Source organism: Ciona robusta, chromosome 13, assembly GCF_009617815.1.
Source record: "Ciona robusta chromosome 13, ASM961781v2".
Classification (NCBI taxonomy): domain Eukaryota; kingdom Metazoa; phylum Chordata; class Ascidiacea; order Phlebobranchia; family Cionidae; genus Ciona; species Ciona robusta.
The window spans coordinates 1228790-1694681 of NC_143247.1; the positions used below are offsets into that span (position 1 = coordinate 1228790).

General features: G+C 34.7%; 35 protein-coding genes, 13 long non-coding RNA genes and 2 other non-coding genes across 88 annotated transcripts; 30 read left to right on the forward strand and 20 right to left on the reverse strand.

Annotated features, from left to right (window-relative positions):
• Positions 1 to 2979: 2979 nt before the first annotated feature.
• Positions 2980 to 4759, forward strand: LOC149725648 (uncharacterized). Its single transcript, XM_089891602.1, has 2 exons — positions 2980 to 3424; positions 4366 to 4759. Exons 1-2 carry the CDS (start codon positions 3203 to 3205, stop codon positions 4567 to 4569), a joined length of 426 nt encoding a protein of 141 aa, XP_089747728.1. The 5' UTR covers positions 2980 to 3202; the 3' UTR covers positions 4570 to 4759.
• A 1369-nt stretch (positions 4760 to 6128) lies between these two features.
• Positions 6129 to 12232, forward strand: LOC149725649 (uncharacterized). The gene is made up of 10 exons (XM_089891139.1): positions 6129 to 6282; positions 6706 to 6806; positions 7563 to 7652; positions 7934 to 8048; positions 8635 to 8754; positions 9530 to 9622; positions 10190 to 10295; positions 10820 to 10968; positions 11475 to 11593; positions 12070 to 12232. Exons 1-10 carry the CDS (start codon positions 6225 to 6227, stop codon positions 12154 to 12156), a joined length of 1038 nt encoding a protein of 345 aa, XP_089747265.1. The 5' UTR covers positions 6129 to 6224; the 3' UTR covers positions 12157 to 12232.
• Positions 12225 to 14531, reverse strand: LOC149725650 (asialoglycoprotein receptor 2-like). The gene is made up of 4 exons (XM_089891140.1): positions 14346 to 14531; positions 14008 to 14286; positions 13478 to 13628; positions 12225 to 13102 (listed from the first exon to the last, which is right to left on the reverse strand). Exons 1-4 carry the CDS (start codon positions 14395 to 14397, stop codon positions 12835 to 12837), a joined length of 750 nt encoding a protein of 249 aa, XP_089747266.1. The 5' UTR covers positions 14398 to 14531; the 3' UTR covers positions 12225 to 12834.
• A 4337-nt stretch (positions 14532 to 18868) lies between these two features.
• On the forward strand, positions 18869 to 20152 carry LOC149725651 (uncharacterized). Its single transcript, XM_089891643.1, has 3 exons — positions 18869 to 19027; positions 19258 to 19405; positions 20034 to 20152. Exons 2-3 carry the CDS (start codon positions 19258 to 19260, stop codon positions 20078 to 20080), a joined length of 195 nt encoding a protein of 64 aa, XP_089747769.1. The 5' UTR covers positions 18869 to 19027; the 3' UTR covers positions 20081 to 20152.
• A 1116-nt stretch (positions 20153 to 21268) lies between these two features.
• Positions 21269 to 38545, forward strand: LOC149725652 (cubilin-like). 5 transcript variants are annotated; one of them, XR_016386433.1, is made up of 18 exons: positions 21269 to 21363; positions 24207 to 24385; positions 25917 to 26058; positions 26792 to 27009; positions 27942 to 28083; positions 28436 to 28656; positions 29329 to 29470; positions 30259 to 30461; positions 30876 to 31017; positions 31486 to 31733; positions 32019 to 32160; positions 33361 to 33551; positions 34202 to 34343; positions 35258 to 35290; positions 35356 to 35466; positions 36092 to 36235; positions 36586 to 36779; positions 38405 to 38534. XR_016386433.1 is itself a non-coding variant. In XM_089891637.1 (18 exons), exons 1-17 carry the CDS (start codon positions 21291 to 21293, stop codon positions 36723 to 36725), a joined length of 2613 nt encoding a protein of 870 aa, XP_089747763.1. In that variant the 5' UTR covers positions 21269 to 21290; the 3' UTR covers positions 36726 to 36752; positions 38405 to 38545. The 5 variants fall into 5 exon arrangements, 4 of the variants coding, with proteins under 4 accessions (XP_089747763.1, XP_089747762.1, XP_089747765.1 ...); XM_089891637.1 differs by having other exon boundaries at positions 36586 to 36752; positions 38405 to 38545; XM_089891636.1 differs by lacking the exon at positions 38405 to 38534 and having other exon boundaries at positions 36586 to 36854.
• Positions 38432 to 42518, forward strand: LOC149725653 (matrilin-3-like). Its single transcript, XM_089891642.1, has 5 exons — positions 38432 to 38582; positions 40031 to 40103; positions 40532 to 40677; positions 41015 to 41120; positions 41832 to 42518. Exons 1-5 carry the CDS (start codon positions 38554 to 38556, stop codon positions 41937 to 41939), a joined length of 462 nt encoding a protein of 153 aa, XP_089747768.1. The 5' UTR covers positions 38432 to 38553; the 3' UTR covers positions 41940 to 42518.
• Positions 42519 to 43434: 916 nt separating this feature from the next.
• LOC149725654 (embryonic protein UVS.2-like) lies at positions 43435 to 47963 on the reverse strand. The gene is made up of 6 exons (XM_089891641.1): positions 47810 to 47963; positions 45877 to 46073; positions 45680 to 45821; positions 44949 to 45163; positions 44751 to 44892; positions 43435 to 44185 (listed from the first exon to the last, which is right to left on the reverse strand). Exons 1-6 carry the CDS (start codon positions 47874 to 47876, stop codon positions 44178 to 44180), a joined length of 771 nt encoding a protein of 256 aa, XP_089747767.1. The 5' UTR covers positions 47877 to 47963; the 3' UTR covers positions 43435 to 44177.
• Positions 47964 to 49520: 1557 nt separating this feature from the next.
• On the forward strand, positions 49521 to 49593 carry Trnar-ccu (transfer RNA arginine (anticodon CCU)). The gene has a single exon. It is a non-coding gene; the product is annotated as a tRNA-Arg (tRNA).
• An 845-nt stretch (positions 49594 to 50438) lies between these two features.
• Trnar-ccu (transfer RNA arginine (anticodon CCU)) lies at positions 50439 to 50511 on the forward strand. The gene has a single exon. It is a non-coding gene; the product is annotated as a tRNA-Arg (tRNA).
• Positions 50512 to 51944: 1433 nt separating this feature from the next.
• On the forward strand, positions 51945 to 75687 carry LOC149725657 (cubilin-like). Of its 4 annotated transcripts, XM_089891632.1 has the most exons (51): positions 51945 to 52084; positions 55451 to 55629; positions 56541 to 56685; positions 58029 to 58267; positions 58343 to 58484; positions 58746 to 58960; positions 59024 to 59165; positions 59238 to 59458; positions 59517 to 59658; positions 59729 to 59934; positions 59996 to 60137; positions 60228 to 60463; positions 60525 to 60666; positions 60737 to 60942; positions 61004 to 61145; positions 61217 to 61422; positions 61484 to 61625; positions 61712 to 61947; positions 62004 to 62145; positions 62232 to 62467; positions 62529 to 62670; positions 62741 to 62946; positions 63008 to 63149; positions 63221 to 63426; positions 63488 to 63629; positions 63716 to 63951; positions 64008 to 64149; positions 64227 to 64441; positions 64498 to 64639; positions 65066 to 65298; positions 65355 to 65496; positions 65933 to 66171; positions 66232 to 66373; positions 66817 to 67055; positions 67117 to 67258; positions 67698 to 67936; positions 67998 to 68139; positions 68576 to 68814; positions 68875 to 69016; positions 69443 to 69675; positions 69732 to 69873; positions 70310 to 70548; positions 70609 to 70750; positions 71178 to 71410; positions 71469 to 71610; positions 72046 to 72129; positions 72584 to 72752; positions 73445 to 73517; positions 73967 to 74112; positions 74467 to 74572; positions 75069 to 75687. In XM_089891632.1, the coding sequence occupies exons 1-51, from the start codon at positions 52015 to 52017 to the stop codon at positions 75174 to 75176; spliced, it is 8820 nt and encodes a 2939-aa protein (XP_089747758.1). In that variant the 5' UTR covers positions 51945 to 52014; the 3' UTR covers positions 75177 to 75687. The 4 variants fall into 4 exon arrangements, with proteins under 4 accessions (XP_089747758.1, XP_089747760.1, XP_089747759.1 ...); XM_089891634.1 differs by lacking the exons at positions 69443 to 69675; positions 69732 to 69873; XM_089891633.1 differs by lacking the exons at positions 65066 to 65298; positions 65355 to 65496.
• LOC149725658 (uncharacterized) lies at positions 72045 to 75203 on the reverse strand. 2 transcript variants are annotated; one of them, XR_016386435.1, is made up of 3 exons: positions 75077 to 75203; positions 74009 to 74515; positions 72045 to 72741 (listed from the first exon to the last, which is right to left on the reverse strand). It is a non-coding gene; the product is annotated as an uncharacterized LOC149725658 (long non-coding RNA). The 2 variants fall into 2 exon arrangements; XR_016386434.1 differs by having other exon boundaries at positions 72045 to 74515.
• A 5551-nt stretch (positions 75688 to 81238) lies between the features above and the next one.
• On the forward strand, positions 81239 to 98956 carry LOC149725659 (uromodulin-like). Its single transcript, XM_089891751.1, has 11 exons — positions 81239 to 81401; positions 83373 to 83458; positions 84686 to 84747; positions 85600 to 85725; positions 86423 to 86628; positions 88519 to 88685; positions 91467 to 91599; positions 93106 to 93224; positions 94909 to 95077; positions 97362 to 97536; positions 98118 to 98956. The coding sequence occupies exons 3-11, from the start codon at positions 84687 to 84689 to the stop codon at positions 98297 to 98299; spliced, it is 1338 nt and encodes a 445-aa protein (XP_089747877.1). The 5' UTR covers positions 81239 to 81401; positions 83373 to 83458; position 84686; the 3' UTR covers positions 98300 to 98956.
• A 5157-nt stretch (positions 98957 to 104113) lies between these two features.
• LOC149725660 (uncharacterized) lies at positions 104114 to 107204 on the forward strand. Its single transcript, XM_089891272.1, has 4 exons — positions 104114 to 104342; positions 104758 to 104893; positions 105848 to 105963; positions 107063 to 107204. The coding sequence occupies exons 1-3, from the start codon at positions 104157 to 104159 to the stop codon at positions 105886 to 105888; spliced, it is 363 nt and encodes a 120-aa protein (XP_089747398.1). The 5' UTR covers positions 104114 to 104156; the 3' UTR covers positions 105889 to 105963; positions 107063 to 107204.
• LOC149725661 (zinc transporter ZIP4-like) lies at positions 105935 to 116694 on the forward strand. Its single transcript, XM_089891556.1, has 11 exons — positions 105935 to 105967; positions 107063 to 107249; positions 108286 to 108422; positions 109020 to 109197; positions 110544 to 110713; positions 111844 to 111990; positions 112746 to 112910; positions 113021 to 113087; positions 113908 to 114060; positions 114521 to 114708; positions 115484 to 116694. The coding sequence occupies exons 1-11, from the start codon at positions 105935 to 105937 to the stop codon at positions 115622 to 115624; spliced, it is 1566 nt and encodes a 521-aa protein (XP_089747682.1). The 3' UTR covers positions 115625 to 116694.
• Positions 116695 to 118402: 1708 nt separating this feature from the next.
• On the forward strand, positions 118403 to 207722 carry LOC149725662 (uncharacterized). Its single transcript, XM_089891242.1, has 46 exons — positions 118403 to 118566; positions 121163 to 121316; positions 122897 to 123056; positions 123670 to 123744; positions 125695 to 125827; positions 126215 to 126312; positions 127050 to 127194; positions 127675 to 127906; positions 128936 to 129079; positions 129517 to 129730; positions 130369 to 130578; positions 131607 to 131697; positions 131993 to 132157; positions 132632 to 132757; positions 133185 to 133299; positions 134624 to 134762; positions 136278 to 136429; positions 137687 to 137798; positions 138490 to 138619; positions 139704 to 139909; positions 140568 to 140675; positions 141344 to 141486; positions 142107 to 142246; positions 142625 to 142770; positions 143033 to 144615; positions 144937 to 145219; positions 146229 to 146357; positions 147113 to 147422; positions 147854 to 147960; positions 148443 to 148626; positions 149289 to 149442; positions 150509 to 150636; positions 151446 to 151611; positions 152407 to 152603; positions 153444 to 153638; positions 154197 to 154429; positions 155008 to 155203; positions 155511 to 155671; positions 156548 to 156704; positions 157448 to 157612; positions 158065 to 158198; positions 159020 to 159106; positions 160091 to 160214; positions 161743 to 161893; positions 162932 to 164214; positions 207053 to 207722. Exons 1-45 carry the CDS (start codon positions 118491 to 118493, stop codon positions 163104 to 163106), a joined length of 8433 nt encoding a protein of 2810 aa, XP_089747368.1. The 5' UTR covers positions 118403 to 118490; the 3' UTR covers positions 163107 to 164214; positions 207053 to 207722.
• On the reverse strand, positions 164471 to 182193 carry LOC149725663 (proton-coupled zinc antiporter SLC30A1-like). Of its 2 annotated transcripts, none has more exons than XM_089891259.1 (12): positions 182036 to 182193; positions 181748 to 181812; positions 180836 to 180943; positions 176058 to 176277; positions 175448 to 175626; positions 174214 to 174301; positions 170619 to 170734; positions 170278 to 170397; positions 169189 to 169400; positions 167890 to 168019; positions 167098 to 167250; positions 164471 to 165249 (listed from the first exon to the last, which is right to left on the reverse strand). In XM_089891259.1, exons 4-12 carry the CDS (start codon positions 176221 to 176223, stop codon positions 165145 to 165147), a joined length of 1269 nt encoding a protein of 422 aa, XP_089747385.1. In that variant the 5' UTR covers positions 176224 to 176277; positions 180836 to 180943; positions 181748 to 181812; positions 182036 to 182193; the 3' UTR covers positions 164471 to 165144. The 2 variants fall into 2 exon arrangements, with proteins under 2 accessions (XP_089747385.1, XP_089747383.1); XM_089891257.1 differs by having other exon boundaries at positions 174172 to 174301.
• On the forward strand, positions 184387 to 207722 carry LOC149725664 (calcium-activated chloride channel regulator 1-like). 8 transcript variants are annotated; one of them, XM_089891243.1, is made up of 31 exons: positions 184388 to 184626; positions 185114 to 185251; positions 185569 to 185716; positions 186092 to 186206; positions 187135 to 187309; positions 188266 to 188517; positions 188883 to 189104; positions 189600 to 189713; positions 190949 to 191125; positions 191756 to 191873; positions 192624 to 192763; positions 192899 to 193057; positions 193629 to 193737; positions 194254 to 194333; positions 195130 to 195217; positions 195593 to 195698; positions 196487 to 196638; positions 197170 to 197335; positions 197706 to 197803; positions 198303 to 198515; positions 199093 to 199305; positions 199894 to 200106; positions 200683 to 200895; positions 201450 to 201662; positions 202243 to 202455; positions 203037 to 203249; positions 203831 to 204043; positions 204918 to 204953; positions 205259 to 205344; positions 205603 to 205698; positions 205959 to 207722. In XM_089891243.1, exons 1-31 carry the CDS (start codon positions 184465 to 184467, stop codon positions 206058 to 206060), a joined length of 4743 nt encoding a protein of 1580 aa, XP_089747369.1. In that variant the 5' UTR covers positions 184388 to 184464; the 3' UTR covers positions 206061 to 207722. The 8 variants fall into 8 exon arrangements, with proteins under 8 accessions (XP_089747372.1, XP_089747375.1, XP_089747377.1 ...); XM_089891246.1 differs by lacking the exon at positions 198303 to 198515 and having other exon boundaries at positions 184387 to 184626; XM_089891247.1 differs by lacking the exon at positions 203831 to 204043.
• Positions 207073 to 225934, reverse strand: LOC149725665 (UDP-glucose 4-epimerase-like). 2 transcript variants are annotated; one of them, XM_089891260.1, is made up of 8 exons: positions 225713 to 225934; positions 215632 to 215784; positions 214835 to 215033; positions 214343 to 214420; positions 213805 to 214040; positions 213330 to 213482; positions 212790 to 212898; positions 207073 to 210475 (listed from the first exon to the last, which is right to left on the reverse strand). In XM_089891260.1, exons 1-8 carry the CDS (start codon positions 225827 to 225829, stop codon positions 210324 to 210326), a joined length of 1197 nt encoding a protein of 398 aa, XP_089747386.1. In that variant the 5' UTR covers positions 225830 to 225934; the 3' UTR covers positions 207073 to 210323. The 2 variants fall into 2 exon arrangements, with proteins under 2 accessions (XP_089747386.1, XP_089747387.1); XM_089891261.1 differs by lacking the exon at positions 225713 to 225934 and adding an exon at positions 217136 to 217399.
• On the forward strand, positions 208120 to 211681 carry LOC149725666 (putative methyltransferase DDB_G0268948). The gene has a single exon (XM_089891266.1). The coding sequence runs from the start codon at positions 208120 to 208122 to the stop codon at positions 208999 to 209001; it is 882 nt and encodes a 293-aa protein (XP_089747392.1). The 3' UTR covers positions 209002 to 211681.
• LOC149725667 (sugar transporter SWEET1-like) lies at positions 218076 to 223320 on the forward strand. The gene is made up of 6 exons (XM_089891270.1): positions 218076 to 218218; positions 218900 to 218977; positions 219560 to 219683; positions 220203 to 220364; positions 220556 to 220675; positions 221076 to 223320. The coding sequence occupies exons 1-6, from the start codon at positions 218145 to 218147 to the stop codon at positions 221184 to 221186; spliced, it is 669 nt and encodes a 222-aa protein (XP_089747396.1). The 5' UTR covers positions 218076 to 218144; the 3' UTR covers positions 221187 to 223320.
• A 2817-nt stretch (positions 225935 to 228751) lies between the features above and the next one.
• On the reverse strand, positions 228752 to 235674 carry LOC149725668 (deoxynucleotidyltransferase terminal-interacting protein 2-like). The gene is made up of 8 exons (XM_089891265.1): positions 235539 to 235674; positions 234974 to 235191; positions 234187 to 234322; positions 232947 to 233046; positions 231918 to 232039; positions 231046 to 231178; positions 230099 to 230223; positions 228752 to 229049 (listed from the first exon to the last, which is right to left on the reverse strand). Exons 2-8 carry the CDS (start codon positions 235170 to 235172, stop codon positions 228959 to 228961), a joined length of 906 nt encoding a protein of 301 aa, XP_089747391.1. The 5' UTR covers positions 235173 to 235191; positions 235539 to 235674; the 3' UTR covers positions 228752 to 228958.
• Positions 235675 to 236462: 788 nt separating this feature from the next.
• LOC149725669 (kelch-like protein 12) lies at positions 236463 to 244105 on the reverse strand. The gene is made up of 12 exons (XM_089891254.1): positions 243860 to 244105; positions 243113 to 243266; positions 242839 to 243056; positions 242228 to 242368; positions 241053 to 241125; positions 240579 to 240641; positions 239950 to 240038; positions 239171 to 239375; positions 238800 to 238943; positions 238590 to 238736; positions 237810 to 237954; positions 236463 to 237659 (listed from the first exon to the last, which is right to left on the reverse strand). Exons 1-12 carry the CDS (start codon positions 244079 to 244081, stop codon positions 237539 to 237541), a joined length of 1722 nt encoding a protein of 573 aa, XP_089747380.1. The 5' UTR covers positions 244082 to 244105; the 3' UTR covers positions 236463 to 237538.
• Positions 244106 to 246272: 2167 nt separating this feature from the next.
• LOC149725670 (uncharacterized) lies at positions 246273 to 247235 on the reverse strand. Its single transcript, XR_016386363.1, has 3 exons — positions 246958 to 247235; positions 246759 to 246903; positions 246273 to 246373 (listed from the first exon to the last, which is right to left on the reverse strand). It is a non-coding gene; the product is annotated as an uncharacterized LOC149725670 (long non-coding RNA).
• A 2226-nt stretch (positions 247236 to 249461) lies between these two features.
• LOC149725671 (uncharacterized) lies at positions 249462 to 250492 on the forward strand. Its single transcript, XR_016386364.1, has 3 exons — positions 249462 to 249615; positions 249670 to 249811; positions 250395 to 250492. It is a non-coding gene; the product is annotated as an uncharacterized LOC149725671 (long non-coding RNA).
• A 1193-nt stretch (positions 250493 to 251685) lies between these two features.
• Positions 251686 to 275704, reverse strand: LOC149725672 (cleavage and polyadenylation specificity factor subunit 1-like). Of its 2 annotated transcripts, none has more exons than XM_089891252.1 (35): positions 275490 to 275704; positions 274375 to 274402; positions 273703 to 273836; positions 273154 to 273234; positions 272237 to 272409; positions 271807 to 271947; positions 271231 to 271370; positions 270299 to 270409; positions 269609 to 269702; positions 269232 to 269319; positions 268571 to 268678; positions 267994 to 268048; positions 267398 to 267480; positions 266668 to 266742; positions 265691 to 265858; positions 264768 to 264836; positions 263956 to 264133; positions 263004 to 263149; positions 262490 to 262659; positions 261798 to 261978; positions 261328 to 261427; positions 260682 to 260788; positions 260063 to 260161; positions 259584 to 259697; positions 258843 to 258995; positions 257920 to 258036; positions 257220 to 257398; positions 256749 to 256890; positions 256120 to 256272; positions 255459 to 255605; positions 254582 to 254729; positions 254084 to 254239; positions 253268 to 253397; positions 252584 to 252722; positions 251686 to 251804 (listed from the first exon to the last, which is right to left on the reverse strand). In XM_089891252.1, the coding sequence occupies exons 1-35, from the start codon at positions 275631 to 275633 to the stop codon at positions 251757 to 251759; spliced, it is 4299 nt and encodes a 1432-aa protein (XP_089747378.1). In that variant the 5' UTR covers positions 275634 to 275704; the 3' UTR covers positions 251686 to 251756. The 2 variants fall into 2 exon arrangements, with proteins under 2 accessions (XP_089747378.1, XP_089747379.1); XM_089891253.1 differs by having other exon boundaries at positions 263004 to 263145; positions 263952 to 264133.
• A 2010-nt stretch (positions 275705 to 277714) lies between these two features.
• On the forward strand, positions 277715 to 283227 carry LOC149725673 (proteasome activator complex subunit 3-like). Of its 2 annotated transcripts, none has more exons than XM_089891267.1 (7): positions 277715 to 278169; positions 279171 to 279266; positions 279855 to 280029; positions 280940 to 281121; positions 281525 to 281607; positions 282265 to 282391; positions 282807 to 283227. In XM_089891267.1, the coding sequence occupies exons 1-7, from the start codon at positions 278125 to 278127 to the stop codon at positions 282885 to 282887; spliced, it is 789 nt and encodes a 262-aa protein (XP_089747393.1). In that variant the 5' UTR covers positions 277715 to 278124; the 3' UTR covers positions 282888 to 283227. The 2 variants fall into 2 exon arrangements, with proteins under 2 accessions (XP_089747393.1, XP_089747394.1); XM_089891268.1 differs by lacking the exon at positions 277715 to 278169 and adding an exon at positions 278181 to 278338.
• A 130-nt stretch (positions 283228 to 283357) lies between these two features.
• LOC149725674 (chymotrypsin B-like) lies at positions 283358 to 290861 on the forward strand. The gene is made up of 10 exons (XM_089891256.1): positions 283358 to 284097; positions 284323 to 284532; positions 285117 to 285254; positions 286066 to 286260; positions 286818 to 286969; positions 287348 to 287445; positions 288052 to 288191; positions 289001 to 289129; positions 289893 to 290038; positions 290582 to 290861. The coding sequence occupies exons 1-10, from the start codon at positions 284022 to 284024 to the stop codon at positions 290744 to 290746; spliced, it is 1449 nt and encodes a 482-aa protein (XP_089747382.1). The 5' UTR covers positions 283358 to 284021; the 3' UTR covers positions 290747 to 290861.
• On the reverse strand, positions 290780 to 294851 carry LOC149725675 (uncharacterized). The gene is made up of 5 exons (XM_089891269.1): positions 294738 to 294851; positions 294093 to 294178; positions 293381 to 293514; positions 292025 to 292196; positions 290780 to 291854 (listed from the first exon to the last, which is right to left on the reverse strand). The coding sequence occupies exons 1-5, from the start codon at positions 294847 to 294849 to the stop codon at positions 291513 to 291515; spliced, it is 846 nt and encodes a 281-aa protein (XP_089747395.1). The 5' UTR covers positions 294850 to 294851; the 3' UTR covers positions 290780 to 291512.
• Positions 294852 to 296749: 1898 nt separating this feature from the next.
• Positions 296750 to 299384, reverse strand: LOC149725676 (uncharacterized). Its single transcript, XM_089891146.1, has 3 exons — positions 299230 to 299384; positions 297873 to 298044; positions 296750 to 297700 (listed from the first exon to the last, which is right to left on the reverse strand). The coding sequence occupies exons 1-3, from the start codon at positions 299358 to 299360 to the stop codon at positions 297359 to 297361; spliced, it is 645 nt and encodes a 214-aa protein (XP_089747272.1). The 5' UTR covers positions 299361 to 299384; the 3' UTR covers positions 296750 to 297358.
• Positions 299385 to 302495: 3111 nt separating this feature from the next.
• LOC149725677 (uncharacterized) lies at positions 302496 to 306876 on the reverse strand. The gene is made up of 6 exons (XM_089891262.1): positions 306743 to 306876; positions 306209 to 306655; positions 305341 to 305426; positions 304872 to 305005; positions 303727 to 303898; positions 302496 to 303541 (listed from the first exon to the last, which is right to left on the reverse strand). Exons 2-6 carry the CDS (start codon positions 306633 to 306635, stop codon positions 303200 to 303202), a joined length of 1161 nt encoding a protein of 386 aa, XP_089747388.1. The 5' UTR covers positions 306636 to 306655; positions 306743 to 306876; the 3' UTR covers positions 302496 to 303199.
• Positions 306877 to 307682: 806 nt separating this feature from the next.
• On the forward strand, positions 307683 to 314380 carry LOC149725678 (peroxisomal sarcosine oxidase-like). The gene is made up of 8 exons (XM_089891264.1): positions 307683 to 307948; positions 308330 to 308478; positions 309157 to 309361; positions 310183 to 310371; positions 311089 to 311226; positions 311861 to 312031; positions 312879 to 312954; positions 313816 to 314380. The coding sequence occupies exons 1-8, from the start codon at positions 307844 to 307846 to the stop codon at positions 313935 to 313937; spliced, it is 1155 nt and encodes a 384-aa protein (XP_089747390.1). The 5' UTR covers positions 307683 to 307843; the 3' UTR covers positions 313938 to 314380.
• Positions 314381 to 315139: 759 nt separating this feature from the next.
• On the forward strand, positions 315140 to 317234 carry LOC149725679 (uncharacterized). Its single transcript, XM_089891255.1, has one exon. It carries the CDS (start codon positions 315317 to 315319, stop codon positions 316772 to 316774), a length of 1458 nt encoding a protein of 485 aa, XP_089747381.1. The 5' UTR covers positions 315140 to 315316; the 3' UTR covers positions 316775 to 317234.
• A 4266-nt stretch (positions 317235 to 321500) lies between these two features.
• On the reverse strand, positions 321501 to 324365 carry LOC149725680 (uncharacterized). Its single transcript, XM_089891135.1, has 5 exons — positions 324197 to 324365; positions 323882 to 323930; positions 323259 to 323348; positions 322723 to 322874; positions 321501 to 322340 (listed from the first exon to the last, which is right to left on the reverse strand). Exons 1-5 carry the CDS (start codon positions 324257 to 324259, stop codon positions 322188 to 322190), a joined length of 507 nt encoding a protein of 168 aa, XP_089747261.1. The 5' UTR covers positions 324260 to 324365; the 3' UTR covers positions 321501 to 322187.
• Positions 324366 to 325940: 1575 nt separating this feature from the next.
• Positions 325941 to 328576, reverse strand: LOC149725681 (uncharacterized). The gene is made up of 5 exons (XM_089891136.1): positions 328447 to 328576; positions 328023 to 328071; positions 327322 to 327411; positions 326901 to 327052; positions 325941 to 326204 (listed from the first exon to the last, which is right to left on the reverse strand). The coding sequence occupies exons 1-5, from the start codon at positions 328510 to 328512 to the stop codon at positions 326061 to 326063; spliced, it is 501 nt and encodes a 166-aa protein (XP_089747262.1). The 5' UTR covers positions 328513 to 328576; the 3' UTR covers positions 325941 to 326060.
• Positions 328577 to 330247: 1671 nt separating this feature from the next.
• LOC149725682 (uncharacterized) lies at positions 330248 to 333371 on the forward strand. The gene is made up of 4 exons (XR_016386346.1): positions 330248 to 331013; positions 331065 to 331124; positions 331573 to 331610; positions 331941 to 333371. It is a non-coding gene; the product is annotated as an uncharacterized LOC149725682 (long non-coding RNA).
• Positions 333372 to 335555: 2184 nt separating this feature from the next.
• LOC149725683 (uncharacterized) lies at positions 335556 to 336556 on the reverse strand. Its single transcript, XR_016386441.1, has 3 exons — positions 336450 to 336556; positions 335997 to 336162; positions 335556 to 335653 (listed from the first exon to the last, which is right to left on the reverse strand). It is a non-coding gene; the product is annotated as an uncharacterized LOC149725683 (long non-coding RNA).
• A 2031-nt stretch (positions 336557 to 338587) lies between these two features.
• LOC149725684 (uncharacterized) lies at positions 338588 to 339618 on the forward strand. Its single transcript, XR_016386431.1, has 3 exons — positions 338588 to 338713; positions 339000 to 339165; positions 339509 to 339618. It is a non-coding gene; the product is annotated as an uncharacterized LOC149725684 (long non-coding RNA).
• Positions 339619 to 341443: 1825 nt separating this feature from the next.
• Positions 341444 to 342455, reverse strand: LOC149725685 (uncharacterized). Its single transcript, XR_016386350.1, has 3 exons — positions 342346 to 342455; positions 341897 to 342062; positions 341444 to 341552 (listed from the first exon to the last, which is right to left on the reverse strand). It is a non-coding gene; the product is annotated as an uncharacterized LOC149725685 (long non-coding RNA).
• A 1816-nt stretch (positions 342456 to 344271) lies between these two features.
• LOC149725686 (uncharacterized) lies at positions 344272 to 345489 on the forward strand. The gene is made up of 3 exons (XR_016386351.1): positions 344272 to 344601; positions 344871 to 345036; positions 345380 to 345489. It is a non-coding gene; the product is annotated as an uncharacterized LOC149725686 (long non-coding RNA).
• Positions 345490 to 347144: 1655 nt separating this feature from the next.
• Positions 347145 to 351139, reverse strand: LOC149725687 (uncharacterized). Of its 2 annotated transcripts, none has more exons than XM_089891141.1 (3): positions 350918 to 351139; positions 350240 to 350411; positions 347145 to 347209 (listed from the first exon to the last, which is right to left on the reverse strand). In XM_089891141.1, exons 1-3 carry the CDS (start codon positions 351122 to 351124, stop codon positions 347163 to 347165), a joined length of 426 nt encoding a protein of 141 aa, XP_089747267.1. In that variant the 5' UTR covers positions 351125 to 351139; the 3' UTR covers positions 347145 to 347162. The 2 variants fall into 2 exon arrangements, with proteins under 2 accessions (XP_089747267.1, XP_089747268.1); XM_089891142.1 differs by lacking the exon at positions 347145 to 347209 and adding an exon at positions 349776 to 349886.
• A 3232-nt stretch (positions 351140 to 354371) lies between these two features.
• LOC149725688 (uncharacterized) lies at positions 354372 to 374884 on the forward strand. 2 transcript variants are annotated; one of them, XR_016386398.1, is made up of 5 exons: positions 354372 to 354803; positions 355102 to 355391; positions 359635 to 373818; positions 374326 to 374369; positions 374679 to 374884. It is a non-coding gene; the product is annotated as an uncharacterized LOC149725688 (long non-coding RNA). The 2 variants fall into 2 exon arrangements; XR_016386397.1 differs by lacking the exons at positions 354372 to 354803; positions 355102 to 355391 and having other exon boundaries at positions 373643 to 373818.
• LOC149725689 (uncharacterized) lies at positions 356666 to 357858 on the reverse strand. Its single transcript, XR_016386399.1, has 3 exons — positions 357341 to 357858; positions 357152 to 357287; positions 356666 to 356773 (listed from the first exon to the last, which is right to left on the reverse strand). It is a non-coding gene; the product is annotated as an uncharacterized LOC149725689 (long non-coding RNA).
• LOC149725690 (uncharacterized) lies at positions 359993 to 368629 on the reverse strand. 10 transcript variants are annotated; one of them, XR_016386394.1, is made up of 7 exons: positions 368489 to 368629; positions 367970 to 368093; positions 365653 to 367481; positions 365476 to 365599; positions 363160 to 364987; positions 362983 to 363106; positions 359993 to 360104 (listed from the first exon to the last, which is right to left on the reverse strand). It is a non-coding gene; the product is annotated as an uncharacterized LOC149725690 (long non-coding RNA). The 10 variants fall into 10 exon arrangements; XR_016386390.1 differs by lacking the exon at positions 359993 to 360104 and adding an exon at positions 362412 to 362523 and having other exon boundaries at positions 363160 to 364981; XR_016386392.1 differs by lacking the exon at positions 359993 to 360104 and adding an exon at positions 362412 to 362517.
• A 2001-nt stretch (positions 374885 to 376885) lies between the features above and the next one.
• On the forward strand, positions 376886 to 378298 carry LOC149725691 (uncharacterized). Its single transcript, XR_016386400.1, has 3 exons — positions 376886 to 377051; positions 377696 to 377739; positions 378217 to 378298. It is a non-coding gene; the product is annotated as an uncharacterized LOC149725691 (long non-coding RNA).
• A 7064-nt stretch (positions 378299 to 385362) lies between these two features.
• LOC149725692 (uncharacterized) lies at positions 385363 to 398614 on the forward strand. The gene is made up of 12 exons (XM_089891381.1): positions 385363 to 386780; positions 387633 to 387738; positions 389420 to 391161; positions 391383 to 391544; positions 391918 to 392079; positions 392376 to 393365; positions 393439 to 393579; positions 393941 to 394063; positions 394447 to 394544; positions 395186 to 395353; positions 395918 to 396147; positions 397575 to 398614. Exons 1-12 carry the CDS (start codon positions 386778 to 386780, stop codon positions 397676 to 397678), a joined length of 4029 nt encoding a protein of 1342 aa, XP_089747507.1. The 5' UTR covers positions 385363 to 386777; the 3' UTR covers positions 397679 to 398614.
• Positions 393396 to 395267, reverse strand: LOC149725693 (uncharacterized). The gene is made up of 3 exons (XR_016386401.1): positions 395131 to 395267; positions 393929 to 394081; positions 393396 to 393525 (listed from the first exon to the last, which is right to left on the reverse strand). It is a non-coding gene; the product is annotated as an uncharacterized LOC149725693 (long non-coding RNA).
• A 2781-nt stretch (positions 398615 to 401395) lies between the features above and the next one.
• On the forward strand, positions 401396 to 437122 carry LOC149725694 (FH1/FH2 domain-containing protein 3-like). 5 transcript variants are annotated; one of them, XM_089891376.1, is made up of 30 exons: positions 401396 to 401733; positions 402241 to 402344; positions 404170 to 404228; positions 406098 to 406165; positions 417893 to 417998; positions 418653 to 418747; positions 419409 to 419520; positions 420148 to 420326; positions 420632 to 420691; positions 421376 to 421440; positions 421888 to 422064; positions 422620 to 422685; positions 423218 to 423283; positions 423816 to 423923; positions 424412 to 424480; positions 426752 to 426822; positions 427009 to 427095; positions 427508 to 428121; positions 428533 to 428796; positions 429482 to 429589; positions 430101 to 430256; positions 430894 to 431076; positions 431620 to 431739; positions 432565 to 432726; positions 432966 to 433156; positions 434501 to 434693; positions 435263 to 435319; positions 435912 to 436023; positions 436375 to 436542; positions 436794 to 437122. In XM_089891376.1, the coding sequence occupies exons 1-30, from the start codon at positions 401530 to 401532 to the stop codon at positions 436856 to 436858; spliced, it is 4089 nt and encodes a 1362-aa protein (XP_089747502.1). In that variant the 5' UTR covers positions 401396 to 401529; the 3' UTR covers positions 436859 to 437122. The 5 variants fall into 5 exon arrangements, with proteins under 5 accessions (XP_089747502.1, XP_089747503.1, XP_089747505.1 ...); XM_089891377.1 differs by lacking the exon at positions 435263 to 435319; XM_089891379.1 differs by lacking the exon at positions 424412 to 424480.
• A 335-nt stretch (positions 437123 to 437457) lies between these two features.
• On the forward strand, positions 437458 to 440794 carry LOC149725695 (aspartyl aminopeptidase-like). Its single transcript, XM_089891389.1, has one exon. It carries the CDS (start codon positions 438255 to 438257, stop codon positions 439602 to 439604), a length of 1350 nt encoding a protein of 449 aa, XP_089747515.1. The 5' UTR covers positions 437458 to 438254; the 3' UTR covers positions 439605 to 440794.
• A 3-nt stretch (positions 440795 to 440797) lies between these two features.
• On the forward strand, positions 440798 to 448548 carry LOC149725696 (pleckstrin homology domain-containing family A member 8-like). Its single transcript, XM_089891383.1, has 11 exons — positions 440798 to 440938; positions 441634 to 441750; positions 442181 to 442336; positions 442755 to 442879; positions 443417 to 443614; positions 444100 to 444458; positions 444738 to 444882; positions 445512 to 445713; positions 446133 to 446194; positions 446657 to 446736; positions 447415 to 448548. Exons 1-11 carry the CDS (start codon positions 440881 to 440883, stop codon positions 447530 to 447532), a joined length of 1620 nt encoding a protein of 539 aa, XP_089747509.1. The 5' UTR covers positions 440798 to 440880; the 3' UTR covers positions 447533 to 448548.
• Positions 448549 to 450708: 2160 nt separating this feature from the next.
• LOC149725697 (voltage-dependent L-type calcium channel subunit beta-2-like) lies at positions 450709 to 464428 on the forward strand. 5 transcript variants are annotated; one of them, XM_089891385.1, is made up of 12 exons: positions 450709 to 450844; positions 451905 to 451988; positions 456189 to 456308; positions 456641 to 456763; positions 457382 to 457592; positions 458352 to 458433; positions 458800 to 458959; positions 459609 to 459777; positions 460688 to 460839; positions 462027 to 462122; positions 462482 to 462652; positions 463676 to 464428. In XM_089891385.1, exons 1-11 carry the CDS (start codon positions 450776 to 450778, stop codon positions 462650 to 462652), a joined length of 1437 nt encoding a protein of 478 aa, XP_089747511.1. In that variant the 5' UTR covers positions 450709 to 450775; the 3' UTR covers positions 463676 to 464428. The 5 variants fall into 5 exon arrangements, with proteins under 5 accessions (XP_089747511.1, XP_089747510.1, XP_089747512.1 ...); XM_089891384.1 differs by having other exon boundaries at positions 462482 to 462643; XM_089891386.1 differs by lacking the exons at positions 450709 to 450844; positions 451905 to 451988 and adding an exon at positions 453612 to 453680 and having other exon boundaries at positions 462482 to 462643.
• Positions 464429 to 465892: the final 1464 nt, after the last annotated feature.

Consider the following 465892-nt stretch of genomic DNA (forward strand, 5'->3'; position numbering starts at 1 on the left):
ACACCTTTAGCACATAACATCCTGATCATGTTTTAAACAATTAACAACGGTCTATGGGAGTCGTGAGGATACGGTTTGATTATTTTTTGTATACTCTTTGTTTACGACAAAATGGGATACGAAAATAGAATATAAAGGTGTCCCCTCGCCCCCACCCTACTATATGTCAAAAAATACAACGTATTACATGTATGACGTAAAGGTAACGGCTACAATGTATTACGTCATATTCAATTTCTAATTTAATGAAAGGATGCATGACCGGTCAAATGGAAAAAACGCAGTTGAAACTTTACGGCGAATTACAGTTTGTCCTTTTTGTCACATTAAAATAATTGCTATTTCAGTTGCGTGAACACAACGGTTGGAGCAGTACCACAGGTTACTAATATAGTGGGGTGGGGGAAGATGGGACACCTTTAGCACAAAATATATAAATATCCTGATCGTGTTTTAAACAATTCACAACGGTCTATGAAAGTCGCGAGGGCTCGGTTTTATAATTGTTTGAATGTTCTTTGTTTACTACCAAAGTGTACGGGAAAATAGAATGAAAAGTTGTCCCATCCTCCCCTATCCTACTATATAATATAATAATAACTTTTATTTGTTGCTTCGATTACGGTAGCGAAGATTTAGAAATATTTTAAATGAAAAGACAGGATATAGCGACAAAACAACGGTTGTTAAAACAAGCTTACAGTTAAAAACATATTTAAATTTAGTTGGAAGAAAATAAGCGTGGTCGCTACACCTAACGGAAAAACGAGCCATTTTTTAATTAAGTAACGGTTTACTTTATTATTTGTAACGGAAGTGTTTACTACTATAGTGTATTAATTGACAACAATATAAACGATTATAGTAGGCTTGGGGAATACGAGACACCTTTAGAACATCATAACCAAGAATTCTGATCGGAATGTTCTTTGTTTACTATTTGATGCGACCGGAAAATAGATTGAAAAGGTGTCCCATCTTCTCCCACCCTACTATACAATAAAACAAACGAAGAGTTATTGGGCGATTTGCGCAACAGGTGTAATTTACTAGTTCAAAAACACACAGGGTAAGACGGGACAGTTTAAAATCAATGTTAATTTTGATTAATGAGTCAATTTGTTATTAGAAATACACGTAAACAAAACAAAATAATATAAAACGATTCTGAAATCTTAAATGCAAACCTCTTTTTACAGTGGGGGAAGACGGGACTCCTTTAGCACATAATATTCAAATTATCCTGATCGTGTTTTAAACAATTAACAACGGTCGTGAGGATACGGTTTTATAATTCCTTGAATTTTCTTTATTTACTACCAAATGGGACGAGAAAACAGAACGAAAAGGTGTCCCATCTTTCCCCCACTTTTAGTATATTAAACGATGCATTACAAAAGTTTTTCCCGGTGTATTAAAACAAAATATATTAATTGTTTTTAAATACACCGCGAAAAATAGCTTAGTCGAAATAATGCAGTACGAAAGAAAGAGATATTTGGCCATTTCAGCACCATTGGTATTTTATTTAAGTTCGTTTAATTGCCAAGTTATTTTATTAACAATACAATAACTTGACGCAGATTACGGTAGGGTTTCTGTCATATATGATCATTATGAAGTGCATTTGGTTTATGTTGCTTGTGGGGGTTATAAGCGTTGTTGATTCACGTAAGTTGTTTATTTAAGTTTAACCTGTTTAGATCTATAATTTAGTCCAACGGCTCGTCGTTGCTACCATTATGGGCGTATATGCGTCTTTGGGCAGGGTACTTTTAACGGCAATTGCTCTAACCCAGTGGTCACTCATGGTGGAACTAACAGCCACACATAAAAAAAAAATAATCACCCACAAAGTAACATACTTGGTAACTTATAAGCTGACATGCGGTGTATGAAACAAAACACCCGTGGAATAACGACTGTGGTTTTCCTGCCGTCTGAGGACATAATAAAAGGCACAGAATGAATGTAACTTACTTTAACCTCGCGTGGCCGGAAAACGACAGTCGTCATCACTCGTGTTTAACACCTCGTGCCAGCTTACGGGTTACCATGTATGTTATTTGTGGGTGATTATTTTTTTTATACTTTTTTATTTTCTTTTTTTAGTGACCACTGGGTTGACAACCCATTAGTGACCACTGGGTTGAAGAAGTTACACTTATAAAACAACATTTTTTAACAGGCAAACCACTAACTAACAGGGGGAGTTATGAACTCTCTTCGTGTGCCTCAACTGCAATAACAAAAGCACAAGTAGGGTATATGATGTGCTTGCCCAAAGTTCCTGATTACGTTCACGCAACAGCAAGACCGAGCAACCCGTCTTTGCCCCACAAGTTCAACGTGACCATTCTTGAAATTAAGAGAGGAAGCTGTTTGATTCAATTGGAGCGAGTTGATCAAGCTACAGGGTGGGATACGGTATTAACTGTGAATTGGCTCTTGTATATAGGTATAATAAAAACTTAATTTGATTTTATATTATGGTATAGCCAAACTTTAGAAATATTTTAAACGAAAAGACAGGATATAGCGACAAAACAACAGTTGTTAAAACACGCTTACAGTTTAAAACATATTTTCATTTAATTGGAAGAAAATAAGCGTGGTCGCTACACCTAGCAGACAAACAGGCCATTTGCTGTGTTTAATTTATTTCAAGTGTCTAAAGACACGACCCGTAAAAGAACGTTCGTTAACCGTTTTCATGATCACCATTGATATAAAATAACTTGGCTTGTTATTTAATTAGTAAAATAAAACATGTATTATGGAAGAAGACGGGACACCTTTAGCACAAAATATCCAAGTATCCCGATCATATTTTAAACAACTAACAACGATTTATAAGTTTCGTTAGAATACTGTTTTATATTTTTGTAGGTTTTTTTTGTTTACTATCAAATGAGTCAAGAAAATAGAATGAAAAAGTGTCCCAACCTTCCCTATACTACTATAAGGGAAATAATATATAGTAGGGTGGGGGAAAGTGAAACACCTTTTTATTCTAATTCATCGTCTTATTTTGAAGTTAACAAAGAAAAACCAAAGAATAACAAAACGTATCCTCACAACTCCCATAGACCGTTGTTAATTGTTTAATACACGATCAGGGTATTTGAATATTATGTGCTAAAAGTGTCCCATATACCACACTTCAGTCTTTATAGATTCGTTTTTTTTTACAGGTAACGGAATGATTTATCAGAATCTGATCCTTTGGTTCCCGGATGCTTCGTATGCACGAAACATCAATTTAAATACAGCATCAAAATACTGCACTGACAATGGCGGTCAATTGGTGGATATTGCAGATAAAGCTATGTACGACGTAGTTTATAACTACTGTCGTAAAACCATCGTGTTTCCATCACAGAATTGGGTGTACACTTGGTTAGCTTCAAGTTACAGCACAACGGTAAGGCGAAAATGTAATATACACCAAACGTATTTATTTATAGTAAGGTGGGGGAAGATGACACACCTTTTCATACTAGTTTCACAAACCATTTGGTAGTAAACAAAGAACATTCATAGAATTATAAAACCGTATCCTTACGACTCCCATAGACTGTTGTTAATTGTTTAAAACACGATCAGGATGTTTGGAAAAAGTCTGCCTCTAATCCAGAGGTAATGGGTTCAAGGCTCGACGCTGCTAACATTGTGGGCGTATGTGTCCTTGGGTAAGACACTTAACGACAATTGCTCCAACCCAGTGGTTACTAATGGGTTGTCCAAATTATCAGCCATACATAAAAACGATTATCTACAAATTTGCATACACGTGGTAACTCGGGCACGAGGTATACATTAAATGAAACATACGTGTTATAATAAATGGATTTTTCCAGCCACGCGAGGATAAAGCAAGTTACACTCATTCGTGTATGGTGTATTGATAAACATAAAATTTATGGCTTCAATTAAAATCTTTATTTTAAAAGACAACATGCAATAAGACCTAATAGTGTTTTAACCAACCTCGCGAGGATAAAACAAGTTAGGTTCATTCATTCATTATCTTTGCGTGCCGGAAAACTACATTCGGTATAACACAGGTGTTCTGTTTCATATACCTCATGCCAGCTTATGAGTTACCATGTATATAGTAGGTTGGGGGAAGATGGGACACGTTTTCATTCTATTTTCTCGCCCAATTTGGTAGTAAACAAAGAAAATGCAATAATTATAACAGCGTATCCTCGCGACTCCCCTAGACCGTTGTTAATTGTTTAAAATACAATCAAGACATTTAGATATTATGTGCTAAAGGTGTCCCATCTTCTCCCACCCTACTGTATGTTACTTTGTGGGTGTGGGTGATAATGCTTTTTATTTACTTTTTTTTATCAAAAGACAGAAAAAGTGACGCAGAGCAACGGACAACCCGGTTACAAAGGCGATTGGTTCCCCAGCTTTCCGAAAAAAAGCAGAACCAACAACCACATGATACTTCGTGTTGAATCGCCGACCACAACCAGCCCAAACCACGGATTGATGAATCGACCACCAGCGTCGGATCTACCAGTTATACCACTGTGTTCAACTAATTTGATGTAACTTAGCACAAATATTGGCGTGGTGAACAAATAAGTATCCTATGTTTATAAATGTATTTACTTTGGCGCCGTCGCATAGTGGTTAGCGCGCCTGCCTGTAACCCAGATGTAATGGGTTAAAGGCTCGACGCTGCTACCATTGTGGGCGTATGTGTGCTTGGGCAAGACACTTAGGGACAATTGCTCCAACCCAGTGGTCTAATGGGTTGTCCAAATTATCTAATTGGGTTGTCCAAATTATCAGCCATATATAAAAAAAAAAAATAATAATTACCCACAAAGTAACATACATGGTAACTCGTAAGCTGGCACGAGGTGTATGAAACAGAACACCTATGTTATAACGACTGTCGTTTTCCGGCCACGCGAGGATAAAGTAAGTTACATTCATTCATTCATTCATTTATACTTTATTCTCGTGGCCGGAAAACGACAGTCGTTATAACACAGGTATTCTGTGCCAACTTATCGAGTATATATGCTACTTAATTGAGGGTATTTATTTTTTTGGTATTTTTTCAATTTTTTATGTAATACTGATAAATTTGACAATCGATTAGTAACCACTGGGAATATTTTGACGACATACACGCCCGATGGTAGTAGCTATGAAAGAAATAACGGTGATAGATTTAACACGCATGGTGTTTTCTAAAGTTATCCCATAGGTAACTTTATGCGTCATTGTTTAACTATATATTAATGATGATTTTTACATATAGTAGGGTGGGGAAAATGGGACACTATTTCATTATATTTCTTGTCCCATTTGGTAGTAAATAAAAAACTTTCAAGGACTTTCAAAACCGTATCCCCACGGCTCCCATTGACCACTGTTAACGATTTAAAAAATGATCAGAATATTTGGATATTATGTGCTAAAAGTGTCCGGTCTTCCCCTACAGTACAATATAAATATTTACATATTTTGCCTGAACGACTAATTTTTAAGCTATAAACGCTTGTTTCCTTTTAAAAATTTATTGAATAGTTTATTTAAAATCGATGGAGACTCTTAATTTAATCAGTTTTCATGCCTTTTTTTTAAACTGTAGCATATAGTTTAAATAAAAATAATAACTTTATTTGTGTTTTGATTACGGTCGCGAAGACTTGGAAATATTTTAAACGAAAAGACAGAATATATAACGACAAAGCAACAGTTGTTAAAACACGATTACAGTTAAAAACATATTCACATTAAATTGAAAAAATAAACGTGGTCGCTACACGCAGACAAACGAGCCATTTATGTCGAAGTTTTGTCTATTCAAACCTTTAATAGAAACAAACGCGTGCGTTAGGACGCGACCCGTACAATATTCGGCTTTTAAAAGAATTGGCCTTTTCAATCATATAATTGCATACAGAGGCAGTATGCGCAGTTTAATGCAGCAATACAGCAGCAGTAAATGCACCGGCGTATTTACATATTGCTTTTTGCAGCGTTAGAATCTTGCAACGTACCTCATCCATCATTGAATTAAAATATTCCAATTCACTACGCAAATAAGCGGCGGTTGACGGGTTGCATAATTAAGCTAATTTATCATTCAAAGCGGATTCTTTATTTGAATTCAATACAATATATAAGCGCAACAAATCAGAACAGCAACCATCAACGTTTTGATACAACATATCAACAACTGTACCAAGATGACAACCTTTTTGCAGATTTCGGTTTTGGCAATTTTTGCTATATCTTTGGTAGCAGGTAAGTTCCTTTATACTATTTCTATTTTAACGTCCATTTTCTTTTTTAACGTTTAATTTCTAAAATCAGTAATGCACAGGAATTTAGTCGACCGACATCTAGAAAATACTCGAAATTAATTTGAGTCGGCTGGCTAAAATACAGTTCGTGTATTTTCTAGGGTTTTTTCTGTTTTTATCTACCTTTTTAGGCGTATATATGTGTCCTTGGGCAAGACACTTAATGGCAATTGCTCCAATTCATTGGTCACTAATGAGTTGTCCAAATTGTCAGCCATACATAAAACAGGATTACCTAATTTGGCACGAGGTGTTTGAAACAACACCCGTGTTATAACGACTGTCGTTTACCGGCCACGCGACGATAAAGCAAGTTACATTCATTTTCTCATTCATTCATTCATTCATTCATTCATTCTCTCAGGACAAGGTGGGCTTCGGAAATGCTGGTTTTGTGAAAACGCTAGAAATTTTCTGGATTGTTTAGATCGAGGAAGACAAATAACCTGCAAACAACCTATTGATGTAAGTAGATGTATAGTAGGGTGGGGAAAATGGGACACCTTTAGCACATAATTTTTAAATATCCTGACAGTGTTTTAAGCAATTACTAACGGTATATGGGAGTCGTGAGGATACGGTTTTAAAGTGTTTATATTTTCTATGTTTACTACCAAATGGGACGAGAAAATAAAATAAAAGGGTGTCCTATCTTTCCCACTCTAATGTATATAGTAGCATAAGGTGGGAAAATATGGGAAATGCTAGAGTAGGGAAAATGGGACACTTTAGCACATAATATCTAAATGTCCGGATCGTGTTTTTAACAATTACCAACGGTCTATGTCTTTATGAGAGTCGTAGGAATACGGCTTAATAATTCCTTAAGTTATCGCTGTTTGCTAACAAATGGGATGAGAAAATAGATTGAAATAGTGTCCCATCTTCCCCAATCGACAATATTAAGTTTGCTGTAGTGGAACATATTGTATTAACCCAAAAGTTACTGCTTGCCGCTACTATTGTGTGCGTGTATGTTCTTGACAACAATACTTAACAGCATTTGCTTCAACCCAGTGGTCACTATTGGGTTGTTAAAATTTTGCCATTGAGAAAAAAACAATCACCTAAAAAGTTATACATCGTAGTAACTCGAAAACGGGCACGAGGTGTATGAAATTGAAAATACAAAATTAATTTCTTGAAGATGTGCCTTAGAAACGAAAGTTTTATCAAAATTTTATTTTATATACATTTTACATTGATTACAATTTTTATAAGGTTTGTTACGCCGAATTTCAATCCACAACTTTAACTATGGGATGCAAGGAAAATAGTAGGACTCAGTCATGCACTGTACAAGTTGGACAAGTAAGTGTCAGTAACATAACGGAAATAACTCCAAATGTTTCACTTAATTTTTTTTTTTCTTTTAAAACATTTTTTTTTCAATAAATACTATTTTGGCCAATAAGTATTTTTAACATAATAGAAAGAACTCTAAATTAACCTAATTAATTTAAATTTTGTTCTTTAAAATAAAATAAGTTAAAAATTTTTTTTTTAGTTTTTTTTTAAACTTTTTTTAGGCCAAGTAAATATCATAATAACATGACGGAAAAATTTAAATATTTTCACTTAATTTTGTTTAGAACCCAACCCAATGCCGAGTCCCATTCAGAACAACTGCGTCTCATACTCCTAACAGGTGTACTTGCTGTTGTGATGAGGACTATTGTAACCAGGCATTTGATAATCCTTGTATGGGTAAGTTCGAAGTTGTTTTGACGTGGAAAAGTGGTAAGCGCGCTTGACTGTAACCCAGAGGTAATGGGTTCAAGGCTCGCTGCTATCGTTGTTGTGCGTATGCTGTGTATGTTTGGCGTCGTAGCACAGTTGGTTAGCGCGCTTTCATTTAACCCAGAGGTATTGGGTTCAAGGCTCTTTCCTGCCATCATTGTGGGCCTATATGTGAAAACACTTAACGACAATTGCCTTCAGTGGTCACTAATGGGTTGTCTAAATTATCAGCCATACATCGAAAAAGTGATCACCCACAAATAAAATCGAAAAAGTGATTACCCACAAAGTTACATACGTGGTAACTCGTAAGCAGGCACGAGGTGTATGAAACAGAACACCCGTGTTATAACGACCACCGTTTTTCAGCCGCGCGAAAATAAATCAAGATACATACATTAATTCAATATTAGACAGTAGATTCCTGTTGATTCACATAAACCGTTTTAAAACCAAACTTTGAGCATGAGGTGTATACACACACATATGGTTTATAAACAGATACTTTTATATTTATAACACAGCATATCAAACCTTTTAAAATGACTTTCAGAAATCACTGAGCTACCTGAGTGCACACCTGTTCCAGCTCCAGGAAACGGGACAAAGAGTTGCACCAATCCTGATGACAATCTAATACCAGGCACTGAATGTTGGTTCGAATGCAATTCAGGTAAGATTTTCAATGTATAGTAAGACGGGGGATGGGACACCTTTTCATTCTTTTTTCTCGTCCCATTTGGTAGTAAACGAAAAACATTCAACGAATTGTAAAACCCTATCCTCACGACTACCATAAACAGTTGGTAAACTGTTGAAATGCGACCAGGATATTTAAATGTTATGTGCTAAAGGTGTCCCGCCTTCCCCAGTCCTACTATATATACATTTTAGGCGCATGTGAAACAGCTCAAAATATAGATTAATGCTACAAGCAGTATAGTAGGGTGGGGAAAGTTGGAACAACATTTTATTATATTTTCTCGTCCCATTTGATAAGAAACAAAGAACATTTAAAGAATTATAAAACCGTATCTTCACGACTCCCATATACCGTTGTTAATTGTTTAAAAAACATGGTCAGGATATTTAGATATTATGTGATAAAGTTGTCCCATCTTCCCCGTCCCATTCAATGAAAAGGGTTTTTCGCATTCGGGCATAAATTTAGACTTTAATTCATTTGAATAACTCCCACAGAATAAAAGGTTGTCGAACCTAAATATCATTATATAATACAGTGGGGGAAGGCGGGACTTTTAGCACATAATATCCAAATATCCTGACCGTGTTTTAAACAAATAACAACCGTCCATGGGAGTCGTGACGATACTGTTTTATAACTCCTTGAATGTTCTTTATTTACGACTAAATTTGGCGAAAAAATTAAACAAAAATGTGTCCCATTTTGCCCCATTCTACTATATCATTATTTTTATCTCATCCAGGTTTTTATGCCGAGGGTCCCACACACACCACATGCGAACTTAACTCTGCCAGAACTGGTGCCTCATTTACCAACCGAGGACCACGTTGTATACGTAAGCATATAATATAACACTTTAAGCTTGTGTTAGTTATATAATAATATAAAATTTTTAGTATTTTATTGTCTTCGATTACGGTAGCGAAGATTTAGAATAATTTTTAACGAAAAGCCAGGATATAGCGACAAAACAACAGTTGTTAAAACACGCTTACAGTTAAAAACATATTTACATTTAATTGGAAGAAAATACGTTTTAACTAAAATCATACCATATAACTTTTCCTTTAAAATATTTAAGTCTTCACTAATGTAACCAAAGTACCAAATAAAAGATATTAATAATAATATTTTAGTCATTAGAATTAACCAGCAGATCGCCTTTTTATGTCTGCCTTTTAATATATTTAAAGATACAGTAGGGTGGGGGAAGATGGGACACTTTTCAAACATAATAACCAAATATCCTGATCGTGTTTTAAACAATTAACAACGGTCTGTGGGAGCCGTAAGGATAAAGTTTTTTAAAATTTTTTTAATGTTTGTTTACTACCAAATTGGAGAAGAAAATAGATTAAAAAGGTGTCCCATCTTCCCCCACCCTACTATATATCATTTCCAGCTCTTTGTCCACAAAATGCTGTTCTTGATGTGGTTTTCGCTATCGAAATCAGCACTAGTGCGTCTTCTGTGCAGACACTGAAAGAAATAACTGCCGCCGTGATCAGGTAATTTAGTACTTAATGTTTATAAAACAGTAGGGCCGAAACACACCGGCAATTTACGACTCTATGTACGTTATGCAAAAAAATGCTGTTTTTGTAGTTTGCCTGCCATAAAACAATATCTATCCCACTTTACGTTTTGAGTTTACGCACAGTTTTGTTTCTATTGAAGGTTTAACTTGGTAATAATCAAACATAAACGGCTCGTTTGCCTGCCATATGATAAATTCTTAAAAAGCCTTGCTTCTTTTTTAGTGGTTATAATTCGCTGGCCTCTATAACCTAGAGGTGATGGGTTCAAGGCTCGTCTCTGCTACCATTGTGGGCTTATATGTAATGGGTTCTCTAATTTATCAGCCAGACAAAAAACGCAATAATATAATCACCCACAAAGTTACATACATGGTAACTCGTAAGCTGGCACAAGGTGTATGAAACAAAACACCCGTGTTGAACGACTATCATTTTCGTCCTCCCGAGAATAAAGCAAGTTACATTCATTTTTTACCTTGGTCATATTCTTGCAGAAAGTTTAGCATTGGAAGTACAGATACTAAAATCGGCGTGGTCGGCTTCCGTGGTAATAGAGTCAATCCAATGGTATCAAATTTAAAGGACAGAAAAACACAACCTGGCCTCATCACCTTCGTTAACAATCTTTCGTTCTCCCCACCAGGTATTGATAATTATATAGACGCCAAAAACTATATATTACAGTGGGGCAAGATGGGACATCTTTTTCCTATTTTCTCGTCCCATTTGGTAGTAAACAAAAAATATTTAAAGAATTATAAAACCGTATCTTCACGACTCTCATAGGCCGTTGTTAATTGTTTAAAACACGATCAGGATATTTAGATATTATGTGCTAAAGGTGTCCCATCTTCCCCCAACCTAGTTTAGGTAATTTGTTTATTACCAAATGAGACAAAAACATAGAATGAAAAGGTGTCCCATTTTTTTCCCACCCTGTTATAGAGTGTACACATCAGAAAATTTACACAAAATAGACAGAACACGCATACAATTTAGCAACTGCTGTTAAACAGATACAAAACACGTATAAAACAACGATTTAATGACCACACATGCATTTTTAGCAGATTTAAACCTTTTCAAAAAAAGGAACCTACAAAACAAAACACAAATAGCAATAAAACATAAAACAAATTCTGTGTTCAGGTGTCGGAGCTACACCCACTCTGATGTCTTACATTAATACCAACATGTTCGTTGCAACGCAAGGCGATAGACCTAATGCCGGTAATGTCATTGTGACCATGCAGTCGTCAAGTATTTCAGTAAGTTTAACATTTATTTTAAAAAACATTTAAAAAATTTAATTTTATTTTAAAAAACGTTTAAAAATTTTGACATTAAGAATAGGAATATTTTGGTAAGACATATTTTTTCTGTTTAAATTTGAATTTAAAAGTTAAATAACAACTTTAACAGCTAATCAACTTTATTTACGCACACTTTTGTTTCTATTAGAAGTTTAACTTGATAATAGTTAAACATAAATGGCTCGTTTGTCTGCTAGGTGTAGCGACCACGCTTATTTTTTTCCAATTAAATGTAAATAGGTTTTCAACTGTAAGTGTGTTTTAACAACTGTTGTTTTGTCGCTATGTCCTGTCCTTTCGTTCAAAATATACCATCAGCTGGCACAAGGTATATGAAACTAAACACCCGAGTTATAACGGCTGTCGTTTTCCGGCCACGCGAGAATAAAGCACATTACATTCATTCATTTATTACTAAACTAATTTTACAGGTCACCAAAGGCGGGGAAAATACCATGATCCCTGTAAGTTCTGTGTATAATACCTTTAGGCTCGTCGAAGCTGCGATTCGTAAGTAGTGCTGAACAATGATCGGTCGGACCCTTGTTCTAATTCTTGTACCCGGAAAATAAATAAAAACTAAAAAGCAAACAATTTGTTCACTGCATGATTTAATGTTAATATAGCTGTAGTTTTAATATACTATACAGAGTATGAACAGTCAGGGTATTACAGTTTTACATTCGATTGATAAGTCTTGAAAACGAATAAAAGCGATCACCCCCAAATAACATATATATAGTAGGGTGGGGGAGGATACGACACATTTAGCGCATAATATCCAAATATCGTGATCGTGTTTTAAACAATTAACAACGGTCTATGGGAGTCGTGAGGATACGGTTTTATAATTCTTTGAATGTTCTTCGTTTACCACTAAATTGGACGAGAAAATAGAATGAAAAGTCCCATCTAACTGGTCAATTTATACGGTAACGAGGTGGGCTTATCAAATCTATGTAGATTTAAATTACAGAAACACTATGTATGGTACTCTGGGGTAAGATCGGACACCTTTAGCACATAATATCCAAATATCTTGATCGTGTTTTAAACAACAGTCTATGGGAGTCGTGAGGATACGTTTTATAATTCTTTAAATGTTTTTTGTTTACTAACAAATAATAGGACGAAAAAATAAAATGAAAAGTTGTCCCATTTTCCCCCACCCTACTATATATTGAAATATAACACAATTATTTTGGTCTTTCGCATAAAACGGCTTGCAGAGTATTGCAGTTAACATCTGCCCAATGAGTCGAAATTTCGCTTGTTAGAGAATATCCGCCAAGGACACAAAATTCGTCAGCAGAATGTAAGTTATTTGGCTCAAATGTTGCCCAGCGTGTATTTTCTCCAAGTGGAGTTCCATCTCCCCACAGCCAGTCCTGATCTCCGTCTCTTCTAGTCAAACCGAGCCAATACCTTAACTTAATTGCAGTCACGAGTTCGTTGTGCATTTGCCTGTAAAACCATCGTTACTAAAATATGAATGAATGTAACTTGCTTTATCCTCGCGTGGCCGGAAAACGACAGTCGTTAAACATACGTGTTCTGTTTCATACACCTCGTGCCAGCTTTCGAGTTACCATGTATGTTACTTTGTGAGTGATTATTTTTTTGCGGATTTTTTTGCATGTGTGGCCGATAGTTTAGAGTCTTCAGACAACTTATTAGTGATCTCTTTTTTGGACCAATTGCCGATAAGCGTCTTGCCCAAACACACATACGCCCACAATGGTAGCAGCGACAAACCTTGAACCTATTACCTCTGGGTTAACCACTTTGCCACGGCCACCGTGAAACTTATATATTTTAACGTTATAATAAGTTACTCACGTAAGTACAGTTTCATTAGTGGAAGCATGTACGACCACCCAAGCTCCAACCTTTTTGCACTCAGTTTTTGCCTTTTCATAGTTCATACGAATTGGAATATACTTGTATAATAAACCATTGCTGGCTTCAAACCAATCCGAACCGGCGTTTTCTAAAATGATTAAGTACACGAAAGTTAGTTCAGTATAATAAAAATTGAATGAGTGTAATTTGCTTTATCCTCGCGTGGCCGCAAAGCGACAGTCGTTATCACACGGGTGTTCTGTTTCACACACCTCGGGCCAGCTTACGAGTTACCACGTGTGTAACTTTGTAGGTAAAAATATTAGCTATACATAAAAATAAAATAAAAAACAGAAAAATAATCACCTACAAAGTAACATACATTGTAAATCGCGAGCTGGCACGAGGTGTATGAAACAGAACACCTGTGTTATAACGACTGTATTTTTCCGGCCACGCGAGGATAAAGCAAGTTACGTTCATTCATGTATTATATTTAGTACAAAATTTTACTCACAAAAACTTACCTAAATAAACAACCCATTCAATTTTAAGTTCGATCCACTCCCAAGAAGAATGTACGTCAACTCTTTCTAATTCTATAATTAAGCTGTCGGAAAATATCTGCAAAACTTTTGCTTTGAATCTGTGCTGCAACGATGCATCAGTCGGCCTGACCAAAGTGACGGCAGCATTTTTTGGTGGCGAACTAAAACATGTCATTAGACCAACGGTCAGTTTAGCCTTTGAAGAAGTTAAGGAATAAGAAAAATCTTCCGTTGTGCCTCTTTGGAATTTAAGTTTTTCTGCAATTTCGGGTGAAAACATCAGTAAAATGAAACTAAAATTAGCTGAATACACTTACCAGCAAAGGCATTGTTAAGCAACAATAATAGCATAACACTAATAAACATCATACTTATTTTTTTGCAAAGTTTACAAATTGCTAAAACCTTGATTAGTTACAATGTATTAACACTACTGAAACAAAAACTGCTTTAAATTTAATCATTTTACCTAGTGGTGTATTTACTATAAAACCTAATGTTGTTGCAGTTAGTAATAATTCGACGGAAGCTGTTTACAAAAAAAAACACGGGTGTGACGTCATAACAATATATTTAGACAGAACTAATACGTATTTAAGAGGATATAAGTGACAGCAACGTAAGCACAAAAAGTGTGAAAAACAATACGCACAACGTATATTATGGAATACTTAGTAAATCTGGCTGTAAAAGCATTGTAATCAATTTATTTTCGAATGTTAAAATTAGAGTAACTTATTATTTTTTTGGATTTTTTCATGTATGTCTGATAATTTGAACAACCCGTCAGTGACCACTGGGTTGAAGTAATTGCCGTTAAGTGTCTTACCCAAGAACACATACGCCTACAATAGTAGCAGCAACAAGCCTTGAACCCGTTACCTCTGAATTACAGGCAGAAGACGCTTTAACCAGAAAGCGGAAAAAGGGCAAGTTTTCTTACACCACTGTGCCGCGACGTCAGGCAGCAGTATTAAAACAACGACAACAAGCAGAATACCTTCCGTTCATTTACTTTGACTGTTTAAATATAAAAGGGTGGGGTAATATGGGACAAATTTCGATTATATTTTCTCGTTCCATTTTGGTAGTATACTAAGAACATTTGTAGAATTATAAAACCGTATCCTCACGACTTTTATGGACCGTTAGTAAATTTTAAAACAAGATCAGGATATTTGGATTTTATGTGCTAAATGTGTCCCATATTTCCCCACCCTATAACATAGTTTTTATACCGTGAAGTTTTGTTAAAATCTGTGACAGACTCTATTTCTAATTCGGTGGTTATTCAATGATTGTTCGTTTGTTTCAATTACTAAAGTTTTTGAAAAAATGTGTTTAATTTATCAGATTCGGTCCTGGCTTGAATTTCCGACCAGTACACATATATATAGTAGGTTGGGGAGAGATGGGACACTTTTTTACTTCTATTTTTACGTCTCATTTTATGTTTGAAACAGCACATTCAAATAATTATAAAACGGTTTCCTTACGACTCCCATAGACCGTTGTTAATTATTTAAAACACCATCAGGATATTTGTATATTATATGTTAAACGTGTCTAATCTTCCCCCACCCTACTGTATATATATATATATATATATATATGTACGGAACAAAGTTTTGTGAATTTGTATCCTAAATTTGCCTTATTTGACAAGTTTGTTATAATGTTTGTTTAGATGCCGATGTTATGATATTATTTAAGTTGAATTTAACCAGTAGGTGTCATATAGCAAACGTTTGAGCTATAATAAAAAAAACGTAATTTGTCTCTTCGATTACGGTAGCGAAGATTTAGAAATATTTTAAACGAAAAATCAGGATATAGCGACAAAACAACAGTTGTTAAAACACGCTTACGGTTAAAAACATATTTACATTTAATTGGAAGAAAATAAGCGTGGTCGCTACACCTAGAGACAAACGAGCCATTTATGTTTAAAATCATTATCATGTTAAACTTCTAATAGAAACGAAAGTGTGCTTAAACAGTTACATCTACTCAAAGAGTTTCCATGCCATCATAATGTAGCGCCATTTAAACAAAACATCAGGTCTTTCTTTTTGTTTTAATAACTTCCGTAACGGTTTCGTGTTACAACAGCACAACACAGCTTTAATTTATTTGTATGGTCTGGTAATTTTCCATTGTGTCTGCCTTTAGTGCGCGAAATACGAGACTGGTATACAAGTGATAATTATCTGAATAATTCTATTCAACATTTGAAGTTTTTTAGGCATTTGGTTAGGTATATAGTAGGGTGGGGGAATATGGGACACTTCTATAGCTCATAATAACCAAATATCTTGATGGAGTTTTAAACAATTAACAACGGTCTATAGGAGTCGTGAGGATACAGTTTTATAGTTCTTTAAATATTTTTTTGTTTACTGTTAAATGGGACAAGAAAAAAAAAAGAATAAGTGTCCCATTTTCCCCAACCCTACTATACTGAAAACTGTTTGTTACTTTTTTCCCTGCTGAAGGCAACAAGAACGAAAACACGAATTAAATATGAACAAACAACAAATTTTATGATACCTGCGTATAAAATTGGAGCTGTATAACACAAAACCGTTATCAGATAGTCGTTATAACACGGTTGTTCTGTTTCATACACCCTGTGTCAGATTACGAGTTACCATGTATGTTACTTTGTGGGTCATTATTGATTTTCATTTGTTGGTTATTTTTTGTGTTGTTGATAACTTTAGTTGCATCATGATCCGCTAACTACTTTGCCAGACTGCTTAATAAACAAATCTAACAACTTTTACTGGTTGGGTTTATATAACACATGAATTATACAGTTGTGGAGATTCGTTTTTTGTTTAACCGTCTCGTATTTCGCGCACTAATATAGATGGGTGGGTGAAGATGGGACACCTTTTATTTCTATTTTCTTGTCCCATTTGGTAGTACACGAAGTACATTCAAAGAATTATAAAACCGTGTTCTCACGATCCCCATAGACCGTTGTTAATTGTTTAAAACAACATTAGGACAATTATAATTTTATGTGCCCAAGGTGTCCCATCTTTCCCCACACTACTATATGATAAAGTCTGCACAGTGGAAAATTACCAGACCATGCAAATAAATTAAAGCTGCGTCGTGCTGCTGTAACACGAAACTGTTGCGGAAATTATTAAATCATATTAAACAATCTGCTGTTTTGTAAAGTGATGCACAATATGGCAGGGCGAAAATATATCAACTCGCGAAATTTTCCAAGACGCGTTGATCAATTAATTAAAATAAAGCTTTAAATTAATGTAAACGTCACCCGTTTCGTCTATAAGTTAACCAAGATGCAAGTCAGTTAAAATTTGTAATTGTTTCATTCTATTGGTGCTTTTTGTGGTATAGTAGGGTGGGGGAGATGGGACACTTTTAGCACATAATATCCAAACGTCCTGATCATATTTTAAACAATTAACAACGTTCTATGGGGGTTATGAGGATACAGATTTATAAATATTTGAATTTTTCACCGTATTTGGTAGCAAGCAAAGAACATTTAAAACACGTCTTCCCACGACTCCCATAGACCGTTTTTAATTGTTTAAATCACGATCAGAATACTCGGGTATCATGTGCTAAAGGTGCCTTATCTTTCCCCACCGTAGCATATAGCAGGGTAGGGGAAGATGGGACACCTTTTCCTTCTATTTTCTCGTCACATGTGGTAGCAAACAAAGAAAATTTAAGTAATCATAGAACTGTATCCCCCCGACTCCAACATACCGTTTTCAATTGTTTAAAACACGATCATAATACTCGGGTATGAATGAATGAATGTAACTTACTTTATCCTTGCGTGGCCGGAAAACGACAGTCGTTATAACACGGGTGTGCACCTCGCGCCAGCTTACGAGTTACCAAGTATGTTACTTTGTGGGTGATTATTTTTTGGGGGATTTTTTTTTTCATTTTTATGTATGGCTGTTATTTGGACAACCCATTAGTGACCACTGGGTTGGAGCAATAGTCATTAAGTGTCTTGCTCAAGGACACATACGCCCACAATGGTAGCAGCGACGAGCCTTGAACCCATTACCCCTGGGTTAGAGGCAGGCGCGCTAACCACTACGCCACGGCGCTGGTATCATGTGCTAAAGGTGTCTTATCTTCCCCCACCGTACTATATATAAAAACACTACCTTTCTAGGTTGTTGATTTGCACATTGTATTCCTCACTGTATTGGTAGCATCATACACATTAGGTCCTAATTTTCAGTTTCACAAAAATCTTACTTTTAAATTACCCTTATTAACTAAATTTTTTTGTTGAATTTTTTGTTTGTTTTTTGTTGTCTTTTAAATTACCCTTTTAACTTAAAAAGTTTGTTGAAGTTGTGACAAAATACGAATAAACAGCTTTACATTTGAACATGTTTAATTTTTGGTTACGAAGTGGTGCTCTTATATGCGGTTTTGTGTAAATACCTAAAGAATTGCAATTTTGGCAACTTAACTGCACACTTGTTCAATTAAATTGCAAATTCTTTTAACGTTTTACTTGCTTAACTTAAAGGTTATTATATTACATTTGCATTTTAGCTAAAACATAAAAAGTGTTCTTTAGAAGTATTTTTGGTACTTTGAAAATAAAAACTGTTTTTTGAAGGTACTTTGTCTTTTGGGTCAATTTAATAACGTAATAATACCTAAATTCGCCTTTTCGCTTGCGGTAGCGAAGATTTTAGAAATATATTTAAACGAAAATACAAAACATAGCGACAAAACAACAGTTGTTAAAACACGCTTCCAGTTAAAACATATTTAAATTCAATTTAGAAAAAAGTTTCAAAGGCTTTTCATCATGTTTGCAAGAAATTGAGCCAGTGCAGAATCTTAGAAACGAACTAGATTTTCTAAGAAATATCGTTAGATATTAAAAACAAACAAAGGATTAATAACTAGCGCGATCGATATAAAAAGCGTTGAGTTTTTCATCTTATCATCACTTCTCTCAGAAGACAACAACGTAAGTCATTCTGTTGTTTAATAATAGTGGTAACTTTATTTTTTTCTTCGATTACAGTAGCGAAGATTTGGAAAAATGTTAAACAAAAGGACAGAAAATAGCGACAAAACAACAGTTGTTAAAAAGCTTACAATTCAAAAAATATTTTCATTTAATTGGAAGAAAATAAGCGTGGTCGCTACACCTAGCAGACAAACGAGCCATTTATGTTTAATTGTTATAAATTTCAGATGAACAAGTCAGCGCTTCTCTTGCTACTTCTCGTCGGGCTTTTGGTTCTCACTGAAACCCAAGGGTACTGGTCGGACAGACGTCGTCGTCGTCGCGATCGCCGCCGCAGATGGTTACTTGCTGACTCTTTTAGTCAAATGGAAAAAGGTAAGCTATTACAAATACTATTATTTGTTTCATAGTTTTTCATTCTATTTTAGTAAACAAAAAACATTCAAAGAACTTTTAAACCGTATGGTCACGACTCCCATAGACCGTTCTTAATTGTTTAAAACGCGATCAGGATATTTGCATATTATGTGCTAAAGGTGTCCCATCTTCCCCCACCGTACTATATACCGGTTTTAAGTATTATTTATATTAAAATCACCCCGATATGATATAATATGTCAGTTTTACTGGATATAGGCTTAACTGGTTATAAGGTTTACAAGACATATTTTTACTGAATAAAAGTTTTTATAAAATTTACTGGTGATAGGTAGTTTTTTACGTATTGAATACATACATAAAAGTTTTTTCGTAATGTGTACAATTTTTTTTTCCAAAACAAAACTAATTTATCCCAAATAGAACACCTTTAGCTCATATTATCCAATAAAATGCTTTAAAAGGTTAACAACGGCTTATAGGAGTCCTGATACGGTTTTATAACTATTTAAATGTTCTCTGTTTACTACCAAATGGGACGAGAAAATAGAATGAAAATATGTCCCACCTTACCCCAGCCTAAAATATGTCCCATCTTACCCCTCCCCTAAATATTTATTTTCAGCTGCAGCCATGGACGACGAATTCCCGGAATTTGTTTTGCGTGAATAGACAACTGAAGCCATCAGACCAGCCAATGTGTAAATTACCACGCTGGTGTTACAATAAAACAGCATGAATATACTTAAGTCTTATTTTACCGTGTAATACAAGATATATTAGTAGGGTGGGGAGACGGGACACATAATAATCAATAGACAGGACACATAACATTCGGTAGGGTGGGGAAGACGGGTCACAATATCCTGATCATGTTTTAAAGAGTTAAAAACGGTTTATGAAAGTTATGAAATTATAACACAGTAGATATAGTAGGGTGGGAGAATACGGGTCAACTTTAGCACATAATATCCAAATATCCTGATCGTGTTTTAAACAAATAACGACTCTATGTGAGCCACGAGGAAAAGGTTTAATAACTCTTTTAATGTTCTTTATTTTTGGGACAAGAAAAAGGAGGAAAAGGTGTTCCATCTTTCCAACCCTAAAATGCATTAAGAACTGTAAGAAAATATGAAAACTTACAAAATTTAGATTTTGGAAATTTGGCTTTGAGCATAATGGATATTGTATATAGGTAGTAATTAGGGTCTAGCCTTAGAAAATATTCGGAGTAAAGATTAAATTTACCATTTAAAGTATGAAGGTACTCGACTATCATAGGTTTTAATAAATTTAAACGGGTTTACATTGGAGCAATCGTATTTTTATTTTAATTATTAATACATAAAGTTTGCAGTTACAAATTAAAATCAAAAACATAAAAAAAAATTTTGAAGATAAAGACAAAAATAAGAGGCTCTAATTTACAAAGAGGAAAGCTCACAGCGAAGCGTTATCGCGTTATTTTGCGTATAACCATAGAATAACGATGTTCATGCTTGATGCCGAACCAATGTGGGTGCCCCAAAGGCCACTAATGGGTTGTCCAAATTATCAGCCATACATAAAAAAATAAAGAAAATCCTAAAAAATACCCACATAAAAAATCATGGTAACTCGTAAACAGGCACGAGGTGTATGAAACAGAACACCAGTGTTTAACGACTGTCGTTTCCTGGCCACGTGAGGATAAAGCAAGTTACATTCATTCATTCATTAAGATGAAACGCTTTGTCCCTTTTACATTAAACGTTCTTCGGTGCAGTCACGACTCTTATAAGTTCAGTAATTAATCATTTAAAATTCCGTGTACTATATAGTCAACCGAATACTTGACGTACAGTCATTCAAGCCGGTAGTTTAAAAGTGCTGGACCAACATGGATTTGAAGATTATATTTGTAGCTACGATTTTTCTCTACACCGTCCAAGTGAAAGCACAAGACAGTCAAGGTATTCCTATAATTAATCACATAATTAAAAACCATCGTACTAGGGGGTAAGATGGGACACTTTTAGCGCATAATATCTAAATGTCCTGATCGTGTTTTAAACAACGGTCTATTAAAGCCGTGAGATACAGTTTCATTTGAATGTTCTTTGTTTATCACCAAATAGAACGACAAAATAGAATGAATGGGTGTCCCATCTTCTCCCATGGTATATAATTTTGAAATTTTTCTTTTTTTCTCTATTTAGAAGTGTTATTTTATTTAAACGTTTATTAGGAAAGGAGAAGATGGGACACCGTTTCATTTTATTTTCTCGTCCGATTAATTAGTACACGAAGAACATTCAAAGAAATTTAAATTTCTATCCTCACGACCCCCATATACCGTTGTTAATTGTTTAAAACACGGTAAGGATGTTATGTGTTAAAAGTGTCCTATCTTCTCCCATCCTACTATATTATTTAATTTATTAAATATAACTTATTATTAATCGTGGTCTTGAAACGACGTTAATATAACACGAAAGTTTTGTTTCATATACCCCGTATGCCGGCTTACGAGTTACCATGTGTGCAACTTTGTAAGTAGGTGATTTTTTATGTCCGACAATGAAACAATTAAAAATAAGTGACCACTGTTCGGAGAAATTGTCGTTATAGGTGTCTTGGTCAAGGACACATGCGCCCACAATGGTTGCAGTGACAAGCTATTCTCTGAAACGGTCACGTTAATTATTTAGGTAGTAGGGTGGGGTAAGATGGGACACCCTTTTGTTCGATTTTCTCGCCCGATTTGGTAGTAAACTAAGATCCTTCAAAGAATTATAAGGCCGTATTCTCACGGCTCCCATAGACCGTTGTTAATTGTTTAAAACACGATCAGGATATTTAGATATTATGTGCTAAAGCGGTCCCATCTCCCCCCCTCCACTATAAATATAACGGACTGATAAATAAAAATACGACAACGCGGTTTATCTTCGATATGACAGTTCAGTTTTCTTTTAAAATCGGTTTCGCAATCGAAAAATATTTTTTTGAATAAATGAATAAATGTAACTTACTTTATCCTCGCGTGGCCGGAAAACAACAGTCGTTATCACACTGGTTTAATACTTCGTGCCAGCTTACGAGTTACCATGTATGTTACTTTGTGGGTGATTTTTTGGGGGGAGGATTTTTTTTATGTATAGCTGATAATTTGGACAACCCATTAATGACCACGGGGTTGAAGTTATTGCCGTTAAGTGTCTTGCCCAAGGACACATATGCCCGCAATGGTAGTAGCGTCGAGCCTCAAAACTATTGCCTTTGGGTTATAAGCAGTCGCGCTAACCACTATGCCACGGCGCCGGATTTTTGTTTCGAAATCGAAAGAGATTTTGTTTTGTTGTTATGCACGTTCGCCCACGAAGTTCCGGTTTGAAAGTCGTGAAAGTCAACTGTCAATCTTTATGCAAACCAGCGCCAACTTATTCCAGACACCATTACTCTGTCACGTTTTCTGTTTGTCCTGAGTGCAAATTAAACCGAAACACTGCAGGGAAGAAAAAATGTCACGTTCTTGAAAACCTGTTCTGCCAAGTTTTTGAACTGGATTGAAAACGTGTTGGAACTTGAATAATTTCATTGTCTCTGCCATACATCGTGTTTAAAATGCGAAGATTGGTTTCCACTCATTATTGCGCCTATACATTTCTAGACTAGAGCAATAATAGCATTTGAATGACATTGCGCAGTACGGTTGAATGAAGAAATGAACGAATGTAACTTACTTTATCCTCGCGTGGCCGGAAAACGACAGTCGTTATAACACGGGTTTAACACCTCGTGCCAGCTTACGAGTTACCATGTATGTTACTTTGTGGGTGATTATTTTTTGGGGGGTTTTTTGTATTTTTTAAGTATGGCTGATAATTTAGGCAACCCACTAGTGACCACTGGGTTGGAGCAATTGCCGTTAAGTGTCTTTCCCAAAGACACATACGCCAACAATGGTAGCAGCGTCGAGCCTTGAACCCATTACCTCTGGGTTACAGGCAGGCGCGCTAATCACTAAACCACGGCGGTTAAAGCTGACTGCACAAATATAGCGTTTAGCGGCAAAAACGCTACGTTTTCTGAAGGACTTGTTGCGTTTCGACATTGCACACACACGCAACGCGAAGCAAAATCTCGTTCAATAGTGTTTTGTGACGAGTTAACTATTTTTTTCGGATAACTTTTCCGCATAACGTAAAGGCTGAGAACAACTGTTGGCTATCAACTGGATAAAGTCTTTGACAAGAAATTGTTTATTTTTATGTTAAAATAGATGTTTATTAACCCTAGCAAACTATAAGATATTGTAATTGTAGTTTTATTGCAATTGGAAAAGAATCTATTTTGGTTTGGACTGGAATTTTTCGTTTAGAATGTTTCGTTTCAATTTTTCTAGTGAAATTTTTTATTTCATTTCATACTAATAATTCATTTTTTGAGTAAACGCTGCAACTGACCGCGTGAACATCGGTTTGTTTAACAGTCAAACGCAAACGTCTAGTTTTTTCGCTCTGTTTTGTGCCATTGGAAACCCAACCCACCAAATATTTTTCGTACATTTTAATTTAAGATAATTTAAGATACTAACTTTCGGGATGCACATCACAAAATAATTAGGTATTCTTTGATATTCCTAAAATACTTTTTACAACAACTGTTGTTTTCCAGCCACGGGAGGATAAAGTAAGTTACATTCTTTCATTTATTAGGTTTTTAAAAGCTGGTTTACAGCTTAAATACATGATTAATGTAATGAATAATTGGAAAAAAATATTTTAAAATGATTATATATTCTATTTGACAGAAACATGTGGATTCAATGCTGTTGCCACGACAACCAGTCAGCCAATCACATCACCCAATTATCCCAACAATTACACAAACAATTTAGATTGTACTTGGACGATAACTGCTCCTCCTGGAATGAGATTACGCTTAGAATTTCATAGCTTTTCTACGGAAAGAGAATATGACACTTTGTCTGTGAGTTGATTGTCCCCTATAACCACTAACCCCTAACCCCTAAAACCACTAACCCCTATAACCACTAACCGCTAAAACCACTAACCCCCTAACCACTAACCCCTATAACCAATAACCCTTATAACCACTAACCCCCCTAACCACTAACCCCTATAACCACTAACCCCTATAACCACTAACCCCTATAACCACTAACCCCTATAACCACTAACCCCTATAACCACTAACCCTATAACCACTAACCCCTAAAACCACTAACCCCTATAACCACTAACCCCTATACCCACTAACCCCTATAACCACTAACCCCTATAACCACTAACCCCTATAACCACTAACCCCTATAACCACCAACCCTATAACCACTAACCCTATAACCACTAACCCCTATAACCACTAACCCCTATAACCACTAACCCCTATAACCACTAACCCCTATAACCACTAACCCCTATAACCACTAACCCCTATAACCACTAACCCCTATAACCACTAACCCCTATAACCACTAACCCTATAACCACTAACCCCTATAACCACTAACCCCTATAACCACTAACCCCTATGACCACTAACCCATAACCACTAACCCCTATGACCACTAACCCCTATAACCACTAACCCCTATAACCACTAACCCCTATAACCGCTAACCCCTATAACTACTAACCCCTATAACCAGCAACCCCCTAACCACTAACCCCTATAACCACTAACCCTATAACCACTAACCCCTATAACCACTAACCCCTATATCACCTAACCACTAAACCCAGACTGCAGAGTATGGCAGGTGCACCCGCGATTTTTTTTAAAAGACTTTTGGTGATGCACGCCACAATTTGTCCCACGGACGCCAATAGATAACCAAGAAAAAAATACGTATTAAATTAAGTAAGATTGCCTAATGTTGCTTAAAAATGTACATGCCTTGCACGCAGATTTTTAATGATAGCACGCGCGCACGCGAAAAATAACCGTCTTGCACGGGTGAGATCTTGTCAGGAACTGCAATACTCTGCGGGCTGGCACAAAACCTCTAACACTTTCCACCAGCCTATTCTGATATCGCTATGCATGGAGGATTCTTCACTAGTGCCTCTATTTTATTTATTTATGTGCTTTTTATTTTACTTGTGAAACAAACTTTTTATGTTTATGTAAATGTGTTTTTAATTTCTTCTCTAATTTAATTTCTTTTTAGATTATTATGAATGTATGAACGTAACTTGCTTTATTTTTAATGGCCAGAAAGCGACAGTTTTTATAACATAGGTGTTCTGTTTTATACACCTCGTGCAAGCTTACAAGTTACCATGTATAGCTTTGTGAGTAATTTTTTTTTGAATGACGAATAATTCCGAAAACCCATTAGTGACCACTGGGTTGGAGCAATTGCCGTTAGGTGTCTTGCTCAAAAACACATACACCCACAAATGGTATCAGCAACGAGCCTTGAACCCATTACCTCTGGTTTTCAAGCAGACACGCTAACTTTGCCCAACGCTAAAAATATCTCTTTTTTTCTCAGATTTACAAAGGAAATCGTAGATTGAGGCAATACAGTGGATCAGTTGAAAGACTAGTGTATAGAACTACCGAAAACAATATCACACTGAGGTTCGTTACAGACGGGTCCGTGACACGACCTGGTTTTAACGGAAGTTTTTCCAGTAAGTTAACCAGAATTATTTTTATTCTAACTAACTTAAAATAAGCTGTTATTTTGCTGTTTGTTTTTTAAATGCTTCCAGATACTTAATGTATTTTACTTGGATCAGTGGATAAACTAAAGCTACATTCTCAATGATTTGGTGAATTCTAGGTTTTGTTTTTGATTCTCAATGCAACTGTCGTGTTTTTATTCTTCACACTTTTGTTTCTATTCCAAGTTCAACTTGATACAAATTAAACATAAATGGCTTGTTTGTCTGCTAGGTGTAGCGACCACACTTATTTTCATTCAACTAAATGTAAATATGTTTTTAACTTTAAGCGTGTTTTAACAACTGGTATTTTGTCGCTATATTCTGTCTTTTCGCTTAAAATATAAATCTTCGCTACCGTAATCGAAGACAAATAAAGCCATTGATTTTATATAGCAAAACACTTAACAGTTTACAGTCATGGCCCTAATACAGTAGACACTATTATGTTTTTAAAGTTTTTAGTAACTTAGGAAAACAATAACCACTTTCAATCCAATAAATAGGCAAACACTTTACAAAAAATTAAAATAATTTAAACCAAAATAAAAACAAAAATTAAAAAAAAAATTAAATTAAAAATCTTGTTTTGTGACTTTGTCAGTATATATATCCTTTTTTTTCAGTTAAAATATTTTTAAAACTTTGCTACCAGAATCGAAGAGACAAATGACGTTAAAATTACTTTTTAAATTTTTAGCATGGATGGTGACCACTACCACAGCTGTGACTCGTACTAGGACCTGTGATTTTAACTATGTTGCCACGACAACCAGTCAGCCAATCACATCGCGTAATTATCCCAACAATTATCCAAACAATGAAAATTGTTTTTGGTTGATAACTGCCTCTGATGGAATGAGGGTTCAACTCAATTTGATCACATTTGAAACAGAACTTAACGCTGATTTCTTAACTGTAAGGTTCAACACCACAACACATAATATAAATTTTATTTAATCTTTTAACAAAAAAATATTTATAGTAGGGTGGGGGATTAGGGGGAAGATGGACACCTTTAGTACATAATATCTAAATATCTTGATCGTGTTTAAACAATTAACAACGGTCTTTGGGGGCCGTGAGGGTATGGTTTTATAATTCTTTGAATGTTCTTTGTTTCTACCAAATGAGATTCAAAAATTGAATGAAAAGGTGTCCCATCTTTCCCATCACTACTATATTATATTTTAATTAAAAAAACTTTTAAAATATATGACAAATTTATAATAAGTATGATACAACATGTCTTGTGCCGTGGCAAAGTAGTTAGCACTCATGTCTATAACCCAGAGGTAATGGGTTCAAGGCTCGTCTACCATTGTGAGCGTTTGTGTCCTTAGACAAGCCACTTAATGGCAATTGCTCCAACCCAATGGTCACTAATGGGTTGTCCAATTTATCAGCCATACATAAAAAAAATTAAAAAATCCCACAAAAAATAATCACCAACAAAGTAACATACATGAATGAATGAATGTAACTTACTTTATCCTCGCGTGGCCGGAAAACGACAGTCGTTATCACACGGGTTTAACACCTCGTGCCAGCTTACGAGTTACCATGTATGTTACTTTGTGGGTGATCATTTTTAGGAATTTTTCATTGTTTATGTGTGCCTGATAATTTGGACAACCCATTAGTGGCCACTGGGTTGGAGCAACTGCCGTTAAATGTCTTGCCCAAGGACACATACGCCCACAATGGTAGCAGCGTCGAGCCTTGTACCCATTACCTCTGGGTTACAGGCGGGCGCGCTAACCACTACACCCAGGGCCGGACAACATAATACATAATAAATCTTAACATGTACAAACTAATTTATATTTTTAATTGCTTTTATATTTTAGGTTTCAAATGGAGACACAAACTTGGCAAAACTAAGTGGGTCTTATTCCAATAAAATATTAAGATCAGACAACAATAGTCTCATTCTAAGATTTACGTCAGATAACTCTTTAACGAAATCCGGCTTCAATGCAACATTTGTGGGTAAGTAGTATTATAATATTGTGCATAAAGTTTAATTGCGTTTTTTAACAACTGTTGTTTTTTCGCTATATCCTGACTTTTTGTTTAAAATATTTCTAAATCTTCGCTACCGTAATCGAAGAGACAAATAAAGTTATTATTATTATTATTATTTGTTAATTATGTTTTTTGTACTGTCATTTTTTCTGCCATATTTAGTCTTTCCCCTGTCTGTAAATGTAAAAAAAAATAACTTTTATTTCTATCTTTGATTACGGCAGCATAGATTTAAAAAATATATATATTTTTAAATTTTATAGGGACAAGCAATTGCTGTAGCCTACACTGTTAAATTTCATTTCTTTTTTTTAAGAATATGATCCAACGACCATTGAAGCAGCAGTAGGCAGTCATTCAACATGTGGAAATAACCTTGTTGCCACAAGAACCAGTCAGCCAATCACATCACCTAATTACCCTAAAAAGTATCCAAACAATGCCGATTGTACTTGGACGATAACTGCCTCTGGTGAAAAGAAAATTCAGCTCACTGTAGAAATTTTATTATCAGAAAAATACTTTGATTTTTTAACTGTAAGTTTATCTATTTTTTTGACAACTATTTTTTCCTGTATACTTATTGTAAAAAATGTTATACTGTGTATGGTTTTCATTCTAATTATGACACAGTTAAATGTATGTGAATGCATGTAACTTACTTTATCCTTGCGTGGCCGGAAACGACAGTCGTTATCTCACACGGGTTTAACACCTCGTGCCAGCTTATGAGTTACCATGTATGTTACTTTGTGAGTGATTATTTTTTGAACGGCGCGTTAACCACCATGCCACGGTGCCGGACATTGTCTAAAATGGCTGTATTATTTCCCAGCTGTGTATATATTTATTATTGTGGCTTAATGCACATTGAATAAATGTAACTTACTTTATCCTCGCGGGCTTCAGGACCATTAGTGACCACTGGGTTGGAGCAATTGTTGTTAAGTCTCTCCAATGTAGTAGTAAATCCAGTGGTCACTAATGGGTTGTCCAAACTCTCAGCCATGCATAAAAAATAAAAAAATACATATAATCGCCCAAAATGTAACATACATGGTAACTCGTAAGCTGGCATGAGGTGTATAAATCAGAACAATGAAAAACGACTGTATTTTTCCAGTCACACAAAGATAAAGTAAGTTACATTAATTCATTCACATTCATTTTTATACCCATTCATTCACAGTGTCTTATTATTCTTAATAGATTTTAAGCGGCGATACACAGTTGGCAAAGTTGAGTGGAATTCAGACAAACAGAGTTTTTACTTCATTTGGAAATATTCTCACAGTAAAATTCACATCTGACCAATCCATCACTCAATATGGTTTTAGAGCTACGTTTATTGGTAAGTAAAAAAAGTAAATCAATTGGTGAAATTTCTTTTGTGGGGTTTTACCCAATTATCTGGTTAATGTTGCCGTGGCAAAGTGGTTAGCACGCCTGCCTGTAACCCAGCAGTAATGGGTTCAAGGCTCGTCGGTGCTACCATTTTATGGACGTATGTGTCCTTGGGCAAGACACTTAACGGCAGTTGCTCCAACCCAGTGGTCACTAATGGGTTGTCCAAATTATCAGGCACACATAAAAAAATGAAGAATTCCTCAAAATAATCAACCACAAAGTAACATACATAGTAACTCGTAAGCTGGCACGAGGTGTATGAAACAGAACACCCGTGTTATAACGACTGTCGTTTTCCAGACACGCGAGGATAAAGTAAGATTCATTTATTTATTAATCCCCTTTAAAGCCGACTCTCCCCATTGTACGGGTTGTGTCTTTATGCACACTTTTGTTTCTATTACGATTTTAACTTGATAATAATTAAACCTAAATAGATCGTTTGTCTGTTAGGTGTAGCGACCACGCTTATTTTCATCCAAATAAATATATATGTTTTTACTGTAAGCGTATTTTAACAACTGTTGTTTTGTCGCTATATCCCGTCTTTTCGTTTAAAATATTTCTAAAGTTTCGCTACCGTAATCGAAGAGACAAATAAAGTTATTATTATTATCTGTTTGAGTGATAAACCAACTCTGTCCAAATTTCATATCCTCTAAATGACTTAATATAAAACCGTACTCATATAGAATAGAAAATGATCAAAATGTTTGAAAATATTTTTTCCAGAACACACACCTCAAGCTAAAGAAAATGATTGTCACTTTAACCATGTTGCCACGACAACCAGTCAGCCAATCACATCGCCTAATTATCCCAACAATTATCCAAACAATGCCAATTGTTCTTGGAGGATAACTGCACCAGAAGGAATGAGAGTTCAAATCAATTTTGCAAGCTTTGATACAGAAAGTGATTATGATATTTTGACAGTGAGTATAACAATAATAATAATAATTTTATTTGTCTTTTCGATTTTGGTAGCGAAACTTTAGAAATATTTTAAACGAAAAGACAGGATATAGCGACAAAACAACAGTTGTTAAAACACGCTTACAGTTAAAAACATATTTACATTTAATTGGAAGAAAATAAGCGTGGTCGCTATACCCAGCAGACAAACGATCCATTTAGGGTATAGCTACAAAACAACAGTTGTTAAAACACACTTACAGTTAAAAACATATTTACACTTAATTAGAAGAAAATAAGCGTACTCGCTACACCTAGCAGACAAACAAACAAACAAGCCATTTATGTTTATTATTATTAAGTTAAACTAAATAGAAAAAAAAAGTGTATGTAAAGATTTTATGCACAATTTTAATTCTTTTTTTTTCCTTTAGCTTTTCAATGGAAACAGGCTGATGAGACGTTTAAGCGGAAATATAATAAACAGAGTTTACACATCAAGAGGCAATGTTCTATTTCTAACATTCATTTCAGATAGTTCTTATGTAAGACCTGGTTTTACAGGGACTTATCAAAGTAAGATTTTAACTGTTTCTAACTCGTAGGTCTAAATTAAGTATATATAATTGAATTTTTGTATAAATATAAATATGTTTTTAATTGTAAGCGTGTTTTAACAACTGTTGTTTTGTTGCTATATCCTGTCTTTTCATTTAAAACATTTCTAAAGTAACATACTTGGTAACTCGTAAGCTGGCACGAGGTGCACACCCGTGTTATAACGACTGTCGTTTTCCGGCCACGCGAGGATAAAGTAAGTTACATTCATTCATTCATTCAATTCTTAGCTACTATGTTTACAGTTAAAAACATATTTACATTTAATTGGAAGAAAATAAGTGTGGTCGCTACACCTAGCAGACAAACAAGCCATTTATGTTTAATTATTATCAAGTTAAATTTCCAATAGAAACAAAAGTGTGTATAAAAAAAATATGTATTAGTCAGACAAATGGATAATATTTTCACTTTATTAATTTTTAGTTTTTGTCAGAACTACAACAACTACGGTCACAACTACAACCTCTACAACCAGTACTACACGTCTCCCCGAGACTTGTGGATTTAATGCTGTTGCCACTTCAACCAGACGACTAATCACATCACCTAATTATCCCAACAATTATCCAAACAATGTCGATTGTACTTGGACGATAACTGCATTAGAAGGAATGAGTGTCCAACTCAATTTAATAACTTTTTTATCAGAAAGAAATTACGATTTTTTAACAGTAAGTAAGTTTTTTAGTTGATATTTAAATAGTTTTAAAGTTTTTCTGTATAACTACCGACCATGCTTATTTCATTCCAATTAAATATTAATATGTTTTTTATTGTAAGGGTGTTTTAACAACTGTTGTTTTGTCGCTATTTTCTGTCTTTTCATTTAAAATATTTCTAAATCTTCGCTACCGTAATCGAAGAGACAAACAAAGTTATTAATGGTATTATTTTTATACTCACTGTCCAAACATTATTTTCGCTTTCCAAATTAAAACGTGCAAAATTAACTTTAGATTTCAAGCAATGGTAAACAGTTGGCCAGGTTAAGTGGTTATCATCCTAACAGAAAATACAAATCAGAAGGTGAAATTCTCGTTTTAAGATTTACTTCAGATCCGTCACGTGCCACAGGAAATTTCAGAGCAACCTTTTCTGGTAAGTTGATATTACGTGTATAATTTTTTACAAATTTAGTTTAATGCTCAATGATGAATGAATAAATAAACCTTACTTTATCCTTGCTTGGCTGGAAAACGGCAGTCGTTATTACACAGATGTTCATACACCTCGTACCAGCTTACGAGTTACCATGTATGTTACTTTGTGGGTGATTTTTTTATGTATGGCTGATAATTTGGACAACCGATTAGTGACCACTGGGTTGGAGCAATTGCCGTTAAGTGTCTTGCCCAAGAACACATATGCCCACAAGGGTAGCAGCGACGAGCCCTGAATCTATTACCTCTGGGTTATAGGCAAGCACGCTAACCACAATGCAACGGCGCCGGCTAAATGATGCTACCATTGAGGGTGTTTTTTTTAGGCAAAATAGTTTCTCCTAATTGTTTCGTACCAGTAGTCACTATTAGATTGTTAAAATAATGAATCTGTGTGGTGAATATAACTTGCTTTATCCTTGTGCGTTCAGAAAACAGCTGTTATGACACGGGTGTTCTGTTTCATACACCTCGTGCCAGCTTACGAGTTACCTTACCATGTATGTGACTTGTAGGTGATTATTTTTTTTGGATTTTTTATGTGTGGCTGATAATTTGGACAACCCATTAGTGACCACTGTGTTGCAGCAATTGCCGTTTTTCGAAGACACATTCGCCCACAATGGTAGCAGCGTCCAGCCTTGAACCCATTACTTCTGGGTTGGAAGCAGGCGCGCTAGCCAATTTTAATACATACACTTCAATTTTAATGATAAATATTAGTCTTACCTATACTGCATATGACTAATATTAAAATATCATTATAAATAACCTAAAACAGAAAAGCAATTCCCGCATTAAAAGTAATAGAAACATTAAAAAAAACAATGTTTTATTTTTATATGTTTTCATTAACTCATGAATTTAAATTATTATAGTAGGGTGGGGGAAGTTGGGACACATTTTAACTCTATTTTCTTGTCCAATGTGGTAGTAAACAAGAAACTTTCCAAGAATTATAAAACTATATGCTCAAGACTCCCATAGACCATTATTAACTGTTTAAAACACGATCAGGTTATTTGGATATTATGCGCCGGTGTCCCATCTTACCCCATTCTACTACACAATGCAAATGTATTTTGAGATGCTAATGTTATACTAATGCTAATTTACTTGTTTTATAAAAAAAATATAGCAATTCCATCTCAAAAATGTGGATTTAATGCTGTTGCCACTTCAACCAGTCAGCCGATCATTTCACCTAATTACCCTAATAAATACCCAAATGAAGCCGATTGTACTTGGACGATAACTGCCTCCGTTGGAATGAGGGTTCAAATTAATCTGCATAGTTTAAATACCGAAAAAGTGTTCGATTATTTCATAGTAAGTATATGAAACATACATTTGAAGAGATATTGCTCCAACCCTGTGGTCACTAATGGGTTGTCCAAATTATCAGCTGCACATAAAAGTATGAAAATATCCAAAAGTAACAAACATGGTAACTTGTAAGCTGGTACAAGGTGTATGTAACATAAAACTGTGTTATAACTACTGTCAATTTCCAGCACGTGAGGGTAAAGTAAGTTACATTCATTCTTTATTTATTCAATATCAATTAAAGAGAACAAAAAAGCTCTGATCTTAATGCTTCAAAACTCCACATTACATGAGGTTTTTTGAATTGAATGTAACTTGCTTTGTTCTCGCATGGCTGAAAAACAACAGTTGTTATAACACTGGTGTTCTGTTTCATGCACCTCTTGCCAGCTTACAAGTTACCACATATGTTACTTGTGGGTGATTATTTTTTTTTATTTTTTATGTATGGCTGATAATTTGAACAACCCATTAGTAACCACTGGGTTGGAGCAATTGCTGTTAAGTGTCTTGCCCAAAAACACATACGCCTACAATGGTAGCAGCTACGAGCCTTAAACCCATTACCTCTGGGTTACAGGCAGTCGTGTTGGCCAGACATTTTCACCTGAAAGTAACCAGTTTTATACAAATATGTTTATACTTATTTTCAGATTTTAGAAGGAGAAAGACAGATTGTAAGATTAAGTGGTGTTGAATCAAACAGAGTAATCACGTCTTCTGGAAATAATATAACTGTCAATTTCACTTCGGATAGAAGAGTTAATGGAACTGGGTTTAATGCTTCATTTATTGGTATATTATTATATAAAGATGCAAAATAAGCCATGAATAAAAAAATGAAAAATCTAAAAAAAATAATCACTCACAAAGTAACATACATGGTAACTCAGTAGCTGGCATGAGGTGTTAAACCTGTGTTTTTTTATGTCACATTATTAGCTTTTTTGGGAAATTGATTGATCATAGCACTATCACTACTGTATAGTGTTTATTTAAATACATGTTCGTAAAATATTAAATTGTTATGCATTATACTTGGTACTCATGGATACTCTGATTTATTTTCAATCTATATACTAGGGCTGTGGATTTTCCCACTTTTTGGTTGACGGTTAACCGTTCAGTTTTAACCGATTAACCGATACATGTGTAAAACCTCTTGTTTTTTGCTTTTCTTTCGCCAATTTAAAGGCAACTTTACAATGAACTATGCTTGCAATACACGCGGAAACGTTCTCAAAGTCAAAGTATTGCTTTCCTATTTGTATTCAAACCTGTTTTAAAGCATCTGCCCTCTAAATAATGAACGTGTGAATTGCAATTATGAAGCAAATAAACTACGTGTGAACTGTTAACTGTTCCACAGCCCTAGTATATACGCATGCCTTGTATAGGTATGTTAGGCGGCTATGAATGAAAACGAATGTAACTTATTTTTACCTTATGTTGAAACATTTAAAGTCATAATAACATGGGTGTTCTGTTTCATACACATTGTCTTCCTTGCTAGTAATTACTTTTAGAAATGCTTTAGTTTTTTTTAAATCAAAGGTTTTGTAATTACTGTCATAGTATCACTGCTTTCTACGCTTTTTCCATTTATACAATTTTGTTTTACCAAGATATCTATTTTATTTTCTTATTATTTTTCATTTTATTTAGTAATAACTAAAAATAATCATTTTATTTAAATATTTTTATTTCAGAGGTTAGTCCAGAATCAGCTATTGCAAACGAAGGTAATTTATTTTGAAATTCCATTTCTATTTTACAATTTTTTTATCTTTTCATAAAAACTTTTTAGATATGATTACTTGCCAATCTGGACAGTCTTTTTTTGTATTTGGATCTCGAGATACAAAAACCGAAACTTGTTTTTATCCAGCAGTTTGTGCAACAACTGTCACGTTAGAAAGTAAGTTTTATCATTTTATGTATATATTATGTGCAGGAAAAAATAGTGGTTAGCCTGCCTGCCTGTAACCCAGAGGTAATGGGTTCAAGGCTCGACGCTGCTACCATGGTGGGCGTATGTGTCCTTGGGCAAGACACTCAACGGCAATTGCTCCTACCCAGTGGTCACTAATCCCAAAAATAATAATCACCCATAAAGTAATATACATGGTTACCTGTAAGCTGGCACGAGATGTTAAACCCATGTTATAACGGCTGTTCGTTTACGTGCCATTGTATGGGTTGTGTCTTCTCGCACACTTTTGTTTGTATTAGAAGTTTAACTTGATAATAATTAAACATAAATGTCTCATTTGTCTGCTAGGTGTAGCGACCACGCTTTATTTCTTCCAGTTAAACATAAAAATGTTTTTAACAGAAAGCGTGTTATAAAAACTGTTGTTTTTTCGCTATATACTGTCTTTTCTTTTAAAATATTTCTAAATCTGCTTTAAATATACAAAAAATATTAGCTTAATTTTTTTAAACTTTTGTTTTTCTAGTTTTAATTTGTCAATTTTAGCTTTTGGTTTGTTATGACACTCGCAATATTCCAAGTCATTTTACCTACATTTATCTTTTTTCAGTAGTTTTGAAAGTTACGACCCAATACTGCACAAATCTTCCATGTGAGACACTTTGTTTTGCCCAAAAGTTGCGAAAAATAAGTTGCAAATCTTTTTGCTGCGACACTGAAGACATGTGCAATCACAGACATTTAAATAGGACAGGTATTTACTATTTTTACTCAAATACTGCATATGTTTGTTTGTAATTTCCCTTTCCTTATTTCTGTATGTTGTTTTTAATATTAGACATTTATTTATTAGGTGTTTCTGTTTCGTTTTCATATAATATAACAAGTTGTTTTGTTTAATGTTTTAGAACGCTGGCCTGTTTGTCTGCTAGGTGTAGCGACTACGCTTATTTTCTTCCAATTAAATGTAAATTTGTTTTTAACTGTAGGCGTGTTTTAACAACTGTTGTTTGGTCGCTATATTCTGTCTTTTTACTTAAAATATTTCTAAATCTTTGCCACCATAATCGAAAAGACAAATAAACGGTATTGTTTTACTATAAGCAACAACAACTATGCAACCACCAACAACAACAGAAACAACAATATCAACAACAACATCAACCATATCATCAACCGAACAACCAACAACTCCTGAAACAACTGCCACATATCAACAAGGAGGGATAAGAAAATTCTTTTAATTAAATCTCTGGTGCCGTGGCAAAGTGGTTAGCACGCCTACCTATAACCCAGAGGTAATGGGTTCAAGGCTTGTTGCTGCTACCATTGTGAGCGTATGTGTCCTTGGTGAAGACAATTAAAGGCAATTGCTTCAACCCAGTGGTCACTAATAGGTTGTCTAAATTATCAGCCATACATAAAAAAATGAAAAAATTGCTCAAAAAATAATCACCTACAAAGTAACATACATGGTAACTCGTAAGCTGGAACGAGATGTAAGAAACAAAACACTCGTGTTATAACGACTGTCGTTTTTTGACCACGCAAGGATAAAGCAAATTCCATTCATTCATTCATTGATTCAATTTTAATTCAAATCAACAGTTTTGCTGGTCCAAGCAAATTGACGCATATTTTCACAGTTGACTTTAAATGAAAAAATATCTGAATAATTTTTAAATAAACATATGAAAATTTTAAATGTATAGATGAGTTATAGCTTCTAAAGCTGCCTTGCCCTTTGTCGCCTGACTTCAAGAAAGCGACAGGCTCCAAAAACTGGTAAGGTCCATGCGGTAGCACCTTAGGTGTTGGGTGTCCTAACAGAGCACAGCTAATACTTAGTCAAAAGCATAACTTTGGCTGATAATTTAGACATTTAAAATTTCTGTGGAAATATGTGCCAATTTGCTTGGACCACCAAAACTGTTGATTAAATAAAATTCTTCTATTTAACATAAAAGACGCTGTAACCTAAAACAAAGTGAGAGACGTAAAATCAGACATTAATGCAAACACAGTATACTGGTTAAACTAACAGTGACTCTATAGAGCCAGCGAGCAAGATATATAACAGAAAACCGGCTTCGGCGTCGCACAGGGAAGTAATAATAAGAAGTGCCAGAGTTTCCAATAGGTAACATAGAAATACGGGATTAACTTAAATGAATGAATGAATGTAACTCACTTTATCCTCGCGTGGCCGGAAAAGGACAGTCGTTATCACACGGGTTTAAAACCTCGTGCCAGCTTACGAGTTACCATGTATGTTACTTTGTAGGTAATTATTTTTTTGGGATTTTTTCATTTTTTTATGTATGGCTGATAATTTGGACAACCCATTAGTGACCACTGGGTTGGAGCAATTGTTGTTAAGTGTCTTGCCCAAGGACACATACGCCCACAATGGTAGCAGCGACGACCCTTGAACCCATTACCTAATGGTTACAGGCAGGCACTCTAACCACTACGCCACGGCGCCGGACCTAAACTTAAAACGCAGTGATCAAAAAGGGGCGATTTAAATTCATTACATTGGGGTAATGGGTCAATCCTGGCCTAAATGCTTGAGCCCATGGCGTGCCTCGTTACAGGACTTCACCCTCGTAGAATAGAATACGTTGCAACTTAAGGATAAACTGTACCCAACAGAAATTTAAAGACTGATATTCTGCTTTCTTTTTGTGATTGTTTACTATGAGTGGATTTCAATAAATGAATGTAACTTGTTTTATCCTTGCCTGGCGGGGCAACAACAGTTGTTATAACAAGGGTGTTCATACACCTCGTGCCAGCTTACGAGTTGCCATGTATGTAACTTTGTGGGTGGTTTTTTTAAGAACTTTGTTAGTGAATTCATTTTTTAATATTTTTATTTTTGTTCTTTGTATTCGTGATCAAAAAGTGAATCATTTTTCAGATTTTTTACCATGTCAACACACTTACAAAGATTTGATGTTCTTACTGGACAGCTCTGGTTCAGTTCGCCCAAGGGATTTTTAATTTGCCTTAAGATTTGTCAAAGATGTTATAACTGGTGTTGACCTTGCTTCAGTGAATGTTGGAGTGATGCAATACTCTCATTACTTTGCTGGCATGTAGGTTGTGAAAGATTGGTATTATGAATGGATGTAACTTACTTTATCTTCGCATGGCCGGAAAACGACAGTTGTTATCACACAGGTTTAACACCTCGTGTCAGCTTCTAGTTACCATGTATGTTACTTTGTAGGTGATTTTTGGGAGGATTTTTTCATTTTTTTATGTATGGCTGATAATTTGGACAACCCATTAGTGATCACTGGGTTGGAGCTATTGTCACACGCCGTCAATGGTAGCAGCGTCGAGCCTTGATCCAATTACCTCTGGGTTAGAGGCAGGCGCACTAACCACTATGTCGCCCTGCCGGAATATTAGCATACATGGTAACTCGTAAGCTGGCACGAGGTGTACGAAACAGAACACTCGAGTTATAACGACTGTTGTTTTCTGCTTACATGAGGATAAAGTAAGTTAGATTTATTTAGTCTGCTTCCGTAGCACAGTTGGTTAGCGCGCCTGCCTCTAACCCAGAGGTAATGGGTTCAAGGCTTGTCGCTGCTACCATAGTGGGCGTATGTGTCCTTGGGGAAGGAGCTTAACAACAGTTGCTCCAACCCAGTGGTCACTAATGGGTTGTCCAAATTATCAGGCCTAAAAAAAATATTAAAAAAATCCCCAAAAAATAATTAAACCCAAAGTGATACACATGCTAACTCGAAAGCGGGCACAAGGTCAATGAAATAGAACACTCATGTTATAACAACTGTTGCCCAACTGTGAAAATAAATAAGATACATTTTTTCAATTACTTACAAATACATTACTTGTTTATTCAGGAGTGTTTAACGCCTTATTCCCACAATTTGCAACAAAAAAAAGTAAATCATCAAAAACAGCTTTTATATAGGAACCTTAATAGGAATTTTTTAACTTGTTTTAAACCCCAAAAAAGATCAGATTCTTACATTAGTGTTTTAATATGCGTCTGAATGAATATAACTAACTTTTGCCTTGCGTGGCCTGAAAACGACAGTCGTTATCAGTTATCACACGGGTTTAACACCTCGTGCCAGCTTACAAGTTGCCATGTATTTTACTTTGTGGGTGAATTTTTTTTGGATTTTTTATGTATGGCTGATAATTTGGACAACCCATAAATGACCACTGGGTTGGAGCAATTGCCGTTTAGTGTCTTGCCCAAGGACACAAATGCCCACAATGGTAGCAGCGACGAGCCTTTAAACCATTACCCCTGAGTTATAGGCAAGGGGTTCTGGGTTTCCAGGTCCTTAACAAGGACCTCACCCACAAAGAATAAAAATAAGAATAGTGTTTAAACATAAAGCACAAAAACAAAATTTTAGCAAAAAAAGTTAAAAATTTTTACTTAAGTGAGAATTTGGTTACTCATATTTTTCTATACACTAATAACTAATATATTTAGCATGACTTTAACTATATATATATATATATATGTTTTAATCACTTTTTGAAATTCTCACAGGGAATTACATGACCAACCCTATCTAAGTACTGAAATATCTCTTGGACAATTTAACAATACACAACTGTTAAAGGTACAAAATATTCCATTTTTTTGTTGTTGAAAAATGTAAAACTGATAAGTTTTAGTTTTATATTGTTATTATATTTTATATGTGGGAAATCAAAAATATATGTTTAATTAAATGTTACTTATTTTTTACATTGTATTGTCTGTAGGGTGTAACAAACGGCCATTTTATCCAAAACATTATTTCTTTCTTTTTTATCAATAAGCGTGTTTTAACAACTGTTGTTTTACTACCCGTCTTTTCGCTTTTGTAAACTCTCTCGTTCTTCGTTATCGTAAAAAGACAAATTAAATTTTATTTATTTATTTTAAAATAATTAACAATACAAATGGCGTTTCCCTAAAAAACAACAGTCTATTTCCATTTATAATAATAACACGTGCACACTAGTTGAAGAGCACTGAATTAAATGATTCTGATATTTTTTCCAGACAGCAATAGACAACATACAACCACACGGGTACACCACTTACACTGCTCATGCTGTTCTTAAAGCAATCAGAGTTGATTTTCCAAGATCCACCCGTTTCAATAACTCATGCACTTCTAAAATAATTGTCCTTATTACTGATGGAAGGTAACAACTATTTATTATTTAACATTATTTTATTTAAAGGGTTTAAGGCTCGTCGCTGCTACCACTGTGGGCGTATGTGTCCTTGGGCAGGACACAGCAATTGCTCCAACCCAGTGGTCACTAATGGGTTGTCCAAATTATCAGTCACACATAGAAAAAATAAAAAATTCTCCAAAAAATAATCACCCACAAAGTAACACACATGGTAACTCGTAAGCTAGCACAAAGTGTATGAAACAGAACACCAGTGTTATAACGGCTGTCGTTTTCCGACCACGCCAGGATAAAGCAAATTCTATTCATTCATTAATTTATTCAAATTTAATGTATCTAATAGGGCTAGTGACTCTTCAAGGCTTCGGTCTATTTCCTTGATGGCCAAGAATGAAGGAGTTAAGATTCTTGCCATTGGAGTTGGCAATGCCAATCAACGAGAACTTGTAGTAAGACCCTAATAATAATAGCTTTATTTGGTTCTTTGATTCCCTTAAGATTTAGAAATATTTTAAACAAAAAGGACATATAGCCACAAATATTTTAAAATAAGAATTAGGTTATTTATCTATTCGATTTCGGTAGCAAAGGTTTAGAAATATTTTAATCCAAAAGGCAGAAAATAGCGAAAAAACAACAATTGTTAAAACATGCTTACATTTTAAACTGGTTTAATTCAATAATAATTAAACATAAATGGCTCGTTTGTCTGCTAGGTGTAGCGACCACGCTTATTTTCTTCCAATTAAATGTAAATATGTTTTTAACTGTAAGCACGTTTTAACAACTGTTGTTTTGTCGATATTTTCTGTCATTTGAATAAAAATATTTCTAAATCTTTGCTACCAAAATTGAAGAGATAAATAGCGACAAAACAACAGTTGTTAAAACGTGCTTACAGTTAAAACATATTTACATTTAATTGGAAGAAAATAAGCGGGGTCGTTACACCTAGCAGACAAACGAGCCATTTATGTTTAAATAAACTGTTGTTTTGTCACTGTATCCTGTCATTTTACTAGTTCTGAAAATATAAAAATACAGTAATTAAAGAGACAAATACCGTTATTATTATTTAAAAAATATTTTTACAGTTTAAGGAAACATGGTTTTACACAAAATACAATTTTCTTTTTTTAATTTCAATATTTTAAATAAAGGTTCTAACCCGACCAGAGATTGGGACGAGCGACAGAGTGTATTCTATCAATGAGTACGATGCGCTACAGAATCTTGTTCAAACAATGAGATCAAATATACTGGCCTAAAATTGAGTTCATTTTTGTCATTACATTTAGCATTTCATGTTTAACAATTGCTTTACTTTAAATTGATCTGTAAAATTCATCACTTAAATTTATTATATCACCTATTTATGTGTATAACCCAGAGGTAATGGGTTCAAGGCTTGTCGTTGCTACCATTGAGGGTGTATGTGTTCTTGGGCAAGACACCTAATAGCAATTGCTCCAACCCAGTGGTCACTAATGGGTTGTCCAAATTATTAGCTCTATATAATAAAATCAAAAATTAAAAAATTAATCACATAAAAACTAAAGTTATAGCATACATAGTAACTTGTAGGCTGGCACGAGGTGTATGAAACAGAACACCCATGTTATAACGACTGTTGTTTTCTGGCCACACGGTCATAAAGCAAGTTACATTCATTCATTCAAATATTGTGTCCTAACAGAATTATAATGCAGTAAATAAATATTTTTTTGTTGTTTTTAATTACAGTGTCAATATATTTGTCATAAAATATATATTATAATGTCTGAGAATTTTTCGTTATAAATGAAATTTTTTCATTATAAATGAAAAATAAAATCATTATCACTATCCATGGTTGTCTTTTTTCAGCAAAATTTTGGTCTGAATAAAAATAATAGAAGTGACTTTATGAACCTAACACCTGTATAATAATAATAACTTTTATTTGTCTCTTCATTCGATTACGGTAGCGAAGATTTAGAAATATTTTAAACGAAGAGACAGGATATAGCGACAAAACAACAGTTGTTAAAACACGCTTAGAGTTAAAAACGTGTTTACATTTAGTTAGAAGAAATAAGCGTGGTCGCTATACATGTATGACTATTAAAACAGTTAAATTATGAAACCATATAGGGGTATCAAGCTATTTAACATTAAATTTGATTGTAATATTGGTTGGTCTGATCTTCTGCAAGTGTAACGTTTTAGAGCATGTTGCAATTACATTTTATTGTTTTAACTTTTCCATTAACAAAAGTGCCCGGCGCCGTGGCATAGTGGTTAGCGCGCCTGTCTGTAACCCGGAGGTATTGGGTTAAAGGCTCGACGCTGCTACCATTGTGGGCGTATGTGTCCTTGGGCAAGACACTTAACGGCAATTGCTCCAACCCAGTGGTCACTAATGGGTTGTCCAAATTATCAGCCATACATAAAAAAGTAAAAAAATCTAATAAAAAATAGTAATTACCCACAATGTGATAACGTACATGGTAACTCGTAAGCTGGCACGAGGTGTTAAACCCATGTGATAAAGACTGTCGTTTTTCGACCACGTGAGGATAAAGTCAGTTACATTCATTCATTCATTCAAAGTGATAACGTACATGGTAACTCGTAAGCTGGCACGAGGTGTAAAACCTATGTGATAATGACTGTCGTTTTTCGACCACGTGAGGATAAAGTAAGTTACATTCATTCATTATACCTAGGCCCTAAATATTGATTAAAAATAAAAAGAATGTTCAAGTTTCTAGATATGTCTGAATAAACGTGTAATTTGAAAATAATATTATAATTTTATTAATACAGTTTTGATAAAAACAATATTGTTTATTACATTTTAAAATTGCAGACAAATATTAAACAGTCCTAAATTGCGTAAAAATTTTAAACAATCCTTTTAAAATTCGCTGTTTAAACGATAGGCGTACATTTCTAAAATAAATTTAAATGATTAAGTCGATTAGGTTAATTGTTTAGTAACTGCTGAAATATCATTACAGATACATTTATTGATAAAAAAAGATTATTAAAATATGGTAAAGTTATATGGCATGAAATAGATTGGCTGAGATCAGATGGCAAATTAAATTAGATTTTAGAACAGAGAAAAACATCATGACATAAAGGAGGTATAGAAAATACAGAATATATTAGCATATGAGTAATGGCTTGTATTGGAAGAGAAAAAAGCCAGCTCTGTATTTTTTAAAAAAGGCAAAACATATTTCAGAAAAAGAGATTTAGTTTAGTATTCTAGAAAAAAAAGGAAAATATATTTCAAAAAAGAGATTGGTTTAACTTAGATATTAAAATACATATTTTAGAAAGAGACTAATTTAGTATTATAGAAAAAAACAAAATTTATTTGAAATCTATAGTTTAGCTTAGAAGTTAAAAATCACATGAAAGAATTTTAAAATGAAATTGTTAAACAATGGATAAAAGACATTGGCCCACTTCAGAACGTTGGAAATATCTTGTTTTTGCGGCCCCTATCTGGTCCATTAGACAACTGTAAAATAAAGGTAAATATTTATGAATAAGCAATATAACTAAATTTATGTTGAATTTTTCTGTAAAATATTATTAAATTTGTATAACCATACTCCTTGGAAGCTTGACCAGATTAATCAACGTTTTGCAACTAATAATTTTCAAATATATTTATATAGTACTGTGGGGGAAGATGGGACACATTTAGAACCTAATATTCGAATATCCTGATCAAGATTTAAACAATAAACAACGATTTATGGAAGTCGTGGGGATATGGTTTGATAATTTTTCGAATATTCTTTGTTTACTACCAAACGGAACGAGAAAATAGAATGAAAAGGTGTCCCATCTTACCCCACCCTACTGTACATAATTTACATTTTCTGAAAAAATAAAAAAGTTAAAAAAAAATAGGGCAGTGCTAAAGAAATATACCCACCCAAAAGGTAACATACATGGTAACTCGTAAGCTGGCATGAAGTGTTAAACCCGTGTTATAACGACTGTCGTTTTCCGGCCACGCGAGGATAAAGTAAGTTACATTCATTCATTTATTCAAATGATGATAAATAGAAACTCACCAACAAAAGTTGCATTAAATCCCGACCTGGTGACAGACCTATCTGAAGTGAATCTTAAAGTGAGAGTATTGCCAATTGATGTATATGTTCTGTTTGAATAAATTCCGCTGTTTCTTGCCAACTGTGTACCATTACTTGAAATCTTAACAAATAAATCACATGAATAAAAAATAATAGTTTCTTCAAACAAACACTTACAGTTAAATAATCATAACTTCTTTCGGTTGAAAATCTTATCAAATTGAGTTGAACCCTCATTCCATCAGAGGCAGTTATCGTCCAAGTACAATCGGCATTGTTTGGATAATTGTTGGGGTAATTAGGTGATGTGATTGGCTGACTGGTTGAAGTGGCAACAGCATTGAATCCGCATAGCAAGGTAGAAGTTGGGGTTGTTGTAATGTACTGGTACTCTAAAACAAAGTTTAACTTTTCGTATTAAGGTATAGTAGGGTGGGGAAAGATGGGACACCATTTCATTCTATTTTCTCGTCCCATTTGGAAGTAAACAAAGAAAAACCAAAGAATTATAAAACCGTATCCTTACGACTCCAATAGACCGTTGTTAATTGTTTAAAACACGATTAGAATATTATGTGCTAAAGGTGTCCTATCTTACCCCATAAAACTATATAGTGGGTGGGGGAAGATGGGACACAGTTAGCACAAAAAATATAAATTTCCTGATTGTGTTTTAAACAAATAACAACGGTCTATGAAAGTCGCGAGGACAAGGTTTTATAATTTTTTGAAAATTCTTTGTTTACAACCAAAATGTACGAGGAAATAGAATAAAAAGGTGTCCCATCTTTCCCCATCCTACTATATGTAAATTGCGTTTCATACAGTGTTGCTTTTTAAGTATGTCTTCGAATCAGGTTAGACAGTGACTGTTCCACAAGTACTATTTTTTTGCATAATAAACTTACCGTTAAAAGTTGCGTTAAAGCCGGACATGGTAAATATACTGTCTGAAGTGAATCTAAGGGTTAGAGTCTTGCCATTTGTTATATACATTCTGTTCGAATGCGATCCACTTAACTTTGCCAACTGTGTAACGCCGCTTAAAATCTAAAACAAAAATTGAGTATAAATAAGCAGGAAAATGTTATATTAAAATACTTACAGTTAAATAATCATAATTTCTTTCGGTTGAAAATCTTATCAAATTAAGTTGAACCCTCATTCCATCAGAGGCAGTTATCGTCCAAGTACAATCGACATTGTTGGGATAATTGTTTGGATAATTAGGTGATGTGATTGGCTGACTGGTTGAAGTGGCAACAGCATTGAATCCACATGAAGATGCCTGTGCTGTTGTTGCTGTTAAAGTATTTAAATTTACTTAGCTTGTCCAGGAAACATATTCAATGTTAGTGACACATACACCGCAGATGTAGTAAGGTAAGGGAAGACGGGACACCTTTAGCACATAATATCCAAATATCCTGATTGTGTTTTAAATAATTAACAACGGTTTATGGGAGTCGTGAGCATACGATGTTATAATTCCTTGAATGTTCTTTGTTTACTACTAAATGAGCAGAGAAAATAAAATAAAAATATGTCACATCTTCCCCCACCCTGCTATATATTTCTATTGGAAGTTTAACTTGATAATAATTAAACCTAAATGGCTTGTTTGTCTGCTCGGTGTAGCGACCACGCTTATTTTCTTCCAATTAAATGTAAATATGTTTTAAACTGTAATGGCAGTTTAAACGTTTGTTCTTTTGTCGCTATATGCTAGCTTTTCGTTTAAAACATTTCTAAATTTTCGCCACCGATCACAAAACATAATCACCCAAAAATACCATACTTCGTAACTTGTAAGTTGGCACGAGGTGTATGAAACAGAACACCCATGTTTAATAACCGTCGTTTTCCGACCACGCGAGGATAAAGTAAGTTACATTCATTCATTCATACAAACTACCGGTCGTGCCCGGACCGTTTTTACCAAAGGCTTATATTGTATTTGCATATAACAAAAAGTCGTGCTAACCTAAGTAAATTCTAAGATTTAACCGGACGTCGCTTACCAGACGACCTTTAATTTTTATCACGTTTTGAAAACCTTTATGTAAATTTTTACTGACTAGACACGTTTTCTTGTTATAACATTTCCTAAAAAATGATTTTTGGCAAAATATCGTATAGTCGGGTGGAGGAAGATGGGACACCTTTTCGTTCTATTTTCTCGACCCATTTGGTAGTAAACAAAGAACATTCAAAGAATTATAAAACTATATCCTTACGACTCTCATAGACCATTGTTAATTGTTTAAAACAAGATCAGGATATTTGGATATTATGTGCTGAAGGTGGCCCATCTTCTCCCATCCTACCATAATAAAGTTTTTAACATTTAAATACTGCCCAAATAATGGCACAATGCGTTCATAAACACGTTTTTGCTTTTAGCGACTGCTTTAATTCTAGAGAATACGGCTTCAAGTTTTGCCACGTATGTGATAGGGCTTAATGTTATTTACAATCCCGTCTCTGAGAAAATACGAATGTAAAATATACGAGAAAAAGCAAATTACGCCGGTTCGCAAAATTACTTATTAAAAAATACTTGAAAATTTAAAATTGATTGTTAATTCCAAGTCTAAAATAGTATAATATTTATGCCTATTTTATAAGGACACTAGTAAAAAAAAAAACTATCCCACTTTTTTCCGTGTTCCACTTTACCCCACTTGACAACGCGTGTCAATAATTCAGTAAAATTGATATAGCAAACTATACGTGCACTAGTTGTTTATAAATAAGTCAACCTGGCTTTCAAACAAATAAAACACATTTTATTTAACAAGAGGTTGTCTTTTTTTCATTTATTACAAACTAATTTGAATTATAGTAGGGTGGGGGAAGATGGGACACCTATTCATTCTATTTTCTCGTCTCATTTAGTAGTAAACAAAGAACATTCAAAGAATTATAAAACTGTATCCTCACAACTCCCATAGACTGTTGTTAATTGTTTAAAAAGGTCAGGATATTTGGATATTATGTGCTAAAGTGGTGCCGTCTTACCCCATAGTAAAACAAACCTTCAATGCTTTGTCTTTGAGCGCCACACAAAAGAACTGAAATCGCCAAAAGAATCTTGAAATACATAATCGTCCTTGTTCTAACTGTTCTGCAAGAAATGATTAGAATTCGTGCAATCAAGAAGCATTTATAACATTATGTACGGGTCGTATCTTTACGCAGACTTTTGTTTCTATTAGAAGTTTAATTTGATAATATGGTAGGGTGGGGGAAGATGGGACACCTTTTACACATAATAACCAAATATCCTGATCGTGTTTTACACAATTAACAACGATCTATGGTAGTCGTGAGGATAAAGTTTTATAAAAAATCGTTGAATGTTTGTTTACTACCAAATTGGAGGAGAAAATAGATTGAAAAGGTGCCCCATCTACCCCCACCCTACTATATTTAAAGATACATGCCTCGTTTGTCTGCTAGGTGTAGCGACTACGTCTATTTTCTTCCATTTAAATGTAAATAGGTTTTTAACTGTAAGCGTGTTTAAACAACTGTTGTTTTGTCGCTATATCCTGTCTTTTCATTTAAAATATTTCTAAATCTTCGCTACCGTAATTAGAGAGACAAATAAAGTTATTATTATTATTATTATTATTATTATTATTAATTGTCTTTAATATTCTTTATAGCAAATTACTAGACTACTTTTGAAGCTTGATTATAAAAGCAGTATTATATCTATATCATACAGCATTACATCAAATGTTTAAAGCATTTTTTACGAAATGCCCCAAAATACGAAAAATTTTAATCTGTTCAGCGAATTTTACAACGAAAAAACGTGTCTAGTCAGTAAAAATTTACATAAAGTTTCCAAAACGTGATAAAAATTAAAGAACTCGATTTCTTTTATTAAATTCGTTTAGTTGTCTGGTAAACGACGTCCGTTTAAATGTGAGAGATCAATTAAGTTAGCACGAATTTATGTTATATGCACATACCAAACAACCCTTTGGTAAAAACGGTCCGGTCACGACCGGTAGTTTAAATGAATAATGTGACTTACTTTATCCTCGCGTTGTCGGAAAACCACAGTTGTTAAACACTGGTGTTCTGTTTCATACACCTCGTGCCAGCTTACGAGTTACCATGTATGTTATTTGTGGGTGATTTTGGGCCAATGCCTTATCCATTAGGCCACCGAGGCACTGCGTGGCACAGATATAATGCTGCTTATAATTAAGCTTCATAATTAATCTAATCATTTGCCACGTTAACATAATTATCAAAAACAATAACTTTTTTGTAACATACTTGGTAACTCGTAAGCTAGCATGAGGTGTATGAAACAGAACACCCTTGTTATAGCAACTGTCGTTTTCCGGCCACGCAAGGATAATTAGTATAGCACAGTAACGCCACGCATGCGCAGAAAGTCTGACCATAAACAACCCAAACTAAATTTAATTAATGCAAAAAATATTAACTTTTTTGGTAACATACATGGTAACTCGTAAGCTTATATAAAACAGAACACCGCGTGTTTAACGACTGATGTCGTTTTCCGGTTACGCGAGGATTAAGCAAGTTACAATTCATTCAATCAGATGTAACGTCCAAATTTGTTTTCCAATTAAATGTGAATATATTTTTAACTGTAAGCGTGTTTTAACAACTGTTGTTTTGTCGCTACACGCAGAAAGTCTGTCTACACCCTCTCTTTTTGTTATATTGTATTAAACTAAAAAGTTATTCGTATGAAAAAGAGCCTCGGTGGCCTAATGGATAAGGCATTGGCCTCCTAAGCCAAGGATTGTGGGTTCGAGTCCCATCCGGGGTGAAACTTTTTTTCCCAATGCTCGTCCACGGCGGTTACCCGCGTTCGTATAAGATCTTTCATCTATAATCTTAATGGCTTAAGTAATACACTTTATTAACAAAATATGTTGGTTTAGACTAAAGCATATATGTAAAGCCGTACGCAATGGTCAATCGTGCTATATTTAGACAGAGCGCTATTGCGCATGCACAGTAACGCCACTACGCATGCGCAGAAGTTCTGACCAAAAACAATGACAACCCGAACGAATTTATGCAACGCTGTGTCGAAAATGAATTGAATACGACTTTTGCACATTAAAAACTGATTTTTTGGTTTAAAGGCAATAGATAAAATAAGTATATGGTATAATTAGCTTGGAATAAAATCTGCTTTAAGAAATAAAACAATACTTATACAGTAGGGTGGGGGAAGATGGGACACCATTTAACTTTTTTTCCTCGTCTCTTTTAGTAGTAAACAAAGAAAGTTGAAATAATTATAAAACTATATCCTCACGAATCCCATATACCGTTGGTAGTTGTTTAAAACCTGATCAGGATATTTGAATATTACGTGCTAAAGGTGTCCCATCTTCCCCACCCTACTACATGCTAGGTGTAGCGACCACAATAATTTTCTTCCAATTAAATGTAAATATGTTTTTAAGTGTAAGCGTGTTTTAACAACTGTTGTTTTGTCGCTATATCCTGTCTTTTCGTTTAAAATATTTCTAAATCTTCGCTACTTTAATCAAAGGAACAAAAAAGTTAATATTTTTAATTATCCTGGTGTTTCTTTATAGCAAATAATTAGACTACTTCAAAAACTTGATTATAAGCAGCAGTCTATTTATACTAAACAGTGCCTCGGTGGCCTAATGGATAAGGCATTGGCCTCCTAAGCCAAGGATTGTGGGTTCGAGTCCCACCCGAGGTGTCTCTGTTTTTACCGTTTTTTTTAACCTGGAACGCGTTTTATTTGGTCACACCTTCTGCGCATGCGCATTATCGGCTTAAATTTATCGGTCAGAACAAATATCACGACACCAGATCGCACTAATACCATTGTAGCATTGCATAACTGAACGGGTTCCCTAAAAATGGCCAATGGTATAGTAGGGTGGGGGAAGATGGGACACCTTTTCATTCTATTTTCTCGTCACATTTGGTAGTAAACAAAGAACATTTAAAGAATTATTGAACCGTATGCTCATGACTCCGAAAGACCGTTGTTAGTTGTTTAAAACACGATCTTTGAATATTATGTGCTAAAGGTGTCCCATCTTCCCCCACTCTACTATTTAAAAGTTATAATACTCAACAATCACTATAGGGTAGCTTGTAGAAATTGTCGGCCATACATACGGCTGAAAATATTAAGTTTCAAATATTAACTTAATAGAAGATATTGAATGAATGAGTTCAACATTTTTTGCTGTAATATAATATAATAATAATAATAACTTTATTGTCTCTTCGATTACAGTAGCGAAGATTTAGAAATATTTTAAACGAAAAGGCAGAATATATATAGCGACAAAACAATAGTTTTAAAACACGCTTACAGTTAAAAACATGTTTACATTTAATTGGAGAAATTATACGGGGTCACTAGAACTAAACAGTAAGCATTGAATTAAACTGTCTCATGGCGTATTGGGGGTAAAAAGCTACATATGGTAGGGTGGGGTAAGATGGGACGCATTTTAATCCTGTTTTCTTGTTCATTTTGGTAGTAAACAAAAACATTCAAAAATTATTAAACCGTATTTTCACGACTATCATAGACCGTTGTTAATTGAATGTATGTAACTTACTTTATCCTCGCGTGGCCGGAAAACGACAGTCGTTATCACACGGGTTAACACCTCGTGCCAGCTTACGAGTTACCATGTATGTTACTTTGTGGGTAATTATTATTTTTTATGTATGGCTGATAATTTAGACAACCCATTAGTGACCACTGGGTTGGAGCAATTGCCGTTAAGTGTCTTGCCCAAGGACACATACGCCCACAATGGTAGCAGCGTCGAGCCTTGTACCCCTGGGTTACAGGCAGGCGCTAACCACTACACCATGGCGCCGGACTAATTGATATTAACACAATCAGGAAATTTGGATTTCTGTGCTAAAGGTGTCAAGTCTTTCCCCACAACAATATACAGGTTATAGAAAAGTTTTCCCGCCATGCGAGGTTAAACACGAAGGCCTATCAATCATGCAGTCACTATGCAATGCATAAGCATGACGAATTATTGGTATTTTAAACTGCCCAACTCTGCCAGGTACAATTTACTTACATATAACGATTTCTGACTTCATTTCTTTTAAAAATATCTCGGCAATTTATCAACAACTGGCGCCGGTATTTTGATATAAATGTATGTAGCTTGCACGATTTGAAATCATTCACGGCACAAGAGTTAGATTGAAGACCAATATGGATTTGAAGATTCTTTTGGCGATTTTTTCGATTTTTCTCGGTGGCGTTCTTGGACAAAGCGAACAAAGTATGTTGACTATAGCAATGTATTAGTAAGACGGGACAGCTTAAGTATATATATAGTAGGATGGGGGAAGATGGGACATCTTTAGCACATACTATCCAAATATCCTGATCGTGTTTTAAACAATTAACAACGGTCTATGGGAGTCGTGAAGATACGGTTTCATAATTCTTTGAATGTTCTTTGTTTACTACTAAATAGGACGAGAAAATAGAATGAAAAGGTGTCCCATCTTCTCCCAACCTACTATATCCAAATATCCTGACTTTGTTTTAAACAATTAACAATAGTATACAAGATCGTGAGAATACGGTTTTATAAATTTTAAACGTTCTTTGTTTACTACCAAAGTGGAGAAGAAAACAGAGTAAAAAATTGTCCTATCTTACCCCACCCTACTATATATAAAATTAAAAAAGTATATTTATATTAAAAGTTAAATGTGTTTGCCTTTAGCCATTTTCCAAGTTGGAACTGATAAAGGATTTTCATAGGCTCAAGAAAAAGTTTGATCTTTTTATGTTTCTAAAAATGTTTTACAGCAATGTTATTTATCAATAAGAGTAGAACCATATTTTTACAATAACACGTTAATAAATCGCACCGGCAAAATTGTCATTTTTCTCACACTATTATAGTAATAATAATAATAACTTTTTTGTCGAATCCGGTAGCGAAGATTTGGAAATATTTTAAACGAAAAAAAAACAGAATATAGCGACAAAACAACAGTTGTAAAACCACGCTTACAGTTAAAAACATATTTACATTTATTTGGAAGAAAATAAGCGTGGTCGCTACACTTGATTTTTACACGCTATAAGAATAAAAATACTAATACTTCGTATTAGTTTTAAAAGACTTTTTAACTGATACGTATTTTAAACGGGCTATAGTTGGGTGGGGAAGATGGGACATTTTTTCATATATTTTCTCGTCCCATTTGATACTTAACAAAGAATTATAAAACCGTATTCTGACAACTCCCATAGACCGTTGTTAATTGTTTAAAACACGATCAGGATATTTTGGTATTATGTGCTAAAGCTGTTCCATCTCCCCCCCCCCCTATAATATGTTACTGGTATTATGTGCTAAAGCTGTTCCATCTCCCCCCCCCCCTATAATATGTTACTCGCCGAATTGATGAACTCGAAGTTTTTTGGCGAACTGAACTTTCCAATCCTACGTGCTGTATCATCAATTACAGTTAAAGCGCATGACGTATTACAGAAAATGTAAGCCTGTAGCAATCGACAAGACATACGTATAAAATGTGTCTGCACGTAATATTATACAAACTCTTTGTCAAACTCTGTCCTTTTTCTGATGCCGACTTTGCTTTGATTTTTACTGATATAGGTAAAGCAATTTTGCTGTATTATGTGTTTTAAAGTATAAGACCAGAAATAAAACATTTCTATAGTAAAAGGGTGGGGAAATATGGGACACCTTTCCATTCTTTTTACTCGTCCCATTTAGTAGTAAACAAAGAACGGTAAAAGAATTATGAAACCGTATCCTCGCCACTCTAAAAAGGCGTTGTTAGTTGTTTATAATACGATCTGCATATTTGGGTATTATGTGCTAAAGGTGGACCGTCTTCCCCTACCCTACTAAATTCGAATGAACGAATTTTATGCGTTCTGGTTTGGAAAGACATGGTAGCTGGTATAATACCGATAACACGCGTTATATTATCATAAATTCATACACGAATACAAAAAGCCAAGTTTTAAAAAAAGAAAAGGTTGTTTTCGTTTATTTTATTCGTGATCTTCCTTTACAAATGCACTTCTGAACCAGCCAACAGACATAATTACGTCATATGTGCAATTAGCTTTTGCTATGCTGCACAAAATTGCGCAATAAAGTAGTTATTCTTCAACGGGTTACGAAACGAAAAAGCGTGCCCAGACAAACCGGTGGAAAGTTTTCGGTCTTAGAAACGTGACGAGTCTTATGTTCAAACGTGTGGTAAACTGCGCCCGGTTATGTGTTCAAAATCAATTAGGCGAGCACGATTTCCTGTTTATTCTTTACTGCAAATGTTGCTAAAAGATAAATTGCAGCTAAACCTCTAACACGTTAAATGTAAATATTCTATTAACTTTTGACGTGTTTTAGCAACTGCTTTTTGTCGTTTAAACTATAATAATAATTACTTTTTTTTGTCTCTTCGATTACGGTAGCGAAAATTAAAAAATATTTTAAGCGAAAAGACAGGGTATAGCGACAAAACAACAGTTGTTAAAACACGCTTACAGTTAAAAACATATTTACATTTAGTTGGAAGAAAATAAGCGTGGTCGCTTATCACCTAACGCACAAACTAGCCATTTATTTTAACTATTTCTAAATCTTTGCTACCGTCACCGAAGACACAATACGTTAATGTTATTATTATGAATCATATACGGATATGCTTTGGTCTATACAAACGTGAACAAATTAAACGCAGTATGGTCGTCATAACTAATTCAAAGTTACAATACGATAAGTAAGTTGAGACACGTTTAAAAATATGTTTTTTTTTTGCGGGTCCCCATTTTATGATACAAAAAACACGGTGATTGCTATATTGTTAATTATAGTAGGGTGGGGGGAAATGGGACACCTATACATTCTGTTTTCTCGTCCCATTTGGTAGTAACCGAAAAACATTCAAGGAATTATAAAACTGTATTCTCACGACTCCCATAAACCGTTGTTAATTGTTTAAAACTCGATCAGAATATTTGGATATTATGTGATAAGTGTGTCCCATCTTCCCCCACTCTATTTTATCAAAAATTAGATGTTAGAAAATATGACACTTTGAAACACCAAGAAAATTGTAATAATAGAATTCTCATTTTGAATGCTCACTGAATCAAATTAAAACTGACGAAATTTTGTAATCTGCGAGTTTAAATCGTCAATTTAGTATTGTAGTAATAAAATGGTTGATATATTACATATATTTGTTTTTGCAGAATACAACATTTTTAACGAGCAAAAAAGCATCACTCTCAACGAACGATAGAGCATAATATTAAAAAGCTTATTTTAAATGCTCGCTGATTATATTAAAACTGCCGAAATTTGTAGTTTGCTGAATCGTCAACTTAGTATAGTAGGGTGGGGTAGATGGGACATCTTTAGCACATAATATCTAAATATCCTGATCGTGTTTTGAACAATTACTAACTAAACGGGGCGAGAAAATAGAGTTAAAAGGTGTCCCGTCTTCCCCCACCCTATTGTATATTCTAATATTTTTCAATGACAAAAAAGCATGATATCAAGCTTTTGAATTCTCGTTAAATCATATCAAACTATAAAATAAGATGATACATTTCATACAGTTTAAAACCGTTTTATCTGTAGACACATGTTTTTTCAACCTAACCGCGACCAGCGCGACGCAGAATTTGACTTCCCCTGGTTGGCCGTCCAACTACCCACACAATGCGTTTTGTATGTGGAGGATAACCGCGCCCAACGGAAGCCAAATTTTGATCACAATTGAAGAAATACGGATTCAACCAATCCTTGATTACATTACGGTATTTATGCAATATTAAATTGTTATGAAGACACGCACTGTTGTGTATTAAATAAAGATCAGGTGCAAAAAACATTTATGTCGACCGGCGTGAAAAAGTGGTTAGCGCGCCTGCCTCTTGCCAAGAGGGAATTGGTTCAAGGCTTGTCGCTGCTACCATTGTTGGGGTATGTGTCTTTATACAAGACACTTATAACGGTAACTAATGGGTTCAAAATTATCGCCCGCACATAAAGAAAAAATAAACACAATACCTTACTTATAAGCTGGCACGAGGTCTACGAAACAGAACACCCGTGTTATTTTTTTTATTCTCCATTGGTGAGGTCCCTGTCAAGGACCTGGGATTTAAGCCCGATGTGGCCCATAACCCCAACACCCGGAAATAAAGCTCATATTTAAGTCATTCGTACGGCCGGTGCTATAAGACACCGTATCGCAGTCAGACGCGTATTTTTCGCATCACTTTTTATCCCCGTGTGCTTACAATTTACCACACTTTTCAACTTTGTGCTTAATTTTTGTTTTTGAAATGGCTCATAATTGGGACAACCCATTGGTGATCGCTGGGTTGGAGCAATGTCAGTTAAGTGTCTTGCCCAAAGACACATACACCGATCAGTATTAGTGTTGTCGTCAAGCATCGACCCCGTGTTATAATGAGTGTCATTTCCCGACTACACGAGCATAAGCATGCTACATTCTACGTATTTGCATAGTCTATTGTTTATAAATCACAATTCGACGGAATCTTGGGTTATAAGTTCTTTTAATTCGATCTGAGTAATTTGCGTATACTTTTGATTTAGTTGTGTGTTTTTATAGCTTTTTTTGCTACAGTTTGGTTCTTGAATTCAGCAGTCTCCAGTCGCTTATTAAATTTTTCTTCAAATTTACAATATTTGTTTTCAGATTGTTAGTGGTGGGGTCATTTTGGCACCAATTCTTGGTCACATTGAAGATGGACAGGAAGTGGTGTCTATAGACAACCAAGTTATGATCGCGTTTACAACTGACGGTACTGTTAATGCTAAAGGATTTCGAATTTCTTACTCACGTAAGTCTCGTGTTTTAGTTTCAATTTTGCTCGCTATATGATATGTTTTAAACACTTTGTGTGGTCGCCTATACCCCGAATTAAAGTTATAGTACTGTGGAGTAAGATGGGAGACTTTTAGCACATAATATCCAAATACCCTGATCGTGTTTAAAACAACGGTCTATAGGAGTCGTGAGAATACGGTTTTAGAATTCTTTTAATGTTCTTTGTTTACTACCAAATGGGACCAGAAAATAAAACGAATGAGTGTCTCATCTACCCCATCCAACTAACACTGTTAAGTTTTTTTTGTAGCGTCTCTCGTTACGTCACTGATTACGCGCGAGGTATCTCTTTCGCGCGTCTTTACATCGTTAATTTACAATCATTAGTCTCGTTTCCAGCCGTATTGTCGTTTCGTATTGCCTGTAGTAAATCTGCTGTTATAGAGTTATTCATCCACAAAAATTAATCACCAACAAAGTAACATAGATGGTACCTCGTAAGCTGGCATGAGGTGTATGAAACAGAACACTCGTGTTATAATGACCGGCGTTTTCCGACAACGCGAGGATAAATGCAAGTTAGATTCAATTAAAATATATAAAAAAACAATTGAGCCGATTGTAACCGTGAGTCCATTTTACGATGGGTTTAAACTACATGCAACCGTTTAATAGCGTCCGGCGCCGTGGCATAGTGGTTAGCGCGCCTGCCTCTAACCCAGAGGTAATGGGTTCAAGGCTCGTCGCTGCTACCATTGTGGGCGTATGTGTCCTTGAGCAAGACACTTAACGGCAATTGCTCCAACCCAGTGGTCACTAATGGGTTGTCCAAATTATCAGCCATACATAAAAATAAAAAAAAATCCCCCAAAAAAATGATCACCCACAAAGTAACATAGGCTACATGGTAACTCGTAAGCTGGCGCGAGGTGAACACCCGTGTTATAACGACTGTCGTTTTCCGGCGACGCAAGGATAAAGTAAGTTACATTCATTCATTCAATAGAAGCGTATTAGGCTACTAGGTCAGTATTCTTGAAGTCAAAGTGTCATCTGTAACATTTTCATTTATGTTTCAATTATTTTCATTATTTGAAACAGAAACTACATTGCACATTACTATATTAAACATCAAGTACCAAAGAACTTATAAAACAGTTATTCATTTTATAACAAAAGTCTTTAATTAGAAACATCAGTTTTAAACATGTGTTGTGATTTATTTGTTTACACTGTAAAGAAAAAAAATGTATGTGCAAATTAAACTATTTAGTTTGGTAACTTTAAAATATTAAGTATAGCCTACCCAATTTTATAAAATGTAAGTATGTATATCTAAAGGGTTGTATATTTTAGTGGCAGGGGCAGTGACAACTCCAACAACAACAACAACAACAACAACAAATAATAATTTGGCTTCATGTGGATTCAATGCTGTGGCCACTTCAACAAGTCAGCCAATCACATCACCTAACTATCCAAACGATTATCCAAACAATGTCGATTGTACTTGGACGATAACTGCCTCTGATGGAATGAGGGTTCAACTCAATTTGATAATACTTGTAACAGAAAGAAACTATGATTATTTAACTGTAAGAGATTGTTTTATTAACTGTGAGACCCTGCAATATGTCTCTTAATATTTGGACATGTGTTTTGTATTTTAGATTTCAAGTGATGGATCACAGTTGGTAAGACTAAGTGGATCTCATTCAAATAAAATATACAGATCAACTGGTAGTACTCTAACTCTGGCATTCACTTCAGATGGGTCAGTTTCCAGGTCTGGGTTTAATGCAACATTTGTTGGTGAGTTTTCAGAATAACAGTTTTCATTGTTTGTACAAGTATACAATAAATGTAACTTGCTTTACCATAGCATAGCAGAAAAACAACATTCGTTAAATACTGGTGTTATGTTTTATACAACTCATGCCAGCATACTATTAACAAGTAGGGCCTATATATGTTAATTTTCTAAGTGATTATAATTTTGATTTTATACACCCACAATGGTAGCAGAGAAGAGCTTTATACACTAATGTTAAAAGTAATAAACCAATACTTTAGAATACCAGCATGTTGCAACGACTACAACAGCAGCTTTAACATGTGGATTCAATGCTGTTGCCACTTCAACCAGTCAGCCGATCATTTCACCTAATTATCCCAACAATTATCCAAACAATGCCAATTGTACTTGGACGATAACTGCCTCTGATGGAATGAGAATTCAGTTGAATTTGCACAGATTTAAAACAGAAAGAAATTATGATTATTTAACTGTAAGAGATTGATTCTTATGCAAATTAAATTAAATTCAAGAACCAATCCAAATTTCAATTTAGTTTTTCAGCAATGGTAGGCAGTTGACAAGAATAAGTGGATCTTACTCAAATAAAACATATATTGCAAGCGAAAATTCTGTTATTATACGATTCACTTCAGATAGGTCTGTCACCAGGTCTGGATTTAATTTAACATTTGTTGGTGAGTCTTTTACTACTTTTTTTGTATTAATAAAAATTTCTTATAATTTGTAAGACACAAAATCAATTTCAGAGTATATGCCAGTTGTAACAACAGAATCAACAACACGAGCATTTTCATGTGGATTTAATGCTGTTGCCACTTCAACCAGTCAGCCAATCACATCACCTAATTTTCCCAACAATTATCTAAACAATGTCGATTGTACTTGGACGATAACTGCCTCTGATGGAATGAGGGTTCAACTCAATTTGATAAGATTTTCAACAGAAACAAGTTATGATTATTTAACTGTAAGTGAATATTTTATGATTTTTTTTATTGTTTTGTTCATCTAACTTGTATTTTTAGATTTCAAGTGATGGTACACAGTTGGCAAGAATTAGCGGAATTTATTCAAACAGAATATATACATCCGTTGACAATACACTCACTTTAAGATTCACTTCAGATAGGTCTGTCACCAGGTCTGGGTTTAACGCAACATTTGTGGGTAAATCTATTACTACATTTTTTGTTGATAAAAACTTGGTATAATTATTAAGACACAAAATGATTTTCAGAATATATGCCAGTTGTAACAACAGCATCATCTTGTGGTTTCAATGCTGTTGCCACTTCAACGAGTCAGCCAATCACATCACCTAATTATCCCAACAATTATCCAAACAATGTCGATTGTACTTGGACGATAACTGCCTCTGATGGAATGAGGGTTCAACTCAATTTGATAAGATTTTCAACCGAAAGAAGTTATGATTATTTAACTGTAAGTGAATATATTATGAGAAAATCTTTTAATGTTTTGTTCATGTAACTTTTATTTTTAGATTTCAAGTGATGGTACACAGTTGGCAAGAAACAGCGGAATTTATTCAAACAGAATATATACATCAATTGGCAATATTCTCACTTTAAGATTCACTTCAGATAGGTCTGTCACCAGGACTGGATTTAATGCAACTTTTGTTGGTGAGCTTCTAATTATCACTTTTTTGTTACTAAAACTAAGATGTAAATTGAATATATAGGCCATATAATCATTATGAAAATTTATTGCAGAAGTCAGTTCTACAACAACACCAGAAACAACAACGCCAGAATCAACAACACAAGCATCTTCATGTGGTTTCAATGCTGTTGCCACTTCAACCAGTCAGCCAATCACATCACCTAATTTTCCCAACAATTATCTAAACAATGTCGATTGTACTTGGACGATAACTGCCTCTGATGGAATGAGGGTTCAGCTCAATTTGATAAGATTTTCAACCGAAAGAAGTTATGATTATTTAACTGTAAGTGAATATTTTATGAGAAACTCTTTTAATGTTTTGTTCATGTAACTCGTATTTTAAGATTTCAAGTGATGGTAGACAGTTAGCAAGGATTAGCGGAACTTATTCAAACATAATATATACATCCATTGGCAAAACTCTCACTTTAAGATTCACTTCAGATGGGTCTGTCACCAGGTCTGGGTTTAACGCAACATTTGTGGGTAAGTCTATTACTATATTTTTTATTTATAAAAACTTGTTATAATTATTAAGACTCAAAATGATTTTCAGAATATATGCCAGTTGTAACAACAGCATCATCTTGTGGTTTCAATGCTGTTGCCACTTCAACCAATCAGCCGATCATTTCACCTAATTATCCCAACAATTATCCCAACAATGCCGATTGTACTTGGACGATAACTGCCTCTGATGGAATGAGAATTCAACTCAATTTGATAAGTTTTTCAACTGAAAGAAGTTATGATTATTTAACTGTAAGTGAATATTTTATGAGAAAATCTTTTAATGTTTTGTTCATGTAACTTTTATTTTTAGATTTCAAGTGATGGTACACAGTTGGCAAGAATTAGCGGAATTTATTCAAACCGAATGTATACATCCGTTGGCAATACTCTCACTTTAAGATTTACTTCAGATAGGTCTGTCACCAGGTCTGGATTTAACGCAACATTTGTGGGTAAGTCTATTACTACATATTTTGATTAATAAAAACTTGTTACAATTATTAAGACACAAAATGTATTTCAGAATATATGCCAGTTGTAACAACAGCATCATCTTGTGGTTTCAATGCTGTTGCCACTTCAACCAGTCAGCCAATCACATCACCTAATTATCCAAGAAATTATCCAAATAATGTCGATTGTACTTGGATGATAACTGCCTCTGATGGAATGAGGGTTCAACTCAATTTGATAAGATTTTCAACGGAAAGAAGTTATGATTATTTAACTGTAAGTGTTTATTTTTTGAAAAAATCTTTCAGCGTTTTGTTCATAAAATTTGTATTTATAGATTTCAAGTGATGGTACACAGTTGGCAAGAAACAGCGGGATTTATTCAAATAAAATATACACATCTATTGGCAATACTCTCACATTAAGATTTACTTCAGACAGCTCTGTCACCAGGACTGGATTTAATGCAACTTTTGTTGGTGAGTTTCTAATTATCACTTATTTGTTACTAAAACCAAGATGTAAATTGAATAGGTCATATAATCATTATGAAAATTTACTGCAGAAGTCCATTCTACAACAACACCAGAAACAACAATGCCAGAATCAACAACACAAGCATCTCCATGTGGTTTCAATGCTGTTGCCACTTCAACCAGTCAGCCAATCACATCACCTAATTATCCAGGAAATTATCCAAACAATGTCGATTGTACTTGGACGATAACTGCCTCTGATGGAATGAGGGTTCAACTCAATTTGATAAGATTTTCAACCGAAAGAAGTTATGATTATTTAACTGTGAGTGTTTGTTTAAAGAAACTATTATTTTTTATTTATGTGATTTATGTATTAAGATTTCAAGTGATGGTACACAGTTGGCAAGAAACAGCGGAATTTATTCAAACAGAATATATACATCAATTGGCAATACTCTCACTTTAAGATTCACTTCAGATAGGTCTGTTACCAGGCCTGGATTTAATGCAACTTTTGTTGGTGAGTTTCTAATTATCACTTTTTTGTTACTAAAACTAAGATGTAAATTGAATAGGCCATATAATCATTATGAAAATTTATTGCAGAAGTCAATTCTACAACAACACCAGAAACAACAACGCCAGAATCAACAACACAAGCATCTTCATGTGGTTTCAATGCTGTTGCCACTTCAACCAGTCAGCCAATCACATCACCTAATTATCCAGGAAATTATCCAAACAATGTCGATTGTACTTGGACGATAACTGCCTCTGATGGAATGAGGGTTCAGCTCAATTTGATAAGATTTTCAACCGAAAGAAGTTATGATTATTTAACTGTAAGTGAATATTTTATGAGAAACTCTTTTAATGTTTTGTTCATGTAACTCGTATTTTAAGATTTCAAGTGATGGTAGACAGTTAGCAAGGATTAGCGGAACTTATTCAAACATAATGTATACATCCATTGGCAAAACTCTCACTTTAAGATTCACTTCAGATGGGTCTGTCACCAGGTCTGGGTTTAACGCAACATTTGTGGGTAAGTCTATTACTATATTTTTTATTTATAAAAACTTGTTATAATTATTAAGACTCAAAATGATTTTCAGAATATATGCCAGTTGTAACAACAGCATCATCTTGTGGTTTCAATGCTGTTGCCACTTCAACCAGTCAGCCAATCACATCACCTAATTATCCCAACAATTATCCCAACAATGCCGATTGTACTTGGACGATAACTGCCTCTGATGGAATGAGAATTCAACTCAATTTGATAAGTTTTTCAACTGAAAGAAGTTATGATTATTTAACTGTAAGTGAATATTTTATGAGAAAATCTTTTAATGTTTTGTTCATGTAACTTTTATTTTTAGATTTCAAGTGATGGTACACAGTTGGCAAGAATTAGCGGAATTTATTCAAACCGAATGTATACATCCGTTGGCAATACTCTCACTTTAAGATTTACTTCAGATAGGTCTGTCACCAGGTCTGGATTTAACGCAACATTTGTGGGTAAGTCTATTACTACATATTTTGATTAATAAAAACTTGTTACAATTATTAAGACACAAAATGTATTTCAGAATATATGCCAGTTGTAACAACAGCATCATCTTGTGGTTTCAATGCTGTTGCCACTTCAACCAGTCAGCCAATCACATCACCTAATTATCCAAGAAATTATCCAAATAATGTCGATTGTACTTGGATGATAACTGCCTCTGATGGAATGAGGGTTCAACTCAATTTGATAAGATTTTCAACGGAAAGAAGTTATGATTATTTAACTGTAAGTGTTTATTTTTTGAAAAAATCTTTCAGCGTTTTGTTCATAAAATTTGTATTTATAGATTTCAAGTGATGGTACACAGTTGGCAAGAAACAGCGGAATTTATTCAAATAAAATATACACATCTATTGGCAATACTCTCACATTAAGATTTACTTCAGACAGCTCTGTCACCAGGACTGGATTTAATGCAACTTTTGTTGGTGAGTTTCTAATTATCACTTTTTTGTTACTAAAACCAAGATGTAAATTGAATAGGTCATATAATCATTATGAAAATTTACTGCAGAAGTCCATTCTACAACAACACCAGAAACAACAATGCCAGAATCAACAACACAAGCATCTCCATGTGGTTTCAATGCTGTTGCCACTTCAACCAGTCAGCTGATCACATCACCTAATTATCCCAACAATTATCCAAACAACGTCGATTGTACTTGGACGATAACTGCCTCTGATGGAATGAGGGTTCAACTCAATTTGATAAGACTTTCATCCGAAAGAAATTATGATTATTTAACTGTGAGTGTTTTTTTAAAGAAACTATTATTTTTTATTCATGTTTATAATGTATTAAGATTTCAAGTGATGGTACACAGTTGGCAAGAATTAGCGGAATTTATTCAAACAGAATATATACATCCGTTGGCAATACTCTCACTTTAAGATTCACTTCAGACAGATCTGTCACCAGGTCTGGATTTAAGGCAACTTTTGTTGGTAAGTATTGCGATCAATAGTTTTCATTGTTTCTAGATATATACACCAATGTTAAAAGTAATAAACCAATACTTTAGAATACCAGCACGTTGCAACGACTACAACAGCAGCTTTAACATGTGGATTCAATGCTGTTGCCACTTCAACCAGTCAGCCAATCATTTCACCTAATTATCCCAACAATTATCCAAACAATGCCAATTGTACTTGGACGATAACTGCCTCTGATGGAATGAGAATTCAACTCAATTTGATAAGATTTTCAACCGAAAGAAGTTATGATTATTTAACTGTGAGTGTTTGTTTAAAGAAACTGTTATTTTTTATTCATGTATATTATGTATTAAGATTTCAAGTGATGGTACACAGTTGGCAAGAAACAGCGGAACTTATTCAAACAGAACATATACATCCATTGGCAATACTCTCACTTTAAGATTTACTTCAGATAGGTCTGTTACCAGGCCTGGATTTAATGCAACATTTGTTGGTGAGTTTCTAATAAACGGTATTTTATTACCATAACTACTATATAAATTTTATTAATTCCGTAGCCCAATGCTTTTGAATACCGCTGTGTGAATGGAGAAATTAGGTTCAAACACAGATTAGCTAAATTAGTTCTGATTTTGTTATTGAGCATAGCACTATTGTATACTTGCTTTAATAAAGTGGCCCTATTACTTGCTTGTTGTCCCTAAAATTGGACGAGCATGCTTTTACATCTGTATATTTATCATTATGGATTGTTGTGAATAAAAATCTAATAACAATGGTTGTTCCAACCCTATTGTCTAACTATACATGAGGTATATGAAGGCTTCGTACTTGTTTTAAAATATGACAACCATGCAAACTTAATTTGTTCAAATATGCCAAGATAAATAGATGATCATCATTTGATTATGTGTTGCAGAAGTCTATCCTACAACAACAGAAACAACAATGCCAGAATCAACAACACGAGCATCTGCATGTGGATTCAATGCTGTTGCCACTTCAACCAGTCAGCTAATCACATCACCTAATTATCCAAGAATTTATCCAAACAATGCCGATTGTACTTGGTTGATAACTGCCTCTGATGGAATGAGGGTTCAACTAAATTTGATAAGATTTTCAACCGAAAGCAATTGGGATTATTTAACTGTGAGTGTTTGTTTAAAGAAACTATTATTTTTTATTTATGTGGTTTATGTATTAAGATTTCAAGTGATGGTACACGGTTGGCAAGAATGAGCGGAATTTATTCCAACAGAACATATACATCAATTGGCAATACTCTCACTTTAAGATTCACTTCAGATAGCTCTCTCACCAGGACTGGATTTAATGCAACTTTTGTTGGTGAGTTTCTAATAATCAGTATTTTGTTAGCATAACTACTATGTAAATTTTATCAATTCCATAGCCCAATCATTACGAATACCACTCTGTAAGTTGGGAAATTAGGTTCAAACACAGTTTAGCTAAATTAGTTCTGATTTTATTATTGAGCATAGCACTATTGTATACTTGCTTTAATAAAGTGGCCCTATTACTTGCTTGTTGTCCCTAAAATTGGAAGAGCATGCTTTAATTGCCTTTACATTTGTATTTTTATTATTATGGATTGTTGTGAAGAAAAAACTAATAACAATGGTTTTTCCAAACCTTTTGTCTAATTATACATGAGGTATATGAAGGCGTCGTATTTGTTTTACAATATGACAAACATGCAAACTTAATTTGTTCAAATATGCCAAGATAAATAGATGATCATCATTTTAATTATGTGTTGCAGAAGTCTATCCTACAACAACAACAACAGAAACAACAATGCCAGAATCAACAACACGAGCATTTTCATGTGGATTTAATGCTGTTGCCACTTCAACCAGTCAGCTGATCACATCACCTAATTATCCCAACAATTATCCAAACAATGTCGATTGTACTTGGACGATAACTGCCTCTGATGGAATGAGGATTCAACTAAATTTAATCAGATTTGTAACAGAAAGTAGATATGATTATTTAACTGTAAGTGTTTATTTTAAAGAAAATGTCTTAATGTTTTGTCCTTATAAATTGTATTTTTAGATTTCAAGTGATGGTACACAGTTGGCAAGTATCGCCGGAACTTATTTAAACAGAATATATACATCCATTGGCAATACTCTCACTTTAAGATTCACTTCAGATAGGTCTGTCACCAGGTCTGGGTTTAACGCAACTTTTGTTGGTGAGTTTCTAATAAACAGTATTTTGTTAGCATAACTACTATGTAAATTTTATTAATCCTGTAGCCCAATGCTTACGAATACCGCTGTGTAAATGGGAAATTTAGGTTCAAACGCAGTTTAGCTAAATTAGTTCTGATTTTATTGTTTAGCATAGCACTATTATTGTATACTTGATTTAATACAGTTGCCCTATTACTTGCTTAATTGTTGTTCCTAAAATTGGAAGAGCATGCTTTAATTGCCTTTACATTTGTATTTTTATCATTATGGATTGTTGTGAAGAAAAAACTAATAACAATGGTTTTTCCAAACCTTTTGTCTACTTATACATGAGGTATATGAAGGCGTCGTATTTGTTTTACAATATAACAACCATGCAAACTTAATTTGTTCAAATATGCCAAGATAAATAGATGATCATAATTTTGATTATGTGTTGCAGAAGTCTATCCTACAACAACAACAACAGAAACAACAATGCCAAAATCAACAACACAAGCATTTTCATGTGGATTTAATGCTGTTGCCACTTCAACCAGTCAGCTAATCACATCACCTAATTATCCCAACAATTATCCAAACAATGTCGATTGTACTTGGACGATAACTGCCTCTGATGGAATGAGGGTTCAACTTAATTTGATAAGATTTTCAACAGAAACAAGTTATGATTATTTAACAGTAAGGGTTTATTTTATGAAAAAATCTTTTAATGTTTTGTTTATGTAACTCATATTTTAAGATTTCAAGTGATGGTACACAGTTGGCAAGAAACAGCGGAAATTATTCAAACAGAATATATACATCTATTGGCAATACTCTCACTTTAAGATTCACTTCAGATAGGTCTGTTACCAGGTCTGGGTTTAACGCAACTTTTGTTGGTGAGTTTCTAATAAACAGTATTTTGTTAGCATAACTACTATGTAAATTTTATTAATGCTGTAGCCCAATGCTTACGAATACCGCTGTGTAAATGGGAAATTTAGGTTCAAACACAGTTTAGCTAAATTAGTTCTGATTTTATTGTTTAGCATAGCACTATTATTGTATACTTGCTTTAATACAGTTGCCCTATTACTTGCTTGTTGTCCCTAAAATTGGAAGAGCATGCTTTAATTGCTTTTACATTTGTATTTTTATCATTATGGATTGTTGTGAAGAAAAAACTAATAACAATGGTTTTTCCAAACCTTTTGTCTACTTATACATGAGGTATATGAAGGCGTCATATTTGTTTTACAATATGACAACCATGCAAACTTAATTTGTTCAAATATGCCAAGATAAATAGATGATCATAATTTTGATTATGTGTTGTAGAAGTCTATCCTACAACGACAACAACAGAAACAACAACGCCAAAATCAACAACACAAGCATCTCCATGTGGTTTCAATGCTGTTGCCACTTCAACCAGTCAGCCAATCACATCACCTAATTATCCCAACAATTATCCAAACAATGTCGATTGTACTTGGACGATAACTGCCTCTGATGGAATGAGGGTTCAACTCACTTTGATAAGATTTATAACAGAAAGAAATTATGATTATTTAACAGTAAGGGTTTATTTTATGAAAAACTCTTTTAATGTTTTGTTTATAAAACTCGTATTTTAAGATTTCAAGTGATGGTACACAGTTGGCAAGAAACAGCGGAAATTATTCAAACAGAATATATACATCTATTGGCAATACTCTCACTTTAAGATTCACTTCAGATAGGTCTGTTACCAGGTCTGGGTTTAACTCAACTTTTGTTGGTGAGTTTCTAATAAACAGTATTTTGTTAGCATAACTACTATGTAAATTTTATCAATTCCATAGCCCAATCATTACGAATACCACTCTGTAAGTTGGGAAATTAGGTTCAAACACAGTTTAGCTAAATTAGTTCTGATTTTATTATTTAGCATAGCACTATTGTATACTTGCTTTAATAAAGTGGCCCTATTACTTGCTTGTTGTCCCTAAAATTGGAAGAGCACGCTTTAATTGCCTTTACATTTGTATTTTTATCATTATGGATTGTTGTGAAGAAAAAACTAATAACAATGGTTTTTCCAAACCTTTTGTCTAATTATACATGAGGTATATGAAGGCGTCGTATTTGTTTTACAATATGACAACCATGCAAACTTAATTTGTTCAAATATGCCAAGATAAAAAGATGATCATCATTTTAATTATGTGTTGCAGAAGTCTATCCTACAACAACAACAACAGAAACAACAATGCCAGAATCAACAACACAAGCATTTTCATGTGGATTTAATGCTGTTGCCACTTCAACCAGTCAGCTGATCACATCACCTAATTATCCAAACAATTATCCCAACAATGTCGATTGTACTTGGACGATAACTGCCTCTGATGGAATGAGGATTCAACTAAATTTAATCAGATTTGTAACAGAAAGTAGATATGATTATTTAACTGTAAGTGTTTATTTTAAAGAAAATGTCTTAATGTTTTGTCCATATAAATTGTATTTTTAGATTTCAAGTGATGGTACACAGTTGGCAAGTATCGGCGGAACTTATTCAAACAGAATATACACATCCATTGGCAATACTCTCACTTTAAGATTTACTTCAGATAGGTCTGTTACCAGGCCTGGATTTAACGCAACTTTTGTTGGTGAGTTTCTAATACTCAGTATTTTATTACCATAACTACTATGTAAATTTTTCTGATTCCGCAGCACAATGTTTATGAATACCGCGGTGTGAATGGGAAAATTCTGTTCAAACACAAATTAGCTAAATTAGTTCTGATTTTATTATTGAGCATAGCACTATTGTATACTTGCTTTAATAAAGTGGCCTTATTACTTGCTTGTTGTCCCTAAAATTGGACGAGCATGCTTTTACATCTGTATATTTATCATTATGGATTGTTGTGAATAAAAATCTAATAACAATGGTTGTTCCAACCCTATTGTCTAACTATACATGAGGTATATGAAGGCTTCGTACTTGTTTTAAAATATGACAACCATGCAAACTTAATTTGTTCAAATATGCCAAGATAAATAGATGATCATCATTTGATTATGTGTTGCAGAAGTCTATCCTACAACAACAGAAACAACAATGCCAGAATCAACAACACGAGCATCTGCATGTGGATTCAATGCTGTTGCCACTTCAACCAGTCAGCTAATCACATCACCTAATTATCCAAGAATTTATCCAAACAATGCCGATTGTACTTGGTTGATAACTGCCTCTGATGGAATGAGGGTTCAACTAAATTTGATAAGATTTTCAACCGAAAGCAATTGGGATTATTTAACTGTGAGTGTTTGTTTATAGAAGCTAATATTTTTTATTTATGGGATTTATGTATTAAGATTTCAAGTGATGGTACACGGTTGGCAAGAATGAGCGGAATTTATTCAAACAGAACATATACATCAATTGGCAATACTCTCACTTTAAGATTCACTTCAGATAGCTCTCTCACCAGGACTGGATTTAACGCAACTTTTGTTGGTGAGTTTCTAATAAACAGTATTTTGTTAGCATAACTACTATGCAAATTTTATCAATTCCATAGCCCAATCATTACGAATATCACTCTGTAAGTTGGAAAATTAGGTTCAAACACAGTTTAGCTAAATTAGTTCTGATTTTATTATTTAGCATAGCACTATTGTATACTTGCTTTAATAAAGTGGCCCTATTACTTGCTTGTTGTCCCTAAAATTGGAAGAGCATGCTTTTATTGCCTTTACATTTGTATTTTTATCATTATGGATTGTTGTGAAGAAAAAACTAATAACAATGGTTTTTCCAAACCTTTTGTCTAATTATACATGAGGTATATGAAGGCGTCGTATTTGTTTTACAGTATGACAAACATGCAAACTTAATTTGTTCAAATATGCCAAGATAAATAGATGATCATCATTTTAATTATGTGTTGCAGAAGTCTATCCTACAACAACAACAACAGAAACAACAATGCCAGAATCAACAACACAAGCATCTTCATGTGGTTTCAATGCTGTTGCCACTTCAACCAGTCAGCCAATCACATCACCTAATTATCCCAACAATTATCCAAACAATGTCGATTGTACTTGGACGATAACTGCCTCTGATGGAATGAGGATTCAACTAAATTTAATCAGATTTGTAACAGAAAGTAGATATGATTATTTAACTGTAAGTGTTTATTTTAAAGAAAATGTCTTAATGTTTTGTCCTTATAAATTGTATTTTTAGATTTCAAGTGATGGTACACAGTTGGCAAGTATCGCCGGAACTTATTCAAACAGAATATATACATCCATTGGCAATACTCTCACTTTAAGATTCACTTCAGATAGGTCTGTCACCAGGACTGGATTTAACGCAACTTTTGTTGGTGAGTTTCTAATACTCAGTATTTTATTACCATAACTACTATGTAAATTTTACTGATTCCGCAGCACAATGTTTATGAATACCGCGGTGTGAATGGGAAAATTCTGTTCAAACACAAATTAGCTAAATTAGTTCTGATTTTATTATTGAGCATAGCACTATTGTATACTTGCTTTAATAAAGTGGCCCTATTACTTGCTTGTTGTCCCTAAAATTGGAAGAGCATTCTTTTACTTTTGTATATTTATCATTATGGATTGTTGTGAAGAAAAAACTAATAACAATAGTTGTTCCAACCCTATTGTCTAACTATACATGAGGTATATGAAGGCTTCGTATTTGTTTTACAATATGACAAACATGCAAACTTAATTTGTTCAAATATGCCAAGATAAATAGATGATCATCATTTTAATTATGTGTTGCAGAAATCTATCCTACAACAACAGAAATAACAATGCCAGAGTCAACAACACAAGCATTTTCATGTGGATTTAATGCTGTTGCCACTTCAACCAGTCAGCTGATCACATCACCTAATTATCCAAACAATTATCCAAACAATGTCGATTGTACTTGGACGATAACTGCCTCTGATGGAATGAGGGTTCAACTCAATTTGATAAGATTTTCAACGGAAAGAAGTTATGATTATTTAACTGTGAGTGTTTTTAAAAAAAAAACTCCTATTTTTTTATTTATGCTTATTATTTATAAAGATTTCAAGTGATGGTACACAGTTGGCAAGAAACAGCGGAAATTATTCAAACAGAATATATACATCCATTGGCAATACTCTCACTTTAAGATTCACTTCAGATAGGTCTGTTACCAAGCCTGGATTTAATGCAACTTTTGTTGGTGAGTTTCTAATAATCAGTATTTTGTTGGCATAACTAATATGTAAATTTTACTGATTCCATAGCCAAATGTTGAAAATTCCCTCTGTGTAAATAAAGAAGATAATTTCAAACACAATTTTGTACAGTTTTGGGGTTTTTCTTTGTTCATTACACTAATCTGCTATGACTTTAATCCATTGGCCATTAATAGTTGTATAAATTTAACCCCACAAAGTAACCCTCGGTTTTATATTTCTTTGATTGTTCATTGTTTACCACCAGCTTGGACAGGAAAATAGAATGTAACAGAGACCTATTTTCCTCATCCTACTATGTATATATAAATATATATATATATATATATATATATGTATGTTTCATCTTAGTATGCATTTTTCCAAAAACTGACAAGTTATTTACTTCAACCCTATTTTCCCCTCTTTTTGTTGATAAGCTGTACCAGGTGTTGAAGTGACAACAGAACCAACACCAGTTGAAATTACACAGGCAATATTTCAAGACCAAACAACAGCCAAAGGTGGAGTGTTTATTGGTTTTTGCTTTTGTTGCTACAGTTAATATTAAATATTGACCTACCGGCAAATAACACACTTGGTTAGCGCTTGCCTATATCCCAGAGGTAATAGGTTCAAGGCTCTTCACTGCTACCATTTTGGGTGCATGTGTCCTTGGGCAAGACACTTAATGAAAATTGCTCCAACCCAGTTGTCACTAATGGGTTGTTAAAATTATCATCATACATAAAAAATCCCCCAAAAATAATCACCCACAAAGTAACATACATGGTAACTCGTAAGCTGGCTAGAGGTGTTAAACCCGTGTCATAACGACTGTTGTTTTCCGGTCACGTGAGGATAAAGTAAGTTACATTCATTTATTCATTCATTCACATAAAAAATAAGAAAAATGAATTGCCCACAAAGTAATAAAAAATAGGTAATTTGAATTTGACAAAAGAAATATATTTTCAGTATGTCAGAACAGTCACACAGATTTGATGTTTTTGCTGGATAGTTCTGGATCTGTAACTTCAAGTGATTTTCAATTGGCTGCAAATTTTGTCAAGGATTTTATTACTGGTATAGATCTTACTTCTTTCCAAGTCGGTGTAATGCAGTACTCTCACTATCTATTAAACAGGTGGGGTATTTAGTGTAATGTTTGCTGCTTTTACTACTTGAAGTGAAGGCTTGTAAAAAATGTCACTAATTATTCATTGCTGTGGATAGAGGGCTTGCCTCTTAGCCAGAAGTAATGGGTTCAAGGCTCGTCGCTGCTACCAATGTGGGCGTATGTGTCCTTGGGCAAGACACTTAATGGCAATTGCTTCAATCCAGTGGTCACTAATTGGTTGTCAAAATTATCAGCCACTTATAAAAATATGACAAAAATAATTGCCTGAAAAGTTGCATACGTGGTAGCTCGTAAGCTGGCACAAGGTGTATGAAGCAGAAACCCCGTGTAATAATAACTGTTTTTTTTCGGTCATACGAGGTTAAAGTAAGTTACATTCATTCATTCAAATAATTGTTTTATTTTTATTAATAACTTAGACAACCCATTAGTGACTACTGGGCTTGGGCAATTACCGTTAATTGTCTTGCCCAAGGACACATACGCCCACAATGGTAGCAGCGACGAGCCTTAAGCCCATAACCTGTGGGTTCTTGGGTAACCACTGTACCATGGCGCAAACACGGAATCCTGACAGTTGCCTTATTGCAGAACCTTGCCCTTGTTAAACAGAAAAATCGAATAGAAAAAGTGTTTTGTTGTTTTTTTAACTAAAAAAAATTTTTTTGATTTTTGTTTTAATGCATATTTTTTTGTAGAGAACTTGATGACCAACCATACATAACAACTGAAATAAACATTGGAGAATACACCGAAGCGGACCCATTCAAGGTAATGATATTTTGCTAAGCCATTTATGTGAAAAAATCGGTAGCACCTCCAACCCAGAGGTAATAGGTTCAAGGCTCGTCGCTGCTACCATTGTGGGCAGATGTTTTCATGAGCAAGACACTTAATGGCAATTGTTTTAACCTGGTGGTCACTAATTAGTATCTAAATTGTCATACAATATGAAAAATAGTCACTTACAAAGTAACATACACGGTAACTCGTAAGTGGGCGTGAGGTGTATGAAACAAAACACCCGTGTTATAACGACTGTCGATGCCATGCCTTAATAATACAAATATGTTACATTCTTTCAAGCACAAAGTTACATATTCAGTAAAGTGCATAAGCGGACATGAGGTGTATAAAACAGAACACCCATGTTATAAGGACTCTTATTTTCTGACTATACGAGTATAAAGTAAGTTACATTCATTTATCTTATATTTTAGACGGCAATGGACACCATACAACCCCACGGGTACACCACTTACACTGCTCATGCTGTTCTTAAAGCAATCAGAGTTGATTTTCCAAGATCCACCCGTTTCAATAACTCATGCACTTCTAAAATAATCGTCCTTATTACTGATGGAAGGTAACAACTATTTATTATTTAACATTATTTGTGCAGTATGCTTGGTTTTAGTCGTGCGGTCGTGCCGATTCATTAATAATAACTGTATTTGGCTTTTCGATTACGGTAGCGAAAATTTAGAAGTATTTTGAACGAAAAGAAGATACAGCGACAAAACAACGGTTGTTAAAACACACTTACAGTTAAAAACTTATTTACATTTAATTTGAAGAGAATAAGCGTGGTCGCTACACCTAGCAGACAAACGTGCCATTTATGTTTAATTATTATCAAGTTAAACTTCCAATAGAAACAAAAGTGTGCGTAAAGTGTGGTTAGTGCCTATTTAATTTAATATCTTTATTTTGTCTTCAGCTCTTCAGATTCTAGTATGCTTCGGGATGCTGCATTAGAAGCCAAGAACCTTGGAGTAGATATATATGCCATTGGGGTTGGAGATGCTAATACACAAGAGCTAGTGGTATGTTTTAAATAAAGTTATAGTAGGGTGGGAGAAGATGGTACACCTTTAGCACATAACATCCAAATATCCTGTTCGTTTTAAACCAATTGAAACAATCTATAGGAGTAGGGATATGATTTTATAATTGATTGAGTTTTCTTTGTTTACAATAAAATGGAACAAGATAATAGAATGAAAGGTTGTCGCATTTGCCCTACCTTAGGGGGCATACGTGTCTTTCGGGCTTCGGCAAGACACTTAACAGCAATTGCTCCAACCCAGCGGTCACTAATGAGTTGTTTAAATTATAAGCCATATTCCAAAAATTAAAAAATTCTCAAAAATATTTACCTACAAAGTAACAAATGATAGCTTGTAAGCTGGCACAAGGTGTATGAAACAGAACACCCGTGTTTATTGAATATCGTTCTTATAGGTTGCCCAAACAAGAAAAACAACTATTTACAAAGTTACATATATGGCAAATTGTAAGCAGGCGCTATATTTTTTACAGGTACTCACAAGACCAGAAAGTGGCACCAAAGACAAAATATTTCAAATTGACCAATACTCTTCTCTTCCTTCCATTCTTCAGGGGCTTCGAACCAAAATTCTCTCATAATTTTGCCTTCCTCAGATTGTTCTAAAATTCTCTCATAATTTTGCCTTCTTCAGATTGTACCAAAATTGTCTTATAATTTTGCCTTCTTCAGGCTACACCAAAATTCTCTCATAATATGCTTTCTTCAGATTGTACCAAAATTCTCTCATTATTTTGCCTTCTTTAGGTTACACCAAAATTCTCTCATAATTTGCTTTCTTCACACTGCTGTACCAAGATTCTCTCTTATTTTGCCTTCTGTTTTTAATCACTCTCTCTCGTGCAATGTATTTTGCCTTCTAGATCTAAGATTGTGCAATAACTTTATTTCTTTAAACTATATTTCAGCAGATTATTTAAAAACCAAAACAAAATTATAAAAAATCATTCAAACTTTCATCTCGATAATATCAATAAAATTAAATAACAAGTAGCATGGGCCTGTATTTTTTTAATTTGCATTTATTTTTAAAGTTGGTCAGTTCGTTTTTGTTGTTTATATTATATAATAAACCATTTCATTGTCATTACAGCGTAGTATTAATTACTCTAAAGTTACATGACAATTCTTTAAATGAATGGAACTTTTTCGTCTGTTCGGTCCCGATAACGAAGAACGTCACGTCAGGAAAAGGCGCTTGCGTGTCTGCTATTACGGAGCCCACATATAGACCGACGGCGTTACATATTGTACGACGCCGTGGCATAGTGATTAGCGCGCCTGCCTGTGACACAGAGGTATTGGGATCAAGGCTCGTCGCTGCTAGCGGGCGTATGTGGCCTTGGGCAGACATTTATAAAACGACAATTGCTCCAACCAACTGGGAAATAATAGGTTGTCGAAATTATGAGTCTAACAAATTAACAAGTTGCACATGTGACACCTCGCTGCCCAGGAGAGGATAAACAATTTGCGAAAGTGCGCCCAATGTGACGCTGTTAGCATTAGTGTAGTCCCCGAATAATATTTCGCGAAGCATGAGAACGACTTAGCAGATGAACTCTTTGGTGACAACACCTCACTCGGTCGAGGCGCTTGAGTCGGAACAACAATAAGAGACTTCACTACCTTGAGCACGTCACTTTTTGACGCACGAAGGTGTTGGGGTAATCAATCCAGATAGAGCCTAAATCACAGGGCCCTATTGGTTCTCACCCATACTGAATAAAAGGCAAAATAAAAACAAAAAACTTTTTAACCGAATAATGTTGTTACCTTCAAGCGATCAGAAACTTGTACGGGTACATTAACAACGAAAAAAGTCAGAGTATAAATCAAGAGGAAACTGGTTTTAACCGGTTTACAGTGGTTTATATGACATATAGGGCGTCCATCGCCACAACTACAATTTTAGGGTAGTAAACGTTTTCAAACGCCAAATAAAGTTATAAATTTTGCAGCTATGTAACAGCAATTGTTTTATGTTGATAAACCCATGCACAATGCATTGCGCAACTGGAATATTTTGTATTTATGCTAACAAACTTTTGAACCAACGTTCTTTAAAGATATATGTAAAAAATTGAGAGACAATAGTGCGATATCATGATGCTTTAGCGAATCTCAACTACATTAAACGGCCACACAGAATCAGTGCTGGTGCACGAAATACACTCAAACTTATATTATAACAACAGAATGAAGCTAAAATTAAATACGAATGCAAATACACAGATTACAATTATATAGTAGGGTGGAGGAAGATGGGACACCTGCTCATTCGATTTTCTTGACCCAAATGGTAGTAAACAAAGAATATTCAAAGAATTATAAAATCGTATGCTAACGACTTTCATAGACCGACTTCCGAAGACTGCTGTTAATTGTTTAACTTTAAATTACGATTAGGATATTTGGATATTACGTGCTAAAGGTGTCCCGTCTTTCCCCCATCCCACTATATTGATTTTGTTAAAAAAAACAAAATTCTATTCAATAAACCGTTATGAACAATAGATTATAATAAGCATTGTTCGTGTAAATATAGGCCTCTTATTTCCTGAGCAGTTTATATTTATTTCTGTGCCGTATCAGACATACAGTAGGGTGGGGGAAGATGGGACACCTTATCATTCTATTTACTAGTCACATTTGATAGTAAACAAAGAAAATTCAAATAAACATAAATCGGTATCCTTAGGACTCCCATAGTCCGTTGCTAATCGTTTAAAACACGAACAGGATATTTGGATATTTTGCGCTAAATGTGTCCCGTTTTCCCCCACCCTACTACATATACAATAAAGTTTTCCACTATGCCGGTTTTTCAACTTGTAAACAAAACAATTTATAACGGAATAAATTTATTTACATTAGACACGGGTACGCCCTGACATAACTGGTTTTTGTTGTAAATATTGAAAATTGACTTCGACATTTTCTTTTAAATTTATGGGTTAACCATTTTTATCTTTAAAAATTATTACTAAAATTTCTCAAACAAATAGCCCAAAGATAGAAATAGTAGGACTTGAATCCGTTGGCCATTCCTCGTTTCAACAAATACAATATTATAACCTTTTTGTTTGTGCCTGGATTTAAATGGATTTAGCCACAATTTTCCTTTAATTGCTATTTTCCCTTAGTAACTGTGATAAATTCGCGAATCTGACCCTGATCTGGTGCCCATAGAGAACGATTCTTGTGTAAAGAAATACAGTATCTGGTGCTACGAAAATGTAACAGACAATAAGAATCAAGTCTAACCAATTGTTTAATAAAATATTTTGCCTAAATGGCATCATCAGTCCTTTATTAAAATTGAGTATTTCTAAATATAAATATGTAGTAGGGTGGGGGAAGATGGACACCTTTAGCACATAATATCTAAATATACTGATCGTGTTTTAAACAATTAGCAACGGTCAATAGGAGTCATAGGCATATAGTTTTATAATTTCTTGAAAGTTCTACCATCTTCCCCCACCCTACTGTATATGTATATAGATAGGACACATTTTTTATACTATTTTCTCGTCCCAATTGGTAGTAAACAAAGAATATTCAAATAATTATAAAACGGTATCCTTTCTCATAGACCGTTGTTAATTGTTTAAAACAGGATCAGGATATTATGTAATAAAGGTGTTCCGTCTCACCCCACAAAACTATATGTGTAATATTCCCAGACTGGATGTTTTCCGTTCTGATCATGACCCTGTTATTGACACGCGTCATGCTGTACAAATAACTTGTTAAACCGGTTTTGCTTTCAGCAATGTAAAGTTGTATTGGCGGCTGAGACCAACCATAAGAAATTTGAACATTTTGAGACGTTCGGTGTTATGCTAGGCGAAATTACGTTCTATAAGATTAGGTATTCGATTTTTTTTAAATTGAAATATAATGCAGTTTTGTATATATGTTTATATTGATGTTTAAAAGGCTAAATATATATAGTAGGGTGGGGGAAGATGGGACACCTTTGACACATAATAACTAAATATCCTGATTGTGTTTTAAACAATAAACAACGGTCTATGGGAGCCGTGAGGATAAAGTTTTATAAAAAATCGCTAAATGTTTGTTTACTACCAAATTGGAAAAGAAAATAGATTAAAAAGCTGTCCCATCTTCCCCCACCCTACTATATATATTAACGTTGAATATATATTTTTTATAAGAGTTACTAGTTCTAGTTCGAAGTTTTTTGTAGAACGCTAAGTTTAGGTCATTAATCCAAAAAGTTAAAATATTTCATTTCTTTACGATGTGTGTTTCTGTGTTTTACTAATTAAAAACTTTAAAATATCTCAACTGCAGAAAAAAAAAACGATTTTTTTAAATCGATGAACATTTAGGCCATATATAAACGGTCTTAACGTAACTAAAATATACATGTTTCAATTTTATTATAATAATAAAACTTATTTTATTGAGGCAAACAACAAATTAACGATTAAATGTTTAGAAACAGAACTTTAATTCAGAATAATAGTAGGATGGGGAAAGATGGGACACCTTTTTATTCTATTTTCTCGTACATTTTGGTAGTAAACAAAGAACATTCAAGGAATTATAAAACCTTGTCCTCGCGACTTTCATAGACCATTGTTAATTGTTTAAAACACGATCAGGATATTTATATATTTTTTGCTAAAGGTGTCCCATCTTCCCCCACCCCACTATACCTAAAATTTATTCTTTTTTTGTGTTTGGACATATAAAAACCGCTAAAAAAGTATCAAATAAAGTGTTTATGAAAATTAGTACGAAATATTTTCTTCCAATAAGTTCAAGGACTTTTAAAAATAGTAATAAAAAAATCAATAACTAAAAAGTAAACATTTTTGTTTTATTTTGCGTCGTTTTAAACAGTTTTCTAAAGATCTTTCGGACTATATTCTAAATTCGCTTGTCAAATATTAGAAATCGTAACGACTGGTCTGGAATTCGTTATTATGCATTTGAACGTTAAATAAAAGCAATAAAATTTTAACGTAATAGCTTCTTCGAAACCTTAACGTGGTACGAGCACTTAGGTAGCAACACAAGACCTCTAACGTCTCAATAACAGTGTATTGGCATGTTCTTTAATCACCGAATTTAAAATACGTAGGTAATGACCCTGAATACGCATTGTTGCGTCATAAAGCGAACTAGATTGTGACGTATCGGCGCATTTCTCCTGCTGGCCCGAGGCGTTTGGTAATTTTTGAAGCGCTTCGAGAGGCAAGACTAAGAAACCAGACACGAAAGTTACAGACCAGGGAAACAACTCTGTAAAATGAACTGTTTTCGTATATAGGGTATCAAATGTAAGCGTGTAGTACAGTAGCAGGCTTAAATTGATAAGTTACGTAAGCGATAGCAGTAATAATGTATGCTAGTAACCTATTTTAAAGACGCGTTGTTAAGACATTGTATTACATTGTAGTTTAAGTGTATGATATGTGAGTATTAGAAACCTACGGAGTTTTTCTTGTTTAGACAGTGGTAAAGCGAAGACATTAAAATGCCTGAAGCATAAGCCATATAGGTGAAAGGTTTATTCCAAAACATGTAAAAATTAAACAAGTAAAGTTAAATTAAACTGAATAAATTAAAGAATAAAATTTCCAATGCAGCCGATGAATGTACAGTAAATGCAGTTGCGTGTTTGAATATTTTAACTTGTTTTAAGATATAGTAGGGTGGGGGAAGACGGGACACATTTTGCACATAATATCCAAATGTCTTAATTGTGCTTTAAACAATTAACAACGGTCTAGGGGAGTCGCAAGGATACCGGTTTAAATTTCTTTTAATATTTTTCGTTGACTACCAAATGGGAGGAGAAAATAAAATAAAAAGGTGTCCTATTTTTCCCACACTACCATATATATGTTGTATGATCACATACTAAGACCAATCTTAAAACGTGTTTAATGCTAAGTTTTGAGTTTTACCATAGCATGTACTAATTATGTCGTCATACACGTTGCACAACGTGCATTTTTACGTCATAATCACGCAGTATCGCTGTATTAGTGGGTATAGAAGTCGCGCGTGTCTGAAATACCAAATTAAAAGTGGTCTACGTCGCTAATTAATTAACCGTATCTATAAGCTTACAGAATGAAATTGGCATTTTTAGTCGCTTAGTCTGCGAAAAGGCATTATTAGTGTTATTGTACAACTTTTTGTGAGAATTTAAGCTGTTAATCTGGTAGTTATTTTTATTTTTAAATTATGATCCAAAAAGTTTACTTATTTGGTTTTTGTACTTTCGAAAATGTAATGTTTAAATCTTTGCACTTGTATAGTAGGGTGGGGGAAGATGGGACAAATTTTCATTTCATTTCTCGTCCCATTTAGTAGCAAACAAAGAACATTTAAAGAAATATAAAACTGTATCCTCACGATTTCCACATAGACCGTTGTTAATTGTTTAAAACACGATCAGGACATTGAATAACATATGCTAAAGTTGTCGTGAGAGTAAGAATTCATAATTCTTTAAATGTTCTTTAATTACAACCAAATGAGTCGGCAAAACAGAATGAAAAGATGTCCCATCTCCCCACCTTACTATAGGGCTATTAAGGCAACCAAAGTAATGGACGTTTCATTCTTTACATACAAATCCTATACTCTGCTTTTCAGACGTGTTTAGCGATTAAACGTGTTTAGAGACGGGTGGAACCGGGTACGTGTTGTGGGTGCGCCGTTTCAGAGTATGAAGTACGGCCCACACACGTTCGGACACAGTAGTAAAAAGAAAAAGTTTACAAGAAAGGCAAACACACAAATTTAAAACCCTAGAGGTGGGATATAATTTATACAAATTTATAATAAATATTCTTATGCTTGTAAATTAAGTGCATTTGACTCGCCTTTGTCTATAACAGTTTTACGCACACTTTTGTTTCTATTAGAAGTTTAACTTTATAATAATCAGACATAAATGGCTTGTTTGTCTGCTAGGTGTAGCGACCACGCTTATTTTCTTATAATCAAATGTAAATATGTTTTTAACTGTAAGCGTGTTTTAACAACTGTTGTTTTCGTTGTTACCTTTTTTTCGTTTAAATTATTTCTAAATCTTTGCCACCGTAATTGAAAAGACAAATTAAATTATTATTGTTAATATATTAATTGTTCTGTGTCTTTTTGTTCATAGTTTTCGACATTTAGCGACGAATCCATATTATTTACCTTTTATTCTCCTAATACGAGTGTATATTTATAACTCAATTACCTGGACCTCACCCATATAAGTCGATTAGGTATATACGTAACCTTTCAAGTTTCGTCTGTAATGACAACTTACTCGCTGCTGACTAACTTAGACGTGTCTGTTCTTTGATGACGTCATAGCGTAGTGACGTATCGAGCATGGCCTGAGTAATCATTAAGTATTTTTGGATGACCAAGAAACAATTTAAATCTAAATAGATTAAAAAATTATTCAATATTGCAACAGCGAACGAAAATAATTAAGTCTTATATAGTAGGATGGGGGAAGATGGGACACCTTCGGCGCATAATATCCGAATATCCTGATCGTGTTTTAAACAGTTAACAACGGTCAATGGAAGTCTTGGGCATATAGTTTTATATTTCTTTGAAAGTTCCTTGTTTACTACCACATTGGCCGAGAAAATAGAGTTCAAATGTGTCCCAACTTCCCCCACCCTACTATATACAACGCACGAGTATTATATACGCGAGTATTATATACGCGAATATAATACGCGTTACTTTTAGGCCTATATTCGCGTATAATAGATTAAAAGATCACCAATTTATACAATAACGAACGATAATACTTTAGGCCTAAATACGTAGGCGTATAGGAATATACTGTAGGGTGGGGTAAGATGGGACATGTTTGAATTTTATTTTCTCGTCCCATTTGGTAGTAAACAAAGAACATTCAAAGAATTATAAAACCGTATCCTTACGACTCTCATAGACCGTTCGTAATTGTTTAAAACACGATCAGGTATTTGGATATTTTGTGTTAAAACCATCCTATCTTCCCCACCCTACTATATCTTGTTAAACTGAATGTATATATAAAAACATTGAGTAAGTTCACAATTTTAGCACTAGCTGTACTTGCTAGTTAATACAGCGTGGGAAAAAACGTTATCAGATAATTGAACTTGTCCACAAAACCAAGCAAAAAACAAAATGGTCAAACCAAATTTACGCAAACCGTTTCTGGCAAATTTTATATAAACACAAAAGCGATGTATTTGTTTGTCTTTGCGTTTAAGTTGAATAGGTGACTTTTCGTTTGTGTTCTTTTAGCTTGTGCGTTTTTAAGGTCCCGCAAAGATAAAAGGATATTTTTGTCCGTGTATTTTTTTCTATTCTTTTTAACTATACTCAATTGAATTTGGGACTTTTAGCTTGGCATACTATAACCAAATATCCTAATCGTGTTCTAAACAATTAACAACGGCCTATGGGGGTCGTAAGGATACAGTTTTATAATTTTTAAAATATTTTTTTTTTACAAAAATAGAAATAAAAAGCATTCCAAATGGATCAAAAAATAGAATGGTGTCCCATCTTAGTAAACAAAAACAATCAAACAATTATGAAATCGTTTCCTCACGACTTCCATAGTCCCTTGTTACTACCAAATGGGACGAGAAAACCGCCAAACCGCACTCTACTATACATTTTAACAATAGAAAATAGATGAACAATTAATAGCTATATATTGGTATTTTTAGTTAACATAACACTAAGTAATGCACATTAAGCTATGTATTGTGTTTCAGGAGAACTAAAACAGAACAAGACAGCGCGCTCGCCGGCGCCAGGCGCGCTGTGTAATAACCCGCTACACCTTTTGTTAATATTTAAGGTAAGTTTTTTCCTGTTTTAGCCGAATCTTTACAATAACGGTATTGGTTTGACAATTTCTGTTATTTAGTTTACTTTAAATTAAAATTTGTTATTATAGTAAGATAGTGGTATATAGACGAACCACCTTTCCCACATAATATCCAAATATCCTGATCCTGTTTTAAACAGTTAAAATCGGTCTATGAGAGTTTTGAGGATACGGTTTCATAATTCTTTGAATATTTTTTATTTACTACCAAATGGGACGACAAAAATATTGTTTTAAACACAATCAGGATATTTTGATATTATGTGCTAAAGATATCCCACCTTATTACACTGTATTACTGTACTTAAAAAATATGGCTTCGTGCTATTCGCGCGATGACCCGCAAGCAGTCTCTTTTGACACGCGTTAAGATAATCAGAAAAGCTGAACGAACTGGTTTATTTTCATTGCCCAAGGCCACGTTTCGTGCTCCGCTATTTGGGAGTGTTTTAACAATTGGTCAAAATCGTTCGCGAGTTTTCGTTGGGCGTCAAATATTTAACAATTATGTTCTTACTGTACATTACTATTACATATAAAATTCGTTATTTTTTTCGTTGGGTGTTAAGTGCTTAACGAATATTTTCCTACTGTACAATACTACTACTGAGGTATAAAAGTCGTTTTTATAGCATTTGACCTTTTTCTATAATTGTTTGCTGATCGTTTAGCAGAAATTTGGGCTTTTACAATACAAGTACAGTCCAACCTATTTTAAATTATTTTTTAACGTTAATTGTTTATAGCGACTGTATTTTAAGGCCCAGCGGTATAATTGCCAATTTACTAAGATTTTACTTTTGAACAGAACCAAAAACTGACTAATTACTAACTAATGTAGGCTAAGTATTTGAATTATTTGATAAAACAACTACAATAAAGCAGAAAATGCTCAGAAATCGGCACAAAAATGTAACTGTTCTAGTTGCATAGCACAGATTTATCCGCGGTTGCGGCAATTCTGGTTACAGGAATTAGCATACAATGTGATTAACAGCAGCTTTGGGGCGTCTAATAACGCAATAAACTAATTAAAAAGTACTGCTGTTGGCTGCGTGGTCTAAAGTATAGGTATTAGTACGCCAGACTTTATAACTAAAAAATTGTTGATTTATACAATAACTTGTTATCTGAAAACAACTTATGTAACTTTGTATTAGACTATGACGTAACAATTGAAACTGTTTTTTATTCCAGAATGCAATTTCGACATGCTTCATTAACCCTTCTCTTTTTTCTTGCTTTTGATTTAATTTTTGGTAAGTTTGTATGGAAAATCTTTTTTTTTATTTTGTATTTGGTTAGAATACACGTCTTTATTTATTTAGCGGCGTAAACTTTATGTATTAAGGTGTTTAACTTAATGCAATTTCTTAAGAAAATGGTAGTAGGCAATTTAAGAATAAATAATTGAACTAATGTATAAATGATTTATCGTCGCGTGTCGGAAAACGACAGTCGTTATAACACGGGTGTTATGTTTCATACACCTTGTGTCAGCTTACATGTTACCACGTATGTAACTTTGTGAACCAATGAATGTAACTAGCTTTATCCTCGCGTGTCCGAAAAACGACAATCGTTATAAAAGGGTGTTTTGTTTCATACACCTCTTGTCAGCTTACAAGTTACCACGTATGTAACTCTGTGAATAAATGAATTTGACTTGCTTTATCCTAGCGTGTCCGAAAACCCACAGTCGTTATAACACGGCTGTTCTGTTTCATACACTTTATTTTGGAAAATCTTCTAAGTTACCACGTATGTAACTTTGTGAATAAATGAACGTAACTCTCTTTATCCTCGCGTGTCCGATTAGCAACAGTCGTTAAAACACGGGTGTTTTGTTTCATACACCTCGTGCCAGCTTACAAGTTACCACGTTTATGACTTTTTGAACGAATCAATGTGACTTGCTTTATCCTCGCGTGTCCGGAAAACAACAGTCGTTATAACTCGGGTGTTCTGTTTCATACACCTCGTGCCAGCTTACGAGTTGTCATGTATGTTACTTTGTAGTTAATTATTTTTTTTATTTTTAAGTTACGACCGCTATTTGCGCTATAAATTTCCTAAACAAAATATAATATGCTTGATTTGTACATTTTCAGCCCAAGACGACGCGTGTGCTGGTGTGACTTGCAATAATAAAGGAACCTGTGACGCAAACGCGGCTTACACGAGAGGGTACTGGTGTGAGTGTGACGACGGATGGGCGGGCCAGGATTGCAACCATCGTAAGTTTAAACGGCTCGTGTGTCTGCTAGGTCTAGCGACCACGCTTATTTTTGCCTAATTGTGCCTTTGAAATTATACAGCGTGTTTACTATTCAGATAAACAGACACAAATGGTTTAAATTATAAAATTATCTATAATCTTAATAAAGCCGACTCCCCTTCTTATACGGTCGTATCTTTACGCTCACTTACGTTTCTATTAGAAGTTTAACCTGAAAATAATTAAACAAAAAAATGGCTCGTATGTCTGTTATAGGCGTAGCGACCACGCTTATTTTCTTCTAGTTAAATGTAAATATGATTTTATCAACTGTTGTTTTGTCGCTACATCCTGTCTTTTTGTTTAAAATATTTCTAAATCTTCGCTAACGAATTGAAGAGACAAGTTAAAATTATATATATAAATTTACCAGAACTTTTTACTGTTATGTAAGACTTATTTCCAGGTGATTTATTTTTTTTTTTCGGTTTTGTCCTTTGGTCAGAATACGATTGTAAATTGTACCAGCTTTACAAGCAAATTACGTTGGCGCCGATTTTACACCGCACACTCACGCAATAATCGCCGTGATTCTGACGTCATAATGGCCCATAACCTCCGCGCGGAGGTCGACGCGTTTAACATTCTTATCCATCCAAGAAAACACGTTCTGTAATGAGAGCTTCTGCTGGGTAACTGAATCGTTTTTATCACAGCTGAGCCCACCGTTCGTTGCGGAGACGATCGAATTGATGTAGTAATCGACAAAGGACTTGTGCAAGAATTGCAGGTCGACGACGACGCGCGTTTCGTTTATTTTGGAAAATCTTCTGCTGGACAGCAATGTCGAGCAAGCGAAGACGGCAATTTGTACAGACTCAGTATTCTACCCCCGTTTTCAAACTGCGGAACACAAGTCATTGTAAGTATAGTCTTATATGTAGTGGGGTGGGGTAAGATGGGACATATTTATGGGTGGGGAAAATGGGATAATTTATAATTGGGGAAAACGGGATACATTTTTAGTGTTAAAGATGGGACACGTTCATTCTTTTTATTTGCCCCATCTGACGATAAACAAAAAACATTCAAAAAATTACATAACCGCATCCTCACGACTCCCTGATACCTTAAAATATACAAGTATATGTAGTAAAATTACTACTATATGAGCCGCGATTGGCCGCCAAAACGGTATAGACGTTATTCACACACAAAAAGTTTATGGTCAATTTATTGTTTATAAAGGGCATACGTTACACCAAACAGATAGTAAATTCATAATGTGTCGTATCAAATTAATTAAAAACATAAATTATATACTTATTTTTATACAAAATTAAAAAATAAAGCAATCATATAATAATAACTTTTATTGGTCTCTTCGATTACGATAGCGAAAATTAAGAAATATTTTAAACGAAAAGACAGGATATAGGGATGAAACAACAGTTGTTAAAACACGCTTACGGTTAAAAACATATTTACATTTATTTGGAAGAAAATAAGCGTGGTCGCTACACCTAGCAGACAAACGAGCCATTTATGTTTAATTATTATCAAGTTAAACTTCTAATAGAAACAAAAGTGTGCGTGAGACATTACCGTTCAATAGGGGGAGTCGGCTTTTTTACAATATAATAGAGTTACATTCTTTGCGTCTGTTTATTTGAACCGTAAACACGATGTATAAGTTCAAAGGCGCAATTAGACACGCCGAGAATAAACAGATAGTTTTGGGAAATTAAAGCTTATTACTGTTTCTCAATTACGGTGTAAAAGACACGTAGACGTTCTGCCTTTCAAAGACGGTTTAAAAGTGCCAATTATCCGTGAGAATCTATTCGTAATAACATGCCTCACGTAATACCTGTAAGACCACTTAAATTGCTTGTCTGAATTAGCATTAGACGTGCTGTCCATTCACCTTAAGCATTCTACGGCTTACATAAAGTTTACGGACTCTTGACAGAAAATAGAAATATACCGCTAGAAAATTATTTGTAAGTCAAAACCTATGCCATAGCACGGATTTTAAAAGGGAGTTTCCATACACGTGGAAATTTGCAAACTGTAGCGTTTTTCTTACATGCTAAACCTTAATGAAGTAACATATACATAACTCGTTACTGAAGTATAAGATCACAGTAATTTTTCTCAAATTTAAATTACATACGGTGGGGTAAGATAGGACGCATTTTTATTCTATTTTCTTGTTCCATTTGGTAGTAAACAAAAAACATTCAAAGAATTATATAGCCGTATTCTCACGACTCCTATAGACCGTTGTTAATTGTTTAAAACACGATCAGGATATTTGGATATTATATGCTAAAGGTGTTTTATCTTCCCCCACAGTATTCAAAAACTAAATCAAAATAACTAATTATATATTTTACAAAAAAAATTAAAACATGATTGAATCTTAAACTGTACAGATCAGACCGTTTTAACTAAATGGTTTTTAACCGTAAGCGTGTTTTAACAACTGCTGTTTTGTCACTATATCTTGTCTTTTCGTTTAAAATATTTTTAAATCTTTGCTACCGTAATCGAAGAGACAAATAAAGTTATTATAGTAGGGTGGGGAAAGATGGGACGCCTTTAACACATAATTTCCAAATAACCTGATCGTGTTTTAAAGAATTAACAACGGTCTGTGGAATTCGTAAGGATACGGTTTCATAATTCTTTGAATGTTCTTTGTTTACTACCAAATGGAAGGAGAAAACAAAATGAAAAGGTGTCCCATCTTCCCCCACCCTACTATATTATGACAATTTTAAACTGGTCTAATTTATCAAAATTTCAGCAACGTGGTCCCGGCGACGACTACACGTTTAGTAACACGGTTGTATGGAACAGAGAAGTCAACAATACACAAAACATTATCGACCGAGAAATGATCCTGTTAGATTTTAAATGTATTTACGAGGACACCTACACTGTTTCTGGACCTTCACTCTTGCCAACTCTTAAGTAAGTTGAAATTCGTATCTAATGAATCGGCGCAGTGGCATATAGTGGTTCGCGGGCCTGCATGTAACCTACATAAATGGGTTCAAGGCTCGACGCTGCTATTATGGTGGGCGTATGTGTCCTTGGGCAAGACACTTAACGACAATTGCTCCAACCCAGTGGTCACTAATAGGTTGTTCAAATTATCAGCCGTACATAAAAAAATATAAAATAATAATAAGCAATTACCCACAGAGTAACACACAGTGAATGAATGTAACTTACTTTATCCTCGCGTGGCCAGAAAACGACAATCGTTATAAACACGGGTGTTCTGTTTCATACACCTCGTGCCTGCTTACGAGTTACCATGTCATGTGGGTTATTCTTTTTATTTATTTTTCATTTTTTATGTATGGCTGATAATTTGGACAATCCATTAACGACCACTAGGCTGACTATATATAAAGCCACAGATTATTGCAGCTTTCAACTATTTAAAAACTTGTTTTCAATAGAAACAGCAGTTTTTCAAAGAATAAAAAGAGTAGAATAAGGTTCCAATTCAAAACGCTTGACGAATGAGTGTAACTTACTTTATCCTCGCGTGGCCGGAAAACGATAATCGTTAAACACGGGTGTTCTGGTTCATACGCCTCTATTATTAAAATATTACTAGTATTTTTTATTATAGAAAAAACTAATTTACTAATAAACAATTTTTTTCTGTTTTTTTGTTAAGATTTGATAAGTCTGTTTAATCCTAAAATAGTACAACGTCTGGAAAACAGTTAATCTCACTTTGATTTAAATGTATAGCCGGTTAAATAAAATATGCGTGTTTCAAAAATTCTTTTTTCTAATAAAATTTAAATGTGGTTTGTTAGTAATAAACTTTTATTAGTTTTTGTGATATTAGTTTTAAAATGCCTGCAGCGTGTACCTTTTAAATCAGAGATAAGACAGTACCACGGAATCTATTCAAAACCGTGTAGGCGTTATTGCAGTATTTCTGTTAAGAAACTCGGCCAGAAAGGTGAACTTGCCTCTGAGGTTTATTTAAGCTGAAAGCTGCCTTAGTAAAGGCAGAGTGCGGTTAAAAGCAATAATACAACTTTTTTTAATTCGACCTGTCCGGTATTTGACAGCTATAGGCTTAACAACTCTATAATTTTTATACAAACATTGCATTTATTTAGTACACTATGGAGAATTTTTCATTAAAAAATGATCAAATATAAATGTATACCGTGATTAAATATTCGTTTAAAAAATATCGTTTAACATTTTTTTCATTTTTTATTAAAAAATGTTCAAATATAATTATATACTGTGATTAAATATTCGTTTAAAAAAATATCGTTTAAAAAATATCGTTTAAAAAATCGTTAAAAATTGTTTAAAAAATCGTTTAAAATGAGTTAAAAAACTAAGGATATATTTTTATTAAAAAAGGGGTTCGAACTAAATTATTGTGGCAAGTAAAAGGCGTTTATTTTAAGTATATGCGATTTATGTATGTTGTATCTGTTTTAACGGACGTTTGATTTTTCATCGATAAAACATATCAATTTTAGTTCTAAAATTTAAGTTATGATTTGAATATAGTGGGATGGGGGAAGTTGGAACACTTTTAACTCTATTTTCTCGTCACATGTGACAGTAAACAAGAAACTTTCAAAGAAAGGTGTCCCATATTCCCCCATCCTACTAAATTAAACCCTGCTTTTAGGTATGTTTTGTGCAAGAGCCTGTTAAAGTCTGTAACTTCTTATAAAAAAAATTAAATACTTTTTGATAAGTGGTTTTTAAAAAAAATCTAAATTTAAAAATTTTCCCGGAAAAAAATCTCAATTGGCCGAACTGAAAAGTTAGAAAACCGGTACTGGTACAGTAATTACAGTTTAGAAAAAAACAAATCGTAACCACTTGTCCAAAAAATTACCGGTGCGGTAAATGGCTACACCTTTTACTCAGAAGAATGCATGCTTTGCAGAGCATAAATCAACCATCTGTTTTACGCAAATTTAATATTAAAAACCTACACAATAATTAAGCATATACAATTAAACTACGTTTTTATGGTTATTTACCGTTCCTAATAACACATCGTATAAACAAATAATCTAAAACGTAATGAATCTAAAATATTGCAAAATTTATAGAGTAATTTGAATTTTTTTTATTTATATTAAAAAAAAAAATAAAACGTAAAACTTATCCATTTAAAAAAATGTTTTTAAGTGTAAAGGTGGCTGTACACAGTATCCGGAATTCGTCTGTTTTGTCCGGATTTCGCTGCCGCATGCGGAACTCGGTAATGGGTTTGCATACGACTTCGCAAGCGAATTCGCATGCTGGATACTGTGTACAGCCACATTTAGTGTGTTTTAACAACTGTTGTTTTGTCGCTATATTCTGTCTTTTCGTTTAAAATATTTCTAAATCTTCGCTACCGTAATCGAAGAGACAAATCAAAATTATTATTAGGTCTTAGAGTTAAAACGTCTTTGTTTTGAACCTAACCTGACGCATATAACATTTGTTCAAAGATTGTAAAAAAAATAACCAGAATTTAAATAGAAATATAGAATAATATAACTGTATCATATTTCATCGTTTAGTTAAAACGCCAGGACTGTACGTTTTGAGATTCAATCATGTTTTGCAGTTTTTTTTGTAAAGCGTTCTCTTAGTAAATTTATATCTTGCAAAATAATTTACAAAAAAAAATTTACAAAAAAGTTTTTTTTTTTTTACAAAATGTTTGCTAAATAAAGAAAATTACTATTTTTATTGCAGTGTTTTGAAATTCCAAACTGGGCAAGGGCGATTTGAAGTGAGAATGGGTTTATTTGACGATAACAGTTACTCTGGAAGTCACGAGTACACACAACAACCGACTATATCTATTGGAACATACGTTTATGTTCAGGTAAGTCCGTTGGTCACTTAATTCGTGTCAATGCCAATCGCTGCTACCATTGTCGGCGTATGTGTCCTTGAGCGAGATACTTAACCGCAATTTTTTCAATCCAGTGGTCACTAATGGGTTGTCCAAATTATCAGCCATACATAAAAAATCCTCCAAAAATATCACCCACAAACAAAGTAACATACATGGTAAATCGTAAGCTGGCACGAGGTGTATGGGACAGAACACCTGTGTTATAACGACTGTCGTTTTTGGACACGCGAGATTAAATGATTACATTCATTCATAAATGTTATAATTCGTCCTTACTAGAATGTTGTATTGCCCTCTATTTCTGGTCGATACATTTACTCATGTCCACTTGCAGAAAACCAAGTAATAAATCTTACGTAAAGGAAAAAAGTTTTTAACATATAGTAGGGTGGGGAAAAATGGGACACCTTTACCACTTAATATCAAAAATAAGGATGGGGAAATACGGGATACATTTTAATCTATTTTCTCGTTCCATATAGTAGTAAACAAAAAACATTTAAAGAAATATAAAACCGTATAAAAATGACTCTCACAGACCGTTGTTAATTGTATAAAACACGATCGGGATATTTGGATATTATGTGCTAAAGGTATCCCATCTTACCGCATTGTGTTATAATCAATCTATGATCAATCGTTTCAATAAGAAAATGGGCCAAACCGTGCACTCTATGTCGAATCTATTTGTTATTAATAACAACAGACCCTTGACCAGGAAAAGAAGATTATCTTAATTTTGTCTTTTTTTTCTCCTGTTTTTGATTAATATGGAGCGCTTCACGATTTTGCGTGTTTAATCCTTAAAACTATCATAAAACCATGCGCCAAAAGCGTGATCACAAATTTTTCTCAAGTGGACACGCGTAGCAGGTATGGTACCGCATGTTCTTTCTTGTAAAACAGGTTTTCTGTACAACGCGGCACCATTACTTTCACATACCATTTAATTATTGGGCTACCGTAATTTTTTAAAGTAGGTAATTGAGAATTACAATTTGGACAAAAATATTTATTAGCATTTGTTAAGGTAACACGTTTAAGTAAAAATGTTTAATGTAAAAAGGTTTTTTTGAACGTTGCTTTTAAATCAAATACATTTTAAACCTTAGTATTAATAATAGTTCGTAATTGGAACGAAAAGTAATTTCCTATTTTCTTTAAAACAGCAATTCACGTGTTTGACATATATCTGTTTTGTGATCTTTAGTTTTTATAGTGTATAGTTGGGTGGGGTAAAATGGGACATGTTTGTATTAGGGGGTGGGGGAAATGGGACATTACTATTTTCTCGTCCCATTTGGTAGTAAACAAAGAACATTCGAAGAATTATAAAACCGTATCCTCACGACGCCAATAGACCGTTATTAATTGTTTAAAACGCAATCAGGATATTTAGATATTATGTGCTTAAGGTGCCCCGTCTTCCCTCACCCTACTAAATTTTTGAAAGTAGTGTTAATTTTTTTTCAGGTTGAGCTTGCTCATGTATCGGACCCCCATCTCGTAGTTACAATGGAAAGGTGCTTCGCATCTCAATCTCGTGACCCCGCTGACCCAGTTTCCACCAAACACATGCTTATTGTAAACAGGTAAATCACTTCTTGTGTTTATGTAATAACTTTATTTTATTAATAGCTTCGATTACGGTAGCGAAGATTGAGAAAAATTTTAAATAAAAAGAGAGAATATAGCGACAAAAAAACAGTTGTTAAAACCCGCTTACAGTTAAAAACATATTTTAATTTAATTGAAAGAAAATAAGCGTGGTCCTAGCAGACAAACGAGCCATTTATGTTTAATTATTATCAAGTTAAACTTCTAATAGAAACAAACGTGTGTGAAGATGTGTTTAATGTTGCTTGCTTTATCCTTGCGTGGTCTACACGGTTATTAGATTATCACACGGGTGTCAGATTTCATACACCTTGTGCCAGCTTACGAGTTACCACGAATGTAACTTTGAAGGTGATTATTTTTTAAGATATTTTATGTATGACTAGTAATTTGGACAACCCATTAGTGATCACTGAGTTGGAGCAATTGCCGTTAAGTGTCTTGCCCAAGAACACATACGCCTACAGTGGTATAGGAGCAACCAGCAGCCTTTTTATGGTTGCAAAATTGCTATACTTTATTTGTTCGTCAGTTTTTCAATGAAAATAATCATAGTAGGGTGGGGGAGACTGGACACCTTTAGCTCATAATATCCAAACATCCTGATCGTGTTTTAAACAATTAACAACGGTCTATGGTAGTCGTGAGGCCACGGTTTTCAAATTCTTTAAACGCTCTTTGTTTACTACCAAATGGAACGATAAAATTGAATGAAAAAGTGTCTCATATTCCCACACTCTACTATATATTATTATATATGGGAAACATATTACAAAGGTGTGGCAAACGCGTAAGTTTAATCATATGTTACAGTAACTATATTCCACAATCTCGACATTATCTGTATTCTGAATCAGAAACCAACCACAAAATTGTTGCCCAGGGGCCTTTTTATGACATAGTGCAGCTCCGTACCAGGATTTATTATAAAGCTAATACCAATACTAACTTCTAGATACAAATATATATTGTTTTGCAAGACCCTAAATAAGTGGTACTTTTTTGTATGCTTTACCGTTTTAAAAAAAGCTACTTATTAGATTTACCCCCCAAAATATGGCTCTAATTTATTAAAAAGCGAATATAACTAATTACGTCAGTTATATTTAAAGCAACGAATGCGCTTGCTTTTTTGCAACGAGTTTAATGTCTGGTAAAGTACTGCAATTGGCACAGTTTTTCTGTCCCGTCAACTGATGTGAATTTTGATTGGCAGCTCATTTACCCTCCAAATACAAGGAATTTACCCTTAGGGGTAAATTTACCCCAGTTTAAGAAGTGCTGCCCTAAATGCTAAACGAAAATTGCTTCAACCCAGCGGTCACTAATGGGTCGTCCAAATTTTAAACCATATCATAGAAAAAATTATACACGAAGTTAAAAAGTGTAGTAACTTTTTATAAAACCGAATACTCATTTTTCCTCACCCCACTATATAAGTATACAGTAGGGTGGGGAAAGATGGGACACATTTTCATTCTATTTTCTCGTTCCATTTGGTAGCAAACAAATAACATTCAAAGAATTATAAAACCGTATCCTCACGACTTCCATAGACCGCTGTTAATTGTTTAAAACACGATCAGGATATTTGGATATTATGCGCTAAAGGTGTCCTATTTTCGCCATGGTACAATTTTAATACTTATTATTTTTTAGATGCGCCAGTCTGAACGACTCTACTGTACAAGTACGATACAACGGTGAAAATGCCAGAAGTCAGTTTAAATTCCAGATGTTTAAATGGCGATGGAGCGCAGATGACGTATATTTGCATTGCGAAGTTGATATCTGTAACAGAACATCGGAAATCTGCACTGGGAACGGGGTATGTATATTATTGAATGTAATGAATGAGTGAATGAATGAATGAATGAATGAATGAATGAGTGAATGAGTGAATGAGTGAATGAGTGAATGAGTGAATGAGTGAATGAATGAATGAGTGAATGAGTGAATGAGTGAATGAGTGAATGAGTGAATGAGTGAATGAGTGAATGAGTGAATGAGTGAATGAGTGAATGAGTGAATGAGTGAATGAGTGAATGAGTGAATGAGTGAATGAGTGAATGAGTGAATGAGTGAATGAGTGAATGAGTGAATGAATGAATGAGTGAATGAATGAATGAATGAATGAATGAATATAACTTTTTACAGCGTATATAATTCTGTGTACGTGATGATAATACACACTTTGCGTATTTACATAACTTATATACTGACTGTCGAAAAATACATTAGTAATTTTTTGTATACAAGGCCTTCATGTTATTGCCATACATCTCAGGTTCACAGTCAACAAAATAATAAAAAGATTAAGAATATAATGCTTTAATCCTATTATAAAATCGTGTACTACACTTTACAAAGCCATATGCGGCAATTTAGTCAATTTGACCAAGTAACCTTTAATTCTTTCACGTTTTGGCATTTTTTACCTTGATATTGAAGTCAATAGTTCTGTCTTCTAAACTGAAGGCATTTGTGTAGTGGTTTAAATAAAGTTATAATTCGTAGCAAAGTAGTTAGCGCCTGCCTGTAACCAATAGGTTATTGGTTCAAGGCTCGTCGCTGCTACCATTGTGCGCGTTCGTGCCCTTGGGAAAGACACTTAACGTCAGTTGCTTCGACCCAGAGGTCACTAATGGGTTGTCTAAATTATCAGGCATACATAAAAAACCCAACCACAAAGTAACATACATGGTAACTCGTAAGCCGACACGATGTGTATGAAACAGAACACCCGTGTTATAACGACTGTCGTTTTCCGGCTACACGAGGATAAAGCAAGTTACATTTATATATTCAATTCATCAAGCTTTGAATAGAAACAACTTTTATGATGATATTAAGTAGGTTGGGGAAGATGGGACACCTTTTATTTATTTTCTCATCCCGTTTGGTAGTAAACAAACATTCAACAAACTATGAAACCGTATCCTCATGACTCCCATAGACCGTTGTTAATTGTTTAAAACACGATTAGGTTTTTTTGAATATTATGTGCTAAATGTCTTTCCCCACTCTACTATAATTAAAACCTAAGAAATAAATATGAAATTTATTTCTAATTTACCGGTAGTTACCTTTCTTTAAAAAATGTCACTGATGGGTTGTCCAAATTTTAAACCATATCATAGCAGAAACTCTACAGAAAGTTAAAGTAACTTTTTGTAAAATCGTAATCCTCATTTTTTTCTACCCCACTATACAAATATATAGTAGGGTGGGCATATTTACCGGTAGTTATACCTTTCTTTGAAAAATGGTAAAAAAAATTTTTAAATTTAACAAATTTGGTATTGGAAAATATTTCCCATATTTTTTATCAAATAAGTCAGTTAAGTGCGAACTTGGTATACGTTAGTTGCAAAACAGGTTTATTAAAAGTTTTGTTTATGCTATCCGTAGCTACGGGCATATTATTTAGCACCGTTATTTCGCAAGAGATATGCTTGCCCTAAAATCGTGACGTCCTGAACTTATTTTAGATCGAAACTGAGTTAACAAAAAATTTATTAGTATCTTAACTGTAAGCGTGTTTTAACAACTGTTGTTTTGTCGCCATATCCTGTCTTTTCGTTTGAAATATTTCTAAATCTTCACTACCGTAATCGAAGAGACAAATAAAGTTATTTTTATGATTATATCGCTGTAATTAAAACGCGTTGATTTGGACTATAATATATTGGTTATATTATATTATGAATGTAAACCTAAACGATAATAATAATGAAGAATATAGTAACAAAACGTATTAAAAGCACTAATAGGAAATAAAATAAAATACAGTAGAACCGTAAAATTTCTTTTCATTCTATTTTCTCGTCCCATTTGATAGTAAACAAAAACATTCAAAGAATTATAAAACCGTATCCTCACGACTTCCATAGACCGTTGTTAATTATTAAAAACACGATCAGGATATTTGTCAATTCTGCACTAAAGATGTCCCATCTTTCCCCACAGTACTATATAATACCCCTTTAAAAAAATGTTTTACTTTTTTACACTTTTTTTTAATATATGTGTTTACTTTTTTAGATTGAAAAAAAAAATGTGTTACTTTTTCACACTTTTTGAAATTTTAATATATGTTTTTATTTTTTTAGATTGATTGTCGCGGATTGGGGGAGTTTCGTCGCAAGCGTGAAGCTCTTTCAAGAGAAGGCGAATACAATCCCGACTCTGCACCACCAGTGGGACATTTTGTGAGCCAAGGTCCCATACATGTAGAATGGGTAAAACAATCCCTATCCGACTTGAAAAATAACGGAGACAATCAAGGTAGTATTTTGTTAAGTTTCTTTAAGCGGCATACCCACGAAAAATGATTTTTTTTGTAGTAAGAGAAATTCTCAAATGTGGTAATAAAGCGTATTTTGATTTTTTATACATTCACAAAGAAGAAGCATTTATTGTACCAAAACCGAAATAAAATTTGATTTTTTTCAGTGGTTTAAAACTAGAAACAGTAAAAGGTTGTTAATGGTTTATTAAAAATAACAATGACGTCAAAAAAACTGTCTACAAATTAGTGATAACTTCCGGCGCCATTGCAAAGCGGTCAGAGCGCCTGCCTTTAACCCAGAGGTAATAGGTTCAAGGCCCGTCGCTGCTACCATTGTAGGCGTATGTGTCCTTGGGCAAGACAATTAACGGCAATTGCTCCAACCCAGTGGTCACTAATGGATTGGCCAAATTATCAGCCATACATAGAAATGAAATCCCCAAAACGTAATTACCTATAAAGTAACATACATGGTAACTTTAAGCTGGCTCGAGGTGTATGAAACAAAACACCCATGTTATAACGACTGTCATTTTCCGTCCACGCAAAGTCGAGTAACATTCATTCAATTTTACAGTTGACACAACTATGGTCATTCTCGGTTCAATCCTCGGCTTGGTCCTCGTAATTTTGGGCGTCATAGTCGGTGCAATTATCCGACGAAAGCAGCGTCAAAAAAAGAGTAAAGAGCGACAAGAGGCATCCGAAGCGACCACACGTCAATTCACTTCTTTACATTTCACAACCGAAGCTTTTTAAGATTTTATATGTTTTTGAGCCAAAAGTGCCAAATTTTGAAAACCAAAAATATAATTTTCAAATAAAAAACGTATTTTTAAAGACCATTTAATCTTACCTCCAGTTTTTATATGCATAACATTTATCGTATTACAGTCAAAATAGTTTTATTACCAGTATTTTAAAATTCGGCTTTTGAGCAATTTACTTAAAAAAAAATTAGTTTGTAATTTATGACTTAATTTTAAAAAAAAACAGGAATTGTTTTTTTCCAGTAATTCCACCAAAATTGTAGCTGTATTTATCCTTTTGAAACCAGAAACATATTTTTCGGACATATTTTATCAAAAATCTTGAAAAACTGGGATATTTTTTGATGATACCATTTTGAAAGTTTAAAATTCAATTAAAAATTTAAATATTAAATTTAAAACATATTTAGATTTTTAAATTTGATATAAAAAATGTGTGAGAAAACTGACATTTTCTCAGTTATTTTATTATGTGTTTAGCATATATATGTTGCCTCGGCAGATCGAGACGGATCGCTTTTTGTGTTTAGTGTTATCGAGTGACACTTTAGCTCAAAAACTGTTGCAATTCAATTATTTCGCGTGCTCTGTTTCATTATTGTGAATATATGTTAGCTTAAGTAACAAATAAATGTTGGAAAAAATATGTGTTTTTATTGATTTATTTAACGTATAGTAGGGTGGGGGGAGATGGGACACCTTCGGCACATAATATCAAAATATCCTGATCGTTTTTTAAACAATTAACAACGGTTTATGAAAGTTGTGAGGATACGGTTTAATAATTCTTTGAATGTTCCTTGTTTACTACCAATTGGGACGAAAAAACAGAATGAAAAGGTGTCCCATCTTCCCCCACCCTACTAAATATAAATGCAGATAATTCTATTTGAATGAGAGACTGGCGATGCCATTTAGGCGAAATATATTTCTCTATTACCATTAGTGGTTGGACTTGATTTTTGTTGGTTCATTTTCGTAACACCAGATCACTACTGTATTTTACTTACTATACAAGAATGGTTCAACTATATGAACATCAGATCAGGGTCAGATTCGCGGAACTTATTATAAGATTTCGCGGAATTTATTACTTTACCCACACTTTTGTTTCTATTAGAATTTTAACTTAATTAAAATAAATGGCTCGTATGTCCGCTATAGGCGTAGCGACCACGCTTATTTTCAAATAAATGTAAATATGTTTTTAACCGTAAGCGTGTTTTAACAACTGTTGTCTTGTCGCTATACCCTGTCTTTTCGTTTAAAATATTTTTAAATCTTCGCTACCGTAATCGAAGAGACAAATAAAAGTTATTATTATGTTATTAAATGCAACTAACGTTTATAATATAGTTAAAATGCCCTACAAAATAATGTTGGTTTCCGTATAGAAAAACACATTTATAGATTTTATTTAGATGCTAAATTAATATTAATAATAATTTTATTTGTCTCTTCGATTACGGTAGCGAAAATTTGGAAATATTTTAAACGAAAAGACAGGATATAGCGACAAAACAAGTTGTTTGAATAATGTAACAGTTATATTTGTTAGTTTAATCTAACTTTAATGAAACATATTGATGGTAAATTTATGAACAGATTTTGAAGAAGAAAACGTGCGACACGATAAAACAAAGCAAATTTAATTTAAATAAAAAAGAATTGCTTTTATTTAGTTATGAGATGTGATAGTACGACGCCGTGGCACAGTTGGTTAGCGCAACTGCATGTATTCCAGAGGTAATGGGTTCAAGGCGCGCGGTAACAAAGCAAATTTACGTCAAGGTGTATGAACGCCCGTCTTTAACGACTGCCGTTGCCGCGAGGATAAATTAAGTTACATTTATTCAATCATTCATTTAATTATAATAAGGGACTTGCTTTAATGCTTGATATTTATATTTAATGTGAATGAATGTAACTTGCTTTATTCTCGCGTGGCCGGAAAACGACAGTCTTATAACACGGGTGTTTTGTTTAACACACCTTGTGCCAGCTTATAAGTTTCCATGTATGTTACTTTGTAGGTGATTTGAATTAGAAGCTCAAAAACTAGGAAAAAGAAAAGTAACTCTATTATACGGAAAAATTAACCTTACAATGGTTCTAAAAATTCTAAACGAAACGGATTTTCTTTTAAATCCGAATTATAAAGCAACCTTTAAGTATTTTGCCCAAGGTCGCATGGTGGCAGCATCGAGTCACAAACAAGTATCTTATGCTAAAAATCTTTGTTGTAAAACCCTACAAATCGACTAACAGTGTAATACAATAATTTTATTAACTTTTACTGTAAATTTAGAAGAATATTAGGCAAAAATATTTTTATTTTTATAATGTAAGATTCTAAATGTTGCGTTTAAAAAATGATATATAGTAGGGTGGGAAAAGATGGGGCACCTTTTAATTTTATTTTAGCGTCCCGTTTGGTAGTAAACAAGAACATTCAAAGAATTATAAAACTGTATCCTTATGATTTTCATAGACCGTTGTTAAATATTAAAATCACGATCCGGATTTTTAGATGTTATTTGCTAAAGGTGTCCCGTATTACCCCACCCTACTATATGCAATTTAACCAGAAGAATACATGGTCTCTTAACTATAAACATATTATATCATATACGGTATATATATATTTGTATTTAAGTATGAATTAAATTTAAATCCTAGGAAAGGTTAAAAATTAAGTTTTGTGTGTGTGTGGTGATATAGTGGCCTGGGAAAGACGGTACACCTATATCACATAATATCTAAATATCCTGACCGTGTTCTAAAGAATTAACAACGGTCTATGGGAGTCGTGAGGATACGGTTTTATAATTCTTTAAATGTTTTTTGCATACTGCTAAAAGGGACGAAAAAATAGAACGAAAATATATTCAATCTCCCCCCACCCTACTATACATATTTTAATTTCAAATTTAAATGCGATTTCTATTAAATACAACAAGCCATAAAAGATCAGCAGATCGCCCTTTAAATAATTAAAATAGGGTACTTAAACACAATAAAAGAATACAATATTTAAGCATTGAATAGAGTAGCATTTATTCTGCATCGTATAGATTTCGTAAAGTAGCGTTTTTTAAACTGGGGTAAATTTACCCCTTGAGGTAAATTCCTTCTATTTAGAGGGTAAATCAGCTGCCAGTCAAAATCCACATCAGTTGACGAGACAGAAAAATTGTACGAAATATAGTACTTTACCAGACATTGAACAACTTGTTGCCAAACAGCTAGCGGATTCGTTGCTTTAAATATAACTGCTGTGATTAGCTGTTTTTGCTTTTAATAACTGAGCGCCATATTACATATTGGGGGTAAAACTGATAAGCATTTTTGTTGTAAGGGTAAAGTATACAAACAAGTTTAAGAACCGCTGTGTAAAGTTGCAAAATATAGACATACACATTTGCTACAACATAATATATGTACAGTAGGGTGGGGGAAGATGGGACACCTTTTCGTTTCATTTTCTCGTCTCTTTTGGTAGTAAACAAAGAACATTCAAAGAATTATGAAACCGTTTCCTCACGACGCCCATAGACTGTTATTAAATGTTTAAAACACGATCAGGATATTTAGATATTACGTGCTAAAGGTGTCCCGTCTTCCCCCACAGTACTACATATTACAGAACTAACTGTCATAAATGCGATAATAAACATAACGTATTGCGTGGCAGAAATACGGTTATACAGCTGGAAAATTATGCGGTACAGTTAAAAAGAACGATGGAAAAAGTTTTAGTATCTGCTTTAACAAGCTGCTGTCAAATAATGAATTACCCTAAATGACGATTCGTTACTATGTTATTGTTATTGCTTGTTTTAAATGCATTATCTGGTCTGTTATCATACTGTATGGTCATCGCCTAAGGCGAAGAGCATTTTCCTTTTCGGAGCAGCATGCACTTCGGGCAGTTTGATGTGTCTTCTGCCATAGATAAAGATCGTTAAAGCATATTTAGATCTATTTGAAAGAAACAAGTTTATAATTATCAAAACAAACTTTTTTTGTCTCTTCGATTACGGTAGCGAAGATTTAGAAATATTTTCAACGAAATATATAGACAGGATATAGCGACAAAACAACAATTGTTAAACTTTGGAATAACTTAATACCGCTTTAGTGCTTATAATAAGGAATAGAAAAGTTGTAAGTAGCTTTAATGCTTTACAAAAAAAGTTTTAATCGAAATTGTTACTCGTTTGTTGTATAATTAGGGTATTGTTTTATAGAATATTTTATTTTAGGGTGGGGAAAGACGGTACACCTTTAGCACATAATATTAAAATGCCTTGATTGTGTTTTAAATAATTAACAGCGGACTATGATGGAAGTCGTTTTTAGACGGTTTTATAATTCTTTGTATGTTTTTTTGTTTACTACCAACTGGGACGAGAAAATAGAATGAAACGATGTCCCATCTTCCCCATCTTACTATATAAAAAAGATTGAAGATTAAAAAAAAATATTCCTGTTTTAAATATCTCTGAAAAAAATATGTTTACTCCAAACAGATAATTGAATATAAGTTGTCGCGGGAAAACGACAGTGGGTATAATATCCTTTAGTTCTGTTTCAATACAGCTCATGTCCGCTTACGAGTTACCACAAAGTAACTTTATGGGTGATTGTTCTTTTATGATTTACGACAACTGTGTTGGAGCAATTACCGTTAAGTGTTTCACATAAACACCCACAATGGTAGAAATGACGGGCCTTGAATCTACTACCTCTGAGCTTGAGGCGGGAGCGCTGACTTTTTTCCCACGTTCGGCGCATACGCTTAACAATTAAATAAACAACTTTAAAATCTAACATTCATTATCGCTATATTTTCCACGTATGTTTGTAAATCCACCACGTAAGTCTGGACTTACTGTCCAGCCCCGTGGCAAAGTGGATAGCGCGTTTATTCAAATCTAACCCTTAGGTAATGGATTCAAGCCTCGTCGCTGCTACCATCGTAAGCTTATGTGTTCTTGGGCAAGACACTTAACGGCAGTTGCTCCAACCCAGTGGTCACTAATGGGTTGTTCAAATTATCAGCCACACATAAAAAAATTAAAAATAATCACCCACAAAGTAACATACATGGTAATTCGTAAGCTGGCACGAGGTGTATGGAACAGGACACTCATGTTATAACGACTGTCGTTTTCCGACTGCGCAAGGATAAAGTAAGTTACATTCATCCATGCTAAAGCTATTGTTGTGATTGTTAATTTCAGAGAATGACAATGAGACATTTTTCAAATAACGAAAAAGATTAAACGAATATAGCACGGATAAAGTAAACAATTCGGTTTTAGTAGTAAAATCCTATGACACGTATTACTATAATCTGTAGCGCGATTTAATCTTGTGTACAACCATAATCCATACGCGATCTGCTGTTCAAACGTATTTATCTTGATACAGAAATGATGTTCTGCTGTTCAAACATATTTATCTTGATACAGAAATGATGTTCTGCTGTTCAAACGTATTTATCTTGATACAGAAATTATAGAACGAAATCTGACCTATATTATTTAGCACTTAATATCCAAATACCCTATTCGCGTTTTAAACAATTAACAACGGTTTATATGGGGGTAGTGAGAATACAGTTTTATAATTCTTTGAATGTTCTTTGTTTACTACCAAATGTAACGAAAAATAGAATAAAATATGTCCCGTCTTACCCCACCCTAATATATTACATGTATAGCCTACAACGAATGAATTTCTTTAGACAAACTTATTATAGTAGGGTGGGAGGAGATGGGACACATTTTGACTTTATTTTCCCGTCCTAACACATTTTTTTACATTTTTCAGATATTAGAATGAAGATATTGTTGTTGTTTATTGTTTTATCCATTCATGGTGTCCTTGTTTTCTGCAAAGAGGACAGAAATGGCGTTTTTGAAACGGATCATATTTTTGAAAGCATTTTAGAAGCGACTGGGGCCAATGGAACAAAAATGAATATAAACGCTACAAGAAATTTGTTACAGCACTTTAATGGAACGGTACGAATATACGATATACATATATAGTAGGGTGGGGAAATTGGGACACTTTTTTTCTTATATTGTCCGTCCCATTTGGTACCAAACAAAGAACATTCGAAGAATTATAAAACCGTATCCTCATGACTGCCATTTTTTATTGTTTAAAACACAATCAGGATATTTGGATATTATGGGATCTCCCCCCACCATGTGTCCCATCTTCTCCCACCCCGCGTCCCATCTCCCCCACCCTGTGTCCCATCTTCCCTCACCCTATGTCCCATCTTCCCCCACCCTATGGCCTATCTTTTCCCACCCTGTGTCCCATCTACCCCCACCCTATAGACCGTTGTTAATTGTTTAAAACCCGATCAGATTATTTGGACATTATGTGCTAAAGGTCTAACCCCACTACTCTAACGTATCTTTTCAGTGCGTTTCCGCGGAAAACGTATTCACAATGGCTGGAAAAGATCCTGGGAGCAGTCTCAATGAAACGGAGTTTATAGCAATTGCACCAGTTCTGGTCTATCATCTGTTACAACGCAATAGTTCGTGTAATGGCGCAGGTAAAGCTGATATAGTAATAAAGTAATAATATAATAATATATTAGGATGGGGGAAGATGGGACACCTTTGACACATAATAACTAAATATCCTGATCGTGTTTTTAAACAATTAACAACGGTCTATGGGGGCCGTGAGGATAAATAAGTTTTATAAAAAATCGTTAAAGGTTTGTTTACTGCCAAATTGGAAAAGAAAATAGATTGAAAAGGTGTCCCATCTTCCCCCACCCTACTATAACTTTATTTGTCTCTTCGATTACGGTAGCGAAGATTTAGAAATATTTTAAACGAAAAAATAGGATATAGGGATACAGGTCTGTTTTATATATATTTTTATAAGCATGGCAGATAAAATAAAATTTTAATAGGGAACACTAGATTAAAAAAATTGCAGTCTAAGGTCTTGTCCGAATATTCATATACGCGCCCGCAGTGGGGCAGCGTCAAGCTTCGAACCCGGAATTCTAGTTTCTATCCATAAACGCTATAACAACTGTGCTATGGGACCGGATTGTGCCAAGACTTTTTTTTAATTTTTTTCTATATAGTAGGGTGGGAAAAGATGGGGCGCCTTTAACACAATAATATCCAAATGTCCAGATCGTGTTTTAAACAAGTAACAACGTTCTATGGGAGCCGTGAGTATACGGATTAATAATTGTTTGAAAAGATTTTTTACTACCAAATGGGACAAGAAAATAAAATGAAAATGTGTCCCATCTTCTCCCCGCCCCCCTATATATATATAGTAAGGTGGAAAGACGTGACAACTTTAGCACATAATATCCAAATATCCTGTTCGTGTTGTAAACAGTTAACAACGGTCCATCGGGGTCATGAGAATACGGTTTTATAATTCTTTGAATTTTCTTTGTTTACTACCAAAATGGGACGAGATAATGAAATGAAAGTGTGTCCCATCTTCCCCACCCTACTATACATTATTTCAACAGATTGGAATCTCAAAATAAATGAAACGTGGAAACAAAATTAACTTTGCTATGAGAAGTTATCGTCTATAATAAGTTCCCTAACACAAGATGAAGAATACAAAGAAAAATGCTCAAAAGTTGGTACAGTATAGACTAGACTAGAGTGTATTTAAATTGGAACGGCAAACGGGCACGTGGGGCAAGATGGATCATTTTTAAAATATTTTCTTTTAAAGTTCACCATTTGATTTTAAGTTAGACAACCTAGCTGCGTTACTGTATTTTCCGAACAAACTGTCAATCAACGAAATTATTTCATCATAGTCCGGCGCCGTGGCATAGTGGTTAGCGCGCCTGCCTTTAACCCAGGGGTAATGGGTTCAGGGCTCGACGCTGCTATCATTGTGGGCGTATGTGTCCTTGGGCAAGACACTTAACGGCAATTGCTCCGACCAGTGGTCACTAATGGGTTGTCCAAATTATCAGCCATACATAAAAAATCCCTAAAAAATAATCACCCACAAAGTAACATATACATGGTAACTCGTAAGCTGGCACGAGGTGTTAAACCCGTGTTATAACGACTGTCGCTTTCCGGCCACGCAAGGATAAAGTAAGTTACATTCACATTCATAAAATCACATCATATTTTAGTTTTATGTCCATTACTTGTGCTCGCTTTTGTGTGCACTGTTTTAAAGTAGCAAATAGTGAACCTATAGTCCTATAGCATAGGCTCATAAGCTACGTATATTTATCTTTCCCTAGCCTACTGTATATTAATTTTTGACACTAGTGAAGAATCCTCCGGTACATAGTATAATTGGCCGGTGGAAAGTGTTAGAGGTTGGTGGTTACTGGTTAGGGGGTTAGTGGTTGAATGAATGTAACTTACTTTATCCTCGCGTGGCCGGAAAACGACAGTCGTTATCACATGGGTTTAACACCTCGTGCCAGCTTACGAGTTACCATGTATGTTACTTTGTGGGTGATTATTATTTTTTTATGTATGGCTGATAACTTAGACAACCCACTAGTGACCACTGGGTTGGAGCAATTTCCGTTAAGTGTCTTGCCCAAGGACACATACGCCCACAATGGTAGCAACGTCGAGCCTTGAACCAATTACCTCTGAGTTTTGGGGCCTACATTCAGGCACGCTAACCACTATACCACGTAGGTATCACCCATCAAAAAATTTTAAACCTAAACCTTAACCCAAAATTTGAATTTCAGAATTTTGGAGCTGGAACAATACTTAAAAGGCCTTGTGTATCTGATAGACTTGAAGTCGGATATGCTTTTTCAAGTGTTCTCAATTCTGTTGTCAAAAAGGAATGCCCATTACCATCTGTCAATCAATTTAAAACACAAATTCTGTCAATCTTCAACAAGACAGAAAATGATTCTTTTTCTGAGTCAGGTAATTTGATTTCATGTTATAATATTACTAATAAATTTATTTGTCTCTTCGATTGGGGAAGCGAAAATTTAGAAATACGAAAAGACAGGATATAGCGACAAAACAACAGTTGTTAAAACACGCTTACAGTTAAAAACATATTTGCGTTTAATTGGAAGAAAATAAGCGGGTCGCTACACTTATACTAGTTTAAAATATGACTCTATAAACTCATATTAAAGGCAGGATTGTATTTGATTTGTTGACTTTACATTAAGTAAGCCACTTGAAGCAAAAAAAATAAATGAATGAATGAAATTTATTTGGTCTCTTTGGTCACGATAACGAAGAACAAGCAAGTTTACAAAAGCAAAAAGGCGGGTAGTAACAGTAAAACAACAGTTGTTTTAAAACACGCTTATTGATAAAAAAAAGAATGTTTTGAATAAAAGGCGTGACCGTTACACCCTACAGGTGTTAAAAACTTATATTTTTAGATGAAATGCCTTTTTAAACAGTGATTTCTGTACATCACATATGCTGCATAAAATATTAGCACCGTTATAAGGCATAATACAGACTGTTGTATCTTGCTTAATTGAAAGGCATTAATTAACACATTAGCTATTAGGCTAATGCTTATTAATTGCTTTTTTAAACTGTTGTTAGTCTATATTAAATATTGTACAGAACAAATTGTAAATATATTGTAAAGAAATGGCGGACACACAGTGTGATTGCCTATCACTGATTGGGTACAGTCATTCCCAAAAAAACAAAATTTGGAATTAATTTGTCAAATTTGATTACTAAACACACCCCCTAAAAAAATTACCCACAAAGTAACATAATTGGTAACTCGTAAGCTGGCACGAGGTGTATGAAACAGAACACCTGTGTTTAAAGACTGTTATATGAGGATAAAGTAAGTTACATTCATTCATTTATTCATTTATTATTTCTGTACAATGCATATTTCGTAACAATTTTTATAAAACAATCTTATTTTATAAATAAACAAAACTAATATATTAACTCTTCTGATATTTTATTTCAGAATTTGATATTTTGTTGAAAAAATTAAAGATTGGTGAAGAAGTTCATGATGAAAATGGAGACCATAGTGGGCATGACCATGAAGAAGAAGGAAGTTTAAAGAGGCGGAAGAAACGAAGCGCAAACACACCAGAAAAGGTAAGAATTTTAGGCATTGTCACCTAATAATAATAACTTTATTTGTCTCTTCGATTACGGTAGCGAAGATTTAGAAATATTTTGATTATGAATGAATGAATGTAACTTACTTTATCTCGCATGGCCAGAAAACGACAGCGGTTATAACACAAGTGTTGTGTTTCATACACCTTATGTCAGCTTACGAGTTATCAAGTATGTTACTTTGTGGGTGAATGTTTTTTATGTATGGCTGATATTTGGACAACCCATTCGTGACCATTAGTTTAAAAAACAGGATACAGCGACAAAACAACAGTTGTTAAAACACGCTTACGGTTAAAACATATTTACATTTAATTGGAAGAAAATAAGCGGGGTCTACACCTAGCAGACAAACAAGCCATTTATGTTTAATTATTATCAACTTATCAAGTTAAACTTTCAATAAAAAAAAATTTTTTTAACTGTAAGCGTGTTTCAACAACTGTTTTTTTGTCGCTATATCCTGTCCTTTCGTTCAAAATATTTCCAAATCTTCGCTACCGTAATTGAAGAGACGAATAAAGTTATTATAGTATTCCTTTTTATCCCAACACTTATGCTTTAACTTTACAGAAATGTTATTCCGCTCTCGATATTATGTCAATTGTTGGAAATAGAAGAAACTTAACTTTACCAAAACTCCTTGAAACGTGCCCTGTTTTACTTCAACAAGTATTAACTGATTCGTGCAGCTCAGAAGAGACAGCTAAAACAACAAAAGCAACCGCTTCAGAATACACTACTGCCATGAGTAAGTTAGGTATTTTTTTATGTATTGTTGCATTAAAAAAATGTATACTAGAGTCAGTGGCGCAGCCAGAAAAAAATAAGAGGGGGGGGGGGTTTAATCAAAGAAAATTCAAAAAAAATTTTTTTTTTTTTAATTTTTTGTTTTGTTTCAAAGGTGGGGGACGCGACCCTCTAATCCCCCCCTGGCTACGCCACTGAGTAGAGTGCTATATAATTGCAAGTGATATTTGTCATACAAATAATACTGAAAGTTATAAAAATGGAGCTCAATCAAATATTTAACACATAGTGTAATAAAATAAAGAATTTCTATATATATATCATAGGGTAGGAAAGATGGGATGCCTGTTTATTCTATTTTCTCGTCCCATTTGGTGGTAAACAAAGAATATTTACTGAATTATAAAACTGTATTCTCAGGACTTCTATAGATCGTTGTTAATTGTTTAAAATACGATCAGCAAAACAACAGTTGTTAAAACACACTAAAGGTGGCTGTACACAGTATCCGGCATGCGCATTCGCTTGCGAAATCGTATGCAAACCCATTACCGAGTTCCACATGCGGCAGCGAAATCCGGACAAAACAGACGAATTCCAGATACTGTGTACAGCCACCTTTACAGTTAAAAACACGTTTAGATTTAATTTGAGAAAGTAAGCGTGCTTGATAGAAATGGTTTCTAATCCACCTAAAATTGAGGAACTCTCAAATCCATTTTTTCACTTCCAAAATGTAAAGCAATAATAAAGCAGAATTATCCTTCACATTCAGTATACTAGAAAATCATGACCCAAATCCATTCTATGGGTCGTGTCTTTGCGCACACTTTTGTTTTTATTAGAAGTTTAACTTGATAATAATTAAACATGAATGGCTCGTTTGTCTGCTAGGTGTAGCGACCACGCTTATTTTCTTCCAATAAATGTAAATATGTTTTTTAACTGTAAGCGTGTTTAAACAACTGTTTTTGTTTTGTCGCTATATCCTGTCTTTTCGTTTAAAATATTTCTAAATCTTCGCTACCAGAATCGAAGAGACAAATAAAGTTAATATTATATAAATAAGCTGAACAATAAATTTGTATTTATTTACCAATTCTTGATGTAGTACTGTGGGGTAAGATGGGACACCTTTAGCACATAATATTCAAATATCTTGATTTGAATAGTTTTAAACAATGGTCTATGGCAGTCGTGAGGATACGGTTTTATAATTCTTCGAACGCTCTTTGTTTACTACCAAATGGAACGAGAAAATAGAATGAAAAGGTGTCCCATCTTCCCCCACCCCACTGTATCACATATGTAGAAAAGAATGTAATCTGTTCAAAAATGTCTTTGCAGAATATGGTTACGGAACCGCAGCAGTTGCTGTTATAAGTCTGTTAGCTTTGGGTGGTCTGCTGTTTTTTCCTGGTATTGGATCTAGTGGATACAAACTTACAATGCAGTTCTTTATAGCCCTTGGCGTTGGTTCACTTTCTGGAGACGCCGTGTTACATTTAATACCAGAGGTTAGTATTTATATTGGTAGGAATGAAAAGAAATGTTAAATTGAATGAATGTAACTTGCTTTATCCTTGCATTGCTGGAAAATGCAGTCGTTATAACATGGATGTTCTGTTTCATACACCTCGTGCCAGCTTATGAGTTACTATGTATGTTACTTTGTGGGTGATTAGTTTTTTGAAGGATTTTTTCCTTTTTTGTATGGTTGATAATTTGGACAATCCATTAGTGACTACATGATCAGTAAATTTTGATATCATGTGCTAAAGGTGTCCTGTCTTCCCCCATCGTACTATATATTTGTTTTGTCCGGCGCCGTGGCAAAGTGATTAGCCCACGTGCCTGTAACCCAGAGGTAATGGGTTCAAGGCTCGACGCTGCTACCATTATCGGCATATATGTTTTTAAGCAAAACATTTAACGGCAATCGCTCCAACCCAGTGGTAACTGATGGGGTGTCTAAATTATCAGCCATACATAAAAATAAAAAAAAAACAATCGCCCACAAAGTAACATACATGGTAACTTGTAAGCTGGCACGGGGTGTTAAACCCGTGTGATAACGACTTTCATTTTCCGGCCACGCGAGGATAAAGTAAGTTACATTCTCATTACACAATCATTATTTTAGGAATATTTGCAATATATATATATATATCGTTTTTTGCCCTGTTGGTGTCTGCCACTTGTGCCACAATTACCTTCTATATACAGTAGGGTGGGGGAAGACGGGACACCTTTTACCAATATTTTCTCGCCCCGTTTAGTAGTAAACAAAGAACATTCAAGAAATTATAAAACTATATGCCCGTTATTCCCATTGACCGTTAGTAATTGTTTAAAACATGATCAGGATATTTAGATATTATGTGCTAAAGGTGTCCCATCTTCCCCCACCCTACTATATATGGTAATGTTATAACTTTACTCTACTTGCCAAAACTTAAAAAAAATAAAAAATGGCAAAATTTTATAAAAACTTCAAATTAAAAAAAAACAAATTAAAATTTTTTTCTTTAAAATAAATAACTGCCTATAACATCATCTTATCGCGTGTGTTTTACGAAAGTGCGAATATTTTTTGGAGGTTCGCCACAAATACCATTCATATATAATTTTTTTAACAAATTTTTAGGTCGTTGGATTGCATGGGCATGACGAAGGCGATTCTAAAAGTGGGGAGTCAAAAGCCTACATCTGGCGTTTATTAGTAGTAGTTGTGGGAATCTATGCTTTCTATTTCTTCGAGAATGTTTTGCGTTTGTGGAACCAACTTCGTGGCGTGAGATTGTGTTTTACTTTTAATAACATATCCGGCACCGTAGCATAGTTGTTAGCGCGCCTGCCTGTAACCCAGAGGTAATGGGTTCAAGGCTCGACGTTGCTACCATTGTGGGCATATGTGTCCTTGGGCAAGACAATTAACGACAATTGCTCCAACCCAGTGGTCACTTATGAGTTGTCAAAATTATCAGCCATACATAAAAAAATAAAAAATCCAAAAAAAATAAACACCCACAAAGTAACATACATGGTAACTCGTAAGCTGGCACAAGGTGTTAAACCCGTGTGTTACCGACTGTCGTTTTCCAGCCACGCGAGGATAAAGTAAGTTACATTCATTCGTTCATGTTATAATAATAAATAAATGAATGTAACTTACTTTATTCTTAAATGGCCAGAAAAACGACAATCGTTATAACTATATATATATATACACTGCTTTGAGTATTTAACCTTTAAGAACAACAAAGCTTCAAACACAGGTGTGCTTGTAGCCTATAATAAATGCTTGTGGAAACTTGGATTTGAAAATGTAAACTAATCGTTTACTGTGCAAGCTAAGACCTAAAACGTTGTAAAAACCTATAAAAATAACTTTATTTCTCTCTTCGATTACGGTAAGGAAGATTTAGAAATATTTTAAACGAAAAGACACGATATATCGACAAAACAACAGTTGTTAAAACACGCTTACAGTTAAAACATATTTACATTTAATTGGAAAAAAACCTACCATCACAAATTTTTTCACAGAGCAATATTTCATTTCACCAACATGATCATGGACCTGATCACGAACATTCGCATCACGTGGAGTCAGGCTCTGACCCCAACAGCAATCACGTGATAAGCAATGTGCTTGAAACATCACAAAGTCAAAAACATAATGGAAAAGATGAAACAGATCCAAATAACCAGGTAAATTTAATTTTTTTGTTTACTACCAAATGGGACAATAAAATAGAACGATAAGGTGTCCCATCTTCCCCCAACTGATATAAATAATCATTTTACATGCAATTTGACAGAGAACAAAAGATCTGTCGTCTCGTGAACAACTGACACAACCTGAAGAAAAGAAAACTCTTTGTTTTGGTAAGTAGGTTTTCAGGCTAAAGCTATGAAACGCCCAACAGGAGGTAATTTCATTTTTCCAGCTGTCTTTAATTTTAATTTGTATTGTGTCCGACTTGAATGAATAAATGAATGAATGTAACTTGCTTTATCCTCGTGTGGTCAGAAAACGACAGTCGTTATAACACGGGTGTTCTGTTTCATACACCTCATGCCAGCTTACTAGTTACCATGTCATGTATGTTACTTTGTGAATGAATGTAACTTATTTATCCTCGCGTGGCCGGAAAACTACAGTCGTTATCACATGGGTTTAACACCTCGTGCCAGCTTACGAGTTACCATGTATGTTACTTTGTAGGTGATTATTTTTTTTGGATTTTTTTTCTTTTTTTTATGTATTTCTGATAATTTAGACAACCTATTAGTAACCACTTGGTTGGAGCAATTGCCGTTAAGTGTCTTGCCCAAGGACACTTACGCCCCCAAATGGTAGCAGCATCGAGCCTTGAACCCATTACCTCTGGGTTACAGGCAGGCGTGCTAACCACTATACCACGGCGCCGTACGTTACATTTTTGTAGCACCAGATCCTTACTATTATAACAGACTTACCAAAGCAAAAAATACCAAACTTGTTAAAAACAAAAATTAATTGTTAACTATTTTTATCAAATAATCACCCACAAAGTAACATACATGGTAACTTGTAAGCTGGCACGAGATGTATGAATGAAACAAAACACTCATGTTATAACGACTGTCGTTTTCCGACCACAGAGGATAAAAATTTACATACATTCATCCAAAAAATATTTTTTAATAATCAAATCTAATATAGGTTTAACACCAGTTGGAATGATGGTTTTAATTGGAGATATTTTGCATAACTTTGGAGATGGTTTGGCACTTGGTGTAGCTTATAGCAGCAGTTGGATTGGTGGTGTGGGGGCTTCTCTGGCTATTTTCTGTCATGAGTTGCCCCATGAGTTTGGTAAGTTACGTTTTTGGTCAAATGTTAATTTTGTGTTCCTTGGTATTCTCTATTCCATTACTTTGCTATATTTTTATACGCTTCTTTTGCAGAGACTGACGATGCCCTTTAGGCGAAATATATTTCTCTATTACTACTAGTGGTTGGACTTGATTTTTGTTGGTTACGTTTTCACAGCACCAGATCATCATGTTAATTTAAAGTTACATGTTTTTCTGGTGCTGTGGCATAGTGGTTAGCGCGCCTGCCTTTAACCCAGAGGTAATGGGTTCAAGGCTCGTCGCTGCTACCATTGTGGGCGTATGTGTCAATTTAAAGTTACATGTTTTTCTGGGGCTGTGGCAAAGTGGTTAGCGCCTGCCTCTAACCCAGAGGTAATGGGTTCAAGGCTTGTCGCTGCTAGTCTGCTACCATTGTTTACGTTTATATATTCTTAACCTAAACTTTGACTTTTTCCCAGGTGATTTTGCAATCTATATCAAAAATGGTTTATCAAAATGGCGGGCACTGTTTCTCAATTTTGTCGCAGCGTGTTTTGGGTTCATTGGTCTTTACATTGGGCTTAGTGTGGCCACTAACTCAGCAGCAAGACAATGGATGTTAGCTGCAATTGCTGGAATGTTCTTATATATTTCACTAGTTGATGTGGTAAGTTAATATTATAATAATAACTTTATTTGTCTCTTCGATTATGGTAGCGAAGATTTTGTAAAATTTTAAACAAAAAGACAGGATATAGCGACAAGACAAACAAAAAAATGAAAAAATCTGGTCAAAATTTATCACAGACAAAGAAACATACATGGTAACTTGTAATCTGGCACGAGGTGTATGAACACCAGTGTTATAACGACTGTTATTTTACATTCATTCCTTCATTTTAGCAACAGTTGTTAAAACACGCTTACAGTTAAAAACATATTTATGTTTAATTTTATCAAGTTAAACTTCTAATAGAAACAAAAGTGTGCGTAAAGGGGGCAGTCGCTTTAAAGAGAATGGACCAAAGCATTCACTGTTAAATGTGAAATAGAAAAAAAAAAAGAAAAAAAACCCCATTGTACAGGTTGCGTCCTTTTGCACACTTTTCTCTCGATTAGAAGTTTAATATGTTTAATTAAATGTTATTTATTTAATTTTAATTGTATTGTCTGTAGGGTGTAACGGTCAAGCATTTTATCTAAAATTATTTCTTTCGTTTTTATCAATAAGCGTGTTTTAACAACTGTTGTTTTACCGTTACTACCCCTCTTTTCGCTTTTGTAAACTCTCTTGTTCTTCGTTATCCTGACCGAAAAGACAAAATAAATTTCATTCATTCAATCAAAAAAACTCGTCCATTCAGAATAGAAATGCCTAAAAGTGGTATTTACATCAAGCAACCAAAAAATATAAAAATCCCATCAATTTTTACTTTTTTTAGATGCACGAAATGACAGAAGAAACCAGCACACGTCCTGTTCTGCAATTTTTTCTGCAAAATTTGGGCATGATAATGGGTTGGACAATTCTATTACTACTCGCACTATTCGAAGATGATATCAAAAATGCTTTAAGTGGCTGATACTAAACTATTTTTTTACATGCGACAGTCACAACTGTTTTTTTCCACAACCTATATAATATTTTTTATTTAAGCTTGATTGACTGAATGTAGTTTTATCCTCGCGTGGCTGGAAAACAACAGTCGTTATGCCACGGGTGCTCTATTTTATACACTCCGTGCCAGCTTACAAGTTACCATGTATGTTACTTTGTGGGTGAATACTTTTTTGGAACTTTTTTCATGCATGGCTAATATTTGGGCAACCCATTAGTGACCACTGGGTTGGAGCAATTGCTGTAAAGTGTCTTGCCCAATGACACGTACGCCCACAATAATAGCAGCAACGAGACTTAAACCCATTATCTCGTTAGCGGGCGCTCTTTACCACGACGCCGAACAAAACTGGTATTTAGGCATTAAAAATGTTTACACACAAATTTGCATACCTGGTAACCTATACTTACGCAGGTTATATGTAAAGCAAGATATCCGTGTTATAACAACTGAGTTGTCCCGCCTTGCGAGGAAATATAGTACTTTAGGGGGAGTATAGAACACCTTTAGCACATAATATCTAAATATCCTGATCGTGTTTTAAACAATTAACAAAGGTCTATGGGAGTCGTGAGGATACGGTTTCATAATTGTTTAAATGTTCTTTGTTTACTACCAAATGGCATGAGAAAATAGAATAAAAAGGTGTCCCATCTTCCCCCACCCTACTATATGAAAAAGTGTCCTATCTTTCCCAACCTACTATAAGCAGTTTCATTGATCTAAAACTCTAAAACAACCATTCTAACTTTTCTGTAGCAATTTCATCTTTCTTTAACTTCTATTTAAAGTGCTTTTTTTTATCGCCTTGCTTTTGTTTGTTTACAACATAAGCGACCTAAATAGAACGTGTGAAAAAACACAAAAATTGACTATCAGTTTTAGAATTGCATTATGACGCAAAGCAATTTACGTTTTTTTGTTGTAGTTGTTTAATTTAATATCTTAACAAGGTATTTATATTTTGTTAGTATTTGTGAATGAATTACGTTTATAATGTTTAATCAAATACAAGTTTAATGTACGTTCTCGAATATTAATTGTTTTATATAGAAGAATGTAACTTACTTTATCCTCGCGTGGCCGGAAAACGACAGTCGTTATCACACGGGTTTAAGACCTCGTGCCAGCTTATGAGTTACCATGTATGTTACTTTGTGGGTGATTATTTTTTTTGGATTTTGTCATTTTTTATGTATGGCTGATAATTTGGACAACCCATTAGTGACCACTGGGTTGGAGCAATTGTCGTTAAGTGTCTTGCCCAAGGACACATACGCCCACAATGGTAGCAGCGTCGAGCCTTGAACCCATTATCTATTGGTTACAGGCAGGCGCGCTAACCACTATGCCACGGCGCCGGAAAGTAAAGCCAACGGGCGCTATTATGAATGAATGAATGTAACTTACTTTATCCTCGCGTGGCCGGAAAACGACAGTCGTTATCACACGGGTTTAACACCTCGTGCCAGCTTACGAGTTACCATGTATGTTACTTTGTGGGTGATTATTTTTTGGGGAATTTTTTCATTTTTTTTATGTATGGCTGATAATTTGGACAACCCATTAGTGACCACTGGGTTGGAGCAATTGTCGTTAAGTGTCTTGCCCAAGGACACATACGCACATACGCCCACAATGGTAGCAGCGACGAGCCTTGAACCAATTACCTAATGGTTACAGGCAGGCGCGCTAACCACTACGCCACGGCGCCGGACATATTAAGATTAATAATGTAACGTCTCTATAGAAGCTTGGTGCGGATATCAAAAACTATTAATCCACTTTGCCGTATTGTTAATATAGGCGCCGGCGGAAGCGACGTTCGCATATACAATGTCAAATTGAAAAATATAACGAAAACGAACACAATGACACGCGGTTATGCTATAACGAAAGACAAACGCCCATTATACTATATGAATGCTGTTTCCGAAAATCTGGCTATTTCCTTGCGGAAATTAATTCCAAACGAGACGTATTTATCACTTTTCGGAAGACGCCCATTTCCTCCTAAAACATCATAAAAGGCAAATGTTGATGCAAAAATTTACTAGTTTCGTGTCTTACTTTTTAAAGTCATGTCTGTAAAATTGAGTTTTACTCTGTTTTGTCTGATATTTTATCAAGCGGCGGTGCTGAATGCTTTGCAAGTAATAGACTGCTATATTTAAGTGTCGTTACGCATATACTTGTTTCTATTATATACTTTTAACTTGATAATAATTAAACATAAATGGCTCGTTTGTCTGCTAGGTGTAGCGACCACGCTTATTTTCTTTCAATTAAATTGTTTTAGCGCATTAAACCTATAAAGTAGGTTGGGGGGAAATGGGACATTTTTTAATTCTATTTTCTCGTCATATTTGGTAGTAAACAAAAAACATTCGAAGAATTATAAAACTGTATCCTTACGACTCCCATGGGCCATTGGTATTTTTTTTAAAGCATCGGAATATTTAGATATTATGTGCTAAAGTCGTCCCATCTTACCCCTACAGTACTATTTATAGTAAGATGGGACACCTTTACCACATAATATCCAAATATCCTGATCGTGTTTTATACAATTAACAACGGTCTACCGGAGTCGTAAGAATACGGTTTTATAATTCTTTTAATGTTCTTTGTTTACTACCAAATGGGTCGACAAAATCGAATGAAAGGGTCTCCCATCTTCCCCCAACCTACTATATATTTTTGACGCGCTATAGCCACAGCGGTATTTTTATAACAGTAGCTCTTAATATAGGTTACAACTACAACTTGAAAAATAAAAAAAAAACATAGATTTGACAACAATTAATAAATAGTCGATTTTAGGATTTCAATGTATTATAGCTATATTTTTCATGTTATAACATATATTATTTTCAGGCCTACAAGCGGTTCTCCTCAAAATCAAGGTATGTTGTCTATTATATATAGTAGGGTTGGGGAAAGATGGGACACTTTTTTGTTCCATTTTTGTCCTATTTGGTAGTAAGCAAAGAACATTCAAAGAATTATAAAACTATATCCCCACGATTCCCATAGATCGTTGTTAATTGTTTAAAACACGATTAGAATATTTGGATATTATGTGCTAAAAGTGTCCCATACTTTCCCACAGTACTATTTATACTTATTGTAAGATGGGGAAGATGGGACACCTTTAGCACACAAATCCAAATATTCTGATCGTGTTTTAAGCAATAAACAACGGTCTATGGGAATCGTGGGGATGCAGTTTTATATTTCTTTGAATGTTCCTTGTTTACTACCAAATATGACGAGAACATAGAATTGAAAGATGTCCTATTTTCCCCCTCCCTACTATAAGTTTAATGCTTTAATACAATTATGGCAGTTGTTGTTTATAGCGAATATTTAAAGGCTATAACATGCCAGATTTACTACGTTAATGCAAGACGTTATTTGGTAGGGTGGGGAAAGACGGGACATGGGGTAAAACGGGACTATTTCTAAAAAAATCCTATTTTACGGCTACCCATATTTAATGATAGACGAAAAAAACTGTTCCAGTTGTCTTACTTAATTACTAGTTTAATAATATACGCATTAATGGACTGCATCTGCTAACGCACATAACGTTATATACACAGTCCGGTACCATGGCAAAATTGTTAGCGCACATGGCTCTAACCCAGAGGTAATGGGTTCAAGACTCGTCGGTGCTACCATTGTGAGCGTATGTGTCCGTGGGTAAGACACTTGACGACAATTGCTCAAACCCAGTGGTCACTAATGGGTCGTCTAAATTATCAGCCATTCTTGGAAAAAATGACACAAAATAACTACAAATTAAAATGCTTGGTAACTCGTAAGCGGGCACGAGGTGTTTGAAACAGGACGCCTTTGTTATAACAACTGTGTTTTCCGGCCACGCAAAGATATAGCAAGTTACGTACTATTCACAAAGCGCAGAATACATATAGTAGGGTGGGGAAAGATGGGACACATTTTTATTCTTTTTTTCTCGTCCCACTTGGTATATAGTAAAAAAAAGAACACTTAAAGAATTATAAAACCGTATCATTACGACTCCCATAGACCGTTGTTAATTGTTTAAAACACGATCAGGATATTTAGATATGATGTCCTAAAGCTGTCCCCCCCCCATAGTACTATATACAACGTAATTGCAAGGTACAGATGCTTTCGCATGAAATTACTATAATACAGTGAACATTGCAGCACGATAAGACTAACACAAAAAAGAAGAACACGCGGTAACAACGAATGCTTAAAGCGCGGAAAGCGCGATAAGTCTACAGTAATCAGTCAATGATTGAATGAAGTATATTTCGTTTTTTTTGGTCACGATAACGAAAAGCGGGAGACTTTACAAAAGCGAAAAGACGGGTAGTAACGGTAAAACAACAGTTGTTAAAACTCGCTTGTTTTAATAAGAAAGAAAGAAATAATGTTTTAAATAAAACGCGTGACCATCTTAGAGACGATGCAATGTAAATAAAGGAAATAACATTTAATTAGACATATTTAACTTGTAACTGCAAGAAAGAGAATTATTTGACAGCAGCCTTACGGCCAATAAAGTGCCCGACAAAGACGATTACTGTTAAGTATTAAAGTCAGTATTTAAATATATATGCAAGAAAAGCTGTATTGCAAAATAAAACATGTTTAGAAACGACAGTATAGTAGGCCGGGGGAAGACGGGACACCTTTAAAACATATTTTTCTGAGCATGTTTTGAAATAATAACAATTGTCTATGGAAGTCGTGTAGGGTACGGTTTTATAATTCTTCGAATGTTCTTTGTTTCCTACCAAATGGCACGTAAAAATGAAATGAAAAGGTGTCCTATCTTCCCCCATCCCAGTATATAGGTAATACGGTGGGGGGAGATGGGACACACTTTTTATTCTATTTTCTCGTCCCATTTTGTAGTAAACAAAGAACATTCAAAGAATTACAAAACCGTATTCTCACGACTTCCATAAACTGTTGTTAATTGTTTAAAACACAATCGGGATATTTATATACAGTAGGGTGGGGAAGACGGGACACCTTTAGCACATAATATCCAAATATCCTGATCGTGTTTTAAACAATTAAAAACGGTCCCATGAGAGTCGCAGGGATACGGTTTTATAATATTTTGAGTATGTGACGAGAAAATGAAATGAAATGGTGTCCCATCTTCCCCCACTGTAATATTTAATGTGGCAAAGGTGTCCCGTCTTCCCAAACCCTACTATATAACTTGTTCTAGATCAGTGTCCCTGAAACACATTACAGTTAATTTGTGTTTATGTGTTTAAAAACATAAATGGCTCGTTTGTCTGTTAGGTGTAGCGACCACGCTTATTTTCTTCCAATTAAATATATATATATTTTAACTGTAAGCGCGTTTTAACAACTGTTGTTTTGTCGCTATATCCTGTCTTTTTGTTAAAAATTATTCTTAATCTTCGCTACCATTATCGAAAAGACAAATAAAGTTAAAATTATTATAGACATTTTCTTGTATTTTAGAAACTGCCCTACATTGTAGTACATTTGGACAAACTAACTATCGGACTTTTGATGGAAAATTGTACGATTTTGATGGCGGTTGCTCGTATAACCTGGTTACTGGTAAAGAAGCGGGAAGCAATCTGTTTCAGATTTATGTCAAGAACAGACAAAGGTATTATAGGAATATAAATTTACCCTAACATATTGAAACTTATTAAAAAGAAAATTGAAATTTTGCGTTTTCTGTTTTTTAATACCAAATTTTGACATGAATGAATGAATGAATGAATGTAACTTACTTTATCCTCGCGTGGCCGGAAAACGACATTTAATATAACACGGATGTGCACCTCGCGCCAGCTTACGAGTTGTTACTTTGTGGGTGATTATTTTTTTTTGGATTTTTTTTTCTATTTTTATGTATGGCTGATAATTTGGACAACCCATTAGTGACCACTAGGTTGGAGCAATTGCCGTTAAGTGTCTTGCTCAAGGACACATACGCCCACAATGGTAGCAGCGACGAGCCTGAACCCATTACCTCAGGGGTAGAGACAGGCGCGCTAACCACTACGCCACGGCGCCAGACACATATTGCCCAATATTTCTAAAATCAAAACACATGACGGTTTTTGGGTGATACCACGAATTAGTGGCGCTAGTGAAGAATCTCCCCCCCCCACTTTATTTGCCAACCACTAACCCTTAACCCCTAGGTTTGGTGTTAGGTGTCGATGGTTAGGGGTTAGTAGTTATAGGGGTTAGTGGTTAGCAAATTGGGTGGGGGAAGAAGACTCTTCACTAGCACCGAGTTAGTCTTATCATTCCTTTGTTAATTGACAACAATTCCAAAATATATAATAAAGCACATGAGGAGTTATTTAGCGCTTCGCACAACCGGTGTAATTTTACAAATTCAAAAACACACGACCATTTTCTACTGGTAATACATAATGTAGTAATTGTAAAATAAACATTCTTTCTTTGCTTGGTGGGATTTCTTGTTGCGAGTTAACTTTTCATCATGACCCAATCTCTAGGTCAATTCTTTTTAGAATCGACTCCCTTTTTGGGGTCGTGTCTTTGCGCACAATTTTGTTTCTATTAGAAGTTTAACTTGATAATTGTTAATCATAAATGGCTCGTTTGTCTGCTAGGTGTAGCGACCACGACTATTTTCTTCCAAATAAATGTAAATATGTTTTTAACTGTAAGGGTGTTTTAACAACAGTTGTTTTGTTGCTATATCCTGTCTTTTCGTTTAAAATATTTCTAAATTTTCGCTACCGTAATCGAAAAACAAACAAAATTAATATTAACTTATTAACATTTTATAGAATCCAATTTTAAAATTTTGAAATATTTTTTGTCGGCGTATGTGTCCTTGGGCAAGACACTTAACGCAATTGCTTCAATCCAGTGGTCACTAATGGGTTGTCCAAATTATTAGCAGCCATACATAAAAAGTCCCATTAAAGAATGTTCACCCACAAAGTAACATACATGGTAACTCGTAAGCTGGCTTGAGGTGTATGAAACAGAACACCCATGTTATAACGACTGTCGTTTCCCGGCCATGCGGGGATAAAGTAAGTTACATTCATTCACAAAGTAACATACATGGTAACAGGTAAGCTGGCACAAGGTGTATGAAACAGAACACCCATGTTATAACGACTGTCTTTTTCGGCCACGTGATGATAAAGTAAGTTACATTCTTCATACATTTAAACATTTTTGACCCTTTTTTAGATGTGTGAATAGAATCTGCCGACGTGGTTTAGTGATTTATCTCGGCCACTCACAGCACAAGATTGTTTTGGAAACAAATGAGAATGGAACAGTTTCTGCAACAACTGATACTCAAAGTTTAGACTTACCAACTACAATTTATTCGCACGGAATTGAAAAGGTATATACCTAATATTATTTTAATGTAAATTTGTTTTTAACTGTAAGCGTGTTTTAACAACTGTTGTTTTGTTGCTAAATCCTGTCTTTTCGTTTAAAATATTTCTAAATCTTTGCTACCGTAATTAAAGAGAAATAAAAGTTATTATTATTAATAATTTGTGGATATTGAACATAACTAATGAGTGGACCATTGCAAAGCTAAATAAGAATAATAATTTTATTTGTCTTTTTGATTATGGTAGCGAAGACATCATTGTGGGCATATGTGTCCTTGGGCAAGACACTTAACAGCAATTGCTCCAACCCAGTGGTCACTAATGGGTTGTCCAAATTATCAGCCATTCAATAAAAAAATGGAAAAATCCCGTCAAAAATAATCACCCACAAAGTAACATACATGTTAACTTGCAAGCTGGCATGAGGTGTATGAAACAGAACACCTGTGTTATAGCGACTGTCGATTCCCGATTAGGCGAAGATAAAGAAAGTTACATTCATTTACAAGACTGTCCTTGCCATCCGAGGATAAACAAGTTACATTCATTCATTGAAAACTACAATTACTTTGCTTAGACATTGCACTGTTAAAAGTAATTTAAATTTGTTTTTAGATTTCCGGTAATGTAATTGTGAAAGGGCCTTACTTTGTTTTGGTATGGAATACCAAAGAAACTATAGATATTGAGGTAAAATAATTATATTATTCAGGTATTAAATTACCTAAAAATACTTATATCACACACAAAGTAACATACATGGTAGATGGTAAGCTGGCACGAGGTGTATGAAACAGAACACCCATGGTATAACGACTGTCGTTTTCTGGCCATGCGGGGATAAAGTAAGTTACATTCATTCACAAAGTAACATACATGGTAACTGGTAAGCTGGCACGAGGTGTATGAAACAGAACACCCATGTTATAATGACTGTCATTTCCCGGCCATGCGGGGATAAAGTAAGTTACATTCATTCACAAAGTAACATACATGGTAACTGGTAAGCTGGCACGAGGTGTATGAAACAAAACACCCATGGTATAACGACTGTCGTTTTCTGGCCATGCGGGGATAAAGTAAGTTACATTCATTCACAAAGTAACATACATGGTAACTGGTAAGCTGGCACGAGGTGTATGAAACAGAACACCCATGTTATAATGACTGTCATTTCCCGGCCATGCGGGGATAAAGTAAGTTACATTCATTCACAAAGTAACATACATGGTAACTGGTAAGCTGGCACGAGGTGTATGAAACAAAACACCCATGGTATAACGACTGTCGTTTTCTGGCCATGCGGGGATAAAGTAAGTTACATTCATTCACAAAGTAACATACATGGTAACTCGTAAGCTGGCACGAGGTGTATGAAACAGAACACCCATGGTATAACGACTGTCGTTTTCTGGCCATGCGGGGATAAAGTAAGTTACATTCATTCACAAAGTAACATACATGGTAACTGGTAAGCTGGCACGAGGTGTATGAAACAGAACACCCATGTTATAACGACTGTCATTTCCCGGCCATGCGGGGATAAAGTAAGTTACATTCATTCACAAAGTAACATACATGGTAACTGGTAAGCTGGCACGAGGTGTATGAAACAAAACACCCATGGTATAACGACTGTCGTTTCCCGGCCATGCGGGGATAAAGTAAGTTACATTCATTCACAAAGTAACATACATGGTAACTGGTAAGCTGGCACGAGGTGTATGAAACAGAACACCCATGTTATAACGACTGTCGTTTCCCGGCCATGCGGGGATAAAGTAAGTTACATTCATTCACAAAGTAACATATATGGTAACTGGTAAGCTGGCACGATGTGTATGAAACAGAACACCCATGTTATAACGACTGTCGTTTCCCGGCCATGCGGGGATAAAGTAAGTTACATTCATTCATATTTTAATATGTATGTTCTAAAAGTTATTTATATGTTTTAACCTATATGCAATTTAGTGCCAGGAAGTAGTTACCATGTCTGCGACTTTTATTATTTGACACACAACTTTTTAACTTTTTATATCCAAGATTTAACGATATTATATTTGTGGTTTTTGTTTGTTCGTTTTGATGTTAAAAATCTATCTAGTGTTCAGTTCAAATTTTTGTTTAGTTTTTAGATTATTTTAGTAGCAAAGTTGTTGGCTTTAAATATCAAGACTGATGTTTTTGTGTTTCTTTAAATGCTTTAGTTATAGAAAAGTACATTACGAAAAATATTCTTTTTATATTAAAACTATACATATATACCCGCAGACTAATACATGTGGTAACTCAAAAACGGTCACCGGATGTATGAAACAGAACACTCATGTTATAACGACTGTCATTGCCCACCATGCAAGGATAAGCACATTACATTCATTCATTTATTTATAGTTTAAATTATTAAAATACTTATATATATATATGTACAGTAGAGTGGCGGAAGATGGGACACCTTTTAACTATATTTTCTCGTCCCATTTAGTAGTAAACAAAGAACATTCGAAGAATTATAAAACCGTATCCTCACAACTCCCATAGACCGTTGTTAATTGTTTAAAACACGATTTGGATTTTCAGATATAATGTGCTAAAGGTATCCTGACTTTCCCCACCCTACTATATATATTTTTACAGATTGGTCCAGAATGGAAAAACAAAACAATAGGCCTGTGTGGAAATTGTAACGGCGACCAAACTGATGAATTTACAAATGAATTTGAGACTCTGCCTTCTGCACAAGCATTTGGGAACAGTATCGCTGCAGTTGGTAAGACTTAGTAATAATAACTTTAAATTGGTAAGATTTGAAAGTGTTGATAATTTTCCCACTCTTTTGTTTCTATTAGAAGTTTAACTTGATAATAATTAAACATAAATGGCTCGTTTGTCTGCTAGGTGTAGCGACCACGCTTATTTTCTTCCAATTAAATGCAAATATCTTTTTAACTGTAAGGTGTTTTACCAACTATGTTTTAAAGTTGGTAAGACTTAATAATAACTTTATTTGTCTCTTTAATTTTATGATAGCGAACATTTAGAAATATTTTAAACGAAAAGACAGGATATAGCAATAAAACAACAGTTGTTAAAACAGCCTTACAGTTAAAAACATTTATATTTATTTAAACAAAATACACAAACTTTCTATTAATAGGTTGTGACAGTACACCGCCTAAGGCAAAATGCCAACCTTCTACGACCGACAAACTGATATGTAACCTCATTACCAAGATAACCCTTAATTGTGCTAAGGTACGAACAAATTTCATTTTTTAATTAATATGTATGAATAAATGAATGTAACTTGCTTTATCCTCGCGTGGCTGGAAAACGACAGTTGTTATAACACAAGTGTTCTGTTTTATACATCTCATGCCAGCTTAAGAGTTACCATGTATGTTACTTTGTAGGTAATTTTTTTTCAAAGAATGTTTTTTTCTTTTTTTATGTTTGACTGTTAATTTAGACAACCCATAAGTGACCACTGAGTTGGAGCAATTGACATTAAGTTTATTGCCCAAGGACACATACGCCCACAATGGTAGCAACGACAAGTCTTAAACTCTGGGAAAAATTTTCCTAACTAAACTGGGCAGATATCTGGCGCTGTGGCATAGTGGTTAGCGCGCCTGCCTGTAACACAGAGGTAGTGGGTTCAAGCCTTGATGCTGCTACCATTGTGGGCGTATGTGTCCTTGGGCGAGACACTAAACGGAAATTGCTCCAACCCAGTGGTTACTAATGGGTTGTCCAAATTATCAGCCATGCATAAAAAATTAAAAAAAAAATCAATTACAAAGTAACATACATGGTAACTCGTAAGCTGGCACAAGGTGTATAAAACAGAACACCCGTGTAATAACGACTGTTGTTTTCCGGCCACACGAGGATAAAGTAAGTTACATTCATTCATTCATACATTTACATATTGAATAATATAACCTAATACCATAATTTCAAACCAAAAAAAATTTAAATTATATTTCCAGGCTTTCGATACAACTTTATACATAGCACAATGTTTAGAGAATCTTTGCAAATGTGAGAAACCAATAGACTGTTTTTGCAATATTGCGGAAGCTTTACTCAGAGAATGTGGTGGCATAGACAACCCTGTTTTTTCGGAGAAATGCCGTAAGTTTTTATATTTGTCTATTATTTATGTTTTTCTCCTAAACCATATAAAGTTTTAGCACTTCCTTCAAATGCGAACTATAAATAGTAGTTTCATACTCCTGATGACTGTTTAGGAATTACAATTAATATAATAATAATAACTTTATTTGTCTCTTCGATTACGGTAGCGAAGGTTTAGAAATATTTTAAACGAAAAAACAGGGTATAGCGACAAAACTACAGTTGTTAAAACACGCTTACAGTTAAAAACATATTTACATTTAAATGGAAAAATTAAGCGTTGTCGCTACACCTAGCAGACAACCGAGCCATTTATGTTTAATTATTATTAAGTTTAACTGTAAGCTTGTTTTAACAACTGTTGTTTTGTCGCTATACCCTGTTTTTTCATTTAATATATTTCTAAATCTTTGCTATTGTAATTGAAAAGACAAATAAAATTATTATGTTTATAATCTTTTTTCTGATATGTTACAGCTAAGAAGTGCCCTGGCAATCAAGTCTACAGTTCTTGCATAAGTGCTTGCCCTGCTACTTGTACAGCTACAGAGCAGTTGTGTCCTTACACAGGCTGCATTTCTGGCTGTAGGTGCCCAGAAAATAAAGTGTTGCACAACGGTTTATGTATTAATAGAGAATCATGCCCGTGTAGTCACCAAGGGAAACACTACCCTTCTGGTCAAAGCATAAAACAGGACTGTAATACTTGGTGAGTATTGAATAAATGAATGAATGTAACTTACTTTATCCTCGCGTGGTCGGAAAACGACAGTCGTTTTCACACGGGTTTAACACCTCGTGCCAGCTTACGAGTTACCATGTATGTTACTTTGTGGGTGATTATTTTTTTTGGATATTTTCATTTTTTTTAAGTATGGCTGATGTTTTGGACAACCCATTAGTGGCCACTGGGTTGGAGCAATTGTCGTTAAGTGTCTTGCCCAAAGACACATACGCTCACAATGGTAGCAGCGTTGAGGCTTGAACCCATTACCTAATGGATACAGGCAGGCGCGCTAACCACTACGCCACGGTGCCGGACATTGAATAAAACTTGTTTGTCTTCAAGGGGTGGGAAAATGTCAGTCGTTATAACACGGGTGTTCTGTTTCATACACCTCGTGCCAGCTTACGAGTTACCATGTGTGTTACTTTGTGAGTGATAATTTTTTAGGTTTTTTTGGAAGTGATTGTTTTTTTATGACTAACAACTTGTATAACTGCTCAGCGTGTTTCTTAAGGACACACCTACTAATGTATTTTTTTATAATGTCTGGAGCCGTGACAAAGTGAAGAGGTATTTGTTCCTGGGCAAGAAACTTAGCGACAATTGCTCCAACCCAGTGGACACTAATGCGTTGTAGAAATTATCAGCCATATATAAAAAAATCTCCCACAAAGTAACATACATGGTTAATCGTAAGCTGACACAAGGTGTATGAAACATAACACCTGTGTTATAACGACTGTCGTTTTCCAGCTACGCGAGTATAAAGTAAGTTACATTCATTCATGTGAGTGTTCAAATGCTTACTTTCTTCCAAATAAATGTAAATATGTTTTTAACTGCAAAAATGTTCTAACAACTGTTGTTTCATCCCTATATCCTGTCTTTTCATTTAAAAAAATTTCCAAATCTTCGCTACCGTAATCGAAGAGACAAATAAAGTTATTATTATTATCATTATAACCACTGAGCCAGAAAAGCCAATTTAAAAATTCTGTTTTTGAATTACAGTTTCTGCACTGGTGGGAAATGGGCATGCACAAGAAAATTATGCAACGCTGTTTGTAAGGTTTTAGGTGATAGGTACTACACTACATTTGACAAATTGGAATACCAAGTTAAAGCTGTATGCGCTGTTACACTGCTAACCAACTAGTAAGTTTTACTTGTTTAGTAAATTGTTTTACACTAAGCAACAATAACCCATTTCGAAAACACATTTATTAGAGTCTATTATGTTTTTTGTATAAGTACAAATGGAAGATGGGTCTCCTTTTCATTCATTTTTCTCGTCCCATTTGGTAGTAAACAAAGAACATTCATATAATTATAAAACCGTATCCTCACGACTTCCATAGACCATTGTTAATTGTTTAAAACACAATCAGGACATTTGGATGTTATGTGCTAAAGGTGTCCCATCTCCCCCCACCCTATATATATAAAAAGAGTTTTTTTTACGAAAAAAAAAAATATATTTTTTTTTTTAATATTTTTTTTTATTTTTTTTTTAAATTTTATTAATGAATTCTTTTTAAGCAATCAAAGTAAAAAAAATGTTTTTGTTTTATTATAATACCGAAATTTTTTAGCAACCAAAATGAAGTTCCTTTTACCATTGAATCTGGACTAGTAGACACCGGTACGCAAAACAAAAACTTTGGCAGAAAAATCGATATTAAATACAAAGGTGTCATGTTATCACTTGGTATCAATTTTCAAGTTCATTTAGATTCAAATCAAATGGCATTACCTTTCTCTTCAAGTGGTATTTTGGTGAAAAAACTTTCATCTCAAATGTTAAAGGTAAATATACGAACTAAAACTTTATTTTGAAATTTTGGGTGTATGAGAAAACGTGTTGTGTTATAGTCCCCATTGGGCAAGACACTTAACGACAATTGCTTTGACCCAGTGGTCACTAATGGGTTGTCAAAATTATCAGTCATACATAAAAATATTAACCCACAAAGTAACATACAGGGTAACTTGTAAGCTGGCACGAGGTGTATGAAACAAAACACCCGTGTTACAACGACTGTCGTTTTCCGGCCACGCGAGGATAAAGCAAGTTACCTTTATTTATTTATTTAAAAAATGGCTATATACAGTTCCAGCTTTCACAATAAAAAAAAAAACAAGTAAAAACAGAAACATTGGTAAATACAAAAAATAATTACCCACAAAGTAACATACGTGGTAACTCTTAAGCTGGCACGAGGTGTATGAAACAAAACACCCATGTTATAATTACTGTTGAAAATCCTTTGTTACCTAGCTATATATATTGTCTGTCATACAATACTACAAACCGCAAAATGTAATGCATTCAAATAAAAGGACTTTGGTAACATTAAAAACTTTACCAAACTTTGCAACACAGTTGTTGCCCCGCCACGCGAGGATAATAAGTTGTCCTAATTTAATTGTTATTTTTTTAACAGGTTCAACTAGACAATGGCATAATGATCCTACGTGATTCATTGAAGCGCGTTTACATTTATGTGCCCCCTAGTTTTAAGTTTAAAACGAAAGGAATGTGTGGCACATTCAACAACAACCAAAATGATGATTTTTTCACTGGAGAGGGAGACATTGAATCGAACCCAGTCAGTTTTGCTGCAAAGTGGAAAGTTTCTAGAACTTGCGAAGAGGTTTGATTTATATTACGTTTAAAATAAATATAATCGCACACCCCCAAAAAATAATCACCCACAAAGTGACATATATGCTTACTGGCGCCGTGGCATAGTGGTTAGCGCGCCTGCCTCTAACCCAAAGGTAATGGATTTTAGTCTCATCCCCGCTACCACTGTGAGCGTATGTGTTCTTGGCCAAGACACTTAACGGCAATTGCTTCAACCCAGTGGTCACTAATGAGTTGACCAAATTATCAGCCACACATAAAAAAAATCCCCCAAAGTAATAATCAGCCACAAAGTAACATACTTGGTAACTCGTAAGCTGGCACGAGGTGTATGAAACAGAACACTCGTGTTATACCGACTGTCGTTTTTCGGCCATGCGAGGATAAAGCAAGTTACGTTTAGTTATTCTTTTTGTTTCCAATTGTTTACACTTCTGTTTCTATTAGAAGTTTAACTTGATAATAATTTAACATAAACGGCTCGTTTGTCTGCTGGGTGTAGGGACCACGCTTATTTTCTTCCAATTAAATGTAAATATGTTATTAACCGTAAGTGTGTTTCAACAACAGTTGTTTTGTCGCTATATCCTGTCTTTTCGTTTAAAATATTTCTAAATCTTCGCTACCATATTCGAAGAAACAAATAACGCTAAAATATTATTATGTTTACAATTTCATGCCAAAAATTTAAATGTAAATTATTTATAGTCTAAATATTACAGCTGTTAATTTAAAAACAACATTATTTAAAAAATATATATATAAAACTTAAAAAAATTGAAATTTGTGAGTAAAATAAAAAGAACTGCTTACTCTATTTTTGATTTTAAATGCTTAGTAAATTTCAATCAAATATCTTGTAACTATTTTTTACTTAAAAATGATTGTACATTACAGTCAAAAAAAGCATATTTCTAATTTGGATAAAATAAGCATGGTCGCTACACCTTTTTTAAGTGTGTGTTTGAAACCTCTGGCTGTGCTAAAGCATATGTTATTGTAATGTTTAAAATGTTATGTTTAATATATCTATAGCCTCCACCTATAACTGATCCATGCAACAACCAAGATATGTTAGCTTCTGCTCAATCAGCATGCAGTGTTTTTAACATGTCACCTTTTACAGGTAAAATGTTTAAAGTTAAGCTCAAGAGTTTTTTATGTTATAATTTGGCAGTAAGCATGAGGTGTATTAAAAGACACCTGTGTTATAACGCAACCGTGAGCATGAGGTGTATGAATACACCATGTGTGTCTGGTGTATAAGAAGACACCCATGTTATAACTCAACAGTGAGCATGAGGTGTATGAATACACCATGTGTGACTGGTGTATAAGAAGACACCCATGTTATAACTTGACAGTGAGCATGAGGTGTATGAATACACATACATTTTCATACCACTATTTTTGATCTACAGACTGTCATACAAAAGTAAATGTTGTCCCATACCACCAACACTGTATGTACGATATGTGCGTATCAGGCAATAATGCATCTATATGCGTAATGGTTGAGGACTATGTAAAAGCATGCGCTGAGCAAGGTGTTTACTTAAACTGGGCAACTAATGACCATATTTGTGGTAAGTCAATTTTTCCATATTATTTAATATTGTTAAATACCTTTTATACAGTAATAAAAATACAATTAATATTTATAAAAAGTCGTTTGTGTACATTTTTAAATAAATGAGATGTTTTTTATATGTTTTTGTTTTTTTATAAGGAGTCATTTTTTTATATATTTTTTATATATTTTTTTTTTTTTTATTTTGTGAAATTATATTGTTTTTGTAATATATTATACGCTTTTTTTGGTATAAAATTTTTAGGCCCATAGTGTTTTAGGGTGTTATTTATTTTGCTGATTAAAACTTTATATATATATAACTATTTTTGATTAAAAAAAATGTTTGTTGTGTTTTTTAGAACGTTTTCAATAGAGTTTAAAAGTTTGCCTAAAACATTCCGAAAACTGATACAAAAAAGTTTGCCTAAAACATTTAGAAAATTTATACAGCAAGTAATATGAAATGTAATGGGATTTTCCATTTCAGATCCACAATGTACAAACTTTATGCAGTACAAGACTTGTGTATCTGCATGTTCTGGTTCATGTTATTCGGAAACGGCCACGAATATGTGCGAAAATGTTTGTGTTCAAGGCTGTAGCTGTCCAGAAGGTAATTTTGTTTGTTTGTTTAATTAGAATTGTTGTGTTTCGACAGCGAGCATGAGGTGTATGAATTCACCATGTGCGTCTGGTTTATAGAAAAACACCTATGTTATAACTTGACAGTGAGCATGAGGTGTATGAATACACCATGTGTGTCTGGTGTATAAGAAAACACCCATGTTATAACTTGACAGTGAGCATGAGGTGTATGAATACACCATGTGTGTCTGGTGTATAAGAAAACACCCATGTTATAACTTGACAGTGAGCATGAGGTGTATGAATACACCATGTGTGTCTGGTGTATAAGAAGACACCCATGTTATAACTCGACAGTGAGCATGAGGTGTATGAATTCACCATGTGTTTGGTGCATAAGAAGACACCCATGTTATAACATGTAACTCAAATTTATCACACTATATTTATTACAGGCTTTCTGCTCAATAATGACATGAAAACATGTGTATATCCTTCTGAATGCAAATGTCGGCATAACGGGAAATTGGTTCCTGCTGGTACAGTGGAAACAAGTGGCTGCCAAACGTGGTATGTATAAAAAAATCTTTTAACGGTTCACCTGGTATTAAAAACTTAGTGTATTTCCGACGTTAAATGAATGAAATTTATTTGTTCTCTTCGGTCACGATAACGAAGAACGGGAAAGTTTACAAAAGCGAAAAGGGGGGTAGTAACGGTAAATCAACAGTTGTTAAAACACGGTTATTGATAAAAAAAGAAGTATTGTTTTAGATAAAATGGATGTCCGTTAAACCCTACAGACAATACAATGTAAATTAAGTAAATAACATTTAATTAAACATATTAAACTTCTAATTGGAAGAAAATGTTTTGTGTCATATTTTGTCAAAAATATACTTCGTTTTTTATATTGAAAATTTATTTTTAAGAAATATGAATATGCCTGGTGTAGCGACCACGCTTATTTCCTTCCAATTAAATGTAAATACGTTTTTAACTGTAAACCTGTTTTATAAACTGTTGTTTTGTCGTTATAGCCACACAGAAAAAATTCCCCCCAAAAAATGCTCCCACAAAGTAACATACATGGTAACTCATCAGCTGGCACAAGGTGTATGAAACAGAACACCCGTGTTATAACGACTGTTGTTTTCCGACCAAGCGAGGATAAAGCAAGTTACATTCATTTTAGTCTATTATATTATTAATTTGTTACTTAATTTTACCGGTGCCGTGGCGTAGTGGTTAGTGCGCCTGCCTCCAACCCAGAAGTAATGGGTTCAAGGCGCGTCGCTGCTACCATTGTGGGCGTATGTGTCCTTGGACAAGACACTTAACTACAATTGCCCCAATCCAGTGGTCACTAATGGGTTGTCCAAATTATCAGACACACATAAAAAATCCCCAAAAAATAATCACCCACAAAGTAACATACATAGTAACTCGTAAGCTGGCACGAGGTGTTAAACCCGTGTTATAACAACTGTTGTTTTCTGGCCACGCGAGGATGAAGCAAGTTACATTCATTTTAGTCTATTATATTACTAAATTGTCACTTAATATTACTGGTGTCGTGGCATAGTGGTTAATGCGCCTGCCTGTAACCCAGAAGTAATGGGTTCAAGGCTCGACGCTGCTACCATTGTGGACGTATGTTTCCTTGGGCAAGACACTTAACGGCAATTGCTTTAACCCAGTGGTCACTAATGGGTTGTCCAAATTATCAGCCAAACAAAAAACATTGAAAAAATTCCCCCCAAAAATTACCACCAAAGTAACATACTTGGTAACTCGTAAGCTGGCACGAGGTGTTAAACCCGTGTTATAAGACTGTCGTTTTCCGGCCACGCGAGGATAAAGTAAGATACATTCATTCATTCATTCATTACAGTACTTGTCGAAAGGGGGTTATGAACTGTACAGTTTCTAAATACTGTCCTACTAACGGGCCATGTTATATCAATGAACATTTACCTGCCGACTACACACAAGTGTGTGAGAAGACATGCGATATGTATGAGGACAACCAGGTATTTATTACTTCTGCTACCAGGCATAATGCAAATCAACGGTTTCCAAACTATGTCCACCACCTGGGGTCTGTACAGTAGTCTTATAGGGTCCCCAACGTACAGAAATGATTTTGATTCAATAATAAAGCTTTTATTGGTGTGGTTTAAGCATTTTTCCAATAGCATTTTTTGACTTTTATACTCCCGTGAAATATCAAAATATTTGAAAAGGGTATACCAAGCAAAATTTTTAGAAAAGTTTGGGAACCGCTGATGTAAATAATTTTTCATCTAGTACAAAAAAAGAGTGTATTTTCCACAAAAAAAATTTTTGTCGGAAACGCACTATGTTTTTCATTCTAGATGAGCCACTTAAAAATTATTTACAGGTATTATTGTGTGTACTTGTCATTTTGTGAACAGAAGGTGTATAAACAGAAAAAGCCCACTTAAGTGTCAATAGTCAGTAAAACTTCAGTATTATGCTCAACAGTGAGCATGAGGTGTATGAATACACCATGTGTGTCTGGTGTATATAAGAAGACACCCATGTTATAACTTAACAGTGAGCATGAGGTGTATGAATACACCATGTGTGTCTGGTGTATAAGAAGACACCCACGTTATAACTTAACAGTGAGCATGAGATGTATGAATACACCATGTGTGTCTGGTGTATAAGAAGACACCCATGTTATAACTTAACAGTGAGCATGAGGTGTATGAATACACCATGTGTGTCTGGTGTATAAGAAGACACCCATGTTATAACTTAACAGTGAGCATGAGGTGTATGAACACACCATGTGTGTCTGGTGTATAAGAAGACACCCATGTTATAACTCAACAGTGAGCATAAGGTATATGAATACACCATGTGTGTCTGGTATATAAGAAGACACTCATGTTATGACTCAACAGTGAGCATGAGATGTATGAATACATCATGTGTGTCTGGTGTATAAGAAGACATCCGTGTTATAACTTAACAGTGAGCATGAGGTGTATTAACACATCATGTGTGTCTTGTTTATAAGAAATAACTGATATTACAACTTGACAGTGAGCATTGTATTAATAATGTAATAAATAAGTTTGGTGTAAAACAAGACACTAATTTTGTAAATTTACAGTACGCATGAGTTTACAAGTGCATTATATATCTTTGGTTTATATAGTAGGGTGGGGGAAGATGGGACACCTTTTCATTCTATTTTTCCGTCCCATTTAAAAGTAAAAAAAAACATTCGAAGAATTATATACAGTATTATTACAACTCATATAGACCGTTGTTAATTGTTTAAAACACGATCAGGATATTTGAATATTATGTGTTAAAAGTGTCCCATCTTCCCCGACTCTACTATCCCATGCTAATTAGTTTAAAACGTGCTCATTCATTAGATCTGTGATCTCTTGTTGTTTAAAACACGATCAGGATATTTGGATAATATGTGCTAAAGGTGTCCCATCTTACCCCACAGTATTATAAATATAACTATTCATTACCTAATTAGTTTTCTTTTCCAACAGTGTACCACCCTGACTGGCAATTATGGTTGTGTATGTAATAACAACACATTCCGGTTTGCCAAAAGCTGTGTTACAGCTGATAAATGCCCGTGCCATCATGGGGGAAAAGCTTTTAAGCCAGGGACAAAACTAAATATGGGACCTGAAACTTGGTAAGTCAGTTTTGGGCTTAATTAGTTTATAATTAATATTGTGTTAACTGTTATCAGATTTGTGTCAAGAACAGAAAAAGTATTATATGACTATACGGGTCTTGTTTTTGCACACTTTTGTTTTTATTAGAAGTTTAACTTGATAATAATTAAACATAAATGGCTTATTTGTCTGCTAGGTGTAGCGACCACGCTTATTTTCTTCCAATTAAATGTAAATATGTTTTTAACTGTAAGCGTGTTTTAACAAGTATTGTTTTGTCGCTATATCCTGTCTTTTTGTTTAAATTATAAAAAGACACCCATTTATAACTCGACAGTGAGCATGAGGTGTATGAATACACCATGTGTGTCTGGTGTATAAGAAAACACCCATGTTATAACTTGACAGTGAGCATGAGGTGTATGAATACACCATGTGTGTCTGGTGTATAAGAAGACACCCATTTTATAACTCGACAGTGAGCATGAGGTGTATGAATACACCATGTGTGTCTGGTGTATAAGAAGACACCCATGTTATAACTTGACAGTGAGCATGAGGTGTATGAATACACCTTGTGTGTCTGGTGTATAAGGAGACACCCATGTTATAACTCAACAGTGAGCATGAGGTGTATGAATACACCATGTGTGTCTGGTGTATAAGACACCCATGTTATAACTTAACAGTGAGCATGAGGTGTATGAATACACCTTGTGTGTCTGGTGTATAAGAAGACACCCATGTTATAACTTGACAGTGAGCATGAGGTGTATGAATACACCATGTGTGTCTGGTGTATAAGAAGACACTTCAGCTATAACTTGACAGTGAGCATGAGGTGTATGAATACACCATGTGTGTCTGGTGTATAAGAAGACACCCATGTTATAACTCAACAGTGAGCATGAGGTGTATGAATACACCATGTGTGTCTGGTGTATAAGAAGACACCCATGTTATAACTCGACAGTGAGCATGAGGTGTATGAATACACCATGTGTGTCTGGTGTATAAGAAGACACTTCAGCTATAACTTGACAGTGAGCATAAGGTGTACAAATTTATCTCAAAAGTATTCAACACAACAACAAATATTATAACCTCTATACTTATTTTGTTCGAAAATGTAATATGTTTTAGAAATGTAATTTTTTTGAAATATGTTTTGAAAATGTAATAAATGTTACATTATGTTATCTGTTTTAATAATGTAACATGTTTCGAAAATAGATATGTTTCAAAATGGAATATTTTTTTGCTTTTTTCTTCAGCACATGTAAAAACAGACAGTGGCATTGTGTAACCAATCCACCAATTGGTGAGTGTACGGTTTTTGGCGCATCTCATTATATAACATTTGATGGGAAACTTTATGATTTTCAGGTATTTCAAAAACAATTAAACCTAAAATATCTAAATGAACTAATGTAACTTACTTTATCCTAGCGAGGTTGGAAAATGACAGTCGTTATAACACGGGTGTTCTGTTTCATACACCACATTTCATTTTAAATTTTTTTATACTGTATAGCTGATAATTTGGACAACCCATTAGTAACCACTGGGTTGGAGCAATTTTCGTTAAGTGTTTTTCCCAAGGACACATCAACACAATGGTAGCAACATAAAGCCTTGAACCCATAACTTCTGGGTTAGAAGCAGGCACGCTAACTAACTGTGCTATGAAACCTGTCTATATAATATGGTAATGAAATAAAAGTATAATTTATCCACGCGTGGCAGGGCAAAGACAATCGTTATATCACACGTGTTCTGTTTTATACACCTTGCAGCTAAAATTAACTTTTTACAGTTATATAGTAGGGTGGGGGAAGATGGGACACTTTTTAGCTCTATTTTCTCGTCCCATTTAGTAGTAAGTGAAGAACATTCAAAGAATTATAAAACTATATCCTCACGACTCCCATAGACCATTGTTAATTGTTTAAAACACGATCAGGATACTTTGATATTATGTGCTAAAGGTGTCCCATCTTCCCCCACCCTACTATATATATATATATTTTTAAAAACACATTTTTTATTTATCATTATTTAAATAATATTTTTTTAGGGGGACTGTTCATATGTTCTGGTAAAGTCCGCTTCCAACAGCCCTCATAAGTTTAAAGTGATTCTGTCCAATAGTAACTGCGACAAAGGCGGAGAACGATGCAATAAAACAATCACTTTTTTTGCTCCAGGTTTGTTACTGTTGTTTGATTTCAATATATTTTGTTATCCTTCAATGTGAAAGCTGAAACTGTATAGCCATAAATGTAACTTACTTTATCTTCTAATGGCTGAAAAAGGACAGTTTTTATTAGAGATCGATCGATATCAATTTTTTCCACCGATTCCGATACCGATATTTTTAGCTTTACCGATACCGATATTTTACCGATATTTGACACTATAGCGAAACATATAAAATGATCAGTATTGATTAAAATGAATACCTGTATTCAAGATATTGCAAGTTATTATAGAGAAAAAATGGTTGGTCATCACTTAGTCTACATATGTTTTTTAGAACGTAAATATTGGCTGATAATATCGGTGAAGCGATATTTCGGTCGACCTCTAGTTTTTATAACACAGGTGTTTTAAATTGTTTCATACACCTGGTGCTAGCTTATAAGTTACCATGTATGTTACTTTGCGGGTGATTGTTTTTTGGGAAACTTTTTACTTTTTTTTATGTATGGCTGATAATTTGGACAACCCATTAGTGACCACTGGGTTGGAGCAATTGTTGTTAAGTGTCTTTCCCAAAAACACATACGCCCACAATGGCAGCAGCAATCAATGCTAAACACTTTGCTACAGCGCTGGACTTAAATTCTAAATGAATGTAACTTGCTTTATCTTCAACTGACCAGAAAACTATTGCTTTGCAAGTTACCATGTGTATTACTTTGTGGGTGACTAGTTTTTAGAAGATGGAATTTTTATTTAGAGTTTTTAAAACCAGAAAATTTTAGCTTCAGACTTTTAATTACAAGACCATTTTATTGAATATTATATGTGGATTTTAAGTTTATTTTTCTGTATGGTTGAATTTATGGTACTGGTATATATTATTCAATGTATGTCTAGTTTATGGTGTCTGTGTTCTTGGACAATTGCTTCAACCCAGTGGTCGCTAATGGATCGTCAAAATTATCAGCCATACATAAATAAATTCCAAAAAAATAATCACCCACAAAGTAACAACTTAAAAATGTGGATTTTAAGATTTTAAAGGTATTTTTTTAAATTTTAACGACTGATTTATAATTTTTTTAGATTCTTTCGGAGTTTTAAAGAAGGTGGTTCTTTCTCGGAGGACAACCATACCTTCTCTTATCCAGACTCTGAAATCAGGATCCAACTTCCTCTTCTGGAGAGCAGGAGTTTGGTTTTTCTTGCGACATCCATCCTCAGGGGTTGAGATTAAATGGGATCAGGTTCTGAGGATTTCTGTAACCGTAGATGCCTCAAATAGGGGAAAGGTATTTAAAAATATGTTTGTAAATTACTTCTGATATAGGCTGGGAAATGACAGTCGTTATAACATGGTGTTCTGTTTTAGACACGCTGTGTTAGATTACCATCTATGCAACTTTGTGAATGAATGAATGTAACTTGCTTTAACCTCGCATGGCCGGAAAACAACAGTCGTTATAACACGGGTGTTCTGTTTCATGCACCTCGTGCCAGCTTATGCGTTACCATGTATGTTGCTTATTCCAATTAAGTGTAAATATGTTTTTAACTGTAAGTGTGTTTTAACAACTGTTGTTTTGTCGCTATATCCCGTTTTTTCGTTTAAAATATTTCTAAATCTTCGCTACCGTAATCGAAGAGATAAATAAAGTTATTATTATTAATATAAATGTACGCATGAAATTTATTTCATCTCTTCGATTAGATAACGAACAATAGGAAAGTTTACAAAAGCGAAAAGACGGGTAGTAACGGTAAAACAACCACTGTTAAAACACGCTTATTGATAAAAAAAGAAATAATGTTGTAGATAAAATGCGTGACCGTTACACCCTATAAACGATACAACGTAATATTATAACCTGTGTCAATTTAAAATATTAACTTAAGAAAAGCTATGCTGTTTATTATACAGTTGGTTTGTAACTTCTTAATTAAATACAGGTTGAAGGCTTATGCGGTAACTATAATGACGACGCATCTGATGACTTTGTTAAGAACTCTGGTGGACCAGCAGAAACGTTAGCAACAGAATTTGCATACAGTTGGCAGGTTAGTGATTTTTCTGTGTGGTTTATTTGAAATAAGGGTTCTAGTTTATATTATTCAATGTATGTTTAGGGACTTTTTTGAATATATTTTTATTTTGTTATCTTTTTTATGTATGGCTGATAATTTTGTCAACTCATTAGTGACCACTGGGTTGGAGCAATTGTCGTTAAGTGTCTTTCCCATAGACACATATGCCAAAAATGGTAGCAGCGACCAGTCTTGAACCCATTACCTCTGGGTTACAGGCAGGCCAGCTAACCACTTTGCCACCAAAAAAAGGAATGTTTTTTGGGCAAGACACTTAACAGCAATTGCTTCAACCCAGTGGTTACTAATTGATTGTCAAAATTATTAGCCATACATAAAAAATTTCCTAAAAAATAATTACCAACTAAGTAACATACATGGTAACTGGTAAGCTGGCATGAGGTGTATGAAACAGAACACTCGTGTTATAACGACTGTCATTTTCCAGCCACGCGAGGATAAAGTAAGTTACATTCATTCATTTTTGACCAAAATCACCAAATATATTGGTATTTAACAACTCGTAAGCTGGCACAAGGTGTATGAAACAGAACACCCGTGTTATAACGACTGTCGTTTTCCAGCCATGCGAGGATAAAGTAAGTTACAATCAATCATATATTTTTCGAAATATTTTCCAGTACTCTCCATGCACTAAACCGCAATCATTACCCGATGCATGTAATGTGAACCCTGACCGCGAAATATGGTCCATGACAACTTGTGAAGCAATAAAGTCTCCTCTATTTTCAGCGTGCCATGCTCTTATTGAACCTCAAGCTTGGTAAGATTTTACGTAGTTGTTTTTCTCTTTTAAACGGAGTGGCAAAGCGGTTAGCGCCTGCCTCTAACCCAGAGGTAATGGGTTTAAGGCTCGTCGCTGCTACCATTTTGGGCGTATGTGTCCTTGGGCAAGACACTTAACAACAATTGCTTCAACCCAGTGGTCGCTAATGGGTTGTCCAAATTATCAGCAATATACATAAAAAATGTAAAAAAAGCCAAAAATGAGTAATTACTTACAAAGTAACATACATGGTAACTCAAGCAAGCACGAGGTGTATAAACAAAACACCCATGTCATAACGACTGTCGTTTTCCGGCCACGCAAGAATAAAGCAAGGTACATTCACTTTCTAATGATCACTTTTAGTATTAATTTTGTTTGTCAAAATTAATATTTACAAAAGTAGAAAAAACCTTAATCTAACTGTATTAATTCTGCGAATCTGACACTGATCTGGTGCTCATAAAGTTGAACGATTCTTGTGTAAAGAAATACAGTAAGGATCTGGTCCTGCCAAAACGTAACAGACAAAAATCAAGTCTAACCAATTGTTTAATAAAACTTATACAAATTTAAAAAAAAATAAATAATTTTATTGTAACATAATTTTTTTTCAGGTACGAAAAATGTGTTTTTGATGGCTGTAGTTGTAGTGGGGGTGGAGATTGTATTTGTGTGTGCGCTGTGATCGCCACTTATGCACATGAATGCGCGAAAGTGAACGCACCGATAAAATGGAGATCAAATACGCTCTGCCGTAAGTATTTAATTATCTAACAAAAAAATTATATATATATATTTAGTTTTTTGAATTTTTTTTTATTTTTTTTAACTCAAGTTTGGGCTTTTAGCAATTTAAATACTAAAGCAAAATACTATGCCGTTAAGTGTCTTACACAAGGACACATACGCCCACAATGGTAGCAACGACAAGCCTAGAACCCATTACCTCTGATAAGATAAATAAGTGACATTTTTAACTAAATAGGTGTTTTAACAACTGTTGTTTTTTCACTATATCCTGTCTTTTCGTTAAAAATATTTCTAAATCTTCGCCACCGTAATCAAAGAGACAAATAAATATATTAGTATTATTATTATTATTTAGTGTTTAATTATCACATGTACACAACAGCAATACAATGTGGAGACTGCCCTATGAAATATGAATCTTGTTCTACCTCGTGCCCACCTACATGCAGAAACCATCATATTTATGATGTCATACAAAGGAATTGTTCCTCAATTTGCATAGAAGGATGTACATGCCCAGCAAATACGGTTTGTTGCTTTTAATTTATTTTTTTATCTTAATAGTCTGTTTTAAATAGATTTATTCTTTTTTTTAAAAAAAAAGAGATTTTTAGATGTTACATGAGACTACTGACTTTTTAATGTTTTTTTATTATATTTTTTCTAAAAAATGATGTATTTAAAAACTTGTTTATTAAAAAATGTTCATTGTTAAAAGCACAACATATTAAAATAAAATATTATATTAAACTATGTGAGAGAAAGAAAAAAAGACAATGTATATTTTTAGGTGATGGATTATACTGAGACTACATGTGTTCCTGTTGAAAACTGTGGGGAAACAACAACAACACCACAATCAACAACACAACAATCAACAACACTACAATCAACAACACCACAATCAACAACGCCACAATCAACAACGCCACAATCAACAACGCCACAATCAACAACACCACAATCAACAACACCACAATCAACAACACCACAATCAACAACACCACAATCAACAACAACACAATCAACAACACCACAATCAACAACGCCACAATCAACAACGCCACAATCAACAACGCCACAATCAACAACGCCACAATCAACAACGCCACAATCAACAACGCCACAATCAACAACGCCACAATCAACAACGCCACAATCAACAACGCCACAATCAACAACAACACAATCAACAACACCACAATCAACAACACCACAGTCAACAACGCCACAGTCAACAACACCACAATCAACCACACCCCAATCAACCACACCCCAATCAACCACACCCCAATCAACAACACCCCAATCAACAACACCCCAATCAACGACACCCCAATCAACGACACCCCAATCAACGACACCCCAATCAACGACACCCCAATCAACGACACCCCAATCAACGACACCCCAATCAACGACACCCCAATCAACAACGCCCCAATCAACAACGCCACATTCAACAACGCCACATTTAACGACGCCACATTCAACGACACCCCAATCAACGACACCCCAATCAACGACACCCCAATCAACGACACCACAATCAACAACACCCCAATCAACGACACCCCAATCAACGACACCACAAAAAGCAACAACACCACAATCAACGACACCACAAAAAGCAACAACACCACAAATAACAACGCCCCAATCAACAACGCCCCAATCAACAACGCCCCAATCAACAACGCCACATTCAACAACGCCACATTCAACAACACAACAATCAACGACACCACAATCAACAACGCCACAATCAACAACGCCACAATCAACAACGCCACAATCAACGACACCCCAATCAACGACTCCCCAATCAACGACACCCCAATCAACGACACCCCAATCAACGACACCCCAATCAACGACGCCCCAATCAACGACGCCCCAATCAACGACACCCCAATCAACGACACCCCAATCAACGACACCCCAATCAACGACACCCCAATCAACGACACCCCAATCAACGACACCACAATCAACAACACCCCAATCAACAACACCCCAATCAACGACACCACAAAAAGCAACAACACCCCAATCAACGACACCACAAAAAGCAACAACACCACAAATAACAACACCACAAAAAGCAACAACACCACAAATAACAACACCACAAAAAGCAACAACCTCACAATCAACAACAACACATTCAACAACGCCACAATCAACAACGCCACAAACAACAACAACAGGCATACAAAACCCGTGTATATGGTATACCGGGTACCACAGTTTAAAACAAAATGTTTATGGTTATGATAATGAATCTATAACTCTGCACCAGGAACTGTTTTCTTGCAAATTGCCACAGTCTATTCAATGTAGAACTGTTATAGGAAAAGTCGAACTTAATAGGTAAGTTGTTTTGATAATTATTCCAGCGCCAGGGGAAAGTTGTTACCATGTCTGCTTCTAACCCAGAGGTAATGGGTTCAAGGCTCCACGCTGCTAAAAATGTGTGCGTATTTGTCATTGGGAAAGACACTTAACAACAATTGATAATTTGGACAACCCATTAGTGACCACTGGGTTGGAGCAATTGTTGTTAAGTGTCTTGCCCAAGGACACATACGCCCACAATGGTAGCAGCGTCGAGCCTTGAACCCATTACCTCTGGGTTAGAGGCAGGCCCGCTAACCAATTGTGCAAGACACCACTAATTCTGTATTTTTTTAGGAACAACGCCCAAGGAATTTATTGCAACTTAGACATTGGTCTATTGTGTACAAATTCCAGTTTTAAATGCCCAGATTTTGAAATACAATTGAAATGTTTTAATGAATCATGCTATACAACTGTACCAGAAACAACAACTGCACAAAAAACAACAACTGTACAAGGAACAACAACTGTACAAAAAACAACAACTGTACCAGAAAAAACAACTGTACCAGAAACAACAACAACTGTACAAGGAACAACAACAACTGTACAAGGAACAACAACAACAGAAAGTACTGTAAGTCGCTCGCCTCTAACCTACAGGTAATGAGTTCAAGGCTCGTTGCTGCTACCATTGTGGGCGTATGTGTCATTGGGCAAGACACTTAATGACTATTGCTCCAACCCAGTGGTCACTAATTCTTTGTCCAAATTATCAGCCACAAATAAAAAATGAAAAAATCCACAAAAAATAATCACTCACAAAGTAACATACATGGTAACTCGTAAGCTGGCACGAGGTGTATGAAACAGAACACCTGTGTTTAACAACTGTCGTTTTCCAGCCATGCGAGGATAAAGTAAGTTACATTCATTTATTCAGGTCTATATAAAAGTTTGAGCAAACTCTGGCAAAAAGTTAGTACGTGATTGTATCAACACTGTTTTGTGAGGCCTATATCAATTATTCAGATTTAGTAACAGTTTTTAAAGACTCGTATGTTTATTTATTAAAATAGCTGTAAAAAATTCGGCAAATCTGACCCTGATCTGGTGCTCCTGTTGTGTAAAGAAATACAGTAAGGATCTGGTCCCACGAAAACGTAACAGACAATTACAAATGTTTTATTCATGAAATAAAAGACTGACGATGCTACTTAGGCGAAATATATATATATTTTATTAAACAATTAATTTTTGTTACGCTTTCGTATCACCGGACCCATATGATATAATAGGATGGGGGAAGACGGGACACCTTTAGCACATAATATCTAAATATCCTGATCGTGTTTTAAACAATTAACAACGGTCTATACGAGTTGTGAGGATACGGTTTTATAATTCTTTGAACACTCTTTGTTTACTACCAAATGGGACGAGAAAATAGAATGATAAGGTGTCCCATTTTCTCCCGACGTACTATATTTAAGATAATGCTTTTTATTCTATTATTATTATGTGAATATTGCTAAAAAGTGGTCTAAAACGTATTTCCTTTTTATTAAATAAAAATTTTGTGCTGATTGATCCAAATTTACTCATTACGTACTCATTCATTAGAGCCCTACTCTCTTGTTTTACAGATTTTAGCATGCAAAGGCATGCCACCTGAAACATCATGCTTAAGTTGTGAGAAAGAACAATATTGTTTCAATGGTTCCTGTATTCCTGAAGAGCTCTGTCCATGTGCATATGAGGGCACATACTACCAGGTTAGTTTTCTGTTGGCATTGTATCACTTCTGTTTCTATTAGAAGTTTAACTTGATAAAAATTAAACATAAATGGCTGTTTGTCTGCTAGGTGTAGTGACCACGCTTATTTTCTTCCAATTAAATGTAAATATGTTTTTAACTGTAATTGTGTTCTAACAACTGTTTTTTGTAGCTATATCCTGTCTTTTCGTTTTAAATATTTCTAAATCTTCGCTACCGTAATCGAAGAGACAAAACAACAGTTGTTAAAACACGCTTACAGTTAAAAACATGTTTACATTTATTTGGAAAAAAATAAGCGTGGTCGCTACACCTAGCAGACAAACGAGCCATTTATGTTTAATTATTATCAAGTTAAACTTGAATGGAAACACAAATTTTGAAACAAATACCACAAATAAATCTTTAATTCAGCGCTATGGCACAGTTGTTTAGCGCGCCTGCCTCTAACCCAGAGGTAATGGGTTCAAGGCTCGTCGGTACTACCATTGTGGGCGTATGTGTCCTTTGCCAAGACACTTTACAGCAATCGCTCAAACCCAGTGGTCACTAATGGGTTGTACAAATTATCAGCCACACATAAAAAATCCCCCAAAAAAATTCACCCACAAAGTAACATACATGGTAACTCATAAGCTGGCACGAGGTGTATGAAACCTAACACCCGTGTTTAACAACTTTCGTTTTCTAGCCACGCAAGGATAAAGTAAGTTACATTCATTCAATTCTCTTTTTATTTTACTACTTTCACAGAATGAGACGTGGACAACTGGTAAACCTGGAAATTGCACGGAATGTAACTGCTCATATGGCAATACCCTTTGCAACAAGCCAAATTGTGAAATTAAACCTGAAAACTGTGACAAAAAAAACCAAAAGTATGTGAAATTCAATCCAAAAACTTGCTGTGGCTCTTGTCAATGCAGTTGCCCATCTGGTAGCAGTTTATGCAGTTCTAATCCTTGTAAATGTTTGAGTAGTAACAAATGGTGTGACGGAATTAATGATTGTAATGGTTACGATGAAATAAATTGCAATGTTACAACAGCAGTGACCACAACAGGTACGTATGCATACGTTAATGTTTCATTTGCAAAAATAGTAAGCGTTTTGCCTCTAGACCAGAGGTAACGGGTTCAAGGCTTGACGTTGCTACCATTGTGGGCGTATGTGTCCTTGGGCAAGACATTTAACAGCAATTGCTCTAACCCAGTGGTCACTAATGGGTTGTCCAAATTATCAGCCATACATAAAAAGACACAAATAAAAAAAACTTTTTATTCTATTTTCTCGTCCCAATTGCTAGTAAACAAAGAACATTCAAAGAATTATAAAACCGTATCCTCACGACTCCCATAGACCGTTGTTAATTGTTTAAAACATGATCAGGAAAATTGTATATTATGTGCTAAATGTGTTCTATCTTCCCTCACCCTACTATATATAAAAATCACTAAAGAAGCGTTTTTTACCGTAAAATGCCCATTTTTTCAGGCTACGTATCATCAACTACACAAGAAACAACAACAACAACTGGGCCAACAGTTTGTACGTACAAAGGAAAAATTTACCAAGTTAATGAAGAAATAACAGACTCAGATGTAAGTATAAAATTTTTCTCAATATGTGGCGGGCAACGGGAGTCTTTACAACAGGGGTGTTCTGTTTCATACACCTCGTGCCAGCCTACGAGTTACCATGTATTTAACACATTAATACTGAATTTACCCTACTGTTAAGTGTCCACACACTCAAAAAAAAGTTTTGGGGTTAAGGCTTGTCGCTGCAAGACACTTAACGACAATTGGTCCAACCCAGTGGTCACTAATGGGTTGTCCAAATTATCAGCCACACATAAAAATGAAAAATCCCTAAAAATAATCACCCACAAAGTAACATACATGGTAACTCGGAAGCTGGCACAAGGTGTATGAAAAAGAACACCCATGTTATAACGACTGTCGTTTCCCGCCATGCAAGGATAAAGTAAGTTACATTCATTTATTCAAATAATTTTACTGTCCAAAAATAGTTACCGAAAATTAAAAAAAAAATTTTTTTTTTGATTTTTTTTTTTTGACAGGGATGCACAACTTGTGTCTGTCAAGAAGATGGTTCTATGTTCTGCCATTCTGATAAATGTCACCCAGAATGTATAATGTTTACTGGTAATGGGTTTAAAACCTATGATGGATATTTTTATAACCAATCCATTTGCGACCATGTATTAACAAAAGATTGCGACGGCGGTACATTCGAAGTAATTGGTAAGTTTGTTTTTTGTATTTGTGCTTATTTTATGACAGTTGTAATAACACTGGTGTTCCGTTTCATACATCTCGTGTTTGCTTACGCGATGGTTTTTCTGCTAATTTAACAACAGTTATTATTTCACTGGTGTTCTGTTTCATACACCTTGTGCCAGCTTACGAGATGGTTTTTGTGCTAATTTAACAACAGTTATTATTACACTGGTGTTCTGTTTCATACACCTTGTCCCAGTTTACGAGTTAGTTTTTGTGCTAATTTATCAACAGTTGTTATTACACTGGTGTTCTGTTTTATACACCTTGTGCTTGCTTACAAGTTACTACGTATGTAACTTTGTGGGTGACTATTTTTAACTAAGTGGAATTTCTTGGGATAATAGGTTTGAATAAATAAATGTAACTTGCTTTATCCTCGCATGGTCGAAAAAGGATAGTCGTTATAACACAGGTGTTCTGTTTCATACACCTCATGCTCGCATATAAGTTACCACGTATGTAACTTTGTTTTTTGTTGAAATTTTAACTTTTTTGTAAATATATATATATATATATTTAATAAAAAAAGTATTTTTAAATTATTAAACAATAATAAAAAAAAATTTTTTTTACGGCAAAATTTTTAGGTTTATTTTTTTTTAACATATGTTTTGTTTTTTTAGTTTCAGAAGATTGTTCGCTTAACAATTGCACTCGAAGTGTTACAGTAACCAGTAAAAGCACAATTAAACTGCAAAATTCCTTTTCTGTTATAATAAATGGATTCCGTTTTGATTCTAAATCGTATAAACAATTTTCGTATCAAGCACGTACAATGTAAGTATACTGTATTTAGTTTTTGGGTAAAGGGTTAACTACTGCCCAAAATCTGGATCCTCAGCCATGCGAAACCCATACAGAAGAAAAATAGATACAGTTAGCACATATTATTTTATTTTTTTATCTTTTAATGCCACATCTGGTATGTAAAAATAAAAATAGTCAAATTTGACTAAATATGGATATTTTTTATTTTTTCTAAATTTTAGAGAAAACATGTTTATCTTTCCGAAAAAAAAAAAAACAGTTAAATTTGACTTTTTGAGTTCAGTTTGACTAAATATAAATATTTTTTTTACTATTTTACTCAATTTTTGGAAAAACAGTTTAGTTCTTAGCTAACAAACTGTTAAATTTGACTAAATATGAATATTTTTTACTATTTTTCTCAATTTTAGTGAAGAAATTTTAATCTTAAATAAAAATAGTAAAACTTAAATAAATATGAATATTTTTTTTACTATTTTACTCAATTTTTTGAAAAACAGTTTAGTTCTTAACTAAAAAACAGTTAAATTTGACTAAATATGGATATTTTTTATTTTTTCTAAATTTTAGAGAAAACATTTTAATCTTTCCGAAAAAAAAAAAAAACAGTTAAATTTGACTTTTTGAGTTCAGTTTGACTAAATATAAATATTTTTTTTACTATTTTACTCAATTTTTTGAAAAACAGTTTAGTTCTTAACTAAAAAACAGTTAAATTTAACTAAATATGGAGATTCTTTTACTTTTTCTAAATTTTAGGAAAAACATTTTAATCTTAACGAATTTTTTAATTTTTTTTTACAATTTTAGGGAAAACAGCCTAATTCTTACTTAACTAAAAAAAGTTTTACTAAACATAAATGACTAAACAAAAACTAAACATAAATGAAATTTATTTTGCCTCTTTGGTCACGATAACGAAGAACAAGAGAGTTGACAAAAGCGAAAAGACAGGTAGTAACGGAAAAACAACAGTTGTTAAAACACGCTTATTGATAAAAAAGAAAGAAAGTTTTGGATAAAAGGCATGACCGTTACACCTATATATATTTTACTTTTTTTTTCTTAATTTTAGGTTTCTGAAACATGGTTTTCATATTTACTCTGTTGGAAATGAAATTGTTGTAAAAGGAGCAAAATTTACTGTTTTTTGGGAACCGAGATCGCAACAAGTTCGTGTGGAAGTTAAACAAAGTACTGCAGGTAAGTTTTATGGACCTTATGCTCACTGTCGAGTGCGTCAAGCAGTAGCATGGTGTATTCATACACCTCATGCTCACTGTCGAGTTATAACATGGGTGTCTTCTTATACACCAGACACACATGGTGTATTCATACACCCCATGCTCACTGTCGAGTTATAACATGGGTGTCTTCTTATACACCAGGCACACATGGTGTATTCATACACCTCATGCTCACTGTCGAGTTATAACATGGGTGTCTTCTTATACACCAGGCACACATGGTGTATTCATACACCTCATGCTCACTGTTGAGTTATAACATGGGTGTCTTCTTATACACCAGACACACATGGTGTATTCATACACCCCATGCTCACTGTCGAGTTATAACATGGGTGTCTTCTTATACACCAGACACACATGGTGTATTCATACACCCCATGCTCACTGTCGAGTTATAACATGGGTGTCTTCTTATACACCAGGCACACATGGTGTATTCATACACCTCATGCTCACTGTTGAGTTATAACATGGGTGTTTCTTATAAACCAGACACACAAGGTGTATTCATACACCTCATGCTCACTGTCAAGGTATAACATGGGTGTCTTCTTAAACATCAGACACACATGGTGTATTCATACACCTTATGCTCACTGTTGAGTTTTCACATGGGTGTCTTCTTATACACCAGACACACATGGTGTATTCATACACCTCATGCTCACTGTCGAGTTATAACATGTGTGTCTTCTTATACACCAGACACACATGGTGTATTCATACACCTCATGCTCGCTGTTACTAACCTAAACTTTTCAGGAAAATTGTGTGGTTTATGTGGAGACAACAACAACAATGCAAACAACGAACTGACGAAACGTGACAAAAATATCACTAACAGCATTAAAGAGTTTGTTGACTCTTGGGCATTGTCGAAATGTAACAATTCAAAATGCGAAAACTTGGATTATTGTCCAGACATGGAGTGAGTGTTTGAATGAATGAATGTAACTTACTTTATCCTCGCGTGGTTGAAAACAAGAGTCGTTATAACACGGGTGTTCTGTTTCATACACCTCGTGCTTGCTTTTAGGTTTTAAATGAATGAATGTAACTTACTTTATCCTCGCGTGGTTGAAAACAAGAGTCGTTATAACACAGGTGTTCTGTTTTATACACCTCCTGCTTGCTTTTAGGTTTTAAATAAATGAATGTAACTTACTTTATCTTCACGTGGCCGGAAAACGAGAGTCTTTATAACATGGGTGTTCTGTTTCATACACCTCTTGCTTGCTTTTAGGTTTTGAATAAATGAATGTAACTTACTTTATCTTCGCGTGGCTGAAAACGAGAGTCGTTATAACATAGGTGTTCCGTTTTATACACCTCGTGCTTGCTTTTAGGTTTTAAATGAATGAATGTAACTTACTTTATCCTCGCGTGGTTGAAAACAAGAGTCGTTATAACACGGGTGTTCTGTTTTATACACCTCGTGCTTGCTTTTAGGTTTTAAATAAATGAATGTAACTTACTTTATCTTCGCGTGGCTGAAAATGTGAGTCGTTATAACACGGGTGTTCTGTTTCATACACCTTGTGCTTGCTTTTAGGTTATGGATGAATGAATGTAACTTACTTTATCCTCGCATGGCTAAAAGCGACAGCCGTTAAAAATTTCAAGGTGTATGAAACAGAACACCTGTGTTATAACAACTGTTGTTGCCCTATCTTGTGAGAATTATTACTACAAAAAACTGAATTCTAAAATTTTGTTCCGTCAGGTCATATTTTCCGAAATGCCGAAATTTTTTTTCGGCCGAAAATTATTCGGCTACTTGTAAAGATGCCATATGTAAATGCGCTCAGAATACTACATTACGAGACTGTGAGTGTTTGGCTATGGCAGAATACGTGTCTACTTGCCACAGGCTAGCCGGTAAAGCTCTTTACGAAAACTGGAGATCTATTCAAGGGTGTGGTAAGTAACAGTATTCAAAGTTTTTCTAGAAAATAAATTATTAAAAAAATGCGTATTGTTTTTTTTATGGTTTGGTAAGATTTAATATTTCTATTTTTAAAAATTTGAATAACCTTTAATTTAAAAAAATATGCATTTTTTATTTAAAAAATTGTAACATTTTTTATTAGGCTGTGGTAAAATATAATATTTCTATTTTTTTACAAATTTTTAATAACTTTTTATTTAAAAATTATATTTATTTTTTTGTTTAAAATAAATTGTAACGTTTTTATTAAGTTTAATATTTTTTATTAAAAAAAAGATTGTAATGTTTTTTTATCAAGGCTGTGATAAGATATAACATTTTCGGTTTCACATATTTTATATTTATTTTAATATGTAACATTATTTGTGAAAAAAACTCCCAAAAATAATCACCCACAAGCCACAAAGTAACATACATGGTAACTCGTAAGCTGACACGAGGTGTATGAAACATAACACCTGTGTTATAACGACTGTTGTTTCTGGCGACGCGAGAATAAAATAAGTTACATTACATTTATTTACCCAACAACGAATTTTTTTTATCTTTTACTGAATTAATATGAATAAATGTAACTTACTTTATCCTCGCGTGACCGAAAAACGACAGTTGTTATAGCACGGGTGTTTATACATCTCGTGCCAGCTTACAGGTTACCAAGTATGTTACTTTGTGGGTGATTATTTTTTGGTATTTCTTCATATATTTATACGTATCTGATAATTTGGACAACCTAATAATAAATGTAACTTACTTTATCCTCGCATGCCCAAAAAACTACAGTCGTTATAATGAAGAAACTTCTTTTACAGGTTGCAACTGCAAAGCACCGAAAATTTGCAAAGAATGCGGAAGTGGTTGCCCAGTAACTTGCTCTAATATCATGGAATATTCTAACACACAAGACAGAGAGAAAAACTGCAATAGTTCTTGCATAAGCGGCTGTTTTTGTCCGGATAATATGGTTTTAGATGGGTTGGAATGTGTGAAACAAGAAAAATGTCCATGTAAGAACTGAATTAGTTGAATAATGCAGAAAGTTGTGAATTTGTGACGCTTTTTTATATACCAAACACACATGGTGTATTCATACACCTCATGCTCACTGTTGAGTTATACACGGGTATCTTTTTATACACCAGACAGTCAGACACACATGGTGTATTCATACTCCTCATGCTCACTGTCAAGTTATAACATAGGTGTCTTCTTATACACCAGACACACATGGTGTATTCATACACCTCATGCTCACTGTTGAGTTATAACATGGGTGTCTTTTTATACACCAGACACACATGGTGTATTCATACGCCTCATGCTCACTGTCAAGTTATAACATGGGTGTCTTCTTATACACCAGACACACATGGTGTATTCATACACCTCATGCTCAATGTCGAGTAATAACATGGGTGTCTTCTTATACACCAGACGCACATGGTGTATTCATACACCTCATGCTCACTGTTGAGTTATAACATGGGTGTCTTCTTATACACCAGGCACACATGTTGTATTCATACACCTCAAGCTAAATTTTCTAACAATAATTTTTTTCACAGGTGTTTGCAAGGGTAATGGTGCTAAACACATTACAAAATTTGACAAACAATTTTACACTTTTGAGGGTAATTGTACATATATACTGTCTCGTTCCAAGCCAAACACATATCCAAAGTATGAAATTTTTGGCAACATATCAAACTGCGATTTCCAACCACCAACAAAATGCTTAAATTCCATTATTTTGAGATTTAATTCAACTGAAGAAATTATACTCATGAAAAATTTGAAGGTAAATTTTTTATATTTTTTTCTAAAGAAAGTGTTGTTTTTATTTGATAATAATTAAACATAAAGGGCTCGTTTGTCTGCTAGGTGTAGCGACCGCGCTTATTTTCTTCCAATTAAATGTAAATATGTTTTTAACTGTAAGCGTGTTTTAACAACTGTTGTTTTGTCGCTAAATCGTGTCTTTTCGTTTAAAATATTTCTAAATCTTACTTACCGTAATCGAAGAGACAAATGAACTTATTATTATTATATTAATATAAGTCCTTTTATTTTGTAAGAGTAAATTTTATATAAAATAACATAACAATGTTTTGTTATTTTATGAAAAATGTTACTTTTTTTAGACAATTTTTTTTTTTTTTTTTTTTTTAGCCAAATTAAAATCCTGATTTTGCAGAATTCCACTAAATTGGCACCGGTTTATAGTAGAAAAAAATCTTTTAAATTTGACAATTTTTTTATTACATGGATATTTTTTTTAACATAAATATTAAAAAGTTACAAAATACTCAAATTAGTCCTGAAACAGCATAAAATACATAAAACATATAAAATAAATTCAAAACTTTATTTTTTTAGGTTTCTGTTAATGGCCTTGTAACTAGTGCTCCGGTTAACATAACAAGTGACATACAAGTGACAGTTAAAAGTCAAGAGACGCTAGAACTGGTCATAAAAAGTGTCCAAATTATTATAACATATAAACACTTGGAAAACGGTTTTACAATTAAAGTTCCAATTACACGATATCATAATAAAACCGAAGGGCTGTGCGGTAAGTTTTTTTTATATTTAATTGTTTATCCTTGCTTTTCTGCAAAAGTTATATTATCTTTACGCACACTTTTGTTTCTATTAGAAGTTTAACTTGATAATAATTAAACATAAATGGCTTGTTTGTCTGCTAGGTGTAGCGACCACGCCAAAAAGATGTCCTTTCTTCCCCCACCCTACTATATGTAATAAGGACAGAAAAAATATTATTAGTCTTAGTAAAAAAAAACAAATTAAAACATTTTTTTTTTTTAATTTTAATTTTAATTTTTACGTGTAAGTAAAAATTTTTTTTTTTTTTTTAATAGGTAACTGCAATGTACAGCCAACCACAAACAACACACATGGTTTTTGGAATAATTGGAAAATAAATGACTCCAGTTGTGTGACCCCTCCCGAACCCCCCACCCCCCCTCCATGCAAAAACGAGACTAAAAAAACGTGCGACAAAATCGAAAACCTGTTTAAAGTAAGTTTTTTATTTTATATTGCATATGCTTGCAAAGTGGTTAGCCCGTCTGTCTGTAACCCAGAGGTAATGGGTTCAAGGCTCTTCGTTTCTACCATTGTGGGCGTATGTGTCCTTGGGCAAGACACTTAACGACAATAGCTTTAATAACCCAGTGGTCACTAATGGGTTGTCCAAATTATCAGGCACACATAAAATATCTCAAAAAACATTTACTCACAAAGTAACATACTTGGGAATTCGTAAGTTGGCACGAGGTGTATGAAACAGAACACCCGTGTTATATCGACTGTCGTTTTACAGCCACGCGAGGATACAGCAAGTTACAGTTATTTAAATGAATGAATGAATGAAACTTTTTTATCTACACGTTTTTTTTATTAATGGCTGATAATTTCAACTCAATAGTGACCACAAACAGAACACCCGTGTTATAACGACTGTAGTTTTTCTGGCCAGGCGAGCATAAAGCAAGTTACAGTTATTTAAATGAATGAATGAATGAATGAAACTTTTTTATCTACATGTTTTTTTTATGTATGGCTGATAATTTGGACAACCCATTAGTGACCACTTGGTTGAAGCAATTGTCGTTAAGTGTCCTGCCCAAGGACACATACGCCCACAATGGTAGCAACGACGAACCTTGAACCCATTACCTCTGGGTTAAAGGGCAGGGACGCTAACCAACTCTGCTATAATGTAGCGGGTGCAGAATGTTGTATTGTGAGCGGTAAACTAAGAGGGCGATTGAACACGAGACTGGGTATTTATACGGAAGATAATGTGAGAAAAAGACACTCGTGTACGCGTCTGCGCACACACACGTAGTGGGCCGCCACAATAGCGCCGTTTTTTTAAACATATTTTTCACAGAAATGCAACATAGTCATAGACCCTGCACCATACATTTCCTCATGTAAATACGATGTTTGTGATAACATGGGACCATGCTATGCTATAAAAGCATATTCAGAAGACTGCAAACAAGCAGGAGTGTGCACTAAATGGCAAAATAACATGCAAGAATGTGGTAAGTATATCTTCAGCTGTTTTTTTAAATGCAAAATTTTATATCTTTAGCTGTTTTTTTAAATGCAAAATTTTTTCTTTTTAAAAAAAAAAAATTTTTTTACGGTTTTTATTGCTTAATAATAAAATGTTTTATGTTGGAGTAGGGTGGGGTAAGATGAGATACTTTTCGTTCAATTTTCTTGTCCCATTTTTTAGTAAACATAGAAAATTTAAAGGATTACGAAACCGTATCCTTGAAACTTCCATACTGTTGTTAATTGTTTGTTTAAAACTGTTTAAAACACGATCAGGATATTTGGATATTATGTGCTAAAGGTGTCCCGTCTTTCCCCACTCTACTATATAAATTTTTGAATGGAAAACCTTAAAAAACAGATTTTTTTTTCTGTTGTTAATTTTTTTCTAGTACAAATTTTATATATTTCGCTATATCCTGTCTTTTCGTTTAAACAAAATTTCTAAATTTTTGCTACAGCTATGGAAGAGACAAATTAAGTTATTATTATTACTATAATAGGGTGGGGTAAAATGGGACACATTTTCTTTTTATTTTCTTGTCCCATTTGGTAGTAAACAAAAAAAAATAAAAAAACACATCCTCAGGAATCACATAAACCGTTGTTAATTATTTAAAACACAATCAGGGTATTTAGATATTTTGTGCCAAAGGTGTCCTATCTTCCCCCACCCTACTATATATGTTTGTTTCTTCTAACAATTTTGAACAATTTTTCCCCACAGCTTACAAATGCAATGCGCCAATGGTTTATGAAGAATGCGGAACTGTCTGCAATAATTCTTGTCCCTTGGAGCAAAATACAGACACCTGTTCTGAAAATGGCGGCTGCAAATGCCCAGACAGTTACATTTCACACCAAGGAACCTGCAAAAAAATAACTAATTGCAGTAAGTGTTTTATGTACTTTTGGCGCCTGGCAAAGTGGTTAGCAAAAATCTAGAGGTAATGGGTTCAAGGCTCGTCGCTGCTATCATTGTGGGCGTATGTGTCCTTGGGCAAGACATTTAACCGCAATTGCTTCAACCCAGTGGTCACTAATGGGTTGTCCAAATTATCAGCCATATATAAAAAAAACATAGTAATCACCCACAAAGTAGCATACATGGTAACTCGTAAGCTAGCACGAGGTGTATGAAACAGAAAACCCGTGTTATAAAGACTCTCGTTTCCCGACCAAGCCAGGATAAAGTAAGTTACATTCATTCACTTAAAACCTAAAAGCAAGCACGTGGTGTATGAAACAGAACACCCGTGTTATAACAACCGTCGTTTCCCATCCACGCAGGATAAAGTAAGTTACATTCATTCAACAAAGTTTTAAAATTTTATTTTTTCACAGCCTGTGTGGCATGCCCTCCCAAACCCCCAACAATATGTCCAAGTCCTCATCAGAAACTAATACCAAATAATGACTGTTGTAATACAAGCGATTGCGTGTGTCAGTCATGCCCGGAACTACCACCTTGCCCAGCGGTAAGTTTTTATTTCCAGAAATTTTTAAAGTATGCCCAAATTATCGGCAACATAAATGAAAAAAAATTTCTGCAAAAATATTCACCCAAAAAGTTACATACATTGTAACTCGTAAGCTGGCACGAGGTGTATAAAACAAAACACGCGTGTTATAACGACTGTCGTTTTTCAACCACGCGAGGATAAAGCAAGTTACATTCATTCGTTCACAAAGTAACATACATGGTAACTGGTAAGCTGGCACAAGGTGTATGAAACAGAACACCCGTGTTATAACGACTGTCTTTTTTCGACACGCGAGGATAAAGCAAGTTACATTCATTTGTTCACAAAGTAACATACATGGTAACTGGTAAGCTGGCACGAGGTGTATGAAACAGAACACGTTTTCCGGCCAAACGAGGTAAAGCAAGTTACATTTATATTCTTATAATAATATTTATTCCATCAATTTTCTTTTTTGTCATTGAAACTTTATTACTAAAGTAAATAAAACAATTGCAGAGTAACAGCAAAACAGTAACCAATATTTAGAAATATTTAACGAAAAGACAGGATATAGCGATAAAACAACAGTTGTTAAAACACGATTACAGTTAAAAACATATTTTAATTTAATTGGAAGAAAATAAGCGTGGTCTACACCTAGCAGACAAACAAGCCATTTATGTTTAATTATTATCAAGTTAAATTTCAGAAACAAAAGTGTGCGTAAAGTTAAAAAAGATATTTTTGGCAATTTTTAGGGATCATATCAATAAAAATTTATTTATAATTTTTAACATTATATTTCAGTTTGTTTTAATTTTTTTTTATTTTAGGGCCAAACTGCTCAAGATACAATTGACCCTATTTGTGGTTGTATGATTAGAAATTGCACACAAAAATTTTGCCCTAACGGAAAACCAGTAAGTATCAAAACCTGTATTCTGTTACGTCTACTTTTATTTTTATTCTTTATGGGTGAGGTCAAGGACCTGGGATTTAGGCCAAATTTGGCCCATTACCCAACACCTGAAAAGCCCATTTAAGTCTTTCTTGCGAGCGGTGCCGCGACACCGCATCGCAGTCAGACGCGTATTATATTGGCACCATTTTTTATCCTCGTGTGTTTGAGTTACCACACTTCCCAACTTTGTGTATGGTTTCTATTTGATATGGCTTACAATTTGGACAACCCATTAGTGACCACCGGGTTGGAGCAATGTCAGTTAAGTGTCTTGTCCAAGGACACATACGCTGATCAGTATTAGTACCGCTGCGGAGCATCGAACCGGGGACACTTTGGTTTCGATGCAGGCGCCGAAACCACTGAGCCATGGCGCTGGAACTTCTGCTTAGTCTGGCGCAGTGATTCAGTGGTTTAGCCGCCTGCTTTGAAACCAAAGTGTCCCCGGTTCAAAACTCCGCAGCGGTACTAAAACTGATCGGCGTATGTGTCCTTGGGCAAGACACTTAACGGCAATTGCTCCAACCCAGCGGTCACTAATGGGTTGTCCAAATTAAAAGTCATAACAAAAAAAATCATACACAAAGTTGAAAAAGTATGGTAACTCGTAAGCAGACGAAGATAAATTTATTATTTTACCCGAATAAAGCTCTAACAAAGTCAATAATGTTATATTCAAATTAATTTCGTACCAAAAAAAATATTATTTTTACTGAAGTTACATATGTGGTAACTTGTAAGCTATCACGAGGTGTATGAAACGAAACACCCATGTTATAACGACTGTCGTTTTTTGGCCATGCAAGGATAAAGCAAGTTACATTCATTCTTTTATAACCTAAAAGCAAGCATGAGGTGTATGAAACAGAACACCCATGTAATAACGACTGTCGTTTTTCAGCCACCCGGGGATAAAGTAAGTTACGTTCATTTATATTTTTAGGTTGGTTCAACATGGAAAAGAAACAACTGCAGTACTTGTGAATGTAAAGCTGTTGATTTTATGTCCTGCCGGGAAAAAACATGTTCTCATTTTGATCAAAAATGTCCATTGAAATACATTGAATGTAAGTTATATACGCTAGGATAGATTTTTAAAAGCTAAAATTAATAACAATTTTTTGTTTCTTCGATTTTGGTAGCGAAGATTTCGAAATATTTTAAACGAAAAGACAGGATATACTGATAAAACAATAAGTCATAAAATCTTGTCTTTAATAAGAGGTACTGGGTTCAAGGCTTACTGCTGCTAGTATTGTGTGTGTGTCCTTGGGCAACAGTTTTAATGTTAATTACCAAATAGGCGAATAACCTTTAGAAGTGAAAATTTTAAAAGATAAAAATTTAAGCGTGAACATTTTTTGTTGTCACATTATTAGCTTTCGGGGGAAAATAGGCTGATCATAGCACTATCACTATTGTACAGTGTTTATTTTAATACATGTTTGTAAAATTAAATTGTTATGCATTTATATATTTAATTAATACCAGTGTTTTGTATCGTGTAAAGCAGTTTTATGTATAGTAGGGTGGGGTAAGATAGGACACCTTTAGCACATAATATCCAAATATCCTGATCCTGTTTTAAACAATTAACAACGGTTAATGGTAGTCGTGAGGATACGGTTTTATAATTCTTCGAATGTTCTTTGTTTACTACCAAATGGGACGAGATATTAGACCGAAATGTGTCCCATCTTCCCCCACCCTAGTATACATAAAAAAAGATTTGGACAATTTCTATTTTAGTTAAGTTAATTTCCCTTAATGCTTAGCGCTATTAATTAATTTAAATTATTGTTTTAAGTTTATGAATGTAAATTTTAGTTTTTTTTTATGAAATTATGAGTATTTATAAATATGATTGCTGGGTTAAAAGTATTTGTTTAACTTAAAAAAAATTGTCACTTAAAAAATAAAAAAAATAAAAAATAGCCCTTTACTTTTTAATTTAAATTATTGTTTTAAGTTTAAGAATGTAAATTTTAGTTTTTTTTATGAAATTATGATTGTGGGGTAATTATTTGTTTAACTTTTAAAAAAATGTCACTTAAAACATAAAAAAATGAAAAAAATAGCCCTTTACTTTTTAATATAAATTATTGTTTTAAGTTTATGAATGTAAATTTTAGTTTTTTTTTATGAAATTATGAGTATTTATAAATATGATTGCTGGGTTAAAAGTATTTGTTTAACTTAAAAAAATTGTCACTTAAAAAATAAAAAAAATAAAAAATAGCCCTTTACTTTTTAATATAAATTATTGTTTTAAGTTTATGAATGTAAATTTTATTTTTTTTTATGAAATTATGATTGTGGGGTAATTATTTGTTTAACTTTAAAAAAAATGTCACTTAAAACATGAAAAAATGAAAAAAATAGCCCTTTACTTTTTAATATAAATTATTGTTTTAAGTTTATGAATGTAAATTTTAGGTTTTTTTGAGAAAGTTTTTTTTTAAGTATTTTTTTACTTTAAAATAAGAAAAACTGTAACTTAAAAATAAAATTTAAAAAAATTAATAAGCCATGACTCACTATTAAAAAAAAATCTAAAATTTTGGCGAAAAAATATTGAAATATCTTTTTTAACAGGGGACTCCGATCACTGCTGTAAAAAATGTAATCAGCCAGTAAACAACTGCGCTGTCGAAAACTACACTGATATTATAACTGTTGGAAATTGTAGAAGTGTAACACCTGTTGATATAGCCAACTGTACTGGACAATGTACTTCTACTTCAAGGTAATTTATTTCAATAAAAACAACTTTGTTTGTTTCTTCAATTACGGTAGCGAAGATTTAGAAATTTTTTTTAGAAAAGACAAGATATAGCAGCAAAACAAAAGTTGGTAAACACGCTTACAGTTAAATTTTTTTACATTTAGTTGGAAAAATAAGCGTGGTCGCTACACCTAGCAGACAAACGAATCATTTATGTTTATTATCTTTTTTGACTCCAAACTTATTGCATCCAAACTTTCTGCTGTTTCTATTGTATTGTTTGTCGGCAAGATATTCCATTGCTCCAACCCAGTGGTCGCTATAATAGGTTGTTCAAATTATCAGCCAAAAAAGGGATAACAATAACCACCAACAAAATCTTATAGGCTGGCACGAGGTGCATGAAACAGAACACCGGTGTTATAACGACTGTCGTTTTCCAGCCATACGAGGATAAAGCAAGTTACATTCGTTCATTTTTGACCAAAATCACCAAATATATTGGTATTTAACAACTCGTAAGCTGGCACAAGGTGTATGAAACAGAACACCGGTGTTATAACGACTGTCGTTTTCTAGCCACGCGAGGATAAAGCAAGTTACATTCGTTCAATGAGTTACCTTAAATGTCACCCAAACAGAAAAAAATTCACTTTCAAATTTTATTAATAAATTGTCAGCTGGCATGAGATGTATGGAACGGAACACTTGTCTTATAATGACTGTTGTTGCCTATTCACTCAAAATTGAATAAATGTAACTTACCTTATCCTCGCGTGGCTGGAAAATGACGGTCGTTATAACATGGTTGTTCTGTTTTATACACCTCGTGCCAGCTTACAAGTTACCATGTATGTTACTTTGTAACAGATTTTTTTTCTATATGGCTGATAATTTGGACAACCCATCAGCGACCACTGGGTTGGAGCAATTGTCATTAAGTCTCTTGTCCAAGGACACATACGCCCACAATGGTAGCAGCGACGAGCCTTGAACCCATTACATCTAGCTTAAAAGGCAGGCGCGCTAACCGGACTAAAATTTGTATTTCCGTAACAGATACGTCAAAAACATACTACATACCGACTGCCGATGCTGTGTACCAAATGTACCAAAAGAACCAAATGAAACCGTGGTACTAGATGTCCAAATGTTATGCACAAATGGGACAACATACACACACAAGCTCACAAAAATTACGTCATGCAGCTGTTCAAGCAAAACGTGTCTCTAGCTATGTAATACGACAGACACTAAAATTAAAAAAAAATGTAAAAAAAAAATCTTTTAAAATGGAAAGAGTCTAAAAAAATTGTCAGAAAAATTGGAAGATGGGACACCTTTACCACGAAATATATAAATATTCTGATCGTGTTTTAAACAATTAACAATGGTATATGAAAGTCGCGAGGACAAGGTTTTATAATTCCTTGATTTTTTTTGTTTGCTACCAAAATGTACGAGAAAATAGAATGAAAAGGTGTCCCATCTTCCCCCACCCTACTATATTTAATTTTAATAAATTGTCAGAAATTAATATTTAAAAAATGATAAATTTTTTTATTGAGTAAAATTTTTTTTTAAATTAAAAGAGTTAAAATACAATGTGTCAGACACAAAAACTTTAAAAAAGTGTTTAATTTTTTATTGGGTTTAAAATTGTTTTAAAATAAACAGACATTTTTTGTTCAAAATTGATGTACACGTACTGTTTTAATGTATCTGCTACTTCATCTTATACAAAAATTCTTTTTTTTTAATTGGGTTAAAGAAATTTTTCAAAATTAAATAAGATTTTTGTTCATATTATATATATTTTATTTATAAATAGAATACAGTATGTGTTGTTTTAATGTATCTGTTACTTCATCTTCTACAAAAATTCTTTTTTTTTTAATTGGGTTAAAGAAATTTTTCAAAATTAAATGAGATTCTTTGTTCATATTATATATATATATATTATTTTTACATAGAATACAGTTAAATAATTGGGTTTATTTTTTGTTTAAATTTTATGTACACAAACTACACATGCATTGTTTTAAACAAGCATACAGTTAGTTACGAATTTTATTATACAGCTTTTTCTAAATATTTTTAAAGAATTTTGCATTCTTTGCTATTAAGTGTAATTAGAATTAATAAATGGATAAATGTAACTTGCTTTGTCCTGTCTTGGCTAGCAAACGACGGTCGTTATAACACAAGTGTTTTGTTTTATACACCTTAGTCAATTTTTGTGTGATTGTGATGAATGTAACTTACTTTATCCTCGCGTGACTGGAAAACGACAGTCGTTATAACACGGGTTTAACACCCTGTGCCAGCTTACGAGTTACCATGTATGTTACTTTGTGGGTGATTATTTTTTTTAGATTTTTTCATTTTTTATGTATGGCTGATAATTTGGACAACCCATTAGTGACCACTGAGTTGGAGCAATTGCCGTTAAGGGTCTTGTCCAAAAACACATAACGTCCACAACGGTAGCAGCAACAAGCCTTGAACCCATTACCTCTGGGATAGAGGCAGGCCTTCTAACCATTGTTTCACATAGCTTGATGTAATCATATAACACCTCCAATAAAAACCAGCAAACTGCTTTTAATTTTTAATTGCCTAGCGCATTAAAACAAACGTACACCACCACGTTAAAGGAAAACGAGAAAAGAAATAGTAAAGTACATAATACATCAAATTAAAGTTAAAAACTTTTTCACATAAATGCTGTAGGCACTAAAACATTGCCGGCGTTTAGGAGCCAGTCAGTGCATTTTAATTAAAAATTTCATTTACAAAATATTTAAAAATTACATTCAAAAAAACCTGAAATTTCATTTTAAGTAAAACCAAAAAAATTTACTTAAAAATACAATTTAAAATAAAACCAGAGATTTTAATTCAAAAATACAGAAATTTCAATTAAAAATTTTCATTTAATAAAAATCTAAAAATTTCATTAAAAAATTACCTAATAAAATTTCATAAACTTCAATTAAAAAGATCCAGAATTTCAAAAAAATCTGAAAATTTCATTAAAAAATTAACCAAAAATTTCATTTAAAATAAATCCAAAATTCCAAAAAATTCCAAAAAAATTAATTTTAAACATTAAAAAATTTTAATAAAAAAACAAAGAAAAAATATCCAAAACTGTTGCATGTTTCACCGCTTGAACAAAACATACGCGACATTTTAAGATAAACGAATAACTGCATGTTCTCTCAACTGCACTGCGTTAGGGTACTCAAGGTCGTAGAGGTCACTTCAGGTCAAGTAAGTACATTAGTAGACTGAGATTGAGATCGCGGAAATGAATTAAATTTAGTTTCGTCAACTTTGGTTACAGAATGTGGTATTGGTTTTGACGAGTTTTTCTGGTGAAAAAAATAGAAATTATTCTAACAGACTGGTTATATTTATATATACGAGTTTTTCTGGTGAAAAAATAGAAGTTATTTTAACAGACTGGTTATATTTATATATATTTATGGCAGTTTTATATATAGTAGGGTGGGGGATGACAGGACACTTTAGCACATCGTGTTTCAAACAATTAACAACGGTCTATGGAAATGGTGAGAATACGGTTTTAAAATTCTTTGAATGTTCTTTGTTTACTACCAAATGGAAATAGAAAGGGTGTCCCATCTTCCCCCACCCCACTATATATCAAAATGCCCCCCCCCCCGAAAAAATAGTAATAATTAGAACACCCGTGTTTGACTGTAAGCGTGTTTTAACAACTGTTGTTTTTTCGCTATATCCTGTCTTTTTGTTTAAAATATTTCTAAATCTTCGCTACCGTAATCGAAGAGACAAATAAAGTTATTATTATATTCTGTTTAGTTTTAACATAACTATAGTATCCAGGGCATGACTTATTTTGCATTGTTTGCATTGAATAACTAGAATATAGTATTGCAGTGTAAAATGTGAATTAATGGTTATGAATGGATTTAAAAAAAAGGCAAAATTCTGCTAATTCAATATTATTTCTGCGTACTTAGTGTTTTAACAGGACTGTTTAGTCTATTTTCCGAAAATAATAACTTTATTTGTCTTTTTGATTACGGTAGCGAAAATTCAGAAATATTTTAAACGAAAAGACAGGATATAGCGACAAAACAACAGTTGTTAAAACACGCTTACAGTTAAAAACATATTTAATTGGAAGAAAATAAGCGTGGTCGCTACACCTAGCAGACAAACAAGCCATTTATGTTTCATTGTTTTCAAGTTAGTAAACTGCACTGTGTTGAAAGCCTATTGACTTTGCAATATTTACTTTGTTATATAAATAGTATATTGCACAACAGATAAGAAAACCCTTAGCTAGTAAAGCATATAATATGGTGGGGAAATATGGGACACCTTATTATCCCATTTTCTCTTCCTAATTGGTGGTAAACAAAGAACATTAAAAGAATTATAAAACCGTATCCTCACAACTTCCATAGACCGTTGTTAATTGTTTAAAACACGATTAGGATATTTGGATATTATGTGATAAAAGTGTCCCATCTTACCCCACATTTCTACATATTAAAAACAAAACATATGTCATGTACTATGTACATAGAACAAAGTTTGCATTATATGTTTGTAGTTTACCTATTAATATAATAAAACAAACACTTTAAAACCAATTAAACATAATTAATCGACAGTCCTGTTTACTTCATAATAAAGCAATTAGTTGTGTTGCTAAATCAGCAGGTTTTTTTTAGGTGTTGTATTTTATTTTTTAAGAATTTTAGTAGAAAAACAATAAAAAAATTTAAAAAAAAATTGTTATGTATAATTTGATATGGAACAAAAATTTTCTTTTGTATTTATTGTGTTTTTTTTTTAATTTTTATATATGTATATTTTTTTGGATGGTAATTTATTTTGTTGTTATTTTTTTTCACTATACAAGTAAAAATGATATAAACTTTTGCGGCGCCGTGGCAAAGTTGAACCCAGAGGTATTGGGTTCAAGGCTTGTCGCTGCTACCATTGTGGGCGTATGTAGCCTTGGGCAAGACACTTAACGAAAATTGCTCCAACCCAGTGGTCACTAATGGGCTGTCCAAATTATCAACCACACATAAAAAATCACCCACAAAGTAACATACATGGTAACTCGTAAGCTGGCACGAGGTGTATGAAACAGAACACCCATGTTATAACGACCGTCATTTTCCGGCCACGCGAGGATAAAGCAAGTAACATTTACTTACAGAAATTGCATGAATGTCATTTCTACTGCAGCCATTTTTGCTCTCACGTGTGTCAGTATTTGACACCACCATACAATAAGGCTTAGGACTTCTGTAGAATTCTGGTTGTATGGTCGTTGAGTGAATCCCTGCGTCGTTTAATCTCTGTTTTATCTGTAAGTATAAACTGGCATTAAAAAATAATACATTTTCATTTTCCGCACCCTACTATATCACAAAATGGTATTTTAAATGGAATTTTTAAATGGAAGACAGGACATTTTTAGCACATATTATCCAAATATCCTGATCGTGTTTTAAACAATTAACAAAGCCTATGGGAGTGGTGAGGATACGGTTTTAAAATTCTTTGAATGTTAAAAACAATATATATATAAAATTACATAAAAATATCAGATATTTAGTTGCAAGAAAAAATAATATGTCAGATTTAAACAGTATTTCATAAAAGTTTAATAAATTTAGCATTTTTAGATGATATATTACAGTGGGGAAAGATGGTACACATTTTATTCTATTTTCTCGTTCCATTTGGTAGCAAAGGCATATTTTTACAAAGCGAGATCATATTAATGTAATATAATTACTTTATTTGTCTCTTCGATTACGGTAGCGAAGATTTAGAAATATTTTAAACGAAAAGACAGGATATAGCGTCAAAACAACAGCGTTAAAACACGCTTACAGTAAAAGCATATTTACATTTAATTGGAAGAAAATAAGCGTGGTCGCTACACCTAGCAGACAAACAAGCCATTTATTTTAATTAAGTTAAAGTATATTTTTAAATACCTCTTCCACGATCCTCAGGAAAGATATGGCATCGTTACACCAAACATGTACAGTCGCCACTAACTTTTCACCGGTCAATTGCCATAAATGGAAGTTCTGAATCTCCTGGACCCCCTCAATGGTTTTAATTCTAAAAATTAAACGAGTTTACACATACAGAAAAAATAACAACATATATATACCCTTTTTGCATGGTAAAAAGTTTTGAAAACAGCGATTTTTATTTTTTATTGTTATTTTACATGGTTTTTATTTCTAAAAATTAAAGGAGTTTACACATACAGAAAAAATAACAACATATATATACCCTTTTTGCATGGTAAAAAGTTTTGAAAACAGTGATTTTTATGAAGTTAAAATTTGGTGATTCGCTAACGGCGTTATTTTACATGGTTTTTAAGTCTAAAAAATTAAGGAGTTTACACATACAGAAAAAATAACAACGTATATATACCCTTTTTGCGTGGTAAAAAGTTTTGCAAACAGCGATTTTTATTTTTTATTATTTTTTATTGTTATTTTACATGGTTTTTAATTCTAAAAATTAAAGGAGTTTACACATACAGAAAAAATAACAACGTATGAAGTCATTATTTGGTAATTCGCTAACGGCGTTATTTTACATGGTTTATGTACATATGAACATTGAGTTAAAAACATTTTTTTAGCGCAATGTTGTTAAACCTTTTGTAGAAGATAATTTCTGATACTTATTATGATATTAAACTTTTTGTATAAAGAGTTTTGTAGTTTAAAATGCTTAGCTACAGTTTAATTCTAAAAATTAGAGCCATAAAAACTTATCCAGAAAGAAAAAAAGGGAAAAGTCTGATGTATAGGACCTTATCCAAAGAGAAAAAAAGTGTCTTTACGCAAAATTTTGTTTCTATTAGAAGTTTAACTTGATAATAATTAAACATAAATGGCCGTCTGTCTGCTAGGTGTAGCGACCGGGCTTATTTTCTTCCAATTAAATGTAAATAGGTTTTTACCTGTAAGTGTGTTTTAACAACTGTTGTTTTGTCTTAACAACTGTTGTTGTGTTTTAAATGAAAAGACAGGATACGGCTACAAAACAACAGTTGTTAAAACACACCTACAGTTAAACACATATATTTGCATTTAATTGGAAAAAAATATTGTTATGCAAGTGAAGAATTTTCTTGCAAGCAATCAAGCGAGTACTTATCATACAAAATTTTTCAATTTAAAAATTCAATTATTTCTAAGAAAAAAAAAAAAAGTTAGAAAAAAAGTTATCATTATTAAGAGTCTTAGTTCAGGATATGCTATGCTTACTTTTCTTTTAAGTGTTGCAGTTTAATATGCTTCGGTACAGTCTGCAAAAGAACGAGACTTGACTCTTTAAACAACGGATACGTTGTGAAAATCATGATCAAAACAAGGACAATGCTCATAGCAGGGTCTATATACATAATCCACTCGTTTACGTTAATGACGACATTAACTGCCGTAGCGTTTCCGGCAGAAACCGTGACATTTTCTTCATACTGTAACAGAAATATTTTTTGAGATTAGTATTTTTACTTTTTTTTATTGTAATAAATTTTCGAATCTGACCCTGATTCATTGCTCCTAAAGTTGAACGATTTTTGTGTGAAGAAATACAGTAAGGATCTGGTGCTAGGAAAAGGTAACAGACAAAAAGTTCCACCAATAAAAGATATGCATTTTGCCTAAATGGCATCGTCACTCTATTTTTTAAATAAAATTCGTTTCTTTATACAATTGGTTAGACTTGATTTTTGTCTGATACGTTTTCGCGGGACCAGATCCGTATTTCTTTACACAAGAATCGTTTAACTCTATGAGCACCAGATTTGGGTCAGATTCGCAGAATTTATTACAATAAATATATAAAAGTAAAGAAGCCATTTAAGCAAAATATAAATAAATTATCCGCATCGTTGCAAAGTGGTCACACGCCTGCCTTTAACCCAGAGGTAATGGGTTTAAGCCACGTGTTTGCTTCCATTGTGGGCGTATGTGTCCTTGGGCAAGACATTTAACGGCAATTGCTCCATTCCAGTGGTCACTAATGAGTTGTCCAAATTATCAGCCATACATTAAAAAAATAATCACCCACAAAGTAACATACATGGTAACTCTTAAGCTGGCACGTGGTGTATGAAACAAAACACCCCTGTTATTACGACTGTTTTTCAGCTACGCAAGGATAAAGTAAGTTACATTCATTCATTCACAAAGTAACATACATGGTAACTTGTAAGCTGACTTGAGGTGTATGAAACAGAACACCCGTGTTATAAAGACTGTTTTTTCCAACCACACGGGGATAAAGTAAGTTACATTCATTCATTCATTCATTACAGTTCAAAACACGATATCGTGTGGTTTAAATCTTACCGGAACGAGATAAATGATTGTAGCGCTGATCATAACTATTACTGAGCCCAGAGCGTCGCCCAAAACATGCAGAAACACAGCTTTCATATTCATATGTTGTTCTGTAGACCCATTGTTGTTCTGATTAATAAAACACCATTATTTAGTAGAGTGGGGCAAAATGGGACAACTTTTTATTCAATTTTCCCGTCCCTATACAATATAATGAAAATTGTTGGCCTAAAAAATAAATTTCCCACTAAAAAAACAATAATTTAATTAAAGCAACCACTTTTTTAACACTTTATGTCAATTTCCCTCTTAATACAAAATGATAATAAATAAGAAAACATACAACTTACTTGTAAATGGTTATGATGATTGTCATGACCGTGATCATGACCGTGACTATGATTGTGACCTGCGTGGGCGTGACCACCAAACAAAACTAGCCCAATCACATTGATCAATAAACCGCCTGTAAGTTAAACAAAATTTTAACGATTTATTCTATTCTAGATGTGAGAAAAAAACAATTTCGGTATGGATTTATTAGGCTGTAACGAATGTTTAATAACTAACCAAAAAATGATTTAAGTGTAAACACGAGCGAAATATGTACACAGAACAAATGCATTAACACAACGAAGTAGACGCACAAGACCAGCGACTGACGTGACAATTGACTCGTTCTATAGTCTTCCAAGCATGAACGGTTGCGTAACAATGGACAACATAAATATACATATATAATGAACAGAGACGTATTTGACCGACTGTAAACACAAAGTCATGTATATTGTACATGGTTGAGGTCCTGCAGCGTGGCAAGCCTGGGTCCTAGGCAGGGGCGCAACCAGGGGGGCTGTTTTGCTGTCATGACAGCCCCCTTTTCCGCAGACACGCACGCAGCCAGAAAGTGCTAAGACGCACACACACGCGCGTTGCATTTAATATTACATTCGTTCGCTTAAAATTGGAATAACTTTTCGTTCAATTGTTACGTCACTTGTCCTATTGTAACGTAACTATTAATTATGACGTTTCATAATATAACAATCTGGAGGAATGTGCTAACTGCACAACCAACCACGAGATCGAAACATCGTGTATAAGCGTCACATTTTTACGCTCTGCGCCGGCGTAGGAAATAAAGGAAGACGCATGTGGTAGCATACATTCAACACTTAACAAACGAAGCAATCGTTGTGAATTTATTCTCGTGAAAAGTGACGTAATAAAACTCTGGTTCTCGTGCGGTGTTATCAAACGATGTTTTTTGGCCTTTGTCCAAGCTCTGCCGGGGCGATACTTTATAATAATATATTACAATTTGTGTTGGTTCCAATTTACTGATAGCGTCGCTCCTCGCACTTATATTTGCACCAATTAAAATGCATAATAATCGCGGTTTATCAGCATTTAAATCAGTGGTTACCAAACTTTATCTACTTGCGTACCACTTTTTGGTTCAAGCAGCGTTCTCAAACCACCTACATACTAAACTACCAAAGCCTCGAGAACAACTCATTTTAAATAGTGAAATTAAAAACCGCACGCACACCTATTTTTTTCCGCGGGCATGAACTTGGCACTGCCTTTCTCAAAGTTGAAAATAAAAGTAATTTGCCTATTAAACAGGGCAACAGGCGCGGTAATAAACAACCTAAATATGTTCCACAAGTAGCACTGCTGTATATTTACGATGTTTTCCTCAGCCAAGCAGCATAATTATTACGAAACAGTAGGGATTCACACGTGGATTCATCGCATTGTTTAGCGATTGTTTGACCTGGGAATTGATTACGTCATAATAGCAGTTCACACGTTGATTATTTGCGTCATATTAGCGATTGTCCCCTTGATTATTTAGCCTACAGGTGCTTGAAAACAGGTTGAATATTTGCCTTTTCATGCGCATAAGTAAAGATAGGCTTGCAAAAATATTCTGTACACGCGTAAAACAACGCCTAGGTTTAAAAAGTTAGGAACAGCGGTGCAGGGAATATAGCATGGAATGTCACGCTCTACGTAATTTATGTGGATTAAAATAATGCTCACGACAATCACTAAAAGATCATTTGCGATCGTTTGGTGTGAACTTAATAAGGTGCTCGCGTACCACCTGGGAGGCCTTCGCATACCATAGTTTGGGAAGCACTGATTTAAACTAATCATCAGAAACAGAAATCATACAAAAACTACAGATCGTATGGGAGCAAATAAAACACGATTGTTTACCAACAATCTCGTTTGTGATGGAACAATCGTAATGGTTTATCAAAGGTATTCTGACGTAAATAATCGTTACATTAACATGCGTAAATCTGCAACAATGTTTCCTCTGTTTATATTATTTAGATACGTCTTTTTAATAATGTAGTGTTAGTTTTAATTTACCGCGTAAAATAGGATATATATTCGTGTGCACAACCAATAAAGGGAGTGTTTTATCGCGTCAGAGATAAACGTGGACTAGACGTAAATATGACAGCCCCCTTTTGAACGCGCTGGTTGCGCCACTGGTCCTAGGATTAAGGCCAGGCCTGGCCCGTGACCCCAACACCCAGGGTGCTACCATATGGATTTATTCTATTCTATATGGGTAAGTTCCCGCAGTGTGGCAAGCCATGGGTCCTAGGATTTAGGCCAGGATTGGCCCATTAACCATTAAAAAAATAAAATAAAACTCGTGAAGTAGTTTACGATTTTAATTTTATATACCTGTTATTTTTGCAACAGTAATTTAGAATTTGGGGGCAACTTGCATTTGCAATGCAATACAGTGTGTATGTATATTAGGATGGGGGAAAATGGGACACCTTTAGCACATAATATCCAAATATCCTGATCGTGTTTTAAACAATTAAAAACGGTCTGCGGGAGATGTGAAGATAAGAATGTTTTTTGTTTACTACCAAATGGGTCGAGAAAATAGTGTTAAAAGGTGTCCCATTTTCCCCACCCTACTATTATGCTTTACTAGCTAAGGGTTTTCTTATCTCAGTTGTGCAATATACTATTTATATAACAAAGTAAATACTGCAAAGTCCATAGGCTTTCAACACAGTGCAGTTTACTAACTTGATAATAATTAAACATAAAATGCACATCCCAAAAGGTGACCATCTTACCCCACCCTGCTATAATATGTATGTATATTTAATGAGACATTTATAATTACAACTAGTGATAACAATTTTTTAAATTTTAATAATTCTGAAAAAAAAGATTCTTGTGTTTGTGGGACTTTTGAGAGAAAACATTTCGCAGCGTTTTTTTAAAGGTTGCTTTACGTTTCTGCTTGGCCGTTTTGGCTTTATACGTTTTTTCTTATAAATACAAAAAGATTCGAAATAAAGTATTCTAGGATATCCTAAAACACGTAATTATTCTGTAATGTGCATCCCTATATACCAGTCTGCAAAGTATGGCAGGTGCACAAGCGACTTTTTTACAAATTTTGGTTATGCACGCCATAATTTGTCCCACGCACGCCAATTAATTAAAACAATGAAAAAAATATGTATTTAATTAAGTAGGATTTCCTACTGTGGCTTGGAAATGTACGTGGTTTGCACGCCGATTTTTGATGATAGCACGCGTGCACGCGAAAAATAACCGTCTTGCATGCGCAAGATCTCGTCAGGAACTGCCATACTGTGCAGACTAGCCCATATTATGTATAGTAGGGTGGGGGAAGATCGGACACCTTTTTATTCTATTTTCTCGACCTATTTGGTAGTAAACAAAGAACATTTAAACAATTATAAAGCTGTATCCTCACGACTCTCATAGACCATTGATAATTGTTTAAAACACGATCAGGATATTTGGATATTATGTGGTAAAGATGTCCCATCTTCCCCCACCCTACTCTATGTATTTAATGAGACATTTATAATTACAACATACATCCACCAACAGCAAGTACCAGCTCTGGTTGAGAAATAAGACCTGGGTCGTAGAACTTCTCAATTGCTTCCATGGTTATTGAAATGCACAGTGCAAATAAAAACGTAGAATTTATAAGGGCGCCTACAACCTGAAAATATACATTTTAAGTTTTAAAAATGTGATTTTAATTTAAACTAACTAAGCTTAACAGGAATTAAATTTGGTCATATTTTATTGGTCATATATAAAAAGTTATATATATATATATATATTTTTTTTTTTAACAGTATTTGTAAGATTTATGCATTGCAAAATTTTATATAGTAGGGTGGGGGAAGATGGGACACCTTTTGATTATATTTTCTCGTCCCATTTGGTAGTAAACAAAGAACATTAAAAGAATTATAAAACTGTATCCTCACGGCTCCCATAGACCGTTGTTAATTGTTTAAAACATGATCAAGATATTTGGATATTATGTGCTAAAGGTGTCCCATCTTCCCCCACCCTACTATATAAAAAAAATTTATCAGTATTTGTAAAATTGATTCATTGCAAAATTTTATATAGTAGGGTGGGGGAAGATGGGACACCTTTTGATTCTATTTTCTCGTCCCATTTGGTAGTAAACAAAGAACATTAAAAGAATTATAAAACTGTATCTTCACGGCTTCCATAGACCGTTGTTAATTGTTTAAAACATGATCAGGATACTTGGATATTATGTGCAAAAAGTTTCCCGTCTTCCCCCACCCTATTATATATAATAGCAAAATTGGGACAATAAGCGACATTGCCTAATGCACCCAAAAGCTAATTCGCAGACAGGAAATAACATAGGAGCATTTAAAATGAATGCATTCATTCATTGCAATAAATTTAATATAAAAATCATTGTATCTTATGCATTCATTAATTGCAAAAAAATTTAATGTAAAAAAATGATTTTATCAAAGCAATGCAAAAAATTAACAGAAAAAATGATTTAACACCATGCATTTATTTATTACAATAAATTTACTAATTTAGTGTCAAAAATATGGTTTTAACTTAACAGCAATTGCTCCAACCCAGTGGTCACTAATAGGTTGTCCAAATTATCAGCCATACATAAAAAATCCACAAAAGTAATCACGTACAAGTAACATATATGGTAACTCGTAAGCTGGCACGTGGTGTATGAAACAGAACACCGATGTTCTAACGACTGTCGTTTTTCGCCGCATAAAAATAAAATAGTTTAATTCATTCAATTTTTTTTAAACTCATTAAATTTTTATTAAGTTTAAATTACCTCAAACCGGACCCAACCAAACGTGTTAAAGTATGCTTGTTTTGAGGGCCACGGTGTTATAGAATGCTGCGCACCTCGTTTGCTAAGACGCACAGCAACAAGAGCAACTACTAATGATAAAGCATCAGATAACATGTGAAAAGAATCCGCAATTAGCGTCAAACTGCTTGTCAGGTGACCTGTAAAATTATTTGTAATTTGTTACAGTATAGAAAGCATAGGCAATGAAAAATTTGACTTTAAAATTACAGTATTATGAAAAGAATTATTTCTTTTTTGCAAATTTTTGTTTCGATTAGAAGTTTAACTTGATAATAATTAAACATAAATGGCTCGTTTGTCTGCTAGGTGTAGCGACCACGCTTATTTTCTTTCAAATAAATGTAAATATGTTTTTAACTGTAAGCGTGTTCTAACAACTGTTGTTTTGTCGCTATGTCCTGTCTTTTCTTTTAAAATATTTCTAAATCTTCGCTACCGTAATCAAAGACACAAATAAAGTTATGATATTATATGGCTAAAATGCTATTGGACCCACTGTGGCCTGAATCTCAGGTCCCATAGGACCTTAACTATGTAGATTAGAATGCAATGCATTACTGTCACTTACCTACAACTGCTTCTGCCAAAAAATACACAATAATGAGACCGAGCATTGAGGAAAGGCGTGATGTTTTCGTGATGACTATTTTGCCACAAAAGCCATGATTTTCTTGACTATTTTCCATTAAGGCTTCTTGCTCTTTCAGTTTCTCTTCAGATTTAGCTAAATCCATATTGAAAAAAGAGCTCCAAAAATGAATACAAAAAAATTTGCCCTAAAGCTACACCTGTAAAATTTATACAAAATAAATTAGTTTCACAAAAATGACTGCAAAAAATTTTACACCTGCAAAATCAGTAACAAAAAAAATAATAATAAATAAAACTTTTGCAGCTACAGAATGAAATAGCTTAAAAATGACTGAAATTTTGCCATTAAGGTATAGTTACACCTGCAGAATCGTTAAAAATTTAAGTACATTCAACTTTAGTTAAACCATTTGTCTATTCAGAATGAATTAGCTCCAAAAAAGACCGATAAGTTTTGCCCTAAAGGTATAATACCTACTGAATTAGTAAAAAAAATAAATACCTCCAATAATAAGTAAACTTTTTTGTATACAGAATAAAATAGCTTAAAAAATGACCGAAATTTTGCCCTAAAGGTATAAATACACCTACAGAATCGTTAAAAATTTAAGTACATTCAACATTAGTTAAACCATTTTTTTATACAGAATGAATTAGCTTCAGAAATGACTGAAATTTTGTCATATAGATATAGTTACACCTGCAGAATCGGTAAAAATATATTATAGTAGGGTGGGGGAAGTTGGGACACATGTTAACTCTATTTTCTCGTCCAATGTGGTAGTAAACAAGGAACTTTTAAAGAATTATAAAACTATATCCTCAAGACTCCTATAGACCGTATTTTGCCCTACAGTTGCAGCTGCTGAATCAGTAAAAAATTATAATTACCTCCAATTATAACTAAAGTTTTTGTTTGTACAGAGCAAACTGACTGTGTCTGAACTTTGGTCATAAGACATGTTTCTATTGAGTGTGTTGACTGTGTCCTTCAATAGGTCATAATTCATTTTGGGATTTAGTTACGCAAGAATGATATATAGTAGGGTGGGGGGGAGGATGGGACACCTTAAGCACATAATATCTAAATATCTTGATCGTGTTTTAAACAATTAACAACGGTCTATAGGAGTCTTGAGGGTACGGTTCTATAATTCTTTGAATGTTTTTTGTTTACTACCAAATGGGATGAGAAAATATAGCGAAAAAGTGTCCCATCTTGCCCCACCTTACTATACAACCATATTATCAGCATTCCAAGTTCTTCTGTGTTTTTGCAATTTTGCAAGTTATTTTATCTAAATACAGTGAAAGTTATTTTCTCCATACACTTTATGAGGTATAGTAGCAAGGTCGTTTAGAGCCGGCAATAAAATTTAAAAGAACAAATATCTGGTATTTGATCAGCAGTTTTGAGTCTTGACGTTCAAAAGGGCATCTTAAAAGCCAATAGCCTAAACTATAGCTAAAATCAGCATCATATTGTTAGCAGCATTCATTTGCAAAAGTTTGAAATGACAAAATATATATGATATTTGATTATCAGTTTCAATTTTTGACGTTTAAAAGCACACACCTCGAAAACAAACAATAAACCGTTGCGAAAATCAGCAATATTTTCCATTTGATTTGCCGCGCTGGTTGTGTAAATATAACCTTTGATAGCCAAGTAGGCACAAAGAGTTATCTGTCTAAATCTATTGTAAATCAATTGAAATGAAACATAATTGCGCTTCCTTTCAGTAGCAGACAGTAATAGGCATATAAAGGACATTATTCCCAAATAATCACCCACAAAGTAACATACTTGGTAACTTGTAAGCTGACAATAGGTGTATGAAGTATGAACACCTGTGTTATAACGACTGCCCTTTTCCGGCCACGCGAGGATAAAGCAAGTTACATTCATTCATTCATTAATAGAACAAAGAGAACAAGCGTCAGACACGACTATTGTGAAATACATAACAAAGCAATTGCCTACAGCTCTGCATTGATTTAGCTTTATATACATACATGTCAATTTGCATTGAATGTTTTGCACACAACTGTTGTGGTACAGTGTGCAAACTATTGACAGGAAATAAGAGGCAATTTCATCATTATGTAGAGTACTGTGGGGGAAGATAGGACACCTTTCGCACATAATATCCTAATTGTGTTTTAAACAATTAACAACGGTCTATGAGAGTCGTAAGGATACAGTTTTATAAATATAATATGAATGTTCTTTGTTTACTATCCAATTTAATGTGAAAATAGAATAAAAGGGTGTCCCATATTCCCCACCCTACTATTTTATATATATGTATAAAATGGAACAACAATTTTGCTCATACAGTAGCGTAGCCTTTAAAATAAATATCTTATGTTCACATTCATACAAAATATAAACGCCTGAATCAGCAAAGTAAATAGAAGTGTCCCACTTTTGCTAAAAGGCTAAAAAGTGTGTGACTAGCTCTTCCCATGCTGCTTTAAGCCAGTTCAAACCAGTTTAAACTGGTAACTTGGTAAGAACAAAATATGTATTAGAAATTAATGGGAAACAAGAGCCTGTTTTAAATTATTTCTTTCATATTGTTCTGTCTACCCCAACATACTATATATATATATATATTATATAAATAAATAAATATGCTTAATATGGTCCTAAGGTACTCCACTGGTTTAAAAAATAAATAAAATAGCCCGAAACTAAAGATGGGACACTTTTTCATCCTATTATCTTGTCGCATTTGGTAGTTAACAATGAAAATTTAAAGAATTATAAATTGGTATCCTCACGACTTCAATAAACCGTTGTTAATTGTTTAAAAGACAATTAGGATATTTGGATATTATGTGCTAAAGGCATAGGCGCCGAGTACGCGTAGGCGCGGAGGCGGCGCCTACGTAGGAAATAATAGCACGGAGGCGGCCTCCGTACACGAATTAACAAAAAATATCTATTTTTACTAAATTTATTAATATTTTCGTATTGTTCTCATAAAAATATACCATTGCGGTAAAGAAAATCAAAATTAACGACGTGACAATAAGAGAACGGATATTTAGGCATGCGTTGACCGCATGTGCAGAATCTGTTATATAGCTGTTACGTATGCGTAATTGTCTTATTTACGTCACAATCGTCACTTTGAACATGCGGTAATCATGCTTGGAACAGGTTAGTAACGTTAGTTTAAACCACTTTGGTTTAAACCAGGTTCAAACAAACGTTGTTGATCTATCGTTGTTAAATTATAAAGGTAGTTAGATTAATATTCATTGTAGATGAAAGTATTCATTGTAGATGGAACAATTCTTTACTTGATCGCAAACGTTCAACTTCAAACCTGTTTTCAAGCTCCCGCTGGCTAAATAATCAAGGGGACAATCGTTATTATGACGCACACAATCAACGTGTGAATTGCTATTATCTCGTAATTAATTACCAGGTCAAACAATCGCTATTATGAGGCAATGAATCCACGTGTGAATCCCTACTATTTCGTAATAATTATGCTGCTTGGCTGAGGAAAACATCGTAAATATACAGCAGTGCTACTTGTGGAACATATTTAGGTTGTTTATTACCGCCTACATTGTTTAGAAACTTTAGAGTAGACTAATATCGTCTGTTTAGCCCGTTGGTTGTTCTTCATTTTCTAAGTAGCTGACATTGAATGTGTTGCTTTGCCTTTGTACGACGACGCGCGAAAAGGCTAAACTACGACGCACGTGGACGTTAAACTACGACGTACGTGGACGTTAAACTACGACGCACATGGACGTTAAACTATGACGCACGTAAAGGTCAAGTAGAAAGCACGTCGCTTCGAACGAACGATTTATATATCGGTCAATCTTGCAAATACGCACGGGGAAAGGATCAACGCGTAACACTGACGTCCAGCGTTGAGCAAGCGTAAAATAACGTCAATGAAACGCCGAAGTGTTATGACGTCACGATTGTGTTACGTCATAATAGGCTCGCCTCTGCACTACATTTCAAAACTCGACGCCTATGGCTAAAGGTGTCCCATTTTCACTCACTCTACTATATAAATGAATGAGTAAAATTCATTTCGTCTCTTAGGTCAGGATAACGAAGAACAAGAGAGTTGACAAAAGCGAAAATACTGGTAGTAACGTAAAACAACAGTTGTTAAAACACGCTTATTGATAAAAAAGAAAGAAATAATGTTTTAGATAAAACGCTTGACCGTTCCACCCTACAATCAAAATTAAGTTAACAACATTAGTTAAACATATTAAAGTTCTAATTGGAAGAAAAGTGTGTGTATAAGGACACAACCCGTACAATGGGGGAAACGACCTTAAAAAAGAGAACAGGTACAGACAGTAGCGCAGCCAGAAAAAAAATAAGGAGGGGGGGGTTTAATTAAAAAAATTTTTTTTTTGGTTTAAACGGGGGTCACGACCCCCGAAACTCCCCCTGGCTGCACCACTGGTGCAGAGCATAATTATAAATAAACCTTTTTGAATGACAGTTATCTAAATCTATACAATTAAAGTATAAAATAATTTCTAAATTATTAATAAAATATTTCATTTTTTTTATATAAAATAAAACATAGCTACTAACTAATATCTGCCAGCAAATAAAACAATTACAAATATGCTAAACCATTTTGCTAGCCTTACTACCAGACAAAAGTTCCTTTTGAAACTTTTTTCAGGTACCTATATCATACTGCAAAAGTTTCCAAATAGCCTAATGCCTCAGGGCCTGCTGTAAAAAGAACTCACCACTTTTATGAGGTTTCTCAGCAAAGTTGCAATGCATGCAAAAAAACAGGATTGCAAACAACCATAGATTGCTGCTCCAATGTCAAAATAAAGTTCTGTCTCTGGTGTCTGTATAAAAATAATAATAATAATAATATTACCTTTATTTGTCTTTTCAATTACGGTAGCGAAGATTTAGAAATATTTTAATGGAAAAGACATGATGTAGCGACAAAACAACAGTTGTTAAAAAATGATAAAAGTTAAAAACATCCAGCCTGCAGAGTATGGCAGTTCCTGACGAGATCTCGCGCGTGCAAAACGTCTATTTTTCGCGAGCGCGTGTGATATCATCAAAAATTGGCGTGCAAACCACGTACGTTTCCAAGCCACAGTAGGAAATCCTACTTAATTAAATACGTATTTTTCCATTGTTTTAATTAATTGGCGTGCGTGGGACAAATTATGGCGTGCATCACCAAAAGTTTGTAAAAAAATCGTTCGTGCACCTGCCATACTTTGCAGACTGGAAAAACATATTAACATTTAATTGGAAGAAAATAAGCGTTGTTACTACGACACTACACCTAGCAGACAAATGAGCCATTTATGTTTAATTATTATCAAGTTAAATTCCTAATAGAAACAAATGTGTGCGTAATGACACGACTCATACAATTTTTTACCAATGTGTGGCTAATAATTTGGACAACCCATTAATGACCATTGGGTTGAAGCGATTGACGTTAGGTTTTTTGGGCAAGAAAACATATACACCCACCAAGGTAGCAGCAACAAGCCTTGAACCCATTACCTCTGAGTTATAGGCAGGAGTGCTAACCACTATGCCATGGTACAGATTGCTTATTATTCATATAATAAGCAATTTAGCAAAAACAAAACACAGATATAAAACATTGAAAATTTTCTTACCAACAAGTTTCTGACATCGTGACATGCACCATAAACTGTTGCAATGTTCTAGCCTGGTTCCAAAGCTGTGAAAAGAAAAAGTTATCTAAAAACATTTAAATGTGATAAAATCTGACCAAGAATTGCACAAATGGGCGTCTTGTTTGTTGATAAGAGTACACTACGTATAACATTACGTAATAACAACAACTTTATTTGTCGCTTCAATTACCGTAGCGAAGAATTAGAAATATTTTAAACAAAAAACAGAATATAGCTATAAAACAACATTTGTTAAAACACACTTACAGTTAAAAACATCTTTTAAATTCATTTCTAATCGCGACTTTAAAGTGATTGCCGATTAAAATGGCTGGCATAGCGCTGCAAAAAGAGCGGCGTTTACGGTCTAGTGAGTTCTGTAATGTGACACCACAGTTACCGTTTGTTGGTAGATGTTTGTTCGCTTTAGTTTTAATCGCGCCGTGTCAGCTTTAGGCGCTTGTGGTTGCTTGAGTTAGCTTCTTTACACGCGTTCTTTCTTTCCTAAAACTTTAGTGTGGATGAAAGTAACTTACTTTATCCCGCGTGGCCGGAAAAATACGGCCGTTAAACACGGGTGTTCTGTTTCATAAACCTCGTGGCAGCTTACGAGTTACCATGTGTTTCTTTGCGGGTATTTTTTTGGGGGTTTCTTTTTTATATGTGGTTCGTAACTTGCACACACGCGCAGAATGGTAGCAGCGACAAACCTTGAAATCATTGCCTCTAAGGTGGAAAAAGGCGCCCTTTAACCACTTTGCTACGACGCCAAACATTTTGGCGTGACGTTTTTTAACTGCATAACAAGTGTGTATGTTTTGTAAACGTTACGTAGTTTGTTTTGTATGTATTTACCGGTGTCTGTCCTTTACGTTATAATACCTTAGTCGGCATTTCATTCTAAATAAAGTAGTCGCCGCCAAAAATCAATTTTGTTTTTTAGCCGCCGGTTAAAATTTATTCGGAAATTTAATCGGACGACTAAGCGAGAAAAATACACAGAACAAATTTTAGTCGGCCGTTAAAAAAAACGTGGTAACCAATAGTAACCGTGAACGACTGACTTTTTTTAGTCGGTGGACGAAAAAATATATACCATTCCTTTTTTATAACAACTATAGAGAAGTAGTTAAAAAAATTATATTTTTTGCGTTAATATAGCATATATATAATAACAATAATTTTTTTCCAGCCTAATCTGTGGGTCAATCCTCTTTAAAGCCGACTGCCCCCTATGGTACGGGTCTTGTCTTTTTTGTCCGCTAGGTGTAGCGACCACGCTTATTTTCTTCCAAATAAATTTAAATATGTTTTTCAATGTAAGCGTGTTTTAACAACTGTTGTTTTGTCGCTATATCCTGTCTTTTCGTTTAAAATAATTGTCACTTCGACTGCGGTAGTGGTAATAAATTTATACGAAAATACATGACAGAGCGACCAGTGTCCGTATATAAACATTATATTTGTTTATATACAGACTCTGATAGCAGATTGTAAACGGTTATTTACTTGGAAAATCATACGCAAATTTTAATTTTACCAATGCATGCACATTCACTGATGCTAAATAAACTATAAGAGCATTTCTTTTATGAGAAAACAATTATTTTAATGTTATAGGTTTGTAGGGTAGGGGGAAGATGGGACGCCTTTCATTCCACTTTCCCCTCGTCTTTCCCGTCCCATTTTGTAGTAAACAAAAAGCATTCAAAGAAATATGAAACCGTAACTCTACGATTTCTATAGACCTGTTGTTTAAAATACGATTAGAATATTTGGATACTACGTTTCAAAGATGTTCCATCTTACCCCACAGAACTATATATATTTTTGCCAGCTGTCATACACATTGTGAATTGCGGAAAACGCAAAAGTGACAGAAAGCGACGTCTGTGTACAAAATATTCAGAAAATCTGACTAATCCTTTTAATTGCCTGCAGGCTAATTTTGTCAAAACCACCTAAACGAAGAGATATATTTTATTATTCAAGAAAAGTTGGGAAGCGAGAGCAACTTAGTGGTAACGTGTTCAGCAAACACATTTATCTACAGACACATCAGTATTGGGTTCCAGACTTTTGACCAAAACCTTTTAAATATTCAATATAAATTTTGACAGTCAAAATCTTCTTGGATAGGCTGCTAGATATACTGATTTGGGAGAGCAGATTTTTCACTAAAAGCAATTTGATTTATGTTTTGACAGTCGAGTCAGTGTAGCGACCACGCTTATTTTCTTACAAATAAATGTAAATTAATATGTTTTTAATGTTAGCGTGTTTTAACAACTGTTTTTTGTTGCTTCATTATTTCTTTTTGTCTGCTAGGTGTAGCGACCACGATTGTTTTCTTCCAATTAAATATAAATATGTTTTTTAACTGTAGGCGTGTTTTAACAACTGTTTTTTGTTGCTACATCATTTCTTTTTGTCTGCTAGGTGTAGCGACCACGATTGTTTTCTTCCAATTCAATGTAAATATGTTTTTAAATGTAAGCGTGTTTTAACAACTGTTGTTTTGTCGCTATATCCTGTCTTTTCGTATTTTTAAATTATTTTTAAATCTTCGCTACCGTATTCGAAGAGACAAATAAAGTCATTATTATTAATACATTAGATTAAAAAATCTTCCAACCTTTTTAGTATTTGCAGTAACTGGAAAGAAAAACACCACAAAACATTTCCAGTTCCGCAAAATGTTGTTTGGTTTTTTTCACATATTGTGCGCTGTGTGTTTTTTTGTTACCGTGAACGGCGATTTTGCGTCGGTCAAATTGCAGTCTAATGGATACGATGGCGTTTTGGTTGCAATTAATCCAGCAGTGCCAGAAAATGAAACTTTGATCAGAAATATACGGGCAAGTATATAGATTTAATAGGCGCTACATGTATAGTAGGATGGGGTAAGATGGGACACCTTTAGCACATATTATCAAAATATTCTGATCGAGTTTTAAACAATTATTAACTATCTATGGAAGTCGTAGGAATGTGGTTTTATAATTTCTTGAATGTCCTTTGTTTACTACCAAATGGGACGAGAAAATAGGGTTAAAAAGTGTTCAATCTTTTCCCAACCTACTGTAATCTTTTTATTCCCATTTATTTACACTTTTGTTTCTATTACAAGTTATAACTTGATAATATTTAAACATAAACGACCTGTTTGTCTGCTAGGTGTAGCGACCACGCTTATTATTTTCCAATTAAATGTAAATATGTTTTTAACTGTAAGCGTGTTTTAACAAATGTTGTTTTGTCGCTATATCCTGTCTTTTCGTATAAAATATTTCTAAATCTTCGCTTCCCTTACCGAAGAGACAAATAACGGAACTAATTTTACAGGATTTTTTCACTCGAGCATCGCACAGTTTGTTCACATTAACAAAGAAACGGGCCTACTTTCGTAACATTAATATACTTGTACCAAAAACGTGGACTGGCGCGAGGTATGATACAGCAATTGGACTGTCTTACAGAAAGGTAAAAATCAAAGATGTCTGTTTTTAATTTTTTATAAACTATGAAAGGCTCTTCACTGCTGCTATTGTGGGCGTGTGTGTTTCATTGTCATTCGGCAAGACACTTAACGGCAATTGCTCCAACCCAGTGGGCACTAATGGGTCGTTCAAATTATTATTATAGAAAATAAAAAAAAAACTGACATAATCACCCACAAAGTATAACATACATGGTAACTTGTAAGCTGGCACGAGGTGTATCAACACCCGTGTTATAACGACTGTCGTTTTCCGGGTACGCGGGAATAAAGTAAGTTACATTCATTCATTCTATTGTAGGCAGATGTGATAGTCGCACCAGCTAACTCAGTAAAGGGAGACAATCCATATACTCGCCAAACAGGCGGGTGCGGCGACCCAGGGACGTACATTCACATTACACCTGAGTATGTCTACAATCCGCAAGAACATCTATATGGACCACGAGGTAAGGTTTTGCATATAAGCGTAACTCTGGGACTGTGGAATATTTGGTGCGCTTGCTCTGAATAAATGAATGTAACTTTATCCTCGCGTGGCCGGAAAACGACAGTCGTTATCACACGGTTTAGCACCTCGTGCCAGCTTACGAGTTACCATGTATGTTACTCTAACCTAGAGGTTAGGGGTTCAAGGCTCGTCGTTGGTACTATTGTGGGCGTATGTGTCCTTGGGAAAGGCACCTAAATTTCTCCAACCCAGTGGTCACTAATTGGTTGTCCAAATTGTCAGTCATACAGAAAATCCTTCCAAAAAAGCAACGAAAACCCACAAAAGTTACAATTATTCATACATCTTAAAAAGAAAAACGTTGGTTTTTTAGAGAAGGCAATTGTGCACGAATGGTCTCATTTACGGTGGGGCGTGTTTGACGAATACGCGACCGGGAACCATAAACGACATTACTTAGATTCGAACAACATTCTCCAAGCAACCAGGTAAAAACAACAGTTACTATACTAACACAATAATTTGGTATATGTTTAACAAAAGTACATATAGTAGGGTGGGGCAAGATGGGACGAATTTGCATTATGTTTTTTCGTTCCATTTGGTAGTAAACAAATAACTTTTTATAAAAATTATTAAACCCTATTCTCACGATTTCCATAGACTGTTGTTAAATGTATAAAAGACGATCGGGAACTTTAGATATTCTGTGCTAAAGGTGTATACGCTCTTCCCCCACTGTACTATATACACGAATTACAGCCAAAGACCAAGGAATAGTGTTGAGTAAGATGGGACAGCTTTAACACTTAATATCCAAATATCTTGATCGTGTTTTAAACAATTGCCAACGGTCTATGGGATTCGTGAGAATACAGTTTTATAATTGTTTGAATGTTCGTTGTTTACTACCAAATGGGACGAGAAAATAGAATGAGAAGGTGTCCCATCTTCCCCACCCTATGCTATAGTAGGTTAAGATACCTTTTCCAGTATCCTCGCAACTCACATAGACCGTTGTTAATTGTTTAAAACATGATCACGATATTTGGATATTATGAGATAAAGGTGTCCCGTCTTTCCCCACCCTACTATATACACAGATTGCAGGCGAAGACCAAGTAATGCAATACTGTTAGGTAAGATGGGACACTTTTAGCACATAATACCCAAATATTCTGATCGTGTTCTAAACAATTAACAACGGTCCATGGGAGTCGTAAGAATACAGTTTTATAATTGTTTAAATATGTTTTGTTTACTACCGTACGGAAAAAAATTCCATTCACCATTGTTAATTGTTTAAAACGATCATGACGTCTGGATATTATGTGCTAAAGGTGTATTACCGTACTCTATTCTATACAAAAATTGCCGACGAAGACCAATATATATTATTAATTCCAATTTGCACAGATGCCCGTTGAGTTTGAGGGGAATGAATATCGAATACGCTCCACCATATAATACAAGGTGTGCTGTCAACCGTAGCAGTCTGCTTCCACTAACAGAAAACTGCTATTTTTTTCCTGCAAGTCGCCAGCCGAGGGGGCTGAACTCTTCAATGATGTCATTTAGCTATTTACATTCGGTATAATAAGAATTTCAAATAAATATTTAGAAAATTTACTACAATATTATATATATATATATATAATATAATATAGTAGGGTGGGGGAAGATGGGACAGCTTTAGCACAGAATATCTAAATATCCTGATTGTGTTTTAACCAATTAATAACGGTCTATGGGAGTCGTGAAGATACGGTTTCATAATTCTTTGAATTTTCTTTGTTTACTACTAAATAGGACGAGAAAATAGAATGAAAAGGTGTCCCATCTTCCCCCACCCTACTATATTTCTTTACAAAGTTACATGCGTGAACAGCGTGGTAAGCTGACACGAGGTTTATGAAACAGAACACCCGTGTTTAACGACCGTATTTTTCGGCCACGCGAGAATTAAGTAAGTTATACGTTTATAGTTATTGGATATAAAGTTATACGCTGTAATATCGGCCATATATATATACAGTATGGTGTGGGGGAAGATGGGACGCCTTTTAACTCGATTTTTGACGCATTTAGTAGTAAACAAAGAACATTCAAATAAGTACGAAACTATATCCTCACGACTCCGATAGACCGTTGTTAATTGTTTAAAACACGATCAGGATATTTTGATATTATGTGCTAAAAGTGTCCCATCTTCCCCCACCCTAATATATACATAAAAATGACAAAAAAATATTTGCCTACAAAGTAGCATACATGGTAACCCGTAAGCTGGCACGAGGTGTATGAAACAGAACACCGGTGTTATAACGACTGTCGTTTTCTGGCTACACAAGGATGAAGTAAGTTACATTCGTTCATTCATTTATTCAAACTGATTAAAAAAATAAATATAAATTATAAAAAAACACAATATATTTGGCAAAAAAGGTGTATGAACAACCGTTTTATAACGACTGCAGTTTTCCGTCCACGCAAGGATAAAACAAGTTTCATTTATTTATTTTATTTAACATTATATTACATATATAGGTTGAAGCATTTTGTCATAACGATCCCAACGAACCAATCAACTTTCACAACAGCGAGGCGGACAATGAACAAAACGCTAAATGCAATTTGAAAAGCTTATGGGAAGTTATAGGTGCTTCTCCTGACTTCCGTGAAGGGGCTAACCCACCGAACCCAAACTTGAGAAGTCTTACCCCAACTTTTCGTGTTGTAAAACCCCCTCAAAACAGACGTTTTGTTGTCGTTCTAGACGTTTCTGGCAGCATGCGTGGAGTAAGTACGCATTTTAATTTCTGGTATTTTTTACCTTTATTTTGTTTCGGTGACATGAAAAAGTGTTTAGCGTGTCTGCATCTCCCCTAGAGGTAATAGCTTCAAGGCTCGTCGCTGCTACCATTGTGGGCGTATGTGTCCTTGGGCAAGACATTTAACTGCAATTGCTCCAACCCAGTGGTCACTAACGAGTTGTCCAAATTAACAAATACAACTACTCAAAAAGTAACGTACGTGGTAACTCGTAGGCTGGCACGAGGTGTATGGGACAGAGCACCCGGGTTATAACGACTGTCGTTTCCCGACCACGCTAGAATAAAGTAAGTTATTCATTCATTCATTCATTCATTTATTTGTTGTAATAGAAACGATTGCTTATGATGAGACAAAGCACTTCAGAGTTTATAAGCTCTTTACTTTCGGATGGAGACAAAATTGGAATCGTACAGTTTCATTCTTTCGCTCAGACCCTTTTACCAATCAGACACGTAAACTCTCAAACAGATCGCTTTGATATCTGCTCACGTTTTCCGAACAGAACTGGCGGCTCAACTTGTATTGGATGTGGCATACAAGCCGCCATGCAAGTAAGCAGATTGGATTCAATAAGATAAAAAATGGGTTTAATTTCTTTAGTAAACGTGTGTGGGTGTATAGTAGGGTGGGGGATGGGACAGCTTTAGCACATGATATCCGAATACCCTGATCGTGTTTTAAACAATTAACACCGGTCTATGGGAGTCTTATGGATATGGTTTTATAGTTCTTGAAATGTTCTCTGTTTATGGAACGAGAAAATAGAATGAAAAGGTGTTTTATCTTTCACAAACCTACTAAATATGAACCATTTTTCGGTAAATTGTCTGTCCACAAAACAGCTATCTAAACATAGACACTTTTTTCCATTTGGTAGTAAACAAAAAAAACATTTAAAGAATTATAAAACTGTATCCTTACGACTCCCAATAGACCGTTGTTAATTGTTTAAAACAGGATAAGGTTAATATGAAAATGCGTCCCGTTTTCTCCTATACCATATAATGTATCTCTATTGGGCTGATGTTTATAAACCCTTGATTAAGGAAATGGAACGTGATGGCCCAACTGAACCATGTGGACACATTGTAGTGCTGACAGACGGTATGGAGAATAGGTCGCCTTATACAGTTGATGTCTCTTCACGAGCGGTGAACAGGGTAAGTCAATATAAGTATGAATGATTGCAACTTACTTTGAATGAATGAATGTAACTTACTTTATCCTCGTGTGGCTGGAAAACGACAGTCGTTATCACACGGGTTTAACACCTCGTGCCAGCTTACGAATTACCATGTATGTTACTTTGTGGGTGATTATTTTTTTTTGATTTTTTCTTTTTTTTATGTATGGCTGATAATTTAGACAACCCATTAGTGACCACTGGATTGGAGCAATTGCCGTTAAGTGTCTTGCCCAAGGACACAGGTAGCAGCGACGAGCCTTGAACCCATTACCTCTGGGTTACAGGCGGGCGCACTAACCACTTGGCCACAGCGCCGGACTTTACCATAAATGGCTGGAAAACGACAGTCGTTATAACATAAGCATTCTGTTTCATACACCTCGTGCCAACAACGCGTTACCAAGTATATAAATATTTGGCGTTATGTTTTCCCATAATGACAGAAACTTTGGGTCAATCGTCCGGCGCCGTGGCGTAGTGGTTAGCGCGCCTGCCTGTAACCATTAGGTAATGGGTTCAAGGCTCGTCGCTGCTACCATTGTGGGCGTATGTGTCCTTGGGCAAGACAAGATCACTCACAAAGTAACATACATGGCAACTCGTAAGCTGGCACGAGGTGTTAAACCCGTGTGATAACGACTGTCGTTTTCCGGCCACGCGAGGATAAAGTAAGTTACATTCATTCATTCATTCATTCATTCATTCAATCCTCTAAAAGCCGACACCCCCTGTACGGGTCGTGTCTTTACGCACACTTTTGTTTCTATTAGAAGTTTAACTTGAACATATCTAAACATAAATGGTTCGTTTGTCTGCTAGGTGTAGCGACCACGCTTTATCGTCCAATTAAATGTATATATATTTTTAACTCTAATTGTGTTTTAACAACTGTTCTTTTGCCGCTATATTCTGTTTTCGTTTAAACTTTATTTAAATGAATAAATGAATTTAACTTACTTTATCTTCGCGTGGCCTGAAAACGACAGTAGTTATAACATAAACAACTGTAAGCTTTTTTTAACAACTGTTATTTTTGTCGCTATATCCTGTATTTTCGTTTAAAATTTTCAAAACCTTCGCTACCGTAATCGAAAATACAAATAAAATATTAATAATAATATAATAATAACTTTCATTGGTCTCTTCGATTACGGTAGCGAAGATTTAAACATATTTTAAAATAATAATAAAGGTTATTCTATTTTAAAGGGTTGCACAATAGATGCCATTTTCCTTACAACAACACAAAATACTGCGTTGGTTCAGCTGGTTAACCGCACCAGCGGTCGATGGTTTTTTGCACAAGATAGAGACCTGAGACGACTGACAGGCGCATTTGCAGTAATTGCTGATGAAGATGGCGATATCAGAAACCTAGTATCAACGGTAAACTTAGCATATAGTAGGTTGGGAAAGATAGGAGTCGTTTTTGGTCGATTTTTTCGTTCCATTTTGGTAGTAAACAAAGAACATTCAAAGAACTATAAAACCGTATCCTCATGACTCCCATAGAACGTTGTTTAAAACACGATCAGGTTATTTGGATATTATATGCTAAAGTGTCCCATCTTTCCCCACACTACTATATAATAATAATAGTAGTAAGATATGGGACATCGTGTTGTTTTATTTCTAGTCCCATTTGATAGTAAGCAAAGAACATTCAAAGAGTTATAAAACCGTATCCTCACGACTCCCACAGACCGTTGTTAATTGTTTAAAACACGATCAGAATATCTAGATAGTATGTGCCAAAGTGTCCCATCTTTCCCCACACCCCAAAATAATAATAATAATAATAATATGGGACACCCTTTTGTTCTATTTCTCGTTCCATTTGTTATAAAACAAAGAACATTCAAAGAATTATAAAACTGTATCCTCATGGCTCCCATAGACTGTTGTTAATTGTTTAAAACATGATCAGGTTATTTGGAAATTATGTGCTAAAGTGTCCCATCTTACCCTACAATACTATATATCTTAATTTAAATTTTGATGACAAATATATTACAGATCTTATACAGGCAACACAACTTATCCGCTGAACAAAACGCCAATGGAACGGTCGAAATTGACAAAAGTGTAGGGCTCAATACTACTTTTAGATTTTCCTATCAAATTAAACCACCATGTAAGGTTACACTTATGTGTATAGTAGGTTGGGGGAAGATGGGACAACTTTTAACCCCATTTTCTCGTCCCATTTAGTACTAAACAAAGAAAATTCAAAGAATTATAAAACTATATGCCCAAGACTCCCATAGACCGTTGTTAATTGTTTAAAACACGATCAGGATGTTTGTATATTTTGTGCTAAAGGTATCCCATCTTCCCCCACCCTACTATACTATGTGTCTAGTTGTCCATAAACAAAAGTGGGGCAAAGTGGCACACGGGGCAAATTAGGAAATTAAAAAAAAAACGAATTATAAACAAAACCTGTTAGGGGTTTAACAGTAAAATACAGTATAAAAAGCAGGCGTCAAAAAAGACTAATGTTAATAGAAATCGGTGTTAAACGCAAAAATTATTGTCAATGTTTAGGTAATAAAATATGACCGTACCAAATCGTGGTATTAAATCGTTAACTATTTTGATTTTTGTAATAAGAGTTAATATGTGCTTAAGTGTCCCACATTCCCCCACTTCATTATATATAGTAGGTTGGGGTAATATGGGAAGCATTTTCATTCTCATTTATCGTCAAATTTTGTAGTAAACAAAGAACATTCGAATAATTATAAAAACCGTGGCCTCACGACTACCATAGACCGTTGTTAATTGTTTAAAACACAATCATGATATTTGAATATTATGTGCTAAAGGTGTCCCGTCTCCCCCACCATACTATAAGGTATTGAATAGCAAACTACCTTTTCAGCAATACAATTAACGGATGCGAGGGGCTGTATCTACTCATCTCTGCCTATTGCTGTTTCTGGTACATGTGACGGTCATCCACTTGCTCAAACAGACCAATCGTTAAAATTTATTCAATTTGTTATTCCTGGAAAAGCAACGGTAAGCACAATTTAGTTTAGTTTACTGAGTAGATTTAGCATATAGGTCTAGTCTGGTTTTGTAGGCATATTTGTTTTATTTCTTCATTCATTCATTTATTCGTTCATTTCATTTATCCATTCATTCACGTTTTAGGTTGGAACTTGGAAATACGCCATCAATTCTAAATACAAGGATACCGTCAGTTTGTCAGTTACGTCAAGAACTCTAGAAAATGTCCAGCCAATTGTAGTTCGAACCTCAACACGCTCGACTTCAACACGAATAGCTGGACCTATTGTTATTGAAGCTACGGTTAGACACTTTTATTTATAGTAGGTTGGGGAAACACACATTTAGAACGTAATATCCAAATATCCTGATCATGTTTTAAACAATTAACAACGGTCTATAAGAGTCGTGAGAATATGGTTTTATAATTCTGTAAATGTTTTATTTGTTTACTGCCAAATGGGACGAGAAATAGAATGAAAAGGTGTCCCACATTTTCCACGCTACTATATATAGTGGGGTGGGGGAAAATGGGACACCTTTAGCACAAAATATATAAATAGCCTGGTCGTGTTTTAAACAATTAACAATGGGCTATGAAAGTCGCGAGGACAAGGTTTTAGGATTCTTTGAATGTTCTTTGTTTACTGCCAAATGGGACGAGAAATAGAATGAAAATGTGTCCCATCTTTTCCACGCTACTACATATGTAAGAACTCGTCAGTGCGCATAAAGTGTATGAATCACAACAACTATATTAAAACGACTATCGTACTCTCAATAAGAAATACTATACATAGTTCATTTATTGCTTAAATGTTATTAAAATTTCAATTGTTTTGATCTGAATTGATAATGGTTTAATTCAAAACAGGTAACACATGGGGACCCGGGACCTCCTTTACTTTATTTGTCTGTGGTTGCTGTCATTGAAAAACCAGACTACACTGAAGAGCGACTTATCTTATTGGATAACGGTGCAGGTAAGAATTTGCCTTTAGCCCGTAATGGGTTCAATGCTTGTCGCTGCTACCATTGTGAGCGTATAAGTCTTTGGGCGAGACATTTAACGGCAATTGCTCCAACCCAGTGGTGACTGAAGGGTCGTCCAAATTATCAGCCATACATAAAAAAGACTAAATAAAATAATAATCATCCACAATCCACAAAGTTACATATACTGGGTAACACGAAGCGTATGAAACAGAACACCCGTGTTATAACGACTGTCATTTTTGGCCACGAGAGGATAAAGCAAGTTACATTCATTCATTCATTCATCCATTCACCCATTCACCCATTCACCCATTCACCCATTCACCCATTCACCCATTCACCCATTCACCCATTCACCCATTCACCCATTCACCCATTCACCCATTCACCCATTCAGTCACAAGGTGTATGAAACAGAACACGTATTATAACGACTGGCATTTTTCGAACATACGAGGATAAAGCAAGTTACATTCATTCATTCCTTTATTTAATTTCCAAAGGAGCAGATAACACGATAAATGATGGCGTATATTCAAGGACCTTTATTGGCTTTCGAGAAAGAGGACGCTACAGTATACAGGTAGCTACTTATTACTTAAAATATACAGTGTAACCGTCATTTTCTGTTAATATTAACCCATTGTACGGGACGTGTCTTTACGCAGACTTCTGTTTCTATTTGAAGTTTAAACTTAATAATATTTAAACATAAATGGCTCTTGTCTGCTAGGTGTAGCGACCACGCTTATTTTCTTTAAACTGGAAGTAAATATGTTTTCAACTGTAATTGTGTTTTAACAACTGTTGTTTTGTCGCTATATCCTGTATTTTTGTTTAAAATATTTCTAAATCTTCGCTACCGCAATTAAAGAGACAAATAAAGTTATTATAATATATAGTAGGATGGGGGAAGATGGGACATATTTTCATTCCATTTCTCGTACATTTTGGTAGTAAACAAAAAAACATTTAAAGAGTTATAAAACCTTGTCCTCGCGACTTTCATAGACCATTGTTGTTTGTTTAAAACACGACCAGGATATTTATATATTTTGTGCTAAAGGTGTCCCATCTTCCCCCATCCCACTATATAGTACTATACCATTGTGGGCATATGTGTTCTTGGGCGTCATTTAACGGCGATTGCTCCAACCCAGTGGTCACTAATGGGTTGTCCAAATTATCAGTCACACGTAAAAAAAATAATAAAAATCCCCCCAAAATAATGACCTACAAAGTAACATACATGGTAACCCGTAAGCTGGCACGAGCTGTTAAACCCGTGTTATAACGACTGTCGTTTTCCGGCCACGCGAGGATAAAGTAAGTTACATTCATTAAATTACATTACAGTAATATTATTTTTGTATGAATAGGTCGAAGTAAACGGTTCAATGATTTCGACCGGTTCAAAAACGTTTGGGTCTCCAGTTGCATTAATATTTGGGATACTACAAAACAACGGTAAGTATTCTAGCGTTACTATCTTTATATTATGTTTTAGAAATATTGTATAGTACTGTGGGGTGAGATGGGATACCTTCAGCACATAATATCCAAATATCCAGATCGTGTTTTAAACAATTAACAACGGTCTATAGGAGTCGTGAGGACACGGTTTATAATTCTTTTGAATGTTCTTTGTACTACCAAATGGGACGAAAAAATTGAATTAAGTTTTCCGTATAGTAATCATATAATTTATAATATAATATAAGCATATAATATAACATGAAGCATATGAAATTTTGAATGTTCTATGTTTACGACTTTATGGGACAAAAAATATATTGAAAAGTGTCCCGTCTCACCCCGCTTTACTATATACTTGGTTCGCAGGCACTGTAACTGGTAACCGTGAGGCTGGGGAATCTTTATCAAACGAATCAAATGAACGTGGGGTTTTCACTAGAGTTCAAACGGGCACTGGAATCGAATTTATCGGGTATAATATAATAATATTATTAAATTTATTTGTCTCTTCAATTACGGTAGCGAAGATTTGGGAATATTTTTAACAAGAAGACAAAATATAGCGACAAACAACAGTTGTTAAAACACGCTTACAGTTAAAAACATATTTACATTTAATTGGAAGAAAACAAGCGTAGTCGCTACACCTAGCAGACAAGCGAGTCATATAAGTTTTGTAAATAAAAACAAACTATTTTCCTTGATAAAGTCTACACTACATTTTCCAGTTACACTATGTTTTTTTATCAGATAACTGTTCAAACATTGTTTATTTTGCCCGGTAACACAAATGGGACATCTTTATCAGATAATATCCTGGGAAGATGGGACACCTTTTTAGCACATAATATCCTGATTGTGTTTTAAACAATTAACAACGGTCTATATGTAAGTCTTGAGGATACGGTTTTATAATTCTTTTAATGTTCTGTGTTTACTACTAATGGTACAAAAAATAGTATGAAAAGGTGTCTCATTTGCCCCCACCCTACTATAGACTCATTCATTCATTCATTCATTCATTCATTCACTCATTCACTCATTCATTCATTCATTCATTCATTCACTCATTCACTCATTCATTCATTCATTCATTCATTCATACATTCATACATTCATTCACTCATTCACTCATTCATTCATTCATTCATTTATTCATTCATTCATTCATTCATTCACTCATTCACTCATTCACTCATCCATTCATTCATTCATTCACTCATTCATACTTGCAGTTTATTTAATTTTTGTGTATGATAGACCAGTAACTACTGCCCCATCTGTTCGTCCTGATGATTTGGCACCAAATCGTATCAATGACCTCACAGCGGTTCATGTGGACCCTAATGACCAAAACAGTGGAATCAGATTGTCTTTCACAGCACCAGGCGACGATGCAGATTCAGGAACAGGTAAAAATATTATTGTAATGTAATATGGCTTTTTATTCTATTTTCTCCTCCGGTTTGGTAGTAAACAAAGAACATTCAAAGAATTATAAAACCGTATCCTCACGACTCCCATGGACCGTTGTTAATTGTTTGAAATACGATCGGGATATTTGGATAATAAAGTAAATTGGGAAAAATTGGACACTTTTTTTTTTTGTTTAATTAGATAGTACTAGTAAACAAAGAACATTAAAAGAATTATAAAACTGTATCCTTACGACTCCCATAGACCGTTGTTTATTTTGTAAAACATGATCAGGATATTTGGATATTATAGTACTGTTGGGGAATATGGGACACCTTTAACACATAATATATAAATACCTTAATCGTGTTTTAAACAATTAACAACCGTCTATGGGAGTCCCGAAGATACGGTTTTATAATTCTTTGAATTTACTTTGCATACTACAAAAAGGGATGAGAAAACAGAATAAATGGTGTCCCATCTTCCCCTACTACATTATACCATGTCACATTTTATTATTACAGCCACATCGTACAACGTATGTTATACTTTGGGGAATCCAAACAACCTTTCAACGAATTTTGAGGAAAACATTTGCCCAGTAATTTCAATTCAACCGCAAATAGCAAATACCAGAGAAACCTTTACTATTCCTTCACCAAACATAACGGGCATGACAGGTTCTATAAGGTAATGAATGAATGAATGAATGTAACTTGCTTTGTCCTCGCGTGGCCGGAAAACGATAGTCGTTATAACACGGGTGTTCTGTTTCATACACCTCGTGCCAGCTTACGAGTTGCCAAGTATGTTACTTTGTGGGTGATTATTTTTAAGGGATTTTTTATGTATGGCAGATAATTTGGACAACCCATTATTGATCACTGTTTTGGAGTAATTTTCGTTAAGTGTTTTGCCCAAGGACACGTGCGCCCATATAGGTAGCAGCGAAGTGCCTCGAACCCATTACCTCTAAGTTAGAGGCAGGCTAACCTTGTGAAAGGGCGCCGTTCTGTACAAGTTAAGATTCGTATCTTGTAATCAATTCCTTTTCATGCAGAATTGCCATAGCAATAATAGCGAGCGACGAGGTACCAAACAATTCTTCGGTGTCCAACATTGTTATACTACGTTTTTTCATACAACCTCCGATACCAAGTCAGTAAAGTTCATATAGTAGGGTGGGGGAAGATGGGACACCTTTTTAATCTATTTTTTCCTCTAATTTGGTAGTAAAGAAACATTCAACGATTTTTTATAAAACTTTATCCTCACGGCTCCCATAGATCGTTGTTAATTGTTTAAAACACGATCAGGATATTTGGTTATTATGTGTGAAAGGTGTCCCATCTTCCCCCACCCTACTATACATTATTTCAATATAGTAGGGTGGGAGAAGATGGGACACCCTTTTATTCTATTTTCACATCAAATTAGATAGTAAACAAAGTACATTCAAAGAATTATAAAACCGTATCCTCACGACTCCCATATAGACCGTTGTTAATTGTTTAAAATACGATAAGAATATTTGGATAAAAGGGCAAAAGGTGGCCTAATCCCCGCACCCTACCATATATCGTTTTTATTCGATAGCTTTACCAGTAAAAACATAAAATACTTACTTTTATTAAAATACTAAATCATTGTATTACAGAGTGTCCTGATCCACCAACCCAATCAGCAAACAGTAATCGTCCAACAATTAGCAGCACACGTATTGTAGTTGCCGGTAGCAGCTATTACAACAATGGTACAACAGCCACATATAGGTGTAAACCCGGATATGTTATGGCCCAAGGATCTCAAAGTACTTTAATCTGCAACTTTGGGCGTTGGTCACCAAGTACTCCACCTGTTTGCATTTCGGGTATAAAGACGTTTTTGTTTATTTTAAATTGATCATTCTGTAATATAGTAGAGTAGGAGAAAATGGGACACCTATACCACATAATGTCCAAATATACTGATTGTGTTTTAAACAACATTTCGTAGTCCCATTTGGTAGTAAACAAAGAACATTTAAATAATTTTAAAACAGTATTCTCACGACTCCCATAAATCGTTGTTAATTGTTTAAAACGCAATCAGGATATTTGGATCTTATGTGCTAAAGGTGTCCCATTCCCCCACCCTATACCATACCGTTTATCTTCGATAGCTTTACCAGTAAAAACATAAGATACTTACGCACACTTTTGTTTTATTTAGAAGTTTAACTTGATAATAATTAAACATAAATGGCTTGTTCGTCTGCTAGGTGTAGCGACCACGCTTATTTTCTTCCAATTAAATGTAAATATGTTTTTAACTGTAAGCGTGTTTTACCAACTGTTGTTTTGTCGCTATATCCTGTCATTTCGTTTAAAATATTTCTAAATCTTCGCTACCGTAATCAAGGAGACAAATACAGGTATTCTTTAAGATACAAAACCATTGTATTACAGAATGTCCGGATCCACCAACTCAATCAGCAAACAGTAATCGTCCAACGTTTAGCAGCACACGTGTTGTAGTTGCCGGTAGCAGCTATTACAACAATGGTACAACAGCAACGTATAGATGTAAACCGGGATATGTTATGGCCCAAGGATCTCAAAGCACTTTAATCTGCAACTTTGGGCGTTGGTCACCAAGTACTCCACCTGTTTGCATTTCGGGTAAAAAGATATGTTTTCGTTTATTTTAAATTGATCATTCTGTAATATAGTGGAGTGGGATAAAATGGGACACCTTTAGCATATAATGTCCAAATATACTGATGGTGTTTTAAACAACATTTCGTAGTCCCATTTGGTAGTAAACAAAGAACATTTAAATAATTTTAAAACAGTATTCTCACGACTCCCATAAATCGTTGTTAATTGTTTAAAACGCGATCAGGATATTTGGATCTTATGTGCTAAAGGTGTCCCATTCCCCCACCCTATGCTATACCGTTTATCTTCGATAGCTTTACCAGTAAAAACATAAGATACTTACGCACACTTTTGTTTTATTTAGAAGTTTAACTTGATAAGAATTAAACATAAATGGCTTCTTCGTCTGCTAGGTGTAGCGACCACGCTTATTTTCTTCCAATTAAATGTAAATATGTTTTTAACTGTAAGCGTGTATTACCAACTGTTGTTTTGTCGCTATATCCTGTCTTTTCGTTTAAATTTTTTTTTTTTTAATTCTTTGCTACCGTAATCAAAGAGACAAATACAGGTACTCATTTACAAAGATACAAAATTATTGTATTACAGAATGTCCTGATCCACCAACTCAATCCGAAAACAGTAATCGTCCAACGTTTAGCAGCACACGTATTGTAGTTGCCGGTAGCAGCTATTACAACAATGGTACAAGAGCAACGTATAGATGTAAACCCGGATATGTTATGGCCCAAGGATCTCAAAGTACTTTAATCTGCAACTTTGGGCGTTGGTCACCAAGTACTCCACCTGTTTGCATTTCGGGTATAATGTCGTTTTTGTTTATTTTAAATTGATCATTCTGTAATATAGCAGAGTAGGAGAAAATGGGACACCTATACCGCATAATGTCAAAATATACTGATTGTGTTTTAAACAATATTTCGTAGTCCCATTTGGTAGTAAACAAAGAACATTTAAATAATTTTAAAACCGAATTCTCACGACTCCCATAGATCGTTGTTAATTGTTTAAAACACGATAAGGATATTTGGATATTATGTGCTAAAGGTGTCCCATTCCCACCACCCTACTTGATCGTTTGTATTCGATAGCTTTACCAGTAAAAACATAAGATACTTACGCACACTTTTGTTTTATTGGAAGTTTAACTTGATAATAATTAAACATAATTGGCTCGTTTGTCTGCTAGGTGTAGCGACCACGCTTATTTTCTTCCAATTAAATGTAAATATGTTTTTAACTGTAAGTGTGTTTTAACAACTGTTGTTTTGTCGCTATATCCCGTCCTTTTCGTTTAAAATATTTCTAAATCTTCGCTACCGTCATCAAGGAGACAAATACAGGTATTCTTTAAGATACAAAACCATTGTATTACAGAATGTCCGGATCCACCAAATCAATCAACAAACAGTAATCGTCCAACGTTTAGCAGCACACGTGTTGTAGTTGCCGGTAGCAGCTATTACAACAATGGTACAACAGCAACGTATAGATGTAAACCCGGATATGTTATGGCCCAAGGATCTCAAAGTACTTTAATCTGCAACTTTGGGCGTTGGTCACCAAGTACTCCACCTGTTTGCATTTCGGGTATAAAAAGACGTTTTCGTTTGTTTTAAATTGATCATTCTGTAATATAGTAGGGTAAGAGAAAATCGGACACCTATACCACATAATATAAAAATATCCTGATCCTGTTTTAAACAATATTTGGTGGTCCCATTTGGTAGTAAACAAAGAACATTCAAAGAATTATAAAACCGTATACTCACGACTCTCATAGATCGTTGTTAATTGTTTAAAACACGATAAGGTTTCCCATTCCCCCCACCCTACTTTATCGTTTGTATTCGATAGCTTTACCAGTAAAAACATAAAATACTTACGCACACTTTTGTTTTATTTAGAAGTTTAACTTGATAATAATTAAACATAAATGGCTCGTTTGTCTGCTAGGTGTAGCGACCACGCTTATTTTCTTCCAATTAAATGTAAATGTATTTTTAACTTCAAGTGTGTTTTAACAACTGTTGTTTTGTCGCTATATCCTGTCCTTTTCGTTTAAAATATTTCTAAATCTTCGCTACCGTAATCAAGGAGACAAATACAGGTATTCTTTAAGATACAAAACCACTGTATTACAGAATGTCCGGATCCACCAACCCAATCAGCAAACAGTAATCGTCCAACAATTAGCAGCACACGTGTTGTAGTTGCCGGTAGCAGCTATTACAACAATGGTACAACAGCAACATATAGATGTAAACCCGGATATGTTATGGCCCAAGGATCTCAAAGTACTTTAATCTGCAACTTTGGGCGTTGGTCACCAAGTACTCCACCTATTTGCATTTCGGGTATAAAAAGACTTTTTCGTTCGTTTTAAATTTATCATTCTGTAATATAGTAGGGTAAGAGAAAATGGGACACCTATACCACATAATATAAAAATATACTGATTGTGTTTTAAACAACATTTCGTAGTCCCATTTGGTAGTAAACAAAGAACATTTAAATAATTTTAAAACCGTATTCTCACGACTCCCATAGATCGTTGTTAATTGTTTAAAACGCGATTAAGGTATTTGGATCTTATGTGCTAAAGGTGTCCCATTCCCCCACCCTATGCTATACCGTTTATCTTCGATAGCTTTACCAGTAAAAACATAAGATACTTACGCACACTTTTGTTTTATTTAGAAGTTTAACTTGATAAGAATTAAACATAAATGGCTTCTTCGTCTGCTAGGTGTAGCGACCACGCTTATTTTCTTCCAATTAAATGTAAATGTATTTTTAACTGTAAGTGTGTTTTAACAACTGTTGTTTTGTCGCTATATCCTGTCCTTTTCGTTTAAAATATTTCTAAATCTTCGCTACCGTAATCAAGGAGACAAATACAGGTATTCTTTAAGATACAAAACCATTGTATTACAGAATGTCCGGATCCACCAACTCAATCAGAAAACAGTAATCGTCCAACGTTTAGCAGCACACGTGTTGTAGTTGCCGGTAGCAGCTTTTACAACAATGGTACAACAGCAACGTATAGATGTAAACCCGGATATGTTATGGCCCAAGGATCTCAAAGCACTTTAATCTGCAACTTTGGGCGTTGGTCACCAAGTACTCCACCTGTTTGCATTTCGGGTATAAAGACGTTTTTGTTTATTTTAAATGATCACTCTGTAATATAGTAGAGTAAGAGAAAATGGGACACCTATACCACATAATGTCAAAATATACTGATCCTGTTTTAAACAACATTTGGTGGTCCCATTTGGTAGTAAACAAAGAACATTTAAATAATTATAAAACCGTGTCCTCACGACTCCCGTAGATCGTTGTTAATTGTTTTAAACACGATCAGGATATATGGATATTATGTGCTAAGGTGTCCCATTCCCCCAACCCTATACTACACGTTTTGTATTCGATAGCTTTACCAGTAAAAACATAAAATACTTACGCACATTTTTGTTTCCATTGGAAGTTTAACTTGATAAGAATTAAACATAAATGGCTCGTTTGTCTGCTAGGTGTAGCGACCACGCTTATTTTCTTTCAATTAAATGTAAATATGTTTGTAACTATAAGCGTGTTTTACCAACTGTTGTTTTGTTGCTATATCCTGTCTTTTTGTTTATTTTTTTTTTGAATCTTTGCTACCGTAATCAAAGAGACAGATACAGGTATTTTTTTTTTCAAAATACAAAATCATTGTATTACAGAGTGTCCGGATCCACCAACTCAATCAGAAAACAGTAATCGTCCAACAATTAGCAGCACACGTGTTGTAGTTGCCGGTAGCAGCTATTACAACAATGGTACAACAGCAACGTATAGATGTAAACCCGGATATGTTATGGCCCAAGGATCTCAAAGTACTTTAATCTGCAACTTTGGGCGTTGGTCACCAAGTACTCCACCTATTTGCATTTCGGGTATAAAAAGACTTTTTCGTTCGTTTTAAATTTATCATTCTGTAATATAGTAGGGTAAGAGAAAATGGGACACCTATACCACATAATATAAAAATATACTGATTGTGTTTTAAACAACATTTCGTAGTCCCATTTGGTAGTAAACAAAGAACATTTAAATAATTTTAAAACCGTATTCTCACGACTCCCATAGATCGTTGTTAATTGTTTAAAACGCGATTAAGGTATTTGGATCTTATGTGCTAAAGGTGTCCCATTCCCACCACCCTACTTGATCGTTTGTATTCGATAGCTTTACCAGTAAAAACATAAGATACTAACGCACACTTTTGTTTTATTGGAAGTTTAACTTGATAATAATTAAACATAAATGACTCATTTGTCTTCTAGGTGTAGCGACCACGCTTATTTTGTTTAAATTAATTGTAAATGTGTTTTTAACTGTAAGCGTGTTTTAACAACTGTTGTTTTGTCGCTAAACCCTGTCTTTTCGTTTAATTTTTTTTTGAATCTTTGCTACCGTAATCAAAGAGACAAATACAGGTACTCTTTTACAAAGATACAAAATCATTGTCTTACAGAATGTCCGGATCCACCAACTCAATCAGCAAACAGTAATCGTCCAACGTTTAGCAGCACACGTATTGTAGTTGCTGGTAGCAGCTATTACAACAATGGTACAACAGCAACATATAGATGTAAACCCGGATATGTTATGACCCAAAGATCTCAAAGCACTTTAATCTGCAACTTTGGGCGTTGGTCACCAAGTACTTCACCTGTTTGCATTTCGGGTATAAAAAGACTTTTTCGTTCGTTTTAAATTTATCATTCTGTAATATAGTAGGGTAAGAGAAAATCGGACACCTATACCACATAATATAAAAATATCCTGATCCTGTTTTAAACAATATTTGGTGGTCCCATTTGGTAGTAAACAAAGAACATTTAAATAATTTTAAAACCGTTTTCTCACGACTCCCATAGATCGGTATTAATTGTTTAAAAACGATCAATATATATGGATATTATGTGATATAGGTCTTCCCCCATCCTACTATATATATAGTAGGGTGGGGGAAGATAGGGCACCTTTAGCACATAACAACAAAATATCCTGATCGTGTTTTAAACAATTAACAACGGTCTATGGGAGTCGTGAGGATACAGTTTTATATTTCTTTGAATGTTCTTTGTTTACTAACACATAAGACGAGAAAATAGAATGTAAAGGTGTCCCATCTTCCCCCACCCTACTATATATTAGGGTAGGAGAAAATGGAACACCTTTAGCACATAATATCCAAATCTGATCGTGTTTTAAACAATAAACAACGGTCTATGGGAGTGAGGATAGGGTTTTATAATTATTTAAATGTATTTTGTTTACTACCAAATGGGACGAGATAATAGAATGAAAAGGTGTCCCTTCTCCCCCCACCCTACTATATAGGAGGGTAGGAGAAAATGGAACACCTTTAGCACATAATATCCAAATCTGATCGTGTTTTAAACAATAAACAACGGTCTATGGGAGTGAGGATAGGGTTTTATAATTATTTAATTGTATTTTGTTTACTACCAAATGGGACGAGATAATAGAATGAAAATGAGCCCCATCTCTCCCACCCTATATATAACAGTTTTTCATATACTTACACTTTTTAGATTGCAATGGCATGGACAGATCTTCTAGATCACAAGGTAAGTATATGTGATTATTGTTGTGATATATAGTAACTTTATTTCATACAGTGATATTAATAACTTTATTTGTCTCTTCGATTACGGTAGCGAAGATTTAGAAATATTTTTAACGAAAAAAGGATATAGCGACAAAACAACAGTTGTTAAAACACGCTTACAAGTAAAAAGATATTTACATTTGTTTGGAAGAAAATAAGCGTGGTCGCTACACCTAGCAGACAAACAAGCCATTTATGTTTAGTTATTTTTAAGTTAAAATTGTAATAGACACAAATGTGTGTAAAAGACAATTGAATTTGCAGGAACAGTAATGTGCAAACGATGCAACGGTAGAAGAAGTTTGTCGGAATGTAACCGCTTCTCTACCTTACAACGCTGTCAACCGCATGTAAGTTTTTGTTTACTATTTCACTCTTCTGGCGGTCCCGTGGCAAAGTGGTTAGCGCGCGTGCCCAACTCAGAAGTAATGGGTTCAAGGCATGTCGCTGCTATCATTGTGGGCGTGTGTTTCCTCAGGCAACACACTTAACGACAATTGCTCCAACCCGGTGGCCACAATTTGGTTCTTACAAAAATCAGTCGTACATGAGAAATCTCTATACATTTTAGACTTTAAACTCTATAAATCTTTTTTGCTATACCCCAGGAAATTTGTGGCATGGAAATCCGTGTGCAAAACTCTCGGCGAACCGTTTCTGTTCAATGCAAACAAAGACAAGCCTGTTTAAACGAAGCAAACCAGGTAAAAAAGCATACAGCATATAGTAGGGGGAGATGGGACCTCTTTTCATTATATTTTCTCGTCCCATTTGGTAGTAAACAAAGAACATTAAATGAATTATAAAACCGTATCCTCACGACTCCCATATACAGTTGTTAATTGTTTAAAACACGATCGGCATATTTGGATATTATGTGCTAAAGGTGTCACATCTTCCCCACCCTACTATATGTCAAATTAATTGCTAGTTTTGTTTACAAATGTGGTACAATGGTTTACAGAACCGAGCGCAGTGCAGGAGATCTTCAAGGAACAAAACATGCCGTTTCTGTTGCAACAAGCGACTGTGTACACCATTTAACTTTACATGTTTACAAATATGAGATACAATTCCAATTATATATATATGTGACGACAAATGTTACTTTGAAAGGTTGTATCTCGCTTAATGCTTGTATTATAGCCTATCACGCTGAAAACCAATGAAATGGTTAAACGTACATAAATACCGACAATATTTATTCTTAAACGAATTTTATATGAGATTCTATTAAACACACAAGTTATCTGTATATTTTGAACCCTGTATGCCTTGTATGGTCAATATACGTATACCAAAAAATAAACACGCAACAACTAGGAGAGTCAAAATAGCGATAAAAAATTAAAAAAATATTCACCCACAAAGTAACCTACATGGTAACTCGTAACGTACGAGGTGTACAGAACACCCGTGTTATAAAGACTGTTGTTTTTACTTTTTATAGGTTTTACAGTTTTTAACGTAGTTTAAGCGGCGACGAGCGTATTCATTAATACTTAGCTCTCTTGGTTTATTCTATTGCAGTACATGGACTTCTTGCATTATTTATATTACGTATATTTATAAAATGACTGATTTATTGCTAAAAATGCGTTAAACTTAATGCGAATCGGTAATTTAACTTTCTTGATGTTCTAATAAAACGTTTGTGTGTAATAGCCTTTGGCGATATTCGCGGTTGAAATGATCTGAACACTTGATTTGAAACGTGTAGTAACCTATTCCATATCAGCATTTAAAAGTAACGACAGAAAATCAATGAAAAATCAGAATACTTTAACTTTACACCAATTGAATAAAATAATTTGAATTAAGTCGTGCTGTTTGAATGTAGACTATAGTTATTCATCGTTTAACGTGAATCAAAGTACCAGGTTTTATTAAGAGTTACGGCGGTATTGCATTTGTAGTTTTTCAAGAACTTGGCAGTGCAGTTTTTATGAACTAACTGAATGAATGAATGAATGTAACTTACTTTTCCTCGCGTGGCCGGAAAACGACAGTCGTTATCACACGGGTTTAACATCTCGTGCCAGCTTACGAGTTACCAAGGTATGTTACTTTGTGGGTGATTATTTTTTTGGGAATTTTTTCATTTTTTTTATGTATGGCTGATAATTTGGACAACCCATTAGTGACCACTGGGTTGGAGCAATTGTCGTTAAGTGTCTTGCCCAAGGACACATACGCCCACAATGGTAGCAGCGACGAGCCTTGAACCCATTACCTAATGGTTACAGGCAGGCGCGCTAACCACTACGCCACGGCGCCGGACGACTAGAATCATCAAACGTGTACAGCAGTTTAGTTACAGAACGCAAGATAACTCGTAAGCTGGCACGAGGTGTATGAAACAAAATGACCGTGTTCAACGACTGTCGTTTTTCGGCCACACGTAGATAAAGTAAGGAGTTATATAACAGAAAAGCTGCAATGAAAACAAATAATCAAAGATTGTAGAACGAAGGTAAAACGAATTTAACTAAAACCCAAAATCTCGGCGGGACCTCTACCTTTGTCCGGAGCCATGGTATAGTGGTTAGCGCGCCTGCCTGTAACCCAGAGGTTATGGGTTCAAGGCTTGACGTTGCCACCATTGTGGGCGTATGAGTTCTTGGGCAAGACACTTCACGGCAATTGCTCCAACCCAGTGGTCACTAATGGGTTGTCCAAATTATCAGCCATAAATAAAAAAAAAATGAAAAAAATCCAAAAAAAATAATCACCTACGTCCTACAAAGTAACATTCATGGTAACCCGTAAGCTGGCACGAGGTGTTAAACCCGTGTGATAACGACTGTCGTTTTCCGGCTACGTGAGGATAAAGTAAGTTACATTCATTACAAAAGTTAGTGGCAGCAGTATGGTTAAGATTTTGCTGTTTTTTTTGTGTAAAATAGTAGCCTTAACTGATTTTTAAACCTGTTTAGGTATTTCTGTTAAACGTAAACGATGTATTTAAATACCCCCCTATAAAAAACAAAATATCATTATCTTGAAACAAAAGTATTTAAAAAAATATATGAAAATATAAATGCGATTCTTAACGATTTTTTTAGTTGTAGGTAGAGTTTAAATCGATAAGTTTTTTAACAGTTATATATCTAAGAAGTTGTGAAATGTTTAGGTATTATGAAAGCAAGTCAATCGCCGAAAAATACCAAAAGTATCGCCCTAGTTATCCGGCAGAACTTGCGAAAATAGCCTTGGAAAATTTTTCAGAAAAAAGGTTGGACTTTTTACTTGATGTTGGTTGTGGCGGTGGACAAGCTGTAGAAATTTTTGCTTCATTTTTTAATAAAGTTTTAGCAATTGATCCTAGCGAAAACCAGCTCAACGAAGCAAGAAACCACAACAAATTTACTCATGTACAATACAAGCAGGGGGTCGCTAAAAATCTGCCGTGTGAAAACGCTAGTGTTGATGCTGTTACCGTTGCTTCGGCATTGCATTGGTTTGATCGACCAAAATTTTACCAAGAGGTTGACCGTGTTTTAAAACCAGGTGGTTTTTTAATAGCGTTTAGCTACTGGTCCCCAAAATTGATTCCTATTGTTAAAAATGTGGATGTCGAAAAGTTGACAAGGATTGGGTCTGAGATTGTAAATGAAGCATTTAGTTATGGTATAAGAGGAAATTCTGCTTTAGAGAAAATCTATTCGCTCGGTGAAAATAGATACAATCAGATTTTCAGTGAAATACCGATGATAAAAAAACGGCGTTACGATGTCGCTTCAAAAAGCAATATTTGGTCGCTTGATGATGTGAAAGGATTTGTTCAATCCATTGATGGGTATGAAACGTACATGAAAAACAAGGCCTTGGAATTAAGCAGACTTTCTGAAGAGGAACGTAATGCGAATTTATCCGAACTTGATTATAGTAAAAAAGTTGTACATAAGCTTAAAACGAGTTGGGACTGTGTGGAAATGAAAAATTCAGATGTCAAAATGAAAGCTGTCTTTAACTTCTTCGTCATCGTAGGAGAAAAATCAACATAAAATGAAGAAAATTTAATGAATAAATGTAACTTACTTTATCCTCGCGTGGCAGGAAAACGACAGTCGTTATACCACTGGTGTTCATACATCTTGTGCCAGCTTACGAGTTACCACGTATAATATGTAACTTTGTGGGTAATATTTTACAAAACAGTTGTTTATTAATTTTACAAAACAGTTGTTAGGTTTTTAATAGCAAAAGTCCTCGGCATTCATTGCTATAATATATGGTAGGGTGGGGGAAGAAGGAACAACGAAAACTCAAAGAACTATAAAACGGTATCCTTACGACTCCCATAGACTGTGTTTAAAACACGATCAGGATATTTGGAAATTATGTGCTAAAGGTGTCCCATCTTCCCACGCAGTACTATATATATAGTAGGGTGGGGGAAGATGAGACACCTTTGGCACATAATATCTAAATATCCTGATCGTGTTTTAAACAATTAACAGTCAATGGGAGTTGTGGGCATGTAGTTTTAAAAATTTCTTGAATGTTCTTTGTTTACTACTAAACGGCGAGAAAATAGAGACTAAAGGTGTCCCGTCTTCCCCACCCTACTGAATATATATATATCTCTATATATATAAATCCATTCTATTTTATACGGATAAGCCCTACCCTGAAAACCATGCATTTTAATCAAGCTTAAACAATATATTGTATATACGCACTAATATATAAGACAATTACCTTTATTAAAACCGGCAGTTCCGAAAATTTTAAGCTAAAAAACAGATTTTGTATCTGTTTCGGGAACGACAAATTTTGAAAATTTATACTTTACATTTTTAAAAACAACTTTTTTATAATTTTTTTTACGTTGTGAAATTTTGAAAAAAAACGTTATAAAATTTTCCAATTAAATTCATTTAATTTTCACCTGTGCAGTTTAACTACACTATAAATAATTGTTTCGAGTTAAAATAAAAATGGTACCATTGCTGAAAATACCTTATAGTAGGGTGGGGAAAGATGGGACACCTTTAGCACATTTTATTCAAATATCCTGATCGTGTTTTAAACAATTAACAACGGTCTATGGGAGTTGTGAGGATACAGTTTTATAATTCTTTGAATGTTCTTTGTTTACTAACAAATGAGACAAGAAAATAGAATAAAAAGATGTCCCATCTTACCCCACCCTTCTATACAAAAATATCATTTTTTTCAAAATGTGCTAGTTACAAATTTTATACACTGCAAATATTAAAAATACTAATTAAGCTTAAAATCTATAGTGATTATAAGTGCAGATAAATCGTAACACATCAAGTACGTTTGGAACTGAATAGTATTTAATCCTTTAACTACATCATCACTGTGGGTCAGGTGTAATTTCGTAGCCTTTTGGGTTCATGGACTGCCAACGCCATAAATCAACGCACATGTCTTCGAGTGTTTTGTCTGCTCTCCATTCCAGAAATTTCAAAGCTAGGTTAGGGTTGGCATGCACGTTGCCAAGGTCTCCTAGAAAATAGGTGTATGTTTATATGGTAGGGGGGGGGGGAAGATGGGACACCTTTTCAATCTATTTTCTCCTTCCATTTGGTAGTAAACAAACATTCAACGATTTTTTATAAAACTTTATCCTCACGGCTCCCATAGACCGTTGTTAATTGTTTAAAACACGATCAGGATATTTAGTTGTTATTAGTGATGTACCGAATCGTTAAAAAAACGATTCGGCCGAAACCGAATATTCGGCCATTTGTGCCGAATCAATTCGGCCGAATCAACCGAATCGTTTATGACGTCATCCGAACCTACGGCGACGGGCGGTCGGTAAAAACGACATAAAGGAAAATACTTTATCATGGCACCGTGTCACACACAAGTATCAACAATTTCAATATAAGTCTTTAATGTGGCAATAAAGCGTTGTGGGAAACATTAGTCTCATAATAACGCGCGTATTTACGAACCAAAACTACAGGGAAGGGAAATCGTTTGGAGAAAAGCACAACGGTGACGTACGAGCGTGGATTAGATAAATTTAATTTTATTGCAACACGGACGAGCAGTTAATTCGAGAACTTAAAAATTCTTTACTGTAACGGCGTAACCATTGACAAAACCTGTGTTACGCAAACAAAAAAAAAATATTTACTTTTGTGACGAAAAAAACATTGTGTATGAGCGTCCCATTTTACGCTCTGCGTCGGCTTGGGAAATAAAGGAAGACGCATGCGATAGCATACTTTCAACACTTAGTAAGCGAAGCAATCGTTGTGAATTTGTTCTTGTAGAAACCGACGAAATGCTAATCTCAGTCTAATTTGCAAGCAGCCTGTGCCCTGTGGTATATAAATTGTCGGATTTATATGAAATGTTTTTTGGATTTTGAATGTTACATAACGTAACATGTGTATGTAAATTTTAAATTTAATATTTTAGGTGTAAAATTAATATCTTGCAACTGGGATTCACGAAACTCTGATTTTCGCGCGGTGCCCAAGAACGACGTTTTTGGCTTCTGTCCAAGCTCGGCCGGGACCATACTTAGCAATATTACATTACAATTTGTGTTGGTTCTAATTTCCTGATAGCTTCGCTCCTCGCACTTATATTTGCATCAATTAAAATTCACATAATCGCGATTTACCTGCATTTATACTACTCACGGTTACTGGCTTAAAACTATACCGAGAGTAAAAAAATTATTCGAAAACTTTACTTTTACATTTTGTATTCTGCTTTGTGCTAAAAATGTGTAGGGGATCGTGCGCAGACGAGTGCCCTATTTAGAGAGAAAAAGCGAGTGTTTCTTTATCGACGACCGGGAGCAGACGCGTGCACTATTTAGAGAGAAAAAGCGAGTGTTTCTTTATCGACGATCGGGAGCAGACGCGTGCACTATTAAGAGAGAAAAAGCGAGTGTTTCTTTATCGACGATCGGGAGCAGATTCAGTCGCGAATGTGACGAAGTTTATCAAAGTGCGCGTGCCCATAGAACCGTATCCGAAATGATTAGCATTGCTATAAAGCATGACGATTAATTGAATTAAACTTATTTGTTGCAAATAGTCTTTAATTCTTATCTCACAAATTGCGCAAGTTCTTGCTAATCGTATCTATATTGTCTGTGAAAAAGTTCGGTTTTTGCCGAATCTTTACGCACGATTCGGCCAAAACCGAATCTTTGTCAAAATCGCTGATTCGGCCGAATAAATTCGGCAAACCGAAACTTCGGTACATCACTAGTTGTTATGTTTGAAAGGTGTCCCATCTTACCCCACCCTACTATACCTCATGTGCACTGTCGAGTTATATAATAATAATAGCTTTATTTGTCTCTTCAATTACGGTTGAAGTTTTAGAAATATTTTAAACAAAAGGACAGGATATAGCGACAAAACAACAGTTGTTAAAACACGCTTACAGTTAAAAACATATTTACATTTAAATGGAAGAAAATAAGCGTGGTCGCTACACCTAGCAGACAAAATACTTATGCGTTAGACATACATGGTGTATTCATACACCTCATGCTCACTGTCTAGTTATAACATGGGTGTCTTCTTATACACCAAACACACATGGTGTATTCATACACCTCATGCTCACTGTTCAGTTATAACATGGGTGTCTTCTTATACACCAGACACACATGGTGTATTCATACACCTCATGCTCACTGTTCAGTTATAACATGAGTGTCTTCTTATACACCAAACACACATGGTGTATTCATACACCTCATGCTCACTGTTCAGTTATAACATGAGTGTCTTCTTATACACCAAACACACATGGTATACATTTTAAATGCAGTTTTACATACCTGGTCGCCTAGGTGCAAACTTATATGGAACTTTTTTGCCAGAAGCTTTTTCAAAAGCTGCAACAGCTTCAAGCACAGAATAACCAGTTCCTGTGCCAAGGTTAAAAGCCTATGGAATATACAAGATGAATGAATGAATGTAACTTTCTTTATCCTCGCGTGGCCGGAAAGAACAGTCGTTATAACATGGTCGTGCCAGCTTCGAGTTACCATGTATGTTACTTTGTAAGTGATTATATTTTTTTGCGGAGGGGTGTTATTTTTTATGTGTTGCTTATAATTTGGAAAACCCATTAGTGACCACTGGGTTGGAGCAATTGCCGTTAAGTGCCTTGTCCAAGGACACATACGCTCACAATGGTAGCAGCGACGAGCCTTGAACCCATTACCTCTGGCTTAGAGGCAGGAGCGCTAACCAACTGTGCTACAAACTCTCCAATATCGTAAACTTTTTAAAATGAAGTATATATACATATATATATATATATATATATACACATAAATTGAATAAGTGCATGTACAAATTTAACATTACATTACCTGGCATCCATCAGTTTGGTCCATTTTATTCAGCGCAGCAATGTGTCCTTTAGCCAAGTCAACCACGTGAATGAAATCTCGCACACCAGTGCCATCGTGTGTTTCGTAATCGTTGCCGTAAACGTTAAGGTACGGAAGGCGTCCTATAGCCACCTGAGTGAAAAATGAATGTAAGTAACTTTATACTCGTGTGGTGGAGTAATGACAGTGGTTATATAACACGGGTGTTTTGTTTCATACATCTCGTGTCAGCTTACGAGTTACCAAGTATGTTACTTTGTAGATATATATATAATTGATTTTTTAATAACTTTTGGAACGCGACTGTGGAAATGAGAGTGGCAACCATTGAGAAGTCACACGGGTCCCAAAATACTCGAAAAAAAAATTAACAAATGTAAAAAATATATATATATATATATATATATATATATACTCAATTTAAAATTAAAAGAAAATTTCAATAAAAAATTACCTGTGAAACATATGGCATTAAGTTATTCGGTATTCCTTGTGGGTCTTCCCCTATTAACCCCGTGATGTGGGACCCCACTGGGTTAAAATATCGCAACAAAGCAATATGCCACCCCGTTTCTGCTTTTGCCAAATCCCGGAAAATTTCTTCGATGAAAAATTTCGTTTTCCCGTACGGGTTTGTGAGACCTTTTCCAACTTGATGATTTTCGTCAACTGGGAGTTTTTGTGGGGGCCCTGTGGGTTGAAAATTAGTAAAAATTTATTTCTAAGAATGTTTTTAAACCAAAGGCAGACATTCAATACACAAATTTAAGGCGAAAATAAGAAAATTACAAAAAAAAAATTATAAATTAACAACTTAAAATAAAATATTAACAAAAAAAAACAGAAAAAAAAACAAAAAAAAACTGGTAATTCTAAATCTTAACAATACCAACATTGGCAAAGCCATAAATTCACAGCAAAAAAAATTTTTTTTTTTTTTTAAAACAGCTAAAAAAGAATGTTAGCCTAAAGTATGACTACTTGGTACTTACCATATACAGTAGCGGAGCTGCTGAAGACGACCCTGGTGACTCCGTATTCCTTCATGCACTCTATCAAGTTGATGGTGGCTGGGGATAAAAGTATAATCTTATGATATTTATACTTACATATAGTTAAATGGGATAAGATGGGACAACTTTAGAACACAATATCTAAATATCCTGATCGTGTTTTAAACATTTAACAACGTTCTATGGGAGTTGTGAGGATACAGTTTTAAAATTCTTTGAATGTTCTTTGTTTACTACTAAATGGAACAAAAAATAGAATGAAAAGGTTTCCCATTCACTTTTATATATATATATATATATATATTATATAATATATAAATAATTGAATGAAATTTATTTCCTCTCTTCGGTCACAATAACGTAAAAACAAGAGAGTTTACAAAAGCGAGCAGTAACAAAATAATACTAGTTAAGAAAACCAAACTATTCCAAATCTGCCAACTTCCCAAACAAAATTCTGAATTCCCTTACCTCCCAAGTTGACATCATAATACTCCATTGGTTTTTGAATTGATTCAGTCACCGATTTTAGGCCAGCAAAATGAATAGCGGCAAAAAACTTGTACTTTTGGAAAAGGCTCTCAAGTTTTTCTTTATCCAGTAAATCATACTCATAAAACAAAACATCTTTGCCAGTAATTTGCTTAATGCGTTTGATGCTTTCTGGCAACTGCAGAAAAAAATTGTGTTTTTTATAAAATAATTAAAAATTAATGGCCCATTTGTCTGCTAGGTGTAGCGACCACGCTTATTTTCTTCCAATTAAATGTAAATATGTTTTTAACTGAAAGCTTGTTTTAACAACTGTTGTTTTATCGATATATTCCGTCTTTTCGCTTAAAATATTTTTATGAATGTTTAATTCACTTAATGTTTTCTGGCAACTGCAGATAAAAATTGGGGTTTTAAAAAGTGCAAAAAAATGCACTAAAGCATTTTCCTCATTTGGAATTGTATTGAATAAATAAATGAAGTTTTTATTCCGAAACTAATGATGCTTAATGCTTTTGATGCTCTTTGGCATTTGAACATGAAAGATGTGGTTTTCAAAAACAAAAGAAATACACTATGGCTTATTACTTTCTCTGTGGTTTCGTTTTAAACAATAAACAATAGTCTATGGGAGTCGTGAGGATACGGTTTTAAAATTCTATGAATGTTCTTTGTTTACTACCAAATGGGACAAGAAAACATAAAAAAATTAAAAAGTTTCCCATATCCCATTTTCCCCACCCTGTCCCATCTTCCCCCATATTTTAATTTCTTACCCGCTGGTCTTTTCCTTTTGTAGCATTGCAGCAGTTATCAGCCACAACAGGTGTATAGCCTTCTTGTATCAGCTCTACAACTGTATGGCTGCCTATATAACCAGCTCCACCAGTAACCAGTACATACTTTTCATTAGAAGAAGGCATTTGGGTCTAAAAAAACGAAAAATATTATTTTATCAATTCTTGCATGGCAGGGCAACAACAGTCGTTATAACACGAGTTTCTTATTTCGTTGTGTATTTACGCACACTTTTGTTTCTATTGGAAGTTTAACTTGATAATAATTAAAATAAATGGCTCGTTTGTCTGCTAGGTGCAGCGACCACGCTTATTTTCTTCAGATTAAGTTTAAATATATTTTTAACTGTAAGCGTGTTTTATCAACTGTTGTTTTGTCGCTATATCCTGTCTTTTCGTTTAAAGTATTCCAAATCTTCCCTACCGCAATTGAACAGACAAATAAAGTTATTATTGTAATTTGTTTACACATATAATTACGCAATAAAGTATAGATAACTTGCGGGCATTTTTTTTTAAATTTAGACAACTTATTCGGAGCACCAATGGTTAGCCTTGAACCTTGTGCCCACAGTTTCCACCAAACCGCAATAAATTCGAAACGAATGTATGTATAGCCTTAGGCAAATATGAAAACATGATTCAAAATTAGACATTATTTGAATAGGCCTACTAAATTTCATAGCAGGCTAGTCATATTTTCTAAACTGAACAGTTTCAGGCATTTAAGTTGATTAGGCTGACCCAAATAAATAGAACAGAGAAAAATTTTTAGTTCTAAAAATTCAAAAATTTAAAATTGTGTTATATGCACAAACGTAGTAGACAAAACATATATTCTAATAAATAAATTGTTTATTTATGTAAAGTTACAGCAGTTTTAGAATGACATTTTATCTGACACCAACAGAATAAAATTAGTGCGTATAACGATTTTAGGTTATTGTATAATTTTTTTCTAAAGTTTTTAACTTGTTAGACTAGCTTTTATAAAGGATTTATGAGTAAATAAAAAAGTGTATACGTTGTGTTTTTGTGTATATACTAGAACGAAAAAATGGCCTGCATAAAGAATTAATCTACACTGAAATTTTCTGTTGATGGTACTAGTGTGGTTGAATAATGCTATGATTTTTATGCACTTTTAAAGTTACATTTTAAAAACATTTCGAGATAAAAATTTAAACTAGTTGCCAGCGTCAGGAAAAAAGTTATCCCAATAAAAAAATCTTATAAATAGCAACATTAAAACTCTATATTAGACATTAAATAACATACAAAAGCAATTCTTCTTGTTTAAAACTAAGAAAAAAAAAACATTTACAGCAGTAAGCATTAAATAAGCTTAAACTGAAACATTATAATCCGCTAAAATAGGACTTGAAAACAGTGTTTTAACGATAAAGCAAGTTACATTCATTCATTTACGTTTCGTATTTTGATTTTTCTAAACATTATATACGTAATTCAAGGAAAAACTAACCTTTTTAAGTTGTCAGCGCGATCAAAAATTAAAGAGGAACTCGTCTGCTGTCGTAATTTAGTTGCAGAATGTTTGCTAGCGTAATAAGAAACCTAATTCATAGCGATATACGACGTCTTATTACAGGAAATATGAATAGGCGCTTATACGTGGATACACAACACGTATACTAGATTTCTGCATGACTGCGTGTACGCACATGTGTATATAGAAGACAGGCAATTTAACAACATCAGAAAGTATGCTAATGTCATATAATAACAAATTAACAATGGGAATTCGATGTTTCATGTTACTACAAGAACAAAATTTAAACTAAAAGTATAATGCATAAGGAAAAACTGTTGTGAAAGAATGATGTATAGGGTCCTTCGTGTGTTCTGAATGACAATAAATTACCCTCAAACCTAAATAAATAATTTTGGTTTAAATTTACTAGTATTTTTTAGTGTTTTAACACTTTTCAGTGCTAGAAATTCAAGTTTTATTTGAGTTTAGTAAGTTACATACAAGGGGATTTTATTGCGTTTTAAATTTGATGACGTCAGCTAGGTATTTAAATTTTGGAATTTACAAAATTGGTGTTCGTGCTAATTTATTTAAGTTTTTCATCATTTTTATTCTGAATACTTAAATAAAACTACAACAGGGGTAGTGTAAAAAAAAAAGCGTTTTAATTTTCTCCACATAATAGTAGTCGTTTTTTGTAGTATAGTTAGCATTTAGTAGGCTAATTGCTTGTTTGGTGCTAGTGAAGAATCTTCCCCCCCCCCTTATTTGCTAACCACTACCCCCTAACCATCAACACCTAACCCCTTCACCTAGGGGTTAGGGGTTAGCAAATAAGGTAGGGGGGGGAAGATTCTTCACTAGCACCGCTTATTTTAGTGGCATGGTATCATCACATATGCAGTGTATTTAAATCAGATTGAAAATTATACACTTCCAATAACACTATATATAACCTATTTCTTTAAGGTGTTATTAGGGGTTAAATTAGGGGTTTTAGATGGATTGGGGGGTAGTTGAAATTGTTTCGTTCGTTGCAACTGTTACAAATGTACTTTTGTTTTTAAGTGGGATGTAAGTAGCCTTGTTCTTTAAATTTTAATGCTCGTTGCTACCATTGTGGGCATATGTGTCCTTGGGCAAGACACTTAACGGCAATCCAGTCTGCAAAGTATGGCAGTTCCTGACGAGATCTCGCGCGTGCAAGACGGTTATTTTTCGCGTTCCCGCGTGCTATCATTAAAAATCTGCGTGCAAAGCATGTACATTTTCAAGCCACGTTAGGAAATCTTACTTAATTTAATACGTATTTTTTTCTTGGTTTAATTAATTGGCGTGCGTAGGACAAATTGTGGCGTGCATAACCGAAAGTCTGTAAAAAAATCGCGCGTGCACCTGCCATACTTTGCAGTCTGGACGGCAATTGCTCCAATCCAGTGGTCACTAAAGGGTTGTTTAACACATAAAAAAAATAAAAAATTAATCACCCTCAAAATAACATACATTGTAACTCGTAAGCTGGCACGAGGTGTATGAAACAGAACACCCGTGTTATAACGATTGTCGTTTCCAGCCACGCGAAGATAAAGTAAGTTACATTCATTCGTTCATTTTAAGTAAATTTCAAGAAAGTATCTTGAACATTGAACTGTTTTTGACTTGTTGTTGTTTTGTCGCTATATCCTGTCTTTTGTCCAAAATATTTTTAATTCTTCTTATTCCCAAAATAGTTTGAACAATTTGTTTTATTTTTAGCCAGATTATCAGCAAAATTTACACCAGAGGAAGTTCGCAGGGTTTTTCTGTTCTACCTTTTATTGTTTGTTTTGTAAGGTGGGTACATATTTTATTTGTTTTTGTAACTCTCAGTGAGCATGAGGTGTATGAACACACCATGTGTGTCTGGTATATAAGAAGACACCCATGTTATAACTCAACAGTGAGCATGAGGTGTATGAATACACCATGTGTGTCTGGTGTATAAGAAGACACCCATGTTATAACTCAACAGTGAACATGAGGTGTATGAATACACCATGTGTGTCTGGTGTATAAGAAGTCACTCATGTCCATGTTATAACTTAACATTAAGCATGAAAGTATGAATTTTTATTTATAGTAGGGTGGGGGGAGATGGGAAACTTTATTGTCTATTGTCTCGTCCCATTTGGTAGCAAACAAAGGACATTCAAATAATTATAAAACCGTATCCTCACAACTCCCATAGACCGTTGTTAACTGTTTAAAATATCATTAAGAAATTAGGATATTATGTTCTAAAGGTGTTCCATCTTCCCCCACCTTACTTTTACCACCAGGCACCAAATGAGATGAGAAAATAAAATAAAAAGGTGTCCCGTCTTCCCCCACCCTACTATATATATATAATTTTACATAAAAATCTTATTTAAACAGTTCTACACTATGGACAAAGTATGGTCTCCTATCAGAAGACTCAATTATGATTTTAGTCAATTTTATCGGCGTGGTTATAGAGGGTTTTTACACTGCTGTGTTTTATCTTAACACAAAACAAAAGGTAAATTTTGTATGACTGGGCAGTGAGCATGAGGTATGTTAGTTACCCCATTTGTTGAATAACTTACTTTATCCTCACGTGGTCAAAAAAGGATAGTCGTTATAACACGGGTGTTCTGTTTCATACACCTCGTGCCCGCTTACGAGTTGCGTATGTAACTTTGTGAATAAATGAATGTAACTTTATCCTCGCATGTCCAGAAAACGACCTTTGTTTTCACCCATGTTATAACGATTGCTTTTTAAAACTCTTAGTGAGCATGAGGTGTATGAATACACCATGTGTGTCTGGTGTATAAGAAGACATTCATGTTATAACTCAACAGTGAGCATGAGGTGTGTGAATACACCATGTGTGTCTGGTGTATAAGAAGACACCCATGTAATAACTTGACAGTGAGCATGAAGTGTATGAATACATCATGTGTAACCAGTGTACAAAATATTTAAAACTTGTGCTAAAACCTGACAGTGAGCATGAGGTATACAATAAAAACACCCCCACTCTTTAATTTTTCAGCAAAAAAAGCTACAAATGACGATTTTTAGCCTTCTGGCTTTTATGTTTGCCGTTCTGATCTACACGAAGTATTTCGTAAACCAGGATTTGGCCCTAAAACACCATGGGTTTATATGTGCTGCTTTTAATATCATTAACTATGCTGCCCCTTTGAGTTCTGCTGTAAGTATTTGAATGTGTTTTTGATATTGTGTATTTTTATGATATATACAGTTTGGTGGGGGAAGATGGGACACCTAAATCACCTAATATCCAAGGTGTCCCGTCTTCCCCACCCTACTATATTACTATGTATGTTTAAGTGTGTATTTTTAAGTATATTTTAACACAATAAGTTTTTTCCTTATTTTCAGGCAGTTGTTATTCGTAAAAAATCAACAGAAAATTTGTCGCTATTGTTGTCTGTTGTTTATTTTTTGGTTTCGGTAGAATGGTTTTTCTATGGATATCTGCACCAAGATAATTTTATTATGGTAAGTTTTTTTATTTTTTCGTTATTTTTATATTTTGGATGAAAAATTGAATGACTTATCCATGGTTGCCACTCCCATGCCCACAGTCGAGTTGCTGAAGCTATTGCAGTGTGTGGATAAGCAGACATGATTTTTGGTTGGTTTGGTCATTTATATTCTCGTGGGTGGGAACTTGAGTGACTTATCCATGGTTGCCACTCCCATGCCCACAGTCAAGCTGCTGAAGCTATTGCAGTATGTGTGGGAACTTGAGTGACTTTTTTATAGTTACCACGTTCATGCAAAACCCACTTTTTCAGTTTTTTTTTAATTAAAAAAAAACTTTCTTCAGTTTTTTTTTTTTTTTTTTTTAAAAAACATTTTTTTTCAGTTTTTTTAAGACACCCCTGTTCTTTTTTAGATTCCAAACACTCTTGGCATCTTGTTCTGTTCATTCCAATTGAGTTTGTTTGTGTTCTACCCTTCGAAACGTACAATATCAGACCACAAACCAGACATTGTAACATTTTAATAAAATTTCTGTTTTTTCCTATTTATTAAAAAACTATTCAAGATTTGGTACTTTTATGTTTTTCCATAAAAAATATTTTTTGGGTGAAAAATACAGGGTAGACAGTTTTAGTTTGTTTATTTTAATTGTGGGGTAAATAAATAATTCTTGAAAACTTTCTATGTATATATAGTACTGCGTAATAAGATGGAACACCTTTAGCACATAATATTCAAATATCCTGATCTTGTTTTAAACAATTACCAATGGTCTATGGGAGTCGTGCGTATATGATTTTATACTTTTTTGAATGTTCTTTATTGACTACAAAATGGACGAGAAAATAGAATGAAAAAGTGTTTTATATTCCCAATTATATAAGATATATAAACATTTTTTGGCGGTATTTTCTCTTCCCATTTAGTAGTAAATAAAAAACATTCAAAGAATTATAAAACAGTATCCTCACGACTCCCATAGACCGTTGTTAATTGTTTAAAACACAATCAGGATATTTACATATTAAGTGCTATAGGTGTCCCATCTTCCCCCACCCTACTATATTTATTTTGCTTACTTATTTAGGCAAAATTTTTATCTCATTTAAAAAATTTCATTCCAATATTGAATAGAAATTTTAAATTATTTTTTCCAGTGTTTTTTTTTTTTTTACCGCAATGCAATAAAGAAGTGCATAACATTACATGATAGAAGCAGTAGACATTTTTCAATTTTTAAGCAGTTTTCTTAGGTGCCTTCAAAAAATGCAAATTAAGAATATTTTTCTGTTCTATTTTAAGATAATAATATTACTTTTGACGTTTTTGATAAGTTAGCAGGTGACATTTTACATTTTTTTAAGCAGTTTTCTTAGGTGCCTTCCAAAAATGCAAAATGAGAATATTTTTCTGTTCCGTTTTAAGATAATTTTATTTACTTTTGGCGTTTTTGATAAGTTAGCAGGTGACAATTTGCAATTTTTTAAGCAGTTTACTTGTGTGCCTTTAAAAAATGCTACGCATGTAATATATATATACTAGGGTGGGGGAAGATGGGACACCTTTTCTTTCTATTTTTCGCACTATTTGGTAGTAAACAAAGAACATTTAAAGAATCATGAAACCGTATCCTCACGACTCCCATAGACCGTTGTTAATTGTTTAAAACACGATCAAGATATTTGGATATTACATGCTTAAGGTGTCCCATCTTCCCCCACCCTACTATATATAAGAATATTTTTCTGTGCCATTTTAAGATAATTTTTCTTCTCTTGCCGTTTTTGATGCTAGAATATTTATTTATTACTTTATGCAGCTAAAAAATATCCAAAGTAAAACTTTATAGATTATTTTCTGCAAATTTTATTTAAAAAAGTACAAAAACTTTTGCTTTGGCCAGTGTTATTATAATTAAAACAAGAATTTTGATCGTGTTTTTTATGTGTTACGGACCAAAACGTTTTTTTTTAAATTTTATAGTGGTATAGTAGGGCGGGGAAGATGGGACGCCTTTTCATTCCGTTTTCCCGTCCCATTTGGTAGTTAACAAAAAAACATTCAAAGAATTATAAAACCGTATCCTCACGACTCCCATAGACCGTTGTTAATTGTTTAAAACACGATCAAGATATTTGTATATCATTCTAAAGGTGTCCCATCTTCCCCCACCCTATTATATATTACAGAATACACCAAACACTAAAACATTATTTGAAAATGTAAATTGCGTTTCAAAATTTTTAATATTTAGGTTTTATATTTAATAATGTTAACCATTCGCTGTATTTATTCTGCTTTGCTTAAATATGCGCTGTAAAACAAAGTTTGGAATTTTTCGGTGATTTTGTGCAGCTATTATTGTGAAACTTACGAAGGCTGTATTTATTGGTATAGTAGGGTGGGGGAGGATGGGACACCTTTAGCACATAATATCAAAATATCCTGATCGTGTTTTAAACAATTAACAACGGTCTATCGAAGTCGTGAGGATATAGTTTCGTAATTATTTGAATGTTCTTTGTTTACTACTAAATGGGTCAAAAAAATCGAGTTAAAAGGTGTCCCATCTTCCCCCAAACTACTGTATAACTTTCACTGTAAACTGACAAAAAACGCGTTGCAGTGTCTTTCAATACAGAAATTTAAGGTGCTTAGTTTTGAATGAGTAAAACCGGCGACGTGGCGGAGTGGTTAGCGCACCTGCCTGTAACCATTAGGTAATGGGTTCAAGGGTCGTCGCTGCTACCTTTGTGGGCGTATGTGTTCTTGGGCAAGACATTTAACGACAATTGCTCCAACCCAGTGGTCACTAATGGGTTGTCCAACTTATCAGCCATATATAAAAAAAAATGAAAAAATCCCAAAAAAATAATCACCTACAAAGTAACATACATGGTAACTTAGTTAGTAACTTACTTTATCCTCGCGTGGCCGGAAAACGACAGTCGTTATAACACAGGTGTTTTGTTTCATACACCTCGTGCCAGCTTACGAGTTGCCATGTATGTTACTTTATTGGAGAGCGACAATACAACAATTGGTAAAACACGCTTACAGTTAAAAACATATACATTTAAAGAAAGTAAGCGTGGTCTATTGGCATACACGTATACCTACATGATTATACTTGTGTGCAATTTAACTCGTATAAACTTATTTTGTGTGAGTAATTTTTAAGGTAAAAATTTCACTTGTGTATATGCACAATGTCACGTAAAGCGATTTTTTTAAATTTAAAAATCGTGGTTTAATTAGAGTGACAAGCGTGAAAGTTTCGTTACTCAAATAAAAACTACCCTAAACCCGTTCGAAATAAATTCTATAAGCCCAAGTAAGACACTAGAAACGATAAATTACAAACAGAAATTCTTTTAGGCCTTGAGGCAGATGAAACTAGATGCACAGGTTCGCTTACTTTAACGAATCAAGTATATGTTCTTAATAAATTGCCAGGCTAACACCCAAATTCACAAAAACCGGTTAGCCGACTCTACTTTTCCAAGCTACGCAAATGAGCATAATGAATGATATAGTAGTTCGGGGAAAATGGGACACCTTTTTATTCTATTTTTTCGTCCTAGTTGGTAGTAAACAAAGTACATTAAAAGAATTATAAAACCGTATCCTTACGATTCCCATAGACCGTTGTTAATTGTTTAAAATACAATCAGGATATTTAGATATTATGTGCTAAAGGTGTCCCATCTTACCCCACTTTAGACTCTATGATTGTTGTAGACCAATCTTTCCGCAGGAACTTGTATATATAGTAGAGCGGAAGACTAAGTATTCTGATCTCGTGAAAACAATTAACAACGGTTTATGGGGGTCGTGAGGATAAGAATTTGTAATTCTACGAATGTTCTTTGTTTACTACCAAATAAAACGAGAAAATGAAATGAATAGGCCTAATCGTCCCATCTTTCCTAGTATAGTAAAATTGAAAAAGTTGGGACACTTATGCACATTTTGCCAAATATTTCCAAAATCAATTCTTGGCGGTTTTTGGGTGATACCGAATTAGTACTATCATTCCTTTATTAATTGACAACAGTTTAAAACACACGAGGGACACATTCCCACCTTTAACACACAATATCCAAATATCCTGATCGTGTTTTAAACAATTAACATCGGTTTATAACTCTATATGGAAGTCGTGAGGATACGGTTTCATAACTTTTCGAATGTTTTTTGCTTGCTACCAAATGGGACGAGAAAATAGAATGAAAATGTGTCCCATATTCCCCCACCCTACTATGTAACCTATACGTGCTCTAGTTTGTGAAACACAGCTCTATCCATGCAACGCTATACACAGCACCTTAATTTTTTAAACTAATTTAAATAATAAGGTTTAATACTACACTTGTTCCAAGCTATAGTGACCACTGATGGGTTGTCCAAATCAGAGCCATAGAAATACCGAGTAGTCCAACCCATTGTTACGTAAAACACAAATTGAACGGCAATTTGGGTCCAAAATAACACAGTAGGTATAGGGAAAATGTATGTTTTTCAGTAAATTACAGAAAAACTTGGGCCAAAAACAAATTTAAAGGTTGAAAAATGTAAAAAACTTGTGTTATTTGTTTTCTGTGTCAAAAAAAGTCAAAAATTAGAATTAGAAGCGGTTGATTTGCGACATTTTAGTCATTTAATGCGGCTAAATTTATACATTTTTTCTAAAAAATGTTTGGTAAGGTAAATAGAAGCTGTTTTACGCCTTCCCACAATAGGAAAACACAAACAAAACTTAACAAGTTCGTTTAAACCCATTGTCAAAGTCACCACTTTTGCTCCATTTTGGACACACAAAGACGGCAGTTGGACTACTCGGTGTTTATACGACTCTGGTCCAAATTATCAGCCATACATAAAAAATTATAAAAAAAATCCACAAAAAATAAAAATAATTACCTACAAAGTATCATACATGGTAACTCGTAAGCTGGCACGAGGTGTGTGAAACAGAACACCCGTGTTATAACGATTGTCGTTTTCCAGCCATGCGAGGACAAAGCAAGTTACATCATACATACTAACCTTTTGGAAAGAGCCACGTTTTGCTGTTCTGCCATATTTTGGAGTCTTATTACAAGCGTCTAATTTCTCATCTACAAAATTTGTGACGTTCCGTTGTCGGGAGTTAGGATATTCCATGTTAGCGTACAGACAGTTGTTTCTACTTTTTGATTTGAATCAAAGATAAACAAAAAACAAACGTAATTTTTTTTAACTTCTTCTAATACCTAAACAAAGATTATAATAATATAAGACTACGGGGGAAGATGGGACAACTTTAGCACATAATTTTCAAATATCCTGATGGTATTTTAAACAATTAACAACGGTCTATGGAAGTCGCAAGGATATAGTTTTATGTTTCTTTAAATCTTGTTTGTTTTTTAGCAAATTAGAAGGGAAAATAGATTAAAAAGGTGTCTCATCTTCCCTCACCCCACTATAATATTAAAAATGAACAAAAAAAAATATTGTAAATAACAAACTACAGGCTATACCAGTTCTAAGTATAAAAAAGGTACAGAAATGCGTTTTTAGGCAAAAAAGGGATATAAATGTAAAAAAAAACTAAAAAGGGATTAAAAATATGTTTTTATGTCGTATACACATGGTGTGTACAGATAAAACATGTTTGTGCTATCATGTTATAATAGGGTGGGGGAAGATAGGACACCTATTCATTTTTGCTCGTCCTATTCGGTAGTAAACAAAGAACATTCAAAGAATTATAAAACCGTAACCTCACGACTCCCATAGACCGTTGTTAATCGTTTAAAACACGATCCGAATATTTAGATATTATGGACTGAAACTATCCCATCTTATCATACTATATAGATTCTTATACTACCGATATAAATGACATATTAATACACCTTATGCCCACTGAGAACTTATATTCAAAAACCTCATACTTTCTCTGTCAAAAATTACATGGGTTTATCTTACAAACAAATGGTGTATTGATGCACATTCTCTATAGGCCGATTAACTGCTAAGCTACAGCTTGCCGAATTTTTGTACACTAGATCTTACTAGAAAAAAAATTGTTATACAGTAGGGTGGGAGAAGACGAGACACCTTTTACCTCTGTTTTCTCGCCCTGTTTAGTAGTAAACAAAGAACATTCAAGAAATTATAAAACTATATGCCTATGACTCCCATTGACCGTTAGTAATTGTTTAAAACACGATCAGGATATTTGGATATTATGTGCTAAAGATGTCCCATCTTCCCCCACCCTACTATACAATTGTCAGCACTTTTTAAATTCATTATTATTAACTTTCTTAAAACCTTAAATACAATCTGATAAATTCTACTGTACACCAGCAAGCTACAGTATAGAAATGCGAGAACGTGTTATCTAGAAATGCTTTTAAGCCTGGAGGCAAAATTGTGATAGTCTATTTAGACTAGCGCCGCAAAACACGTTGGTATTGTAAATAGCGATCACTTTTTGAGTTTTAAAACTAAATATTGCAGTCAGTTGTTTAAATTTGTATGCTGTGCAAAAAGTTGTCCGAACTGCCAGCTATAATTTTTGTTAAAAATGCTATCAACTCCAAAGTTGAAAATCGTGAACGGGCACGATAAGTATATAGTAGGGTGGGGGAATATGGGACACCTTTAGCACATAATATTTAAACGTCCTAATCGTGTTTTAAACAATTAAGAACGGTCTATGGAAGTCATACGGATACGGTTTATTATTTTTTTTAAATGTTCTTTGTTTACTACCAAATGGGACGAGAAAATAAAAGAAAAGGTGTCCCGTCTTTCCCCACCCTACTTTATATATATGCAAACGATATTCGTATTAAATTCAATTGAAAAAAATATGCGTGGTCGCTGCACCTAGCAGACAAACGATTCATTTATGTATTTATGAATGAATGTTAATGTAACTTGGGACACCTTTTCATTCTTTTTTTTTGTCCCATTTGGTTGTAAACAAAGAACATTAAAATAATTATAAAACCGTATCCTCAGGACTCCCATAGACCGTTGTAAAATGTGTGAAGTATTTTTGTCCGCTAGGTGTAGCGACCACGCTTATTTTCTTCCAATTAAATGTAAATATGTTTTTAACTGTAAACGTGTTTTAACAACTGTTGTTTTGTCGCTATATCCTGTCTTTTAGTTTAAAATATTGTAGGATGGGGGAAGATGGGACACTTTTTTATTCTATTTTCTCGTCCTATTTGGTAGTAAACAAAGAACATTCAAAGAATTATGAAACCGTACCCTCACGACTCCCATATTCTATTATTAATTGTTTAAAACACGATCAGGATATTTGGTTATTATGTGTAAAAGGTGTCCCATATTCCCCCACCCTACTATACCTAAATTGTAAATATGATTAACTGCTCGTACAGATATATCTCGGGCCCTACTCTATGATGATATGGTTAGGATTTGCGATTTTCCTTCTGGTTTATTTTGTTGTTTGCCTACCACCAGTAAAAAGGAAAACTGCAGAAGAAATTCTTGAAATTTTTAAAGGCAATCATAATACTCCAAACAACACGGTGTTGGAACTACAAACTAGTACAATGTAGTTACCTTTTGGAATGGAACTTGAAAACGACAGTCGTTATAACACGGGTGTTCTGTTTCATATACATCGTGTCAGCTTACGAGTTACCACGTATGTTAACTTTGTGGGTGATTATTTTTTGGGAGATTTTGATGTATGGCTGATAATTTAGACAACCCATTAGTGACCACTGAGTTGGAGCAATTGCCGTTAAGTGTCTTGCCCAAAAACACATACACCCACACTAGTAGCAACAACGAGCCTTGAACCCATTACCTCTGGGTTTAAAGTTAATATTAGCTAAAACAACGAAGAAATACGACTAGACAAAAAACGCAATATAAAAAACGCTTTGGGGTATGACGGAACACTCGACATCGAGCATAAGAACAAGCCCTACTGCAAAAAAGTAACGCAAGTCAAATGTAGTGCTGTCATCGCACAAAACGATGTTTTACAGTAAAATGCAGTGTTGACCAAATGAATATCTAGTGTTCCCTTTTCTATATTTATGCATCTTTTACGAAATCAGATTTATTTTGCGCAGTAGTAAGACCCGTGTCCGATACGATTGTGACGACATAATGACAAAATTGTTCGAAAACAAAAAAAAATGTTGAATATTTTTTGAAAATTTTACTCCTGAATGCGCTTGTATGACATCACAATCGTTTTTACCGATACCTGTGATGTCACAATGCCATTGGGTTGATGACGTCATAATCTCAATTATTCTTGTGTTTTGAAAACTTTGAAAATTTTCTTGTGTGTTGTTTAAAGCCAAGAGCGCGTCGTTTTGCCTGGATCTCATTGTACCTGAAAACATGGATTGAATAATAAACATATACCTCATGCTCACTGTCGGGTTATTGACATTATAGTGTTTCCGGGGGGGTTTCAGGGGTCAAAAACCCCATTTGAAAAATAAGTTTTTCTAATTTTTAATTTGTTGTATTAAAAATTAGTTATTATTTCTTACCAGAGTTATAGCGTAAATCAGATTTTTCTGGCTGCATCAATGATAAATTGGTAAAGCAGGTCTATTTGCGTCCAACTTTTAAAAAGCCAGGGTACACAATAGTTTAAAACAATAATAGTAATAAAAAAGCTGTTTAATTGTTTTCTAATTGGGAAATTGGATGACCGTGGTACTATTACTACTTCACGTTTATTTTAAAAATAAAACAATAAAGCGTTAATGCATTTATATAAGGCCAATGGGTCAGCTGAAAAAGTTTATATTTTACGCTAATTTAAGCGATTTAATTCGCCGGTATTATTAATTACAAATAACTTGACCCTAGGGACGCACATTACAGAATTTCGAATCCATGAGCATCGAATCCTTTTGTATTCAAATCTAATTAGGAATTCAGTATTCTGTTTAATGATGTCATCACACGTCATCTCATAAACTATATTAACAGTTTTTGCAGCATAATAATTTTGAAAAAAAATATATTTGTGTTTGTGGGACTTTCGAGAGTAAACGTTTCGCAACGTCTTTTCATAGCCTGCTATTCGTTTCATGACGCAAAAACTACCCAATAATACAATTTTTGATCATTTTACAGCTCATGATCCAACAAGGCTGCTATGAAAGAGTCAATAAACTGACTTATGTGGGTATAATTATTTTTTCCCATCAATATAAAAAGATTCGAAATTCTAGATTCGAAATAAAGTATTCTAGGATATCCTAGAATACCTAATTATTCTGTAATGTGTATTCCTACTTAATCCTGCCCTTTTTTTCGAGCAAAATTAAATTAAAGGCAGAAAACTGAGACAATTTGGGGACATTTTTCCCATTTTACCCCTGTAAATATGCCTACACACTCATAAACAATTACAGAATTACTTACTTTCGTTTTTGATATTTCTTAAATTTCGCATCGGCAAGTAATTCGCCAACGAGCGTCGATTTTCGTTCTTTCTTCGTAACACGTGACGAGTAAAAGTCGGCAGAATTGTCCATAATTTTTCCCATCTGTGTATATTATATCTATGTTTTTAATTTTGTACTTACAACAAAGAAAAAATTACATGTTTTTATTCTTCTTTATCGACTGTGTATATTATATTTATGTCAGTAATCTCGTAATTAAAACAAAACAAGGTGTTTTTGTTCTATTTTCTCGTCCCATTTGGTAGTAAACAAAAATCATACCATTTTTAAAATCGTATCCTCACGACTCCCATAGACCATTGTTAATTGTTTAAAAAAAATGAACATGTTTTTATTCTCTTTTATTATTTGTGTATATTATATCTATGTTTATAAATTCGTACTTGAGAAAATGGACATGTTTTCATTCTCTTTTCTCGTCCCATTTAGTAGTAAACAAAGAATTTTTACAAAAATATAAAACCATATCCTCACAACTCCCATAGACTGTTGTTAATTGTTAAAATCAGTCAGGAAATTTGGATATTACACACAGTCAGGAAATTTGGATATTATGTGCTAAAGGTGTCCTTCCTACCCCATACTAATATTATGTGGACAATTTTAAAATACCATAAAAGAAAAGAGCGTTGTTATTTGTTTAAAATATCATCAGAAAATATTGGTTTTAGGTGTGCCAGTATCCATCTTACCCCGCAGTCAGTGGCGCAGCCATGGGGTTTGGGGGGGTTTAGGGGATCGCGACCCCCCCCCCTTTTAAACCAAAAAAAAATCAAAAATCAAAAAAAAAATTTTTTTAAACAACTAAAAAAAAAAATTTGAAAATTTTTGGATTAAACCCCCCCCCTCCTTATTTTTTTTCTGGCTGCGCCACTGTCTGCAGTATTATTTCACTTTTATTACCTGAAAAAACTTGGGTGTCCCCTTTCTGTCATTGTGCTTATAAAATCGCTTAGGATCGAGCACAGAACGCATCTCAAGAACCTTTAGATCGTTTCGAATTTCTTCCGTAATTTCAGGACATTTCATGTTAAACCTGTAAAGTTAAGATTTTAGCATTAAAAAAAATACCCACAAAGTTATATATAGTAGGGTGGGGGCTGGGGGAGATGGGACACCTTTTATTTTAGTTTCCCGTCCCGTTTTGTAGTAAACAAAAAACATTCAAAAAATTATAAAACGGTATCCTCACGACTTCAATATACCGTTGTTAATTGTTTAAAACATGATCAGGATATTTGGATATTATGTGTTAAAGGTGTCCTGTCTTTTTCCGTCCTATTATATAGTACCTTTGTTATAACACGGGTGTTCTGTTTCATACACCTCATGACTGATTACGAGTTACCATGTATGTTACTTTGTGGGTGATTATTATTCAAGGATTTTTTTATAATGTATGGCTAAGAAATTTAGTCAACCCATTAGTGACCACTGGGTTGGCAAGCGCACTAACTTTTGCTGCAACACTGGATAGCCAGTAAGCTAACATACATGTAGTATGCTGGGAGAAGATGGGACAACTTTAGCTCATAATATTTAAATATCCTGATCATGTTTTAAACAATTAACAACGGTCTATGGTAGTCGTGAAGATACGGTTTTATAATTATTTGAATGTTATTTGTTTACTACCAAATAGGTCGAGAAAATAGAACGAATAGTTGTCCCATCTTCCCCCACCCTACTATATATATATATATATATATATATATACAGGCCTACGCTCTAAAATAATCTATATCTATTCTAGTTTTAATATTTCAGTCACAAACCATTTCTTTCCGCTTGTTTTCTTTCGTTCTAATCGTCGTTGTTTGACCTGGGATCTTCTACTTGCCGCACAAGGTATACGAGTTAAAGATTCAAACCCAGGGGTCAAAACGGACTTCGCCACCTTTTGAAAACAATAATAAAAATAACTTCATTTGTCGCTTTGATTACTATATACGTATTGCGTAGTCGTGGGCCTAAATTGTTAATGGGCAAATTAATAATATAATAATAATAATAATACCTTTATTTGTTTCTTCAATTATGGCAGCGAAGATTTTGAAATATTTTAAACCAAAAGACAGGATATAGCGACAAAACAACAGTTGTTAAAACACGGTTACAGTTAAAAAACATATTTACATTTAATTGGAAGAAAATAAGCGTGGTCGCTACACCTAGCTGACAAACAAGCCATTTATGTTTAATTGTTATCAAGTTAAACTTCTAATAGAAACAAAAGTTTGCGTAAAGAAAAGACACAGCCCGTACAAAAGGAAGAAACAGACAAACAACCAAAAGTGGTTATTTTAGGTTATTTCATTTATTTTGGTGATTTTAAATTGGAAATTTTGGGACACTTTATTAGGGGTTACTTTTCGCCAAAAAATGTTTTAAAAAAATCTGTAAATTATAATTTTGTTTCATTTTAGTTAAATAACAGGGGTTTTTTTGGAAAAACATGTTAAAATTAAATAATATATAGCACGACATAGACACACCATATCACATAACATAGACACACCATATCACACAACATAGATACACCATATCACACAACATAGACACACTATATCACACAACATAGACACACCATATCACACAACATAGATACACCATATCACACAACATAGACACACTATATCACACAACATAGATACACTATATCACACAACACAGACACACTATATCACACAACATAGACACACTATATCACATAACATAGACACACTATATCACACAACATAGACACACCATATCACATAACATAGACACACTATATCACATAACATAGAAACACTATTACTTACAGTATCTTCTATCTGAATTTTAACTCCATTGTTTACATTTGGGGTTACTGTGATGTAACAATCTCCCATTATATCACCAACTTCAATTTCAGATGAAGGCCTAAAATGAATAAATGAATTAAACTTTCTTTATCCTCGCATGGCCAGAAAATGACAGTCGTTATAACACAGGTGTTCTATTTCATACACTTTGTGCCAGCTTACGAGTTAAATTAAAATATCTTTACTTGATGAATGAATGTAACTTGCTTTATCCTCACGTGGCTGAAAAACGATAGTCGTTATAACACGGATAGGGATGCACATTACAGAATTTCGAATCCGTGAGATTCGAATCCTTTTGTATTCGAATCTAATTACGGGATTCGGTATTCTGTTTAATGACGTCATTACACGTCATCTCATATACTATATTAACAATTTTTGAAACTTATTAATTTTGAAAAAAAATATTTTTGTGTTTGTGGGACTTTCAAGAGTAAACGTTTCGTAACGTCTTTTCATAACCTGCTATACGTTTCATGACGCAAAAACTACCCAATAGTACAATTTTTGATCATTTTACAGCTCATGTTCCAACAAGGCGGGTATGAAAGAGTCAATAAACTGACTTATGTGGGTAAAATTATTTTTTCCTATAAATATAAAAAGATTCGAAATTCTAGATTCGGAATTCTAGATTCGAAATAAAGTATTCTAGGATATCCTAGAATACCTAATTATTCTGTAATGTGCATCCCTAAACACGGATGTTCTATTTCATACACTTTGTGGCAGCTTACAATTAAATTAAAACTTTTTTTTACTTGTATGAATGAATGTAACTTGCTTTATCCTCACGTGGCCGGAAAAAAACAGTTGTTATAACACGGGTGTTCTGTTTCATAGACCTCATGCCATCTTATAAATTTGTGAGGTTTTTTTTTTGTATGGATGACATTTTAAACAACACATTAGTGACTACTGAGTTGAAGCAATTGTCCTTAGGTGTCTTATGCAATGAAAAACAAATGGGACACATTTAGCACATAATATTAAAATATCCTGATCGTGTTTTCAACAATTAACAACGGTCTATGGGAGCCGTGAGGATAAGGTTTTATAATTCATTAAATGTTTTTGGTTTACTACCAAATGGGAAGAGAAAATATAATGAAAAGGTGTCCCACTTTACCCCACCAAAAATAGGCCACACAATTATATAAATAATTAAAAAACTAAAATCTTATTATCATTTCACCTTATTTCTTTCTCTTCGTTTTCATCGTAAGTAAAAAAATATTCATTCGCTGGTAAATTTTTTTTCGATTTTCCAAGAATTTGATCGGAAATTTCATCTGCTAGTTTGTCAATGTCAACATCTGATTCAATATCATCTGAAAATACAATAATATTATAATAATAATATTAACTTTATTTGTCTCTTTGATTTATAATCGAAGATTTAGAAATAAATAAATAAAAAGACAGGATATAGCGACAAAACAACAGTTGTTAAAACACGCTTACGGTTAAAAACATATTTACATTTAATTGGAAGAAAATAAGCGTGGTCGCTACACCTAGCTGACAAACGAGCCATTTATATTTAAGTTTATCAGGTTAAACTTCTAATAGAGCATTAACAATTTTTAGTGAAATTTCTTTGGTTTTTCCTATATAAAAGGGCTTTGGTTTTTCCTATATGTTTTTAACTGTAAGCGTGTTTTAACAACTGTTCTTTGTCGCTATATCCCGTTTTTCGTCAAAAACATTTCTAAATCCTTTTTACAGTAACTGAAGAGACAAATAAAGTTATTGTTTAAAAAACAGCGTAGTTAGGGGGTTCGCAAACCCCCTTTTGAAAATAAAACAATTGTTTGTTGTTGGTTTTTCTCGTACAATTAATTCAAGTTTGCCCACTAGTTGTTAATACATTAGTGCTTAGGGGTCTCAACCACCCCATTAAATAAAAAATATAAAAAAATAACACTTTTAAAAAAACAAACAATTTTTTTAAATGCATCAATGGTCACCAGCTAAATCACCTTTAAAATCGTCTCCATTTTCAACATTTTCTAATCTTGCAGGATTTCTAATTCCATTAAAATCATCTGATTCTGTATTAGATACTTGGTCATTATTATGTTCATCTGATATTTCATTATTTTCTTGTTTCTTCTCGTTCATACATATATCATTGTCTGTTGATTGTTTGCTCAACAATCGAGAACTCCTTCGAGGCATTATGATGTCACTATAATCCCTATGATGTCATAAACATTTGTAAAATAATCAGCGTTAATAATATTCAAGGCGCTAAATTTGATGTAGGACCTCACCCATATAGAATACAATGTAAATATAGAATATACAATGTTGAGGTAATGGGCAAACTCTGGCGTAAATCCCAGGTCCCATGCCATGCCTCACTGTAGGACCTCACCCATATAGAATAGAATGTGCATATACAATGTTGAGGTAATGGTTCAACTCTGGCCTAAATCCCAGGCCCCATAACGTGCCTTACTGTAGGACCTCACACATATTATAATAAAACGACGATTTATATAAAAACATGTCCACTTATGCTAAATACCGCTATTATAGTACCTATAACACGCAATTGAAGTTATGACACCTTTAGCAGATAATATTAATATCCAAATATCTTGATCGTGTTTTAAACGGTCTATATGGAAGTCGTGAGGATACGGTTTTATATATCTTTGAATGTCCTTTGTTTACTACCAAAACGGACGAGAAAATAGAATGAAAAGGTGTCCCAACTTTCCCCACCTTACTATATATATAGTGCTAAATCATTTCCCAAAATACGGTTCACAATGTTATTTTATTCCATCCAAAAACGGAACGCTAAGATTTTTTTGATCAGCTGTTTTTATTTTGCACGTGTTTCGTGACGTCATTTTAACAGCCATAGAAATCTAAAAATTAACACAAAAATTACAAGAGAGCAATGCTGAACAAATGTAACTCCACTAACCCCCTTATCTGCGCGTGTCGTTGTGCGTGATATATTTGTTCCGGCCATTGAGTTTAAACCAGACGCTAATGCAACGCAACGTTAGTGCAGATGCGCAGTAGTTTGGAACCAATAAAGTTGAAAACTCGGTCTAAAGTTAATGTGACTCTCTGTTGAAAACGGCCCGTGTCGTGATATATTTGGCCTGATTGATGCATTTGTTCCTGGCGCATTTGCGCATGCGCCAAGACGCTACTACGCATGCGTACTGGGTCGAAGCAAACACTATACGAGTTCTATTAAATACGGATCGGCTCTTTGTTGAGTTCCATTGTTGGCGTGTACACCGTGTGCCCGCTTACAGCTTACCACGTGTGTGGATTTGAGAGTGAATGACAAAACCTAGACAAATTATACGAGACCACGGAGGTGTAGCAACTGATATTAAGTACCTTGCCCACGGACACATACGCCAACAATGGTAGAAGCATCGAGGCTTGAACTTGAATGAATGAATGAATGTAACTTACTTTATCCTCGCATGGCTGGAAAACGACAGTCGTTATCACACGGGTTTAACACCTCGTGTCAGCTTACGAGTTACCATGTATGTTACTTTGTGGGTGATCATTTTTTGGGGGATTTTTTCATTTTTTTTATGTATGGCTGATAATTTGGACAACCCATTAGTGGCCACTGGGTTGGAGCAATTGCCGTTAAGTACCTTTGCCCAGGCACATACGCCAACAATAATAGAAGCATCAAGGCTCGAACTTATACTCTCTTGGCTAGAGACAGGCGCGCTAATCACTTTTCCATGGCACCATGCAAGTAAGTAATATGCTAATTAATCAAAAGTTTATTAAAATATAAATGTGACACAAAAATTAAAAGCAAACACGCTATGGATAAAACTACCAAAACGCATAACTTACACTAAGTTAAATGGTCGCAAACAAATTGAAACGATAGTGAACAAAGTAATACGAGCTTAAATATGGTAAATAGCTAAAGGCATTTTTTTAGTTTTAGTAGCAATCAAGACTAATAGGCTACCCAACATTTTTTAATCCATGTCACATTCTTAAAATCTCCTAAACTTAAATTTTGCTTCGATTATAAAGATATATTTTGAATATTAAATACCTATATTTTGTTCTTTCTGTTAAAGTGGGGTAAATCAGAATAGTTTATGAAATCTAAAAGACGGAAAGCAACGATAAAACAAGCAGTCGTTATAATACGCTAAGGTTAAACATAAGTACAAGACTTAAATAAAAAGTATTGTTACACCAAACAAGTAATAATACAGTGAATATTTTGTTAAACATTATTATTTGATGTAGGCTATAACAAATACATTAGATGAAAATGTAGTCTAAAGTAGTTACATCCATTCTAATTCAACCGATATGGTTTAAATGCAGGTCTAATAAACTAAAACAAATGTAGGTCTCTATGAAGCTTCTATATATTTTATTAAAATACCACAGGTATTCTTTAAGGGCCATACCCTGTGTTATATATAAAGATATATGATAAGCATAGGGCTTAAGCTTTAGTAATGCAACAGTAAATATGTAACTTAGGCTACCCATGTAACTGAAAGCTGTTTATCGCTTTCTATTTAAACAGCAACCATAGAATGGCAGCAAAATTCAACTTCAGTTTCACCAACAATGCTCCACTTGTCCGTTTGATCATCGTAACATTCAATTAATTTCACAAATGTGTCATTTGAATCCACACTGCAATAAATAATTCAAACAAAAAGAGTAATGATAAACAATATAGTATTTACCCTTTACAGTTTACACAAGTTATTGCTTTCGGCCAAAATAAACAATTATTGTGATGATTAAGTTTATCAATCAAAAGGTAATTAAATAAACATTTACCCTCCCAATACATAAATCTTGTTTTGTGCAACACAAGCTGCATGAACATATCTCTCGAAGTTCATACTCGCCACATAAACCCATGTGTCATCTTCAACATTGTATTTCTCAACTGATTTAAGACGTTGATTTCCATCATAACCACCTAATAACCAGTAGGTGCAAATAAAATTTGCTTTAGAATATTCCCTACCTAGTTTTATCATAAACTGAAAATCACGGTTTTGCACGATGGAATAATTTTCATTTAAAAGGATTTTTTAAAGATTAAACATTTACATGTCAGTTTACATGCAAATATTTCAAGTTAGTAAAAAAGTCAAAAAATAAACATGCTTCACAACCACGGTGAATGGTCAATAGGTTTGAGAATGTTTATATTGGTAATTTTTGTCCTATTACTGCTACATTCTTACATATCAATGAGTGATACTATATCTTAAACAATATCAATTACTGAATGGTTTCTTGTGTTTAAAAAAATATTTCAGTCAAAATTGGAGGACTAATTTTCCGGTTTACATTGAGCAGACACGTTAAGAATGGATTTTTAATAACAATATAGTAGGGTGGGAGAGGTTGGGACACATTTTAACGTCATTTTCTCGTCCAACGTGGTAATAAACAAAGAACTTTTAAAATATAAAACTATAGGCTCAAGACTCCCACAGACCTTTGTTGACTGTTTAAAACACGGCAGGATATTCGAATATTATGCGCCAAAGGTGTCCCATCTTCCCCCATCGTACTATATATATTTCAATAGATAAAAGTAATTACCAATGGCGTAAATAGTATTGTTAAGAACCACAGCAACAAAGGAACTTCGTGGTGTTTGCATTGGAGCAACATCTTCCCATTCATTTAATGATGGATCATATCGTTCAACTGAACATAATTTTTTCCCACCAAGTGAATATAAATGACCTGATTAATAATCATGTATTAATCACATTAAGTGAAACAAAATGACTTTTTACAATAACCAACCATTGTAAGCAACAACAGAATGAGTACTTCTTGCAATCCTCATGGGTTTAATACGAATCCACTTGTTAAGTGAAACAACATAAGATTCTCCAGATGAAAGTCTTTTATTATTACCATCACCCCCGCCAAATACAAAGATGATACCTAGGTTACAAATGTTAAAAAATATGTGAATTCCCCTTAAAACAAAGATTTAGCTTGGAAGTGGAAAACATCGTAGTATGAAACAGTGCTATTATGGAAGATATTTAGGCTGTTTTTTCAACCCCGGTTTATTGGGCAAACTATTAATTTTATATGCTGCTGTTAGAAAGACATTACCAACTTTATGTTGCAATTTTTAGGTTGCAAATTTATGTTGCGAAACTTACCATTAAAAACAGCTGCACCAAATCCCCATCTTTTAACTCTCGTTGAAGCTACCTTCTCCCATTTTAAAACCTTTTCCTTTAATTTCATTCGATGAACAATGTTGGTTGCTGTATCTTCGCCATCAGTTTTTAAATTACCCGCGGTATAATACAGAACATCATCGATGACAACGGCTGCTGCATCATCTCGCCCAACTGGTAAATCCTGAAAATACACCCCACCTTTAATTCGCATGTCATATGTAAAAACAATGGTTGAATGAATGAATAAATGAATGAATGAATGAATGAATGAATCAATCAATCAATCAATCAATCAATCAACATTCATTCATTCATTCATTCGTTCATTTATTCATTCATTCATTCATTCATTTATTCATTCATTCATTCATTCATTCATTCATTCAACCATTCATTCATTCATTCATTCATTCACTCATTCATTCATTCATTCATTCATTCATTCATTCATTCATTCAATGAATAGTTCTAACAGATAAAAATTAACAATATGTATTAAAGAAACAATTCTGGCTCTTGATTTCTGTAGGGGATATAAAACAATAAGCTTTACCAAGGAAGCTTGAATCGCTTTTGAAACATTCTTGATAAATATGAAATTGTTTCATGGTACATAATCCTATAATGCAATGGTACATTTTGGTTCTCCTTAACAGCTTTGCTTTCCCAGCATGTAATGCTTCTTGATGTATACTTATTAATACGCATAGCTCTGTATATAATAACCTATATATGTATACACATATTTAGCTTACTGGAAGTTGACTCCATTGTTCTGTTTCTAAATCGAACTTTGTCACTTTGGTTAGAGTGTTCTTACCACCAAGTGATATGAGAGATTTCTCTGAATATTAAAATAATGTAAGTAAAAATACTTTATAATATTATTAGGGTTTAAAAACACAGTAGGCCTACTGAAGATTTTTATTTAAGTAAACATATCTACATTATTGGAACGCTTTGCACGAATGGCACCGTAGATCAGGAGGTTAGGTGCTTACATCGTAACCGAAGGATCCTGGGTTCGATGCTCGATACTGGTAGGTGTATGTCACCTTGGGAAATACAACTAATAAACATTACTTAAAGCCCAGTGAATACTAATGTGTTATCATGCAAACAAGAAAAAAAACTAAATATACACCCACGAAGTTGCATGCGTGGTAACTTGTAAGCGGGTATGAGGTGTAAGAACAAAAACACCCATGTTAAAACGACTACCGTTGCCCTGTCACGTCAGGGTGAGCGAGTTACATTCTTCATAATGTATGTTACTTTTGCACCACTAAAATTGGTAAAGGCGCTTTACTTTCCGTATGAACTAAATATAATTGGCCAAGCATACAAGTTATTACACGCTGTTAGAGTAACAAATATGAATTACCTTCCAAAACGGGTAAGTCTCTGGTTCCCAATCCACTATCTTGAATAGGAACGCGACTCTGCCCTGTAGAATAGTTTGAATGTAACTTTATCTTCGCGTGGCCGGAAAACGACAGTCGTTATTTTTCTTTTTTTATGTATGGCTGATAATTTAGACAACCCATTAGTGACCACTGAGTTGGAACAATTGCCGTTAAGTGTCTTGCCCAAGGACACATACGCCCACAATGGTAGCAGCGTCGAGTCTTGTACCCATTACCTCTGGGTTATAGGCAGGCGCGCTAACCACTACACCACGGCGCCGGTTTGGGTTTTTTACTTCAACTTGTAACCACGAGGGAAGCGGTAGGCATGTTAGTCACTGTGACACGACGCCAAAGCACGAGAATAATAACTGCCAACTTAAAACATTCGTTTCACAAATTCAAAAAAAAAAAATTATAATAAGTTTTTTAAGACTACACAACAACTCTACCCGTTTTCTTTACAAGTTCAATCAAAGCATCATGGAATGAACAATCTGACACAGGAAGTTTTCGAACAAGAGGCTGAATAATATTTATAATTTATATTTCATTTGTAATTAGAACAATGAAGATAATTAATATACAGTAGGGTGGGGAAGATGGGACACCTTTAGCACATAATATCTAAATGTCTTGATGGTGTTTTAAACAATTAACAATGGCCGATAAGAGTCGTGAAAATATAGTTTTATAAATCTTTGAATGTTTCTTGTTTACTACCAAATAGAGCGAGATAATAGAACGAAAAGGTGTCCCATCTTCCCCCAACCTACTATAATATTTGTTCGGCGCCGTGGCATAATTGCTCCAACCCAGGTCCAAATTATCAGCTATACATAAAAGAATAAAAAATCCCCCAAAAATAATCACCCACAAAGTAACATACATGGTAACTCGTAAGCTGGCACGAGGTGTTAAACCCGTGTTATAACGACTGTCGTTTTCCGGCCACGCGAGAAAAAAAATATATATATATATATATTTGAATGATTGTAACTTATTTATACCGTATATCTCGTGTACCTTTGTAACTCATTTGTCACAGATCCTTTTTTGTCAAGCAAGAAAAGTCCTTATGAAACGGGTGTACACCTAATGCCCGTTAGCCAGATATCGGATATGCAACGTTGTCGGTGATTTTTAAAAATATAATTACTTGGTTAAGGGTGTACAATAGATGTAATCATAAAGAAAATGTAAATATATCGTGCAAAGTGAACAAGCGAAGCTAACTTTTTGACGAACCGGGAAAAAGATATTGCAGAAAAACAGTTATGAACCACTGTACCAGACAACCCTTTAGTGCCTACGTGTTCGAATAAATGTTACTCATTTCACTTGCGTAGCGGGCCAACAACAATATAGTTACAACACGGGTGCTCTGTTTCACACACCTCGCGAGTGCTTATTCGTTGCCGTATTTAACTTTGAAACTAATTAATTTTTCGGAAATTTTGTATTTTTGTTTTCATGTGTGGCTTGGACAGCCTATAGATGTCTTGCCTAAAGACACACATGTCCACAACGGTATCAACAACGAGCCTTTAACCCGTAACCCCTAGGTTAGAGGCAGGTGCGCCAACCATTGTGCCACGGCGCAGTTAATCACTACCACGGCAAGTACCTCTACAGAGACCACATCTTCAAGCATCTCTGGCGACATTGTATGAAAATCAACAAATTTAATGACTTCGTTCAAGTAACTTTCGTTTGAATCAAACTTCACCCAGTTCATAACAGCAGTGTAAACCAAATCTGGAGAAACCTGGTAAATATTTCGTTAATTATCTTTTTTGTATAGCACATGCAGTCTGTATTACAACTTTAGCATTTTTTTATTTTGGTACAAAATTGGACAATGGAATATAGTATGAATGAATGAATGTAACTTGCTTTTTCGTCAAGTACACGGGTGTTCTGTTTCACACACCTCGTACCCGCTTACCACGTAAGTAACTCTGTGAATGTTTTTTCCGTGTGGCTAACAATTTACAGAACCGGATATGACCACTCGGTTGAAGCAATTACCATTAAGTGTCTTGCCTAAGGACACATACGCCCACAATGGTAGCAGCGACGAGCCTTGATCCCTATACATCTGGGTTATAGGCAGGCCCGCTATCCACTGTGGGGGCACGGCGCCGGTATTTGTTAATTGCCACATATTTTGTTTTGCCGGTTGTTTTTTAGTTTTAGAAGCTGTTTTAAAAAAATAATAGCAAAAAATTAACTAACAGCGTCATATGTTGATTGTAGTAACCGGATGACATCATCTTTCGAAAGTCTCCTAAATTGATCACTAGAGACAAGTTGTTGATAATTTTCAACAACAAATTTGTTGGATTTTTCAGTTAACTGTGGAATGGTGTAACATTCAGCCAAAGCTTGAATTGTGAAGCAATTTTGTGGCGAGACTGTTGTCAACAAGTACTCAATGCAAATATTTCTAATAGCTGAAAACAGTTATGATAAGATTCAAGACAAAAGTACGATTAAAACATGTACATACAATGCATATGCAGGAAATCAGAAACTGCAAGAAGTCCACATACATTGTTGGTGTTAATTTTGATTTTTCCTGTGTACATGAAATCAATAAGTTTCTCCAGACTTTTCGCGTCTACACCACGAAGTTTAACAACATCTCTATGTTTTTCTTCCATCTAAAACATAATTGTGTTAACACTTTAAGTTTCATAAATATATGCTAAAATATATAACTTCGCTTATAAACAACATATTAGCATACTTTGTTAAATAAAGAAGCCTGATATGCAATTTAACTGGTAAAAATCTACCCTTATATGAATGAATGTCACTTGCTTTATCCTCACCTGGCCAAAAAACGAGTTGGACAAATTGCGTTAATTTTTTTTGCTCAAGTATACATACCTTTTAATTTTAAATACTGCATGCCTCATAAATTCAATACACCAGCTACATAAATTCAATGCACTAGCGCGCCTGCCTGTAACCCAGAGGTAATGGGTTCAAGGCTCGTCGCTGCTACCATAGTGGGCGTATGTGTTCTTGGGCAAGACATTTGACGGCAATTGCTCTAACTCGTGGTCACTAATGATTTGTCCAAATTATCAGCATACATGGTAACTCGTAAGCTGGCACGAGGTGTTAAGCCCGTGTTATAACGACTGGCGTTTTCCGGCCACGCGAAGATAAAGTTACATTCACATTGAATAAACATAGTTTAGAAATAACCAAGTTGTACATATAGCCTATATTAATTTCACTGCCTTACTTCTGTTTCAAACATGGTATCGAAATATTCAGAATGGCAAGAAAGAACCATTTTGCTTGCTGGGATTTTTTTCCTTCCTACAACAATGATAATGTCAATAAAACGACCATCTTGTCGTGACTTGTTGGCAAATTGAAGAAGATTAGATGAATGATCAGTACTGTGAGTTTGTTCTTTAACTTTACATGTTCCATTAATAGAAAATGTTCCTACCATGGCCATTTTACCACACCTATCCAATGCAGAATTACGGCCTTAAAATAGGTCAAAATACATTACAAAACACTATAATAAAAAAATGCATTTTTTCACAAACGTTTGGGTTATAAAATTCCTTCTAAATTCAGACCATACTTATATTCTGCAATGTAGCTTTAACAAAGCTAAACGTTATTTAATCGCAAAAGGTAAACTACAAATAGTTGAATTCCTTGTAGCGGTTGACTGTGCTCCGGCACAGATTTAATAATATAAATATAGCTAAATGCATAAATACTGAATATATAGCAACGCTGAAAAGCGAAATAAAAGTATGAAAAGAACGGAATGCAGTTTCGCTGCTTACGTAACAGCACCTAATTTCCTGCCATTTAAATCGTGAAAATAAAACAATTACCCAGTTTTGTCCAACGACGCGTTTTGTGTTTTGCGACACGTGATTTTCGTTATAAAAACCTTGCAAAGTTATGTTCTGTTAGGCAGTGCGGGGCTAGTAATACCCTGCTGTTCTCACTTTGTCGTTCAAGCTCGATGCTGCTTTTTACTGTAAAAATAAACGGAGCTGTCTCACAATGTCATACAACGGTGTATAATTGCATTGTGGAGTCGGATAACATGTGCGTTTGGACTCGCTATATAGTAGGGTGGGGAAGATGGGAGACCTTTTCTTTTTATTTTCTCGTTCCATTTGGTTGTAAAGAAAGAAAACTCAACGAATTATAAAACCATATTCTCATGACTTTTATAGACCGTTGTTAATTGTTTAAAATACGATCAGGATATTTGAATATTATGTGCTAAAGGTGTCCCATCTTCCTCCACCCAACTATATAATTATATTAGTCACATCTAAAAACCTGAATAAAAATTAATTTATTCCTAAGCTTTTAAAACTAGTATAAAGTCAAAAACAGCAAGGTATTTTGCTGGACTGTGCTACTATGGTGGCTATACAAACAAACAATGAATGACTTCCAATTCGGATCTTTGATTATATTTAGAGTCGAATTACAATGGATGTATAGTGGGTAGTACACAATACAACTCAGGTGGAATGCTTTCATATCTAATTAAAAAAAAAAATATTGTGGCCACACTCAATGAATAGGCCACACTCAATGAATATAATAGGACAAAGCAGAGGCAACCATTGTTATATTGGTGTCATGTTTCGGTCTTTTGAATGAACCATAACAATGCCAAAGGAAACAGTTTGTTCTTATTGTAGCCTATACCAGTTGAACTGAATTTAACAAAAACCTGTGACTTAAGACCTTAGTATTTCATACAATATGTACACGCTTATTAAGTGAAAACAGAAAAATAAATTATTTCGCTTTTATTAAAAGTGAATTGATAAAAGTTTTGGGTTATGTGTTTTTGCTTTACTAACAGATTTAAATTTCTCATCGCAGTATTTTTAATGAAGATTCACTGTTTTACTAGCGTTTTGGGTTAAACAACCAGGCTTTTTAACTGGCGCTCATTACCACATATTTCATCCGTAATAGCGCGTTTAACAATTGTTTTTTTGCTGTTAATTTCATTCTCGTCGGTCAATTAATAATAGATATAGTAGGGTGGGGGAAGATGGGACACCTTTTCGTTTAGTTTTCTCCTTTTATTTGGTAGTAACCAAAGAACATTCACCGAAATATAAAACCGTATCTTCACGACTTCCACAGACCGTTGTTAATTGTTTAAACCTGATTCGGCTATTTGAATATTATGTGCTAAAGGTGTCCCATCTTCCCACATCCTACTATATATTAACATAGCATTTGAGAATAAATGGCTAAAATTGTTTAAAAAAACATTCAAAATAGCGCATGACCAGAGGAAACACAAGAAAACCAAGAAATGCAAATTGCAACTTTAAGGCTCCGTGGCAAAGTGGTTAGCCTGCTTGCAACCAGAGGTAATGGGTTGAAGACTCGTCGCTGCTACCATTGTGGGCGTCTGTGTCCTTGGACAAGACAATTAATGGCAATTGCTTCAACCAAGTGCTTCAACCATGGTAACTCGTAAGCTGGCACGAGGTGTTAAACCCGTGTGATAACGACTGTCGTTTTCCGGCCACGCGAGGATAAAGTAAGTTACATTCATTCATTCAATATTTTTAACGTTTAAATATTCACTTATAGCTATTTAAATATTATAGAACCAAATAGACTGGTATACAACACAAGGTATATGTTTTGCTGTTGTTCAATTTATTATAATCGTACGTTTTGCAGCTATATTACACGTCTTAGAAATCCAAGTCTCCGAGCAGATCCATGTATTCAAGGGCATCTATAAAGTGTAGATTATATCAGACTTAGTTATATTTTTTCAACTTTTGCATGCGTTTAATAAGCTGTTATATTTAACATGTACGCCTATAGCTACTAGAGTAGGGTGGGGGAGATGGGAACACTTTTCATTCTATTTCTGGTCCCATTTGATAGTAAACAAAGAACATTCAAACAATTAAAAACCGTATCCTCACGACTCCCATAGGCCGTTGTTAATTGTTTAAAACACGATAAGGATATTTGGATATTATGAGCTAAAGGTGTCCCATCTTACCCCGCATACTAATAATTCAGAACTATAAAAAATGATTTTACATACGTAACCTTACAGTCGTTTATTAGTGTCATATATTTTCTCTATTTATTTTATAGTGTTTGCTTACCGGGTTTCGTTTGTTTTTGATCCCATGACGAGCCCCATCTGCGACGGTATGCATCGTTACGGCGACGACCCCATTCAGCATTTGTAGTTTCAGTGAGGACAAGGAGTCCGATCAGAAGCAGGATTAGAAGTGCTGACTTGTTCATCTGCAATAAAATCATAAAGACTACTAGCCATACAAAGAACAATCAGTTACTCACGTTATTTCTTTTGAAGAACTGATGAAATATTGCAAAACTCAGCGCCTTTTATTACTAGCGTTATTTGATTGCTTCCACAGATACATCCGCTTCCAGGAGTAAAATTTTCTATTCTCACTAAATGTGAGAAAAGAAAATTGATTGATTGTTTCCAAAAATCTATTGAGTAAAATCTTCTTTTCCAACTAAACGTAAGAAAAGACGATTTCTTGGATTCAGTACAACTGAAAACTTTTTGTCTGAGGCGCAATTAGGCTACGTGCTGAAAGGTTTGTTAAGCTACACCTGGAAAACAACCGAAATTCTATTGCAAAATTAAATCAAACTTTGCAAATACTTATTACAAATAACATTAAAACATAAAAAACTGTTTTTTATTTTTTTTAAATTAATTTTCTTTTGGTTTAAAAGGGGGGAGGGGGGTCGCGATATACTCCCCCTTGGCTGCGACAATGTTATGTAATATACATGTCAGAAACAGTACATTAAATAAAAACGTGTAAAAATCCTTCATAAAACTACGACATCATAGAAAAAAAAACTTATCGAATGTTCTTTAGACTGTTTATTTTAAAAGCTAAAGCAGTAGTTAGAGTCGTTAAGCGTCTATTTTTATTACATATAAGCACACTCGAACGCAGAGGGCATCGAAGTTTATATTAAGATACGATCGTTCTATAACTGAGCGCTCTGTTTCCAGGAATCTGCTGTCAAGAGTCAAATTTTCTAACTAAATGTGAGAAAGACGATTTCTTGGATTCGGTACAACTGAAAAGTTTCTTTCTGAAGCATAATTACGCTATACGTGCTGAAACGTTTGTTAAGCTATGCCTGTAAAACGACTGTCGTTTTCCGGCTACGCGAGGATAAAGTAATGTCAGGAACAGTAAATTGAATGAAAACGTAAAAAAAATCTTTATAAAACTACAACATCATAGAAAAAAGCTTATCGAATGTTCTTTAGACTGTTTATTTTAAAAGCTAAAGCAGTAGTTGAGTCGATAAGCGTCTATTACATATGGTCACGCATCGAAGTTTTATGTTAGATACGACCGTTCTAACTAAGCGTTCTGTTTCTAGGAATCTGCCGTCACGAGTCAAATCTTCTTACTAAATGTGAGAAAAGACGATTTCTTGGATTCGGTACAACTGAAAAGTTCCTGTCTGAGGTATGCGGTTACGTGCTGTAAAGTTTGGTAAGCTACGCCTGAAAAACAACCGAAATTATGTTTCAAGATTTAAACAAACTTTAATACGGTTACGTTTTAACGGTTGTTTAGTCCGGTACGTAACAATTCAATTGCGCGGCCTGTCTGCTGTAGTCTGTTATAAGCTACATTGAATAGGAAATTAATAAAATCTGCATAAAAACAAATGACAACAAAATATACACTAAACTGTCACACTGCATAAACAACAACTAGATACGGCTTTCACTCAATGATTAAACAGTTCGTTCACAATCAATACAAGAGGATAAAGTAATTCATTCATTCATTCATTCACTCATTCACTCATTCACTCATTCACTCATTCACTCATTCACTCATTCACTCATTCATTCATTCACTCATTCACTCAAATTCATTCATTCATATTCGGACCGTCTACAAGTACGTCTCAGCCTCTGACAGGGTAATCACAGTCAGATCACTCTGTGACGTTATACGTTTCGTGAGTTCCTTGTGTTTTATACTCCCTTTAGTGCCGTCTTTCGTTCTCCTCGGCGAATGCTTCGTCCGTCGTCTCGTCTGCTTCATTCGTTTTGTGTTCGTCCTGGACCAAATCACCGCTATCAAACGTAACAGTATTAAGCCGAGTTTTGTCAAATCTTTCAATCGAACTTCAGTTGTTTTGCAGACGTAGACTATACCAAACATTACAGAACGTACTCATACCTCAGACAGGAACTTATCAATTGTACCGAATCTAAGAAATCTATTTCTATTCTCACATTTAGTGAGATGACTTGACTCTTGACAGCAGATTCCTGGAAACAGAACGCTCAGTTAGAACGATCGTATCTAACATAAACTTCGATGTGTGGCCATATGTAATAAACGCTTAACGACTCAACTACTGTTTTAGCTTTTAAAATAAACAGTCTAAAGAACATTCGATGAGTTTTGTTCTATGATGTCATAGTTATATGAATTTTTTTATGTTTTTATTTAATTTAATGTTCTTGACAAGTATATTACATTCTTGATAATTGAACGCAAAACTTTAGTAAGTCAACATTTATTCTGTTGTATAGGCTACTAATACAATATCAAAGTGTTTCAACAAATTATAGAAGAGTTTTTGATGTAGCTGTCGTATTTCTGTTTAGTATTAAGTAAAGTTTGGTTAAAATTTGCAATAGAATTTCGGTTGTTTTCCAGGCGTAGCTTAACAAACCTTTCAGCACGTAGGCCTACTCATGCCGCAGACAGAAACTTTTCAGTTGTACCGAATCCAAGAAACCGTCTTTTTTACATTTAGTTGGAAGAGAAGATTTTGCTCAGCAGATTTGTGAAAACATTCTGTTCTCACATTTAGTGAGAATGAAAAAATTTACTTCTAAAAGCGGACGTATGTATGGAAACAATCAAACGACGCTAGTAATAAAAGGCGCCGAGTTTGGCAATATCTCATCAGTTCTTCAAAAGAAATAACGTGAGTAACTGATTGTTCTTTGTATGGCTAGTAGTAATTATGATTTTATTGCAGATGAACAAGTCAGCGCTTCTAATCCTGCTTCTGATCGGACTCCTTGTCCTCACTGAAACTATAAATGCTGAATGGGGTCGTCGCCGTAACGATGCATACCGCCGCAGATGGGGCGCATGGGATCAAAAACAAACAAAACCCGGTAAGCAAACACTATAAAATAAACGGAGAAAATATATGACACTAATAAACGAATGTAAGATTACGTATATAAAAACTTTTTTATACAGTAGGGTGGGGTAAGATGGGACACGTTTTAGCTCTATTTTCTCGTCCAATGTGGTAGTAAACAAGGAACATTCAAAGAATTATAAAACTATATCCTCATGACTCCCATAGACCACCGTTAGTTGTTGTAAACACAATCAGGATATTTAGATATTATGTGCTAAAGGTGTCCCATCTTCCCCCACCCTACTCTAGATATTAAATCATAACTAAGCGGGGTAAGATGGGGCACCTTGAGCACAAAATATCCAAATATCCTGATCGTGTTTTAAACAAATAACAACGGTCTATGGAAGTCGTGAGTATATAGTTTTATATTTTTTTGAATGTTCTTTGTTTACTACCAAATGGAAGAGAAAACAAAATGAAAAGGTGTCCCATCTCCCCCACCCTATAGTATAGTAGCTATAGGCTTATATGTTAAACATATTAGCTTATTAAACGCATGCAAAAGTTAACAGAATAAAACTAAGTCTGATATAATCTACACTTTATAGATGCCCTTGAATACATGGATCTGCTCGGAGACTTGAATTTCTAAGACGTGTAATACCTGCAAAACGTACGATTATAATAAATTGATCAACAGCAAAACATATACTTTGTGTTGTGTACCAGTCTATTAGGTTCTATAATATTTAAATAGCTATAAGTGAATATTGTGACGTAATAAACTGGTAAGCCTAACATAGGGCGCGCGTTTTACGGCGTAAACGAATGTTTTGGGTACATTTAACGTTAATTTCTAAGAAGAACGGCCAACGTCTTCGCAAAAAACACTTATACAGTACAGTGGGGTAAGATAGGACACCTTTAGCACGTAATATTCAAATATCTTAATCGTGTTTCAAACAATTAACAGCAGTCTATGAAAATCGTGAGAATACGGTTTTAATTGTTTGAATGTTCTTTGTTTACTACTAAATGGATCGAGAAAATAGAATGAAAAAGTGTCCCATCTTACCCCAACCTACTATAAATAGGGCTAAGGAGGAATTTGAGCGAAATTTTTTTACGGATATCATCCGCTAAAGAATTAATTGTAACTTGATTGTAGCAAAGGTGGAAAACGACAGTCGTTATAACACAGGTGTTCATACACCTCGTGCCAGCTTACGAGTTATAACGTGTATGTTACTTTGTGATAATTATTTTTTGCAAGATTTTTTTATTTTTTTTGTGTGTGGCTGATAATTTTTACAACCCATTAGTGACCACTGGGTTGGAGCAATTTCCGTAAAGTGTCTTGTCGTAGCATAAAGTCTTATTTTAATATAGTACTGTGGGGTAAGATGGTATCATCATTCATCATCAAATAATATTGCCTATTTTTCAATTAGGTGTGATTACTAATGCTATTTTACAGTCGTGGAAAGAGAGATATAACTCACGTAAGGTTACATATAGTGGGGTCGGGGAAGATGGGACACCTTTAGCACAAATATATAAATACCCTGATCGTGTTTTAAACAATTAACAACGGTCTATAAAAGTCGCGAGAACAAGGTTTTATAATTCTTTGAACGAAAAGGTGTCCCATCTTCCCCCCTACTATATGTTAACTCGCAAGCTGACACGATGTGTATAAAACAGAACACCCGTGTGATAACGACTGTGGTTTTCCGGCCACACGAGGATAAAGTAAGTTACATTCATATATTTCGATATTAAATCGTTTAAAAAAGTTAAAATATTGGTCTAAAAAAAGCAATATTTTCAGTAGTCACTTTTGGTATATTTTTTCAGCGGCCAGTTTTGATAAAAACACAACTGACTAAATAGAAAAAGTTAGAAAACTGTTCGAATTTTATTTGAATAGAATTTTGTAAACTTTTAACTTGGCAGTTATTTTTGCGACTTCACATTACAGAAATCGCTCGGTTTATGTCCATAATATCATTCAGGATCTGCAAAAAAAATAAAATTACCAAGAAGAATCAGTTTTATTTAAACTTTGTAAAAAAATAATAATTTGGTAAAAAATTAAAAATATAAAAAATGTTAAAATTAAAAAAAAAAATAACTTTGTTAAACTTAAAAATAAAACTGTAAAAATGGTTTGACTTGTTAAACTAAACTTTGATAAGCAGATGTAACTTACTTTATCCTCACGTAGCCGGAAAACGACAGTCGTTATCACACGGGTTTAACACCTCGTGCCAGCTTACGAGTTACCATGTATGTTACTTTGTGGGTGATTATTTTTTTTGGTTAGTGACCACTGGGTTGGAGCAATTGCCGTGAAGTGTCTTGCCCAAGAACACATACGCCCATAATGGTAGCAACGTCGAGCCTTCAACCCATCACCTCTGGGTTACAGGCAGGCGCGCTAACCACTATACCATGGCGCCAGATGTTTTAGTATTACTAGTCTGATGCTATAGGCGCATGTGTTTTGCAGAAGACATCTAATTTAAAAATGCTATACACTTAAAAAACAATCACCCACAAAGAATATACATGGTAACTCATAAGCTGGCACGAGGTGTATGAAACAGAACACCTGTGTTTAACGACTGTCGTTTTCCAACCACGCGAGGATAAATAACTTAAATACATGGTAACTTGTAAGCTGGCACGAGGTGTATGAAACAGAACACCCGTGTTATAACGACTGTCGTTTTCCTGCCACGCAAGAATAAAGCAAGTTACATTCATATAAAAAACAAATTCATAAAAATTGTACCTGTTCTGGAGAAGTCCCAATTTTCTTTGCTAGTTCAATTCTTTCTAAGTAACTAAGTGCATTAAATTTCCAAAGTAGGTCTCCATCAAGCATATTTTTCATTGCGTTTTGAAGGCTTAAGTGTTGGGACCGGACATGGCTGCAAAATTGGGTGGGACAACTTAGCAACGAATATACTTTGGGTATAAAATGTTAGGATTCTAACATGGATTGGTTTTTATATGCTAAACAGACATGGTGTATTTATACACCTCATTCTCACTGTTGAGTTATAACATGGGTGTCTTCTTATACACCAGACACACATTGTGTATTCATACACCTCATGCTTACTGTTAAGTTATAACATGGGTGTCTTTTTATACACCAGACACACATAGTGAGCCTTGACCCTGGAAGCCTCCAGTTACGAGACACACACTAAATTGTAGCCACCACAGTGAGCCTTGAACCTGGGAGCCTCCAGTTACGAGGCCTCCAGTTACGAGACACACACTGAATCGTAGCCACCACAGTGAGCCTTGAACCTGGGAGCCTCCAGTTACGAGGCACACACTGAATCATAGCCACTACAGTGTACTTCAAACAAATTAAAAATTTTTTCATTCTAAAAACAAAAATGTAAAATAAAAAAAATGTGAAAATTTTCTCCTGCAAAAAAAACACAGAAAATTTTCTACTTACCGAAAAGCTCTTGGATTTAACCCAGCAATATGTTGTAACCCCGTTACCATTATATTCTGCAACATAAGCAAACGACGGTAGACCTTTTCAGCGACAGGTAGAACATGGCATATAGAACCATCCAATGTGCCTAAAAAATCACATGTTTTTTAATTTCTTGAAAAAATGGTTATTTAAAAATAGAAGAAAAATGAGAATTAATGGGAAAAAAAGGAATTTAGTTTTATAAGAACTGTTATTTCCCTGCCATTTTAGGGTAAAAAATAAAATTTGTTTATTGAAATGGGTGTGGGGTGTATGAAACAGAATATCTGTGTTATAATGACTGTCATTGCCCTGTCATGCAAGGATATTGAATGAAACTTGCTTTATTCTCGCAGAGCTGGAAAACGACAGTCGTTATAACATGGGTGTTCTGTTTTATACACCTCGTACCAGCTTACGAGTTACCATGTATGTTACTTTGTAGGTGATTTATTTTCTGTGTGGCTGATAATTTGGACAACTTTAGTGACCACTGGGTTGGAGCAATTGGTGTTAAGTGTCTTGTCCAAGGACACATACGCCCACAATGGTAGCAGCTACGAGCCTTGAACCAATTACCTCTGGGTTACAGGCAGCCGCGCTAAGTACTTTACAAAAGACTCCAAGTTACATTTCTTACACGTGGCTGATAATTTGGACAACCCATTAGTGGCCACTGGGTTTGAGAAATTGCCGTTAAGTGTCTTGCCCAAGGACACATACGCCCAAAATGGTAGCAGCGACGAGCCTTGAACCCATTACCTCTGGGCCAAGTTACATTCATTCTCTTACCCATCATTGTAATATGTACGCCCGCATATGGCTGGTTTGGTAAACCCGTTGATCGGTCCACTCCGCAAGCTGCTACCCTCCACATGCAGTTTGCTCTAGACCCTATATGCATGTCTGCCCGCTTCGTGAGCCTACTACCCCCATGGCTTTCGTGGTCTAAAAAAAAAAAATTAAAAAAAAAATTAAAATTTTGAATTTTTTTTAATGTGTAAAGTACTGTAAGGTAAAAAAAAAATAAAATTTTGATTTTTTTTTTAAAGAGGTATATATATACATAGTACTGTGGGGTAAGATGGATACCATTATCATAATATTGCATATTCTTTAATTACCAATGCTGTTTTACAGATGTAAAGATATGATAAAAAAATGTTGTTTTTTTAATTTTTTTTAATTTTGAACCATACTTGAAAAAAAAAAAAAAAAAGTAAATAAAAAAAAAATTAAAAAAAAAAGTTTTTTTTTACATTTTTTTAAGTTTAATTTTTTTTACTGTACCCTCTGGGTCATATGCAAATAAAACCAGATTTTTTTCATGATCAGAAACGAGGAAATTAATGCCAGTTCCATCAACTACAAGATCTGCAGTATAAACTTCAAGGGGTCTTACGTCACGACTTGTAACGGATAACGTCTTAAAGTCAGTCTGAAAAAATATAAGTTTTATAAAAAAAAAATCACTTGTAACTGATAACTTGTTAAAGTCAGTCTAAAAAATTATAAGTTTTTTTAAAATATTTAAATTATTAAAGGTATTTTTTTGTATGAATGATATAGTAGGGTGGGGGAAGATGGGACACCTTTTCATTCTATTTTCTCGTCCCATTTGGTAGTTAACAAAGAACATTCAAAGAATTATAAAACCGTATTCTCATGACTTCTGTAGACCGTTGTTCATTGTTTAAACCAAGATCGGGATGTTTGGATATTATGTGCTAAAGGTGTCCCATCTTCCCCCACTATACTTTTAATAAGACGTTAGACGAATAAAAATTAATGTGTTGCATAAAAAGTAAACTTGTTAAAATTATGTTTTTTCGTTTTGTTTTTTTTTTTTTTAAAAACTATAAGAAGACACCCATGTTATAACTTGACAGTGAGCATGAGGTGTATGAATACAACATGTGTGTCTGGTGTATAAGAAGACACCCATGTTATAACTCAACAGTGAGCATGAAGTGTATGAATACACCATGTGTGTCTGGTTTATAAGAAGACACCCATGTTATAACTCAACAGTAAGCATGAGGTGTATGAATACATCATGTGTGTCTGGTGTATAAGAAGACATCCATGTTATTACTCGACAGTGAGCATGAGGTGTTATAAGTTGACAGTGAGCATGAGGTATATTAACTATACTATAACTATTTACTTGGTAACGAAGTAGCGTTATGCTACGTTGTATATCTCCCACAAGAGCAAAGCTACGAAAACTGAGAGCATGGTGTATATACACGTTTGTATCCACGAAAGCCAGGCCTCGCAAAGATTGGTTTTCGTCAAATCTCCAAATAAATATCTAAAAAATTTAAATAAAGTGTTAGAAAGCGATTTTTTATGTAAGTTAAGTTGTATTTGACTGACACTTTAGTATTTTTGACAGTATTTTTTGATATAGTAGGGTGGGGGAAGATAGGACACCTGTTCATTCTATTTTCTTGTCCCATTTGGTAGTAAACAAAGAACATTCAAAGAATTACAAAACCTTATCCTCACAACCCCCATAGACCGTTGTTAATTGTTTAAAACTCGATCAGGATATTTGGATATTATGTGCTAAAGGTGTCCCATGTTCCCCCATCCTACTATAGGTACATTTACAACAAAACAATAACCTTGAATTGGTTACACCATTTTTCACAGATGTTTATATAAGTTAAGTTGTATTCAAAGTATTTTTAAGTGTCACGTTTAAAAAAACAATTTTTTTAAACAAAAACTCTAAAAAAATTTTATTTTAATAAATTCTTTTTGGAACAAAATTATAAAAAAAAATAAAAAAAAATAAATTTATAAAAAAAAACTGTTTTTACCTTTTGCCCAATAGCAGTTAATAAATTTCCCTCTAAGCCACAAACAGCGGTAACTGGTCCTTTTTGTTCTTCAGAATATATCTGTTTAAGCTTGTTTTTCGTAAGTGGTTGTCCTGGCTCTGGGACCACTTCTATAACCTCTAAGATTATTATCTGGAAAAAAGTGAAATAAAAAAAATATATATATACATATATGAAAGAAAAAAAAAACGTGGAAAAAAAATAAAAAAAGTTAAAAAAAAGAGCTATATATAGGTAAGCTTAAAATAGTTGAATTTTAAAATGTGTGGCCTTAATTAGTCAGCTCTAAAGCTTAAAGTTGCAACCTTATAAAATTGGCTTTAAAATGCGGCCATAAATAGTGGGCTTTTAAAATGCGAACTTAAATGATGGGCATTTTAATTTGCAACCATATACACTTGTGCAACAGTATTTTTTTAATTTGCAGTCTTAAAAAATGGAGTTCTTTTTTGTGGCCTTAAATAATTGGCTCCAAATAGTAACCTTTTTTATTTTCAGTCTTAAACAATGGCCTTTTAAAATTAAGAGCATTAAATTTTCGGCCTTAAATAGTGGGCTTTTTAAATTGCGGCCTAAAATAGTCGGCTTTTAATGTTATTATTACTTACTTTACCACGAGAACTCATTTCTTCACCAAACACATTTACTGTACCAAGAACCAGGAAATTTTGTCGCGCTGAAGAATCTTGACCACAACTAAGCCAGACATTCTTCATGCAAGTAATGTGTTCGAATTCACCCATATCTAATCTACAATAAAATATTTATAAAAAAAATATTAAAAAAAATTTTTTTATTTGAATTTTTTTATTTAACTTTTTTTTTTAAGAATTAAAAAGTTTTAATTTGTTCAAGGCTCACTGTGGTGGCTACAAATCAGTGTGTGCCTCGTAACTGGAGGCTTCCAGGTTCAAGGCTCACTGTGGTGGCTACGATTCAGTGTGTGCCTCGTAACTGGAGGCTCCCAGGTTCAAGGCTCACTGTGGTGGCTACGATTCAGTGTGTGCCTCGTAACTGGAGGCTCCCAGGTTCAAGGCTCACTGTGGTGCCTACGATTTATCCAGAAAAAAGCCACAAACCTTGCGTTTGGTACTAAGTCCCAGCTAGCAGGTGAAATCAATTGCACAGAAAATTTATCAATATGAGGATAAATGAAACGGTCGCCTTTTTCTAGATCCTCAAATTCGCGCTCATTTTCGAAAGTAAGATACGGCAGTCTTGTACAAGGTTCTGATACACTTGTAACCAAAGCGTAGACCTAAAAAATTAAGGAAAAACGATGAGTTTACGGTTTTTTAAAAAAACGATTTTAGAAATTTTTACAAATTTCTTTATAATTTTTTTTTTTAAATAAACGCTCAAATACAATTGTTACTAATGTATATCCCTAAAAATTGTTAAAAAAAATATTTTTCTAAATGATTAATAACTTAAACTTTATAAAATATGTATTATTTTGCAATTTTCTAAATATTTTTTTTAGGCTTTTGATTTTTTTTTAATAAAAAATTCAGATACGCTTGCTATTAAAATACATATACCTAAAAATTGTATAAAAATTTGTGTTTTAGCATGTTTTGAAAATGAAAAATAAATTTGGGGAAAATATTAGGATTAAACTGTTCATGGTTTAATTTTCAACATAAAAAAAATTAAAAAAAAATTTTTTTTTTACATTATTTTTAAAAAGTTTATAAATAAAACTAAATATTAAAAAAAATTTTTTTTTTTTTTTTAAATATTGTAAATTAAACTTAAATTTACATAATAAACCTGTACCTTGTGCTCAATAGAGTAAGCTAGAAAATGCACCGAACAACGGAGCGTTATTTTTCTCATCGGCCAGGCTGTATCATATTTCATGTGTGGGGGTAACATACATATACGTAGTTCGCCCTATGATGTCATAATATGGTTTATGATGTCATATTATAATCTATGGTTTCATTATAGTATTATTTATAATGTAATATAGTAGGGTGGGGAAGATGGGACACCTTTAGCACATAATATCCAAATATCCTGATTGTGTTTTAAACAATTAACAACGGTCTATGAGAGTCGTGAGGATACGGTTTTATAATTCTTTGAATGTTCTTTGTTTACTACCAAATGGGACGAGAAAATAGAATGAAAAGGTATCCCATCTTCCCCCACCCTACTATATGATTGTATGATTAAAAAAATATTTTATTTTTAACTATTTAAAGAAGACACCCGCATTATAACTCAACAGTGAGCATGAGGTGTATGAATACACCATGTGTGTCTGGTGTATAAGACACCCATGTTATAACTCGACAGTGAGCATGAGGTGTATGAACACACCATGTGTGTCTGGTGTATAAGAAGACACCCATGTTATAACTCGACAGTGAGCATAAGGTGTATGAATACACCATGTGTGTCTGGTGTATAAGAAGACACCCATGTTATAACTCGACAGTGAGCATGAGGTGTATGAATACACCATGTGTGTCTGGTGTATAAGAAGACACCCATGTTATAACTCGACAGTGAGCATAAGGTGTATGAATACACCATGTGTGTCTGGTGTATAAGAAGACACCCATGTTATAACTCGACAGTGAGCATGAGGTGTATGAATGCTCTATGTGTGTCTGGTATATAAGAAGACACCCATGTTATAACTCAACAATAAGCATAATATATTGTTATCGACATTACATGAAATCACTAACCTGACTATTAAAATAAAGAAAACCATTTGGGCAGTTGACGTTATGAAACGGAACGAAACAAGAAACAGAACCGTCTACGCTCATTGGGTGGCAGCAGAGAGCCCCACGTATTGTCACAAATATCCAATATGGGTATGGGCCACATAAAAACACCTTAGAAGTAAAAAAGCTTTATAAAAAATTTGAAAAAAAGGTTTGTTAAAATCGTAGAATTTTTTTTAATTAGTTGTATTTGTAAAAACGTTTATTTTGTTAAACTTGAAAAAAATTGTAAAATTTAATTTTTGTTTAATTTGAAAAAAGATTGATAAAAAATGTTTGAAAGAATTTTTTTGGCGGTTGTTTGTTCTGTGATCTTAAAGGGTGGATTTCATTTTTTTTTAAAAAAGAAATTTTAGGCTGGCCTATATGTTTCGCCTAAAATTCATGCTTTAAACAAATCTTTTAACGTTAAAAACACAAAAAAAACATTTAAATTCTTTTTAATTAGCTTAAAAACGCAAAAATAGGGACAATTATAGAAAAGAAATTAAAACGTTTTTTCAAAAACTATATGTATCATAGATATAAATCTGAAAAACTATTTTAAAAGCTTGAAAATTTGTAAAAATTAGTTTGAATTATATAACATAATCCAAATTGATGTTAAAAATTTATTTTAACAATGATTTTTTACATTAAAATATTGTTTTTTGTTTCGTTTAAAAAAATGTTTAAAAAAACTAAAATGTCAAATTTTACCCCAGAATATCCGCCTATGTTTGAAAATGTTCTTAAACAGTTCCTGTGTTCTAATTGGTCAGTTTTTGTCTCATGAGTCACGGGAGCACGTCGTATCATCATGCTGTGATTCACCTAAAAGTGTTTTTAAAATTTTCAAAACAAATTTTTTCACAAAAAAAAATTATTTTACAAATTAAATTTAAAAAATTTTTTTTTTTTAATGAAAGAAATTAGGAGGACTTAATTAGGTAAATATCACTGTTTTTAAATTTAGATTTAAAACTGTAGAAAAAGTTAAAAAATTGTAAAAAGGAAATTTTCGCATTAAAAGAATTTATATATATATTACATATAAATAGGCATATATATAATTGTTTATTAAATAAATAAAATACCAAAATATTCGTGTAGATAATATTAATATTCATAAATAAATATATATCCTTATCAGCAGTACCATTTAGTTATAACATTTGTAGATAAATAAAATAAAATACCTTTTTAAAACGGATTTGTAACGAATTATATTTTTTGAATTTTTCTGGAGCAGAAAATTTGAAAACTTCATAAATTAAAATTTCCTCTTCTATTCTTGCCTGTTAAAAAATTGGTAGAAAGTATGAAAAAAATAAGACCAACAACATTCGAATAAAAAATGGGTAAATAATAAAAAAAATAAACAACAAAAAATACAATAAAAAACAAAAAATGCAAAATTAAATATTAAAAACAGTAAAACAAAGTTAAACTAAAATATTACAGTAGGCTGGGGGAAGATGGGACACCTTTTGACTCTATTTTCTCATCCCATTTAATAGTAAACAAAAAACATTCAAAGATTTATAAAACTATATCCTCACGACTCTTATAGACCGTTGTTAATTGTTTAAAACACGATCAGGATATTTGGATATTATGTGCTAAAGGTGTCCCATCTTCCCCCACCCCACTACAAAATAAAAAATAAAAAATAAATTTAAAAAAAATAAAAAAAACCTATATATTGAAAAAAAATAACACAATTAACAAAAAAACAAACATAAAAATAATATAAACTTTGCAAGAAGTAAACTAAAATAAAAAAAAACATTAGAAAAAACAGAAAAAAAAACTTACAATTAAATGAGGGCTTGAGTTTTTGTATCCTAGACCGACAAGAAGAATTTCAAAAATTCTTGGTTTGTCCGAATATCTTGTTGATGTTGATTTGTCGTCTTTCGAAACTAAACATGTTGATTTTGTTGAATTTTTGATTTGTTCAATTTTTTTTAAATTTGTTCAATTTTAGAAAATGTTTATTTTTGAAAATGTTGAATTTTTGTAATTTAGTAAATTTAGGAAAATTTGTTGATTTTTTAAAAACATCCATTTTGTTGAAGATTTTAAATTTAATAATTTTTCTGAGTTTTAATTTTTTTTGTATGGCTGATAATTTGGACAACCCATTAGTGACCACTGGGTTGAAGCAATTGCGTTAAGTGTCTTGCCCAAGGACACATATGCCCAAATAATCACCCACAAAGTAACATACATGGTAACTTCTAAGCTGGCATGAGGTGTATGAAACAGAACACCAGTGTTTTAACAACTGTCAATTTTCGGCCACGCGAGAATAAATCAGTTATATTCATTCATCAATAACTTAAAAGCAGGCACGAGGTGTATGAAACAGAACACCCGTGTCATAACTACTGTCATTACCCCACCATGCAAGGATAAATAAGACACATTAATTCACACAAACATAATATCACCCTCTTACCTGAATAAGAATGTACAGGCCCACTATTTGTCAGTAATTTTTGACCAAATGAGAAATTTTTAATGGTGTAAACCAAATCCAGGCTGGGCATACTATATATCTGTATAAAGAGTTTATATTTTAGACTTAGTACTGATTACTAAACAACACATAAAAAAATCTGGCAACACAATTTTGTTAGAAAATCAGAAAACAATTTGGCAACATTAAATTTTAATAAAACTCTAAAAAATAATCTGGCAACATTAAACTTTCTACAAAATTAAAACCAATCTGGCAACACTATTGTAACTAAATTACAAGTCTTTTTCAAGGATTAAAAAAATCTGACAAATTAAAATAATTTTTTAAACTCTGTAATAGGCAACATTAAATTTTCTAAAAATCTTTAAAAAAAATTCCAATTCGAAAAACCAATCGCGCAACACTGAAAACTAAAAACCCAAAACTTTTAGTCTGGCAGCACTGACCTCTAAATTCCGATTTTCTCGCGCAATTATCGCCCAGAACGTAAATTCTTCGTTCCCCTCTTTGTCTCCATCTAGAGGCTCGTTTTGGGTGGGGGATTTTGGGACATTTGGGGCAAATTGGGGCGCGAAAATCACGTCGGGGTCTGATTCCCCGTATAACAGTTCGTCTTCTTCGTCTACCCTAAAAATTAGGGGTAAGGGGGTAATTTAGGGGTAAGGTGGACTTTCATTTTTTAACAGTTTCAAAAAACAATGTTTTATTTTTAATAAAAAACAATTTTTTTTGGAGTGCTGTATTACATTTAATGCTTACTGTCAAGTTATAACATGGGTGTCTTCTTATACACCAGACACATATGATGTATTCATACACCTCATGCTCACTGTTGAGTTATAACATGGGTGTCTTCTTATACACCAGACACACATAGTGTATTCATACACCTCATGCTCACTGTCGAGTTATAACATGGGTGTCTTCTTATACAACAGACACACATGGTGTATTTATACACCTCATGCTCACTGTCGAGTTATAACATGGGTGTCTTCTTATACACCAGACACACATGGTGTATTCATACACCTCATGCCCACTGTTGAGTTATAACATGGGTGTCTTCTTATACACCAGACACACATGGTGTATTCATACACCTCATGCTCACTGTCAAAAAAAACATCATATATACGTAAAAGTTTTTGAAGAAAGCGGTGTCCTTGGCAGTGAAGAGGGTATTTCTGAATCAGAAACTCCTTTATTGGAACTGTCTTCAGGTAAAAATACATCGGAAGGGCCACTAGCTGTTTTAAACAGACCACTTGTATCTTTGTACAGACATACATGTTCTATTTGCGGGACCTAGAAAAAAATAATGCCGTTTTCAATTATTTTGTATTATGTAATATAGATATTATGTATTAGTTTTTTATATATAGTAGGGCGGGGGAAGATGGGACACCTTTTTATTCTATTTCTTGTCCCATTTGGTAGTAAACAAAGAACATTCAATGAATTATAAAACCTTATCCTCACGACTCCCATAGACCGTTGTTAATTGTTTAAAACACGATCAGGATATTTAGATATTATGTGCTAAAGGTGTTCTATCTTCCCCCACCCTACTACATGATATTAATCACTTTATTTGTCTCTTCAATTACGGTAGCGAAGATTTAGCTATACAAAAAAAACAAAGAAAATACCTGGTTTATAGATGGGTTACAACATTCTAATTTAACCCCGTTTTCGGAATCGAGATCGTTCGTTAACGTTAACATAATAAGGTCCCCATCGCTTGTTAGTAGGAGGGCATAGGGGTCACATATTGAGCACTGGGTAATGGGGCTCCCTGGGGTAAATTAGGAGTAAAATAAACCTCATGCTTACTGTCGAGTTACATATGGATTTAATAAAAAAAAAATCAAAAAAATCAAAAAAAATCAAATTTACTCTGTAATAAAATATATGCTCAAAAATAAAAGAGTAAAAAGTTAACAATTTATTTTTTAAATATTGTTAAAAAGAAGGCATACTAAAAAAAATTCAGTTTTGTACACGGTATATGATTGCATCTCATGCTCACTGTCGAGTTACTTATAAGAATTTTTGGTATTTTAAAAAATTGTACAAGATTTTGGTGATTAAAAATTATACCACAGTGAGCCTTGAACCTGGGAGCCTCCAGTTACGAGGCACACACTGTATCGTAGCCAACACAGTGAGCCTTGAACCTGGGAGCCTCCAGTTACGAGGCACACACTGAATCGTAGCCACCACAGTGAGCCTTGAACCTGGAAGCCTCCAGTTACGAGACACACACTGAATCGTAGCCACCACAGTGAGCCTTGAACCTGGGAGCCTCCAGTTACGAGGCACACACTGAATCATAGCCACCACAGTGAGCCTTGAACCTGGGAGCCTCCAGTATTGAACCTGGGAACCTCCAGTTATGGGGCACACACTGAATCATAGCCACCACAGTGAGCCTTGAACCTGGAAGCCTCCAGTTACGAGGCACACCCTGAATTGTAGCCACCACAGTGAGGCTTGAACCTGGGAGCCTCCAGTTACGAGGCACACACTGAATCGTAGCCACCACAGTGAGCCTTAAACCTGGGAGCCTCCAGTTACATGACACACTTAAACAAAACCTACCTAACTCCAGGGGTATATGTTGAAGTAGTTTAACGCCCGCCAATAACCACACTCCTGAAGCACAAACTTGTAAAATAAGCTCTTTATCACCACCAATGTTACCGACAAAAACCGATTGTTCTCTTGTGTTAAAACCACTGTTTTCAACTTCCATTATCTCTTTACCAGTTTCCAAAATCTAACAAAATTATAGAGTTTTTTTTGGTAAAAAAAATTGCATTTTCTAAAAAAAAAATTTTTTCGCCATTTTTTCCAACAAATTGTATATATATTATAAAAAATTAGGATTTTTTTAATTACATAAATTCTAATGTATATCTTTTTTAAATTTATACATTAAAAGGTTTCCTTTTTTATAAATTAATAAGCAAAACTGTTTTATTTGTTGTTTAAATTGTCAGCCATACCCAAAAAAACACCTACAAGCAGTGGCGCAGCTGGAAAAAAAAATAAGGGGTGGAGTTTTAATCAAAAAAATTTCAAAAAATTTTTTTTTAATTTTTTTTTTATTTTTTTTTTGGTTTAAAAAGGGGGGGTCGCGACACCCTAATTCCCCCCTGGCTGCGCCGCTGTATACAAGTAACATACATGGAAACTCGTAAGCGCGCATGAGGGGTATGAAACAGAACACCCATGTTGTAATGACTGTTGTTGCCCCATATTCATTCAACCATGCAATTTATTATTCAACATATTAAATATTTTGGTTTTTAATTTTATATATTTATTTTATCATTCTATCATTTTCATTTTGCTTAAAATTATTCAAAAAAAACAATATTAGTTTAAATAAACTTAAACAAAAAACTTACAAGCGTAGATTCTTCTCTGCTAAGGATTAAATAACTATGTTGTTGTTGTTGTGTTTTTGTGGGTAATTCCTGAAAATAATATTATTTTAAAATAAGTAATTTTTTCAAATAAAACATTTTTACAGTTTTCTTTTTTATTAAGTATTAAAATTGATTTTTTTAGCAGTAAAATTTAAAAATTTTTAAAAAATATTTGTATTTGTTTTCGTTAAAATGTTATTTTATTTTATAATGTTTTTAGAGCAATATTTATTTAAAAAAAATTATAAATATTGCTCTAAGGTGTATTCATACACCTCATGCTCACTGTCGAGTTATAACATGGGTGTCTTCTTATACACCAGACACACATGGTGTATTCATACACCTCATGCTCACTGTTGAGTTATAACATTGGTGTCTTCTTATGCACCAGACACACATGGTGTATTCATACACCTTATGCTCATTTAAAAAAAATTATATACAATTATCGTCCTTTTGCTAAGAAATTTGGCAGTCGATAATTTAGTTAAATAATATTTATTTATATAACAAATTTCAAGCAATAAAATATTCCTAAAATAAATAATATGTTTAATAAAATTTTTTTAACAATAAATTATTTCTCACAAAAATATTACGTTTTTTTTCGGTATGAAATTAAGTAGTCAAAAATTTTGTTTAATTTTACTTTATACCACTTTTTAAGCATAAAAGTATTTTTTAAAATAAATAATTTATAACATTTTCTTAATTAAAAAAAATATATTCATTCAGAAAATAAATAAAAATTTAAAAAGATTCATCAAGCAATCAAAATTTTTATCAAATAAAAAAAAAATTACCGTTTTTTCGAACACATTTTGGACAGTCCAAAAGTTTTTTACTCTATATCATTTTTTTAAACATCAAAATATTTTAAAAAATAAATAAAAATTTACTGTTTTTTCGTTGACAGATTTGACAGTCCACATGTCAATACATCCAGGCAGTTCAAAAGTTGTGACAACTTGTGGTTTTACTGATCGTTGTAAAACACTTATTGCCCCATTTTTTCCATGGCCCGATAAAATTGCAAGTTCAAGGTCAGATTCGCGCTGAGAAACAAACTGAAGAAAAAGATATTTAAAAACTTTGTGCTCGGTGTTGAATTATAATATGTTTTTTTTTGTGCCAGACTTATATGGTGTATTCATACACCTCATGCTCGCTGTTAAGTTATAACATGGGTGTCTTCTTATACACCAGACACACATGGTGTATTCATACACCTCATGCTCGCTGTTAAGTTATAACATGGGTGTCTTCTTATACACCGGACACACATGGTGTATTCATATACCTCATGTTCACTGTTGAGTTATAACATGGGTGTCTTCTTATACACCAGACACACATGGTGTATTCATACACCTCATGTTCACTGTCGAGTTATAACATGGGTGTCTTCTTATACACCAGACACACATGGTGTATTCATAAACCTCATGCTCACTGTTGAGTTATAACATGGTGTCTTCTTATACACCAGACACACATGGTGTATTCATACACCTTATGCTCACTGTTGAATTACAACACATTGGTGACTAATGAGTTGTCCAAAATATCAGCCACACACAAAAAAACAATAATCACCCACAAAGTAACATACATGGTAACTCGTAAGCTGGCACGAGGTGTATGAAACAGAACCCCATGTTATAACGACTGTCATTTTCCGGCCACATGAAGATAAAGTAAGTTACATTCAGTGCAGCCAGAAAAAAATAAGGGAGAGGTTTAATTAAAAGAGAATTCAAAAAAAAATTTGTTTAAATTTTTTTTTTAATTTTTTCTTTGTTTTGGGGGGGGGGTGCGACCCCCTAACCCCCCCCCTGGCTGCGCCACTGGTTACAATCATTCAATTAAGACTTACTTCTTCAGAGAGAAATGCAGGTTCTCCTAACTCAGCTGCCCCGCACGGACCAATATTAACAAGGCTGTCACATACCTAAAACAAATGTGATTTTTTTGTAAAAAATTATATATAGGTACATTGTACAGACATATATGTTCTATTTGTAGGACCTAGAAAAAAATAATGTCGTATTTAATTATTTTATATTATGTAATATGTTATGTACTAGCTTTTTTATGTATAGTAGGGTGGGGGGAGATGGGACACCTTTAACACATTATATCCAAATATTCTGATCGTGTTTTAATTAACAACGGTCTATGGAAGTCGTGAGAATACGGTTTTATAATTCTTTGAATTTTCTTTGTTTACTACCAAATTGGAAGAGAAAATAGAATAAAAATGTGTCCCATCTTACCCCAGCACACTATAGTACTGTGGGGTAAGATTGGAATAAGAAAATTTAGGAATTTGTAAATATATAAACCTCATGCCCACTGTCAAATTATAACATGGGTGTCTTCTTATACACCAGACACACATGGTGCATTCATACACCTCATGCTCACTGTCAAGTTATAACATGGGTATCTTCTTATACACCAGACACGCATGGCGTATTCATACACCTCATGCTCACTAATAAGTTATAACATGAATGTCTTCTTATACATCAGACACACATGATGTATTCATACACCTTATGCTCATTGTCAAGACAGCTAATTTAAGAACATTGTCAAATTACCTCAAATTTATAGGACGACAGTGGTTCTGACGTAACTGTATCTTTACCGTACATCTGGAGATCGATATCGTTTGTGTCTGATGCTGTGGGAAAAATAACAGTTAGATTGCGAAAAAATAAATGAATGTAACTTGCTTTATCCTCACATGGCGGAAAAAGACAGTTGTTATAACATGGGTGTTCTGCTATTCTCGCGTGTGAGAAAAAGACAGTGGGTACACATGGCGGAAAAAGACAGTTGTTATAACATGGGTGTTCTTATAACATGGGTGACAGTGGGTACACATGGCGGAAAAAGACAGTTGTTATAACATGGGTGTTCTGCTATTCTCGCGTGTGGGAAAAAGACAGTGGTTATAACATGGGTGTTCTGTTTCATACACCTCGTGCCTGCTTACGAGTTACCACATATGTAGATTTAAATGAATGAATAAATAAATGTAACTTACTTATCCTCACATGGCGGAAAAAGACAGTCGTTATAACACGGGTGTTTTGTTTCATACACCTCGTGCCAGCTTACGAGTTACCAAGTATGTTACTTCAAGGGTGATTTTTTTTAATACTTTTTAAATTAATATTAAAACAGTTTATACCTGCCCAGTCTGCAGCAGTATTTAGACGTTTTCTTTTTGCTGCTGGTTCCTCTATCTGAAAAAATTTAAGGCTTAATATTCCACCTCATGCTTACTGTCAAGTTAGGATATTTTTTTGGCAAAAAATCACTACAGTGAGCCTTGAACCTGGGAGCCTCCAGTTACAAGGCACACACTGAATCGTAGCCACCACAGTGAGCCTTGAACCTGGGAGCCTCCAGTTACAAGGCACACACTGAATCGTAGCCACCACAGTGAGCCTTGAACCTGGGAGCCTCCAGTTACAAGGCACACACTGAATCGTAGCCACCACAGTGAGCCTTGAACCTGGGAGCCTCCAGTTACAAGGCACACACTGAATCGTAGCCACCACAGTGAGCCTTGAACCTGGGAGCCTCTAGTTACGAGGTACACGCTGAATCGTAGCCACCACAGTGAGCCTTGAACCTAGGAGCCTTCAGTTACAAGGCACACACTGAATCGTAGCCACCACAGTGAGCCTTGAACCTGAGAGCCTCCAGTTACGAGGTACACACTTAATCGTAGCCATGAAAATAACCATTATATTTTATAAAACCTGTGTGGTAGCAGTTACGGAATCTGGTCTTGCTTCTGTATATTTTAAAAGCAGAGAATTTCCAAGTCTTGAACCCAAAAACAGAAAACCGTCGTCCAGTACAGTAAGCTGAAAATAAAGTTTCATACACCTCATGCTCACTGTCGAGTTATAATATGAGTGACTTCTTATACAGCAGGCACACATGGTGTATTCATAAACCTCATGCTCACTGTTAAGTTATAACATGGGTGTCTTCTTATACACCAGATACACATGGTGTATTCATACACCTCATGCTCACTGTCAAGTTATAACATGGGTGTCTTCTTATACACCAGACAGACATGGTGTATTCATACACCTCATGCTCACTGTTGAGTTATAACATGAGTGTTTTCTTATACACCAGACACACATGGTGTATTCATACACTTCATGCTCACTGTCAAGTTAAAACATGGGTGTCTTCTTATACACCAGACACACATGGTGTATTCATACACTTCATGCTCACTGTCAAGTTAAAACATAAGTGTCTTCTTATACACCAGACACACATGGTGTATTCATACACCTCATGCTCACTGTCAAGTTATAACATGGGTGTCTTCTTATACACAAGACACACATGGTGTATTCATACACCTCATGCTCACTGGCGAGGTACAAAAACACTCACGCAAGAAGTAAGAACACTTGACGCTGATTTATCGAAATGAAAGTTTCTCACACTCCGCATACTGTCTACTAGCAGTGTGAGAACATATCTGAAAAAAAAATTTTTTTTAGCCAGGGGGGGTGGGGGTTAGGGGGTCACGCCCCCCCTTCTTTTAAACCCCCCCCCCAAAAAAACAAAAACAAAATATTTTTTAAAAATTGTTTGATTAAAACCCCCCTCCTTATTTTTTTTGGTGCGCCCCCGAATATATATATATATAAACTATTTAATGGTAATTTTACAGTTTTAATACATTAAACAGTTTTCGAGCAGTTTAAGCTTTGAATTTTATAATAATTTAATAAAAAAATTGGGTAACAAAAGTTACTAATATTTACAGTTCTCCGTTTTTAAGCGAGATCACCAAACTTTCAGGAGAAATAAACATCGCGTGACTACAATCTAACGTCATGCATACGTCTTCTTGTGGTTCTGTGGATAATAGAAATGTTATATAGTTTTTTAAATTTTTTATATTTTTTTTAATTTATAAAATATATAAATATGTTTTTTAAAAGCTAAAATAAGACAGTTATTTTGGGCAATGTCAAAAAATACGCTAAAATAAGTCATTTATTTCATGTAATGTCAAAAAAATCAACAAAATAAATAAATTTCATGCAATGTCAAAAAGTATGCTAAAAAAAATCAGTTATTAATTTTGATGTAATATCAAAACATTCACTAAAATAAGTCATTTATTTGATCATATACAGCCTTAAAAATATAAAAAAAAACAGTTATTTTAGGTATATAACAGTATTTTATTAGATAAAATAAATCAGTATGAAAAAAAAGCATTTTAATAAAATACTAGAAACTTAGAAAGATAAATTATATAATTATATAAAATAATATCATAAAAATCGCTAAAAAGTCAGTTATTTTATGTAATATCAAAAACTATAATAATATAAATAAGTTATTTCGCGTAACAGTATTAAAACCAGTATTTTAATGCAAAATTAGCTTGTTTATAAAATCAAAAAAATGAGTCATTTTATGTAATAACTGCACATTAAACTTACTTAGCGGAAACGAAGTTGAATTCTCTGTGGTTGAATTGAGTGATGTACCGTATGGGGGGACGCTCTGATTCAAATATAAAATAGAATTCACGGCGAAAATAAGAACACCACCTGAAAAAAGTAACAAACATGTTACAAGTTATGTATTTTATACAAATATAAAATAGAATTCATGGCAAAAATAAGAACACCAACTGAAAAAAGTAACAAACATGTTACAAGTTATGTATTTTATACAAATATAAAATAGAATTCACGGCAAAAATAAGAACACCACCTGAAAAAAGTAAGAAACATGTTACAAGTTATGTATTTTATACAAATATAAAATAGAATTCACGGCGAAAATAAGAACACCACCTGAAAAAAATAACAAACATGTTACAAGTTATGTATTTTATACAAATATAAAATAGAATTCACGGCAAAAATAAGAACACCACCTGAAAAAAGTAAGAAACATGTTACAAGTTATGTATTTTATACAAATATAAAATAGAATTCACGGCAAAAATAAGAACACCACCTGAAAAAAGTAACAAACATGTTACAAGTTATGTATTTTATACAAATATAAAATAGAATTCACGGCAAAAATAAGAACACCTCCTAAAAAAAGTAACAAACATGTTATACAGCCTATATTTTATACTACCATTGTGGGCGTATGTGTCCTTGGGCAAGACACTTAACGGCAATTGCTCCAACCCAGTGGTCACTAATGAGTTGTCCAAATTATCAGCCATACATAAAAAAAAATCCCCTAAAAAAATCACCCACAAAGTAACATACATGGTAACTCATAAGCTGGCACGAGGTGTATGAAACAAAAGACCCGTGTTATATCGACTGTTGTTTTCCAGCCACGCGAGGATAAAGTAAGTTACATTTAGATTAAAAATAATGTATTAATAAAAAATTTAAGGTCTTACCTATTGGTTTAGGTACAGGGTAAGCATATTTACAATCAAATGGTAACCCATTAAGTGACCAAACAACTGGATGAAGTTGTTCTGCCATATTTAACGAGATTGCGACGATGTTACATGTGTCTTGCCGCATTGCTACTCTTCTGTAAATTATAAAAAAAATTATTTAAAAAAAAATATTTTTTATGATTTAATAAAAAAATGTAAAAAAAAATTGTTAATTTTTTGTTAAAAATTTGTAATAAAAATATATTTTTAATGTACGGTATATAATAAACAACCCACAAGGGTTAGAGTTACCATGTATGTAGCTTTGGGGGTGATAATTAGTGTATTTTCTTTATGTATGGCTGATAATTTGGACAACCCATTAGTGACCAATGGGTTGGAGCAATTGCCGTTAAGTGTCTTGCCCAAGGAATTTGAAAAAAAAATTAAAAAAGTTATCACAAACAAAGTAACATACATGGTAACTCTGGCACGAGGTGTATGAAACAGAACACCCGTGTTATAACGACTGTCGTTTTCCGGCCACGCGAGGATAAAGTAAGTTACATTTAAAAACAGACAATTACACACCCTGCCCAGGTTCTCAGTGATTCAAAAAGAACCAACAAAGTGGGTTCATTATATCCGTGTAGAAACTGTATATCAATTATACGCTGCAGTCTAGCGTCCACGGCATGCAGGTCTATCGTGTAAGAAGTAGTCGATCTTTTGCTGTAAAAAAAAAATTTATACAAATTTTTGGGGGGGAATTTTTAAAAAAAATATTACGATTTTTTGGGGTTAATTTTTTTTTAATTGTTTTGTTTTTGTAAAAATTTCTAAGTAAAGTTTTTAAATTTTTTGGGGGTAATTTTAGAATCGTATTAAAATTATACCATTTTTAGTTGGAATTCGAAATATTTTAGTTTCAGTTCGAGACAAAATGAAACCAAAAAAAAACAACAAAAAGAAACCAAAAAAAGCGACAAAAAGAAACAAAAAAACGATAAAAAAAAATTACTTTTGCAAAGAAACATTATCTTGTGGCGCAGCACCATCATCAGTGGCAAGTGCCGCGGTATTTGCTCTGAGTGGCACGACTGCCACTGATTTAGTTGTCAGTTGTAACGCCACACATCTGGATTCAGGGTCCACGGCTATTTTGGGTAACGTGATTCTCTGGTATGATCCATCCTGGAATAAAAGGCAAACAATTTTAAAAGCCACAATTTTAGCCCAAAATCTGAAGCCACAATTTTAGCCTAAATGTAATTCCGTAATTTTAGTCCAAATTTTAAAGGTTCCATTTTAGGCTCAAAATATTAAGCCACAATGTTTGCCTAAAATATTAAGCCGCAATTTTATGCCCAAAAAATAAAGCGGGAATTTTAAGGGCAAAAAAAAAAAAAGTCTTAAAATAGATAAATACATAATATATATATATAAATATATATATTAATTTAAGTCAACAAATTAAAGAAAAACTTTTCTGGCTACAATTTATAGGCGAAAAAACAAGGCCAGCCATTTAAAGTGGCTTTTTCTAAACATGAATGAATGTAGTGTACTTTATCCTCGCGTGGCTGGAAGACAACAGTCGTTATAACACGAGTGTTCTGTTTCATACACCTCGTGCCAGCTTACGAGTTACCACATATGTTACTTTGTAGGTGATTATTTTTTCAGAATTTTTTTATATTGCTGTTAATTTGGACAACCCATTAGTGACCACTGGGTTGGAGAAATTGCCATTAATAGTCTTACCCAAGGATACATACGCCCACAATGGTAGCAGTGAAAACTGCCATTAATAGTCTTACCCAAGGATACATACGCCCACAATGGTAGCAGCATCGAGCCTTGAACCCATTACCTCTGGGTTAGAGGCAGGCTAACCAATTGTGCTAAAGCTCCAAAAAAACAAATGTAGGTACTTACTTTATATAAAGCATCTTCAAAGTAATGAAGTGACGTAGTTTTGATATCGTGAGTAGCTTGATCGAATTCTATAATAGATAGCTGAAAAAGAAAAAAGGAAAATTGTTAAAAAAATATTTTTTCTACTGTGATTTATATTTTTCCTTACATTGTGAGTTGAAAAAATGCTTGAATGTTACATTTTTTTAGCTTGATAAAATTCTATTATAGACAGTTAAAAAAAAAAATTGTTAAAAAAATTTTTTTTTTCCTAATGTGATTTTTGAGTAGCATAATATTGCTTAATTTCTGAGATTGAAAAAATGCTTGAAATTTTATATTTTTAGCTTGATCAAATACTATTAGAGAAAGCAAAAAAAAACAGACTTGTTTTTGATTAGCATATTAAAAAATTTTAGTGCTTAACTTTCCAAAAATGCTTTAAAATTTTACTTAAATTAAAAATTGGAAATTCAAAATTTAGGCTGTCATAAAGACTATATATATTTTGCTAATTTGGAATAAAACAATTTTAAACTTTATATACATTACATATACTAAAACACATACTTTTGCTTCAGCAAAACTGAGCAAAACAGAATCTAGTTTCGCGCCAGCTAAACGCACAGATCGCATTCGAACAACGTTTCCAAACAATTGCCATGAGCCTATTTGTTGCAATTTCTCTTTCACAACTGTATTTTCTGAAATGGTTTTAGAAGTAGTAAGTTTGGGCCTCCAGTTACGAGGTACACACTGAATCGTAGCCACCACAGTGAGCCTTGAACCTGGGAGCCTCCAGTTACGAGTCTACGACGTACACACTGAATCGTAGCCACCACAGTGAGCCTTGAACCTGGGAGCCTCCAGTTACGAGGTACACACTGAATCGTAGCCACCACAGTGAGCCTAAAACCTGGGAGCCTTCAGTTACGAGGCACACACTGAATCTAGCCACCACAGTGAACCTTGAACCTGGGAGCCTCCAGTTACAAGGCACACACTGAATCGTAGCCACCACAGTTAGCCTTGAACCTGGGAGCCTCCAGTTACGAGGCACACACTGAATCGTAGCCACCACAGTGAGCCTTGAACCTGGGAGCCTCCAGTTACAAGACACACACTCAATCTAAGCCATGAAAATACATGAGCAACTAACAAAAATCACGACCATTATTCCAATAAACTAACACCACAATAACTGAATAAATCGGGACAAATAAATAAAAAAATAGATATTACCTTCTCCATTCTCTGTCTTTGTAGTGACCTATTAAAAATAATGACAATTTAAAGCAAATATAGTCAAGTGGGGCCATAAAAAACAATGGGGTACTCAGGGTAAAAAAGGACAACCCCTTAGCCTACTAAAAAAAATAATTTTATCGCAAATGTAAAAATTGCAAACTTTTTAAGGTAAAAAGTTATGTGGCTTATTTCTTATTCTACCTTTCATATTTTATAAGTGGTATAGTAAAGTGGGGTAATAAAAAACAATGGGCTACTTGGGGTAAAAAAGGACAACCCCCCCCTAGCCCGCTAAAAATCATTTTATCACAAACAGCTTTTGTGGGTAAAAATGACATTTGTTTGGCTTAATTTTTATCCTAACTATCGTTCTAATTGGTATTTATTTAAAGGTAAAATACAAATTACTAAATCAAACAAAACGTTAGGAAAAACTAAAATTTTGTATGTAAACATAATTATTATGAATGCAGTTATTTGGTCAAAAAAATTTTAAATGATTTCTTTACCTCAAAGTTTTATTTATTTTTTACATTAAAAATTCAATAAATGTAACTTGCTCTATCGTCGCGGCAGAAAACGACAGACGTTAAACGGGTGTTCTGTTTTATACACTTCGTGCCAACTGATAAGTTACCAAGTATGTTACTTTTGGGTGATTTTTTTTATTTTTATTTAAATGGCTGATCATTTAAACAACCCATTAGTGACCACTGGGTTGGAGCAATTGCCATTTTGTGTCTTGCCCAAAGACACATACGCCCACAATGGTAGCAGCGATAAGCCTTGAACCCAATACCTCTGGGTTAGAGACAGGCGTGCTAACCAACTGTGCTACATCTTTAAAATAATTTCTTAACCCCAAACATTTTAATTATTTTTTTTACATATAGTAGGGTGGGGAAAGATGGGACACCTTTTCGATTTATTTTCTCCTCTAATTTTGTAGTAAACAAACTTTCAACGATTTTTTATCAAACTTAATCCTCATGGCTCCCATAGATCGTTGCTAATTGTTTAAAACACGATCAGGATATTTGGTTATTATGTGTGAAAGGTGTCCCATCTCTCCCCATCCTACTATACCAAATTATTAAAATTAATTTTACCTCATAATTTCTTTCCAGTCTGTATACAGTTAGTTGAGAAGCAGCTGTTACTAAAAGGTTTTTCTCTTTTTCCGAGGCGAAATTACAATATACACATTGTTCTACACCAGTGGGAGCATGTATTTGTCTATACCAAGCATACATCACAAAAAAATGACCAGCTTTTAAGCTATTTGAGTAAAGTCATTTAAAAACTGCAAAATATTGTTTTCATAGAACAATAATAAAATATATATATATATAAATATATAATGAATGAACGTAACTTTTTTTATCCTTGCGTGGCTGGAAAACGACAGTCATTATAACACGGGTGTTCTGTTTCATACACCTCGTGCTAGCTTACGAGTTACCATGTATGTTATTTGTGGGTAATAAAATAATAATAAAAATTAATAATAATAACTTCATATGTCTCTTCGAATACAGTAGCGAAGATTTACAAATATTTTAAACAAAGAGACAGGATATAGCGACAAAACAACAGTTGTTAAAACACACTTACAGTTAAAAATATATTTACATTTAATTGCAAGAAAATAAGCGTGGTCGCTACACCTAGCAGACAAACAAGCCGTTTATTTTAATTAAATTTCTAATAGAGTTAAATTTCTAATAGAAACAAAAATGTGCGTAAAGACACGATAATAATAAAATAAAAATATCAATGATACATATACAGGCACTAGTGCAGAATCCTTTGGTATATTAGTTTGGCTGTTGGAAAGTGTTAGGGGTTGGTAGTTACTAGTTAGGGGTTATTATTTACCAGTCTGCAGAGTATGGCAGTTCCTGACGAGATCACGCGCGTGCAAGATGGTTATTTTTCGCGTGCGCGTGTGATATCATTAAAAATCGGCGTGCAAACCACGTACATTTCCATGCCACAATAGGAAATCCTACTTAAGTAAATATGTATTTTTTCCATTGTTTAATTAATTGGCGCGCGTGGGACAAATTATGTATTTGCATCACCAAAAGTTTGTAAAAAAATTGCGCGTGCACCTGTCATACTTTGCAGTCTGAAGTGCTCGTAGAGACACGATACTAAGAAAATAAAAATATCAATGATACATATATAGGCACTAGTGAAGAATCCTTTCGTTAGGAAAGGTTGGTAATTATTGGATATTATTTAGAGATTAGAGGTTAATGGTTATTATAGAGGTTAATATAATAACTTTTATTGGTCTCTTCGATTACGGTAGCGAAGATTTAAAAATATTTTAAACGAAAAGACAGGATATAGCGACAAAACAACAGTTTTTAAAACACGCTTACGGTTAAAACATATATACATTTATTTGGAAGAAAATAAGCGTTAGTAGTTGCAGATAAGAGATAATACAGGAGAGAAGATTCTTCACTAGCAGTATAAGACCAACAAAACATACATGTCATTTTGTGGAGAATGAATGTAAATTGCTTTATCCTTGCGTAGCCGGAAAACGATAGTCGGTAAAACAGGGGTGTTCTGTTTCACATACACCTCGTGCCAGCTTACGAATTATATGTGATATGTATTAATGTATGTAACTTTGTGGGTGACTATTTTTTGGCGGATTGTTTCATTTTTTAGATATGTATAACTGATAATTTGCAAATTAGTAACCATTGCGGTGCTAGTGAAGAATCTCCACCCCCCCCTACCTTATTTGCTAACCACTAACCCCTAGGTTAAGGGGTTAGGTGTTGATGGTTAGAGGGTTATGGTTATAGGGGTTAGTAGTTAGTTGTTATAGGGGTTAGTGGTTAGCAAATAAAGTGGGGGGAGATTCTTCACTAGCACCACCATTGCAATTGTGTCTTTGCAAAGGACACAATTGGGCAAGTACGCCAACAATGGTAGCAGCGACGAGCCTTGAACACATTACCTCTGGATTAAAGGCAGGCGTGCTAACCACTTTGCTACGCCGCCGAACAATATTAAATCATTAAAAAAATGTCTGCTTAAAAAATGTAGTGTACTCTAGGTACACAAAAACACAAAACATTATGTTCTACTAAATGACTAAAACATCTTAAAAATTTGTAACCTTGTGTACGTTTCTTTTTTAGTTTTCTCGGTCGGCGGGAATTTCTTAAACTTCGACCCTCCGGTTATCTGTTTTAAGATTTAATCGCTGTAACGAAATTGCGCTTTACTGCTCTCTAACGGGCACGCGTTTAGGGGTATAAAAATTGCGAAAAAAAAATTAAAAATATGTTTTATAATTGAGCGTCAAAATACTATATTATGCACGTATACAATGTTTTAATAACACTACAGTATTTTCATTAAATATGCAAGGATTTTAAATTATATATATGAGCTTTTTTGTCATAAACACATAACAAAAAATAACACTCGTATTTTTTAAACCAAAATACATAAATTTCTGTTCAAATAGTTTTAAATTTTTCTTGGGCTGGCGCATGTTTTATTTGTTTGGTTTAAACGGATATGCTTGAATTTGAATTTTGTTATTCGCACGTGTTGTTTGTTATGCAATTTACGTTCTATGCAATAAGACACGTGGTGTAACTCGACAGTGAGCATGAGGTGTAAAAACAAATAAATAACCTTTTGTAAGAAGTGATTATGAAGACGTCCATGTTTTAATTCAACAGTGAGCATGAGGTGTATGAATACAACATGTGTGTCTGGTGTATAAGAAGACACCCATGTTATAACTCAACAGTAAGCATGAGGTTGTTTTACACTTGTATATTAACATAGAAACCTCTACAGTACATCCAGGTGCCAAAATAACAGTGTAATTCATATTGTATATATAACAGAAAAAGCATATCGTTTTACTATATTTAAAATGGAGTTAAAAATTAAAGACAAAGAATTAAAATTACAGGTATATATATTTAATTCATGCGGGGTCCCTTTAATTAGTGCATGTCCGCAATATTTTCTATGTTCGTAATATCATCCGGCTAAGTGGTTAGCGCGCCTGCCTCTAACCCAGAGGTAATTGATTCAAGGCTCGTCGCTGCTACCATTGTGGGCGTATGTGTCCTTGGGCAAGACACTTAACTGCAATTGCTCCAACCCAGTGGTCACTAATGGTTTGTCAAAATTATCAGCCATACACAAAAAAAATGAAAAAAATCCAAAAAAAATAATCACCCACAAAGTAACATACATGGTAACTCGTCAGCTGGCACGAGGTGTATGAACACCCGTGTTATAACGACTGTCGTTTTCCGGCCACGCGAGGATAAAGTAAGTTACATACATACAATATATACTACATAGTGGGCATGCACTAATTAAAGGGATCATTCATGTTCATTGGTTTTATAGTATTATTTTATTTTGTTAGAATACTGTTAAATAAACTTTATTATTTAAAATTTTAGGGATTTTGATTTATTATAATAATAATAACTTTATTTGTCTCTTCGATTACGGTAGCGAAGATTTAGAAATATTTTAAACGAAAAGACAGGATACAGCGACAAAATAACAGTTGTTAAAACACGCTTACAGTAAAAATATATTTACATTTAATTGGAAGAAAATAAGCGTGGGCGCTACACCTAGCAGAAAAATGAGCTATTTATGTTTAAATATTACCAAGTTAACTTCTCATAGAATCAAAAGTGTGCATTAAAAAGTAATATTGCGGTCACACACATATATAAATATATATATTTATATATATGTACATATTTTAACTATTTCAGATAAAGAATTTTAAAGATGAAATAACGAAGGAAGCAGAACATCTAATAAACGATTTTTTTCCACGAAAATGCATTGAGTTGAATGAGTATTTAAAAGTGAGTTTCATAATTGCATTAATATACTGATATCGTTGTTGGCGTATGTGTTCTTGGGCAAGACACTTAACTGCAATTGCTCCAACCCAGTGGTCACTAATGGGTTGTCCAAATTATCAGCCATACATAAAAAAAGGAAAAAAAAAATCTCTGAAAAAATTATCACAAAGTTACATACATGGTAACTTGTAAGCTGGCACAAGGTGTATAAAACAGAATACCCGTGTTATAACGACTGTCGTTTTTTAGCCACGCGAGGATAAATAGGTTACATTCATTCTTTCATAACTAAAAAGGAAGCACGAGGTGTATGATACAGAACACTCTTGTTATAACGACTGTCATTTTTCGGCCATGCGAGGATAAAGTAAGTTACATACACTATGCCTGGTAACAACAGTATGTATAGTTCTGTTAGGTAAGATGGGACACCTTTAACACATAATATCCAATTATCCTGATCGTGTTTTAAAAAATTACCAACGGTCTATGGAAGTTGTGAGAATACAGTTTTATAATTCTTCGAATATTCTTTGTTTACCCTCTGTATTATATCACTAATTCAACATTTTTTTCCACAACCTTCAGGCTGACCACATGCAGCTTTCCCAATCTTCTTCAGTCATTGTCCCAATAAACCTACCAATTCCGGACCCTGTTCTTGTAAAAAATAATGACAGCGGTGACGCAACACCAGCGAAAAAACGCAGAGTCGTTACGGAAGAAAGAAACCATGCCGAGTCAATTTCTCAAAATATTCCAGGTAATTTTTAAAAAAAGTTTTGAGGTAATTTGGGTTTTCATATTTTTAACTACAAACAACATTATAATATATATATATATAATACATATATTATATATTTCGCCTAGCAAGCTGCCTCTAACCCAGAGGTAATGGGTTCAAGGCTTGTCACTGCTACCATTATGGGCGTATGTGTCCTTGGGCAAGACAATTAATGGCAATTGCTCTAACCCAGTGGTCACTAATGGGTTGTCCAAATTATCAGCCGTACAAAAACAATAAAAAAATCCCCCTAAAAATAATCACCCCCAAAGTAACATACATGGTAACTCATAAGCTGGCACGAGTTATATGAAACAGAACACCCGTTCTATAACGACTGTCATTTTCCGGCCACACGAGGATAAAGCAAGTTACGTTCATATATTTGACATTTTGCCCAAAATATATATTTTAACATGTACATTTGAAAACTCTCTAATACCCTTTTTGCATGGTCACTTTTATGCGTGTAAGTACTCGCATAAACAAAGTTAACACACATAACGTCATAAGCGTGTCATCTGCTGTAGGAGGTTGGTTGTTACTCGCATTATGCGAGTAAAGAAAAGTAAGGTGAAGTACAGTTTCACTTTTAAGAGCCTAATCTTTTTCGGGTATTAATTTTATAGGTTTTCGTTGGTAATAGCACCATAAAGTATTAAAACTTATTTTATAAACTAGATTTAATAATATTGCGCTAAAATAAGCTTACTCAATGTTGATACGCGCATAAACCAATGACCATGCAAAATAACGCTGTTATCAAGTTATCATATGACGAGTTAATGCGGATCGTTATTTGCATTAACTTTTTACCATGCAAAAAGGGTATAGCTATTATAGTACATTCAGTAACCCAATAATTTAGAACTGAATAAATTTTTTGCAGGCACAAAAGTTTTTACATTTCCAAACGGGACAATTCCTTGCAACGAACATTTAAAGAAAATGGCTGACTATCTAAAACCAGAAGTTCGGACGTTAATTGAAAAATGTAACACTGTCAGAATGTGGGTCACGCATTTGATTCCAAAAATTGAAGACGGGAATAATTTTGGAGTTTCTATACAGGTGGAAGAATGAATGAATAAAATACATAAATTATGAATGTATGAATGAATGAATGAATGAATGAATGAATGAATGAATGAATGAATGGAATGAATGAATGAATGAATGAATGAATGAATGAATGAATGAATGAATGAATGAATGAATGAATGAATGAATGAATGAATGAATGAATGAACGAATGTAATAAGTAAATGAAAAAAGATGAATAAAATAACTAATATTATAAATAAATAAATGAATGAATGAATGAATGAATGAACGAACGAATGTCATAAATAAATAAAATGTATCAATGAATGAATGAACAAAGTAATAAATGTAACCCCAAGTTTGATGCCTATGGTATGTCCTATAGATATTCGTTCTATTTAACATATTTTATTTTACAACTTTATTTTAGGAGGAAACATTGGGAGAGATAAGACAAGTTGAAAGCGAAAGTTCAGGTTTTTTGGATCAAATAGCGAAGTATTACTGTACGAGGTAATTGAGTTCTAAATGAATGTCGCTTTTTTTCGTACTGTAAATTATGGTTATAACATGGTGTATTCATACACCTCATGCTAACTGTCGAGTTATAACATGGGTGTCTTCTTATACACCAGACACACATGGTGTATTCATAAGCCTCATGCTCACTGTTAAGTTATAACATTGGTGTCTTCTTATACACCAGATATACATGGTGTATTCATACACCTTATGCTCACTGTTGAGTTATAACATGGGTGTTTACTTATACACCAGACAGACATGATGTATTCATACACCTCATGCTCACTGTTAAGTTATAACATGGGTGTCTTCTTATACACCAGACACACATAGTGTATTCATACACCTCATGCTCACTGTTAAGTTATAACATGGGTGTCTTCTTATACACCAGACACACATAGTGTATTCATACACCTCATGCTCACTGTTAAGTTATAACATGGGTGTCTTCTTATACACAAGACACACATAGTGTATTCATACACCTCATGTTCACTGTTGAGTTATAACATGGGTGTCTTCCTATACAACAAACACACATGGTGTATTCATACACCTCATGCTCACTGTTGAGTTATATTACAACCATGTATTAGGCATAAACAGCCTACACCGTATAATTCAATACATTAATATTTACAGAGCACAGATAGTGGCAAAAGTGGCGAAGTACCCTCACATAGGAGATTATCGGCAGTTTATAAATGAAATTGACGAGAAGGAATTCTTGTGTTTACGAATGATCGCTGCAGAGCTTAGGAATCATTATGTAAGTTGTTGGTCTACACCTTATGCTCACTGTCGAGTTATAACATGGGTGTCTTCTTATACACCAGACACACATGGTGTATTCATACACCTCATGCTCACTGTCGAGTAAAAAAATGCTATTGTATAGTGTTTTTTATTGTTTTAATTTTAAATATGTATAATATTTTAATATATGTATAGTAGAGTGGGGAAAAATGGGACACTGTTTTGTTTTCTTGTTTTATTTGGTAGTAAACAAAGAACATTCTAAGAATTATTAAACCGTATTCTAACGACTCTCATAGACTGTTGTTAATTGTTTAAAACCTAATCAAGATATTTGGATATTATGTGCTAAAGGTGTCCTATCTTCCCCCAGCCTACTATATATATAAATATACTTACATTTCTTAATATTGCATTTGCTTTTTTAGTCTGTTCTTCATGATATGATTTTGAAGAACATCGAAAAAATCAAAAAACCACGAAATGTCAACATTGACGGAATGTATTGAATAAAATCCACAAAAATGTCTTCCATTTTTTAAAGGAAAACTTCAAAAATTAGCAAATTTTTTCGAAACAAATATTTTGGGGTGCAGGTCTTACTCTAAGCAGCCTCAAATAGGCGCCTATGTGATATTATAGCAATAATAATGGAAAAATTGTTCCAAATAAATTTTAGTCAAATGTATGAAATTTTTTATTTCGAGTTTTTTTCCTAAAGTTCGCCGTATTATTCTGGCGTTTTGTTTTACGGGTTAATTTTTAGGCTTTTTTCTGCTTAAAATCGTGTTTTATTCACTGCCGTGTTTTAGTGTAAATTCGTCGGTAAATAAAAAAATCCCGGCCAAATGAGTTGTAGGTGTTCCAGTTTTAACACAGTTTGTTTTGCATAAATGTAGCTTTTTTATCCTCGCGTGGCGGGGCAACGATGGTCGTTATAGCACGGGTGTTCTGTTTCATACACCTCGTGCCAGCTTACGAGTTACCACGTACGTAACTTATTTTAGGTTTATTTTTTTATGTATGGCTGATAATTTGGACAACCCATTAGTGACCACTGGGTTGGAGCAATTGCCGTTAAGTGTCTTGCCCAAGGACACAAACGCCTACAATGGTAGCAGCATCAAGTGTCTTAACTCGTACCCCTGGAAATAGTACAATTTAGCTCTATAGAACAGTTGGCTAGCGCGCCCACTGCCTCTTACCAAAAGGTATTAGGTTCAAATCTCATCGTTGCTACCATTGCGGGCGTATATGTTCAAGACACTTAACGGCAATTGCTCCAACACAGTGGTCACTAATGGGCTGTCTAAATTATCAGCCATTTAAAAACACAATCACTCACAAAGTAACATACATGGCAACTCGTAAGCTGGCACGAGGTGTACGAAACAGAACACCCATCCTATAACGACTGTTGTTTTTCAACCACGCGAGAATAAAGCAAGTTTGCATAATACTGTTTAAACAGTTTATTTGTATGCTATTAATGTATCCCAGCTTGCTAATTTAGAACCATATTGTGAAATTCCCACGGTTATGGCAGATTCAGCACTGTAGCGGTCTAAGCGTTATGACTATAAATACTGCGAACGTTTTAATATAGAATATATATACTGTTATTTGTGCCCGTTAATATCAATATGATACTTCGTGGATTTTTCTTATTTGCGTTGGCCAGTTGCTCTTTCGGGAGAAGCGTTAAGTCCAATGCAGAAGGTAAATAAATTTTGTGAATTTTGTGTTTTCTAAAGTGGAGTAAAATGGCAGACTTTTCGCATTTCGTTTGGTAGTAAATAAAGAGTATTTCCAAATTTATTAACAAAGTAACATACTTGGTAACTCGTAAGCGGGCACGAGGTGTATAAAACAAAACACTCGTATTGTAACGACTGTCGTTGCAACATCACGCAAGAAAAATTCTTCCATTCATTTTTGTTTCAGATTACGCGGCCACTGTGACTGCCTCTTCCGGTGTTATAACTAGCCCAGGATACCCGAATAGTTATGGTACTTCGGACGCTTCGAGCTGGAAATTCAGAGTCCCGGGAGCGCAGTCTTATACCTTAACATTTGATGATATGGATTTAGACAAATCGGGATGCTGGGATTACATTGTAATTTACGATGATGAACAGTTCACTGCACCAGGAGGTTAGATTTTGTATATCAAGATGTCACCCGCCGTATAGACGGTTGGTTAATTCGCCTGCCTCTAACCCAGAGGTAATGGGTTCAAGGCTCGTTACTGCTACCATTGCGGGCGTATATGTGTCCTTGGGCATGACACTCAACGGCAATTGTTTCAACTCAGTGGTCACTAATGGGTTGTCCAAATTATCCAGACACACATAAAAATAGTTCATTCATAATTAAAAAAAAAATCAAGAAAAAATCAGCACCTAATAAAAACATACATGGTAACTCGTAAGCTGGCACGAGGTGTATGAAACAGAACATCCGTGTTAAAACGACTGTCGTTTAACGGCCACGCGAAAAGTTACATTCATTAATGATTTCTCCAACCCAGTGGTCACTACTGGGTTTTCTATAAATTTTCAGCCATAAAAATTGGATCTTGCGTAAAGTAACATGTTTGGTGTATGATACAGAACACCCATGCTATAACGACTGTTGTTTTCGGCCATACGGAGATAAACTACGTTGTTATTATATTTTCGACAAAAAAAAGCTTAAAAAGTTAGTTTCTTAAAAAAAACTTGGATTTTATTTTTCAGACACCATTTGCAACCAGCCAACTGCCCCAATAGTAAAACACACATCGGAAATTACAATTTCATTTCTAACGGCGTCCGCATTTGCCGCTGGTCCCCGCGGGCGTGGATTTAAAATTTCCTATCAAGCAAGTGGAAATGGTAGTGTAGTTTTATTTTGAATTTTTAGTAAAAACAATTAAAGTTAATTTATATGGTAGTGTGAAGGAGATGGGGCGTTTTTAATCTATTTTCTCGTCCCTTTTGGTGGTAAATAAAGAACATTCAAAGAATTATAAAACCGTATCCTCACGACTCTCATAAACCGTTGTTAATTGTTTAAAATGTTTTAAAGGTGTCCTATCTTTCCCACCCTATTATACTGTATTTTGGGTTTAGCAGAAACGATTTATCTGTCATAGCGCTTTTTACATTAGCCTATTTTAACGATTGCATTTTTGGTACTATATTATTTTTTGTTAATTGAATTAATGTTCGTTATCTTATTCCAAATATACCTATATTGTAGTTGTTTTATTTCGGAACACTTGATCCTAAATGTTATTTCGTTACAAGAACAGTCCAACTTAAAAAACATAATCACCCACAAAGTAACACACGTGGTAACTTGTAAACTGGCGCGAGGTGTATGAAACAGAACACCTATGTTATAACGACTCTGTTTTTCCATGCGAGGATAAAGCAAGTTACATTCATTTAACTCCTGAAAGTTCAACTTGATCATTCTGATTAAATAAATAAAAATGAAAAATCCCCTAAAAAAATGATCACCCACAAAGTAACATACATGGTAACTCGTAAGCTGGCACAAGGTGTTTGAAACAGAACACCCGTGTTATAACGACTGTCGTTTTCCGGCCACGCGAGGATAAAGTAAGTTACATTCATTCATTTATTCAACAGCTATAGATTCACATAAATTATTACAGTTTTCAAACTAACCATTTTTCAGTTTTCCCAACAATTCCACCAACTGACCCAGCTCCAGTGACCACACCAGCTGTAACTGCTACCCCAGAAAGTACAACTTTACCCCCTACAACTGTGGCCACAGGCGCCGCTACTACAATTGGGTTAACCACTTTACCCTACACGCCCCCACAAACTAACTTCCCGACGAACCCGCCACAAGGGGGAAAATTTCCTCGTAAGTTATTAATACAAATATTTTGCTGTTATTTTTTTCGACTGTTTTTAGCTGTTTTGGGGGGGCTGACTTTTTTGTTTTTTTAATATATTTTTCAAAAATTTTTTTCGCTGTTTTGTTTTGTTGTAATTTTTACACTTTATAATTGTAATGTAATTTTATAATTTTTTTTATTAACATAAATTTAGTGTCTGGTTAAAGTTATGTAAATGTATAGTACTGTGGGATAAGATATATGCCACATTATTTTTCTCTATATAGTGGGGTGGGGGAAGATGGGACACCTTTAGCACGAAATATATAAATATACTGATCGTATTTTAAACAATTAACAATGGTCTATGAAAGTCGCGAGGACAAGGTTTTATAATTCCTTGAATGCTTTTTGTTTGCTACCAAAATGTACGAGAAATTAGAATGAAAAGGTGTCCCATCTTCCCCAATCCTATTATATACATATTTCCTGAACGTGTTTTAAACGAAAAAAACAACCCCCCACCTACTATATACTATACACAAGCTATTTAAACTCTAACAAAATACGCAAATCAAAACAGCTGGCAACCAAGACGACAGCCAGTGCGGCCAGCCAGCGTACCAGCCAATGGTAACTAGCTTAGACTATATCGGGCAGGGACAACAGGTTTCGTACAACTCTCCGCGAGTGGTGAACGGGGAAACAGCTGTACCACATAGTTGGCCATGGCAGGTATACGTATAAATATTAAGTTACATTCCACTTAAAAACCTTTCGTTTGAATGTGAATATAACTGATTTATCCACGCGTGGCAACGACTATGAGTCTTTATAACTCTGGTGTTCTGTTTCATACACCTCGTGCCTGCCTTTTTTGGGAAATTTTTTTATGTATGCCTGACAAATTAGACATTCAATAAGTCACCACTTGACTATAGAAACTGCCGTTAAGTGTCTTGCCCAAGGACACATACGCTCACAATGGTAGCAGCGAAGAACCTTGAACCCATTACCTCTGGGTTAGATGAAGGGAACCAAACAATACTAAACTAAAATCACATGTATTAAAATCGCATTTGTGTCCATGCTAAATAGCCCTTCCGTATCCAGGTATCACTTCAAGGGTCTTATGGTTCAGCATATTGTGGGGGTACTTTGGTTCGAGACCAATGGGTTGTTACTGCAGCTCACTGCGCAGCACTTATATTGTAAGACCCTTATATTTATACACATTATTATTTATTTATCTTATTTCATTAGAAACTTATTGTTTTTATAAGCAATATTTTTTATTTTTCTGTAACAAAAAAATAATTTTTCCGGTTTATTTATACATTCATTCAATCATTGTTTTATTTATTTATTCATTTGCCCAATTAAACATAAATGGCTCGTTTGTCTGCTAGGTTTAGCGACCACGCTTATTTTCTTCCAATTAAATGTAAATATGTTTTTAACTGCGGTAAGCGTGTTTAACAATTGTTTTTTTGTTGCTATATCCTGTCTTTTCGTTTGAAATATTTCTAAAATTTCGCTACTGTAACCAAAGAAACACATACAGTTATTATTAATCAGCCAAACTTAAAATCAGCTAGCACACATAAAAGAATGAAAAACTTCCTAAAATAATCACCCACAAAGTAACATACTTGGTAACTCGTAAGCTGGCACGAGGTGAATGAAACACAACACCCGTGTTTAACGACTGTCGTTTTCCGGCCACACGAAGAAAAAGTAAGCTACATTCTTTCAAACTGTTCAACCCATAGTTGACCTATTTTAAATATACATTAACGGCATACCCCTCTTCACAGCATTGGTACCTACGGTTCCGACCAAGTGGGCTTAGGCATGCATGATAAAACTTTGCCAGAATCTTCAAGACAACTTATTGACGTAGTAGCAGTTTATGTACATCCTCAATACGATAACCCAGATCGTAGTCACGACGTTGGTAAGCGGTGGAAATTGTACAATAAACGTTCTAATATTTTGGACATATTCTTAACATATAGTAGGGTGGGGGAAGACGGGACACCTTTAGGACATAATATCCAAATATCCTGTTCGTGTTTTAAATAATTAACACCAGTCTATGGAAGTCGTGAGGATGCGGTTTCATAATTCTTTGAATGTTCTTTGTTTACTACCAAATGGAACGAGAAAATAGAGTCAAAAGGTGTCCCATCTTCCCCCACCCTACTCCATATTCGGGCGGTTGACACTTTTTTGTTTTGTTTTTAGCTCTAAATAAAGTAGAGACGCATTACCCTTTTTAGTCCTTATTTACTTTAAAGAAGAAAACGGATTTTACCTTTTTGGTCCTTTAATTTGTTGCGCAAATGTATTAAAATAAGAGCTTAACGAAGCCATTTGGGCGAAATATATCTTTTAATAAACAATTGGTTTGATTTGTAATAAATTCCGCGAATCTGACCCTGATCTGATGTACATATAGTTGAACGATTCTTGTATAGTGAAATGCAGTAATGATCTGGTGCTACGTCTATTTGAATAAGAGACTGACGATGCCCTTTAGGCGAAATATATTTCTCTTTTACTACTAGTGGTTGGACTTGATTTTTGTTGGTTACGTTTTCGTAGCACCAGATCAATTGGTTTGATTTTTGTATGTTACGTTTTCGTAGCACCAGATCCTTACTGTATTTCTTTACACAAGAATCGTTCAACTCTATGAGCACCAGATTTGGTTTAGATTCACGGACTTTACTACATTTTTTTCCAATTTTTTATGTATTTCAGCTATGGTGAAAATGGCAACTCCGGCTATTTTAAACGATCAAGTATCTTTGGCATGCGAGGCCCACGAAGGCTGGGAATTTCCACCTGGCATGGAATGCGTGGTTACCGGATGGGGCGTTACAGTAGAAGGTACAATTGTAGGCCTTAAGAAAAAAAAACTAAAAAAAATTAAGACCTGAATTATATTTCTGAAACAAAAACTTAAAAAAGACACACGTTAGGCCATAGTTTTACTTTTGAAGACAAAACTGAAAAAAAGAAAACATTTTTAGTCGTATTACTTGGAAAAAATAAATATAACCTATGGTATAACGGCTGTCGTTGCCTCGGCAGGCTAAATAAATAAATACATTAAGTTTTCATCAGAGTTGTAACACTTAAATCTGTTATATCCTGCATGTTTTCAATTACCACTACCATTAAGGGTGTTTTCTTGGTCAAGACACTTAACAGCAATTGCTCCAACCCAGTGGTCACTAATGGGTTGTCTAAATTCGTCCGGCGCCGTGGTATAGTGGTTAGCGCGCCTGCATGCAACCCAGAGGTATTGGGTTCAAGGCTCGACGCTGCTACCATTGTGGGCGTATGTGTCCCTAGGCAAGACACTTAACTGCAGTTGCTCCAACCCAGTGGTCACTAATGGGTTGTTTAAATTATCAGCCATACATAAAAAAATGAAAAAATCCAAGAAAAAAATAATCGCCCACAAAGTAACATACATGGTAACTCTTAAGCTGGCACGAGATGTTAAAACTCGTCTGATAACGACTGTCGTTTTCCGGCCACGCGAGAATAAAGTAAGTTACATTCATTCATTCATTCATTCGAATTGTCAAACAAGCAGGCGCGCTAACCACTTTGCGGCCAATATGATCATAAATATTACATTTAGGCGGGAATAGGGGGACTAACATCTTGCAGCAAGCACCCCTGCCTCTTATGAGCGACCAAGACTGTTATGATTTATACCAACAAGCTGGATTAGATACAACATCAGATATGCAATGCGCAGGAGGCGTGGGACAAGGAGCATGTAATGTAAGTAGTTTATTGTGTAGGATGTGATACCATTGGGGCATAAATCCAATATTTTCTGACAAATACACACACAATGGTAGCAACGACCAGCCTTGAACTCATTACCTCTTGGTTGGGGCAGTCGCGCTAAATACTTTGCTACAGCGCCGGACAATGTAATAGGGTAGTGAAATATGGGATACCGTTAGGACATAATTCCTATATTTCCTGATGTGTTTTAAACAATTAACAACGGTCTATAGGAGCCGTGAGGATACGGTTTTATAATTCTTTGAATGTTCTTTGTTTACTACCAAATGGGACGATAAAATACAATTGAAATTAGCACTTAAAATCTAAATATCCTAATCATGTTTAAAAAATTAAGAACTGTCTTTTTTTGGGTCGTGAGTATAAATTCTTATAATTCTTTGAATGTTCTTGTTTACTACCAAATAGGACGAAAAAATAGAGTAAAAATGTGTCCCATCTTACCCCAGTATACAATAAAACTAAAAAAGGATTGTAAAATATTAAAAACGAATCAAATATGTTATTTTACAGGGAGACAGCGGGGGCCCTCTAAACTGTTACGTCAATAACAGATGGTATCATATGGGTATTGTAAGCTTTGGCGAAGCTAATTGTGACACCGAAATAGCCAGTGTTTTCGCCAAGGTTTCCCATCTGCGAAATTTCATTGATAGCACGATCGAAAATTTTTCGTGATCGCGCGAATAAATTTGTGACGTAAGAACGACGTTACTGTATATCAAATTTATTGTTTGAGCTGTTATTTCATAAAGTGTGAATCATTCGGTGAATAATGATTCGATAATTTGTTATGCTTTTCATCTAGCATTGGCAAATCGTCTGGCCTACGAAACAAATTAATATCAAGAGAGCAAAGCTCTAATTAGTGGGCACGTATTAATGTAATCAGCACAACATTATTTACCTTATTAGTTTAAGTATTAGTTTAATCGTTTAATTGCTCCAAGCCAGTAATTACAAATAGGTTGTCCAAATTATCAGCCATACATAAAAAGTGAAGGAAAAAAACAACAAAAACTACACGATGTATGAACACCTGTGCTATAACGACTGGCGTTATCCGTCCACGCGAGGATAAAGTAAGTTACAATCAATCAAAAACAATTTAATAGCCTTGTGTTTTTTGCCATATATAGATACATTATAGAATGATTATAAAGAAATTGCTTTACCACAGAAAATGATATACAGGTATTTATATTCTTATTGATACATAATATTAGAATGTGTATTATATTAGGGTGGGGGAGACGCGAAACTTTAGCACATAATATCCAAATATTCTGAACATGTTTTAATCAATTAACAACGGTATATTAGGGTCGTGAGAATACAGTTTTATAATTCCTCGAATGTTCTTTCTTTACTACCAAATAAGACGACAAAATTGAAAAAAGGTTTCCAATCTCCCCCACCCTACTATATAAGTGTTAACACGCATTTATCCAGAGTTATCCGGCTCTATCCTGGGCAGCGGCTTCAATTTGATCGTGGGCGCTCGGTTGTAAACTTTTTCACCCGGTTTAAATATCAGATCTGGACTTCCAAAGTAAGCTATTCTAGCTGCTGCTCCGTATATATTATCTCTGGTTCGGATTTGTTCTTCAGTATCCGTATAAATGTATTTTAAGTGCGGATTGTGTTGTACGGCCGCTCTTGGGTGTATGTGAAGCGCATAATTTTCACTTAAATCATATTTGCTTTCAACTGCTGCCCCAAAGCCTTCGTATCCTTCAAACGGAAGCGGTCTGTTCAATGCAAACTCTTCAATGTGTACATTCGGCTAAAAAAACAACATTTTGTTTTAATAACTGTTTTTTGGCGCATTATCCGATTTTTCGTTTAAAATATTTCTAAATCTTTGTTACCGTTATAAGGAGACAAAAGGAATTATTACTAATATAATAAAATGAAAAGATTCTTTAATCAAAACTATGCAATTCATTTCAATACCGCCATGTTTTTTCGATAGAATTGGTGCAGACGGTTCTGTGCATATATATAGTATTTTTTTGGATTATAATTTTCAAGTGATTTCAAAAAACTCTCATGGAAAAACTTGTTCAGGAAATGCGAATTTGGTTCGGCCAGCAAGATTCCAGAATTGATGCTCACGGCGTGTTCACTGTAAAATCATATAGAACTCCTCCAATACAACTTGAATTATTATGAATGATTGAATGTAACTTGCTTTATCCTCGCGTTGCCGGAAAACGACAGTCGTTATAACACGGGTGTTCTGTTTCATACACTTCGTGCCAACTGTATGTTACTCTGTAGGTTATTATTTTTTAGATTTTTATGTCTTTTTTTATGTATATGGCTGATATTTTGAACAACCCAGTGGTGAGCAATGGGTTGGAGCAAATGCCGTTAAGTGTCTTGCCCAAGGACACATACGCCACAGTGGAAGCGCAGTGACGAGCTTTGAACCCATTACCTATGGTTTAGAGGGAGGCGCACTAACTACTTTGTCACGGCAGCCGACTGATTATGAATGAATGACCCTTAGTTAACCACGCGTAACGCGACAGCCGTCGTTATACCACGCATTTCATTCACCTTGTGACACAGTTGGTTAGTCTGCCTCTAACCTAAAGGTTTTGAGTTTAAGGCTCGTCGCTGCTACCATTGTGGGCATATGTGTTTTGGGGCAAGACACTTAACGGCAATTGCTCCGACCAGTGGTCACTAATGGGCTGTTCAAATGTTCAGCCATGAAATATATATAGAGAGCAGGGTGAGGGAAAATGGGACACCTTTAGAACATAATATTCAAATATTCGCTGACCGAGTCGTAAGGATACGGTTTTATAACCCTTTGAATTTTCTTTGATTACTACCAAATGGGACGGGAAAATAAAATGAAAATGCGTCTCATCTTCCCCACCCTACTGTATATAAGCAATTATCCTCAAATTTACATACGTGGTAACCAGTAAACTGGACATATGTGGTAACCAGTAATGAAACAGAACACCCGTGTTATAACGACTGTTGTTTTCCAGCCATGCAAGGATAAAGCAAGTTACATTCATTCATTTATCATCTTGATCACAATCACTACGGTATGGTATAAGTCATTACCTTATTATGTATTTCGGTGGGGGGAAATGGGACACCTCTTCGTTCTATTTTCTCGTTTAATTTAGTAGTAAACAAAGAACATTTAAAGAATATTAAAAGCGTATCCTCACAATTCCCGTAGACCGTTGTTAATAGTTTAAAATACGATCAGGATATTTGGATATTATGTCCTAAAGGTGTCTCGTTTCCCCACCCTATATAATATTTCCTAATAAAACTTACCGTCCAGCAACGAAAGAAAAGCGGCGAAGAGAGTCAAGGTTTTTTAATAGAATAACATCGTTGTCCACGTATATACCTCCATGCTCAAGCAGTTTTGTAATTCTAACTACTACTGACCGAGAATCCGCCTTTAGCTGTATGTACGAATAAAAGCATTAACTAAATACAAATGTGTTTTTAACTGTAAGCGTGTTTTAACAACTGTTGTTTTGTCGCTATATCCTGTCTTTTCGTTGAAAACAATTCCAAATCTTCGCTACCGTAATCGAAGAGACAAATAACAGTTATTATTAGCTACAATTAACAGTAATAGATTTCGTTGGGCCATGAGTAATGTAAAATAGTATTCTTTTTAATTTCTTTTTTCGTCTACCGGCAAAAAGTTCTGCTAACCGACGAAAAAATTTTGATCACCCACAAAGTTATATACGTGGTAACGTACGTTATTCGTACAACATCTGATTTAAGCGCGCAAGAGGTGTTTAAAACAAGATGTTATAACAACTATGTTATACCTATGTTATAACAACTGTCCTTACTCCTCTATTCGAAGTTAAATGAGTCACATTAATTCAACTTTTAATACAGTAATCAGACTTTTAACAACTTAACGTTAATACAACGTTAATCAAACCTAATTATTTTGTAAGATTTAACAAATAAATTGATTTTTTTATTTAGATTTATTTAGAAGATTTACACGAGTACTTGCCTGTTTCCCGTTGACAAATTTTGGGTCTTCTACTTTAACCCAGCGGAGGCATGGTATATCTTGAATTGCTTTTTGGGCGAATTCACCTACAAATTACAACAAACATAATAATAAATGTATTTGTCTCTTCAATTATGGCAGCGAAGATTTAGATTTATTTTAAACGAAAAGACATGATATACCTGCAAAACAACAGTTGTTAAAACACGTTTACAGTTTAAAATATATTTACATTTAATTGGAAGAAAATAGGCGTGGTCGCTTCACCTAGCAGACAAACAAGCCATTTATGGGTAATTATTTTTAAGTTAAACCTCTAATAGAAACAGAAGGGTGTGTAAAGATACGAACCGTACAGTGAGGGTCGGCTTTAAAAAGGTTTAATCCAGTAGTATAGTTTTGGTTTTTTAGTTGTTTATGATATAGTAGTGAGAGGAAAGATGGGACACCTTTCTATCCCATTTTCTCGTCCCATTTGGTAGTAACCAAAGAAATTTCAATTTCCACGACCGCCATATACCGTTGTTACAATTTTTATAGCACGTTCAGCATAGTTAAGATTTTATAGGCTAAAGGTGTCCAGTCTTCCCCACCCTACTATATATGATACTTTCACCTAACTGTAGTATTATGTTTAATACGTACTTGTAGGTATATCAGTTGTGTAGTAAACAATAATAGCTTCAGGTTGTTGTATTCTCGCCATTGACCGTAAGGCTAAATACTTAAGAAAGTCGAACTTAATATTCCCAACCATTATTAGATAAACAATATTTGGGATTTTGTATTTTTTCCCGAATTGGTCAAAATCTCGTTTTTCCGCCAAGTCGCCACATGTTATAGGTAAAACTGGCAAAGTCTTACAAACTGTGTAATTCATCACAATTGATGTTTTTTTGCAGGAACTCTTGCGATGCGAAATATATGTTTGTTTCTGCAGCGCCTCTGCTAGGTTTTGCTTGCGTCCTGGATTTGTTGATTTATAAACTACCAATAATAATGCTAATACAATTGCCATTAACAGAGAAAATTGCCTTTTTTTGTTAAAGTGAAACATTTTTGTCCAAATGTTTAAACCTTGGCTAAAAAAAACATAAATTTCATTTATAATTTACATAGTAGGGTGGGGGAGATGGGACACCTTTTAGCTCTAATTTCTCGTCCGATTTGTAGTAAACAATGAACATTCAAATGGGTATAAAACTATACCCTCACGACTCCTGTAGACCGTCTTTATTTGCTTAAAACACGATCACGATATTTGGATGTTATGTGCCAAAGGTGTCCCATTTTCTCCCACCCAAATATATAGTAGCGCTTGACTGCCTTGCCAACTTTATGATCAAGTTTACCTAAGTTTGACAGTGTTATGCAAACTTGGCCATTAAACAATAGCATTTTGAGCTCAAAATATTTGACTGTTCTCACTGTTTTCGTTTACATTTTATAATATTATAACTAAAACCAAAGCGTCTTTGACGAACTGTTAACGAATGGCGCCTACGTTTTTGAAGTCTGCCGCTAATATCTGTGCCGGCGAACGTTGATGCATGATTGTGCTGCATATTAATCGCCGGAAATTCTGTTATTCAGATGCTATTGTTTATAGAACCGTGCTGTATTGCGGTTGCTGCACATTAGTATCTACGATTGCGTGCTAGTTTGTGGCAATGCTCTGTGATACCACTCTCTCCTTGTGTTGCTCTACCTTGTGTTTATAATAATCTTTTTGTCTCTTCGATTACGGCAGCAAAGACTTAAAAATATTATTACCGTATAGTGACAAAATAACAGTTGCTACCATTGTGGGCGTATGTGTCCTTGGGCAAGACGCTTAACGGCAATTGCTCCAACCCAGTGGTCACTAATGGGTTGTCCAAATTAGCAGCCATACACAAAAAAAAATGGAAAAATCTAAAAAAAATAATCACCCACAAAGTAACATACATGGTAACTCGTAAGCTGGCACGAGGTGTATGAACAACCGTTTTATAACTACTGTCATTTTCCGGCCACGCGAGGATAAAGTAAGTTACATGCATACATACATTTAAAAACATTTACATTTTTTTGGAAGAAAAAGCGTGGTCGCTACACCTTCTTTTACAAAACACGCAAGGCAAAAATTTTCTTAAGTTATCAAAGCATCAGCCTGGTGGATCCTAATCAAAATCCACTGTTGTTTTGTCGCTATATCCTTCCTTTCGTTTTTAATATTTCAAAATCTTTGCTACCGTAATCTAAAAAACAAATAAAGTTATTATTGTAATATATATTATCTTAGAAATACAGTGCCGAAATTGCTATAAAGAAAAATCCATTTACTTGACTTGTTTTAATTGTATGATACAGAGCTGAAGTGAAAACGTTGTCGTTAGTTTATTTGTACTTAAACGCATGCTCGTGTTTGGCCATTATTAGAGTTACGGGACACTGAATAAACGGATAATAAATGAATGTAGATAGCTTTATCCTCGCGTCGCCGGAAAACGACAGTCGTTATAAAACGAGTATTTTACACTGATACCTTATTATTATTATTATTATTATTATGAGTAAATGTGCAAAAAAAACGTGTATTAAACAGATAAAACAAAATAATAACAAGAGAGCAAAGCTCTAATTGATGGGCACGTATTAAACAAATCAGCACAACATTATTTAACCATATTAGTCTAATCGTTTTATTCGGCAAGATAATTAACGGCAATTGCTCCAACCTAGTGATCACCAGGTTGTCTAAATTATCAGCCATACATAAAAAGTGAAGGAAAAAAATTAATCACCCACAAAGTAACATACATGGTAACTCGTAAGCTGGCACGAGGTGTATGAACACCTGTGTTATAACGACTGTCGTTTTCCGGCCACGCGAGGGAAAAGTATAAATTACAATTATTTAAAAATAATTTAATAGCCTTGTGTTTTTGCCATATATATATATATATATATATATAGATTCATTATAGAATGATTATAAAGAAATTCCTTTACCACAGAAAATGATATACAGGTATTTATATTCTTATTGAAACATATTATTAGAATGTGTATTATAGTAGGGTGGGGGAGACGCGAAACTTTTAGCACATAATATCCAAATATCCTGAACATGTTTTAATCAATTAACAACGGTATATTAGGGTCGTGAGAATACAGTTTTATAATTCCTCGAATGTTTTTTCTTTACTACCAAATAAGACGACAAAATTGAATTAAAAGGTTTCCAATCTCCCCCACCCTACTATATAAGTGTTAACACGCATTTATCCAGAGTTATCCGGCTCTATCCTGGGCAGCGGCTTCAATTTGATCGTGGGCGCTCGGTTGTAAACTTTTTCACCCGGTTTAAATATCAGATCTGGACTTCCAAAGTAAGCTATTCTAGCTGCTGCTCCGTATATATTATCTCTGGTTCGGATTTGTTCTTCAGTATCCGTATAAATGTATTGTAAATGCAGATTGTGTTGTACGGCCGCTCTTGGGTGTATGTGAAGCGCATAATTTTCACTTAAATCATATTTGCTTTCAACTGCTGCCCCAAGGCCTTCGTATCCTTCAAACGGAAGCGGTCTGTTCAATGCAAACTCTTCAATGTGTACATTCGGCTAAAAAAACAACATTTTGTTTTAATAACTGTTTTTTGGCGCTTTATCCGATTTTTCGTTTGAGATATTTCTAAATCTTTGTTACCGTTATAAAGAGACAAAAGGAATTATTACTATTATAATAAAATGAAAAGATTCTTCAATCAAAACTATGCACTTCATTTCAATTTACCGCCATGTTTTTTCGATAGAATTGGTGTAGACCGTCCTGTGCATATATATAGTATTTTTTTGGATTATAATTTTGAAGTGATTTCAAAAAACTCTCATGGAAAAACTTGTTCAGGAAATGCGAATTTGGTTCGGCCAGCAAGATTCCAGAATTGATGCTCACGGCGTGTTCCCTGTAAAATCATATAGAACTCCTCCAATACAACTTGAATTATTATGAATGATTGAATGTAACTTGCTTTATCCTCGCGTGGCCGGAAAACGACAGTCGTTATAACACAGGTGTTCTGTTTCATACACTTCGTGCCAACTGTATGTTACTCTGTAGGTTATTATTTTTTAGATTTTTATGTCTTTTTTTTATGTATATGGCTGATATTTTGAACAACCCAGTGGTGAGCAATGGGTTGGAGCAATTGCCGTTAAGTGTCTTGCCCAAGGACACATACGCCACAGTGGAAGCGCAGTGACGAGCTTTGAACCCAATACCTATGGTTTAGAGGGAGGCGCACTAACTACTTTGTCACGGCAGCCGACTGATTATGAATGAATGACCCTTAGTTAACCACGCGTAACGCGACAGCCGTCGTTATACCACGCATTTCATTCACCTTGTGACACAGTTGGTTAGTCTGCCTCTAACCTAAAAGTTTTGAGTTTAAGGCTCGTCGCTGCTACCATTGTGGGCATATGTGTTTTGGGGCAAGACACTTAACGGCAATTGCTCCGACCAGTGGTCACTAATGGGCTGTTCAAATGTTCAGCCATGAAATATATATAGAGAGCAGGGTGAGGGAAAATGGGACACCTTTAGAACATAATATTCAAATATTCGCTGACCGAGTCGTAAGGATACGGTTTTATAACCCTTTGAATTTTCTTTGATTACTACCAAATGGGACGGGAAAATAAAATGAAAATGTGTCTCATCTTCCCCACCCTACTATATATAAGCAATTATCCTCAAATTTACATACGTGGTAACCAGTAAACTGGACATATGTGGTAACCAGTAATGAAACAGAACACGCGTGTTATAACGACTGTTGTTTTCCAGCCATGCAAGGATAAAGCAAGTTACATTCATTCATTTATCATCTTGATCACAATCACTACGGTATGGTATAAGACATTACCTTATTATGTATTTCGGTGGGGGGAAATGGGACACCTCTTCGTTCTATTTTCTCGTTTAATTTAGTAGTAAACAAAGAACATTTAAAGAATATTAAAAGCGTATCCTCACAATTCCCGTAGACCGTTGTTAATTGTTTAAAATACGATCAGGATATTTGGATATTATGTCCTAAAGGTGTCTCGTTTCCCCACCCTATATAATATTTCCTAATAAAACTTACCGTCCAGCAACGAAAGAAAAGCGGCGAAGAGAGTCAAGGTTTTTTAATAGAATAACATCATTGTCCACGTATATACCCCCATGTTCAAGCAGTTTTGTAATTCTAACTATTACTGACCGAGAATCCGCCATTAGCTGTATGTACGAATAAAAGCATTAACTAAATGTAAATATGTTTTTAACTGTAAGCGTGTTTTAACAACTGTTGTTTTGTCGCTATATCCTGTCTTTTCGTTGAAAACAATTCCAAATCTTCGCTACCGTAATCGAAGAGACAAATAACAGTTATTATTAGCTACAATTAACAGTAATAGATTTCGTTGGGCCATGAGTAATGTAAAATAGTATTCTTTTTAATTTCTTTTTTCGTCTACCGGCAAAAAGTTCTGCTAACCGACGAAAAAATTTTGATCACCCACAAAGTTATATACGTGGTAACGTACGTTATTCGTACAACATCTGATTTAAGCGCGCAAGAGGTGTTTAAAACAAGATGTTATAACAACTATGTTATACCTATGTTATAACAACTGTCCTTACTCCTCTATTCGAAGTTAAATGAGTCACATTAATCCAACTTTTAATACAGTAATCAGACTTTTAACAACTTAACGTTAATACAACGTTAATCAAACCTAATTATTTTGTAAGATTTAACAAATAAATTGATTTTTTTATTTAGATTTATTTAGAAGATTTACACGAGTACTTGCCTGTTTCCCGTTGACAAATTTTGGGTCTTCTACTTTAACCCAGCGGAGGCATGGTATATCTTGAATTGCTTTTTGGGCGAATTCACCTACAAATTACAACAAACATAATAATAAATGTATTTGTCTCTTCAATTATGGCAGCGAAGATTTAGAAATATTTTAAACGAAAAGACAGGATATACCTGCAAAACAACAGTTGTTAAAACACGTTTACAGTTTAAAATATATTTACATTTAATTGGAAGAAAATAGGCGTGGTCGCTTCACCTAGCAGACAAACGAGTCATTTATGGGTAATAATTTTTAAGGTAAACCTCTAATAGAAACAGAAGGGTGTGTACAGATACGAACCCTACAGTGGGGGTCGGCTTTAAAAAGGTTTAATCCAGTAGTATAGTTTTAGTTTTTTAGTTGTTTATGATATAGTAGTGTGAGGAAAGATGGGACACCTTTTTATCCCATTTTCTCGTCCCATTTGGTAGTAACCAAAGAAATTTCAATTTCCACGACCGCCATATACCGTTGTTACAATTTTTATAGCACGTTCAGCATAGTTAAGATTTTATTGGCTAAAGGTGTCCAGTCTTCCCCACCCTACTATATATGATACTTTTACCCAACTGTAGTATTATGTTTAATACGTACTTGTAGGTATATCAGTTGTGTAGTAAACAATAATAGCTTCAGGTTGTTGTATTCTCGCCATTGACCGTAAAGCTAAATACTTAAGAAAGTCGAACTTAATATTCCCAACCATTATTAGATAAACAATATTTGGAATTTTGTATTTTTTCCCGAATTGGTCAAAATCTCGTTTTTCCGCCAAGTCGCCACATATTATAGGTAAAACTGGCAAAGTCTTACAAACTGTGTAATTCATCACAATTGATGTTTTTTTGCAGGAACTCTTGCGATGCGAAATATATGTTTGTTTCTTCAACGCCTCTGCTAGGTTTTGCTTGCGTCCTGGATTTGCTGATTTATAAACTACCAATAATAATGCTAATACAATTGCCATTAACAGAGAAAATTGCCTTTTTTTGTTGAAGTGAAACATTTTTGTCCAAATGTTTAAACCTTGGCTAAAAAAAACATAAATTTCATTTATAATTTACATAGTAGGGTGGGGGAGATGGGACACCTTTTAGCTCTATTTTCTCGTCCGATTTGTAGTAAACAATGAACATTCAAATGGGTATAAAACTATACCCTCACGACTCCTATAGACCGTCTTTATTTGCTTAAAACACGATCACGATATTTGGATGTTATGTGCCAAAGGTGTCCCATTTTCTCCCACCCAAATATATAGTAGCGCTTGACTGCCTTGCCAACTTTATGATCAAGTTTACCTAAGTTTGACAGTGTTATGCAAACTTGGCCATTAAACAATAGCATTGTGAGCTCAAAATATTTGACTGTTCTCACTGTTTTCGTTTACATTTTATAATATTATAACTAAAACCAAAGCGTCTTTGACGAACTGTTAACGAATGGCGCCTACGTTTTTGAAGTCTGCCGCTAATATCTTTGCCGGCGAACGTTGATGCATGATTGTGCTGCATATTAATCGCCGGAAATTCTGTTATTCAGATGCTATTGTTTAAGAACCGTGCTGTATCGCGGTTGCTGCACATTAGTATCTACGATTGCGTGCTAGTTAGTGGCAATGCTCTGTGATACCACTCTCTCCTTGTGTTGCTCTACCTTTTGTTTATAATAATCTTTTTGTCTCTTCGATTACGGCAGCAAAGACTTAAAAATATTATTACCGTATAGTGACAAAATAACAGTTGCTACCATTGTGGGCGTATGTGTCCTTGGGCAAGACGTTTAACGGCAATTGCTCCAACCCAGTGGTCACTAATGGGTTGTCCAAATTATCAGCCATACACAAAAAAATGGAAAAATCTAAAAAAAATAATCACCTACAAAGTAACATACATGGTAACTCGTAAGCTGGCACGAGGTGTATGAACAACCGTTTTATAACTACTGTCATTTTCCGGCCACGCGAGGATAAAGTAAGTTACATGCATACATACATTTAAAAACATTTACATTTTATTGGAAGAAAAAGCGTGGTCGCTACACCTTCTTTTACAAAACACGCAAGGCAAAAATTTTCTTAAGTTATCAAAGCATCAGCCTGGTGGATCCTAATCAAAATCCACTGTTGTTTTGTCGCTATATCCTTCCTTTTCGTTTTTAATATTTCAAAATCTTTGCTACCGTAATCTAAAAAACAAATAAAGTTATTATTGTAATATATATTATCTTAGAAATACAGTGCCGAAATTGCTATAAAGAAAAATCCTTTTACTTGACTTGTTTTAAATGTATGATACAGAGCTGAAGTGAAAACGTTGTCGTTAGTTTATATGTACTTAAACGCATGCTCGTGTTTGGCCATTATTAGAGTTACGGGACACTGAATAAACGGATAATAAATGAATGTAGATAGCTTTATCCTCGCGTCGCCGGAAAACGACAGTCGTTATAAAACGAGTATTTTACACTGATAACTTATTATTATTATTATTATTATTATGAGTAAATGTGCAAAAAAATGTGTATTAATCTGTTAAATCAAAATAATAACAAGAGAGCAAAGCTCTAATTGATGGGCACGTATTAAACAAATCAACACAACATTATTTAACCATATTAGTCTAATCGTTTTATTCGGCAAGATAATTAACGGCAATTGCTCCAACCTAGTGATCACCAGGTTGTCTAAATTATCAGCCATACATAAAAAGTAAAGGAAAAAAATTAACCACCTACAAAAAGTAACATACCTGGTAACTTGTAAGCTGGCACGAGGTGTATGAACACCTGTGTTATAACGACTGTCGTTTTCCGGCCACCCGAGGTAAAAGTATAAATTACAATTATTTAAAAATAATTTAATAGCCTTGTGTTTTTGCCATATATATATATATATATAGATTCATTATAGAATGACTATAAAGAAATTGCTTTATCACAGAAAATGATATACAGGTATTTATATTCTTATTGATACATATTATTAGAATGTTTATTATAGTAGGGTGGGGGAGACGCGAAACTTTAGCACATAATATCCAAATATCCTGAACATGTTTAAAACAATTAACAACGGTATATTAGGGTCGTGAGAATACAGTTTTATAATTCCTCGAATATTCTTTCTTTACTACCAAATAAGACGACAAAATTGAATTAAAAGGTTTCCAATCTCCCCCACCCTACTATATAAGTGTTAACATGCATTTATCCAGAGTTATCCGGCTCTATCCTGGGCAGCGGCTTCAATTTGATCGTGGGCGCTCGGTTGTAAACTTTTTCATCCGGTTTAAATATCAGATCTGGACTTCCAAAGTAAGCTATTCTAGCTGCTGCTCCGTATATATTATCTCTGGTTCGGATTTGTTCTTCAGTATCCGTATAAATGTATTGTAAGTGCGAATTGTGTTGTACGGCCGCTCTTGGGTGTATGTGAAGCGCATAATTTTCACTTAAATCATATTTGCTTTCAACTGCTGCCCCAAGGCCTTCGTATCCTTCAAACGGAAGCGGTCTGTTCAATGCAAACTCTTCAATGTGTACATTCGGCTAAAAAAACAATATTTTGTTTTAATAACTGTTTTTGTCGTTATATCCGTTTTTTTGTTTAAAATATTACTAAATCTTCGCTACCGCAATCGAAGAGACAAATAGAAGTTATTATTATTAATATTATTATCATAACAAAATGAAATAAATTCTGATATTGAATCTAGGAAATTAGTTTTATTTACCGCCATGTTTTTCCGATAAAATTGGTGCAGACCGTTCTGTGCATATTTATAGTATACTTTTGGATCATAATTTTCAAATGCTTTCAAAAAGCTCTCATGGTAAAACTTGTTTAAAAACTTCGAATTCGGTTCGGCCAGCAAAATCCCCGCATTGATGCTCAAAGCGTGTTCACTGTAAATTAAATAAAACCTTATTAAAGGTGGCTGTACACAGTATCCGGAATTCGTCCGTTTTGTCTGTTTTGTCCGGATTTCGTTGCCGCATGCGGAACTCGGTAATGGGTTTGCATGCGACTTCGCAAGCAGATTCGCATGCCGGATACTGTGTACAGCCACCTTAATACAAATTGAAAATTATTTATGAATGAAAGACCCCTATTCAACCACTTGTAACAGGACAAGAGCCGTCGTTTTATCACATTTTGCAACTCGTGACACAGTTGGTTAGCCTGCCTCTAACCTAGAGGTAATGGGTTCAAGGCTCTTCGCTGCCACCATTGTGGGCGTATGTGTCACTGGGCAAGACACTTAACAGCAATTACTCTAACCCAGTGGTCATATATATAAGCAATTACCCTCTAAACTACATACGGTAACTCGTAAGTTGTTACGAGATGTATGAAACAGAACACCCGTGTCATAACGACTGTCGTTTCCCAGCCACGCAAGGCAAGTTACAAACACTTATTATTTCGACTACAATCGCTAAAGTGCGGAATAAATCACAATCTAATTATATAGTAGGGTGGGGAGAATGGGACACCTTTTCATTCTATTTTCTCATCCCATTTAGTAATAAACAAATAACGTTCAAATAATTATAAAACCGTATCTTCAACGACTCTCATAAGAGCGTTGTTAAATGTTTAAAACAATGTCAAGATATTTAGATATTATGTGCTATAAAGCTGTGCCGTTTTCCCCACCCTATAATATTTTATATAGTGGGGTGGGGGGAAATGGGACACATTTAGCGCAGAATATCCAAATATCCTGATCGTGTTTTAAACAATTAACAACGGTCTAAGGGAGTCATAAGGATACGGATTTATATTTATTTGAATTTTTTGTTTACTATCAAATATGACCAGTAAATAGAATGATAAGGTGTCCTATCTTCCCCATCCCACTATAATAAAACTTACCGTCCAGCAACGAAAGAAAAGTGGCGAAAAGAGTCAAGGTTTTTTAATAGAATAACATCATTGTCCACGTATATACCCCCATGCTTAATCAGTTTTGTAAACCGAATAACTTCCGCCCGAGAATCTGCACTTATCTATAAACACAAATAAAAACAGAAATTAAAAGTAACAGTAATACATTTTGTCAGGCCAAGATTTTTGCTGATCGATAAAAAGTTTTTGCTGACCGAAAAAAAATTATCGACAAAGTTATATACGTAGTAACTCGTAATAAGCGGGCTAAGGTGTATGAAACAGAACACCCGTGTTTAACGACTGTCCTTGCATCGCAACGCAAGTGGTCATAAATTCCATTCATTAAACTAATATAGGAATTAGACACAACAGAGCCCATTTTTTCATAAGACTTTTTTGTAAGTTTTTTTTTATAAGTTTTTTTTTTATAAGTTTTTTAGATGAAGGTACTCGCCTGTTTACCGTTGACACGTAATGGGTCTTTTACTTTAACCCATCGGAGGCATGGTATTTCTCGGATCGCCTTTTTGGCGAATTTACCTACAAATTACAACAAACATAATAATAAATTTATTTGTTCCTACGATTACAGTAGCGTAGATTTAGAAATATTTTAAACGAAAAGACAAGGTATAGCGACAAAACTACAGTTGTTAAAACACGCTCACAGTTTAAAACATAATAATTTAGATTTAACTGAAAGAAAATAAGCGTGGTCGCTACACCTAGCGGACAAACAAGCCATTTATGTTTAATTATTACTAAGTTAATCTTCTATTAGAAACAAACGTGTGCGTATAGACACAACCCGTGCAGTGGGGGAGTCGGCTTTAAACAGGATTGCCCTAATAGTTTGGATTTAGTTTTAATTGACCAGTATTTTATCGTATATACAAAACCTTTTTCTACTGTGTATAGTAGAGTGGGGGAGATGGGAAACGTTTTGCACATAATATCCTAGTGTGCTGATCGTATTTTAAACAATTAACAACGGTCTATGAAATTTGTCAGGATACGCTTTTGTAATTCTTTTAGCGTTCGTTGTTTACTCCTAATTATACAAGCAAATAGAATGAAACAGTGTCCTATTTTCCCCACCTTACTATATATATGGAGCAGGGTGTGGGAAGATGGGACACCTTTTAGCTCCACTTTCTCGTCCCATTTGGTAGTAAACAAAGAACATTCAAAGAAATAAATAACTATATCCTCACGACTCCCATAGACCATTGTTAATTGTTTAAAACAAGATCAGGATATTTGGATAATACGTGCTAAAGGTGTCTCATCTTCCCCCACTCTACTATATATGTAATACGTACTTGTAGGTATGACAGTTGTGTAGTAGATAATAACGGCTTCTGGCTGTTGTATTCTTGCCACTGACCGCAAGGCTAAATACTTAAGAAAGTCGAACTGAACGTTTCTAACCAATATTAGATAAACAATATTTGGAATTTTGTATTTTTTCCCGAATTGGTCAAAATCTCGCTTTTTTGCCAAGTCGCCACATGTTATGGGTAAAAGTGGCAAAGTCTCGCAAATTGTGTAGTTGGTTGCAGTTGCTGTTTTTTTGCATGAGTTCTTCTTATGCAAAATATATGTTTGTTTCTGCAGTGTCTCTGCTAGGTTTAGCCAACGTCGGTTTAGCTTGCGAACTGGCTTTGCTGGTTTCTTTATTACCAGTATTAACACTAAAACAATCGCCAACAAGAGAAACAATGGCATTTTTTTATTGAAATGAAACATTTTTGTCCGAACCTTTTAAGCTTTGAAAAAAAAACAACCTAAAGTTACATTTCATTCAAAAGTTTATAAATAGCGCTTGACTGTGCTAATTTTATGAACAAACTTACCTAAGTTTGACAACATAATGCAAATTGGCCATTATTAAACTAAAGTATTTATGGCCCAAAATATTTGACTGTCCTCACATGTTATTTTTATAGATAAAACCAAAGCGTCTTTGACGTATACTGTTAGCGATTGCGGCTACGTTTCCTAAGTCTGTCGCATATGTCCGCGTCGAGGATTGCGTAAATCTATTGAATACAAATCGCCGGAAATTCCTGTATTAAGATGCTATTATTGTACCGTCCTATATTGTCTGTTTCTGCACATTAGTAAGCTACCTATATGATTGCGTGGTAGTTTGTTGCAATGATGTGTAATAAACAGAATATATATAGTTCCAAAACAACAGTTGTTAAAACACGCTTACAAAAACATTTACATTTTACTGGAAGAAAATAAGCGTGATCGCTACACTTTCTTTTATAGAACACGCAATTCAAAGCTATATGAATATAACTTGCTTTATCCTCGCGTGGCTGGAAAACGACAGTCGTTATAACACGGGTTTAACACCTTGTGCCAGCTTACAAGTTACAATATATGTTACTTTGTGGGTAGTTATTTTTTTTATGTATGGCTGATAATTTGGACAACCCATTAGTGACCAATGGGTTGGAGCAATTGCCGTTAAGTGTCTTGCCCAAGGACACATACGCCCACAATGGTAGCAGCGACGAGCCTTGAGTCCATTACCTCTGGGTTACAGGCAGGCGCGCGAACCACTCACGTCGCCGGACAAATTATTAAATTGTTAAGTTCAGGGAATTTAGGTACTTTGGCAAATTAATATATGCAAGAATTCAAGTAGAAAGTGAACCTAAAATAAACAATAAAATTCTTTGTTTTTAATTTTAAAGTACATGCCTTTCTTTTATTTGTTTATGAATTGTGTTGTAATTTTGCAAAGTTTAGCAACACTGGCCCATGTAGTCATGTTTACAATTTCGCCAGAATGACGGTTGAGAAATGTGTTATTAATTGTGGTGCGTGAACGTGACTGCGTGTTAGCTTAGCGGTTTAAATTATGCTGCGTGGCTGGTACACAATTTCCCTTACACACATAACAAAGACGGTCTGCACAGCCTAGCAGACATAGCTGCAAAATGGACGACTTATTTGACGTAATTATTTGTGGCGCTGGGGTACATGGACTTTCTACTGCAAAATTTTTGGCGGAAAAACAAAAGACAGTTTTACTTGTTGAACAGGTAAGGCAAAGAAATAATATTTTAGCTGGTGAACAGTGAAAAAAGTTCATACTGATACCCTCTGTATATTTTTCCGCGAAAAAGTGTTAAAATCTGGATGAATGTAACTTGCTTTATCCATGTGTGGCCTAAAAACAACAATCATTATAACACGGGTGTTCTGTTTCATACACCTCGTGCAGCTTACGAGTTACCATGTATATACCTTATTTATCCTCGCAAGGTGGGGCAACGACAGTCGTTATAGCATGAATGTTCTGTTTCATACACCTCGTGCAGCTTATGAGTTACCATGTACGTTACTTTGTGGCTGACTGTGTTTTGCCACTGGGTTGGAAAAGAATAGAGTGTTGCTATGTCTTTATTTTTGTGCTTTTTTAGTTTCCCATTCCGCATTCGCGCGGCAGTTCTCATGGCCACTCTCGAATCATTCGATTTTCATACACAACATCGCAGCATTCACAATTAATGAGGGAATCTTTTCGTAATTGGTTAAAACTGGAAGAAGAGTCTGGGACTAAACTGTTTGAGTAAGTGTATCCTGTGTATGTAGTCTTGACAGACCTTTTTGTTTCTATTAGAAGTTTAACTTGATAATAATTAAACATAAATGTTGCTACCATTGTGGACAAGTTGTGGATAATTGCTGCTACCAATATGGGCGTATGTATCCTTGGGCAAGACACTTAATGACAATTAAATGCTCCAACCGTCCGGCGCCGTGGCGTAGTGGTTAGCGCGCCTGCCTGTAACCATTAGGTAATGGGTTCAAGGCTCGTCGCTGCTACCATTGTGGGCGTATGTGTCCTTGGGAAAGACACTTAACGACAATTGCTCCAACCCAGTGGTCACTAGTGGGTTGTCCAAATTATCAGCCATACATAAAAAAATGAAAAAATTCCCAAAAAAATAATCACCCACAAAGTAACATACATGGTAACTCGTAAGCTGGCACGAGGTGTTAAACCCGTGTGATAACGAATGTCGTTTTCCGGCCACGCGAGGATAAAGTAAGTTACATTCATTCATTCAACCCAGTGGTCACTATTGGGTTGTCAAAAATATCAGTCATACATAAATAAATCACCTAAAAAGTTACATACGTGGTAACTGTAAGCAGTAGATGAAGCAAAACATGTTATAACGATTATCATTTCCCATGCACTCCAGAACAAAATTCTTTAAATTATTATTTCTGTTAAAAATAGAAACTGTGGACTTCTAAATATTGGAGGGGGTCGTGTTTTGACACAAGTGTCTTCTGGTTTACGTTCTCTTGGTCAAGAAGGCCAGAGTTTATCAGCTTCAGAAATAAACACAAAATTCCCAGGACTTAAGACCCAAAAGTACGATGGTTTATATGAAAAAACTGCTGGGTTATTAATGGCAGACAAATGTATTCTAGCCTTAAAAGTAAGCTGAATGAATACTTTATTTTAAAGCCGACTCCCCCTATTGTAGGGTTCGTGTCTTTACACACACTTTTGTTTATATTAGAAGTTTAACTTGATAATAGTCCGGCGCCGTGGCTCAGTGGTTCAGGCGCCTGCATCGAAACCAAAGTGTCCCCGGTTCGATGCTCGGCAGCGGTACTAACACTGATCGGCGTATGTGTCCTTGGGCAAGACACTTAACGGACATTGCTCCAACCCAGCGGTCACTAATGGGTTGTCCAAATTGTAAGCCATATCAAATAAAATCATACACAAAGTTGAAAAGTATATGGTAACTCGTAAGCACACGAGGATAAACAATGGTGCCAACAATACGCGTCTGACTGCGATGCGGTGTCGCGGCACCGCTCGCAAGAAGGACTTAAATGGGCTTTCCGGGTGTTGGGGTAAAGGGCCAAATCTGGCCTAAATCCCAGGTCCTTGACAAGGACCTCACCCATAAAGAATAAAAAAAAAAAAAAAAAAAACTTGATAATAATTAAACCTAAATGGCTCGTTTGTCTGCTACGTGTAGCGACCGCGCTTATTTTCTTCCAATTAAATGTAAATATGTTTTTAACTGTAAGCGTGTTTTAACAACTGTTGTTTTGTCGCTTTATCCTGTCTTTGTCTGCGAAGTGTAGCGACCAGGCTTATTTTCTTCCAATTAAATGTAAATATGTTTTTAACTGTAAGCGTGTTTTAACAACTGTTGTTTTATTGCTATAACTTGTCTTTTTGTTAAAATAGTTTTTTTTAGTTTAACAACACATTCTATACATTAACACCATTTTTATATAGGATTCTGCCTTGAAACTAGGTGTTGTTATGAAAGAATGTGAAAAAGTGACTGACATTGTTCCAGTGAATGCTAGCAGGGTAGAAGTGCATACAAACAAAGGAAAATATCGCTCAAAATCGCTCATACTAACTTGTGGGCCATGGATAAACAAAGTCTTACAGCCATTGAAACTAAAGCTTCCAGTATCGGTAACGTTTTGAATATCTGTAACTTGTTTATCCCTGCGTGGTGGGGCAATGACAGTAGGTGATAGTCCTTGGGCAAGACAATTAACTACAATTGCTCCAACCCAGTGGTCACTATTTGGTTGTCTAAATCATCAGACATTAAAACAATCAACTATAAAGTTATATGTGTAGGAAAATGGGTATGGGGTGTTCGAAACAGAACACCCGTGTTTTATTTACTGTTTTTGTCCCGCCATGCTAGGATAAATAAATTACATTTTTCCATTTTTAACTTAACAGCGGGTACGAGTTTTATGAAACAGAACACCCAGGTTTTATTTATTGTCATCACCCCGTCATGTGAGGATAATGTATGTCAGTTTAAACAAATATTTAGCGTGGTAGCACAGTTAGCGCGCTTGCCTGTAACCCAGAGGTAATGGGTTTAAGGCATGTCGTTGCTACCATTGTGGGCGTATGTGTCCTTGAGCAAGAAACTTAACGGCAATTGCTCCAACCCAGTGGTCACTAATGGGTTGTCCAAATTATCAGCCATACATAAAAAAAATGAAAAAATCTTCCCGCAAAAAATATACAGCTTTTTCTGAAGTAAGATACGTGGTAGTGGTAACTTGTAAGCTGGCACGAGGTGTGTGAACACCCGTGATATAATAACTGTCGCGAGGATATAGCAGCTTACATTTATTCACTTAAATATCAATGATTTCTTTTAATTAGCCTTTACTAATACGGGTTACCTACTGGAAAGCAAAAGACCCGGAATTGTACAAGGCAAAACGTTTTCCTTCAGTTATAATAAATGAAAAGGTTCACATATATTCAACGCCAATTTTGGAATACCCCGGGCTTATGAAGGTATTTCATGTTTTTTACTATTTTTGTTGTATTTTTTATTAAAATTTGTGATTTGTGGGTGTTATTGTAGAAAATGTGTGTAATTTTAATACTCTATCTACTTGACAGTGAGCATGAGGTGTATGAATACACCATGTGTGTCTGGTGTATAAGAAGACACCCATGTTGTATCTTGACAGTGAGCATGAGGTGTATAATTACAACATGTGTGTCTGGTGTATAAGAAGACACCCATGTTGTATCTTGACAGTGAGCATGAGGTGTATAATTACAACATGTGTGTCTGGTGTATAAGAAGACACCCATGGTATAACTTGACAGTGAGCATGAGGTGTATGAATACACCATGTGTGTCTGGTGTATAAGAAGACACCCATGTTGTATCTTGACAGTGAGCATGAGGTGTATAATTACAACATGTGTGTCTGGTGTATAAGAAGACACTTATGTTATAACTTGACAGTGAGCATGAGGTGTATGAATACACCATGTGTGTCTGATGTACAAAAAATACCCATGTCATAACTCAACAGTGAGCATGAGGTGTATAAATACACCATGTGTGTGTATGGTTCACACAAAATTTTTTAAAATTTAGTTTACCCATAAGAGTAACTCATTTACAAAATTACAGATATGCTACCACAGCGGAACAGAAATAGATCCAGACCAGCGGGACAAAAAACTGTCAAATAAAGACCAAACAACAGCGGATACACAATGGCAAACACTTGTGACAGCTATAAAGGAATACTATCCTTATATAGAACCTGTTCCATCTGTTACAGAAAGCTGTATTTATTCAGTAAGTGTAGTAAGGTGGGGGGAAAGGACACCTTTAGCACATAATATCCAAATATGCTGATCGTGTTTTAATCAAATAATAAGGGTATATGAGAGTCGTGAGGGTATGGTTTTATGATTATTTGAACGTTCTTTGTTTACTAACAAATGGGACGAGAAAATAAAATGAAAAGGTGTCCCATTTTCCCCACCCTACTACATGAAAATTTGATTTTACAAATACTCTTTGTGTTTTGTCAGACATATGTGTTTAATGTCTCTTATGTTTAAGATTAACTAACTCATTTTGCTTACAATAAAAAAGTTACACAAGTCAATATATATACAGTAATGTAGGGAAAGATGGGACACTTTTTATTCTGTATTCTTGTGGTAGTAAACAAAAAACTTTCAAAAAATTATAAAACAGAAACCTCACGACTCCCATAGACTGTTGTTAATTGTTTAAAACACAATCAAGATATTTGTGTATTATGTCCTAAAGGTGTATGTCTTGAGTGTCTTCCCTCACCGTATATATATTTTCACTTCCCAAATTATCTACAACGGAAATAGTTCTTTTTAAAATACCTGCTTAAAGTAATAGTTTTGTCTTTAAATACCTGCTAAGTTATAAATTACCCCAAACCAGGGTCTATTATGAAATTAATATGCGGTTTAACTGAATTTAAAAAATTACTTTTTTGGAACAACAAAAAATGTGTGACGCAGTAAACATGCTTATTTCATGTCTATTTTTTAGAATTTTTTGAATCTTTTAAAAAATTTTTGGGGGGGGTTGGAGCTTCCTATTTACCCCACTAAACACACCTGCCAAGGCGCAGAAATAATATAAATATTCTGCACAGGTTACTCCTGATCAGGATTATATCTTGGACCGTCATCCTGTTTATTCGAATATTATCATTGGCGCTGGATTTTCTGGTAGGTAGCTAGTTTTATTCTGTTTGCTAGGTACAGTTTCAAGGCTTACTGTGGTGGCTAGGATTCAGTGTGTACCTCGTAACTGGAGGTTCCCAGGTTCAAGGCTCACTGTGGTGGCTACGATTCAGCGTGCACCTTGAACTGGAGTTTCCCAGGTTCAAGGCTCACTGTGGTAACTTCGATTCAGTGTGTACCTCGTAACTGGAGGCTCCCAGGTTCAAGGCTCACTGTGGTGGCTACAATTCAGTGTGTACCTTGAACTGGAGTTTCCCAGGTTCAAGGCTCACTGTGGTAACTTCGATTCAGTGTGTGCCTTGTAACTGGAGGCTCTCAGATTCAAGGCTCACCGTGGTGGCTACAATTCAGTGTGTACCTTGGACTGGAGGTTCCCAGGTTCCAGGCTCACTGTGGTGGCTACGATTCAGTGTGTGTCTCGTAACTGGAGGCTCTCAGATTCAAGGCTCACCGTGGTGGCTACAATTCAGTGTGTACCTTGGACTGGAGGTTCCCAGGTTCCAGGCTCACTGTGGTGGCTACGATTCAGTGTGTGTCTCGTAACTGGAGGCTCTCAGATTCAAGGCTCACTGTGGTGGCTACAATTCAGTGTGTACCTTGGACTGGAGGTTCCCAGGTTCCAGGCTCACTGTGGTGGCTACGATTCAGTGTGTGCCACGTAACTGGAGGTTCCCAGGTTCAAGGCTCACTGTGGTGGCTATGATTCAGTGTGTACCTTGAACTGGAGGTTCCCAGGTTTAAGGCTCACTGTGGTGGCTACAATTCAGCAATTCAGTGTGTGCCAGTTTTAAAGCCTACTATTATAACTACTTAATCTATAATTCATTTACCTGAGAACAATTTTAGGTCATGGGTTTAAATGCTCTCCAGAAATAGGCCGTATTTTGGGTGATATGGCTATTGGAAATCCAACAGCTTACGCGCTGGGCTCTTTCTCTTTGTCAAGATTCAATTCATCTAATTTGTAAAGCAAGAAATGTTTTTATCTATAATTCGCTACTTGTGTATTTAATTCATGCAGTCATTCAGATATTTTATCTCGTTATTCCAATAAATGTTTTTCTTGTTGACTATTCTATATAATTCATACAATTGTTCAGATATTTTATCTCGTTGTTCCATAAAAAAGTTCTTATCATTTGTTACTGTGTATATAGTAATGCAATCATTATATTTTATCGTGTTATTCAAGAAAAAAAAAAGGTTTTATGTGTTTTCACTTTTCAGTAATAAGCAAATGTTTTGTAATACTTTAATTATGTTTCTATAGTTCCGAATGCAATTTAAAAATATGCAGGTTTTAATTGTTTTTAGGTCTATTATTTAATACTGTTTTACTGGTAATGTTTGTAATTGTAATAAAGCTTTTTTGTCCCAACAAAAATGAAATAAAGATTAAATCAGCACAGTAGGGATTTACTATTGTGGACGTGTGTCCATGAACATTTTAACCCAGTGGTCTTCAGTACAGTGGTTACGTTAGCATGAATGTAACTTAATTTATTCTCGCGTGGCCGAAAAACGGCACCTCTGCCAGCTTACGAGTTGCCATGTATGTTACTTGGTATGCATGTATGACTGATAATTTGGACGACCCATTAGTGACCACTGGGTTGGAGCAATTGCCTTTAAATATCTTGCCCAAGGACACATACGCCCACAATGGCAGCAGCGACGAGCCTGGAATCCATTACCTCTGGGTTACAGACAGGGCGCTAACCAACTGTGCTACGGCGCCGTACGTACAGGAAAATGTCATTACTAACAATGCAGGGATAAAGGAGAACAAAAATAAAATAAGCGGAGAGAAGATGGGAAAACGGTGGAGATACAGAGGGAAACAGTTTATTTATTTTATTTTGGGCAAAACAAATTTTTCCTCTGTCCCTATACCCCCTTTTTAGTGTCGGGTGCAGGTCGTGCTCACAAAGCATTCTCTCGTTTTTAAAAAGAAACAGGCGAGAAAGAGAGAGATGCTCTCTGCGACTGCCTGCTTATATTAACCATCCTCTTGTTTTAATAAAAAGAAACAGCCGGGAGAGATTTGTTTCTGCGCACCAGTGGGTATTAAGCGTTATCTCGTTATAAACAAAGAAACAGACGAGAGATTCTCTGCGGATGAGTGGGCATTAGGCGGTCTCTCGTTTAAAATAAAGAAACAGACGAGAGAAAGAGTGCTCGCTGGGAACTGGTGCTCTAAAACCTCCTCTTTTTTAAAGGAACAAAATGAGAGAGAGTTAAGCTTTGTTTACACATTGTTATACAACTCTGTTAGTTTGCTGAGAAGTTGTGTTTATTTCACAGCAAGATAGTACGTGCTTTTTGTATAGTTGTTTAAAATAATAAAATGAACATGCTCGATGACAAAGACACAGCTACATCAATTAGTTTGCTTATTTTACAAGAACTAAAACTTATACGGCAGGACATGAAAAATGAACTGACAAAATTGAGACACGCTTTTTGTAACAAGTATAAAAACAACGAAAAGGGATGTGGCTTATTAGTAGGAAATGGTTTAGAACTGGTTTCTGCCAATGAAAGAAATTCAAAGGAAATAGGCCTATTAGAAAATGGTCCATTGAACAGTGAGGAAAGTTCACGAAAAAGCTCTAATGAGCAGTCATTAAATGCACCTGAAACTATTGAACAAAATGCACAACATATGTGTGATGAATTGGATATAAAACACGAAATTTTACAAGATATTTCTGAGAATTCATGCAATGATGAAGAATACAGTGATACTACTGTTGGAAATATGTTTAAAAGTTTCGAACCAAGTCCGGGTACGGATACAGACAGTAATGATATTGATATTTATATAGCAAGTTCCAACACCGAGTCCATTTCTAATGAGGATACAGAATTAAACATGGGGAAAAATGCTGTAGTTCCATTTACATTACCAATAGTCACAACAACTTATCAGCCAAGTAAAGAAAATTTTATCATTCACACAGAAAATGCATTAAGTGCTGAAAAAACATCAAAAGAATTTGAACATAAAAACTGTGAAAATCAACAAAATTTTTCGTTCGGTAGTAAATTGAAATCGGCTGGTTTAAATGAAGAGAAATTTAAAGAAATCAGTCTGTTTGAAAGTTCTTCAATAAACAGAGATGCTGAACTTCAAATTGCATGTGTGTATGGTAACCTTAAACCAAATACCAGCATGGCTACCAGTTCTAATGCAAAATGTATTTCTGATATGAAATCAGATTCTAATTTGGACACAGTTTCAAATTTCAACCAAGATTTAAACATAGAACCAAATGCTATGATGGCGACACAAAAGAAACAAAATAGAGAACTTTCCAAAAAAAACGTTCGAAGAAAATTTATTCAAGATACCCCAAATACAGCAAAAGTCACTGAAGAATTTGGATCACAATTTAGACCATTTTGCTACGACCAAAATACAAATGATAGCGAATTAAGCTCATTGTCTATGCAATATTATTATGACAATTTTAATGCAAAAAACTCACTGGAAGATTTTAGAAATGTTATTACTGCAATTGATAGCGAACATAAGAAAGTACGACCTCAATGCAAACAATGCGGAAAAGATTTTGATTCCTATTACAAAAAGCGGCGTCATATCGCGTTAACCCATCATTCTAAACCGAAATTTGTTTGTTCATACTGTAAACAAGTTTTTATTTGTAAACCCCATTTGACGGTTCATGTGCGACGAAAACATACCGGCGAAAAACCTTTTTCATGCCTGAATTGTGGTAAAAAGTTTACTTGTATTAGTGATTGCAATCAGCACATGAAGAGCTTGAAAAATTGTCACTAGTATGAAAACACAACTGTAGAATTAATATAGTAGGGTGGAGGAAGACTACACACCTTTTCATTTCATTTTCTCGTCTCATTTGGTAGTAAACAAAGAACAATCAAAGAATTATAAAATCCTATCTTCACGGCTCCCATAGACCGTTGTTAATTGTTTAAAATAAGATTTGGATATTATGTGGTAAAGGTGTCCTGTCTCCCCCACCCTACTATATCATTTTTTTTACCTTTCCACAAATTTAACTGCATGTGATTTAAAGTGATTATTTTCAGATACGTTTGATGCCTTTCTTGCAAAATACTGTTGCAACTTTGTGTGTTTAATATATTCTATTCTAAATGGGTTAAGAGTGACATAGGTCATAAGACCTAACCTATGATTTAGGCCTGAGTTGGGCCATTATCACAACATTGTTTATGCACATTCTGTTCTAAATGAATGAATGTAACTTATGTGTAAAGTCCTGCAGTAAGGCATGCCATGGGACCTGAGATTTAGGTCACAGTTGTTCTATGATTCAGGCCAGAGTTGGCTCATTACCCAGACATTGTTTATGAACATTCTATTTTATATGGGTGAGGTCTCGTTAGAAAACTAAAAGGTCTCGTCTAACAAAATGTCCTATCTTCCCCCATCCTACCAAACTTTTTTTTTATTCATTTAGTAGGGTGGAGGAGACAGGACACCTTTAGTACATAATATTCAAATATCACGATCGTGTTTTTAACAATTAACAACGGTCTATAGAAGGCATGAGGATACGGTTTTATAATTCTCTGAAAGTTTTTTTACTACCAAATGGAAAGAGAAAATGGAATGAAAAGGTGTCCCATCTTCTCCGCCCTACTTTCTTAATTTCGGCTGTTGAGTTAAAGTGTCCCGTGTTTTTTACTGCAACAGGCGATGCTCGTGTAGCGTGTAGATTAATCCTTACCAATCGTTGCATCACGTAGTCATTTCTAGACAGGATATAACTAAAACAGCGTCGAAACTGCATTAATTAGAAAATAAAATCTCGCTGTTAAAAACACTGCACAAAGAAAGAGAGAATTAACCAGAAATTTAACGGGAAAACAGCGTCGAAACTGCATTAATTAGAAAATAAAAATAAAATCTCGCTGTTAAAAACACTGCACAAAGAAAGAGAGAATTAACCAGAAATTGAACGGGAAGTTATTAAAACGAACGACCCCTAACTATTGCTCTAACAGTTCAGCTGGTGTAATAAACATTCTAAAGGACATTTGATCAGTTTTGTTCCATGCTGTTTCGTGTTTGGTTTTAATCGTAAAGCCTTTTTATTGTATAGTAGAGTGGGGGATTATGAAATAATTCTTGAAGTAGCTGTTTTTGTGTTGAGTATTAAGCAAAGTTTGGTTAAGTGTTACAATATCCCCGTCACCGTAATCGAAGAGGCAAATATAGTTGTTAATAGTAGGGTAGGGAAAGATGGGACAACTTTAGTTCATATATAATGTACAAATATCCTGATCGTGTTTTAAACAATTAACAACGGTCTATGGGAGTCGTTATAGGGTACGGTTTTATAATTCTTTGACTGTTTTTTGTTTACTACCAAATGTACGGGAAAATAGAATGAAAAGGTGTCCACTCTTACTTGTCCACTCTTACCCTACTATCACAGAAATTCAGTTGTTGCGTTTAGGCTTGCCAAAACTTACAGCACGTCTCGTTCTTCTCATTAAAACTCATCGCTATTACCGAATCTCGAGCGCCATTTTTAGTGCGAAACGAAAAATTTACTCCTGAAAGCAGATGTATGCGAAGAAGCAAACAAAAAATGCCACCAATAAAGGGCGTTGAGTATTGCAATATTTCATCAGTTCTTCAAAAGAAGGAATGAATGAATGTAACTTACTTTATCCTCGCGTGGCCGGAAAACGACAGTCGTTATCACATAGGGTTTAACACCTCGTGCCAGCTTACGAGTTACCATGTATGTTACTTTGTGGGCAATTAATTTTTTTGTTTTTTTGTCTTCATTTTTTATGTTTGGCTGATAATTTGGACAACCCATTATAGTGACCACTGGGTTGGAGCAATTGTCGTTAAGTGTCTTGCCCAAGGACACATACGCCCACACTGGTAGCAGCGACAGGCCTTGAACCCATTACCTAATGGTTACAGGCAGGCGCGTTAACCACTATACGCCACGGCGCCAGAAGGAGAAATGCCGTGAATGACTGCTTGTTCTTATGGCTTGTAGAAATTATGTTTTATTGTAGATGGAAGAATCAGAATTTCTGTTATCGCTGTTTTTGTATGGCTAGCATATATTTTACGGGTCGTGTCTTTACACACACTTTTGTTTCTATTAGGAGTTTAACTTATTGTGCACGTTAGTGGTCATATTAATCCCTTTTCGTCGAACAGTTGTTCTTGTTGTTGTTGGGCACGTAGTGACGATTTGATCCTTTTTCGTCGAAAAGTTATTCTTGTTCTTGTTGTTGTTGTTTTTTTCGTGACATTTTTACGCACTTACCTCAATTCTTAATTCTAGCATTTATTCTTTAATCTCTTGATTAAAATCAAATCATAATATATATTTATAATTTTTAGACTAAATTTTCAGAATTAAAACCGCATAATTAGCGAATAATTAATAATTACGTTACTCTTCGTTTAAACGCGCTAAATTCAAAATGCACCGTAAACTTTAATTGAATGGTTGTACTCTATAAAGTATCAGAACTATAAGCATAGTTTTCAAAACGCTACTGCATATGATCGCCTAATTAGCCCGTAATTAACGATTACATTTCTGTTTGTTTAAGGCGCTAACTCGTACTTACAATGTACTTTAACATTGATTAATCGATTGTATTCGATATATTATTTCTACCTATAAGCTTATTCTTATAAATCTTAATGAATAAAATCGTTCAATTAATGAGTGATTCATGATCTTCGCTACCGTAATCGAAGAGACAAATAAAGTTATTATTTTTATAGTAGTAATTAGGATTTTCTGCAGATGAACAAGTCAGCACTTTTCTTCTTGCTTCTCACGGGCTTTTAGTACTCTCTGAAACTGCTAATGCGGTATGTTGGGGGTTATGTCGTTATATTGGTCGCCGGAGATGGGTAATTAGTCAAAGGCATCAAAAATTAAATCAAATGCAGCCGGGATCCGGTAAGCCAACACTATATAGTAGGGTGAGAGAAGATGGGACACCTTTAACACATATTATCCAAGTATCCTGATCGTATTTTAAACAATTAACAACGGTCTATGGGAGTCGTGAGGATACAGTTTTATAATTCTTTGAATGTTTTTTGTTTACCACCAAATGGGACGAGAAAACAGAATGAAAAGATATCCCATCTCCCACCCTACTATGTTCTAAAGGTGTCCCGTTTTCCCCACCCTACTATATGTGAAACAATTTTTTTAAAGATTTTTAAAGATTTTATATTGAACGTAAAGCCCTATATAAGTTTACAACATCACTAATTTTGATATAATTTCTATTTTAAGCTTCATTCGAAGACATGGATCTCGAAGACACGAATTTCTAAGACGCGTTAAAGCTGCAAAACGTAGGATTATAATAAATTGAACTTCAGAAAAACATGTTGATTTGTTTCTTTATAGTTGATAACATCGAATATTTAAACCTGAAACACATTAAAACAATTGTTATTGTAACGCACAGTATTATATTCTATTCTATGTGAGTGAGGTCCCGCAGCGTGGTACGCTATGGGCCCTAGGATTTAGGCCATAATTGACCCATTACCCCAACACCCGGGGTGCTACTGCATAGACCTCCCCCAGTTTAAGGAGCCTGGCGCTTCCCTGGAGGTAGGCGACTAAGGCTTTAATGGTAATGGATGGGAGATCTTTCCTTGACAGCTCGGTCAAGTTTAGATGCTCCCGTCTTGCGTTCGTACATGCTGGACATATGCCAACATAATGAAAGGATGTCTCATCTTCCTCGCCACAGACAGGGGAGTTGTTCCTCGCCACAGACAGGGGAGTTGTTCGGAAAAACACCTGCTAATGTTTCGCGCACAGTATACACGCCACATAGGGGCAAAAATGTTGTTTTGCGTGTTTTTGAAATTAATAGTTAACACGAACACACGATTTTTTTGACAAAAATAAACGGTGGGGAAGATGGGACACCTTTTCATTCTATTTTCTCGTCTCATTTGGTAGTAAACAAAGAACATTCAAAAAATTATAAAACTATATCCTCACGACTTCCATAGACCGTTGTTAATTGTTGAAAACACAGTTAGGATATTTGGATATTATGTGCTAAAGGTGTCCCATCTTCCCCCACTCTACCATATATGTAACTTATAAAACCCGCCCCGGCAAAATTATTTACTGATATGACTCAACAACCTACCATGTCAAACACGTTGATCTGACATATGTGTTTCCAAGCAGCTAAATACCTATCGACCGTTGACATATTAAACAAGACTGGTTTGGTTACATAATGACGAAATTCGTGACGTAATATAGTCATATGATAAAATGTAATAACGCTCTTTCGGGACATTATGTAATGGATATTGAGAATTGGCTTTTTATTACGCAAGACTTCTATATAGGCGAAAACGTTACTTATTTTTTTAACCCAGTGGTCACTAATGGGTTGTCCAAACTATCAGCCATATAAAAATGAAAAATAAATTTAATAATAAGTTTCATTTATTCATTCGTTCTTACAGAATTTATTTACCTTAATTTCGGTTGCCATTTCTAAAAACAGAAATATTGTCAAAATGATAACGGAATTATATTATGGTGGGGTAAGATGAGAGGTGTATGTGATAGTAATTTACCGCTAACTCGTCTCGCCTCGATAACATTCCGGCGCTTTTATTCCTGCTGCCCGCGCCGAGTAATTAACGCTTGTTGTGTCGTGTGTGCGCACAGTCACCAGTTAGTTTAGTTGGTACTGCAGTATAGTTTGGTTGTATAGCGTTTACTTTAGGTTTATTATGATGTATTATATCGTTATTATATGTTTGTAGATATCCATCGTTTTAGTTTGTTAAACCCAAATATAATAAGTTACTTTATCACAGTGTATAAAGTAAAACCAAACTATAATATGTACTGAATTATATAACCGTACCCCCACGACTTAAAAAGAGAATTATTAACTGTTAAAACACGATTTGGAAACATGTGTCTATTATCATTGTGGAAATAACTCTAAAACGCGTTGTTAATTGCTCAAAACGCAATCAGAAAAATTGAGTTTTAGGTGCTAACGGTGTTCCATCTTACCCCACCCTAATATATATAATAAACAAAGAAAAATTCGCTTACATGGTACATATACGTTTAACAATTATACAACGTGTTAGTTATCTAGGGAAAAGTTGGTGGTTACACTTTACAATGTCTATATAGGCGTTGTTGTGGCGTTTATTTTTCTGGGTTGATGGTCTCTGCGGGCGGGTATGGTGGCTGGCTTGACCCGTAAGAGTTAAACTGCTGTGCTTGAGCGTCTAACCCTTGGTGCTGCAGTTGGTCATAGCTTGGTGGGAAGTCAGATACTTTTGCTTGTACTGGTGGAGCCTGTTAAAAAAATAATCACCCACAAAATAACATACATGGTAACTCGTAAGCTGGCACGAGGTGTATGAAACGAAACATCGTTTTCTGGTCACGCGAGGAGAAATCAAGTTACATTCAGCAAACGAAGAACAGTTACAGAATTATATAACCGTAGACCCGCGACGCTAAAAAGGGTTTTTAATTGTTTAAAACACGTTCAGAAAATATCGGTTTTGGGGTGCTATGGCAGTGAATTCTTGGGTGTTTTATGACCGTTTGTCGGGTAAATTGAGGGTGTTTCAAAGCAGTTTCTAAGTTTTGCTCATCGTATGTATATATGAGCTTTAATGTTTGTCTTAAAATTTACCAGAAAACCGAGTATTTATTAAGGAATCTTGCAAACCTGTTGAGCGGAAAATACAACAGGCACGGCAGCGGTTTCTGTGTCTGCAATCGAGGAATTTCTTGAGCTGTTGTTTTTGGTAGCACAATATTTACAAAGAGCTACTACTCCTCCAACGATGAAGAAAAACGAAACAAGGCAGAACCAAAAGTCTGTAAAATGTGAAAAATCGTTTGTTAGAAAGGTATGCAACTTTAGATGCGGATTTTTTTGGTTAAAAAAAAGATTTATTCCTTACTACGTTTAATCGAATAAACGAGTATTGTTTATTTTCTCGTGGAGAAACAGCCGTTATAACACGTATAGTAGGGTGGGGTAAGATGGGTCACATTTTCATTCTATTTTCTCGTCTCATTTGGTAGTAAACAAAGGATATTCAAAAAATTATAAAACCACATCTTCACGACTACCATAGACCGTTGTTAATTGTTTAAAACACGATAAGGATATTTAGATATTATGTGTTAAAGGTGTCACATTTTACACCACAAAACTATATATTAAAAAAAAAACAAAACCTCAAAGTCACAACTTACACCAAAGACCCCACACTGCAGTATAGGTGCAACAGTTTTGGTAATATCCATTCTGATAGTTGCAGCAAAATCCGATAGATGAATAGTAATCTGTTCGATAAAAAAACAACATTAAACAAATTATGTGTAATAAAATATCACAGATACTTTCAATACAGGTTTTTAGCTGCCGGAAAACGATGTTTGTTATAACACGGGTGTTCTGTTTCAAACACCTCGTGCCTGGTTACAAGTTGTCATGCGTGATTACTTTTTTAAATAGGTGATAATGTATAACTCATTAGTGACCACTTGGTTGGAGCAATTGCCGTTAAGTGTCTTGCCCAAAGACACATACGCCCACAATGGTAGCAGCGACGAGCCTTGAACCTATTACCTTTAGGTTACACGCAGGACCGCGCCAACTACTGTGACAGGCCGTACGTATAAGTATTAAAATGTATTTTCTTTTGCACACTTAATGTCAATAGAACGCCTTGGCGTGCTTGGCTAACAGAAACTACAACCAAAAAATATCTTTCTGATTTAATATTTAGAACAAAACAATTCAATATGAAAGTTGCAATATAAAAGTTACACGAGTCTTACTTTAAACAAATTTAATAAATTGGGAACATTCTTACCTGGGCAAATTAATGCGTGATCTGGGTCAGTGGCACAAACTTCACGAGCCTATAAAAAATATGATTAAAAATATAAGTCTATACGGCTACAAAATTCGAGATCATTTTTGTGTAATATTTTTGTAGGTATTAAATATAGTAAGGTGGGGAATATGGGACACCTTTTCATTCTATTTTCTCGTCCCATATGGTAGTAAACAAAGAAAATTCAAAGAATTATAAAACCGGTTTCTAACGACTCCTATTACGTGCTAAAGGTGTCCCATCTTTCCCAACGCAATTGTATAATAAAACAAAGTAAAGATATATAGTTACCTGGGCGTTCCCCTGCAGTAAGGCTAACACTAGAAATGTGACATAGACTAACGTACCTGACATTTTAACAGTCTATACTTAACTTTTACGAGGAAAATAACAATACCTGTTTAAACGTCCTATTTATAATCTGCTATTCAAAATTTACTAAAGATACATTTCTAAAATGCGCTTGTAATTTTAAACAATTGTTACTAAATTATAAAATAAAACCAAAAAATACGTATTGGTGTTGCAATGTACATTGCCCTATAACTGTGCGATGTACAATATTGAGTGACATTTTATTTAATCATTAACTGGATACACCTAAAATATCTTTCCATTTGTTTACATAGGCTCTAAGTAATTAATGATTACTCAATGGAAGCAGCAGGAGAATGTTTCAGAGAATTTAGGGCTTGTAGCTACTCCCACTCTTGACGTATACTGTTTCTTAGAATAAATGTAACTTGCTTCACCCTCGCGTGGCTTGAAAACGACAGTCGTTATAACTCGGGTGTTCTGTTTCATACACCTCGTGCCAGTTTTCGAGTTACCAAGTATGTTACTTTGTGGTTGGGTTTTCTATGTATGGCTGATAATTTAAACAACCCATTAGTGACCACTGGGTTGAAGCAATTGCCGTTAAGTGTCTTACCCAAGAACACATACGCCCATAATAGTAGCTGCGACAAGCCTTGAACCCATTACCCGTGCGTTATAGTCAGGCGCGCTATCAAGTTTGTCAGTGTTGACGTATGTTTTCCTGGTAAAGCGCAATAAATGTTGCTTCCGGTAGTTTTGTATGGTTTGTCTAAATTGTTATCAATTCATTACAACAAACTGGAAATCTAAAAAAACATTCATAAATGAATGAATGAATGTAACTTACTTTATTCTCGCGTTGCCGGAAAACGACAGTCGTTAGAACACCTCGTGCCAGCTTACGAGTTACCATGTATGTTACTTTGTGGGTGATTATTGTTTTGGGATTTTTTATTTTTTATGTATGGCTGATAATTTGGACAACCCATTAATGACCCATGGGTTGAAGCATCTGCCGTTAAGTGTCTTGCCCAAGGACACATACGCCCACAATGGTAGCAGCGACGAGCCTTGAACCCATTACCTCTGGGTTACAGGCAGGCGCGCTAACCACTATGCCACGGCGCCGGTAAATACATGTAATTTGTAAGCGGAAACGAGGTGTTGTATGAAAAAAAAACACTCATTTTATTACGATTGACGTTGCCCTACCACGCAAAAATTTAAACAAGTAACGTTTTTAACAAAAAACGTGCTGTATATAGTAGAGTGGGGGAATATGGGACACATTTTCATTCTATTTCCTCGTCCCATTTAGTAGTAAACAAAGAAAATTCAAAGAATTATAAAATCGTATCCTTGCGACTACCATAGACCGTTGTTAATTGTTTAAAACACGTCCACGATATTTAGATATTATGTGCTCAAGGTTTTCCATTTTCCCCCTCCCTACTATGTGTAACTGGTAAGCGGGCACGAGGTGTATGAAACAAAAAACTTATTTTATTACAAATGCCGTTGCACTGCCATGTAGGATTTTAAACAATAACATCTTTAATAAAACAAAACTTGCAAAAACATTTATATATTTAAAAACATGTATAAACACAATTATACTGCATTTAAATTTCATTATATACGCCCAAATACAAAAACTGGTAAAATCAAATGGTAAAAAAATGTACTCAGTAATTTTTTCTTAAAAAGCACCGAAATCGAGAAACTGAAAAGTTATCAAAAAGAACTGAAAAATCGAGGACTAAAAAGTTATAATTTTTCCATAAAAAAAAAATTTTTCAAAAGCGTCTAAAAATTGCTTTGGTGCGAATTTTTTTTCTTAGTTCATTGTTTCCGTTGGAAAAGGTGGATTATTTGAGCCGTAAGAGTTGAACTGCTGCGTTTGAGAATCAACTCCTTGGTGCTGCAGTTGCTCATAGCTCGGGGGAAAGTCCGATATATTTGCTTGTACTGGAGTAGCATTCTGTTAAAACAAAGCAAAAAATTAAAATTAAAATTTTTCTGTTAGGTGTAGACGTTGGGTTTAGCGACCACGCTTATATTTTCTTCCAATTAAATGTAAATATGTTTTTAACTGTAAGCGTGTTTTAACAACTGTTGTTTTTTCGCTATATCCTGCATTTTCGTTTAAAATATTTCTAAATTTCGCTACTGTAATCGAAGAGACAAATTAATTTATTGAATTTTCGAATGAATATAACTTATTTTATCCTCGCGTGGCCGGATAACGACAGTCGTTACAACACGGGTGTTCTGTTTCATGCACCTCGTGCCAGTTTACGAGTTACTAAGTATGTTCCTTTTGAGTAATTATTTTGGGAGAGGAGGATTTTTTGTGTGGCGGATAGTTTGGACAACCCATTAGCGAGCTCTGGGTTGGAGCAAGGTATAAGCAAGACATATAGCATGGTGGGGAAAGACGGGACACGTAACGTAAGACGGGACACGTAACGTCCAAATATCCTGGTCGTGATTTAAACAAATTTAAACAAACGAGTAGTAAGAATACATTTTTTATATTCTGTTTTAACTATACCAAATGGGACGAGAAAATAGAATGAAAGGTGTCTTATCTTACCCCACTCCACCATATATATTGTAATGTTTAATAAAACTGTCAAGAAAATCCGTGTTTTCCGAATCAAATCAAATATCAAACCTGTGAAGCGGAATACACAACAGGCACAGCCGCAGTCTCGGTATCCGCAATAGAAGATTTTCTTGAGCTGCTGTTTTTGAAAACACAATATTTACAAAGAGCTACGACTCCTCCAACAATAAAGAGAAATGAAACGATGGAAAACCAAAAGTCTGTAAAATAATGTTCGAATTTAAGCTCTGCTAGTTTTAATGTTTTCAAGAATAAACTTTAATAGTTTTTATGATTTAAAAAATAAACGTTTTTATGCTTGTTTTATGTTCTGATGAATTGGCGAAGCATTTTGCAATTTTGAAAATTTTATCAACTGTTGTTTTGTCGCTATATCCTGTTTTTCGTTTAAAATATTTCGAAATCTTCGCTGCCGTAAACGAAGACACAAAAAAAGTTTTTATTTTTACCATTTCTGAATAAGACTTACACCATAAACCCCAAACAGCAGTAGTGTAGCAACAGTCTTGGTAGTAACCATCCACATAATTGCAGCAATATCCCGTCGTAGCGACATAATCTGTTAAAAAAAAAACATTTTACAAATATAAACACAAAATTCCAAATGTATAATAGGGCGGGGAAAGTTGGGACACCTTTTCATTCTATTCTTTTCTCCTTTCATTTTTGTTTTTTGATAGTAAACAAAAAAACAGTCAAAGAATTATAAAACCGTATCCTCACGACTCCCAACGACCGTTGTTAATTGTTTAAAACACGATCAGGATATTTGAATAAAATTTGCTGAATTTGTCCTGTCTAGTTCTAACAATTAACAACGATCTTACGAGAGTTTTGAGGATACGGTTTTATAATTCTTTGAATGGTCTTTGTTTATATATAAGTTACATTCCAAATATAGTAGGGTGGGGGAGATGGAACACCTTTAGCACATATTATCCAAATATCTTGATCGTGTTTTAAACATTTAACAACGGTCTATGGGAGTCGTGAGGATACGGTTTTATAATTCTTTGAATGTTCTTTGTTTACTATCAAATGGGACCAGAAATAGAATGAAAAGTGTTCCCATCTCCCCCACCCTACTATATTGTAAGCCATGTACTCTCAGCAAATCACTATAGAATTAAAATCTGATAAAGACAGAAAGTTAATTTTGATAAGTTATACCTGCGCAAATTATTGTATGACCAACATCGGTTCGGCAAAAATCATCGCCCTGAAAATTAAAAGAATGTTAAATGAATAAATGTGATTATTTGTTTATGCGTGGTCGGAAAATGACAGTCGTTATAACACGGATGTTATACTTCATACACCTCGTGCGAGCTTACGAGTTAACATGTATGTTACTTTGTCGGTGATTTTTTTTCCTGCGTGGCTGATAATTTGGACAACCTATTAGTGACCACTGGGTTGGAGCAATTTCCGTTAAGTGTCTTGCCCAAGGACACATACGCCCACATGGTGCCAGGGACGAGCCTTGAACACATTACCTTCGGGTTGGGGGCGGGCGCGCTAACCAATTTGCTGACCTACATCGGACTTTATTACAGTATCTTAACAAAGTAAAAATATCAAACATATAGTTTACCTCGGCACTGCCTTGCAGTAGAAATAACACTAGAAGTGTAAAATATGAAATAATACCTCTTGACATTTTAATATAGTCTACTTAACTTTTACGACGAAAATAGCAATATCTGTTTTACAGTAAAAAAATAAAGTAAACAAAGTATATAGTATAGGGGGTATAGTTGGTTTACGGCGCAGTTACATTAATAACGTAAGGGGGATTCTTCACTAGCACCATTAATTTCTATAAATCTGCCTTGCCAAAAACACTACTAAATATTCTATAGACTAAAATCTCATAAAAAAGCGGCCTATATATAAGAGTGGGGGAAGATGGGACACCTTTATAGCACATAATATCCAAATAATATTATCGCATTTTAAACAATTAACAACGCTTTATGGGAGTCGTGAGAATACGGTTTTATAATTTATTGAATTTTCTTTGTTTACTACCAATTGCAACGAAAAAATAAAATCAAAAGGTGTCTCATCTTCTCCCACCCTACTGCATAAACATGTCTATAGTACCTATCACAAAAACAGACATTCTATAATACACGCGTAATAAATATGAACTAGCAAAACGGTTAACCGTAAAATGATACCAAAAATGCCTATTATCTACTGTACTGTACAATAGCAACTATGTGCGGTATACATCCTATTGATTGAGATACTTTTATGAATCATTAACTATATAGGCTTAAGATGCGTTGTTGACTATAGGCTTTGCGTGTGGTTATCCTTTTCTTAATAAAAATTCGCAAGAATGAAGGTGGCTGTACACAGGACCCGGAATTCGTCCGTTTTGTCTGTTTTGTCCGGATTTCGCTGCCGCATGCGGAACTCGGTAATGGGTTTGCATACGACTTCGCATGCCGGATACTGTGTACAGCCACCTTAAGAGAATATTTCAGAAGAAACGAATTGATTAACGACGTGGTATATTTTGCTTTAGCGCACTTGCTTAACCCGTAGGTATATGGGTTCAAAGCTCGTCGATGCTACATTTATGAACGAAAAAAACGTGGTAACTCTGTATTTATAATTTTGCACGAAAAATCTTGTTCGTTGAGATTTAACAACAGCTAAAATGGCGTTCATTGCTTTACAACCTTCCTTTGCTTTATCAACTCCCTGAACTGCTGTATACTCAATGTAATATTCGATGCCATCAAGTTGATGCCAACTACCAGTGGTTGATGTTACGACGATCAAATTTAACAGAATCAAAACGAACAACATATAGTAGTGTAGGGAGAGATGGGACACCCTTAGCGCATAATATAGTGGGGTGGGAAAAGATGGAACACATTTAGCACATAATATCTAAATATCCTGATCGTTTTTTAAACAATTAACAACAGTCTAAAAGAGTTGTGAAAGCATTGTTTTATAATTCTTTGAATTTTCTTTGTTTACTACCAAATTGGACGGGAAAATAGAATGAACAGGTGTCCCATCTTCCCTCACCCTACTATATCAAAATATCTCGGTCGTATTTCAAACAATTAACAACGGTCTATGGGAGTCGTGAAAATAGGATGTTATAATTTTTTGAATGTTCTTTGTTTACTACCAAAGCTTCACCCAAGCCTATATACAGCTCGCTATTTAACTTCACTCGTATCGAATAAAAACAATATTAAAAGCAAAGTTCTTGCTTGAAACAAAAATCTAAAATCGCGAATCGTTGTGAACTTAATTTGTTACATCACAATGTAGTACTGACGTCACAATCAGCCCGCTGTTTAATCCTGATTGATCAGATTGCTCACGTGACTGACGCCTCGCACCAGCTGATTACGCCCGCTTTAATTGATTGCTTGGCGTCTAAAACGCCTCTTTTAAAAAGCGAGCAGTTAGCAGCACGTACCAGTTTAGATGAAGTTGGTTCCACACCAAGTTGCAAGTTGAAAGGTTTTATGAAGTTTTCTTGCAAAACTAAAGTTAAGTATTATTTCATTACAATAATAGTTTGATATACCATTTACTGTAAGATATGTTTTAACTATATACTACTATATACAGTAAAATTATTACACTACAATAGCTACAAGTTTTGTGCCTTGAGTTTATTTTTTATTTGAAGTTTAAATTTTTCTTTATCGCGTTTTGTTTCAGGAATCGCGACCGTTCTTTATTACGTCACTCGCAACATTACGTCACAATCTTCGTCAATCGCGACCGTTCTTTATTCCGTCACTCGCAACGTTACGTCACAATATTTGTCAATCGCGACGATGTGTCACTCGTAACGTCACAATATACGTCACCCGCGACGTTACGTCATAATCGCTGCATTTGTTTTGTTTGTAACGTTATTACAAGTCACAATACGGTTTCCACGCTTTCGTTTCGCGATTTTTTTTCATGGGGCCCCATGCGCGTTTTGCGTCGTCACAAGGCACATTACTTGTATATTCTAATTTCATTTGCGCTATAAGCTCGGAAGCAAGAAGAACAAAGAAATGGTAATGTATATATCGAGATTGGCATTGTTTACGTACATAAGCTCTTTTCTAGAAACATCGATGATGTGACGTCACGAAGTGGTGATGACGCAGCAGAAGAACCCACTTCGTAAGTTCATTGTTTCGCCCCAAACTGAAGTTTTAACGTTGAAATCTTTAGAACATGGTATGTGACGTCACAAAGGATCAAGCGGACCATTGAAAAGAAAGAAGAATGAAGGTACTTATGACGTAATAATATAGTAGCGCTGTGAAAGATGGTCCCATATTTTTATTTTTGTTCCGTTTTCAGTAAAATCTAAGAGTATTTACAGAATTTTAAAACCGTATAGCTTTAAAAAGTTGTTAAATGGTCAAAACTAAGATCGGGAAATATGGGATATAGTAGGGTAGGGGAAGATGGGGCAAACTACATATATACTTTTCGAAACTACATAGATAGTAAGGTGCGGGAAAAGGGACACCTTTTTATTCTATTTTCTCGTCTTATTTGGTAGTAAACAAAGAACATTCAAGGAAATAGAAAACTGTATTGTTACGACTCCCATAGACTGTTGTTAATTGTTCAAAACTCTATCAGGACATTTGGATATTATGTGCCCAAGGTGTCCCATCCTAGCCCACAGTACTATTTACCTACTGATCAATTAACGTTTGTATTTTTGCAGAAAAGTCAGCGAATACAGCTGCAGAAGAAAAGCGCAAGGTAATTATAGATGATCATTGTTTATGATTTAGTAATAAAGTATACCTTTGAAAAAATAAAAAAATATACCTGTTGGAACAAATAAATTTAAATGTGGAATGAACTTGTGTAGAATTAGTGAATTTTCTGCATACATTTGACGTAACTATTACGTAAACACTTGACGTAACTATTACGTAAACACTTGACGTAACTATTACGTAACCACTTGACGTAACTATTACGTAACCACTTGACGTAACTATTACGTAACCACTTGACGTAACTATTACGTAAACACTTGACGTAACTATTACGTAAACACTTGACGTAACTATTTTGCCTTTGCAGATGAAGAACAAAGACGAAAACGCCGATAAAGGATGCACGGTTTGAGATTTGAGGTTTAAAAGTATGAGTTGTGTGTTATGTGTGTGTCTGTCTGTCTGTTGTATCCCTATTCTGCTGAACCTAATGTTGCCAGCTATTTTTAGTCAGTCACTACTTTAGTGCATTTTGCATGTCACTGAAACATATGCAATGAAAGTATGGCGAACATCTTGCTGGATCAGATTTTGTTGTTGTACACAAAAGATCGAATCTTTTAACGATTCTGTATTATCCTAATCACTTGGTGAGAACGCTATGTTGGTACACAAATACTCGAGTAATATTAACACGCAGTATAATAGGCGCATAAGTGTGTTAGAATTCCATTTCATACAATGTAATTTAATGTAATATTTAATAAAATGTAATGTAATATAATGTAATGTAAACTTCCCCACGTGACTTAACTTTATATTAAAACGTCATGTAGCGTGATTGGGACGATGGCCACGTCACGATTACGCTACGACGTCGATACGGTGGGTCAGAGCGTTGTCCTGACCCTGCGTTCGGTGCGGTTACGTCTGTTTCGCTTGAGTTACTTAACGGTCGGGTTGTTGCGTGGACGTCGCCGCCAGTGATGCTACGCTCGGTTTTAGGTCACTATCAATGCGGTACGTAACAACCTGATGCAGTTTTATAACGGTCGATGCGGTGCGTAACATCCGGACGTTATTATATTGTGTGGAGATACGACGAGAGTATCGCGGTACCAACATGGCGACTTACCTATAGATTAAAACTTGATTGAACATTCAGCAGATGATTATCCTTCAGGATTTGAACCATATTTTCTTTGAAGATGTTTCAATGATTTTGTTCGCTGAAGATGTTTCAATGATTTTGTTCGCGTTAATTTTTTTAACCGCGCCCCCTTTTTGTATGATTGAGCTGTTGTGTTTGTTGCATGTTTGGCACATGTATGTCGCTGCACTCGTCGTAAAATTTTTGTCTTTTTGTTGGTGTGATCCCTGTGCACATTCATGTGCGTCGTTGTACTATTTTTGTCCATATGGTTAGTTTTACCTTGCCTGGGTATGGCAAGGGGTTTCTCACCAGAGTAGAAACCCACTACCATTGGCTGGGGGCTTGTCGTGCCGTAGTGGCTTTCCACCAACGCCAGCCACATAAACTATGAAGGTATTTTAATCCTGTTTCCATTTTTCAGAATTTCAGAAGCTTCAATAAAAGTGGTCACGTTTAGTTTTAATTAAACAGAACTCCATACGAGTTATTTATACAGTATTGTTGGTTTAGCAACCACGCTTTTAGACTACTGTCATTTTTTAAATTCCTTCTATTCGTTTTATTAATTTAATTCCTTTCTATTCGTTATATTAAACCTAATTTCGTTACTGCATTCGAAGAGAAAAATACATTACGTTTTAATTATTTATCTTGTGTAAACAAAACATTTCTGATTTAAGACTTGGTATGACGTCAGAAAATCAATACGTCATACAATAGTAACGTGTGATCTCTACGTCACAATTTCTAACTTACGACTTAGTGGCATGACGTCAGAAACTTATTACGTCCTACAATAGTGACGTCAGATCTGTATACGTCACTTCAAATATGACATCACTGCCTCTTCACAAGTCTAAACATTTTATTTTTCGTCATTTTATTTTTCGTAACTAAAATTTTGGTTAATCTATTCGTGATTACTGAGTTAAGGTGAAAAGATTAAGTGGTGATTTTATAAGAGTCGTGTTTTATAAACCTGTATATTATTGATAGCGCTTTTAAACAATATAGTTGACAGTTTAAAAGCTATTCACACCACTTATAAAGTAGGGTTGGAAAGATGGGACACCTTTAAGACATAATATCTAAATATCCTAATTGTGATTTAAATTATTAACAACAGTTAATGGGAGTGGTGAGGAAACGGTTTTGTAATTCTTTGTATGTTCTATGTTTACTAACAATAGGAGAAAATCGATTAAATGGGTACCCCACTCATGTAAATTGTGGATAGTTTTTATGTGTCTGATAATTCAGACAACCATTAGCGACCACTTCGTTGGGGCAGTTGCTGTTATTTGTCTTGCCCAAGGATACAAACGCCCACAATGGTAGCAGCGATGAGGCTTATAACCTATATAACCTCTGGGTTAGAGGCAGGCGCGCTAACCACTTTGCAACGGTGGCCGTTTTAAAACTCGCACTTTGGGTAAGCAATACAGTCGCTCGCATTTAAACCAACTTTCGATGCTACGCTGCCATTACGTGCTTTTATTAACGCGCTTATTCTGCTTAAATGAGACTTTTTTTCAATATTATTACTGAAAATATTTGTGACTCAGCCCGTTGTCCGGTTTTGCGTAAAGCTTACAAAACAGCGTGGAAATTTTTAAATTTATTGTTTAAAAAAAGAACTCCTATAGCAGCTTTGAGAAAGATGGGAAACATTTAGCAGCACATAATATCCATATATCCTGATCGTGTTTGAAACAATTAACAACGGTCTATGGAAATCGTGAGGATACGGTTTTATAATTCTCTGAATGTACTTTGTTTACAACCAAATGAGACGAGAAATTAGAATAAAAATGTTTCCTATCTTCCCCCCTACCATATTTGCTGCAACAATTAATTTCACCGATTTTGTTGGAATGCACAACGCCGGAAGTTCAACAACTGCATATGACCCGCACATAATAGCTTTCTATACATGTTTTTAATATATAGAGCAAAAAATACTGGTATAAACCATACGGTATGTGTTGATGAAGTGTATGAATACGCCATGTGTGTCTGGTGTATACAAATACACCTATGTTATAACTCAACAGTGAGCATGAGTTATGAATACACCACGTGTAACAGTACTATAAGACGGCACTCATGTTATGCGGTACCGGGATTCACGGTTTTAAAATTAACAAGAAAACCAATGGTAAAACAAATGAAAAATATGTGTTAGTATACCGGCATGCAAAAGCTAGTTATTGCTTAAGTAGCCTTACGAGAGGCGTTTATGTTTCTGGAGAATCTAATGTACGAGATATTTTCGAACTAAAATCTAGATACACATAACTGTATACAGTTATAATTTTTATCCGAAATCTAACACGAGCTACTGCGTTTAACATTTTTAATGGAAACAGTGGATTTTTCCAATGTATTGCCCACTTCCTAGTTTTGTTTTGCTATAACCCTTATTTCATAGGTAGCACGTTACATAATTTCTCCGTGTTTCAAAGGATGTACCTACACGCTAAAGCAGGACTAAGTTTCGCAGGAATTCGTGAAAAATACAGGGTGGGGGGAGATGGGACACTTTTAGCACATAACACCCAAATATCTGGGACGTGTTTTAAACAATTAACAACGGGTTTTGCGAGTCATGAGGATACAGTTTTATAATTATTTGAAAGTGTTTTGTTTCATACTAAATGGGACGAAAAAATAGGACCAAAACGTGTCCAAAAAATAATTTTACTAATTAATTTGTTAAAATGCGTTGGGGCCAAAGGTCATGACCATTAAAGAATATCTGTCTAGTTGTTTCAAACATAAATAACCAAATATACTGGCATGAAACACACGGTATATATTTTGCTGATATAGAATTTATTTAAATCGTACGATCTTTATTGCCTTTATATGATTAGGCGTTTATTCTTCATAATATTGAATCTCGTCATCAAAGTCCATGTTTTCAACTGAAATTAAAGTTTATAGAAACTTATTATGCTACCAACTTTCATTAACACTTAGTCAATTATTATCAATGATATATAAACACTTGATTTTTCCGTTTACTGTCAAAAAAATTGTTGTTTTAGTATCCACAAACTTCTACACAGTGTTATTTTGAATGTAAATTTCTTTATCCTCGCGTGGCCAGAAAACGACGGTCGTTATAACACGGGTGGACTGTTTCATACACCTCATGCCAGCTTACGATTTACTGTATGCAACTTTGTAGGTAAATATATTTTCTCTTTGTGTCTTGCCCAAGGACACATACTCCCATAACAATAGCAGCGACGAGTATTTTCTTACCGTTTTGTTTCTGATTCCATCTCTTAAGACCCTTTCCGACTTGGCTCCAATGTTTTCTGGTCCAAAATTTTCTATCAAAAATGCCTGGTAGAGTATTAGCATCAGTGGTTTCAATAAGGACGACGAGTCCGACGAGAAGTAAAAGAAGAAGTGCTGACTTGTTCATCTGCAGAAACAATATTACTCACAATATACAAATCACCCACACTGGTGTATACGAAGACATACACGCTATAACTCAACAGTGAGCATGAGGTGTATGAATACACCATGCGTGCCTAGTGTATAAGAATACACCCATTTTATACCCCGACAGATATTTTTAATAATCACTCACAAAGTTACACATCAAGCAGGCACGAGGTGTATAATATATACCACTTGTGCTATATTTTCAAAATTGCCCTGCGGCGCAGGAACAAACAGTTATAATAAAACCAACCAAACACTTACTTTGATATCTTCAGTGAAGTGATGATTTCGTAGCCAAACAAACCGTCTTATATAGAAAACATCGTGGTTATTAAACGTAATGATTTCCAAAATTTTCGTTGAAAAATCAGGAAGTGCTTTTTTCCCGAGAAGTCTCTGACATGGAAAATTACCCAAACAATTTGATGGCAATACTTAGTAGGGTGTTTATTTTCTCGTCCCATTTGGTAGTAAACAAAGAACATTCAAAGAATTAAAAAAAAAACCGTATCCTCACGACTACCATAGACCGTTGTTAATTGTTTTAAACACGATCAGGGTATTAGAATATTATGCGGTTAAGGTGTCCCATCTTCTCCCAACTTACTATAATAACAATGTTATTAGGGCCATTGTTTTGATAAGTTTGATTGCGCAAAATATAAATCATCACACAGGTATCTAATAATCTGATTCTAGACAGGCTTTTTACTTTTATGTTGATTATTTTTCACCAGTTAAGCAACTATGTTTGAGATTTTCAAATGAAGCAATTTAATTACTTCCCGTCTATTGCCTAGCTACCTATTTTTACTGCTACAATAATCGACACTTTAGATAATTATGCTAGCACTCCACAGTTTATAAAAGTGTCCTATTTAATAACGGATGTGCCCCTAAAATAATTTAAGACACAGTTTTGTTAGAATTCGTAAAACATTTTTGAAATATGATGGTTTTTAAAAGAGAATAAGTATTTGCATTAAAAGCATAATTAAGCAGGAAGTCTGCTGAAGAAATAGGAGAAATTGGAGAACCGTTTGTATCTTTATTTTAAAAATACGAAACTGTTAGAGCCGAAAGATTTCCATTAAAACTAATAAACGCAGTAGCTCGTCTTAGATTTCGGATGAAAATTATAACTGTATACAGTTATGGGTATCTAGATTTTAGTTAGAAAATACCTCGTCATTTTAGTCTCGAGAAACATAAACCCCTCTCACCAGGCTTCTTTGGCAATAAATATATTTTTGCATGTCAGTATACTAACTCGTACTTTTTGTTTTTTGTTTTGCCATATAGTGTTATCGCAAAAATTTAACACTTAGATTCCAAACACCTCATGCTAACTGGCAACTTAAAACATAGGTGTATTTTTATACACCAGACACACATGATGTATTCATATACCTCATGCTCACTGTTGAGTTTTAACATGGATGTCTTCTTATACACCAGACACACATGATGTATTCATACACCTCATGTTCACTGTCGAGTAATAACATGGGTGTCTTCTTATACACCAGACACACATGATGTATTCAAACACTTCATGCTCACTGTTGAGATATAACATGGGTGTCTTCGTATACACCAAACACACATGGTGTATTCATACACCTCATGCTCACTGTTGCATAGGCCTTGCTGTTTCTTTCGTGTGATCAATTACATAGTAAAGTTGTGATGTAAGATGTCTCTATATGGAAATCATATGGCTCTAACAGTTTCGTATTTCTAAAATAAAGATACAAACCGTTCTCCAATTTTCCCTATTTCTTCAGCAGATTTCCTGCTTAATTATGCTTTTAATGCAAATACTTATTCTCTTTTACAAATCATCCTATTTCAAAAATGTTTCACGAATTCTTACAAAACTGTGTCTTAAAGATTTTAGGGGCACATCCGTTATTAAACAGGGAGTATTTTGTAAACTGTGGAGCGTTAGAACAGCTATCTAAATTGTCGACGTTTGTAGCAGTAAAAATGGAAATCTAGGCAATAGGCGGGAAGTAATTGTAATCGCTTCATTTGAAAATCTCGAACATAGTGGCTTAGTGGGTGAAAAATAATCAACATAAATGTAAAAAGCCTATCTAGAGTCAGAGTATTATGATATCTTTGTATATATATTTATTTGGGCAGTTAAACTTAGGTAAACCGTGGCCCTAATAACATTGTTGTTATAGTAGGGTGGGAGAAGATGGGACACCTTTAGCACATAATATCCAAATATCCTGATCGTGTTTTAAACAATTAACAACGGTCCATGGGAGTCGTAAGGATACGGTTTTATAATTCTTTAAATGTTCTTTGTTTACTTCCAAATGGGACAAGAAAATAAACACCCTACCAAGTATTGCCATTAGAGAGTAATTTTCCATGTCAGACTTCTCGGGAAAAAGGCACTTCCTGATTTTTCAACGAAAATTTCGGAAATCATTACGTTTAATAACCACGATGTTTTCTATATAAGACGGTTTGTTTGGCTACGAAATCATCACTTCACTGAAGATATCAAAGTAAGTGTTTGGTTGGTTTTATTATAACTGTTTGTTCCTGCGCCGCAGGGCAATTTTGAAAATATAGCACAAGTGGTATATATTATACACCTCGTGCCTGCCTAATGTGTAAGTTTGTGAGTAATTATTATCATATATGTCGGGGAATAAAATGGGTGTATTCTTATACACCAGACACGCATGGTGTATTCATACACCTCGTGCTCATTGTTGAGTTATAGCGTGTATGTCTTCGTATACACCAGTGTGGGTGATTTGTATATTGTGAGTAATATTGTTTCTGCAGATGAACAAGTCAGCACTTCTTCTTTTACTTCTCGTCGGACTCGTCGTCCTTATTGAAACCACTGATGCTAATACTCTACCAGGCATTTTTGATAGAAAATTTTGGACCAGAAAACATTGGAGCCAAGTCGGAAAGGGTCTTAAGAGATGGAATCAGAAACAAAACGGTGAGAAAATACTCGTCGCTGCTGTTGTTATGGGTGTATGTGTCCTTGGGCAAGACACAAAGAGAAAATATAATTACCTACAAAGTTGCATACAGTAAATCGTAAGCTGGCATGAGGTATATGAAACAGAACACCCGTGTTATAACGACTGTCGTTTTCTGGCCACGCGAGGATAAAGAAATTTACATTCAAAATGACACTGTCTAGAAGTTTGTGGATATTAAAACAACAACTTTTTTGACAGTAAACTAAAAAATCAAGTGTTTATATATCATTGATAATAATTTACTAAGTGTCAATGAAAGTTGGTAGCATAATAAGTTTCTATAAACTTTAATTTCAGTTGAAAACATGGACCTTGATGACGAGATTCAATATTATGAAGAATAAACGCCTAATCATGTTAAGGCTATAAGATCGTACGATTTAAATAAATTGTATATCAGCAAAATATATACCGTGTGTTTCATGCCAGTATATTTGGTTATTTATGTTTGAAACAACTTGACAGATACTCTTTAATGGTCATGACCTTTGGCCCCAACGCATTTTAACAAACTAATTAGTAAAATTATTTTTTGGACACGTTTTGGTTCTATTTTTTCGTCCCATTTAGTAGTAAACAAAAAACTTTCAAATAATTATAAAACTGTATCCTCATGACTCGCAAAACCCGTTGTTAATTGTTTAAAACACTTCCCAGATATTTGGGTGTTATGTGCTAAAAGTGTCCCATCTTTCCCCAAACTATATGTTTCACGAATTCTTGCGAAACTTAGTCCTGCTTCAGCGTGTGGATACATTCGTTTAAACATGAAGAAATTATGTAACGTGCTATATATGAAAAAAGGGTTATAGCAAAACAAAACATGGAAGTTAGGAATATACTGGAAGTAATTCCACTGCTTCCAATGAAAATGTTAAACGCGGTAGCTCGTCCTAAATTTCGGATGAAAATTATAACTGTATACAGTTATGGGTATCTAGATTTTAGTTAGAAAAAATGCACTTTATAGATTATGGTCTCTAGAAGCAGAAACGTCCTAATGAAACTTAGGCAATTAAACTACTTTTAGCAGCAAGCCAGTATACTAACACATATTTTTCAATTTTTATTATAGGTATAACCTAAGTGAAATGATATGTTTCATTTACTCATGGTGTTTTCGTACACCTCATGCTGACTCTCGTGTTATAACATAGGTGAATTCGTATACACCAAACACACATGGTGTATTCATACACCTCATGCTCACTGTTGAGTTATAACATGGGTGTCTTCTTATACACCAGACACACATGGTGTATTCATACACCTCATGCTCACTGTTGAGTTATAACATGGGTGTCTTCTTATACACCAGACACACATGGTGTATTCATACACCTCATGCTCACTGTTGAGTTATAACATGAGTGTCTTCTTATACACCAGACACACATGGTGTATTCATACACCTCATGCTCACTGTTGAGTTATAACATGGCTGTCTTTTTATACACTAGACACACATGTTGTATTTGTACACCTCATGCTCACTGTCAAGTTATAACATGGGTGTCTTCATGCGTTTTCTTTAAGTATAGATAAATTACATAGTTAAGTTTTGATGTAGGATACCTGTATATGGAAACAGTGATTGTTTTCCAGTGTATTGCCTACTTCCTAGTTTTGTTAGGCAATACCCTTCTCTTATAGATAGCACGTTACATAATTTCTTCTGCGTGTTTCAAAGGATGTACCCACACGCTAAAGCAGGCTAAGTTTCGCAGGAACCAGTAAAACGTATAGTAGGGTGGAAGAAGATGGGACAACTTTAGCACATAATATCCAAATATCTGGATCGTGTTTAAAACAATTGGAAGCGGTCTATGGGAGTTGTGAGGATACGGTTTTTTAATTGTTTGAATGTTCTTTGTTTACTACTAAATGGGACGAGAAAATGGAATAATAAAAAGGTGCCTTAAAATATAATTTGACCATTTTTTTTTCAGATGCGTAACGGCCAAAGGTCATGACCCTTACAGAAAGTATGAATATATAGTAGGTTGGGGAAGGTAGGACACCCTTTATTCTATTTTCTCGCCCAATTTGGTAGTAAACAAAGAAAATGCAAACAAATTTAACAGCATATCCTCACGACTCCCCTAGACCGTGTTTAAAACACGATCAAGACATTTAGATATTATGTTCTAAAGCTGTCCCATCTTCCCCCACCCTACTGTATTTTTTAAATATAAAGAACCAAATTTGCCTGTATAAAACGCACGGTAAATGTTTTGCTGATATACAATTTATTTAAATCGTACGATCTTTATTGCCTTTATATGATTAGGCGTTCAGATTTCCCAAAAAGTTCGAAAGTCTTCGAGATCCATGTCTTCAACTGAAATTCAAGTTTAAACATAGTTAATATGCTGTTGAGTTTTATTGGTGTTTAATAAACTATTATAAATGGTGGCCTATACAAACATTTGATTTTTGGATAACAGTAAAAGAATTGTTGTTTTAATATCCACAAACTTATACATTCATTAATGTCATTTTGAAAATGACTTTCTTTATCTTCGCGAGGCCGAAAGTCGTTATACCACGGGTGGACTGTTTTATACACCTCATGCCAGCTTACGATTTACTGTATGCAACTTTGTAGGTAATTATATTTTCTCTTTGTGTCTTGCCCAAGAACACACACACCCATAACAATAGCAGCGACGAGTATTTTCTTACCGTTTTGTTTCTGATTCCATCTCTTAAGACCCTTTCCGACTTGGCTCCAATGTTTTCTGGTCCAAAATTTTCTATCAAAAACGCCTGGTAGAGTATTAGCATTAGTGGTTTCAGTAAGGACGACGAGTCCGACGAGAAGTAAAAGAAGAAGTGCTGACTTGTTCATCTGCAGAAACAATATTACTCACAATATACAAATCACCCACACTGGTGTATACGAAGACATACACGCTATAACTCAACAGTGAGCATGAGGTGTATGAATACACCATGCGTGTCTGGTGTATAAGAATACACCCATTTTATACCCCGACAGATATGATAATAATCACTCACAAAGTTACACATTAAGCAGGCACGAGGTGTATAATATATACCACTTGTGCTATATTTTCAAAATTGCCCTGCGGCCCAGGAACAAATAGTTCCTGAACCAACCAAACACTTACTTTGATATCTTCAGTGAAGTGATGATTTCGTAGCCAAACAAACCGTCTTATATAGAAAACATCGTGGTTATTAAACGTAATGATTTCCAAAATTTTCGTTGAAAAATCAGGAAGTGCTTTTTTCCGAGAAGTCTGACATGGAAAATTACTCAAACAATTTGATGGCAATACTTAGTAGGGTGTTTATTTTCTCGTCCCATTTGGTAGTAAACAAAGAACATTCAAAGAATTATAAAACCGTATCCCCACGACTACCATAGACCGTTGTTAATTGTTTAAAACACGATCATGGTATTAGGATATTATGTGCTAAAGGTGTCCCATCTTCTCCCAACATACCCCAATAACAATGTTATTAGGGCCACGGTTTACCTATGTTTAACTGCCCAAAATAAATATATATACAAAGATATCATAATACTCTTGACGGTAGCTAGGCTTTTTTAAGTTATGTTGATTGTTTTTCACCCGTTAAGCCACTATGTTCGAGATTTTCAAATGAAGCGATTCAATTACTTTCCGTCTATTGCCTAGCTACCTATTTTTACTGCTACAATAATCGACACTTTAGATAATTATGCTAACGCTCCCCAGTTTACAAAAGTGTCCTATTTAATAACGGATGTGCCCCTAAATTAATTTAAGACACAGTTTTGTTAGAATTAGTAAAACATTTTTGAAATATGATGGTTTATAAAAGAGAATAAGTATTTGCATTAAAAGCATAATTAAGCAGGAAGTCTGCTGAAGAAATAGGAGAAATTGGAGAACCGTTTGTATCTTTATTTTAAAAATACGAAACTGTTAGAGCCATAAGATTTCCATTGAAACTAATAAACACAGTAGCTCGTCTTAGATTTCGGATGAAAATTATAACTGTATACAGTTATGGGTATCTCGATTTTAGTTAGAAAATACCTCGTCATTTTAGTCTCGAGAAACAGAAACCCCTCTCACCAGGCTTCTTTGGCAATAAAAATATTTTTGCATGTCAGTATACTAACTCGTACTTTTTGTTTTTTGTTTTGCCATATAGTTCTAACGCAAAAATTTAACACTTAGATTCCAAACACCTCATGCTAACTGGCAACTTAAAACATAGGTGACTTTTTATACACTAGACACACATGATGTATTCATACACCTCATGCTCACTGTTGAGTTATAACATGGGTGTCTTCTTATACGTCAGACATATATGGTGTATTCATACACCTCATGTTCACTGTTGAGTTTTAACATAGGTGTCTTCCTATACACCAAACACACATGGTGTATTTATACACCTCATGCTCACTGTCGAGTATTAACATGGATGTCTCCTTATACACCAGACACACATGATGTATTCATACACCTCATGCTCACTGTTGCATAGGCCTTGCTGTTTCTTCCATGTGATCAATTACATAGTAAAGTTGTGATGTAAGATATCTCTATATTGAAATCTTATGGCTGTAAGAGTTTCGTATTTCTAAAATAAAGATACAAACAGTTCTCCTATTTCTTCAGCGGACTGCCTGCTCAACCATGCTTTTAATGCAATTACTTATTCTCTTTTACAAATCATCCTATTTCAAAAATGTTTCACGAATTCTTACAAAACTGTGTCTTAAAGATTTTAGGGGCACATCCGTTATTAAACAGGGAGTATTTTGTAACCTATGAAGCGTTAGCACAGCTATCTAAATTGTCGACGTTTGTAGCAGTAAAAATGGAAATCTAGGCAATAGGCGGGAAGTAATTGTAATAGCTTCATTTGAAAATCTCGAACATAGTGGCTTAGTGGGTGAAAAATAATCAACATAACTGTAAAAAGCCTATCTAGAGTCAGAGTATTATGATATCTTTGTATATGTATTTATTTGGGCAGTTAAACTTAGGTAAACCGTGGCCCTAATAACATTGTTGTTATAGTAGGGTGGGAGAAGATGGGACACCTTTAGCACATAATATCCAAATATCCTGATCGTGTTTTAAACAATTAACAACGGTCCATGGGAGTCGTAAGGATACGGTTTTATAATTGTTTGAATGTTCTTTGTTTACTTCTAAATGGGACGAGAAAATAAACACCCTACTAAGTATTGCCATTAGATTATTTGAGTAATTTTCCATGTCAGACTTCTCGGGAAAAAAGCACTTCCTGATTTTTCAACGAAAATTTCGGAAATCATTACGTTTAATAACCACGATGTTTTCTATATAAGACGGTTTGTTTGGCTACGAAATCATCACTTCACTGAAGATATCAAAGTAAGTGTTTGGTTGGTTTTATTATAACTGTTTGTTCCTGCGCCGCATATTATACACTTCGTATATTATACACTTCGTGCCTGCTTAATGTGTAACTTTGTGAGTGATTATTATCATATCTGTCGGGGTATAAAATGGGTGTATTCTTATACACCAGACACGCATTGTGTATTCATACACCTCATGCTCACTGTTGAGTTATAGCGTGTATGTCTTCGTATACACCAGTGTGGGTGATTTGTATATTGTGAGTAATATTGTTTCTGCAGATGAACAAGTCAGCACTTCTTCTTTTACTTCTCGTCGGACTCGTCGTCCTTATTGAAACCACTGATGCTAATACTCTACCAGGCATTTTTGATAGAAAATTTTGGACCAGAAAACATTGGAGCCAAGTCGGAAAGGGTCTTAAGAGATGGAATCAGAAACAAAACAGTAAGAAAATACTCGTCGCTGCTATTGTTGTGGGTGTATGTGTCCTTGGGCAAGACACAAAGGGAAAATATAATTACCTACAAAGTTGCATACAGTAAATCGTAAGCTGGCATGAGGTATATGAAACAGAACACCCGTGTTATAACGACTGTCGTTTTCTGGCCACGCGAGGATAAAGAAATTTACATTCAAAATGACACTGTGTAGAAGTTTGTGGATATTAAAACAACAACTTTTTTGACAGTAAACTAAAAAATCAAGTGTTTATATATCATTGATAATAATTTACTAAGTGTCAATGAAAGTTGGTAGCATAATAAGTTTCTATAAACTTTAATTTCAGTTGAAAACATGGACCTTGATGACGAGATTCAATATTATGAAGAATAAACGCCTAATCATGTTGAGGCTATAAGATCGTACGATTTAAATAAATTGTATATCAGCAAAATATATACCGTGTGTTTCATGCCAGTATATTTGGTTATTTATGTTTGAAACAACTAGACAGATATTCTTTAATGGACAATGACTTTTGGCCCCAACGCATTTTAACAAACTAATTAGTAAAATTATTTTTTGGACACGTTTTGGTTCTATTTTTTCGTCTTATTTAGTAGTAAACAAAAAACTTTCAAATAATTATAAAACTGTATCCTCATGACTCGCAAAACCCGTTGTTAATTGTTTAAAACACGTCCAAGATATTTCGGTGTTATGTGCTAAAAGTGTCCCATCTTCCCCCAAATTATATGTTTCACGAATTCTTGCGAAACTTAGTCCTGCTTCAGCGTGTGGATACATTCGTTTAAACACGGAGAAATTATGTAACGTGCTATCTATAAAAGAAGGGTTATAGCAAAACAAAACATGGAAGTTAGGAATATACTGGAAGTAATTCCACTGCTTCCATTGAAAATGTTAAACGCGGTAGCTCGTCCTAGATTTCGGATGAAAATTATAACTGTATACAGTGATGGGTATCTAGATTTTAGTTAGAAAAAGGCACTTTATAGATTATGCTCTCTAGAAGCAAAAACGTCCTAATGAAACTTAGGCGATTAAACTACTTTTAGCAGCAAGCCAGTATACTAACACATATTTTCCAATTTTTATTATAGGTATAACCTAAGTGAAATGTTATGTTTCATTTACACATGGTGTATTCATACACCTCATGCTGACTCTCGTGTTAAAACATAGGTGAAATCGTATACACCAAACACACACGGTGTATTCATACACCTCATGCTCACTGTTGAGTTATAACATGGCTGTCTTTTTATACACTAGACACACATGTTGTATTTGTACACCTCATGCTCACTGTCAAGTTATAACATAGGGGTCTTCATGCGTTTTCTTTAAGTATAGATAAATTACATAGTTAAGTTTTGATGTAGGATACCTGTATATGGAAACAGTGATTGTTTTCCAGTGTATTGCCTACTTCCTAGTTATGTTAGGCAATACCCTTCTCTTATAGATAGCGCGTTACATAATTTCTTCTTCGTGTTTCAAAGGATGTACCCACACGCTAAAGCAGGCTAAGTTTCGCAGGAACCAGTAAAACGTATAGTAGGGTGGAAGAAGTTGGGACAACTTTAGCACATATTATCCAAATATCTGGATCGTGTTTAAAACAATTAGAAACGGTCTATGGGAGTTGTGAGGATACGGTTTTTTAATTGTTTGAATGTTCTTTGTTTACTACTAAATGGGACGAGAAAATGGAATAATAAAAAGGTGCTTTAAAATATAATTTGACCATTTTTTTTCAGATGCGTAACGGCCAAAGTCATGACCCTTACAGAAAGTATGAATATATAGTAGGTTGGGGGAAGATAGGACACCTTTTATTCTATTTTTTCGCCCAATTTGGTAGTAAACAAAGAAAATGCAAACAAATTTAAAAGCATATCTTCACGACTCCCCTAGACCGTGTTTAAAACACGATCAAGACATTTAGATATTATGTGCTAAAGCTGTCCCATCTTCCCCCACCCTACTGTATTTTTTAAATATAAAGAACCGAATTTGCCTGTATAAAACACACGGTATATGTTTTGCTGATATACAATTTATTTAAATCGTACGATCCTTATTGCCTTTATATGATTAGGCGTTCAGATTTCCCAAAAAGTTCGAAAGTCTTCGAGATCCATGTCTTCAACTGAAATTCAAGTTTAAACATAGTTAATTTGCTGTTGAGTTTTATTGGTGTTAAAAACAGTAAAAGAATTGTTGTTTTAATGTCCACAAACTTATACATTCATTAATGTCATTTTGAAAATGACTTTCTTTATCTTCGCGAGGCCGAAAGTCGTTATACCACGGGTGGACTGTTTTATACACCTCATGCCAGCTTACGATTTACTGTATGCAACTTTGTAAGTAATTATATTTTCTCTTTGTGTCTTGCCCAAGGACACATACACCCATACAATAGCAGCGACGAGTATTTTCTTACCGTTTTGTTTCTGATTCCATCTCTTAAGACCCTTTCCGACTTGGCTCCAATGTTTTCTGGTCCAAAATTTTCTATCAAAAATGCCTGGTAGAGTATTAGCATCAGTGGTTTCAATAAGGACGACGAGTCCGACGAGAAGTAAAAGAAGAAGTGCTGACTTGTTCATCTGCAGAAACAATATTACTCACAATATACAAATCACCCACACTGGTGTATACGAAGACATACACGCTATAACTCAACAGTGAGCATAAGATGTATGAATACACCATGCGTGCCTAGTGTATAAGAATACACCCATTTTATACCCCGACAGATATGATAATAATCACTCACAAAGTTACACATTAAGCAGGCACGAGGTGTATAATATATACCACGTGTGCTATATTTTCAAAATTGCCCTGCGGCCCAGGAACAAATAGTTCCTGAACCAACCAAACACTTACTTTGATATCTTCAGTGAAGTAATGATTTCGTAGCCAAACAAACCGTCTTATATAGAAAACATCGTGGTTATTAAACGTAATAATTTCCGAAATTTTCGTTGGAAAATCAGGAAGTGCTTATTTTCCCGAGAAGTCTCTGACATGGAAAATTACTCAAACAATTTGATGGCAATACTTAGTAGGGTGTTTATTTTCTCGTCCCATTTGGAAGTAAACAAAGAACATTCAGACAATTATAAAACCGTATCCTCACGACTCCCATATACCGTTGTTAATTGATTAAAACACGATCATGGTATTAGGATATTATGTGTTAAAGGTGTCCCATCTTCTCCCACCCTACTATAACAACAATGTTATTAGGGCCACGGTTTACCTGAGTTTAACTGCCCAAAATAAATATATATACAGAGATATCATAATACTCTGACTCTAGATAGGCTTTTTACAGTTATGTTGATTATTTTCACCCACTAAGCCACTATGTTCGAAATTTTCAATTGAAGCTATTACAATTACTTCCCGCCTATTGCCTAGCTTCCTATTTTTACTGCTACAAACGTCGACAATTTAGATAGCTGTGCTAACGCTCCATAGGTTACAAAATACTCCCTGTTTAATAACGGACGTGCCCCTAAAATCTTTAAGACACAGTTTTGTAAGAATTCGTGAAACATTTTTGAAATAAGATGATTTGTAAAAGAGAATAAGTATTTGCATTAAAAGCATGGTTGAGCAGGTAGTCCGCTGAAGAAATAGGGAAAATTGGAGAACGGTTTGTATCTTTATTTTAGAAATACGAAACTCTTACAGCCATACGATTTCCATATAGAGATATCTTACATCACAACTTTACTATGTAATTGATCACATGAAAGAAACAGCAAGGCCTATGCAACGGTGAGCATGAGGTGTATGAATACATCATGTGTGTCTGGTGTATAAGAAGACACCCATGTTATATCTCAACAGTGAGCATGAGGTGTATGAATACACCATGTGTGTTTGGTGTATACGAAGACACCCATGTTATATCTCAACAGTGAACATGAGGTGTATGAATACACCATGTGTGTTTGGTGTATACGAATTCACCTATGTTATAACACGAGAGTCAGCATGGGGTGTATGAAAACACCATGAGTAAATGAAACATAACATTTCACTTAGGTTATACCTATAATAAAAATTGGAAAATATGTGTTAGTATACTGGCTTGCTGCTAAAAGTAATTATATTGCCTAAGTTTCATTTGGACGTTTCGGCTTCTAGAGAGCATAATCTATAAAGTGCTTTTTTCTAACCAAAATCTAGATACCCATAACTCTATACAGTTATAATTTTCATCCGAAATCTAGGATGAGTTACCGCGTTTAACATTTTCAATGGAAGCAGTGGAATTACTTCCAGTATATTCCTAACTTCCATGTTTTGTTTTGCTATAACCCTTCTTTCATATATAGCACGTTACATAATTTCTCCGTGGTTAAACGGATGTACCCACACGCTAAAGCAGGACTAAGTTTCGCAAGAATTCGTGAAACATATAGTTTGGGGGAAGATGGGACACTTTTAGCACATAATACCCAAATATCTGGGACGTGTTTTAAACAATTAACAACGGTTTTTGGGAGTCGTGAGGATACAGTTTTATAATTATTTGAAAGTTTTTTGTTTACTACTAATAAAATGGGAAAAATAATTTTACTAATTAGTTTGTTAAAATGCGTTGGGGCCAAAGGTCATGACCATTAAAGAATATCCGTCTAGTTGTTTCAAACATAAATAACCAAATATACTGGCATGAAACACACGGTATATATTTTGCTGATATACAATTTATTTAAATCGTACGATCTTTATTGCCTTTATATGATTAGGCGTTCAGATATTCCAAAAAAGTTGAACGTCTTCGAGTTCCATGTCTTCAACTGAAATTCAAGTTTAAACAGGGTAAATATGCGGTTGACTTTCATTGGTGTTAATTAAATTATTATAAATGGTAGCCTATATAAACATTTGATTTTTGGATAACAGTAAAAGAATTGTTGTTTTAATATCCACAAACTTACATTCATTAGTTTAATTTTGAAAATGACTTTCTTTATCTTCGCGAGGCCGACAGTTGTTATAACACGGGTACTCTGTTTCATACACCTCGTGCCAGCTTACGGGTTACCATATGCAAAACTTGCAGGTCATTATATTTTCGAACTGTTTGTGTCTTGCCCAAGGACATATACACGCACAACAATAGAAGCGACGACCGTTTTTTTTTATATACCGTTTTGTCCTTGATTCCAATGCTTAAGTTTCTTTACAAATTTGCGCCAGTTTTTTCTGCTCCAAAATTTTCTCCAGTAATTTTTGCGCCAAGTTTTCAGTTTAGCATCAGAATTTTCAGTAAGGACGACGAGTCCGATGAGAAGTAACAGAAGAAGTGCTGACTTGTTCATCTGCAGAAACAATATTACTCACAATATACAAATCACCCACGCTGGTGTATACGAAGACATAAACGCATGTTATAACTCAACAGTGAGCATGAGATGTATGAATACACCATGCGTGTCGGGTGTATGAGAATACACCCATGTTATAACTCAACAGTGAGCACGAGGTGTATGAATACACCATGTGTGTCTGGTGTATAAGAAGACACCCATGTTATAACTCAACAGTGAGCACGAGGTGTATGAATACACCATGTGTGTCTGGTGTATAAGAAGACACCCATGTTATAACTCAACAGTGGGCATGAGATGTATGAATACACCATACGTGTCGGGTGTATAAGAATACACCCATTTTATACCCCAACATTCATGGCAACAATCACTTACAAAATTGCATAACGAATTAGCAGGCACGAGGTGTATAATATATTCCATCTGTGTTATAACTTCAAAATTGCCCTGCAGTCCAAGTAATAAGCTGTAATAAAACCAACAAATACTCACACTTTGATATCTTCAGTGAAGTAATGATTTCGTAGCTCAGCAGGCCGTTTTTTATAACAAATGGAGGTTATTAAACGCGTATTGATTTCCAAAGTTTTCGTTGAAGAAGCGGGAAGTGCTTCTTTCAGAGAAGTCTCTAGCATTGAAAGAACGCATTTGATCTTCTGGAAATAGTCAGTAGGGTGGGAGAAGAAGGAAGAGGTTTCCATCTTATTAGGATGTTTGGATACCGGCAAAAGTTGTCCCGCCTTACACCCTACTGAAACAATGCTTGTTAGAGCCACTGTTTGAATAGTTTTAGCTGCGCAAAATATATGGTAATATATTAATGTGGGGGAAGATGGGAAATTTTTAAATATTTAAATATCCCAATCGTGTTTCAAACAATTACAATGGTCTATGGGATTGGTTGTGACACTTTTTATATTTATTTGAATATTCTTTGTTTACTACCAAATAGGACGAGAAAATAAAACGTTCAGGTGTCCCATATTCCCCCTTCCTACTATACATTAATACGAAAATTATTTGATACACTTATGCTAGGTAGGCGTTTTAAAGTTAGCTGTGCAAAAGCTTCACAGTTTCAAAACAATCCCTGTCTATTAACGGATGAACCCCTATAATGTATTGAGTCAAAGTTTTGTAGGAATTCGTGAAACATATTTGAAATGGGAAGATTAATAAAAGAGAATAAGTCTTCGCATTAAAGGCGAATTGGAGCGGGAAGTCCGCGAAAGGAAAATGGGAAGTTGGAGAACTGTTTGTATCTTTATTTAAAGGATACGGAACTGTTATAGCCATGGTTGACAATATATAGTAGGGTGGGGTGAAATGGGACGCCTTTTCACTCTATTTTTTCGTCCTAATTGGTAGTAAACAAAGAACATTTAAAGAATTATGAAACCGTATCTTCACGACATAGACCATTGTTAATTGTTTAAAACACGATCAGGATATCTAGATATTCTGTGCTAAAGGTGTCCCATCTTCCCCCACCCTACTAACAGATATTTTGGAACCTAATTTTGGTAATGTGATTTATGTACTGTAAGAAGGCGCAAAAAGACACCTATGCTGCAACAGTGAGCATGAGGTGTATGAATACACCATGTGTGTTTGTTGTATAGGAAGACACCCATTTTATAACTCAACAGTGAGCATGAGGTGTATGAATACACCATGTGTGTTTGGTGTATAAGAAGACACTCATGTTATAACTCAACAGTGAGCATGAGGTGTATGAATACACCATGTGTGTCTGGTGTATAAGAAGACACCCATTTTATAACTCAACAGTGAGCATGAGGTGTGTGAATACACCATGTGTGACTTGTGTATAAGGAGACACCCATGTTATAACTCAACAGTGAGCATTAGGTGTATGAATACACCATGTGTGTCTGGTGTATAAGAAGACACCCATGTTATACCTTGAAAGTGAGCATGAGGTGTATAAATACACCATGTGTGTCTCGTGTACAAAATAATACTCTTGTTCTAATTGGAAATTATGCATGAGATGTTTAACTATGCCATCTGTTTTAAAAATAAAACTTAAAACTAGTAAAACAAATGAAAAGTGTGAGTTAGTATACCTGCATGCTAAATGTAGTTATTTCTTAAGCAGACAGACGATAGACGTTTCTTCATCTACAGACTCTAATCTTTGAAGTGCGTTTTTTAACTAAAATCCAGATATTCATAATTGTATACAGTAATGATTTTTATCCGAAATCTAAGACGTGCTACCGCGTTTAACATTTTCAATGGAAGCAGCGGAATTACTTCCAGTATATTCCTAACTTCCATGTTTTGTTTTGCTATAACCCTTCTTTCATAGATAGCACGTTACATAATTTCTACGTGTTTTAACGGATGTATCCGCACGCTGAAGCAGGGCCAAGTTTCGCAAGAATTCGTAAAACATTTTTGAAATAAGATGGCAGTTGATGGATTCCTTTATCCGTTAACAGTTGTGCTCATAATTTAGTATGCCAAAGTTTTGTAGGAATTCGTGAAACATGTAATAGTGTGGGGAAAGATGGGACCCTTTTTCGTTCTATTTTATCATCCCATTTGGTAGTAAACAAAGAACATTCAAAGAAATATAAAACCGTGTTCTTACGACTCTCATTGACCGTTCTTAATTGTTTAAAACACGATCAGGATATTTGGATATTATGTGCTAAATGTGTCCTGTCTTCCCTAGCCGAGATATGGGTGTTTGTACTGGAGAATAAGTCGACGTAATAAAGTTAGCATAGAGCAGGAAGTCTGTTTTATACAGTGTCTAACAAGCTAGTTTCTAGACCAGAGGTCCCTCTTTATGCTGTTTGTCGGGTTATAACAGGAGTTTATTATACATCAGAAGAATATATTGTGTATTCATACACCTCATGCTCACTGTCGAATTATAACATGGGTGTCTTCTTATACACCAGACAAACATTTATCCGTGCATTTCATGTTTACTGTTGAGTTATAACATGTTTTTTTCTTATACCCCAGACACACACATGATGTATTTATACACTTAATGCTCACTGTCAAAATATATGTGTATATTTTTACACAAGACACACATGTTGTTCATAGACTACACCTCATTCTCAATGTTGTATCATCGGTGTCTTCCGTTTCACCAGATAAATTACACTGTTATAGTCGTTATTCAAGCTATAGGCTACTGTCAACCATGGCTCTAACAGATTCCGTATCTTTTAAATAAAGATACAAACGGTTCTCCAACTTCCCATTTCCGTTTAGCGGACTTCCTGCGCCAATTCGCTTTCAATGCGAAGGCTTATTCTCTTTTATAAATCATCCCATTTCAAAGATCTTTCACGAATAAATAAAATGAAATTTATTTCGTCTCTTCGGTCAACGAAGAAAAAAGAGTTGACAAAAGCGAAAAGACGGGTAGTAACGATAAAACAACAGTCGTTAAAACACGCTTATTGATCAAAAAAAGAAGTAATGTTTTGAATAAAATGCGTGACCGTTACAGACGATGTTTCTACGAATCTTTAACTCAATAGATTATAGGGGTTCATTCGTTAAAAGACAGAGAATGTTTTGAAACTGTGGAGCTTCAGCAATGCTATCTAAGTGTCGATTGTTGTAGCAGTAAAGATAGGAAGCTAGGCAATAGGCGGGAAGTAATTGTAATAGATTCATTTGAATATCTCGAACACGGTTGCTCAGTCGCCGAAAGCAATCAACTGTAAAGGGACTACATCCAGCATAACTGTATTAGATAACCTTCGTATTACTATATAGTAGGGTGGGGGAAGATGGGACGCATAATCATGCTATTTTCTCGTCATATTTAGCACACAAAGCTTCTATCGTTTATACCGATATTTAAGGAACTGTCAGAGTTTTCAGGAACCAATTAAAACGTTTCTGTCAGAAGCTTAATCCAAAAACATAATCAAAATACGTTACTGGCGGTGTTTGTGTGTTTTATCATCTTGAGTTATTCACATTCCTTCTTGCGTAATTATTGAATGGCCGTCTTTTGCATCACGCGAGTGGCTGCAGGCATACCGAGGCGCCAGCCTGCAGCTGCTTGGAAAAGCGACAACGTGGTTAGTTCTCGGGCGTCTTACTGTTTACAGCTATTTTATAAGCTCTATGACATTTTAGTTGCGTTTTAAGCAAGTTTATACGCGTAGTAACTACAGAGTTATCGCTTTCAATTAAAGAGCTTTTTTTAAAATATCGTTGGATTGTGTGTAGTCCTACATTAATTAATGTATCTTTTATTCGACAAGCCAGTTAAAGTTCGCTGCTAAAGAAAACAGTTGTCGCAAATGTAGGTTTGTCTAAATAGTTAGGTATACTGTAAAGTGAATGAAGATAAAAAGAAATTCACTCACAAAGGTACATACGTGATATAGTAGGGTGGGGGGAGATGGAATACTTTTTAATTTCTATTCTCGTCCATTTGGCAGTAAACAAAGAACATTCAAAGAGTTATAAAACCGTATCCTCACGACTCCCATAGACCGTTGTTATTTGTTGTTTAAAACACGATCAGGATTTTTGGATATTACGTGCTAAAAGTTTCCCGTCTCTCAAACCCTGATATATACCTTATAAGCGGGCAAGAAGTGCATGAAATAAGACACCCAGATTGTACAGACTGCCTTTGCCAGTCTCCAAATAACGTTTGGTGCAGAAAAACAGGATGTTAGAGGAACTCACGGAGTTTCCGGGAAGTTGTAAACTCCTTGAAGAGATGATAGTGCTATATAGGAAGATAACAACACGATTTTAGATCATATTACATGAAGAGAGCAGTTAAGTTCGCTTCACCAACCAAAGTTAGGTTCAAAACAGGATGTTGGATAAATTGCCTTTCTCTTTAAATAAACAATTTCGGAGGGTATTAGTTCTCAAGAAAGTAAAAATTCCTCAAATAATGCGAAGAATTTGAGCATGAAAGTATCAGTTTTCTGCAGCACCAAAGTGAGTACGTTATGTATAGATTTTATATCTTCACTCATCGCTTGTTTGTTTACTACCAAATTGAGAGAAGAAAATAGAATGAAAAGGTGTCCAATCTTCCCCCACCCTACTATATTTGAATTAATAAAAACCTATTCACATACAAAAGTATGAATCGGATGATTTCATAAATTAAGTATAATGTGCCTGAGGTGTTACAATCGGGTTTGTCAGTTTGCTTAAGGGTGTTTTAACACAGTTTAATGTAGTTGCTGTTTGGTACGTATAGTAGGGTGGGGGAAGATGGGACACCTTTTCGTTTAGTTTTCTCTTTCCATTTGGTACTAAACAAAGAACATTCAATGAATTATAAAACCGTATCATTAGGACTTCCATAGTTCGTTGTTAATTGTTTAAAATACGATCAGGCTATTTGGATATTATGTATTAAAGGTGTCCCATCTTCCACCACCCTACTATATAGATCTTTTTCATCGAATTATTTTTCGTGTTGGGCACGTAACGGTCAGTTGCTCTAACTCAATGGTCACTAACGGGTGGTCCAAACTAATGGTCACACATAAACAAAATGAAAAAACAATCACCCACAAAGTAATACATGGTAACTTATAAACTGACACGGGGTGTATAAAACAGAACACCCGTGTTATAACGACTGTCGTTTTCCGGCCACGCGAGGATAAAGTATAGTTACATTTATTCATTTCAATCCATTTCCGTCGTAATTTGTTTTTTTTTTGCACTTTTTTGTTTGTGGTATTTTTACAGGAGTGGGGTAAGATGGGACACCTTTTCGTTCTATTTTGTCGCCCCATTTAGTAGTAAACAAAAAAACATTCGAAGACTTATAAAACCGTGTTCTCACGACTCTCATACACCTTTGTTAATATTTGAAACACGGTCAAGATATTTGGATATTATTCGCTAAATGTGTCCCGTCTCCCCCTTTCATTATATATAGTAGGGTGGGGAAAGATGGGACACCTTTAGCACATTATATTCAGATATCCTGATCGTGTTTTAAACAATTAACAACGGTCTATGAGAGTCATGAGGACATAGTTTCATATTTCTTTGATTGTTCTTTGTTTACCACTAAATGGGACGAGAAAATACAGTTGCAACGTGTCCCATCTTCCCCCATCCTACTTGTATGTAAACGGTTGTGCATTTTAACGCCTTTCATATTGAAGTCTTTCTCTATAGCACTGACTGTCTTTTTTCAGTAATATTGAATAAGTTATAATTTAAGTTTAGAATATAACAACAACAAGCACGGTATTTAGTTTATTAAATCTCCGATTTTTGAGTTTTAGTGAATTGTAGTGATTACTCTAAGAAGATCTCGTCTACTTCTTCAAGGTTAAAGTCAGTGTCTTTAGCTAAAACATAAACAAATATATTACTGTAGTTAAGACGGTATGTCTTTAGTGAAAAAAAACAATCTTTTCTAATCATCGGGAGCGAAGATTTAGAAATATGTTAGACGAAAAGACAGGATATAGCGACAAAACAATGGTTGGTGAAACACGCTTACAGTTACAAACATATTTACATTTAGTTGAAAGAAAATAAGCGTGGTCGCTACACCTAGCAGACAAACAAGCCATTTATGTTTAATTATAATAATAACTTTTTTGATTTTTTTCTTCGATTAGGGTAGCGAAGATTTAGAAAAGTCAAGATATATAGTGACAAAACAAGAGTTGTTAAATTAAATGGTTATTCAGTTAGAAAAATCCTATTCTAATTCAGCTTACCCTGTTTTATTTGGTTATACTCTTCCCATCTTCGACGGCAAATAAAAAAACGACCACGGCCCAACGCAGCATTCGTATTTTTGGTTAGGACAAGGAGTCCAATAAAAAGCATTACAAAAAGCGCTGACTTATTCATCTGCAAAAACAAGCGATAAGTGATGAAATAACATCTATGCATACCGTACTCACTTTGGTACTGCAGAAAACTGATACTTTCATGCTCAAATTCTTCGCATTATTTGAGGAAATTTCTCTTCTTCGAGAATTAATACCTCCTGAAAGATTTTCTTTAAAGAGATAGCCAGTTTATCTTACATCCTGTTTTTCTCTTTGGTACTCCAGAAAACGGATACTTTTATGCTCAAGGCTTTGCTTTATATGAGGAAATTTCTCTTCCTTGTAAGATAAGACCCTCCGAAACATTTTGTTTAAAGAGAAAGCCAATTTATCTAACATCCTGTTTTGAACCCAACGTTGGTTGGTGAGGCGAACTTATCTGTTCTCTTCATGTAATATGATCTAAAATCGTGTTGTTAGCTTCCTATATAACTCCACCATCTCTTCAAGGAGTTTATTACTTCCCGTAAACTCCGTGAGTTCCTCTAACATCCTGGTTTTTCTGCAGCCAAGATGATGGAGTTGTTTAGGAAGATAACAACATGATTTTAGTGATGATCTGGTGTTACGAAAACGTAACCAACAAAAATCAAGTCCAACCACTAATGGTATTTGAAAAATATATTTCGCCTAAATGGCATCGCCAATCTCTGCAAAAGAAGTATAGTAAGGTGAGGCGAGATGGGACACCTTTTCATTCTATTTTCTCGTCCTATTTAGTAGTAAACAAAGAAAATTCAAAGAAATATGAAACCGTATCTTCACGACTCCCATAGACCATTGTTAATTGTTTAAAACCCAATCAGGATATTTAGATATTCTGTGCTAAAGGTGTCCCATCTTTTCTCATCCTACTATATATGAAAATACAGCGAAGTAATGGAATGAACACAAACACCTGCATCTACGAACATTAAAAACAACAGAACGGGAGAGGCACTCTGGACAGACGGAGGAAAGCAGAAATGTCTAAGCTAGGTGTAAAAGGAAGCGAGATAACGAATGGGCATGCGTCGGATAAAATAATGAGGCGAAACTGCAAGTAAAATGAACAAAACAAGGAAAGTAAAACGCGAACAGAAGCGAAAAACGAACCGCAAAATAGTGGAAACTATTTGATACGAGGTAGTATCATCTTCTTAATGTTGATGTTGGCCAGTATTTGTTGTACCACTTGTCCTAGAAAACATCTAGTCGATTCGCCGAAGGCTGTTCCTCGAACGTAGCACTATAACATTCTGCTATGGGCTATATAGTAGGGTGGGGGAAGATGGGACACCTTTAATACATAATATCCAAATAGCCTGATCGTGTTTTAAAGAATTAACAACGGTCTGTGGAAGTCGTGAGGATACGGTTTTATAATTCATTGAATGTTCTTTGTTTACTACCAAAAACTAAACGAAAAGGTGTCCCATCTTCCCCCACCCTACTATATTACATTCCGCTATATTACCGAAAATGTAAGGGTGCTTGCACACATAATGAATATATTAGAATAGTGTAATATATAAGCAGCCATCGTTGTCACCCAGTGGGAAATAAGTTTGGTTGTATTAGCCCCTTGTACAGTTGGAACAGCATATTCTTGCTATACCAACAACCTTTTGATATTGCTTTTTGATTGGGAATTCTACAGAAAACGTTTTAATTGCTTCCCGTAAGCTCTGTAAGTTACTCTACCCCGAGGATAAACTATAGGAGGAGAATTTATCTGCCCCTCTTCATGCAACGTAATTTAAAATCGCCTTGTTAACTTTCTATGTATGGATCTTGTCGGCTTAAGCAAAATATGAAGATCTCGTTGCACTTTAAAGTATATCATATATTTCTTTGAGTTTCTTGCCTAATAGCCGAACACTAACTATTATTTGACGAACAGATTTATGTTCTTGTTGAGCACCTAGTAGCCAATTAGACTTTTTTATTTTCCGCCATAGAAATACCTTATGTTTTTGCCTTTTGTTTTTTATTATGAGTATAACAGTTTTATTACCAGCTACAGTAATAACACTTTTTTATGTTAAAACGAGAGTTTCTTTACTGCTAGGATGGACGACAAGAGCATAGTTTTATTATCCTTTCAAACATATAGTAAGTCGGGGGAAGATGGGACACCTTTGACGCATAATAACCAAATATCCTTATCGTGTTTAAAAAATTAACAATGGTCTATGGGACACATTTCCATTCAATTTTTTGTCCCATTTGGTAGTAAACAAAGAACATTCAAAGAATTATAAAACCGTATCCTCACGAATCCCTTAGCCCGTTGTTAATTGTTTAAAACACGATCAGGATGTTTGGATATTATGTACTAAAAGTGTCCCTTTCCCCATCCTACTATACATTCTGTTTTACTGCAGCCAACATCCTGGCGGTTGGTTGGGAAGGAGAACTCATTTGCTTCCTCTTCATGCAACGTGATCTAAAATCGTTTTGTTAACTTCCCATACAAAGTTTTAAAATTTTCACTTCTGCTTACGTAAAAGAACTTTCCATGGCACAATGGTTATCGGTATAACAGGTTTAATAACAGACTGAAGCAGCAAAAGGCCTCAAACTTGAAAACTATGGCATAGAGGCAGATACGTTAACCATTATGTCGTGGTTCTGGACTTATATATGCGATTAACAGCCTTGCAAGTCTAAATGTATCTTTTCATTTAACGTTTGAAGTATAACACCAACAAGTGCAGTCGATAGGAAATGAATTATAGTACATTTTATGCTGTTGTTCAATTTATTAAAACCATCCAATTTTGACTGGTTTATTCAAGAAGTGATGTCATTTTCTCATCGCTTTCTTCTATTTCTTTGAATTCCGCATCTGTAACTAAAATGCAATCAAATATAAGTACTGCTGTGTGAAAAGATTGGTAACGTTAGCAAAAATGATCATATTTTTTTCAATCGTTGTTTTAACAATTAACATAATGCTCATTTAGAGTCGTGAGGGTATTATAATTCTATAAATATGCTTCGTTTAATACCAATTGGGCCGATAAAAGAGAATGAAAATATTGACCGTCTCACCTTAACCGTGTTTGTTATATTTAACAAATACATGGTTATAAAATACGATTAGGAAGTCATTTTTTCTTCACCAAATCAATAAAGAATAAAATATCATAAACTGGACTAATTGTAAATGATGTAAAATTTTACGGCAAAATGCATTTCAATCGTTTATGTTTGGGAAAATACATTTTAATCGTTTAAATACTACTATATTGGTTCTTTTAGGTTAGTAATAGTATTGGGGCATGGCAAGTCAGTAGTTACCGGAACGTTCCGTTTATAAAATCCTATTCTAGCACTTACCCTGTTTCTGTTCGTTCCAGCGGCGACGACGACGAATCCATGACCACGTGTGATACGCATCAGTTGTTTCAGTGATGACGAGGAGTCCGATGAAAAGCAGGAGAAGAAGCGCCGACTTGTTCATCTGCAGAAACAGACGTTAAGTAATTCAATCACATTCATACACGACCTACTTGCTTTTGGTACTGCGGAAAAAATAGTATCATGCTGAATTTCTCCCCTTATATGAACATTTTCTGTTTCCTGCGCGTTAATAACTTCCGAGTTATTTTGTTTAAAGAGAGATACAGTTCATCTGACAGCCTGTTTTTCCCCCGTTATAGAAAAAGCTTGTTTTTTTTAGTTTATTATAAATACAACAGTTTTTTTATGCGCCAGCTGCAGTATAATCACTTTCTTCATGCTTCGTGATTGGGCTTTCTGCAAAAAAAGTTTTAATTGCTTCCGGAAAAAGACAGCAGTTCCTTTACTGCGAGGATAAATGATAAGAGCATAATTTTATTATCTTTTCAAACATACATCCTGTTTCACTGCAACCAGCATCCTGGAGAATGGTTGAGGAGAAGAATTTATCTGCTCCCTCTTCATGCAACGTGATCAAAAATCGTTTTGTTAACTTCCCGTAAAAGCGTTTGATTTTTTCCGCGCGCGATTTTTGGAGATCTCAAAATAGTGCTGTAAAATGTAAATTGCACTTACCCCGCCATGCAAGAATAAATGCATTCGTAAAGCCATACACCTCGCGCCGTCTACACGTATGCAACTTTACGGGTACCGTAATTATCTGGAGACGTTTGTTTTATTTATTGCTAAAAGTGTCTCGTCCAAGAACACATACGCCCGCAATGGTGATGGCAACCAATTTCGAACCCGGTATCATTTGGGTATGATGCTACCGACTTTAACATTTTTTTGTTATATTGTGTAATAAATAAATAAACTGGATTAATTTTATCCTGTAGCAGGGAAACGGGTAGCGGGTTTCATACACGCCTCGTGCCAGCTTACGAATTATAGAGAGAGCAGATAAGTTCTCCTAGCTTTTATCGTCCATCCGCGAAATATCGACTGTTACAGGAAGCAATTCAAACGTTTTCTATGGACAGCCCAACCACGAAGCATAAAGAAAGTGATGTTACTGTAGCTGGCGGTTAATAAAGCTGTTATAGCCATAATAAACTGACACTTAGTAAAAACAAAAGCCATGCTGGGATGGACGATAAGAGCATAGTTTTATTATCCTTTTAAACATATAGTAGGTCGGGGGAAGATGGGACACCTTTTCATTCAATTTTTTGTCCCATTTGGTAGTAAACAAAGAACATACAAAGAATTTTGAAGCCATATCCTCACGACTCCCTTAGACCGCTGTTAATTGTTTAAAACACGATCAGGATGCTTGGATATTATGTACTAAAAGTGTCCCATCTTTCCCCACCTTACTATACATCCTGTTTTACTGCAGCCAACATCCTGGCGGCTGGTTGGGAAGGAGAACTCATTTGCTTCCTCTTCATGCAACGTGATCTAAAATCGTTTTGTTAACTTCCCATACAAAGTTTGAAAATTTTCACTTCTGCTTACGTAAAAGAACTTTCCATGGCACAATGGTTATCGGTATAACAGGTTTAATAACAGACTGAAGCAGCAAAAGGCCTCAAACTTGAAAACTATGGCATAGAGGCAGACACGTTAACCATTATGTCGTGGTTCTGGACTTATGCGATTAACAGCTTTGCAAGTCTAAATATATCTTTTCATTTAACGTTTGAAATATAACGCCAACAAGTGCTGCCGATAGGAAATGAATTGTAGTACATTTTATGCTGTTGTTCAATTTATTAAAACCATCCAATTTTGACTGGTTTATTCAAGAAGTGATGTCATTTTCTCATCGCTTTCTTCTATTTCATTGAATTCCGCATCTGTAACTAAAATTCAAACAAATATAAGTACTGCTGTGTGAAAAGATTGGTAACGTTAGCAAAAATGATCATATTTTTTTCAATCGTTGTTTTAACAATTAACACAATGCTTATTTAGAGTCGTGAGGATATTATAATTCTATAAATATGCTTCGTTTAATACCAATTGGGCCGATAAAAGAGAATGAAAATATTGACCGTCTCACCTTAACTGTGTTTGTTATATTTAACAAATACATGGTTATAAAATACGATTAGGAAGTCATTTTTTCTTCACCAAATCAATAAAGAATAAAATATCATAAACTGGACTAATTGTAAATGATGTAAAATTTTACGGCAAAATACTTTTCAATCGTTTAAATACTACTATATTTGTCCTTTTAGGTTAGGAATAGTATTGGGGCATGGCAAGTCAGTAGTTACCGGAACGTTCCGTTTATAAAATCCTATTCTAGCACTTACCTTGTTTCTGTTCGTTCCAGCGGCGACGACGACGAATCCATGACCACGTGTGATACGCATCAGTAGTTTCGGTGATGACGAGGAGTCCGATGAAAAGCAGGAGAAGAAGCGCCGACTTGTTCATCTGCAGAAACAGACGTTAAGTAATTCAATCACATTCATACACGACGTACTTGCTTTTGGTACTGCGGAAAAAATAGTATCATGCTGAATTTCTCGCCTTATATGAACATTTTCTGTTTCCTGCGCGTTAATAACTTCCGAGGTATTTTGTTTAAAGAGAGACACAGTTCATCTGACAGCCTGTTTTTCCCCCGTTATAGAAAAAGCTTGTTTTTTTTAGTTTATTATAAGTACAACAGTTTTTTTTATGCGCCAGCTGCAGTATATTCACTTTCTTCATGCTTCGTGATTGGGCTTTCTGCAAAAAAAGTTTTAATTGCTTCCGAAAAAAGACAACAGTTCCTTTACTGCGAGGATAAATGATAAGAGCATAATTTTATTATCTTTTCAAACATACATCCTGTTTCACTGCAACCAGCATCCTGGAGAAAGGTTGAGGAGAAGAATTTATCTGCTCCCTCTTCATGCAACGTGATCAAAAATCGTTTTGTTAACTTCCCGTAAAAGTGTTTAATTTTTTCCACAGCGCGATTTTTGGAGATCTCAAATTAGTGCTGTAAAATGTAAATTGTACTTACCCCGGCATGCAAGAATAAATGCATTTGTAAAGCCATACACCTCGCGCCGTCTACACGTATGCAACTTTACGGGTACCGTAATTATCTTAAGACGTTTGTTTTATTTATTGCTAAAAGTGTCTCGTCCAAGAACACATACGCCCGCAATGGTGATGGCGACCAAATTCGAACCCGGTATCATTTGGGTATGATGCTACCGATTTTAACAGCTTGTTGTTATATTGTGTAATAAATAAATAAACTGGATTAATTTTATCCTGTAGCAGGGAAACGGGTAGTGGGTTTCATACACGCCTCGTGCCAACTTACGATTTATAGAGAGAGCAGATAAGTTCTCCTAGCTTTTATCGTCCATCCGCGAAATATCGACTGTTACAGGAAGCAATTCAAACGTTTTCTGTAGAAAGCCCAATCACGAAGCATAAAGAAAGTGTTGTTACTGTAGCTGGCGGGTAATAAAGCTGTTATAGCCATAATAAACTGACACTTAGTAAAAACAAAAGCCATGCTAGGATAGACGATAAGAGCATAGTTTTGTTATCCTTTCAAACATATAGTAAGTCGGGGGAAGATGGGACACCTTTGACGCATAATAACCAAATATCCTTATCGTGTTTAAACAATTAACAATGGTCTATGGGAGCCACATTTCCATTCAATTTGTTTGTCCCATTTGGTAGTAAACAAAGAACATACAAAGAATTATAAAGCCATATTCTCACGACTCCCTTAGACCGTTGTTAATTGTTTAAAACACGATCAGGATGCTTGGATATTATGTACTAAAAGTGTCCCATCTTTCCCCACCTTACTATACATCCTGTTTTACTGCAGCCAACATCCTGGCGGCTGGTTGGGAAGGAGAACTCATTTGCTTCCTCTTCATGCAACGTGATCTAAAATCGTTTTGTTAACTTCCCATACAAAGTTTGAAAATTTTCACTTCTGCTTACGTAAAAGAACTTCCCATGGCACAATGGTTATCGGTATAACAGGTTTAATAACAGACTGAAGCAGCAAAAGGCCTCAAACTTGAAAACTATGGCATAGAGGCAGACACGTTAACCATTATGTCGTGGTTCTGGACTTATATATGCGATTAACAGCCTTGCAAGTCTAAATATATCTTTTCATTTAACGTTTGAAATATAACGCCAACAAGTGCAGTCGATAGGAAATGAATTATAGTACATTTTATGCTGTTGTTCAATTTATTAAAACCATCCAATTTTGACTGGTTTATTCAAGAAGTGATGTCATTTTCTCATCGCTTTCTTCCATTTCTTTGAATTCCGCATCTGTAACTAAAATGCAATCAAATATAAGTACTGCTGTGTGAAAAGATTGGTAACGTTAGCAAAAATGATCATATTTTTTTCAATCGTTGTTTTAACAATTAACATAATGCTCATTTAGAGTCGTGAGGGTATTATAATTCTATAAATATGCTTCGTTTAATACCAATTGGGCCGATAAAAGAGAATGAAAATATTGACCGTCTAACCTTAACCGTGTTTGTTATATTTAACAAATACATGGTTATAAAACACGATTAAGAAGTCATGTTTTCTTCACCAAATCAATAAAGAATAAAATATCATAAACTGGACTAATTGTAAATGATGTAAAATTTTACGGCAAAATACTTTTCAATCGTTTATGTTTGGGAAAATACATTTTAATCGTTTAAATACTACTATATTTGTCCTTTTAGGTTAGGAATAGTATTGGGGCATGGCAAGTCAGTAGTTACCAGAACGTTCCGTTTATAAAATCCTATTCTAGCACTTACCTTGTTTCTGTTCGTTCCAGCGGCGACGACGACGAATCCATGACCACGTGTGATACGCATCAGTTGTTTCAGTGATGACGAGGAGTCCGATGAAAAGCAGGAGAAGAAGCGCCGACTTGTTCATCTGCAGAAACATACGTTAAGTAATTCAATCACATTCATACACGACGTACTTGCTTTTGGTACTGCGGAAAAAATAGTATCATGCTGAATTTCTCCCCTCATATGAACATTTTCTGTTTCCTGCGCGTTAATAACTTCCGAGGTATTTTGTTTAAAGAGAGATACAGTTCATCTGACAGCCTGTTTTTCCCCCGTTATAGAAAAAGCTTGTTTTTTTAGTTTATTATAAGTACAAAAGTTTTTTTTATGCGCCAGCTGCAGCATAATCACTTTCTTCATGCTTCGTGATTGGGCTTTCTGCAAAAAAAGTTTTAATTGCTTCCGGAAAAAGACAACAGTTCCTTTACTGCGAGGATAAATGATAAGAGCATAATTTTATTATCTTTTCAAACATACATCCTGTTTCACTGCAACCAGCATCCTGGAGAATGGTTGAGGAGAAGAATTTATCTGCTCCCTCTTCATGCAACGTGATCAAAAATCGTTTTGTTAACTTCCTGTAAAAGTGTTTGATTTTTTCCACAGCGCGATTTTTGGAGATCTCAAATTAGTGCTGTAAAATGTAAATTGTACTTACTCCGCCATGCAAGAATAAATGCATTCGCAAAGCCATACACCTGGCGCCGTCTACACGTATGCAACTTTACGGGTACCGTAATAATTTTGGAGACGGTTTGTTTTATTTATTGCTAAAAGTGTCTCGTCCAAGAACACATACGCCCGCAATGGTGATGGCAACCAATTTCGAACCCGGTATCATTTGGGTATGATGCTACCGACTTTAACATTTTTTTGTTATATTGTGTAATAAATAAATAAACTGGATTAATTTTATCCTGTAGCAGGGAAACGGGTAGTGGGTTTCATACACGCCTCGTGCCAACTTACGATTTATAGAGAGAGCAGATAAGTTCTCCTAGCTTTTATCGTCCATCCGCGAAATATCGACTGTTACAGGAAGCAATTCAAACGTTTTCTGTAGAAAGCCCAATCACGAAGCATAAAGAAAGTGTTGTTACTGTAGCTGGCGGGTAATAAAGCTGTTATAGCCATAATAAACTGACACTTAGTAAAAACAAAAGCCATGCTAGGATAGACGATAAGAGCATAGTTTTGTTATCCTTTCAAACATATAGTAAGTCGGGGGAAGATGGGACACCTTTGACGCATAATAACCAAATATCCTTATCGTGTTTAAACAATTAACAATGGTCTATGGGAGCCACATTTCCATTCAATTTGTTTGTCCCATTTGGTAGTAAACAAAGAACATACAAAGAATTATAAAGCCATATCCTCACGACTCCCTTAGACCGTTGTTAATTTTTTAAAACACGATCAGGATGCTTGGATATTATGTACTAAAAGTGTCCCATCTTTCCCCACCTTACTATACATCCTGTTTTACTGCAGCCAACATCCTGGCGGCTGGTTGGGAAGGAGAACTCATTTGCTTCCTCTTCATGCAACGTGATCTAAAATCGTTTTGTTAACTTCCCATACAAAGTTTGAAAATTTTCACTTCTGCTTACGTAAAAGAACTTCCCATGGCACAATGGTTATCGGTATAACAGGTTTAATAACAGACTGAAGCAGCAAAAGGCCTCAAACTTGAAAACTATGGCATAGAGGCAGATACGTTAACCATTATGTCGTGGTTCTGGACTTATATATGCGATTAACAGCCTTGCAAGTCTAAATATATCTTTTCATTTAACGTTTGAAATATAACGCCAACAAGTGCAGTTGATAGGAAATGAATTATAGTACATTTTATGCTGTTGTTCAATTTATTAAAACCATCCAATTTTGACTGGTTTATTCAAGAAGTGATGTCATTTTCTCATCGCTTTCTTCTATTTCTTTGAATTCCGCATCTGTAACTAAAATGCAATCAAATATAAGTACTGCTGTGTGAAAAGATTGGTAACGTTAGCAAAAATGATCATATTTTTTTCAATCGTTGTTTTAACAATTAACACAATGCTCATTTAGAGTCGTGAGGGTATTATAATTCTATAAATATGCTTCGTTTAATACCAATTGGGCCGATAAAAAAGAATGAAAATATTGACCGTCTCACCTTAACTGTGTTTGTTATATTTAACAAATACATGGTTATAAAATACGATTAGGAAGTCATTTTTTCTTCACCAAATCAATAAAAAATAAAATATCATAAACTGGACTAATTGTAAATGATGTAAAATTTTACGGCAAAATACTTTTCAATCGTTTATGTTTGGGAAAATACATTTTAATCGTTTACATACTACTATATTTGTCCTTTTGGGTTAGTAATAGTATTGGGGCATGGCAAGTCAGTAGTTACCGGAACGTTCCGTTTATAAAATCCTATTCTAGCACTTACCCTGTTTCTGTTCGTTCCAGCGGCGACGACGACGAATCCATGACCACGTGTTATACGCATCAGTAGTTTCAGTGATGACGAGGAGTCCGATGAAAAGCAGGAGAAGAAGCGCCGACTTGTTCATCTGCAGAAACAGACGTTAAGTAATTCAATCACATTCATACACGACGTACTTGCTTTTGGTACTACGAAAAAAATAGTATCATGCTGAATTTCTCGCCTTATATGAACATTTTCTGTTCCCTGCGCGTTAATAACTTCCGAGGTATTTTGTTTAAAGAGAGATACAGTTCATCTGACAGCCTGTTTTTCCCCCGTTATAGAAAAAGCTTGTTTTTTTAGTTTATTATAAGTACAAAAGTTTTTTTTATGCGCCAGCTGCAGCATAATCACTTTCTTCATGCTTCGTGATTGGGCTTTCTGCAAAAAAAGTTTTAATTGCTTCCGGAAAAAGACAACAGTTCCTTTACTGCGAGGATAAATGATAAGAGCATAATTTTATTATCTTTTCAAACATACATCCTGTTTCACTGCAACCAGCATCCTGGAGAATGGTTGAGGAGAAGAATTTATCTGCTCCCTCTTCATGCAACGTGATCAAAAATCGTTTTGTTAACTTCCTGTAAAAGTGTTTGATTTTTTCCACAGCGCGATTTTTGGAGATCTCAAATTAGTGCTGTAAAATGTAAATTGTACTTACTCCGCCATGCAAGAATAAATGCATTCGCAAAGCCATACACCTGGCGCCGTCTACACGTATGCAACTTTACGGGTACCGTAATAATTTTGGAGACGGTTTGTTTTATTTATTGCTAAAAGTGTCTCGTCCAAGAACACATACGCCCGCAATGGTGATGGCAACCAATTTCGAACCCGGTATCATTTGGGTATGATGCTACCGACTTTAACATTTTTTTGTTATATTGTGTAATAAATAAATAAACTGGATTAATTTTATCCTGTAGCAGGGAAACGGGTAGTGGGTTTCATACACGCCTCGTGCCAACTTACGATTTATAGAGAGAGCAGATAAGTTCTCCTAGCTTTTATCGTCCATCCGCGAAATATCGACTGTTACAGGAAGCAATTCAAACGTTTTCTGTAGAAAGCCCAATCACGAAGCATAAAGAAAGTGTTGTTACTGTAGCTGGCGGGTAATAAAGCTGTTATAGCCATAATAAACTGACACTTAGTAAAAACAAAAGCCATGCTAGGATAGACGATAAGAGCATAGTTTTGTTATCCTTTCAAACATATAGTAAGTCGGGGGAAGATGGGACACCTTTGACGCATAATAACCAAATATCCTTATCGTGTTTAAACAATTAACAATGGTCTATGGGAGCCACATTTCCATTCAATTTGTTTGTCCCATTTGGTAGTAAACAAAGAACATACAAAGAATTATAAAGCCATATCCTCACGACTCCCTTAGACCGTTGTTAATTTTTTAAAACACGATCAGGATGCTTGGATATTATGTACTAAAAGTGTCCCATCTTTCCCCACCTTACTATACATCCTGTTTTACTGCAGCCAACATCCTGGCGGCTGGTTGGGAAGGAGAACTCATTTGCTTCCTCTTCATGCAACGTGATCTAAAATCGTTTTGTTAACTTCCCATACAAAGTTTGAAAATTTTCACTTCTGCTTACGTAAAAGAACTTCCCATGGCACAATGGTTATCGGTATAACAGGTTTAATAACAGACTGAAGCAGCAAAAGGCCTCAAACTTGAAAACTATGGCATAGAGGCAGACACGTTAACCATTATGTCGTGGTTCTGGACTTATATATGCGATTAACAGCCTTGCAAGTCTAAATATATCTTTTCATTTAACGTTTGAAGTATAACACCAACAAGTGCAGTCGATAGGAAATGAATTATAGTGCATGTTATGCCGTTGTTCAATTTATTAAAACCATCCAATTTTGACTGGTTTATTCAAGAAGTGATGTCATTTTCTCATCGCTTTCTTCTATTTCTTTGAATTCCGCATCTGTAACTAAAATGCAATCAAATATAAGTACTGCTGTGTGAAAAGATTGGTAACGTTAGCCAAAATGATCATATTTTTTCAATCGTTGTTTTAACAATTAACACAATGCTCATTTAGAGTCGTGAGGGTATTATAATTCTATAAATATGCTTCGTTTAATACCAATTGGGCCGATAAAAGAGAATGAAAATATTGACCGTCTAACCTTAACCGTGTTTGTTATATTTAACAAATACATGGTTATAAAATACGATTAGGAAGTCATTTTTTCTTCACCAAATCAATAAAGAATAAAATGTCATAAACTGGACTAATTGTAAATGATGTAAAATTTTACGGCAAAATACTTTTCAATCGTTTAAATACTACTATATTTGTCCTTTTAGGTTAGGAATAGTATTGGGGCATGGCAAGTCAGTAGTTACCGGAACGTTCCGTTTATAAAATCCTATTCTAGCACTTACCTTGTTTCTGTTCGTTCCAGCGGCGACGACGACGAATCCATGACCACGTGTTATACGCATGAGTAGTTTCGGTGATGACGAGGAGTCCGATGAAAAGCAGGAGAAGAAGCGCCGACTTGTTCATCTGCAGAAACAGACGTTAAGTAATTCAATCACATTCATACACGACGTACTTGCTTTTGGTACTGCGGAAAAAAAATAGTATCATGCTGAATTTCTCGCCTTATATGAACATTTTCTGTTCCCTGCGCGTTAATAACTTCCGAGGTATTTTGTTTAAAGAGAGACACAGTTCATCTGACAGCCTGTTTTTCCCCCGTTATAGAAAAAGCTTGTTTTTTTTAGTTTATTATAAGTACAAAAGTTTTTTTTATGCGCCAGCTGCAGTATAATTACTTTCTTCATGCTTCGTGATTGGTCTTTCTGCAGAAAAAGTTTTAATTGCTTCCGGAAAAAGACAACAGTTCCTTTACTGCGAGGATAAATGATAAGAGCATAATTTTATTATCTTTTCAAGCATACATCCTGTTTCACTGCAACCAGCATCCTGGAGAATGGTTGAGGAGAAGAATTTATCTGCTCCCTCTTCATGCAACGTGATCAAAAATCGTTTTGTTAACTTCCCGTAAAAGCGTTTGATTTTTTCCACGCGCGAATTTTGGAGATCTCAAATTACTGCTGTGAAATGTAAATTGCACTTACCCCGCCATGCAAGAATAAATGCATTCGTAAACCCACACACCTCGCGCCGTCTACACGTATGCAACTTTACGGGTACCGTAATTATCTTAAGACGTTTGTTTTATTTATTGCTAAAAGTGTCTCGTCCAAGAACACATACGCCCGCAATGGTGATGGCAACCAATTTCGAACCCGGTATCATTTAGGTATGATGCTACCGATTTTAACAGCTTGTTGTTATATTGTGTAATAAATAAATAAACTGAATTTATTTATCCTCCTTGTAGTGGGGAAACGGGTAGAGGGTTTCATACACGCCTCGTGCCAGCTTACGTTTTGTAACTTTTACAGTAATTTACCCTACTATATATAATACTTACTCGTTCCATGTACGACGTCTATGAACCCACGACTGTTGGGGTGTTTTTAATTAGTCTTTAATTAGTGTATATACAGTAGGATAGGGAAAGATGGGACACATTTTAACTCTATTTTCTCGTCCCATTTAGCAGTAAAGAAAGAACAATCAAAGAAATATGAAACTATGTCTTCATAACTCTCATAGACCGTTGTTAATTGTTTAAAACACGATCAGGATATCTGAATATTATGTGTTAAAGGTGTCCCATCTCCCCCCACCCTGCTATATGACTGACAATTTGGACAGCCCAGGACAAACAGTTCCCAACGGTTGCCGCATTTAGCCTCGAACATGTAACCTCTATGTTATTTGCGGAGCTAATACTGTTACATAAAAATGGCTTTTTTTTACTGTGTCAGTTTATTATGGTTATAACAGCTTTATTAACCGCCAGCTACAGTAACAGCACTTTCTTTATGCTTCGTGATTGGGCTGTCCATAGAAAACGTTTGAATGGCTTCCTGTAACAGTCGATATTTCGCGGATGGACGATAAAAGCTAGGAGAACTTATCTTAACTTCCCTTTTAAAGGTTTTGTAATTTTCCACATTTTCTACAGCGGCAAATTATGGAAGTCCCACAGTTGTGCTACACGATGTAAATTCTGATTTCTTGCCATGCGAGAATACATGTATCCATACACACACAAACCAAGATTACAAATAATGAATGCAAATTTGTAATCCTTGCGAGGCAAACACAAAAATTTGGAAAACATCTATAAAGGTTTGCTAAACAATCATTAATGTTTGGATTTTGGAAAGTTTACCAAAGATAACTCGAAACATAGACGAAATATCTCGAAACATGAATGAATGAAATGTCTTGATTTTATAATACGATTTTATAATTCTTTGAATTTTTTTGTTTACTACCATTATGGGGCGAAAAATAGAACGAAAAGGTGACCCATCGACCCCCACCGTACTATATACGAATAACTGAAACTTACTTTATTCTCGCGTGGCTGGAAAACGACAGTCGCTATAACACGGGTGTGCACCTCGTGCCAGGTTATACGAGTTACCATATTATATGTTACTTTGTGGGTGATTGTTTTTCGGGATTTTTTCATTTTTTTACGTTTGGCTGATAATTCGGACAACCCATTAGTGAGCATATACCCATGTTACAGCATTCTACACGGTATAATGTATTTACCCGGTACTGTAGTAGCATCTACTGCGCTATCTTCTATGATAACTAACTCCTTTATGCACGGCTTCCATTTGAGCGGCAGTAATGCTATTAGTCACGCATTTTAGTCTTCTATCTTTACACAAGTTATAAGTGATATAGGGGCGAGGAAAGATAAGACACTTTTTTCTTGTCCCATTTGGTAGTAAACGAAAACCATACAAAGAATTATTAAACCGTATCCTCACGGCGTCCATAGACCGTTTTTAATTGTTTAAAACGCGATCAGAATATTTGGATATAATGTGCTAAAGGTGTCCTATTTTCTCTCACCATACTAAACGCTTGCAGTCATTTGTAGTTTACATTATAACTGATTCTGTTTCTTCATAATGTGATGCTCTGCGTCATATAGGTTCTTGATAACTAGAGCCTATATTTAAATAAACTATTGCCATATCGGTCCAGCGCCAGTAATTAGTAAATTAGACAGAGAGTTTTTAATGTTAACATAAATGAAAATTAAACTATTATATAGTACAGTTGGGTAAAATGTAAGACTTAGCACATATAATCCAAATATCGTGGGCGTGTTTTAAACAATTAACAACGGTCTATGGGAGTCGTGAGGATACAGTTTTATAATTCTTTGAATGTTCTTTGCATTATACCAAATGGACGCGATAACAGATTGAAATGTGTCCCGTTTTCCCCCACCCTACAATACATGCAGTAATTATTTACTGGAACGCAAATACAACAATACAGTCTTATAGCTAACATGGAGTCAGTCAAAATATCCAATAAAAAAAGCTTATACAATATGGTAATTACCAATGCGCGAGTTACATTATGTTTAAGCCGTATCTGCGCATTAGAGTATTCTAATTAAGCTAGACAGAAACAGACGTTGGCGCTGCTAGTGATAAGCGGAATTGTCTGGCTATTAAAATATAAAAATGCAACCGCACTAAGGGTTTATTTATCATCGTATACACTCGAGACGAAACTCAACGAAATGGATCGAAAGATTGTGTTTGCACTGTTCTTGGTGTTTCTCCACATATCTACGGTTTCTGCTAGTTTAGCAGCCGGATTCAAGCTGCTTTTTAAGTCGTGGGTTCATAGACGTCGTACATGGAACGAGTAAGTATTATATATAGTAGGGTGGGGGAGATGGGACATCTTTTCATTCCATTTTCTCTTCCAATTTGGTAGAAACAAGAACATTCAAAGTGATTGTAAAACCGTACCCTCACGACTCCCATAGACCGTTGTTAATTGTTTAAAACACGATCAGGGTATTTGGATATTATGTGCTAAAGGTGTCCCGTTTTCCTCACCCTACTATATATAAATGCTATTTGTCGGTTTTAATTGTACGCTTAGTTATAAACGACATTCTATAACACTTAGACCAGAGTTGCTCATTAATTTTAATTTTGTTTTAAAGGGAGAATACTCTAATTTTATATTTGATTTATTCATTACTGTGCATGTATAGGCTTTGTCTCCACGGTCTAGAAGCGCCTCACCAAGATAAACAAATAGAACATTAGTGTTGAAATCTAACCGTCTTTTATGCAGTGCAATTTGACAAAACTGGGTCCTAAACTTTTACATTACATAATTAGGTTAACTGTTTTTATTTAGGAAAACGACTTCTGATCAATTCACTGCCGAAAATGACAAACCGTGTAAGTACTATTTACCCGAAAGACTCTACTGTAAAATGTGTTCGATCTTTATGGGTAAATTTTCTTATATGCAATATACATACAGTAGGTTGGGGGAAATGGGACACCTTTAGCACATAATATGAAATATCCCGATCGTGTTTTAAACAATTAACAACGGTCTATGAGAGTTGTGAGGATACGGTTTTAAAATCCTTCGAATGTTTTTTGTTCACTACCAAATAGGACAAGAAAATAAAATTTAAAAGGTGTCCCATCTTCCCCCACACTACAATACATCTTAAGCCCACTTATTGAATTATATTTTAGTTGATTTCGCTGAAATGGATGGTTTACTCAACAACCTTGAAACAGAAAACCAAAAGTAAAGTCGTCGAAAAAAGCATGGCTAAGCTGTAAGGTCTTAAACATGTTATTTGTATCTTTGCGTTTATTAATTCAACATTATCTTGATACAGGTGATTTTTCCATTATTGCGCGAATCGAAATGTAAACTCAATAAACAAAAATAAATGTATTATCGCATTTTTCTTCGCGCGAAACAAAATTATTGAAACAGAAAAAATTCCCCCAAAAGTAATCACCCACTAAGTAACATACATGGTAACTCGTAGGCTGACACGAGGTGTATGAAACAGAACACCCGTGTTTAACGACTGTCGTTTTGCGGCCACGCGAGGATAAAGTGAAGTTACAAGTTACAATACAGCAGTAATTTAATACCGACAAAAAAAGACAGCCAAACTAATTCTTATCACAATATTAAACGCGCGCAGTAGTACAACAGTTCTTATATAGCTGTGGGCGTATATTACGTTTCACAAGACAATTAACAGCCATTACTCCAACCCAGTGGTCCATTACGAGTTTTAAGCTGCATACATTCTAAAAATTAAATGAATGTAACTTATTTATCTTCGCGTGGCCGGCAACGACAGTTGTTATAACACGGGTGTTCTGTTTCATACACGTCGTGCCAGCTTACGAGTTACCATGTACGTAACTTGGTGTCTGATTATTAGTGTACACGTATGGGTAACAATTTAAACAACCCATAAGGGACCATAGGTTAAAGCGACGGTAATTGTCTTGCTTGAAAAACATACGCTTAAAATAATAGTAACGTCCAGTTTCGTTTTAGAATTTTCTCATCAAAAGTAATACGAACTACTACTGTGTCGCGGCACCGGTTTTTCAAAATAATACTATACACAGCTTAGAGATAGAGATTTAACGCATATAATACATTCTACAGTAGGGTTGGGAAAATGGGACACCGTTTCATTCTATTTTCTCATCCCATTTAGTAGTAACCAAAGAACATTTAACGAATTATAACACCGTATCCTCACGACTTCCATAGACCGTTGTTAATTGTTTAAAACACGATCAGGATATTTGGATATTATGTGCTAAAAAGGTGTCCCATCTTACCCAACAGTATACTACATAATTGGAATCTATCAAAACTGGGAAATCTAGCCAACACATTGAGAGACAGGACAATTACCATCCAAGTAGTTTAGAAAATATAAAGACAGAACCTAAATTGGTTACGTAATCTGCTATGTAATATCAATTACTGCGAACTGTAAATAACTTGGACGTTTTGCATGGTTATATTCTAGCTTGAAATGAATTGCAGTGTTACTGCTTTGTGTAATATATGAAAACATTTCTAAAGCGCAATTTAAATTAGGCGGCGTTTGTACATTTACATAACTTAACAATTTCTAAATGCATATCATTTAAACGAGGAATTGTTTTGAAAATTATTTAAATGGAGCGAAGCTCTCTATTGGGAAGTAATAAGTATTTAAATATTTCTTCTAAATGAAACTGCTTTATCAATAAAGAATTCTGGCTGCTACCATTGTGGGCGTATGTGTCGTTTGGCAAGACACTTAACGGCAATTGATTTGACCCAGTGGTCACTAATGGGTTGTCTAGTTTGTCATGTAGTAGGATGGGGGAAGATGGGGCACCGTTTCGTTCTATTTCTCGTCCCATTTGCTAGGAAACAAAGAACATACCAAGAAATATGATAAACTATCCTCACGACTCCCATAGACCGTTGTTAATTGTTTAAAACACGATCAAGATATCTGGATATTATGTGTAAAAGGTGTCCTATCTTACCCCACAGTACTATACTATATTTTACTTAGAATATTAGGCCAATTCTGGCGTAACCCTATAGTTCTTATGGCGTGCCATTCTGCAGGAACCGCACCTACGTAGATGTATATCATTCCCGCTATTTTCTGTATTAAAAAATCAGGCGATTTCGTATTACGTAATTTTTCTTGAAAATATGAAGCATTTGTTTAAAAAACTTTTGCACAAGTTTCAATTAGAAAGAAAAATTGCGTCACCGCCTAAAAGGCTCGACTCTGCTTTTAAATATTCCAATTTTCCCGCAAGCCATAAACAGTAGGAGTTCTCGGCGCGAATTATACCTAGAAATCGCGGGCGTTGAGATTATAAAAGCGACCACAGCGGCAACAGAATCATCAACTCATTCTGGACAAATCTCAACGAAATGGATCGAAAAATAGCCTTCGCTTTTCTGTTCGTGATTCTTCAAGTTACTACAGTTTCGGCCGGTTGGGGTAGCTTGCTTCGTGTGGGGACTAAAGCAATTCTAGGAACACTGGCTTTACGCCGACGTACTTGGAACGAGTGAGTCTTATAAGCGTTAAAGGATAAATTTAACTCCTTATAGTAGGGTGGGAGAAGATGGGGCACATTTTCTTTCTATTTGCTCGTTCCATTTCGGTAGTAAACGAAAGAAAATTTAAAGAATATAAAACCGTATCCTCACGACTCCCATAGACCGTTGTTAATTGTTTAAAACACGATCAGGAAATTTGGATATTATGTGCTAAAGGTGTCCCGTCTTTCCCCACTCCACTATATGCGTTAAAGAATAAATGTAACTTATTATAGAACATTGTCGGTATAACAAAGGTGTTTTATTTCATACACCTCGGGCCAGCTTGTGAGTTACCACGTATGTAAGTATACGTTGTGCTTTAGGTTTTAGATTTCTATCTAATTTAGCGATTGCCATTAAGAGTTATACCATTAGACAGAAACGCCATAATTGGTTTCAGCGTTGAGCCTCAAACCTGTACCACTTATGGGCCAGATACGACGAACTAACCGCTGGGCCTCGGTGCCGGTCTGTGTTAATAGCTGCTGTGCCTAATACGTTTTTTTTTTCTTGACATATAGCGGTACCAGAAAAGCATATTTAATACATAAAAACTTATATTATATTAAACTTATATCACGACGATGTGTAATAAAGTTTTTCTCTACAGGAACAAGGCATCCCAGCAAATAACTCCTGAGATGGAAGAAAAATGTAAGTAGTAGCATACGTGGTGTAACTCATAAACTAACACGAAGTGTATGAAACAGAACATCCGTGTTATAACGACTGCCGTTATCCGGCCACGCGAGGATAACCCAAAATATATTCATTCATTTATTGTTAAATCCGCGCCGTGGCAAAGTGGTTAGCGCGCCTGTTAGAGGTAAAGGGTTCAAGGCTCGTCGCTGCTACCGTTGTGGGCTTATGTGTCCTTGGGCAAGATACTTAACGGCAATTGCTCCAACCCAGTGGTCACTAATGGGTTGTATAAACTGACAGCCATACATAAAATACAAATCACCCACAAAGTAGAATACATGGTAACTCGTAAGCTGGCACGAGGTGTATGAAACAGAACACCCGTGTTATAACGACTGTCGTTTTCCGGCCACGTGAGGAGAAAGCAAGTTAAATTCATTCGTTTATTGTTTATCATGACGTGATTTTAAACAACTATTATATGTGCAGTAGACGCTGAAATGGAAAAATTAATGCAGCAACTGGCAGAGGACCAACAATAGCATGGATTGAATAAGAAATACCATTTAGTGAGGCACGTTTGAAACTTTTTGCTTTGATCGTACTTAACTCGTAAGCGGGCACGAGGTGTATGAAATAGAACACCCGTGTTATAACGACTGTCGTTTTCCGGCCACGCGAGGATATAATACGTTACATTCATTCATTCATTCATCGTAAAATTTTTATTTTAATGTTGTGTTGATGCAGGTGAAAACTTCATTGATCAAAAATGTCTCTTGACTTAATAAAAACAAACAAAAAAACTTATTCTCGTTGTTTTGTTGTGACCATTGTTAGGTAAAAATAAATCAATGAATGAGTATAGTAGGGTGAGGAAAGATGGGACATCTTTAGCTCATAATACGCAAACATCCGGATCGTGTTTTAAAAAATTAACAACGGTCTATTGGAGTCGCAAGGATACGGTTTTATAATTCTTTGAATGTTTTTTTTGTTTACTACAAAAGGGAACGAGAAAATGGAATGAAAAAGTGTCCCATATTTCCCCACCCTAATATATAGGTATTTATCTTTGCATGGCGTTGCCACAACAGTTGTATAACACGGGCGTTATATTTTATATACATAACATGGCCGCTTACAAGTAATCACATTTGTAACTTTATATTTACTCTTTTATACAAACATTACCGCAACTTTACTTTCGACACTATTTCATCTGATGTTTTTACGATTCCATTTTGTACGAAATTGGACAGCCATTGCTTAACACGTTGTTTTGACTGTTTGGTTATTCACGCCGCGTAAAAGTTGTACTGTCTGTTAGTTTCGTTTTGTTTGTGTTTCTTTGCACTACTTGTGTTTTTGTGTTTCTTTATCACTATTAGTAGACCGGGTATTTTGCGCTTCTTATCACTGTTATTCACGCACGACTTGTTTCCCGCACTTGTTTTAACGTTTTTCTTCTTTATTGCCGTTAGTCTAATTGCTGCGTTTCATGTGTCGCTCATTGCGGTTTTCCTCCTTCCAGTTTTGAGTCTATCGGGCAGTTCTTGTTATACCGCGTTAGCTAAAGGTTGTATAGATTGTGAACGTACTGTTTTATCATTGAGTGAAAGCCGCATCTAGTTGATGTTTATGCAGTGTAACATTTTAGTGTATGTTTTAATGTCATTTCATTTTATGCAGTTTTTATTAAATCAGATTTTTTTATAGTTTGAGTCATATTCAGTGTAGTTTTTAATAGACTACAGCAGTCAAGCCCCGCGATTGGCCGTTAAAGCAGCGTCCCGGACCAAACCACCGTTATAAAACGTAACAGTTTCGATGAACTATCTGTAATGATCTATATATTCGTTCTACTGTTAAAATTATTTTTAGCCCGTTTTGTTAACCACAGCCAGTTTTATTTTATTTCAATGCCGAGATACAGCGCGCGTGGTGATTACCATCGGCGCATTCTTTCGTTTATTTTCGTCTTAAATTCCTGTGTTTTTCGTTGATTGATTGATTGGTTGTTTTATTGCGTAAGGGCCGTTTCGTTTGCCACTTCTTTTGAGTCAGAATAAAGGAGTCGTTGGTTGGATCGCTAAGTGAACGGACTTGTTTTTTGTGGATAAAGAAGCTAAACGCTACACTTCTTTTTGGCGTCCCTGGGTGGGCATCTGTATGACGAATATGGAAGAAGAATTTGCTGAGAAGTTTGGCCAATTGCAAGAACATTTTGATGAAAGGATTTCCAGAGTGTATCGAGGTTTGTCCGATCGTTTGGACCGTATGTCAATGACCGCACAGCAAGCCACAATCAAACCTGATCAATCAAATCTGGAGGTCGAACACGACACAAAGGTATGTGATTTACCCGTACGTCACGAACTCGTTAAGTTAAAGCAGACCTTTAACGGTGCCGACTGGTGGGGCTTTAAACGACATTTTGCTAATGTTTCAATGGCTAATGGTTGGACAGAAAGTGTTAAGGGGTTTCAGCTTGCGTGTTGTTTGGAGGGCGAAGCACTATTTATACAAAATTGTCTTCCGGAATCCAAGCGTTATGATTTTGAATCTCTATCTAAGGCTTTTAATCAAAAGTATGATCCGTCCAACTCGGTACAAAGTCGCGGGTTCTTCTTTACGGCCACGCAAACTCGGTCAGAATCTCCAATTGATTTCGGTTACCGTCTGCAGTCATTATTTAAAGAGGCTGATGTTAAAGTTTCTAAGTTAGATGGTGAACGGTTATTACTAGAGCAGTATGCTGCGGGATTGCTTGATTCGTCGTTGCGTCATTCAGTAAAACTCTCCTCGTCATCTACCCTCGCTGACGCTATTGACCTAATTTCTAAGCTGACTGTAGACGCACCCCAACGGACTATTAGTCCAGCAACCAATAATGCGGCTCCAGGATACCGGTGTTATACTTGTGGCGAGCCTGGTCATTGGCAAAGAGAGTGTCCACGTCAGAACCGTTATGCAGCGCGGCGCTCAGTTGATCGATTTAGTAATGGATACCGAGTAAATCATTTAAACCACTGAAGACTGGAGTCATCGCCACCGCTCCAGTCTTACCGATGACGGCGGACAAAATAAATTTTGAATCTTGTTGTTATATAAACTGTGATTTACTGGGTGTTAATTGTAACTTGTTGGTTGATACCGGTTCTGTGGCTACCATTATCGACAAATCTTCAGTGTTTGATGTTCTTTTAAAAGTAGACCGGCCACGATTATGCAATGCGAAGGTTCGTTTAATCACTGTTAATGGCGAGAACCTTGTCTGTTACGGCGAGGCCCTAATATTACTCAACATAGAAGGCCGCCAATTTAAACAATCAGCGCTTATAGCAGAGTTGTCGGGTTGTCACGGTATTCTGGGCATGGATTTCTTGAAACGCAATCGATGTTGTTTAAATCTGGCCGACTCTATAATCCAAGTTCAAAGTATACCAGTGAGCTTGCATAAGAATCCAGGTCGTGTGCGTCCACTTACTCTACGACCAAAAGATGTATCGCATGTTTCTAACCAGTCGCTTCCCGATCATTTGTCTTGTTTAATTCCTGGCGATTTAACGTCGATACAACGGGGACTATTTGTGCGTCTACTTAACAGATATCAGGATGTGTTTTGTGATAGTAACGGGTTACCTGGACGGACCGCGCTTGTCAAGCATAAAATTGACACTGGAGCATCACGGCCTATACGCCAACCGCCACGAAGAATGTCGTGGGTTAAGCGCGAGCTTGCCGAAAAGGAGATTGAGAAAATGTTACGTGAAGGCATGATTGAGCCAAGTCAAAGCCCGTGGTCCTCTCCTATTGTTTTGGTAACTAAAAAAGACGGTACTCAACGATTTTGTATAGATTTTCGTAAACTTAATGATGTTACGAAAAAAGATGCGTACCCCTTGCCCAACATTGAGGAAATGCTGGACGTCTTAGGCGGGTCCAAATGGTTTTCCACGTTGGATCTTGCCAGTGGCTACTGGCAAGTAGAAATGGACCCCGCACATAAGGAGAAGACCGCGTTTTCGTTACCCGGAAAAGGTCACTTTCACTTTAAGGTGATGTGTTTCGGGTTGACGAATGCCCCGGCCACGTTTGAACGGTTAATGGAACGAGTATTGGCTGGGTTACTGTTTAAATCGTGTGTTGTGTATATCGACGATATTGTTTGTTTTTCTACCGATTTCACGAAGGCTCTACAGGAACTGGAAGTCGTGTTTTGTCGCCTCCGAAGAGCCGGGTTAAAACTTAATCCAAAGAAGTGCGAGTTCTTGTCTAAAAGTACGAAATATTTAGGTCATATAGTGGGTGAGGACGGAGTTCGTTGCGATCCTGAGAAAACGAAAGCGGTTGGTGAGTGGCCAAGACCCAATAATGTTAAGGAATTGCGAAGTTTTCTAGGTTTTGCTTCATATTACCGACGTTTCATTCGAGGGTTCGCCTCAATCGCTGCTCCACTAACAGCTCTAACGCACAAAAATATTTTGTTTTCCTGGTCTCCCGTGTGCCAATCTTCCTTTATAAGATTAAAGTCGGCCTTGACGTGTGCGCCGGTGTTGACGTATCCTTTACGTGAGAGTCAGTTTGTCTTGGATACTGATGCGAGTGACACGGGTATTGGAGGTATTCTTTCCCAAGTAGTGAATGGTGTGGAAAAAGTGGTTGCCTACTGTAGTTCTACTTTAAGCAAAACGGAACGTCATTATTGTACCACGTTTCGTGAATTATTAGCCATGGTAAAATGTGTAAAAAAGTTTCGACATTATTTGTGGGGTCGGGACTTCTTATTACGCACCGATCACGCTTCCTTAAAATGGCTACTGACCATGAAAGCGCCGGAGGGCATGTTGGCCCGTTGGCTTTCGGTTTTGGGCACTTATAACTTTACGGTTGAGCATAGACCCGGGGCACAGCATATCAATGCAGACGGGTTATCCAGACAACGCTGCAAGCGGGAGGCTTGTTTAGATTGCGGGAGCGTTGAGAGCACCGCGCCTATTGTTGCCGTCTTACAATCAAGAGCTGAACGAAATCCTCAACAAAATAATTCGTCTGATGAATGTAGTTGGCTTAAACAATGGACGCTCGACGAGCTGCGTCAATGGCAATGTGAAGATCCTTCTATTTCGCTTATAATAAGAAATAAGAGTATGAGTCAATATGCGCCGGATACTTTACGCATGGCAGTACACGAGACCACGCATCGGTATATTCGACAGTGGGATTTGTTGGAAGTCCACCAGGGCTTGTTGTATCGGTCGTGGAGACCCAATAATAATATTGATTCTTCCATTTTAGTACTGGTAGCTCCACAAGGGCTTCGGCGGGAAATATTCCATCATTTGCACGAACTGAGAACGGCGGGTCATTTTGGCATCACTAGAACAATTCACACGATTCGTCGTCATTTTTATTGGCCTGGTTTAGCTGAAGACGTGAAGCAGTGGTGTAGATGGTGCATCCCGTGTTCTCGTCGTAAACCGTATCATGGAAGACCACATCGACCTCTTGTGCAAAATATCTCCGGTAGGCCACTGGAGCGGGTGGCCATTGACTTTCTCGGTCCACTGCCACGAACTAAAAATGGTAATCAGTATATTTTAGTGGTGGCCGATTATTTTACTAAATGGACAGAAGCCTTTGCCTTGCCAAATCAATTGGCCACTACCACAGCTGAAACGCTGGTTACACAGTTTTTTTTACGATTTGGGTTTCCCAAAGTTTTGCACTCTGACCAGGGTAGGGATTTCGAATCCCATGTTTTTCAGGAGATGTGCCGTCTACTGAACGTCCGTAAAACAAGGTGTACACCGTATCGACCTCAATCCGATGGCCTGGTGGAAAGATTCAATCGCACCATTCTACAGATGCTATCCACATGTGTAAACGAATACCACGACGACTGGGATGTTCATTTACCCTACCTTTGTTTCGCTTACAGGTGTTCTCGGCACGAATCAACAAAGTTTTCACCCAACAAATTGATGATGGGAAGGGAGACTACGCTGCCGTTGGAACTGATGTTTGGGCCTCCTCCAGCGGCGCACCATTTTCAATGCCACACGTCATACGTGCAAAAGATGCAGAAACAACTAATAGATTCATTCGAGCACGCCTATCGGACTCTGAGAAAATGTGCCGTTCGTCAGAAGCGGAATTACGACCGCCGAGTCCGAACCACGGAGTCTTTCACGGTCGGAGACTGGGTCTGGTACTTTTACCCTCCTGCAGCACGGAGAAAACTGGGTCATGGTTGGACGGGTCCCTACCTGGTACGACAACAATTAAACAACGAACTCTTCGTTATTCAGAGTAATGCAACCACTCAACCTAAAGTAATTCACGCCGACAATCTTCGAAAGTACGAAGCGGAACATTTGCCCGAGAATTGGACTCGTGTACGAAATTTGGATGCTCGAAATGAAAATGTGGACGTTACATCTGAGCCAGAAAGAAACGAGCGCAATTCTAGATCCGATTCGCAATCATATTCGATGGGGTCCGGAGAGGCCAGCGATTGGTCACCGGATGAAACGATACCTAGTAGTGTCGTAACGCCAACAGACGATGTTTCAATATATGGTCGAGTGCGTCGCCGACCCCAACGTTTGCAGTATGATGTGTATTAGTAAAGTGTTTTTTTTCGTGCGTTTTTTTTTTATTTTATTTTCGTTTGGGGACAAACGTGTTTAAGTGGGGGGGAGTGTAATGATCTATATATTCGTTCTACTGTTAAAATTATTTTTAGCCCGTTTTGTTAACCACAGCCAGTTTTATTTTATTTCAATGCCGAGATACAGCGCGCGTGGTGATTACCATCGGCGCATTCTTTCGTTTATTTTCGTCTTAAATTCCTGTGTTTTTCGTTGATTGATTGATTGGTTGTTTTATTGCGTAAGGGCCGTTTCGTTTGCCACTTCTTTTGAGTCAGAATAAAGGAGTCGTTGGTTGGATCGCTAAGTGAACGGACTTGTTTTTTGTGGATAAAGAAGCTAAACGCTACATATCTCTTTCCACTATATGCCATAGTCGCGCACAAAATATTCGGAAAAGATTTTATAACTTGTCCGGCGCTGTGTCATAGTGGTTAGCGCGCCTGCCTGTAACCCAGAAGTAATAGGCCACGCGAGGATAAAGTAAGTTATACATTCATTCATTCATTCAACAAAAATCAGTACTTTAGTTTTTATCGAAAATTGTATTAGAAAAAGTAAAAAGTATTGCCCATACTTATTGCATTGAGGAAAACGCAAGACGCTGAAAATTCTTGCAACTAAAATACAAGTGTGAAATTTTAGGATAAAAAACGAATTTTCAAATATTTTGGTAAAAGGGGCTGATTCGCCACCTAAAATAAAACTTCATTTAATTACCCTGGCAACGGTAGCGAAGTTTGCAGTGATTTATGGTAGGGTGGGGAAAGATGGGGCACAGTCCCATTTGGTAGTAAACAAAGAGCATTTATAAAATACACTGAGACGAGAAAATGAATGAAAAGGTGTCATATTTTCTCTACCCCACTATATATGTTGGTATTGCTTTTTATCGCTACTCTTTATAGATTTAGCCACTGAATGGCGTGTAAGAGCAATGCGGAAGCTTTTTTTAGTATATGACGTAACCGCATCTCGAAAACAGGAACTGTTGAGTTCTTAGGTGTTGACGGGGAACATAAATGCTAACGTGTGTATTATTAAAGCAGATGTGTGTACTAGAAAGCGGTGTTTAATTTTAGATGTACGTTGTTCTTTCGTCGAATCTTTTAAAGCTCTGCAAATTAATAACTAAACCTAATATAGTTGTGTGGTGAAATGGGATAGCGTTACCAGTAACATGTTAACAGTAGGCGCATATTTTCTAATCGTGTTTAAAACTATTAACACAATTTTATAGAGTCGCTACAGTCGCCAGGCTACGTTTGTAAAATCCTGTTAATTTTTTTTATTTGCCTCCAACAACAACTGAAAACATTCCCCACTTTGCTCTGCATTACAGAATGTAAGTTTAAGTTACTTTATTTGCATATACTAGGGTAGGGGAAGATGGGACACATTTTCATTCTCTTTATATCGTAGGGTCGGGAAAGTTGGGACGCGAGGCGTTAATAAATGTGTTCAATTAGAAATTTTATTATAGGCGATTATGATTTTTCTGTTGTTCTAAATTTAAATGCATTTGTAGAATACACTAATTGCTGTCAGGTGATGTTCTAACAATACCAACTGGCAGTATGTAGTGAACCAAGATCTTATACTTGCCTTTGCTGGCTTCGTGCACAATGAACAACCGTGTCATATGATATGTGTGTTTCGGTGGTTACGACTTGGTTTGTGTTTATTATGACATTGCTCACGTGTTAAACCAAATCGTTTCTTCGCTTAGTTCGCAGTATTGCGCATACATGGGATTACGAAATATGAGGGCAACAAATAAAGTTTCGACTTCCTAAGGGGTTGAGGGTGAAAATAAATATAAAGGCGAATCTGTATATTATAGCAGATGTGTTTAATTTTAAGTAGTGTAGAACTGCATATATGTTGTTGGTAATCAAGGAATTGTGAAACTCTGAACCTAAAACTGCACCTAGACAACAGAAATACGATTTACCTGATATCAAGCAACGCTAGATAATGCGGTTTATTTGTGTTAGACTTTTTCGTTTGTATATTAATTTAGATAAGTTTAGAATCTGTAGCATCACGGAAATTTGATGATTACTATATTAGTATAGAACTGCGGGTAAAATGGGACAACTTTTTAGTACCTAATAACAACGCTCGCTTGGACTAACGGAAACGACCGGTCTATTTATGTAAATATTCTTTATTTACTAGTAAATGGTACGATAAAGGAGATTGAAAACGTGCCTTATCTTATGCCACACAACTATATATAAAAAAGTGCCAGGGTATTTTGTTTACATATGTGTGTACTGCTTTACATAATGTAGTTTTTTATGCTTAAAAGTTTGAATTAAGGCATATTTAAGCTGAAGATTCTGCTGTAGACGTACCTGGTTAAATGCAGATAGTATAAAGTGACATAGAATGGTAAGTCCCATTTGGTATTAGATTATTTAGATTATTTAGAATATTAATAAAGTATAATTATTGCCCTTATCTGTAATATTTGTTATACGTAAAGTGTACCATTCTTGGAGTTATGAAGTGGAATGTATTTTTTTTTACATTAAGCGCGCAGACGAAAAGTTAGAAAGCGAACCCTATGTTTTTGTTGGCTTCGCGCACAATGGACATACGATATGTGTTTCTATGGGGGGCTTTATTACTTGGTTGATGCTTGTTTTGACATCGTTCCTCACAAAGGCAGACTAAACATTAGCTTCTGCTTTGATATAGGCTGTTCCGCGTTTTTACTTCGAAAGTGTAGGCTCGTTGAACCGTTCTATTCAAAGAACATAGATATCAGTTGTATATCTATTTACTTTGGTTCTATTTGCTTCATTGTATTATACATTTTTTTACACTTCGCTACTTCTGACTTTAACAGTACTTGCTTCACTATACAGTTATGTGTGTTATAATGTACAAACTTTACACTTATTTTTGGCACTGTATTACATACATTTTGGTTGGTTTATCATTTTTGTACATACTTAACAACTCAAGTTGTTCTATATAGGGTTTATTTCGCATCAGAAGAATTCCGTATTTCTTAAATTGCACACACTTAATGATTGAACATATAATAACATTACCGTTCAGTTTTACATTTTTAATCCTTTAAACAGTTAGTGTTCCGCATAAACACCCAACTTTATATTCAAATGTTCCTTATGTTCCACTGTTATGAAAAATGTCCGGCGTTCGTGCTGAAAATTGTTCATCTCGGAATGTTTGATAAATCATAATTGCTGAATGATATTGAACTTATTTTTATAGGACAGTGCACACCTAAGTACGGCTCGTAACGTGCACATTGGAAATGTACTGGATGTTCATTTTCACCAACTCTCAGAACCTGTTCCTGTTAACATTCTACCACATGGTAAGTCATCCCTGTTTATTGTATTTTGTTTATACTTACAACAACTTAAAAAAATAATCGATAAAAAAGGAAGAAATAAAGAAAACAATTCTAGCTCCAACTAAACAAATAGGACTGCCGGTTGGGTTGAACGACTCCGTGATGATCCGATTGCATACGCAGGTTCCAGCGGGATGCTATATCTGCTGTAGTACTAATTGCTTTTATAACCAAAGATCACAGTTTACGATGTTTCGTTTAAATTTATTCGTTTTCCTTATATGACATCGGGCAAAAGCTTACTTAACGGTCGGATAAAGGCTAGTAAAACCTCGCCATAAGCCTAGTCGGACCTTGAGGTATAAGTGCCAGTAGTGTCATTTCTATCTCGTTAGTTAGTTCTCGCTATTGCGTTACAATTAAACGCGAATTATATACCAAGAGAATCATGTGACAGCAGTGTGACGTCATGTGATAAAACAAAAAACGATTTGGGCCTGTCAGCAGCTGAACGGGATACTATTAAACTCGTTAACATTAGTACACGGCGTATAGAAGAAGCTGAGACATGGGGACAAAAAAACGTCTCGGTAATAACGATTTAACGGTTATTTTAACGTATATAATGACTTACGCTCAAGTATTGCAAAAACCAACAACACAAAGATGAGTTTTAAAGGATGCTGCGACTCGGTTAAGCTACATGAGAATTGTTTCCAAACCGCAACGATAAAACAATAACATCAAAATAAGAGATTGTAGCTTCAATGAATGAGCACGTATTATTATTAGCATAAGTTTAATTGACCATTTTCCTATTGCGGTAAATTAAACTCGAGTAGGTAAAGTGCTTTCATAAAGGTCTTACTCAATAAGAATGTTGAAACTACTCTATTGGTGGTAACTATATTCTTTAATATATCAACACTTTAATATAAACTTCAAACCAAACCAATGCATTTTTGTTGGTATGGTAAAATAAAAAAGTTCGAAACAGAAAGTCTGGACACTGGAGTTGGTAAAAAATAAGGAACTTCACTTTTGCGAGCACGTCACGTTTGGACACAGAAGAGTGTTGGGGTAATGGCCTAAATCATAGGTCCTCAAGAACCTTAACCATACTTAAAAATAAAACAAAATAACTGTTTTTTCAACAAAACCATCGGAAAGAGCGTTCGCTAGAATTACTAGCGGGATACAAGTTCGCACGATTTTATTAAGAATCTAGCATAACATCGCTAATTTTGTTAGTTTAAAATCTAAGAATTGGCTGGAAAATTGATAAAAATAAATAAGGATTTAATTTTAGTCAAGAGATTAGAAATGTAAAGAATGGGAAAATCTGCAGAAAATATCGCCCACATAACAACAAAAAGACACTGTTTGACAAAAAAAATATATGACCACGTACGTGCTCAACAATAACTGTTTTGGGTAGAGTAACTTTAAAATATAGCCTACAAGAATTATTATGTTAAAAATGATGTAAGAATACGTATTGTAAGGTACGTAACCTGCTTAGAGCTCTGGTATAAATACATAATGAGTAGAATTTATGTAACTGTGAACTATCGCAATAAAGGAATATGATCTGTAACTCTTCGTGGTTAAAAAAATAAAAAAAGCAAGACTACTAAAACAACTGTTCCAAGAATATGGATTGATTGGCAAGCGAAAAAGGTAACCCTCTTCTTTTAAACAGCTGAAAATCTACAAAGCCAGTTAGTCGAACGTTCGAACCAAGTTATTGGAGAGTCCAACATGCCAATACAACTTGATTGTAATATAATAGCAGTACGACTTGAGATGACAGATGTACGACAACCAATAGATGATGAATGGAAAAAAGAGATGCAACGCAGAGACTATCTAAGTTTAAATTGTTCAAAAACATCTTCAGTAACTATAGACCAACTGTTCGACAGAGCGTTGGAAAATGCGAAACGAAATGTTAAAACTAGGTGTTCAACAGCAGCTGCGAAAGCTGAGTACACAAAAAGACATGCTAACATTGTTGGGGTGGTTGGACCTCCAGGTGTTGGAAAGACCACTCTTTCAAAGATGATGGTAAACCAAATTCTCAAGCATGAATTTCTACCTGACACCGAATATCTGTTCTTCATTAAAGTGAAAGACATTAACTTTAATACGAAGATGACACCGCTAGAATTTCTAACCACCAACAGCAGGATTAAAGTAAATTACACTGAAGAGGAAAGCAAGGCTTTGATTGCATTACTGTACAACAATCCAAATGTTATCATCTTTTTTGATGGATTGGATGAAGCTTCATCGAATGAGTTCGCCATGATCTCCCACGTGTGTAAACTTGATGGGGAAGAGCTCCCTATCGACATCATGAAGAATTTGTTCAACTCTACACTGCTACCCAACGCTAAAATAGTTGTTACATCAAAGTCGGGCCAAATGTACAAGCTGCACCCCGATTATCGACCTACTTCTATTTTTGAAGTTCTTGGACTCCTGGAAGAAGCAAAGAATATTCTTGGAACGCAGCTTTGTGGAGAGAAGTACCCAGCCATCAAAAAAATATTGGACCAACAACCACACCTTGCTCAACTGTGTTATCTTCCAATTAATTTTATTCTAATCGTTTCTTGTTTGCTCTCAAACGAAGGCAGTGATATTAAAACAATGACTCAAGTTTTAATCTTATTCTTGACCAGATTTGTAGAGTCATCCCATTTGAAAGGAAGGGTTACCCCGAACAAAGTTGGAGCTGAAATGGTTAAACTTGCTCGCCTTGCATATAAGGGTCTTCGACAAAGGAAACTTGTTTTTGAGAAAAGTGACTTTGATGACGTGGAACTGGCTGATGAAATGGTTACAAACTTTTTTCACACTTATGTCGGTAAATCGTCTGGATTACAAATGAAAATCCTTGAAGGGAATATACGAAGTTACTTCACTCACCGCACCTGGCAAGAATTTTACGCAGCTGTATATTTAATGCTGTTTATTTCGTATCAGGAGTTAAAACTATTCAAGTTTATATTTAAAGATACGCAGTGGAAACAAGTGGTGCGATTTATGTATGGACTTTGTAATCCTCATTCATATAAACAATTAAAACTTATTTTCCCTGCTAAAATGGTTAAAGATTACGAAGAGAAGAAGAAGTTCATGCAGTCAATGATGACGGAATCATTTGACCCGATCTGGGGTGACGACTTAGTCCGACGGTTTGGCTGGCTTCATGAATACAATGACGACGAAACTTCTAGGAAATTTGAAGATGTTCTTTCCGTGAGGCTTGAAATAGATGCAGCAGGGCATCTTTCAGTGGCTGCAGACATAGTTTATGCATTGAGATCATTTACAAAACCACATAAACTACAATTGTATTCATTTCTTAAAATTTCAAACAAAATGATTGGATCTGTTGAATCTTTGCTTCGTGGAATACATGGAACCACTACTACGGTTGGTACAGTAAGTGTAGGATCTTTAATAAAGTTTATTTTTTCGTGTTACGAAATCTTTAACTTTTTGTTTCTGTTAGGAAAACTTTAATTGGTGTGATTCCATAAACATTTTTAAAATATTGTTCTATTTTTTTAAATATTGGAATTTTACCTAATACGTAACTAGTTTTGTTCATTTTTAATGTCTCATTGGCATATTCTATTTAAACTTTAATATAGATGACAACATTGGAAATTGGTAACTTCGAAATGAATGATTCTCTCATGGAGTCTCTTCTACTTCATCTTGATGCGATGGAGAGGCTTTGCTTTATTGATGTTACAAACCTGAGTCCTTACATGGAAAGCTTATCAAATGCAATAAAACAGCGTTGCTGCAGAGTTAGTATTTTTAATATATATACATAAATTAATCACGCGAAACATGCTAAATTAGCATCTTAGGTCCTTTTTTAATGATCTACAGTAGGGTGGGGGAAGATCAGACAGATTTTCCCTTTATTTTCTCGTCCCATTTGTTAGTAAACAAAGAGCATTCAAAGAATTATTATACTGTATCCTCATGACTTCCATAAACCGTTGTTAACTGTTTAAAACACCTTCAGGATATTTGGATATTACGTGCTAAAGGTGCCCCACCTCCCCCACAGTTCTATAGGAACGTTATATCCAAAAAAGTTAAATAGGCGTCCAACTTATAATAATATCATTGTTCAATCTAACGCAAAATAAAACTGATTCATATTCCATTCAGATCAAACTTGGATTAATAAATCTACATTGGAAAGATGAAGACGTCATGTACTTGGCTGGTTGTCTTGGAAAAATATCTTGGTTGTGTATTCGGAACACCGATATTTCAAGTCATGGTTCCCGTGTAATAAAACAAGCGACAGAACGACTTCCATCCATTCAGGTTAGTCGGTCAGTTAAATAAGATCTAGGTGTTAATTTATTATCGCATGCAGCAATTAGTTTTAGTGTATGCTAGTGTAAAATTGGGACGCTTTAGCCTTTTATTTAACGCAGGTTGTGAGTAAATAATCATATTTATCGTGTTTAACAGTTTCCGCGGGGGCCTCGAACCGAAATATTTAAATCTCGTAGGTAAATACTTGCAAATGATTTGTTGCACCAATGCAACAATGAGGTTACAATATGGCTGATACAGATGCGGCTTGTATTCATTACAATAAACATCATTTTTTATAGGATTTTGAATTGGATTGCGATGGCAACGACAAACTATGTGAGCTTGGAAATTGGTTCAACCGTTTAAAAAGACCCAACCAATATAAACCAAACACATTGGTTAAGAAAATTGGCGGCTTCTTTTTCGGTATAAAAATGCGATCCCTTTCAAGCAAAGCAAAAAGCGCAGAAGGAGAACTACGAACAACATCCTCTCCTACACTTACCCAAACACAATTTCCGTTATCTCCTACACTTACCCGAACAACACCACCTACATCCTCTTCTACACATACCCAAACACCACCACCTACAACCTCTTCTACACCTACTCAAACACCACCACATACAACCTCTGCTTCGCTTACCCAAACACCACCACCTACAACTTCGTCTACACCTACCGAAACACCACCATCTACAACCTCTTTCCCAACTACCCAAACACCACCATCTACAACCTCTTTCCCACCTATTCAAATACCACCACCTACAACCTCTTCTCCACCAACCCAAACACCACCACCTACAACCTCTTCTACACCTACCCAAACACCACCACCTATAACCTCTTCTCCACCAACCCAAACACCACCACCTACAACCTCTTCTACACCTACCCAAACACCACCACCTATAACCTCTTCTCCACCAACCCAAACACCACCACCTACAACCTCTTCTACACCAACCCAAACACCACCACCTATAACCTCTTCTCCACCAACCCAAACACCACCACCTACAACCTCTTCTCCACCAACCCAAACACCACCACCTACAACCTCTTCTACACCTACCCAAACACCACCACATACAACCTCTTTTCCACTTACTCAGACACCACCACCTACAACCTCTCCTCCACTTACTCAATCACCACCACCTAAAACCTCTCCTACACCTACCCAAACACCACCAACTACGACCGCGACACATGCTCCACGCTTCGACGATTTATCAAGCTCTGAGACAGCAGTATCTGAACCATGGCACGACTACATTTCAACGGTTCGTTTTTTTATTTTAAATTCATGGTTTGTTTTGTATCTATTTATTAAACTTTATTTTTCCTTTTCATTAGATGGAGAGTAGCGAACCTACATCAATCGGAGCAATGGGTGGGGGCATTGAGGTTGGAGGATGCTGTGTGGTCTTTCCCAAGGATGCTCTAATAAAACCAGAAACCTTTGTACTGACTGCTCATTTACCCGGTCCAATACAGGTGTAATACCATATTTTAAAATGGAAAATGTAGAGGGAACAGCAAGCCCAATTTGCCTGGCGCCATGGCAAAGTGGTTAGCGCGCCTGCCTCTAACTCAGAGGTAACTAATGGGTTGTCCAAGTTGTCAGCCACACATGAAAAAAATCTAAACAAAAAATCACTTACAAAGTAACATACATGGTAACTCGTAAGCTGGCACAAGGTGTATGAAACAGAACACCCGTGTTATAACGACTGTCGTTTTGCGACCACGCGAAAGTAAAGTAAGTTACATTCATTCATTCGACGTAAAAACATAGTGCATGATCAATGGTGTCACAAGAAACGAGTTAAGAATCAAATTTTACTTTATTTTTTAGAGTGAGTATCTTCTGGATCCGCTGATTCTAAAATGCGAACCGTCAAAGTTATTTCCATTCAAATTTCTCGTCAAAATAGAGTCAAATTTTACTTTCACAGAACGGGAATCCAGTAATTATGAGGTCGTGCCTTTTATCTTGCTAGAATAATATGCTTATAAGAATATTATGCTTATAAACGAGGATTGTGAAAATTTAAGTAAAGTTTTTTAATGTTAAGTAAATTTAAATCTAAAGCTATTGCCATGTGAGATAAAGAAGATGTGCTTATGATTAGCATATGGTTTATATGATTGTAATATATAGCATTTTCATAAACGGCAACCAACTAGGCCTATCTTTTATAAGATAAATGTAAATTATGTTTTTAACTGCAAGCGTATTGTGTTGTTTTGTCGCTATATTCTGTCTTTCCGTTTAAAGTATTTTTAAATCTTCGCTACCGTAATCAAGAGACAAATAAAGTTATTGTTATTATTAATTTTACCGACGGTATTTTGTTTTAGGTACAAGAAAGTGATGATGGAGAAATCTGGAAACGTCTGTCAGTGCGTTGCCATGTAGAGGGAATTCACTTTATTTTTCAAACCAAGCATGCATCAATGTAACGATTTAGTTTAGTATATTCTAATCTATATTGTGGCGGAGGGGCTTTTCATTTGATTTTCTCGTCACATTTGGTAGTAAACAAAGAACATTCAAAGAATTATAAAACTGTATCCTCACTACTCCCATAGGCCGTTGTTAATTGTTTAAAACTCGATCAGGATATTGTGTGCTAAAGGTGTGCCATCTTACCCCACCCTACTATATGGATTAACCGTGAGGCGTGCTGCGTATGTCACATTTATAAAAAGAAACCTATATAAATTTACCCAAATACATAACATGTAGCAATAGCATCATTAGCGTGTAGTGTAATTAATTTTTAATAAAGATAGACTACTGCTTAACAAAGTCTATGTCCTACTGGCCAAGAGTTGGCACAGAATAAAAGACTTCACTCTCGCGAGCACGTCACTTTCGGACGTACAAGGGTATTGGGATAATGGGCCAAATCTGGACTAAATCACAGGTCCTCTAGGACCTCACAAGTCTATATACAGCGACAACATATATAATATTAAACCATTTTTTTTTGGTTTGTGTTACGCTGCTGGGTCTACATTTAGAAAGATAAGAAAACTTACTTGCAGAAAACACTAGATTCAACTTGTTACGTAAACTTTACAATGCTCTTTACAGGTGGAGAGTCAAACTTCAAAAACCCGATCCGGAAATGAAAATCAACTTGATTTCGGTTATCTGGAAACGATCAGCCAACGAGCTTATTTGGAATCTTTGCAAAGATTTTACGTTAATTAGAAAACAGATTGGAAATAGCGCGATATCGAACAGGAGAATTATTGTCCGGTAAGTATATAGGGTGGCGAAAACGTGACACAATTTCATTCGATTTTCTCGTCCCATTTGGTAGTAAACGAAGAACATTCAAAGAATTAGAAAACCGTATCCCAACGTTAATTGTTTAAAAGACGATCAAGATATTTTAATATCATGTACTAAAGGTGTCCCATTTTTTCCCATAGTTGTTTGTACATTTAGGATTTATTATAGATGTCGTAAACTTCCTTTTTTAAGTTAGCTTAAGCATTAATGTGTCGGCACCCACTGCGATTAGCGTTGTGAATAGGAACATTATTTCGTTATGTAACTTCGTAAGCATTTAACTATTTTAACGATGAATGAATGTAACTTGCTTCATCCTCGCGTGCACTGAAAAACGACAGTCGTTATCACGGTTGTTCTGTTTCACACACCTTATGTGCCAGCTTATGCGCCTGAAAATTTAGACAAACCATCAGTGACAACTTGCATATAGCGTTTGTAAAATACATGTAGGTAATACTAAGAAAGCTACAATAAGCTGTGTTCAAAAATACGGAACCATTTAACAATAATGATCACACATTTCAGAAAAGACGAGGATTTAACTTTTTACATTGAAGAAGTGGGTAAACAAATTCTCGATATTGATTCAGAGAAAATATGCATCCGATGCAACCAAGTATTTGAATGTGAGCGGCTTATATGCATAGACGATGCCCAAGGTCGCCATGCAATTAAAGTGACCTTGATTAGTGGAGACGATGAAGTTTACACTGATCAGTTTCGTTGGAAAGTCGAAACCTCACCTATGGCCAAAGGTAAATTTACGACTGTCTGGCGCCGTGGCACAGTGGTTAACACTCCAGTCTCTAGAGTTCAAGGCTCCTCGCTGCTACCTTTGTGGGTATATGTGTTCTTTGGCAAGACACTTAACGGCAATTGCTCAAACTTAGTGATCACTAATGGGTTGTCAGTCATATATACATAAAAACAATCATCAAAAAGGTTACGTGGTAACTCGTAAGCTATAAGCACGAGGTGTATGAAACAGGAACATCTGAGTGACTTTCGTTTTCCGGACACTCGAGGATATAAAGCAAATTGCATTGGCATTCAAGATGTGAATTTTATAGTCGTCAAGCCTGTACCAGCTTAATTACTTAAAGGGGCATACCAACAAAAAATTAAAATTTGTGTATTGATAGATATGCTCAAATGTGATCTAAAGGTAGCAATAAAGTTTCAAAATACAAAACAGCTTTTGAAAAAAAAATGACTTTCAAAACCGCAAATTCAACCGCTGGAGTAAAAAAAATAGGTCGTGGCGCAATGCATGGGAATTCCCATAGGAAAAAAAAATCACTTAATTTTGATCGTTTCTATTTTCTAAAATACTAAAGAAAATTAAAATTTTATTTCTTTTGGTATAATAAATGCTTCTTCTTTAAGAATATATAAAAAAATATTGTAAAACATAGACTTTATTATGTTTTAGTTTTCGATTGAACATGGCTACATAATATGCTGACTCAGCAGTTTTTCTCATATTTGTTACTTTTTAACTTTTTTGTATTAAAATGTTTAATATGTCTCAAGGGTACCTACTGTACCATTTTTTTATAAAAAAGTCAGTTGTTTCTGTTCGTGTTAAACATTCGATTTAACAAAGTGCTGAGTCAGCATAATCTGGTATGTAGTTAGTTTCAATCGAAAAATTAAAACATAATGAAGTTTAAATTTTTATATTTTTTTTATTTATTCACAAAGAAGAAGCATTCATTATAACAAAACAGAAATAAAATTTGAATTTTCTTTAGTATTTTAAAAAATAGAAACAATCAAAATTGAGTGATTTTTTTTCATATGGAAAATCCCATGCATTGTCGAAACAGCCGAATTTTTTTACTCCAGCGGGTTTTTTCACGTAATTTTTTTAAAAGCTGTATTATTTTAGGAAACTTTGATGGTACCTTAAGGTCGCAATTGGGCATTTCTATCCAAATACAAATTTTCATTTTTCGTTGGTATGCCCCTTTAAGCTTAAAGTCTTATATATGTACTTGTAATTCTTACGCGCATAAGTTTGTCAAGTCAATATTTACTCTAGTTTTTATGGTCTATTGATAGTACGAAAATTTAGTATAAAATTTTAAACCGGCAAAATAATAAAAAGTCATTTTACAATTTGCAGACTTCTTATCTACATTACTAATATCCTAAAACAATATTTTTTTTTTTTATTCAGAGTCAAGAGAACGAGCAGCTACAAAAACAGGTGGTATCAACGTGGAAAATTCTAAACTGAAGGGTGTGGTGTTAGGTAGCACAAATGCATCAGTAAAAAAATAGCAACACGAATATATGGTTAACTGACGCGGCCTTTTATTTTGACACTTAAATTCATGTTTTTTTTTATAGTAGGGTGGGGAAATATGGGACACCTTTTTATTCTACTTTATAGTCCCATTTGGTAGTAAACAAAGAACATTCAAAGAATTATATAAAACCGTATCCTCACGACTCCCATAGACCGTTGTTAATTGTTTAAAACACAAGGATATTTGGATATTATGTGCTAAAGACGTCCCATCTTCCCCCACCCTATTATGCGATATGCAGGAGTGTTTTTTTATAATATTGTACCTATTCAATGCCTTTTGTCTTATTAAGTTTCTTTCGTATTTTCTTTTACTCTGTGGTCACTTTCCTTTTATCTAAACTGTGTCTTGGGTGTACCCGTTAGCAATAACGTCTAAACAAGACGTAGGCCTACTCACTGTGGTATTGCAGAAAACTCCTGCTCAAAATTCTCGCCGTACTTAAGGAAATTTCTCTTCCTCGAGAACTAATACCTTTCGAAATATTTTGTTTAAACAGAAAGCTAGTTTATCTGATATCATCTTTTTCTGAACCCAACTTTGGTTTGGACGAACACTTATCTGCTTTCTTTTCATGAAACTTTGTTCGATAATGGCACCGTATAGCACAGTTGGTCAGCGTGCCTGCCTGTACCCCAGAGGTAATGGGTTCAAGGCTCGTCGCTGCTACCATTGTGGGCGTATGTGTTCTTGGACAAGATGCTTAACGACAATTGCTTCAACCCAGTGGTCACTAACGGATTGTTTAAATTATCAGCCGCACATAAAAAATCCCCAAAAATTTATCACCCACAAAGTAACATACATGGTATCTCGTAAGCTGGCACGAGGTGTATGAAATAGAACACCCGTGTTATAACGACTTTCATTTTCCTGCCACGCGAGGATATAAAGTAAGTTACATTCATTCATTTATTCAAATCGTTTTGTTAACTTACCATGCATGGACACGAAAACATTGTAATGGTATGCAGAAAGTATAATCAACTTTGATCTTAGATCAAATTTCATTGTTGACATAACAACGATTTAAACGGTATGCAGAAAGTATAATCAAAGTTAATTACCGATTTTTGATTGTCGATTATCGTCAAAAAGTTAAACAGCGAAATTGGCTGTTTAAGTGTCTGGTGGCGATGCAAATTGGTAGTTTTTAGGGTTGGTAACGCGACATAAGATTAATTTCTGTAAATTCATGTCAAATAGATTGTATTGGATCGTTTTTATAGGTTTTAACGGAGTCTGGGCCTTTTTAGAAAAAAGCGCTTCGGATCGCAAAAGTTCGGTAACCGCTTACTGACCTTACTCCGACTTGCTGCTACTCTTTCCATACTATTTTTACTGTTTATATTGGTTACTATTCTGTTAAAGGTATAAAAACAATAACAAATTCGATTTTGACTTTTATTAAACATTTTTGTCGCCATTTTTACCAAGAATTGCCTTCTTCGTGGAGTAATTTTCGAGAGAAATTCTCTCGTCGATTGTTACGTCACAAACACGAAAAAGATAAACATAGATCAGCTAAGAATCACTGATTATACTTTCTGCATACCACTTAAGTTTTTTGCATGATCTCCGTTTAGCTAAACTAAGATCAAGCAAAAAGTTAAGTATACTTTCTGCATACCACCCTAAGTGTCTGGTGGCGATGCAAATTGGTAGTTTTTAGGGTTGGTAACGCGACATAAGATTAATTTCTGTAAATCCACGTCAAATAGATTGTATTGGATCGTTAGTATAGGTTTTAACGGAGTCTGGGCCTTTTTAGAAAAAAGGGCTTCGGATCGCAAAAGTTCGGTAACCGCTTACTGACCTTACTCCGACTTGCTGCTACTCTTTCCATACTATTTTTACTGTTTATATTGATTACTATTCTGTTAATGGTATAGAAACAATAACAAATTCGATTTTGACTTTTTATTAAACATTTTTGTCGTCATTTTTACCGAGAATTGCCTTCTTCGTGGAGTAATTTTCGAGAGAAATTCTCTCGTCGATTGTTACGTCACAAACACGAAAAAGATAAACATAGATCAGCTAAGAATCACTGATTATACTTTCTGCATACCACTTAAGTTTTTTCCATGATCTCCGTTTAGCTAAACTAAGATCAAGCAAAAAGTTAAGTATACTTTCTGCATACCACCCTAAGTTTTAAGTGGTAAATGTACCATCAACGGACAACCATTTACGTTTTGTTTTTTGATCTAATGCCTGAGCACGTGGTGGCGACGCAGAGCTACTTATTGTTGTCTGGCAACCAAGACGCCAATTCCGAAAAAACAAAAAAGTTCAAATAGCTCGGAGCGTCGAAAAAGGTGACGAGTCTTGTACGTTCTTTACATTCTTGTCTCAGCGGCTCATTCGCGTCGCGTTGTGCAGACACGTCGGTCGCCAGAACAGCGTTCTGTTGTCGTCATTTGTTTACGCTTTCAAAGACGCAGAGCAAAATCTATATAGGTTTCATTTGAATTCAGATTATATTACAATGTTTTCGTGTTAAAGGCTTTGTTTACGTTTAAATTCGAATGCGGTCTATTACTTCGAACAGTTTAGTTTGCTTTTAGCTATACCAGCCGTGTATGGTATTGTCATTAATAATGTAAAAGCGGTAAGTCTGCTTTACAGTGCAGATTTTAAGGGTACAGTTAACGTTTTGAAAATCAAGTATATGTAACTTGTTTCGGTATTTTAGACAGGATTCTTTGTGATATTACTGTAATTATATATGTAAATTGTTTATTTAATGTAAATATTACTATGTAGGATATTTCAATAATAATAAACTATGGGGTAATCCTTTAGCTGGTGGCCACCTGAAATTTTTGTTTCAAAATGTTCCTTAGGTCTCCCTGATACCCACTGTATAATTTTGTTTTGAAAAAACTCGGGCGTTGGTGTCGAAAATTAACTTTAAAAGTGCACGAAATCATGCTGCGTCACCGTATTTTCCACACCAGCCTATGGTAGTTCAGTTGTAATAACAAAAGTTCAGAATTAGTTTTGCTGTTAATTTTGTAAACACAAATTGTATAACATATTAATAATATATATATATATATTATTTTTTTCTTATAAAATTTTTAGTTTTACTAATTTCGGCTGTTTATATTACATTAGTTTGTATTTATTTTCTATTGCATGTTATTAGCAATGGGATATTGTGGCAATGGGCCAACTTTGGCCTAAATCCTTGGTCCCAGGCTTATTTTCTTCTAATTAAATGTAAATATGTTTGAACTGTAAGCGTGTTTTAACAACTGTTGTTTTGTCGCTATATCCTGTCTTTTCGTTTAAAATATTTATAAATCTTCGCTACCGTAATCGAAGAGACAAAGAAAAGTTATTGTTATTATAATATTAATATTGTTTCACATTAAACTATATTCATTTTACGTATGTTTTTAATCACTTAACGAAGTTACATACGTGGTAACTCGTAAGCTGGCACGAGGTGTTAAACCCGTGTTATAACGACTGTCGTTTTCCGGCCACGCGAGGATAAAGCAAGTTAAATTCATTCACAAAGTTACAAACGTGATAACTTGTGAGCAGGCAAGAAGTGTATGAAACAGAACACCCGTGTTATAAGACTGTCGTTTTCCGGCCACCCGAGGATAAAGCAAGTTTTTCATTCACAAAGTTACAAACTTGGTAACTCGTAAGCAGGCGGGAAGAAAAAAAAACAGAAACCCTTGTTCTAGCGACTGGCATTGTCTCGCTAGATAAATACTCGCAGATTTAACCATTTTATTTAACAGCCTAATTTATAGGTTTTCCAAAAATGCTGTGTAACTGAATTGTGGATATAAACAAAAAATGTCATACACCAATCAACTGGCCACTGTAGAAAATGGGTCTCAATGGTTAACATGCAGAGTCCAATATTTGGACGATACGGACCCATTTTCGTCAACGAATTTTCCGGAGCCGACAAGACCCCCAAGTTTTACGTTTAATATCGATTTGCCGTTATGTGAGCAAATCTCAGGAGTACACAGGCTGTTAAAGGCACCACATAAGGTAAAAAAAACTTAATTAAAATTTTTTTGGGGGTAAAATAAAGCCTATATATATATACATATTATATAGTTAAAATATTTTTAAACCAATTTTTGTAAAAAAATTTGCAAAGTTGTTTTTAATGCTGGTACAAGGTGTACAGAACGTCGCTGCTATTGTTGTGAGCGTATGTGTCCTTAAGCAAGACATTCAATGGAAGTTGCTTCAACACAGTGGTCACTAATGGGCTGTTCAAACCAACAGCCACAAAAAAAATAAAAAAAACAAACAAAATAATTACCCACAAAGTAGCATATTTAATTCGAAAGCTGACACGAGGTGTATGAAACAAAACACTTGTGTTATAACGACTGTCGTTGCACGCCATGCGAGGATAATAACTTATATTCTGTTGTTTTGTCGATATATCCTTTCTTTTCGTTTTAAACATTTTTAAATCTTCGCTATCGTAATCGAAGAGACATACAAAGTTATTATTATTTTCATTTATTAGAACTTCTTTTCTAGATTGGGGACTGCACTCTACAGTTATCTAACACAAGTGCTTACCTTGATTTGGATTTATCTATATCTGAACAAAGAGAAGAATTTGAAAGTTTTTTTGCCGATGGGTGAGTCAGCATTATTGTGTAAATGATGACTAAGTATTTTTGTTTTTGTAAGTGGCTGAAAAAATGCTAAGTGGCTACGATTCAGTGTGTGCCTTGTAACTGGAGGCTCCCAGGTTCAAGGCTCACTGTGGTGGCTACAATTCAGTGTGTGTCTCTGACTGGAGGCTCCCAGGTTCAAGGCTCACTGTGGTGGCTACGATTCAATGTGTGCCTCGTAACTGGAGGCTCCCAGGTTCAAGGCTCACTGTGGTGGCTACAACTCAGTGTGTGCCTTGTAACTGGAGGCTCCCAGGTTCAAGGCTCACTGTGGTGGCTACGATTCAGTGTGTGCCTTGTAACTGTAGGCTCCCAGGTTCAAGGCTCACTGTGGTGGCTACGATTCAGTGTGTGCCTTGTAACTGTAGGCTCCCAGGTTCAAGGCTCACTGTGGTGGCTACGATTCCGTCTGTGCCGCGTAACTGGAGGCTCCCAGGTTCAAGGCTCACTGTGGTGGCTACGATTCAGTGTGTGCCTTGTAACTGTAGGCTCCCAGGTTCAAGGCTCACTGTGGTGGCTATGATTCAGTGTGTGCCTTGTAACTGGAGGCTCCCAGGTTCAAGGCTCACTGTGGTGGCTTTGATTCAGTGTGTGCCTCGTAACTGTAGGCTCCCAGGTTCAAGGCTCACTGTGGTGGCTACGATTCAGTGTGTGCCTGCTTCAAAATTAAAAAACCCGAAACATTTTGCGGCATACTTTTTGTTTTTCAACACATTTTCATTATAAATGTTTGGTAACTGGACAGCGAGCAAAATGCATAAACAGTTGCTTTGTACAGCGGCAATGTCATAAATCATTATTCTAAAGCAAACATAGGATTTTTAGAACCGGTTTCCTGACCTATTTTACCGAAAAATCTTACTCAATGACCAACAAAGAAATTTTTACCCTAAAAACACATATAAAACACAACTTCGAATTTTGTGAAAAAAATTGTTAAAAATTTAAAAATAAAGTATCAAATATGTGACAATTAGTCTTATATAGCCTTGTTGTGGTATTCATAACTGCTCTAGACTTCTTTAGGTTTTGTGTTTTCCGATTTTAAAATGAAAAGCAAATATGACTCAATGACGCTGTGCACACATCTTGTTCTGTGTTGTGTTTGCTCTTTAAACAATAGCACAGTTCTCTAGTCTGGCGCTCTTTTTGTGTGGTATAAAAAAATGGGTTCAATACCCACTGAATGGCGCCTATAAATTGAAAAAACAGCGTTTAAAAGTCTTTTGTTTTAGGCTATATAATAAGGGTTTAATGCCCACTGGCAAAACAAATGTTATGTCTGCTTATCCACACACTGCAATAGCTTCAGCAGCTCGACTGTGGGCATGAGAGTGGCAACCATGGATAAGTGACTCAAGTTCCCACCCACGAGAATAAAAATGACCAAACCAACCAAAAGTCATGTCTGCTTATCCACACACTGCAATAGCTTCAGCAGCTCGACTGTGGGCATGGGAGTGGCAACCATGGATAAGTCACTCAAGTTCCCACCCACGAGAATAAAAATGACCAAACCAACCAAAAGTCATGTCTGCTTATCAACACACTGCAATGGCTTCAGCAACTCGACTGTGGGCATGGGAGTTGCAACCATAGATAATTCACTCAAGTTCCCACCCACGAGGATATAAATGACCAAACCAACCAAAAGTCATGTCTGCTTATCCGCACACTGCAATGGCTTCAGCAACTCGACTGTGGTCATGGGAGTAGCAACTTAAAATTAAGTCACTCAAAATCAAACCAACACAAAATTATTTCTGTAATAAAATTCCTTTTTTTACAGGAAAAGAAATTCTGTGATTATAAGGACCCAGCTTTCTGTAAGAGTACACGCCTGTATCGGTAAGTGCACAGTTTGTATATAAACTATTTTATATTCTATAAGAGAGAGGTCTTCAGACAGTAAGACACATCTGCTAGGTGTAGCGACCACGCTTATTTTCTTCCAATTAAATGTAAATAAGCGTATTTTAACAACTGTTGTAATGTAAGCGTATTTTAACAACTGTTGTTTTGTCGCGTTCCTTGTTTATTACCAAATGGGACGAGAAAATAAAATTAAAAGGTGTCTCATCTTCCCCCAACTTACTATGTATATTATAAAAGTTTGCAGATGTTTTGTTATAAATGTAAACGTTAAACCCACAAAGCATTTTTGTGCTGCTAGTTTGGTATTTATAATTGTATGTTAGGTAACCCTACACCCTATGTTTAAGTTTGGACTCATTCTAAAGTTAAACGGACAATAGCCTTCTGCCATTGTGGGCATATGTGTCCTTGAGCAAAACACTTAACAGCAATTGCTCCAACCCAGTGGTTACTAATAGGTTGTCCAAATCCTCAGCCATACATAAAAAAATCCCAAAAAATAGTCACCCACAAAGTAACATACTTGATAACTCATAAGCTGGCACGAGGTGTATGAAACACAACACCAGTGTTTAAGGACCATCGTTTTCCAGCCAGACAAGGATAAAGTAAGTTACATTCATTCCTTATGAATGAATGGACTATGTTATTTCAAGCATTTGGACCTCAGTAGCTCTTTTTGTATTCCCTACTTCTAAAATTGGAGGCCTTTTCTTATACCTGTATTGTTTTACTTCAAAGCTGGCTTAAACAAAGGGGCTTAAAAACAATAACAGTTACTAAGCCCACACTTCAGAATATACTTTCCGTTTTAATATACTGATTTAGAATAAATATACTTTTTTAATGATATTTTTAGGTTAATTTAAACAATTGTGAATGTAACTGTATTTTTAAAATGTTACCCCGGCTTTTTTTAACAATTTTAACAATGTCGCTTTAACATAAATGGCTCTTTGTCTGCTAGGTGTAGCAACCACGCTTGTTTTCTTCCAAATAAATGTAAATATGTTTTTAACCGTAAGCGTGTTATAACAACTGTTGTTTTATCGCTATATCCTGTCTTTTCAATTTTTTTAACAATGTCACCCCAAATTTTACCCCGCTGTTAGGTGTCTATACAAATAAGTAGAGCCAAAGTATTGCATTCACCACATTAATCAATGAGATTCCCTATGTTTAACAACAATAAGTGTAACTGTATTTTAACAATGTCACCCCGGCTTTTACTCTGCTGGTATGTGTCCATTCACCACATTAATCAATGAGGTTTCCTATGTTTAACAAATATAAATGCACCTGCATTTTAAAATCGCTCAGATGCAAATTTAAATTTCCAAATAAAGTCATAAAATTTTGGATTTACTTTTGTGGTCTGAAATACCATGAAACTCCCATGGCTGTACTGCGTGAGAATTTCCCTAATTTAGCTCGACAGGCGCATAAGGTTCTAGATTGTTTCCTGTTATTGGTTGTTGACTTTTAATTGCTCTGCGTCTTTCCGTTTTGATGTCATTACATACTGTCGCTGCAATTCTGCTAAATATTATAATATCATAAAGTGTTTGGTTTGTGTTCAGTTCGTTTTAAAAACAATAGAATTAAATATTAGTAATTTAGTTAGTTATATTATATAGTAGGGTGGGGGAAGATAGAACACCTGTCATTTGATTTAAATATATTTACATTTGATTGGAAGAAAATAAGCGTGGTCGCTATTCGCTAACCCTACCCACTCGAAGAGCTTCCAGCATTTCTAAACTCTCTTGATAATCAAATTAAACATAAAGGCTATATATGATATACTTATATATATGAACATATTTATTTTTATTTTTTTAGAGAAATTATACAATTCGAAGGGTCGTGAATTAAGAAGAGCACTGTTTTCTTTGAAGCAAATTTTCCAGGTAACTTTCGTATAAAGTTTGCATGGTGTTTGGTTTTGTAATTGCGTTGTGTTAGGGTAATATAGTAGGATAGGGGAAGACAGGACACCTTTAGCACATAATATCCAAATATACTGATTGTGTTTTAAACAATTACCAACGGTCTATGGGAGTCGTGAGGATACGGTTTTATAATTCTTTAACATTCTTTGTTTACTACCAAATGGGATGAGAAAATAGAATGAAAAGATGTCCCATCTTTCTCCACCCTACTATGTATAAATACAATTTTGTATACACTCTGCTAATTTATTTTCATTTTTAAAGCATGAGTCAAGCACTTTAAAATTATGACTAATTTCCAATGCCAGCCTAATTAGGCCGTGGGCTGAATTTTGATTATACGTTTATGGAAAATTGAAGGCTTTTTAAGTCTGTATATAGGCACTATACTGTATGGTCCATACACTTCTGTGTTTAAGAGTTTTAAAATTTTGAAACGTCTGTCTGAATTATAGCTTTTTTGTCTGTTCTAAAAAAATTGTTTTCATAAACCAATTTTTTACATGAGTATTGCACGCCTTATATTAAAGGTAGCTGTACACAGTATCCAGAATTCGTCCGTTTTGTCTTTTTTGTCCGGATTTCGCTGCCGCATGCGGAACTGGGTTTGCATATGACTTCGCAAGCGAATTCGCATGCCGGATACTGTGTACAGCCACCTTAAGAGTTATTATAATTTTAAAATGTCTGTCCGAAATATAGGTTTTATGGTGTCTTATATAAAAAAAACAAATTTATGCATAAACGAAAGATATTTTTTACACGGGTGTTGCACACCATACATGTTGGCTTAATACACCTCATGCTCACTGTCAAGTTAGGATAAAATGTAATAACTGTTAACGTTTTAATAAGAAATTTTAGGTTTTGTTTTTGAATGAATGTAACTTGCTTTATCTTCGCGTGGCCGGAAAACGACAGTCTTATAATAAAACGCACGTTCTGCTTCATACACCTCGCGCCAGCTTACGAGTTACCATGTATGTTGCTTTGTGAGTGGCTATATATTCTTTATCTTGTAAAATGAATGAATGAATAAAATTTATTTCGTCTCTTCGGTCACGATAACGAAGAACAAGAGAGTTGACAAAAGCGAAAATACTGGTAGTAACGGTAAAACAACAGTTGTTAAAACACGCTTATTTATTAATAACAAAATAAAGAAATATTTTTTTTATTAAAATGCATGACTGTTACACCCTACAGATATACAATGTACAGTAAGGGGGGGAGATGGGACACCTTTAGCACATAATATCTAAATCTCCTAATCATGGTTCAAACAATTAACAACGGTCTATGGGAGCCGTAAGAATACGGTTTTGTAATTCTTTAAAAAAATTTTGTTTACTACCAAATGGGATGAGAAAATTGTTTGTGAAAGTGTCCCATCTCCCCACCCTACTATAAATTAAAATGCCTTTTCTTTGCCTTGTATTATCTATGTTTGCGTACATTTGCACAAGCTGGTAATGGTCGCTATGTGGCCATTAACCTAGTTAAAATCGCCGCTTTCAAAGGCAGCGGCAATTAGCGTTTAAGGTCGCTGGAGATTCTATTGTATAACATTAATTGTGTTTGATGTATTCATAAAGCAAAGCATTATTACTGTTTTACTTCATTTAGTTGACGTTATATTATTTGTAATATTAATAAAATAATAATCACTCACAAAGTAACATACATGGTAACTCCTAAGCTGACACGAGATGTATGAAACAGAACACCCGTGTTATAATGACAGTCGTTTTCGCGCCACGCAAGGATAAAGTAAGTTACCTTCGTAAAAATTAGAACCATTAAGTAATACGTTGGTTTTTGTTAGTTTTGCACACTTTTGTAAAGTTTAATAACAATATAAATACAAAAATAGTTATTTAGATTTCAAAATGAGGCATTAAAAACACAAAAATAGCATTATAAATGAATGAATGTAACTTACTTTATCTTCGCGTGGCCGGAAAACGACAGTCGTTATAACACGGGTATTCTGTTTCATACACCTTGTGCCAGCTTACGAGTTACCATGTATTTTCTTTGTGGGTGATTATTATTATTATTATAAATCGGATTTTCCATAAAGGTATTACCATACATGCGGTAAAAACCCAGCGTATGACATCTGGTATTTATATATAGACATGATTAAGCCTAATACACAAGTGTGGCTTATTGTGGCGCATTACGACATAAGCAGACAAGCTTAACGGGCCATTACTAATCTGCTTTAATGAGTTAAACAGCTGATTAGGTTACGAGACATGTAACAATACCACTAATAGAACGCCTCTACCGCTTATTTAAAGGGGGTAAATGGGACACCTTTTTATTCTATTTTCTCGTCCCATTTGGTAGTAAACAAAGAAAATTCAAGGAATTATTAAACCGTATCCTCACGACTCTCATAGACCGTTGTAAATTGTTTAAAACACGATCAGGATATTTGGATATTATGTGCTAAAGGTGTCCCATCTTACCCCACCCTACTATACTCTTATTTCTTATACCATATAAAGCAATGTACGGCGTATCGTTGTTATCGGCGCAATAAAGCCTAAGGCATCTATAGGCCGCAAAAAAGATAGTTTCCACTCGACGCTGCGCATGCGAGAACTTAACTGTACAAGAATATAAAAGTAACAGAAAAAAGTGTTTAAATAAAATCCCCCACAAAAAAAGATTGTGAGGATACGGTTATATAATTTTTTAATTTTCTTTGTTTACTACCAAATGAGAAAATTAAACCGTGTAATTTGGGGTAAGGCGGACGTGTTTTCATTCCGGTTTTTCGTTCCATTTAGTAGTAAACAAAGAATATTTTTTAGTTTAATATAACCGTATCCTCACGACTCTAAACTACAGCGTTGTTAATTTTTTAAAACACCATCAGGAAATATAGGATTTAGTTGTTAACGGTATCCATCTAAAAATACAGTATACTATAGAGTGATGTGGGGTGAGATGGAACACCGTTAGCACATAATATCCAAATTTCCTAATCGTGTTTTAAACAATTAACAACGGTCTATATAGGAGTCGTGAGAATACGGTTTTATATTTCGTTAAATGTTCTTTGTTTACTAACAAATCGGATGAGAAATTAGAGTAAAAGGGTGTCCATCTTTCCCTATCCTACTATACTACAAGATATATAAATTGTTTGTATTTCTTAAGTTAATAGTGCGTTAAAACCCAGGAATTATATTCGTGCTATTATAGTATAGTGGGGTGGGGGAAGATGGGACACCCTTAATACATAATATCCAAATAGCCTGATCGTATTTTAAACAATTAACAACGGTCTGTGGAAGTCGTGAGGATACGGTTTTATAGTTCATTGAATGTTCTTTGTTTACTACCAAATGGAAAGAGAAAACTAAACGAAAAGGTGTCCCATCTTCCCCCACCCTACTATATTATGTCCCAGGCATTTCTGTTTACGGCAAAACGTATCTATCATCACTTTGAAAAAACTAACTACTCCTGTTTTGAAAGCAGTATAATTAAATCTTACTGATTGATATAACATTTTTGCGTTGCATTAATACGGGTAAAAGTGCTAAAATTTCTGCAATGCAAACATTTTTGCGTTAAAATTTGCAAAACAAAATTGTAAATATATATTTTATAAGTGTTTTTTTTTTGTACGTTTGAAAATGTGAAAATTTGCAGTCGATACTCATTTGCCCACAGTCGAGTTGCTAAAGTGATTGCAGTGTGTGGATAAACAGACATGACTTTTAGTTGGTTTGGTCATTTATATCCTCGTGGGTGGAAACTTGAGTGACTTTCCATGGTTGCCGCTCACATTTTAATATTGAGCTGCTGAAGCTATTTAAGAGTATTTGTAAAACGGCCAATTTGCCGCAGGTAAAATTATTTGGTGCTCTGAAATAAATTGCCCAACCGCATATAAAGGCATTAACACTGCGGCGCTAAATACGAAATAACTGAACCATACGGTACACAAATGTACAATCATTATATGATGAAATAAATGACTTTATTCTGTCTATTTTATTACAGTAATTAAAGTCAGAATAATGTATAGTAGGGTGGGCGGAGACGGGACACCTTTTCATTCTATTTTCTCGTCCCATTTGGTAGTAAACAAAGAACATTCAAAGAATTATAAAACCGTATCCTCACGACTCCCATAGACTGTTTTTGATTGTTTAAAACACGATCAAGATATTTTTTTTGTGCTAAAGGTGTCCCATCTTTTTCTCACCCTACTATACAACAGCGAAAATACGGGAAATAACCAATAAACCACTATTGTTCTGACACGCTTAGGATATAAAAGTACAAAACTTATTTAATACCGTTACACCTTACAAAACCGTTACACTTTACAAAAAGTACAACGTAAAAAAATATTCAATTAAAAACATTAAATTTATTTTATAATTCAAAATATGTGTGTAAAGACATGGCCCGTACAAAAACGTTTACGATAAAATAAATAAATAATATAAAACAACATAAAAATGGGATTTTAAAAACCTGTTATTTCAACAAACTGGTCTAAATTGTTTACGATTTTCGCCGTAAATTAATTTCGTCTGCGCTCTTTTCGGGCTGGTCACGCTCCAGTAAACGCAGACTATTCAAGGTCACGTGGTCACCTTCATGGTCGAGTGATCACCAGGTATTTGAGAGATTTGTACACCCTCGTGTGTAGAATACTTTTATGTTTATTTAACAAAAAATGCGATTTTGTAGTGGGGTAAGACGTATACTATTCACATAAATGTAACTTGCTTTATCCTCGCGTGGCCGGAAAACGACAGCCGTAATAACACGGGTGTTCTGTTTCATACACCTCGTGCCAGCTTACGAGTAACCACGTATGTTTAACTTTGTGGGTGTTCATTCTTGGATAGCGTTTTTTGTGTATGGCTGATAATTTGGACAACTTATTAGTGACCACTGGGTCGGAGCACTATAATATCCCACGTTTTATAATCATGTTTTTAACGATTAACAACGCTGTTTTAGAGCATAAGAATACGTGTTTTTAAACACAAATTACAAGAACAAAACAATATATACTTGGCTGGGGGAAGACGGGCCACCGTTAACGCATAATATCCAAAATCTTAGTCGTATTTTATACAATTAACAACGGTTTATGGGAGTCGTAAGGATACGGTTATAGAATTCTGTAAATATTCTTTGTTTACTACCAAATTTGACTCTTAAAACAGTAAAAAAATTCCAGTAGTATCGTTTAGTTTTATAAAGCACTACACGCGTTCTGCAAAAGGATTCATTTATCGTTTACGACGTAGCAATTACTTGCTGACGTTAAAATGCAATTACTTATCATTAGGAGTCGTTTGTACGCCACTTTTTGACCTCTCAACATGCCCTTTATGTAACTATTGTTGTGAGAACGACTATAACGCGTATGGTGGTGTTATATTACAAGCTTTTCACAACTCGCCGCGTTTAAATGGTGTTTTAATGATTAAACAAAAAATCTCTTCGTTGAATAACGTTTGGTGAAAATATATATATTTTTTTTAAACAAAGCTTTTTTTAGTTAAAATACCGCTTAAAAGAACAAACAAAAAATATCTCCGCGTTTAAATGGTGTTTTAGAAGATTAAACAAAAAATCTCTTCGCTGAATAACGTTTGGTAAAAATATTTTTTGTTTGATTTTTTAAAAAAAGCTTTTTTTAGTTAAAATACCGCTTAAAAGAACAAACAAAAAATATCTCCGCGTTTAAATGGTGTTTTAATGAATAAACTAAGAAATATCTTCGCTGAATAACGTTTGGTGAAAATTTTTTGTTGTTTCTTTTAAAAAAGTTTTTTTAGTTAAAATACCACTTTAAAAAAAACAGAAAAAGTATGTCCGCGTTTAAATGGTGTTTTAAATGAATAAACAAAAAATCTCTTCGTTGAATAACGTTTGGTGAAAATATATATTTTTTTTAAACAAAGCTTTTTTAGTTGAAATACCACTTAAAAAAAACAGAAAAATATCTCCGCGTTTAAATGGTGTTTTAATAAATAAACTAAGAAATCTCTTCGCTGAATAACGTTTGGTAAAAATATTTTTTGTTTGATTTTTTAAAAAAAGCTTTTTTTAGTTAAAATACCGCTTAAAAGAACAAACAAAAAATATCTCCGCGTTTAAATGGTGTTTTAATGAATAAACTAAGAAATCTCTTCGCTGAATAACGTTTGGTGAAAATATTTTTTGTTTGATTTTTTTAAAAAGCTTTTTTTAGTTAAAATACCGTTTAAAAGAACAAACAAAAAATATCTCCGCGTTTAAATGGTATTTTAATGAATAAACTAAGAAATATCTAAATTAAGCAATTTGGTTGGAACTATTTATTTGTTTATTCTTTTTATTCGGAGTCGATTTTTTGTAGTATAAATGCGTTTAAAAGAACAAACAAAGAAATTACTGCGCGTTGAAATGATGTTTAATTAATTAAATAAAAATATTTACCCTAAACAATTTAGGTGTAGATATTTCTTTGTTTGTTCTTTTTAAACGAGCTTTTTTTAGTTAAAATACGACTTAAAAGAACAAATAAAGAAATATCTACACCCAGCGTTGTTCAGCGCAAATATATAGTAGGTAGGGAAAATGGGACACCTTTTCATTCTATTTACTCGTCCCATTTTGTAGTAAACAAAAAGCATTCAAAGAATTATAAAACCGTATCCTCACGACTCCCATAGACCGTTGTTAATTGTTTAAAACACGATCAGGATATTTGGATAATATGTGCTAAAGGTGTCCCGTCTTTCCCCACCCTACTATATATAGTTTGCTCTTTTAAGCGGAGTTTAAAAGAACAAACAAAGGAAAATCCACACCCAGCGTTGTTCAGTACATTACTGGTGGTATGTTGCCCTTTAAGCTTATGACGTCACAGTCGGTATTATGACGACAAACAGAAACCAAATAACCTTTAGGACGGCGTTACTTTACACCGGTCGAAATTTTTAAGATATTTTAAACGATTTTAGATAAAAAAATGTAAACTGTTTACTTTGGCAAGCAGAACAAACCGGCTAAATGCAGTTTAAACCAGTTTAACGCTATAAAAACCGGATTAAAGCAGTTTATTGAGTAATTATGCCGATAAATACGACAAGTGCGTTCAAAGACATTAAAGTTATTATGTAACTGTAAGGCATGTCTTAAATATAAGTACTGCCAGCGGTGACGCGATAACGTCACACTGCGGGTCTGTGACGTCACAGAGGCAGATAAAAGGCTCAGACATTGCCTAAGTCATATGAACTACATATATGGCTATCAGTTTTACCTAAAAACTCGTTTATAAGATAGAATCCGTGTATATAGTAGGGTGGGGGGAGTTGGGGCACTTTTGGCACATAATATACAAATATCCTGATCGCGTTTTTAGCAATTAAGAACGCCTATCAGAGTCGTGAGGATACGGTTTTATAATGCATTGAATGTGTTTTGTTTACTACCAAATGGGACAAGAAAATAAAACAAAAAGTCGTCCCATCTTCCCCCTTCCTACTATATATTGCAATATAAGGGTATATAGATAGTAGCACCCTGGCTAAAGGGTTAATGAACCTACATCCCAAGTCGCATGTGTGCCTCACTGAAGACCTCATCCTTATAGAATAGAATCTATAGATTAGAGGGAAAAGATGGGACACCTTTTCATTCTATTTTCCCGTCCTATTTGGTAGTAAAGAAAGAACATTCAACGAATTATAAAACCGTATCCTCACGACTCCCATAGACCGTTGTTAATTGTTTAAAACACAATCAGGATATTTGGATAGTATGTGCTAAAGGTGTCCCATTTTAACCCAACCTACTATATTATTAAATGTGTATAAACTGCCTCAGTAGGGTCTAGATAGTACCATGCTGTATGAGTAATTAAATTATAGACCTATACTATGTATACCGGACCAAAGCTTTGCTAAATATTTAAATGTAAACAAATTAAAAGTTTGCATATCAAAACGTTATGTGGTATGACTGCCTAATACATTGTGTTGCTATTTTGAATATAGTACTGTAGGGGAAGATGGGACACCTTTAGCACATAATATCCAAATATCCTGATCGTGTTTTAAACGATTAACAACGGTCCATGGGAGTCGTAAAGATACAATTTTATAATTCTTTTAATGTTCTTTGTTTACTACCAAATTGGACGAGAAAATATAATTTAAAGTTGTCCTATCTTCCCCCGCCCTTCTGTATTGAAATAGTGTTGTTTACAATACGAACGGTATACTGTAGTATAAACGGCACTTCAAAATTAAAATGCATTCTTTTTACACCGATGCGGGCTATGCTGTAGTGGAAACGCCGCTTAAATAAACAAACAAAAAAATATCTACGCTGACCTGCGCTAAACAACGCTGGGTGTAGATATTTTTTATTTGTAATTTTACACAAAGCAACGTAGTAGGGTAAATGCTACACCTGCACCCATCGTTGTCCAGTGCAGTTATAATGTTATATAGTAGGGGTGTAGGGGTAGGGGGAGATGGGACACCTTTAGCACATATAGTAGGGTAGGGGAAGATGGGACACATTTTTATTCTATTTTCTCGTCGCATTTGGTGGTAAACAAAGAACATTCGAAGAATTATAAAACCGTATCGTCACGACTCCCATACACCCCTGTTAATTGTTTAAAACACGATCAGGATATTTAGATATTATGTGCTAAAGGTGTCCCATCTTCCCCCATCCTACTATAATATCCAAATATCCTGATCGTGTTTTAAACAATTAACAACGGTCTATGGGAGTTATGAGAATACATTTTTTTATTTATGTTTAAATATTATTAAGTTAGTTTTCTAATAGAAACAAAAGTGTATGTAGACGCACACATCTATTTATTTGTTTGTTCTTTTGGCCTTAACGCATAAAACGCCGTTGTGTAATTGCCTCTTAAAACCGACCAAACGGAAAAGGTTTAAAAACAATAATTGCGCCATTGACTACTGCCGTTCAGATAAGAGATTCGCGCTTTTGATGGATTTAAGTGTTTGTACAGTTGAATGCGTCGCTATTTTAAGAGGGCTTGGGTTTTAAATGTACACGGACAAAGACCCTTTGAGTTAGGTCGCGTTTAGAAACATTACCACGCGTGTACGCTTTAATGGAGACCTTACGAAATGTGTGTTTGTATAAAATACACTCATGCGAGACTATACAGTGAGCATGGGGTGTATGGATACATCATGTGTGTCTGGTGTATAAAAAGACACCCATGTTATAACTTGACAGTGAGCATAAGGTGTATGAATACACCATGTGTGTCTGGTGTATAAGAAGACACCCATGTTATAACTTGACAGTGAGCATAAGGTGTATGAATACACCATTTGTGTCTGGTGTAAAAGAAGACACCCATGTTATAACTTGACAGTGAGCATAAGGTGTATGAATACACCATGTGTGTCTGGTGTATAAGAAGACACCCATGTTATAACTTGACTGTGAGCATAAGGTGTATGAATACACCATGTGTGTCTGGTGTATAAAAGACACCCATGTTATAACTCAACAGTGAGCATGAGGTGCATAAATAAACCATGTGTGTCTGGTTTCTAAGCCAGCTCGACCGCCCGCATGTAGGATATGACCCCTTCATGCGTGACGTGTTTATGTCACGGGTAATTCAAGTTAACTTTTGCTAAACCAAACTATGTCTGCAATGTATGTAAGGCCACAGTTAAGTAGGCCAATCGGTAATCTGCGTATATAACGACTCAAAAATCTAACTTTAAAATAAATTTCAAACCAACATTTTAGTAGTAAATAGAGTGGGGTGAAAAGATGGGACATCGTTTTATTCTCTTTTATCGTCTCATTTGGTAGTAAACAAAGAACATTCTAAGCATAATAAAACCGTATCCTTACGGTTCCCATAGACTGCTGTTAATTGTTTAAAACACGATCAGGATATTTGGATATTATGTGCTAAAAGTGTTCTGTCTTCCCCTACCCTACTATATAACGTATTTGCTAAGTGTTACGTTGCTACCTACAGCAACAGTAATACTTCAAAAAATGTGCTTATTAAACCATAAAAGCGTTGTAAATTGATCAAAACAGAAAATAAGGAATTTATGTGCTAACGGTATCTATCTTACGTCACAGTACTAAAAATTACTAAGTTTTGTTTAAAACATAAGAATAAAATTAAGGAATAATGTCAAAAACCTGGGCTGTTATATGCATTCTAAACTTACTTTACTGCTATAATGTATTTGCATTTAATTCTGCGTGAATTTATATCCTTCAACACGATTTTTTGTTTAAAACATAAGAATAAAAATTGGGTTTTAATACCAAGTTTCTTAGCTGTTACATGCATTCTAAAATTAACAAGTTTCTAAAATGTATTTGCTGTATTTATAATGTATTTAATTCTGCGTGAAAAAAAAACTTTAAAATGAATTTTGTTTAAAACGTAAGATTAAAAATTAGGTTTTAACGTCAAAAACCGGGGCTGTTATATGCATTCGAAACTTACTTTGCTGCCATAATGTATTTGCATTTAAGTCTCCGTGAAATTACATCCTTTAACACGAGTGTTTTGCGGCCGCCGCTTTTGGGAGAAAATCTTTGTAGCCACGTGGGCCCATATTTGGTCTGCGCGTGCTCTGTGACGTCATAGAGGCTCTTAAAAAGCGCGGATTTTTGCGACCGTACAAAATTTGTTTACGGGTAAATTTTATAGTTTTGGAAATACGTTGGTCTATAACACGGGTGTCCTGTTACACACCATACATGGTGTTTAAATACAAAATAGTCATTGTATAATTGCTATTACGGTTTTATTGAATGAATAAATGACACTTATTTATCCTCGCGTGGCTGGAAAACGACAGCCGTTGTAACACGGGTGTTCTGTTTCATACACCTCGTGCCCACTTACAAGTTACCAAGTATGTTACTTTGTGGGTGATTATTTTTTCGGTAATCCTTTAGCTGGTGGCCACCTGAAATTTTGGTTTCAAAATGTTCCATAGCCCTCACTGATACCTACTGTCTAATTTTTTTTTCAAAAAAGTCGGGCGTTCGTGTCGAAAATTAACTTTAAAAATGCGCGAAAACATGCTTCGTCACCGTAATTCGTCTGATTTGCGTAAGGTTAACGATTTATTACGTCACAATCGCGGTCTGTTACGTCACAATAGTGGTATATTACATACGTTACAGCCTTGTTTTTTTCCCACTGTTTTAACGTAGGAATCAAACGTAACAATACGCATTCTATGACGTAATAATCTAACCTTGGTTTAATTCATAACTGCTGGTGTGGAAAATACGGTGACGCAGCACGATTTCGTGCACTTTCAAAGTTAATTTTCGACACGAACGCCCGAGTTTTTTCAAAACAAAATTATACAGTGGGTATCAGGGAGACCTAAGGAACATTTTGAAACAAAAATTTCAGGTGGCCACCAGCTAAAGGATTACCATTTTTTCTGTATGGCTTATATTTTAAACAACCTATTAGTGACTATACTGCGTTTGAGAAATTGCTGTTTTAATATCTTGCCCAAGCACACATACGCCCATAATGGTAGCAGCAACGAGCCTTGAACCGATTACCTCTGTGTTAAAAGCTGACGTGCTAACCAACTGCTACAGAACTAAACAGACAATATATTAATTTTTTCCATTTTTTAGGATGATAAAGATCTGGTTCACCAGTTCGTAAACGCGGATGGTTTAACTTGTCTTATTAAAGTTGGGGCAGAAGCCGACCAAAACTATCAGAACTACATTTTACGAGGTAGTTTTAACTAAATTTGCATTTTTAGTTTTTATTATTTTTTTTTGGAAGAGTTTTTGTAAAAGTTTGAATAAATTAATGTAACTTATTTATCCTTAAATGATGGGGCAACGACAGTCGTTATAATACAGCTGTTCTGTTTCATACACCTCGTGCCTGTTTTTCGAATCTTTTTAAAATTCTGGGTGATTATTTTATGATTTAGTTTATTGAATGAATGTAACTTACTTTGTCCTCGCGTGGCCGGAAAACGACATTCAATATAACACGGGTGTTCCCACACCTCGTGCCAGCTTATGAGTTACCCTTTGTGTAATAATATGGGTAATTGGTTTTTGATGTTTTAGTAATTGCAATCATATTTTTATACCAAAATGGTGTAAATTACACCTAATATATTGAGAAACAATCACCCACAAAGTAACATACATAGTAACTTGTAAGCTGGCATGAGGTGTGTGAAACGAAACACCCATGTTATAACGACTGTCGTTTTCTAGCCACGCAAGGATATATAAGTTATATACGTGGTAACTCGAAGCTGGCACGAGGTGTATGAAACAGAACACCTATGTTATAACAACTGCTGTTGCCCCGCCAATTAGGATAAAGCAAGTTACATTGAATAAAATAAAAGTCAATCTTTTTTTGCAGCTCTTGGCCAAATAATGTTATATGTTGATGGTATGGATGGAGTTATTCAACATAAAGATACGGTTCGATGGCTTTACTCACTAATTGCTTCAAAAGTAAGTCATTTTTTTGTGAAAAATTGTGCACACTTTACCCACAATTAATTTAACGCACACTTTTGTTTCTGTTAGAAGTTTATTTTGATAATAAATAAACATAAATGGCTCGTTTGTCTGCTTGGTGTAGCGACCACGCTTATTTTCTTCCAATTAAAAATAAATATGTTTTTAAATGTGAGCGTGTTTTAACAACTGTTGTTTTGTCGCTATATCCTGTCTTTCAGTTTAAAATATTTCTAAATCTTCGCTTTGTATTCGAGAGACAAATAAAGTTATTGTTATTATTATATTTGACGGCTTCAAGGCTCTTAGCTGCTACCATTGTTGACATGTATGTGTCCTTGGGCAAGAAACTTAACAGCAATTGCTCCAACCCAGTGGTCATTAATGGGTTGTCCAAATTATCAGCCATACATAATAACAAATAATCACCCACAAAATAACAGCTGGCACGAGGTGTATGAAACAGAACACCCATGTTATATCGACTGTCGTTTTCCCGCCATGCGAGAATAAATAAGTTACATTAAATTATCATAATTTTTGTCGTTTTCCCCAAAAAAAATCCTTTTAAAAAAATAAAAACACATAAAACCCTAAAAATGTTATTTTATTTAAAATTTTATTCATTTAATTGTTTTATGTTTTTATTTTTTAGTTTCGACTAGTGGTGAAAACGAGTTTAAAGTTGCTTCTTGTGTTTGTTGAGTATTCGGAGTCCAACGCTCATGTTCTTATGAAAGCTGTGCAATATGTGGATGCTAGGAAACGTAAGTTAATTGTCCTCATGCTCACTGTCGAGTTATACACCTCATGCTCACTGTCAAGTTATAACATGAGTGTCTTCTTATACACCAGACACACCTGGTGAATTCATACACCTCATGCTCACTGTCGAGTTATACACCTCATGCTCACCGTCAAGTTATAAACCTCATGCTCACTGTCCAGTTATACACCTTTTGCTCACTATCGAGTTATGCACCTCATGCTCACTGTCAAGTTATAACATGGGTGTTTTCTTATACACCAGACACACATGGTGTATTCATACACCTCATGCTTACTGTTGAGTTATAACATGGGTGTCTTCTTATACACCAGACACACATGGTGTATTCATACACCTCATGCTCACGGTCAAGTTATACACCTCATGCTCACTGTCGAGTTATACACCTCATGCTTACTGTGTTTTACACCTTATTACTGAGTTTTACACCTTATGCTCACTGTTATGTTCTAAAATGGGTATCTTCTTATACACCAGACACACATGGTGTATTTATACACCTCATGCTCACTGTGGAGTTATAACATGTTACAAATACAAGTTACATTCATTCATTTTAACCGAATTATTAGGCTTCATTTATAATCTAATTTTAAATTTTTAGGCGGCCATTTATGGTCTAATTTAATGGACGTTCTTGGTGAAAAAGATGGAATCGACACTGAACTTCTCGTTTATGCCATGACACTTTTAAACAAAACGCTGAGTAATGTTCCTGACCAAGATACCTTTTATGACATCACAGATGCTTTGGAAGAACAAGAAATGGAAGCTATTTCGCAGGTTCTTTGGTTTTTGTTTGTTTTTGTGTGCTTGTTGTAGTTTTTGTATGTTGTTTCTATTTGTGGGTTGTTTTTTTGGGGGAATTTGTTGTTTTTTTTGTTACATATTTCTTACACTTGATTTTTTTCACGGGTGCGTTAGGTTTTTGTTTTTTTGTGTGTTTGTTTTTCTTTTTGTGTGTTGGTTTTTTGTTTTTTTCTTTTTTTGTAACACTTTATTCTGACTCTTATTTTGTTACTATATTTTTTTTCACGGGTGCGTTAGGTTTTTTTTGTTTTTGTGTAAATTTTATTTTTTTTCAACAGAGACATTTGAACAAAAAAGGAAATGATTTAGATTTGGTCGAACAATTCAAGATATACGAGGTAATATACATATCGTACTGTGGGGTAAGATGGAACACCTTTAGCACATAATATCCAAATATCCTGATCGTGTTTTAAACAATTAACAACGGTCTATGGGAGTCGTGAGGAAACGGTTTTATAATTCGCCGTGGCATAGTGGTTAGCGCGCCTGCCTGTAACCCATAGGTAATGGGTTCAAGGCTCGTCGCTGCTACCATTGTGGGCGTATGTGTAAAAAAAAAAAAATCCCCCACCAAAAAAAATAATTACCAACAAAGTAACATACATGGTAACTCGTAAGCTGGCACGAGGTGTTAAACCCGTGTGATAACAACTGTCGTTTTCCGGCCACGCGAGGATAAAGTAAGTTACATTCATTCATTTAATTCTTTGAATTTTCTTTGTTTACTACAAATGGGATGAGAAAATGGAATAAAAAGGTGTTCCATTTTCCGTCACCTTAAAATACATAGTGTATTTATACATTTTATACTCACTGTTAGGGTCTAATGCATTTTCATTTTTTATCACGAAATGAATAAATGAATGTAACTTGCTTTATCCTCACTTGTGAAAAAAATAATATTTTTTTAACAAATTTTTATTTTATTTTTTTATTTTTATCCTCACTTGTGAAAAAAAAAATTAAGTTTTTATTTTTTTAACAAATTTTTATTTTATTTTTTTATTTTTATCCTCTAGTTGGCACTAAAGCACGAGGATGGTGAAGAAGAAGGCGGAGACACGTCAACTGCTGCTGGAATCAAGTAAGGATATTGTTTTTATTTTGTTGGTCGTCCCATTTTACGCAAAATAACATTTTAATGATTTTTTTTCTTTTTTTTTAATTTTCTTTTTTCCTTTTTTAAACTTTTTTTTAATATGTTTTTTTGTTAAACGTAAAAAAGTAGAGTATTTATTATTGATTTAATTAATTTGTGAATTTTATTTCTGATTATTTCCTATTAGTTAAATTTTTGTTGTTAATATTCTGTTTAATTTTCTAGTTTTTGTTTAATTTTTGGTAATTTTCTGTTATAATTTTTTTGTTTTTGTTTAATTTTTGGTAATTTCTAATTTAATTTTCTGGATTTTGTTAAATTTTTGATAATTTTCCGTTTTATTTTCTGGATTTTGTTTAATTTTTGGTAATTTTCGGTTTTAATTTTCTAGATTTTGCTTAATTTTTGGTAATTTCCCGTTTTAATTTCTAGATGGAATAGAGACAGAAAAAAATCCGAAATGTCGGTCGACAGAAAAAGTCGACGTCGAAATTCTCTCTCGAACATTCCGACCCCTGACCCTGTCCCAGATGACCCCCCTACCCCAGAACCCACCCCTAAGAAAGCCCCTGATCCCGTGGGTAGCCCAAAACCGTGGGCACAAAAAAGGTAAAAAAAAATTGTAAAAAAAAAAAAAAAAAATTTTAAGGTAATTATTTTTATCGTCTGATTTTCTATGTTCCTAGAATCAATATAAATTTTTAAAACATTCTCATAAATTTCATTAATTAAAGAAACACCCCATTTGTTACTCTAACTAAAGTGATACCTTAATTAACCATATTTTTTGTATTTACCAATTTTTATCCGGCTTTCAATTTTTTTTTTGCGATTTTTTTTTTGCGATTTTTTTTTTAAATCTTGCAATTTTTTTGCTTCCAATATTTCAAATTCTAAATTAATATAAGTTTTATTGATTAAAGCAACACTCTGTAACTGTAATTAAAATATATCTTAACCCTCTTTTCTGTATTTGACAACTTTTATCCAGTTTTCAAAATTTTCAATTTGAAAATATTTTCCAAATTTTTTATTTTATGATTTTTTTTGTTTTCAAAATGTTACAATTTTTTTTATTTTTTTTTTAAATACAATATTTTAGCCTTTAATGTCTAATATAATGTTTTGAATTCACAAAATCAATATAAGTTTCGTTAATTAAAGCATCACCCCGACTTTAACTGTCACTCAAGACCCCCCGACCCAGGAAATAACCAGATCTCGTCGAAGGTGACAAAAAATGCTGACTAACGCTGAAAATGCAAAGTCATGTTCAGCGATTGTGACTTAACAATGACCTAACAAAAATTTATTCCAAAAAAAAGGAATAAATGTCGCTTGGCTAATAATAATTTACAGAATTTTAAATAGCAAGGGTGTATGTTTTGGAAATTTTAGTGGATTTTTTTAATTTTGGATTTTTTTTAGAACTTTTTTTAGTTTTTTTTTGGTGGAAGTTATGCACTTAACAAGAAAAAATTCATAAACAGTTACCAAAAATTCCAAAATTTCTATAATTGTTAACAAAAAACACCAAAATTTCAAATATAGTAACCCAAAAAACATCAAAATTTCAAGAAAAAAAAGCACCGAAAGACTAAAATTTTAAAAATACTTAACCAAAAACCACCAAAATTTCAAAAATTCACCAAAAACATCAAAACTACTCAGCCCTGCTTAAATAAAGCATGATGTATGTTAACCAATGGTGGCTTATTAACATAGCAGTATGCTAACAATATTTCTGCATGGCTAATTACAGATATAACCAAACGAATGGAATTGTTGATTCCGATCTGCGCAGGACCGTTAAGTTGGAGCAAAAAAGGTTAAAATTAGACTTTTAATTTTTGTTTATAAATATGTACATATATATATATTTATGTGCGTGTGTTTTAAATGAATTTTTGAACAGAAAATGTTAAAATTAAACTTATAAATTTTTTTAATTTTTTATTTTTTTATATTTATAAATGTATGTTTTTATTTTGTTTTTGAACAGAAAAGGTAAAAAATAGAATTTTTGATTTTTTTACACATTTATATATATATATATACATATATATGTATATGTTTTAAGTGATTTTTTGAATGGAAAAGAGTTTTTTTTTTGTATATATATGTTTTTTTTTGTGATATTTATTGTTTTTTTAATCATATTTTTTAAAATTGCAATTTTTTTAACTATAAGTTTGTTTTTGTTTATTAAAGTAATGTATTTTTAAATTTTTTAACAATTTTTGTTACAAAAAAAACTTAAAAATAAAATAAAACTTAAAAAAAACAAAAAAAAAAAAACATTTTTTTAATATAAGCAAAAAGCGCTTTATTCTAACCCCTGCGGTACTAATTGCATGTAGACTAAATACTACCACCTCCTACATCTCCTCTAATACTTCTCTTGAGGATAATGAAAGAGAAAAAAGGAGAAAGGAGAGAATGCTCAAATGGAGTGAAAAAGAAAGAAGGTAGAAAAACAAAAGTGAACATTTTTTTTATTTTCAATTTTTTTTTTTTGAATGAAAAAAAGAACGCAATTTCTAAAACGTTTTTGCCTAATTATTTCTCTATTTTTCTTTTCTCATTCTTTATATATAGTAGGGTGGGAGAAGATGGGACACCTTGTCATTGTATTTTATCGTCCAATTTAGTAGTAAACAAAAACATTCAAAGAATTATAAAACGTATCCTCACGACTCCCATTGACTGTTTTTTAATTGTTTAAAACACAATCAAGATATTTGGATATTATGTGCTAAAGGTGCCCTGTCTTTCCCCACCCTACTATATACCAATATTTTGTGCATTCTGCCTTTATATTCTTTTTTTGGATTTGCTGTCAATTAGTTTACAAAAAAAAGTTTTAAATTGACATTTTTTACAAATTTTTTTTAGACAATTTTTTTTTTTAATGGCACTTTTTATTTTTTTATTCCTTTTTTTCTATTGAGTATAGCTACCGCCGACAAATACGTCCAAAACTCGAAGATATTATTGAATCTGAGAGAATTAAACTTGAAAGAAGGTATTCTTGCCATAGAGTGCTCATCCACAAAGCTTTAATTTGTTGTGATAAAAATGGATATTTTTTAATTATTGCTTAAAAGTAGAAATAGTAGTAAGGCGCTTACATTGTAACTAGATGGTACTGCGTTCAAGGCTTGTCGCTGCTACCATTGTGGGCGAATGTGTCCTTGGGCAAGACACTTAACAGCAATTGCTCCAACCCAGTGGTCACTAATGGGTTGTCTAAAATCTAAATTATCAGCTATGCATAAAAACAATCACCCACAAAGTTACATACATGGTTTTTCCTTGGGCAAGACACTTAACAGCAATTTCTCCAACCCAGTGGTCACTAATGGGTTGTCTAAATTATCAGCCATACATAAACACAATTGCCCACAAAGTAACATACATGGTAACTCCTAAGCAGGCACGAGGTGTATGAAACAGAACACCTGTGTTATAACGACTGTCGTTGCCCTAACACACGAGTATAAAAAAGTTACATTCTTCTAAATATGTTGCAAACATTACACTCTTATATGCAATAAATACAAATACCACACAAAGCTATGTAATCCAATTAAAAATCACTATAGCATAAAAACATCTCTTTTTTTAGATAAAAAAACACAATATATTTGACATATAGTAGGGTGGGGAATATAGGACACTTTAGCACAAAATATCCTGATCATGTTTTAAACAATTAACTCTGGTCTATGAGAGTCGTGAGGATACAGTTTTATAATTTTTTCAATGTTCTCTGTTTACTACTAAATGGGACGAGAAAATAGAATGAAAAGTGTCCCTTCTTACCCCACTGTACTATATATATTTATATATGATTATGATAGTCTTTATTTTTAAGCATTAATCTAAAAAATATCCTTTTAAAGTGCTGTAGTATTGTGTGTTTCACTGTTTTGTGTGTTTTTGTTTTCTGTCTTGAAAAGGGTAATTTCAACACATACTAAAATGCGTTTGTGTATTTTTATTCATTAATTCATTTTTTTTTAAATTTTACTAATATCATTTATTTTGTTAGCCTGACTGTTGGCATGAGTGCCTCTAACCCAGAGATAATGGGTTCGAGGTTCGTCGCTGCTACCATTGTGGGCGTATGTGTCTTGGGCAAGACACTTAACGAAAATTGCTCCAACCCAGTGGTCACTAATGGGTTGTCTAAATAAAGTGGTCAGTTATGCATAAAAATGGCACAAAACATAATCACTCACAAAGTAACATACATGGTAACTCGTAAGCAGGCACGAGATTTTAGAAACAGAACAGCCGTGTTATAATACGACAGTTATTGCCCCACCATGCAAGGATAAATAAGTTACATACATGGTAACTCATAAGCTGGCATGAGGTGTATAAAAAAAACACCCATTTTTTTAATAACTGTGATGATAAATAAGTTACATTAAAATGACCACACCAACAAAAAGTAGTTTCTGCTTTTCTGCGCATAGTAATAGCTTCAAAGTTATTTTCTGTCAAGAAAATGCTTTGAATTTCTAACTAATTAAACTAATTTATGTGTTTTTCAAATGAAATTTTTAATTTTCTGTAATTTGTAAAATTTTCTTTATGTAACTTGTAGTAAAAAATTATATTATATTTTTGTATTATTTTATGTAAGTGTCCATAAAATTCAGTTGTATTTGACGGACACTTTTTTTAGTTTTTTGAAATGTGAAAAAAAAACAATAACCTTGAATTGGTTTCGACATTTTTCACAGGTGTTTATATAAGTTAAGTTGTATTTGACCGACACTTCAGTGTTTTTGCATGCGTTTTCGTTTTTACTGCTTAATGTTGCATGTTATAGCACGCTAGCAAAAATTGAAAAATTTGCGTTTAAATTTTAGCCTGTAATTCTATATATATATAGAAATATATATTTTATTATACTATTTTCTGTTTTGGTATTGCATTCTATTCTATATGGGTGAGGTCCTACAGTAAGGCATCCTATGGGACCTGAGATTTAAGCCAGAGTGGGCCCATTACCCAAACATTATATTCTATATGGGTGAGGTCCTACAGTAAGGCATCCTATGGGACCTGAGATTTAGGCCAGAGTTGGCCAATTACCCCAACATTGTATGTGCACATTCTATATGGGTGAGGTCCTACAGTGAGACACGGCATGGGACCTGGGATTTAGGCCAGAGTTGACTAATTACCAATATAAAATACTAAAATAGATATAATATTATTTTTTGTACCGTATTTAAGGTTCCAAAATTTTTTTGCAAAATTATTACTATTTTTTTTACAGGAGAAATTACCTAAACACAGAAAAAACTGCCCAGAATAATCATACTGTCGAAAATGGATACACTAATGGGGGTATGGGCTTGTTTTATTTAAGTGTGTGCCTTGTAACTGGAGGCTCCCAGGTTTAAGGCTCACTGTGGTGGCTACGATTTAGTGTGTATTTTATAAAAAAAAAGAAATAACAAAAAAAAATATTTTTTTTAAATTTAAAAAAAAATTTATTATGACATCGCAAATAACATTATGACATCACAACAGTCACACACGAGACATTGGACGTACCACCGGAGGCGCCAGCACCCCCACAAAGATCATATGCATCTAGTCGTGTTTTAGAACAGAGGAGTATGTTATAATATATATATTTTTTTTATTCTTTTTTTTATTTATTTTTTTTTTCAGTACAGTGTTTCCAATTTTTTAATTTTTTTGCCGGCGTTTTGCAACCATTCTGGAAAATATTTTTTAAAGGGTTTAAAAAGCAATATATATATGTATATAGTACTCTGGGGTAGAATGGAACACCTTTTTATTTAATTTTTTCGTCCCATTTGGTAGTAAACAAAGAACATTTAACGAATTATAAAACCGTATCCTTACGACTCCCATAGACCGTTGTTAATTGTTTAAAACATGATCAGGATATTTGGATATTATGTGCTAAAGGTGTCCCATCTTCCCCACCCTACTACATTTAAAATAATTTATTTATATACTAACACTTTTAAAAACAATTTTTTTTTTTTTTTAATTGCAGAAAAACAGAGAGAACAGCTTCTTATGCAACAACAACAAAAACAGCAAAAACAAGAAGAAGAAAACAAAGCAGAAGCTGAAAAAGAAGTCGTAACAACAGCAACAACTAGAAGCCGACACCGGCGTCGTCTTGACGCTAACGCGCCAAGAACGCCGGAAATGGCGTCACCGGTACCGTGTGTGCCGCAGTCAAACGGTGAGACACATTTTCCGGCCCAAAAAGCGAAAGAAATATGCGCAGTAGAGTCCACAGCGCACGAAAGCGTGCCGAAAAAAGTGTCAACTCCAACCGATGAAGTTATAACGTCAAACCAGAAGTTTTTAATGGATATGCTTTACTCGAACCAAGAAGTAGCGTCGAAACAAACGGAAAGTGACGAAGGGTCCTCAGAAAATGACCCCAAGGCCATAGAAGACCGCTCGGCGGAAAAATCTGGGATACAAGCTATCGCAGAAAAATTGCAAGTTTCTACGATTGATATCGCTCAGCGATTAAAACCCAAGGCCCCAGAAGAAACAGGGGGAAGTCCCGTTGACCCCACTCCGGTCCCCGCTGCCCCACGGAAGGACAGTGACATCATGTGGGAGAAATTACTTCTTCAACAAGGAGGGCACGTAAGTGTTTTTTTTCCATTAGAAGTTTAACTTGATAATAATTAAACATAAATGGCTTGTTTGTCTGCTAGGTGTAGCGACCACGCTTATATTTTCTTCCAATTAAATGTAAATATGTTTTTAACTGTAAGCGTGTTTTAACAACTGTTGTTTTGTCGCTATATTCTGTATTTTTCGTTTAAAATGTGTCTACATGTTTTCATTTTCTTGAGAATTTTCCAATTTATGTGATAGAGTCTAATTTTTATCCTTTTTTTATTACATTTTGGTTAAATAGTCAAACAATTTTCTCAATTAAAAAGAAAAGATTTTTTCCTTTTTTTTTCAGTTTTTTTTCAAATATTTTTATTGCAATAATATATTATTAAATTTTCCAAAACATTAAAACCAATTTAACCCATTATTTTTCAGCGAAAAGTAAATCTTGACGGATACGATTTTTCTGACGTAACTGACCTTGACGAAGAAAATTCTCTTGCCCCCCAAAAACCGCCATTAATTGGGGGAATTCCCCCTCCACCCCCTTGTTTAGGGGGTTTCCCCCCACCACCCCCACCTCCAGGAGGGGTCCCCCTACCCCCTCCCCCAATGAGCCCCACCCCGCCACCTCCAGGGAGTCCCCATACTTCGCAATCCCCAAATAAACGAAAAACTGTCCGATTATTTTGGAAGGAGGTAAAAATGGACAAAGTTTTAACATTTTCCTTTTTATTTTGCCTAAAACATAATTTGACCGTGAGCATGAGGTGTATGAATACATCATGTGTGTCTGGTGTGTAAGAAGACACCCGTGTTATAACTTAACAGTGAGCATGAGGTGTGTGAATACACCATGTGTGTCTGGTGTATAAGAAGACACCCATGTTATAACTCAACAGTGAGCATGAGGTGTATGAACACATCATGTGTGTCTGGTGTATAAAAAGACACCCGTGTTATAACTCAACAGTGAGCATGAGGTGTATGAATATACCATGTGTGTCTGGTGTATAAGAAGACACCCGTGTTATAACTTAACAGTGAGCATGAGGTGTATGAATACACCATGTGTGTCTGGTGTATAAGAAGACACCCGTGTTATAACTTAACAGTGAGCATGAGGTGTATGAATACACCATGTGTGTTTGGTGTATAAGAATTCATTCGTTCATTACTTAAAAGCAGATTGGAGGTGTATGAAACAGAACTCCCGTGTTATAACGATTGCCGTTGCCCTGTCACGCGAGGATAAAAAAGTTACATTTAATTTATTCTTAACTAAAAAGCAAGCACGAGGTGTATAAAACAGAACACCCGTGTTGTGACGACTGTCGTTGCCCCGCCACGCAAGGATAAATAAATTTCATTCGTTTTTTTACAGGCTCATTCCAAAACTAAAACTGTCTGGTCCGATATAGATGATATTTCTGTTGAAAATGACAAATTTCTGCAACTTTTTGCTTTGAAACAGAAAGAAGCTTCACAAAAGGTAAAAATTTTGTTTTGAAAGTTCAAAAATATCTATTGTATAAAGGTGAGGTCTTTAGTGAGGCACACCTGAGACCTGGGATGTAGGTCTATTACCCCAACACCCAGGGTGCTACCATCTAGACCCCACTAAGGCAGTTTATAGACACTTTATAATATATATTCTATAAGGGTGAGGTCTTTAGTGAGGCACACCTGAGACCTGGGATGTAGGTCTCTTGACCAAGTATATATATTTTTTTCCTGTAACAGTTTTTTACTTTATTTAAAATTTTTTTTTTTTGTTTAACATTTTTTTTGTTTGAAAACGTGATTTTTATTGCCTACAATTTTTCAATAAAGAAATTGGTTCTTCTTTTCGAAACATAAACAAATATCATAAAACTTCCAAAAAAACTGTTTCTTAAAATCAAAAGAAAAAAATTAAACTACTATTTCTTAAAAAATCAAAAAAATATTTCCTTAATAAAAATTTTTTTTTTAAATTTCTTTAAAAACTTTTTTTTAAACAGAAGCCACAAGCTGAGAAGAGGAACGAGTTAAGGGTCCTGGATGTTAAAAGATCAAACGCGATTAATATTGGACTCACCGTACTTCCCCCTCCAAGGACGATCAAGTCGGCCATCTTGAATATGGACGAGTTCGCGCTGACTAAAGAACAGATTGAGGTTTGCGTTTTTGTAGCTTGACAGCGAGCATGAGGTGTTTTTGTAGCTTGACAGCGAGCATGAGGTGTTTTTGTATCTTGACAGCGAGCATGAGGTTTTGGAGAGCTTGACAGTGAGCATGAGTTGTTTTAGTCTTTGACAGTAAGCATGAGGTGCGTTTTTGCTGCTTAACAGTGAGCATGAGGTTTTGGAGAGCTTGACAGTGAGCATGAGCTGTTTTAGTCGTTTGACAGTGAGCATGAGGTGCGTTTTTGCTGCTTAACAGTGAGCACGAGGCGTTTTAGTCGTTTGACAGTAAGCATGAGGTGCGTTTTTGCTGTTTAACAGTGAGCATGAGGTGTATGAATACACCATGTGTGCCTGGTGTATAAGAAGACACCCATGTTATAACTCAACAGTGAGCATGAGGTGTATGAATACACCATGTGTGCCCGGTGTATAAGAAGACACCCATGTTATAACTCAACAGTGAGCATGAGGTGTATGAATACACCATGTGTGTCTGGTGTATAAGAAGACACCCATGTTATAACTCAACAGTGAGCATGAGGTGTTTTAAAACACCCAAAATCTGCTATTTTTTATCAAAATTTTTTTTCTAATTTTTTTTTTTAATTTTTTTTTTAATTTTTTTTAGAAACTTTTGGGTATGATCCCAACTGAAGAGGAGATCACCGGCATCCAAGATGCTCTTCAGTCTTCCCCAGATGTTGCTCTCGGATCAGCAGAGCAATTTTTATTAACCCTGTCCTCAATTTCGGAACTGGAAGCTAGACTCAATTTATGGTCATTTAAATTGGACTACGATCTTTTAGAAAAGGTATGGTTTTATCATATAGTAGAGTGGGGGAAAATGGGACACTTTTTCGTTCTATTTTCTCATCCCGTTTAGTAGTAAACAAAGAACATTCAAAGAATTTTAAAACCGTATCCTTACAACTCCCATAGACCGTTGTTATTTGTTTAAAACACGATCAGGATGTTTGTATATTATGTGCTGAAGGTGTCCCGTCTTCCCTCACCCTAATATACAGTAGGATGGGGGAAAATGGGACAAATTTTTGTTCTATTTTCCCGTCCCGTTTAGTAGTAAACAAAAAACATTCAAAGAATTTTAAAACCGTATCCTTACAACTCCCATAGACTGTTGTTAATTGTTTAAAACTTGATCAGGATGTTTAAATAATACATGTTAAAAGTGTCCCATTTTCCCCAGCCCTACCACATATTTTGTTTCTATTTAAAGTTTAAGTTAATAATTAAACATGAATGGGTCATTTGTCTGCCTTTGGTTTAATTTTTAAAAACAAATTATTATTATTTTTTTTTTTTTCCTTTTTCAAAACTTTTTTTTTACTTTTAGGAAGTTGCAGACCCATTGCTGGATTTAAAAGACGCAATCGATGAATTGAAGAAAAACAAAACTTTAAGAGTTATACTGGCTGTTGTTCGTTCAATTGGAAATTTGCTGAATAATACGAAGGTATTTATTTTTGTTTTGTGTGAGGTCTTCAATAAAGCACACCTGAGACCTGGGATGTAGGTTCATTACCCCAACACCCAGGGTGCTACCATCTAGACCCCACTACAGCAGTTTATAGACACTTAATAATAGAGATTTTATTCTATAAGGGTGAGGTCTTCAGTGAAGCACACCTGAGACCTGGGATGTAGGTCTATTACCCCAACACCCAGGGTGCTACCATCTAGACCCCACTGAGGCGGTTTATAGACACTAAATAATAGAAATTCTAAATAGAAAATCTAACCCAGAGGTAATGGGTTCAAGGCTCGTCGCTGCTACCATTATGGGCGTATGTGTCCTTGGGCAAGACACTTAACAGCAATTGCTCCAACCCAGTGGTCACTAATGGGTTGTCCAAATTATCAGCCACATATAAAAAAGAAAAAAATCTGACAAAGTAACATACATAGTTACTCCTTAGCTTGTACTAAGTGTATGAAACAGAACACTCGTGTTATAACGACTGTTGTTTTCCGCCATGCGTGGATAAATAAGTTACACTACATTCATAACTTAAAAGCAGGCGCGAGTTGTATGAAACAGAACACTCGTGTTATAACGACTGTCGTTTCCGGCCACGAAAGGATAAAGCAAGTTACATTCATTTATACACCTCATGCTCACTGTCGAGTCCTAACATAAGTGTCTTATTATATAACAGGCAGATAGAGTGTATTCATACACCTCATGCTTACCGTCAAAAAAAATAGTAAAAATAATGTTTAAAAAAGCAACACAAAAAATGTTACCCAAAAAATTAGTCCGAAAATTTTCATTTTTTAGGTCAAAGGATTTGATATTTCTTACTTGGCAAAAGTCCCGGATGTAAAAGACACGATACATAAGCAGTCGTTACTACATCATGTAACGCAATGCGTGATTGAGAAAAATCCAGAGTCCACGGACCTGTATTCTGAACTGGGGGCTCTGACAAGGTGTTCTCGGGTAAGGGAAAGCACCCATTTTGTTAAATATTAGGTGTTTTTCAATTAACTTTTTTTTTGATGGCTATCTTTTTATAAATTTTAATTCAAATACAATATCTTTTCATTTTTTTAGTGAAAAACACATTTTTTTTTAATTTTTAGTAAAAATGCAATATATTTTCATTTTTAGTAAAAAAATACAATCTTTTTTCATTTTTTATGTTTCAGTAAAAAATAAAATTTCTGTTTTATTTTTAGGTCGATTTTGACATTTTAGAAGAGACACTCCAAGGGTTGGAAAAAAGATGTAAAAATTCCTGGGACCATTTAAAGATGATTGCAAAACATGAATCGAAAGCTGCATTTCGTTCTCGATTGTCGGAGTTTTTGCTTAACTCCGCACAAAGGATTATCACGCTTAAAGTTATTCATAGGAGGCTAATTAACAGGTACCTCATGCTCACTGTTGAGTTATAACATGGGTGTCTTTTTATACACCAGACACACATGATGTATTCATACACCTCATGCTCACTGTTGAGTTATAACATGGGTGTCTTTTTATACACCCGACACACATGGTGTATTCATACACCTCATGCTCACTGTTGAGTTATAACATGGGTGTCTTTTTTATACACCAGACACACATGATGTATTCATACACCTCATGCTCACTGTTGAGTTATAACATGGGTGTCTTCTTATACACCAGACACACATGGTGTATTCATACACCTCGTGCTCACTGTTGAGTTATAACATGGGTGTCTTCTTATACACCAGACACACATGGTGTATTTATACACCTCATGCTCATTGTTTAGTTATAACATGAGTGTCTTCTTATACACCAGACACACATGGTGTATTCATACACCTCATGCTCACTTTTGAGTTATAACATGAGTGTCTTCTTATACACCAGACACCCATGGTGTATTCATACACCTCATGCTCACTGTTGAGTTATAACATGGGTGTCTTCTTATACACCAGACACACATGGTGTATTCATACACCTCATGCTCACTGTTGAGTTATAACATGGGTGTATTCTTATACACCAGACACACATGGTGTATTCATACACCTCATGCTCACTGTTGAGTTATAACATGGGTGTCTTCTTATACACCAGACACACATGGTGTATTCACACACCTCATGCTCACTGTTAAGTTATAACATAGGTGTCTTCTTATACATCAGACACACATGGTGTATTTATACACCTTATGCTCACTGTTGAGTTATAACATGGGTGTCTTCTTATACACCAGACACACATGGTGTATTCATACACCTCATGCTCAATGTCGAGTTATAACATGGGTGTCTTCTTATACACCAGACACACATGGTGTATTCATACACCTCGTGCTCACTGTTGAGTTATAACATGGGTGTCTTCTTATAGACCAGACACACATGGTGTATTCATACACCTCATGCTCAATGTCGAGTTATAACATGGGTGTCTTCTTATACACCAGACACACATGGTGTATTCATACAACTCAAGCTTAAGAAATATTACTCAAAAATTACCTCAAAAAATTAACAACAAATTTTTTTTGCAGTAAAATCTCTCCAAAACATTTTTTCCACACACAATTTTAAAATATCGGTTAATATGTATGTTATCTTTCCCAAAGTACTATAAAAAAAATTGAAAATCTTCTTTTTTTAAGTTACAATATCATAAAAAAAAAGAAAAAACAATTTTAGGTTTAATTATCAAAAAAAAATTTTTTTTTTAACTTTTTTTATTTTTACTTTTTTATCTCCAGGTTCAAATCCACGCTTATATACTTCGGAGCATCAACGAGCACAACAAAGGACACGTCGGTTCAAAGTTTTGCTCGAATGCTGTCAGAATTTGCTTTGGAATATCGCACATCAAGAGAGAGAACTCTTTCACAGAAAAGAAAAAAGCACGTAAAAGGAGAGAGGAATAGAACGAGAGGAAAAATGATCACGGAGGTTAGTTGTCTGTTTTTTTATTTTTATAGGTGTAGCAAACGCCCCTTTTTTTAATCAAATGTATATAAATGTAAAAGGCTTGTCGCTGCTACTATTGTGGGCGTATTTTCTTGGGCAAGACACTTAACAGTAATTGCTCCAACCCAGTGGTCACTAATGAGTTGTCTAAATTATCAGCCATTCTGAAAAAAAATAAAAAAACATATATGGTAACTCGTAAGCTGGCACGAGGTGTATGAAACAGAACACCTGTGTTATAACGACTGTCGTTTTCAGGCCACGCGAGGATACATAAGTTACATTAATTCATATCTGTATGCACACTTTTGTTTCTATTAGAAGTTTAACTTGATAATAATTAAACATAAATGGCTCTTTGTCTGCTAGGTGTAGCGACCACGCTTATTTTCTTCCAATTAAATGTAAATATATTTTTAACTGTAAGCGTGTTTTAACAACTGTTGTTTTGTCGCTATATCCTGTCTTTTCATTTCAAATATTTTTAAGTTTTAGCTTTCTTTCTATTTATCTTACTTTTCTTCCTTCTCAACTTTCCAATTTAAATTTAGGACGACGTATTTTTGGATGATGTTTTTGCTCTAACAGATGATGATCTTATTAATTTTGTGAGTTCCTTTTTCTTCTGCTTTCTCTCCTATTCCTTCTTCGCTCTTTTTTTCTGTAACTTCTCTCATTTTTCTTTTTTCTATAGATTCTCTCATTTATGCTTTTTTATAGCTTCTTTGTTTTCTTTTTCTGTAACTTCTCTTATTTTGCTTTTTTTATAGTTTCTCTCATTTTTCTTTTTTCTGTAGCTTCTCTTAATTTTCTTTGCAGAAAAAAGGTTAAACAGATTGGTTAGGCACTTCCATTGTAACCTAAGGATTCTGGGTTCAATGCTCGCTGCTGCCACTGTTGTGGACATGTGTCTTTAAGAAGGACATTAATGTTCATTGCTCCAACCCAGTGGTCACTATTTTTTATCTAAATTATGAAAAAGCAAAACAAAAAAAACAATCACTTACAAAGTTGCATTTGTAATAACTCGTAGCTGGTACAAGGTATATGAAACAAAACACCTGTGTTATGATGACTGTCATTACACGCGAATATAATTTGCATTCTATCATTACACGTGAATATACAATTTAGTTTACATTCATTCATCTTTAGTCCAACAGCAGTAGCATTATTTAATATTTTTTTCCAAAATTTTAGACCCGAAAATTTTCCGCAACCGAAGAACAACTAAAACAAAAACAAATGGAAAACGTTCTCAGACCAACTGAAGTACAATTTGAAAAAAGGTCCCGTTCTAGAAGCCAAAAAGGTGGGAAATTTTACTGTTTTTATATATAGTAGGGTGGGGGAAGATGGGACACTTTAGCACACAATATCCAAATATCCTGATCGTTTTTTAAACAATTAACAACGGTCTATAGGAGTCGTGAGGATATGGTTTTATAATTTTTTGAATGTTCTTTGTTTGCTATACCAAATGGGATGAGTAAATAGAATGAAAAAGTGTCCTATCTTTCCCAACCCTACTATATAGGTTAAATGGGTTTATGAAAAAGCATCAAATATAGAAAATTAAAAAAAAAAATTGTGAAAAAACGCAGTAACTGAAATTTTTTTTTACAATTTTTTTCTCTAAAAAAACTAACATATTTCTTTGCAGCTGGTAAAAAATCGGAACACGTGCCATCTTCCCCCTCTGTGACTTCACCAGATGATGTCACTGACAAGATCATGGAACAGCTCGTGAAAACGGCAACGCAAGTGCCTCGTGAGCGGTCGACTCCCGTGAGCAGGCGAAAGAGATCACGAAACTCACAAAGAAAATCACGTAAGTTGGGGTTTCATGCGTTTTGAATTTGCTATGTTTGGTTGGGGTAAGATGGTACATTTTACATTTAATGTATTGGGGTAAGATGGTTCATGGTTACATTAAAATGTATTTAAGTAACTAAGACAAAATTCATGTTTTATTTTAAATAGGACACAAAAAATTAAAGAATTTTAATTGTAAAAAGAAAAAAAAAATTTGGATATTTTAATATAGTTTGTAAACATTAAAAATATTGTTTTATTTTTTAGTGAGAAGAACTTTAAAGGGGGGCCTTACAGACGAAGAAAAAGCTGTAATAATGGGCAATTTATGATGACGTCACAAACGTTTTCTTTTTTTTCATTGTGCAAAAAAATTTAAATAAATTTTCATTTTTTAAAAAATTTGATTTTGGTATAAATAGCTGGATTTGACGTGTTTTATGACGTCATCGTGACGTCATTACCCTGCCGCTCGTTTCGCGCATGTCGTTTTATGTGTTCTTTGTTTTTAATGTACAGTATTGCTCTGTTCCCGAAGAAAATAATAATTACTGTTGCGAAAATTTGATTTTTTTGAATAAATATGCTTTCAAAAATGCGAGAGTTTTCAAGAGAGATTTGAATAAAAAAAACTGAAGGAAAAAAACAGGAAACGGAAATACGTTAAATTTAGCATTAGAAATGCTCCAGCGCCGTGGTCACTAATGGGTTGTTCAAATTATCAGCCATATATAAAAAATTCCCCCCAAAATAATGACTTACAAAGTAACATACATGGTAACTCGTAAGCAGGCACGAGGTGTGTGAAACAGAACACTCATGTTATAACGACTGTCGTTTTCCAGCCACGGAACGATAAATAAAAGTAAGTTACATTCATTCAAAAAAATACTTTAAATTTAGCGGATCATCTTTCTTTTAATTATTATCTGCTAGATGTCGCTGGTAAGCAAACTGTTATTGCAGACGTGGTAGTGGTAGTACACTTAATTTAAATATTTAAAAAGCGGTCAAAATATTTGTTTTTGAGCTATTTTCTTGGGGTATTTTCAACGCTTTTGTTTTCTGTTTGGAACTAGATGCATCTGCAAATAAATTGCACCATGTTTTCTATTAGTTTCGACTATAAAAGCGGTTTATATTTATATATATTTAGAAATTAGAATTAATTTTTGTTTTGTTCGTAATTTTCTCGAAAATTGACGCAAAAATAATGTAATCGTTTTTGCGTTGTTTTGTTGTGTATATTCTAAAGCGTTGTTTGAGTTAACTGCTTTATGGTTTTCTAATTCGTTTTATAGGCCTTATTTCTGAATCTATTGCAGTGTGTGGATAAGCAGACATAACTTTTGGTTGGTTTGATCATTTATATTCTCGTGGGTGGGAACTTGAGTGGCTTATCCATGGTTGCCGCTCCCACGCCCACAATTGAGCTAATATATGAATCTATTTAAAACTTTAGAACCTAATAAATGTATTTTGCTAATAATATATAAATATATTTATTTTATGGATGGTGCAACCGACCCACTTTTTAACTGAAGCTTTCCCACACTTTTTATTCTTAGTGTTTTTTAATGAATGTCGCTATAATAAATAACTTTTATCAATAATGTGTTTTAAAAACTATCTTTTTAATGCAGCAAAAAATTGTAATACAGTATGTGTTTACAAAAATTATCAATAAAAACTTTTTTCAGCCATAAGCCATAATACAACATTTTTAAAATGTCGCTCAAAATTGCCAAAGATTTTCTTAAATTTGTTGACGCTGGGCCATCGCCTTACCATGTGGTACAAGAATGCCGTTCTCGGTTAGTGGCCGCTGGTTTTACGGAGCTAAAAGAGCGGGATCACTGGAGCATAACGCCAAGCGGGAAGTTTTTCATGACGAGGAACCAATCTACTATTATTGCCTTCTCTGTTGGGAAAAATTTTCGACCCGGAAATGGCTTCACAATTGTAGGTGCTCATACCGATAGCCCGTGCTTAAGAGTTAAGGTTAACAGTGCTAGGCAAAAGCAAGGGTATCAGCAAGTGGCTACGGAGTGCTATGGTGGGGGGAACTGGAATTCCTGGTTTGATAGAGACCTAAAAATCGCTGGTCGGGTGCTCGTTGCTGGGGAAAACGGAAAAATTACGTCAGAGTTAGTGCATGTAAATCGTCCAGTTTTAAGAGTGCCCCATTTGGCTATACACCTGCAAAGAGAAATGAATGAGAAGTTCTCGATTAATAAGGAGACGCATTTAGTGCCGATTTTTGCTTTGGAATCTGACAAGCAATTGAATAAACCATCGGAAAAGCACCTGCCTATTCTTATGAATATGCTGGGTAATGAAATAGGGTCTTCTGCGGAAAAAATCGTTGATTTTGATCTTTTTCTGGCAGACCATCAGCCATCTGCCATTGGGGGTGTTTTGGAGGAATTTATTTTTGCTCCGAGATTGGATAACCTTCTAAGCAGCTATGCCGGGCTTCAAGCGCTCATTGAATCTTCTGAGGACCTCTCTTCGGAGCAAAATGTCCGGATGGTGGCGCTTTTTGATAACGAAGAAGTGGGATCAAACAGCGCTCAAGGAGCAGGATCCTCTCTAACGGAATACATTTTGCGTCGAATTTCTTCTGATCCCAAAAATCCAACTTCGTTCGAAGAAGCAGTGCCCAAATCTTTGCTGATAAGCGCCGACATGGCGCATGGGGTACACCCTAATTACCCAGAGAAGCACGAGTCGCACATGCGGCCCACATTGCACGGCGGTCCCGTTATTAAAACCAATAATAACCAGCGGTATGCAACGACGGCCGTTACCGCGACAATCGTCCGCGAATCGGCGAAAATTGCGGGCGTGCCAACGCAAGATGTTATGGTTCGTAACGACGCTGGTTGTGGCTCAACTATTGGCCCGATTTTAGCTACCAGGCTTGGTATTCGAACCGTAGACGTTGGGGCAGCACAATTGAGCATGCATTCCTGTCGAGAAGTGTGTGGCGTTCTAGCACCAGAGCAGTGCTTGAAGCTGTACGTAGCATTTTTCCAGAATTTCCCGAAAATTGACGAAAATATTTCCGTTGAGTGAATTTTGGAGTTCAAACACTAGATGGATAAGAGAGTAATTATTTGTGATTTTTTGACGGAAAGTTCATTTTTTTTGTGATTAAAATTTATTTATGTAATGTGTTGAAATTTTTTTTTCTGCTGTAGTTGTTACTTAAGGTATTATATGTTTAGTAGGGGGGCAAGATGGGACATTTTTAGCACATATTATCCAAATATCCTGATCATGTTTTAAAAATGAACAACGGTCTATGGGAGTCGTGAAGATACGGTTTCATAATTCTTTCTCTTTGAATGTTCTTTATTTGCTACCAAATGGGACGAGAAAATAGAATGAACAGGTGTTCCATCTTCCCCCACTCTATATATATAAATAGATTGATTTTTGGGTAAAAATTGTAAATTTTAATAATACAGTTCATATGGCAAGACACAATGAGAGTCATCATAATTTTCTTGGTAAAAAAATTTCCAAAAACGCTGTTTAAAAGGTATATATATATATAATTATAATATATATATAGAAACTTGGTTTCTGTCTAAAATGTTAAAAAACGTTAAAAAATGTTAAAAAAATGCCTCAAAACGTTTATAATGTAATAAGAACTGTTGAATTGTGTCGAAATTTTATTATAAACCGTACAGTATAATAATAGGATGAGGGAAGATGGGACACCTTTAGCATACAATATCCAAATATCCTGATCGTGTTTTAAACAATTAACAACGGTCTATGGCAGTCGTGAGGATACAGTTTTATAATTGTTTAAATGTTCTTTACTTACTACCAAATGGGACGAGAAAATAGAATTAAAATGGTGTCCCATCTTCCCCGCACCACTTTACTGCAATTTAATTTACTGTGTTAATTTTTTATTTATTTTTTGCAAAATTTTGAAAAAAAATGTCTTTTATTTTAATAACTTGAGAAAACTGTCTCAATTTAAAACGACTTGTTTAAAAAAAAATTTAAAATAGTGAGATTATATACATAATGAAGTTATTAGTATATAAAGTTAAACTTTTAAAGAATTATAAAATGGTGTGGTATCTTGCTTAAAAACCTAATATATAAAATTTATATCATATTAAATTTATGCAACGCAAATTTTTTTACTGTTTTTTTTTCAATCTTTGATTGCAATTGTCATAACATTGACTCAAAATCTTGATTTCTTTTCAATTTAGTGTTGATTTTGTGAAAATCTGCAGGAATTAGGAAAAATGTGTTAGATCTTCAAATATATTATACATATATATTAGTTTTTTGAGGATATTAAAACTTTTTTGCGAAAAAAATGTCGATTCCTGAAGAAATGGAAGGAGTGGTTTATAAATGGACGAACTATTGGGGTGGTAAGAACATTTTATGTCAATAAATTATAAAATTAATTTATTTTATCTTCACGTGGCCAGAAAACGACAGTCATTATAAAACATTTTTTATGTATTTTAAAATTTGTTAGTTTGATGTTTGGCTGATAATTTAGACAACTTATTAGTGACCACTGGGTTGGAGCAACTGCAGTTAAGTGTCTTGCCTAGGGACACATACGCCCACAATGGTAGCAGCGTCGAGCCTTGAACCCAATACCTCTGGGTTGCATGCAGGCGCGCTAACCACTATACCACGGCGCCGGACGAATTTAGTCAACCCATTAGTGACCACTGGGTTGGAGCAATTGCCGTTAAGTGTCTTGCCCAAGGACACATACGCCCACAATGGTAGAAGCGACTTTTTTATCTACGTTTGGCAGGGCATTGATAAGAAAAGAACTAAGAAGACTAACTTAATAAGAATTAAACATAAATGGCTCGTTTGTCTGCTAGGTGTAGCGACCACGCTTATTTTCTTCCAACAAATGTAAATATGTTTTTAACTGTAAGCGTGTTTTAACAACTGTTGTTTTGTCACTACATCCTGTCTTTTGGTTTAAAATATTTCTAAATCTTCGCTACCGTAATCAAAGAGACAAATAAAGTTATCGTTATTAGGATTATAATTAATAAAAAAAAACAGTTTCTAATTTTCAAGAAACCTTACTTTTTAGGGTGGCAGCCGAGATGGCTTGTTTTAAAAAAAGGAATTCTCTCGTATTACAACAGCCAGGAAGAAGTAGACATGGGATGCAGAGCTTCTATTAAAATTTCAGCCGGAGATATTATACGTAAATATTCTGTTATTTCTACTCAGCAGTGAGCATGAGGTGTATCAATAGACCTTGTGTGTTTGGTGTATAGGAAGACGCCCATGTTATAACTTAACAGTGAGCATGAGATGTATAAATACATCATGTGTGTCTGGTGTATAAGAAGACATTCGTTTTATAACTCAACAACAGTGAGCATGAGGTGTATGAATACACCATGTGTGTCTGGTGTATAAGAAGACACCCATTTTATAACTCAACAGTGAGCATGACTGCATGAGGTGTATGAGTACATCATGTGTGTCCGGTGTATATGAAGACAGCCATGTTATAACTCAAAAGTAACTAAAAAAAAACTCGACAGTGAGCATGAGGTGTAAAACACACCTATAAAAATACTAAAACTCGACAGCGAGCATTAGGTGTACCTAACTTTAAACCCATTTAGCCTACCCAAACGACAATACAAGATTTGATGTGGTAGTACATAACGAACAGAGATGGTATCTTAAAACTAGTAACCCAGCCGAGCGACAAGCATGGCTGATTGAACTAGGCACTGCTAAAGCAGGCAGGGGGGATGGGAGAGAAAATTTAGAAAAACGTAAGTTTTTCAACCTAGTATTTACTTTATAAATAGCCTATATATATGTATATATATGTTTACATTTGTAGGGTGGGGGAAAATGGGACACTTTTACGACAAATTATCAAAATATCCTGATCGTGTTTTAAACAATTAACAACGGTCTATGGGAGTCGAGAGGATACGGTTTTATAATTCTTGAATGTTCTTTGTTTACTACCAAATGGATTGAGAAAATGGAATAAAAAAGTGTCCCATCTTCCCCCACCCTACTGTATTCTCAAATTTTCATAATATTTTACAAGAGTATCACAAATTCCCGTGCAGCTCCTTGTTTGTCTTTTTTTTCCCCTTTTTTATTTTCACTAAACTAACCAAAGTTGAAAGAAATCAAAGTTTTTAACAATTTTCACAAAAAAATTTCACATGATTGCAGAATCCCGTGAAGCCCATGACGAGCTACGCACGTGCATGAGCGAAGTTCGATTATTTTGTGATCTCCTTGTACAACAAGCTGTTGTTTTAAAAGAGGAATCTCAAAAAGATTCCCCAAATGCAGAAGTAAGTAAGAATGAATGAATGTAACTTATTTTATTCTCGCATATCGGGGCAATGACAGTCATTATAACACGGGTGTTCTGTTTCATACACCTCGTGCCTGCTTTTATGTTATGAACAAATGTAACTTGCTTTATTCTTGTGTGGTGGGGTAATGACAGTCATTATAACACGGGTGTTCTGTTTCATACACCTTGTGCCTGCTTTTAAGTTAAAAATGAATAAATGTAACTTGTTTCTTCTCGCATGGCAGGGCAATGGCAGTAATTATAACACAAAAAAATGCTCAAAAAGATATAGTAGGGTGGGGGAAGATGGGACACTTTATCATTCTATTTACTGGTCACATTTGGTAGTAAACAAAGAAAATTCAAATAAATATAATTCCGTATCCTCACGACTCCCATAGACCGTTGTTAATTGTATAAAACACGATCAGAATATTTAGATATTCTGTGCTAAATGTGTCCCATCTTCCCCCACTCTACTATATATATATATATAATATATATATGTATAAAAAAAATCTTTTTTTTTCAGAAACTGACAGATTCTAGCATGTTACTTTCTACGAGCTGCGACACATTTCTTGCCAGTTTAGGTCGTTGTATATCGATTTCAGAAGCCACGTTTAAAATCCCGACACCGCCTGGCCACATGCTTATGACTATGCGATCGCAATCGTTGGATGGGAAAGGGACTTTACCGCGACTTAATTTGAACAAAACTAGAAAAAAGGTAATTTTTTTTTTTCTTGTTAAATTTTTGTAAGTGCTTGTGTAAAAAGTAATAAATTAAAAAAAAATCTTAAAAATTTAAACAAAACTGGAAAAATATGTAATAGGGTGGGGAAGATGGGACACCTTTTCATTTATTTTCTCGTCCCATTTGGTACCAATCAAAAAACATTTAAAGAATTATAAAACTGTTTCCTCACGACTTCCATAGACCGTTGTTAATTGTTTAAAACACGATCAGGATATTTGGATAATATGTGCCAAAAGTGTCCCATCTTTCCCCATCCTACTGTATACACTGTTTAATAAATTAAATGAAAAGTAGGCTAATTATGTTAAAAAAAATTCTTAATGCTTATTTTGAACTTAATAGGCCTAAAGAAGTTTAAAAAAGAAAAAAAAACTGTTAAAAATAGGATGTAGTATAGTTACGTTATATCAATTTCTTTGTTTGTTTATTTTATTTCCAAAACTTTATTTCTACAGCGCCAATCTCGGAGCGTGGGTCCTACGACCCCTATTAGCCCCTCACCCATTAGGGAAATCCCCCTGAACAACAATAATAAAGGTTTTAACTCCGATTTATCCTCGTTGACCAGTAGTAACCCCTCACCAACCCAGAGTGACCCCACTTTGACCTCTAGTGACCCCTACACGACACAAAATAACCCCGATATCCCTAATTTAAGGGAAACCCCCACCAAAAACTTAAAAAACCCAGAACCCATCCCAAATCAAAGGGTGGTTACCCCTAACCCCTCTGGGACCCCATTAGGGATCAGGGAAACCCCCCATCACCCAAACGAAGATGAACCTCTGACATTTTTTTCTGCAATGTTACACAGGTATTATGCATAAATTTAACAAATACAAAACTTATAATACTGTGGGGGAATACGGGACACCTTTAGCACATAATATCCAAATATCCTGATCGTGTTTTAAACAATGAACAACGGTCTATGGGAGTCGTTAGGATACAGTTTCATAATTCTTTGAATGTTCTTTGACGAGAAAATAGAATGAAATTGTGTCCCATCTTCCCCACCCTACTATATATGTATATATATATATATAATATTTTGAAAAAAATGTTATTTTTTTAATGTGTTTATTTTTTTTAGTTTTTCGGACATTACTTTATTACAAGATGGAGGAATCGACTCTATTTCATTTCTCTTATCTTGTGAGGGAATTATCCCGTTTCTTGATACGATAGGTTCGACTGCATTTGCTCCAGTCAAAATTGATTTTATGGGAAATATACGGGTAAGTCCTCATGCTCGCTGTCGAATTTTGTGCAACTCATGCTCACTGTCGAGTTATAACTTGGGTGTCTTCTTATACACATGGTGTATTCATACACCTTATGCTCACTGTTGAGTTATAACATGGGTGTCTTCTTATACACCACACACACATGGTGTATTCATACATCTCATGCTCTCTGTCGAGTTATAACATTGGTGTCTTCTTATACACCAGACACACATGGTGTATTCATACACCTCATGCTCACTGTCAAGTTATAACATGGGTGTCTTCTTATACACCAGACACACATGGTGTATTCATACACTTTATGCTCACTGTTGAGTTATAACATGGGTGTCTTCTTATACACCAGACACACATCGTGTATTTATACACCTCATGCTCACTGTTGAGTTATAACATGGGTGTCTTCTTATACACCAGACACACATGGTGTATTCATACACCTCATGCTCACTGTTGAGTTATAACATGGGTGTCTTCTTATACACCAGACACACATGGTGTATTCATACACCTCATGCTCACTGTTGAGTTATAACATGGGTGTCTTCTTATACACCAGACACACATGGTGTATTAATACATCTCATGCTCACTGTTAACCCTTTTTTACCCCACAGAAACTCCGAACTAAGCAATCTTCTGACCCCGAGCACTTTACAACCCTTCAAGACATTTTGCACCAAGAGATAATCACTTCTACGTCAAAAGTCCGGAACTCGGCTACTGACGCCCTCATGTGGCTGAAACGAGGACTCAGATTCGTCCAAAATTTTCTCGTCATTTTTAAAGATGGAGAACAAGATTTGACAGCTGCTTTGAGTAAGTTTGTAGTTTGGGGTTAAGGGGGTTTTTAGGGGTAATTAGACTTTGGATTGATTTTATTATGTTAAATAAATATGTGTATATATAATTGCATTTTTAGTTTTTTTATTTGATATTTTAATTTTTTTTTTTTTTATAAAAAATAGTTTTTTTTTGTTGAAAATAAAGTAAAAACAATATTTTCTGCTACATTTGGGGTTTTAGAGAATTTTTTGGGTAATAGGGGCTATGCAGGTTAAAAAGCTATGGTTATATAGTTCTGTAAATATTCTTAGTTTACTATTAAATGGGACGATTAAATAGAATAATAGCATGTCCCATCTTACCCCGACGTACTATATATTTTTTCATTGTCAAGTATAAAGGATATAGTTATATACCTCTGTAAATATTCTTTGTTTATTTTTATCACACAGACAAATCGTATGCTGCTACTCTAAAGCCTTACCATGGATGGGTAGTAAAAGGGATTTTTGCGGTAAGTAAAATTAACCAAAAAAATTTACTTTTTAAAAAATTATAAAAAATGAAATATTTCTTATATGAATACACCTTGAGTAAAATTAACTGTAAAAATATTACTTTTTAAGAAACCAATAAAATCGACTTTTTTTAATTGAATGCACCCTGGGTGTTGGGGTAATAGACCTAAATCCCAGGTCTCAGGTGTGCCTCACTGAAGACCTCACCCTTATACAATAAAATATATATTATTAAGTTTCTATAAACTACCTCAGTAGGGTCTAGATGGTAGCACCCTGGGTGTTGGGGGCATAGACCTTACAAAAAAAAAGAAAAAATATAAATAAAAACAATCAACATAGTTTTTAAAAAATATTTTATAATTGTTTTAAATCAATTAAATTAATTTCTAACAACAGCAATAAAAATTGGGACAATTTCTTTAATTTTAATTATATTTAATAAAAATTTTTTTTAGCTTGCTGTTAAAGCAGCTCCTTACCCAAAAGATTTTATTCGAGCTTTGGCAACTGTACCTGATAATGTAGATGACCCACAGTAAGTACTCTGTTTTTGAGATTTATACTATTGTTTCTATAATAATAATATAATAGAGTAGGGTGGGGGAAGATGGGACAACTTATTATTCTGTAACTTGACAGTGAGCATGAGGTGTATGAATACACCATGTGTGTCTGGTGTATAAGAAAACACCCATGTTATAACTCAACAGTGAGCATGAGGTGTATGAATACACCATGTGTGTCTGGTGTATAAGAAGACACCCGTGGGCCGTGTTATAACTGAACAGTGAACATAAGGTGTATGAATACGTTATGTGTGTCTGGTTTGTGGTTTATAAAAAAACACCTATATTATAACTTGACGGTGAACATGAGGTGTATGAATACACCATGTGTGTCTGGTGTATAAGAAGACACCTATGTTATAACTCAACAGTAAGCATGAGGTGTATGAATACGCCATGTGTGTCTGGTGTATAAGACACTCATGTTATAACTGAACAGTGAGCATGAGGTGTATGAATACACCATGTGTGTCGGGTGTATAAAAAACACCTATATTATAGGTGTATGAATACACCCATGTTATAACTCAACAGTGAGCATAAGGTGTATGAATACAGCATGTGTGTTTGGTGTATAAGAAGACACCCATATTAAAACTGGACAGTGAGCACGAAGTGTGAAAATTTTCTAACCCATTTTTTCGCAGATTTTTGCCCATCCTGTTACGAGACATAGACCAATACACGACAGCTATGGACGTAGTTCTAAACATATTGGACAATTACTATCAAACTCATAAGTTGGAGTCCTACACAGTAGTTTGAAAAACTCTAGAAAATTCCATTCTTGTATTGCCACCCCAAAACAGGGTTTAAAAAATTAATTATTTTTGTGTAAAATCTAGAAAAACTGCGTTTTTTTTAAAAGAGAATTATGTAAAAATTAGTTGCGTTAAAAATGTGTTTAAATGTTATGAGTTTTTTGGCTTCTTTCGTTTTGATTTTTTTATAGGACACTTTAAATTAAATGTACTATATTAATCATAGTTTAAATTAAGGGCAAGTTTTGAAAAAAGTCTAAAAAAAGTGACTTAAAACTGTTAAAACCATTTTTACCCATTATTGTTTTGCTAAAAAAGTATCATTTGTGGTATAAGGCTTACATTTTTCTGTCTAAAATATGCATTACACAAATATTATGTCTAAGTTTTTGGTTGAAAATTTGTTTGTTTTTTTTGAATTTTTCCCATAAAGTTGTATTTAAAACCTTTTTTGGGGAAAAATGTTACAACTAAGTTGCTGGAAGTTGACACTGTTTATTATTTTTCATTTTTGAAAGTTCTATATCATTATATTTAAATGGATATTTATTGTTTTTGGACCAAATTCTATATCAAACATTAAAAAATGCATTTTTTTTATTTTTTGAGCCTATATAGTAGGGTGGGAGAAGATGGGACACCTCTAGCACATAAAAAAGAATACGGTTTTATCATTTATTTAATGTTTTTTTGTTTACTAGCAAATGGGATGGGAAAATGGAATAAACATGTGTTTCATCTTCCCCCACCCTACTATACAAATTGTAGCTGTCTACCAGAAAACTTTTTTTTGTGGTTTTTGCGTTTTTTCATTCTCTCGTTTTTCCTTTCTCGTTTCTTGCTCTACGATAGAGAGAACGTAAGAAAAAGGCAATAGATTTTTTCTGCTCTTGGTCTTCATATACTCTCCAACACATTTTCATATATCGTGGAAAAAAGCTGTTTTTTTTGCTTTGCACTTTTTAGTAGCGCTGTGCAATGGTAGTATTTCATGTAAAATAAACGTATTATTTAAGGCTGTTAGTGAACGGGTAAGTACGATAAGAATAGCGGTTTCTGATCGCTATAAGTCGCGTCTTATGTATAGTAGTGTGGAGGAAGATGGGACATCTTTAGCACGTAATATACAAGTATCCTGTGTTTTAAACAATTAACAACGGTGTAAGGGAGTTGTGAGGATATGGTTTTATAATTTATTGCGTTTTCCTTGTTTACTATACGAAATGAGACGACAAAAAAATGAATGAAAAGGTGTCCAATCTCCCCCACCCTACCATATTATGCTTGTGACTTTTGGCGAAATCACCCCCAAGGTAACATTCGTGGTAACTCGAAAGCCGACAAGAGGTGTAAAACAAAACACCCGTGTTAAGGACTGTCGTTCTTCTGCCAGGGTGAAAACAAGTTCTAATCATTTCTCCATAATGCATACGGTTCTGGTGCTGTTGTCATTATAGCGCATGCGTCCTTTAAAATGGCACTTGGCGAGTATTGTTACAACCCATTTGTTGCTAAAAACGCACTTTGTGCAATTGATTGGGTAAAATGTGCTATCCATTTGTGGCGGGGCAACGACAGTTGTTATAGCACCGGTGTTCTGTTTCATACACCCCGTGCCAGCTTACAAGTTACCATGTTGCCAGTAAGTCTAAAGTATTCTGATTTACAAGTGCCCGATTACAAGTTATACATATGTAGCCTATATGCTTGTTTGTGCATGGTTATTTTGTGGACTATTTCATGTTAAATGCAAAAATACTGTCGTATCATCTTTACAAAGATCAAAACAGGTTTGTCGGATGCAGTTGGTAACAGATACGAAAATATCGATATTTAATGTTGCTACTATTGTAAGAGTCCTTGGGCAAAACACTTAACAGTCATTGCTCCAACCCAGTGGTCACTAAATGGATTATGCAAATAAATTGTCAGTCATACAGAACCAAGCTAAAAACTGTTGCGCATATATAATAATAATAATAACTTTATTTGTCTCTTCGATTATACTGTAGCGAAGATTTATAAACATTTTAAACGAAAAGACAGGATATAGCGACAAAACAACAGTTGTGGTATATATAATAATAATAACTGTTGTTTTTCTTGGTATTAATAAATAGCAAACGTTAATAAATTGACTCTCTTGTTTTTAACTTTTGGGGTCACCGGAAATCGTTCAGGCATGAAGCCGACAATTAGTTTTTCTTTTGCGTCAAATTTTCCTAATTTTTTTATGTTTTTATAGCGTTTTTTTACAGATTTTCGTGTAAAATAGACTTAAAAATGTATTTCAGATGTAGATTATATATTGTTTAACAATTTTTAGATAAATTTTTGTCAATTTTGCTAATTTTTCTGTCCGTAAATTGTTGTTTTAAATTGGATATTTTTATTGAAAATTTTCTTTTTATAATTAATTTTAAATTGGTTATTTAATGTAAAACTTGGAAAACGCTGTCGCAATATCGTTTAAACTAGAACAATTTATTTAAATTAAGCCTTTTTACCTACTATGAAAAAACTGAGACTTTCTGTTTTTGTTATTTTTTAATTATACAGAATTGAATGTTTAGAAATAATATAAAATAACGATAATGGTGAAAAAAGTCTGTAAAATTACAGATATATGTAATACGTTATGCCTAAAATGGAATACCTTAAGCACATAATATTTTTAATGTTAAACTTTTTAATTTAATTATAACAGTTCAGAGATAATTTTTAATTCTTACACGCCGTGGCAAAGTGGTTAGTGCGCCTGCCTCTAACCCAGAGGTAATGGGTTCAAAGCTCGTCGCTGCTACCATTGTGGGCGTATGTTTTCTTGGGCAAGACACTTAACGGCAATTGCTCCAACCCAGTGGTCACTAACAGGTTGTCAAAACTATCAGCCATACATAAAAACTAATCACCCACAAAGTAACATACATGGTAACTCGTAAGCTGGCATGAGGTGTATTAAACAGAACACCTGTGTTATAACGACTGTCATTTTCCGGCCACGCAAAGATAAAGCAAGCAACACTTATTCATTTTTTTAGTCCCACAAATAGGTATATATAATATATTATAATTAAATCTTTAAAAAATTTAAGAATGACAGAACAGATTATATAGGCTAATGCATTAAATGATTTAGGCAAACAAATATAAATTTCATTTTCGTTTATCTATTCTCAGATTCTTTTAGAGTTTAGATTTAGCCATGCTCTGTATTCTGTACAAGTGATATCATCATTGTAAAGAAATGGCTTGTGAACCGCAATATCTTGGCCATGCTGAGACATTACCTGTACACAGTGCTCCAGTACAACAGGTTTGAAAATGATATTATGTTTACTGTTATGTCTGAACTCTGTGGGGTTTTGGGCACGTCAACATTTTCGTGTTTGTTGTGACGTCACCAACGGTTTTGGCCGAGCACAGTAGCGCATGTCGTGACGTCACTGATTACGCGCGAGGCATCTTTTTTTCGCGCGTCTTTTTATCGTTGTTTCTCAACATTCTTTGTTTCACATTATCAGTCTGTTTGCAGTCGTTGTGTAATGTGTCGTTTTGCCTAAGTTAGTCTCGTTTGATAGTGTATGATTTCTACATAGTATATTTGTATTCTATATCGTGATAATCTATTTAATCTATGTCGTTACGTTATAGCTCACTGGCTAGGATTATTACCCTTTATCTAGAACAATAAATATGATATCAAGTACAAGGGTGCGGACTTATTATTTACATTCAGCGTTTATTTTTTGTAAGTATTTTTGTAACTATAAGAAAAAACTTATGACGCCAAAACAGTCAAGCTGAAACGTATGGCAACCTTTGAAAAGACGCTACGGAACGTTTTCTCTCGAAAGTCCCACACACACAAGAATCTTTTTTTTCAAAATTATAAAAAATGGTTAGTTTAGTCCAAGAGATGATGTATGATGACGTCATTAAACAGAATACCGAATCCTGTAATTAGATTCGAATACAGAAGGATTCGAAATTCTGTAATGTGTATCTCTATTTATGTCGCATTTTGTTACGCGACCGCTCAATGCATGGCAAACTATAGAACAAGGCGATTGTTATGTCACTTGTGCTTCTATATCGTTTTGTTTGTGTGTTTGTTCTATTTACATGTTCCGCTTATGTTATTCTGTTTCATACACCTTGTTAGTGCTTACTAGTTACCATATATGTAACTTTTGAGTGATTTTTTTAACGAATTCAGACTTTTCAGTTTCATATTATTTATATTTTTTATCCTTTTTTGATTATAACACGGATAGTCTGTTTCATACACCTTGTGCCTGCTTACTAGTTACCACGTATGTAACTGCCAAAAAAGTTTAATTTTATATTATTTTCTAAATCAAATTTTCCTGCAGCATCACAGAGGAGTCAGAAAGAAGTCCAAACTAAGAAGAGACGAAAGTATTTCTGAATCATCTTCTAATTCCATGACAAGACAGGTTGGTTTTCATGCTTTCTGGACAGTTTTTATAACTTCCAGACAGTTTTTGTAATTTCTGGACAGTTTTTACAACTTCTGGACAGTTTTTTGTAACTTCTGGATGGTGTTTTGCAATTTCTGGACAGTTATTGTAACTTCTGGACAGTGTTTTGTAATTTTTGGACAGTTTGTACAACTTCTTAACAGTTTTTTTGTAATTTCTTGACATTTTTTTGCAATTTCTGACAGTTTTTACAACTTTTTGACAGTTTTTGTAACTTCTGGACAGTGTTTTGTAATTTTTGGACAGTTTTTACAAATTCGGGAAAGTTGTTGTAATTTTTGGCCCGTTTTTCTGTAATTTCTGGCCAGTTTTTGTTGTATTTTTTGTCATTTTTGAACAGTTTTATGCTTTTTTGATATTTTTTTCTGCTTTATGTGCTGTTTTTAAAATTTATGGACAGTTTTTAAAACAATAACCTTGAATTGGTTGCACCACTTTTTACAGGTGTTTATATAAGTTAAGTTGTAATTGACCAACACTTCAGTATTTTTGACAGCTAGTTTTACAAAACAATAACCTTGAATTGGTTGCACCACTTTTCACATGTGTTTATATATGTTAAGTTAAATTTAAACAAAAATTTAGCAAAGTGTCAACGAAACAATAACCTTGAATTGGTTGCACCACTTTTCACAGGTGTGCACACATTTCAATTTTTTATTCGTCAAAAATCCCATATTCTATTTGAACCCAGGTTCTAAAATCCGCTACACTGCAATGCCCTCATTAATTATTTAAACATTGCAGAAATGCATATCCTTACTGTGTGCCAGCCACACAATGGAAGCAGTAGTTATATATGTCTCTTTCCCAGACTCTAAATTAAGCGCAAAAATGTTAGATTGAGTGCAAGAAATTTGAACGCAAAACAAACAGTTTTTGGACTATGATTACTATTTATAGTTTAACAGTCTGGCAAAATTGAGTGTTTTTTAAGAGGAAAGTATTAATAAGACCTTTCAAAAACAGGAAAATTAAGTGTTTTTCTATTTTTTAGGTATTAAATTAAGCCATAAACAGTTTTGGACCAAGATTGGTATCTTATCTACAGTTAAAACATTCTGGCAAAGTTAAAATGTCTATTCTGATGCCTTATTTTTAATCCTGAAAGGTAGAATGTTTCTTCTTCAGACTTTAAATTGACCAAAAAAAAAACAGTTTTTAGACCAAGATTAGTGTTTATTACAACTGAAAGTTTAGACAAAATTGAGTGTTTTATTTCAAAATAGGAAAATACTGTGTTTTTCTCTATTTCTTAGACCTTAAATTAAGCACAGAAAACAGTTTTTTCGACCTTATAGTATTTAAACAGTTTTTAAACCAAATTAGTAGATTCAGTTAAACATTCTCCAAAATGGGTGTTTTTTTTAAGGAAAGCTGTCAAAAACAGGAAAATAAGTTGTTTTTTTTGCAGTTTTATGTATAAGTATATACAAGTTATGTTTGTAAAAAATATTGCAACCAATTCAAGGTTATTTTTTTTAACTTTTAGCTAAAAATTGGGAAAAAAAACATTGTTTTTTAAAATTTTAATAAAATATCATCTTTTTGCTTTTTAGCGTAAATATTCAGAATTTCCGTAGTTTTTTAAAAATGCTGGACGTTTCCATGTTATCATGTGATAGCTTGGTTGCCCTACAGTGGCAGGTAACGTATGATTTCTATTTATTTGGTTTCGGAATTTTGAATGTTTGTAAATTGATAGGCCTATTTTTTTAAAAGATTTTTTGGGAGAATTTTTTTATTTCTGAATTTTTTTATTTTAAATTTTTTTTTATTTTGAAAATGTTTTGTTTTTTGGAGTATTTCGGTTAAGTGGTTAGGAGTTTTCTTTGTAACATAAGGGTACAAGGTTCAATGCATGACACTGATAGCGATCCTGATAAGTGATGTTTCCTTGGGTAAGACATTAAGCAGACATTGCTTCAACCCAGTGGTCACTCACTGGTTTTTGTAGTACCTCACCCATATAGAATAGAATGTGCATGTACAATGTTGGGGTAATGAGCCAACTCTGGCTTAAATCTCAGGTCCCATGGCGTGTCCCACTGTAGGACCTCACCTATATAGAATATAACGTGCATATACAATGTTGGGGTAATAGGCCAACTCTGGCCTAAATCTCAGGTCCCGTGGTATGCCACACTGTAGGACCTCACCTATATAGAATAGAATGTGCATATACAATGTTGGGGTAATGGGTCAACTCTGGCCTAAATCCCAGGTTTCATGGCGTGTCAAACTGTAGGACCTCACTTTTTTTTATTAAACACAAAAATTCAAACAATTTAATCAAAAATAATTTAAAATTTTGTTGCAACTTATGGAAACTATCACAAAAGTTAATTGTTTTTAAACGCGTTTATATATTACGTCAGTTATTTAGTCAACTCAAAAATTCAAAACACTTTTTTTTCCGAAACTATTACTCAAGTAAAATTTTTTAAAATGCCTTAAGTTTAAAAATAATGTAACTTTCGGAAGGTATCACTATAAAGGTTTTGAAACGCGTTTATATATTACGTCAGTTATTTAGTCAACTCAAAAATTCAAACAATTTTAGCAAAAAAAAATTTAAAAAGTTGTATAGACCTATACATATCTTTATTAAACTCAAAATTCAAACAATTTTAGCAAAAAAATTCAAAATATTCTTGTTAACTTTCGGAAGTTATCACTATATAAGTGTTTTGAAACACGTTTATACATTACGTCAGTTATTTAGTAGTCCTGCAATGCAAGTCTCATTACTACAGCCAGTAAGTGGTTTATAATTTAATTAACTTCTAAGATAGATTCTCTATTACCGTCCTTGCGGTCTTTGAACTATGCTTAAGCTCTCTGCATGCATTTCAGTATGCTCTGTTAGGGTGAGGTTATTATTGTGTATTAGTGCCACAGTTTTTTGATAACTAACTTAAAAATGCCTTTTAAAAAATTTCGTTTGGTAAGTAAGTTTTTTATTCTTGTTTTTGCGACAGTTTTTAATAGCTAGCTTAAAAATGCATTTTAAAAAATTTCGTTTGGTAAGTGAGTTTTTTATTCTTCTTTTTGCGACAGTTTTTTGTTAGTTAGCTTAAAATGCCTTTTAAAAAATTTCGTTTGGTAAGTGAGTTTTTTATTCTTCTTTTTGCGACAGTTTTTTGTTAGCTAGCTTAAAATGCCTTTTAAAAAATTTCGATTGGTAAGTAAGTTTTTTATTCTTATTTTTGCAACAGTTTTTACTAGCTGACTTAAAATGCCTTTTTAAAAAATTTTGTTTGGTAAGTAAGTTTTTTATTCTTATTTTAAATAGTTTATTTGTTTTGTAAATTTTATTGTAGTACAGCAGTTTTTCTGTTGAAAAACGTTTAAATTGGAATATAATATATTATATAAACATATTATGTTTTTGTAAATATATTTTGGTATATAAGTTCATGTACTTTTTTACCTAATTAAAAAAAATTGTTGTTTTAGGCTAACTGTCATAACATGCATTTGAACACAGTCTGTAACTGTAAGCTCGTTATTTACAGCCGTTTTGCTATCTAACTTCAAAACTGTTTTAAGACCATAAAGAGTTTGTTGAACTTTTTTTGAATCTAATTTTGATTAGGTTTGATGCCTTTTTAGTTACTTTTTTTGTAGAGTTTCCTAGTTTTTCCTAATATTAAAGTATATATATATTGCTATCTAAGTTTTTTTTTATTAAGTGTTTTATATGTACTTTTTTACCAACATGAAAAAATTAAAAATGCAATTTATTTTTTTTCAATTTTAGTTTGTTTTGTTCCAGTTAATTTAAGTACAGTTTTTACTAAATGTCTCAATTCAAATTTGGTTCATTTTTTGTGGTTAATCCAGTGTTTAGTCGTTTAAAAGTACAACAGTTTTGAGTAAGGCACAATAAAAAAAATTGTGTCAAACTCAAAATTATGTTTTACGTACAGTAGTACCATAATTTTGTTATGTGATTGTGTTTTTTCCACCAAAAATGATCTTTTTGCTTAGTATATGAATTGATTTTGATCACTTTTGCAATTTTTTTGCAAGTATAGGCCTACTGTACAACAAACAGTATTTTTTTCTAAAATTGCCAAACAAATTGGTAAACAAAACTTTTTTTTTTAAGGATTTTACAATTTTTTTCATAGTTTTACATTTTTTTTTCAGGGCTCAGCTGACTCTTACACAGGTCGTCCTTCTGATTCTGACATCTCATTGGAGGAAGATCGAGAAGCGCTCAAGCGTGAAACGGAAAGACAAGCTCTAGCTCAACTTGAAAAAGCAAAGGTTAAAAAAATTTAGTTTTTTAATTTTTTTTTTGTATAATTTTATATATTTCCTTTTTTTAGGGGTAAAATGAAATTTTGATTTTACCATTTTTACCATTTTTTTCTCAAAACTTTTTAAATTATATATATACCAGCAGATTTTATTTTAGTTTCTTAGGCCCCTACAGTCATTCAGAATAGCGCTGCCAACTAAAATGGTTTTGAAAAAGTGTTGATAAACAAAAAGTTACAAAAAAAGTGTTGCCAAACAAAAAAGTACAAAAAAAGTGTTGCCAGACAAAAAGTTGCAAAAAAGTGTTGCCAGACAAAAAACACCAACCTTATTTTTAGACCAAAGCTGTTGCGTTTGCTGTGCGCACGAACTTAAACTACAATGGTTCCCATGATGATGATTCTCCTGTACAAGGATCTGCTGTTTCATTTGAAGCCAAAGATTTTCTTCACATTATGGAGGTAATATATATATCACGTCACAAAGCTGTATATATAGTAGGGTGGGAAAGATGGGACACCTTTTTACCCAATTTTCTGGTCCTATTTGGTAGTAAACAAAAAACATTCAAAGAGTTATGACACTGTATCCTCACAACTCCCATAGACCGTTGTTAATTGTTTAAAACAGGATCAGGATATTTGGATATTATGTGCTTAAGGTGTCTCATCTTCTCCCGTCCTATATTCTATTTAAGGATAGGACGAAATTAAAATTACCCCGATTCGTCGAGTGCGGATAATGAGAAACAGTAAAATCTGGCTGCCGGGCGAGTGACGTCAAAATATCTATGTCATACACGACTTTTATCGAGCCCACACGAGTGTGCTGTTGCCATACAAACGAAGACTTGTCGAAATTAATAGGTTTCCAGTCTGAATTTACATGAAATACTTTTTATAAAAAATTTACTGCCTTTTTAATTTAATTCATTTGTTTTTAAAAGCGGAAAATTTAAAAAAGAAATAACTGCTTTTTAAATTTAATTCAATTTTTTTAAAAGCTGAAAAATTATGTATAAAAAAAACAAAAACAAAAAATTGTCGGCATAACTTCATACAATCATTTATATTATATAGAAATATAACAACGACTGGTGGATAGGCCGTCTCGTAAAAGAGGGTTGCGGTGTCGGATTTGTACCTTCGCCTGTTAAACTGGAAGCTATTAGGCAACTACAACAGCAAGCAAAGTCTAATAAATTCTATCAGTCAAAAACTGGAGGTACTTCTACTTCTAGTTTGGGGGATAATAATACGATGTCTCGACGCTCAACACCGCCATCGTCTGGTGAGTTTTTTACTTTTTTTGTGTTTTTTTTAATTTTTTCATTTTGTGTTTTTTTTAATAGGTTTTTGTGAGTTTTTTGTCATTTTTTTATTGTTTGTTAAAAAGTTTTCGGATTTTTTTTATTTTTGTTTAAAAGTCTATGTGTTGTACTTTGACATTGAGCATGAGTTGTATGAATGCACCACGTGTGTCTGGTGTATAAGAAGACACCCATGTTGTAACTCAACAGTGAGCATGAGGTGTATGAATACACCATGTGTGTCTGGTGTATAAGAAGACACCCATGTTATAACTCAACAGTGAGCATGAGGTGTATGAATACACCATGTGTGTCTGGTGTATAAGAAGACGCCCATGTTATAACTTAACAGTGAGCATGAGGTGTATCAATAGTCAATACACCATGTGTACGGTTTTATAATTCTTTGAATGCTCCTTGTTTACTACCTGGGACAGGAAAATAAAATAAAAAGTTGTCTCATCTTCCCACGCTACTATATATAATAATATATATATGACAAGATGGGACACCTTTTTATTCTACTTTTTCATCCCATTTGGTAGTAAACAAAGAACATTCAAAGAATTATAAAACCGTATCCTCATGACTTCCATAGACTGTTGTTAATTGTTTAAAACACGATCACGATATTTGGTAATTATGTGCTAAAGGTGTCCCATCTTCCCCCACCCTACTATATATATATATTAATAATATAATATATATATAATTTATAATATTTTTTATTCACCATACAGTTGCATACGATATGGATTCTAATGGAGTTGATGAAGAAGATTCTGATACAGCCAACCAACAAAATACTTCCAGTACTACACGGTAAAAAAATATAAAATGGATTTTTATTTCCAAAAAAATAAAAAACTTTAATTACAAAATTTTTAACTCAGCAAAAATAGTATCAAAAAAAGGAAAACAAGTTTTTTTTTGGATATTTCTGCCATTTTTTTTCTCATTTTATGATAAATTAATGATACTTTTATAATTTTTTTACTGAAAGTATTCTTAAAATGCTAAGATTTAAATAAAAATCTTTTCTAAAAATTGAAAAAAAAACATTTTTTTATTTTTTCGTGAGTATTTTTCTGTCATTTTATGATAAAATTTTACATTTTACAATTTTTACGCTGATTGTACCGTTAAAATATTTTTGTTGAGAATAAAAAAATGCAATTATCTGCACAGAAGTCCAAAATCTTCTGTGTCGTCTGCTGCACAAGGTACTTTGGGTAAAGAAGCGCGCCGGAAGCCATTTTTCAAGAAACAGGAGTCTATCCCACCCTATGATGTGGTACCTTCCATGAGACCTGTAGTCTTATGTGGGCCTTCACTTAAGGGCTATGAGGTAAGAAAATTTAGAATATATATATATATATATATAATGTAGTAGGGTGGGGTAAGATGGGACACTTTTTAATACTTTTTTTCGCCCCGTTTGGTAGTAAACAAAGAACAATCAAAGAATTATAAAACCGTATCTTCACGACTCCAATAGACCGTTGTTAATTATTTAGAATATATATTTATATATATATATTATAGTAGGTTGGGGTAAGATGGGACACTTTTTTATTATGTTTTCCCGTCCCATTTGGTAGTAAACAAAAATTTACGTATCCTCACGACTCCCATAGACCAGTGTAGACTGGGGGAAGATGGGACAATTTTTAATATTTTTTTCTTCCTATTTGGTAGTAAACAAAGAACATTCAAAGAATTATAAAACCGTATCTTCACGACTCCCGTAGACTGTTGTTAATTGTTTAAAACACTGTCAGGATATTTGGATATTATTTGCTAAAGGTGTCCCATATTTCCACACCCTACTATACTAAATTATAATTAAGAACTATTCTGATATGCAGTACTAATGCTTACACTTAGGACTTAGCAAAGAACACATTCCCCATTTTTTAATTTTTTTTTTAAGTCTAAATTTATTTTTCACTTAAAAAATTATTTTTCCTACAATTTTTTACTAAAATAATTTCCAGGTCACAGACATGATGCAGAAAGCAGTTTTTGATTTCCTGAAGCGACGTTTTGAAGGCAGAATCTCAATAACAAGAGTCACAGCTGATATATCGCTCGCCAAACGATCGGTTCTTAATAATCCAACGAAAAGAGGAGCTATTGAAAAATCAAACACAAGATCCAGTCTCGGTAAGATGTCGAAAGTAATAAAAAAAATGTAAAAAAAAATTAAAAACCCGATTTTTTTGCTGCAAAAAATGGTATACACTTTAATTGACATGTAAGAAAAATGTAAATTGACTGTGAACATGGGAGTGGCAACCATGGATAAGTCACTCAAGTTCCGACCCACAAGAATATAAATGACCAAACCAACCAAAAGTTATGTCTGCTTATCCACACACTGCAATAGCTTTAGCAACTCGACTGTGGGCATGGGAGTGGCAACCATGGATAAGTCACTCAAGTTCCCACCCACGAGAATATAAATGACCAAACCAACCAAAAGTCATGTCTGCTTATCCACACACTGCAATAGCTTCAGCAACTCGACTGTGGGCATGGGAGTGGCAACCATGGATAAGTCACTCAAGTTCCCACCCACAAGAATATAAATTACCAAACCAACCAAAAGTCATGTCTGCTTATCCACACACTGCAATAGCTTCAGCAGCACGACTGTGGGCATGGGAGTGGCAACTATGGATAAGTCACTCAAGTTCCCACCCACGAGAATATAAATGACCAATCCAACCAAAAGTCATGTCTGCTTATCCACACACTGCAATAGCTTTAGCAACTCGACTGTGGGCATGGGAGTGGCAACCATGGATAAGTCACTCAAGTTCCCACCCACGAGAATATAAATGACCAAACCAACCAAAAGTCATGTCTGCTTATCCACACACTGCAATAGCTTCAGCAACACGACTGTGGGCATGGGAGTGGCAACTATGGATAAGTCACTCAAGTTCCCACCCACGAGAATATAAATGACCAAACCAACCAAAAGTCATGTCTGCTTATCCACACACTGCAATAACTCCAGCAACTCGACTGTGAGCATGAGTGTAACAAATAACCAACCATTATATTCCAGCTGAAGTCCAACGTGAAATTGAGAGAATTTTTGAGCTGGCTCGAACTCTACAATTAGTAGTAATTGATGCAGACACAATAAACCACCCTTCACAATTAACTAAAACTTCACTTGCTCCAATAATTGTGTCTCTGAAAATTTCTGCTGCTAAGGTACATAAATGCTATTATATATGGGTGAGGTCCCACAGTGAGGCATAGGCCAGAGTTGGCTCATTAACCCAATATTGTATTTGTATATGCACATTCTATTCTATATGGGTGAGGTCCCACAGTGAGGCATAGGCCAGAGTTGGCTCATTAACCCAAAATTGTATTTGTATATGCACATTCTATTCTATATGGGTGAGGTCCTACAGTGAGGCATAGGCCAGAGTTGGCTCATTATCCCAATATTGTATATGCACATTTTATTCTAATGGGTGAGGTCCTACAGTGTGGCACGCCATGGGACCTGAGATTTAAGCCAGAGTGGGCCCATTACCCAAACATTATATTCTATATGGGTGAAGTCCCACAGTGAGGCACACCATTGGACCTGGGATTTAGGCCAGAGTTGGCCCATTACCCTAACATTGTATATGCACGTTCTATTCTATATGGGTGAGGTCCTACAGTGAGGCATAGGCCAGAGTTGGCCTATTACCCCAACATTGTATTTGTATACGCACATTCTATTCTATATGGGTTAAGTCCCACAGTGAGGCATAGGCCAGAGTTGGCTCATTAACCCAATATTGTATTTGTATATGCACATTCTATTTTATATGGGTGAGGTCCTACAGTGAGGCACGCCATTGGACCTGGGATTTAGCCCAGAGTTGGAACATTACCCCAACAGTTTACATGCATTCTATTCTATATGAATTAAGTCCTACAGTAAGGTACGCCATGGGACCTAAGATTTAGGCCAGAGTTGGCCCATTACCCTAACATTGTATATGCACGTTCTATTCTATATGGGTGAGGTCCTACAGTGGGGCATAGGCCAGAGTTAGCCCATTACCCTAACATTGTATATGCACATTTTATTCTAATGGGTGAGGTCCTACAGTGTGGCACGCCATAGGACCTGAGATTTAAGCCAGAGTTGGCCCATTACCCAAACATTATATTCTATATGGGTGAGGTTCTACAGTGAGACATGCCATGGGACCTGAGATTTAGGCCAGAGTTGGTTCATTACCCCAACATTGTATATGCACATTTTATTCTAATGGATGAGGTCCTACAGTAAGGCACACCATGGGACTTGGTATTTTTTAAAAAGGCCATTTGTCATAATATTTTTTAGGTTTGTATAATTTTTTCAGTATTTTTTTAATATTTTTTTTTTTCAGGTCTTACAGCGTCTGATAAAATCTCGTGGAAAATCACAAACAAAGTATCTGAATGTCCAGATGGTGGCAGCGGAAAAACTAGCGCAGTGCAATCAGGTACTTTGCTCACCACCGTGAGCCTTGAACCTGGGAGCCTCCAGTTACTAACTAAATCATAAGTTTTAACTTTGTGAGCATGAGGTGTATGAATACACCATGTGTGTCTGGTGTATAAGAAGACACTCATGTTATAACTCAAAAGTGAGCATGAGGTGTATGAATACACCATGTGTGTCTGGTGTATAAGAAGACACCCATGTTATAACTCGACAGTGAGAATGAGGTGTATAAGAAGACACCCATGTCCCATGTTATAACTAAACAGTAAACATGCGGTGTATAACCACAAAAAACTTGCATACAAAACATCAAATATACTACAACTCAACAGCAAAAGCAACGCCTTTCTTTTTCAGGACCTTTTCGACATAATTCTCGACGAAAACCAGCTGGAAGACGCTTGTGAGCATTTGGCGGAGTATCTAGAAGCTTATTGGCGCGCTACGCACCCCCCAAACATGTATTCGAACCCAGCCCTGGCACGTAGCACCACAAATTCACAATCCCCGCACCTCCAGGTAACTTAGGTGGGTTCAGAGGCTTAGATGTCGCTCAAATTGCTTGAAAGCTTCTTCTCTTTGCCTCTCTCCCTTTCTGCTTCTATCTTTTCTGCTTCTATCTCTGCTTCTATCTTCTCTGCGTTTATATTTTCATTTTTTTCATTTTTAATATATATATAATTATTAAATTTTTCCAAAAAAATGTAAATTTTATTTTAGTTTAAAAGCTTTCTTTTCTTTCTGCCTCTACACCCTTTTTGCTTACTTTTTAACAGTTTTCTACATATTTTTTTTTTTTTTATATATTTTTAATATATTTTTTAATTTTTATTATTTATAAAGATTATATAAAAAAAAATTTTTTTTTTCAATTTAAAAGCTTTTTCTCTCTGTCTCTACACCCTTTGCTTCTATTTTAAAACTTTCTATTTAATTTTTTAATCCTTTTGTAAATTATTTTGGTATAAATTTTAAATGTATAGTAGGTTGGGAAAAGACACCTTTTTATTAAAATTTTCTCATCCTATTTGGTAGTAAACAAAAAAACGTTCAAAGAATTATAAAACCGTATCCTCACGACTCCTATAGACCGTTGTTAATTGTTTAAAACACGATCAGGGTATTTGAATATTATGCTAAAGGTGTCCTGTCTTCCCCCACCCTACTATATTCTTAAAATTATACTGAAAAAATTCTTCAAAAACTTTCTTTAAAAATGTGCTGTAGCCATGCATGTGCTCTGTTTTAACTTGTTTTTTGGTGTTTGTTATTCAGAAAGCTATTTAATATTGCTTTTTAGTGTATACTAGAGCCCAAATATTTTAGTTTGGCTAAATTTTAGCTATAGTAACTATAGACTGTGAGCATGGGAGTGGCAACCATGGATAAGTCACTTAAGTTCCCACCCACGAGGATATAAATGACCAAATCAACCAAAAATCTACAAATTGAATTTTTCAACTAAAAATCTACAAATTAAAATTTTTCCTCAAAAAATTAACTAACTGAAAAATTTTGTCTAAAAATGTACAATTTGGATATTTCGTCTAGGTGCACGTATTGACGTCATTGAAACGTAATTTAAGTTTCCGTTCGTCCCGACGCGGGTCTATGAAACCAGCCGACAAGGAAAACGAAGCGTAACTGGAAAGAACCGGCTAAAATTGATTTTGAGACTTTTTTAATGATTTACTGCAAAAAAATGTGCTGTTTTCATCTTAAAAGTGCTGAAAAAATACGTTTTGCGCTCTCTCTCGTATTTTTTCATGAGAAAAAGGCAAAGCAAACGGTTCTCTCGTTTTTGGTTTAACTAAAAAAGGCAATTTTGGATCATGAGAAAATGTTTTTTCTTTTTTATTCACATTTTGTTGTTGGTGGTTTTAGTTTGGCTGTTTGCATGTGCGGTGCCAAGCCGGCAAAAATACGACTTCTTTTTTCTTAGCGTCTCTCTAACAACGAGAGAACGTAAGAAAAAAAAACTTTTTTCTTTGATTCTCTCTTTTACAGTTGCAATTTTAACACCCGATCGCAATTTAAATGAAATGCAGTTTTATTGTTTAAAATGCAGTTTTTAACACCAAGTACACACTGTTTTAAGTTTACTAAATGGTACACAGTTTTATTTACACTGTTCTATGTAATGTTAATTTTATTCACATCATATATACACACATATATATAAGAATTCATATATATACACAATTCTGTTCTGTATACTGTTGCAGTAACGGTGCTCTCTTTGTGCGTATTGAACCTAAATCGTGCGTTTTATTGTAAATTTATTACATTTCATTGCTTGTCAGACGTTCATGTTATGAATTGTCAATAAGTTTACCATTGTATTAACAAAGTACAGGTTCGTGGCTCAATGGGCTACCTTTGTTGGCATGTGTAATTTTAGGCAAGACATTTTACCGTAATTACTTCAAGAATTGGTAAGTACGTGACGTATGGTTGAGAATGGTTTACTAACTTGTGTTTCTGCAGGTGAACAAGTCAGCATTTCTATTCTTGCATCTGGTCGGACTTTTTGTCCTCACTGAAGCTACTAATGTGTTCTGTTGACAGTGAAGTGTGTATGAATACTTTGTCTGTTATGTAATAAGATACCTATGTTATAACTTTACAGTGAGCATTAGGTATAGAAATACACCATGTGTGTCTGGTGTATAAGAAGACACCCATGTTACAACTAAACAGTGAACATGAGGTGTATGAATACACCATGTGTGTCTGGTGTATAAGAAGACACCCATGTTAAAACTCAACAGTGAGCATGAGGTGTATGAATACATCATGTATGTCTGGTGTATAAGAAGACACCGATGTTAGAACTTAACAGTAAGCATGAGGTGTATGAATACATCATTTGTGTCTGGTGTATAAGAAGACACGCATGTTATAACTCGACAGTGTGCATGAGGTGTATGAATACACCAAGTATGTCTGGTGTATAAGAAGACACCTATTTTAAAACTCAACAGTGAGCATGAGGTGTATAAATACACCATATGTGTTTGTAAGAAGACACCTATGCTATAATTTGACAGTGAGCATAGTGTAGGAAAAGGCAGTTAATTCATTATACAGAAGCATTATTACTGTCAAATATATATAACAACCATCGTCCAGTTAAGAAAAAAAGGCTTTAAATAGCATTTAGTCATATCAGCCTCTTGATCTAAACAAATTCACTCTTTAAAGCAAACATTCGTTTTGATGTAAGAACCTGTAACATTGCATTCGGCGTTATGAAATACTTCGGCAATTTTCCACTTTCTGTACTGAGACCGCGTATTGCCTTTCAACTAAATGTAAATATTTTTGAACTGTAAGCGTGTTTTAACAAATGTTTTTGTAGCTATATCCTGTCTTTTTGTTTAAAATATTTCTAAATCTTCGCTACCGTAATCGAAGAGATAAAATAAAAGTTTTTTTAGTAGGGTGGGGAAAACGAGACACTTTTATCACCTAATTAAAAAAAAAACTAAACGTGTTTTAAACAATTAACAACGGTCTATGGAACTTGTGAGGATACGGTTTCTATAATGTTTTGAATGTTCTTTGTTTACTACCAAATGAGACAAGAAAATAAAAATGGCCCATCTCCCTCCACCAGCTGACTATAGTATTTTTATAAGACCAATTGAGCGTGTTATATAACGTCCGTGCGTGTAGAATTATACATTCGTTTTACAGTGCATACAGTAACAAAAAACAGGCATTATATGCATGTAATTACATTTACAAAAATACATTTAGAATAAA

Bases quoted from the DNA above. Each gene is read 5' to 3' on its own strand.
- LOC149725648 (XM_089891602.1), top strand. From the start codon at position 3,203: ATGATTTATCAGAATCTGATCCTTTGGTTCCCGGATGCTTCGTATGCA. The intron at 3,425-4,365 runs GTAAGGCGAAAA...TTTTATCAAAAG, and splicing joins CTTCAAGTTACAGCACAACG to ACAGAAAAAGTGACGCAGAG.
- LOC149725649 (XM_089891139.1), top strand. From the start codon at position 6,225: ATGACAACCTTTTTGCAGATTTCGGTTTTGGCAATTTTTGCTATATCT. The intron at 9,623-10,189 runs GTAAGCATATAA...TATCATTTCCAG, and splicing joins CCGAGGACCACGTTGTATAC to CTCTTTGTCCACAAAATGCT. The intron at 10,296-10,819 runs GTAATTTAGTAC...ATATTCTTGCAG, and splicing joins ATAACTGCCGCCGTGATCAG to AAAGTTTAGCATTGGAAGTA.
- LOC149725650 (XM_089891140.1), bottom strand. From the start codon at position 14,397: ATGATGTTTATTAGTGTTATGCTATTATTGTTGCTTAACAATGCCTTT. The intron at 14,287-14,345 runs GTAAGTGTATTC...CCGAAATTGCAG, and splicing joins GCTTAACAATGCCTTTGCTG to AAAAACTTAAATTCCAAAGA. The intron at 13,629-14,007 runs GTAAGTTTTTGT...TAATCATTTTAG, and splicing joins TGAATGGGTTGTTTATTTAG to AAAACGCCGGTTCGGATTGG.
- LOC149725651 (XM_089891643.1), top strand. From the start codon at position 19,258: ATGAACAAGTCAGCGCTTCTCTTGCTACTTCTCGTCGGGCTTTTGGTT. The intron at 19,406-20,033 runs GTAAGCTATTAC...ATTTATTTTCAG, and splicing joins TTTTAGTCAAATGGAAAAAG to CTGCAGCCATGGACGACGAA.
- LOC149725652 (XM_089891637.1), top strand. From the start codon at position 21,291: ATGGATTTGAAGATTATATTTGTAGCTACGATTTTTCTCTACACCGTC. The intron at 28,657-29,328 runs GTAAGTTTATCT...TATTCTTAATAG, and splicing joins AATACTTTGATTTTTTAACT to ATTTTAAGCGGCGATACACA. The intron at 30,462-30,875 runs GTGAGTATAACA...TTTTTCCTTTAG, and splicing joins GTGATTATGATATTTTGACA to CTTTTCAATGGAAACAGGCT.
- LOC149725653 (XM_089891642.1), top strand. From the start codon at position 38,554: ATGCAATACTCTCATTACTTTGCTGGCAT. The intron at 40,104-40,531 runs GTACAAAATATT...TATTTTTTCCAG, and splicing joins ACAATACACAACTGTTAAAG to ACAGCAATAGACAACATACA. The intron at 40,678-41,014 runs GTAACAACTATT...TGTATCTAATAG, and splicing joins GTCCTTATTACTGATGGAAG to GGCTAGTGACTCTTCAAGGC.
- LOC149725654 (XM_089891641.1), bottom strand. From the start codon at position 47,876: ATGTATTTCAAGATTCTTTTGGCGATTTCAGTTCTTTTGTGTGGCGCT. The intron at 45,822-45,876 runs GTAAGTATTTTA...TTTTTGTTTTAG, and splicing joins GAAATTATGATTATTTAACT to ATTTTAAGCGGCGTTACACA. The intron at 44,893-44,948 runs GTAAGTGTTTGT...TTATTTGTTAAG, and splicing joins GAAGTTATGATTATTTAACT to ATTTCAAGTAATGGTACACA.
- LOC149725657 (XM_089891632.1), top strand. From the start codon at position 52,015: ATGGATTTGAAGATTCTTTTGGCGATTTTTTCGATTTTTCTCGGTGGC. The intron at 58,268-58,342 runs GTAAGAGATTGT...TTTGTATTTTAG, and splicing joins GAAACTATGATTATTTAACT to ATTTCAAGTGATGGATCACA. The intron at 63,150-63,220 runs GTAAGTCTATTA...AATGTATTTCAG, and splicing joins ATTTAACGCAACATTTGTGG to AATATATGCCAGTTGTAACA.
- LOC149725659 (XM_089891751.1), top strand. From the start codon at position 84,687: ATGCAATTTCGACATGCTTCATTAACCCTTCTCTTTTTTCTTGCTTTT. The intron at 88,686-91,466 runs GTAAGTTGAAAT...TTTTTATTGCAG, and splicing joins TCACTCTTGCCAACTCTTAA to TGTTTTGAAATTCCAAACTG. The intron at 93,225-94,908 runs GTAAATCACTTC...ATTATTTTTTAG, and splicing joins CACATGCTTATTGTAAACAG to ATGCGCCAGTCTGAACGACT.
- LOC149725660 (XM_089891272.1), top strand. From the start codon at position 104,157: ATGAAGATATTGTTGTTGTTTATTGTTTTATCCATTCATGGTGTCCTT. The intron at 104,343-104,757 runs GTACGAATATAC...GTATCTTTTCAG, and splicing joins TACAGCACTTTAATGGAACG to TGCGTTTCCGCGGAAAACGT. The intron at 104,894-105,847 runs GTAAAGCTGATA...TTATTTCAACAG, and splicing joins TAGTTCGTGTAATGGCGCAG to ATTGGAATCTCAAAATAAAT.
- LOC149725661 (XM_089891556.1), top strand. From the start codon at position 105,935: ATGAAGAATACAAAGAAAAATGCTCAAAAGTTG. The intron at 111,991-112,745 runs GTGAGATTGTGT...ATTTTTTCACAG, and splicing joins TGTGGAACCAACTTCGTGGC to AGCAATATTTCATTTCACCA. The intron at 112,911-113,020 runs GTAAATTTAATT...GCAATTTGACAG, and splicing joins AAACAGATCCAAATAACCAG to AGAACAAAAGATCTGTCGTC.
- LOC149725662 (XM_089891242.1), top strand. From the start codon at position 118,491: ATGTATTATAGCTATATTTTTCATGTTATAACATATATTATTTTCAGG. The intron at 136,430-137,686 runs GTAAGTCAGTTT...TTTTTTCTTCAG, and splicing joins AATATGGGACCTGAAACTTG to CACATGTAAAAACAGACAGT. The intron at 158,199-159,019 runs GTAAGTTTTTAT...TTTTTATTTTAG, and splicing joins AACTACCACCTTGCCCAGCG to GGCCAAACTGCTCAAGATAC.
- LOC149725663 (XM_089891257.1), bottom strand. From the start codon at position 176,223: ATGGATTTAGCTAAATCTGAAGAGAAACTGAAAGAGCAAGAAGCCTTA. The intron at 174,302-175,447 runs GTAATTTAAACT...GTATATTTTCAG, and splicing joins TTGGTTGGGTCCGGTTTGAG to GTTGTAGGCGCCCTTATAAA. The intron at 167,251-167,889 runs GTATTTAAAAAT...TTATACTTACAG, and splicing joins TCCTGAGGATCGTGGAAGAG to ATAAAACAGAGATTAAACGA.
- LOC149725664 (XM_089891243.1), top strand. From the start codon at position 184,465: ATGTTGTTTGGTTTTTTTCACATATTGTGCGCTGTGTGTTTTTTTGTT. The intron at 189,105-189,599 runs GTAAGCAGATTG...CCCTTGATTAAG, and splicing joins GCATACAAGCCGCCATGCAA to GAAATGGAACGTGATGGCCC. The intron at 193,738-194,253 runs GTAAGAATTTGC...TAATTTCCAAAG, and splicing joins CTTATTGGATAACGGTGCAG to GAGCAGATAACACGATAAAT.
- LOC149725666 (XM_089891266.1), top strand. From the start codon at position 208,120: ATGTTTAGGTATTATGAAAGCAAGTCAATCGCCGAAAAATACCAAAAG.
- LOC149725667 (XM_089891270.1), top strand. From the start codon at position 218,145: ATGGATTGGGGGGTAGTTGAAATTGTTTCGTTCGTTGCAACTGTTACA. The intron at 218,978-219,559 runs GTGGGTACATAT...TTATTTAAACAG, and splicing joins TTTATTGTTTGTTTTGTAAG to TTCTACACTATGGACAAAGT. The intron at 220,676-221,075 runs GTAAGTTTTTTT...GTTCTTTTTTAG, and splicing joins ACCAAGATAATTTTATTATG to ATTCCAAACACTCTTGGCAT.
- LOC149725665 (XM_089891260.1), bottom strand. From the start codon at position 225,829: ATGGAATATCCTAACTCCCGACAACGGAACGTCACAAATTTTGTAGAT. The intron at 214,041-214,342 runs GTAAGTACCAAG...TTCAACCCACAG, and splicing joins CAGCTCCGCTACTGTATATG to GGCCCCCACAAAAACTCCCA. The intron at 210,476-212,789 runs GTATGTAAAACT...CCTATTTTCTAG, and splicing joins GTTTGCACCTAGGCGACCAG to GAGACCTTGGCAACGTGCAT.
- LOC149725668 (XM_089891265.1), bottom strand. From the start codon at position 235,172: ATGCCTCGAAGGAGTTCTCGATTGTTGAGCAAACAATCAACAGACAAT. The intron at 231,179-231,917 runs GTTTGTGACTGA...TTAACTTTACAG, and splicing joins AAAACAAGCGGAAAGAAATG to GTTTAACATGAAATGTCCTG. The intron at 229,050-230,098 runs GTAAGTAATTCT...CCATGTTTTCAG, and splicing joins AAGAAATATCAAAAACGAAA to GTACAATGAGATCCAGGCAA.
- LOC149725669 (XM_089891254.1), bottom strand. From the start codon at position 244,081: ATGGCCATGGTAGGAACATTTTCTATTAATGGAACATGTAAAGTTAAA. The intron at 240,642-241,052 runs GTAGAGTTGTTG...ACTATTCTACAG, and splicing joins TGAACTTGTAAAGAAAACGG to GGCAGAGTCGCGTTCCTATT. The intron at 238,944-239,170 runs GTAAGTTTCGCA...TTTGTAACCTAG, and splicing joins TGGTGCAGCTGTTTTTAATG to GTATCATCTTTGTATTTGGC.
- LOC149725672 (XM_089891252.1), bottom strand. From the start codon at position 275,633: ATGTATGCTTGGTATAGACAAATACATGCTCCCACTGGTGTAGAACAA. The intron at 274,403-275,489 runs GTAAAATTAATT...TATTTTTAATAG, and splicing joins GACTGGAAAGAAATTATGAG to GTCACTACAAAGACAGAGAA. The intron at 259,698-260,062 runs GTATTTTATTTT...AAACACTTTTAG, and splicing joins TACAAATCCGTTTTAAAAAG to GTGAATCACAGCATGATGAT.
- LOC149725673 (XM_089891267.1), top strand. From the start codon at position 278,125: ATGTGTGTCTGGTGTATAAGAAGACACCCATGTTATAACTCAACA. The intron at 279,267-279,854 runs GTGAGTTTCATA...CACAACCTTCAG, and splicing joins AGTTGAATGAGTATTTAAAA to GCTGACCACATGCAGCTTTC. The intron at 281,122-281,524 runs GTGGAAGAATGA...ACTTTATTTTAG, and splicing joins ATTTTGGAGTTTCTATACAG to GAGGAAACATTGGGAGAGAT.
- LOC149725674 (XM_089891256.1), top strand. From the start codon at position 284,022: ATGATACTTCGTGGATTTTTCTTATTTGCGTTGGCCAGTTGCTCTTTC. The intron at 286,261-286,817 runs GTAAGTTATTAA...AAATCAAAACAG, and splicing joins ACAAGGGGGAAAATTTCCTC to CTGGCAACCAAGACGACAGC. The intron at 286,970-287,347 runs GTATACGTATAA...TTCCGTATCCAG, and splicing joins CACATAGTTGGCCATGGCAG to GTATCACTTCAAGGGTCTTA.
- LOC149725675 (XM_089891269.1), bottom strand. From the start codon at position 294,849: ATGGTTGGGAATATTAAGTTCGACTTTCTTAAGTATTTAGCCTTACGG. The intron at 293,515-294,092 runs GCAAGTACTCGT...TCGTACATACAG, and splicing joins AATTTGTCAACGGGAAACAG to CTAAAGGCGGATTCTCGGTC. The intron at 291,855-292,024 runs GTATTGAAATGA...TTGTTTTTTTAG, and splicing joins TCTATCGAAAAAACATGGCG to CCGAATGTACACATTGAAGA.
- LOC149725676 (XM_089891146.1), bottom strand. From the start codon at position 299,360: ATGGCGGATTCTCGGTCAGTAATAGTTAGAATTACAAAACTGCTTGAA. The intron at 298,045-299,229 runs GTAAGTTTTATT...ATGATTTTACAG, and splicing joins TTTTCTTTCGTTGCTGGACG to GGAACACGCCGTGAGCATCA. The intron at 297,701-297,872 runs GTAAATTGAAAT...TTGTTTTTTTAG, and splicing joins TCTATCGAAAAAACATGGCG to CCGAATGTACACATTGAAGA.
- LOC149725677 (XM_089891262.1), bottom strand. From the start codon at position 306,635: ATGTTTCATTTCAATAAAAAAATGCCATTGTTTCTCTTGTTGGCGATT. The intron at 305,427-306,208 runs GTACGTATTACA...TGTAATTTGTAG, and splicing joins CACAACTGTCATACCTACAA to GTAAATTCGCCAAAAAGGCG. The intron at 303,542-303,726 runs GTAAATAAAACT...TTGTTTTTTTAG, and splicing joins TTTATCGGAAAAACATGGCG to CCGAATGTACACATTGAAGA.
- LOC149725678 (XM_089891264.1), top strand. From the start codon at position 307,844: ATGGACGACTTATTTGACGTAATTATTTGTGGCGCTGGGGTACATGGA. The intron at 307,949-308,329 runs GTAAGGCAAAGA...GTGCTTTTTTAG, and splicing joins CAGTTTTACTTGTTGAACAG to TTTCCCATTCCGCATTCGCG. The intron at 312,032-312,878 runs GTAAGTGTAGTA...TATTCTGCACAG, and splicing joins CAGAAAGCTGTATTTATTCA to GTTACTCCTGATCAGGATTA.
- LOC149725679 (XM_089891255.1), top strand. From the start codon at position 315,317: ATGAACATGCTCGATGACAAAGACACAGCTACATCAATTAGTTTGCTT.
- LOC149725680 (XM_089891135.1), bottom strand. From the start codon at position 324,259: ATGTCAGGTACGTTAGTCTATGTCACATTTCTAGTGTTAGCCTTACTG. The intron at 322,875-323,258 runs GTAAGTTGTGAC...CACATTTTACAG, and splicing joins TGCAGTGTGGGGTCTTTGGT to ACTTTTGGTTCTGCCTTGTT. The intron at 322,341-322,722 runs GTTTGCAAGATT...TTTTTTTAACAG, and splicing joins TTGTATTTTCCGCTCAACAG to GCTCCACCAGTACAAGCAAA.
- LOC149725681 (XM_089891136.1), bottom strand. From the start codon at position 328,512: ATGTCAAGAGGTATTATTTCATATTTTACACTTCTAGTGTTATTTCTA. The intron at 328,072-328,446 runs GTAAACTATATG...TTTAATTTTCAG, and splicing joins TACTGCAAGGCAGTGCCGAG to GGCGATGATTTTTGCCGAAC. The intron at 326,205-326,900 runs GTTTGATATTTG...TTGTTTTAACAG, and splicing joins TTGTGTATTCCGCTTCACAG to AATGCTACTCCAGTACAAGC.
- LOC149725687 (XM_089891141.1), bottom strand. From the start codon at position 351,124: ATGGAAACCTCTTCCTTCTTCTCCCACCCTACTGACTATTTCCAGAAG. The intron at 350,412-350,917 runs GTGTGAGTATTT...TTGTTTCTGCAG, and splicing joins ACTTCACTGAAGATATCAAA to ATGAACAAGTCAGCACTTCT. The intron at 347,210-350,239 runs GTATATAAAAAA...CTTGAATTTCAG, and splicing joins TTGGAATCAAGGACAAAACG to TTGAAGACATGGATCTCGAA.
- LOC149725692 (XM_089891381.1), top strand. The intron at 393,366-393,438 runs GTTCGTTTTTTT...CCTTTTCATTAG, and splicing joins GGCACGACTACATTTCAACG to ATGGAGAGTAGCGAACCTAC. The intron at 394,545-395,185 runs GTAACGATTTAG...TGCTCTTTACAG, and splicing joins CAAACCAAGCATGCATCAAT to GTGGAGAGTCAAACTTCAAA.
- LOC149725694 (XM_089891376.1), top strand. From the start codon at position 401,530: ATGTCATACACCAATCAACTGGCCACTGTAGAAAATGGGTCTCAATGG. The intron at 418,748-419,408 runs GTAAGTCATTTT...TTTATTTTTTAG, and splicing joins ACTCACTAATTGCTTCAAAA to TTTCGACTAGTGGTGAAAAC. The intron at 436,024-436,374 runs GTGGGAAATTTT...ATTTCTTTGCAG, and splicing joins CCGTTCTAGAAGCCAAAAAG to CTGGTAAAAAATCGGAACAC.
- LOC149725695 (XM_089891389.1), top strand. From the start codon at position 438,255: ATGTCGCTCAAAATTGCCAAAGATTTTCTTAAATTTGTTGACGCTGGG.
- LOC149725696 (XM_089891383.1), top strand. From the start codon at position 440,881: ATGTCGATTCCTGAAGAAATGGAAGGAGTGGTTTATAAATGGACGAAC. The intron at 440,939-441,633 runs GTAAGAACATTT...CTTACTTTTTAG, and splicing joins ATGGACGAACTATTGGGGTG to GGTGGCAGCCGAGATGGCTT. The intron at 446,737-447,414 runs GTAAGTACTCTG...ATTTTTTCGCAG, and splicing joins GATAATGTAGATGACCCACA to ATTTTTGCCCATCCTGTTAC.
- LOC149725697 (XM_089891384.1), top strand. From the start codon at position 450,776: ATGGCTTGTGAACCGCAATATCTTGGCCATGCTGAGACATTACCTGTA. The intron at 458,434-458,799 runs GTAAAAAAATAT...TTATCTGCACAG, and splicing joins AATACTTCCAGTACTACACG to AAGTCCAAAATCTTCTGTGT. The intron at 458,960-459,608 runs GTAAGAAAATTT...AATAATTTCCAG, and splicing joins CTTCACTTAAGGGCTATGAG to GTCACAGACATGATGCAGAA.